Source organism: Mastigoproctus giganteus, chromosome 12 (genome assembly GCF_048544385.1).
Source record: "Mastigoproctus giganteus isolate SK-2022 chromosome 12, ASM4854438v1, whole genome shotgun sequence".
Classification (NCBI taxonomy): domain Eukaryota; kingdom Metazoa; phylum Arthropoda; class Arachnida; order Uropygi; family Thelyphonidae; genus Mastigoproctus; species Mastigoproctus giganteus.
The window spans coordinates 19,250,942-19,827,657 of record NC_143586.1 but is presented as its reverse complement, the minus strand read 5'-3'; the positions used below and the strand labels follow the sequence as shown (position 1 = coordinate 19,827,657).

Sequence of the window (576,716 nt, the reverse complement as noted above, 5' to 3'; positions counted from 1 at the left end):
GTATATTTCTTACCCCAAGTTTTTTTAATAATTGTTTTTTATTTCATCATTTATAATATGATCTTGTCATTGCTTCCATTTGTTTTTCTTAAAAACTCATTTCTAATTAATTCTTTTATTTCTTACCCAGCTCCATAGGTTAAAAAAAGGTTAAACTGTCATAAAAGCTAATTTTGTTTAGCTAATATCCCTTTGTCTTCAACTGAATTAATTTAATGTCTTGATTAACATTCCACCACTTCAATTTAACAAAGTTGCTTGCATGGTATCTGTGAGATACTCCCTTATGTTTTAATTATAAAAAATTATTTTTTTTTTAGTTTTTTACTGAATTGAAAATAATCTATTAAACTCAAAAAATACTGAACAAAAATAAATGAGAAACTGATGATGATGATGATGATAATAATAAAGATTTTATCATATTTTTATAGTCACTCAACATCCAGATTGAAAATACAAACATTCATGTGGTGTTTGCCAGATGAATTTGGCACGTGACCATCTATTTTTGTCAGCTGTTCACATTTCATCAGTGAAACCAAAGCTCCCCCATCTCCACATGGCATCTGTAAGCCAAATTGTCTCACAGATGCTATGTGAAGATGGGAGTTTCCTAAAAGCAAGATAGATACCGTTTGCTCACCTGGAAAACAAAAATTTAATGTCTTGTAATTCATGGTATATTGAAATGCAAGCAGAAAATACCGTATAACCATTTAATGAATGTTGGTTGGTGGGCAAAGGTACACAGGAGGATTTGATTTCATTTACAAATTTAAAAAAACAACAATGACCTTTTTAGTTATTTTTCCACCGTCTGCTGCCAGTATAGCATCTATCAGAGGAAGGCTAAATGCTATTCCTAGATTCTCAAAATTAGTAACTTTTCAAGTTTTGGCTATTTAGTGTACACACACATTTTCCTAATTTCTTCCAACTTGTTAACGTCCTATATCTAATTTATTCAGATTTTTGAAGATTTTGCAAACTACTACTTATCAGCACAAATATATTATGCAAGTATGTAATAATAATAATCCAATTTGTACATCTCCCCTACTAAAATTTGCTGTTTTTATACGTTTTAAACATTTTTTTAAACAAAGATTTCTAAACATTTTGTATGCTTTCTCAAGATCAAGAAATCTTTACACATTCTGGTTATATTCCAATGAGTTTTCTGTAATTTCACATTATTGCAAATATTTAATAGTGATATTTCCTGTTTGGCCTGAAACCTGATAATTTTTTTCCCAGTGTTACATTTAGCAACACTTCTATGCTCTTCTCTAAGATACTCACACAGATTTCATCTGGTACAATAAGTGAAATTCTGTGTAATTTCCAAATTGTATTTTTTACCATTTAATATATTGGTACAATTAATGCCTTATACTAGCATTTTCCAAACTTTTATATCTTGGCTCCCTTAAAATTTTTCATAAATTTCATGCACCCCCCCCCCCCCCTAAGTCTCAGAACAAGTGCAAATAAAGAGAATATGGAGAATAGTCTTACCAATTTTTTTTCATTTTTAATCTACAGTCATCTTCAGGAATGGCATTTAATTTTTGAGCAAGGCTTCCATATTTAATAGTTATTGACAAATCTGAGTGCTTTTCTTTTCAATTTTTGTTCATTTTTAATAATTTTTTTATACTTCTTATTTTTGGCACTAATTATCATTTTTAATTTGTTCAATATAAGAAAATGAACACCTCCAGTCCCAGATACTCATATTTTCAACTAGTTGACATAAAATTTAGCTATGAATATATACACTTTTATAAATTAATACATACTTGAATACATTTCATCTCCAAGAAATAAAATATGAATAATACAAAAAAAAAAAAAAAAAACCACTTTGTACTTGGATTAGTGGGATGGTTTGCTCATATTTCATTAAAACAATCCATATTGTTTTTGCCCATATTTCTTCATTAAAAAAAAAAAAAAAAAACAAGGCCCTCCCACCAAAAAAACCAAATGTGCCCACCAGGGGCAACCCCCACACTAAATTTAGGAACCTCTGGTTTATTAAAATAATGTTCATGAATTTGTTCCTTGGAAAATGAAGTGTTTAGCACTTCACATTCAATTTCATCTGTGTATGCTGCCTTTCGACACTTGATATTAGCATTAGTAGAGGTATGTGCAAGAAAGCAAGCTTATACAGCATCAGCCAAAAAAAAAACTCTTCCCATTTCACTCATCCATTCGCTCCAAATTTTTGTCTAGTTCTGCCTTGAATTTATTTAAGCTGTCAACTTCTACAACAACAGATGCAAGTCTGTTCCAGCAATCAACCACCCGCTGGCTAAAGGCAAATTTCCACACATCTATTCTATAACTGTCTTTCCTCAATTTGAATTTATGTCCCCTCAAGCGATTAATCTGGGCAAGAGGAAGAATCCTATCAGCATTGAGCATGCTCAAACCATTCAAGGCCTTATACACTTCAATCAGATCACCTCACAGGTGCCTAGTCTCCAGACACTAATTTGTGAAACTTAAGCCTTTCTTCATAACAGCAACCTTGTTCCATACACTAACCTTGTTGCCCTTCTCTGTACTTGTTTCAGCAGCTCTACATCCTTCTTAAAATGAGGCCTCCAGACCTGTATACAGTACTCAAGGTGTGGCCTGACCATTGCCTTATACAAGGGGATAATCACCTCCTTATCCCTGCTAGAAAAATTCCTGTATATCATTGATAAGACACCATGAGCTACTCTTGTAGACCATCTGTACTGCTCAGAAAACTTCATATCTGCCTGCACAATTACCTCCAGGTCCTTTTCACTTTCTGCCACTGTCAGTGTAGTACCACAGAATTGATACGTTACTCTGGGGTTACTGCTTCCCATATGCAGTAGTGTACTGTTATTAGTGTCATTAACAACCCTACCAACCTTTGTGTCGTCTGCAAACTTAGACATTAAGCCTGATATTTCAGAAAACAACAATGGACCCAACACTGAACTGGAGGACTCCACTAATAACAGTGGAGTTCCCCAGGGTTCAGTGCTGGTCCATATTTTCCATCTCGAGAAATGGAAGAATACAAGAGTATTCAAAATTTTTCCCATTTCAGTTTTTTTCTCTTGTTTTCAGTAGTCTTCAACTTCTTTATTCAGCAAATCACCCACCCAAATATTTATTTCATACTTCTAAAACATCCATGTCTTCTTTAACTTTACCCTTATCATTTTTGACTACCTTATTTATGATTTTTCTTCCTGTTCTGATTTTAACTAAATGGCAAAATACTGTTCACTATTCTGATACTTGTTTTCTTTAGCCTTTTTCACAAGTAATAATTTCGCACTAGGGGCCATAAATTCAAATTATATGGGAACAGGTTTGAACTAGATTGTAAGTTTTCTTTTAGCCAGTTGTTAATTACTAGAACACGTCTGCTCAGGTAGCTGAAGCTGACAACGTGAAGAAATTCAAGTCAGCTGGAGAGTTATGTGAGGAGGGAAGTGCATAATTTGTATTTTCTTATCTACTTTTTACTCTTACTTTTTTTTTTTTTTTTTTTGGCATGTGCCATAAAAGCCTGTGGCTTCTTTGCACTATATGACTAATACTAATATCAAGACTTTTTTTTATCATTTATTATGACTGAAGAGGAAATTATTCTTAAAAAAGTATTAAAAGCAAAATCCATTTGCTGAATTTTTTTCTTAGCATAGTGGTTAAAATGGAATATTTAATTATTATTATTATTATTTTTTTGAAAATCTAGTTAGAGTATTTAATATTAGCAATAAAAATTTTAATGAAGTTTGTAGAAAAAACTATATATATTTTATTTGCCTAATATAATATATAATTTACATAATAAATTTACTTTGTAATCAGTTTTAACAAAAAAAAAGTCTGACAACAATCATTCTTCTGTCAGCCAATCTCCATTCTCTCTCCATGTAAGCACCCAGTAATTTCTAAAAAGAGAAAAACATATAATAATTTTGATGTCTAACATAGCATTAATAATTAATAATAATTTCTACACAAAATTGAGAAATATTTTAAGAAAAGTATGGCTTCTGCAGTTTGAGTCACTATATTACTGTTCTGAATTTTTCTTATTGAATCTTCAGCTGAATTTAGCAATAGTATTCTGAATTTATAAACAGTTACATAACAGTTTTTGAATGTTAGCAAGTAATTTAAGACAATGGACCTAGCAAACTGCACTTAACAAAAGTCAAATAATCACAGCTGCCAACTCTTTAGATTTATGACAGAGAATCTGTCTTTTTGATTCCTCTATTTGACCCTTCTCACTGTTGCAATAAAGTTGATACACCAATCCTCCATCAGTTTTGCAAAAAAATAATTTGTTCAGCAGGCTTATATTTTTCAATGCAATGTATACATTATGGCCCAGGGGTGATACCCTCTATGTTTAAAAAGCAGTAAAGAATTTTCATTATTATTATAGCAAAAACCTGTGACTTCATTTGCACTGTATGGCCGATACCAATACTAATTTCAATGTGAGAACCTACAGATGCTATTTTTGAAAGAACTAATGTAGAGTGATTCTTGGTCAATTTATTGATAAGTGTACAAGGAATCAAGAAATATCCCAAGTCATTCTTGACATTTTAATAATCACAGAATGTTGAGTGTTCAGAAATTCAACTGGATGAAGGGAAAAAAAAAATTATACCTCTTTTTGGTGAAGCTTGGAAATGCTCTTGATAGTCAAATCTGCAGCGTAGTGCCATTGTTATAAACAAAACATTGACTCAACATTTCCAGAAATACAAAGTCTATTACAGTATCATTCTTGAAGCAGCCATAACAAGTTAATATCTAAAAGACAATCCAAACTAAAATCCACAGACACAAATATTAGGTAAGCTAATGTTTAAAACCATACTGTATGGGTAGGCAAACATATGGCTGTATTTTAATATAAAATGTATATTTTGTTAGCGAATTTTAGTTTCTAGAGTAGGGTGGTCATGGAAAAAAAAAAAAAAAAAGAAAAAAAAAGCCACCTACTTTTTTCAGAAAGTCAGAAATTCAACTCGGTGATAAAAACAACAACATACCTCTTTTTGGTAAAGCTTGGAAATGCTCTTGACAGTCAAGTCTGCAGAGTAGTGCCATTGGCACTACTCTATAATGCAAGTTGGTAGCTATCATCTAATCATTCAAACTGCAGGCATCACAAATAACATGAACTCTATTGTTGCCTAATGATTCATCATATTAAACACGGTCATTTTTTTAAGTATAAAATAAATGACTAATTATAAATATTGATTTTCTAGAACAGAAATTCCCAGCCAAGTTCCTACTGTGGGACGATGAACTGGTCTCACAGTGGGATATGGGAAAAATTATAATAATAATAGTGTATACCTAACAATTATATAAAACAAAATTATAAAGAAACTTAACCAATGACATTTGTAATATAAATGTCATTCATACATTATATATATAAAAGTAAATTTCCATATGTGCTAAAGTAGCTGCTATATCCAAGGAACTATGTGAAAGGGATACATGTCACATACTGAGACGAGGTATGTTAACCAAAAAAGGTTGGGAAATTTTGCTGTAGAACAACTCAAAATCTCTCACCAAGTATAGATGTTATTCGATAGTCACAACTTAATAAAACAAGTTAGTTAATGTACATAGTGCATATCATTTTGGGCATATTTAATTTTTTTTTCTGCAATTAATATAAGTGAAAAGTAAATATAGTGTGCTCTTACTGTGTTTGTTAAGCAGTGCCAGTAGTTCCCACAAAACTGCACTAAGTGGCACCATGAACACAAGACTGCAAAGCCAAATGAGTGCAAGCTGTGATGGGTATTGCAAGTTGTGTTGTTGTGTGTGGTTGATTCTTGCCATTTAGTTACTGGGAGGTGCAATCACCAAGGAAGGCACTTCCCAGCATCCATCTACAGCACAAAGAGCTGGGCCAGAACAGTAGAGTAACATTTATCAGGCTGCCTCTGCTCTAGTCAGGACAAGCACAGAGTCAGCCTAAGGAGAGGAATAAAACATAGGACAGAAAAGAACAGGTAAGGTGGGGGATGATGATAGAAAAGGCATCCTCCTCAGTGAGAGTGCACAGACTAAACCTAAAGTAGATGGGAGTCCTGAAGAAGGGTGGGATAGGGTGCCAAAAAAAGTAAAAGGATGATAGACAGAGAAAGCCATAATGGTTGTAGGGTGATCACTGAACAGCCACACAGGAAGGGCTCCAGGAACACAAATGGGCATGAAATAGCCAAAGTAATTGCATTCACAGTGGATGTAGTTTTTGCTCTTGAGAGGTGTGATGTTTGAAAATATCTTTAGTGTAGAAAGTCAAGGCTTGGAAGGCCTCTTCGGATGCAATTAGCTGATGTTCAGATTGAAATGTTGTGATGCTCAGTACTTGCAGGAGGTTCAGTCTAAGGTCAAGTACACTAAACAAATATTCATGGTATTGCCAAGTTTTCTCATCCCCACAAGAACAGAGTGCATCTTCCTGGCTTCCCAGATCCCACAATTTACTGTTAAAGGTTTCTTGTTCTGTGAGGAGAAAAGTTGTCTGAAGGTTAGCATTCAGCCATGAAGTGGTTGTCTTATTCATAAAAACTACTTATTCATTCATAAAATTTTCTGCCAATTTCACCTTTTTGGCTAGCTATCCACCAGTCCTACCACCAAGCAATGAGCCTCTCAGATAAGTTTGTTCTTGTGTTGGATATTGGTGCCTGTCTTGGTTCTGATATTGAAGATTTCTGCAGTTTGAGTGTGTTTAACTGAATGAGAGAGCTTGCAGTAGGCAACATTGAGGTCGGGGGAGGATTTCTCCGACGAAGCGCATGGTGGAAAATGTCCACCATGCCATGGAGAGTCGAAGAAGGGTGGTTCTCTGTATCTAAAGAAGTTGATTAGCTATAGGGGTTTATCTGTGTGGTGGAACCAAAGCACAGCTCTGTAAATGACAACAAGTATGAAAACAGCACGTCATGCATCAAGTGAAGCCTTTCAAGTTCTGCCCTTAAGGCCCCAGTCTCATCTTGTAATTCTCGCGAGAAGGATGGTGTACTTCACATTTTCTCTGAGATGCTGGATAAGCTTGGATGAGCTTGTTATCCAAGATATTGCCACAATGTTTGACAGAGCAGCAGTTTTGGAGAAACTTGTTCTGGAAGTGAATTGTGAGAGGTCTGAGCACACATGATGGTTACCTTTCAGCAAGAATGTGCTGAAAGGTAACCATCATGGCATTTGTTTGGAGAAACTAAGCTTGTGAGTGGAGGCCCAAGTCAGAAGCTCCTGTTGTTGGTAGTGGTTTCCACTCTCCTAGGCACAACAACAACTAGATCATCGGCATAAGAGGACATGACAACATTAGGGAACAAACAAGCCAGCCACTCACTAAGGACCATATTCCATGCCGATGGGCCCACAATCAAACTTGGGAGTGGGAATGCTGTGAAACCAAGTCAAGATGGTCATTTTCCTGGTGGAGAAATAGCTCTGGAGACAGATACATCTTTCTCTAGAACAGCCAGCTTAGAACACTGGGCAAGCAAACAGAGTCAAAAGTGCATTGGAAATTGCACACATGTACTTGGAAGTAGAAGTGGTGGTACTCTGAAAGATGTTATTTAAGGCCTGAATGGTGGAACAACCTTTCTTAAAGGCATACTGATGGATACTAGTCAGTAACATAACTAGAAAAAGTGGGCCCCAATGCAAAGTTTAGTGTGATCCTGCCGAAAAATAAGTGCAATAGTAATACTATACTCAATAATAATGACCCCCCAATAAATGGGCCCCCTATTTGACTTTGGCCCCTGCAGTCACAAATCCTTAAAAATTGTCCTAGAAGCAGCAGCTATGCTATTACCATTTCACATCTATTCACTACAGTTTCACTTGTGCTATGCAGCTAGCTAACAATAAACATGCTTTGTGTGAAAAAAATTATTGTTCGTAGACATAGTAAATTATATCATAAACATAACTAAAAAACTTACATGTATACTCCAGTAAATTTTTTTCCTGTTTTGGGCAGGAGGGCCCCAATGCACTGCATTGGCATAGTGTTACACCACTGATACTGGTCAACTTAATAGAATACTGAAGACGCAGTCTGGTAATCAACAGCTGCTCCAGCAAAGAATCTGTATGGTGTGTGTGTGTATGAGTTAGTTGGAAGCAAAGGAGTAACCTACAGACCAGAGGATTATGAGAATCTCTATATGCAGATGGAAAGGGCAAGTAAGTGTGAATGTGTTGTTATGGGTGACTTCAATCTACCCTAATTGATTGTAATAAGTGGAGGGAAGTGCACCATGGGAACAAAATTTTTAAATGCACTGATGTTTATTATTTTTAGAGGTAAGAATATTCTAGACCTCATCATTGCTCACAAATCAGATAGCATCATAGGGCTTACAGTACAGCAACAATTAGCAGGGAGTGATCATGCAGTCATCAGTTCAAAAATGAAGAGAGATGTTGGCACTGTTAAAAATAAGGTTTGAGTTTTAATTTCACAAAATGGGAAAGTTTAAGGCACTACATGGCATTTATTAATTGGCCAGATTGCAAAGGGAGGGTTAATACAATAGAATTATGGAATACCTTTAAAGCAATCATTACAGAAGCCATGAACACATATATACCATTAAGAAAATATAGCATGAAGAGGATACAGAGATGGATGAATAAGATTGTCTGTTTGTTTGAGAATTTTTTAGGCGCATGGGCATCTATGGCCAGAGTGCACCAGGATGAATAAGAAAACTGGCTTCTGTTACAACAGAGAATCAGATAAGGTTAGACAGGCCAAGGCTGAGCATGACAAAGCACTGACTAAGAGAGCAAAGAATAGGGGTGGGTTTTTCATGTATGTGAATATAAAGAAGGAAGAAAATGAATCAGATAAGACTCATATATACTGGATCTGGGAAAGTGTTAAATAATCCAGCTGATGAATTGAATAGGTACTTTGCATTAGTGTTTGCTGATGAAAGGTCCTTTGTGCTGAGACGTGAAATTAGGGATTTCGAAATTACAGATGATTGTTTATTAGAAAAACTTTTCAGCCTAAAGGCAAGTAAGGTTCTTGAGTTGATGGCATATAAAAGAATTTTGACGGTTACAGTTTATTGAACCCTCAGGTTAATTATGAGGGCATTATTGGAATTGGGAGAGATTCCTTTGGATTGGAGAAGTGACAACATATCACCAATACAAAAAAAGGCAGTTCTAAGAGTGAAGTCTGTAACTACAGACTGATTAGTCTGATTTCAGTGGTGGGGAGAACCTTGGCGGCAATGATTAAGAGTTGCAATTCAGGGACATTTAGATAGAAATGGCATTCTGAAGGACATATTCAACACAATGTTTTTGTAATGAGAAAATCATGTTTAACTAACTGGTAAGCTATTTTGACACAGTTATTCATAAGCTGGATGTAGGGAACAATTTTGACACAGTTTATTTGTATTTTAGCAAGGCATCTCAGTCTCTCATGAGAAGTTACTGTATAAGCTGGAACACGTTGGGATTACTGGAAAGATTCTCAGATGGATTTCAGGATGGCTGCAGGGCAGAATGTGATCGATAGATATTCTTCAGATAGGTGTAATGTCAGAAGCTGGGTATCCCAAGGATTGGGTCTTCGACCACTGTTGTTTCTGATTTCATAAACATCAACAAAGAGATAAGTGTGTGATGTAAAAATCTGCAGACAGTATAAAGATTGGAAAAGTTGTTAATGATCAGAGCTAAGCTGCGTTCCATCAGGATAACTTGAACAGGCACCAAGAATGATCAGAAAAGTGGTAGCTGTGTTTTAATGGAGCAAAATGCTAGATCTTACACTTGGAAATAGCAAACCCAAACTAACATATACAGTCATACCTCTCCTTAACGAACTTCCATAGCGAATTTTTTTGATTTCCCCCCGGTCATTACATTGAAAATTTCCATATAAAACAAATTGATTTCAAGAAACCTGGGTATGCATTGTTTGCACCTCTGGCCTTTAGGCAATAGAGCTGATGCTGTAGAAAGCATGAATTAATAGCTAAAAGAATGAGATTTAATCCCTTTAGCTTTTAAGAGCTAAAGGGATTAATTCTTAAGAGCACCACATTTAAGAGCTAAATATTCCACAAACATTACAATGTTACCTGTAAAACCTATACAACCGAGAAGTTGAGTTTTTACAAGTTGCCCGCAAAACCCATACAACCAAAACCTCTACTGTACTGAGAAGTCATGCTGGTCAACTGCTATCTATCTATGTATCCACAGCCACTGGCAAAGATTAAGGCATATTTGTGTAAATCGGGGGGTTAAAAAAAAAAGCCGCTTTAAAATTTGGTATCCCTGCTAGTAGTATGTCAACCATTCTGAAAAAGTGTTTCGATTCTCAAACTGTTTGAGGAAACAGGACCCAGTCAGAAGCATGCAAAATTATGCCTGTACAAAGATGTAGACGAAGCAGTTTTTAAGTGGGTGAAGTTGATTCGAGACCAAAACATGCTGATATCAGGGCCATTAATAAAAGAAAAGGCTATGGAGTATGCATCTTTTCAGGGGTGGGCTTAAAACATTCTAGGCCAGTTCTGGTTGGTTGGACAAATTTAAAAAGTGCCATGGCTTACTCGAAAAAGTTATTTCTAGTGAAAGTGGAGTTGTAATCGAAAAAGACTGAACCCATTAGAAAGAAACAATTTGAAAAAAATTATGGAAGACTACAAGCCCAAAGACATACTCAACGCTGATGAAACAGGTCTATTTCTCAAATGTTTGCCGAACAAGACACTGACTTTTAAAGGTGATAAATGTTTAGGTGACAAAATAGTAAGGAGAGAATTACAGTCTTGGTTGGTGCAAATATGGCTGGTAATGAAAAACCGAAGCTTTTGGTAATAGGCAAAAGTAAACAATCCTGATGTTTCAAAGGAGTAAAGTCGTTAGAGCTGGACTACAACTACAACAAAAAAGTTTAGATTACAAGTGAAATTTTTGAACAGTGGATTTTAAATTTCGATAGAAAGATGATGAAAGAAAACAGAAAAATTGTATTGACTGTCATCAACTGCCCTATCCACATTCACTCAGTAATTTCGAAACTTACAGGTGGGAAGTTTGTTTTCTTCCCTCCGAATACCTCGTCTAAACTGCAAACAATGTGATGGAAACAACGATTAAGAATTTTTTCGCAAAAGCGAAACAATTCTTAATCATTGTTTCCATCACATCTTGACTCTACTTTTGCAAGTTTTGCTAAAACGTCAATTAACAGCGATGAGAGGGATGAACTACTAGACGATATTGCGCAATCTAGGAAATAATTCCAAGTGAGAGGTTTGATTAGTGGAGAAACTGTTCTTGATAAATTTTTAGGAGATGATAATGATGTCATAGTTGCTGAATATCTGAATGACTCCAACATTTTGGAGAATATTCAAACTAGTGACAATAACAGCAATGAGTTGGATGAAAATGAGGGCAATATTAGACCTACCAAACGTCAAATGTTGGTAGCATTTGAAACTTTGCATCGAGGCCTTCAATGTGAAGAAAATGTGCCAGAAAATATATTTGAGTTCTTAAACAAATGTGAACATTTTCATGAACAATGTACAGTAAAATCCAGTATACAACAAAAAATAAGCAAATATTTTATGAAATAATTTTAATATGAATTTATTAAAAGTGCACATCATGTACACAGCCATTTCTTAATAACTATGTATTAATAAATTAATTGTTTTAAAAGGTTATAAAACTTATTCATTCCCACATATTTCTGATTTATTTCTCATCTTTGACTATATTTCTGAATGTTGAATTATAGTATTTTTCAGTTTTGAAAAGGTCATATATCTTTATAACGAAATTTATTTAACGAATTTTTTCAAGCGAATGATTGATTTCATTATATAGAAATCCGACTATTTGGTGTAATTAAATTAAAAACAGTAGAGTAGGAAGGGGATCTGGGAATTATGACATAGGCAGATATGAAGTTCTCTAGGCAGTAGAAGCATGTGGCCAGGAAATCACTGATAGGTGTCATATTGAAGGTGATAATCTCTCGGTATAGGGCAATTGTAAGACGGCTTTTAGAGTACTCTGTCCAACTATAGAAACATCATTTGAAAAGGACATTGGGCTTCTTGAAATGGTCCAATGACAGGCAACTAGCATGTCATGAGATCAGAAAAGGTGACTGTATGAGGAAAGGCTTTGGATTATGTGAGCTACAGAGCTTGGCAATCAGGCACCTGAGAGGAGACCCAACTGAGGTTTATAAGTCTATGAGAGAGGTTAATAAAATGAATGAAGGCAGAATTTTTAGTTATACAGAATTTCAGAACTAAGGACCATAAATTCAAGCTACACGGGAAAAGGTTTAGACTATATTGTAGGAAGTACTTTTTTAGTCAGCAATTTGTTGATTACTGGAACGAGTTGCCTCTGCAGGTAGTTGAGGCCGATGGTTTGAAGAAATCCAAAGGTCTGCTGGGCAGTTACCTATGTGAGGAGAAAAAGTGAATAATTTGTGTTTTCTTATACTTTTTTTTTTTTTTTTTTGGGCCAGTGTAGCAAAAGCCTGAACTTCCTTGCACTATACAGGGTGTCTCAAAAATATTGGTACAAACGTTTAGGGGAGGTAGGTAACGTCTAAAGGAATGCATAGGAACCCGTAACCAGAAACGTCACCGTAAGTCGGTACACGGTGCTGTTCATCAGTTCACGAGAGGGAAAATTTCTAGTTTACTCATTCAAGCAGTAGTCGCCGTACGAAGAGCATGCATCGATATACGAACTGTGAGCTGGCAGACATGCACCTAGCATATGGATTAGCAGAGGGCAATGGACGAGCCGCTCAACGAATTTATGGAGAGCGCTTCCCAGACAGACATGTACCGGACCACTGTTTGTTTGCACGTGTGCATAAAAATTTGTGCGATAATGGGTCATTTAGAGGTAACAGGGGTAGTGCAGGCAGACCACATTCGACGCGAACTCCAGCCATGGAAGAAAGTGTGTTGATTGCTGTCCAGAATAATCCTACTACCAGCACACGTGTCATTACCTCTGCCTTAGGAGTGTCTCGTTGCAGTGTACAGCGTGTCTGGCGTGACGATTCCTTACACCCCTTTCATAACCAAAGGGTTCAGTTACTGCTCCCTAAGATCATCCTGCAAGTGTGGCTTTTGCTCAGTAGTTTCTCCAATAAAGTGTTCAAGACTTGAATTTTCCAGCCTGTTTTGGTCACGGATGAGGCTTATTTCACTCGGGAAGTCTTATTCAATCAGCACAATGCTCATGTGTGGGCTCAAGACAACCCACACAGTGTGCGCTCCCATGCGGCACAACATCGCTTCACGATAAATGTGTGGGCAGGTATGGTCGGTGACTAAATATCGGATCTTTCTTGAACAAGTTCTACCAGGGTTACTTGACGATGTTCCAGCAAATGTGAGATGCAACATTTGGTTTCAACATGACGGGGTGCCTGCCCATTATGGAAGGTGTGTTCATGACCATTTGAACAGGCGTTTTGGGCGCCGATGGATTGGCCGTGGTGGACCCGTTGCCTGGCCCCGCGCTCACCTGATTTATCGAGCTTTGATTTCTTTCTGTGGGGCCCTCAAATCTATCGTGTAGGAATCACCTGTGGAGATGGAAATGGATCTCGTGCGAGACTCGTCTGCGCTGCTGCTACTGTCAAAGAAACTCCAGGTGTGTTCGACTGTGTCCGCCAATCCATGCTGCATCGGTGTCACACATGCATCGTGTCTCATGGTGGAATCTTCAAGCATCTGTTGTAACATCATGAAATGCATCCATCTCATACTCCATTGTTAATATTATGTCAAATAAATGTTTGCCACTAATTACTGTCTTGTGTCATTTCTGCTTCTTGTGCCTCTGCTACTACTTTCCCGTGACGTTTCCAGTTATGGGTTCCTATGCGATTCACATTCCTTTAGATGTTACCTACCTCCTCTAAACGTTTGTACCAATATTTTTGAGACACCCTGTATGTGCAATACTAATAGTAAGAATGCAAAGAAGTCTTTGCTTATATTAACAATAGAAGGAAAGGGATAAACCATTGGAGCACTAGATTTGAATGGTATGACTACTGATAATCCTGTTCAGGTTTCTGATGAGTTAAATATACGCCTGTGAAAAAGTTTTTAGGGATGGGAATATCAGAAGTATACTAAGTGAGAGCATTTATGAAAACTAAGAAGAAAGTCTAAGAAAAATTGTTGAAGCTATGAGTGAATAAGGTACTGGGACTAATTGGAACTATCTAATTATATAAAAACTCAGGAAAATAGGTTAGCAAATGTTTAGCCATCATCATGGGGAAATTCTTGGATTCAGAGAAGATTCATATCAATTGGAGATACACAAATGTCTCCCCAAAGAGAGCAAAGTGACTAATTACAGATCTGTAATCTTGAATTCTGTAATCCAATTGTGCCTTACTTGAATTCTGTTCCAGAGAAAATAAGGTGTTAAGGATGTAATGTAAGGCTGTGTTAAGGATGTAATGTAAGGCTGTGTTAAGGAAGTAATGTAGGGCTATCCAGACAGGAATATAGTTATACAGCAATCACAGCATGGATTTGTTAAAGGGAATCTTGTCTGACCAATCTGAATGATACTATAACATAGTAAAAAAAGGAATTGGATACAAATAATTTTGATATTATACATTTAGATTTAAGCAGTTTTTGATATTTGAGACTGAAATACAAATTGGAGAAGTGTGGCATTAGAGATAAGTTACTCCTATGGATAAAGGGAGGCAGAAGGCAGAGTGGTTATCAATGGGCTCTGCTCTTGGACTAATGTTATTAGTGGAGTCCCTCAGGGTTCAGGACTAAGCCCTTTATTATTCACAATATTCATGAAGGCATATCAAGCTTATCATCTAAGTCTGCAGATGGTACGGAGGTTGGCTGGGTAGTTAATAACTACCCAGCCAATCAGGGTATGCTATTGAAACAAAATCTATAAAAATTATGCAGAGCTGAGAAGTGGCAATTGAAGTTTAACATTGACAAATGCAAGGCACATGTGGGCAGCAGTAATTCCAGAATAACATACCAACTGTGGGGTATCACACACAAGGTAGCAGTAAAGAATGAAAGGGTTGTGGGCTAATTGCGTAATCAGACAGAAGTTCTCTGAACAGTGCAGATGAACTTCTAGTACAACCCATGGGATTTTCTCAATGATATACAGGAATATTGCCAGCAGGGATAAAATAATTGTTCCACTGTATAAGGCAATGGTAAAGTCACATCTTGAGTACTGTATACAGAGTCTGGAAGTTTCATTTTAGGAAGGAAGTGGATCTGTTGGAATGAATGCAGAGAACAGCAAAGAATTTAGCGAGGGGAACAAAAGGGCATTCTTCCTTACCCTTACTAGATAACTCACATAAGATGGCATAAATTCAAATTGCGAAAGGATGGTTGCAAGACAGATGCGTAAAAATTTGCTTTCAGGCAGAGGATAGTTGATTGTTGGAACAAATTTCCCTCATGTTGGGGACATGGGTAGTTTGAATAAATTTAAGGAGAAATTAGATAAACTCTTGATTTTTTAAGGAGTCTTTAAAGATATTAGATATTAGAAATTAGATAAATTATTAAAAAGGTTGTGGGCAGATGACGTGGGAAGTGTTTTATTTATTTTTTTTTTTTTTGTCTGTATAAGCTTGCTTCCTTGCATCATTTGCCAATACTAATAGCTATTTTTACAAGTCACACTAATCCAATTGTGCCTTACTTGAAGTAAAACATTAGAATTAGAAAAAAAAAAAATTATTTTCATAACATTCTGTGTAGTACACTGCAGTCACTCTCATGAGAGATATTGGTAGTTTGCAGAAAGATAGAAATAACTGCTGTGTACTTGCATCCCATTAGGCTTTCAAGTTTATTTTTTAGGTGTTTTTTTTTTTTTTTTTACATTTAATATAAACATAACACTGCTGACATAACACTCCCTATGGTCTAACTTCAGATAAGAAGGAATGTGTGAAAACCTGTGGATGAGTGTTTGCATGACCAGCCCTCTATACAGCAAAATTATAACTTTTGATTCCAATGTCTGCATCATTAACAAGCAAAATTATGTTATTACAAAGTAAATGTCATTTCATAACTTGATGGTATCATTGGGGACTAAAGTATTAGTTTTTATATGCCAAATAAAGAAAAAACCTTACTAAACAAACTATGAAATAAATAATACTTACTATTAACAATTTCTCTTGCACTGATTGCTGCAGGTGAATCTGGAACTTCTTTTAAAAAAGACTTGCCTTCATCACAGCTTTTTCCTAAAATATTCAAAAAGTAACACTAATGATAGTTTGTAGAATATTGTAGTTTCTATATTGTCTGTTTGTAGAACAGGCAATATAGAAATAATGTTAATGCTAACTGGTTGATTTATTTTTATTTATTAAAATAAAGGATACTTTATTTTAATAAAAGGAAAGCCAAAAAGGATACTTTTAATTTTTATGAAAAATATTACTTAAATTGAAATCAAAAATATTCATATAAATATTTTTATTTTACACAGCAGAGTACAATTTTTTTTTCTAAGTTGACCTGCATATTTCTCTAGCTTTTAAGACATCAGTATAATAATTTAAGTAAATATTTTCCTTACTAACCTATCCTAGGATCTAATGGAATTTTTCCAAGAAACCTAAGTTCCATCTTTTTTGCCATTCCTTCTGCACCTCCTGTAGTTGGTGGAAATATTTTTGACTCTATCTACAAGGATAAAATAATGGCCATGACTGTTAGGTGTACTCACAATTTAGAATTCTTTTGATATATATATATATATATATATATATATATAATTTAATAATAAAAGTAATGGGGAGAAAGGGAAATAGAAGACTGAAGAGAAATAAAAACAGAAATATGGTCATTTGGCTAGTTTACTTTTTTTTTTTTATCTACTAAAATAAATATTTAACCACTCATCCAATTTTCATTGTGCAGCTTCTTTCGATGTCCAGATTAATGCTGGAAACCATTTTTGCCAAAACTTAAAAAAAAAAAAAAACATTTTTTTTGAAACATTATCATTTTTCCTTGCACTTACTGTTTACAGTACTAGTAGTAAGAATAATTATATATGGAAAATGCATATAAATGTTTACAAGCAAAATATATCATTATCATCATCATGAACTTGGTCTGGCTTAGGTCTTTTAAGACCTGTTCCATTGTAGCTCTTGGAGGTGGTCTTGATCTCGTCATCGTTGTCTTGGTCGACCCACATCTCTCTCTCTCTTGCCTGTACGTTTGTAGTTAAAAGCTAATTTGTCGTAAAAATCTCATTTGTGCTACTTCTAGTTTTTGTGCATCTTTCTTATTTATGACCCAAGTCTCACAGCTGTAGAAGAGGGCTGATTCTGAAGTGATGTTGTGCAGTCATAATTTTGTTTCAGTTGTCATTTGTTTTCCAAAGTGGCGTTTAATTGTTCCATTCATTTTATTATATTATTATATTTTTGTAGTTTAGTCTGGATGTCTTCTCCTTCATTTGATATTAAATTTCCCAAATAGATATTTGTTCTATTATTTTGTCATCAATAACAATTTTGACTCTTTGTATGTTTTTTCCACATAATCCCATTGATTTTGTTTTTGAGGTGGAGATTTTCATCTCATACTTTTTGCCTGTTTTTGTTCAGTTCATTCTGCAGTTCACCTTCTGATTTTGCAATTATAACTTGATCATCAGCATATAATATAGTTTGGATTTTATTCTTGTTGTTCAACTATATTCTGTTGTTAATTGTTTGTTTCCATTCTTTAATAATTTTATTGATGTAGATATTAAATAAATTTGGTGATAATCCACATCCTTGTTTGACTCCTTTATTGGTGTTAATTGGGTCTGATAGTTGGCCATTAGAATATTTCATACAACTTTTGAGTTTTTATATAGGCTTTGTTTCACTTTCCAGAGTTGGGTTGGGATATTTTCTTCACGTAGAATCTGCCAAAGTTTTTCCCAGTTTACACTGTCATATGCTTTTTCATCATCAATAAACAGCAGAAACGTTGGTAGGTTGAATTCTCTTCTTTTCTCCAAAATTTGTTGTAATGAGAAAATGGCATCTATTGTGCTTCTCCCTTTTCTGAACCCACATTGTTCTTCTTCTAAGGATTGTTCACTGTATTTATTAAGTTTATTCTTTAGTATATTAGAGTATAGCTTTGAAGCAGATTCATCTTCCAATTCCCTAGTGCTAGGATTATACCATAGTTTGGAATAGTGTTGCTTCCATTCTGCTTGAGAGATGGAGTTGGTTTTTATTTGGTCATTTGTGTCTAGTTGTAATTTCTTGAAAATTTTAAAACCACTCCTCTGTGGGCCCGTGATATCACATTCTAAGGATTTAACAAATTTATCCCAGTCATCTCGGTGGATTCTTCTAGTTAGTTTTCTGACTTCTGCTCTAAGCCTTTTATATTTTATGTGTAGATGTAGGTCTTTAGTTTGTAGGAACAGTTTATAGGTCTTTTTTTTATCATTGATTGTTTGTTTCAATTCTTCATTCCAAGTTCTTAGCCAGTTTTTATTTTTTATAGGTTTATATCCAAAACTTTCTTCAGCAAATATATAATATATATGACTAATTTTACAGGTGAAAGCCTGAAGTACTGTTGATTATCTATTAAGATTCTTAGCAAAGCTTATTATCTTAGTACTCACCTCTAGATCCATATTGGTTAGGGTTAAATTTACATAAAGGAAAGTAAAGAGAACTTTTACTTTATACTTTTACTCTCCTTACTTTCGTTTATGTAAATTTAACCCTAACCAATACGGATCTAGAGGTGAGTACTAAAATAATAAGCTTTGCTAAGAATCTTAATATATAATATAACAAATTAAAACAAACAAATAAACAAAATATATAACAAATTAAAATGTGCCACATAATCTCATGGATAACCATAAACTGAAATGATGATAGTGGGAAAACCCACAACATATGCAGCACATGAGTTTCAAGCAAGTAAATTCAAATTTTCATGTACATAATGACAGAAAAGGTGTCAAATAACTAAGTGTGTAACTTGAAAAGTTATAGCAGAATGAGCTGTATATAAAAATTCTACTTAATCATCATCTCGTCAATTAGTATAAGCGTACTCATTTAATTTTAATATAAGTAAGTTAATTTTAACATAAGTTACAAGGCATATTATATAATACAGAAATAAGTAAATATATGACTTACCTTACATTTAGGACAAATAAAGCCACTCATATTTTCTATAACTCCTAATATTGGTAGGCCCACCTTCCTACAAAAGTTGATTTCTTTTCTCACATCTATAAGTGAAACTGCCTTCAAAAAAAATAAATAAATTGACACTGTCATTTTATGGTGCAAAGGACTTTTCATTCATATCTGAAGGTGCCATGAATGAGAAGAATGTCTACTAGTACACATTTAATCTTATATACATTGTAAATGTTTAAAAATGAATTAATTGAAATAACAATAAATTTGATGTCAACCAGAACCAGACAATAAATAATAAATAATGTTAAACAATAAATAAAGACAGTAAATAATGTCAACCAGAACCAGACAATAACAATAAATTTGATGTCAACCAGAATTCTAGGTTTATGTATCAGTTTAAAATTGATGTTTAAGTTTGTTATTGTTATTTGGTTTTTTTAGGAGCATTAGCAACTAAGGCCATATTGCTCCGGGATATGCAGTGGTCATTCCCTGACCTTTCCGCATCCTCCGTATTTGGTGATGACGGGCTCGAACCCCAGTCTAGTTTAAGTTTGCTGATGATAAAGGTAGGTACAGTGGTTAATGACAGTAATCAGAGTATGCTGCTCTAAGATAAACTATGCAGACAGGTTGAAGTTTCCATGTGCTGGTTGGAGGAATGAATGGGAAAATGGTTTCTTAAATTTGAAAGTAATGAATGCAAGATTTTTTTTTCACACTCTACATCAAGGTATTATTATTATTTATTTTTTTTTTCTGTTTATACTCCGGGATGACCAAATGGTCAGAGGAGTTCACAAGATAGACAGAATACAAGAAACAGTACCATATTCAGCAGTCACGGGCTTGAACCCCGGTCACTCAAGGCACGTGTACTTATGCACCCGTGCATCTGACCACTAGGCTACGGCGGCCTTGCGTAGACATGTATAGGTAGTAGCAGACATGTATAGTACCTTATGTAAGGAGGCTCCCGAAGATTTGTAGAATCGTTCTTTGTCTGTCCACAAGCAATAACTGGACCCCCAGTGGATGGATTTTCATGAAATTTTATATTTCGCTGTTTGAATGATTTAGCAAAATTTCATTAACATCAGAATAATAGAAATCCAGGAATTATTTTTTTTTTTATACATATCACGCAGCTATCCATATACTACATTGTAGCCAAAGCACTGGATATTATCTTTGTTTCCAAGTGTTGGTTGGAGGAATGAATGGGTAATGTGGTGGATGTGCAGAAACTAAATTTTCTCAGTCTGCACATAAAAATCATTGCTTTTTATTATTATTATTTTTTTTGGTTTTATATCATGAATTATTGCTATTTCTTAATGCATCTGAAATGTAACACACTGTGTATGTTAGCTAACTTGTTTATGTATGTACTGTATTATTTTAAATAGGAGTATAAAGAGTATTGGATTTAAACAGTAAAAGTGATCAAGATTAATTGTAACCAGTCAGATAGATTTTGTATTGAAATTTTAATTAACTTCCACTGATATTATCAGCAGTCATATTACAAAAATTACATGTGCTAGAGAAAAACCAAGAACACATTTGAACATGCAAAATTAGTTTACAAAAGGGTGTTTACATCTTACATCTTTCATGGAGTTGGAGGGGAGAGTTTAATTTTGTTGATCAGTGAATTAGTGGAAGGAATGGGCAAAATAATTTTTTTTTTTAATAGTGCTGTAATAAGCTTTGCTTCCTTGCATCATATCGACAATATTAATAATAATGAAACTATATAAATCATTTAGTGTGTGTGTGTGTGTGTGTGTGATCTTTCTTTCAATTTTTACACATTTTCTTCTTTAGTTCAAGTACATATACGAGGTGTAAGCCAAAAGTTTTTGGATGGGACAATAATAGTAATTTATTAAACTTACATTAATTACATGCTGACATTGTCCCCTTCAAAGTAAAACCCCCTCCACAAAACTGTCCCCCCACAAATCAACAACAGTAAGGCAGAACAGAAAGTAATGGCACAAAAAAAAAAAAAAAAAAAAACGTGCAGTGCATTAAAATGCACAAGAAGAAAATCACTGTCGTATTCAGCTGGTTCACAACAGCTGTGTTCCTACTTGGCTTATTACCATTCCACAATTTTCAGCACTTAATTTCTCATTCAAATCGTCTATAGAGATTTTTATTATACTCCTCAGAGTTGTTGGCCTGTAATTGTACCCCACTATCATCTTTCCTTTACCACTGGTAATCTCACACCACAGAGCCTTAAATTTAAACTGGGCTTGATCAGATTTCAGAAACGATCTGATTACCTTCAGACAAATTTTTATAAAAACATACATCCCCACTCTTTTTTTTTTTTTTTTTTTTGATTTGGTAGTTGTTGGCGCATCGGCTTCTGTGGCCATATTGCACCTCCCAAGGTTTTTGCAGTACTTTGATCCAAGCTCGAGGCGGGAATCAAACCCGCGACCTTTGGGTTGCCGGGCAGGTACTTTACCCACTCAGCTAGCCCGGTCGGCCATCCCCACTCTCTTGTTCCTTTATCTCTGGATGGCACTAAGCCTCAGTCAGACCCACAAACTGTCAGCATTACCTCACCAGAAGCTTAAATTCATTCATTCTGTTCATGACACTCCTGTTATTAATACAGATAAGTTAAATTTTCTATTCAGTTAGCATATAATTCAAGTAGTTAACCATTTCATTACTGTTTTTAACATGTAAAAACTATTGAATATAACTTAAAATTTAATATGACAAAAATCAAAAGGGAAAGCGATTATCATAAGCTTTGTGAAATCCCGTGATCAATATGAACAATTTCAAGATTACAGTAAACCTTCGATTTTGCAGATTTAATAGACAAAAAATTTGGCACCAGCATACCACTATATGATCACTATAAATTATGTTCTGCTATGTATCAACCAGTAGTCAAAATAAATAAAAACTTGTTTTTTATTGTTTAACTTTAGTTCAGGGTTTCTAATACATACATACACAGAGTAACTGTTTAAATTTTCAATTTTCAATACCCAGGGTATGAATGGCATAGGAAAAAACTTAAATTTAAGACATTTGGCAATAATGGACAACCCATTCCTCTTATTAGTCCATAAAATTGAGGGCTTAGTGTATTTCCAAGTAAAACTGCAGCTTTTTACAATGGGACATTGCTAGCAGAAACAGTCATGCTGATGCTAAATGGATCCAGCAGACATGCGACACTAGAAGTAAGAGAAGTAAACACTTAAGGAAGTAACAGTTAATTTTCTATTCACTCTACAGGGCATCAACAAGTAACCCTCTATTTTTGCTTTAGCTACAAAAGTATTACATATATGGTAACAGTTTATACATTAGTTTGTATAAACTGTTATACCATATTTTCTCACACCATATTAAATATATGATAATAGATATCATTAACATCCATGAGAGCTCAGATTTCAACATTACTCCTGAAATGCCAAGGCACAACCAGAGTGGTACACAATCTACGGATTTCCACATAAAGTTGGCTGAAACACTGCTCTAAACAGTTTGAAATTTTTATTTTAACCCAAAAATTCATTGGGTTGGTTTTGTGACAAACTCCTTCTGGCCCAGTTCCAAAGAAGTCACAGAGAGTTATGGATTAGTCTGGACTCCTAGCAGGCCATTCAACCAGTCCATGCCGTTCTAGTCATCTTCGAGAAGTGACTTTCAAATCATCCTTTGACAGTCAGTGTGAAGAGGCACTATCTTGCAACAATATGCTTACAAGGGAGTGTAATTTACAGAGCAACTGTTTGCAGTTTCCTCTGTACTCATCATTATTAATGGAAATTAGAAACATGAGTGCTTCTAGCTCTGATTTCTGAGGGACTTGGCTTACCATGCTCTAATCCCTGAGGGAATCCATTTCTGACATGCAAACCCTTAGATTTTTACTGATAATCATTTTTTACCCAAAAAAAATGACAAAATAGCGTTTAGTAAGCTTTGTATCAGTGATAGTACTCTTACAACTTTTTTGATATGTGAGTTATATAAAAATGGGACACTGCTACAGTATAATATTTACTATTAACTCACCTGAGGAGTTGTAACAATTATGGCACCAGCTAGATTACAATCTTTCAGATATTGGACAACAGAAAGATGCTCATCTGAAGTACCAGGAGGGGTATCTATCACCAAATAATCCAAGTCTCCCCAGTCCACATCTCTTAAAAATTGTTTGATAAGACCTGTTTGGAAAGCTGCATTTTACTAATGAAATATTACTAAAACAAAAGTCAATTAATAAACCAAAATGAAATGAAACATTCTTTACTAAAGATACCTAAATCATAAAACTCTGTAATGTTAATACTCTGAAGCTCTAAAAGCTAGCTTTTAGTGGGGGAGAGGGAGCTAGAGGGACAGTTGATTCAATGACACCAGATTCAATCCACAGTCTAAAACTAGTTATTGAAAAGTCGAGTAGCAAATGTGTTCCCTTTCAGTTAAAACTAAACTAAAATCCTGAGCAAAACAAAATTATTATCAAGGTTTTCTCAACTTTCAATGGCACAGGTAAGAATTAGCCATCACACTCAAAATTACTGACAGAACAGAACAAGAATAATAAACTATTCTGGCATTTGGCAGTGTCTTTGGCTTCAAAGGACACAAGACACATCTTAGCAACATAAAATCACCAAGTATATTCTTGACACTTTTGAATTATGTACATTCAGCTTCTAAACTTTTCATCAAAGAGAAGCCTTTACTATTGGCTCTTGAAAAGCTCATTTCTCACCAAACCAGGAATGTAACCAAATCACTTTTTCAACAGTTTTACATTATATTTCTATGCAAAGACAAATTTGTCAGTGGAAAATAAGATTGTAATTACAATCTTATTTTCCACTGACAAATATAATTAAGCTGTAACAAATACCATGAAGAATCACTCTACTTCTCTTCTTCTTTAATTACAAAAAAAAAAAAAAAGTAATTTTTTTTTTTTTTTGGTTTTAAAGAAGTTCAAGCAACTCCTGTTTCTGCCCTTGCAATAAGGAAATCATTTCACTTGTAACGTACAAATTCAGATTAAACAACTATCATAACTTAAATTTAAATAGTTCATTTATAATATTAAAAACTGCAACTAATTTAATTTTCATCTTAATTTCCAAGTTAGTCCTCTCTGTCTGAGATCTGTCTCTCAAATTAGTATTGTCTGAGATCTGTCTCTCAAATCCTCAAACAGGCCTGTGGGGCTGGGAAATTCCATATTCAAGAAAATTAATACTTAAACACCAGCCAAATGTTTAATAAAATAGAATAAAATAAAATAAGATGATACAGTAAACTGGACTATTACAATAAGTACTAAAAGAAATAAAATCGGTATGATAAAACAATTAAAACAATACTAAAATTGTTAAAATAAGTTAAAATACCGGAAATCCGAAGACAAGGCGACGTCTAAAAGACCGTCTGGGGGAACATTTGACCGCCATCAAGACTGCGAACTATGCTAGGTCTGCTGTGGTGGAACATTTTTGGGAAAAGCAGCATCGGATCTCTCCTGAGGATGCGATCATTACTGACCGTGCGCATGGGTTCTGGGAACGCAAGTGGCTCAAGAGCTTGCGAATCGGTTCATCCTGTCATACTATTAATAGGGACAGGGGTGTGCGATTACACCCCCTTTCTGAGGCGATTGTCCTCAGACGCGATGATCGGTTCCACATGGCATGCTCCTGGGTCACTTCCGTCTCCGGTGCGCAAATAGAGATTACTGACGATGTTCCTGGTAAGTCACATGAGTGCCGTGGGCCTGTTACTTAAGGATGTGTCATTGTAGCAACAGTACACTGTTGAGAAAGGAGACAGCTGTCTCCAAAAGCTTCGGATTTCCGGTATTTTAACTTATTTTAACGATTTTAGTATTGTTGTTTTAATTGGTTTATCATACCGATTTTATTTCTTTTAGTACTTATTGTAATAGTCCAGTTTACTGTATCATCTTATTTTATTCTATTTATTAAATTTTATTAAATACTTGGCTGGTGTTTGAGTATTAATTTTCTTGAATATCTCTCAAATGATAAGGGCCATAACTGCGATCAGAAGTAATAGTTCCAAATTTTCTTTCACCTCTGTTGTGATCAAACAATACTACTAGAGCATGGATTAATGACTGATCAAATAAGAAGAGGTTCTTCATACATCTGAGAATTGTCAGAGGTATGACAGGAACCAACTGGAACTGATGAATCATGATCTTCTATGGGAGAGGTATAATTCAAATTAGCAGTGTTAGGAAAACTAAAATAGATACTTTTCTCAGACACAGCTGAATCACAAGAAGTCAGGACATTGGGATTTCTGTTTTCGAGTTGATTTGTGATCCGAGTTCTCTGTTGTAGTACTCTTCTTGAAGGATATAAATCATCTTTCTTCCTCAATTCATGAACTGAGGCTGCAGTTTTGTGAAGCCCAAGATGGATGACATTTTGAACATATGTATTAATGTGAGTTATACCTGTTTTAAGCCGATAGCCTTTTTTATGTATTTAGATTTATATTCTATATTTTATGTGGAAAGCTCAAATAAATGTTTCTTTAATTTTGATCCATTCTGTACATAGTGTAGATTAATAAAACTTTGACTTTTTTTTTTTTTTAAATTATATAAATTAAGAACATTTTCTTCTTACTGTGATGTGAAAAGCTTCATGTATTACACACCTCAAAATGTTTCTTATGTTCTCATACTTATCATACTTATTTGCACATGCATGAATTGCTATTCATGCATGTGCGTAAACAAAAGCATATAAAATGATAATACTTAGATACTTAGATACATGGATTTTGTTTCAATGACATTTAATACTATCATTCAAATTTTTCAGTATTACATATGTGTTAAAACACACACACACACACACACACATCTTAAATTATAGGTGAAAACCTCATACCTTTGAGTAGAACTGTGAATCTCTCAACACTCAATCGCGAATGATTATAATATGAATTTACCTCCCGTGTATTGTCATAAATGAATCAAGTTAAAATAACTATTAATTAAAATAAGCATGTATTCATATCATGTTAAGGGAATCAGAAAGAAGGGGCCACCAACCTCCAAAAACCACCAATACCACAAGCCATCATGAGAATTGAAAAACAACTGTCGTGAAATTCTAAAAACGAAGACACTAATAAATTAATTCACACATAAGTTAAACTTTAAAATCATTATTAACTTCTTTTAAGAGACCACCTTATTCGGTTTGTTACCGTGTTCACAAGAAATACAAAAGTGATTCGCGAATGCTATTCCCCCTGTTTTATATCAAATTAACGACACCTGACACAAGATTATTTATATAAACCAATGTATGAATTGCTATTCATGCATGTGCGTAAGAGTCCATGAGTCCGAAATATTATAAGGTCTGCGTACATTAATAGAATTAACATTTAATCTCATTTCTAATGTTTCGGCAATTAATAATTTAAAATATTCACGCTGTTTATTAAGAACCTTGGATTCATTAAAAAGAAACATGTCCATCAGTGATTGCATGAAACGCAAGCTCAGATGCACCCATCCTACCTGCTCTAACTGATGCCAAATGCTGCCGTATCCTTACCGAAAGTAAATTTTGGGTCGAGCCAATATAAGTAGAATTGCATCCACCACAAGAAATATTGTAAACAATATTGTGAGCTTCCATGGTAGGAACTACATATGCCCTATATTTCAAGATAGCATGGAGCTTACTCATGGGTTGTGGAACAATCTTAAATTCGGTGCTCTTAAATATGTTAATAAATTGTCTATACCAATGTTGTATATACGGAACTTAAATAAAATTTTTTTTTGGTAGTTGTTGGCGCATCGGCTTCTGTGGCCATAATGCCCCTCCTAAGGTTTTTGCAGTACTTTGATCCAAGCCGAGGGGGGATCCGAACCCATGACCTTTGGGTTGCCAGGCAGGCACTTTACCCACCCGGCTAGCCCGGTCGGCTTAAATAAAATGTTTGTGTCCGCCCTGTCAGGTGTCTTTAATTTGATATAAAACAGGGGGGAATAGCATTCGCGAATCACTTTTGTACTTCTTGTGAACACGGTAACAAACCGAATAAGGTGGTCTCTTAAAAGAAGTTAATAACGATTTTAAAGTTTAACTTATGTGTGAATTAATTTATTAGTGTCATCGTTTTTAGAATTTCGCGACAATTGTTTTTCAATTATTTTTCTCATGATGGCTTGTGGTGTTGGTTGGTTTTTGGAGGTTGGTGGCCGCCGTCTTTCCGTGTTTCTTTCCGATTCCCTTGACGTGATATGAGAGTTGAATACATGCTTATTTTAATTAATAGTTATTTTAACTTGATTCATTTATGACAATACACGGGGGGGGTAAATTCATATTACAATCATTCACGATTGGGTGTTGAGAGATTAACAGTCCTACTCAAAGGTATGAGGTTTTCACCTATAATTTAAGATTATTATAATAATAATAGGACTTATTGGGCTTCATAGTCCCTTTTGATTTGAATTAGTTAATTGGTGCAGCTGTTTATTTGGGTCAAAGCTTAAAGAACAGAACCTAATCGAGAAAATAGCCAGGGTTTTCTCCGCTTAATTGGGACAACATGCCGTTTAATCGGGGCAGGAGACTGCAGCACTTGAGATTACCCTATGATTGTCTCCCACCATACCACGTGATCCAGTCAGATTTCTGGAGGTCGCAACCATAAAACAATAAAAACAATTAGCAGATTCCGGTTTATTTGGCTTTTCTGTCAGTGCAATCTATTATAAACGGATAGTAAACTCGATCTTATTGAATTTGCGATAATACCGACAGCTGGAATTCTGTGGGTTTTTACATTATTATGGTGAAATGTGTTTCCCCTTCCATGAAATCTTCAATCATATAAAAAAACATAAATAAATAAATTTTCAGAATTTTCTCTTCATTCCTATTTTTTAAGCTTAATAACTTGTTACTCCATTCTCACTTGCATGTATCGTGTTAGCTGAAATTTATGTAGGCCGTGTTCTTTGTTATTGATTGCTTATCTTTTTTCCTGTTTTAAATTTTAACCAACCTCCCAAATGTCAGTGAACAGAAATATCAACTAGCTAGTATATACATATTACAGTACGTATTAATTAAGCTATGCACGTAAGCGTAAATTTACTTTTATTTTGCTAACCTGTGGAAAATATTAATAGTTAATATTTTCCACAGGTTAATTTTAATTGGTAAGGTAATAAAGTGTAAATTTGTGCTTAATATATCTTTACTTTTAATAATTTTCAAATAGATATTTACAGTATACCCAGTATAAAATAAAATATAAGTACAAATTCAGTAGCTCACTTTTATAGCCTGTGGATAATATTCCTCTTATTTTCGCTTATTAGAATCGCTGTTTAATAGAATTAAAATTCAATTCATGATAAGCGTTTTCTACATATCATATAGTGAACGGTACTTTACTATGGTGAGTCTATCATAACGTAATTTGATTGTACAGAGAATCAATCATAAAGCGAGGGTCCACTGTATTTTTAACTATTTATGTGAAACTTCACATAATTGGGGCAGCCGCTTATTCAGGCCAAAATGCACTAGTCCCAATATGTCCCAAATAACTGGAATCGACTGTACTTATATATACATTTTTTTTTTTTTTTTAACAATACCGTTCTTCTTTGGGCCTCTCCATATAACGGCAGCATCGGGACTGGACAGAAGAAAGCCAACTGACATTACTCCCACATTATCTTCCACAAACTAAAATAAGTAAAATGGAAACTTAATCCACATATGTAAAAATATGTATTTTCACAAATTTTAAATCATAGAGAGAGAGAGAGAGAGAGAGAGAGAGAGAGAGAGAGAGAGACATATTCTATACACAAGCAATTAATAATCCTCACTTTCCTCACTCATCAGGTTATAAGTGTATCAAACATTTTTGGTTATAATGTTTTCTATAGTAAAAGAATTTCTCTCCATTAAGCCACTTAAAATCTCAACAGTCATAATATATTATAAATATTACTTTGGTAACCAGCTACACAAATTACACTGTTATAAAATAATGAGATTATTTTTAAACAATAAACTTTTTCTTTTCTTTTTTAATGAAAACTTGCATCTTGTACAAAACAAGAAGCAAGTTTTATACTCTTAGCCGGTTGGACTGATTAATAACTACTTTTCAATTGTTGTGAGCTTTAATATGGGCAGTAAGATGAACCTGGGGATTTGTATGCGAGCCAATTGCAATACGCAGCATATTTTCTTGAACAGCCTCAGCTCATTTATTGGTAAACCAAGGTTTAGATAATGGATGAGATTTTAAGGTGAAGTGTGGAATAAAGGACATGATCTGAGCAATCATTGCCATTAGATGATTTCAAACAATAATCCAACCAAGAAAAGGAAGAATAGAAATCTAGCAGATCATCCCATTTCACATCTTGTAATGGCAAACATGAGGTTAGGAATGGCCATGAGAGAAAGGCTCCATTGGAAGAGTCCATCACCAGGTTGTGATCTGTGGTGTCTACAGGACTATTCACCTCAAACATGTACTTTGAAGGGTTGTTTGGAAAAAAAGGTATAGGGTGTGTGTGTGGTTGGGATTGTTTAGTATTATGATAGATAAATGAACAATATTAGGAAAATAATATAGTAAAATAATATTAGTAAAATATTACAGCTCTGATTCATACTATATAAATGAACAATGTGTGAGGTCATTAGTAATTGCAAAAGCCCCAGCCTCAGCCAGCTAAGTCCATGTGACTATAAAACTGAAGCCAGCTGGAGTTGTGAACATTAAAATCAGCAAAGAAAACTACCTCAATGTTAGGAAAGTTGAACTGGAAAAAATGAACTTCAAAGAAAGGAAGTCAAATAGTTCCATTAGAAGAGATGGGAAAATGATAGAAAGTTGACAATGGAATAGAGAGATTTTAAGCCAGAGAAGACCAAAAACAGGGGATTCCATATCAGTAAATCTTAGATAGGGAATGTCCACTGAAGTCCACACAAATAGTCTTCTCATAAAAACACAATCCTTCAGAACTAAATCTCACTCTTGGAGGAACTGGTATTCCAATCGTGCAAGCCTACTGGTATTCCAATTGTTCATGCCAAAATGACATTCAAAACAGTCACAATGACATGGCAACCACTACGTTCTCTTAGCTTAGGTGGGTTCTCAAGCAGAACTGCTCCACGTTCGGGGTACTGAACATGGAGCAATTCAGCAGAATAATAGAATGCTGTTTATTGTTATATATCATTAATCACATATTTTATAAATTTTACTTTAAATTTTCAGTACAGGAAGTCCTGCATAGTTACATTCTTGAACCACAACAAACAATGGGACCAATTAACCAATGTATGTAATGACAGGCATATGACATGTATTGCATGAAAGATATGTTTCAAATGGGAGAGGCAATTATTTATGTATGTAAAAAGTGTGCAGACATTCTTTAACTCACATTTATCACTTTTGTTTGTTTGTTATTTGGTTTTTAGGAGCATTAGCAACTAAGGCCATATTGCTTCGGGGATATGTGATGGTCATTCCCTGACCTTTCCGCATCCTCTGTATTTGGTGGTCACGGGCTTGAACCCCGATATAATCAAGAAGCGTGTGCTATGCACTGCTGCTCCTGCCCACCTGGCACCTTATCACTTTTAATAAAGTATAAAAATATTACTAACTAGAAAAACAATTGGCCACTCAACCTCCTCCTCACTCTCTGTATGTCTTGCCCTCCCTCCCCCCCACACAATTTGCATTCTTAAGTCACCAACTGTTTTTTGCCTTAACATAAACTTCATGTAATGTAAACTATAAATAAACAAAAAATCCCCAGTCTATTTTTGCAAAGACTCAGCTACTGTAGCCTCATTTTTCTTAAAGAATGAACTGATTTTCATTTGTCTGCTTTTCTTTTTCTTTGTAAAGCACTTTGTAACAGTAAACTGACTTTAAAGTGATCAAACCATCCATGACTAGCATTAAAAGCTTATTAATTTGCACTTTCCAAAATTCTTGCTTTACATGCTTATGTAACTTCATTAGAATATTTATATTAGTTTCATTACTAATAGTAAAAAGGGTGCTAAAACATCTGAAGATATTTTTAGAGCTTTTAAATTATTCTTGAAAATATTTTAATAAATTTGAATGTAGTTTTGTTGATACCCTTGTTGGAGATATTGCTAAGAAATCACCTGTGATTTATCTCAAGGTCTTCTTATAACTCAGAAGCTTTACAAAAACTGTTTTTCTATGATGATGAACTAGGTTTAAACATGAATATTCAAAGCCTTAATATTTATGCATAAGAGGTTTGCCAAAAGCAAACTCTGTATGAAAATATTTAAACAACTAAAATTAATATTGTGGTTGAAATTAAATTTATAAGAAAATTTGAGAAATTCTCAATAAATTCACAAAGAAAACTGATTTAACAGCAATATGACTCAACATGAGATATCATAAACTGTGGTGTGCATGTGATAAAAAAAATTGGTCATGAATTAATAAAATAACAAACAATGAGGACTTCCTGTATGAAAAATAATCCTAGCACTGAACACATACTGTATACTCTAAAACATTTTCTATAACTGCGATTAATTTTTCATGCATTACAGCAGTGATCTAAGCTTTTATGTTATTGTTGAGTTAATTAAGTGTTCAAATGGTGTTGAAAGGTATACTACCTATCCTTTAAATGTCTCCAAAAGAAAAAAGTCAAGCACTACCATATATATAAGAAATTAATCATGCCAATTAATGTCTCCATAGCATGAAATTAATCTGTTAGGGAACATTCCTTGCAACCTTTGGATGCTATACATTGTTGTGCACTAAAATAATATTCTCATAATTGCAGTTAATGTTTAAGGTGTTATGGTATTTATTTCACCCCTTATGTTATCTTTGAGTTCATTAAGCATTCATAGTTTAAAAAACAGACCTTCTCCTTGGTATCACCACAAGAAAAAGTCAAATGCTATCAAATATGGAGTTCAAGAAAGCCAGTTTATTAATGTTTCCATAGTGTGAAATTAACCTTGGGAATTGTTGCAACATGTTGATTGTAGCTCTTGCTGTCTGGCAGGTGGTTCTATTTCATTGAACCAAAATCCTGAACCAATGTGCTTAAATTGTAGCAGAAGAAAATTTTCAACCATGTGTCCATATCTTTCACTGTTCACTCTTACCATCACACCTTGATCACTTCAAAGGGGTACAGCCCAATTATGCTGCTCTGCATATTTCCAAGCCACACAATCACATATTGGGGTGCAGGTTTATTTGCTACACACTTTGTGGATTTTCAGTTATTCACAGTCAACAATTACATCTGTTCACAAAACCATTTAAATGAAAATGTGCTTCTTTGGACTTTATCATTTTTGAAATCTGACTATATGTGAAATGTTCCAACAGACTCCTTGCAAATAATAACTAATTAGCATTGTCAGTTGAAGAGATTTCTTGTACTAGCTGAACTTTGTAGGAAGGCACTATTGCCCTCCATTCTTGTAGACTTTTTCCTGTTTATTGCCCATTAATGACCATTTCACTTTTTCAAAATCTTGCCGCATATTCTTGGATCATTTTCTTTTTAGTATACTCTTCAAATAGTGACAATAAAGCAATTGTTTTTAAAACACAACTCTGAAATTTAAGAACACTGTGGAAATGTCCATATTCCCATGGTAAAATTTCCCTTTAATATAAATAAAAAAAATAAAAAATAAAAATAACAGAAATATAAAATTGCTACACTAATTTTGGTGGACTCTGTATAATAGACAAATAGAACAAGTGTGAAAATCAAGGCATACATATTAAACAAAATAAAATAAAGTAAAAATAAAATCAAACTGGATATGAAACTCATAATTAGTGAATGAACAGTCACTAATTATTAGTTTCATATAAACAAAGATATATTAAATTGTAACAATGGCAAGCAGTTTGACATTAACTGGATCAATATTTTGTGATAGAATCTAACATAATAATTAAGACGGCAAAAAAGGATTAAGAAAAAATACAAAACAGTCAGTTATCCAATTAAATTTATACTTAATAATATCAATAATAAAATATAATAAAATATAATAATACTTAATAATAAAATTTAGTTGAATATATAATAATCATACAATCTTTTTTTTTAATTATTGATTTTATTCAATACATATAGCCATGTATTCAACACATATAGTTATGATACCTATATGTAATATTTTATTACATTAGACTGCACTACTAATCATTTTAATTTAATAAATTAATCACAATTCATCAAATTTCATTTTACTCTCATTTACTTTACTTTATTCATTTCTAAATGTACAAAAATCATAAATAAACACCTAATATCATGTCCTGACACCAAGCAGAGCAATATGGAAACTGCCTATAAAAGATTAATAAACACTGACCATCTCATAAACAGATCTAAATATGCACACAGGAAGTGTAAGTTAGATTTCTTACAGTGATACTGCCCATATGAAGGTGACTTTTGAACTAACATGAGGTGTGATTCCTATAAGTGTATAACAATATTAAAGAGCATGATCAAGGAACAGGGAAAAATATTCAAAACTGAACTGGATTTGAAATTATAGCTATAACAAATAATAGCTGGTAGTTATTGGCGCATCGGCTTCTGTGGCCATAATGCACCTCCCAAGGTTTTTGCAGTACTTTGATCCAAGCCCGAGGCGGGATTTGAACCCGCGACCTTTGGGTTGCCAGGTAGGCACTTTGCCCACCCGGCTAGCCCGATCGGCAACAAATAATAGCCAAATTATTCCAATATGCACATGCTTAACTACAGTGTGTAATAAATATATTAATAAATTAACTATATCACTAGAAGTGTAACACTCACACCTATTAATTAATGACTGAATATGAGAATCTAGAAAAGAGTAAGAAAAATTACTAGTTTACAATGCAATAAATCAAGATAACTACAAACAAATAAATAAAAATAAGAGATCATTATGGGTCCAATATAATAACTTAACTTTAACTATAATAATTAGAACTTAATAACAATTAAGATTTTGTTTAATAACTTACCACTGGTGACCACCCAGAGCCACTCTGATGTACCTAAGAAATTAATACATAATAATTTAAGAATGATCTAAGATAGTTTAAACATTAAATATTATCAAAGACTAAATTTATTATACTTCACTTTAAAAATTTTACCTCTTTAAAAGAAAAGAAAAATTTTTTGAAATTTTACCTTTTTTAAAATCCTTCCAGTTTGTTTGATAAACCATATCTCATTAATCACATAAACATAACACACTGGATTTGAAATCAATATTTAACACCAGTGTGAATTCCTATCATATAATAACAGGTGCCTTTATGAGGGCATATCCAAAAGATCCCAGACTGGTGGCCTTCCTTAAACGCGAACTGCAAATAGTAAAGCATTCTAGCACTAGATGCTGCTATATTAGTATTTCCCAAATCAATCTTGTGAATTCTGCTGTTGTGGCCAGCTGTGTCACATAGCTACAGTTTTTTATTATAGTGCTTTTTAAGTATGATTGGTAGTTTCATTTATTCGTGAAATGGCTGATCTGAAGGAACAATGCATTTGTGTGAAATTTTGCTTCAAACTGGGGAAGAAAGCATCAGAAATGTATGAGATGCTCAAAACAGTTTTTGGTAACAATGCCATGGGGAGAACACAAACGTGAGTGGTTTTCATGATTCAAACATGGCAAAACTTCAGTTGAAGACTGTGCACATTCAGGTTGCCCACTGACAAGTCACACAAGTGAAAATGTGGAGAAAGTTCACCAAATCATCAGTGAATACCAACGAATGATCATTCTAATATTACTGACTGGTAAGGACTTCCTTACGAAACATACCAATGCATTTTAACACAAGAACTGAACATGCAGCAGAAACAAAGGCAGGCGTTTGTCTGTCAGGAACTTTTTTTTTTTTTGGTAGTTGTTGGCGCATAGGCTTCTGTGGCCATAATGCACTTCCCAAGGTTTTTGCAGTACTTTGATCCAAGCCCGAGGCGGGAATCGAACCCGCGACCTTTGGGTTGCCAGGCAGGCACTTTACCCATCCGGCTAGCCCGGTCGGCTGTCAGGAACTGCTGGATGAGGTCAGAAATAATCAAAACTTCCTCTCAAGGGCTATAACAGGAGACAAAATGTGGGTTTCTTGCTATGACCCTGAAATGAAATAGCACTTGACTCAGTGGAAATCCAAAACATCTTCATGTCCAAAAAAAGTGTCCACAGAGTTCTGTGTCACACGTACAGAGAATACAATGTGGAGATGGGGAAACCCCCTGGTGCCATCAGACAACTAACACACTTTACACTTTACTTGTTCAAAGAAAGTGAGGCAAGTCAGGTCCAACATAAAAAGTGGGTTGCTGGTCTTCTTCGCTGCAAAGGCTTGTCTCATCATGAATGCTGGTTTTGCCTCAAGGCCAAACAGTTAACCAGCATTATTACTGGATGTTTTGAAGCATCTTAGGGAAAAAAAATCCACTGAAAACATCATGAATGACGACAGAATAAGGACTACCTGCTTCACCATGACAATGCTCCTGCAACAGTGCTATCTATGTGCAGCAATTTTTAGCAAATAAAAACATGGTAGTTGTGTCCCCCACTCCCTATTCAACTAATTGCTCCCTCATGATTTATTCTTATTTCCAAAAACGAAAAAAATCATAGCTAAAAGCGCATCGTTTCCAGGACATCCCAGAAATTGAAGAATTGCAGAGGCCTGATGCAATCTCAAAAAAAAAAAAAAAAAAAAGAGAGAGAGAGAGAGAGAGAGTTCCAGCAATGTTTCCAGCAGTGGCAGAAACACTGGACCCAGTGCATAAACTCACAAGGGGATTACTTTGAAGGGGATAACTGTGATCAATAACAAAAACAAGCCTGCAACACCATGGTACCTGCCCACCCACCAAATAGAGGCCAAAAAGCCATGAAATGGTGCCATCTGGGTGGTGGTATCTGTCAAGAATAAGTAACAGTCTTCTCCATTAGTAAAGCATTATTTATTAAAGGTAGTGCAATACCATGACAACTCATTGTGAAGGTATTCACAATATGAGATATAATTAAAATGATGCCAATACGTCTGTCTACCTGGGTAGATGATCACTTTATACCTACACATATAAAAATGATGCAAATTGCACTAACCCATATGTCAGTAAACTCCATCACAATCTAGACAAAAATATCCATTAATCAGTGCACACCACCAGGCATCTCTCATATTGTGGAGTTATACTTCATAACAAATAACACTTTATATATATATATATATAATCAGTACTCAATCAGTTTTATATATATATATATAAATATATAAACTAAATTAAAATAGGATTTTTGCCAGTAGCATGGCAAACCAGTAGAGTGAAAATGAACTGAACCAAATAAAAAATAACAATAACAGAAAAATATAGGGAGCGGGGGTTAAAGAAGGGGAGGGTAGTGTTGAAGCAACGTTCCTAGAATAATTTAGAAAATTAAGCCAATTGAAAGAACTTTAGCAGCGCCCCACCGTAGGCACCTGTTTCCGAATTATGAAATCTCGCTAAGGTGGAAATGTAGACTAACAACATTACATGACCAAATAAATTAAAAATAATAATTAATAAAGTGAAATGAAATAAAACAGACTGACCATTATGCCCCATCTCGACAGAGGACCACGAGGCCAATAATAGTCAGGGAATCACTGCATTTCGAACACTAAACAAATCCATGGAACGACAGAATGATACTAAAATCAAACTGCCGATGCAATAGACTTGCATAGTGGTGGTCCTTATGCAGCAAAAAAATAATAAAATAGAAAGCCTAGTACTAGCATGGCCAAACCACACCACTGACAAAACAATAGTTGAACTGAAAATATATAGAAACAAATTAGGCTATAGATGCCAGTACGTACGCAGCGTTAGCACAATGCCACGCTACCCCCATGTAAATATAATCCAATTAATCCAAAAATTAAATAGAGATAAAAATTAATAAAAATATATATTAAAAATAAATAAGAAAAAATAGTAGAAAAGCTAACAGAAAGCCTAGTACTACTACTATTTTTTCTTATTTATTTTTAATATATATTTTTATTAATTTTTATCTCTATTTAATTTTTGGATTAATTGGATTTTATATATATAGCCGCCTCCATAGCCAGATGGGCAGGAGCAGCAGCACACGCTTCTTGATTAGACCGGGGTTTGAGCCCGTGACCACCAAATACGGAGGATGCGGAAAGATCAGGGAATGACCACTGCATGTCTCCGGAGCAATATGGCCTTAGTTGCTAATGCTCCTAAAAACCAAATAACAACAACAACAAAAAAAAAAAAAAAAAAAAAAAAATATATATATATATATAAAACTGAGAGCAGTTTTCAACTTGGGAAAGAGGAAGAAGTTCACTGGTAGATCAGGAGAGTAGGGTGGATGGTTGATCTGTACAATGCCATGTTTTGTCAGAAATGTCTGCACAAGTGCAGAATGGGGGCATTATCATGCAACAAGAACCAGCTGCCTTTCTCTCAAGATTGCAGCCCCACCCAGGAAATGCACTTCAAATAGTCTTTGAAGCACCTGTATGTAGAATGCAGTATCAACTCTCTCCCCTTCAGGTACAAATTCCTTTTGAATCAGACCATTTGGCAAAAAACATGATCAGCATTGTCTTGATCATGGACTTCTGTAAATGAATATTTTTGGGTCTTGGAAATAATTTTGAAGTCCACTGCATGCTTTGATGCTTTGTCTCTGAGCCATACAGAAACACCCAACACTCATCTCTAGTGGCAATACAGTTAAGGAAATTAGGATCGTCTTGACAAGTCTGGATGCAGTCTTCGTATGATGTTTCTCGTTGCCTTTGCTCATTCGTGAGGCTGTTCGGCACAAATTTTGCACAGCCTTTCCTTTTCTCTCAGCCTTTATGCAGAATTTTATGAATCATCTCCTTATTCATATCAAATTTACCACCAATCATTCTGAGGATCAAATGGTGATCTCTTGCCACAATTTCCTGAACTTTTGCAACTCTGTCCTCGTTTTCAGAGGTTGATAGATGCTCACTTCTTGGGTCATCAAAAACATCTTCATTTTTGAACTGCTTATACCATTCATATACACTGGTATGACATAACATTTCATCACCATAAACACTTTTTAACATTTCACATGTTTCTGTTGCAGATTTTCCCACTTTAAAGCAAAATTTTATATTCGTTCATTGCTCCACTGCAAAATAGTGACACAAAACATTAATGATACTAATGAAACTGGTTGCTATTTGCAAGAAAAAAAAAAAAAAAAAAAAAAAAAAAATCGTCAAAAATGCCTGCAATAGCACTAGTCCAAGAATTACATTGCCATGTCTCGTATGTATTTAGCATGTACAATGCATTAGTTCAACTCTCTCTGTAGAAGATCAATTGTTTGATAATCTTTTGCCATGTCATCATCAATTTATGATGTGCACATAACTGCCTATTCCACCTTCACATGCTTTAAAACTATCAGTTAATCTTAGTATAACATAAATTGCATGCTGACTGACAGCCTGGCCTCCAGAATATGATATTGAAATTATAAGAACAGAACAACATATAGTTGTACCTTCAATAAATCTGTAAGCAACTATATAATTGGAGCATTACACAGAATGAAAAATCTGAAAATTATATTTTATTTATCATAATCTGTTAAAGATTATCAAAACCATTCTTGAATATTCACTTATTCAATTGTTCATTTTCTTGCCCTCAAGTTTTGATTGTAAAAAATACATATATACCACAATGAATCAAACTTATGATTTAACTAGAATTAAATAAAGTAACTTTTTAAATTACAGAATTATCTAATTCAATAAGCTGATGGTTGTTTCTGGTAGAGTAGCAGATTTCATAAGTTGGCCACTTGAACATTAGAGAATGGCAATCAAGGGCATTTACAGACTGCTAACAAACAAGGGTGTTGTCATTAAAAGCAATCACCTATAAGTCTCGTCATAGGGAATGAAATTTTTATTATTCATCATTAAGGAAATACAATTTTTTTTTTCATAATAAATCAGCAAATGAAAGTGGTAGCCATTACCTTTCATTATAAACAGTCGACAGTGTGTGTGTGTGTGTGTGCATGTGCAGAGGTAGGTTATTGCTTCTACTGTTTTTTTTTAGGAGCATTAGCAACTAAGGCCATATTGCTCCGGGAATATGCGGTGGTCATTCCCTGCCTTTTCCACATCCTCCGTATTTGGTGGTGACAGGCTCAAACCCCAGTCTAATCAAGAAGCGTGTGCTATGCACTGCTGCTCCTTCCCACCTGGCTACAGAGGTGCCGCGTTGCCTCTACACAAAAGTTAATTTTATTAAAATATTCAGCACATCAACTGTGTTATGGATTTATCCTCTTCTTTTTCATCAGTGACTACAAAAAAAATGATTTCACCTCTACGATTTATCTAATACCAATTTAGAATTTCTGTTGTATCGCTAAGTCAGACACTTCTGCTGGCTGATGGAGAAACCAAAATGTGATGGTTTCCATCACTTCATCATCTGAATGAAAGCTGTAACTCTTGAGTGCCTTCTTCAAGGGGTTAAAGATGTCATAATCACAGGATGAGAGGTCAGGATTGTATGCAAGGCATTGCCGAAGGGCCACTGCTCTTACACCATTTGAACAATGGAAAGCATTTCAAATAGTATTTTCAGTATTTCAAATAGTATGTTCAGTATATACTGCTACTATACAGTGATAAATATTCAATGGTTACTCACCCTTGGCACTCAAAAAAGTGCATCACTGCATGCAAAGCAGCTGCCATTTCTGATTCACACCAGGTATTTTACACCTACACTGTCATAGACAGTTTTTATCTGTTCTGTGGATGCAGTCATTCTTTCTATACATGTGGCAACTATTTATTCCATTTGAATGACTGTTATAAGAAACTGTGGGATATTTTCTAAGTTAAAGATGTGTTAAAGTATTAAATCTTATTTTCTGTAACAAAATAACATGAACTATTTAGTTTGACAACAATTTTAGATGACAGAATAAGATAATTAATTATGTAAACTTATAATGAAAAACTACTGACACATTCTAGTATACATATAACATTAATAGCAATTAAGATATCAAATGCTTAAACAACTGCAAAAACTTATCAACTGGCTTACCTGTTCACTTTCAACTCCCATTACTCTAGGAATAGAAGGACCACAGATATCAACATCCAGTACTGCAACCTATTATAAAATAATGCTTACTAAGTATTTTTTACAGCAACTGCTTTTAGTTTTGTTGAATAAAAGTAATTAGGCATGTGTTTATAATGTTGCTGTGTCTTGAAGGTATTTTTTTTTTTTTTTTTTTAAATGTTAACTGGGAAATTTCATTTGTGTTTATTGGATTTAGGGAAATTTTCTGCAGATGCTGGGCACTTGGAAAGTTAACTAACTAGGTGAAGACAAAGAGAAGGTAAATTTTTTTTTTTTTTTTTTTCAGTATAACCCCCCTTGATGTTAATGCCCATCATTTCATTTCTAAAAAGCTATCCCCTCTCAAAATGATTCTTCTTTTGCCTTAATCCATTGAGCTTTAAGTTCACTATCATTGGAAAAATAACATTCATAAAATGCTTTCTTTTAAGCTTCTGAACAGATAACAGTAGCTGGGAGATCTGGGAGGATGGATTATATAGCATGCATGAGGTAGGCATTTGAGTCGTATACCTCCAAAGAAGAAACTACAACCCGATGATCTGCATGTGTTACAACTGCAACAAAATCATCACACTGTTGTGATGTAACAGAAAAACATTTTCAGAGTTGATTCTTCTTTATAGAAATATACAATTTGTGTAATGTGGAAGCATAACTTTCACCAGAGGCTGTGGTGTTGTTGGACATTTAATCAACAAGGAGAATATCCTTTGAATCCCAGAAAGATGTTGCTATGATCTTTCCAGCAGACTACTGTAAGCTGAATTTCTTCAGTGTGAGCAAGGCAGTTCAAGGTACCCCTCCCCTTGTGTTTCCAGTGTAAGAATTCTTGCTCAGTTTCTGGATCCCAATGTTGTGTGAATTTGTCCAATTTTCTTTTCCAACATCTTTTAAACCCAGTGAAAACAAACCACTCACTTGCCTATTACAGGTCAACATTAAGCATGCACAAAACACTTAGCTCTGATATACCAGTTTCACTGGCTAACTGGGAAATTTTTATAGTCATCTATATTTCATCACTCTCAATTCTAACTTCGCATACATTATTGGTGATGTTGTTGCCTGAATTGGGTGTCCCATCCTTGGATCATTTTCTAGTTTCTCTTCTCTTCTCTTCTCCATTTAAATTGTTTGCTTCAAAACTTTCTACATATGGTTACAAGAATTAGTGTTTAATAATTTGCTAAATACTATAGTTAAAAGGCATTTTAATGCAGAAACACAAAATGATATAACACATACTGCATTTTAAAATGCTTCATTATAAAAAAGAAATTTAAAGATCCCATTATAAAGGAAAGTTTCATACAGTGTGCTCATCATTACCATGTAATTTCCATATTGATCCTGAGTTATGTATTAAGCATGTTACTGAAAATCATTGTGAAAAGCAAAAAATACTTATGAAATATTTTTCTATAGAGAATAATTAACAAGACTGTGTTATGTTCTGAATCAGAATGTACTTTTAAAGGCAGCATTTTGTCTACATTAATATTAGTCATACAGTGAAAGAAAGCCACAGGCACTTTTGCTACACTAACAAAAAAAAAAAATTTATATATATACCGTATTTCCCCATGTATAAGACACACCTTTTTTTCGAAAAATTTGGGGTCTAAAAACTGGGTGCGTCTTATACAGTGGTTGTAGATTTTTTTTACTTGCATTTCCCGCTTTTTTGCGCTTGTTGTCTTTGCACTCATTGTTTCGCACTTGTTACCGGTATATTAGGTTAAGCGCAATATGGCCTAAGTAGCCCATGCGCCAGAAATATTTTTTTTTTTTTTTTTTTTTTTTTTTTTTTTTTAGGAGCATTAGCAACTAAGGCCATATTGCTCCGGGATATGCGGTGGTCATTCCTTGACCTTTCCGCATCCTCCGTATTTGGTGGTGACGGGCTCAAACCCCGGTCTAATCAAGAAGCGTGCGCTACGCACTGCTGCTCCTTCCCACCTGGCTACGGAGGCGCCTGCGCCAGAAATAACCATACCAATATATTAGGTTACGTTTTGCCACGTTCTGCCCAGAAATGGCTCAGAAAAGATTTTTGTACAGTGCTGAATTCAAGTTAAAAGTGATCCAGTTTGCAAAAGTGAATGGAAATCGTGCTGCTGAACGTAAGTTTGGTCCTCCTCCAACTGAGAAAACAATCCGAGACTGGCTACGGGAAGAAGAAACCCTACTGAAAACACCACGGCAGAAGAAGGCCATTAGAGGCAAGTCAGCAAAATGGCCTGATTTAGAGAGGGAATTGAAGATATGGATTGAGGAGCAAAGGGCAATTGGAATTTCTGTGTCCACGAAGATGATTCAGCATGAGGCAAGAAGAATTGCTGATGAAAAATAAGTTACTGATTTCAAAGGAGGACACAATTGGTGCTTCGGGTTCATGAAACGGAATGTATTAAGCATGCGTAAATGCACCAGACTTGCCCAAAAGATGCCTGAAAGCTATGAGCAGAAGGTCCTTGAATTTCACCGTTTTGTCATTCAATGTCGGAAGACACTTCAGTTTGAGTTGGGACAGACTGCAAATATGGACGAAGTCCCCCTTCAATTTCATGTCCCAAGTAACAGAATTGTTGATAAGAAGGGGGGTGAAAACTGTAACTGTGAAGACAAGTGGACATGAAAAGAGCCATTATACGGAATTAAGCTGCCTCCTATGCTGATTTTCAAACGCAAAACAATGCCAAAAGAAGACATTCCTCGAGGAGTGATTTTCCATGTTCATGACAAGGGTTGGATGGATCAGGATGGGATGAAGATCTGGTTTGAGAAAGTTTGGAGCAGGAGACCAGGTGGGCTCTTACGCAAACCTGCCCTATTGGTGCTTGATCAGTTCAGGGACACATAACAAAAAATACAAAGAAGATTGCTGCAGAGAAAAAAACAAAACTTGCCGTCATACCTGGAGGCTTGACATCCTAGCTCCAACCACTTGATGTCAGCATTAACAAACCCTTCAAAGCTGCCATGAGAGACAAATGGAACCAATGGATGAAGTCTTCTGGGGACAATCTGACACCAGCAGGAAGAGTGAAGAAACCAACTATAGGAGAAGTTTGTACCTAGGTGAAAAGATCCTGGGATAATATCAAGATTGAGATCTTTGTCAAGTCATTTAAGAAGTGTGGCATTTCAAATGCCATAGATGGAACTGAGGATGAGGCAATATATGAGGACAAGCTAATGGATGGGAGTTTTGACAGTGATGAGTTGTATGAATTTTATGATGAATAAAACTTGAGTTCAGTAACTTTATGTAATACATTTTTTTTCAAATTTCGGGCCCCAAAATTAAGGTGCGTCTTATACATGGGGAAATACGGTATATATATATAAATTGGGGGAAAAAAAATGAGGTGATAAAGTGATAGAAGGTAACAAATAAAATATGTATAATTAGAGATAAATAATTACAAAATTTACAAAATAAGGATGTTGCCACACAACTTACAAAACCGCCAAGTGTCAACGACCAGGATTACAAGAAAAATAGCAATGTGTGTCTTCATTTCTGATGTAAACCACAAGTCAAAGGGTAAAATGAATAAACATAAATAAAAATGAGAATAAAATATCGTTACTGAAATAAGTAAAAACCATAGTGAACTCATCAACTCCAAATTCTGTGTGGCACCACGTAAGTCAGCATATGTTGTCCTAAACATGAGTTTGAATTCACTCATTTTATTAATATAAATAATTATGGTTTTTCCAATGTATTTGGGAAGGATAGGGTAGGTAGAAGAGATGGTGTGCCATGCTTCTTATTAAAAGCAACCTGAGTGCAAAATGGGCTTTTGCAGATTCAAAAGTTACTCCTGCCAGGACAGAATGGTGGAGTTAGCTGGAAGCAAAGGTATAATGAGAGTGGGGTAATCTACAGGTGAGAGGATCCCAGAAGAGTGTGACAAGATTCTCTACATGCAAATGGATGGGCAAGCAAGTGTGAATGTCTTATTATGGGTAACTTCAACCTGCCCCTAACTAATTGGAATAAGTGGGAAGGAAATTCACCATGGGAATAAAATTTTTAAATAATGATATTAAGAGTAGGAGACCAGCAGAATTACTTAACAGGTACAGGTCACTGTTGAACAAAAGCCGAGAATTAGGGTTGAATTTGAAAGTGTCTGCAATTCTGCCCAGACACGATAGGAGGGAGTATATGATGAGAGCCTTGTCGATCAATTCGGCCCTGGAAAGATTGTGCAAGGCTCAAGGGGTAGAATTTTTTTCAGCCTGGACTGTACATGTTAACAGGAGAGATTGCTTCTACGGGGATGGGATACACTTAAATAGAAAGGGTGCAAGAATATTTGCTGATGCTATCGAGGCAGTGTTAGGTGGGTCGGAAAACTGCTAGCTTGGGGGGAGACAAAGACCAATAGATTGACAGTAGCCACTGGCAGAGGGGAAAGAGATTCTTGCACTGCTTCTATTAGAATGAGCAGCAGCCTGAAAAACAAGATGCATGGTATTTCAGAGACTGCTGGGAGCCATTGTGGTACAAGTAAACACATGGGTTGTGTTAGGGTAGCTAAGAATAGAAACAGGTGCAGGTATACTTGCGTGTACACCAATGCTAGGAGTTTAGTAAATAAATTTGATGAATTTGAGGTATTGCTCAAAACATCGAAGGCAGATATTGTTGGGATATCAGAGACGTGGTGTCACACAGATATAAGGGATGCAGAACTGCAATTTGGGGAGTACAACGTCTACAGAAAGGATAGGAAGGGAGGAGGGGTTATGTTATTAGTTAAGAAACACATAAAAACCAAGGAAGTGAAGCCAGTCGACATCGCTGGACAGTGCAGTGTGGAGTCAGTTTGGTGTGACATAAACATTGGGAGATCAAAATTGAGAGTAGGAGTGTGCTATAGGCCTAATGACTCTGATGAGTATAATAAGGAACTGTACAGGGAAATAGAGTGGGCCAGTAAATCAGAGAGTCTTATGATGGGAGATTTTAATTTCCCAGATATTGACTGGAATTTGGGGGCTGGTTACTCACACACTAGCAGGGCTTTTGCGGATTTATTGGATGATTGTTTTCTACATCAGCATGTTCGGGAGGCAACTAGATGGAGTAATACTCTTGATTTGATTATCAGCAGTGATTCTTCATGCATTAAGAATCTGCAGATAAATGAACCACTAGGTGGCAGTGATCACAGTGTGCTGAAGTGGGATTTACTCAAAGAGGTAACTACCATTAGGGGTAAAGGGAAGGGTTACTGCTTCCGTAAAGGCAACTACGATGGACTGAGACAGTATTTAGATTCTATACAGTGGGACCAACTGACGATGTTACCAACAGCAAATTCAAAATGGGAAGCATTCAAAGAACTTATCTTGGAAGCTACTAGGCTTTACATACCAACTAAGAAATACTGTTCAAGGTTTAGGCCAAAATGGATGTCAGATGAACTAATGAGGCATATGGCAGAAAAGAAAAATGCATGGGATACATACAAATTAACACGTGACACAGAAGCCTATGATAGATACAAGTTGATATGCAACCAAGTTACAAAGGAGGTTAGGCAGGCGAAGGCAGATTACGAGAAATCCTTGGCAAGGGATGCAAAGAAAAACAGCAAAGAGTTCTTTACTTATGTAAACTCTAGAAGGAAGGGGATGAATCAGATTGTTCCACTTGATATTGATGGGTCAACTGTTGATGATCCTGCTCAGGTAGCTAACATACTAAATGAATATTTTGCATCGACATTCACACATGAGGAGTTATTCAGCAGGGGAATGCCAGAGGTGTATTCAACTCTAGCAGTAAGCTACAGAATCTTGAAATAACTGGGAGTAAAGTGGAGGAGAAACTGTTGAAAATAAACACAAGAAAGGCACCTGGGGTGGATGGGATCTATCCAGTTATATTAAAGGAGGCAGCAAAGGAAGTAAGCAAACCCTTAGCCATAATTATGAGAGCTTCCTTGGACTCAGGGGAGGTACCCATAGACTGGAAATGTGCAAATGTGACCCCAATTCACAAAGGAGGATCAAAGGCTGACACAAGTAATTATAGACCTGTGAGCTTAACTTCTGTTCCAGGAAAATTAATGGAGGCACTGGTTAAAGAAGCACTGCAGGATCATTTAGACAAGACTTCAGTTATAGCTCAGACACAGCATGGTTTTGTTAAGGGGAAGTCTTGCCTGACCAACTTGATTGGATACTATGATGCAGTCACAAAAGAACTGGATGCAGGGAATAACTTTGATATTATATACTTGGATCTTAGAAAGGCTTTTGATACTGTTGCACATGGAAGACTGCTACACAAATTGGAGCAGTGTGACATTGGAGGGAAATTGCTGCTATGGATAAAGGGGTGGTTGAGGGGGAGAAGACAGAGAGTGGTAATCAATGGACACTGCTGATCGTGGACTAATGTTATTAGTGGAGTCCCTCAGGGCTCAGTGTTGGCTCCATTATTGTTTTCTGTATTTATAAATGATATTGATGATGGTATATCGGGCTTAATGTCCAAGTTTGCAGACGATACAAAGGTTGGCAGGGTTGTCAAGGACACTACTGACACTATGCTGCTGCAACAGGATCTAGAAAGGTTGAGCAGATGGGCTGAGAGGTGGCAAATGAAGTTTAACATTGACAAATGTAAAGTACTACACATGGGAAACAGCAACCCCAGAGCAACGTATCAACTCTGTGGTACTACACTGACAGTGGTAGAGAATGAAAGGGACTTGCGGGTGGTTGTGCAGGCAGATATGAAGTTCTCTGAGCAGTGCAGACAGGCTGCAAGAGTAGCTCATAGAGTATTGTCAATGATATACAGGAATTTTTCCAGCAGGGATAAGGAGGTGATTATTCCATTGTATAAGGCGATGGTCAGGCCACACCTAGAGTACTGTATACAGGTCTGGAGGCCTCATTTCAAGAAGGATGTAGAGCTGCTGGAACGAGTACAGAGAAGGGCAACAAGATTAGTGAATGGAACAAAGGGGTGCTCTTACAAAGAAAGGCTTAAGTTTTGCAAATTACAGTGTCTGGAGACTAGGTACCAGCGAAGTGATCTGATAGAGGTGTATAAAGCCTTGAATGGTTTAAGCATGCTCAATGCTGATGGGATTCTTCCTCTAGCTCAGAAAAATCACCTGAGAGGGCATAAATTCAAATTGAGGAAAGACAGATGTAGGATAGACGTGCGGAAATTTGCCTTTAGCCAGCGGGTGGTTGGTTGGTGGAACAGACTTCCATCCCTTGTGGTGGAGGTTGATAGCCTAAATAAGTTTAAGGCTCAGCTGGACAGGTATTTTGAACGAACAGAGGGGTGAAGTGGAAGTGGGGTTTTTTTTTTTTTTTTTTGGCTGATGCTGCATAAGCTTGCTTTCTTGCATCAAATGCCTCTACTAATGCTAATGCTAATAAACTAGATGATGCTAATTTGTGCCAGCATGTTAAAGAAAATACTAGGAGTAAGAATATTTTAGATCTGATTCTCTGACCTGAAATAGAAGATATCATAGGGCTCACAGTATGGGAACTATTAGCAGGTAGTGATTACACAGTCGTTAGTTGGACGGTAAAGAAAGATGTTGCAGTAGTTAAAGGTAAATGCAAGGGTTTTAATTTCAGAAAAGGAGACTGATAGTTAAAGGTGCTACATTGCATCTAATTGGGCAGATTGCAGAGGGAGAGCTAAAACATTAGAATTGTGGAATACTTTTATAACAATAAACACTCCTGACTTTACTGTAGACACAATTAAGACTAAGTATTTTCTACAGTTCACTGTTTCCCTAGCTTTAAGTTTTGCACTCATTTGAAACGTTGCTATCCTAAGAATGTCTTGCGAATACCAGCTCCTGTGGTAACAAACAAGTCTTTAGATATGTGCAAGCATTACTTTGACCCATATCATCAGATAGATGTGTATTTCTAACACTCTTTTCCCTGCAACCAGGAATTTCTCTGAACTCAAGATATCCTCAGTGATACCGGCAAAAATCCTTACACCACCTTTGTCAAATGGTTCCCATCTCTGCAAAACAGATTCTTCCTACCTACAAGTGCAGGCCACACCATTAAAAATTTCCCTCCAAAAGCTTTGCAGAATCCTTCAAGTCTTGAGTTAATCCACAATGCTTTCAGCATATAATCCACCTATCATGTCTGGGCAGAACTGCAGACACATACACATTCTGATCTAGCTCATGGCATTTTTTTTTTCCAGAATGGTCCTATATTTGTTTAACAAATCATCAGTTCATGTTTGTTTAATACCATTAGTCCCCACATGAATAATAATGTTTTTTTTACCTCCCCTCATAAAATCCAACAATCTGTTGGTAACATCATAAATTGTTGTCCTGACAAACACACCATAGTAATCATATAGTGTGTGTTATGTTAGATAATCAAAATCACTTAGTGTTTGTTATGTACTCTGATTGTGCAAAAGTAATAATAGTAATAGTAGAGGCATGTGATGCAAGGAAGCAAACTTATGTAGCATCAGCCAAAGGGGAAAAAAAAAAAAAAAAAAACCCATTTCACCATTCATTCATTCCCTCTAAACATTTGTCCAGTTCCTCCTTGAATTTATTTAAGATATCAACTTCCAACAACAGATGGAAGTTTGTTCCAGCAATCAACTACCCACTAGCTAAAGCCAAATTTCTGCACATCTATTCTATAACTGTCTTTCCTCAATTTGAATTTATTCTCCCTCAGGTTCATAATCAGAGCAAGAGAAAGAAATCCATCAGAATTGAGCCTGATCAACACATTCAAGCCTTATACACCTGAAGCAGATCATCTCACAGGTGCCTAGTCTCCAGATGCTGCAATTTGCAGAAATTAAGCCTTTCTTGGTAAGACCACCCTTTCATTCCCCTCACCAATCTTGTTGCCCTTCTCTGTACTTGACCAAGCAACTCTACATCCTTCCTAAAATGAGGCCTCCAGACCTGTATGCAGTATTCAAGGCATGGCCTGACCATTGCCTTACACAAAGGGATAATCACCTTTTCCCTATTAGCAAAATTCCTGTATATCATTGACAATACCCCATGACCTGCTCTGGCAGCCTGGCCTTGGTATGTTTCTCTGGGTTACTTCTACCAATATGCGGTACTTTTCATTTGTCAATGTTAAACTTCAGTTGCTACTTGTCAGTCCATCCCCCCAACTTTTCAGTTGCAGTTGCAAACTGCCATTAACAACCCTGCCAACCTTTGTATCATCTGCAAACTTCAACATTAAACCTGATATACCTTCATCAATATCATTGATAAATATACAAAACAACAGTGGGCCCAACACCAAACCCTGGGGGACTCCAGTAATAACATTAGTCCATGAAGAGCAGCATTTACTGATTACCACTGTCTGTCTTCTCCCACTCAACCACCCTTTCATCCATTGTAGAAACTTGTCCTTAATACCATTCTGCTCCAATTTGTACAGTAGTCTTCCATGTGCAACAGTGTCAAAAGGTTTCCTGAAATCCAAGTATATATCAAAATTATTTTTACATCCAGTTCCTTTGTAACCACATTGTAGTATCCAATCAAATTTGTCAGACAAGACTTTCCCTTAAGAAACCCATGCTGTCTGAATTATTACTGCAGTCTTGTCTAGATGATCCTTCAATGAATCTTTAACCAGTGACTCCATTATTTTCCCAGGAACAGAAATTAAACTAACTTCTGTTCCTGGTCTGTAATTACTCGTGTCACTCTTAGTTCCCCCTTTGTGAATTGGGGATACGTTTGCACATCACCTTCTCGTAATCTGTCTTTGCTTCCCTAACCTCCTTTGTGATTTGATTACAGGCTAGCTTATATCTACCATAGGATTCTGTGTCGCCTGATAATTTATATACATCCAATGCATTTTTTTTCTCTGCCACGAGTCTCATCAGTTCATTAGTTAATACTTGTATTTTCAACAAGAATGGTTAGAAGTGTTAGAAAGCTTAAAAGTTGACTAATATATATAATAAAATACAAATTAAGAATAAATAAAAAATATAAGATAAAATCATAGTATGTATCTAAATAAACTGTGATGGTGAAATTCTGCTGCCTGAGCATAAGATGTAGACTATTTTACTGGCATAGTAATCACATGATAGTCAATTAAGCTACTGTCAGGCAGGATTTTTTTAAATACAGTCCCACTGAAAATGTACAGTTTCAAACAATCTTATTTGTACATATATACAATATGTAGTTTGGCCATTTATACAATTTTTGAAAGTCAATTTTAGATCGTTATTTAAAAATGTACTACACATTTTTCAAAAAATGTTCCTAAAATATAATCTGTATAAGGGTAAAAATATGCATCTCAAGAAATACCTGTATTTAATGTTAATAAATTGGCAGTACATTAAAATTCTCATTAGACAATTCCCATTAAAGGTTGAATTTGATAATGGACTAACTGCATATTTCTTATAAATACTACTGCATGTTGAGCTGCAATAAGCTGAATTAAATGTGTTTACGTTCTGCTTACATTTTTTGTTTCATCTTCTGCTAAAGCATGCACTAGAACTGAAGTAACTGTACTTTTACCAACTCCTCCTTTCCCAGACAGTATCAAAATAACGTGCTTGACAGATGACAAATTTTCTTTTATATATCCAAGATCTATAAAAAAATTTTATAGAAAAACAAAATGAAAATGTATTATAATATTATACAGTAATTAATCAATTAACTAATTGTCATATGTGTACAGCAGTTCTTTAAATGATTACAAAAAAAAAACAATTATCATACTGCTTTTTCTGATACAGAATTACATTAAATTAAACACTGAACACATGTAAAATTTAGTACTGATTACAGAAAACAATTTTCATTCTTTGAAAGTTGTTTTCTGTTAATCAGTATGTTTTAGATATTAATTTTTTTGCCTTGTTTATATTTTCCATGTGCTATTATCTGTTTCTCATTTTTAAATGCATTACTGGAAAATGATGCAACAATCAGCAACAATAATACTTTCCTAAATATAATCATGAAGTCTAAGTAAAGTATAAAGAGAAGAGGCCATGTTAGGTTGATTTACTCCATTATGTTTATGATGTACTACATACAAATTCTCATTTTTATCATGGCCATATGGTTATTCTTTATCTGTTCTAATGTATTAATATTAATATTAGCTATATGGTGCAAGGAAGACATGAGCTTTTCCTGCACCAGCCAAAAAAAAAAATTAAGCTTGCTAAAACAAAGCTTCCTGCAATCCAATTTAAACTCTTCCCCTTCCACAATCTGAATTTATGGCCTCTGGCTGTGGAATCCCTTCCAACAGAAAATTTTCATTGTTCATTTTACTCTCAGCTTTCAAAACCTTATATACCTTAAAATTACTGGGTATATGCCATCAACTCCAGGAGCCTTACTCACCATTAGGCCCAAGTGTTTCTAATAAATAATCTTCTGAAAGTTCAATATTTCTAATTTCATGCTTTCCAGCTTCACTCACAAGTTTCTCCTCACCATGAAGGGTCTTTATTCTGTAAATATGAATGCAAAGTACCTGTTCAATTCATTTGCATCATCAGCAGGGTTATCTATAATTTTCTCACATCAATTATGCATGGATCCAATCTGATTCGCTCTTTTCTTTTTAGTATTCACATAAAAGAAAAACTCCTTGTCCCCATTCTTTGCTCTATTAGCTGATTTCTCATAAGCTGTCTTTGCCAACCTAACCTTAGCCTTAACCCTATTTATTAATATGGTCCACATCAGTAAATATATAATTCTTTTTCAGACTTCTTCAATTTTTTTTTCTCATAAGTTTGTTTGTTGTTTGTTATTTGGTTTTTAGGAGCATTAGCAACTAAGGCCATATTGCTCCAGGAATATGCGGTGGTCATTCCCTGACATTACCGCATCCTCCATATTTGGTGGTGACGGGCTCAAACCCTGGTCTAATCAAGAAGCGTGTGCTATGCACTGCTGCTCCTTCCCACCTGGCTACGGAGGCACCCTTTTCTCATAAGTAAAAATATGCATATTTAATTATGCACAAATATGCATAATTAAATTATGGATGCAAATATTTATGTTTATAAAAGAAATAAGTTATTGTTTTATGGCAATTCATTTAAGACATCTTAAAGCTGCACCAATCAGTAGAAGAGGAGGCAATCCATTATAAGTGAGTTTTAATTTCCTATGATAAGAATGTTTATTGCTTGGTTTTTAGTCCTTGCTTTGCTTACACCTTCTATATTACATATGGTGCTTGATTACTAGCAGTTTCACTCATTCAGCCACAAATCAAGGTATCCAGAAAAATATTTATTCAATAAAAGATACGAGTGACAAAATATTTAATGACTGGTCTCCACTTGATAACTGGAGTTAAAAGTTTTTTTTTTTTTTTTTATCCCTCCTTTTTGTATTTCATACAGGAAGAGGAGAAATTATTTACAAGATTCATATTTATTGTACATATATATATTTTTTTTTAAGGGAAGTTGTGGTCAATTTTCTAGCAAAAACTGGATTAGACCAGTTTCAAACCATTCTTGGTTTGAAATAAAAAAAAAAAAAACAAAGAATGGACTTATCTGAAAATCATTCAACAAATTAAATTTTTAGAGATCAACCCACACATCTATCATTTTTTTAAAAGTTCATATAAATAGACTTGATCCTTGAGATATTTTCAATACTTTTTTATTTAAATTACTGATATCACTTAAAAATGTATTTTAAAAAATTTAATCAAAATTATAATTATTCTCTGGAAAAGTTTCATCTTACATTCTTATAAAACAATAAAAAAAGGAAAAATTATATATATTACACTTTATTATATATTTTCTATTATTATAACGAAATAATCCTGTTTATTATGGATTGTTAGGAATGTGCTATTGATATGTGGCATTAATGCTATTATTAGAGTTAACAATTAGACATTATATGCACATTATTTGACTTCGTTTAATTTGACTAAGAGTGTTGACTAACAAATTTTAGAGCTATTAATGGCAATATATATGCCTGTACTCAAAAGACTTAATCTACAATTTTAAATATATACTAACCTAGACACTTAAATCTACCAAGAATTAATAAAAAAAAAGGAAAAATAAAAGAAAACTGAAAGGGGGGAGGAGAGAGAGAGAGAGAGAGAGAGAGAGAGAGAGAGAGAGAGAGAGAGAGAGAGAGAGAGAGAGGAAAAAAGGTAGAAAAATTAATTCATTCATTTACATGGCCATCTCTCTGCTACTCATCAGGAACTTTGAATGGATAACAAATGAATGACTCATGCATACCCATTTTTGTTGTCCCAATAAGTTTTACTAATTTTAATTAATCTCATATTTAGTATGATCAAATATAAATTTATATAATTGGAGACCAAATGTTAATTTTTGCTTTTAATATACAACTGGTATTTACAATAAACTGCAGGTATGCATCAGATAATACAAAAATACCTATATAGTTCAATTAAATACAGTATTTACCAGATACTTCTGGAAACCACATTGCATGTAACAACTGACAAGAAAAGGGACCAGCTTCATGTTTGCTGCTGATTATATTGCTTGCAAGGGTGCCACCTGGTAAACTGTTACCTTGCAATGATTTGGTCTATAATATTAATTTAATTTAAATATTTGCTACTTTAATTAATAAATGTTAAGTAAATATATATATTTACTTGAGTAAATATATATATTTACTCAAGCTAAGTAGCTTTTAATTTATAAATAAACAATTTTATGTACACTTTACCACAAACTGCAATTAAAAAATAGTCATATTGATAAAACAGTGTTATTAAAATCATCTTTCTAGTGTCTCATTTAGGAAATGAATTAGCCATCTTCAAATGACTTTTAATGATAAGAACATCTTGAAAAATGTCTTGATTAATGGATCACGACTGCCCATCCATAGTTGAGAATCCTGTCCTAAAGCCAGCTTGCTCTTTCGGTTGATTCTCATCAAGTATTCTTTCTAATCTGTTAGTAATGACCCTTGTGAACAACTTATAGATGTGGGATAATAAGCTAATTGGTCTATAATTTCCAATTTCTGATTTATCTCCTTTCTTATGCAGAAAAACTGATTGCATTATTCCACTCCTTAGGAACCACACCTTTTCTAATGCATTTTGTGAAGAGTCTTGCCAGTTTTTGTGTTCTGTCTCTTCCTCCCAATTTTAACAACTCTACAGTAACTTCATCTTCCCTGGAGCTTTCTGATTCTTCATTTTCTTCAACGCATTTTCTACCTCATCAGGAAGGATATCAGGTATGTTGCATGTGTTACTAATTTGCAATCCATCTTCCCCACTGCTGGCATCATTCCCTCGCTCCTTGTATTTTAAGAGAAGGCATAATTCAAATAGCAGAAGACTGCTATAACTCTTTATAGTAGTCTTCTGCTATTTGAATTATGCCTTCTCTGCTATTCATAAGTACACCATCGCTATTCTTCAATTTCAGTATCATTTGTCTTTCTGTATTACTGCTGATTTAAATCCTTTGTTTTCCCTTAATGCTTGTTCTACTTTTCTTGAGTTAAATTTTCTTATGTCCTCTCTGAGTCTCTTTCTAATGGCTTTGCATAACTCAGTATACTCAATTTTCTGCCTGTCAGTGTTTTTCTTGCTCTTCATTTGTCGTCTTCGGTTCATCATGACAAGTATTTTTTGACTGATTTTTTCTTCTTTGGATTTCTTTTTACCTATAGGTTTCTTGGGCTTTATCACTTTCAGAAAGTTGTAATATTCCTCGTCGATATCTTGGTCCTGAACAGTCTGCAGAAGCTCAAACTTGTTCTTAAGTTATCTCAAAGACCTTTGTATTATTTACTAGAGTCAGTTTTTTTTTTCCTTTCGTTTCTTACATCTATACAAAGAAGAAACGAAAGGAAAAAAAAAACTGACTCAATGAACCTTAGGTTCATAATCTGTATCAAGTGTGCATCTTACCATTCTGTGATCACTTCCAACATTTACCTTGTTCAGGACAGTAACATCATTCACGATATACCTTCTGTTAGTGAGGATGAAGTCGATTTCATTAGTTGTTAATCCATTTGGCCTCTTCCATGTCCACTTTCTGTTCACCCTTTTCTTGAAAAAAGTGTTCATTACTGCAAATTCCACAAGTCTTTCACCTCTTTCATTTCTTTCACCAATTCCAAAATTTCCTATAGTTCTCCTTTCTGCACTGTTTAGTCTCTTTCCAACCTTAGCATTGAAGTCCTCCATAATGATAGTGTAGTGAGTTTTCTGTTCATCTAGAAGACTATCAATTTCAGTGTACATTGCTGATGATATTTTAAGGAGTCCTCATGTGCTGTGATGTAATGACTAGATTCAAGCTTAAAAGAGAATTAACCCCCACGACTTGGTACAATTACGTACAACAGAACAACACACGAATTCAGGCAACTTTAAATCAGATTACACAAAAGCACACCAAGATGTGGGATACACACACCAGAAAACACAAAAAAATCCCCAACAACTCGGTTGTTAACATCTCTACACAAACATTTTCCCCCTAATGAACTTTCTAGTCTAGAATATGGATTCAATTTCACCATTAACCAGTTAAAGATGCCATGATTGAAATACAAACTAAACTTGATAACCACCCAGATAAATATCATATCATACATGAAACCAATGCTGTTTTTAACTCCCAATTAACTAGTAAACCTAATATTCACCAACAACAATTAACCCACATACGAGACTTCATTAAAATTCCGAACGTTGTAATACAAAAGACAGACAAAGGCGACACACCATCGCAATCATGGACAAAAATACATATATAAAGAAAATGTTACACATCCTGTCAGATTAAATGACATACAGAGTTTGCAACACATTTAACATTAAAAAACTTAAAAATAAACTTGATGGGATCCTAAGAAGACTCAGAGCCAACAAACAAATTAATTTACACACCCTCCAGCAAATAAGCATACGCAGTAATATTCTCCCAAACATTTTTGGAATAGTCAAACTCCATAAACAAGATTATCCTTTAAGACCCATTGTTTCCTATAAACAGTCCACCTATGCCAATCTATCCATATTCCTCAACTCCATAAACAAGATTATCCTTTAAGACCCATTGTTTCCTATAAACAGTCCACCTATGCCAATCTATCCATATTCCTCGTCAAAATTATTTCACCTTTAATGAAATTTTCTCGGTTCAGAGTCTACAATACTAAACAGGCACACGAACGTATAACTTCCATGACCATATCTGAAAATGATATTCTCGCGTCCTTCTACGTCGTCTCCCTATATACAAATTTACACATCGAAACCATGCTACTGGCTCTTAAAGAACTATTAATTAAAGACGACACTTTGACAAAACGTACTGACTTAAACATTAATGACATTTTAGAACTCATGTCCCTGTTACTTGACGCCAAACAATTTAAATTTCAAAATAACATCTACGAACAAATTTTCGGCCTCCCCATGGGCCTCGGTATCTCTGCCCCTTTATCCGAAATCTACCTCACTTCTATTGAAGAAAAAATACTCCAACCCTTTCCCCCCAGGGATTAAACTATATATGAGATACGCGGACGACATCCTCTTAATAGGCAACAAAACCACTATTGATACTTTACTGAACACGTTTAATACAACACACGAGAGACTCAAATTTACCCTCGAGGTAGAAACCGATAATAAAATTAATTTTCTAAACCTCACTATATACAAAATAGGTACATCTTTAGGCACTAAAATGTACAGAAAGAACACACATACAGATAAATTCTTACTTTACCACTCACACCATTCTCTATACATCAAAAAAGCAGTTCTATGCAATCAGATATACAACACAATCAAATATAGTCGCACACAGACCAATCCGTAGAATTGCAATACCTCACCAAAAAATTCATTGACAGGAAATACCCATTACAACTAATAAAAGAAACCATCACCAAAGTCCATAATAATACTAATAACCCAAGCAAAATGAATAACCACGTGAATAAGAATAAGATACACAAACCTGTTATCGCCCTCCCATTCCATCAACATATGCTAGACAACTTCAACAGATTTTTAAAAATACAGATATCAAATTAATATTTACATCTTATAACAAATTATAAGTTCTAAATTCAATTCATACAAGACAACATACAAGTATGGGACACAAGACCATAATAACATTATATATTTGATTAGATGCCAATCAGATTGTCAAGCACGTTACATAGGCAGTACAAAAGCAAAATTCGGGACATCAAAAATTTCTAACACGCGTGCATACTACCACTTTAATAGCTTCAAATTTAATTTAGCAAGTACAGAACTAACACAACATGTTCAATCTTATAATCATAACCCACTCATCGATTCAGCGATCACAATAGTTAAACTAAGTTTCAGTTATAAAATCCTTCAAAACGAAGCTCTCATCACTGAGTGGAAGTAGTAGTAGTAGTAGTAGTAGTAGTGGCGGCATGTGATGCAAGACAGCAAGTGTATGAGCTTATGCAGTAGCCAAAAAAAAAAAAAAAAAAATTCACACCATTCACTCCAGATGCCTGTCCAGTTCCTCCTTAAATTTATTCAACCTATCAACTTCCACAACGACAGATGGAAGTTTGTTCCAGCAATTAACCACCTGCTGGCTAAAGGCTAATTTCCGCACATCTATTCTACATCTGTCTTTTCTTAATTTGAATTTATGACCCCTTAGGTTCATAATCTGAACAAGTGGAAGGATCCCATCAGAATTCAGCGTGCTCAACCCATTCAAGGCCTTATACACCTCAATCAGATCACCGCACAGGTGCCTAGTCTGCAGCCACTGCAATTTGCAGAACTTAAGCCTCTCTTGGTAAGAGGATTCCTTCATTCCCCTCACCAATCTTGTTGCCCTTCTCTGTACACGCTCAAGCAAATCTATATCCTTCCTAAAATGACGCCTCCAGACCTGTATGCAGTACTCAAGGCTTGGCCTGACCATTGCCTTATACAGAGGGACAATCATCTCCTTTTCCCTGCTAGCAAAATTCCTATATATCATTGACAAAACCCCATGACCTGCCCTGGCACCTGTCTGCATTGCTCAGAAAACTTCATATCTGACTGCACAATTACTCCCAGGTCTTTTTCATTTTCTACCACCTTAAGTGTAGTACCACACAGTTGGTACATTTCTCTGGGGTTACTTCTACCCATATGCAGTACTTTGCATTTGTCAAGGTTAAACTTCAGTTGCCACTTCTTAGCCCATCTGCCCATATTATCTAGATCCTGTTGCGGTAGCACACTGCCATTACTATCATTAACAACCCTGCCAACCTTTGCATCATCTGCAAACTTTAACATTAAGCCTGATATACCTTCATCAATATCATTGATAAATATACAAAATAACAGTGGACCCAACACCGAACCCTGTGGGACTCCACTAATAACATTAGCCCATGAAGAGCAGCACCCATTGATTACCACCCTGTCTTCTCCCACTTAACCATCCTTTTATCCATTGTAGCAACTTACCCTTAATACCATTCTGCTCCAATTTGTACAATAGTCTTCCATGCGCAACAGTGTCAAAAGCTTTCCTGAAATCCAAATATATGATATCAAAATTATTTTTTGCATCCAGTTCCTTTGTAACCACATCATAAGATCCTATCAAATTTGTCAGACAAGAATTTACCTTAACAAACCCCTGCTGTGTGAATTATTGCTGCAGTCTTGTCTAGATGATCCTGCAATACATCTTTAACCAGTGACGCCATTATTTTACCCGGAACAGAAGTTAAACTAACTGGTCTGTAATTACTTGTGTCACCCTTTGATCCCCCTTTTGTGAATTGGAGATACATTTGCACATCTCCAGTCCGTGGGATCCTTCCCTGAGTCCAAGGATGCTCTCGTAATTATGGCTAAGGGTTTGCTTAGTTGCTTTGCTGCCTCCTTTAATATAACTGGATAGATCCCATCCACCCCAGAAATTTAAGAGCCACACATCACTTAACATATTAAACAAAAAGATTCCCGCCAACTTCTCCCCTATTTGGAATTTAGCACGTATTAAGTTTCCACGTGCATTGAAATGCATTTCGGGAACTCAACCTGTATATAACACACTCGCACACTCTCCCCTCTATAGCTAACTGAAGACGATTTTGAAAGTCGCTCGTGCGCGGCTATTAGCTTTTATCTCACTTCATTTAATTTATTTTAATTGGACAACCACAGAATGGAAGGTGCACTTTTCTTTCTTAGAAAAATTTTTAAAGCCCATACCTTAGTTTTTTAAATTTATAATCCCTGTAAGTTATTAGAATCTCTTAACCACTATGTACGTGGCAAAACTTTCAACCAACTAAGCGGATTACTATGAGGTGAGTGCTGAAAAATTAAGTTAAGCTATATCTACAATCTAGGTATACATTTCTTCAACCTCTTCATCATCATGGCTTGATGTTGGTGCATAAATCATTATACAGTCAGTCCTCATATAACACGTGTTTACACTACACGAATTCGATCATACACGATTTATAAATAGGGGAACGATATCTTATATAACACAAACAGAATTCGCTTAGGCACGATTCGCCCTTGTGTTTACAAGAAATGGCCGTCGAATGCGGAATCACCCCAACTGAACACCACACGATAGGAATGAAGAGGAGATTCTGAAAATGTATTTATGTGTTTTATATCAGTGAAGGGGAAACACATTTAACCATAATAACGTAAAAAACAACAAAATTTCAGCTATCGGTATAATCGCAAATGCAATTAGATCGAGTTTACTACCAGTTTATAACAGATGCCATTAGCAGAAAGGCAACTGGAAATTGTTTTTATTATTTTATGGTAGTAACCCCTAGAAATGTGCTTTAGTAAAATGTGAGGTGTTAATAGTGTATCTCTGCCTTTACGGTGTTGTTTATTCAGTTGCTACACGAGCACAGCTTTGTTTATGTGTATCAAGCATACCTCCTCGTTTTGTAATTGTGCTTTATTCCCTAAAAATTAGTAAAATACTTAAAAGGTGTGAAAAGGAAGCGTCCTGGTGAAGACATTGCAGATTCAGAGAGAAAAAGAAAAGCAATATCGATAAACAGAGGCGGACTGGGTCAAAAATTCTTACCCGGGAAAATTTATAATGGCCTCATACTATGGTTTATGGCCAAAATCACACCGGCCTCTGGCCAACCGGGGTTTCCCTGGTAAGGCTAATGGCCAGTCTGCCTCTGTCGATAGAGAAAAAATAGGAAATTGTGAAACGCTTTGAGCGAAATGAAAGACCATGTGATATTGCACGTGCTACAGACCTAAATGAGGCAACGCCGAGAATTACAAAGAATGCAGAGAAACTAAAAACAACTTTCATAGCAGGAGCAACTCAAAGCGTAATTAAAATCCATTAGATTAAGACACAAAGAATTGGAAGAGATGGAACGGCTGTCATCTGTTTGGATAGAAAATCAAACAAAAAACAAATTTGCTTACGATAGAAGCAACAGCATTAGCAATATTTTATTACGTAATAGTCGTAATAAAATATGTATTTTTTTGTATTACTTAAAATACTTAAGTAATTAAAATGCTTACGTATTACGTAGTTTATTACGTATAATAATAAATAATCGTAATAAAATACTTACATATTTTATTACGATTATTTATTGTGTTTGGTAATGGTTTGGTTACAAATGTGTGTTCAACCTTGTGTGGTCGGCACCTAACCCTATTTTTCCCATAGGGCCTGTTGTTTATATTACACGATTTTGCATTGCACGAGGGTTTCTAGGAACACAACTATCGTGCTATACGAGGACTGACTGTACCTCTTAGAAATTCTGAGTAGTAGTTTTGACATCCTTGGTGATGTACTTTTGAATTCCAAAATGTTGTTTTTTATATCTTTATGGACCAGAAAGCCAACTCCACCTTCACTCCTTTCACTGTTTCCATTGGTGTACAGCAAATTTCCACTTGATAAACTTATAAGTGATTCATTTCTTCTTCTTGTTTCAGCCAAACCAATGATATTCCAATTTACATTTTCTAATTCCTTTTCCAGCTCTAGTATCCTGTCTTCACCGATGAGCAATCTTACGTTGTAACAGGCCAAGTTCAGTTTCCGTGCATGGCAGCCTGATCGTACCCAGAGATTCTTAGCACCCTCTGCTTCCACTCTGATCCTCTCGCTGCCATAAGAGGGGCAGTGAAAGCCGCTGGGGACTGAGGGCCATTTGTTTCGTTGTGCTGTCATGTGCTGGAAGGTTTGGTCTTTTCCTCTTCATGCTGACCAGGCGTCTTGAAGAGAACCACTCTACATGTTCGTCGCCACCTAAGTGACGTAACAGGGCTTACCATCAAGAAGTTGTGCATGAATGGATTTTAGGGAGGCCAACCGGACTTCTCCTAAATCTTCTGAAATAGAAATATATTGGATCCATCAGTGTTTTAGACTGAGTGTCCGATAACACGCACAGAATGCCTGTTCCCCTCTAAGCCCCTAAGTTGAGGGTAGCCAGCTCTAATTCAAGAATGAGAATAGTGTAGAGGAACTTTATTTACTATTATGATACGCTTTTGTCCTGTGGAGCCATGCAGCAGTTTAGGAATGATATTTTTTAGCTTTGTCTCAGGTAGAAAAATTAATTGTAGTACTAATTTGCACACTTGAATGAAATCATAATTAAAGTATATTTTTAACTTAAATTCTAACTACAAACTAAGTACTATCAGATCCATCAGGTATGAGGGGGACACGAAATTTTCTCTGGTCTATGAATTCAGGTAACGAGCTAAACTAAGAAAAGTTACTGGCATACTCTACCAGTCTTCCTAAGCAGACCAAAATACATGAAGTGTATTTTGGCACTTGCAGAAATATCAAAATGAATGCATGCAGTTTTTTTCTGCTTTTGCCAACCTAAACTTAGCCTTAACTTTATTTACCAATATGCATCACATTGGTAAATATCATATAATTGCTTGGGAGACTCCTTCAATGTCACTTCGGCTCATCAGTAAAAATATGCATTTAATTAATGTCATTACTCAAATTCTCCTCCCAACAGAATAGGAGAGAATACTTGGATAAAGGCCTTTATACTTTGAGTACATATTCAACAGAATGTGGATTACCTAATGGCTAGACACCTATATGATTGTCCTGGTTATGACAGTTAAGGCATCTTCAGACCAATTTAGCTTTAGCCAAATTAGTCTAAATTTTTCTGAAAATAAGAGAATCAGATAATGGTAATTACACAATCAAATTCATTAATTTATAATATATAAATTTATAATTTATTATTATAAATTATTTAAGTTGTATATTTAAGTTGTACATTTAAATTACTGTAATAAAATAAATTATTTAAATTATTTATTATAATTTACATAGTATTTATAAGTAATTATTGTGTAAGTTTAAAATTTACACAGCTATATACAAATATCCGTTGTTTCACCTGGATCTGGTGCTTGGGGTTTGGAAGAAGAACAGATTTTCTGGTTTGGACATCCTTGACATGCTACTGCTTTCCCAGCATCTGTACTATTTGTTCCTGGACAACCTAATAAACAAATGAATAAAGAACCAAATTATCAAAAAGCCATAATATTTGATTTAAGTAACTCCAAAGTATTATTATTAGTAATGGCAAATTTATACAGCATCAACCAAAAAAAAAAAAAAAAAAATCCACTTCCTATTTCACCTGTCCCCTCTAAATTTATTCAAACTACTCACTTCTGCAACACCAGATAGAAACACTTGAACAGAAGTCTGCCTAAAAGCAAATTTCTGCACATCTATCTTGCAACCATCCATACTCAATTTAAATTTATGTTCTCTTGTGTGTGTCTGAGCAAAAGGAATGATACAATCAACATTTAGCTTACTTAATCCATTCAATACCTCAATAAAATCACCTTATAGGTGCCTAGTTTCCAGATGCTGCAATTTGCACAACTGAAGCCTATCTTGGTAACAGTACTATTTTATTCTCACTAATCTTGTTGTTCTTCTCTGCACCCTCTCCAATAGGTTCATATCCTTCCTAAAATGAGACTTCCAGATCTGAATGCAGTATTCAAGATGTGGCCTAACCATTACCTTACACAACAAGATAATCACTTCCTTATCCCTGCTGACAAAATCCCTGTATATCACTGACAAACCTCATGAGCTGTCCTAGCAAACTGTGCAGTATTCGGAGAACTTCACACCTGACTGCACAATTACCCCAGGTCTTTGTTCTCCACTACCCTTAGTGTGTATCACACAGTTGGTATGTTATTCTAGAATTACTCATTATTGTTATTATTATTATTAATAGCCATATGGTACAACAAGGAAGCCTGAGGTTTAGGCTGCACAAGGAAAAAAAAAATTCCCAAGTTACCCTGAGAGAGAGAGAGAGAGAGAGAGAGAGAGAGAGTCAAAAGTAGAAGGGAATCACCAAGAAAGAGAAGAATGATGATATCCAGCTAAGGACCCTGGGTGTGCCAAGCCCATATTCACCAAACATGAGCCCCCAGGGTTATATCTATACGCATTAAGCCTACCTAATATGCCTTCATCAATATCATTAACAAATATAGAAAACAACAAGCCTAGAACTGAACCCTAGGGAACTTCTCTCAACTGTCCCTTTATCCATTGTCCATAATGCCAAACTGCTCCAATTTCTACAAGTCTTTTATGCAGAACAGTATCAAAAGCTTTTCTGAAATCTAAGTATGTGATGTCAAAATAATTTTTTGCATCTTGTTACGGCATCATAGTATCCAATCAGATTGGTCAGACAATATCACTCCTTAACAAATTCACACTGGAACTGCTGTATAACTGCATTCCTATACAGATGGTCCTACAGCACTTTAACCACTGAATCCATTATTTTCGTTAGAACAGAAGTCAAGCTTGTAAGTTTATAATTATTCACTTCACCCTTCAATCTCCTCCACCTTGAAATGGGAGAGACATTCACTGCAGACATTCAAAATGTCTGCAGAATTGCAGGCAATTTCAATTCAATCCTAAATCACAACTTTTTCTCAATGTTAGTACTGTTAAGAAAAACATACTTTTTAAGCAAGTCTTCAGATCTCCTACTCTTAATATCATTAGTACTGACATACACAACAATATCACCTTTTTGCCAATGACAGGCACTTGACCCCATTGCACCTATCCTTTTTACAAAATATATTTCCTTGACAATAGCAATATCCTGTGGATCAGTGTATTCTGACATGTAGGATATCTTGTTATCTAATGCACAAGTGTAGTGTCCAAAATTGTGCTCAGTGGCTGAGTACTTCATGGGATATCTCTTTTTATTCCTTCAGGGTATCAATCCTGTTCTTCAAGTCCTCATACAAGCCCATAAGAATGCTGAATTGGCACTTAATTTCCCTCACTCCCTGCACAAAGACATCTTTGGCTGTATTATGTCCCACTAGATATAACTTTACAAAAAACTCTGTACGTTGCTTAGAATCTCAAGAGAACCGCCATTGGCAGTCCTCTCCTGAGCCAAAGCATTTCTGCTACTTTGGACTTTTTGCTTTCTGCTCTTGTTTGAGGCATAATATTAGTCGAATTTTAATTTAAAAATATCAAATGCATTAAGAAAACATGGCAGAATTTAAAAAAAAAAAGTGAAATAAGTCAGGATTTTTTTTTTATTCTGTTTGCTGAAAAAAAGTTTAACACATATTTTCAAGGACATGATGTTGAAGAAAAACAAACATTTCAAATTAAATTCTTAATAATTAAGAATACAATAATCTCAATTATTACCATACTCACCTTTAATGCCATACTGATAAAATCATTTATAAATAAATTCCATTCGTAATTAATTGTTAGGGCACTGCCATAACCCCCCTCCCAAATCCACACCTATTGCCTCCCAACTATCATGGTAATTTGGTAACCTAAAGACTAGCAATAAGGGACAAGCTACACAAGCGAATAACTGTTCCCTCCTGGCTCATGGATGAACCCCAAACAGTCTCTCCCTACATCACTCATCAGAATACAAACTTCATCCAATCAGATGACATTAGCATTAGCAGGGGCATATGATGCAAGAAAGCAAGCTTCTGCAGCATCAGCCAAAAAAAAAACCTCCCATTTCACCCCTCCATTCGTTCCAAATACCTGTTCAGCTCAGCTTTAAATTTATTTAGGCTATCAAATTCCACAACAAAGATGGAAGTCTGTTCCACCAACCAACTACCCGCTGGCTAAAGGGAAACTTCCGCACATCTATCCTACATCTGTCTATCCTCAATTTGAATTTATGCCCTCTCAGGTGATTATTCTGAGCAAGAGAAAGAATCCCATTAGCATTGGGCATGCTCAAACCATTCAAAGCTTTATACACCTCAATCAGATCACCTCACAGGTGCCTAGTCTCTAGACACTAATTTGCAAGACTTAAGCCTTTCTTTGTAAGAGCAACCCTTTGTTCCATTCACTAATCTTGTTGCCCTTCTCTGTACTCGTTCCAACAGCTCTACATCCTTCTTAAAATGAGGCCTCCAGACCTCTATACAGTACTCAAGGTGTGGCCTGACCACTGCCTTATATAAGTGGATAATCACCTCCTTATCCCTGCTAGAAAAATTCCTGTATATCATTGACAAGACACCATGAGCTACTTTTGCAGGCCATCTGCACTGATCAGAAAACTTCATATCTGCCTTCACAATTACCCCCAGGTCCTTTTCATTCTCTACCACTGTCACTGTAGTAGCACAGAGTTGATACTTTACTCTGGGGTTACTACTTCCCATATGTGTACTTCACATTTGTCAATGTTAAACTTCATTTGCCACCTCTCAGCCCATCTGCTCAACTTTTATAGATCCTGTGCAGCAGCGTACTGTCATTAGTGTCCTTAACAACCCTCCCAACCTTAGTATCGTCTGCAAACTTGGACATTAAGCTTGATACACCATCATTAATATCATTTATAAATACAGAAATCAACAATGGACCCAACATTGAACAATGAGGGATTCCACTAATAACATTAGTCCACGATGAGCAGTGTCCACTGATTAGTACTCTCTGTCTTGTCCCACTCAACCATCCCTTTAGCCATAGCAGCAATTTGCCTCCAATGCCACACTGCTCCAATTTTTTCAGAAGTCTTCCATGTGCAACAGTATCAAAAGCCTTTCTAAGATCCAAATATATGATATCAAAGTTATTCCCTGCATCCAGTTCCTTTGTGACCACATCATAGTATCCAATCAAATTGGTCAGGCAAGACTTTCCTTTAACAAAACCATGCTGTGTCCAAGCTATACCTGAAGTCTTGTCTAGATGATCCTGCAGTGCTTCTTTAACCAGCGCCTCCATTAATTTTCCTGGAAAAGAAGTTAAACTAACAGGTACTATAATTACTTATGTTGCCCTTTGATCCTCCTTTGTGAATTGGGGTCACATTTGCACATCTCCAGTCCATGGGTCCAAAGAAGCTCTCATAATTATGGCTAAGGGTTTGCTTACTTCCTTTGCTGCCTCCTTTAATATAACTGGATAGATCCCATCCATCCCGGGTGCCTTTTTTATGTTTATCTTCAACAATTTCTCCTCCACTTTCCTCTCAGTTATTACAAAATCATCTACCTCACTGCCAGAGTTTAATTCACCTCTGGCATTCCCCTCCCTGAATAACTCCTCATGTGTGAATGTAGATGCAAAATAGTACTCATTTGGTTTGTTAGCCAAATGAGCAGTCCACTGGATATTCAACCATCAATATCCAGTAGACCAATCTGATTCATCCCTTTCCTTCTAGAGTTTACATAGGTAAAGAACTCTTTGCTGTTTTTCTTTGCCTCCTTTGCCAAAGATTTCTCATAATCTGCCTTTGCTGCCTAATCTCCTTTGTGACTTGGTTACAGACCAGCTTATATCTATCATAGGCTTCCATGTCACCCATTAATTTATATGTATTCCATGCATTTTTCTTCTCTGCCATATGTCTCATTAGTTCATCTGACATCCATTTAGACCTAAACCTTGAACAATATTTCTTAGTTGGTATATAAAGCCTAGTAGCTTTTAAGATAAATTCTTTGAATGCTTCCCATTTTGAATTTGCTGTTGGTAACATTACCAGTTGGTCCCACTGTATAGAATTTAAATACTGTCGCAGACCACCGTAGTCGCCTTTACGAAAGCAAAAACCCTTCCCTTTACCTCTGATGGCAGTTACCCCTTTGAGTAAATCCCATTTCAGCACACTGCGATCACTGCCACCTAGTGGTTCCTTTATCTGCAGATTCTTAATGCATGAAGAATCACTACAGATAATCAAATCAAGATTATTACTCCCTCTAGTTCCTCCTGAACATGCTGAGGTAGAAAACAATCACCAATAAATCCACAAAAGCCTTGCTAGTGTGTGAGTGACCAACCCACAAATTTCAGTCAATATCTGGGAAATTAAAATCCCCCATTATAAGACTCTCTGATTTACTGGCCCACTCTATTTCCCTGTACAGTTTCTTATTATACTCATCAGAGTCATTATAACACACTCCTACACTCAATTTTGATCTTCCAATGTTTATGTCACACCAAACTGACTCGACACAGCAATGTCGACTGGCTTCACTTCCTTGGATTTTATGTGTTTCTTAACTAATAGCACAACCCCTCCTCCCTTCCTATCCTGTCTATCCTTTCTGTACACATTGTACTCGCCAAATTGCAGTTCTGCATTCCTTATGTCTGTGTGACACCACGTCTCTGTTATCCCAACAATATCTGCCGTTGATGTTTTGAGCAATACCTCAAATTCATCAAATTTATTTACCAAACTCCTAGTGTTGGTGTATACGCAAGTATACATGCACCTATTCCTATTCTTAGCTACCCTAACACAACCCATATGTTTACTTGTACCACAATGACGCCCAGCAGTCTCTGAAATACCCTGCATTTTGTTTTCCAGGCTGCGGTTGATTCCAATAGAAGCAGGGCAAGAATCAGTTTCACCTCTGCCAGTGGCTACTGTTAATCTATTAGTCCTTGTATCCCCCCAAGCTAGCAGTTTTCGACCCATCTAACACTGCCTCAATAGCATCAGCAAATATTCTTGCACCCTTTCTATTTAAGTGTATCCCATCCCTGTAGAAGCAGTCTTTCCTGTTAACATCCTTCAGAAAGGGAGAGTTGAAACTTTGAAACTGATTTTTGCACTACTCGGATATACAGTAGCCAGGAAAACGTGATATGAGAGATTACAAGGTTTGCTGGTAGCTCACATGGTGCAAGTAATTGCATAACATGTGTTAGAGTGGTTACTAGGAGCAAAAACATGTACATACATTAATGATAGGAGAATAGTAAATAAATTTGAGGAATTTTAAGTATTGGTTATGTCATCAAATGTGAATGTTATATAGATATCAAAAACTTGGTGCTGCTCAGATACAGGAGATGCAGAATTTGAATATAGAGAGTACAATGTTTACACTTTGCAGTTACTATATGTTTCTGCTTACAGACATATACAGTAAGTACAAATTAGTCTGCAATAAAGTCACAAAGGAGGGGTTAGACAGACAAAGCAGATTACAACAAGTCTTTGGCTAGGAATGTAAAGAAAAGTAGCAAAGAATTCTTTATTCATGGTTCTGGTTGCTTAAAAATTAAATATTTTTCATCTAACTGAAGATGCATTTTGGGGATGAGCATAGCAGAAGTATAACAATTTATAACTGGAAGGAAGTAGAAGATAAATTGTTGAGGCAAAAAGTAAATAATTTTGTATTTACCAGTTTTCAAAAAGTTGCTTTTCTTTTCTTATAAGTTGCATTTGGTCCATTTATATATAAATAGCTAACACATATGAATGATGCCTTCATACCTGTATCATGGTTCTGCCACTACCTATCTACCTTAAGTAGTGACAAATGGCATATCTCAAGGACCACTTTGAACCACAAAACTCTGTATATTTTTCGATACACACCAGATTACATTAAATAAAAGTCAGCCTGATATATGACGCTCTTTAATCATAACATAAAGGTTATCAACCTTTTTTGTTAATAAAAAAAAATTGGAGTTACTGTATAGTACAGTAAAAAATCATATATTATATTACTGCTTTTATGCATTTTTAATTAATTTTCAATATTTTTGTTATGGGTTCATGTATCATCTGACACAATTAGTTCTTAGGTTCCAAACCTATTCTTTGTAGGTTGAGAATCTATGACTTAAGAGTACTGTAATTTTGAGATATTTTCCATTACAAAATATTTTATTTAAAAAAGAGAACCAATATCAGCCATACAGAAGTATTCTAAGTAACATATGAGGATTCCAAAAAAAAAAAAAATTGTGGTTCATCTCCCTTCCACGGGGTGTCTCACAAGTCTCAAGACATCACATATAATACAATTTGTGTGTATTATTATTCCATTCTTTTTTTTCCGTTTTTTTTTTTTTTTTTTTTCAGGTGAAGTGCTCACATGGCAGATACCAGCCCATTTTCAATTTAAGAAAAATTTGAATTGAAAATAGTGCAATAAGGTTTTGTGAAAGAGATCACAGAGCAAGTCACATCCTATGAATCTCCTTTAAACAAAAAGGAGACTCAAATGATTTTAAAAAGCAGTTCAGTAAATCAGCACTACATGGCTGCAATAATGAGATTGAGATGTGCATTTAGGAAGTCTTTGACACCCATGTCATATTACACAACGCTGCATATGGAGAAGAATCATCTCATGCAACAAAAATCTTGGCCTGCACACAGGTACTTTGAATTAGTAATGCTCCACAATAAATAATAATAATAAATACAATAATAATAAAACGTATATTGGAAATGCATTAGTATGTCCTTGGACTTATAGCACAAAGGATCCAAACTACAATTTGCTATGGCCAGCAAGTATTTGGCTGTAGGAACAAACTTCCAACCCTTCTAGCAATTTGTTTACACAAATTATATCACATCACCTGCCCAACCCTTCTAATAATTTGTTTACACAAATTATTATAAGGGTTGGGCAGGTGATGTGAGAAGAAATTAAGTTTTTTTTTTTTTTTTTGCTTGATGTTGAAGCTTGCTTTCTTGCATCATTTGCCACTACTAATACATGTCAAAATTAGTGTTGATGACTTTTAAGTTTGATCCTATGCAGCTCAAACAGTTTTTACGTAAAGTGGCCAGTTTATGTTTCTGTACTATGATATGTCAGCCTATTAATGCTTCCTAAATTCTTTTATTTCAATAGCATTTATTATTATTATTATTATTATTATTAGCCATATGGTGCAAGGAAGCTTGAGGCTTATGCTGCACCAGCCAAAAAAAAATTTCCCTATTACCCTGAGAGAGAGAGAGAGAGAGAGAGAGAGAGAGAGAGAGAGAGAGAGAGAGAATAGAAAGGAATCACCAAGATAGAGAAGAATGATGATATCCAGCTCAGGACCCTGGGTGTGTGCCAAGCCCATACTCACCAGATGTGAACCCCTGGGGGTTACAGAACTAAAGTTGTGTTAATTAACAGAACCCCTTATATTTGTTAATTAAAATGGGCTTGATAAACTCTATTTCAGAAGGGTTCAAAAGTACAACTCGGTTGTACTTTTTGAGGCTAATTTATGTTATGCTATGTCATAGGGAGCATGCAGTTGCAGTGGCAAAACTGAGGATCAGGCGGGACGTATTTACAACCCCATATAAATTCTGTATGAAAAATAGCATCTCCTTTTTTATACGTAACACCTGAAAAAAAAACTCGAAAAAAACTTGTGCTGATGTGTGTGATATGAACTTTAATTAAAAAAAAAAAAGGAGTAGATTTACATAAACTAAAAACTAACTTTATATGGCGCAATAACAAATTTTAAGTCTTGGCTATATTTAAAAGCGTTTGTTTAAAGAAACAACTGTATCATATTCAGTATAAATGTAATTGGCTGAATATAATTAAAATAGAGAATCTTGAAAAAAAAAATAATAGAATTAAATATATAAACTGTTGCTAAGCGGTGTCTTACTTTCTGGAGCATTATCAGGAACATCCGCCATGATAAAAACATCTAACACGTGGTCATGGATACGAAACAGGAAGAGTACGCTCCCTAGCTAGAGTTACTTTAGCGTCGCGCCGGCACAGCGTGACACGTTCAGAGCATTCAGCTCCAAGGTGTGACTGAACCGAGATTCAAACCTGTTATTGTGACAGAGTTGTATGCTTCAGTCTACAGAAATGCTTATGGTTTTGCACATTGCGTGACCCAAGTGGGAGTTTTCCAGCAACGCTTAAAGCCATCACTGTCTATTGAATAGATTGTTTGCGATTATCACCAAATGATCCTCCATGACAAATCCATGCTATGAAGTCCGTATAATTTCACTCCCGCTAATATGGGCCTGCAAAACTTCTTTAACTACAGACACCATTATTTTTCCTGAAGTCAAGCTTAGAGGCCAATGTTGCTCTAATCGCTCTTTGATCCCCCCTCCTTTGTGAATAAGAAAGACAGTTGCACACCTCCAGTATACATGACTCCCCCCACATCCGAATCCAAGGATGATTATGCTCTCATAATTATTACATCTTTTGCTTATATCTTTTCTTCTTTTAATGTAATTGGATAGATCCTACCAGTCCCCAGGTGCTGTGTTTAGTTTTAGCTTCAGATGAGATGTAATGTATTAAGCGCCAAATTAATTAAGGTTAAAAAAAAAAAAAAAAGCTTTTAACCCCGGGGGCTCACATTTGGTGAGTATGGGCTTGGTAAACCCAGGGTCCTGAGCTGGATATCATCATTCTTCTCTTTCTTGGTTATTCCTCTCTCTGTGTCAGGGTAACTCGGGAATTTTTTTTTTTTTTTTTTTGTTTGGCTGGTGCAGCATAAGCCTCAGGCTTCCTTGTACTATATGGCTAATAACAATAATAATAAAAACTTCTCGTGCTATTGACAGGATTATAACCGAGGCCTTTCCCACCAAGAATAGAAGGTAATCATTTATAACTACATGCTGCTCTTGAGAACCTGTTTCACATTGAGGGTAACTTGAGCAGACCAGATGGAATATTAACTGACAATGGGTTTTAGACCTCAATCGAATCCTGCATCAAGTATATTGTTTATATTAATAGTATTGGCAAAATGAAGCAAGAAATAAAAAAAATATTCTGTATGCAAACACCTCTTTACCCACTTCATTTGCTCATTTCTTCTGATAATTTGTCCAATCCAGCTTTAAATTTAACTAAACTTTCTATTTCAAAAACACTTAGTGGAAGTAATTGAAACAACCACTGTTTTGTTTTGTTGATGGTAATTATTCCAATAAGTCAAATTGTTAATCAGAATTTATACTTAGAAAATTTTTCATCAAGTGGCCAATGCATTATGATACAATCTTTGTTTAAGGGAAATAAAAACCATTCTGTTTACCAGATGGCAATAGTCGTGGGTTTAATGCTTATGCAGAAAGCGCGATTTTTGTAAAATATAGCGAACGAAAAACCTCAGTTTCTAGGGAGAAAAACCTTGCTATCTACGCCTGAGACCGACTAACTCAGCCACGGAATGAAAAAGCCCATTAAAGTTCCTCGGGTTATCGACGGGATTCAAACCCGGGCCTTTTCCACCCAGTGTGGGGAGGACGGTGACGATACCACTGTGCTACACAAGCAGACGGACAAAGAACAGAGACACTATGCAATATATGTATACATTACCACACCAGTATTCATAAGATTTTATTGGATTAAATTTTAAGAATTTTATAACTCTGCAAAAGCTGGTCCCAAGCCCAGTTGAGAAATTAGGAGGGAACCAAGTCAAGACGGTATAACTATTCCAACAGTAGCGGAGGACATGTCTGGGTGATTGGTGCAAGTTCTGTACTTTGTCTTCTCCATTTTAACAATACATTAACCTAAAAACAGTAAAAGCAATTGGTAAATTTGAACAGAAGGTGAATTCTTGTAGCGTACTTTATCATACACTATATATTGAGCAGTTGAATGGTGTAATAAAATTAATAAAAATACTAACTTGTCTGGAAAAGTTTATCAAAATCAAAATATACTATATTACAAGAACAGTAATGATGTGCTTGCTTAACTTTTAGCCCAATAAACAAAACCAACCAAAAGTTGTCTTACATAATGTCTGACTGGAGACTTGGGTAGCAATCCTACCACCAGATTAGCTATAGATGAGCTGGTAACCCATTATAGTGAATCTTTCATTACTCGAAAAACTCTCAAGAATAATCGGACTGTCTTAAATGGAAACGACCTGGATAATGGAAAAGGACTAATGAGATTGAATATCGCAACAAAGAATATAAAAGGGATGACAAAAAAACTAGAAGATGACTGAAAAGTTGATATCACTATAATATCAGAAACAAAAAGGTAAAATAAGGTGTCTATAGATTTAAGTTTATACGCTTTGATTTATTCGGGAGAACTAAGCAATAACTGGGCGTCATCAGGAGCGATAATTTTAACCAGGAAACAATGGAAGAAAAAAATCATAGACTAAACGTGGATTTGACCAAGGATCATACAAATTAAACATAAAATTCTTAGATATAATTTTAATATAATTGGAACTTATGCACCAATAGAAGGAAAACAGGAATAAACTTTTGCATATTCAGGTGAATATACTTTTGAATATTCAGTAAAGTTAAGGTTATTAATACATTCTTCTGGCATATAAATATTCACAAATACACAAGGAAGGCAAGAGGAAGCAAATCGATAACCCTACTTAACATGATTTTTACCTCCAGCTGTCAATGGTTGTTTCTGGTCAACTTTTATGTATTAAAATTTAAAATCAGTCATAAAAATTTCCTATCATGTCTCAGTTTTAAGATATAGATAAATAACTGGATTCTGTACAAAGATATTACTGTTTGAAATACAATTTTTAAACTTATTAACTTTTGGTTGATTTTGTTTATTGGGCTAAAAGTTAAGCAAGTACATCATTACTGTTCTTGTAATATAGTATATTTTGATAAACTTTTCCAGACAAGTTAGTATTTTTATTAATTTTATTACACCATTCAACTGCTCAATATATAGTGTATGATAAAGTACGCTACAAGAATTCACCTTCTGTTCAAATTTACCAATTGCTTTTACTGTTTTTAGGCTAATGTATTGTTAAAATGGAGAAGACAAAGTACAGAACTTGCATCAATCACCCAGACAACTTCTGCTATGTCTGTGAACACTTAACCCCAAAAACTGAGAGGAAGAAAATATACAATGTCACAAAAGTTGCATATTCATTGTACTACGGCTGCAAGATCGGTGACCAAAAAAACATTGGGCTATCTATCGTATTACTTATACAACGAACTGAAGGCTGTGGTTATAAGGCAAGCTGAGAGCATTATCTTTTGCCGTTCCTTCACAATATTTGGTGTGGCGCGAACCCAGGAATCATTTCGACGACTGCTATTTCTGCATGACAAAAATAAAAGGTATTTCCAAAAAGAGCAAGCACTGCATCAAATATCCAAATATCCCATCGGCAATTAGCCCAGTGACACATGGTAAAAAACTACCAGTACCTGTGCAACCATAATCTTGGGGGATTGGAAGTGGTGATGAAGGTATAGAAGAAATTGTTTTACCAGATGTCGCGGAACTAGGCACTTCACAATATTTGGATTACGAGCCAGAAACAGAAAAGGTCCCACACTACATTGAACAAGAAGAATTAAGTGACTTGATCAGAGACTTGGGCTTACCCAAAGAGAAGGTTAAATTACTCGGATCCAGACTACAACAATGGAACTTACTCGCTAAAGGTAGAAACATTACAACGTACAGTAAGCGAAATGAAGAGTTTTCAAGATATTTTTCAATGGAACACAACGTGTGTCTACAAAGACATAGTTGGTCTTATACACAAATTGAATATTGATCAATATTCGAATTGAATATTGATCTGAATATTGTTTGCCTTTTTATTTACTTAATTGTTATTTTATATTGAACTTTATAAGTAGCCATATAGTTCTAGATACGCTGGTTGTTTTTATTTTTAATTTAGATAAGAGTTTTTGTAGATTACTACTTAATATACGTAAACCCGTTGTTTCATTCGCATCTTGCAGCCATTGTTTTTGTATAGAGTAATAGGGAATTCAAATTTTTAATTGTGGAAATTAGGTAGCTCTAACGTAACGTTATATGGCCTAATTCGCATCCCTGTATTTAGAATTCTATTAGATTGTGTAGTATTGACAATTAATTAATTAAATTTATTGATCTTATTAATTTAAAATGTCATGACCCAGATTAGAGCAGAAAAGCAACGGGCACAAAGTGGCAGGAGTGCTGTGACAGGGGGAGAACTGAGGGAGGTGATTCTCAAACGCGTCACACCCTAAAAAAAATGTGCAACTCGTGAAATGTTTGCCGAACTTCTGGAACGGAACATGATCTAGCCAAGGAGGATGTCTTTGTGTGTGCCAGGTGCAGAGAGTGTAGAAAACAGGCGTCACCTCAACATTCTGATGGGCGTCTATGAGAGCTTGAGGTGTAGGGTAGCTGCCCTCGAAGAAATTAATATGAGGGGCCCGTCAAGCTCTCAGCTGCCCAACTCAACGCCAGAGCTCACTCCTGGGCATCAGGCAACACAGCGGCAACCTCTAAGACAGAATGCGCTGGTCCCACAGGAGTTAGTTATCGTCGGTGACTATATTGTCAGGAAGACGGGGATTATTGTAAAAATGCTTTAATTTTTACCTCATGGCTTGCCATTAAGAAGCAGTCACCGCTCCAAATCACCCTATACTTTTGCCACTGCTATACTTGTAGAACAACATTCACTTCCTGCAAGAGACTGCTTTCTTTTCGTTCTAGCACGTGCTCGTTCACGCCGCGCTAGGGAAAGCAGCGGTTGAAACATTATTCCACCGTAATATGTCCGGCTGGGTCACAGAGAGAGAGAGAGAGAAAAGTCCTTATTTTATCGGATCGGACGAACGTTGTGGATGTAATATTTACAAAAAACGATGAGAAAGTATGCGACTTTTGTCGGGAAAGAAGAGTACCTAGAAAGAAATACCCTTTTAGTGTAATCTGAACCAGGTAACAACGGGATGTTTGTTTGGAGATGCCTTGTATAGAAGTGGGCGAGCTTTATGTCTGGTAATCTCTGCCAGGCAGTCTGGAGAAACAACCCTATAAAAATATGAGGTTCCCCTTCTACTCCTCATAAATTCCATCTTTGGCTAGACAAGTCCCCTAGATGACAGTCCCTATGTTTTACTTCTCTCCTTAAAATTGGCCTGTAAATCAATACAAGTCTGGGGGAACTCAAAGAGGGGAGACATATATATATGAAGGGGGAAGAAGAAGGTAAAAAAGGAGTTGTTGTTGCTGGAGTTGTGATTGTTGGTTGCAAGGAGGGTCGCGGTGGTTGAGAGAGAAGCGGGAGTTAAGGTATTGAAGAAGTCGTGTCGCCGTAACAAGACAAGTGAAGACCAAGACAAGATCGTGTTAAAAAAGAGTATCAGATGGGTTCGTCTGTTGACTTTTCAAACCCCGAAGTTAACCAGGAATTTTCTGGTAGGTCCAGCCTTGTTTTAGATTACACTCCGAATGAAATTGTCCCACAATAAAACCCTTCCCCTTCGTATTATCTACACCCTCATACATCCCTCCTCCTTGATATACACTTTGTTAAATGTTTATCTATTGAACTTAGATCCTAAGATATATTACCTACATCATTACTTTACACAAGACAGTGAGACATTGTCAAACTCACCTGTTGGTTTAACAGTGGTAACTGAATGAACGGACAGCAAGATGTCTGTCGGTTCACACAAGTACGAGAAATAGCTGTCCTCCCAGGCCACATGAAGAGCACAGACAAGTTTATAAATATGTAACATTGTCACATCAATCCATTGTTTAGCCAGAAGTAAAGGTATATAATTTGATGTTAACATATTAATGATGTAATTATTAGCATCTTTTAACCATTTGTGTAATTTGTGTATGTTTAATAAATCATGTTTTGTTTACTCATCCTTGCCTCTTAGCCATTCTCTTGCCATACACTATCCACAGCACGTTAGAATAAAAGCACCATCATCTGAGGCGCTCTGGAGTCTAACCATCTGGAACGAGACCAAAGCGAAAATCACAATGCGATCGTGTTGTTGCGAGTCTATTCTCTACATCCCGGAATATGTCTTGAGAACACGCTTAATATTAACCAATAGTCGATCATGAGAAACTCAGGAGCCTTCTGGACACCTATATTAGTGAACCAGCTTGCCTGGAAGCCGTAGGGTTTACACTGAATGTTGTTTGGCAAGCGCACTATAACAGAAGGCCTGTGGAACAATATATTGTGGAAAAAGGATAGATAGATGGAATAGGACCAGGGTATGTTTGCCAGGGGCAAAAGTTGATGACGTTGTAAAGCATATATCATCTTTTAAGGGCACAAAGGGTGATATTGTTGTACTCGTTGGCACCAATGACATTAACAGTAGGAGATCTGCAGATTTACTTAACAAGTACAGGTCAATATTGCATAAAAGACATGAATTAGGGTTAAATTTGAAAGTGATTGCAATTCTGCCCAGACACCATAGGAGAGAATACATGATGAGAGAGAGCCTTGTCAATCAATTCGACCCTGGAGGAAATGTGCAAGGCTCAAGGGGTAAAATTTTTTTCAGCCTGGTCTGTTCTTGTTAACAGGAAAGACTGCTTCTACACGGATGGGATACACTTAAATAGAAAGGGTGCAAGAATATTTGCTGATGCTATCGAGGCAGTGTTAGGTGGGTGGGAAAATTGTCAGCTTGGGGGGAATTCAGACTGAAAGGTTAAAACTAGCTGCACGCAGAGGTGAAGGTGATTCTTGCACTACTTCTATTAGAATAAGCAGCGACGTGGAGCGAAGAACGTTGGGAGCTTCAGGGACTAGTGGGTGTCACCGTGAAAAAGGTGGGTATATGGGATGTGTTAACTAATAATAAGAAAAGGTACATGTATACTTGCATGCATACCAATGCCAGAAGTATAGTAAATAAATTTGATGAATTTGAAGTGTTGTTCAAGACATCAACAGTGGATATTGTTGGGATATCAGAGATCTGGTGTAACACTGACATTAGGAATGCGGAACTGGAATTTGGGGAGTACAATTTGTACAGAAAGGATAGCCAGGATTGGAAGGGAGGAGGTGTTATGCTGTTAATTAAGAAAAACATAAAATCAAAAGATGTGCATCCAGTTGATACAGATGGACAGTGCACTGTTGGTCAGTTTGGTGTGACATAAGCACTGGAAAGAAAAAATAAGAGTAGGAGTGTTTAAAAGGCAATGACTCTAATGAGTACAATAAACAATTCGACAGAGAAATAGAGTGGGCTTGTAAATCAGAATGTCTTATAATGAGGGACTTTAACTTCCCAGATATGGACTGGAACTTATGGATTTGGCACTCGCACGCTAGTATGACTTTTGTGAATTTATTGGATGATCGTTTTCTGCAGCAACATATTCGAGAGGCAACCAGAGAGGTTAATACCCTTGATCTGGTTATCAGCAGTGATCATTCTTGTATTAAGAATTTCCACATAAAGGAACCATTAGGTGGCAGTGATCACAGTCTACTGATGTGGGATTTACTTAAAGATATAATTACCATCAGGGGTTAAGGAAGGGATTTTTGCTTCCGTAAAGGTGACTATAGTGGTCTTAGACAGTTTTTAAAATCTGTACAGTGGGACAAACTGATGATTTTACCAACAGCAAATTCTAAGTGGGAAGCATTCAAAGAATTAATAGTGGAAGCTAATGAACGTTTCATACCTATTAAAAAATATTGTTCAAGAATTAGGCCTAAATGGTTGTCAAATGAACTATTGAGACTCGTGGCAGAGAAGAAAAATGCATGGGATGTATATAAATTATCAGGCGACACAGAAGCCTATGTTATATATCAGCTAGACTGTAATCAAGTCACAAAGGAGGTTAGGCAGGCGAAGGCAGATTACGAGAAATCTTTGGCAAAGGATGCTAAGAAAAACAGCAACGATTTCTTTACTTATATAAACTCAAAAAGGAAGGGGAAGAATCTGATTGGTCCATTTGAAATCAATGGGTCGACTGTTGATGATCCTGCTCAGATAGCAAAGAAGTTGAATGAGTATTTTGCATCTACATTCACACACGAGGAATTATACGGTTTGAAGATGCCACAAGGTTATCAAATTTTAATAGGGTGCTTGTTGATTTTGCAATAATTGGGAAGAAAGTGGGGGAGAAATTGTTGAAGTTAAACATAAGAAAGGCACCTGGGGTGGATTGAACCTATCCAGTTATATTGAAGGAGGCAGCAAAGAAAGTAAGCAAACCCTTAGCCATAATTATGAGAGCATCTTTGGACTCAGGGGAAGTCCCCCACAGACAGCAGATGGGCAAATGTGGCCCCAATTCACAGAGGCGGATCGAAGGGTGACACGACTAATTACAGACCAGTTAGTTTAACTTCTGTTCCATGTAAAATAATGGAGTCACTGGTTAAAGTTGCATTGCAGGATCATCTAAACAAGACTGCAGCAATAATTCAGACACAGCATGGGTTTCTTAAGGGAAATCTTGTCTGACAAATCTGAACTGGATGCAAAAAATGATTTTGATATCATATACTTGGATTTCAGGAAAGCTTTTGACACTGTTGCGCATGGAAGACTATTGTACAAATTGGAGCAGAATGGTATTAAGGGTAAGTTGCTACAATGGATAAAATGATGGTTGAGTGGGAGAAGACAAAGGGTAGTAATCAATGGGTGCTGCTCTTCGTGGACTAATGTTATTAATGGAGTACCAGAGGGTTCGGTGTTGGGTCCATTGTTGTTTTGTCTATTTATCAATGATATTGGTCAAGGTATATCAGGCCTGGCATCGAAGTTTGCTGATGATACAAAGGTTGGCAGGATTGTTAGTGACAGTAATTGGCTGTATGTTACTGGAACCGGATCTAGAAAATTTGGGCAGATATGTTGAGAAGTGCAACTGAAGTTTAACCTTGATAAATGCAAAGTACTGCATATGGGTAGAAGTAACCCCAGAGAAACGTAGCAACTGTGTGGTACTATACTTAAGGAGGTAGAAAATGAAAAAGATCTGGTAGTAATTGTGCAGTCAAATATGAACTTTCTGAGCAATGCAGACAGGCTGCCAGGGCAGATCGTGGGGTGTTGACAATGATATATAGGAATTTTGTTAGCAGGGAAAAGATGATTGTACCTCTGTATAAAGCAATGATCAGGCCACGCTTTGAATATTGCGTGCAGGTCTGGAAGCCTCATTTTAGGAAGGATGTAGATTTGCTTGAGAGTGTACCGAGAAGGGCAACAAGATTGGTGAGGGCAATGAATGGATCCTCTTACAATGAGAGGCTAAAATTCTGCAAATTGCAGCAGCTGGAGACTAAGCACCTGCGAGGTGATCTGATTACGGTGTATAAGGCCTTGAATGGGTTGAGCACGTTGAATTCTGATGGGATTCTTCCATTTGTTTAGAATACGAACCTTAGGGGGGTATAAATTGAAATTGAGGAAGGACAGATGTGGAATAGATGTGCGGAAATTTGCCTTTAACCAGCGGGTGGTTAGTCGCTGGAAAAAAAACTTCAATCTGTTGTTGTGGAAGTGGACAGGTTAAATGAATTTAAGGAGGAACTCGACAAATATTTAGAGGGGATTGTTTTGTATTTTTTTTTTTTTTTTTTTTTGCTGATGCTGCATAAGCTCATACACTTTCTTTCTTGCATCCCATGCTACTACTACTACTACTACTACTACTACTACAATACCTCTGAAGGGTGTTTGTTTGTTGATGCTTCAAAGCTAAGTTTAAAAGCAGTTTTACTTCATAATGGAAATACTTTACCGTCAATTCTTTTTTCATGCTGTTGGCCTGTAAGAAACTTAAGTTAGTATGTCCCAGTTTCTTGCTGCTATACGTTAGAATGATTATGGTTGGAATATTTGAGGTGATTGGACTGCTTGTTGGGTTGCAAGGTGGTTTCACTAAATACTGTAGTTTCCTGAGTTTGTGGGATAGTCGTGAAACAGCCAAAAACTACGTCATACAACACTAGGACGAGAGATATGAATATATTCTCGGCAAAGACAATATAAAGTATATTCCATCGGTTGATCGACAAAAGGTGTTTCTTCCCACTTTACACATCAAGCTTGGATTGATTAAGAATTTCACTGAGGCACTGGATAAAGAAAGCAGAGGATTCGCATATTTACTGAAAATGTTTCCAAAAATTTCTCATGGAAAGCTGAAGGAAGGGATTTTCATAGGTAGTAGTAGTAGTAGTAGTAGTAGTAATAGTAGTAGTAGTAGTGGCATGTGATGCAAGAAAGCAAGTGTATGAGCTTATGCACCATCAGCCAAAAAAAAAAAAAAAAAATCACACCATTCCCTCCAAATGCCTGTCCAGTTCCTCCTTAAATTTATTCAACCTATCAACTTCCACAACGACAGATGGAAGTTTGTTCCAGTAATTAACCACCCGCTGGCTAAAGGCAAATTTCCGCACATCTATTCTACATCTGTCTTTTCTTAATTTGAATTTATGCCCACTTAGGTTCGTAATATGAACAAGTGGAAGGATCCCATCAGAATTCAGCGTACTCAACCCATTCAAGGCCTTATATACCTCAATCAGATCACAGTGTTGGTGCCTAGTCTCCAGCCACTGCAATTTGCAGAATTTAAGCCTCTCTTGGTAAGCGGATCCCTTCATTCCCCTCACCAATCTTGTTGCTCTTCTCTGTACACGCTCAAGCAAATCTACATCTTTCCTAAAATGAGACCTCCAGACCTGTACGCAGTGTTCAAGGCGTTGCCTGACCATTGCCTTATACAGAGACTCAATCACCTCCTTTTCCCTGCTAGCAAAATTCGTGTATATCATTGACAAAATCCAATGACCTGCCCTGGCAGCCTGTCTGCTTTGCTCAGAAAACTTCGTATTTGACTGCAAAATTACACCCAGGTCTTTTTCATTTTATACCACATCAAGTGTAGTACACAGTTCATACAAATTTTGTACATTTCTCTGGGGTAATTCTACCCACATGCAGTACTTTGCATTTTTCAATGTTAAACATCAGTTGCCACTTCTCAACCTATCTGCCCAAATTTTCTAGATCCTATTCCCGTAACATACAGCCAATTACTCTCACTAACAATCCTGATAACCTTTGTATCATCTGCAAACTTCGATAGTTTTTTTAGAAACTACGTTCACCAATATCATTGATAAATATACAAAACAACAGTGGACCCAACACCCTCTGGGACTCCATTAATAACATTAATCCATGAAGAGCAGCACCCATTGATTACTATCCTCTGTCTTCTCCCACTCAATCATCCTTTTATCCATTGTAGCAACTTATCCTTAATACCATTCTGCTCCAATTTGTTCAATAGTCTTCCATGCGCAACAGTGCCAAAAGCTTTCCTGAAATCCAAGTATATGATATCAAAATTATTTTTTTGCATCCAGTTCATTTGTAACCACATCATAATAACCAATCATATTTTTCAATCAAGACTTCCCTTAACAAACCCATGCTGTGCCTGAATTATTGCTGCAGCCTTGTCTAGGTGATCCTGGAATGCATCATTAACAAGTGACTCCATTATTTTAACCGGAACGGTGCAACTAACTGGATTAACAAGTTAAACTAACTGGTCTGTAATTACTGGTGTCACCATTCGATCCCCCTTTGTGAATTGGGGATTTGCACTTCTCCCGTCCGTGGGGACCTCCCCTGAGTCCAAGGAAGCTCTCATAATTAGGGCTTGGGTGTGCTTACTTCCTTTGCTGCCTCCTTTAATATAACTGGATAGATTCCATCCAGGCATTAAGGTGGTAGGAAATGAAAAAGACCTGGGAGGAATTGTGCAGTCAGACATGAAGTTTTCTGAGCAATGCAGACAGGCTGACAGGGCAGGTCATGGGGTTTTGTCAATGATATAGGAATTTTGCTAGCAGGGAAAAGGAGGTGATTGTCCCTCTGTATAAGGCAATGACCAGGCCACGCCTTGAGTACTGCGTACAGGTCTGGAGGCCTCATTTTAGGAAGGATGTAGATTTACTTGAGCGTGTACAGAGTAGGGCAACAAGATTGGTGAGGGGAAATGAAGGGATCCGCTTACCAAGAGAGGCTTAAATTCTGCAAATTGCAGTGGCTGGAGACACCTGCACGGTGATCTGATTGAGGTATATAAGGCCTTGAATGGGTTGAGCACGCTGAATTCTGATGGGATCCTTCCACTTCTTCATATTACGAACCTAAGTGGGCATAAATTCAAATTAAGAAAAGACAGATGTAGAATAGATGTGCGGAAATTTGCCTTTAGCCAGCGGGTGGTTAATTACTGGAACAAACTTCCATCTGTCATTGTGGAAGTTGATAGGTTAAATAAATTTAAGGAGGAACTGGATAGGCATTTGGAGGGAATGGTGTGATTTTTTTTTTTTTTTTGGCTGATGCTGCATAAGCTCATATACTTGCTTTCTTGCATCCCATGCCATTGCTATTACGCCTACTGTCCCAGGTCCTTTCTTATGTGTAACTTGAACGATTTCTCCTGCACTTTGTCCTCAAGTAAGATAGCTCCTAAAAGATTAGAATTTCAAAGAAACCTGAGTGACGTTGAACTGGCTGCATGGAGATCTTTCAAGGCTGTTGTACACGAATTCCCCGGAAAGTTAAAAGAAGAGAACTATGACCAACTGTTCACAAACTTGCTGAAATGTTACAAGAACAAAAGGGGCCGAATGTCAATGAAAATGCATTTCTTTCATTCCCATCATGATTTCTTCCTGAAAACTTAGTAGATGTCAGTGATGAACAAGGAGCGCGCTTCCATCAGGACGTACCTGCAATCGAAAAACGAGACGAGGTCACTGGGACTGTTGCATGATGGGAGATTACTGTTGGTTCCTTTAACGGGAGAGCAATCTGAAGTGTAAAATGAAATCATTGAGTGGGAAACATGTCTAAGTAACATATATTGGGTTTAGTAATTACAACCATGTATGCTGATATTGTATAAAAACAAGGAATGTTAAAAAATGCGTATATCCTTTGATGCAGATGTGACAGAAGTAAAAGATTGATAATTTCATAATCAGGACATTAATTTTGTTCAGAATAACCAACTTTCGTTGCAGAGGTATGAAGAAAAGTAAAACTTTGTCGGGTAGTGTAATTGATTATATTCAATGGTAAGCTGTGAATATTTTAACAATGGGATCGCAGTTTTGCCGACTTTTTTATGTGAATCATCGTTTGGAGTACCTAACGAGTAAATCTGATTGGTCACGGAAGTAAAATCATCCGCGGCGTCCGCCAAAGCCGCTTCCTACGCAACCACCACTCTGTGCAGAGCATTCACTAGTAGTGTGATTAGAGCCCGTGACGCCTTTTTCGTGACCGGCACGGTATCTCGAATTCTAACTTTTTAGAATTTTTGAATCGTATGACGTCATGATCATACTTCCTGCAGTTACTGTTGCAGTATGATTGCGACAATACAAGTATTTGTCTTATGCCTGCAACAATACAAATAATTGTCGATTAATTAATCAAAAATATACTACTTCCGTGTGCTCAGAATAAGAACCTGAGGGGGCACAGATTCAAATTCAGGAAAGACAGTTATAGAATAGATGTGTGGAAGTTTGCCTTTAGCCAGCGGGTAGTTGTTTGCTGAAACAGACTTAAATCTCTTGTTTTGGACGATGATAGCTTAATAAATTTAAGGCTGAACTAGACAAACATTTGAAATTACCAGACAGGTGAAATGGGAAGGGTTGTTCTTTTTTTTTTTTTTTTTTGTCGACTGATGCTGTATAAGATTCCTATCTTGCATCATTTGCCTCAACTAATGCTAATGTTGCATTTTTTCACACCCAAACGGGATTTTTTAAATCCAATAATGCGCCTTGTAATCGGACACGCATAATACATCAGTGGTTCGAATGACCAAGTGAATATATCACACTGCTTCTATTGGAATGAGCAGCAGCCTGGAAAACAAGAGGCAGGGGATTTCAGAGACTGCTCATTCCGGTACAAGTAAACATATGGGCTGTGTTAGGGTAGCTAAGAACAGGAACAGGTGCATGTATACTTGTTTGTACACCAATGTACAGAGTTTGGTAAAAAATTTGATGAATTTGAGGTGTTGGTCAAAACATCAAAGTCAGATATTGTGGGAATATCAGAGACGTGGTGTCACACAGATATAAGGAATGTAGAAATGGAATTTGGGGTGTACGGAAAAAATAGACAGGAAAAGAAGGGAGGGGGTTATGCTATTGGTTAAGACATTCATAAAATCCAAGGAAGTACAGCGAATCGACATGGCAATTGAGCAGTGCCGAGTCAGGTTTCGTGTGACATAAGCACTGGGAAATCAAAATTGAGAGTAGGTGTGTGTTCTAGGCCTAATGACTCTGATGAGTACAATGAAGAACTGTACAAGGAAATAGAGTGGGCCAGGAAATCAGATTGTCTTATAATGGGGGATTTTAACTTCACAGACTTTGACTGGAATTTGTGGGTTGGTCACTCACACTAGCAAGGCTTTTGTGGATTTATTGGATGGTTGTTTTCTACAGCAACATGTTCGGGAGGCAACTAGAGGGAGTAGAACTCTCTATCTGATTATCAGGAGTTATTTTTCATGCATTAAGAATCTGCAGATAAAGGAACCACTAGGTGGCAGTGATCATAGTTTGCTCAGGTGGGATTTACTCAAAGAGGTAACTACCATCAGGGGTAAAAGGAAGGGTTTTTACTTTCGTAAACGTGTCTCAGACTAAGGTCTGAGACAGTTTTTAAATTGTATACAGTGGGACGAACTGATGATGTTACCAACAGTAAATTGAAAATGGGAACCATTCAAAGAATTTATCTTGGAAACTACTAGGCCTTACATACCGACTTAGAAATATTGTTCAAGGTTTAGGCCTAAATGTATGTCAGATGAACGAAGAGACATATTATTATTATTACTATAATTGCTCTTATATTATTTCTCCCTGATTGGGGTTCCACCTCGTGACAGGAATTGCTACCAGGTACACAGGGTGGTTGTTGTTATATCTGGTGTTACTGTTGTTCGAGGAACTCTCTGACTATCCTACAGATGTTAAGGATTGCGACTTTCTGGAGTTCCTTGTAGGTATTCGCTGGGAGGCCTATTGCTACTAGGCTGTTAGTTAGGGTCTTTCGCACCATAACTGTGGTTGACACGATGATCGGGATAGTCGTTATTTGTTGCATATGCCACATGTCTTTAATCTCGTGTCTTAGGTTCGTGTACTTCCTGATTTTCTTTCCCATGGGTTTTCTGCAGGTTGCCAGTGTTGGCTACCGCTAAGTCAATCAGATAGGTAGCTTTTCCCTTCTTGGCCACAACGGTTATGTCCGGTCAGTTGTGCGGGATTATCCTATCCGTTATTATGGTGCAGTCCCAGCACAGCTTTTGGGTTGGGGTTTCTAGTACTGACTGGGATTCGTACTTTTAGTACGGTGCACTTTCTTCGATCAACTGGTATTTTCTTGCTAGCTTCTTATGTATTATTCTGGCTATCTGGTTTTGTCTATGAGTGTACTCAGTCTGGGTTATCATCTTGCATCCCGCTGTGATGTGTTGGATCGTTTCTGAGGCCAGGTGGCATCATCGACATATATCATCTAACATTCCGTGTTCCTTGGCGATGCATTTTCTATAGTTTCTGGTGTTGATTACCTGGTCTTGGATGTCGAGCATGAATCCTTCAGTCTCAAGGAAGAGCGCCTCGCTCGTGAGCCATGCATTGGAAGCGATTTTTATCTATGTGACCTTGATGGACTTCATTGTAGTGTCCGTCCTGGAGTGTCTTCTGTGCCCATCTTTCTAGCTTCGTTTGTACCTTCTGTTTGGGGGGGGGCAACTCCTCGCTTAGGTTGAGCGAGGTATGCTGCTTGTCTATCTTCCTTACGGCGTGGTGGAGTGCTGCTGTGTGTTTCTTGAAGTAATCCTTCAGGTTAACTATCGCTGTCTTCTGTTGCTTAATGAGGTCTATCAGGCCCCTTCCTCCTCCTTCTTCCCGGGCAATTTTCAGTCCCTCCCCGGCAAACTTCTGGTGGTGTTGGCGGCTCTTGGTCATCATTGTCCTTGTCTTTCTCATGATATCCTTCAACTCGGTTTTAGTTCAATCTATGACACAGAAGGTGTATGTTAGTACTGGAGCTGCATAGGTGTTTATGGCTCTAACTGTGTTCCCTCCGTTCAATTTTGCTTTCAGCAGGCTTGTGAGTCTATGATGATATTTTTCAGACAGGCACTTCTTGATTTCCTTGTGCTCTAACTGCTGAACCTGCATCATCCCTAGGTATTTGTAGGTCTCTCCTTCTGTCAAAGCGTCGATCTCTTTAGCAGTCGGCAGCTGATAGTTTCGGCCAACTAATTTTCCCTGGTGCAGTGTGTGGGTCTTGCATTTGTCGAGTCCAAATTCTATCCTGATGTCCTTGCTGGATTCTTCCGTGATCCAGAGTAGTTGCTCCTTCAGTTGCCGCATAGAGCTTGATGTTATTCATGTACATCAGGTTGGTGAGGGTGTTCAGGTTCTTTCTTCCCTCTTTGAGGTTATATCCATACTTGCTGCCGTTAAGCATGGTGGTTAGCGGGTTTAGTGCTAGACAGAACCCAGTGGGCTCAGAGCACCTCCCCGAAAGATTAGTCTTCTAATGGGGATTGGCCTGGTTGTTATGTTCTCGACCTTAATGGTGGTACTCCATTTCGCCATTGTTGCTCCTACGAAGTTTGTCACTATCGGATTGACCTTGTAGATCTTCAGGGTCTCTATTAGCCAGCTATGAGGTACGGAGTCGAAGTCCTTGCGGTAATCGATGTAGGCCGTGTATAGATTGCGGTGCTTCTGCTAGGCTTGCTCCATAACAGCGGCATCTATGCGGCAATAATAATAACAATAATAATAATAATAATAATAATGATAATAATAATAATACAATACAATTTTATTTTGCAACATATAGCTAATAATAATAATAATAATAATAATAATAATAATAATAATAATAATAATAATAATACAATACAATTTTATTTTGCAACATATAGCTAATAATAATAATAATGATAATAATAATAATATTAATATTATTATTATCAGCTGTATGTTGCAAGGAAACCTGAGGTTTATGCTGCACCAGCCAAAAAAAAATCCCGCGTTACCATGAGAGAGAGAGAGAGAGAGAGAGAGAGAGAGAGAGAGAGAGAGAGAGAGAGAGAGAGAGAGAGAGAGAGAGAAGAAGAAGAAGAATGGTGATATCTTGGTCTGTAACCAAGTCAGAAAGGAGGATAGGCAGTCAAAGGCAGATTACGAGAAATCTTTGGGAAACGATGCAAAGAAAAACAGCAAAGAGTTCTTTATTTATGTAAACTCTAGAAGGAAGGGGAAGAATCGGATTGATCCACTGGATATCGATGGTTCAACTGCTCAGTGAACTAACAAACTAAATGAGTATTTTGCATCTACATTCACACATGAGGAATTATTCATGGAGGGGACTGCCAGAGGTGAATTAAACTCTGGCAGTGAGCTAGATGATGTTGTAATAACTGAGAGCAAAAGGAGGAGAAATTGTTGAAGATAAACATAAGAAAGGCACCTGGGGTGAATCGGATCTACTGAGTTATATGAAAGAAGGCAGCAAAGGAAGTAAGCAAACCCTTAGCCATAATTATGAGAGCTTCCTTGGACTCAGGGGAGGTACCCGTGGACTGGAGATGTGCAAATTTTACTCCAATTCATAAAGGAAGATAAAAGTGCAACGCAATTAATTACAGATCCTAGTTTAACTTCTGTTCCTGGGAAATTAAGGGAGGCACAGGTTAAACAAGTACTGCAGAATCATCTAAACAAGAGTTCAGTTCTAGCTTGGACACAACATGGTTTTGTTACGGAGAAGTCTTGTTTCACCAATTTGATTGGGTACTATAATGTGGTCATAAAGGAACTGGGTGCAGCGTATATCTTTCGTATCATTTATTTGCATCTTTGAAAGGCTTTTGATACTGTTGCACATGCAAGACTGCTGCACAAATTGGAGCAATATGGCATTGGAGGAAAATTGCTGCTATGAATAGTTGAATGGGAGAAGGCAGAGAGTGGTAATCAATGGACACTGCTCTTCGTGAACTAATGGAGTCCTTCCTGAACTAATGGAAAACTAATGGAACTATTATTGGAGTTCTTCAGGGTTCAGTGTTGGGTCCATTTTTGTTTTCTCTATTTATTAATGATATTGATGATGGTACCTCAGACTTAATGTCCAAGTTTGCAGACAATACGAAGGTTGGCAGGGTTGTTAAACACACTAATGACAGTACGCTGCTGCAACAGGTTGTAGAAAAGTTGAGCAAACGGGCTGAGAGGTGGCAAAGGAAATTCAACATTGACAAATGTAAAGTACACATATGGGAAACAGTAACCCGATAGTAACATATCAACTCTGTGGTACTGCATTGACAGTGGTAGAGAACGAACAGGACCTGAGAATAATTGTGCAGGCAGATATGAAATTTTCTGAGCAGTGCAGACCGTCTGAAGAGTAGCTCATGGTGTCTTGTCAATGATATACAGGAATTTTTCTAGCAGGGATAAGAAGGTGATTATCCCCTTTTATAAGGCAATGTTCAGGCCACACCTTGAATACTGTATGTAGGTCTGGTGGCCTCATTTTAGGTCGCTGCTGGAGCGACCGCAATGATGGTCAACAGGATCAATGAATGGAACAAAGGGTGGCTCTTGCGAAGGAAGGCATAAGTTTTGGAAATTGCAGTGTCTGTAGACTAGGCTTTTGCATGGTGATATTATTGAGGTGTTGAAACCTTGCTTGGTTTGAGCATTCTCAATAGTGATGGGATTTTTTTCTGTTGCTCAGCATAATCGCCTGTGAGGACATAAATGCAAATTGAGGAAAGTCAGTTGTAGGATAGATGTGCGGAAGTTTGCGTTTAGCCCGCGTGTCGTTGATTGCTGGAACCAACTTCCATCTGTCGTTGTAGAAGTTGATAGCTTAAATAGATTCAATGCAGAACTAAACAATAATTTGGAGTGAGTGGATGGGTGCAATTAGAAGATTTTTTTCCCCTGATTCTATATATGCTTACTTTCTTTCATCATGTGCCTTTCCTAATGCTAATGCTAATCTCGATTGGCTTCCTAATTTGCCTGACCAGAATCCAATTGAATATCTGTGGGATGTTTTTGAATGAGAAGTGAGGCGTATGTTCACTAAATCGTCATCTACTCTGACACTGTGGAAAGACTTGAACATGGCTGCCGATCCCTTCTGACATCTCCAGGCATCTGGTTGAATTACTGTCTAGGCGGATAGCGTGTGTAATTCATGTTACCGGTGGCTCAACACTGTATTAAAAGGTTGTGTTAATTCTGTGATCACTGTGTAAATTTTAGTATCTGCAAATACAGTAGAAATCTTAACTGACTGTCGCGTAGAAATTTGGGGTTATGAGGCTAATTTACGTTTAGAAGAATCTTCAAGTATAGTTCACAACACAAATAATTATAATTATGCCTTTAAATAGCATTCAACGGCAGTCATAATATTCATGTTGTAAAAGATGTTTTGTAAAGTTGGGCTATATTAGGCTTATTTTACAAACGTGTTTTCTGCGAAAGAGCTTGCCCTGGCGTCAATTTTCCCCTAGTAGTTATTGCCGAGTTTCCAAATTCACAAGTTGATTGATGTATCGTTGTTTGTCGTTTACTATAGTTATTGTGCTTTTCTGTTTGTGTTGAGATTTTCTAGCTGTGTGTATTTTGACCTCTTTTGTAACGAAAAATGAAATCTTAGGTGAGTAATGCCCATTAGTTATCTAGTATATTAGATATACTTTTATAACACCTTGCTTTTTTGTCTTGTTATGGTCTTTAGGAGAGGCGATTTAAATTAATAAATATTGAGATACTTTTATTAATTGTCGTACGTAGGAATTCAGGTTTAGGCTTTACAAACTGTTACCACTTCCGATTGATCGTTGCGACTAGCAGTGACTGATATGTCTGGGTTGTTTATGCCCTCTTGCCGCTGTTTTAATTAAAATCGGAAACTCGTTTTCCGATTTTAAAACATCGGCACGGGGGTGTGGATAAACACCCTAACTAAGACTAACCATAGCGGGCTAGGCTTGTCAATCACTGCTACTCGTAATGATCAATCGGAATGTGTACTGTAAAGGCTAAACCCCCTCCCAACGGACGCGATCAGAACGAAGAAACAAATCTGTAATTTCCCCTTGGACAGATAGTTCTGATTCGTATCCCCCTCTTCTTCCCTATTTCTACACTACTAAACAATTGCAATGATATCATATCCATGGAATAAGCAGTTGGGCCCACGTAGCATACCCAGTCATGTTACAAACTCTGTATTAATTATCACCAAACCATATTCGTTTTTAGACGATTAACAGTAGTGCTATTTATTTATTGTTTTAGAATAATGCATACATTACAGTGGTCTACACCAGTTTGCTTGTATGTTATTAGTAGTGACAATGCAGGAAAACAAATTATTATTAGTAGTAGTGACAAATCATGCAGGATCAGTCCAAAAAAAAAAAAAAAACAACCTCATCTGTGCATCCTCACTGATAATGGTATGTTCTAATTCTTCTTTAAATTTATTCAGACTATACCCTTTCACAATACCAGATGGTAGTTTGTTCCAGCAATCAGTTACACTCTGGCGGAAAGCAAATTCTCATGCAGCAGTCCTGCAGACATATGTTTTTAAATTTAAGTTTGCCCTCGTGTGTGTCTGTTTGTGTGTTGTACATGGTAGAATACCATCATCATTTACTTAACTCACTTTGTTTAACGTTTGCTGCCACCTATATTTGAAAGAGCCTATTCAATATGCTGTAATTTTCAAAATGTTGAGAAATAACAACATTCCAAAAATTTGTAATGGTTGAAAAGTAAAAGTCTGGAATTCGTTACTAAAAGAGTGAACACGGCCTATTCAATTTGAAAGAGCCTATTCAATATGAAATTTGAAAGAGCCTATTCAATATGCTGTAATTTTCAAAATGTTGAGAAATAACAGCATTCCAAAAATTTGTAATAGTTGAAAAGTAAAAGTCTGGAATTCGTTACTAAAAGTGAACACTTTTGGACTGAGCTGTCAATCAGAATTGGTCGACAAAAAAAAAATTTTTTTCTGCTCCTTATAAAATTCAGGGTGATTCTTGCAGATTTGACATTGCTGAATTCAATTATGGCAACCATATTGTTGTAACATCCACCAATTTTAAGGGAGAAGGGATTAATGTCAAAAATTAAGTTTCTAGAAAAAACATTACCCATTTTTTAAGAAAATGTTAATACAGTACTAAATATTGAATAATGGGTCTGCTAACCTTATTCTATTTACAGAAATGTTTATCTAATGAAACATTTACTTTATCCTTTTTTGTTTTTTATAATTGTCCATTGGTGTCTCTCATACGAGATTCCAAAAGTAGTCTGCCAACATATTTGCACTCCATTTTCCCTGCTATCTTTTTTTTTATCATTTGAGAAATATCTTGGTGAAACCTTTCTCCTTGTTTATCGGAGACTACTTTCAAGTTCAGAAAAAAGTCTAAATGGGAATATAGGAAATGAAGCTTTAACAACAGGTTTTGGTTTTTGGTCATTAACCTACGATATTTGAAAACTGAGGGTGATGAGAAATTTTTTTTGAACATGCAGCAACCCTGACTTACGTAAAGGTTGCGTTCCGCAGAACTTTACGCAAGTCAAATTTTAAAGTCAGAATTTTCTTAAATGCTTATGCAGCATTTGCAGCTGTGCATGTTGAATTTGATTTAAGCAAAAAAGAAATGTTCAATGAACATGTAAATAGAATTATTTATTCAATTCTTTTATGTCACATGCAGGAAAAATCACAAAAATGTGCTTTGAAATGCACAATAAAAAGATTAAGACAAGTGCCAGTACAAACACATTGTAATCAAAAATAATATGAGAAGCACAAGATAGATGGCATTGGCAGAGCGTTGATCAAGGCCTGGGAGCAGAAGGGGTTGGTTGCTCAACCTTACGAATTAATATATTAATGCATGACTGGATGGTGGTTTTTTTCTTTTCTTTGTAGCAAGCATATCATTCACCCCTCTTTTAACTTTTAAGAATTGTTTGCTGCTAGAATCTATCTTCTCAAGACTTGCCAGTGCTGATGCAATTTCACGAAATGCCATTGCCATCTCTTTTGTGATGAAGTGTCACAGCTCCTCTTTTGGTTCATCTTGAGTCTCGTCAGCATTTTCTTCTCTCACTATCGATGCTTGCAAGTCAATAAGTTCTTCGTTAGATAATTCCTTCTCTTCTTCCTCTAATATCTCCTCCATGTCATTGACATCAGCCTCCAACTGAAGTAGCTCTGTAAGCTTTACAATATCTGTAACCTCTTCATATGATTTGTCTTTTTCAAATTATTCAGAACCTTTTATGTGCCATGGGCATATTTTCTTCTATATGCTATTAAAACAACTTTTAGTAATTTCTGCTTGGGCCTTATTAATGTTTAAGATGGGGTGATAAATATTGTAATATTTCCAAAAGTCTTAACGTCAAATTTTTCTTACCGTCTACTGCAGACAGTGCCTGAGCAAATGTTGTGCGTAAATAGTATGCTTTGAAATTCAAAATAGCACCCTGATCCATAGGTTTGATGAGTGAAGTCATGTTTGGCAGTAGAAATATAACTCTCATGTTGAATTGAAATCAGCTAAAATCTATTATTTAGGTACCACCTTATCTCTGTGCAGTGAGCGTGGTAGTAAAACAGAGTGATTGTACGGTTGAGTTCTGTGATTGGGTGATTATTATGAATGCATTTTGTTTCTGATTGATTTGTGTCATTGAGGAGGGGGTGCTTAGCTTAGGTAGGTTGTTTTTAACCCCCCTCCAACTTTTAAAATCGGAAAACGAGTTCCTGATTTTAAAACAGGATGGGGGGATAAACACCTTAGGCATGTCAACCTAGGAGGACGGGGGCAAGGGAAAACAGTGATTGGCACCTGCCAATCACTGCCTTCTTCCTGACTTTTAGTTGAAGAATGGAGTGGTACCCAAGATCTGAATTTTTAACCTTGAAATCATCTAGTTTTATTACATCTATGTACGTAGAATGTCCAGAAGCAAAATCTTGAAAGGAATGCTGTTGTCTTTGCAATATTTTCAACCTCGGGAATGAAGCAGCACTTAAACCAATCCTCGAAGAGAGATATGATGTGGAGGGACAGGAGCATTGCATTCAGCATTTCATTTAAAACAGATGAATTACAATATACAGTATACACAATGAATGTTGTATGTACGTTTTTTTAAGGCACTTAGCTTATGGAGTTACACAGCCTATGTATTTTTGCCATCCTAGTCGAGTCCTCTATTTCTTTTGGGATGCAAAATACATTTCCACGACGTTTTTTTTTTCTTTTTTTTTTTTTCCTTTTTTAAAGTTTGCACCGGTTGGCAAAAATTTGTGTAAGTCGGGGAGTGCCTGCATTTCGTACAAAAATTTCAGGGAGGAAATTGATGCCAACCAGTTAATTTATAAAATAATACATAATAAGTATTATTTATTACTTTATTTGTTACTCGACAGATATTAATATGTAAATTTTTGTTTTTAACATTTAAGGTTTTCCCTTTATTAATACAAAAATTCATCTTTCGTGCATTATTTGGGTAGAACCTTATTTCATTATGTGAATTTGATTACTAATTCTGACACTTTTCACTGCTAATTGAGTGAATGCTTTATGAGAATTTTTCTGGAGTAAAAAAACCAAAAGAGGCCCCTAGTTCTTGAAATCAAGAACTAGGGGCCTCTTTTGTTTTTTGTCCCATTTCTTCTTTTTAGTTGCATTGGCATATATGCATAATGCACCTATTGTCTTCATTGTATCCATCTGCATGTAGAAACTTGATTCCCAGCAGATGGACCTTCATGAAATTTTTATATGGGCCTTTTAAAAAGATCTGTTGAGCCATTCCAAACTTCATTAAAATCAGGCAATTATTTATTTTTTCCTCCTCATGTAATATCTTGATTCTCACTGGATGGGATTTTGTGAAATTTTATATTTAGATCTTTAGAAAAATGAATTGTAGAGCCATCCTAAATTTTATTAAAATCGAATCAATAGAAATCCAACAGTTATTTCTTTGTCTGACCCCTGTAATAACTTGAGTCTTACTGGATGGATTTTCTTGAAATTAGATCAGTAGAAATTTGAAAATCATTTCTTTGTCTGTCTGTTTGCATGTAATAACACTCCCAGTTTTATTACATGCAAATGCTCTCAACTCCCCGTGGATGGATGTTCATGAAATTTTATATTTAGATCTTTTAGAAAGATTTGCTGAGCATTCCAAATTTTATTAAAATGAGACCAATAGAAGCCCTGTAATTATTTATTTTTTTACATACATATCACATAGGCTTTCCAGATATCATATTGTAACTGAAGCATTGGATGTTGTTTTTGCCATGCACTGGTTGAAGGAATGAATGGACAATGTGCAGAAACAAAATTTTCTTGCTTTGCCCATAAAAGTTGTTACCTTTTAGTTATTAATTAATTTATTTTTTGTTATAAATCATTAATTATTGTTATAATCTAATGTGCCTGAAATGTACTACATACATTAACCAATTTATTGTATATTCTTTCTAAAGTCTGAATATTTATTTCTTTTAAGAAAAATTAGAAAAAGCAATTACCTGTACTGATATTCATCATCACACATTGTCCTCTATTTTATTTTATTTTTTTGCATAACAGTGTTAATTTACCATACCCATTGCAAAGTGAAAATGCAGTAGAGGGTCTGATACTGAATTCTTTTTCTGTCTTAAAACTTCCATTTTTGTTCTTCAAGTTTATGCTGTCATAGCAGTGTGGCACTATGTAGTGCCACACCGCTATGGGAGCATTCCATATACGTATATAAATCATATGCTTAATTTAGCATCGTTATTCAGAAATAATAATAATAATCATATCAGGAAGAGTATCAGGAACTAAGCAAAGTCATCAAGCACCATTTAAGCCAGGACAAACAGGATTATATCAATCGAAAGTTAAAGAAATTCCCTTACCAAAAAAGGGAGATTGAAAATTTGCTCAAATTGCAGGACTATTAGCCTAATTTCTCACTCTAGCAAGATTCTTCTTAAAATCATATTAAACAGAATCTCAAGAAAACTTGATGAAGAATTGCCAGAAGAGCAAGCAGATTTCAGAAGGGGTAGAGGAACCAGAGATTAGATTAGATTTGATAATGAGTCTATGACTCATTATCAAAAGATGCAAAGAATTCAATGTTCCAGACGTTTTGTGTTTTATAGATTATGCAAAAGCATTTGATTGTGTTCAATATGAGAAACTATGGGAAACGATGACTAATATGGGTTTCCTAATCCACATAATTAAGCTATTATACCAGGAATAGGAAGGAACTGTGAGAACCAACATGGGAAACATGGACTTTTTCACAATAGGTAATGGTGTCAGGCAGGACTGTATTTTGTCACCTCACTTTTTTAATCTTTATGCTGAAGATATCATGCTTAAAGCTTGGGAAGGTTTAGAGACTGGCATCAAAATTGGAGGACTGAAGATAAGCAACCTTCAATATGCAGATGATACTGTGCTAATTTGCAATTCTAAGGATCATCTTAAAGAAACTCTGAGGAGAGTATGTGAATCAAGTAAGAAAAAAAAGGATTGTTTCTGAATGTGTGTAAAACTAAAATTATGGTGATTGGTGATAATCTCGGTTCCAGTGAAGTGAAGGTTAATGGGCAAGATATCGAAGAAGCTGATGAGAATTTGATTACTTAGGGTCAAGAATAAATAAAAATAGTGACTGCTCAAATGATGTAAAGAGACGACAGGAAATTGCTAAAATGTTGGTCGCTGATCTGATAAAATTATGGAGAGATCATGATCCTCCCCTGAAGATAACTGAGTATCATTGATTTATTAATTTTTCCAGTTGCTACTTATGGATGTGAAGGATGTAATCTGAAAAGAGTTGATAGGAAGAAAATTGAGGCATTTGAAATGTGGTATTACAGGAGAATACTGTGTATTTCTTACTTGGATCGAAGAACAAATGAATGTATATTGAATAAAATTGGCAGGCCTAAAATTCTTCTTCATAGCATCAACAAAAGAAAACTGAAGTTTTTTGGTCATATGGTAAGAAGGGAAAACTTTCTGTTGAAAAATATAATGGAAGGAAAAATCGAGGGGTAGAAGAGGTGCAGTGGAAGATCTGCAACTAGTTGGAAGGATGGGATCAGTGAACTTCTGGGTATGACACTTTGCGATGCCACTCATAGAGCATATGATCAATGCAGTTGGAGGAATTTGTTGGTGGCCGCAATAGCTCCTCAGGGAGCTATGTGACTGAAAGAGAGAGAGTGTGGATCTGAAGCATTGCATACTAATTGGCGCCTCCATAGCCAGTTGGGCAGGAGCAGTAGTGCATAGCACACGCTTCTTGATTAGACCGGGGTTCGAGCCCGTGATCACCAAATATGGAGGATGCGGAAAGGTCAGGGAATGACTACTGCATATCCCCGGAGCAATATGGCTTTAGTTGCTAATGCTCCTAAAAACCAAATAAACAAACAAACAAGCATACTAATTTTGAAATAATGCTTTATTTGGCTTTTAATGCTTTATTCAATTCCTACTATTAGTTCACACTCTCCCTATATACAGGGTGTTTCAGTTAAACGTTTCAGAACTTCTAAGAGGGGTAGGGTACATCCTGACAACTCGAAATCATATAGCAATGTGGGGTCGGAAATGCTTTCCTGAAGCGGTGTTGTACACAGAAGCACCATAAAAAGAAAAGAGACCGTAAGTCAGAAATCGTTTCAAAAGGTACATGGATTAAAGTAAGTGTTCGAAGTTTCTTCCACGGGCTACAATGCACGCCTCACATCTCCGATGCATGGACATCCGAACATTCTGGAATGCTCCAGGCGAATTTCGAATTTCTTCGGCAGCTACTGCGATTCTTGCAACCAGCTCCTCAGCATTGTCAACAGGGGTGTCATAAACTAGCGATTTCATATGACCCCAGAAATAAAAATCAAGACATGATAGGTCGGGTGACCGAGCAGGCCAACGCACGGGACCACCACGTCCGATCCACTGTTTACCAAATGTGACATCCAGGTAGTTACGAACATCTCCGCTATAATGGACAGGGGCTCCATCGTGTTGGAACCACATTGTCTGTTGCGTCGATGCAGAAATCTGTTCATCTCTCAAAAGTTGTGGCAATACTTGCTGCAGAAAGATCAAGTAGATAGGTCCGGTTAGACCTATCTACTTGATAATCCATGTACCTACGGTAATCCATGTACCTTTTGCTTCTTTTCATGTATTATTAAAACGATTTCTCACTTACAGTCTCTTTTCTTTATGGTGCTTCTGTGTACAACACTGCTTCAGGAAAGCATTTCCGACCCCACATTGCTATATGATTTCGAGTTGTCAGGATGTACCCTACCCCTCTTAGAAGTTCTGAAACGTTTAACTGAAACACCCTGTATATTTATATATCTTGTTCAAATTTTCAATCGTTAATAAAATACTTTTTATTCATCCACTCAAGTTCAAATAATTTTTTTTAAACTTGTAGTGGATGACACTTGATGTTAATACAGTTTTTTCAAATATTAATTCATTAATTAAATTTAATTAATTAATTTTAGTTTTATATGGGAGAAAAAAAATTTCTCTTATATAAGATATTTAGCAGGATATAAATTTAGGAATAAAATTGAAATCAACAGGCAGTAGCTCAATCGGTAAAATGCAAGGATTTCAGTATTTTTCACGTGAAGGTGAAGAATGCGAGTTCAATTCTTGCGAAAATCAATAATTTTTTGATAAATTTTTGTTATTCATCCACTCAAGTTCAAATACATTTTTTTAAACTTGTAGTGGATGACACTTGATGTTAATACAGTTTTTTCAAATATTATTTAATTAATTAATTTTAGTTTTATATGGGAGAAAAAAATTTCTCTTATATTAGATATTTAGCAGGATATAAATTTAGGAATAAATACCGTCAGTGGCGAAGCGTGTAGATCGCTGGAAAAAAATTTCTTTTTCAGATTCTTTTTTCATTCTGGGTTCTAGTCTGAGTCAAGGAGGGAACAAAATGGAAAATGAAACATGTGAATAAAAATAATAGTCCAACACCATATATAGAAAGGAAAATGGAAAATTGCAAGGAAATTCGCTTTCTATTTTGCCACTTAATATTGTGATTCTTTCATATGTATATACATATTTATATTAATTGTAATTATTTAATAAAAAGTAATAAAATAAAATTTTTCTTTGTTGACCTAAGTAGGAATTGACTTTAAAAATTTTTTTTTATATTACTTGTTTTTAATTTGGCTTAAAGAAGCTACGGTGGATATCAAAGTTTTTTTTTTTTTTGTTTTTGAGAGTTTTTGAAATCCATCTGACTTATAACATAAGTTTCTATAGCTATTGTAACTAAAATATGTAATTAATCCTTACTAATTAAAATAATAAAGATGTAGCTGATTTGTAGTAATGCTTAAAGCCTATTTAATTGTAATATGTGTGACTACCTTACACATATGTAATACTTTGGAGAGATTTTTGACATTTTTATAATTATGCATAAAGTGAACTATGAACATAAAATATACTTTTTCTTTTTTTTCCCCCTGTAGTGGGATTTATACAGAAAATAAGTCAAAAATGGCCTTACCACCCTTCATGCTTGGCCAGCCCTACATGATGGGCATGTTAGCTCAGCAGCAGGCTGTTGCTGCTGCACAGTTAGCTGCTCAGGCTCAGGCTCATGCGCAAGTTCAAGCTCAGGTTCAAGCCCAGCTTCAACAGCAACAACTCCAACAACAACATCAGCATCAACAACAGCAACAGCAGCAGCAGCAGCAGCAACAACAGCAGCCAAAGCCACCCGAGTATTTAAGTGTAGAAAAGCTTCAGGAAAAAGGTAAGATTGTATAGAAGTTTATATTGTATATAAGATTGTATGGATAGTTATTGTTGAACAGTTTTAGAGTTCAGTGAAATTGTTATAACTGGTTAAAAAGTATAGCACTGTTGCCACTTTTGTTACTTTTACAGAATCTTATATATAATTCTTCAATGGACACGTTAGCATTGAAATCAAACCTGTGAGCCTTAAAACAGCCCACATTCAAAATCTATATCATTTGTGCTAAGGTTTCACTAACATTATCAGAGCTTGAATTTCTTAAAGAAAACATGAAACATCTTGAAAAATATTACAAAAATTCTTTTATTTTTACTGTGATTATTTTCTTTTTTCTCCTTATTGGTTCTCCCATTCCTGCAGTGTGGATTCTGGTACAAGGTGTATGGGGCAGTTGTTATGTACGGCTATTGTTATTATTGTTGGTTGAACTCTCTGACTATCCTACAGGTGTTCAGGATTGTGGCTTTCTGGAGTACCTTATAGTTGTTCTCTGGGAGGCCTATTGCTGCACTATGTTGGTGGGTGAAACACTGATCGGGTTGGTCATTACTTGTTTCATGTGTTATATCTCCTTGACTCTCTGTCTAAGGTGTGTGTGTGTGTGTACTTCCTGATAATTTCCATGTAGGTTTTCTGGAGGTTGTTGGTGTTGGGCATGCTATGTCAATCATGGAGGTAATCTTTTCCTTCTCATCAGTGAGGATTGCCTGTTGTGTGGGATCACCTTGTACATTCTTATTGCATGGCTTCAGTGCAGCTTGTGGGTAGGGGTCTCTAGTACTGCCTAAGGTTCATTCTTGTAAATACCAGTTGATTAAAAATACCAATTGATTAAAGAAAATATAATCAGCTGGTATTTTTTCACTTGCTTCTGATGTATTTTTCTGGAAACCTGGTCATGTCTGTGAGTGTACTCCATCTGAGTGATCACCTCTGCATCTTGTGATGTTGTGCTTGATTGTTTCTGGGCAAGGTGGCATCATCAACATATGTCACTACGGGGTTCTTGATGTGTTTTCTGTGTTGATTACCTGGTCTTGGATGGCAAGCATGAATGCTTCAGTCTTAAAAGAGCATCCTGCTGGTGAGCCATGTGTTGGGAGCCTTCTTACCTGTGTAATCTTGATGGAGGTCATTGTAGTGCCTGCCATGGAATGCCTTCTTTACCTGTCTTTCTGTCTTAGTTTCTTCCATCTGGGTGGGTGGAATCTCTTTATTGAGGTTGAGTGGAATGTGCTACTTCTTTATATTCCTTATGACCTGGTGGATTGGCCCCCCCCCCTTTTTTTTCTGGTGTTTGATGAGCTCTGTCAAACTTCTTTCCGGATTATGGACAGTCTCTTCACAGCTGCCCATTGAATGATGTTGACAGCTCTATGTCATCATTTGTCCTGGCCCTTCTCATGATCTCCCCCAGCTCGGTGTTGGTTCACTCAATGATCCCTGAAAGAGTATGGACTGCATAGGTGTTTGTGACTTTAACTGTGTTCCTTTGGTTTACCTTTGCTTTTGGCTGGCTTTTGGGTGTCTGATGGTATTTCTCAGTCAGATGGACCTTGATCTCCATGTGTTCTAGCTGTTCAGCTTGCATCATCTCCAGGGATTTGTATGTCTCTCCTGCTGTCATGACTTTAATCTCTTTACTGGTCTTCAGGTGGTAGTTTTTGGCCAACTGGTTTCCCCAATGCAGTTAATGGGTCATGCATTTGTCTAGTCTGAATTCCATCCTGATGTCAGTGCTGAACTCTTTGGTGATTCAGAGTAGCTGTTGGGTGTTGCTTCTTGGTTGCTGCATAAAGCTAAATGCATCAGGTAGCAGATTCCTTCTCCCTTCTTTAAGGATATATCCATACTTGCTGATATTGTTGGTCGAGTCTTAGACAACCACAGTGAGCTCAGGGCATTTCCCTGGAAGATTCCTGTTCTGATGGGGATACGTTTGGTTGTGATGTTCCCAATATTGACGGTGGTCCTCCATTTTGCTATGGTTGCTTCTAGGAAGTTTGTCACTGTCTGGTTAACTTTATAGATCTTCAGTGTTTCTGTCAACCAGCTGTGTGGCCTGAAGTCAAAGGCCTTGTAGTAGTTGTCAGACTGTGTACAGATTATGGTGCTACTTCTAGGCTTGCTCCATGACTGCAGCATTGATAGTCAAATGATTTTTACATCCTTTGCTTATCTGATCGCATCCCTTCTGCTATTTAGCCATGTTGTTATGGCTCTCTGAGTGATCTGATATCTTCTTGGCTATGTATGTGATTAGGATCTAGTACATTGTTGGGGATCAGGTGATTAGGCTTTGCTTTGCCCTGTTTCTGTTATCTTTTTCTTTAGTCTTCAGGTAGGTAATTCCTAAAGTAAGAGCCTTGGGGATTGTCTTTGGGTGACTTATAATCTGGGTGAATTGCTCTGCTAGGTGCATGTGTGCATGCAGTTGATTTCTTTTACCAGTAGTTGTGGATGTTATCTATTCCTGGAGTTTGCCAGTTGTGGGATTTCTTGATCACCTGTTGTACTTATTCTTTGTGAATCTTCCATTCTGTCATCTCGCATATGTTATTGGTTTTTTTTTTTCTGTTCTAGTTCTATCCAGGGGGCTTGATTGTTGTATCTTCACTGCACAGAACTCTTCAATTGTCTTCTGGTTAATGGTCTGTTACCTTCTCCCCCCCTCCCCCTCCATCCAATACTTCTGTAGAAAGCTTTTCATTGAAGATTAGTTTGTTTATCTTCCTCTGGGCTCTTTTCCCTCCTCTTTTAGAAGGCGCTTTAGTTTTTCTTCGAAGATCCTTTGATTTGTTTTTATCTGGGTGAGTATCTTGCTGAGTGCAAAAGGGCTTTGCTTCAGGTTGTCTAATATTCTTCTATCCTCTGATTCTTAGTCTTGGGTGTGTTGTTGTCCTTCTTGAGGATACTCTTCACTTTTCTGACCAGCTTCTTCTGTTCTCCCCATTGGTATTGGGTTTGTTGGCCATGCTTAGCTTTTCTATCTTCTGCTGAATCCTTTGTTTCCATGCAGGTGGTTCCTTGTTTTTGCATTTCTTCTTCTTCTGCTGGTGTTCAGTTTCTGTTCTGTTGATCCTGGTGTCTGCTACAGTGTCACAGTACACAGCTGTTTAGATGGAATCCATTGTTACTTTGTTGCTGTTAATTTGCAGAACTGAAGCATTTCTTGGTAAGAGCACCCCTTTGTTTCCCTCACCAATTTCATTGTCATTCTCTGTACTCGTTCCAGTAGCTCAACATACTTTCTAAAATGAGGCCTCCAGACCTGCATGCAGTACTCAAGATTCAAATTCTGCATTTCTTATATCTGTCTGATATCCCAACAATATCTGCCTTTGATCCTTCACCTGCACTTCAGATTCGTTGAATTTATTTACCATGCTCCTAGCATTGGTGTACATATGAGTATACATGCACCTGTTCTTACTGTTAGTTACCCTAACACGACTCGTGTATTTATTTGTTTCATGATTGGCTCCCAGCAGTCCTTTAAATCCCCAGCACCTTGCTTTCAAGGCTGCTGCTTGTTCTCCAATGGAAGCAATGCAAGAATCACTTTCACCTCTGTCTGTGGATATTGTTAATCTGTTAGGCTGTGTCTTCCCTCCCCCAAGCTATCACTTTTCTAACTCATCTAATCAGCAAATATTCATTTCAAAATTCATTTAAAATCATTCCAGCTACTTGGTGTTTAGTTTGGTCCTGTACATTGTCATCATCATTATTATTATTGTTTTTTTTTTATTTTGTCAAAGTTTAATATTTATGATTGAAATCAATTCAATAAATTCATTGACAGCATGATTCCATTAATTATAACAGGAAAAAAAAAATGTTAGTTTATTGGTATGAAGGACAGTTATACTTCCTCTTTGTACATTCCTTATAATTATATTTTGTTTTCCTAAAAACCTTTGATTTCTCTTTAGACCCTGCACAAGAGTCACCCCAGGATTATATAAAGATCTTGAATTATTGAACACCTCCAAAATGGTTACTTGTCTGAAGAAGTACAAAGAAGAGCAGCAAGATTAGCTATGGGTACAAAGGAATATTCTTGCAAAAGGATACAGAGGGGCATCTGCAATGAAGTATTTAAGGCCCTAATTTAAAGTATTAAAATATTTGTATACCTGTAATACTTCAAAGTACTACTTTCAAGTGATACTTTAATACTTTACTGTAATACACTGCTACAGTGTCACAGTACATTCTTAATACTTTCTAGATGTACATGTATAGAAGAATATTACATATTCCATGGACAGGCAGAATACATAATATTCTTACGTATTCCATCAAATGTGGAGGTGTTGAGATCAGTCAGCAGAGAAGGGAAATTGCTATCTCTAATCAAGAAACGAAAACAAACTTTTTTTTTTTTTTTTTTTTGGTCACATTATGAGGCATTAAGAAGAATATGCAGTGCCATAAATCATTCTGACTGGAATAATTAATGGTAAGAGAAGAAGAAGAATATCATGGTTGGATAATTTGAAGGAATGGAAAGACAAAACTGTGGAACAATTATTTCATGATGTTTACAATAAATGCTGATTGCCAACCCCAGATGGGACAGCAACCTATGATATGATGAATACTTTAGATATATAGTAGTAGTAGTAATGGCAAATTCTGCAAGAAAACAAGCTTATACAGCATCAGCAAAAAAACCAATGCAATTCGCCCACTGTACCTTCCAAGAATTTGTCTAGTTCTCCCTTGAATTTATTTGACCCATCCACAACAACAGATGGAAGCCTGTCCCAACAATCAACCACCTGCTGGCTGAAGGTAAACTTCTGCTTATCTGTCCTGCATCTATTCTCAAATTCAAGTTGAGGAAGGGTGGTTGTATAAAGTACAGGTAGGCTCTGATTTATGGCGGGTTTACTACGTTCCACCTCCTCAGGGTCATTAGCTGAAGTGGCATAATTCAAGGAAGAATTATGTATTTAAACAAGATTCCTTCACTACGAAAATAGAACCATAAGAGTTAATATAAGCATTTTTTATATTAAATATTTGTGGTTATTTTATAATTATGAGATATAAATAATATTTATAGATAAAATATAAGTAATAAAATAAAAATTTAACTTAGTACTTCATTCCTTTAGAGCCATCTTTGGAGTGTGTAGTAATGCCACTGTCTGCCCCCCCCCCCCCCAAATTGATGTTCTTTGACAGTGGTTGGGCTGCATTAATGGGATGGGCCTGATGGATGGTTGACTGGTTCTGCAGGTTCTTTGGCCTTAGAAAAGAACTGCAGCAATGACGTCTGTTGAGTCTTTCTCTCTTCTAACATATTGTAGTAGGGCTTCAATATGTTAGCAGCAGCTCTTTGGATGGAAGAGCTGCTTTCACAGCCTGTTTGTATTTGTGCCAAAGCTGATTGAAGCGTCTTTGTGGTGAGGATTCTAATTGTCAAAATCTCTTGTTCTTCCTCCTCAGAATCCTGTTTAGCCAGTTGTGTAGCCAGCTCCTCTAAGTCCTCCATTGAAAGAGGCTCACCATGGCTTTGCAGCAACTCACTGACATCATCAATGTCAAACCTTGTCAATGTCAACTTCCTCAGCCATCCAAGTGATATCTTCAGCCACTGCTGAAACTGGCTCAAACTCAAGAAAGTAAGACACTGCATCAGGCCACAATTTCCTCCAGACGGCATTCATGCATGATTGCAACACTTCTTTCCAGATTGCAGCAATGTTACTTATCGCCTTAAGTTGTTATTTGGTTTTTAGGAGCATTAGCAACAGGCCATATTGCTCCGATTGCCTTAAGGATGTTATAGGATCTCCAGTAGACCCTCACAGTCACTGAGTTAAATGCACTGCACCGTCTCGACAAGCCCTTTGAAGGTTGTACATAAATTGTATGTACAATCATAAATTGTATGTACAGCCTTGAAGGTTGCAATAAGGCACCGATCCATTGGTTGCAACAGTGAGGTGCAATAAGGTGTTGGGTGGCAAATAAATGGCCTTCATATTCAGAACGTCGTTAGGGTTATCTTCAAGGTTGGTTGGATGTCCTGGAGCCTTGTCGAGGACTAAAACAATGTTTTTGGACAAGTTGTTTGCTGCACAAAATTGGGCCACCTCTGGACAAAAGTATGAAGTGTAACATTCATTAAAAAGGATCTAGGTCACCCACACCTTCTTATTAGAGTGCCAGAAAACAGGAAGTAGTCTTTGCAATGCCCTCTGATTCTCCGAATGGTACACCAACATTGGCTTTAACTTAAAAGTGCCTGATGCATACCCAGAAGTAATGTAAGCCAATCTTTTCCAACCTTATAGCCAGGAGCAGACCTCTCTTCACAAGCTGTGTACGTCCTGCCAGGCATCTTCTTCCAGTACAGACCTGTTTCATCAACGTTAAAGACCAAGTCTGGGGTGTAGCAGCCTTCATTCATTAACTTTTGGAATATCGGAGAATATTCCCCTGCACCTGAATAATGTTGTTGCTAGCTGCCTGACCAGTAATTTTTACATTGTGAATTCTGGTCTGGTTTTTTAACCGGGGGAAAACCAGCCCCTGCTAACAAAAAATGATTCAGTCTCTCCCAATTCCTCGTCAATTTCATTGAACAAGCTCCTAGCTTTGTCCATAACTGCTGCCTGCATTACAGGAAATGTTATTTTGTTTCATATCATCTATCCACAGCACTAATAACTTCTCCATTGTCTCATTCCTTGAATAAGTTGTTCTAGAAACACTTACATTAACAATTCCTGTATGTGACTGCTTGATCTCAGCATTATTCATAATGGTCATAACAATAGAAGGTGCTAAATTTAAGGTCTTGCACACCTCTAAATGCTGCTCACTAAATTCCATATGATAAATAATGTCCATTTTCACTTCAGTTGTTAGAGATTTGTGGCTTTTTTAACATGTGCAGGCACAGATTCACCACTACATTTAGAAGACATGGTTGCACAATTTATTTAAAATAATAAGGCACTAATGAATACAAGAAATTATTAAAATTTAAGGCACACCTCACAACACATGCACACTGGTGGATGAGGAGGAAGCAACTGACGTCAACACTAGCACCATCTAGGTACCCACTTCCTCTGCTGTGTTTTCAAATTTTCTTTTTATATATATATATTTTTTCCATTATTATTTTAAAAGGGTGTTAATGTGAAATGGTGTAAATTGAAGTGCCGTAAAGTGGGACCTACCTGTAATTAAATTTTTTATATGGCATGCTTACAACTAGAATGTATACCCAGCTTCTTGACATAATGTGGTCTCACTAGTGCCCATACACATTACTTTGACTCACTTCACTCATTGTCTGGCAGAGTAGAGGCACTGAGATCATATTCTAGGTGATCTGGATGCCTCCTAGAGAGTTGCCAGTAGGTTCAGTCTGGTGGACTATTTAGTGGCCAGCCTGTGAACATTTTTTGAATACTTCCCACGGTGAATTTGTATCCAATTGATAGCACACACACTCTCTCTCTCAGAAATATCTCAGTTCACTATAATTTGTAATCTCACCTTTTTCTTTTGATGATAGAAACTTCTTTTGGATATGACTCAATTTATGATATTGGTCATTACTTCTGGTTCTGGAAATGAAGTTTTCAATGTAGTTTGGGTCTTGATAAGAACCAGGTCAATGGTATTAGAACATCCTTTGTACTTTTTCTTATATGTTGGAATAAATAACAGTTATTGAGATGGTTGGTTCAAAATACTGTTTCCTTGTGGAGTATTGCTCATACATAATTTCCAATCTATAATAGGTAGATTGAAGTGTCCATAACAAGGAAATTACACCTACTTGCCTAGTGAAGTTGCCCAAGGAGATTTTTGTCACGTTCCTGAGAACAGTTTGGCCTGTACCTTAACTGCACTATCTTCCCTTTACCACAAGTCACATCTCATACACTGAACAAAACAACAACTCATAACCAAACATAAGCTCAGAGTCCATTTGAACTTGATCTAACTGTGTGAACAGTCTAATTGCTTTCAGGAAACTTTTGCTAAGAGCATGACTCCCCTCTTCCCCAATTTTGAGTCTTCCCAACTCTTGAACATACTGAATTCATCATAATGATATTCTTCATCTCCAATGTCCTGTAGCACCATATCTGTGTTAGTGTTACTTGACCTGATCAGAAGTTCAAACTAACTTGAGCTTCTAGTCAGGTCAGAAACCCAAGTTAAATTTATTTATAGTAATTTTACTATGTAGACAAATAAAATTTTGTATTTTATTGCTTTTTACTACCCTAATGCATCCCTTATAGCTGCTTAAAAATATTTTTCCCTGTGGTATGTGTCTTTTGGTTGTCTTTTACACTTGTTTTTAGAAGTTGCACATCAGTGCTCTCAAGGCAGGTGCAAGTGTAACTCTGACCTGTGCCACTAACAAAAAAATGACATTAGCAGAAACCCTTATGCTTCCTTTGCTCAAATGAATTCTATCATTCTCCCACCACCACAGAGGCCCCGATGTCTAGAGTTAATTCACAAGGTTTTCATCATATAATCGTTCTTACATCTTATTGTGTCTGGGAAGAATTGCAGACAGACGTTTTGTTCCTTCTTTCAATATCTTTACAGTGTGTGACCTTATTAAATTTCATGACCAGGTTGTCAGCTTGTTTATTCTTTATTCATTAGACCACACATACATAACCATACACCACACACACACTTTAGTACCCTTAGGAATTCATAGCTGGTTTGTTAAATCAGCAGTTTTTGAACCTGGTAGACATATTCTGGTCCTGTTTCTTCTATCCTTATTACAGAATATAGTCCTTTTCCCTTATGGGTGAACTGTTTACTAAGGCTATTTCCTGTAGAACCAGAATCCTCACATTAAGATCCATTCTGGAGTTAAGACTTAGATCAGCATCTCCTGGAATAGCATTACCTACTTGTCTCTGACATGTAGGTTAGTGTAAAAGCATCATTTTAACGTAACCATCTACCAAAGTAGTTAAATTAATTAATTAAATTGGCATAGTTTTGGTTATATCTCATATTGTGAATGCCTTCTCAACGAGTTGCCATGGTAGTAGTAGTAGTGGTGGTGGCATGTGATGCAAGAAAGCAAATGTATGAGCTTATGCAGCATCAGCCAAAAAAAAAAAAAAAAAATCACACCATTCCCTCCAAATGCCTGTCCAGTTCCTCCTTAAATTTATTCAACCTATCAACTTCCACAACGACAGATGGAAGTTTGTTCCAGCAATTAACCACCGCTGGCTAAAGGCAAATTTCCGCACATCTATTCTACATCTGTCCTTTCTTAATTTGAATTTATGCCCCCTTAGGTTCGTAATCTGAACAAGTGGAAGGATCCCATCAGAATTCAGCATGCTCAACCCATTCAAGGCCTTATACACCTCAATCAGATCATCGCGCAGGTGCCTAGTCTCCAGCCACTGCAATTTGCAGAACTTAAGCCTCTCTTGGTAAGAGGATCCCTTCATTCCCCTCACCAATCTTGTTGCCCTTCTCTGTACACGCTCAAGTAAATCTACATCCTTCCTAAAATGAGGCCTCCAGACCTGTACGCAGTACTCAAGGCGTGGCCTGACCATTGCCTTATACAGAGGGATAATCACCTCCTTTTCCCTGCTAGCAAAATTCCTATATATCATTGACAAAACCCCATGACCTGCCCTGGCAGCCTGTCTTCATTGCTCAGAAAACTTCATATCTGACTGCACAATTACTCCCAGGTCTTTTTCATTTTCTACCACACAGTTGGTACGTTTCTCTGGGGATACTTCTACCCATATGCAGTACTTCGCATTTGTCAAGGTTAAACTTCAGTTGCCACTTCTTAGCCCATCTGCCCAAATTATCTAGATCCTGTTGCAGTAGCACACTGCCATTACTGTCATTAACAACCCTGCCAACCTTTGTATCATCTGCAAACTTCGACACTAAGCCTGATATACCTTCATCAATATCATTGATAAATATACAAAACAACAGTGGACCCAACACCGAACCCTGTGGGACTCCACTAATAACATTAGTCCAAGAAGAGCAGCACCCATTGATTACCACCCTCTGTCTTCTCGCACTTAACCATCCTTTTATCCATTGTAGCAACTTACCCTTAATACCATTCTGCTCCAATTTGTACAATAGTCTTCCATGCGCAACAGTGTCAAAAGCTTTCCTGAAATCCAAATATATGATATCAAAATTATTTTTTGCATCCAGTTCCTTTGTAACCACATCATAATATCCTATCAAATTTGTCAGACAAGACTTTCCCTTAACAAACCCATGCTGTGTCTGAATTATTGCTGCAGTCTTGTCTAGATGATTCTGCAATGCATCTTTAACCAGCGACTCCATTATTTTACCCGGAACAGAAGTTAAACTAACTGGTCTGTATTGTACTACCTCAAATAAATAACACTTCACCAGTGGAGAAGATACTGTTATTTATTCTCAGTGGATACCACCACCCAGACAGCACCATTTGAAAGCTTGTTGGCTCCTCTTCAGTGGGTGGGCAGGTACCCTGGTGTTGCAATAGTGACAACCAGTTATGAAGTATAACTTCACAATATGAGAGAAGCCTGATGGTGTGCAGCGATATAGACTATAAAATATTTAAGGTCAAAGGCCTCATTCTACGAGGTAGAATGGCTAACATGTAGATTAGTGCAAAAGCATCATTTTAATTTAGCCATCTACCAAGGTAGTTAAATTAATTAATTAAATTGGCATCATTTTGGTTATATCTCATTGTGAGATATAACCAACAAGCTTTGAAACGGTGCCGTCTGGGTGGTGGTATCTGCTGAGAATAAATAACAGTAGTCTTCTCCACTGGTGAAGTGTTATTTATTCGAGGTAGTACAATACTATGGCAACTCATTGTGAAGGCATTCACAATATGAGATAGCATTAGCATCAGTAGAGGCATTTGATGCAAGAAAGCAAACTTATGCAGCATCAGCCAAAAAAAAAAAAAAAACAAATAAATAAATAAAAAAAAAATAACACACTTCCACTTCATCCCTCTGTTCGTTTGAAATACCTGTCCAGCTGAGCCTTAAACTTATTTAGGCTATCAACTTCCACGACAAGGGATGGAAGTCTATTCAACCAACCAACCACCCGCTGGCTAAAGGCAAATTTCCGCACGTCTATCCTACATCTGTCTTTCCTCAGTTTGAATTTATGCCCTCTCAGGTGATTATTCTGAGCGAGAGGAAGAATCCCATCAGCATTGAGCATGCTCAAACCATTCAAGGCTTTATACACCTCTATCAGATCACCTCGCCAGTGCCTAGTCTCCAGACACTGTAATTTGCAAAACTTAAGCCTTTCTTCGTAAGAGCACCCCTTTGTTCCATTCACTAATCTTGTTGCCCTTCTCTGTACTCGTTCCAACAGCTCTACATCCTTCTTGAAATGAGGTTTCCAGACCTGTATACAGTACTTTAGGTGCGGTCTGACCATTGCCTTATACAAGGGAATAAACACCTCCTTATCCCTGCTAGAAAAATTCCTATATATCATCGACAATACACCATGAGCTACTCTTGCAGCCCATCTGCACTGCTCAGAGAACTACATATCTGCCTGCACAACCACCCCCAGATCCCTTTCATTCTCTACCACTGTCAGTGTAGTACCACAGAGTTGATATGTTGCTCTATGGTTGCTGTTTCCCATATGTAATACTTTACATTTGTCAATGTTAAACTTCATTTGCCACCTCTCAGCCCATCTGCTCAACCTTTCCAGATCCTGTTGCAGTAGCATAGTGTCAGTAGTGTCTTTGACAACCCTGCCAACCGTTGTATCGTCTGCAAACTTGGACATTAAGCTTGATATACCATTATCAATATCATTTATCAATACAGAAATCAATAATGGACCCAATACTGAACCCTGAGGGACTCCACTAATAACATTAGCCCACGATGAGCAGTGTCCATTGATTACCACTCTCTGTCTTCTCCCCTTCAACCACCCCTTTATCCATAGCAGCAATTTGCCTCCAATGCCACACTGCTCCAATTTGTGCAGTAGTCTTCCATGTGCAACAGTATCAAAAGCCTTTCTAAGATCCACGTATATAATATCAGAGTTATTCCCTGCATCCAGTTCTTTTGTGACTGCATCATAGTATCCAATCAAATTGGTCAGGCAAGACTTCCCCCTTAACAAAACCATGCTGTGCCTGAGCTATAACTGAAGTCTTGTCTAGATGATCCTGTAGTGCTTCTTTAACTAGTGCCTCCATTAATTTTCCAGGAACAGAAGTTAAACTAACAGGTCTATAATTACTTGTGTCGCCCTTTGATCCTCCTTTGTGAATTGGGGTCACATTTGCACATCTCCAGTCCATGGGTACCTCCCCCGAGTCCAAAGAATCTCTCATAATTATGGCTAGGGGTTTGCTTACTTCCTTTGCTGCCTCCTTTAATATAACTGGATAGATCCCATCCACCCCAGGTGCCTTTTTTATGTTTATCCTCAACGATCTCTCCTCCACTTTACTCTCAGTTATTACAAGATTCTCTAGCTTACTGCTAGAGTTGAATACACCTCTGGCTTTCCCCTCGCTAAATAACTCCTCATGTGTGAATGTCGATGCAAAATATTCATTTAGTTTGTCAGCTACCTGAGCAGGTTCATCAACAGTTGACCCATCAATATCAAGTGGACCAATCTGATTCATCTCCTTCCTTCTAGAGTTTACATAAGTAAAGAACTCTTTGCTGTTTTTCTTTGCATCCCTTGCCAAAGATTTCTCGTAATCTGCCTTCGCCTGCCTAACCTCCTTTATAACTTGGTTACAGATCAACTTGTATCTATCATAGGCTTCTGTGTCACGTGTTAATTTGTATTTATCCCATGCATTTTTCTTTTCTGCCATATGCCTCATTAGTTCATCTGACATCCATTTTGGCCTAAACCTTGAACAATATTTCTTAGTTGGTATGTAAAGCCTATTAGCTTCCAAGATAAGTTCTTTGAATGCTTCCCATTTTGAATTTGCTGTTGGTAACATCATCAGTTGGTCCCACTGTATAGAATTTAAATACTGTCTCAGTCCATCGTAGTCGCCTTTACGAAAGCAATAACCCTTCCTTTTACCCCAATGGTAGTTACCTCTTTGAGTAAATTCCACTTCAGCACACTGTGATCACTGCCACCTAGTGGTTCATTTACCTGCAGATTCTTAATGCATGAAGAATCACTACTGATAATCAAATCAAGAGTATTACTTCCTCTAATTGCCTCCCAAACATGCTGATGTAGAAAACAATCATCCAATAAATCCACAAAAGCCTTGCTAGTGTGAGTGACCAGCCCCCAAATTCCAGTCAATATCTGGGAAATTAAAATCCCCGATTATAAGACTCTCTGATTTACTGGCCCACTCTATTTCCCTGTACAGTTTCTTATTATACTCATCAGAGTCATTAAGCCTATAGCACACTCTCAATTTTGATCTCCCAATGTTTATGTCACACCAAACTGACTCGACAATGCACTGTCCAGCAATGTCGACTGGCTTCACTTCCTTGGATTTTATGTATTTCTTAACTAATAGCATAACCCCTCCTCCCTTCCTATCCTGTCTATCCTTTCTGTAGACGTTGTACTCCCCAAATTCCAGTTCTGCATTACTTATATCTGTGTGACACCACGTCTCTGATATCCCAACAATGTCCCCCTTTGATGCTTTGAGCAATACCTCAAATTCATCAAATTTATTTACCAAACTCCTAGCATTGGTGTACATGCAAGTATACATGCACCTGTTCTTTTTCTTAGCTACCCTAACACAACCTATGTGTTTATTTGTACCCCCAATGATTCCCAGCAGTCTCTGAAATATCCTGCATCTTATTTTCCAGGCTGCGGCTCATTCCAATAGAAGCAGTGCAAGAATCACTTTCACCTCTGCCAGTGGCTACTGTTAATCTATTAGTCCTTGTATCCCCCCCATTCTAGCAGTTTTCCGACCCACCTAACACTGCCTCGATAGCATCAGCAAATATTCTTGCAGATATAACCAAAACGATGCCAATTTATTATTAATTTAACTACTTTGGTAGATGGCTACGTTAAAATGATGCCTTTGCACTAACCTACATGTTAGTCATTCTACCTCGTAGCATGAGGCCTTTGCCCTTAAATATTTTATACTTGTCTCTGTTGAGTTTCCAGTTTTATTTTACTCTAAGCAGAGGCACTCACACCAGGCTTTGTGACAAGATTTTATGCAGCTTACAAAAGAATTTTAAAAATTACTACTAGAAAGTATGGAACTATAGGTCTACATAACATCAGTCAGCTTCATGGCTGTTTAGATATAAGCATGCATCCCTATTGTTTTGATACAGTGATACAGCTGCAATGCTTTAAGATAATTTCTAGAAATTTAAATAGTAAAAGTTCTTTCTTCAACTATTGATATTCATAATTAAACCCAAATTTAATAAATATTTTCTTAGTTTAAATGCTACAGTTTGGTTTTTTTTTTTTTTTTCCACTTTTCTTTTTTGTGTGTATATATTTAATTTATTTAATGAATAGTGATAGAGTAAATACACATACTGGCCAAATAAATGTGAATAAATGCAAATAGATGCAAAGAAAACTGTGACATGGGGTGATGGCATGTTACCTCGTTGAATATAAAGACTGCACAGGCCGTTTGACTGCAGTAATCTGAAGTCAGAATGGGGGAAATGCATGATCTGTCAGACTTTGAAAAAGGTCTTACCATGGGTGTATGTTTAGCAGGCGCCATGATTCAAGAAACAAAAGGCATAATTGGTTTCTCAGAAAGCATCAATCTCAAAGGTTTTTAATGACTGGAAAGCAAGCAGTTCTTCCACATCTCAAAGATGTAAATGTGGCAGAAAGACAGTACTTAAGAGCAAAGCTATCATACTCTAAGGAAAAATAGGACATCCAGTGTGCAGCAAATATCTGAATTCAATCAAGCTCCAGAACTGCCCTGTTTAAACCCATACTGCACAGGGAATTGAAGAAATTGTGTATTGCAGTCGCCTGTCTGTTCAGAAGCCACTTGTTTCAGAGTAAAACAGAAAAATAAATCCACTTTCAAGTGCTGAGAACATTGTGATTGGACATTGCAACGATGAAAGAGAGTCAAGTGGTCAGACAAATCACAATACACTTTGTTTTACACTGATGGTAGGTAGAGAGTGTGTGGTGAGAACCTCAAGAAGTGATGGACCCTGCTTGCCTTGTTAAGACAACCCAACCATCTGGAAATGGTATCATGGTATGGGGAATGTTTGGCAAGGACTAAGTCCATCCATACCAGTGGAAGATCAAATGTCATCCAGGGAGTACCCAAATTTTGTATCATATCTACTGCACCCCACAATATTACACTTTCATCCCAATGGTGATGGCCACACTATGGATGACAGTGCATCATGCAGCAATTGTGCAAAGATGGTTCGGAGAACATGAGATGAATTTCCACCATCTTCCCTGCCCCCCACATTCACCTGTTCTCAGTCTTACTGTGAGAATGTGACAGATTATGTTGGGGAGAGCTATTTAGCAAAGATGTTCTCTTCCTTTAGCTAAGCAATATTTCGCTGGAAGAATGGTTACAATTAGACCAAAATGCAATAAAACACCTTATAGAATCCATGCCACTTACTGTTATTCAAAGCAAATATGGCCAATTTTTTTGGCCAATGTGTGTGTATGTATGTATTTCTTTATAGATTAGCAAGGAAAAAGCTGACCTTTGATTTGCAAAGAAACATTAGCTGTTCATATAAATACATTGTCTATGGAGCTAAACAGTACATACTGAACCAACTCTTTATGTGGCTCATGGAGTTTCACAAAATCCCTAGTATACCCTCTTCAACATAAAAGATTGAATACCACTGCTCCAGGGAGTTAATTAGTTCTCTTAGAGGCAAGTCTTGTCTAACAATTCAGTTTCATTTCACTATCACACTCCTTACAATGAAATGCTCTCCACCAGTATTGAGATATGTTATACTTATCTTTTAAATTTGAAACTATATTTATGTTAAAATAAAATTAAATCACAAAAATATCAAAGGATATTCAGTAGAGCACCAAGGAGTTAAGTTACCTTTAAAAATGTTCTATTTAAAAATTAAACTGAAAGTACAAAACATGTGGAATATTCAGTAAAACTGAAACTTTTATTAATTTCTTTCAAGATAAAGTACATCTAATATAAGGATAAATTTCTCTCCTGGTATGGGAAATTAAGCATGATATTTAACCTTTGAGTTGGTAAAGAAAGATTTATATGAAATACAGACATCCCATGCTTACCATTCTCAACTGGGGATATAAATGCTAAGTGAATTCATATTAATTGGGGCAGAAATGAATAAAACTGTTTTAAGGCAGCATTTCTCAATGTAGCAATATTAAATATAGCAGAAATGTTTATATCTTTAAAACATAATTATAATATCAAAAAAATGTAAGAAACTCTCCTTAAAATTATGGAACTTTATATGTTTACAGTAAAAATTTGACACTGTTAATTTTCAGATTGCTCAAAACCATTTTATTTGTATGAATTAATATAAATAAATATATGAATTATATAAATAATATAAACCATTTAAAAATTAACTTTAGCAAACATTAATATTTTATATGTAATATTTATAGTAATATACTACATATAAAATATTAATGTTTACTAAAGTTAATTTTTTTCTCTTGAAAATGTTGATGAAGAAACCTCCACTAAGTTTAATCATATTTTTCATTTTTTTAAAAATAGCACGCAAATGGCAACAGCTCCAGTCAAAACGTTATGCGGAGAAAAGAAAGTATGGATTTGTTGATGCACAAAAAGAGGAAATGCCACCGGAACATATACGAAAGATAATTAGGGATCACGGAGATATGAGCAGTAGGAAATACCGACATGATAAGAGAGTTTATTTAGGGTATGAAGTGCTTAGATGCATTTTAATATTTCATAACAAATATACAGTAGAGAGTCAAAAATCCGAGCATCAATAATTTGAATGAGCTAGCATTTATTATTATTATTTTTTTATGCTGGTGCCATAAAATAATTACAGTAAGCACTGGTTATTGTGATCATGTTTGCAAATTAAATTTTGATTCTATTAAACGGCAATTCTAATAAGGGAAAATCTGAGGAATATTATCACAGGCTATAAAAATGAAGATATAAAGCACAAACTTACACTTTTATTACTTTACCAATTAACAAAATTAAATGATACCTGAAAATCGGAAGAATATTATTCACAGGTTAGCAAAATGAAAATAATTTTATGCTAACATACATGCATAATTAATATACATACAATACTAAATGTAACTTTGTAATCTGATATTTCACACACTTTGTAATCTCATATGGTTTGCGAACAATTTTATTTTGAATGTCAAGAAGTATCATAAATGAGAAGGCAAAATGGGCAAGGTCTTTCTTCCTAGACAACGTGCTACTGCATCCCTCAGTGGAAACATTAAACAAAATAGATGATGGATTTGAGTCATGTTTCTTCCATCAAACATTACTGTACTCCTCCAACCACTGGACTAGGGAGTCATTGAAAAGTTGAAGAGAATCTACAAAAAACAAGCCTTGCATCATTTACTTTTAGCAGAAAGCATCATAGCTTTTTCGAAAAAGCCCAGTCTCATGGACAGTTGCTACATGTTAGCTGACTCGTGGGAATCACTCACTGTGCAGAATTTAAAAAATTCTTGGAAAAATATAGTTCAAAAATTGAATATTATTAAAAATGGATATTTGCAAAAGTATTTTTGATATTGCAGAAGAAACTGTAGGAGATGTGCAGAATGAAACTGAATGAGATGATCAACTTGTTGCAGTCAATCCCTGGGTTTGAAGATTGTGATGAGGGGATGCAATGATATTGATGCTACACAGTTTTCTGTTTTAAATGAAAACAAAATTGTGAATGTAAGAGAAACTGCAGCTCCTGAAAACAATACGGACGAAGAAAATGACATCAACACTGTGCCTATGCATGCTGAGGCATTCACGTCACTAGAGACTGCAGTGACTTGGTATGAGCAACAAACTGAATACTGTCCAACTCAACTACTCTTGCTGAAAAGGGAGAGAAAGAGCAAAGAAATGAAGTTCCAAAATGGTGCAGCAAAAAATAAGTAATTATTTTCATAAAAGTCTATAATGTGTTATTGTGGCTGAAAGTTCCATTTGTTTTGTTACCTAAAAATACGTAAGTTCAACTTAGTGATTTTATTTCTAAACTTATTAAACCTTTTTTTTTTTTTAGTCTCCAGAATAGTATTTTTGGTAAGTTTGAAAATCCGAATTATCGATGCTCTACTGTACTTGTATATCTGATAAGTATATAAATACAGCAATTATTAATGTGGCTCCATTACTATTTTATTTAGCAAGGAGCACTCTGAAAGTATAAATTGGAATGAAATGTAATGAAGACATTTTGTTGCTAATTATAATTTGGTTAAGAGTTCACTTCTGATTTGTAGAACAAAAAAAAAATATATATATATATATATTTATATATATATTTATATATATATATACATATGAGTAATATGGAAAGAAAGTTAATAAATTGTAACAAGCTGTAACTAATACTTATGGGCCAATGCAGTTGCCAGAGCAATTATGCATTGCAACCATAATGTGTATAAAATATTTTGTATAATATTGAAGATAATAATATAGAAGGTAATTTAAGCAGACAGTACCAAGCTGGATTTAAAGAAACGCAAGGGATATAAATATATAAAAAACACGCACACACACACACACACACACACAAAAAACTTATCATTGTCTACCCACAATCTATAAGACTTCAACTGGGGCCAACCACCCAGTTGAAGGCAAAAAACGATATCCGTTGCGTTTCTTTAAATCCAGCTTGGTATTGTCTGCTTGAATTACCTTCTATATTATTATCTTCAATATTATACAAAATATTTTATATATATATATATATATATATTTGAATAATGTTTAAAATAGTTGGAAACTGAATCTTTCATGATAAAAATAAAATAAAAAAGGTACAGCAAACATCAGAGGCAGCAAAAAGCTACATATTCCTCTACATGATGCTTGAAATATAACCATACAAGTAAATTAGAATGAGAGTTAAAACTAAAAAAAAAAATAATAATAAAAATAAAATAAAATAATGCCAGCAGTATGGCAAGACAAGAGTGAAAATAGTCGAAATCAAACTTAAGAATCAAGCCAAACAGGGAGGGAAGAGAGGGGTAACAAGAGTAAAAATATTGCAGCAGAAAATCTCTAAGATAATTTAGAACTTCTAATATAAGAATAATAAATATAATAATTCATTAAATTTTAAAAGCCAATTAAAATAGAAATTTAACTGTGCCCCCTCTGACGGGCACCAGGTCCAAATTTATGTGAAATATCACCAACAGAGATCTAGACCACTACAGTAAAATAAGACAAAAATAGACTGACCATTATGCCCCATCTCAACAGAGAACCACAAGGCCAAGGATGGTCAGGGAATCGCTGCATTTCGATCGCTAGACAAATCGCCGCAAAGGCGAGTCGATCGAAAGATGTCTGTCACCCGATCTCCAGATCGAACCGCCAATGCAAAGGACTTGAACAGCGGTGGTCCTGATGCAGCGAAAATTAAAAATAGAACAGATACGAGCACTCCAGTGCAAAGCCACACTACTGACAAAATTAATCTTAACCAGTTTATATAGATGAAAATGGTGGTCTAGATCTCTGTTGGTGATATTTCACATAAATTTGGACCTGGTGTCCGTCAGAGGGGGCACCATTTAACGGTGCCTCCTCTGATGGCAATTAAAATTTCTATTTTAATTGCCTTTCAAAATTTAATGAATTATATTTATTATTCTTATAATTAGAAGTTCTAAATTATCTTAGAGATTTTCTGCTGCAATATTTTTACTCTTGTTGCCCCTCTCTTCCCTCCCTGTTTGGTTTGATTTCGACTATTTTCACTCTTGTCTTGCCATACTGTTGGCACTATTTTATTTTATTTATTATTATTATTTTTTTTTTTTTTTAGTTTTAACTCTCATTCTAATTTATTTGTATGGTTTTATATATATATATATATATATATGTGTGTGTGTGTGTTAAAAATGGCCAAAAATGTTATTATCAGTGTATTAGGTAGGGGAGCTGAACTGTCAGGTGTAATTACCATGGAAGAATTGAGAGCACCTGTATGCCAAAAAATAAATTACCTGAAATAAAATTCAATTAACATAAGCATAATTAATGTAAGTACCTAAAGCTGTGGGTCCTAGGACTATAACTACTTCTTCAAAGGGTCGGCAGCGAAAATCGTAGGAGCCACTGGAATAAACCAGGTCTCTGTTTCTGTTATGATGTACACATTAAAGTATACGTATACACCATAGCCGACCCAACAGAGACCAAAAGGAAGAATAAAAAAGTAAATAAAATTTAAAGAATATAAAATAAAAATAATAAATAAATAACGTTAAGCCAAAAAGCTAAGATCATACCTATAGAATCCTGTGAAAAATGAAAGAAATCTAGAATATGAAAGAAATCTAAGAAAGCAATACAAGAACTGTGAGTGGACTGGAAGATGTTGAATATCATCAGAGACCAAACGAGAAAGCTGAAAGCTCACGTATTGTGTATATATAAACAGATGAGGCAAAAGGCCAGCAGAGGGAGAAACAAAAACTTACAAAGTAGTGTGGAAAAGACACCAAAATTTGTTATAAAAGAAACAAGTAGTGATAGCAGAGAAATAGCATCTTGATATTGCTTTTGTCCAGCTAAATTGTCTACTTATGGGGTATTATGTTTTTGTTATGCCCTGTTTTATCCTCGTTATTATTTTTATTTTTTAAATAATCATTATTTTTATTTTGATTTCATTAACAATGCCATGACTGACTTAAACACATGAGGCAATTGTCCAGTCTTCCGTCCAGGGACCGACTGTGGTATGGGTTTGCAACTGCAGACAGCCAGAGTGCTACTGTATTCACCTCCCTTCCAAAACTTTCTGCTGTCCTTATTTACTACATTTTATTTCTGGTGTGCGATTATGGCTGGCAAAAAGCAATATCAAGACACTATTTCTCTACCATCGCTACTTGTTTCTTCTATAACAAAGTTTAGTGTCTTTTCCACACTACTTTGTTATTTTTTCTTTCTCCCTCTGCTGGTCTTTTGCCTCATCTGTTTAATCACTTACTCGCTAGTCACACAGATATAGCTCACGTTGACGATTTCACACCTTCCCCCCCACCCAGAACTACTTCAGTTCACATATATACACCACACGTGAGCTTTCGGCTTTCTCCTTTGGTCTCTGGTGACATTCAACATCTTCCTGTCCACACACAGTAGGTTTCCTTGTATTGCTCTCTAAGATTTCTTTCATATTCTAGAATTCTTTCATTTTTCACAGGATTCTATCAGCATGATCTTGGCTTTTTGGCTTAACGTTATTTATTTATTATTTTTATTTTATATTTTTTAACACGTTGACTGCCAAGGCTTATTTAGGTAAACTGGTCTCCGATGCCAATTTGAGTTAGGCATGTTAAATTATTCAAAACCCAAATTATAATATATATTCATCGCCAAAACTCATAAAAAAGCTTATTGTTGTAAAAAAAAAAGCCTGTAAATTACTCATAGTTGACGTATGTAATAGAAAATTCTTCGCGGCAGCCAACTACGAGTTAACTCGATTAAATCAGACGTGTTGTAACTTCAGCAGAATTCTCTGTATATGAATCTGTGCTGTGCATAAATCCGCTGCAGTGACACAGTGGCTTTGCCATGTACGTTGTATTTAGTACTTTGTTATGTACTAAAAAGAACCTAAAACATGGATAAGAATAGACCACTGACCAAAGAACAGCTTGAGCTCTATGCTAATATAAGAATTAGCATAGAGCTCAAGGAATTTGAAGAGCTTTTTGATGACTCGTATGGTCCTGGTTCATAGAGAAAAACCATCAGATATCTGAAAAAAAAACTGCATTACATATTATAGAAATATATATGCATAACGCATACACCCTTTTCTGTCAAGTTACGGGTTTCTCTGAATTTCGGACATTTTATGGTGGAACCCGTAACTTGATGGAAAAGTTACAATGAATCTTTGATTGGAGAAAAAATTCTATTCTTTCCAAAGAAGATTAGGTCTGAATGTAAAATTCATTATTTAGAATTTCAATTGGCTATACCACCAACTGAAAAAAAAACCACACCCGACTAAGTCATGTTGAGTATGTACGAGAAATAAAAAACGCCATGGAACACGCTTTATTGTCCAGTGCGCTAAGAGAAGCTAGTTCTTTGTGTGAAGAAAACATTTCTTTTTATGAATAAATTCTGATTTCTGATGCCGTGGTTGATTTTTCATTCTTATCCCAGAAGCCAACTATCCATCAGTTGCACATATTTACTACGAATATATTCGTATCTGCTCCTGAAAGGCAAGTCATACCAGTCTGAGTTAACTCGCAGTCAGCGTCCTGGGCCAGATCGCCAAGTACGAATTAGCTCATAGTCGGCATTCAACGTGTTTTTTTTTTAATTTTTTATTCTTTAATTCTTCCTTTTGGTCTCTGTTGGGTCGGCTATGATGTATATACTTTAATGTGTACATCATAACAGAAACAGAGACCTGGCTCATTGCAGTGGCTCCTACGATTTTCACTGTTGACCCTTTGAAGAAGTAGTTAAAGTCCTAGGACCCCTTGGCTTTAGCTACTTACATTAATTATGCTTATGTTAATTGCATTTTATTTCAGGTAATTTATTTTTGGCATACAGGTGCTCTCAATTCTTCCATGGTAATTACACCTGACAGTTCAGCTCACCTACATAATACACTGATAATAATATTTTTGTCTATATTTCATTATGGTTGCCGGTTTTTTCTACGATTTCTGTAGTATCCCAGATCCGTAATCCAGTTTAATATTTTTAGTTTTCAATTTTAATACCTTTCTTGTTTGCTAAGACTTTCAGTAATTTCATTACATCTCATCTTTATCATTATTATATACAGTCTGTCCTCGTATAGCACGATAGTTGCGTTCCTAGAAACCCTCGTGCAATGCAAAATCGTGCAATATAAACAACAGGCCCTATGGGAAAAGTAGGGTTAGGTGCCGACCACCCAAGATTGAACACACATTTGGAACCAAAACATTACCAAACACAATAAATAATCGGGTAATTTTAATCGTTATAAAATACTTACGTATTTTATAACAATTAAAATACGTAATAAAAATAATATTATATTATAATAAAGTATTTTTAGTATTTTTTAATACAAAAAAAAATATTTTTTACGGATAAAATACGTATTTTATTCGTAAAAAATTTATTATATTAAATAAAATAGTCGTAATAAAATTCCTACGTATTTTATAATACGTAAGTATAAATTATAATACGTAAGTCGTAATAAAATATTGCTAATGCTTTTGCTTCTATCGTAAGCAAACTTGCTTTTTGTTTGATTTTCTATCCAAAGAGATGACAGCCGTTCCATCTCTTCCAATCCTTGTGTCTTAATCTAATGGATTTTAATTACACTTTGAGTTGTTCCCGCTATGAAAGTTGTTTTTATTTTCTCTGCATTTCTTTGTAATTCTCCGCGTTGCCTCATTTAGGTCTGTAGCACGTGCAATATCACATGGTCTTTCATTTCGCTCAAAGCGTTTCACAATTTCATATTTTTTCTCTATCGACAGAAGCGGACTGGCCATAAACCCTAGTATGGCCTTACGGGGGAAACCACGGTGGGCCGGAGGCCGGTGTGATTTTGGCCATAAACCCTAGTATGAGGCCACTATAAATTTTCAAGGGTAAGAATTTTTGACCCAGTCCGCCTCTGTTTATCGATATTGCTTCTTTTTTTTTCTCTCTGAATCTGCAGTGTCTTCACCAGGACGCTTCCTTTTCACACGTTTTAAGTATTTTACTTATTTTTAGGGAATAAAGCACAATTACAAACGAGGTGGCACGCTTGATACACAGAAACAAAGCTGCGCGCGTGTAGCAACTGAATAAACAACACCGTAAAGGCCGAGATACACTATTAACGCCTCACATTTTACTAAAGCACATTTCTGGGGGTTACTACCATAAAATAATAAAAACAATTTCCAGTTTCGTTTCTGCTAGTGGAATCTGTTATAAACTGGTAGTAAACTCCATCTAATTGCATTTGCGATTATATCGATAGCTGGAATTGTGTTGGTTTTTACGTTATTATGGTGAAATGTGTTTCCCCCTCACTGATATAAAACACATAAATACATTTTTAGAATCTTCTTCGTTCCTATCGTGTTGCGTTCAGTTGGGGTGATTCCGCATTCGACTGCCATTTCTTGTAAACACAAAGGCGAATCGTGTATAAGCGAATTCGGTTCGTGTTATATAAGATAACGTTCCCCTATTTATAAATCGTGTATGATCGAATTCGTGTAATGCAAACACGATTGGATATAGGTATATCCAATATTTTAAATTAAATAAAACATAAGCCAGTAGTATGGCAAAAACTGTAGAGCGAAAATTAACATAAAAATAACCCAAGTAAACAAACGAACGAAAAGAAAGAATAGACATAAATAGTAGCCCAGCAACCCTTGTATAATTTCGAACTTTAAATACAATTAACAAAAACTATACAAAATTTAGGATAATGCCAATTACATATTAATTTAGCGGTACCCCCCCGAGAGGTACCAGTTCCGAAAGACGTGAAATATCACCAAAAGAGGGTTAAAGGAACTACCAAACGATAACAAAATCAAAATAAATAAAAATAAAATAGACTGACCATCATGCCCCATATCGACAGAGGACCACGAGGCCAATAATGGTTATGGAATCACTGCATTTCAATCGCTATACAATTGTATACAATTGCTGCATTTCAATCGCTATACAATTGTATAGCGATTGAAATGCAGCGATTCCATGACCATTATTGGTCTCGTGGTCCTCTGTCGATATGGGGCATGATGGTCAGTCTATTTTATTTTTATTTATTTTGATTTTGTTATCGTTTGGTAGTTCCTTTAACTCTCTTTTGGTGATATTTCACGTCTTTCAGAACTGATACCTCTCGGGAGGGTACCGCTAAATTAATATGTAATTGGCATTATCCTAAATTTTGTATAGTTTTTGTTAATTGGATTTAAAGTTCGAAATTATACAAGGGTTGCTGGGCTACTATTTATGTCTATTCTTTCTTTTCGTTCGTTTGTTTATTTGGGTTATTTTTATGTTAATTTTCGCTCAACAGTTTTTGCCATACTACTGGCTTATGTTTTATTTAATTTAAAATATTGGATGTATTTCAGCTTCATATGGAGGAATTGCATGTCGCTGTCTCTAATGAATGCTTAATTATTTATTTATTTATTCATTTTATTATAATTTAATTTATGTTAATATTTAATATAATTCAATGATAGTATATATATATATATATATATATATATATATATATATGTATATAGAATTTGGTTAGTTGTCTGAACTAAATAGTTTGTATATTTTTATAGATCCTTGAAATATATGCCTCATGCTGTCCTAAAACTTATGGAAAATATGCCTATGCCATGGGAACAGATTAGAGATGTAAAAGTTCTTTATCACATTACTGGTGCCATAACCTTTGTTAATGAAATTCCTTGGGTAATTGAACCAGTTTATATTGCACAGTGGGGGTAAGTATATGTGGAAAAGTTGTCCACATTGATAAAAGTTTCCTTTAAGCTGTGGTATTCATGGATGATCATACAACATGCAAAATCTTATTGTAAGAATTTTGTTGCAAAAATTAAAAAAATTCTCTGATAATGAGGAGTCTATTATGATAAATTGATTAATTTTCCATGTTGTAAAAGCTATGAACTTACCTTGTTGCTATTAAAAGCTTGAAACCTTGATATAATTCATATTTGTTTGCTCATAGCAAATTTAATGCCATTTTTGTGAGTAGACTTAACTTATGTGATGTTTCATAGAACCTGTAAACTTAAAACTTCAAGTGGTTGTTAAAAGTTATAATATTCATACTGGTCAGTTTGTTTTGTTGTTCTCCTTGCATTATTATGAAAGATATAATCTATTTATATACTTTTACAAAAAAAAATCACACACTTGAAACCCTTTTGATTTCAATTATCACAACTTTGAAAGTTGTTATAATTGAAATCAAACATGGTATAGATAGGGTTTTGTGTATGTGCAACAGTAAAGATTACTTGGAAAGCATTGTGCACTTGGCAATATGCTGCCAGCATTTGAGGGAAGAGCATCAAGTTAGAATGAACAAAGATTGTAATTGTTGAAGGATTATATTTTTATATGGTAAATAGCACTGTTTATATTTTCTTTTGTTAGTAGTGGAAGATTTTTGGATATAAGTGCAATTAAGGCAGTTTTGATAAATTTCTATTGGAAATGCATTGTAAGAGGTCTAGTATTTAAGTGTCATGCATAGCAGTATACTGTAAATCTGTTATCACTGTGTTATTATCATTAATTTATCTCACACAATGTGCTTGAATCTGTCATGTTCATCTCCTGTTAAGAGGGCCATTAATATTCTGAAGGTAGGTTTTTAATTATATAGATATAATTATTTGATTTGCTGAAATTAATGGAATATTTCATAATATAGTTTTATTTCAGTATCTTCATATACCTCAGTATATGAATATATACTGAAGTATATGAAGTATACCTCACCACTGAAATAAATGAAATACCCTTGTACTTCATTTATTCCAGTGGTCAAATGCCCATTGACCAAAGGCACATTTCTGGGATTCATCCTATTGGTAATCTACTTTCAAGTTTATATAGTAGTAGTAGTGGCATGTGATGCAAGAAAGCAAGTGTATGAGCTTATGCAGCATCAGCCAAAAAAAAAAAAAAAAATCGCACCATTCCCTCCAAATGCCTATCCAGTTCCTCCTTAAATTTATTTAACCTATCAACTTCCACAATGACAGATGGAAATTTGTTCCACCAATTAACCACCCGCTGGCTAAAGGCAAATTTCTGCACATCTATTCTACATCTGTCTTTTCTTAATTTGAATTTATGCCCCCTTAGGTTCGTAATCTGAACAAGTGGAAGGATTCCATCAGAATTCAGCATGCTCAACCCATTCAAGGCTTTATACAAACCTCAGTCAGATCACCGCACAGGTGCCTAGTCTCCAGCCACTGCAATTTGTGCCCCCTTAGGTTCGTAATCTGAACAAGTGGAAGGATTCCATCAGAATTCAGCATGCTCAACCCATTCAAGGCTTTATACAAACCTCAGTCAGATCACCGCACAGGTGCCTAGTCTCCAGCCACTGCAATTTGCAGAACTTAAGCCTCTCTTGGTAAGAGGACCCCTTCATTCCCCTCACCAATCTTGTTGCCCTTCTCTGTACACGCTCAAGCAAATCTACATCTTTCCTAAAATGAAACCTTCAGACCTGTATGCAGTACTCAAGTCGTAGCCTGATCATTGCTTTATACAGAGGGACAATCACCTCCTTTTCCCTGCTAGCAAAATTCCTATATATCACTGACAAAATCGCATGACCCTCCCTGGCAGCCTGTCTTCATTGCTCAGAAAACTTCATATCTGACTGCACAATTACTCCCAGGTCTTTTTCATTTTCTACCACACAGTTGGTACGTTTCTCTGGGGATACTTCTACCCATATGCAGTACTTCGCATTTGTCAAGGTTAAACTTCAGTTGCCACTTCTTAGCCCATCTGCCCAAATTTTCTTGATCCTGTTGCAAGCACACTGCCATTACTGTCATTAACAACCCTGCCAACCTTTGTATCATCTGCAAACTTCTACACTAAGCCTGATATACCGATATCAGTATATTTATCAATATCATTGATAAATATACAAAACGACAGTGGACCCAACACCGAACCCTATGGGACTCCACTAATATCATTAGTCCACGAAGAGCAGCACCCATTGATTACCACTTCATATGTATTCCTCCTGGACCTTGTTTGTTCTACCATGCTCATTCATTTTACTCAACCCATCTTAGTCAGATTTCCCAACCTTCCTCCTTCTAGATGCCTAGTTTCTAGGTTTACTGATCATATCTTCATTGTTTTCTTGTAATGACATCCTTCCCATGTGCTTTTTACCAGTCTGGTTGTTTTTTTTTTTTTTGTCCCTTTCAAGAAGTGTGATGTTTTTATTTTAGATGAAGTCTCCAGATTATAACACATTACTCTAAGTATGATCTTGCCATTGGCTTATATAATAGAAATATAACCTTATCCATACGTGCAAATTATTCACACCTTCCTTCCTAGCTACTTGTCTACATTGCATAGAGAACTCAGTGCATGCAGTACTCCTAGTTCTTTCTTGTTAATTCTCTCTAACCTATAGGTTACCGTTGTGTTATTATTTCCATGTCCCGGACTTTACATTTAGTAGTATTAAACCATAAAGGCCAATTATTTTATGATTTCTCGTTATTAAAAAAAAAAAAAAAAAAAAAATGCCAAACAGAATTTCAAAATAATCACTGTATTGTTATTACATTGATCTAACACCAGATAAATTGTTTCCATAAAAAGAGGAATAAGATCCCCCCCCCCCTTTTTTTTAAATGAATATACATTGTAAAGAGACAAATAAGTTTCATTTATCTATTTTATTTATATATATATATATATATATATATATAGTGAGGTAAAATAATAAATTAAATATTCAGGTTTAATATTAAAATGTTCAAATGAAGAAAGTATTAACTCTTTTAATTCTTAGTAATAGTATATTGCTGTTTTAATTAAAAACATCAATCTACTTAGTTAAAAAGTTAGATTTTAGCTTCTCTAAGATGAGAATAAGATGATAATAAGAAAAGGGAGTGTATAAGATCTGCAGTTAATTGGTTTAAAAACTCTTAAGTCCAAAATGTTTTCTTGATCTAAAATTAGATCAAGATCTGAAGCACATGAGGGGTATTTGAAAAGTTTCTGGCCTACCATACATTCCATTATTTGAAAATTAAATAAACATAATAATAAATTACAAGCATTTAACTCATTTTTAGAGTAGTATCTTACATATTAGGTATTTATTTTTTTAGATTTAAAAAACTTGTATCCACTGAAACAACAAATTTCACAAAAGAAGAGTGTCATGTGGTAATGAAATACTTTTTTCTTTTGAAAGGAATGTTGGGAAGCAAATTCACGAAGATATGGAGATATTACATTTTGAGAGAGAAGAGCCTGTTGAAGCAATAATTGCTAATGGCAGATGTTTTAAGTGCCCACAGTTTAATTTGTCTTCATTTAGTACTAATCTCTGTTTATGTTTCAGTGAATCTGTAAAGATTTGTCTATACCAAAAAAAAAAAATTGGTGTAAATTCCTCTTTATGTGTGAAGTGCACGAGATGTGGTGTTAAAGCACATCCAGCAAATTAAAAGATATGCAACATTGCACACATTTGTCAGTGCCACATATTGTAAGTTATGTTCAAGATGTCATTGGGTTCACTTGTTTGTGAGAGTCTTTGCCGTATATTTATTTATTAAACAAAGACAGAAAGATAAGAAGCATAATTGATTATGGATGAAGCAAATATAATATTGCTTGAATTAGATGATGATGGTGATTCATTAATTAGGAATTTCACTAAAATGTCATCAGAAAGGCTTGCTATAACACCTCGTTATCTATCAACAGGAGACTCCTACATGAATCTATACAGGTGACTCATACACAATATAAAAGTAACTCTGATAACTGTTTTTAGATGTAATGCTACATGTTATTTTTTCATTATATTTGGCAATAATAAAATGACAAAAGCAATCATCTGAGCATTAGTCAAAGAAATCTTCACTTATGTATTCACACTAAAAGTAAAGTGTCTGTGTTGATATTATTGAATTTATGGAATTGATGAAAGTAGAACCATCTGTGTACAATAGCCAAATTATATTTATTGAAAAAAATAGAAAAATAAAAAGTTTTATGGGCTTATGAGTTATCCAATAAATTAATAATTGGCAATTACTGTGTGATTAAATTTGTTATGTATGTACTACATATAGACAAATCAATTTTTGTTTATTTCATCTTCCTATACCATGAGTATATAGGGGCAAGTCAGGCAAGTGGTTAATCCTTTTGAAGTATTCTTTTGGTCAGACTACATGATTTACTTATGAGTTAAATGTGCAAGGAAACTACTTGTTAATGTAGCTATACTAAGTGCCGCTATACAAATGATGCACAAGACTCACTCCACCAGCAGATGTGTGTCTGCTGTATGTGCTGCTGTTTTCAACAAAGTAAGATGTGCATTTAATGCATAAGAAGATATATGCATTTTTGTATATGCTTGCTGCATGCACAAAAATGTTTGAAAAGAGGCTTTGTGTAGAATGCACCTTAATGGTAAGAGTCAGGTTCTTAGTATCTTCGAAGAGTACTCTCTTAAGTTGTGTTCATGGAAAATTTTGAAACATCTAACCTTTCTAACTGTGTAGTGATGCTTGATATGATAGGCTGTATAGGCTTGACACAATATCTTTTTTACATATTCAAATAACTAAAGATTCTGGAAGCCCAGCAGCAGAAGAAAATCGAACAGAAAGAGCTTGAGCTAAAGTTTTCTCCTGAACTGGCACAGAGATCAGCTCCTAACAATTCAGATGTGGGTAGAGAGGCATTTTCATTTGATAGCCTAAGAATGTCATTCTGAATTAATTTCTGCAAGCCAAACTACTCAATACTTAATGTTATTCTTCTGATTATGCATGGTCATCTGTGTGTAATCAGTCACATCGCTTCTGGGACTATAAATTACCCATAAAAATATCAGGAATGTCAGAAACTTGAATGACTATATCAAATGTTTAGGCTCTTTTTGATTTATCATCTTAATTGAAACCCAATTAATGATCACAACACACAAGTTCTTATGGTAATTAGTAATCAGCTTTGGCTGTGATGAAAGATTGCCCAGTCAAACAAGAGCTTCTTTGTCCAACATGAGCTTCATGTTTCTTATCAAAAGTAGCCTGAGCACGACGAAAGCTTTCCCAGATTCAGACGTTTCTCGTGCTAGTATAGAATCTGTGTGGTGCGAAATAGTTGGAAGCAAAGGTTATAAGGAGAGTGGGAGTAATCTACAGGTCAGGTGATTGTGATGATTATGATGAGCGCCTCTACATGCAAATGGAATGGTCAAGTAAGTGTGAATGTCTTATTATGGGTGATTTAAATTTGCCTCTAATTGATTGGAGCAAATGGGAAGGAAACTCTGCATGGGGGACAAAATTTTTAAATCAACTAGGTGATTGCTAGTTGTATCAACATGTCAGAAAGTACTAGAGAAAAGAATACTCTAGACCTCATCATCACCCATGAACCAGATGACATAATTGGGCTGACAGTACAGGAACCAGTAGCAGGAAGTGATCACAGAGTTCTGTGGTGGACGATGAAGAGAGAGAGGTAGCAGTAGTTAAAGGCAAAGGAATGGGTTATAATTTCAGGAAAGGAAATTACAATGCCTTAAGGTGCTACATGGCCTCTATTAACTGGGTAGATATCTAACAGAGAACGAATACAATTGAATTATGGTATACCTTTAAAACATTAATCACAGAAGCCTTAAATGCTTATATGCCATTAAAAAAATACTCCACGAGGAAGATTCCAAGTTGGATGAATAATGAAGTTGCCAAATTACTTTAGCAGAAAAAGATGGCATGGAAAAGTTACAGAACAATAAAAGGTACTGAAGCCTGTAACAGCTACAAATTGATCTGTAATAATGCACTGAAAAGGTTAGGCTGGCAAATGCAGATAATGGGGAATTGCTGGCAAAGAGGGGAATAAGGAATTCTTCACTTATATAAATTCAAAGAGAAGTACAAACCAGATCGGACCCTTATGTAATTGATGTGGGATAGTATCAGATACCTCAGCTGAAGTTGCAGATGAAATCAACAGTTACTTTGCATCGATATTTACAGAAGAAAAACCCTTCATGTCAATGAGAAATTCTGGGTGAGGTTGAAAAAAATGTAGTTAATGATGTTGAAATTTGACACGTTTATTTAATGAAAAAAACTTTCAAGCCAGAGGCCAGTAAGGCCCCTGGGGTTGATAGCATTTACCGTATGATCTTTTTTTTTTTTTTTTTTTGATTTGGTAGTTGTTGGCGCATCGGCTTCTGTGGCTATATTGCACCTCCCAAGGTTTTTGCAGTACTTTGATCCAAGCCCGAGGTGGGAATCGAACCCGCGACCTTTGGGTTGCCGGTTAGGTGCTTTACCCACTCGGCTAGCCCGGTCGGCCGTATGATCTTAAGGGAGGTGGCAAGTGAGTGCATTGAACCATTGAGGCTAATTATGAGAGCATCACTGGACTCAGGAGTGATTCCGTTGGATTGGAAAAGTGCCAATGTATCTCCAGTACATAAGGGTGGTTCTTCTAAGAGTGAAGCAGGAAATTACCGGCTGGTTAGTCTAACTTCACTAGTAGTGAAAATCATGGAGACTATGATCAAGGGTGGAATTCAGGATCAGTTAGATAGAAATGGAATTCTGAAGGATATACAGCATGGTTTTGTAAAGGGAAACTCATGTTTAACTAATTTGGTTAGCTATTTTGACAGGGTCACTCAAGAGCTGGACTTAGGGAATAATTTTGACATTGTTTATTTGGATTTCAGCAAAGCATTTGACTGAGTCCCACATGAGCGGTTACTTTATAAGCTTGAACAGGTTGGAATCACTGGGAAAATCCTTTTTAACTACCTTTGAAAAGTGCTCTTCCACATTCCAGAATAATCAAGTTTAAAAATTAAATTAAAAAAAAAATCTATCTAATTGTAACTGCTCAATACATAGTCACTTATTTTGGCGTCCAGAACAACTCAGAAATGCTACAGAAGTTTGTATGAACACAGACTTTTTCTGAAAAAATTTCTACAAATTACTAACAAATGTACCTTTCAGAATTAGCTTTTTTTTTTTATATAAATTTTGTAAATACCCCAGACCTTTAATGCCCAGTGACATCGTCTAGAAGAATAATCTGTAACATAGCTGACAAGAACTCTTTCTTAAATAGTAGCACCTATTGCAAGAGCCTCATTATAATTGTCTTACTGGGAACTTTATTGGGAAAGGTATGCTTGTATCTTTTTTGCTGTGTAGCTCTTTGTGGCATATATAATGAGCAGAGTGTCCACCTTTTAGTGGACTCCTTCACACAGAGATTTGTCTGTGAACTTCTTTGGGGGTTTTACAGACAACAGTTTGCATACCACTAGCCCAGACTATCAAAGAGAGAGAGCAGTCAGGTTAATTAGTATTCCATCTCTTACAAACTCCCTCCACTTATCACATAGATGTTGAGTTTCTGCTGCATGCCTTTTCTGTAGATATTTCCACAGGCATACTTGCAAATTGATTCCACCTCTGTTCCAAACGAGTCTGAATGTATACCTCAACTAATCATCTGTCTGCTTTCAATTCCTTCACAGAAGTGACTTTTTCTTCCTCATTTATCCCTTCTGCTTCTATCCTTTGGAAGAATGTTCCTTCATATGTGCTTCCCGATATCTACAGAAATTCAAGTTCAGTATCAACAAGTATCATATGTCTTCATGACCTTCAGTCCATACATGCTCTTAATATTTTTTGTGTTTAGGTTATCATTCAACAAAAAAAAAAAAAAAAAAAAAAAAAAACTTACCCAGTACATCTTTTATTACATTGCTGAAAATGTGTTATTGCATTTAAGTGTGTTTAACACACTCAAATCCAATAACATTTTCAGCAATGTAATGCACCAACTAACATCCCTTATAATGCATTGTGACCCTATACAATAGGTCTATACAGCAACAAATTTTTTGTTGTCCTCTAAGAGTAACTAGAAATGCAATTGTTATGGATTTGGCAACTTTAAAATATCCCATATTAATTTCAGTCTATCAAAATAACATTACAAAAGATTTTGCTTTGCGATTAGTTCATCGTAACATTGCCAGATGAAAACTATTTGTAATTGCCTATAAATAGGGAGTATATGGGGAGTTGTGTCATAATTGAAAGCAAAGCAAGGTTTCGGTTAATTTAAGTCTGCTCTTGAGTATGAATAATCCTAGAAGTTTATATTCTGGAGTATTAATAATCTTATTGTTATATAATTTTATTCATTTTGATTAACTGAATTTGTTGTAGAACTATGTGGATTATGATGAGAAGAGAAAAGAGAGACAGACGACATTTCAAGAGAATGAGATTTCCTCCATTTGATGATGAAGAACCACCATTAGATTATGCTGATAATGTATTAGATGTAGAACCTTTAGAAGCTATTCAGATGGACTTAGATAAAGATGAAGATGCACAGGTCATTAAGTGGTTTTATGATCACAAACCTCTTACGGATACTAAGTAAGTTCTATTAATTGGGGGTGCATTTGTAGTCAGTTATTTTAATAGCAGATGTATTTTTTGAGGTCTCCCTCTTTGTTCTATTTTCTAAATTTCTCTTGTTTTTTAGATGTAATTAAATTCATAGGAGGCTGGATACTCACACAATTATTTTTATTTGTTATTACTGTATATATAATATATATTTTTGCTGTATAAACATAGTCAGACCTCTCTTTGATGAACTTCCATATAGTGAATTGTAGCGAACTTTTTTGATTTTCTTTTGGTCATTATATTGAAAATAGTTTCCGTATAAGAAAGAAAATTTCCATATAACAAACTGATTTCGAGAGTCCTGGGTATGCATTGTTCGCACCTCTGACTTTTAGGCAATAGAGCTGATGCTGTAGAAAGCACAAATTAAGAGCTAAAGGGATTAATGAAGAGCTAAAACATTTTGCAGTTTAGTGGTGCTCTGCAGGAGGAGACTGGTCAACCATGGTTGTGGGATAGAAGAGGATGGAAGGTTTTGGGAGAGGCCTTTACCCAGCAGTGGCTAAAAAGAAGACGTAAAACTTATACACTACTGTACCGAGAAGTCGCACTGTTCAACTGCTATCTATGTGTCCACAGCCATTGGCATATTAAGGCATATTCCCGATGCGGACATTGGTCGATCAACCTGTTTTCTACTGTAAGCACCCTATTAGAGAATTAGGAGAGAGTGATTTTTCTTTATCCCGCAAATTCATCTATTGTTTCGAAGAAATGAATCATCTGCACCTTTTATTAATTTCACCTGTCTCTGTTTACATGGTAGGTACAAGTGGTCCCTAAATCAATTTTGTTTTAGCTGCTGTGCAAGTAACCTCACAGTGTCTAAGAGGAAATCCTTGAGTGTAGTTTGCAAAAGTGGAAGTGCTTAATAGTGTAGATCAGAGCGTTAAAAAAAAGAGAAAGAAATCGCTTTAAAATTTGGTATTCATGCCAGTAGTGTGTTAACCATTCTGAAAAACTGTTTGAGGAAATGGGACCCAGTTGAAAGCTTGCAAAATTATGCCTGTATAAAGATGTAGATGAAGCAGTGCTTAAATGGATAAAGTTGATTCAAAACCAAAACGTGCTGATATCAGGGCCATTAATTAATAAAAGAAAGGGCTATGGTGTATGAATCTTTTCTAGGGCATAAAATTCCAAGCCAGTTGTGGTTGGCTGGACAAATTTAAAGAGCACCATGGCTTACTCAGAAAAAGTTATTTCTGACGAATGTGAAGTTGCAATTGAAGAAGACTATACCTATTGGAAAGAAACAGTTTTGAAAACAATTTTTGAACAGTGGATTTAAATTTCAATAGAAAGATGACGAAAGAAAAATTGTGCTGATTGTTACAACTGCCCTGCCTACCTTCACTCAGTATCAAAACTTACAAGTGTGAAGCTTGTTTTCTTCCCTCCGAATACCTTATCTAAACTGCAGCCAGTAGACCAAGGATTTGAAAATCCACTACCGAAGGTTCATACTGAAAAAAATTATACTGAGAATAGAAACCAACCAACCTATAGATTCTGTTATGGAATTGCAGATTTCAGAGGTGGAGTCAAGATGTGATGGAAACAACGATTAAGAAATGTTTTGCAAAAGCAGGTTTTGTTAAAATGCCAATTAACAGCGATGAGAGGGATGACCTACTACATGACATTTGGCAATCTCGGGAATATCCGAGTGACTCCAACATTTTGGAGTGTATTTAAAGAACTAGTGACAATATCGATGATGAGTTGGATGAAAATGAGTGCAATAGCAATATTAAACCTGCCAAACAAAAAATATTGGCAGCATTTGAAACTTTTTTGTCAAGGCCTTCAGTGGGAAGAAAATGTAACAGATAATATATTTTAGTGTTTAAACAAATGCAAACATTTTTATGAACGGTGTACAGTAGAATCCAGTGTACAACAAAAAATAACCAAATAGTGAGAGTGAGATCAATATCTAGAGTATCTTTTAGTAATGTAAGGGGTGGTCAACTGTCCATAGTCTTGGCCTGAGTTTATAGGATTTCCTAGGGATCCACAAACCAGTGATGGCCCACAAATTAGGATGGGCTAATACAGAGTTAAAAAGTTTTCAGAATCAGACTAGATTATTTTTAATTATGCATTGATGGAACACTGTATGTTTAAGGAATTTGGCCATGGAAGTTCTGGATTTCACAGATGCTAAGCTATGTTTATAAAATGTTCAGTGCGGGAACCAACATTCAAGCAGCCACACACTTTAAATTGGAGTTAAGAGTCTCGATACCGAATTAGGAAAGTATATAGTATATTATTTATAAATCTATTAATGCGTCTACCAATATGGTAGAACCATTAAGGGTAGAATACTTTGGCTGTCTTGTATGCATTGGCATTGATGCACACCAGACAGTAAGAAGTTCATAGCAATGGGAGCATCTGCTATAAGAAATAAGATATTGCTTTATTATAGTTTTATAGAAATATTATTCCTTATAATATAAGAAAACAAATAACACTGCAGTGGTTAGTCAGATGACTGTCTTTCCAGCAGAAATTCACTGATATGTCAACAACTAAATCATTACCGTGAGGGAAGAAAATGACTTGAGGATGAGCCTCACTGAGAACAGATTCACAAAGTTGTCACAGAAGATAATGTTAGGCAAATTGACCACCTACACCACCCTTTGTTTGGGAAAATGAGCTATGGTGACTCCACGTGAACAATGAAGTGAGAAAAGCTGTCAAACATTGGAATCAGCAAGCAAAAGATGCTTATGAGCAAATGTAAAAAAATCTGGTGTAGAGATGGGATATGTGCCTAAAGTGTGGTGGAGATTTTTTGAAAAGTCAAGCATCATTTATTGGTAAAAAAAATAATTCTCATTTTCTTTTGACTCTCCCTTGTATAATAATACTGAAATTTCTTACAAGCAAAAAATTCTGGATGTGTTGACTTCTTTCATATTATTGCTAGTTATGCATGCTTTTACAGCAACGCATAATGTACTTTGAGTTTAACAAACTAACTTACATGAATTTTTCTCTTTCGTTCTTTGTTTTAATGACATTTCTTTTAAAGATTAATTTAAAGTTTTCAGTTTTCTAAACTATTAAAAAAAAAGTATTCTACTTCATTAAAAAGGCTTGTTAGTTTTACTAATTTTATAAATTACAGCTGTTAAAAGCAGTCAACTTTGAACACAATAAATAAAATTTCTCTTTATTTTGACTGAATTTTTTATTTTATTTTTTTTTTTCCCCCACAGACATGTTAATGGCCCAACTTATCGAAGGTGGAATCTAACATTACCACAGATGGCTACTTTGTATCGCTTAGCCAATCAACTTCTAACTGATTTGGTTGATACCAATTATTTTTATTTGTTTGATCTAAAATCATTCTTCACAGCAAAGGCACTCAACATGTCTATTCCTGGAGGACCAAAGTTTGAGCCCCTGATTAAAGATGCAAATCCAGCGTATGTATATTACTGATTATGGATGCATAATTTTAAAATCGTTCTCAGTTATTTGATTATAAGTTTCAACAATTTAAATTTATTAGAATTTATTGGAAACATGTACATTAAAATCCTTTATTATGCATATAATGACATGTTGTGACATGGGTATGTATGATTTAAGCTGCTGATATTTTAAAGAAATGTTAATATTAGTAGTAGAGATACCACATTTTAAATCCAAAAAGGAAGACACCAACTTTTCAGAATTAAATTTCAATTTTGGGTATACACTAGACTCGCGCTAGTCCGAACTAATTGGGACCGAGCCCTGTTCGGATTAGCAGAATTTCTGATTAGCCGAATAACTGCAATAATGCAGAAGCAAGCAGTAAAACAGGTCTGGTTTATTAAGGAATGAATGTATATAGCGTTTGTACGCGAGCGTAACACACTGGAAGCAAACCCCCCCCTCCACGCTATGACTAATTGCACGCGACATTGTGCATTAAACGTGAATGTTTATATCTTCGCTCTACATTACATTTTATAGTTTAAACTAAACTATAAACTATAAACTATTACATTTTATAGTTTAGTTTAGTTCAGTCTGCTGCCACAATGGCCACGAAACGGAAACACACAACGTGTACGTTGAAAGATAAGCTGGAAGTTTTGAAAAGGCTGGACAAGGGCGAAAGTGCAACGAAATTAGCAATAGAGTTTGGAGTGGGCAAGGCCACAATAACTGACCGGAAAAAAAACCGCGCAAAGATCGAGCAGTTTTGTACCTCTATTTCAGAAAAATCAGTTGAAAATCGACAAACAGTAAGGCCCTCAACGTTTGAACGGGGAACACCCCTAAGTGAACCTCTTGTTAGAGAAAAGGCCATTCATCTCAACAAACTAATGAAAGGTGATGAATCATTTAGTGCGAGTACCGGTTGGTTTGATCGCTGGAAGAAGCGCCATGGGATTCGCCAGCTAATGATCACCGGGGAGCAATTATCAGCTGATCATGCTGCAGCAGAGAAATATTTGGGTGAGTTCGCTGATTTGGTATCACATTATTCACCTCAGCAGATATAAAACGCTGATGAGACAAGTTTAAATTTTAAGGCTTTACCCACAAAAAGGCTAGCATCTCAACAAGAAATGCGTCCCCCAGGTTTTAAAATGAATAAGGAATGAGTGACGTTAATAGCTTGTAGTAATGCTTCAGGAAATCACAAGCTACCTTTGATGATGATCGGTAAATCAGCGAAGCTGAGAGCTTTTAAAAATATGAACATTAACAATCTTCCAGTTCATTATAAAAGTCAAAAAAAAGCTTGGATGAACAGACAGCTTTTCATTGAGTGGTTTCATAATCAATTTGTCCCAGCAGTGAAACGTTTCAGCAATGAAAATGATTTGCCACCTCGTGCCATTCTCCTCATAGACAATGCGCTGTCCCACCCAGACGTTTCCGAGTTGACATCAGGGGATATAAAGGCAGCTTTTTTACCGCCTAATGTAACACCGTTATTACAGCACATGGACCAGGGGATGTTACAGTCTATCAGGCTTGCATACAGAAAGAAATATCTTAGGTCCTTGATAGAAGATAACACCAATTCACTTTCTTTACATGAGAAAATGAAACAAGTGAACTTAAAAGATGTTGTATATTGGGTTGCTGAGTCGTGGGAGGGTGCAACCGAGCAGTCCATACAAAGATCATGGAAGAAATTATGGCCCTCTCTCAGCTTTGTCAATAGCTCTGATGAAAACAATGACATAGAACAATTAATTCAGCTTGTACAGAAATTCCCGGGTGCTAGGAAGCAATAGAATCTGACATTAACGAGTGGATTGCAGCGGATGGAATAGGTCATGAAAACCTGTCGGATGAGGACATCGTGGCAGCTGTCACCCAAGAAGACTCCAAGCAGAATGATGACGGGAGTGATGATGAGCCCGGTGTTTCTGCGGAACAACTTGTGTCGCACACAGACACGACAGTGGCCCTTGACCTCGCTTTACGCTACTTAGAACAACATCCTAGCGCTACACCGGCAGACTACATGTTTATGAAGCAGTGGCGAAACATAGCATCATCTAGCCGATTTTCATTGTTACGTCAAAAGAAACTAACAGAGTTTGTTACTTTTGAAAAATGACTTTTGTTCCTGTTTTGGTGTGTAAGTATAGATCTGTAATTTTAATAGGCCATGTCAAACACTGATTTATTAATTTTGTATTAGTACAGTACTACAATAAAATACAATTGTTTTGTGGAATTCTAAATGTTTTTGTACCATTAATGCCATTTAGATTTAACTGGAAAATACAAAAAACGTATATTTTGCGAACTAAAAAATTTCCTCTCCGACAACCGAAACGTGTTCGGATTAGGCGGAAGTTCGGATTAGCGGGGTTCGGATTAGCGGGAGTCCACTGTATAACATTGTGTATAAAAAAACATTAAATATTTAAGAAATAAATTTATGTATATAAATAATATTTGAAAATCAGGTCAATCAGGAAAATCAATATTTGAAAATCAATTTGAAGAAATAGCAACATGATGTATTTCTTTGATTCATTTTTGTAATTTCAGTTGTAGTGTGTTTAATAAAGTCTCCTGTTCCTTTGTTCGATACTCATCTCACCTCAAACATTGCATGTACACGATACATGCAATGTTTATCTTTGTTGCTGTATTATACTCAAGGATATTTTTTTTTCCCACCATTCTAAGTATGATGCCGATCATTTTGGCAATTTTAATACTAGCACACAGTAAATAAAAAGCACTTTAAGCATAATATTTTTAACTGCCCAGTACCATAAAGCTTACCAATTGTCTATACATGTGGTAGAGTATGCATAAGCAGTATAGTTTTTTTTTTTTTCTGTAGTTCCCATATAAATAAGACTATACTTTGTATGTACAAGATTCTGTATGTACTCCAAAAGAAACTGTATGAAGATGAATTTAGAACAAACATACTCGGAATCAGACTGAAATTCGTCAAAGTTTACACCTAACTTTGAAGAATCTGGCAGTATTGCCACAAACTCTTATTTGCTTGCTTGAATTTATTTATTTTATATTAACTTAGAAAAGTGGAAGTTGACATCCAAAGGAGGATAACTATTCATGAAACCAGGCTATTGCCTGGTATATGGCATTCCTAATTACAAGAGTAAAGCTTCCAGGCTAATCATAGTTGATAATGTAGTGAAACCAGGCTATTCAACTTAAAGCCTAGTATGTGGCAACCCTAATTATAAGAGCAAAACTCCCAGGCTAATCATAGTTGATAACATAGTCAAGTTACAAATGTTACCGTGTTTGTGCTATAAATGAGATGTGCCGATTGTCATTATCACATCTCATTTGTAGCACAGTGCTTCACTGTTGTTACTAGGTGTGTTGTAGTATAAGCAAAGTCACTCCTCTTCCAGTCCAATTCCCAAGAAATACTGCAAAAATTTCTTTGTAATTCACGTCTTCTGTTCCTTTGTTTATGGTTTTGCAATTATGCTGCCAAGTTTTTATTCATCCACTGGAAAATGTGTAGGGCACACATTTTTTGGTTGGTGAATAAAAATATGAAGATATCCTCTATTGCCAGGAGGTGGTTTCAGGTTTGGTATCATGTATCCTATTCACACAGTAACATTTTAGTTATGTAAAGGAGACTTGCGGATACCCTGTATTTATTATTATTATTATTTTTTAATAATCTGTACCTTTTTATGAATGGGTGCAAGTTAAGAGTTTATAATTTGAGCCTAAACATAGAACAGTATTTCTTAGTTGGAACAAAACGCCTAATAGCTTCCAAGATTACTTCCTTGAATGCTTCTAAATGGGAAACATTCATGGAAGTTACTAGGCCTTTTGTTCCAACTAAGAAATACTGTTCTAGGTTTAGGCCCAAATGGATGTCAGATGAACTGAGACTTGTGGCAGAGAAGAAAAATGCATGGGATGTATATAAATTTCAGGTGACAATTATGCTGACAATTATCACAGAACCTATGATAGTTATAAGCTAGTCTGTAATCAAGTCACAAAGGAGGTTAGGCAAGTGAAGGCAGATTATCAGAAATCCTTGGCAAAAGATGCTAAGAAAAACAGCAAGGATTTCTTTACTTATATAAACTATAAAAGGTAGGGATGAATCAGATTGCTCTGCTTGGTATCAATGGTTTGACTGTAGATGATCATTCTCAGATAGCTGCCAAACTAAATGAGTATTTTGCATCTACATCACACATGAGGAGTTATTCAAGGCCAGATGTTTATGATTTTGTAATAACTGAGAGCAAAGTGAAGGAGAAGTTGTTGAAGTTAAACATAAGAAAGGCACCTGGGGAGGATGTGATCTATCCAGTTATGTTAAAGGAGGTAGCTAAGGAAGTAAGCAAACCCTTAGCCATAATTATGAGAGCATTCTCTGACTCAAGGGAAGACCCCACCGACTGAAAATGTGCAAATGTATCTCCAATTCACAAAGGGTGAGCAAGTAATTATAGACCTGTTAGTTTCGCCTTTGATCCAGGAAAAATAATGGAGTCACTGGTTAAAGAAGCATTGCAGGATCATCTAGACAAGACTGCAGTAATAATTCGGACATAGCATGGATTTATTAAGGGAAAGTCTTGTCTGACCAATTTGATTGGATACTATGACATGGTCACAAAGGAGCTGGATGCAAAAAATAATTTTGATATCATATACTTGGATTTCAGGAAAGCTTATGATACTGTTACACATGGAAGACTACTGTACAAATTGGAGCAATATGGCATTAAGGGCAAGTTGCTACAATGGATAAAAGGATGGTTGAGTGGGAGTGGGCAGAGAGTTGTAATCAATGGACACAGTGCTTCGTGGACTAATGTTATTAGTTGTATCCTCCCAGGGTTCAGTGTTGGGCCCATTGCTGTTTTGTATATTTATAAATGATTTTGATGAAGGTATATCAAGCTTAATGTCAAAGGTTGGCAGGGTTGTTAATAACAGTAATGACAGTATGCTGCTGCAACAGGATCTGGAAAAGTTGGACTGAGAAGTGGCAACTGAAGGTTAACATTGACAAATGCAGCAAAGTACTGCATATGGGAAGGAGTAACCCCAGGGTAACATATCAGCTGGGTGGTGTTACACTCAGGGTATTGGAGAACGAATGAGACCTGGGGATAATTGTATGTCAGATATGAAGTTTTCTGAGCAGTACAGACAGGGTGCCAGAGTAAGTCATGGGGTTTTTTTCGGTGATATACCCAAATTTTGCAAGCAGGGATAAGGAGGTGATTATTCCTTTGTATAAGGCAATGGTCAGACCACACCTTGAGTACTGAATACAGTTCTGGAAGTCTCATTTTAAGAAGGTTGTAGGGTTGCTGGAACGAGTACAGAGAAGGGCAAAAAGACTGGTGAGAAGAACAAAGGGGTGCTCTTATGAAGAGGCTTATGTTCTGCAAATTGCAGAATCTGGAGATTAGGCAACTGCGAGGCAATCTGATTGAGGTGTATAAGGTCTTGAATGGATTGAGCAGGCTCAATGCTAGGATTCTTCCTCTTGCTCAGATTACAAACCTGAGGGGGCATAAACTGAAATCGAGGAAAGACAGTTGTCGAATAGATGTGCAGAAATTTGCCTTTATCCAGCGGGTAGTTGATTGCCGGAACATACACTTCCATCTGTCATTGTGGAAGGTGATAGTTCAAATGAATTCAAGGCAGAATTAGAGAAGCATTTGAAACAAATGGGTGGATGAAGTGGGATGGTTTTTTTTTTTTTTTTTAATTTTTGGCTGATGCTGTATAACTTGTATTGTATGCCTCTACTAATGCTAATAACTTGCAACTTTTTTTTTTTAGGTCATTGAAGGCCTAGCCTTCATAAATGGTGGGGGGGGGGACTTCAAGCTGTAATAAAATATCTTTACAAAAAGGGGGTTACCGAGCAAGGTTTCTCACCAAGACAGGGTTAATACATTGGGAGAATCCCCATCACATGTAACTGTAAAAGGTGTGTGAATTTAAAGAATTAGCATTGGAGCAGACATCCAGCAATCGATAACAGCCATTCCAGAAAACATCAGTAACTATTAAAAAAATAGAGGCTGTCATCTCAGTTGAATTGGCACAAAACATTCTGTCAAATGAATTGGGTATGGAAGGTTTTTGCATGAATGGTCTCCTTTTTGACACCTGATCAGAAATATTTTTAATTCAAAACTTCAGTTGCTCTGAAGTTTTGAATTAAAAAAAGTTATCAAGCAAATCCTGAAAACTTTCTGCTTAATATGTAGCTATGAATGAATGAAGCATGGCTTCTTCGCAACCAACCAGAGTTAAAAGTGCAATCAAAACAATGGAAAGCATGATGATTTGTCACCTCAAAAGAAGGCCAAGTTCCTTCAGCAGGCAAGGTCATGGCATCTGTCTTCTGAAATTAAAAAAGGATAATAAAGGCAGATTATCTTCCAAAGGGACAAACAGTAAAGTGGCAGTAGCCAAGTCAGAGATGTGAAGAAAACTGATCAAAGAATCTTTCACCAGAACAGTGTATCTGTTCACACATGGCTGTTACTATGGCTGCAGTTCATCAGGTTGGCTATGATATATCAGGCAATTATGACCTATCATTAGTGAAACATGGGTGCTTAACCAAGAGCTGAAGGAACTGTATTGAGAAGTGGATATAGTAGGAGTGATAAAGAGCTGAAGAGTTAGATGGGCAGGCCATGTGATATGAATGGAAGAAAACAGATAGTCAAGGAAAGCAATGGAAGGACAACTGGGTGGAAGAAGAAGAATAATAGGAAGACCAAGAAGGAGGTGGATGGATGACACAGAGAATGACCTACAGCAGCTCAGGGTGAGATGATGGAGAACAATGGCCAAGGAAAGAGACAGCTGAAGAAAAATCATTGAGGAGGCCAAGTTTCTACATGGACCCTAGTGCTGTGGAGTAAGTAAATGGCTTACCATACTTTCCAGATCTAGCCCCATCTGATTTCCACCACTTGTCTGCAATGAAATTAGGGTCCTAACGATGAAGGTCCTGAAAAAAAGTGACTACAAAACTTGGATCATGAATGGAGCATTGCTGGAAATGTGAATTGGGGAATTAGATTGAAAATATAGTGTCAAGTCAACACCAGATAACATCCTATGCTTAGGCTAGAAACTTATCAAACAACCCTTATAGATTTGCTCTATTCAATATTAAACTTATTTTTTTTTTTATCTGTGTTGAAGGCTATACCCTATTTATGTATCTCAATCTATCTTTAGAATTATAGAAGTCCATTATAATAAATCTAGCTTATTTATGTAGACAATTATTCCTATATATATTTTTCTAATATTTGTATTTTTGTTCCATGTAGTGATGAAGACTGGAATGAATTTAATGATATTAACAAAATTATCATTCGTCAGCCTATTAGAACTGAGTACAGGATAGCATTTCCTTATCTGTATAATAACATACCACAGTATGTGCATCTGTCATGGTATGTAAGAACTTTCTTCCTAGTTTATAATTTTATTTTAAAAAAGCTAGTATTCTGTGAGTGTTGTTTAAAAAGTTTATTTTATGACATTTGTCAAATATAGGATCTACTCAAAAGTACTGTACTTCAAAGTATAGGATCATTACAAAAAGTATTTTTTTTTTTATTGAGATTGACAAATTATGGAACTAATTTCAGTGTAATTTACAGAAATGTTTAGAGTTTTTACCTGTAACAGAAATCTTTAATTTAAAACATTTTTGGTATGCTCTGAGAACTTTAATAACCTTGTGCAAACTCACAAGGAAATGTACTTTCCTCAGAGTGTCTGCAGCAACACTATGGATATTTAAATTTTCAGTTCTTCACTTGGTTCTTGAATGATTTCTAGACATCTATAACATCTTTCTTATAGATAAAGTTATAAAAAATAATCTAAGGAATTGAGTTCAGGAGAATATGGTAGATCTGTATCCAGACCAAGGCCAAAACAGCTGGATGTGGTTGGAAATTATTTATTCATGGAAAGAGTGTTTAAAATGTTAAAAACAGAAAAAGTGCGTGGCTGTGCATCACCAGCTGTGCAAAATGTTTATTTAAAGGCATATATAATCTGTTATACATATATTCTATTATGTGTGCATTATTGTCTTTGACTGGCAACAGTAATTCAAGAAAAAAAATTTTGTGTGCAATTTACTAGGCATGACTTCAGCAAAGAATTTGATCAGCATAGTCACTTATTTTTATTATAACTCTGATTATTCTTTGATAAGTAATTTTTTTACTTATCAGAGGAGGAAAACAATGTGTGACAGTCTTTCAGAATTAAACATTTGCGGATTTAGACGTATTTACACAGTAGTATTATGTCCAGAAGCAAATTACTCTAGAGAGAAAACTTGTATTTTATAATACAAGTTTACTGAAAAGCATTTCAGTAAACTAGGATGGGGAGGGAGGGAGGGAGGGAGGGGGAGAGAGAGAGAGAGAGAGAGAGAGAGAGAGAGAGAGAGAGAGAGAGAGAGAGAGAGAGAGAAACTTTACTGCATTCTACTTTTTAATTTGGTATTGGAATAGAATTTATATGAACCTTAGAACAATGTCTCCGACTGTTCTTCTAGTTCCTCTTTAATGGCTTACATTGTAACTAAAATTTTTATGCTATAATACAATAGATAGAAACTTAAATGCAGAGGTGATAATCTTTTTGTGACTATATTAAATAAAATGATTTTCACATTGGACCATTGGCTAAAGAATCATTTCTAGCATGCATTAGGCACAAAGGAAACCATTTCTTGATTTTGAAACATGTGAACATCTTCCCCTCTTGAAAATTGAAATTTACCAAGAGAGTCCCACTATGAAAAAGTGTCTTTTTTTGAATAAAGGTTGTAACTTGCTATTTTGTTTTTCATTAAAAGATTCACTTCAAGAACACAATACATACACACCAAATAATTTCACAATAGCTATAGATTAGAAGAACAACCTAATTTAAGAAATGGTATCTGTTACTTCACTAGTATATTTAGAATGCAAACTCAGTTACATTTTCCATTCCAATTTAAAGCACATCTGTTTTGAACTAACATAATCAACAAACTATGTAGGCTTTATGAATCTTGCTTGCATTGTTTTACAAGCAGGATTCATGAGGTCACATTAGTTTTTCTTTCAACCAGTGAAATGACTTAAACAAGATATTAAACCCATAGTTACAAAATTAATTGTAACTGTAATCACAAGATAAGTACATTTTTGAACATACTGAGACCATTTAAAATTATTATCAGGCCAAATGTACATTAATCACTACAGTTACAACAAACTGGTGTGAAATTGGTGGCTGTTCTGAATAAGCTTGCTTATCATTAGCATTAACATTGAATTTGCTATGAAAAATGCAACTTATTTTAATTGTAAGTGATTAATATATCTGATCAAGAAATAAAATAAATTTTAAAAAGTTGATTCACCAGAATTCCAGAGAGGACATCAATCTTGTCAGTTGATGTCTTTATGATTACAACTATAATAGTTGGAGATAATAACACTGTGCTGCATTATGTTTTTTGCTGTGACTGTTTCGGGGACACTTTTGTCCCTCAGTTACAGCTTGGGCTCTTTAGAAAAAATTACATTTATCCATCAGTTGACTTAAAGTAACTGATATTGTTTTTAATTGAATAACATCACCCAAGTTGGTGACTCTGTTATTTATTGAATACTGTGCCATTAACTGGTCATGTCAAAACACTGCCCTTTGAGTTTTTAATAAATATTGGATTCATCTATTGGTGATGTTATTTGATATGATATTAGTTACTTTAAGTTGATTCATAGATAATGTAATTGCTTTTAAAGAGCCTAAGCCCAAACTCACTGGAGGGATAGAAGTGTTCCCTAGAAAAACATAATGCAGTGTAGTATTTTCTCAAACTGTTTCAATATCTACTTTGAAATATTGAATAGTTTCAATGCAGATATTGAAACAATTTGAGACAGTTTGCAGGTATTTCCTGCTTCTCTACTAAATTGAAGACTGATATGTTCCGTTTTTGGGCATGCCTGTGAGATATTTTGAGTTCTTGTGGGTGAGGGCAATTTAATTTTTGACATGAAATTTTCCAGTCATTTTGCTATAACCTTTCCCCCAGATGGTGCATTCCACTTACTATAGGATGGGTTGGAAGGCTGTCTTTGTAGGCATTGATGCCTCTCAAAAAAAAGGGCATAATTTCATCTCTTCAGACAAGCCACAAAACTGTGGAATCACAGTTTGCAGAAATTCCACAGTTTTAGAGGTTCAGGCTGTGGGACAATAATAATTTTAATTGGCAGATCTCAGGGAACCAATGCTTCATAGCAACCTTCGTAACAGATAACAAAGGGGATCCAGTCCAATACAGCGGCAGCTTCCATACATTCTTTAATGAAGTCTGCATATTTTCATTCTGATTACAGCAGATGACCAATGAAAGTTTGAAAATTATTTCTTCCCCCCCCCCCAACATACTCATTATCTTGCTCAATCAGAAGCTGACCACATAACCAAAACTGTTTCTGAATCATTTCTTTGTTAAGTTATGCAAGGTGTAACATACCTTGCACATAAGCTTTTTAGGCACATCATTTGCATATCTGTAAACTGCCTGTTGTCTTCTCCATGTTCATCTATACAGGATGTCTCAAAAATATTGGTACAAACGTTTAGGGGAGGTAGGTAACATCTAAAGGAATGTGAATTGCATAGGAACCCATAACCGGAAACGTCATGGGAAAGTAGTAGCAGAGACACAAGAAGCAGAAATGACACGACAGCAATTAGTGGCAAACATTTATTTGACATAATATTAACAATGGAGTAAGAGATGGATGCATTTCATGATGTTACAACAGATGCCCGTAGGTTCCACCATGAGACGCGTTGCATGCGTGACACTGACACAGCATGGATTGGCAGACATGGTCCGACACACCTGGAGTTTCTTTGACAGTAGCAGCAGCGCAGACAAGTCTCGCCATGAGATCCATTTCCGTCTCCACAGGCGATTCATACACGATAGATTTGAGGGTCCCCCACAGAAAGAAATCAAGGCTTGATAAATCAGGTGAGTGTGGGGGCCAGGCAACGGGTCCACCACGGCCAATCCATCGACGCCCAAAACGCCTGTTCAAATGGTCACAAACACGCCTTCCATAATGGGTAGGCGTCCCGTCATGTTGAAACCAAATGTTGCGTCTTACATTTTCTGGAACACCGTCAAGTAAACCTGGTAGAACTTGTTCAAGAAAGATCCAATATTTAGCGGAGTTCATGCGGGATGGTAACAGGTATGGGCCGACTAAGCAGTCACTGACCATACCTGCCCACACATTTATTGCGAAGCGATGTTGTGCCGCATGGGGGCACACGCTGTGTGGGTTGTCGTGAGCCCACACGTGAGCATTGTGCTGATTGAATAAGCCTTCCCGGGTGAAATAAGCCTCATCCATGAACAAAACATAGGCTGGAAAATTCAAGTCTTGAACACTTTCTTGGAGAAACCACTGAACAAAAGCCACACGTGCAGGATGATCTTGGGGGAGCAGTAACTGAACCCTTTGGAGATGAAAGGGGTGTAAGGAATCGTCATGCCAGACACGCTGTAAGCTGTAATGAGACACTCCTAAGGCAGAGGCAACAGCACATGTGCTGGTGGTAGGATTGTTCTGGACGGCATTCAACACACTTTTTTCCATGGTGGGAGTTCGCGTTGAATGTGGTCTGCCCGCACTACTCCTGTTACCTCTAAATGTCCCATAATCGCACAAATTTTGATGCACACGTGCAAACAAACGGTGGTCCAGTACATATGTCTGGGAAGTGTTCTCCATAAATTCGTTGAACGGCTCGTCCATTGCCCTCTGCTAATCCATACACTAGGTGCATGTCTGCCAGCTCACAGTTCGTATATCGATGCATGCTCTTCGTGCGGCGAAGAGCATGCATCAATATACGAAGAGCATGCTCTTCGTGTGGAGACTACTGCTTGAATGAGTAAACCAAAAATTTTCCCTCTCGTGAACTGATGAACAGTGCTGTCTACCGACTTACGGTGACTTTTCCTGTTATGGGTTCCTATGCAATTCACATTCCTTTAGATGTTACCTACCTCCCCTAAACATTTGTACCAATATTTTTGAGACACCCTGTATATATAACAACCATTAGTTGATGGATTTTTGTGAAATTTTATATATAGCTCTTTTAGAAAAATTTGTCAAATTAATTAAAATAAGATAAAAATAATTCTTACAATTATTATTTCATTTTTTTTTTCTCATACTTATCACTTAGCTTGCTTATTGCTTATCATATACTGTATATTGTAGCTGAACCACTGGGTATTTTGTTTGTTGCCATGTGCTGATTGGAGGAATGAATGGGCAATATGTTGGATGTGGCAAAAATGGAAAATTCTCAATTTAAACACTGCACACATGAAAGTCATTGCTTTTTCCAATGTTTTTTTTTTGTTGACAGTTTACCAACAGAATTTTCCAATATTTTGTTTGCCAACAAAATATTGGAAAACTTTCCATATTTTTATATTTTCCAATTTTTCCTATAAGAAAACTTCCTTTGTAAAATACATTATATTTCAAATTGTTATTAAAATAAGTAAAGTGTATTACAAACACATTGCCTACTACTATGATAATCATAAATTGAAACCACTTCTTTTGAAAGTTGACCCCTTCTTTCTGCCCTGTCTGCTGTTCAGCACTTAGTAGCAAAGAAGTTGCACAATCTTTCATGTTTAAAATATCAGATATGATAGCTTGGTAACTACCATGTGATATTTAGTCTTTAGAGAGACTGTGTCTTCAATTCTTATTGATGATTGGCCTGAATAATGTTTCTATCACAAGTGACAAGTAAATTTTACAAATAAATCTATGCACATGTGCAGCCAAAGTACCACCTACTGTAAAAATTTCTGGACCTTATGTATTACAAAAAATTAAATTCTTTGATATTCAGGTATTTTTAACAGATTCAATCCTGGAACTTTTTGATCCTTCCTATAAGGACAAGATGTCTTAATTTACTAAAGAACAAACATTTATATACAGCAATACCTTGCTTAGCAAGGTATTGCTCTTCAAACAGCACGGTTTCACTATAACACGGTTTTCAATTCAGTTTGTCAAATATTTACTGTGCATATTAAAACTCATTCAATAGTCTACACATACTCTGTAGGTTTGTGTAAGCTACATATATAGCCTACATATATGCTGCATTGTTGTAGTCTAGGTATGCGTACATACAAAGGATACTAGGAAAGTTTTGCAATATGACGCAACAATGAATCACAGGAAGCTGCTTGTTGCTGCATGTTGAGACATGTTCATACGTGCATAGTAGCCGCCGCGCCAAGTTGATGGGCTCAGTTATTCATTAGTAGTGAGAGTGTAAAGTGCTTGCGATGGCATCGTGGTCACGAAATGAGATAAGGACAGTTTTGCGGTATAATTTCGTGCGTGGTTTAACCATAGACCAGTGCTTAGAAGAAATGACTCTTGCACTAGATGATGATTGTCCACATTGTGCAACGATATTCAAGTGGTATAGAGAATTCCAAAGGGGAAATTTCACTCTGGAGGATTCTGAGAGGCCGGGAAGGCCACGAACGTCAGTTACGGAGGAAAACGTTACTGCTGTGAGGAAAATGCTTGACGAAAACAGGCGAGTGACCTACCAACAGATAGAGGATACTTTGGGCCTAAATGCACCAGTAATTCGTTCGATTCTGCAAGATCATTTGCACGTGAAGAAACTTTGTTCTCTCTGGGTGCCGCATCAACTGACTGAAGAGCAGATGACACGACGTGTGACTTGGTGCCGGGAGATGTTAAAAAAGTTTGATAAGGGACAATCTCGGTATGTGAACAACATCGTGACAGGTGACGAGACTTGGCTGTACTATTACGATCTGCCGACCAAGGCTCAAAACAAAGTTTGGGTCTTTGATGATGACGACACACCCGTAATTGTCAGAAAATCCCGATCTGTAAAGAAGAAAATGATAGCTGTATTTTTCAAATCGAGTGGAAGTGTGGAACGTGTCGTTTTGGACACGCAGAAGACAGTCACAGCTAAGTGGTATACTGAACAATGCCTGCCTAAAGTCATTGGATCTATGAAGAACCTGCGGCCAAAGTGAAGAATGGACACCTGGTACCTCCATCACGATAATGCTGCAGCTCACCGCGCCAAAGCCTGCACCGAATATTTGACCACGACAGGACTGAAACTTCTCGAGCACCCTCCCTACAGTCCAGACCTTGCTCCCTGCGACTTTGCACTGTTCCCGCATGTTAAAATGAAGCTAAAAGGGAGGCGGTTTTCCAGTGATGAGGACCTTCTACGGGCTTGGGACAACGAGTGTGCTTTACTCCCTAGTGAAACTTGGCAGAACTGGTTTAAAGATTGGTTTCGGAGGATGGAGAGGTGTATTGAATGTAGAGGAAATTACTTTGAAAAAATTAAATAAACAAAGCTGTATTGCAAAACTTTCCTAGTACCCTTTGTATATGCTGCGGTGCCAACTATTGTCTCACATGCACATGTGCCAATGCTCCCCTTGGGCAGTCAGCAGCAATGTGCAACAGCGTTCGGTATTCTTAATTCACTTCCAAATTCATTTCACAAATATACGTGGTCTCAATTGTAATCTCAACGATGTCCATTTCCACTTGCAGTCTGCCAAACCCCATGTACTTTTTCTGACAAAATCTCAGTTATCGGTTGATTCAACTGTTGCTCATCTCAGATGCCCAAATTATTTGCTGTATGATTCTTTTCGCCTCAAAGGTGGTATATTGTGCATATGTCCGTTCTGATATTCCCTGTCAGAGACTTGGCAATTTGGAATCTCCTCTCTTTGATCTTCTCTGGCTTAAAATCTCTCTACCTCATTGTGTCAAATTCATCTGTTGTCTCTACCGTTTTCCCAACTCCACTAATCACTTGGAGCTCTTTGACTTCCTCTCTTTGCAACTTGACTTTCTCCAGTCCAACTTTCCTAACAGTGAGGTAATTTTCCTTGGTGATTTTATGTTCACAACTCCAGCTGGCTTCTGTTTACTAGTCACATCGACCCAGCTAGTCGAGATGCTGAGGCTTTTGTAATTACTAATGATCTTGCACAGATTGTTCATTTACTACAAGAATACCGGACAATCCTAATCATACAGCCAATACGCTTGATCTTTTTCTCACAAACAACCCTTCTAAGTACACGGTCGAAGTGAGAGGTCCTTTAGCCACTTCAGATCACAACTTGGTGATTGTCTCTTCTCCAATGGAACCTTTATTTCATGGCTATTCCCAACATAGTGTTGTTTGGCATTACAAAAATGCAAAATGGGATGACCTGCGAGACTTCTTTTCTTCTTTTCCTTGGCCCGATTACTGTTTCAAAAAGTTCTGATGTCAACGTTTGCTCAGATCATGTCAGTGAAATTATTCTTGTAGGAATGGAATCCTTTTCCACAGGTGGAATAAAGGATTTTAAAATCCTTTATTTCCACTTTAAAATCTCGTCCTTTATCTAAACCTTGGTTTTCCAAAAAATGTGCTAAGGCTGTTCAAGAGAAGAATGTTACATATCGTAATTGGCTTCTTTCTAATTCTTCAGTTTTATTTTCTGCCTACACCAAAGCTCGCAAAAATTGTAAAGCAGTTATTAATCAGTCCAAACTTGAGTTTGAACAGGCTAAGAGTAGAAAACTTGCTTCTTGCCCTAATGGTAGCCAAGCATTCTGGTCTCTTGCCAAAGCTATTGGCCGCAACTTTTGCCCATCTTTGCTCCCACCTCTGTCCAAACCAGATGGTTCTGTTGTCACTTCAGCCAAGGATAAAGCTGGCCTGCTAGCATCCCATTTTTCTTTCAACTCATGCATTAACGATCTTGGTAAAACACCTCCCACTATTCCCAACACGCTCCATTCAATGCCTCCTGTGGTCTTCCGTCAAAAGGATGTCAGAAGGATTTTGACGAATCTTGATGCTAAGAAAGCTCCAGGTCCTGATGATATTTCTCCACTTGTTCTCAAAACCTGTGCTCCTGAACTTACTCCTATTCTTTGCCGCCTTTTGTCACTTTCTTATTCCAAAGGTGTTTTTCCTTCTGCTTGGAAATTTGCTCATATCCAGCCAGTTCCTAAAAAGGGTGACAAACCCCTCCCATCCAATTATTGTCTCGTTGCAATTACTTCTACTCTTTCTAAAGTAATGGAAAAATCAATTAAACGCCAAATTTTAAACTACTTAGAAACCTTCTGTCTGATCAACGATCGCCAGTATGGATTCCATCATTGTCGATCCACTGGTGAAATTCTGGCTTATGTTACCCATTTATAGACTAATTCAATGGAAAGGTTTGGTGAAACACAAGTAGTTGCTCTTGACATCTCAAAGGCTTTCGATCGTGTTTGGCATAAAGGTCTTCTAAAGAAGCTTCCATCTTATGGTTTGCCAACTGTTTTTAGTAATTGGTTATCCAGTTTTCTCTCTGATCGCTCACTGAGGGTGATGGTAGATGGCTCTCTGTCTTCTAACTTCTCCAGTAATGCCGGTGTCCCCCAAGGTTCAGTTCTTTCCCCCACTCTTTTCCTCTTATATATTAATGGCCTTCTTCCATTGACTGGAAATCCTATCCATAGTTTTGCCGATGATAGCACATTGCATTCCACTTTCCATTTTGAAAAACCTTGTCCTCCTCAATCAGCTTCAACTTCTCGAAACTCCGCTACCAATTCCTTAAATGCCGATCTTCAGGTAATTCTCCAGTAGGGCAAAGACAACTTAGTTGATTTCAACCCTTCTAAAATTCAGTCGTGTCTTATATCTCGTAAAAAAAGATTCTTCTGCTCCTATGCTTATCTTTGGGGATTACTCTGACTTCTAATCTCTCTTGGCACAAGCACATTACAAATATTGCTTCTTCTGCATCTAAAAAAACTTGGTTTTCTCTTTTGCTCTCGGCGTTACTTTTCTTCGAAACAGCTGCTCACTCTATAAATCATAAATCCGCCCTGCCATGGAATATTGTTCCCACATCTTTGGTGGTGCCCCCAAAACCTCTCTCAAGCTTCTTGATTCCATTCAGAAGATGGCAGTTAGGTTAATTAATGACTCATCTCTAACAGAGTCTCTGCACTCGCTGTCTCATAGACGTACTGTTTCTGCTGCATGCCTCTTCTACAGATACTTCCATGGGCACTGTTCTTCTGAATTAGCTTCTATAATTCCTGCTCTCTCTTTCAAAACAGTCCGAACACGTGCCGCCACCAGCCAACATCCATTTACTGTCCAACTTCAAACTCAGAACCAACTTTTCATCTTCCTCGTTTATTCATTCAACTGCCGTTTTGTGGAACAACCTTCCTTCATACGTATTTCCTGAAAATTACAGTCTACAGAAGTTTAAGTCCAGTGTCAACAAATATTTTCTTTCGTCTTCTCAACCTCCAACCCAAGCACGGCACTAAGTACTATTGGTTCTAACACCTCTCGTGTTTGGGGTTTACATAAAAAAAAAAAAAAATTCCATCCTGACGAGATGACATGATAGCTTTTCAAACTTTTAATTTCACAATTTATTTTTTACAGGGATAAAGGGTTAAATACAATTTCGATTGTATTTAACCCTTTAAATACAATAGAAAATATATTTGCATGTTAGAAATCACTGCCAACAACATGTGTTCTGTTTTGCAGCATGTTTTACCCCATTTGGCAAATGATTTCACTGGTTTTGAATTGCGAATTCACACAATTGCTGAAGACATTGTGAAGATCGGAAAAGACTTGGGATTCGAAACTGGACACTGCCAATGTTGTTGTTGTTATTTGGTTTTTAGGAGCATTAGCAACTAAGGCCATATTGCTCTGGGGATATGCGTTGGTCATTCCTTGACCTTTCCACATCCTCCATATTTGGTGGCTCACAGGCTTTAACCCCGGTCTAATCAAGAAGCGTGTGCTATGCACTGCTTCTCCTGCCCACCTGGCTATGGAGGCGCCACTGCCACTGTACATGACTGCATTGACTTGCATACAAATGACTTAGATGATGCAACTCTCCTTGAACTTGATGAGAAAACTGCATATGAAGAAGAGAGAAAACATTCTGAACTAGATAACACTGAAAGCACCAAAAGAATTTTCAGCAGAAGAATTGGAGAAAGTTTTTGGTGGGGGGTGACTTGGCCTGCGAGGTGATTATGAATGGAGATCTGGATGTTGAACATAGCATCAAGATACGGAAAATTTTACAAGATGGTATTCAATGCCACAAAATCTTGTATGCCGTGAAAAAGAAGAGACGACTTCACCAGACTTTATTATTGAAATACCTAAATAAACAATAAAGCTTTTTTCTTATCTCATCATATTACCTTTTCATTAATAAAATTTTTGCAGTATTTTTTATTTCAAATCTTTTTAATTGACTATCAAGCACAAATTGTTTATAGATTTATTATAATTTGTTTATAGACTTTCTCTGGTACACATTCAATTAAAACCCATTATAATTATACCTCGATTTCACCTTACACGGAACAGTTTTGGTACCAATTATCAATGCCACACGGGGTATTGCTGTACTAGATAGTCACAATTGTTTATTAATCATGTGACCTTTTGGGTATTGGACATGCTAATGTAGAGATGCATTAACGTGTAAAGTGTCATGTGAAAGACTGATGGTAAGAGCATTATTAGCTTGTGGCATGAGCTGGCACAGGATGCTAACCTTACCAACATATTTACGCTTTTTTGTTTCTGATTTTATGTTCTGTATAACCTTGTGCATAGTGATTTAAAATTTTTTTTCAGTTGAATAGTATCTCATTATTTCTGATTTTTTTTTTTTTTTTTTTGTTAGTTACTATTAGAATTTAAAAATGAGCTATTTTGATTGCATGTTGGTAGATGTGATTTGGTTATTGGATGTGCCAGTGAGGCATTGGATTATCTGATGTTGTATTACTGACTTGAAATTAATATTGCCTGCATTTATATTATTATTTTAAATTATTTTAATTGCTACTGTTTCACATTCCCAGTGCAAACATGTATTGGAGTACTTCTTAGCAGGCATTGTGTATATAAACATCTCCTGTTTGGGTTGTCTGTAAAATACAAAACAGTTGCTACTAAGCACTGTCAGAGAGACAGCTTGAGCACTTGTATAATTTCTGATAAGTGCAGGGCTGCATTTGCATTGGTGGATATGTCACATCATGGCCTACATTGCCAATGTGCCATAAAACACAAATCATCATCATTTTCATTTGGACTGTACTATGTTAAAAAAAAAATTACAGTTAAAATGATTTATATATTTGTGTGATGAGAAAGATAAACTTTTTTGTATTAAAGCTTGTTTTGTAAAGCACTTCCAGATATTTTTGCTTTAAAATGTTACAAGGAATTATTTCTTATGTTTTGTGTGAAAGTCATAGTAAATAAGACATACCTATAGATAGCAATGAATGACACACACCAAATATGGAGGATGCGGAAAGATCAGGGAATGACCACCGCACATCCCGGAGCAATATGGCCTTAGTTGCTAATGCTCCTATAAACCAAATAACAAACAACAAACAAACAAACGAATGACACACTCTACATTTAAATTAAATTCAAATTAGATCAGCAGTGGTACATACCAAATATGCATACACAGCATTAACTGTTCACTGTTCTGTTCTCTTCTCTTTAAATTGTTCTTATGATAATATACTCTGTGGCATTTTAAGACAATTTATGTTCAAAGTAATCAATGGGGGGGGAGCCTTTAAGTTATATCTGAAAGAATTTACAACTGTTCCAAGGCTAATTATTATGTAAAATTTTTTTTTATCATATTCTGATGATTTGCTAAGCATTCTTGGAATAAATACTAAAGAAGATATGCTTCTCAGTGGCATTCTTTATTTCAGCTTTCCATGTATAAATAACTTATGCTAGTCAAAATAATTCTGTTTCCTCTTAATTAAGGTCATGTTCATTTTCTATGCAGTGTTATATTTCAGGAACTTTCAATTTTTTTTTCTTAAATTAATTGAGTTCTTGTATTTTCTGTGATTTAATTGATTAATTTTCTGTGATTATGTGAAAAGTAAATTACATTCTCAACAATGAAATTAGTTAGCTAATTAGTGTATTTTTAATCAATGATTGATTTATCCAGAAGAAATGAAAACATAGCCTCTAAAATCAAGCGAATTATAATAATAAAAAAAATTATTTATGACTTACAAATGTTAAAGAGTTTTTATTCTTCATCATCATTGACTAAATGCATACTCATTGATCACTTACTGTTGGCTCGGCACTTGTTGTTGGTTTGTTGCCCAAGGAGTCGTCTTCTTCAGAAATGCTTCAAGAGGCATTTGTTTCCAAGATAATCTTCTCTTTTCTTTATAAATTTCATGATAACATGCATAAGCATTTTTTAAAGGCATGCACACATTGCAATTAACACGATACATACAAGTGAGATTGCAACTAACACAATTCGCATGGAGTAACAAGTTTACAAAGCTTTAATAAAAAAGGAATGAAGAAAAGATTCTGAAAATGTATTTATGTTTTTTATATGATTGACGATTTCAGTGAAGGGAAACACAGTTCGCCATAATAATGTAAAAGCCCACAAAATTCCAGCTATCAGTATTTTTGCAAATGCAATAACATCGAGTTTACTACCCATTTATAATTGCTTGCACTAACAGATAAGCCCAATAAACCGGAAAGTGCAAATTGTTTTTATGTTTTATGGTCGTGACCTCCAGAAATGTTCTTTAGAAAAATATCACAAAGGCATTCAAAATTGATTCTTATAACAGAACATATGATAATGATGAAAGTGTAGTGAATTTTAATGATTTGAATTGGTAACTAATACAATTTACCCTTGTAAAAATTACCTTTTAGAGAGATAAATAGCTTAGTTATAAAGCAAAAATTTCAACTTCCAAGGTCGTGGAACGAATTACCAAAAAACAATGTGATATTGGGTTCACATTATGATATTTTCACGACACGATGGTGTCTCTGGAATGGATTAATATCGTAAAGTGGGATACACGGGATACGGTATTTATGAATGTTTAACATTCATTTTTTGCAATTAATGTTCATATTTTCAATTATGTTGATAACTGATACTTGAAAAAAAAGAACTCGTAAAGCGAGAACTGTATATGTTAATTGCTATACTGAAGCACAGAATAAATATTCTGCTTGTGGCAGTGCATTAACTGAAAGAATGAATGAGCAATATAGGATGGATGCATAGAAAGAAAAATTCTCAGTTTAAGCTCTGAGCACATTAATCCTTTCATTCATGAGGTTGCCAAATGTGCATGAGTTACACTATGGCAGCTCTGTGGAGAGAATTTTTTCATAGAATTCTTAGAAAATTGTAAAAATTAAAACTCTAACTGTAAACATTAATTTGGTTCTTATTCTGAACTGATTGCTCAACATTAGAAAATGAAGTCATTACAAATCTTATTGCCCTTCTCTGTAGTCACTTAAGCAAATCAAGTATTTTTTATAAATCTGTAAAAAACATTTTTTTTTAAAATCATAAAATTGCTAAAAAATTTATTAAAAAACTTGTGTGTAGACAATGGTCAACAACTGTAATCTGTTTTCAAAGCAATTTTTGTGCTGCCATTTAATAAAACTCTGCCTACTATTTAGTTGAAAACGGAAATAAGAGATGGCAGCATATACTGAAAGATTTCAAAACAATTTATAAGTTAATACATGCATTATTTAAATGACACATGGAACAACCTTGGAGAACATATTTCATACTCCATAAAGTGATTACTATTTGAACAGCTGTCATTTTGTTATTAATTTACTAAAATATAAATAATCAATTATTATTATTTGTTTATTCTAATGATCACCAAAGATCTGTGAAATAAACATGTATTTTCTGCTTTCAATTTTTATGAAAACCCATGAAAAAAAAAAGTACACTACGTGTTTACTACACATTACATTGTGAGGTATACCTTGCTATTTGTTTATTTTATTACACTACAGAAGGTTCATGAAATGTATCATATTTTCGATGTTTATTAAAAAATCCAAGAGAAAATAAGTGAAATACATTACAAAAGCTGTGTGAATACTGCACTGTTAGAAATACAGTAAAATCACTGGACAACAGTGAAACAAAAAAAAATTACTTTTATTTATTATATAAAATGCGTAAGCAAAGGACAAAAATTAGTAACCCCTGTTTTTAATGCCTATGGAAAATAAATTCCTGCTTTATGAGTTTTTGCTTTACGAGCGCATACTAGGAACAGATTAGCTTGTGAAGTTGGGAACTACCTGTATATGATATATGTGTAATTGCTAGATTTCTGTTTGTCTGAATTTAATGAAATATGGGATGGCTTGACAAATCTTTCTGAAAGCACTAAATACAAAAACTTTCATGAAAATCCATCCCCTGGGATCATTTATGGAATATGTGGTTTCCTTTCCTTTCATTTCATGTCATTGGAACAGTTAAACATTTCACATTACTTTTAATTAATTTGTATGTATACACAGAGTTTTTAACTATGAAATATGCTGGCAAACAGTAGTTATCAGAATTTATTGCTTTTTTATAGGTATCATACACCTAATGTTGTATTTATCAAAACTGAAGATCCCGATTTGCCTGCTTTTTACTTTGACCCATTGATTAATCCTATATCCCATAGGCATGCGGTGAAGGTAAGTTCTTATGAAGTTTCATCTTTTTATTATTATTTTTTTCCCCCCATTGTATAATGAGAACAGTTAGGGAATGAATATCACCTGGTGATTTCTGTTTGTACCACAGTTTCTTTCTGAAGAATTATCCGCAAGCATTTTCCAATTTTCTTTATTGTGTAAAATCTGTAATGGTTAGCATGCATATGATAATATCAAGTATCTTTTTAAGGAATATTAAAGAGATAGAATGGTATTTACTTTATAATTGTAAACTTATATGATTTGCTTCATTTTCTATTTTATCTTTACATACAAAAAAAAAAAAAAATTAAAGTGTAATTAAATTCAAATGTCAGATTCTCTTTCTGCTAGAATGAACAGTGACACAAATAAAAAAAAAAAAAAGGCGAATTTCTCTTTCTCTCTCTGTCTGTGTCATTAGTGTTGCAATTCTTCAGAAATGTTTGAACTTGCAAACTATTACAAGATATCATTAATAATTTCAGTAATTAATGGCAAGATAAAGGCAAGACAAAAATTATGTCAATATATTTTTTAGAAAAATCTTTTTTATTATATATTATATTATGTTATAGTAAAAGGTTTAGGACTTGAATGCAGGAACTTTACTAGACGAACAGGTTAATGCAAAGCATCATTTTAGTTTGTAGTAAATAGTAATAGTAGAGGCATGTGAGGCAAGAAAGCAAGCTTATGTAGCATCAGCCAAAAAAAAAAAAAAAATTTGCACATCCATTCCCTCTAAACGTTTGTTCGGTTCCTCCTTGAATTTATTTAAGCTATCAATTTCCACAACAACAGATGAAAGTTTGTTCCGGCAATCAACTACCCTCTGGCTAAAGGCAAATTACCGCACCTGTATTCTATAACTGTCTTTCCTCAATTTGAATTTATGCCCCCTCAGGTTCATAATCAGAGCAAGAGGAAGAATCCCATCAGAATTGAGCCTGCCCAACCCATTCAAGGCCTTATACACCCCAGTCAGATCACCTCGCAGGTGCCTAGTCTCCAGATGCTGCAATTTGCAGAACTTTAGCCTTTCTTGGTAAGACCACGCCTTCTTTCCCCCTCACCAATCTTGCTGCCCTTCTCTGTACATGCTCAAGCAAATCTACATCCTTCATAAAATTAGGCCTCCAGACCTGTATACAGTACTCAAGGCATGGCCTGACCATTGAATTTCAATGGTCAGGAAAAATCACCTCCTTTTCCCTGTTAGCAAAATTCCTTTTCCCCATGACCTGCCCTGGCAGCCTGTCTGCATTGCTCAGAAAACTTCATATCTGACTGCACAATTACTCCCAGGTCTTTTTCATTTTCTACCACCTTAAGTGTAGTACCACACAGTTTGTACGTTTCTCTGGGGTTACTTCGACCCATATGCAGTACTTTGCATTTGTCAAAGTTAAACTTCAGTTGCCACTTCTTAGCCCATCTGCCCAAATTTTCTAGGTATGTGATAATTACTCGTGTCACGCTTAGATCCCATTTTGTGATATGCACTGATCGATATCTAATCAGGAAAAGACCTATATAATTATTTACCTGTGCATTCTCAAGGTTGAATAAATATCCCTATGTAATTATTTACCTTCTTTTACATAAGTCACTTAGGAAAAGGCCTTTTGCTTTGGGTTCCATAATGCACGAGGAATATTGTTGCATCTGAAAGAGCAGGACTAAAATATTTAACTGAAATATTTACAAACTATACGAATATTTAAAAAATACTAAACTATTTACAAATACTGTATACAATATTCATTAATATACAAAAAATGTTACATTGGAACAACAAATGTTAGACAGGGAAGCACGTGCACGAGGTTGCTGAATGTTATGGAGGCAGTTGTCAATAATTAATTGCCTTGCCCTCTTCTCCCATTGGCTCAAATAAATATCACTAGGAGGAAAACGTTTTTAATGTATAGAGAGATTTAATATGTATTTTTGATGGCTGTAATGCATTACATTGGCTAATTGTTGCTAGGCATGTATACAGTATGTTAATATTTTGGAATACATTACAAATTCATTTTCAAATCTAAATTTGTTTTGGATTTTATGGTGAACCACAACAGAATTATCAAATCACCATTTAACTTAGTTATTAAAGGTTTCATTCTGTATTATAATTTTTGAAATATCTCTTCATGTATATACTGCATGGCAACTTAAATTAAAACAACTTAGTTTTGTATTAGTATTATCACATGGTGCAAGGAAGACACAGGCTTTTGCTCCACCAGCCAAAAAAAATAATATAAATAAAAAATAAGTAAAAAATAAACAATAATAAATACTTAAAAAAAAGTGAAATATATAAAAAATAGAAGATACCAGTTTTGCCTCCTTACATTGGCAAATAACCTGCCGAACCTTGAATTTCTCCAGGCTATCGTCCTTAACTACCCATGGAGGTACATAATTTTCTTTTTGGCTGAACGAAAATTTCCTGTAATTCTAAATTTCTTTACCTGTAATTCACTTTATGGTCCCTAGTTCTGGAATCATTTATGACAGTGAAAATTGTTTTGCCTTCATTCATTTTACTATCCCCTCTCAGAGTCTGAGGCACTTGGTTGAAAGCTTGGTAGCTCACATATTCAAAGTCTTTCTCATCTATAGTTTTTTTTTTTTTTTTTTTTTTTGGACACAGTATTCCAAGTACTGTTTACAGTTGCCCTATATACCTAGAATTATGACTTCATCATCAATCTGTTGCTTATCTCTCTAAGCAAATGTTTGATAAGTTATTGATACAATGCCATGTTCCTTTCTTCCTTTGTTGCTATCTAAACTGCTTAGAGAACTTTCCCATTGTCTACCCATATCATAATTCCCAAATACCTTTCTTCCTGTATTGTTTTTAATTTAGCTCCACCAAGTGTCTGAATTATTTTGGGGTTGCCATTCCCTAAGTATAAGACCTTATATTTTGCTCCACTAAAACATAGCTGCCTTGCCTGTCCTTTTTAAAACTTTACTCATACCATGGTGAAAATCATCATTCGCTATTTCTGGGTGGCACCACATTTCCTTTAGCTCTGTATTATTATGTGAGGATTAGTTGTCATAATTAGTTATTCAGATTTGTTATTTAATTGAAAACACTCCTGACATTTAAGTTTGTTTTCCATAGCATTAAATCTCCCATTCATTTGAAACCTCACTATTCTCAGCACATGTTGCCAATATTGGCTTTTGTAGCCACAGACAAGAGCAGACTCATATTATAAGATAAGTGTGTCTGTATTGCCATCCCCCAACTGTCAGCTTCCCCCCAAATCCTTTGCCAATATAATTGAAGAGACTTCAATTATATTGGCAGAGACCCTCATACCATCTTTGTTCAAATGATTCTGTATCTATAAAATAGTTTCCTTCCACCTACAAGTGCAGGACAGCCACTGATAAAATTCAAAGGCCTCACTGATTCTGTCAAGCTTTGAGTTAATCCACAAGGCTTCCAGCTGCCAATAGGCATATAGTTCCTCCTATCATGCCTGGGCTGAATTTCAGACACACACATATTCTGACCTAACTCATGATATTTATTCAGTAGATCATCAGTTCATGTGCATTTAATATTATTGGCTTGCTTCTAATTCTTCAGTTTCATTTTCTGCCTACACCAAAGCTCACAACATTTGTAAAGCAGTTATTAATCAGTCCAAACTAGAGTTTGAACAGGCTAAGACTAGAAAACTTGCTTCTTGCCCTAATGGTAGCCGAGCATTCTGGTCTCTTGCCAAAGCTATTGGCCGCAACTTTTGCCCATCTCTACTCCCACCTCTGTTCAAACCTTTTGTCACTTCAGCCAAGGATAAAGCTGACCTGCTAGCATCCCATTTTTCTTCCAACTCATGCATTAATGATCTTTATAATATTATTATAAAATTTATAATATTACAGAAAGAAAAGAAAATTAAAAGATATTTAAACAAATGAAGGAAGAATAAAAATTTGTCTACTAAACTCTTTAACCTAATATTCCTTTACTCCTCTTGAATATAACCTGACATAGCTAACGGGCATACATCTTCTCTTTGTGCCAACTGCCAGCTTCCAATCAGTAATTGGCAGTTTGGCGCCTCCGTAGCCAGGTGGGAAGGAGCAGCAGTGCGTAGCACACGCTTCTTGATTAGACCAGGGTTTGAGCCCGTCACCACCAAATACGGAGGATTCAGGAAGGTCAGGGAATGACCACCACATATCCCCGGAGCAATATGGCCTTAGTTGCTAATGCTCCTAAAAACCAAATAACAAATAACACAACAACAATTGGCAGTTTGTAGTTACAATCAATAATTTCCACTGCATTGGCAGGGAATTACTGTTAGAGACAAAGTTTTTAAACAGGATGTCATTAGCATTGTTTTCATATCTTAAATAAATAGCAGATTACCATATTGGGTCTGCTGTATATTTTAAAGTTGTACAAACTCAAACACAAAATTTGTTATATTGTGAGTACTAAGACTTTTCCATTTTAAATAGTTAAAAGTCTGCCAATCTATAAACATGAGACTGGGCAGTATATTTCTTGTGCTGTACACATTCTCATGAATTTTATGTTCAACAGTTTTACTTTGAGTGAATTATGGAGGTGGGTTAACAATAATGGTTGTATTCCATGTGCTGTTCAGTACAAGTTGCTTATTGCATCTTAGTTTTGACTGGCAACTCTATTCATCCAGATTTTCATAGGGATTTTGCTGCTCTTTTTTACACCATCCCAGTAGGGTAAAATTATCACCAGGTTAATTGTCATAAGGATTTTTGCCCTATTATGATGTTTTTAAACTATCTGACAAACCGCAAGTCATTCCAGTAACCTATTACACCTTCACAGGTTATGCATACAAATCCCTTAATTTGTATGTTTATGCATTGCTTATCCTTTGGTCATTTTATAGGGAACAGAGCCACTTCCTGATGACGATGAAGATTTTGAATTGCCTGAACATGTCCAACCTTTCCTTCAAGACTGTCCACTATACACAGATAATACTGCAAATGGAATTGCATTGTTATGGGCACCAAGGCCATTTAACCTTCGTTCAGGACGAACACGAAGAAGTATAGACATACCATTAGTTAAATTATGGTAAGTATTTTAAATGACAGCCAATATTTTTTACATTTAGTATCTCCCCTCCCCCATAACATTTCACTTATAATCACTAAATATTTTAGTCAGCCTTTAGATATTCATTAGTTTTACTTTTGGATTTTCAGTTAAGCTCAGAGGATATAGCTATTTTTATATATATTTAATACTGTTATACTGCATTACCAAAAGATATTGGGAGATTATGGGGTGGAAAAAAGTAAAGATAAATATTACAACTCATAACCCAGCAGTAGGTACATTAGGCAATGTGGTGGAATTATACACACACTGGACAAAAAAAAAAAAAAAAAAAAAAAAAAATTCAATATCAAATTGGGCTGCATTTGTTTCTTATAACAGCAAGTGTGTGGCATGGCATGGATTCTATAAGATCTTTTATTGTAACCCATTCTTATAGCAAAACATCACATAACTGTCACAAGTTGAATAAAGATTACTTTTTTGCTGAATAGCTCTCTTCAGCATATCCCACGTTCTCAGTAGGATGGAGATGAAGTGAATGTGAAGACCAGGGGGAATGGTGAAAATCCGTGTCATGTTCCCCAAACCATTCTTGCACAATTGTGGAATGATGCGCTGTTGCATTGTCATCCAAAAACTAGCCACTGCCTTCAGGATAAAATGTAGCATTGAGGGGTGCAGTAGATCTGATACAAAATTCAGGTACTGCCAGGATGACCTTTCAATGGACCCATTCCATTCCAAGGAAATCAGGCGACAACTCAGCGTTGTTATGGGCCTATATGAGAGTTTGAAGGACAGGGTGGATGCCCTCGAAAGATCTAAATTGAGGGGCCCATCAGGCTTTCAGCTGCCCACATCAACGCCAGATGTGGTATATAAGGCCTTGCACTTGGTCATCATGCAACACAGTGGCAACCCCCAAGGCAGAATGCGCTGGTCCTTCAGGAACTACTAGTAGTTGTTGGAGACTCTATTGTCAGGGAAACGGGAAACATGCTTTGTAAAAAGGATAGGTGGAACAGGACCAGGGTATGTCTGCCGGGGGCAAAGGTTGATGACGTTGTAGAGCAGATATCATCTTTTAAGGGCACAAAAGGTGATATAGTTGTACACGTTGGCACTAATGATATTAGGAGTAGGAGACCGGCAGAATTACTTAACAAGTACAGGTCACTGTTGAACAAAAGCCGAGAATTAGGGTTGAATTTGAAAGTGTCTGCAATTCTGCCCAGACACGATAGAAGGGAGTATATGATGAGAGCCTTGTCGATCAATTTGGCCCTGGAAAAAATGTGCAAGGCTCAAGGGGTAGAATTTTTTTCAGCCTGGACTGTACTTGTTAACAGGAGAGACTGCTTCTATAGGGATGGGATACACTTAAATAGAAAGGGTGCAAGAATATTTCCTGATGCTATCGAGGCAGTGTTAGGTGGGCGGAAAACTGCTAGCTTGGGGGGATACAAGGACTAATAGTTTAACAGTAGCCGTAGGCAGAAATGAAGGTGATTCTTGCACAACTTCTATTAGAATAAGTAGCGGCCTGGAGCATGGGGTGTTGGGGGTTTCGGGGACGGATGGCAGTCACTGACGGATGGTAACTAAGAATAGGAGTAGGAGCATGTATGCTTGCATGTATACCAATGCTAGAAGTATAGTAAATAAATTTGATGAATTTGAAGTGTTGGTCAAGATATCAAAGGCGGATAGTGTTGGGACAGCAGAGACGTGGTGTCATACATATATAAGGAATGCTGAACTGGAATTTGGGGAGTACAATGTGTACAGAAAGGATAGACAGGATAGAAAGGGAGGAGGTGTCTGTTAATTAAGAAAAACATAAAATCAAAAGAAGTGCATCCAGTTGATATAGATGAACAGTGCACTGTTGAGTCAGTTTGGTGTGACATAAGCACTGCGAAAGCAAAAATAAAAGTAGGAGTGTGTTATAGGCCTAATGACTCGAATGAGTACAATGAACAATTGTACAGAGAAATAGAGTGGGCTAGTAAAATCGGAATGTCTTATAATGGGGGATTTTAACTTCCCACATATTGACTGGAACTTGTGGGTTGGTCACTCACACGCTAGTCAGACTTGTAGATTTATTGGATGATTGTTTTCTGCAGCAGCATGTTCGAGTGGCAACCAGAGAAAGTAATACTCTTGATCTGGTTATCAGCAGTGATCATTCGTGTATTAAGAATTTGCAGAGGCGCCTCCGTAGCCAGGTGGGAAGGAGCAGCAGTGCGTAGCATACGCTTCTTGATTAGACCGGGGTTCGAGCCCGTCACCACCAAATACGGAGGATGAAAAGGTCAGGGAATGACCACCGCATATTCCCGGAGCAATATGGCCTTAGTTGCTAATGCTCCTAAAAACAAAAAAAAAAAAATAATAACAAATAAGAATTTGCAGATAAAGGAACCACTAGGTGGCAGTGATCACAGTGTACTGATGTGGGATTTACTTAAAGATTTAATTACCATCAGGGGTAAAGGAAAGGGTTTTTGCTTCCGTAAAGGTGAGTACAGTGGTCTCCGACAGTTTTTAAATTCTGTACAGTGGGATAAACTGACGATGTTACCAACAGTAAATTCTAAGTGGGAAGCATTCAAGGAATTAATCGTGGAAGCTACTAAAAGTTTCATACCTATTAAGAAATATTGTTCAAGGTTTAGGCCTAAATGGTTATCTAATAAACTAATGAGACTCGTAATAGAGAAGAAAAATGCATGGGATGCATATAAATTATCAAGTGACTCAGAAGCCTATGGCAGATATAAGCTAGTCTGTAATCAGGTGACAAAGGAGGTTAGGCAGACGAAGGCAGATTACGAGAAATCCTTGGCAAAAGTTGCTAAGAAAAACAGCAAGGATTTCTTTACTTATATAAACTCTAAAAGGAAGGGGATTAATCTGATTGGTCCACTTGACATTGATGGTTGGACTGTTGATGATCCTGCTCAGATAGCAAACAAACTGAATGAGTATTTTTGCATCTACATTCACACATGAGGAATTATTAAGGTTTGAAAATGGCAGAAGGTTTTCAAATTGTAGCAGGATACTTAATGATTTTGTAATAACTGAAGCCAAAGTGGAGGAGAAATTGTTGAAGTTAAACTTAAGAAACGCACCTGGGGTGGATGGGATCTATCCAGTTATATTAAAGGAGGCGGCAAAGCAACTAAGCAAACCCTTAGTCATAATTATGAGAGCGTTTGACTCAGGGGAGGTTCCTACGGACTGGAGATGTGCAAATGTATCCCCAATTCACAAAAGGGGACGAAGGGTGACACGAGTAATTACAGACCAGTTAGTTTAACTTCTATTCCGGGTAAAATAATGGAGTCACTGGTTAAAGATGCATGGGTTTGTTAAGGGAAAGTCTTGTCTGACAAATTTGATAGGAAATTATGATGTGGTTACAAAGGAACTGGATGCAAAAAATAATTTTGATAACATATATTTGGATTTCAATAAAGCTTTTGACACTGTTGCGCATGGAAGACTATTGTACAAATTGGAGCAGAATGGTATTAAGGGTAAGTTGCTACAATGGATAAAAGGATGGTTAAGTGGGAGAAGACAGAGGGTGGTAATCAATGGGTGCTGCTCTTCTTGGACTAATGTTATTAGTGGAGTCCCACAGGGTTTTGGTGTTAGGTCCACTGTTGTTTTGTATATTTATCAATGATATTGATGAAGGTATATCAGGCTTAATGTTGAAGTTTGCAGATGATACAAAGGTTGACAGAGTTGTTAATGACAGTAATGGCAGTGTGCTACTGCATCAGGATTTAGATAATTTGGGCAGATGGGTTAAGAAGTGGCAACTGAAGTTTAACCTTGACAAATGCAAAGTACTGCATATGGGTAGAAGTAACCCCAGAGAAACGTACCAACTGTGTGGTACTACACTTAAGGTGGTAGAAAATGAAAAAGACCTGGGAGTAATTGTGCAGTCAGATATGAAGTTTTCTGAGCAATGCAGACAGGCTGCCAGGGCAGGTCATGGGGTTTTGTCAATGATATATAGGAATTTTGCTAGCAGGGAAAAGGAGGTGATTATCCCTCTGTATAAGGAAATGGTCAGGCCACGCCTTGAGTACTGCGTACAGGTCTGGAGGCCTCATTTTAGGAAGGATGTAGATCTACTTGAGCGTGTACAGAGAAGGGCTACAAGATTGGTGAGGGGAATGAAGGGATCCTCTTACCAAGAGAGGCTTAAGTTCTGCAAATTGCAGTGGCTGGAGACTAGGCACCTGCACGGTGATCTGATTGAGGTATATAAGGCCTTGAATGGATTGAGCACGCTGAATTCTGATGGGATTCTTCCACTTGTTCAGATTACGAACCTAAGGGGGCATAAATTCAAATTAAGAAAAGACAAATGTAGAATAGATGTGCGGAAATTTGCCTTTAGCCATCAGGTGGTTAATTGCTGGAACAAACTTCCATCTGTCGTTGTGGAAGTTGATAGGTTGAATAAATTTAAGGAGGAACTGGACAGGCATTTGGAAGGAATGGTGTGGTTTTTTTTTGTTTTTTTTTTTTTTTGGCTGATGCTGCATAAGCTCATACACTTGCTTTCTTGCATCACATGCCACTGCTACTACTACTTCTACTATTCCGTGCCAACAGAACATTCCCCATACTATGATACTATCTTTAGATGTTTGGGTTGTCTTAACAAAGGAAGCAGGGTTCATTGCTTCTTGAGGTTCTTGCTACACTCGCATCCTACCATCAGTGAAAAAAAAAAAAGTGTTGTGATTCGTCTGACAGCATGACTGTTTTTCTTTGTTCAGTTGTTCAATCACAATGTTCTTGGCACCACTGCAAATGGATTTTTCTGCTTTTCTTTGAAACAAGTGGCTTCCAAATAGGCAGGCGACTGCCAATACCCAATTTCTTCAATTCCTTGTCCATTTTACAAGTTTAAATAAGCAGTTCTGGGCTTGTTTGAATTCAGATATTATTTGCTGCACACTGGATATCCGGCGCCTCCGTAGCCAGGTGGGAAGGAGCAGCAGTGCGTAGCACACGCTTCTTGATTAGACCGGGGTTCGAGCCCGTCACCACCAAATACGGAGGATGCGGAAAGGTCAGGGAATGACCACCGCATATCCCGGAGCAATATGGCCTTAGTTGCTAATGCTCCTAAAAAGCAAATAACAAACACTGGATATCCTATTTTGCTGTACAGTCCTCCTTAGAGTACAATGGCTTTGCTGTTGAAATGTTGTTTTTCTCCCACATTTACAGTTTTGAAATGTGGAAGAACTACTTGCTTTCCAGTAATTAAAAACCTTTGAGACGGATGCTTTTGAGAAATCAGTTTTTTTTTTTTGTTGAATCTGGCTCCTACTAAATGTGCACACACAATAAGACTTTTTTTCAAAGTCTGATAGATCACAAGTTTTCCCCATTCAGATTACTGCAGTTGAACAGCCTGTGCAGTCTTTGTATTCAACAAGGCAATATGTCATCGCCCCACTTCACAATTTTCTTTGCATCTATTTGAATTTCTTCCATCTCTGTGACTGACTGCCTTAATACAAAGGTTTGTATTTTTTTTGGCCAGTGTGAGTAATAGCATACAAATATTGTATAATAGTGAAACTGTATGCACATCAAACATTCAATTTGAAGAATAGTGATAATTGGTTGGTTATTAAAAGAGCTAGCCTGTTAATAGACACCATTCAGGGACAGAATGTCCCTGAACAATTTCTTGAGAATAACAGAATTGAGCAAATGGATTGTTCTCTACGGGCTTAGGACTTTGAACCCTCTTGGAGAATGGGGGGTTTAAACTTTGATGTGCTTATCCTTAGTAGTAAGTAAAGTCATTGTGAGACCTGCATATATGTGGTATTCCTGAGTAAATTGCATTGTGTCAGGCATGTTGTCAAGTTGTGGTTTAACTGTTATCACCCACAGTCTTCCATCTTTTCACAACATTCTCTACTACGTTTCCTTACTTTGCAAGGTTCAAGTAGTCTTCTGTTGTGCTATAGCAACCAACAGTTGGTCTTCTTTTTAAGTCTGCAAGCTTCTTTTCATGACTGATTACGTTTCATGGCTGGTCTAGCTGGCACAGTGTACTATTTTCCATTCGTATGGAGAGGTCTGGGTTAAATTCTCAGCCTGTACAAGCATATTTGCCGATGAACAAACAGGTGTATAGACATAATACATTATGGTTATTTGAATAGGCTTGGAAGCCATTAATACAAATATTTTTTAATATTTCTTTCCTTAATGGCTCATACTGGTTTCTACCAGTATCTGATTTTGTCTATACCTTCATACCTGATCCTTAACTGTAATATACACCTTTTTTTTTTCACATTATTTATTGCCTTCAGAAGTGTTGCTAATGTGCCAGAAAAATCTTATACCATACCTCCAGAAGGGTGCTCTTTATTTTAAGTTATTTTTGCTTTTAAAGTATTAGGTACAAGGTATTCTTTCCTGTTAGATACAGTTTATTAATTACATGTTGGCATATTTTGGACAATAAAACATTTTTAGAGTCACTTTTATTGAACTTTTAATGCCAATTTTATGTATTGGTTAGTGTAAATGCACTTTTTGCAAGCTTCTTTTTAATAATTTCTTAATATTGGTTTTTTAAATAAAAATCAACATTAAACAAATTTTCATTGGTTGTGTACCAGTAGTATTGTTATTACATTTTCATATTCTGAATTGTGATAAAAGTATCCTTTTAGCTTTATCCAGTATAATATTTTTCAGGTATCGAGAACATTGTCCACCAGGCATGCCTGTAAAAGTCAGAGTTTCATACCAGAAACTTTTAAAATATCATGTATTAAATGCATTGAAACACCGGCCGCCTAAGCCTCAAAAGAAAAGGTAAATTCCTTGAATGTTATAAGTGTAACCTTTGAAAAAGTATTTCAAGTGTGAAAAATTGCTAAAAACTAAGATTCTGACATTTCCTAGAACAATGATGGCAAACTTTTTGTAACCTGCATACAAAATATAAGCTGCGGGAAACTTTAAATGTGCGGAAATTTGCCTTTAGCCAGCGTGTGGTTGATTGCTGGAACAAACTTCCATCTGTCGTAGAAGTTGATGGCTCTCTGTGTGTGCATGCGCCCCCCAATCCTATCAAACACCTGTGGAATAATTGAAGCACCAGATTAATTTGTAGCAGCAGGTTGCTGCCAAAAACCAGCTCTGTAAGCTGTTTTGTATGAGGAATAGAGGTAACTTCCTATCAACACCTATTAGAATTTGGCAGAACAGTTATGTCCTTGAATTTCAGCAAAGCTTTTGGTGCTGTTCTATATGAAGAACTGCTGTGCAGGGTTGTAGCATTTTAGTATTAGAGCAAGTCGCTGCTATTAATTAGAAGATAGTTGAGTGGTGGAGGGCAGAGATGGTTATTGATTGATTGCCAAGGAGAGTTGAGGCTGTCATACAGGTAAGTGGTAACCATGTAAGTTAGGTTTTGAATTAGGTGCCCTGTTTTGCAACTGTAAACGTGTCTGAATACCTTTGGTCATGTAGCATAGTCTTTATTGATATTATAAAAAAGTAACACTAATTGAAAGTGTTCAATCAGAGCTTTGTTGCTGCATAATTGTTTGCACAATTACACTTAGATTTTGTGACAAAACAAATATGTCTTTGAATAAGAAAAATGCTTTTTATTTGAGGATAAATTTATTTATCAGTGGCCACATGCCAATGTGTTTTCCTTTGGGTTTTGTTTATGGTATGTGCTATTGGTTTGCCATTGCTGTCTTAGGATATATGTTATAATTATAAATGAGGTTTAGTGGAAGGACTGATTGGAAATAATTGTGTGTTATTTATTTTCTTTCAGTGTTAATATGATAAATTTAAGTATTTATTATGCTACTAAAGTATTATGCTGTAAAAAATTATGCTGTAAAAAGCTATACCAGCATAATTAATCAGCAGACCATTAATAAGGAATTTATTTTATGAGGTAGCACCTAGTTTGTTTACATTTCCAAATAATTTATAATAGTATTGATATGTGTTGAACTTCTAACAAGTTCTGGGTGGATATACCACAGAAACTGTTACAAGATTTGTTATTATTATAGTGGGTTTTTCATGGCACAAGGACTACTTTAACCAAAATGCAACTATCGTTATTTTATTCAGTGAATGATGCACAGTATATAATAGACAGATAACATTTGTTAAAAAAAGATTAAAAAGTTGTTTTTCTTCCACTTTCTTATGTAACTGTAGTTATATAAGAAAGAGGAAGGGAAATTTTTAGCTAAATGTACTTGTAACTAAGGTACCCCAGACTGGAATGATGGAATCTATTTAATTATATTAAAAGCAGCAGTAAAAGAAGTAAACAAACTTTTGGCCATAATTATGAGGGTATCCCTGGATTCAGGAAAGGTACCTGTGGATTGGAGACATGCAAATGTCTCTCCTGTCCACATAGAGGAATCAAAAGGTGAAATGTGTAATTACAGACGTATCAAATTGACTGACTTTGTTTGCAGAGAAAATGGTGGAGTCAGTGGTTGAAGGACTATTGCAGAATCACGTTAATAGGAATGCAGTTTATGGAGATTGCAGCATGGATTTCTTAAGGGGGTTCCTTTGTATCTAATTTTTCATTATTGGGATATCTATTTAATTTATAGTAGGTTGAGTTTGTTCCTGCTGTAACATTGTCTGTCTATTGGTTTTGGAAACTTGTTTTATGATATGCTTGCAATCCCCGTAATTTTCAGCTAAATTTCAGTTTGACAGATTTTTTTTTCAACAGTCAGTGCATTTTATTTTGGAAGCCAGTATAGTCTGGAATTCAACAAAAATGAATGTGTCTAGGACTGAAATTGTCTGGCATCTGATTTGGTGGAGATCCTGACAGTCATAGTTGTGTGTGCATGCATGAATGTGCAAAAATAACATTTCAGTTAAAAGACAAGGTCTATTTTTCTGGTTTTTAGGGTTTAAGCTATGTGTTGCCTGGATTTTTTGTGTTGTTGTTTTTGGGCTGAAATTTTCGAGTTTGTTGTTAAAATTGGACTAAGTATTTACCATTTAGATTTTATAGTTTGTAAATTTAAAGTTTTGTCTAATATTTTTTCTGCTTTTTTCTTTGTGTTCAAGTTAGTATAGAAACATTATCACAGTACTTCTGAAATAAATATAAACCAATCATTTTTGAGGAAAAAACAAAATAGACAGAAGGTTATATATGATGTTTGTACTTTGTTACATGCATGTTTGGAGGTTTGAGTAGTATCTTCACATGCTAAGACTGTTATGTTGTTATATTTTTTGTATTCTTCAGTTGAAATGGTTTTTGCTCTTTTCAGAAGTTCATGATGTTTTTAGACCAAACTGAGGACGGAGAATAGCTTTCCCTTTGAGAAAGAAGCAGTTGATTAGGCAAAATTTAAGTGGTTATACTTAGTCCAATTTTAACTTCAAATTCAATAATTTCTATATCAGTCCAAATATGACAAAAAAGGTCAAAAAATTTCCTAAACCTAAAAATAAGCAATGTAGGTCCTGGTACATTTTAATTGAAACAACCACAAAAGATGTCTTCTAAAGGGAAAAAAACAAAAAAAAATAAAAAAAAAAATATATATATATATATATATATTTGTGCATAAAAAAGCACGTGCTTTTTTAAGATCACATTTATCACTTTTAAAAAATATTACTAAATTGAAAATTAATTAGTGGATCAACCCCCTCCTCACTCCACATATGTCATGCCCTCTCTCCCACATTCGTGAATCAGTTGTTTTTCTCCTTATATGAACTTCATGTAACATAAGTTATAAATGAACAAAAAAAAATCACAAATTTATTTCTGCAAGTCCTCATTTCTTATTCTACCTTGTATAAGCTGTACGCAAAGTAAAATAAGAAAGTTCCAGTACTGAATTTACTAAAAATAGCTGAATAATAATAACCCCAACCCACAAGCTGTACCAGGACCGGATAGGGCAATCCCGCCCTATCCGGTCCTGGTAACGGATAGGGCAATCCCGCACAACAGACCGGCCGGACATAACCTTTGTAGACAAGAAAGAAAGAAATGCTAATTTGTGCCCCAACCAGGAGGCATAAATGAAGCTAGAAAGATGGGCAGAGAAGACACTCCATGGCAGACACTACAATGATCTCCTTCAAGATCACATAGATAAAATTGCTTCCAACTACACATAGATAAAATTGCTTCCAATCACGAGTGGGACGCTCTTCTCCGAGACTGAAGGAATCATGCTCGCCATCCAAGACCAGGTAATCAACACCAGAAACTATAGAAAATACATCGCCAAGGAGCCCGGAGTGTTTGATGACACGTCGATGATGCCACCTGGCCTCAGAAATGATTCAACACATCACCGTGGGATGTAAGGTGATCACCGACTGAGTACACTCATAGACATAACCAGGTAGCCAGGATAATACATCAGAAGCTAGCGAGGAAATACCAGTTGATCGAAGAAAGTGTACTGTACTACAAGTACATGTACAAACCCAAGGCAGTACTAGAGACCCCAACCCACAAGCTGTACTGGGACTGCGCCATAATAACGGATAGAACAGTCCCGCACAACAGACCGAACATAACCGTTGTGGACAAGAAGGAAAAGGCTACCTATCTGATTGACATAGCTTTACCCAACACTGGCAACCTGCAGAAAACCCATGGGGGAAAAAATCAGGAAGTACATCAACCTAAGACAGGAGATCAAAGAGATGTTGCATATGCAACAAGTAACGACCATCTAGATCATTGTGTCAACCATCCAGGTATTGTGCCAAAGACCCTACATAACAGCCTAGCAGCAATAGGTCTCCTAGCAAACACCTACAAGGAACTCAAGAAAGTCACAATCCTGAACACCTGTAGGATAGTCAGAGAGTTCCTAGACCATCAGTAACACAATACATAACAACAACCACCCTGTGTACTTGGTAGCAATACCCGTCACGAGGTGGAACCCCCAGTCAGGGAGAAATAATATAAGAGCAATAATAATAATAAAAGAAGAAACTTTTAAATTGAATAAAAAAAAAAAAAGTGGTTGCGAAGTGGTTCCATAATATGTGAGGTGCCAAATGGTGAACAAATGATAATGTATTTTAAAGAAGAAATGTACAGGGCATAATAGAATGTGAGTTTAAATAACTATATAATATCGGTGTAGATACACCATAGTTTACCCATAAATTAAACTACATACATAGTGTAAAGGTATCGTTTTTAAATGTATCTCATATTGTGGCTACCTTCACAATGAAATACCAGGTATTGCACGAATAAGTAACACTTCTCTATTAGAGAAGACTACTGTTATTTATTCTCATTGGATGCTACTACCCAGACGGCACCGTTTCAAAGCTGTTCCCCTATCATCAGTGGGTGATAGGCCAACAGCATTTATGTGTAAACTATGGTGTATCTACATCGATATTATACAGGGTGTTTCAGTTAAATGTTTCAGAACTTCTAAGAGGGGTAGGGTACATCCTGACAACTCGAAATCATATAGCAATGTGGGGTCGGAAATGCTTTCCTGAAGCGGTGTTGTACACAGAAGCACCATAAAGAAAAGAGACCGTAAGTGAGAAATCGTTTTAATAATACATGAAAAGAAGCAAAAGGTACATGGATTAAAGTAAGTGTTCGAAGTTTCTTCCACGGGCTACAATGCACGCCTCACATCTCCGACGCATGGACATCCGAACATTCTGGAATACTCCAGGCGAATTTCGAATTTCTTCGGCAGCTACTGCGATTCTTGCAACCAGCTCCTCAGCATTGTCAACAGGGGTGTCATAAACTAGCGATTTCATATGATCCCAGAAATAAAAAATCAAGACATGATAGGTCGGGTGACCGAGCAGGCCAACGCACGGGACCACCACGTCCGATCCACTGTTGACCAAATGTGACATCCAGGTAGTTACGAACATCTCCGCTATAATGGGCAGGGGCTCCATCGTGTTGGAACCACATTGTCTGTTGTGTCGATGCAGAAATCTGTTCATCTCTCAAAAGTTGTGGCAATACTTGCTGCAGAAAGATCAAGTAGATAGGTCCGGTTAGACGACACGGTAACAGGTAAGGTCCGATGAGGTGTCTCGCAGGCCGACGCACGGGACGTGGTGGTCCCGTGCGTTGGCCTGCTCGGTCACCCGACCTATCATGTCTTGATTTTTATTTCTGGGGTCATATGAAATCGCTAGTTTATGACACCCCTGTTGACAATGCTGAGGAGCTGGTTGCAAGAATCGCAGTAGCTGCCGAAGAAATTCGCCTGGAGTATTCCAGAATGTTCGGATGTCCATGCGTCGGAGATGTGAGGCGTGCATTGTAGCCCGTGGAAGAAACTTCGAACACTTACTTTAATCCATGTACCTTTTGCTTCTTTTCATGTATTATTAAAACGATTTCTCACTTACGGTCTCTTTTCTTTATGGTGCTTCTGTGTACAACACCGCTTCAGGAAAGCATTTTCGACCCCACATTGCTATATGATTTCGAGTTGCCAGGATGTACCCTACCCCTCTTAGAAGTTCTGAAACGTTTAACTGAAACACCCTGTATAGTTATTTAAACCCATATGCTATTATGCCCTGTGCATTTCGTATTTAAAATACATTATCATTTGTTCACCATTTGGCATCTCTCATATTGTGGAACCACTTCACAACTGTGATGGCATGTTTGCATTATCAGGGTACCTGCCCACCCACCCACCGATGATAGGCCAACAGCTTTGAAATAGTACCGTCTGGGTGGTGGTATCCACTGAGAATAAATAACAGTAGTCTTCTCTACTAGAGAAGCATTATTTATTTGAAGTAGTGCAATATCTGGTATCTCGTTGTGAAGGTAACCACAATATGAGATACAATTAAAAACGATGCCTTTACACTACGTATGTAGTTTAATTTTTGGGCGAATTATGGTGTATCTACACTGATATTGTTGTTGTTGTTGTTGTTATTTGGTTTTTAGGAGCATTAGCAACTAAGGCCATATTGCTCCGGGGATATGCAGTGGTCACTCCCTGACCTTTCCACATCCTCTGTATTTGGTGGTCATGGACTCGAACCCCGGTCTAATTAAGAAGCGCGTGCTATGCACTGCTTCTCCTGTCCACCTGACTATGGAGGTGCCACACTGATATTATATAGTTATTTAAGCCCATATAGAAGACTAGGCACCTGCGCGGTGATCTGATTGAGGTGTATAAGGCCTTGAATGGGTTGAGCACGCTGAATTCTGATGGGATCCTTCCACTTGTTCAGATTACGAACCTAAGGGGGCATAAATTCAAATTAAGATAGGACAGATGTAGAATAGATGTGCAGAAATTTGCCTTTAGCCAGCGGGTGGTTAATTGCTGGAACAAACTTCCATCTGTCATTGTGGAAGTTGATAGGTTGAATAAATTTAAGGAGGAACTGGACAGGCATTTGGAGGGAATGGTGTGATTTTTTTTTTTTTTTTTTGGCTGATTCTGCATAAGCTCATACACTTGCTTTCTTGCATCACATGCCACTACTACTATACTATTATGCCCTGTGCATTTCGTCTTTAACTTACACTATAGGACTTATATATAGATCCCAATACATGAGTCAGAGAACATAATTAGTTAGTATCATTTGATATTAAGTTATGTCTAAACCAATTAATGGTATGGAGGGTAAGTATCACTGGTTATTTGTCACCTATCTGACTTAGTCTTTGTCAAATGGAAGCAATTGTGGAAAGTATCCAAAATCACTGAAGCAACTTGCTATTAATGAAAGTTGATTTTCTGTATATTTGAATAAATGTTTGGCAGATTTTACATCGTGCTTAGTGTAATCTAACTTAATATCATTTAAAAATATGATTTATTATTTTAAACAGTAAATTTTCAAAGAGAACATTTCTTTATTTGAGAAGAGAGCAGAACAATATCTTGTTGGAACCACTGTGTATGGAAAGGCAGGGAAATACTAGAATTTTCTGATATTTCTTTGCCATGTCTAGAATTTTCTATGAAAATCTGTATGGTTCTTGAATAAAGGAAAAGACAATCAGTTTGTGGCATCTTCCTTGTTTCACAGTAAGATGCTTTCCCTGTTTATCTACCAGAATAAGATCCAGTGAGACCATGGCCTGAAATGGCACACCAAACAGTTTTTTTGTTGCTGTGCAGTGAATGCATGACACAGTCAACTGGTCTTTCAAATCTAAGGAACCATGTATTCTGTTCATGTCACTGTTCAGTATAATGTGGTACCCATCAGAAAACCAAACATGGAGAAAATGTTCATTTTTGTACACATATAATAAGAGTGTCTTTGTTCCAAATTCTCTACTTGTCACTGGTGACTTGCCTACATAAGGTATTGAAAAGCTACTAATCAGATGAAGCATTCTTTTCATGCCAAGTTCTTTTGATGTATGCCACTGGCTTTTCCTGGATCCCATTTGTGTTGTCTGTGGAGGTCCATTTTCTTCCACTTCTGTTTTACATTGGCTTAACATTGAACCTGTTTGTCTAAACTTATTTACCAAAAGCAATGTTCTTGTTTGGTGGATCTTTATTGAGCTGAGCTTGGAAACATTTGCATACTATTTTCACATTGGGTTCATCTGCTCAATCTGCTATATATAAATGGAAATAATGCTCTACAATAAAAGCCTTTTCTTGATCAGTAAAAGCCATCACCAGTAAACAAACTTCAGATTTGTAGAGTTTATAACATAATAGGCATTTCTTTCTTAATTTTTGCAGACATCTTTTCCGGTCTTTTTTAAAAATTCTTTCAAATTACTACTTTGGACTTGGTAGAAGCTGGATTTCAAGTCTGTAGACAAGGCTATAATTGAGCAGTCAGATATGAAGTTTTTTTCTGAGCAGTGCAGACAGGCTGCCAGAGCAGGTCATGGGGTATTTTCAATGATATACCAGAATTTTCTAGTAGGAAAAACGAGGAGGTGATTATTCCTTTGTATAAGGCAGTGGTCAGGCCATGCCTTGAGGCTTCATTTTAAGAAGGATGTAGAGTTGCTTGAGTGAGTACAGAGAAGGGCAACAAGATTGGTGAGGGGGGATGAAGGGATCCTTCGTGTCCCCCCCTCACTAAGAAAGGCTTAAGTTCTGCAAATTGCAACATCTGGAGACTAGGCACCTACAGGGTGATCTGATTAAGGCATATAAGGCCTTGAATGTGTTGAGCACACGCTCAATTCTGATGATTCTTCCTCTTGCTCAGATTACGAACCTGAGGGGACATAAATTCAAATTGAGGATAGGCAGTTGTAGAATGGATGTGCGGAAATTTGCTTTTAGCCAGGGGTTGCTGGAATTGCTGGAACAAACTTCCATCTTTTGTTGTAGAAGTTGATAGCTTAGCTTAAATAAATTCAAGGAGGAACTGGACAAATGTTTAGAGGGAATGGATGTGTGAAATGTGTTTTTTTTTTTTTTTTTTTGGCTGATGCTACATAAGCTTGCTTTCCTGCCTCACATGCCTCTATTACCTACATGCTTAATTTACTTATTCACCATAAAAATCTCAATTATTTGGATTACAATTTCAATTTGAAACCAGTGAAAATACAACCAATGTTTGTATAACAATGTTTACTTTTCTGTTACTTCAAAGTATGTAATTTTGTACTAGCAGTTGCAGTTTCTCAGCTATATCAAAGGTCAGACTGACACAGCATATGAGGTGTCTTGGTGTCAGCAACAGCTGACACAGCATTGCTAAAGTTTGGTATATATTTTATTCTGTGCCAGGACTCTTATTATTCACTTCATGACTTTATTTTGATGTTGAAGTATAGAATTGTAATCCTTAATAGCTTAAAGTACCCTCCTTTCCTGCCATCAGTAGAGCTGAACAGATGGTGTATTTATATATTCTGTCATATGTCTTTTCAAGTTAACCAAAATTATTCATTCTTCTTCTTCTTCCTGTTCTTGCATCTATTTTTAATTAATATTAGTGCTGTTATTCCCTTTGATCACACAAAACCACACTGAACGTTGTTAGCACTCATATTTGTAGAATTTAATGTAATAGGCATTTTTTTTTTTAATTTTTACAGGCATCTTTTCCGGTCTTTTAAGGCTACTAAATTCTTTCAGACCACTACTCTGGACTGGGTAGAAGCTGGACTTCAAGTCTGTAGACAAGGCTACAACATGCTTAATTTACTTATTCACCGTAAAAATCTCAATTATTTGCATTTGGATTACAATTTCAATTTGAAACCAGTGAAAACACTAACAACCAAGGTTTGTATAACAATGTTTACTCTTCTGTTACTTCAAAGTATGTAATTTTGTACTAGCAGTTTCTGTTTTCTCTTCTACTAGGAATTACTAAATTACTAAATGGGAGGATGTTATGTTAAATCTTATGTTAAATTTATTTGGTAGCTTTAATTTTACTTAAGTAATACTGTTGCAACATGTAACTAGTGTTATAGTGTGCCATCTTAAGAGAGAGAAGTGAGAAGGACCAGTCAATTCAAGGTCACTAATTCATATTTCATATTCAGGCCAAAACCAATCTCTCAGTACAGTGCACTCAGTTGAGTATATAAAAATAAATCAAGTAATGTTTAATGTTTTCTATAACAAGACACATTCTAACATTTGAAATATTAGAATGTGTCTTGTTATAGAAAACATTAATACAATAAAAATTAATACAATTAAAACAATAAAGAATATTTTCTAGGCATGTCAGATGGAAATTCATTCCAAGTCAAATTTATACTTTGTAGGCTGCCTGTTGCCAATTAATAGTGTATGACCTGTTTTATGAGTAAAATAGGTATATGCTCTCAATCAGCAGCACGCAGCCACAGATCAAAGTGTTTACTGGTCAGCCAAGTACAAATCATAATTCTAATGTAGTTATACTATCAAACCAAAGTGCAAACTTTGGTTTGATAGTATAGCTATCAAACATAATTTCACAGTGTGGAGAAAATCATGACAAATTTTCTCACTCTTAATCTTAAATTAAACAGCACTATAAACTTCAGTTTTATTAAAGTTTATATTGGGGTATTGCTTTGTTATAGATAAAACAGAATTTTGTACTCTGTCATTCTGTTACCCAAAAAACAAGTGAATTAGGAATGTAGTATGGAAAACTCTTTCCAGTCATTTTGAATGTAATCAGTAGGGTTGAATTTTTATGTATTATCATATTCATTTTTCATTTACATAAAGGCACGAAATTTAGTGTGTCCATGTTACATGGTCTGAGGATCATAAAGAAGCGTGTTTATAATTTCATATTTCATCATATTTTACACATTAGGTCATAATTTCAAAAAATATATGAAATATCATATTTAATAGCATATTTTATACTAGTTGACATAAAACTTTCATATTTCGTCTTATTATAATCGACAAATTATTTATCAAATAATTTAAATGATTTAAATATTAAAATTTAGATATTTAAATTTAAATAATTTAAATATCAAATGATTTAAAATATATTTCTAAAAAACTGTGGGAATTTACGTTTAATCATTTCACATTCCAGCGTGGGAGGGCACGAGCGGCTAAATCCCAAAGTTATTTTGATTGACTGGTTAGTCACTCACAACCACACCATAGTGGCATTTTAGCTATAATTTAAAACTTTACAGTAGTTTCGCCTTATACTGAGTTCAATGAATTATTCATTCAACTTATTTTATACAGCAGAAACTTCAGCTGTTGGGAAATGAAGTTGAAATCGAGCAAAATTGAACTTTTTAGAAAATGGATTCCTTTTGTAGAAGAGTCTAAAGACACATACCAAACGGATGAGAAAATAATATATTGCAATGCGTCCAATAAAGAGGTACAGAAATTAATTAATAAATATAATATTGGTGTAGATACACCAATAGATAACTCTTAAAGAACAACTATGATATTAGTGTGAAAGGCATCATTTCGTCTGTATCTCATATTGTGCTCTTCCTTCACAACGAGTTTCCCATGTATTGCACTACCCTGAATAAGTAATGCTTCACTAATAGGGTGGCCGACCGGGCTAGCCGAGTGGGTAAAGTACCTTCCCGGCAACCCAAAGGTCGCGGGTTCGATTCCCGCCTCGGGCTTGGATCAAAGTACTGCAAAAACCTTGGGAGGTGCAATATGGCCACAGAAGCCGATGCGCCAACAACTACCAAATCAATCAATCAAAACTAATAGAGAAGACTATTGTTACCTATTCTCAGTGAGTACCATCACCCAGATGGCACCGTTTGAAAGCTAGTTGGTTTTTCATCAGTGGGTGGCAGTAAGACAAGTAACAACAGTTTTCTCTATTAGTGAAGTGATACTTATTCAAGGTAGTGCAATACATTGGCAACTTGTTGTGAAGGATGAGCACAATATGAGATACAGACTAAATGATGCCTTTCACACTACTATCATAGTTGTTCTTTAAGAGTTGATTATGGTGTATTTACACTGATATTATATAGAATCTTAAATATTATGCCTTGTTGCATTTAATTTATTTAAGTAAATTAATTAATTACCTGGTAATAGATCTATCATTTTTATTTTTGGATGTTTCGATATATGGACATTCCAAATTTAATGCTCATGTATATTTAGTTTTTTCATATAAATCGAAAAATAATAATAATTTTTATAAATAATCTTAAATAAATATATAAATACATTTTTAAGGTTCCGTGCACGAAAGTATCCCAATTACAACAGCATAACATTATTACTTTGCATGAAGAAAACATAAGGAGAAGGAGAATTTCAGGGTGCGTACTATGCAGCAGCTGTTACTGCAGAAAACCAAAAAACACTAGATCCATTCTTTGCTGATTTATGCCAAGCAGTGGTTGCCGCAAACATTACTTGGAACAAAGTGAACAATCCGGTCTTCAAAAGCTTCTTGGACAAATACTGCTCCCGAAAAATTCCTGACAAATCAACGTTATGGAAAAATTACCTTGAGGACTGCTATAAATCGGTATGCTCTCATTGATTTTATTAAATAATTTATTATTTAATAAAATCCAAAAGACTGAATGTGTAGGCTATATTTTAATTAATTTATTTATTTATTTATTTACTTATTACTTGCAGTGTCTAAACAATATTCGAGAAGATATTGGAAGCAGCTGTGTGTGTGGGGCTCAGTTGATGAAACCACGGATTGTAAAGGATATAGCTAATTTTATTATTGGAAAGCTTGATTCAGATAAACCATATAAATCGTATCTCCTTGCATCAAAGATTCTGGATAAAACTAATCATGCAACTGTTGCTAGATTCACTTTTTGCAGTGATGCATCTGTATCATGGAAGCCAGTGCTATGTTGCAATTTTTGAATAAAGTCCCTCTGTACCGTTTTGTTTCCTTCAACATTTCTGTACCTCACGAGGTTCCTTTGGTATGCTTTTCCCATATGCAAATATGCAAAATTTCCCAAGTTTTAAAGGATACGGCTGTTGAAGGGCTTCCTCTAGCTCCTGATGTAATTAAGGCATTTAATTTTGCCCCGATCACATCTTGTGATGTTGAGAGGCCCTTCTCCGCTTACAAGCGAATATTAGTAGATGATAGAAGGAGATTAACTCGAAAGCATTTGGAGTGGATACAGGTATTGCAATGCAATGGAAAGTACTTAGCAACTTAAGTGTTAGTAGCCTAGTACCTTAGCCTATACATTTTGGTTTTTGTATGTTTAAAAAAAATATTTTAATGTTTATATTTCAAAAAAAAAAACTTTTGCAAATTGTGGTATTTTTATTATATTACTTGTTAGAAATTTGTATAACAAGTCGTACAACTTTAAAAGAATAAAAAAAAGTAAATATTATCATTTATACGGTCGGTAAAGGTAAATTATTTAGTCATATTTAAGGTCATATTCTCATCATATTTGATTAAATTTAATGACATATTTTCATCATGTTTTGGCATTTTTAAGGTCATAAAAATCCGAACCCTAGTCATCAGACATTTAACCAAGTATATTACCCATTTGGACCATTTCAGGGATTATTATCCATTTATTGATGGGTAACTAGATGCTCCCCCCCATTCGGCGCCTCCATAGCCAGGTGGGAAGGAGCAGTAGTGCGTAGCACACACATCTTGATTAGACCGGGGTTCGAGCCCGTCACCACCAAATACGGAGGATGTGGAAAGGTCAGGGAATGACCACCGCATATCCCGGAGCATTATGGCCCTAGTTGCTAATGCTCCTAAAAACCAAATAACAAACAAACAACTGCCCCCCCCCCATTGTAAGAGCAATGGGAGGTATCTAGACAACACAGTTATTTTATGCTGTTTCATCATTATGAGGAAAGCCAAAGGGTTGGGCAATCTAATACCTTTTTACACTGGGAGTGCCTAGTTTACCACCAGTTGGTGATTTAAGTTGTATTTCAAAATTAATAGGGCTACATATATTTATAGCAGACAACTAATATCAAGTAGCAACTGATATTATAGGACAAAAAATTAAGCTAAAACCAGATTACCATACAACATATGGAATAGCATATTTTATGCTAAACACATATTTAAAATAAATAAATGCACAAGGCATAATACTTTAAGAGTTTGGTATCTATATAATATTGGTGTTTAAATACACCATAGATAACTCTTAATAAACTACAACGTAGTTGTTGTAGGCATCATTTGCTCTTTCTCATATTGTGCTCTGCCTTCACGACGAGTTGCCATGATATTGCACTACTTCGAATAAGTAACTCTTCACTAATAGAGAAGGCTATTGTTACTTATTCTCAGTTGAGTACCACCACCCAGACAGCACTGTTTCACGGCTATTGGCCGATCATCAGTGGGTGGGCAGGTACCCTGGTAATGCAGACATGACGACCCATTGTGAAGTTAATCACACAATATGAGAGATGCCAAGAGGTGTAGATGTCAATATTTAAAATAAATAAATGCACAAGGCATAATACTTTAAGAGTTTGGTATCTATATAATATCGGTGTTTAAATACACCATAGATAACTCTTAATAAACTACAACGTAGTTGTTGTAGGCATCATTTGCTCTTTCTCATATTGTGCTCTGCCTTCACGACGAGTTGCCATGATATTGCACTACTTTGAATAAGTAACTCTTCACTAATAGAGAAGGCTATTGTTACTTATTCTCAGTTGAGTACCACCACCCAGACAGCACTGTTTCACGGCTATTGGCCGATCATCAGTGGGTGGGCAGGTACCCTGGTAATGCAGACATGACGACCCAGTTGTGAAGTTAATCACACAATATGAGAGATGCCAAGAGGTGTAGATGTCAATATTTAAAATAAATAAATGCACAAGGCATAATACTTTAAGAGTTTGGTATCTATATAATATCGGTGTTTAAATACACCATAGATAACTCTTAATAAACTACAACGTAGTTGTTGTAGGCATCATTTGCTGTTTCTCATATTGTGCTCTGCCTTCACGACGAGTTGCCATGATATTGCACTACTTCGAATAAGTAACTCTTCACTAATAGAGAAGGCTATTGTTACTTATTCTCAGTTGAGTACCACCACCCATGTCTGCATTACCAGGGTACCTGCCCACCCACTGATGATCGGCCAATAGCCGTGAAACAGTGCTGTCTGGGTGGTGGTACTCAACTGAGAATAAGTAACAATAGCCTTCTCTATTAGTGAAGAGTTACTTATTCGAAGTAGTGCAATATCATGGCAACTCGTCGTGAAGGCAGAGCACAATATGAGAAAGAGCAAATGATGCCTACAACAACTACGTTGTAGTTTATTAAGAGTTATCTATGGTGTATTTAAACACCGATATTATATAGATACCAAACTCTTAAAGTATTATGCCTTGTGCATTTATTTATTTTAAATATTGACATCTACACCTCTTGGCATCTCTCATATTGTGTGATTAACTTCACAACTGGGTCGCCATGTCTGCATTACCAGGGTACCTGCCCACCCACTGATGATCGGCCAATAGCCGTGAAACAGTGCTGTCTGGGTGGTGGTACTCAACTGAGAATAAGTAACAATAGCCTTCTCTATTAGTGAAGAGTTACTTATTCGAAGTAGTGCAATATCATGGCAACTCGTCGTGAAGGCAGAGCACAATATGAGAAAGAGCAAATGATGCCTACAACAACTACGTTGTAGTTTATTAAGAGTTATCTATGGTGTATTTAAACACCGATATTATATAGATACCAAACTCTTAAAGTATTATGCCTTGTGCATTTATTTATTTTAAATATTGACATCTACACCTCTTGGCATCTCTCATATTGTGTGATTAACTTCACAACTGGGTCGTCATGTCTGCATTACCAGGGTACCTGCCCACCCACTGATGATCGGCCAATAGCCGTGAAACAGTGCTGTCTGGGTGGTGGTACTCAACTGAGAATAAGTAACAATAGCCTTCTCTATTAGTGAAGAGTTACTTATTCGAAGTAGTGCAATATCATGGCAACTCGTCGTGAAGGCAGAGCACAATATGAGAAAGAGCAAATGATGCCTACAACAACTACGTTGTAGTTTATTAAGAGTTATCTATGGTGTATTTAAACACCGATATTATATAGATACCAAACTCTTAAAGTATTATGCCTTGTGCATTTATTTATTTTAAATATTGACATCTACACCTCTTGGCATCTCTCATATTGTGTGATTAACTTCACAACTGGGTCGTCATGTCTGCATTACCAGGGTACCTGCCCACCCACTGATGATCGGCCAATAGCCGTGAAACAGTGCTGTCTGGGTGGTGGTACTCAACTGAGAATAAGTAACAATAGCCTTCTCTATTAGTGAAGAGTTACTTATTCGAAGTAGTGCAATATCATGGCAACTCGTCGTGAAGGCAGAGCACAATATGAGAAAGAGCAAATGATGCCTACAACAACTACGTTGTAGTTTATTAAGAGTTATCTATGGTGTATTTAAACACCGATATTATATAGCTAAACACATAAGAAACAAAGTCAGAGATGACTAAAAATTTAACAATAATTACAGAATATAATATAATCTTCAATAACTTATCTTTTTTGCTATCAAGTCAATGTATTAATTAAAAAAAATTGTTCAACTTCAGATGATTTCTTAAATTTCAAGCAGTTTATAAAATATTTCTTTTTGCATATTGTATTTTTAAACACAGGTTTAATTCTTTTCTGCTATTTTTCAACATACTTTTCCTGTTTGGTTGGCAAAATAAATAATATTTTGTTACATCGCTTGCCTTAAATTGATGGTTGTACTTAAAATGACAGTGATATTCAAGGTATGTCTAGATAATGACCAGAAAAATAGCCTTGTATACCGCATGTTTCATAATTCACTTGTTTTTTATTAATAGAATAAAAGTACAAAATTCTGTTGTATTTATAATAGATAATATTTTGTTTTGAAAATATTTTATACAACTATTTCTTTGTTTTTCAGCTTGTAAGTACTGTGAGTTTACAGTTGTAAACTCACAGTACTTACCAGTACTGTGAGTACTGGTAAGTACTGTGATTTATAAAATATACTGTGTAATGAAAGCAAATAAAAAAAAAAAAAAGTAAAGTGCAGCCATTATCAATCCACTGCAGGATGGAAGCCTCCTCAACAATTCATGCTGAGGGAAATGGACCATAATCTGCCACGCTGGTCCAGTGCGGGTTGGCAGATCGACCGTATTCAGCAGTCAGGGGCTTGAACCCCGGTCTACTCAAAGAGCGTGTGCTACTGCACTCGCGCTCCTGCCCACTCGGCTACGGAGGCCAAATACTGCTGGTTAACTACTAAATATTTTGATTCTATTATTTTGCCAGAATATACTTAACTGAAGATAGAAGTTAAGATAGAATTTAGATAGTTAAATAGTTAACAGATTTTTGGTGCTGTTATGTATAATATTGCATTATTGCATAATTCATTTTTGTGGTATTGTAATGGAAGCTGAATATCATTGAACAATTTTTCTTTATCATTCAGAGCACCTGAATGACGAAGAAAGTCTTCGCGATGAAAGCTTTCCTGGATTCAGCCATTTGGCATGCTAGTATAGAATCTGTATGGTGTGAGATAGTTGGAACAAAGGTATAATTGAGAGTGGGAGTAATCTACAAGCCAGGTGATTGTGAAGATTATGATGAGAGCCTCTGCATGCAAATGGAATGGGAAAGTAAGCATGAATGTCTTATGGGTGATTTTAATTTGCCTCTAATTGATTGGAGCAAATGGTAAGGAAACTCCACATGGGAGACAAAATTTTTAAATCAACTAGACGATCGTTATCTGTATCAATATGTCAGGGAAAGTACTAAGAAAAAGAATATTTTAGACCCCATCATTACCCATGAACCAGATGACATAACAGGGCCGACAGTGCAGGAACCAGTAACAGGAAGTGATCATGGAGTTCTATGGCAGACAATGAAGAGAGAGGGGTAGCAGTAGTTAAAGACAAAGGAATGGGTTATAATTTCAGGAAAGGAAATTACGACATCTTAAGGTGCTACATGGTTTCTATTAACTGGTTAGATATCTCACAGAGAGCAGATAGAATTGAATTAAGGTATACCTTTAAAACATTAATCACAGAAGTCTTGAATGCATATATACCATTAAAAAAAAATACTCCATGAGGAAGATTCGAAGTTGGATGAATAAGGAAGTTGCCAGATTACTTGAGCAAAAAAAGATGGCATAGAAAAGTTACAGAGCAATAAAAAGTACTGAAGCCTATAACAGCTACAAATTGATCTGTAATAGTGCCACAGAAAAGATTAGGCTGGCAAAGGCAGATTATGAGAAATCGCTGGCAAAGAGTGTGGGATAAGGAATTCTTCACATATATAAATGCAAAGAAAAGAAGGACAAACCAGATCAGACCCTTATGTAATGGACATGGGATAGTATTAGATAATCTAATACTAGCTGAAGTTGCAGATGAACTCAACAGTTACTTTGCATCGATATTTACAGAATTAAAACCCTTTGTGTCAATGATAAATTATGGGAGTGAAGTTGAAAAAAATGTAATTGATGATGTTGAAATTTCACACATTTATTTAATGAAAAAACTTTTGTGCCTACAGGCCAGTAAGGCTCCAGGGATTGATGGCATATACTCTATAATCTTAAGAGAGGTGGTAAGTGAGTGCATTGAACCATTGAGGCTAATTATGAGAGCATCACTGGACTCAGGAATGATTCCATTGGATTGGAAAAGTGCCAATGTATCCCCAATACATAAGGGCGGTTCTAAGAGTGAAGTGAGACATTACTGGCTAGTCAGTCTAACTTTAGTAGTAGAGAAAATCATAGAGGCAATGATGAAGGGTGGAATTCAGGATCATTTAGATAGAAATAGAATTCTGAAGTATACTTGGCATGTTTTTGTAAAGGGAAAATCATGTTTAACTAATCTGGTTAGCTATTTTGACAGGGTCACTCAAGAGCTGGATTTAGGAAAAAATTTTGACATTGTTTATTTGGATTTCAGCAAAGCATTTGACTCAGTTTTATGTAAGTGGTTACTTTATAAGCTGGAACACGTTGGAATCACAGGAAAAATCCTTAGATGGATGGCAGAGGGTTGTGATAAATGGTTATTCCTTGGATTGTGTCAGTGTAAGAAGTGGGGTTCCCCAAGGATCAGTATTAGGACCACTGTTGTTTTAGATTTTCATGAATGACATTGATGAAGGGATAGAGGGCATGATGTCTAAATTTGCAGATGATGTAAAGATTGGTAGAGTAGTTAATGATCGCTGCCAAGCAGAGCTTCTTCAGAGTGACCTAGATAAACTTCAGGGATGGCCAGAAAAATGGCAGCTATGCTTTAATCCAGCAAAGTGTAAGGTATTACACCTGGAGAACAGTAACCCCAAAATAACTTATACGCTTGGTGGAGTTGAACTAAAGCCGGTAGTGGAGGAAAGGGACTTGGGTGTTATGATTCAGTCAGACATGAAGTTCTCCGAGCATTATAGGCAGGTTGCAAGGAAGGCCCATGGTGTCCAATCGATGATTTATCAAACAATTGCTAGTAGAGATAAGGACATCGCTATTGTTAGACCACACTTGGAATACCGTGTTCAAGTATGGAGACTGCACCTAAAGAAAGACATTGTGCTTCTTGAAAGGGTCCAAAGATAGGCAACTGGTGAGATCGGCAAAAGGGCATATGAGGAAAGACTTCGAATATGTGGGTTGCAGAGCTTGGAAACTAGGCACCTTAGAGAAGACTTGATTGAGGTGTTGAAGGCTCTGGGAGGCATAAGTAAAATGAATGAGGATGAAATTTTCACTGTTTTAAATGATTCTAGAACTAGGCACCATAATTGCAAATTACGGGGGGGGGGAGATGTTTAGACTGAATTGCAGGAAGTTTTATTTTAGCCAGCGAGTTATAAATTACTGGAATAAGTTACCTACATGGGTAGTAGAGGCTGACTATCTGAGGAAATTCAAAGGTCAGCTGGATAATTACCTATGGTTAGAGGGAAATGCATAGGTCATCTATTTCCTTTTCTTTTATTAATTATTTATTTTTTAAAATTTTCTTCTTTATTATTATTATTTATTTTTTTATTTTATTTATTTATTTAATTTTTTTTTTTTGGCTGGTGCAGCATAAGCCATAGACTTTCTTGCACCATGTGGCCCTTGCTAATACTAATACCTCTTTTGCTAAATATGATTTGTTGGCAGTTTAGCATCCATAATGAGTTATTGTTATCAAAGAGGCTTTGAAGGTTAGAAACAAGTTCCATGTGGATAAAATTAGTGACATGCAACCTATCCACATGCAGACATGTACATATGTGTATATAGGTTATGTATTATTAATTTTATCCATTATGGAAGAATAATTTTATGGTACACTAGTCCTCTGGTAGGGATTATTGTAATATGATCTGTGATCATAGACAAAGCATTCTGCATCAGCTGTATTGCTACCACAAGTTTGGGTTCTATTTGGAAACGTGTGGTTTAATTGGCTGCTTTTTGATACAGTAAGTAAAATATTAATATTTAGCTAAGCAGTTGCTTATGATATATATAATGAAATGTTATAGAAATGGCACATACTTGCTATACCTTCACTGCAAAAAGTAAAGCGTTTCTTCTTATTTCCTTGTTTTGGGACTAAAGGCTGATTTATTAGGTTTCCTCAAAATATGAAGCATAGTATGAAATGCATATTGTGCTTTGTGATTATGCAAGTCTAGTATATTAGGTGTACATTCCAATTAATCTTACTCTTATATGACGACTAACTGAAAGTATTGATTGCAAGTACTCAAAAACTACAGATTGTCTTCTACAAATTATGCGTAGTGGTTAACACTGGAAATAATCATTGGCATGCTATTTTGGAGAACCAAAATTCACTGTTGTACCATTGTGTTTAAATTTGATTTCAGAACAGAAGGGAAAATTGATTTCTGATATGCCGAATGAAAGACATTTGAATACAAATGATAAAATATGCCTTTTTCCATAGAATTAATGAATGTAGAATAAATAAAACCTTATCTCTCTCTCTCTACACACGCACATGCAAGTATATTTTATTCAGAAAATATTTTGATTTTGTTATCCAATTAATCAAATAGACTAAGTTTTTCTTAGTCATGTTATGATATGCCTTATTAGTAGTGATTTAACTGATATTTTAAATCCAACAGTTAACTGTTTCTAATAAAAGAAACTATATTGCATAAAAAGATGTCTGGGGAACATAACTGTAACTCTCATATGAAAATTGATATTGACAACTCAAATATGACACCTTATTTATCAGCAGCTTTTATAATTTTTGTTGTACAATTAATGTAGTTTTAATTATTTGAAGGCTTATGGCTATATTTAAATTTATTTATTTTCATGCTTCATTGTTGCTCATTTAAAAATTCACATCTAACAATGTCTATAATGAATAATTTTAACATTTAATGTTTGTTTTTAGTGGCTTGTATTGAGTTCATTATTATTGTAATATTTATATAAATTTAAAACACTTAAATGAAGTTTCAATTATTGTTCAATATTTACCTGCAGAAATTTTAAAATCATTGTGTTATCCATTATATATATAACAGGAAAGGAAGAAATCTCGTTTTGGGAATGCTTTCCACTTGTGTAGAGAAATTTTGCGTCTGGCAAAACTAGTAGTGGATAGTCATGTACAATATCGTTTAAATAATGTGGATGCCTTTCAGTTGTCTGATGGACTTCAGTACATTTTTGCTCATGTTGGACAGCTTACTGGCATGTATCGTTACAAGTACAAACTGATGAGACAGATTCGTATGTGTAAAGATTTGAAACATCTTATCTACTATCGCTTCAACACTGTAAGTACTATTTAACGTTTTCAATAAAAAGCATGATTTGTGAATTAAAATTAACATGTCTCCTAAATCCAGATATTGTCTGTACTTTTTGGAAAACAAATCTAATTTTGTTTTAATTTTTTTTTATTATTTTTTTATACTGTATAGTGCCAACTATGCACACCATTGTTTTACTCAGTAATACTGTTAACAAAAGGAATTATAGGACTAATTATAGGTCAAGGTTAAACTAATATAAACCCTTCAGGAAAATTAAACTTCCGAATGCTTATGCATTAATTAAATTCAGTAACTAAAGTAGTGTGTGACTTGTAAGTCATCACAGGTAATAACAATGATAAATGAGAAAACAATGCTTGCCTAATGAAACTATGTTAGCACTTACACCTTACCATTTAAAACCTCAGAATTTGGACTAGTTGTGGGGGGAAGGGCAGTAAAACTTAATGAAAAGTTTGAATTCATCATCAGCCATTTTCAATCCACTGCAGGATGAAGGCCTCTCCAGCAACTTTCCAGTTTCTTCTGTTTTGAGCACTGGCCATCCATTTACTACCCAAAAACTCATCTATCCATCTCCATCTTTGTCTTCCAGGTTTTCTTCTAGCTCCTCTTGGGTACCATTCTGTTATTTTCTTAGTCCATCTGTCATCATGTCTTCAAGCTATGTGCCCTGCCCAAGACCATTTTAGTTTTGATAAGAATGTCCTTTACTTGAGTTTGCTGCCTAATCCACTAATCCTATTTCTCTTCTTATCTAACAGTCTGATTCCCAATATAATTCGTTCCATTCTTCGCTGTGTAGTTCTCAGCTTCTCTTCCATTCTTTTGGTGAGTGCCCAAGTTTCACTTCCATAAGTCATGGTGGGGAGTATACATTGGTTCATTATTTTACGTTTCAGACAAACTGGGATATTTTTCTTCAGAATGTGACTATATTTCGTGATTGCTATCCATCCAAAATTTATTCTTCTCTTGACTTCCAGCCATTTATCATTATTACAGCTAATAACTTGTCCCAGATAAGTATATGACTCCACCTTTTCAATTACTGCTCTTTCAATCATTATTTCCCTTTCTGTGGCATACTTGTTTATCATTACTTTTGTTTTAGCCATATTCATCTTTAGTCCAAAATCCTTACCAACTGTGCATAACTGATTAAGATTTTCCTCTTAATTCTTTGGGATCGTGGCTTATGACCACAATGTCATCTTCAAATCGTAAATGGTTTAGGTACTCTCCGTTCACATTGACTCCTTTCTGCGACCAGTCTAATCTTCTGAAATCTTCCTCAAGGGCAGCAGTAAACAGCTTCAGAGATATTGTGTCTCCTTGTTGAACTCCTTTCTCGATTTTAAATTTCCTACTTTCTTTGTCTAGTCTAATAAAGGAGGTAGCACTCTCATATATATTCTTCAAAATCATAATATATGGGGTATCTATTCCTTGTCTTTCCAGTGCCCGAAACATTGCCTTATGCTGTATGGAGTCAAATGCCTTTTCATAATCCACAAATGCCAGGCATAATGGTGTTTTATATTCATTTGCTTTCTCCATTAGCTGTGATATTATGTGAAGGTGATCCATAGTTGAGAATCCTGTCCTAAAGCCAGCTTGCTCTTTCGGTTGATTCTCATCAAGTATTCTTTCTAATCTGTTAGTAATGCCCCTTGTGAACAACTTGTAGATGTAGGATAACAAGCTAATTGGTCTACAATTTTTGGTCTATTTTTGGTCTATTGGTCTATTTTAACACTGTTGCGCATGGAAGACTATTGTACAAATTGGAGCAGAATGGTATTAAGGGTAAGTTGCTACAATGGATAAAAGGATGGTTAAGTGCGAGAAGACAGAGGGTGGTGATCAATGGGTGCTGCTCTTCTTGGACTAGTGTTATTAGTGAAGTCCCACAGGGTTCGATGTTGGGTCCACTGTTGTTTTGTATATTTATCAATGATATTGATGAAGGTATATCAGGCTTAATGTCGAAGTTTGCAGATGATACAAAGGTTGGCAGGGTTGTTAATGACAGTAATGGCAGTCTGCTACTGCAACAGGATCTAGATAATTTGGGCAGATGGGCTAAGAAGTGGCAACTGAAGTTTAACCTTAACAAATGCAAAGTACTGCATATGGGTAGAAATAACCCCAGAGAAACGTACCAACTGTGTGGTACTACACTTAAGGTGGTAGAAAATGAAAAAGACCTGGGAGTAATTGTGCAGTCAGATATGAAGTTCTCTGAGCAATGCAGACAGGCTGCCAGGGCAGGTCATGGGGTTTTGTCAATGATATATAGGAATTTTGCTAGCAGGGAAAAGGAGGTGATTATCCCTCTGTATAAGGCAATGGTCAGGCCACGCCTTGAGTACTGCATACAGGCCTGGAGACCTCATTTTAGGAAGGATGTAGATTTACTTGAGCGGGTACAGAGAAGGGCAACAAGATTGGTGAGGGAAATGAAGGGATCCTCTTACCAAGAGAGGCTTAAGTTCTGCAAATTGCAGTGGCTGGAGACTAGGCACCTGCGCGGTGATCTGATTGAGGTATATAAGGCCTTGAATGGATTGAGCACGCTGAATTCTGATGGGATCCTTCCACTTGTTCAGATTACGAACCTAAGGGGGCATAAATTCAAATTAAGAAAAGGCAGATGTAGAATAGATGTGCGGAAATTTGCCTTTAGCCAGCGGGTGGTTAATTGCTGGAACAAACTTCCATCTGTCATTGTGGAAGTTGATAGGTTGAATAAATTTAAGGAGGAACTGGACAGGCATTTGGAGGGAATGGTGTGATTTTTTTTTTTTTTGGCTGATGCTGCATAAGCTCATACATACATTTGCTTTCTTGCATCACATGCCACTACTACTAGTAGTGTCATGTGAACAACTTATAGATGTAGTTGTGAACAACTTATAGATGTAGGATAACAAGCTAATTGGTCTATAATTTCCAATTTCTGATTTATCTCCTTTCTTATGCAGCAAAACTATGATTGCATTATTCCACTGCTTAGGTGTCACACTTCATCTTCCCCCGGGGCTTTCTGATTCTTCATTTTCTTCAATGCATGTTCTACCTCATCAGGAAGAATATTGGGTATGTCGTATGTGTTGCTACTTTGCAATTCATCTTCCCCACTTCTGGCATCATTCCCTCGCTCCTTGTATAATTGTCTATAGTAGTCTTCTGCTATTTGAATTATGCCTTCTCTGCTTTATAAGTACACCATCGCTATTCTTCAATTTCAGTATCATTTGTCTTTTTGTATTACTGCTCATGGCTGCTGATTTAAATCCTTTGTTTTCCCTTAATGCTTGTTCTACTTTTCTTGTGTTAAATCTTATGTCCTCTCTGAGTCTCTTTCTAATGGCTTTGCATAACTCAGTATACTCAATTTTCTCCCTGTCAGTGTTTTTCTTGCTCTTCATTTGTCGTCTTTCATCATGACAAGTGTTTCTTGACTAATTTTTTCTTCTTTGGATTTCTTTTTCCCTATAGGTTTCTTGGGCTTTATCACTTTCAGAAAGTTGTAATATTCCTCGTCGATATCTTGGTCCTGTGCAGTCTGCAGAAGCTCAGACTTGTTCTTAAGTTCCAGTACATACTGCTTTTTCTCCTCCTCTGTTATCTCAATGACCTTTGTATTATTTACTCGAGTCAGTTTTTTCCTTTCCTTTCTGTGATCACTTCCAACATTTACCTTATTCAGGACAGTGACACCATTCACAATATATCTTCTGTTAGTGAGGATGAAGTCGATTTCATTTGTTGTTAATCCATTTGGACTCTTCCCTGTCCACTTTCTGTTCACCCTTTTCTTGAAAAAAGTGTTCATTACTGACAGTCCTTGAGATTCTGCAAATTCCACAAGTCTTTCACCTCTTTTATTTCTTTCACCAATTCCAAAATTTCCTATAGTTCCTTTTTCTGTGCTGTTTTGCCTTTTTCCAACCTTAGCATTGAAGTCCCCCATAATAATAGTGTAGTGGGTTTTCTGCTCATCTAGAAGACTCAATTTCGGTGTACATTTCTTCAACCTCTTCATCATCATGGCTCGATGTTGGTGTATAAATTATTATAATCTTTAGCTTGTACCTCTTAGAAATCTTGAGTATTAGTCTTGACACCCTTGGTGATGTTCTTTTGAATTCCAAAATGTTGTTTTTAAAATCTTTATGGACCAGAAAGCCAACTCCACTTTCACTGTTTCCATTGGTGTACAGCAGATTTCCACTTGATAAACTTATAAGTGATTCATTTCTTCTTGTTTCAGCCAAACTGATGATATTCCAATTCACAATTTCTAATTCCTTTTCCAGCTCTAGTATCCTGTCTTCACCGATGAGTGTTCTTACGTTATGACAGGCCAAGTTCAGTTTCCGTGCATGGCAGTCTGGTTGTACCCAGAGATTCTTAGCACCCTCTGCTTCCACTCTGATCCTCTCGCTGCCGTAAGAGGGAGACTGAAAGCTGCTGGGGACTGAGGGCCATTTGCTTTGTCGTTCTGTCATATGCTGGAGGGTTTGGTCTTTTCCTCTTCACGCTGACCAGGCGTCTTGAAGAGAACCACTCTACACGTTCGTTGTCACCTAAGTGACGTAACAGGGCTACATTGAGGTGTGCATGAGTGGATTTTAGGGAAGCAGGCCAACCGGACTTCTCCTAAATCTTCTGTAATAGAGAGATTGGATCCATCAGTGTTTTAGGCTGTGTCTGATAGCACACAGGATACCTGTGTGTTATCCTTCCACTGATGGGATCCTTCCACTTGTTCAGATTACGAACCTAAGGGGGCATAAATTCAAATTAAGAAAAGACAGATGTAGAATAGATGCGCGAAAATTTGCCTTTAGCCAGCGGGTGGTTAATTGCTGGAACAAACTTCCATCTGTCGTTGTGGAAGTTGATAGGTTGAATAAATTTAAGGAGGAACTGGACAGGCATTTGGAGGGAATGGTGTTATTTTATTTATTTTTTTTTTTTGGCTGATGCTGCATAAGCTCATACATTTGCTTTCTTGCATCACATGCCACTACTACTACTACTACTATATCAAAGTTATTTTTTACATCCAGCTCCTTTGTAACTGCATCATAGTATCCAATCAAATTATCAGTTTATAAAATAACTGTGAAAAGATGCCTCTTTAAACTTTTATTTCATGGAGATGGATGGAAAGTATGCTGCTTCAGTATAATATAGGTTTTGGGGAACAATTTGAATACTTGTGTTATAAGAAAAATAAAATTTCCCTGATATTTTATTTGAATATCCTACTAAAATATAATGGACTATTAAACAAGCATGTTTTTATTGTAAGCAAATTTCATTCTGTATGTTTTTTTAAATTTTATTGTTTGATCCTATGGGTCTAAATAGTTTTAGCATTTTAAATTAAAGAAAAAATATTGTGCTTTAACATAAAATTTAAAAAATAAAATTTGAAATTGTCAGTTTCTTATAGCAATCCTGTGCTTTCACATGAGACATTGTTTACAGGGAAACCAATTTACAGTACGAAACTGTAAAGTGGCAACAGGGAACAGCTACCTAATTAGAGCCTCACATGTATATACTGCATATAAAATAAATGCCTCCATCAACATTGTAAAATAAGAACAACGTTGGTGGAGAGAGAGAGAGAGAGACAGACAGACAGACAGACAGACAGAAGGGAAGGGAAGGGAAGGGAAGGGAAGGGAAGGAGTAAAATCCTTCTCTTCTCCACACAATAATGGAGTGTTGAGGAGGCAAGATGAGTGGAATGGATCAAATCTGCTGAGCGAAATAGCCATTTTAAAGCATTAGTAAAAGCTGTAAAATTCTTATAAGGCTATTCAGTGCTGTTCTTGCTTTGTGAGAAGGTGCCAAATATCATTGGATGATCCAGTGTTTAGTCTTAGCCAGGAGTTTGGGGTTTTATTTCATGGAAATTTGAAGTTTTGGCAAACATAGCAATAGTGTTGTGACCAAAAAAGTATCCTTTGAGGATTTACTCACAATATGCTTCTTGGCCGATTTTTACCCCTGCATTGACAAAAAGACAGGTTTGCTGTTTCAGGACTTACTGAAAGCAGCAACCCTGAAAACATGAAATGAGCTGATTTCTGTAATCTTGTAACTTTGTGACAGAGAACTCCAGTCATGATGTGGCTATTTTCTGTCACTTTGGAGGTGGAAAAACTATTCAACCATGAAGATCATTTCTTCAGAAAAAATATTTTTATTTTATATGCTTGATTTGTGGAGAGTGAAGAAACAATTTTTTTTTTTTTTGAATCAGGCAGCTTTCATTGCATCTCTGAGCAAGTGTTCTTTCTGGAGCTTATGAAGCTTGAACCGAAGATGCATTGTGTTTATTATGTCGGGTATGTTGATTTTCGTACTTAATATGTCAAGGGGTAAAAAGCATAAATTTTTGAGTGAAAATGGTTTCTCGATTACTATAATTTTCTCTGCATAACCTTAGACATTCCTGAAAAAATTACTTATTAGATATAGTCTTTATATATTAGATGATATACATACTAAGAGGGGGTAGTCAAAACGTTCTGAGAATGGAGTATAAAAGACAGGTACAAAATTCTGATTTTTAAAAAAAAATTTTTTTTATTATTTTTCTGTTTTTTAAGTGAACAAATAATAGTCACTTGGGGTCAGATCTGGCTTTATGTGGGAAGGGGGGTTAATTGTTCCAATCTAGTTTTATGAATTTTAGCCTGTGCAGCTTGGGCTTTGTACACTGGTGTATTGTTGTGGAAAAGCAAAACCTGATGACTCAATTTTCTTCATATTTTTCCCCAAATTGCAACTTTTAACTTTGGCATAAGACTGGCATAATAACCCCCTTTTATTGTGGTTTTAGGTGAAAGGTAATCAATTAACAACAATTCTTTTGGGTCCTAGAAAATTGCAACCCACCTTTTCCAGGTAAACGTTGGATTTGAAACTTTTTTTTTTTTTTTTTTTTTGTGGTTTAGATCCCTTGTGCTTCCACTGCATACTTTCTAATTTGGATCTAGTATCGCAAAAATGTAGCCAAACTTCACCAATCACCAAATAGGATAAAAATCTATCTGGATTAGCAAGAATTAATTTTAAATTCTCTTTTGGTGACTCTACTTTATGATGTTGGCTGTGAAACCATTTGATGACTTTACCCTATGGTGTTGTAGCCATTTTGTGCCAGTGGGTTCTAGGAACCCATTTTCACAAAAATTGGACATTCTCAAAATGGTCAGGTATTATTGTTAAAATACTTCCATGGGAACTATTAAGTACTTTTTCAATTAGGCACTTTAATTCTGTTATATAATTCCCCAAAAACAATGGAAGTTGTTTTTACAATTGATTGCTTCAGATAGCCCAGACCTTGGATCATCATCACTGACTGCCGTCCTCTGAAATCTGCCAACCATCTTGCAACAGTAGCATAACTGGGTGATGCTTCTCCAAAAGAATGACTGTGGTCATTCTTTTTGTGGATTTCTTTAGCATTTCTGCCCTCTGTGGTAAACAATTTGATTACTGAATGATGCTCAGTTTGCTGGATATTCAGTCTCCTTCCACCTTCCAACATAAAAAATAAAATTTTAGAGACTGCATGAGACATTGATATACAACTTTTTCCTGCTATTTTATAAGACCTTAAGCTACCAAAATCTCTTCTATAATTTATGAATACATATTATACTTTGTTTTCAGAATTTTTTGACCACACTTCATGGTGTGTGTGTTTGTGTACGTATTTATAAAATATATATATATATATATATTTTTTTTTATTATATAAATATTTATTTATATATATATATAGGGCCCAGTAGGAAAAGGACCAGGATGTGGTTTCTGGGCACCAAGCTGGAGAGTATGGCTTTTCTTCATGCGTGGGGTAACACCACTTCTAGAACGTTGGCTGGGGAACTTGTTGTCTCGCCAGTTTGAAGGAAGACATTCAAAAGGAGTTGCTAAAACTGTCACTAAACAGAGAGTCGAAAGCCATTTTGATCTTGAATTGAGAGCTTCAGTAAGTAACATAAAAAAATTTTAGAAATTCAATGGAGCAGTTTATATATAAAGTATGCACATTACATCCTTGATTTTCTTTATAATTGAATAATATTAAATGTGTTTATCTGTAAACAAAGTTTAAAGAGACTAAAAAGTGAAGTGTGTGCACAATAAGTACAAATTGACTCAAGGACCTTAAAAAAAATAAGATTAGAAGATGGAATCCTACTGTGGATAAAATCCTAGATACTCAAATAATCATTCTTTCTAGCTAAGGAAGATATGAGACACTGAGTAACCTTGTGCTTCCATTGGAAATGAATGTAATTTTTAATTGCTAATAGAATTAGTGTCTGATGTGCACTGTAGATAGGCTCATCGTATCATTTAGTGAGCTTAGTAGAAAGTACTTGACAGACATCACACAGGTTGTAGAGGACTTTTTAATGAAAGACCAAATGAGGACAATCAAAACAGAGGCAGAATGTAGATAGCAGACTATTTCACAGGTGGTAGATGACTTTCATCAACCGGTGAAATACCACCACTTGCTTATTTTGGAGGCTTGAAGTGGTTAAACCCATGTTTAGTCTCTAGAGCAAAGTTTCCGGCATCCCCTCCCCCCCATACTTCTCCTTCAACCCATGCATGGTACTAAGTACTATAGGTTTTGATACCTTTTGTGTTTGGGGTTTTCATAAAAAAAAAAAAAAAAATTCTGAAAGAGAGCTAGATTACCAAAGGTGTGCAAAACAGAGATATCATAGTTCAGAGCATTGGACAGAAAACAGTAGTTCAGGATCTGGGAATACTCTCAGAAACTTGACTTGGCTCACTAGAAGAATGAGTGAATCCTGACATTGAGATGAATAGGAGATGCCAACTGGATAAAGGATAGACATTTAATTTTGAAGGAGGCTTACTTGAAGCTTAATATAAGCTATTGGAACATAGTCTTGTATAAGGTCCTGTGTCATGGACAAGTGGGTACTAAGATTAACCATAACACTGTAAGGTGTAGTGCCTGTAAGACATCCAGATCTCTTATACCCAATGTGCGTGTATGCATGTAGGTTGCTACAATAATACAGATCAATCCTTCTGTATGTCATCCTTCCATTCATTATTTTCTTCCATATTAGACTTTATCTTGATATATTTTTAGCTCCAGCTGGAGGAAGCCCTCTTCTAATTTTTGTGTTGCCATTGACCACCTTTCTATTGATATTATTATTATGCATCTATTACTCTTCATTTCAGCTCCAAATATATTATTTCCTTATTTGTAATAGGTTCATGCCATTACTCCCATTTATTTTTCTTGGAATTAATTTCTGAAAATAGTGTTTTTTGATCAATATGTTTATTTTTACCTAGCTCTCAACTACATGGGTTAAATAGGCTTAAAAACTATGCTGTAAACAGCCAGTTTTGTCTTTTGGCTAATTTCTCTTTTGTTCTAATTGACTTTGTAAACTGGCTTCTCACACTTCCTGCATTACTTATTCTGTTGTCCATCTTCATTAAAAATCATTCCTAGATAGCAAAATTACTGACTTTTCCAATTTTTGGTTATTTAGTATACATGCTCTATTTTGTCCTTATTTTCCCCCAACTTCCATACCTTTTGTGTTCATGTAAATAATATTGTATTGTGTGATATATTATGTTGTTAAGTACTATTTAATCACTGGTATATACAGTACCTTGTATACACCAGTGATTCTGTTTTTGCATCATCTCCCTCACTAAACCTTGTGAGTACCTTATGTTCTGTTATGAAAATTGTAAAAAGAAGTGGTGGCATGGTGCAGCTGTGCCTCACTCCTGATTTAAACTAAAACAATTTTCCAATGCTTCTCTCAATCCTCACCATGTATTTGCTGTTTTTATACAAAACTTTTTATTTCCCTTAAAAGATTATCTTTGAGATATTTTTGTAAAATTTGAAAGAGCAAATTTATAGGAACTTTGTATTCTTTTCAAGTAGATCTTGAAAAAACATTACAACCTATATTTTGGATGGAAACATATTCTAAATATAAGTTATATTCCACAAAGTCCCATGACTATAAATGTAGTCATGGAAAATCATGACAGTAGCTGTAATCATGGAAAATCTAAAATTTCTGTAACTTGTGTCTTAGTGTGAATATTTGATTCTAATGCCATTCTGCTACCTTGGCCTAAACTAGACTGTTCTTCTCCAAGGTTATATTAAATCCCTCTTCCAGCCGCTTCTGTAAGACAAAGTAGATCCTCATAAATCAAAATTTTTTGAAAATTTTGATACATTTAGGGACTGGAATGACTCCAGTCAGAAGACTGGATTAGTATTTAGGAAAAGTTAAAATAAGTAAACTAAGATGTATGATAAAAAAGAAGCTTTCAGTTTTAAGACAACAGTTTAAGCTGCCATTGGGTCCTATTGGCAGAAGAGTTAGAAAGGGTTTTTTTTTTTTTTGTTTTCCCACGGTTGAGAGATTTGCACATTTTTTATACCATTTATTTTTGGCACTAATTTTTAATTTGCCCAGTACAAGATGATGGCCACTTCCAATCTCACATTTCCTCTCACTCCCTCTTCACTCTTCAGGGAGTTGCTTAAGATTCTTTTCTGTAATGATCTCACCTCTATTCATTATCTTAGTTTATATACAGATCTGGAAGCAATAAAGAACAACAAGAGGATCCAGGACCTGAGGCTACCTAAAAAACTAAATCCAACTACTATCATTTATGACACAAATAAAGATCTGACAGAGGAAGAATTCAAAGAAGATATGGTGTTCAAAAACCTTTGGGAAACAAGCATTACAGAAGAAGACCTTAAAAGACAACTAAGGATAAGACTCAAGATAAGATCAAAGGCTATGAATTCCCAGCACTAGGTGGTAGAAGTCCTCCCCCCCTCCGGAAATAAGGAAAGCTATATTCAACTCTGGTAAAAAGTGTTTGTGGGATGGTCCATTCACTCATTGTAAGATTTCACAACAGCACAGCAATGCTGTGTCTCAACTATGGCCTTTAAAACCTGCCACCAAGAAGACTCAACGTGTGGCCACAGTGGGCCATCAGTACAAAGAGTGCCCAAATAAAGACTCCCCTGAGACCTGTTCCAACAGTAAATTAAAGAAGAAAAAGGATACCACTCATTCATACAGAGACCCCAGATGCTCAGAATACCTAAAGTCTCAAGAAAACATTAAATTAAGAACAGATTATGGATAGGAATCTTAACAAGAATAATAACAGATGTAGCAAGATACTTCAGCTTAACTGTGAAGATCTATATCCGTTACGAATGATCTTTCAAAAATCATAACAGAACACAATATCTACATTCTGGGCATCCAAGAGCCATACTCCTACAAAGGGTCAATAAAGGGTCTACCATTCTGAAGTAAAATAGTTCAGTCCAAAACTGATGTGACAAGCTCAGATGGAAATGCTGTCGTCAGTCTGGGCAGCCATTGTCATCATTGATCCTGACATAACTGTCACTGTGATAATGAGTCTCTGCACCAAACATGTTGCTTGCTTTGCTTAGAAGGCCCATTTGGCTAAATATACATAATATCCTTATATATGCAGTGCAGCCAGCAAATAGAACCTTTCCTTAATTACCTGAAGGAGGCACTTTACAGGCTGGCAGGGAGGAAAATAATTATACTAACAGATGCCAATGCATCTTCCTCCTGCTGGAATAGCCCACAGACTGATCCCAAGGGGGAACTACTTGAATAATTCTTGGATTCAAACAACCTCATGCTCTGGAACCCAGCAGGGCACCTGCCGACCCATGTTATGCCCACTGGACAGTCATACAGTGACCTGACCATCTCGAACAGGACCCTTGGCCATTGCATCGCAGACTGGCAGATCCATACTTCTTGGACAGTTAGCGACCACAGTGCTATCACATTCAATCTTTACTGTTCCAAATTGTAGAGAACAGAATTGCACAGCCAAGACTTCGCTGAACAACTAAAAACAACAGCTACAGAAAAAATCCTCCAAAGAAACTCTGCCTTACCAGCTAATGTCCAGGCCCTCGAAGTCCGGAAGTTGATCACGTCGGTAATGGCACATTCAAGAGGAGACTAAGGCACAAAAACCATGTGCCCTGGTGAATGGCACAGCTGACCCAACTGAGAAACGACATGACATCTGCCTGCAGGACTACCAACAAGCAAAACGAAACAATAGAAGCCCGGAAGAAATCAGCAGGCTTCAGGAAAGATACAAGGATGCCAGAAGAATATATCACAGTGCAATATATAAAGAAAATGACTCCTGGGAAAAACTGGTCCAGAACACCCTGAACTCAGACCCATAGGGCATTGCATATAAAATGGTGACCGAAAATACTCACCTAAGTGAAAAATATTCCTTGATATTAGAACACCAAAACCAGGAAACGTTCTTATGGGAGGAATCGATAAATGCCATCCTGGACCAGATAATCCACCAGGATGCCTTGTACTCAGAGAGTATGCTACAAACGAACATGAGATTCCATCTCACCTACTCTGGCACTCTGGAAGAGGAACTGTTCTCCCAGGAAGAGATAGTGGCAACAATCCAGTCTATGAAAAATGGAAAGTGCCCTGGGCACAATCTTGTCAAAGTGGAGGTATTGAAGAAGATCTGGGCCCACACTCCATCACTCCATCCATGATCCAAAACTTAATGAATGCCTGCCTTAAAGATGGAATCGTCCTGGCCCCTGGAAGAAAGCAAATTGAAAAATACTGCTAAAAAACCTGGATAAATCAACCAACGGACCCATCTTCTTATAGGCCAATTGTCCTGCACCCAATCATGGGAAAGATCCTGGAGAAATTAATTGTCCACTGATTTCTAACAGCATATAATAGTAGAGGTTTGCGCTATTCAAGACAATTTGGATTGACTAAGGGACACTGCACTGCACTGTAGATGTCATGAAAGAAGTAATGGACATAGTCACCTCTAGTGACTCTGAGTACTTCCTTGGCCTCTTTGTGGACTTCAAAGGTGCCTTTGACAGTGTTTGGTAGCAGATCATCCTGGAGCGGTTCAGGGAAGCTGGGGGCTCAGCTCCAGTATATCGACTTGTTGCAAATTACTTTGAGGAAAGATGCCTGGTCGTCACGGCAGGCACATGCAAAGTAATCAGAGAAGTGAGAGGCTGTCCGCAAGGATCAGTTTTAGACCCCTATTGCTGGAATGCTGCAGTCTTTGACAAGTGGCTAACACTACAACACAACACAACATTGCCATCAAGTTAGCCTATGTGGATGATCTGGCCATGCTCATATTTGGAAATTCTAGGCATGATCTGGAGGCCCAAGCCAACACAATCCTAGCTGATCTGTCTGAATGGTGCAACATGCACAAACTCCAAATTTCAATGGAAGAAACCAAACAGTTGTTGCTGAAAGGAATATTAAATAGACCACCTAACATCAGGTTAAGTAACATATCAATTAAACTAGTCAGGAAGTACAAATACCTGGGAGTAATCCTAGATAACTGACTAAAATTCATAGTCTATGCCAAATACGTTGTCCAGAAAATAAAGAAGATAACAGGCTAACTGATCAAAATCACTAAAACAGCCTAGGAAATCAAACCATCTACTATGAGAGTATTTTCATCCCGATAATTTGCTACACAGCCAGTGCCTGGGTCTGAAAGATTAATCACAGCCTGGTAAAGAGATATCTGCTCCAGGCCCAATGCTTTTTCCTCTTTGTTATTTCAAGGGACCGTAGGACTGTCTCTACGGTCACCCTCCAAGTCCACAATGGCACAACTACTGATGCAGTATGAAGTGGTCTATCATTACAATATCACAGAAGACAAATACCAGCTAGGATATAGCACACGCTTCTTGATTAGACCGGGGTTTGAGCCCGTCACCACCAAATACAGAGGACGCGGAAAGGTCAGGAAATGACCACCGCATATTCCCGGAGCAATATGGCCTTAGTTGCTAATGCTCCTAAAAAACCAAATAACAACAACTAGGATATAGAACCTCAGCATAAATCTAGAAATATCACGATAACGCCAGCATTATAAAAGCCATGACCGAGGCATGGCAGGAGGAATGGACCAAATCAGACTTGGGAAGAACTACGTTTCAGTTCCTTCCAGCGGTTAGGATCTTTACAAAACAGGAAATTCAATGGTTTTGCACAGGTCTAAATCTTACTTTCCTGCTGACAGGGCACGGGAGCATCAACTCCATGCTGTTCGCTTTCGGGCTCTGTGACACTCAAAATTGCTCCTGCAGCCTCCCAGAAACAGTATCTCACTTAATCTGTGACTGTCATATCTACCTGGACATCAGAACAGAAATACATCTGGAAACAAATATTTACAGCTTGGAAGCACCATCACAGCTGGTCTCCAGTAAAGAGACCTTCATGGCATTTGCCAATTTTTTGGACAATGTTTTCAAGAGAAGATGCAGGATACTGCACTCAACATCCAACTGAAGAAACCTACTACTACCTTCTACTTCTCAGATTCTTTGCGGGGATGCCTCGACTGTGTCTTCCCACTCTAATATGGAACTGGAATATTTATATTCCAGTTCCATATTACTGGTATAACAAATTTACACATTTGGGAGTAATAACCTCAGTAAATGAATATGAAGTATGTTGAATCCAAGAGCTATGTTTGGATTTTCAAATGTTGGCACAACATTCAATCCTCTAATGGGTTCTTTAAAATCTTCTGCATTAGAAGTTTTTAATTCCATTCACCGATCAGGTTTTGGGAATATAATGGGAAACTTTAAAATTTTATTCCCAAAGATGACACTATTGTATAATAAGATCAAAAAACATTATTGGTAAGAACAGTGTGAAAGCATTAGCATAAGGAAATATATCCATTTCGTCCATTTAAAGATTTTTTTTGTGGGGGGTTCCTCTCTGGGGGAACCTCTTCCTGGGCGTACTGTCAGTGCACTGTGTACACCCTGTGCACCTCCTCGTGGCTAGGGACAGGAGGCACAGAACAAACTTGTTCTGCGCCCCATGCCTACGAAGATGCCAGGAGCTAGCAAACAACACTCAATGGAACAAACAGACCACTTCACATCCACACCAACCATACTGCTGGCATTGGCACATGCCACATACAAATGCTGCAGCGGCTAATGGGGGAATCCTGGAGACCACTGTGAAACATAAATACATTTTGTTTTAGTTTTTGTGATACCTGCTATTCTGTTATCATATCAACCTGTTTCTAATATAAGAGGTATTTATTATAATTGTTGAGTATATAGATTTGTGTTTGCATAATTTGAGAGGCCTAAATATTAATAATAGCATATAATTATTGTAGGTTATGCATGATATCTTGGATATGATGCCAGAAGGAATAAAACAGAATAAAGCTCGAACAATTCTTCAGCACCTTAGTGAAGCCTGGCGGTGTTGGAAGGCAAACATTCCTTGGAAGGCAAGTTATAGATTTTTTTATCTCTATATATAATTTTTGAAACTTTATTTTAGGCATTGCAGTATTTATTCTTTGTTCCCATTCTTCTCCTCTCCCAGTCATCACTTAACTGATGGTTATAAAAGTTACGAGCTCTCCAGCTGATATTTAGCTTTTAAAATTATCCCTTTTGCTAATTTAGATTTGTTTGAAAAGCTCATATGCCAATAAAAAAAATTAAAAAAAAAAAAGAAAGAGAGGGGATAGAAAAAAGATAGACCATAATGTGTTCACTTTTCTTTCTAGGTTCCTGGTTTACCGACTCCTATTGAAAGTATGATTTTGAGATATGTAAAAATGAAAGCAGATTGGTGGACTAACACTGCACATTACAATCGTGAACGTATCAGACGAGGAGCTACAGTCGATAAAACAGTCTGTAAGAAAAATTTGGGTCGTTTGACTAGATTATACCTGAAAGCTGAACAAGAAAGGCAGCATAACTATCTGAAGGTAAAACATATATTGCCTTTTAACAGTTTTTTCTAAGTAATTATGTAATGTCTCGTTTTTTTCTTAAAGCCATAAAAAATGTGTCATCATGATTTCTCATGATCAGGAAGCAATAACCATTTCTGATACAAATGTAACTTAAATTCCTGAAAAGTTTAAATATCACAAAATATTTCTCTAAAAGCAAGAGTGAAATAAAACTGAAAAATGTCTTAACTCTATTGCAAGTTTCCCATGGCCCATTTATAAATAGATTCCGTGTATTTTACTCATTAAACTGCTGCTCTAGAAAATTGATTGTAGCATCATTGCATTGTACCACAATGTTGTGTATATATGAAAGCGAATTAAATGAAAATGAGATTTTGATTGTCTAAATTTAAATTACACTTTGCCATGAGTGTAAATTTTGAGATTGGTACAATGAATCTACCCAAACAACAAGCACATCGGTTGTCCCATATAAAGGTGTGGCTAGAAAGTTGCATGAATGCCATAGCACAGCTGCCAACTCTCTGGATTTACACAGAGATGCAGTCATTTTTTACTCTACTTGACCCCTTCAATGTCTCACTTCATAATTTCTGAAAAAGATAGAATTTCTCTGTCTTTTCTTTTCACACCCACACACAAAAAAAAAAGACTGAATTAATAACATTGAAATTGATTTTTTTTTTTTTTTTTTCAGTTCAAATTTCTGCTTAATTTTATTAACAAATTGAAAATAATAGAAATGTGGGATAATAGCATTGTTCTCTGTTATGTGCAATTATTCTATGGTGTAGTGTGAAACCAATTAGCAATGTCTTTCAGAAATATGCCAAAGAAATATCGTAAAACTTTAAAAGACACAAGATTTTCCATGTATTGTAAAATATGAAAAAGATGATGTGTTTGACTTGTGTACTGTTTATAGATGTAATTTTTTTCAATTTCAAGCAGTGGGAAACGTGATGTAATCAGACATTTGCAAACAAATAATCATAAGGACAGTGTGCAATACATAGAAAGAAATTTAAAAATAGAAGTAGCATTTCATAGTGACAAGGGTGTTGTATGTACTGAATATTTATTTGCATCTTTTGTTATAGAACATAATCTTCCTCTGAGATGTGATGATCATACAGGCATGTTGTTCAGAAATACAAGAACTCCCCGTCCTATGTAAGGGTTGCGTTCCGTGGAACGCTACATAAGTTGCAATTTTCCCATGCTTGTGCAGCACTCACAACTGTGCTTGCTAAATTCATTGAATCAAAAAAGAAATGTTCGACGAACATGTAAATAGAATTATTTATTGTATTTATTCAATTTTTATCTCATGCGCAGGAAGAATTACAAAAGCATGCAATTTAAAAAAATTTCAAAATTATAAAATTACAAAAAAAGAGAGGAGACAGGCATAACATCAGTAAGTTTTACCTCTCGAGCATCGTTGCCAGAATCGTTGTCTTCAGCTGATAGGTACACCGCTGCGGAGGTTGAGGGCTGTGGAGATTTAGAAGGGATCGGCCACTCAACCTTATGAAAGAACATATTAATGGATGACTGGATAGTGGCTTTTTTCTTTTCATCGTAGATTTCTTTGTAGTAAGCAAGCATATCACTCATCCCTCTGTTAACTTTTAAGAACTGTTTGCTGTCAGGCAAACTCAAACGTCTTCTCAAATGTCGCCATTGCCATCTCTCTGGTGATGAAGCATCTCAGATCTTCATTTGGTTTATCTTGAGCTTTGTTGGCATTTTGTTCTTTCACTATCGCTGCCTGCTGCAAGTCAATAAGTTCTTCATTAGATAATTCCTTCTCTTCCTTTATTAACTCCTCCACGTCTTTGGCATCAACCTCCAACTGAAGTAGCTCTGCAACCTTTACAGTCTTATCTGTAACCTCTTCTTATATGATCTGTCTTTTTCAAATCCTTCAAAGCCTTTTACGTGCCATGAGCATATTTTCTTCCATGCATCATTTAAACAACTTTTAGTAATTTCCACCCAGGCCTTATTAATGTTTAAGATATCATAGTAAATATTGTAAGATTTCCAAATGTCTCTTAATGTAAAATTTTTTTTCATCTACTGCAAACAATGCCTGGGCAAATGTTGTGCGTAAATAGTATTCTTTTAAATTTGAAATAACACCCTAATCCATAGGTTGAATGAGGGAAGTCGTGTTTTGCGGTAGAAATATGACTCTCGAATTGAAATCATCTAGATGCGTAGGATGTCCAGGAGCATTATCGAATAGAAGCAAAATCTTGAAAGGAACGTCGTTGTCTTTTCAATATTTTTCGATCTCGGAAATGAAACAGCATTTAAACCGATCCTCAAAGAGAGATATTGTTATTCATGCTCTCTGGTTCGATCAGAAATGCACGGGTAGGGTGGCTTTATTGATGCCCTTAAATGCACAAGGATTTCCAGAATGGTACACAAGCAGTGGTTTTAATTTGTAATCTCCCGCTGCATTAGCCCCAAGCAAGAGCGTGGCCCTATCTTTTGATGCCTTGAAACTTGGCATTGTATTTTTCTTTTTGGAAGTGTATGTTCGATCCGTCATTGTTTTTACAATACAGAGTAGTCTCGTCAACGTTAAAAATTTGTTGCGTTGAATAGCTGCAGTCATCAATAATTTTTTCCAACACATCACAAAATTTCTCTGCAGCTGCAGAATTGGCACTGGCGACTTCACCACATACTTTAACGTTTTGGAAACCAGCGCGATGCTTGACCCTATTAAACCACCCATTGCTTGCCACGAACTTCAGTTGGGGTTCGCCTTACTTATCCTTAATATCTTTATAAATACTTGTTGCTTTTGCTTGAATGGTCATTAGACTCAGGGGCACTCACTTCTGAATCTGATTTTCCATCCATATTAATAACAGCTGTTCCATCTTCGATATAGCACCTGAATGCTGTTTTGTGATCACTGTTGACCTTAAGTGCATTGATCCTTTGACATGTTCTTTTTATATGTGCACCGTCCTTTAAAATAGTATTCACTGTTGAAGTAGCGAGACCTAATTCCCTTGCAATAGATGATAAACTTTGTCCTGCTTTGTACTTTTAATCAATTTCACCTTCATTTCTAAATGAATTTTGTTTCGTTTCCTGGCACTACCACCACTTGCACTTTTTGTTGATCGCTTTACCTTCATCATTGTAATAGGTAAATAGGAATGACAAGAAGGTTCTGGAAATTTGTTTTTTATATGATTGAAGATTTTAGCGAAGGGAAACACATTTCACCATAATAGCATAAAAACCCACACAATTGCAGTTATTGGTATTATCGCAAATGCAATAAGATCAGTACCTGTTTATAATTAGATGCACTAACAGAAAAGTCCAATAAAGCAGAAACATGCTTTACAAAAATATCACAAAGACATTCAAAATTGATTCTTATAACAGGAACATATGATAATGATGAAAAGGTACTGCAATTTCCATTATAAATATGACCTTTTAGAGAGAGATAAATAGCTTAGTAATATAACAAAATTTTAAACTTCCGAGGACTTGGAATGAATTACAAAAAAAAAAACACCAATGTGTTATTGGGTGCACATTATATTTTCATGATACCTCCATTTATTCCTACAGGATGCAAAATACATTTCCATGATTTTTTAAAGTTTGCACTGGCTGGCAAAAACTTATGTAAAGTCGAATTTCCGTAAGTCAGGGAGTTCCTGTATATATTTCCTGGTAGTGAAATAGCAAAAAAAAAAAAAAAAAAGTATGTGGGAATAAAACAACGGGCATTATTAGTGAAATTGCATGGATTGGGAAAGTAGTAATGGCTCTGAAATTGGGTCATTTTCAATGTGTATAGATGGCAGCAATCAAAGTGATTCCAAGCTATGAATATATCCTATGTTCCTAATTAAAAAAAAATAATAATCATCAAATCAAAATGGCTTTCTCTCAGTGGAAGTCATTGTTAGGTGACTACAGAGTACAACAGTGGGCATATTTTTCTTCTGAACAACTTGAAAGCATATGGATTCCTTCAAAGAAAAACTGTCTGGCACTTAATGTTGATAATGTGCCTTCGTATGTTATGGTAGGCCTGAAAACTGGAATAGCAAGGATATTAAAAAAGGTGATTGAGCACTCATTGGTAATAAACTGTTCATGTCATCTTATTAATTTTTGTGCTAAAAAGTCAGCTCCATGCCTTCCTGTGAAAGTGGATGAATACTTGGCAGATATTCTACTATCTGAGAAGAAGTGCTAAAAGGAAAGATAGGTTTAAGCAGTTTCAAGTGATGCATCCTACTGAAGTTAAAAAGATTGAGGCATGTGTGTGTACATGTTGGCTGTCTTTGATTAAATGTGTAACTAGGTGAGTAGAATGGTGGCAATCTTTGGCTGACATATCTGTTTAAAGAAGGGGTTGGAAATTGTCAGAAGAGCTATATGAGCACTTTTCAGAGTTACCGAATTGAAAAGTACAGTAGAGTAGCACTGATTCATATCCAGTTTTGAAAAAAGACAAATTAATGAGAATGCTATCCCCCCAGCCATGTAAAAGTGGCTGGGGATAACCATTTTTGTTATAGACGTGCACAATGTTATGTGCTGCAAGTGTATGTAACATTGTGTTTCTTCATATGTCATTACAACAGTTTTAAGTTGTACTTTATTGTGCATCTCACAATAAAAAAGTGTTTTTTTTTTATTTACCCAAAAGAAAAAGTTTGAAAAATTTATGGAACATCAAGTGAATCTGAAATTTTTGATTAAAATATTTCTCTCTCATGCAGCAGCAAATTGAAGTCTTCTCTGTGTATCGTTTTTGGAAAGTTTATGCAGCATTATAATCTTGCATGGGAATATTTTCAAATCCAACTGAAGCATTTACTGAACAGAATACCAGTATATTCCGACTGCAAGAGGTTTACATTGGCAGTGCAACTCTGATGGCTTCAACATTTTCTGGAGAACAAACACCTGCCACACAGGGTTTTTTTTTTTTTTTTTGTTTTTCTTTACAGAGCTTTCCTTTTCAAACTACTGAGATAAGTGAAGCATCATGTTTCTTGCAAGAGTGCGATGAGTTTCAAAAAAAAACAGCGAGAAATTTTCTATTCACAGCAGTTACACTGTGCTTTAGAGCATGTTGGATTTATGAGCATGTAGAGTGCTGTGGCTTCTGTATGGATGAAGTCCAACTGTCTTCCAGTTGTAAATTTTAAAAATTCACACTCACTAGCTTATCACTTTTCACTTCACCTTTAATGGCTTTACTTCTGTTCCAGGAGAAAATAATGGAGTCACTGGTTAAAGAAGCAATGCAGGATCTTCTAGTCAGAAATGCAGTTATACCGCAGTCAAAACGTGGATTTGTTAAGGAATGATCTTGTCTGACAAATTTGATTGGATACTATAATGCAGTAACAAAGGAACTAAATGCAGAAAATAATTTTAATATCATGTACTTGGATTCAGGAAAGCATTGATACTGTTGCACATAAAAACTGCTGCACAAATTGGCATTAAGGGCACGTTACTACTATGGATAAAGGAATGGTTGAGTGGCAGAAGACAGAGTGTGGTTATCCATGGCCACTGCTCTTTGTGGACTAATGTTATTGATAAATATCATTATTAATAAAAGATTATTATCATTGTTTATAATGAAGGTATATCAGACTAAATGTCTAAGGTTGCAGATGACACAAAGATTGAAAAGGTGGTTAATGACAATAATCAAGGTGTGCTACTGAAACATAATCTAGAAAAATTAGGCAGATGGGCTGAGAAATGGTAATTAAAGTTTAACATTGAAAAATGCAAAGTGGTACTACATATGGGCAGCAATAATCCCAGGTTAATGTACCAACTACACTAAGGGTGGTGGAAAATATAAAAGACCTGGGGATAATTGTGAGGTCAGCTATGAAGTTCTCTGAGCAGTGCAGATAGGCTGCCAGGACAGCTCATTGGGTTTTGTCAATGATATTAGTATTAGTAACGGCCGCATGGTGCAAGAAAGCCTATGGCTTATGCTGCACCAGCCAAAAAAAAAATCCGAACAAAACAATGATAAAAATAAATAAATAAATAAAATAAATAACTAAATAATAATAATTAATAAATAAAAATATATATATATATAAATAAAATAAAAAATATAAATAAAAAGGAAATTAAACCTATCATCCTATGCGCTTCCCTTACCCGAAAGTACTATCCAGATGACCTTTGAATTTCCCCAAACTGTCGGCCTCTACCACCCATGAAGGCAACTTATTCCAGTAATTTATAACTCGCTGGCTAAAATAAAACTTCTTGCAGTCCAATCTAAACATTTCCCCCTGTAACTTGAATTTATGTCCCCTAGTTCTAGCATCATTTATAATCTTGAAAATTTTGTCCTCATTCATTTTACTGATGCCTCTCAGAGCCTTAAACACCTCAATCAAATCTCCTCTAAGGTGTCTAGTTTCCAAACTCTGCAACCCACATATTCGAAGTCTTTCTTCATAAGGACGCCCTTTTGCCGAACTCACCAAGCGAGTTACCCTTCTTTGCACCCTTTCAAGAAGCTCGATGTCTTTCTTTAGGTGGGATCTCCATACTTGAACACAGTATTCCAAGTGTGGTCTAACATAAGCCTTATATAATGGGATTATCATGTCCCTATCTCTACTTGCAAAAGTTCGATAGATCATCGATAGGACACCATGGGCCTTCCTTGCAACCTGTTTACAATGCTCAGAGAATTTCATGTCTGACCGTATCGTAACACCCAAGTCCCTTTCCTCCAGTACTGGGTTTAGTTGAACTCCACCAAGTGAATAAGTTTTTTTGGGATTACTGTTTCCCAGGTGTAATACCTTACACTTTGTTGGATTAAAGCACAGCTGCCATTTTTCTGACCATTCCTGAAGTCTATCTAGGTCTCTCTGAAGAAGCTCAGCTTGACAGTGATCATTAACTACTCTACCAATTTTAACATCATCTGCAAATTTAGACATCACGCCCTCTATCCCTTCATCAATGTCGTTTATGAAAATTAAAAACAACAGTGGTCCTAATACTGATCCTTGGGGAACCCCACTTCTTACATCAACCCAATCTGAAGAATAGCCATTTATCACAACCCTCTGCCTCCTGCCCTGAAGCCATCCTTCTATCCATCTAAGGATTTTCCCAGTGATTCCAACCTGTTCCAGCTTATAAAGCAACTGCTCATGTGGGACTGAGTCAAAAGCTTTGCTGAAATCTAAATAAACAATGTCGAAATTATTCCCTAAATCCAGCTCGTGAGTGACCCTTTCGAAATAGCGAACCAGATTTGTTAAACATGATTTTCCCTTTACAAAACCATGCTGAGTATCCTTTAGAATTTCAATTCGATCCAAATGATCCTGAATTCCACCCTTGATCATTGCCTCCATGATTTTCCCTACTACTGAAGTCAGACTGCCAGGTCGATAATTTCCAACTTCACTTTTAGAGCCACCCTTATGTATGGGAGATACATTTGCACTTTTCCAATCCAAGGGAATCTCCCCAGAGTCTAGTGATGCTCGCATAATTAGCCTCAATGGTTCAATGCACTCGCTTGCCGCCTCTCTTAAGATTATAGGGTATATTCCATCAACTCCAGGAGCCTTACTGGTCTGTAGGCTCGAAAGTTTTTTCATTAAGTAATCTTGTGAAATTTCAATATCATTAATTACATATTTTTTAACTTCGCTCCCACAATTTCCCATTGCCACAAAACGTTTTTCATTTGTAAATATCGATGCAAAATAACTGTTGAGTTCATCTGCAACGGCAGCTGGTGTATTTATTACTATTCCCTTTCCCTTACGTAAAGGTCCGATCTGGTTTGTCCTGCTCTTCTTGGCATTTATATATGTGAAGAATTCTTTATCCCCCCTCTAATTATACAGGAATATACAGGAATTTTGGTATCAGGAATAGAGGTAATTATCCCATTGTATAAGGCAATGGTTAAGCTGCATCAAGGTGGAAGAGATGGACAGGTGATGTGGGAAGTTGTGGTTTTTTTTTTTTTTTGGCTACATGACTGATGATGTATAAGCTTGCTTTCTTGCATCATTTGCCACTACTAATACTAATACTAAATTCTGAAAATCAATCTTTAGGGTGGATCACCCTCCCTTTCCTCTGATTTTGCTCCAACTTTTTCCGGTATCAAAACTTTGTTCACTGAGGTATATTTTGGTTTTTTGGAAGAAGTTTAGCAGCATATGTCAAGAGTAACCAAATCAGTATTAATCAATGGGTTCCAGGCATCCTTTATTCTGTGGCATTAGTGAATGACTTCGTATAGTTGTCAGACCTAATTTGAGGAGGACAAAGGCTGATAATTAGTGAGTTCAGTTTCAATTCATAAATCATTCCTTGAACTTTCCATATCCACCTCATATGTGTGACAGCAGTGCTAATATGACATTCACAGTTCTGGTTGCATCCAAGCTGGTGCAGTGCAGTGTCATTCAGCTTCTTATAATGGACGACAGCTTTCTACCATCACCGTAAAAGGTGTGCCCTGACAACTGTATATCACACTCATGAGTGTATGAAGTAAAACTGAAGGATGATGCTTTTCCTTCACAAGCTCACACAATTGTCACTAAAGAAAATCGCTTAGGAGAAGAATCTCAAAATAAATTAGATACAGGTTGTAGACAATTCTGCATGAATATCAGTTATACAAAAAAAATTATAAAAGTTGGGGGAAGAGAGAGAAAGAGAGAGAAATGTATTTGTGATTTTGTGGAATGGTAATGAAGATAGAAATAGACACTAGAATATTCAAAACAGGATGTGTAGGAAGCCAGTTAAACAAATTTATTTGGACCAAAAATTAAATTAGCCAAAAGACACAATTTGCAATTTATAGTATAATTTTTAACGCTATTTTAAGCTGTGTAGCTGAGAGCTTGTTAAGAAATAAAAGAATTGGTTAAAAATTTTAATCTACAGAAATGAGTTTAAGAAAAATAACTGGAACTAGCAGACAGAAGTAATGGCAAGACCATGTTACAAATGTGGAAATATTAAAAAATCTTTCGGGTAATAAATACCAGATGAAGTAAACTAAACATGGTCCAGAAGGATTATTTATACCACTCTAGTGACCTGTACACTTCCACCTGATTGGATACAAGAGATGATGTTTGACACCCTGATTTGACATCTGCTGTTTGTTGTGTTTGTGTTTGGTCTTAATGGCGCAAGGGTACCAAGGCTGTAATGTGCCCTGACATCGGATGTATAATGAATTATAGCTGTTTTTATGATTATAAAAGTAAAATTAAATTAAAAAAAAACAAAAAGTAAAATCAAAAAACAAATCTTGTGTGTATATTTATATTTTTGAGTGTTAAATTTAAGCTGCTAAATAATATTTATAAAAGAAAAATATAAAGATTTGTAACATTATTCAGTGTAGTAATTACCATCCTGTGTACAACATAGAATTCACTTGTTCTCTAAATGTTTTATTTTGCTTACACTTTCACATACAGTTTTTTCACTATTTATTAGACAATAATATATAATCATTCACTTATATATCATAGTGCTTATAAATGTTTTTTTTTTTTTTTTTTTGTTTTTTTTTTTCTGTCATCAAAAAATGGAACAGTTCTTTATGAAGGATTCATTCTTGAATATATGCTGTATTCCTCTTTTCTAGGATGGACCATACATCAGTGCAGAAGAAGCTGTAGCCATATATACTACAACTGTGCACTGGTTAGAAAGCAGAAGGTTTTCTCCAATACCATTTCCACCACTCTCATACAAACATGACACAAAATTGCTGATCCTTGCACTGGAAAGACTTAAAGAAGCATACAGGTAAATAATTGATTGTTTTTATAAATGCTACAGGGACTTAGTAGACCAAATTTGTTAGTGTGCTTGATAGAAACTACTTTATAGGCCTGTAGACAGAAAGTGGTTAATTGCAGTGGAGCTAAAATAGTCGATGTGGAAAGGAATGTACAAAAAATTATATATACATATACACTGAGTGATCACTGAATTATGACCACCTACCTAATACTTCGTCCTCAGTACAGCAGCTATCCGACGTGGCATTGATTCAACAAGATATTGGAAGCGTTCGGGAGGTATGGCCAACCAAGCTGTGTGTAATGCAGTCAGCAATGCAGGTATGGAGGTGGTGATTGGTGTTTCCAGATGCCTGATATGCCTTTCCATAGTGTCCCACAAGTACTCTATGGGATTGATATTGGAAGAGTTCAGAGGCCAATCGATATGCTGGAAGTCAGAACTGTATTCTTCAAACCATTCCTGCACAAGTGCCCGATAGCTCAGTGCATTGTCATCTTGGAAGACACCATCGCCATTCGGGGAAAAGTGTAACATAGCAGGGTGTACACATAGTCAGTAAGCAGTTGACGGAGACCATTCCACATGCACCAGGGGTCCAAGTTCCTGCCAGTGAAACATGCCCTACACCATACAACCGCCTCCACTAGCACTTTTGATACCATGCATGGTAGATGAAGAACTGCATGTTGTTGACCCCAAATCCGTACACAACCATCCACGGTGTGGAGTAAATAATGTGACTCATCCGATCAGCACACCTTCTTCCAGCCTTCTAACATCCAACTTACATGCTCTTTGCACCAGGCAAGTCTTTTATGCCGATGAACCTTGGTTAGGAGAGGATGCCATAGGGGTCGTCTGCTGGTATAGCCTATGCGTGCAATGCATGCTCATGCCATATATTGTTCCGGGTTGGCCCATGTTGTATTGGGTAGTCAACTCTTCAATAATGCTGCACCTGTTCACCTGTATGAGTCATCGGACCCAGTGCTCACCTTTCGCTGACCTTTGCAGTTTTCTGTTGTGTCGTTGTTTGACCATTTTGACACGAGTCCTGGTACACTTTAACTGCGGCTGCTCTCAAGCACCCCATCAGTTCAGCCATTTGGGAAATCGAGGCACGAGCTCATGGAGCACCCATAATCTGCCCTTTATCAAAGTGCAATAAATACTTCCTTTTACCCATCATGCTTGGAATTTTACTACCTACTGAACCACTGACACCTTATCTATGCTATGTAGGTCGACTAACTTCGCACTCTCATATGGTCATCGGGTTGCATTCAGTTTTCATAAGAGTGGTCATAATTCAGTGATCACTCAGTGTATATAAAATATAAATTTCGTAAAGAGAGCATGGCTTATGTTATGAGCTCTCTCTCTCTCTCAGGATACCTCTACGGTATTCTTACAGTTGGTACCTGTAACTAATTTTGTTTTAAAGGGTAGAGGAAAGGACAATAAAATTCATAAGATCACTGCATACTACCTAAATTGGGATTGCATAAACCTATATGCATTAATTAAAATGTGGCCTAACTATTATTTTATACTTGGAATAAGTGTTACTACAGTAAAATCGTGTTAAAACAAACTTTGCAGGTGCATAGGTCATTTCATTATAATGAATATTGCTGAAAATTTATAATCTTTTATAATATATAGAAATGGTAATTTCTGCATTATTTTACTTAAATATCAACTTTAAAAATCTTAATAAAGCTGTTGGTGATGATAGCTTTATTAGTTAAAGTGTATCAGTTTGAAGGATATAAAGTGCATTGAGCTATACCAATAAAATTAGTCTCTACTTTGGGTAACACCTTGTATGCTCAGTTATGTGAGCTAAATGGCATATGGATACCACAATAATTCAGTTTAAAGTGATGATGTGTCACTGCCAGTGCAATCTGCAAAGGTCATTAGTGTAAAAAAAGGACTTAATCATTTAGCTGCAAATATTTCCTTGGTAAAATCTGACATTTTGTTGATGCCACTGCAGCACCTCTGGTGGAGGTAGACTCAACTACTGAATTGTACTACATGTGAACAAAATGTCTAAATTAGCTCAAAATTTCAATTAGATTAAAAAAAAAAAAAATCCTAAAAGTGGGAGTCAGTTCATGTTACATAATATCACATTAGTAATTTGTATAATTTGTAAACTTAAAATGTTTGTTGAATAAAAATTACTACCTTATCTCCTAAATCTTACAATTCTGACTGACTTTTTAATCCTTTCTTCAACCCTCCTACAAAAAAAGTGCCTTTGTTTTTCTTATAAAAGGGAGTTTCAGCACTTCTTTTACTTGAGTCTGCACTAATCATTACTGGTTTTTCAAAATACAGGAATCCCCTTCCCCTCCACTGAATGTATAAAATCACTCAGGAAATTGAAGCAGCAGTAGCATGAAGAATAGGTTTAACTCAGATGGCAGCATTAGAAAGTCAGTTTGAAGATATATGACAAGGTTTTTTTAATTCAGATTTCATTACATTTGCTAACTATGTATATCTATATCTAATTACATTTTTTATTATTTTGATAAGTTAAAAGAATTTAGATAAAACCTTTGTTAATGACTTTTTTTTTTATTTATTAAACACTTAGTGTGAAAAGTAGATTAAATCAAAGCCAGAGAGAAGAGTTGGGCTTAATTGAACAAGCATATGACAATCCTCATGAAGCTTTGTCACGTATTAAGCGTCATCTCTTAACCCAGAGAGCTTTCAAAGAGGTAAATATAATTACAGTAAAATCTCTTTCATTTGATTTGCTAATTTAGTTCCTGTGAGTAGTGTAAAGTTTGGTTTATTCAAAATTACATCCCTTGCAATTTAACCTAGCAGTGGCTTCCCCCAGTTGTAACAAACACTGTGTCAGGTCATCTGACAGCTGACCAACTTTCTTTTAAATTTCTGCAAAAAAAGTTTGGGTTTTTTTAACAAGTTCTTCTTCAGCAGTATTTGATCTTTTCTTAATGTATTTGAACACTTATTGTATATAACTTTATTTTTTAATCAAAGATTAAATACAGGGTGTCCCAAAAGTCACTATCTTTTTGGCTAAATAAAATGAATTTCATAAAAATGTCCAAATGACATGATTATATGCATTTTTCTACAAAATATAGGTATTTACATTGTTCTACAACTTTTCATAATTTATTAATTATTATTTTTTCTTTTCAGACACAAATATATGTATAATATTGACATTAAAATTTTTTTTTGAAATTCACCTTATGAATTTCAAATAAAAATTAAAATTTTTATTTGAAATTCACCTTTAGCCTAATAGATAGTGAATTTTGGGACACCCTGTATTTAAAGTTGATAATATTTTCTACACCTTTTATTTTCTAGAAAATGAAAAATTATTAATTCTGATGATTAAAAAAAAAACAGTATTTTAGACATAAAATATAAACTGGAGTCTATTAAACTTTTCTATTTTTTAGTTTAAAAGACCATTAAACTTTAAATTTTAATCAGTTTTTAAGACTTAAAAATTTCACTGCTTGTTTATTTCTTTTTATTAGTACATTCAGATACTTTTAAAAATTAAATTTATATCCCTAGCCGAGTGGTCAGGAGCGAGAGTGCAGTAGCACACGCTCTTTGAGTAGACCGGGGTTCAAGCCCCTGACTGCTGAATACGGTCGATCTGCCAACCCGCACTGAACCAGCGTGGCAAATTATGGTCCATTTCCCTCAGCATGAATTGTTGAGGAGGCTTCCATCCTGCAATGGGTTGATAATGGCTGCACTTTTATGTATATATACAAGAAAACATTCAGAAGAGGTACGCTTCATAAATGAAATAGGGCGGTTTTTTTTACCATATTTAATAGTATTGAATTTAAACGAAGACAACTTTTGCCAAACAAAAAAAAAAAAAAAATTGTATTAAAAAATTTTTAAAAATGGTACTGTTGGTACAAGTCCACAGGTGAGATGCAGACATGTGTGCGCGTGCGCGTGCACACACACACACACTACTGTCTATTGTATTACCCACATAAGTGGTAGCTTACCTCTTTTGAATGCTCAATTTAATGGGAACACATTACTGAAAAGACTTTTTTTATAAATATAAAGAAAAGCACTAGAAACTACACTGGTTTCTTAGCTGTTCATTCTCGGCTAGTGCAAACAACTAAGCGAAGTGTAAACATGGTGATCTGTACTTTTTGTATCAAATAGATAACAAGCAAGTCAAGGCAATTGTAAGACCACACTTGGAATACTGTGTTCAGGTATGGAGACAGTACCTAAAAAAAAAGACATTGAGCTTCTTGAAACTGGTTCAAAGAAAGGCAATATGCTTGCTAAGTTTTTCATGAAAGTTATGAAAAATGTGTCTTGCAGTTTTATGGGATGCTTTCTTTTTTAATAGATTTAACTCAAGCTTGTAATGTCTTTTTAAAATGTGATATTTAACTTTGACTGCAAGATAATATTTTTTTATATATATATATATATATATATATATATATAAAGCATCCATAAAATTACTGAGTTTAGGTTGTAAAGATGTAAAATTATAGTTAAAGTGTAATATATAGAACACCCAATTAATGCCATCAAACGATCGAACATTACATCGGACGTTATGTATATACTAAATAGATACGTTATAGTGTAAAGTTAATATCTTTAAAGTTTGAAAATCCATATAGCCATAGTCCTGCCATATCTCCAGTATACATGAAAACCAAAATATAAATCATATTAAGTAAATTAATAAAATAATAAAATAATAAGCCCAACACAGGAAAATTATTTTGCAAGGAACTTTGTCGAGGGCTAAACCCTTACAAAATAACCAACCCATGCTAGACTGAGCCATCGGTTTCTGTTATCATCTGCCTGTATACTAACGCCAAAATAATATAATAGTGGAAATGTGGAATAATTTAGTATAACATTAACGTAAGATTTGAGACAAATGTAAGTCTAGAATGCCAAAACAACAAGTGTCGTACCGTAATACATAACAACAATTTATAAATGATACAGGCTGGATGATATTTAGCCCGACCGATCGCTACCACATTATAAGCACAACTGAGTAATTATTAAAATTTTTGCTGAACACAATTTAGCATAAAATTTTGCAGAAAATAGCTAATAAAGCTAACCGAAGGAGAACGGAAAAATGTATAGTAGAGCAATAGTACCTCACTCCCCCTCGAATTACTCTAATAGTTCGCGAGGTATGAAAAATAAGGCAAGAGGAAAGCTAAAAGCAAAAAGAAAGAAAAGGTCAATTTATCGATGGTACATCGGATATTAACCGGGAGCGTAACTTCCCGACCCTAAAAGTAGGGATCCTGGTTAGGTAGTAAAGGCCTGTAAAAATATATCAATCGAATAAAAAGAAAAAGAAGAAAAAGAAAAAGGAAAAAACGGAATGGCTAATTCCTAATAAAGTTTACTTTAAGTAGGACATAAATAATGTCAGATAAAGTCAAATTGTCAGTAATGCTAAGAGAACGAAAGACGGAACCTGTCAGATAAGGTCGGATTGTCAGTAATGCTTAGAGAACAAAAGAGGGGACATGGTAAAAACCCGGTAAGGAATCTACCAAGCATACTTTACCGTAGCCCAAGGCGGGAAAAACAAAACGCCTGCAGCAACCTCACTAGACTTATATAACTACAAAGCGTCATGCGCCACCTAAGATTTGTCAAGAATTAGCCGGTGTTTTTTGGATGAACAAAAGCATAATAGCGCCCTCTATAATAGAGAAAACAAAACCAATAATACTCAGATGTAGAAGAGAAATCCTAGTATAATATAGAATTCATTCCTACTGTAAAGAACCCATATAGGTACCACTTTTCTAAGGCGTAAGCTATATATAGCGAGTTCAAAACAGCAGTCCCTAGTATGTACATGTATATACAAAGGCTAATTAGTACACCACTCGCTATATCTATACCCTATATTAAAAAACAATAATGATTACATTAAGACCACGGCAATATCCAAAATGTATATAACAGTTTAATAAACTGCCTGCCTAATATTTTCGATAATTTCAAACTGGTTTAAATTATCGTGGTACTTTTTTAGTGCTATGGATAAAGCAGTACTCATATGTTTCAAAATGAAATTATATGGGAAACCGTTATCCAATAATTTATGCTTAAGATCGATAAGCGCATATATAACATCACTTTTATTATTACAAATATATACTCTTCTGATAGTTTGTGTCACTATAATGTTTTTAAGTATACGTACAGAGATATTAGTACCCAAACGGGTTAAGTCTATAGTTTTGAAATTGAATTCTTTGCGTTTGTCAAATAGCTTGGTAGATAGTGTATTATTATTAATCTGAATATCTATGTCCAGATATGCTACTTTAAAAGGGTCACCGTTGTTAGTGACTTCTAGAACCAACTCCTGCGGGTAGTGTTTAACCGCTTCTGTAAGAAAGCTAGTATTGTTGAACACAATTAGGTCATCAATATATCTGAACATATGGATATCTTTAACAAAGTTGTTTTCAAAATGATGCAGATATAAGTTGGCGATGAGACACGAGCTACTCGCCCCCATGGCAATGCCAGCATGCTGTATGAAAATATTACTACCATTATAAATATAGCTGTTGGAAATACAAAGATTAATCAAGTTATCCCAATAATTACGTTGGCAGGGTAAAATTTGGCTATATTCTGTAAAATAATTATTTAACACCAATTTTAGACTATCATGTGGGATGCTAGTAAATAAATTTTTGAAATCATATGTATTTATATGTTTGATGCTATTCATATTGTTCTTTATAAAGGTTAAAATAGGTCTATTGTTATTAATAATTCTGGAGGAATCTATAGCCTTGAAAATCATGCTGAGCAATTCAACTAGCTTACTATGTGGGACTTTTGAGTAGCTATTTCTACAAGATGTAATAAATCTGAAACTAATAGGCGATTTGTGAAACTTGGGAATACCATACAAATACGGAAAATTAGTATTATAGTTACTAATTTTTAACCTTTTTTGTATAGCCAGTAGCTTTTTGGTAATAGTACCAAGGTTACAGTTAGATTTAGTATATGTAGCACTGCTATGTAGTTCATTGTATAATAGTGTGGCATAGAATTTTTTGCAGATGAAACTGTAATTATTAGCGGCCTTATCTATAGTTGTTATGATAAATATATCCTGTAACTCCTTTAAATGTCGTTTGATTAACTGCATATTATATCTTTTGCTATCTCTAATGGTATGATGCTTCCTATGTAAAAGCATACTAAATATATGTTGTTTAAAATCGCTATTAGTAAGAACTAGCCAATTATAGAAGGCCTCTAGTGGTAAATTAAACTTATAGGCCAATTTAAGGCAAAAATGCATAAGGTCAGAATGTATTAGTTTGGTTATAAGATTAGCATTAAGGCTAGTGTTAGGTCTGTATTTAAAACCGTAGGAAAGAACAGATCTCAATTCCTGGTGAGGAACCAGGTTAAGATTACCAGTAATTACATGCCCATGATGTAAGTCAACGAAATCATGGTATTGTGGTAAGTGGCAGTAGCAAATAGCATCCTGGTAGACATTATCTAAGTTGCAGGCTAGCTGCTTATAATTACAAGCAGTAAGCCCAAAAGGTTTATTGTAACTAAACCTAGTTACTATATTCCTATTACTGAGTGGAAAACTGCTAACATGTTTATTTAATATCTCCTTAAACGGTAAGTAGTCAAATATAATGTTACTGAATTTAATATTGATATAGATGTTATGGATAACAGGTTTATTACATAGACGATATTTAAAAATATCCCTAAGTAAGTGGTCAAGATGCTGGTTACGATGTGAATATGTCTGGTTAATTTTTTCTAAGGCTTTTAACTTGCTATGCTTGAGGCCGAATAAGATATCATGTATGAGTTTAATATTTATAACATTTTTATCCCAAGTATCCAGCATGTCGGTAAATTTTCCTAAAGTATGCTTAGTGCGCATTTGAATGCCAGTACCAGTATTGTTAAAAACTTTGTTTCTCATCTTACTACGTGGCAATTTAGGCTGGGATCTATTAGCCATATGAAAAAGTTTATAAACACAAGTATCTAAACTACCAATATTATAATTACGTCCATTAAACAAACTATTGAGACCATAAGGGTACAGGGTTTTATATTTAAGAATATTGCAGTTTTCACGTTGTAATCTAATGCTGTGTCTATGTTCAATATCTAATATAGTAGTAGAAATATTATCGAAACTATGTGTTTGGAAGTGCTGCAGTTCAATGTCATTTTTATTAACAAAATTATTAATATGGGATCTGTGCCCATTAATTCTAATATGTAATTCACCTCCTGTTTGTCCAATATACTTAGCCATACACGTATTACATGTAATTAGGTAAATAGCTCCCCTAGAATGGCAGAAAACCGGATCATAGGTATTATGGGAGACATGTTTAATGTTCATGGCCGGGCAAGTTTGACATCTCATATTGTTGCATTTGTTGAATTTTAAGTATAGCTCCGATGCAAAAGTCCTCGTGTCCAAATGTAAGTTATTGTCTATAGTATCATTAACCGGGCGGTTACTTGGTAAGCCTAATACATTAGATGCAACATGGCTATTTTGGTTACTTATCGGATCACTCATAGCCATAGTAGAATCCGCGGTACAGTTTAGCCTACGCGACCGACGTAGTATCTTATGATTATTCAAAGTGTAGTAACTCATGATAGTATTATAAGGTAAAAATAACTAAAAAATGGGGGAAATACAGTTAACCATCGACTATATATCTTACCAAACTCACAGAGTATGATAACTAGCATAATAGTATCCTTATACTTTAATATAGCGAAAACAAAAATATTGATATAAAAAGATGTAGAAATTTAATGTAATTAGATAACGATAACGATATATTCAGCAAAAATTTTAATAATTACTCAGTTGTGCTTATAATGTGGTAGCGATCGGTCGGGCTAAATATCATCCAGCCTGTATCATTTATAAATTGTTGTTATGTATTACGGTACGACACTTGTTGTTTTGGCATTCTAGACTTACATTTGTCTCAAATCTTACGTTAATGTTATACTAAATTATTCCACATTTCCACTATTATATTATTTTGGCGTTAGTATACAGGCAGATGATAACAGAAACCGATGGCTCAGTCTAGCATGGGTTGGTTATTTTGTAAGGGTTTAGCCCTCGACAAAGTTCCTTGCAAAATAATTTTCCTGTGTTGGGCTTATTATTTTATTATTTTATTAATTTACTTAATATGATTTATATTTTGGTTTTCATGTATACTGGAGATATGGCAGGACTATGGCTATATGGATTTTCAAACTTTAAAGATATTAACTTTACACTATAACGTATCTATTTAGTATATATATATATATATATATATATATAAATAATAACAGATTTTAATTAAGGGAATGTAAAATGTCACAAAAGCCATTGCTTTGTGATGGCTTTTGTGCAAGGATTATTATTATTTTTTTCTTTTACGGCTAATATGGTTTCTTGAATTAGCTGGGGTATTTTCTAGCCATAAAGGTTTTCGTCAGGTATAGTAGATTTGGTTATATAATACTGATTTTTTTGTACTATAGGGGTGGTGGGAGTGAAAATGTAGAAATTTTCCTGTATGTCTTTTTCCTGTATATTTGCATTTTGAGTTTGTTTTCAGATTTATATATGGTCAGATTTAAAAAAAAATTAATGCTATTGTCTTCTAGTTCTAAAGTATATTTCAATCTGTTATGGATGGAATTGAATTTTTGTAGGAGTTCATCAATGGTGGTGGTCTTATTGCCAATGATTAATACATCATCTGCATATCGCATAAATAATTTAATTACTTGGGGTGGGGGGGGAGAAGTTTTAGTACAGTCCATTCCGGTTATTTGGGACACATCGGGACTAGTGCATTTTGGTCCGATTAAGCAGCTGCCCCAATTATCCGAAGTTTCACGTAAATTGTTAAAAATACAGTGTACCCCCACCCCCTTTACAATTAGTTCACTGTACAATCAAATCACATTACGACGAACTCGCCATAGTAAAGTACCTTTCACTATACGATGTCTAGTAAGCGCCGGTCATTGTGATCACGTTTGTGAATTGAATTTTAATTCTATTAAACAGCGATTCTAATTAGAGAAAATAGGAGGAATATTATCCTCAGGCTATAAAAGTAAAGATATATTAAGCACAAATTTACCCTTTATTACCTTACCAATTAAAAAATTAAATGATACCTGAAAATCAGAAGAATATACGTGATATTTGGAATAATTAATACGTACTGTAATATGTACATACGAACTAGTTGATATTTCTGTTCACTGACATTTGTGGGTGGGGGTTAAAATTTAAAACAGTAAAAAGATAAGCAATCAATAACAAAGAACATGGCACACACAAATTGCAAGTAACATGATACGTGCAAGGGAGAACGGAGTAATGAGTTACAAAGCTTTAAAAATAGGAATGAAGAGAAGTTCTGAAAATTAATTTTTTTATATGATTGTAGATTTCATGGAAGTGTAAACACATTTCACCATAATAATCCACAGAATTCCAGCTGTCGGTATTATCGCAAATTCAGTAAGATCGAGTTTACTGTCCGTTTATGATAGATTTCACTAACAGAAAAGCCCAATAAACAGGTGACTGCTAATTGTTTTTATTGTTTTATGGCTGTGACCTCCAGAATTTCGACTGAACCACGTGGTACCGTCGGAGACAATCGTAAGGTAATCTCCAGTGCTGCGGTCTCCTGCCCTGATTAAATGGCATGCTGTCCCAATTAAGCAAAGTAAACCTTGGCTATTTTCTCTATTGGGTTCTGTTCTTTAAGATTTGTCCCTAATAAATGGCTGCCCCGATTAACCGGTGGCCCAAATAACCGGAATCCACTGTATTTGGTTTTCAATGGTAACAAGATAAATTTCAGAAAGTGGGGCAGAAATGCCTAAACCTATTGGGAGGCCGCATACCTGTTCCTATATTTCATTCCTAAAACGAAAATATTTTGCCCTAACTAAAAGGCTGGTTAATTCTAAAATACTATTAATGTTAATAATCCTCGCATTGATAACATTAGTACTAATCACACACAAAATACCATAGTTACACTACCATAGTTACCATAGTTAAAAATACCATAGTTACTCGCACCTCAGCTCCATAATACCTTCAGATGCACAAACATCACATTAATTTTTTCATCATATGATAAACTAAGTACTTTTTTTTGGCAAATACAAAGAAACGTATAAATACAACATCCATGATATAAACAATATAATATACCTTATAAAATGCCAAACAGGATGTAATGCGTGCTACATAGGTAGGAACATCCAAAACAGCCAACACAAGAGCATACTATCATTACAATAGTTTCAAATCAGACCAACCGAACCCAGTCAACATGTACACTCCTTTAATCATGATCCATTAATAGATAATGCAATTACACTAATTAAACTTAAATCAAATTATAAAATATTCCAGTATGAGGCCCTTGCTATAGAATGGTTTTGCCAAAATAGATCATGCGAAATTTTAAACACCAGATTACCTACAAATCAAATTTCTACATGTTTAATGCGATGCATCCTGGGTACTGCGATACTATAAATTATCACTCACAACTTATGTGATTCACCAACTGAAAGCTTCACATTCAGCTTTTGGCTTTTCAACATGCAAATTTCTTTTATACAATTTTTATAAATGACGACCAGGAAAAGGTGGTGCACTCCTTTTCCCTAGGAATATGTTTTTAAATTTTAAATTTAATCAATGTAATGTAATGGAACTTTCACCTTTATTCCCTTTTTACCTTCATTTCATGTAATTTTTAATTTTAACCAATATGGATCTCAGAGGTGAGTACTAAGATAATAAGCTTTGCTAAAATTTCATAAGCAGTAATTATTTTTTTTACCATGAATATGTTTGTGAGGCTTTTGCCTTCTTTTACAATGAAAGTCTTAGATTTCCTAAATATAGCATTTTCTTTTATTGTGCATTTCTTTATATTATTTATTGCTTAAGAATTTATGTACAAAAATATACCATTTATCATGCAATTTAAAATTTAGGCTCTTCTACCTTTGTTCTTTGTACACTCTTCTCAGTATGTACCACCGATGAATGTTTACTTACCTTGCAGGTTGGGATTGAATTCATGGACTTATATAGTCATTTAATTCCTGTGTATGATGTGGAACCATTGGAAAAAATCACTGATGCTTATTTAGATCAGTATCTATGGTATGAAGCTGATAAAAGAAGGCTCTTTCCTCCATGGATAAAGCCTGCGGATTCAGAACCTCCACCTCTGTTAGTATATAAATGGTGTCAAGGTATGATTTACTTGTCCTTTTAAAATAATACTGTTAGCAAGCACTAATGATTATTGCTGTGAATTATTAATCAGTTATAGCTGTATTAATTTAATTTCATTACTGAGTTAGAAGTTTGTGTAAGGACATTATTACAGAATGCAGGCTAGAACATGAAGAACTATAGCACAATGGATAAAGGAAGCATTCAGATAGTACTGCATCCAGGGAACTTACTAGGAGTCCCTAGTGCTGCAGGGTTTGGTCAGATTAGCTCAAGTCTTTTGGTGAGGTTGGCAGGGGGGGAAAGTAACACGAACTCTTGTATCAGTTGTGTGCTGTTGATTCATTGGTGCATATTTTAGGGCTGTTCTGCTGCCAAAATAAGCATAGTCATGTGGGTTAGTATAATATAAGTTAATTAGGTTTTAAATTAAACTTTTCTTTCTAGTAGTTGTAAATAATAAAAAAAAAAAATAAGTAGAGTAAAATAGAAGGAATTCTCTTATACAACTGTTGTTTAAAGAAATCAGCAAGAAGCTAAAGAAATCAGTTTCACTGCTGATATTTATTATTTTACTACTTAGGCTATTTGTGTTACAAAAAATTTCACATTGGAGTCCCATTTGTTATATTAATTTTAAGGGTTAATTAAACTTCATTTAATTATTTGTTTCAGTTAATAATAAATAACTTCAATTAACTTCACCACTCCCTGTTAATGTTTTCCATAGAAAGCTCTTTACACACACACACACACACACACACACACACACACACACACACACACACACACACACACACACACACACACACACACACAGAATGATCACTGAATTATGATCACCTACCTAATACCATATTGGACCACCATTCTCACAGATAACAGCTGCTGTATTACTAGGCATTGACTTGACTCCACTAGATGTGTGAAGATGTCTGTAGGGATCTTCAGATGCAGTGTCAGAATAGATGACCGTTGTGTGTCCATACACTTCACTTCCCTTCCCTTTCCGAAACATCCCCACAGGTCTTCAATTGGATTGAGGTTAGAGGAATTTGGAGGCTAATCAAAATGGGTGATATGCTTCCCCCCCCCCCCCGATCAGTATGACTTCCGTTATGAATGATATAATGTATTAATTTACTATTAATTATACTGGAAAGCATTTCCTAAGCTGTTATTTAGTGTTTTTATAATAAATATTTCACAAAGCATTTTCAATAAATATTTTCTCTAATATTTTTAAAAATAAATTTTTTATTTTATTTTAATGTGTATGCTCTAATTTCTTTTCTCACAGCTGAGGCTAGTGGTTGTTTACCACAGTGCTTCAGAGATAAGAGGATAATTCCCTCTACCCCTTCCCAGCCACTCAATCTGGAAATGCAAGATATTGCATTAATATATACTTAGATGATCTTATAGTCTGATTTACTGATTTCTTGAATTTATGTATATAACTGAATAGAAGAATAAGAAATAGTGCTATTATCCTCTACCTTCTTGTTTGAGGCTTTAATCTATAATCTTCCAACAATTAAGTGTATATATTCTATTATTGATTATTTTTCTATATGCACATTTGCACTCATAAGCCAAAACATTATGGCCACCCATCTCCCATGATGTCTACGAGTAACATCATTGACCAGCACAGCATATATATAGTGATGGTACAGATAGCATGTGTCAGTATTAAGTCCATGCAATGGGAAAATTGAAGGACTAGAGTGTTTGAATAGGGAATGAATTGCAGAGCTAGGAAGACAGGGGACAGCATTTCAGTAATATAGGCATTATTAGTTGTTTGAGATGCTGCTCTATAGCGAAGGTGTTTGTATAAGGAATGGTCTAAGGAAGGATATGCAACAGCTCAATATGCCAGGATGGTACCATCACTGGTTGATAGTCAAGGTGAACAGTGGTTGGCATGTGCCATCTGGAACGACAGATGTCTCACGATCCCTCAATTAACGGCAGATTATCGCTGGTTGACAGTTGAGGTGAATTGCAGTTGGCATATTCTGTGTGGGATAACAGATGGCTCATGATCCCTCAATTAATGGCAGGCTACAACCAGATTGACATTTCATGACAACCCACATTTAACAATAAGTTAAAGATCTTATTTTGTAAGTACAAAATAAGTTATAATAAACACAGTGAACACAAATGAGAAAACTTTAACATCTGAGAAACTCAACGAGCGATTTATAACAATTTTTTTATATTTTTATCAATGTTATTAACAAAGAAATAACAATTATCTTTGAATGTCATTAATAACATAATTTAATATAATCAAAATTAAATTTTTAGACCACAAAAAAGGTCAATCATTTTATGCAGAAATTTTGAATTTATACAAAATGTTATTTATGGATAATTCTGCTTATACGAACATAGTATTATGATTTTAACAATAATTCATTATTCCTCCACCTATTTACCTTAACAATCAAGTTATAAATATATAATGAAAAAGGTGCCTCCGTAGCCAGGTGGGCAGGAGCAGCAGTGTGTAGCACACGCTTCTTGATTAGACCAGGGTTCGAGCCTGTGACCACCAAATACGGAGGATGCAGAAAGGTCAGGGAATGACCACCGCATATCCTCGCAGCAATATGGCCTTAGTTGCTAATGCTCCTAAAAACCAAATAACAACAAATATAATGAAAAACATTCTGAAAAAAAATAAACTAAATATGTTTTTTCTGATAAATTCAATAATCATTTCCAAGTAATTTTTCTGTGTGGGTGAGATATATATGTCTCAGCTATAAAGAAATAATCCAAGACTGTTTCTCAAAATATCATAATATGGATGAGAAATATGTTTGATTGCTAAATAGGGGAAATAAAAATTTTATATAAGAGAAGTTCTGATATTAACACTGTTAAATGATCTTGGCTAGCAAGTAGTTTTTAACACACACACAGGGGGGGGGGGAAAGACCACCACTGGTTGATGTCGAGGTGAATGGTGGTTGGCATGTACTGTCCGAGACAACAGACAGCTCACAATCCCTCAGTTAATGGCAGACTACAACCAGGGCTCACAGAGAAACGTTTTTGAGCACACTACCCAGTGGATAGACTTATGGAGTAGGCAACTATTCATGTGTCCATGTTGACCAACCTTATTGGCACTTTCTCCTGCAGTGGGTGTGGGAGCACTTTTGCTGGGTATTGGACAACTGGAAAAGAGTTTTCTGGTTTGATGAATCAAGGTTTCAGCTCCATCATGCTGATGGACAGGTGCATATTTGATGGCAAGCGGGTGAACAGCTGCAATCAGATTGCACATTGGATGGAAACACCTAGGCGGCAGTGGTGGTATCAAGTTGATGCAGTGATGTCTGTGAAAACAGACATCATTGCATCAACTCATCTCCATTGAACATGCCCTCACCACTAGATCCTATGCTCAGCATTGTTTCTGACCACTTTTGCCCTACTTGGTGACCTTATATCCAGATGCATTTGACTCTTTCAACAGGATAGTGTCCTAATTCACATGGCCCATATTGTGCAGGAATGGTTCAGAATCATATCCAAGCATTTTGGGTGCTCCTCCAGCTGTCAACCCCCCCCCCCCCCCCCCCAATCAATCCATTGAGCTTTTGTGGTATGTGGTGCAATGCAGCATTTTCCGGTTGATGCCAGTGCATTCTGTCCAACTGATCCAGGATACTGGGGACACTTTCAGTCTTGTGGAGTCGATGCCAGTCTGGGTGCAAGCAGTTATCCCAGCAAAAGGCAGTCCTTCACACTATTAGTGGTCATAATGTTTTGGTTCATAAGTGCATGCACACGCACGCACGCACACCAGTTTTAAATCTTGAATTTTTAACATGAAGAATTGCCAGAATAAATTATGTACCATGTTTCTTGTTTGAATCATATTAACTAGTTTTTCAGTTAATGATTATCTAATAATAATGTCCACATATAAATTTCCAATGTCAATTAACAGGAATAAATAATCTCCAAGATGTATGGGATACTACTGAAGGGGAATGCAGTGTCATGTTAGAATCACGTTTTGAGAAGATGTATGAGAAGATTGATTTAACGCTTCTGAATAGGCTTCTTCGTTTGATTGTAGATCATAACATTGCTGATTATATGACAGCAAAGAATAATGTTGTCATTAATTACAAGGTAAGCAAAATTAATATATATTTTTATGCTTAATCACTCTACCGTTTTTTAAAATCAAAGACAGCAGTATAAGTGATAAAATTAAAATATTAATAAGACGGTTGTGTTGTTCATATTGATTGTTTCCTTTTAAAAATAGAATTTAAAAGAAAAGATTTTTTTTTTTTATAATAATAATACAACCACACTGATATTTTAATAAACCCTTATATTCTTATTAGGGAATTATTTATTAATATTTATTAGGGAATGGAGTAGAAGACATCTCAGAAAACTTTTTAACCCAAGATTATTTGCTACAGACTACAAGCCATAGCTCATTGCTCCTTATCTGATGGCAAAATATTTATATTCAGTGGTGAGATCATTAGGTAGCTTAGACCAGTGGTTCTCAATAGGGGCCATGCCGTATTTCTGAGGGGCCACAGGTAAAAGTCATAAAATTGAGGACCATGGAAACTGTTAAATGGGCCACGAAAAGTTCGCTTTTAAAATAAAATTATCACTAATATAAAAAAGAAATTAGTGCGATCCATAAGGATCTCACTAAACTAAGGGACAATAATATTATTGTAATGAATTTTGTTAGGAGCAAAATTGTATATTGTGAATAAACAAAATATTATATGAGTAAAAATTCTATTATAAATAAAGATTGTAGTTAATAAACTCCCTTTTTATTATTAATATTCCTTATATTATAAACAAATAATACGTGTTATAAATAAAAGGTGTAGCAGTTCATAAAGTACATATTTGTTATAAATATTACATTTATTATAATTAAACAATATGAGGAAGGCACAGAGGTGAACAAAACTCAGAAATGGGCCACGAACAAAAAAAGGTTGAGAACCACTGGCCTAGACCATTAGTGGCAAATTAAGCCGGTCACTTTTATACCCTTTGTTTGAAATAGCTTCAAATGTGATTTTTGTAAATTTCTGCAGTGCTTTCATAGCATCAATTTTGAAAGTATTATAAATGGAGGAAGACAAAGGATCAGAATAGACAATTCAACAAAACAGAACAATAATATATTTCAAAAAATATATATATATATATGGAAAAAAAAACCAAACTTAATTTTGTTAGAAAATATGTTTGGCTTTGCAACCATCTGTCATTAATGATGGCTTATGTTTCACTGCATGCCACCTGAAATGATATCAGTATGATGGATGTTAATGGCTTGTTGCTACTGGCCTAGACAACATTGATGGTATATTAAATGCGATCCACAGGTTTTTTGCTTGTGTTTTGTTATTGTTAACTCTCTTCCTCCTTTATTGTTTATAATCCCCTCCTCAGAACACTGATTCCAAATCTCACATTGTCATCCTTACATAGCAGGATCCAATTCTTCTACAGCCAGAATTGTGAAGAGTAATGGCATCCATACCTTTTCACTGGTACTGTAAAGCTAAAACAATTGATGGAAGATCCTCTGTCAACAAGATAACAGAGGAAATCAGTTAACAGAAGAAAGAAGATAAGCCCATGATGTTTATGACTTGTTCATGTTTATTAATGTCAAATGTTTTATGTAGGTCAGGGCTATAGAAGGCTGTACTGTTGTCAAAAAGACCTAAAATATGGTAAAGTTAATTCGATTGGAGCTTGCCAGGCATGTGTGAAAAATAATTATTTCTTTCAACTGGATCACAGTAGACTTTTCTCTTAGCATGCAAATTAGCCTGTGAATGTGCATGCTTTTAGAGAGATCTCAGTTGAGTTTTCACTGCCATCTTGAAAAAAAAAATGGTTGTTGATCAAGGTTTTATATTTTATAATTAATGAAAATGTACATAAATGGAATTAGTCTAAAATTTTTAACATAAAGTGTACCTTATCAAGTTTTGTAGGGTGGACAGTTTAGAAATAAATCCTTGATGCACTCATATGAAGTTGGAATCTAATCTATGGTATAGTTTCTTTCTGTTGCCTCAGCATAATTATGTCCTGTTTATATGCTATGTTTTTCAGTTAATCTCTTTTTTTTTTTTTGCAAATAAAGAATGTTGCCTAAAGTTTAAAGACGCTTACTGACATTGTTTATTTATTTTATAGGACATGAACCACACTAATTCTTATGGAATCATCCGTGGTTTACAGTTCGCTTCATTCATAGTGCAGTATTATGGACTTGTACTTGATTTGCTTGTTTTAGGTTTACAGCGTGCAAGCGAAATGGCAGGACCTCCTCAAATGCCAAATGAATTCCTTACTTATCAAGATGTCAGTACAGAAACTGCTCATCCTATTCGGCTGTATTCACGTTATATTGACCGTGTTCACATTTTCTTCAGGTAATTTAATGAATCAGAGGTGGGGTTATTGATTCATATTATCATTTTAGTATTGTATTGCTAATTATGTAGTTAAATGATTGTTGAATCATTGGAAACTCATTCCCATAAAACTGGGAATAATAATAATTAGAATAAAATTGTTAGCTGTGTTCGGAAAAAAATTGAATTGGTAAGGAAAATAGCTGAGATATAACTTATACTATAAATAAAATCAGTATGTTATATGTTATGCCATGGTCTTCACATTTTACTTTAAACTCTTTTAATGATATATTAATAGTGTCCAAAGAATAAATATCATAATAAATGATCTTTATCCTTTAGAATAGTAACACTAAAAGGTTAGTTTACCATTTGTGTATTTGTTATGAATGTACTTTTATTTGCAAAGATTAACTACACTCTTTTTGACTAAGTTAACTGACTGCCAGATTAGTTAATTTTGAATAAAATTAAGAAATCAAAACATGAATTTAAGAAAACATTAATGTACTTGATAAATTGGGTAATATCATGTTGAGCATTCAGCAGACTTTCGACTACCATACATAAATATGGTTTACACCACTCGAGGTACAACTATTTATTATCTGTGACAGTCTGTTTTTGAGACTAATTGGTCCTGCATTGATAGTGGGTTTTCTTGATTAGCAGATCTTTGGTGACTTGTGAATAATGAAGCAGTTTAATGTTAGTAGTAATGCTGTATGAGGTTAAAAATTCACAGGTATCTAATAAAGTAGAAACTATATAACAAATTCACTAACTTTACAAATTGGAAATTTGATAATTTTGGCCATTTGCTTTCTGATAAAAGACCAATAATTTCAAAACAGCTGTTACAGCAGTTTCTCATATTTTAAATAAATAGTACACTAACACTTTTAGTTGCTATTCATTTAAAAGTAGTGCATCTTAGGAAGATTCATGGATACCAAAGTTAATTTTATCAAAGTATTATATGACTATAGCATTTGCTTTGCCAGTCAAAATGCTGGCCCCAAACATATGAAAGGACAGGTAGTTCTTAATTTACTGAATCTATTCTGAAGGGGATACAGGCTCTCAGTATTGATACTTCAAGTTTTAACCTGCAGGATAGTCTTTTAATGAACCTGGAAATAGGTGGAATAGTAACTATCTGATATTTTTTTAAAATCTTTTCCATGAAGACTAATAGTCCACAACTAAAATTTTCAGTATTCTTAATTTATAAAATGACTGAAGATTTCAGTTTTTTTGTACTTGTATGCTAGCAAGAATCATTCCTGAACAGTTGCAAAAAAAAAAAAAAAAAAAAAAAAAAAGTGCCTAGGAACTTATGTGATTGCACTCCTTTCCAGTGGCAGCCACATGTCATACTTTAATTAAGTAACACGCCATTCATCAAAAGTGGCAATTGCTTATCATTCTTTGGGGTTTAATTTCATTATTTAGGTGTCTTGTTTGTTGGGTGCAAACAAGGCACTCACTGTTTCTGCCCTGGCTTCTGTTGGGAGTAGCAGTGAAGGAAGGGGGGGGGGGGAGTTAATTTGTTCACTTTTTATAAGTATATATTTTTCTCTTTTATATTAATTGAAAATTAGAGTGATTTACAAAAACAAACACCATTGTACCATTTAAGTGTAATTTTGTGATCACACCACTTACAATTTACATTTTAGAAGCTGAATAAAATTATCAAATAATATATAAATAAAATAAATTTCTCTTTATTCTCTGCACAGCCAGTGCAATTTGTTCACTTTTTATAAGTGTATATTTTTCTCTTTTATATTAATTGAAAATTAAGAGTGATTTACAAAAACAAACACCATTGTACCATTTAAGTGTAATTTTGTGATCACACCACTTACAATTTACATTTTAGAAGTTGAATAAAATTATCAAATAATATATAAATAAAATAAATTTCTCTTTATTCTCTGCACAGCCAGTGCAAAAGGAGTTTGCAGCAGTTTAACTGTTTTATTACACCTGCTATACACGCACGACAGTTAACTGTGGATGGTAAATTTTTTGTGGTGTGACATATGGATATATCCACATTATGTGGATATATGTGTCGATATACCTATTTCCTCCAGCACACAATCATCCTTTTTAATATTCAGTTTTCTATTATTCAAAATCCTTTTTATTAATAAAAAAGTTACTTTTTTTTTTTTTTAGATTTTCAGCAGAAGAGGCAAGAGACTTGATTCAGCGGTATTTGACAGAGCATCCAGATCCTAATAATGAGAATATTGTTGGTTACAATAATAAGAAATGTTGGCCTAGGGATGCTCGAATGCGGCTTATGAAGCATGATGTCAACCTGTAAGTATTTTTTAAACAAAAATTAAAGTTTAAATGAAAATCAGCTTTTGAATTTTTCAGTTTTAATAAGATAGTTTTTGGTTTAGGAGAACTCAGTTAAATTTTTATCCCTTTTAGTGGTCGTGCTGTTTTCTGGGATATTAAGAATCGTTTGCCAAGATCAGTGACTACAGTGCAATGGGAAAGTAGTTTTGTGTCCGTATACAGTAAAGACAATCCAAACCTACTGTTTAATATGTCTGGATTTGAATGCCGTATTTTGCCAAAGTGCCGTATGACACATGAAGAATTCACTCATAAGGATGGAGTTTGGAATTTACAGAATGAGGTAATAGAGAAACCATAATTATAATTTTAATTTTTTTTAATTAAAATTTTCATGATTTGATCTGTATACTGCTGGAATTGTCTTTGAAAAGTATTATAATGACTGAAGTAATTTTTAGTTAAGTTTCTGCCCAAATTGAAAGTATATGACATATTATTTATATATATATAGCTGAGGTAAACAACAGTTTAAATTTGAAAGAGAAAGCCTTGATGTATATGGTCTCTCTCTCTCTCTCTCTCTCTCTCTCTCTCTCTCTCTCTCTCTCTCTCTCTCTCTCTCTCTGTGCCTCCGTAGCTAGGTGGGAAGGAGCAGCAGTGCGTAGCACACGCTTCTTGATTAGACCGGGGTTCGAGCCCATCACCACCAAATACGGAGCATGCGGAAAGGTCAGGGGAATGACCACTGCACCGGAGCAATATGGCCTTAGTTGCTAATGCTCCTAAAAACCAAATAACAACATCTCTCTCTCTCTCTCTCTCTCTCTCTCTCTCTCTCTCTCTCTCTCTCTCTCTCTCTCTCATATGCAGGGTATTGCTAATAATTTTCTCAGTACTACACTACAAATAAACAATACTTTTTCAGAAGTACCTTGCTATTTATATAATTCATGTTACTGTCTATATGTCCATTTTGGGTATTATTATCCCCCTCATCTGTGAGTAGCTAGACACTAGCAACTCTTGATCACCTGGTGACAGTTAAATTTGCATTACAAATAATGTCAAAAGACATAAAGTACAACTAATTTATTTAGTTATAACCTACTTACTTTATGCAAATAAGTTATTAACTAACTACTGATCTGTGTTTTACAGGTATTGCAGCACTTTTCAACATCTGGCAACTTTATTCATAATGTGAATTTATTCTTGACAATTCATGAAATAAACTCACAAAATTAATTGAGTGGGCTGTCAGCTGTTGCAAAATGCCTAGCCGTCCACTGTGGGGGAATGATCTGTGAAATGGCAACATGGGCAAGGCATGCATTATAAACAAAAAACAGTATACGAAGGGCATTTGAAAAGTTCATGGCCTGAGAACTTTTCAAATGGTTTATTTGAGGAGTCTTGCAACATGTTACTTTTTCAACATAATCCCTTTGAAGTCGATACACTTTTTGCCACTGATGCTCCAGCTGTGAAAAAAGTTTTCTCTTGGGCCTCCAAGAATGCATCCACTGCAACAATGATGTGTTGTTGAGAAAATGGTTGTCAGCCAGGTATATTTTTAAAATTAGGAAATAAGTGATAGTATGATGGTTCAAAGTTACAAAGCTACACTCATTCAGTGCAACTATGGCAATAGCAGACTTGTGAGTAGGCATGTTGCCCTGGTAGAACAAGACTTCTTTGCCGAGTTTTGCTCAGCATTTGTTTTAGATGTTTTCATGCAAACACCTTGTGAGTTGTTTGCATGAAAACATCAAAAGAAGGTAATCCACTAGTAACATTCAGTCAACATCCCAAAAAACTGATGTCATCAACTTGCCAGCAGAAGGAATCGAGAACTGCGGTTTTACTGTTTGGAATGCCTCTTTGTCTCTGGTGCCGAAAGTGATAGATTCACAGCCACAAACCTTGCAAGTAAATTTGCTAGATCTGTTTTAAAATGATGCAAACATCATTCAAATGTTCACCTGACCTGACAACTCTTGTGCGTTTTCGATCTGCTGTCAACAATTTTGGAATCCATTGCGCTGACGCCTTTTTTCTTAGCGAGAACCTTTATGTGGTACACACATTCAGATGGGATGCCCAAGACGTTGGTAATGTACCGAACTGTCACTCGTCGATCACTCATCGCCAGATCATGTGCACTGTTACAACCTCTGGAGTGATAGATGTTGCCATGGCATATGTCACTTAGGCTTTCCCCTCCCTCATTTAAATTCTGCTGTCCACTTCTTAACCATGCAGTAGGAAGGGGCATCCTTCCCCATTGTTGTAACTATATTCTCATGAATGGCCTTTGGCATTAGTCCCTTTTTTTCCAAATATTGGATGACTGCACAGTGACTGAATTTATCCATCTTTCCTCATAGGATTTATTATTATTTGTTTTTATTTATTAAAATTTATTATCCTATAAATTAGGGATGGAGTTAGTGGCTATCACTAATGAGAACTTAGGAATGTTAATACAAACAGACATGAAGATTGCCATGCACTGTAAATATTCAGCCAGATATTATTTTATTGGATCTTTGCATGTAGAAACGAGGTTATAATTCCATTATAACCTCGGGTTCAGGTATTATAATTCCATTATAATACTTGAACATTATTATAAATGTGGACTCACACTGGTCAAACCACACACAATGGCAAAAACCTCCTTGAAAGGGCATAAAGAAGAGTAACCAAGGGTCCAAGGAAATGCCTATGTGAGGAAAGATTCTCATGATATGGTCTGCAATCACTGGAATCTAGCCATCTGGGTGAGAGCTCAGAATAAAATTGAGGCATGTTATGAAAATTATCTGGATTGCTTTGATAGTAAGCTTTTGTAAAATAATAAGAGAAGTTTACCTCAATATGAGCATTACAGCTCTGATTCATACTATTGATAGTAAGCATATGTACAGGGTGAGAAACTTAATCCTCTTCAAATTTGTGTTCTTTTAGTCCAGCAATTTTCCTATTCTTGGAAACAAAAGCTGAGCCATCGTATTACTCTTTATTGTTTATACATCATCAAATTGATCTGCTTTCAGGGTTTCGCGGAGTCATATCTGGTGAATACTAGAGTTCCTTATAGCGAGAGTGCTGTTTTAAGATCAAATATTTCACTTTACTGTTTTAGCTTTAGCATTAACATAGGCATATGATGCAAGAAAGCACACTAATACAGCGTCAGCCAAAAAAAAAAAAAAAAAAGGTCTTTCCATTTCACCCATCCATTCACTCCAAAAATTTGTCTAGTACTTCCATGAATTTATTTAAGCTATCAACTTCTACAATAACAGATAGAAGTTTGTTCCAACAATCAGCCACCTGCTGGTAAAGGAAAATTTCCACACATCTAGTCTGCAACTGTCTTTCCTCAGTTTGAATCTATGCCCCTGCAGGTGTGTAATCTGAGCAGACGGAAGAATCCCATTAACATTTGAGCTTGCTCAAACCATTCAAGACTTTATATACCTCAATCAGATCACCTCACAGGACCTAATCTCCAGACACTGCAATTTGCAGAACTTAAGCCTTTCTTGGTAAGAGCAACCATCTGTTCCTCTCGCCAAAATGAGGTCTCCATACCTATATGCAGTACTCAAGGTGTGGCCTGACCATCACCTTATACAAAGGGATAATTACCTCCTTATCCTTGATAGCAAAATTCCTGTATATCATTGACAAGACCCCATGGGCTGCTCTGGCAGCCTGCCTGCACTCCACTACCTTGACCTTGCTTTATACAAAGGAATAATTACTTCCTTATCCTTGCTAGCAAATTTCTTGTATATCCTTGACAAGACAGGCGCCTCCATAGCCAGGTGGGCAGGGGCAACAGTGTGTAGCACACGCTTCTTGATTAGACTGGGATTCGAGCCCGTGACCACCAAATACAGAGGATGCGGAAAGGTCAGGGAATGACCACCGCATATCCCTGGAGCAATATGGCCTCAGTTGCTAATGCTCCTAAAAACCAAATAACAATAACTAACAATTGACAAGACCCCATGGGCTGTTCTGGCAGCCCAGAAAAAAACTTCACATTTGGCTGCACAATAATAATCCCTCCCAGATATTTTTCGTTCTCCACTATCCTGAGTGTAGTATCACACAGTTGGTACATTACTCTGGGGTACGTTGGTATGTTACTGCTACCCATATGCAATACTTTGCAGTTGTCAATGTTAAACTTCATTTCCCACCTCTCAGCCCATCTGCCCAACTTTTCCAAATCCTGTTGCAGTAGCATACTGTCATTAACAACCTTGCCAACCTTTGTATTGTCTGCAAACTTAGACATTAGGACTGATACACCTTCATCAGTATCAATGATAAATACAGAAAATAACAATTTGCCAGCACTAAACCCTGGGGGACTCCACTAATAACATTAGTCCATGAAGAGCCGTGTCCATTTATTACCACTCTCTGCCATCTCCCACTCAACCATCCCTTTATCCATTGTAACAACTTGCCCTTAATGCCATACCACTCCAATTTGTACTACAGTCTTCCATATTCAACAGTATCAAAAGCTTTCCTGAAATCCAAGTATATATGACATCAAAATTATTTTTTGCCTCTAGTTCATTTGTGACCACATTGTAGTATCCAATCAAATTGGTCAGACAAGTCTTCCCCTTAACAAACCCATGCTGTGACTGAGATATAACTGCAGTCTTGTCTGGGTGATCCTGCAGTGCTTCTTTAACCAGTGACTCCATTATTTTATCCAGAACAGAAGTTAAACTAAGAGGTCTGTAATTACCCATGTCACCCTTTGTGGATTGGGGATGCATTTGCACATGATTCATGAGCACCACTTGATTCATGGTAGTTCCCCTGAATCAAGTGGTGCTCTCATAATAATGGACTTCTTTACTTATGTAAACTCATCTTTGCTGTTCCTCTTTGCATCATTTGCCAGAGATTTCTCATAATCTGCCTTCACTTGCCTAACCTCCTTTGTGACTTTAGTAGTTTATCTACCATAGTCTTCTGTATCACCTGATAATTTATATGCCTCATGCATTTTTCTTCTCTGCCACGACTCTCATTAGTTCATCTGACATCCATTTGACATCTGACACCTTGAGCAGTATTCATGTAGTCAGCTGGTTTTTCTGATCTTAAAGCAAAATTTAACACACAAATGTTGTTCATTGCACTTTGGCATTTTGAAATATGATGAGATGTAAAAACACATCTTTATTATCAGCTGATGGTAGCAAACTGCTGTAGGTGAGTGAATAGCTTTCTGCGTGGAAGCACATGCTTCTTGATTAGACCGGGGTTCGAGCCTGTCACCACCAAATATGGAGGATGCGGAAAGGTCACGAAATGACCACCGCATATCCCGGAGCAATATGGCCTTAGTTGCTAATGCTCCTAAAAACCAAATAACAACATAACAACAAATATAAACTGAAGGGTAGTACCATAGATTTGAACTTGGAAAGTATGCATTTCATCAGTGAATGATTGGCCACTCTAATAAACTACCATCCATGGCTGATGAACATGAGAATTTAGAAACATTTATGGAAGAATTGAGCATGTTGTCAGCTGGTAAGTCAAAGTCTCTACTGGCATTCCTTGATATCCTTGCATAATTTAGCCATTCTAATATAATACTAAATTTGAGCCGACCGGGCTAGCCAGGTGGGTAAAGTACCTGCCTGGCAACCCAAAGGTCGCGGGTTCGAATCCTGCCTCGGGCTTGGATCACAGTAAAATTCAAAAACCTTGGGAGGTGCATTATGGCCACAGAAGCTGATGTGCCAACAACTAACAAAAAAAAAAAAAAAAAAAAACTAAATTTGAGCATAGTAAAGATTTGTTTTTAATTAGGATAATGATCACTCTGTTTTTATATATATATATATTTCTTTAGGTTACCAAGGAAAGGACTGCACAATGTTTCTTGAGAGTTGATGATGAATCTATGCAGAGATTTCATAATCGGGTTAGGCAAATCCTGATGGCATCTGGATCAACAACTTTTACAAAGGTAATTTATATTTTTTACTACAAATATCATTTATGGATATATTTAACAGGTTAACTGCATCTGGCGCCTCTGTAGCCAGGTGGGCAGGAGCATCAGTGCGTAGCACACGCTTCTTGATTAGACTGGGGTTCGAGCCCACGACAACCAAATGAGGAGGATGTGGAAAGGTCAGGGAATGAGCACTGCATATCTCCGGAGCAATATGGCCTTAGTTGCTAATGCTCCTAAAAAAAAAAACAACCAAAATAACAGTTAACTGCATCATGGCACACATGTGTAATGGGGATTTTAATCACCTTAGAGAGAAAAAACCTCGTGACTCAAGAACCATATTCTTCCGATTTGATGGGAAAAAAATGGATATTTTTGTCAAGCAACCTTTGTCAACAGCTGACTAATTCATCCTTAGTGAGAAGAAAGCCCAAAAATGTCTCTGACCTCCCCAATCCTGATTGACTCAGTTCTGTAATTTTCAGTTACAGGTCATAAAAGCTGTCAGTGTAGCCAGCAATGAAAGTGCTAAATATACTTTTGTTTTTAAAATATTTTCTTCCAAAAAATTTTTATTCATTATGAAAACTGCAGGTTATAAAAGTTTATTTTACACTATATCACTGAATAGAATATAACTATTTACATGGTGTGATGTGAGTGAATTCGGCTGTTCTCATATTTGTTAGACACTATTTTTATTAATTAGAATTTCAACTGATTATACAGAATATAGATGGCATTGCTTATGTGGTGTGTCTGTTAGACATTAACTAAACTTTTAATCTTTCTATTTAATCTAACTAAACATTAAATGTAAAATAATGCATAATCGTTTAGAGAAATTTGGTTACAAAAAGTGTGTGGGAGAATGTGAACTTATGTTGGATTCGGAGGGAGAAAATGGCTGTTGGGTTGCAGTCAGATGCAAGATGACTGATAAAGATTAATGTGATGTATTTCAGAATCCAACTGTCACATCAAAATAAAGGACTAAAATAAAATAAAATGCATACAGAATAATATAAACACTGAGGATAACAGTGATGAAATAAAATAAAGTAACATATGAAATGTGGCTAGATAGTTCCATAAATGACTTCAGAGTAGTTTCTTTGTGTAGCTTTATATGAAACCATTCTCTTCTGCCATGATTGGAAGTATTTCTGTAGCTCATTTACAAATATCAGTTTTAGTGCCCTCACTGGATACCTCAGAAACCGAAAATGTGGTCCTTTCAGCAAAGTTTTGAAAGTTGATAAATAGAAAGAAATCAGAACTATTATAAGTATCTGGATTTCTTTCAGTAATTGTCTCATCAGTAATGTGTTAATTCACACTATTTTATCAGTAATGCAATTTATAATGAGAAAATGTATACTTCAGAAGGTACCTTCCTGTCTGACTTCTTATTCTCAAGTATAAAACTTCACTGAAAGGGACACATTTTGTGTCCCTTTCAGTGAAGTTTTGTGTGTTGGGAAGTCCAACAGTGTTAAGGTATTAAATTGATATCAGTAAATGAGTTCCAAAAATGCTTCCATTCATGAGTGAAGAAGATAGTGTCATGTATAGCTGAACAAGGACAGCTTTTATAATTGATAAGTTCATTTTTTAACTTACTTATAAAGTCAACCCCTGGAATTCTTAAAATTGCTTTTTAATACTTTTATTCTATTTTATTTTATTCAAAATGTATAGTGTTTTTAACTCAATTTATAAAAATAAAATGGGTTAAAAAGATTTCGTGGATTTCAAAAGCATTCATCTAAGAATTGTGGGCAGCATTAAAATGTGCATTAACAAAACTTATTTCTGCATTTTATTATCAATCCTGCTGACCCCCCCAGAAGCCTTTTATGGGGAGAGAGAGAGATTGTATAACTGTACGTATATTCTCTGTTTACTCCCGTTATATTCTGTGCATATAACTAAAATAGAATAAATAAATAACAGGGATGATTAAATTTTTATGCTGGGATGATATTTTTTTTTAAAATAGAAACAGTGTTTAGTCTTTATTCACTCTCATCAGTAGACTCATGAGAATGAATAAGTGCTAGGTGTGAATTGTATATTTTAGAAAAAAATTATAAGAATAGATGCTTTTTTTTTTTTTTTTTCTAATATCACAGTTTAAACCTGATTTGTATATATTGTAACAGTTCAATTGTATATTTAAATGTGTGTTAATGATATGGTTATAAATGTTTACATAAAATATGTACTAAATATTATCTTTCTTTTTTTAGATTGTGAACAAGTGGAACACAGCCCTTATTGGCTTGATGACCTATTTCCGTGAAGCTGTAGTGAATACTCAGGAACTTTTAGACTTATTAGTGAAGTGTGAAAATAAAATTCAAACCCGTATAAAAATTGGACTCAACTCAAAAATGCCTAGCCGTTTCCCACCAGTTGTGTTTTATACTCCTAAAGAACTGGGTGGTCTTGGAATGCTTTCTATGGGGCATGTTCTGATTCCACAGTCAGATTTAAGGTAAGACATAACTGATATGTTTAATGCAGTGAATATAGGATATAGTGACACAGTATAATAGCGTAGCTTAATTTAATTTATTATGGTACTCATCTTTTTATAATCTGCATTGATGTTGGAATAAAATGGATGATAATTTTAAATTTAAGTTATCGTGAATAAGTTAGGATTTAAAAACAGAATTAAAATGTGCACAAAGAAGTAGGAGTGCACATCTTCATCCTTGGTTGTCAATGTTGAAATTTAAAACAATTGAAGTTATATGGTTGGAAACAGAAGGCCAATAGCCATAACAAGTGGCTTTCATTTTACACATCTTCAGTTGGCAATGGTAGAATGAGAGTAAACGCGTGAATTTAGAGGAGAGAACAAAGAACTTTAAAATACAGTTATTTTATTTTGTGGTGACACATGCAGTTTAGCCACTACACTGTATAAGATGCAATAAGGAGTCATCAGTCTAGAAGCAAAGTCTGAGAAAATCATTCAGACAGTGATGGAACCATTCCGAAGTGTTCTAGCTAAAGATAGATCTCTTAATTAAGTCTTCCAATTTTTGGTATCTGAACGGTGAGAGGTATGTGTGTATAATTGGTAAAAATTTTGTCATAAATTGATAACTAATTTTGTCACAAAAGAGAATAATATATTTCATATTGTAAAGCAAATCACAATGAACTTTATATTGTTTGAATGGCATGGTGCATATGTAAGGGATATATTAAAAGAAGGAATAAAGCACTTTTGACCTGCACAAGATTAAAATTATATAAAGGTGGAAATTTGACAGTTTGTGGTATGTTCATTACAAAGACAAGAATAGCAAGAGGTTGACGTGCATGATCTGTATTTAGGAGGTTACATATGTCAAACTCTTTGTAATGCTTTTCTATGTAATGGTGAAGTAGCAATAATAACAATCATTGATGAGGTAGTAGGAACATACCACAAACTGATTTCCATTTGTCTATAATTTCTTATTGGAAATAAACAGGTATTTAGATTTCATACAATGAGTTGCCTCATGTTTGTACTTCAAATAATGATTTTCTGTTTACTTTTCTTTATAGAGATATATATATATATTTTTTTTTTTTTTTTTTTTTTTTGCTGTAGTGGGACAACATGATTTGATTTTACTAGAACTTTGTGATGCTTTTTTATGACAAAATTAGTTCATATTAGGTCACATACATAAATGATGCTTTTGCATTTTTTACTTTTTAACTATTTAAAAGAAAAAAAGCTCAATGAGAATCATATTTATAAAACTTATTTTTCCTCCCTCTGCTGCTTCTAGGTGGTCTAAGCAGACAGATGTAGGCATTACCCATTTTCGTTCTGGTATGAGTCATGATGAAGATCAGGTGATCCCTAACTTGTATCGATACATTCAACCTTGGGAAAGTGAATTTATTGATTCCCAAAGGGTATGGGCTGAATATGCTTTGAAAAGACAAGAGGCTCTAGCACAAAACAGGTATTATATCATAAGTAGTATTCTTGAACTTTATTGTACTATGATAGTTCTTGCATTTCAGAGAAACGCCACCTTTGCTACAACTTCACATTGACAACATAAAGATTTATTTCAAGGTCCACATCAGATCTTCTTAGTTACCAGTCCTTTATCTATTCTCACCCCCCCCCCCCAACACACACTACACTAAACGTAGGATAAATTATAATTAAATTGGCTTCATGGTGCTCTCAAATATGAAGGATCATTGAACCCTATATGGATGGTATTTTATTATTTGACACTTTGACAGTGAATTAGTTCTGTTTGAACACGAAATGATGCAGTTGGTAGAGGTCCTTGTTTGTGTGTTATCATAATTGATTGCTTTTTAACTCTTGACATTCATTTTGTTTATGTATTTTTTAGCATTACAAGTATTATTGGTCTTATATTGTGTTATCAAAATAACCCCTTATGTGTGGGTTCCAGTTTCCAAATTTTTTTCCTTCAGATGTTTTAGTAAATTGTCAGATTTAGTTATTTTGTGTAATAAAAAGCAAGGACATAGTTTGTCCAATTTTACTCATCATGGACTTGTTATTTATCATCTGTTCCTCAGTTGAGGTCATCCTATTTTTTTCAAAGCAGTGGAAACATAAATTGCCAACACTTATAGGTATTGTGAGAAACGGAATGATTTTATTGCCATTGTTGAAACTTGGCTCACTCCTTTTAATAGTTTACAAGCCTTTTCAGTGAACTCTGGTTGTAATGTTTTCTCTGTGTAGTTGTTATTTGGGTTTTAGGAGCATTAGCAATTAAGGCCATATTGCTCTGGGGATATGCGGTGGTCATTCCCTGAGTTTTCCGCATCCTCCGTATTTCGAGGTCATGGGCTCGAACCCCGGTCTAATCAAGAAGGGTGTGCTACGCACTGCTGCTCCTGCCCACCTGGCTATGGAGGTGCCCTTTCCTCTGTGACTTTTGATAATAGTAAAGGTGTGTGTATGTGCCCGCCCACCCATTAGTGTTAACCAAATGATTCAAGGAAGCAAACTTATTGTGCGCAGGGAAAAAAAATAATAATTCAGTCACAATTTACCCATTTCTAAAAACTAACAATCTAATCCTCCTTGAACCTTATCACTCTGAACTTCGGCTGTCTTGGGAGGACATAGTTTGTCCAATTTTACTCATCGTGGACTTGTTACTTTATCCAGTGATCAAGAACTTGCTGATCCGAAGATGAACTTTGTAGGATCTCCCGATGATTCACAAAATTTTATATTTGTTTCCCTTGTTATTGTTTCATCTATCAATGTCAAATCCTTCCATTCATTCATTTTACTTGATAGAGGTTTTTAAGAGCCTTAAACATTTTTTTTTTTTTTTTTTTTTTTTTTTTGAGGTGAGACCTGCAGACCTGAATATAATATTTCAAATGAGGTCTTGCTGTTGTTATAAAGAGGAATAAGAACATCCTTCCTGCTGGCAGAGGTCTTTCTGGCCCTCTGTTACACTTCCATGGAAACTTCTAATGTGCTTGTATCATAATCCCTAAATATTTCTCATATAGAAAACTTTAATTTTGTGTTCCATAGTTTGCAGTTTGAAATGTGCAAAACTATTTAATCCAAAACCTCTTTTGATAGTAAATGAATGGAATATTTATATTAATGTATTTTATAATCAAAGATAATGCTTATCACTTACATTAATATTAAGTAATTAAGCAACTATTTGAAAATGATTAACCAACTGTGGCCAGCTGAAAGAGAACTACTGAAAATAACACTCATTGTCGATTTATTTCAGCCATATCTTCTTAGTTGCTAGTCCTTTATCCATTCCCACCCCCCAACACATGCACACACACTACACTAAAAGTAGGATAAATTATAATTAAATTGGCTTCATGGTGCTCTCAGAAGTTGATAGCTTAAATAAATTCAAGGAGGAACTGGACAAATGTTTAGAGGGAATGGTTGTGTGAAATTTTTTTTTTTTGCTGAGGTTACATAACTTGCTTTCTTGCATCACATGTCTCTACTATTACTATACCTTCACTTACTGGCTTACGTTACTCATCTTTGGACAAATTCAATGGAAAAGTTTGGTGAAACTCAAGCAATTGCCCTTGACATTTCAAAGGCTTTTGATCACGTTTGGCATAGAGGTCTTCTAAATAAGCTTCCATCTTATGATTTGCAAACTGTTGTTTGTAATTGGGTATCCAGTTTTCTCTCTGACCACTTACGGTGAGTGATTGTAAATGGGTCTCCGTCTTCTTTGCTTCTCCACTAATGCTGATATTCCCCAAGTTTCAGTTCTTTCGCCCACTCTTTTCTTCTTGTTTATTAATGACCTTCTTCCGTTGACCGAAAATCCTTTCCATAGTTTTGCTGATAATAGCACACTGCATTCCTCCTTCCAGTTTGAGAAACTTTGCCACGTTCAAACAGCTTCAACTTCCCGAATATCCGCCCACAGACGAAGATATGGATGTTTATTATGAAAATCTCCAGTCAGCTCTTGATCTTATCCCAAAAAAGGATGTTTTGATACTCATGGGTAATTTTAATGCAAAAATAGGCATGACAGTTTCTTCCAGTCCGGAATGTGGTAGGTTTGGTTGTGGCACTAGAAATGAGCGGGGTGAAAGTTTAATTGAATTTTGTCATCTGAACAGTCTTGTCATATGTTACACCCGCTTTCAGTAGCGCCCGAGAAGGCTCTACACATGGAAATCTCCTGATCATAAAACAAGGAATCAGATTGATTATATCCTCATGCAGCAAAGGTGGTGTTCCAGTGTAATCACAGCAAAAACACTTCCTGGAGCAGATTGTGACAGTAATCATCAGCTACTTCACTTCATTCTCAAGCTGAAGCTGAAAAAGATCATGAATAAGGTTTTCCCTAGACGATTGGATGTAGAAAATATTCCAAACGATTATATGCTTGAAACAGGGAATCGTTTTCAAGCTCTATTAGAACTAGATGATGATGATATGCTGCCTGAGGAAATGTGAGAAAATACAAAAAGCATTATTAAGGATTCAGCAAATAGACACATTAGAGAAAAGCCAAAGATCAGGAAGCCTTGGATTACAGAAGCCACTTTTAAACTTATTGAACAGAGAAGAACTGCAAAAGCCCATGGTGTACAAGGAAACAAAGAGTATCAGGAACTAAGCAAGCCAGGACAAACAGGATTATATCAATCGAAAGTGTAAAGAAATTGAACACCACAACAAATGAAACAACACTAAGAAGATGTAATTAAGTCCTTAAGACAAAAGTTCTGACCAAAACTTAATGTAATTAAGGACTGCAAAGGGGAAATTTTAACAGAGGAGAACACAATCAAAGGAAGGTAGAAAGAATACTGTGAGCAGCTCTTCCGAGCACCTGCTGGCACTAATGATCTGCCACCCCCCTTTTCAAGAGTGTAATCACGAACCAATACCACTGAAGGAAGAAGGCGAAAAAACCACCAGAGGACTAACGCGTGTGGCAAGTCACCTGGAATTGATGAATTCCCAGCAGAATTGATTAAAGCTACAGGTGTGAAGCAACTGTGAGAACGAACATGGGAAACAGACTTTTTCACAGTAGGTGAAAAAGCAGAGCTGTATTTTGTCAGGCAGAGCTGTATTTTGTCATCTCACCCTTCACGTGTGAAGCTTTGGAAGATTTAGAGACTGGCATCAAAATTGGAGGACTGAAGATAAACAACCTCCGTTATGCAGATGATACTGTGCTAATTTGTAATTCTAAGGATCATCTTAAAGAAACTCTGAGGAGAGTATGTGAAGCCGGGAAGGCGCCTCCGTAGCCAGGTGGGAAGGAGCAGCAGTGCGTAGCACATGCTTCTTGATTAAACCGGGGTTCGAGCCCGTCACCACCAAATACGGAGGATGCGGAAAAGGTCTGTGAATGACCCCCGCATATCCCGGAGCAATATGGCCTTAGTTGCTAATGCTCCTAAAAAAAAACCAAATCACAATCACATGTGAAGCCGGTAAGAAAAAAGGATTGTTTCTGAATGTGTGTAAAACTAAAATTATGCTGATTGGCGATAATCTCGGTTCCAGTAAAGTGAAGGTTAATGGGCAAGATATCAAAGAAGTTGATGAATTTGATTACTTAGGGTCAAGAATAAATAAAAATAGTGACTGCTCAAATGATGTAAAGAGACGACAGGCAATTGCTAAAACATTGGTCGCTGATCTTATAAAATTATGGAGAGATCATGATCTGCTCCTAAAGACAAAATGAGAATCATTGATTCATTAATTTTTCCATTTGCCACTTATGGATGTGAGGGATGGAATCTGTAAAGAGCTGACAGGAAGAAAATTGAGGCGTTTGACATGTGGTGTTACAGGAGGATACTGTGTATTTCTTACTTGGATCGAAGAACAAATGAGTGGATATTGAATAAAATTGGCAGGTCTACAAATTCTTCTTCATGGCATCAACAAAAGAAAACTCGAGTTTTTTGGTCATATAGTAAGAAGGGAAAACTTTCTGTTGAAGAATATAATCAAAGGAAAAATCGAGGGGAAGTGGTGCAGAGGAAGACCTGCAACTAGTACAACAGCTTCTCAGAGAACTATGTGACCGGAAGAAGAAGAAAATCCAGTTTTCTCTCTGACCACTTACTGTGAGTGATGGTAAATGGCTCTCTGTCTTCTGACTTCTCCACTAATGCTGATATTCCCCAAGTTTCAGTTCTTTCTCCCACTCTTTTCTTCTTTTATATTAATGGCCTGATAATAGCACACTGCATTCCACCTTTCAGTTTGAGAAACTTTGCCCTGCTCAAACAGCTTCAACTTCCGAAATATCCCTACCCAGTGGAGAATTACCCAGAGATCAGAATTCTTTAAATTCTGATCTCTGGGTAATTCTCCACTGAGGCAAACATAACTTACTTGATTTCAATCCTTCTAAAACTCATTCCTGTCTTATACCTTGCAAAAAGGATTCTTCTGCTCCTGTGCTTATCTTTGGTGACACTCTGATTTCTAGGCAAGATCCTATATCTCTATTGGGATTACCCTGACTTCAAATCTCTCTTGGCATAAGTACATTACAAATATTACTTCCTCTGCATCTAAAAAACTGGGTTTTCTTTTTTGATTTCAGCATTAATTTTCTTCCAAAGATCTGTTCACTCTATACAAATCGGATATCTGCCCTACCATGGTATATTGTTCTCACATCTGGAGTGGTGCCCATAAAACATAGATTCCATTCAGAACTCATCTCTAACAGCGTCACTCCACTCTGTCTCATAGACGTTCTTTTTCTGCTGCATACCTTTTCTATAGATACTTCCATGAGCACTGTTCTGAATTGGCTTCTGTAAATTCCTGCTCTCTCTTCCAAACCAGTGTGAACACATGCCACAACCAGTCGACATCCTTTTACTGTCCAACTTGAAACTCACAGAACCAACTTTTCTTCTTCCTCATTTATTCATTCAACTTGTTTTCTGGAACAGCCTTCCTTCATATACATAATTCCTGAAAATTATAATCTACAGAAGTTCAAGTCTAATGTCAACAAATATTCTTTCATCTTCTCACCTTCCAACCCACACACAGTGCTAAGTACTATAGGTTCTAATACCTCTGTTGTGTTTGGAGTTTTTATTTAAAAAAAAAAAAAAAACTTTTTATGAAAGAATTAATTAAACTGTTTTTACATGATTACCATTACTATCAACTGCACTATTAATCAAAACAGGCACTTTAATGTGAACTTCCAATTACAGCACAGCAACAAGTGCAGGTGTTGTAAAAGTTGATATATGCATGACTCGCTTGGATTTGTCGCAAAATTGCACGACAAAAATTAGCCACAACTAGATATGTGATAATTTATTTATTACGCTCGCTCAGTAAGGAACTGAGAACAAAATGGATTCTTGCAGTAACATTAAAAAATTGTTTTAAATTATTAACATAAATTTTTCTCCATGGGAAGAAACCTTACATGACCTTTTGTGCATTTCTAAAACCATATGTTTGGTTTTAGAAATGCACAAAATTTCTTGACTGACACTTGAGTATTTATAGTAAGTCATTTAGAAAGACTAAATTGCTACAATGGATAAAAGGATGGTTAAGTGGGAGAAGACAGAGGGTGGTAATCAATGGGTGCTGCTCTTCTTGGACTAATGTTATTAGTGAGGTCCCACAGGGTTCGGTGTTAGGTCCACTGTTGTTTTGTATATTTATCAATGATATTGATGAAGGTATATCAGGCTCAATGTCGAAGTTTGCAGATGATACAAAGGTTGGCAGGGTTGTTAATGACAGTAATAGCAGTGTGCTACTGCAACAGGATCTGGATAATTTGGGCAGATGGGCTAAGAAGTGGCACCTGAAGTTTAACCTTGACAAATGCAAAGTACTGCATATGGGTAGAAGTACCCCAGAGAAACGTACCAACTGTGTGGTACTACACTTAAGGTGTAGAAAATGAAAAAGACCTGAGAGTAATTGTGCAGGCAGTTATGAAATTTTCTGAGCAATGCAGACAGGCTGCCAGGGCAGGTCATGGGGTTTTTGTCAATGATATATAGGAATTTTGCTAGCAGGGAAAAGGAGGTGATTATCCCTCTGTATAAGGCAATGGTCAGGCCACGCCTTGAGTACTGCGTACAGGTCTGGAGGCCTCATTTTAGGAAGGATGTAGATTTACTTGAGCGTGTACAGAGAAGGGCAACAAGATTGGTGAGGGGAATGAAGGGATCCTCTTATCAAGAGAGGCTTAAGTTCTGCAAATTGCAGTGGCTGGAGACTAGGCACCTGCGCGGTGATCTGATTGAGGTGTATAAGGCCTTGAATGGGTTCAGCACGCTGAATTCTGATGGGATCCTTCCACTTGTTCAGATTACGAACCTAAGGGGGCATAAATTCAAATTAAGAAAGGACAGATGTAGAATAGATGTGCGGAAATTTGCCTTTAGCCAGCGGGTGGTTAATTGCTGGAACAAACTTCCATCTGTCGTTGTGGAAGTTGATAGGTTGAATAAATTTAAGGAGGAACTGGACAGGCGTTTGGAGGGAATGGTGTGATTTTTTTTTTTGGCTGATGCTGCATAAGCTCATACACTTGCTTTCTTGCATCACATGCCACTACTACTACTACTACATTAGTCCTTTCTACATTAGTGCTACGTTAATCCGTCCGAAGAATGTCCATTAATTATCACCTGTCTCTTTATGTTTAGCCAGACCTGATCCACTTGTGGAATTTGAGCATTAGCATTAGTTGAGGCATATGATACAAGAAAGCAAGCTTATACAGCACCAGCCAAAAAGGAAAAAAAAAAAAAAAAAACTTTCCTATTTCACCCATCTGGTCACTCCAGACGTTTGTCTAGTTCAGCCTTAAATTTATTTAAGCTATCAACTTCTACAACAACAGATTGAAGTCTGTTCCAGCAATTAACTACCCACTGGCTAAAGGCAAACTTCTGCATATCTATTCTACCTGTCTTTCCTCAATTTGAATCTATGCCACCTCAGGTTCTTAATCTGAGCAAGCAGAAGTATCCCATCAGCATTTAGTCTGTTCAAACCATTCAAGACCTTATACACATCGATCAGATCACCTCACAGGTGACTATTCTCCAGCTGCTGCAGCTTCCAGAACTTAAGCCTTTCTTCATAAACACATCCCTTTGTTCCTCTCACAAATCTTGTTATCCTTCTCTGTACTCGTTCTAGCAACTCTACATCCTTCCTAAAATGAGACCTAAAGACTTGTATACAGTACTCAAAGTGTGGCCTGACCATTGCCTTATACAAAGGGATAATCATCTTGTCTCTGCTAGCAAAATTCCTATATATCATTGACAAAACTCAATGACCTGCTCTGGCAGCCTGTCTGCACTGTCAGAGAACTTCATATCTGACTGCACAATTACCTCAGGTCTTTTTCATTCTCCACCTCCCTGGGTGTAGTACCACACAGTTGATATGTTTCTCTTGGGTTACTGCTACCCATATGGAGTGTTTTGTATTTGTCAATGTTAAACTTCAGTTGCCACTTCTCAGCTCATCTGCCTAACTTTTCTAGATCCTGTTGCAGTAGCATGCTGTCTTTCCTGTCATTAACAACCTTGCCAACCTTTGTATTATCTGCAAACTTGGAAATTAGACCTGATATACCTTCATCAATATCATTGATAAATACACAAAACAACAATGGGCCCAGAATTGAACCCTGGAGGACTCCACTAATAACATTAGTCCAAGTAGAGCATTGTCCATTTATTACCACTCTTTGCTGTTTCCCACTCAACCATCCCTTTATCCATTGCACTAACTTTCCCTTAATGCCATGCTGCTCCAATTTGTGCAGCAGTCTTCCATGTGCAACAATATCAAAAGCTTTCCTGAAATCCAAGTATATGATATCAAAATTATTTTTTGCATCCAGTTCCTTTGTGACCACATTGTAGTATCCAATCAAATTGGTCAGACAAGACTTTCCCTTAAAAATCCATACTGTGTCTGAACTATTACTGCTTACTGCTGTCTTGTCTGAGTGATCCTGTATCACCTCTTTAACCAATGACTGCATTATTTTGCCCAGAACACAAGTTAAACTAACAGGTCTATAATTATATGTATCACCCTTTGTGAATTGGGGATACATTTGCACATCTCCAGGCTATGGTGATCTCCCCAACTCTAAGGATGCTCTCATACTTATGGCTAAGGGTTTGCTTACTTCCCTTGCTGCCTCCTTCATTATAACTGGATAGATTCCATCTTCCCCAGGTGCCTTTTTTATGTTTAACTTCAACAGTTTCTCCTCCACTTTGCTCTCAGTTATTACAAAATCACTTATCTCCCTGTTAGAGTTTGATAAACTTCTGACATTCCCCTCCTTGAATAACTCCTCATGTGTGAATGTAGATGCAAAATACTCATTCAGTTTATCAGCTATTTGAGCAGGATCATCAACAGTGGAACCATCAATATCAAGTGGACCAATCTGATTAATCCCCTTCCTTCTAGAGTTTACATAAGTAAAGAGCTCTTGGTGGTTTTTTTTTTTTTGCATCCTTTGCCAAAGATTTCTCATAATCTGCCTTTGCCTGCCTAACCTCCTTTGTTACTTGATTACAGACTAGCTTATATGTGCCATAGACTTCTGTGTCACCTGATAATTTATATCCATTTTTCTTTTCTGCCACGAGCCTCATTAATTCATTCGAATCCATTTAAGCTTGAACAGTATTTCTTAGTTGGAATGAAAAGCCTAGTAGCCTCCAAGATTAAGTCCCTGAAGGCTTCCCATTTAGAATTCACCGTTGGTAACATCATCAGTTGATCCCACTGTATAGGATTTAAAAACATCTGAGACCACTGTAGTCACCTTTACGAAAACAAAAACCCTTCCCTTTACTTTTGATAGTAGTTACATCTTTAAGTAAATCCCATAACAGTACACTGTGATCACTGTCAGCTAGTGGTTCCTTTATCTGCAAATTCTTAATGCATGAATAATCACTGCTGATAATCAGATCAAGGGTATTACTCCCTCTGGTTGCCCCTCGAACATGTTGCTGTAGAAAATAATCCTCCAATAAATCCACAAAAGCCTTGCTTGCATGCGAGTGACCAATCCACAAGTTCCAGTCGATATCTGGAAAGTTAAAATCCCGCATTACAAGACATTTTGATTTATTCATCAGAGTCATTAGGCCTATAACATACTCCTACTCTCATTTTCCCCTTCCCAGTGTTTATATCACACCAAACAGACTCAACATTGCACTGTCCACCTGTGTCAACTGGATGCACTTCCTTAGATTTTGTGTTTCTTAACTAACAGCATAACCCCTCCTCCATTCCTACCTTATCTGTCCTTCCTGTACACATTGTACTCCCCAAATTACAATTCTGCACTGCTTATATTTCTGTGACACCATGTCTGTGATATCCCAACAATATCTGCCTTTGATGTCTTGATCAGCAATTCAAATTCATCAATTTTATTTACTATACTTCCAACATTAGTGTACATGCAAGGGTATACATGCACTTATTCTTACTCTTACTCTAACACAGCCCAGCTTGCACCAATTTGTACAGTTGCCTGTTATGGGGGATTCAAAAAGCTTTACTAAAATCTTGATATGCAATATTGAAATTGTTTCCATCATCTGATTTTTTTATGATTTCATCACAGTAATTAACCAGATTTGTTGGGCAAGGTTTCCCTTTCAACATGCATGCTGTCTATCCCTTTGGGATTTCATTTTTATGAAAATGTTTTGGTGGTCTGTCCTTGATTAGTGATCTATTATCTTACCCAATACAGAAATCACACTCACTAGTCTCTAGTCACTAATTTGCAACTTTGTGTGTCTCTCTCTCTCTCTCTCTCTCTCTCTCTCTCTCTCTCTCTCTCTCTCATGAATGGCTGAGACTTTTTTTAAATATTTTGAATATCTTCTCTTTTACAGGAATTTTACTTTATTTCTGGTTCTCCTTAAACTTCAAAAAATTTTTCTTGGAAAGATATTTAAAGATTTGTTGTAGCAGTGGGTCTTGTTTTAGGAAGTTTGAGGTTGGGCTTTCCCAAGGTGTGGAGCATTGTTGTCTATTTATTTTTTCTTTTTTCAACTTTTTATTGTTATATTTTCACTCTCTTTTATTTCAGTTCTGAGCACATACTGATGGTGTTTATTTTATTTGTGTCCATTGAATTGAAATAAGAATTTGTATTCCTCCCTAGCTTAACTAGAGGTTAACTGGAATTGTCTGGTAAAAGAGTACCCCCCCCCAAGCCTTTAATGTTCTGTGTTCACTGAGGTCTAGAGTTTTGTTCTGGATGCTAAAGCTGTCAGTGGAAGAAAACCCTGTGATAGCAATTTGCATTGACTTGGTGATCAGTTGTAATGTCTTGTGGCTTGAGGCCAGGGTTGCAATGCTACACTGGCCAGTGCAGTATTGTCACATTTGCATTCAATCTGGTAGACTATTTTTGCTGTCTGGGTAGTGGAATTTTTAATAGTCTGATTTATTTTTGTTGTTCTGGTGGCAGGTTTGAACTTCATATCTGCCAGCAATCCTGACTCCAGGATGGTAAAGAAAGGTGATGGTTGAAATGTTGTTGATCTTCCCCCCCCAAGGTGTGGCGGGGACAGATTTCTGAATTCTTAATGACCTGGTTGATGAAGCCATCACGAGTATTAGTCATTGGGTACTATGAGCCTGATCTTCTGTGTGTAGCATGGGTGGCTTGCAGTTGTGGTGTGCCCTTGATGATACTAGTTTCACTTTGTTAAAATATTTGATGTATAATGGACAATGATATCTGGGTCAGTGGGCTTTCAGTAAACAGAGGTGGTAATGGAATTATCAGTGTATTGTGTAGACATCTGGAAAAGGGTAGAATTGGCCAAGGTGAAATAAATGTCATTGTTCAAGCTGTTCAGGAAAGAGTAAAGTCAGCACAGGAAATAACAGTCCCCCCCCCCACTCTTCTGAGGAGTTTTCCTGTGTTGAGCTCCTTCTGGAGGTAAAAGTTACCTTGGAAATGGAAATAGGCTTCTCCAGCCATGAGATCATTCATATCAAAAATATGTTTCACTGGAAGGTAGTTTGTGTGTGGGCATGTTTCTAGCCTGGGCTGGTTTGAAAACAAGGAGTACTGAAGTCTACAATAGTTGTAAGTTGTTAAACTGTTTCACTTAAAGTATAATCTGTTAAAGCATTATTTTGATGAAGAAACCAGTCATAGGGCAATTTCACTTCTTTTGTATCACACAGAATTTTTTCTTAATGAGCTCATTTGGCTGTTTCGTCATGTTACCTTAGAGGTTTATTACACTGATATGTAACTGATATAAATTGTGTAGTGAACTTTGTATTTTAACTAATCTTTAAAGAATTATACTTTTTTCGTGATAAATTTTCTATTTTTTAGGCGTTTGACCCTCGAAGACCTTGAAGACAGTTGGGATCGTGGAATTCCTCGTATCAACACATTGTTTCAAAAGGATAGGCACACTTTAGCTTATGATAAAGGATGGAGAGTGAGAACTGATTTTAAACAGTATCAGGTAACTGAAGAACATATATCTTGGTTGTTTGATTAGTTTTAACATCTGTGCATATTAAAAGTTCTATAACATCTCATATATTAGTTAATTTTTCATAAGCATTATATTGGATCCAAGAGGAATCATCACACTTTAAAAACTGTGTTAGAACTTCTTGTGCAATCAAATGGTAGTCATTGACCATGTATTTAATATTTTGTGTCTAAGTTATGTCCAGCTTTTCAACATCATTAATGAATATAATATTTCTTTTTATATTAGTTTACTTTATATTACAATTTATATTTTTTATATTACAAGAAACTCCTGTTTCTTGTATTCTGTCTATCTTGTGAACTCCTCTGACCATTTGGTCGTCCCAGAGTATAAACAGAAAATTTATTAACATTTATTTATTTATTTATTTATTAATATGATATCAAACTTTAATAATTGATTCAATAAGCTCAGCTCAGTTTTAGAATGTGGCTTACATTGTGATAACTCCTGACAATTTATTTTGCAGAATTTCAGTGGGAAAACAAGATAATGAACATGAACTGTATGAACTTATGAACATGAACTGTATGAACTTATGAACATGAACTGTATGAACTTATGAACATGAACTGTATGTATATTTAAATGAAATATGTTTCAGGAATTGTTTGAGAGGAAAAAGGATCATCATCAAATTTTCATTGCCATGTTTTTTTTTTTTTTTTACCCTTGGGGAAGTTTTATGACCAGTTTTGATTCTACGCCCTGTCCCTTTCTGAAACAACCCAAGAAGTTTGGAACAGCAGTTCCCAATCTTGTCAAAATTTCAGAACTTATTTGGAATATTCTTATTTCATAAAAGCCAAGGCTATGACATGACTAGGAAAACATTTTGTAGAAAAATTTGATTGCTTTTACTCTGATAAAAAGAATGATATCCTAGACAAGTATATTTCCCAGATATGGAAATAGCTATCAGTAAAAACAACCATTTAAACTTATTGTAATTTAGTATCCTAATACTGAATTACAGTAAGTTTAAATAATAATACTATAAGTTTAAATGCTATAGTTTAAAATGATACTGTAAGTTTGAATGATTCAGTATTAGGATACTGAATTACTTACTGTAATTCACTATCCTAGTACTGAATTATTGTTCCCTGAAAAATTCTTTTAGAAAATCTGTCTGGTAACAGTGAAAATGTGAAAGTACCTGCATACTTTCGTTGTTGAACATCTGGTATCCAGAAGTATCTTGTTAAATACATTGGCAACCTGGCAATACATTATGAATTATATATGCTGAGCAACCCAAGTCTGTAATTTTAATTACTTATACATTGTGCATTATGTTTATCCTTTTGCATTATGATATCCTTTTGCATTGCGCATTATGATTTCCTTTCTTACTAATGCCAAATATTTGCATTTTTGTTAGCAGCTTGTAATGCAATAATTTTTTGTTTATGGATATTTTTTTCCCAGTTACTTTTAATATATTTGATAAGAGTAATTTTTCAATTACACCACTGGTTTTAGAAAAATAAATGTCATTGGACATATCTTCAATATTCCATATGTAATCAGAACTAGAAACAGCTTTTAATCATCATAATTAGATGCTAGATACATAGACTGATTCATCTGATTGTGTGTGATCATATACATAACACACAGGCTCCTCCATAGCCAGGTGGGCAGGAGCAGCAGTGCGTAGCACACACACTCTTGATTAGACCACCAAATATGGCCGATGCGGAAAGGTCAGGGAATAACCATCGCATATCCTCGGAGCAATATGGTCTTAGTTGCTAATGCTCCTAAAAACCAAATAGCAAACAACAACAATAACAAACATAACACACAGTTCTGAATTGTAAGTTATAATTAGAAAAGTGATCTTTATTCATTTCATCAGAGACCACTTTAACAAAAACATTTGTGATAATTGCCTTACACTTGCACGACTGAATTTAGTCTTGCACAACTAAATTTTGATTTATAAACATTTTGATGAACTCCATTAATTTAAAGCTTTGGTGGTGTTTAATGGTTTGAAAAGAGAACACCCCCTTCCTTCAAGGCTACATACTGTCACTTGCTAATTGTCATGCATTTTTGAAAATGAATTTATTTTATAACTGAATTGGCAGACTTGATTTTTTCTGTTTCACATTTTTTTGTGAAACAGAAATGGATGGGTGATATTCTACTGCTAAAAATGATTAGGAACATAATGAACACAATACTGTAGTATTTTGTACCAAGTTGAAGAAAATTAAATTCTCATAAAAAAAAAAATTTAAAAAAATCTTTCTTTTTCTTTTCATTATTATTTCCAATCAATTATGAAAATAATAATTAAAAGAAAGTAAATACTGGCTTCCTCTCTCTAGAGGAAGCCTGTGTTATTGTTAAATTGCACTGAAGAAAAAAATAAAGAATAAATAAATACTCCCCTCCCCCCATCCTTGAAGCAAAATTTGCATATTCTAAATGAAATTGATTTGTTATGTCTCTGTCATATCTCCATTGAAAGTGATATTGGACGCATTCATTTTAAAATACAGTCGATTCCGGTTATTTGGGACACATCGGTACTAGTGCATTTTGGCCCGATTAAGCGGCTGCCCCAATTATGCGAAGTTTCACGCAAATAGTTAAAAATACAGCTTTATGATTGATTTTCTGTACGATCAAATCACTTTACGATGGACTCACGACTCATCATAGTAAGGGCATGTTTACTATACGATATGTAGTAAGCGCTGGTCATTGCGATCACGTTTGTGAATTAAAGTTTAATTCTATTAAACAGCAATTCTAATTAGTGAAAATAGGAGGAATATTATCCACAGGGTATAAAAGTAAAGATATACTGTATTAAGTACAAATTTACGCTTTATTACGTTACCAATTAAAAATTAAATGATACGTGAAAATCAGAAGAATATTTTCAGCAGGTTAGCAAAATAAAAATAAATTTACGCTTATGTGCATAGCTTAATTAATGCGTACTGTAATATGTACATACTAACTGATTGACATTTCTGTTCACTGACATTTGTGGGTGGGGGTTAAAATTTAAAACAGCAAAAAAGATAACAAAGAACATGGCACACACAAATTGCAAGTAACACGATATGCGCAAGTGAGAACAGAGTAACGAAGCTTAAAAAATCAGAATGAAGAGCAGATTCTGGAAATTAATTTTTTATATGAATGAAGCACTAACAGAAAGCCCAATAAACAGGGGACTGCTAATTGTTTTTATTGTTTTGTGGTTGTGACCTCCAGAAATCCGACTGAACCACGTGGTATGGGTGGAGACAATTGTAGGGTAATCTCGAGTGCTGCAGTCTCCTGCCCCGATTAAATGGCAGGTTGTCCCAGTTAAGCGAAGTAAACCCTAGCTATTTTCTCTATTGGGTTCTGTTCTTTAAGATATGTTTCATATAAACGGCGGCCCAAATAAGCGGAATCCATTGTACTTTAATCAACCAATAATGTACTACCCATGTTGTTCTGTTTCCTTAGAAATGTTTGCTAATGAGAGTTATTCCTAACAGTAATCTCCCATCTTGTCAGTATCCCAGCAACCTTGGTTCTACTTTTTAATCGTAGGTCATTCCCCTTGCTTATCACTTAAATCTCCCAGATTTTTAGGGGGGAAAACTAAGACAGGAATAATGAAAATTGCAATAAAATTGCCAACAAAGACTCATAATTATCTTCTTTCCGTCTTCCGAGAAATCTATGCACAAATGCTCTAAATAATTGCCAGGCTGCTAGTTCAGTATCCCATAGCCCTGTTTCAAATACATCATCAAGAAGTTTCTTCATTTGAGGTTTAGTGAAAATTGCTTCTTTCAGTTTTGCATCTGTTAAATTGGGAAACATTTCCCTCTTTATCCAGTGCATTGGTTCAACCATTGGAACATATTTTATATTACTTTACCCTGATAAAAATTCCTCCCTCTTTTTCCATTGCTGCATAATATGTTTTTCTGCTACATGACTGTACTGCAAACATAAAAGAAAACAGGATTTTGTGAAACCTCCCAGTAGACCATATTAATCTAGTTACCTTAAGATCATTCCAAGCAAAATCATGGTACTTTATTGTACTCAGGACCATGGACATACTTTCATGTTTCTTTCAAGTTAACAGCATGAAGTAGAGTAACTGATGGGAGTGCATTTACATTGTACAGGAAAACTGCTTTTAAACTTGTTATGCTGTTAATTAAGAAAAACATAAAATCAAAAGAAGTGCATCCAGTTGATATAGATGAACAGTGCATTGTTGAGTCAGTTTGGTGTGACATAAGCACTGCGAAAGCAAAAATAAGAGTAGGAGTGTGTTATAGGCCTAATGACTCGCAAGAGTACAATGAACGATTGTACAGAGAAATAGAGTGGGCTAGTAAAACAGAATGTCTTATAATGGGGGATTTTAACTTCCCAAATATTGACTGAAACTTGTGGGTTGGTCACTCACACACTAGTAAGACTTTTTTGGATTTATTGGATGATTGTTTTCTGCAGCAGCAGCATGTTCGAGAGGCAACCTGAGAGAGTAATACTCCTGATCTGGTTATCAGCTATCAGCAGTGATCATTCGTGTATTAAGAATTTGCAGATAAAGGAACCACTAGGTAGCAGTGATCACAGTGTACTGATGTGGGATTTACTTAAAGATATAATTACCATCGGGTAAAGGAAAGGGTTTTTGCTTCCATAAAGGCGAGTACAGTGGTCTCAGACAGTTTTTAAATTCTGTACGGTGCGATCAACTGACGATGTTACCAACAGTAAATTCTAAATGGGAAGCATTCAAGGAATTAATCGTGAATGCTACTAAAAGTTTCATACCTATTAAGAAATATTGTTCAAGGTTTAGGCCTAAATGGTTGTCAAATGAACTAATGAGACTCCTAACAGAGAAGAAAAATGCATGGGATGCATATAAATTATCAAGCGACTCAGAAGCCTATGGCAGATATAAGCTAGTCTGTAATCAGGTGACAAAGGAGGTTAGGCAGACGAAGGCAGATTACGAGAAATCCTTGGCAAAAGTTGCTAAGAAAAACGGTCCACTTGATATTGATGGTTCCACTGTTGATGATCCTGCACAGATAGCAAACAAACTGAATGAGTATTTTGCATCTACATTCACACATGAGGAGTTATTAAGGTTTGAAAATGGCAGAAGGTTATCAAATTCTAGCAGGGTGCTTAATGATTTGTAATAACTGAGAGCAAAGTGGAGGAGAAATTGTTGAAGTTAAACATAAGAAAGGCACCTGGGGTGGATGGGATCTATCCAGTTATATTAAAGGAGGCTGCAAAGCAACTAAGTAAACCCTTAGCCATAATTATGAGAGCATCCTTGGACTCAGGGGAAATCCTCACGGACTGGAGATATGCAAATGTATCCCCAATTCACAAAGGGGGATCGAAGGGTGACACAAGTAATTACAGACCAGTTAGTTTAACTTCTGTTCCGGGTAAAATAATGGAGTCGCTGGTTAAAGATGCATTGCAGGATCATCTAGACAAGACTGCAGCAATAATTCAGACACAGCATGGGTTTGTTAAGGGAAAGTCTTTTCTGTAAAATTTGATAGGATATTATGATGTTACAAAGGAACTGGATACAAAAAATAATTTTGATATCATATATTTGGATTTCAAGAAAGCTTTTGACACTGTTGCGCATGGAAGACTATTGTACAAATTGGAGCAGAATGGTATTAAGAGTAAGTTGCTACAATGGATAAAAGGATGGTTAAGTGGGAGAAGACAGAGGGTGGTAATCAATGGGTGCTGCTCTTCGTGGACTAATGTTATTAGTGGAGTCCCACAGGGTTCAGTGTTAGGTCCACTGCTGTTTTGTATATTTATCAATGATATTGATGAAGGTATATCAGGCTTAATGTCGAAGTTTGCAGATGATACAAAGGTTGACAGTAATGACAAAGGATGATACAAAGGTTGTTAATGACAGTAATGGCAGTGTGCTACTGCAACAGGATCTAGATAACTTGGGCAGATGGGCTAAGAAGTGGCAACTGAAGTTTAACCTTGACAAATGCAAAGTACTACATATGGGTAGAAGTAATCCCAGAGAAACGTACCAACTGTGTGGTACTACACTTAAGGTGGTAGAAAATGAAAAAGACCTGGGAGTAATTGTGCAGTCAGATATGAAGTTTTCTGAGCAATGCAGACAGGCTGCCAGGGCAGGTCATGGGGTTTTGTCAATGATATATAGGAATTTTGCTAGCAGGGAAAAGGAGGTGATTGTCCCTCTGTATAAGGCAATGGTCAGGCCACGCCTTGAGTACTGCATACAGGTCTGAAGGCCTCATTTTAGGAAGAATGTAGATTTACTTGAGCATGTACAGAGAAGGGCAACAAGATTGGTGAGGGGAATGAAGGGTCTCTTAAGCCTCTCTTACCAAGAGAGGCTTAAGAGACTTAAGGAGGCTTAAGTTCTGCAAATTGCACCAGCTGGAGACTAGGCACCTGCGAGGTGATCTGATTGAGGTGTATAAGGCCTTGAATGGGTTGAGCACGCTGAATTTTGATGGGATCCTTCCATTTGTTCAGATTACGAACCTAAGGGGGCATAAATTCAAATTAAGAAAAGACAGATGTAGAATAGATGTGCGGAAATTTGCCTTTAGCCAGCGGGTGGTTAATTGCTGGAACAGGCTTCCAGCTGTCATTGTGGAAATTGATAGGTTAAATAAATTTAAGGAGGAACTGGACAGGCATTTGAAGGGAATGGTGTTATTTTATTTATTTATTTATTTTTTGACTGATGCTGCATAAGCTCATACACTTGCTTTCTTGGATCACATGCCACTATTACTACACTATTCAACAGTCTACATCAGTGGTTTTCAACCGGAGTGCCGCAGCACCTTAGGGTGCCACATAATTTTGGTTTAAGTTACTTAAACTTATTATTTTTTTAATTTATATGTTTATTTCATTATAAAAAGGTGTACAGTATCTTTTTAATTTTGTGGTGATCTATAATTGATGTTTACTTAGTACCTTTTTATAAAGAATAAAATTATTATATACTATATATATATAATTTGTATGGTACTCTTTTATGTGATTACATTGTTCACAAGTACCTATAATTCTGATAGTCTCTATGGGTCTTAAATAAATAAATAATCTTTATTATAATATCCATCACAGCCAGAGAGTGGCGTTTAAAAAAAGACGGCCAATTATACACCCAGTATTCCCAAGTGGGTGATGGCTCAAGTACTAATCAAGACAAATGCTACTTGTTTTCAGTGCACTCAGCCTGTTATGATAGTTGGCCTTGTAGTGTTTTGCAGTCTTGTGTAGTGATATGTATTAAGTGATTTGTAGCCATAATACTAGCCTGAAAATAGTTATGTGCTTGATAACATAAACCTATATTAAAAGAAATATTCAGCAAAGCACCTATTCATTTTTACTTGTTTATTTCTTTGGTGAAAATATATTGCAGAATCAGGAGTTCCTTATTTTGATATAATTAATGTTTGCCCATTGTGCTATTTAAAGACATTATTATTATTGAGAGGTTAACAGCATAATTTCTTTTAATGTAGGTATTAAAACAAAATCCATTTTGGTGGACCCACCAACGTCATGATGGCAAATTGTGGAACCTGAATAACTACAGAACAGACATGATTCAAGCACTTGGTGGTGTAGAAGGAATCCTAGAACATACATTATTCAAAGGCACCTATTTCCCTACATGGGAAGGTCTATTTTGGTATGGTTGAGTAAAACTTTAAATTTATTCTTATTGTTATTTTTATATTTTTTATTTTATCTATATCTTTAGCAATTTTATTATTATCATTTTATCTCACAAAAGGAAACCACTCCGGATGGCATAGTGCCAAGATGGTGTACATTTGAATGTAGCTGACAGATCAGAACACTATAAGAGATATAAAGAGACTAACAGTTGAAATCTGTTTCTAAAACATTTTAAAACTGTTCAGTGTTTCTTTCATCTAGTGTGTGAGTAGTTTTTGTAAACTGCCTTTTTGGCCTAGCCAAAAACAAAAGTCATCAGTTGTTTATCAGACCATTCAATTGAACTGACCATCTGGGTCATCTCCCAGAAAAGTGACCATCCAACTACAGACTGCCAAGTAATTTTTCTAACATGCCTGAAATGTAACACATTAACCAACTTGTTTTACAAATAGATACAACAATATTCGTTCGTGCCACTCATGACAAAAAGAAAAATTGATAGCAAGTGTTAAAATTTTCATAATCACTGGCAGGATTCCTGCTTCACTGAAGACAGATATAGCAAGACTGCTTTTTCAGGAGACAGTTACTGTTCTCAAGGAATATAATCTCAGCAAAGCATGAGATGCAGCTGTGTTCATTACTCAATGATGCAACTTCTCAAGAAAAGGCCACTTATATTTGACATTCAATTGTTGGGATATCACAGACGTGGTGGTGTCACTCAGATATAAGGGATGCAGGAATTTGGGGAGTACAATGTGTACAGAAAGGATAGACAGGATAGGAAGGGAGGAGGGGTTATGCTGTTAGTTAAGAAACACATAAAATCTAAGGAAGTGCATCCAGTTGACACGGGTGGACAGGTTTTATTGGCGCATCAGCAACTTAGGCTATAATGCGCCAAAACTTTGTCAAAAAAATTAGTAAAACATTCAGTGACCTAATGAATTAGGTCACTAACAATGTTGAGTCTGTTTGGTGTGACATAAACACTGGGAAGGGGAAAATGACAGTAGGAGTATGTTATAGGCCTAATGACTCTGATGAGTACAATGAACAGTTGTACAGAGAAATTGAGTTGGCCAGTAAATCAGAGTGTCTTATAATGAGGGATTTTAACTTCCCAGATATACTGGAACTTGTGGGTTGGTCACTCTCACACTAGCAAGGCTTTAGCAAGACTCTTGATCTGATTATCAGCAGTGATTATTCATGCATTAAGAATTTGCAGATAAAGGAACCACTAGGAGGCAGTGATCATAGTGTACTGATGTGGGATTTACTTAAAGATGTAATTATCATCTGAGGTAAAGGGAAGAGTTTTTGCTTTCATAAAGGCGACTACAATGATCTCAGAGATTTTTTAGGTTCTATACAGTGGGACCAACTAATGATGTTACCAACAGCAAATTCTAAATGGGAAGCATTCAAGGAAGTAATTTTGGAAGCTACAAGGCTTTTTGTTCCAACTAAGAAATACTGCTCTAGGTTTAGGCCCAAATGGATGTCAGATGAACTAATGAGGCATATGGCAGAGAAGAAAAATGCATGGGATGCACATTAATTGTCAGGTGACACAGAAGCCTATGGTGGATACAAGGTAGTCTGTAATCAAGTCACAAGGGAGGTTAGACAAGCAAAGGCAGATTATGAAAAATCTTTGGCAATGGATTTTTCATAAAAGTTAACAGGACCCATGATGCTGCTCCAGCATTTCATGGCTGTTTGTGCTTTACACTGCTTCAATACAGTTGTCAAAGTGCCATTACTTTCCCACAGAAAGGGCAGAAATTTGGATTTTCATCACCATTATATCCATAGTTATTTTACATTTTTGTGACATGTTCTCAACAGTTAATGTTTATTTGTTGAATATTTAATATTTGCTAGATTTTTAGGTTGAATGTTTAAAATTTAATAAAAATTTAGGACTTTAAAGCCTTAAACTACGGAAAACTTAATAGACATACAAGTTACTGCATTGCTTCAAGTCTGTTCATAGTAAGTCAACTGAAGTTGATTACGTGGCATTGTATTATTTACATCTCATATTGTGAATGCCTTCACAATGAGTTGCCTGTTCATTATACTTCACTTCCCCAGTAGGAGAAGACTGTCGTTACTTATTTTCAGGTGGCATTTCAGGGCTATTTGACCCTTCATCAGTGGGTGGGTGGGTAGGTATCTGATGGTATAACAACTTACAGTGGCTAGTTATGAAATTAACTCCACAAAATGAGAGATGTCAAATAGTGTACAGCAGTTTAAAACTTAATAAAAATCAACTTTGGTTGACTTACTACACACAGACTTGATGTGGTGCATTAACTTGTATGTCTGTCGAATGTAATATTAATTTTCCTGATAGGCATTGTGATTAGAGCTGAGTGGGCAGTGTGGCTGGAGAGCAGAAAAGACTTTTTTTGTTTCTGTGGTCTCCCATCCCCCTCCAAACTTTTCAACAATGAAGTTGGAACTAGTGGAGCATGCTGGGGGGGGGGTTGAAGGATGAGAGGTAGTGAGGACACTAGACACTGGATTAGAGATGCCTCTTGAGACATGATGTTAGCAGTTGAAGAAAGGCTAATTTGTAGTCTTTGTTCTTACTTGTTAATGCATGTGAAACAACCCAGCAAAAAGTTTGTAATGTGATGCTTGTTCATTAAAATTATTTATTGTAGTGTTTGAATAGTTTATTTCTTGAAATCTTAAGTTGATTGTCTTAATCTAAGTACACTTACAGAGTGATGTAAAATATTTTCCATATAACGCTTTATAGACAATATCTTCTCTGTATTACAGGGAGAAAGCTAGTGGGTTTGAAGAATCTATGAAGTATAAAAAGCTGACAAATGCCCAAAGGTCTGGTCTGAATCAGATCCCCAATCGTCGATTCACATTATGGTGGTCACCTACTATTAATAGAGCAAATGTAAGTATTTTCAAATTACACATTTGTAAGTAATTACTATAAGTTTGTAAGTTTTACAGGGTTTATTGTATGACAGTAAAACCTGTAAAATCTGTACTTTAAATCCAAAAATATTAAGGTAGCAATGCATCCTAATATTCATTGTTTGCATTTATCTTTAAGAATTCGTGCAAAAAAAATTGCCATTTCTCTCCTTATGAAATACTTTCAGTAAACTGCATAGACAATTCAATGGTCTTAACTCTCACAATAGAACAAACTGCCAGGAGCAAACTTGACTTTGCAAGGATTGCAAAGTCAAGTTTGTTCCTGGCAATGTGCTACTTTCCCTAGTGTTGCCCTACTTTTAGAGGGAATGGTTGTGTGAATTTTTTTTTTTTTTTTTTTTTTTTTTGACTGAAAGCAAGTGTATGCTGCATAAGCTACATACACTTGCTTTCTTGCATCACATGCCACCACTACTACTACTACTACTTTCAAACAGATGGGCATCACCGAAATATTAATTGGCCATCTGTTTAAAAGGTGAGACTGCTCTGATACTGTTTCCTTGCCAACTGGTCCCACATCAGATAGTAGGTGGGCTGTAATGGCAATGCAGACAAAGCAATTGCAAAGAAAGTATTTGATGTGTTTTGCCATATGTCTATGAAATTGGAGTTTTCAAAGTTGTAATATAGCTAAAGTTATGTTGTTTGTGTTGCCACTAGAGATGACTACTATTTGATGAGGGACTGATTAGTCAAGTTCATAGCAGTCTGTCTATGTCCTCATCTTTAAACAGATAATCAGTTAAACTTTTGGCAAGTCATCTGTTTGAAAGTAGTTAAATGCCAGGGTAACTCGTTACAAAGGCAAATTTGTACTGCTATGAGAATTAAGACCATTGCATTATCTATTCAATTTGCTGACCGGGCTAGCCAGGTGGGTAAAGTGCCTGCCTGGCAACCCAAAGGTCGCGGGTTCGAATCCCGCCTCGGGCATGGATCAAAGTACTGCAAAAACCTTGGGAGGTGTATTATGCCCACAGAAGCCGATGCGCCAACAACTACCAAAAAAAAAAAAAAAAATCTATTCAATTTAAATCTGGCTGGCTGCAAAAGCAGATGGAAGGACAAAATAGTCCTTCAAGCATCTTATAATTTCTCATTTAGTGCTATCTCTTATTCAGTAAACTCATAACAGCATGAACTGCTCTTGTAAATTACAGCTATATTGCTAGGTATACAGTGCTTACATCAGCTGGAGACTTTGATGTCACTTTAGGACAGTTGAGAGCAAAGAGATAATAAAAATGCCCAGTATTAAATAAGCTGGAAAAATATGTTTCATTAAATCTATGTTTAAATTCCACACAACCAAAGGTTTTTTTTTTTTTTTTTTTTTTTTTTTTTGCCATTAGCACTAGTCATATAGCTCGTCAGGGGCATGACTAAAGTAGGAAGGAAAACAGGCAGGCAGCTTAAGGTCATTCATTTGGTTTCCCACTTTGTATTAATGCTTTGGAAGCCTAGTAAGTGACGTTAACTACTTGTTGTTTTTATCCCTGTTATAGTTATGATGGCAGTAAAAAGAAAACAGACCTTTGTTATTATGGATGAGAAATTTATGGAATTTCTCCAGCATTATTAAAGTTTTCAGTTCATTATTAAAAGCAGAATGTCTTGCAGATTGATAAAGATCACCTTGTTGCAATAATTATTCCTCAAGAAAAATAATCAATGTTTTTTCTTATTCTCCCTTTCAAAAGCTTTATTTCTTTGAAACACATTCATTGATATTGTGACAACATTTGCTTTGACTGTTTTTGTCATTTGTTTATAAAAAAATTGAACAGTTATTTACATTTTAACTACCAGTATTATCATTTAGTCAATGTGGACATTCATAGATATAAATGAATTCAGCTGTTAGTGCTTAGTATTCATTGAAATGTACTCCATCAGTAGGCTTACTTCTCTAAAATCCAGAAAATTTTAAAATCTGGCACTTCTCAATCCCTGGGGTTTCCAGATTTTAGAGAGTTTACTACTTTATTCTGTTTTCTTTATGTTAGACATGTCTGAAACAAATATGTAACACTTCTTCTGAACAGTGTTGGAAGCATAGCTGAAAGGTTTGTTCTGTAAGCTTGTTGAATTTTGGATGGTCATCACATCTTTGTCCTTTTGCTTCATTTTGAGTTTGAACAAGAGAAAAAATACAGAGAGCTTGGTCCAGTGAATATGGAGGTTAGAATACTGCAGGAATGTTTTCTTGAGCCAAAAATTACAGAATGAAGAATGTGGTGTGCAGGGATGTTGTTGTGATAGAGAAACCATCCACTATTTTCAAACAGCTAGTGTTATTTCCCTAACTTTTTCACTCATTTGAATCAGAACGTCAATATAGGCCTAGTTTACTGCTGGCCATTCATGAACAGATTCATGATGAATGCTACCCTGAATGTTAAAAATATGAGCAATGTTGTTTTCACATTTGACTGAGCCTATCATGGTCTGTTTTTGAACCAGGTGAGTTTACTGACTTCTACTTGACAACTGGAATTTTGCTTTGGGGGTCAATAGCTATATACAGTAAGTCCCTGACATATGAAAGCGATACGATCCGGAACTTCTTACATAAGTTGAGTTTTACATAACTCGAGAATGACTAATAAAATATTGTTACTATATCCTTGATATGCCAATATTACAAAAACCACATAATATCCTCATTAGAATGAAGTAAAATAGTTATATATTTTTAATTAGTTCAATTAAAAGCTTTATCTGGGGACAGTGGTGAAGTAGTCAGAGTGGCACATAAGAAAAAGAAAACATAAAAGGAAGAAAAAACACCTTATTGTACTGTAAAAACTGATATGTATAGGTTATTATAGTTGACTTCATTGGTGCCTATCCCTTCACCACTTCTAATAGTCTGTCTTTGTCCTTTATTATTGTGTTCACTGTTGACATTGATAAATCTGAATTACAGATAATACTTGTTAATGTTTGACCATTTTCCTACATCCTTATTATTTTAATTTTCTGATACAAATCGATCGCTTTCCTGTACTTTGTAGATTTGCTAGTACTGCTGTCACTTATTCTCTTAGTCGGCAATGTGATAATGGTCGAAATGAAATTTTCCGTAAAGAACCAGGATTAAGGCAGAAACACACTGTTATCACCTCATGCGAGCTCTCGTGCTCACATTTTACTAAAGCACGTTTCTGGAGGTCACTACCATAAAACAGCAAAAACAATTTGCAGTTTCCAGTTTATTTGGCTTTTCTGTTAGTGCAATCTGTAGCAAACTCGATCTTATTGCATTTGCGATAATATTTATAGCTGGAATTCTGTGAGTTTTTATGTTATTATGGTGAAATGTGTCCCCTTCACTGAAATCTTCAGTGATATAAAAAAAATGTAAATAAATTTTCATAATATTCTCTTCATCCCTATTTTTTAAGCTTGTTACTCCGTATCTCACTTGTGCAATTTGTGTGTGCTGTATTCATCATTATTGATTGCTTTTTTTTTTTTTTTTTTTTTTTTACTGTTTTAAATTTTATAATCCTTAAAAAAAAATTGAGTGAAAAAGAATTTACATAAGCACAAGTTATATAACTTGTGCTTATGTAAATTGAAATATAAATACTTACTGTATCATCTAAATACTTACTGTATCATATTTCATCCCAAGTAACATTGCAGTTGATATTAGAGAAAAGGCCTTAGGCATCAGGATTAAACATGTTAATAATATACTGCTTCCACTGACTTGACAGTTTATTACAACAACAGACTAATTACGTGGATGGTAAAATGATAAAATATCTATAATTAAAACTAAAAATATGTACAATTAAAAACATAAAATAGTAGACTTCAATTAAAGTATGCCATAAACTATACCTTAAAAACTGAAAATATGTACAATTAAAAGCGATAAATGTAAGATAATATAAAATAAATTACGTGACAAGAAGCTTTCAAGGTGACAAGCCTCTTTCTCAACTTAGGCAAGATCAACAACAGTGGACATAATATACTACAGAGGGGGGACCACACATATCGGTCACAGCGAATAAGGGGGAGGAAATGATACATGGGACATTCATTTATCAGATCCTGGGAGTATATGTAGTTTATGAAATGAGGGTTCATTTCCTCTTCTCAGTTCATCAGTTTTTCATATTGGGATTGTTAATCACCAGTCAGAATGAATTTCTTCACACACTTCAGAAATCATTTCATCACCACTTGAAGTTCAGGGTGTCAACTTGAATGTTAGACATTTTTGACATTCTAGTTGTTGGCCATATTTGAAATGTTTTACTTAAAATGCTTTAAATGCTTTATTAAGGGCTACATCATTTCCAGATATTAAGAACTACATCAAATGTAGTTCTTAATATCTGGAGGAATTCTCTCCATTGTCCTCTTTATGCACATTCTCCACTTTCATATCTGTTATAATTGCAGCAGAGGCCTAAGATGTGAAATTCAACACATGCTGCTCATTATTGGTTTAGTGGAGTGGGAAGCGACTTGAGGCAATCATGTGATGACCCCACTCCATCTCACCTATGTTTACTGACCTTGGCCCTCTACCTATGAGGTGTGGTCAAGTTATAAGGTTTCTGAATTTTTCTCATAACATACATAAGATACAGAAATGAAACACAAATCATTTTTCAGCATAATCTTTTAGAAGGAACATGCATCACATGTTTTTCACACTTCTTTTTTCCAAAGTCTGAAGGCCACTGTGAAGGTTTGTTTGGAGGTGATCCACGCGGATGTTTCTTTTATTCAGAATTTCTTTGCATGAGTTTCTGTCACTGTGTCCTTGGAAACCAATGTGTAAGGATTATTCCATCAATACTCCAAAAAAAAACAGCAATCATCACTTTCTCTGCACTTTGCAGCAACATAGAAGTTTTTGGGAAGTGGTGACTTAGCATGCTTCTGTTGGGCAGACCAGCGCTTGGTTTCAAGGTTGAATGGTGGAATCCATGATTTATCAATTATTACACATTACTCTTTGTGGCAGAGCTTTCCTTAGCCAACATGTAGTTGCTTCAGCCATTCACCAATATGCTAAACACACCCCCAAACAATCCTTCACAGCATGGAAGAAAAGGTGTGAAAAATGTGTGTTCCTTCTAGGAGATTATGTTGAAAACTGACAAGTTTCATTTCTTTATCTTGTGTATTTTATGAGAAATAAATTTGCAGACCTTATAACTCGAACACACTTGATGTTTTTGTGATAAATGAACTCTTAGAACTTTTTGACCAGATCTCATATCAGTCATAATAAAATTTTTATTTCATAACCCAAATTACCCATCATATTAAAATTACCTGAACTCGAAAAAGTTACCTTTTTCGAGTTCAGGGTTATGTTTGTGCATGAGAGAGTGAAACTGTTTATTTAGCTTAAACACTGAAATCAGTTTGTTAACAAAAATTTGGAAACCAGAATTTAAATATTATTAATGAGATTCTTTTCCTTTTTTTATTTTTATTTTTATGAATGAATTTTCAGGCAATTTTTGGAGCACACTTTTCTCCTTGCATTGAAATTTCATTTACAAGTCTTGAAAAGTGGACCTCTGAAATATCATGAAACAAAATTTACCCTCTGAAACAAAAAGGTTATGACCTACAGTTTGTCTTGCTCTTCTATACTATAAAAATTCATCTGGATTGTTGGCTGACTGATAACAAACAGTGTAACAGTGTACTGGTAATAAACAGTGTAACAAGAAAAGTAATCTACAGTAATGTATGTGAACAATAATGCTTATCTTTTATGATTTCCCTTAAATCTTATCGTGAGTTATTTTTGAGCATTTGTATGTAGTTGTTCTCTTAGTGGCATGGTGTACAGGTAAATTGAAATGGAAAATAGTGAAAATCAAAGCATGTAATCTGAGACAGCAATTCAGCCATTGAGGAAGTGATAGCAAGTACCATGAAACATCTGGGAATTATCTGTATTCCTTTAGGGAATTAAAGACAGATTTCACCATATGTTGGTTGGATTCTGCATGTAGTTTCCCAGATATTAGCACTGCAGGAAGATAGCAAAAATTGTTGCTGGAAAGTTTTTTTCATTAAGTATAAAATGTGTTGTATGGCAGCAACACCTTTTATACCTGTACATCATTTCATTTCATTTGTAGTTCATATGAAATAGCCTTCTGCCATTAGATTTCTCGTGAGTAATTCTAAATGGAATAAAGAAAAACAACTTATGTGGATAAAAGGTTTCTCCCAATAAAGTTTTTAGATAAAAACGAAATGAAACAGTCTTGTGGAACACCAATTAAAGTGCTAAATAAATTTTATTACAGAAAAATAGATCTGCAGGACATTTTAAAAATATTTCTACCTTGAAGACTACAAATTCAAGTTAAGAAACACTTTCAAAGTTTGCTTCCCTAGTGCTCATCAAATTTGGCTTTATACATTCATTGCCACTTAGTGCATATGCACACTGAGTGTTTTTTCATCCATTTGAAAAACTATAATCCAGTAACTCTCATCCAAGACCAATAACTAGGTCACGATATGTGTGGGAGAAAGTCCACAAAAGTTTTCTATTCTGGCTAGACAAGACTCAGCATCTTCCCCCTCTTTTTTTTCCCTCCCATACTGTGTAAAGACAGTGATCATTAAAAGTGAAAAAGGCTTCAAATTATATGCTGAAAAGTGTACAGCAAAAGCCTGTAGCATCCATGCATTATATGGTGAATACGATTACTGTAAATTAGGCCAATTGGATGTTCAAAAACATATTTTATTGTATGTCAGAAGAAAAGCATTTGTGATATGTATATTTAAAATTATTTTTCTTTTATGTTTTTTCAAAAGGAAAAGAGATGAAATATTTCTTTCAAATAATTTCTGATGACCACTTATGGTTAAACTTTCCATTGTAAATAAGTTTTGTTTTAAAAAATAAATAAAATTGTATAAACAAAATAAATAAACTTGTATAAACTTGCTTGTTGAAATTAAAGTAATATATATTCATTTAACAGCTTTTTTTTTTTTTTTTGTCATTGCATTAGGCATTGTCAGTGTTGATTGCTTTTTTAAGAGACTAAGCATTTCTTAAACATTTGTTATGATTGGGCCAAACAAAATTGTTGGTAGAAAAGCTGAATTTGCTATAATAATTTTTCCTTATTTATAAATTATTTTTTTTGCTTTTGTCTTTGATGTTATGATCATTAAGGTTGCTTATCATTTATGCAGGTGTATGTTGGTTTTCAAGTCCAGCTTGATTTAACTGGCATTTTTATGCACGGAAAGATTCCTACCCTGAAGATTTCCCTCATCCAGATTTTCAGAGCTCACTTATGGCAGAAGATTCACGAGAGTATTGTAATGGACCTTTGTCAGGTAAACTGTTATTTCCTTAATTATTTTTAATTAAACTTAAATTATTTTTGTTAGCTTTCAGTGTTTTGCTACAGATGTAAATTGTTGTCAGCAGAGTTGATAAACTTATAAAAATAATTAATTTCCTTTCAGTTGAAAGAAACAGTGTTTTTTGCCCACTCCCTAATCATGGACACTTTATTGTGAATGTCTCATATAACATTTCAGGTCTAATGTACTGTTAATTGTTAGTAACAAAATATAGTTGCACAGTTTAAATCTTATTACTTAATACTTTTTTTTCGCCTTATTTTACACCTTATTACTTTTAATAATTAAAGGTATTTGATCAAGAATTGGATGCATTAGAAATTGAGACAGTACAGAAGGAAACTATCCACCCTCGAAAGTCTTACAAGATGAATAGTTCTTGTGCTGATATCTTACTTTTTGCAGCATATAAATGGAATGTTTCCAGGCCATCACTTTTAGCAGATTCAAAGTGAGTTTATTTTAAAATATAAGTATTACCTTAAGGTAAAACAAGATAAAATAAGATAAAATCATTGTTATTGGCTTTTTTATTTTTATGATTTCCTAGTGCTCTTTAACAGCAATGCCATTTATCCTTTGTTTATCATTTTATCATTATAATAATCTTTATGATAAGTGAACATTACAGGAGTGATGTATGACAATGCATTACAGGATAATCTAGACAAGACTGCAGTAATAATTCAGACACAGGGAAAGTCTTGTCTGACAAATTTGATTGGATACTATGATGTGGTTACAAAGGAACTGGATGCAAAAAATAATTTTGATATCATATACTTGGATTTCAGGAAAGCTTTTGACACTGTTGCGCATGGAAGACTACTGCACAAATTGGAGCAGAATGGTATTAAGGACAAGTTGCTACAATGGATAAAACGGTGGTTGTGTGGGAGAAGACAGTGAATGGTAATCAATAGTTGCTGCTCTTCGTGGACTAATGTTATTAGTGGAGTCCCCCAGGGTTCAGTTTTGGGCCCACTGTTATTTTGTATATTTATCAATGATATTGATGAAGGTATATCAGGCTTAATGTCCAATATTGCAGATGATACAAAGGTTGGCATGGTTGTTAATGACAGTTTGCTACTGCAACAGGATCTAGAAAATTTGGGCAGGTGTGCTGAGAAGTGGCAACTGAAGTTTAACATTGACAAATGCAAAGTACTGCATACGGGTAGAAGTAACCACAGAGAAACATACCAACTGTGTGGTACTACGCTTAGGGTGGAAGAAAGTGAAAAAGACCTGGGAGTAATTGTGCAGTCAGATATGAAATTTTCTGAGCAGTGCAGACAGTCTGCCAGAGGTCATTGGGTATTGTCAATGATATACAGGAATTTTGTTAGTACAGAAAAGGAGGTGATTATGCCTTTGTATAAGGCAATGGGGTCAGGTCAGGCCATGCCTTAAGTACTGTGTATAGATCTGGAGGCCTCATTTTAGGAAGGATATAGAGTTGCTTGAGCCAGTACAGAGAAGGGCAACAAGATTGGTAAGGGGAATCAAGGGGGTGGTCTTACCAAGAAAGGCTTAAATTCTGCAAATGCAGCATCTGGAGACTAGGCACCTGCGAGGTGATCTGATTGAGGTGTATAAGGCCATGAATGGGTTGAGCAAGCTCAATTCTAAAGGGATTCTTCCTCATGCTCAGATTATGAACCTGAGGTGGGGGGGGGGCATAAATTCAAATTGAGGAAAGACAGTTATAGAATAGATGTGCAGAAATTTGCCTTTAGCCAGCGTGTAGTTGATTGCTAGAACTAACTTCCACCTGTTGTTGTGGAAGTTGATAGCTTAAATAAATTTAAGGAGGAACTTAACAAATGTTTAGGGAAACTGCAAAAATCTTTAAAAAGTTATTTAAAAAATAAACATGGAGTTGCACACATCTAAAGGAGAATCAGTGAAGGGTTAAAATACTTACAGGGGTTCAACACTCCTGCAGGCACCTCCGTAGCCAGGTGGGAAGGAGCAGCAGTGTGTAGCACACGCTTCTTGATTAGACCAGGGTTCGAGCACGTCACCACCAAATATGGAGGATGTGGAAAGATCAGGGAATGACCACCGCATATCCCAGAGCAATATGGCCTTAGTTGCTAATGCTCCAAAAAAAAACCAAAAACAACAACAACATCAGCACTCCTGCACAATGAGCCTGGCTGCAATAAAATTTCTTTCACTGCTTGATCTGCTGGCACGTATACAGTGTATATGTTTGGCAGAATAGAAACTTGAATTCTTGTCCATGGTTTCCTCTGCCAATTAAGTAAGTCATCATGTTCAACACGATCGATATCAATATGCATATGTTTCTTGATTTCTTCAGTTGCATCTTCAAACATGCTGAAATCCAATTCATCAGCTTGTTTCTTGTGTCAGTCACTGTTACTTACACTTTCCTCACAAAGATTTCTAGATGTAACCACAGTGGTTTGGAATTCTTCATTACATTTAAACTTTTCTATTAAATTTTGCGCATCTTTGTTTCTTCTTATTCTTCTCTTGAAAGCATTCTTAACTAATGGAAACTTGGCCACAAGAATGAAGTGACTCTGTGCAATTTATGTGCTTTGAATTTTTAATTCAGAATCACATGAGTGCAAATTTTTAATTCAACCAGTTTGTGAGTGTCCAAAACTAATACATTCAAGTGATTTAATAAATTAAATCTTATTGGCAAAACAAGTGAAGTATTGCATACAAAACTATTTCAAGTTGTAGTGAAATTTCTTTGAATGGTGTAAAGAAATCCACTAGCATCTGTAGGGTCTCGTGTTGAACATGAGACATTCTATCTTCTCAGTGTCCTCTTAGAATATTTTCAGTATCTTCATAATTAGCATCAAATGATTAGTACATGTTTATTCTGCTGTGCTAATGTGACTTGCACCCTTGATGAATGGTGGTGTACAAGACAAGACTGTTTGAGATACATCACATCATCTTTGCCTGAGGGTTAATAAGTTAACATGAGGTAAGTTTGTTTCCAGGAATTTCTTTTTTGAAGGTGTTTTCTAGAACGGTATTGATCATATGCAAACTACAGTTTAGCCTGAATGCAACCGAAGGGTGCATTGTATGCACCCTTCAGTTGTGCATACAATGTTAGTTCCTTTATCTTTTACAAAAATTAACTTGGAGAGAATGTCTGACTGAAGACCTAATTTCACAAGCCTGCGATTCAACCCTTTTCTGATATAGTGGCAGTTTTGCAATCATCGGGAAATTCACAAGTGAACAGTATTTTATTCCACAGCTTCCAATTATCATGAATATGATGCAACATTAGCATTATGTAGGATATGTGCTATATTGACAGATCAATTAATGACTTAATTTGGATGAGGTTTTGCATAACTTTTCAGCTTCCTTTGTGAATTGTAGGATGTGGATGTGGTAACAAATCTCTAACATTGAGATTTCTGTGCAGTGACCATACCTTTTATTAAAAACTGGGAGTACTCTATAAAGCCAGAACCAGTGATAATGTCAAAGGGTCTAATGTCTTTGCATACTGAGAGAAGTTTCAGTCACTTTGTGCTTTACTTTCTTTGGTATATGTAAAGAAGGTGGATGTAAGTGCTACTTTTCTCAGCACTGATTTTACAAGAATGATATTTTAAATTGAAGTTCAGTTTTTTTTGTTACCAGAATAACTTAAAAAGACTCATTTTATGCACTGAACAGCACCAACTTTCTTTTCAATAGCTGCATCTTGTATTTCATGAAATGATTTCCATACCTCAGTTTTTTAACTTTTTTTTTTTTTTTTTTTTCGTCAAAATATATTCACCACTCTTTAATTACCTTTTGATTTTATCAAAATTCATTTTGAGCAGTGTGCATTCACTTTTGCATATTTGAAAAAAATACTAAAAACTCAAAACCTATTCTTAAATATTGTTGATGTGCTCATGTAATTGGGTATCCAGTTTTCTTTCTGACAGTTCACTGTGGGTGATGGCACTCTGTCTTTTGACTTCTCCACTAATGCTGGTGTTCCCCAAGGTTCTTTCTCCTACTCTTTTCCTCTTGTATATTAATGGTATTCTTCCATTGACCAGAAGTCCTATCCATAGCTAATGATATAGCACATTGCATTCCACCTTCCAGTTTGAGAAACCTTGCCCTACAAAAACAGCTTTGACTTCTCAAATATCCAGTACCAATTCATTAAATCTGCTATTGTTCTCACATCTGCAGTGGTGCCCCAAATTCTCCAGTGGGACAATATCAGATAACTTAGTTGATTTCAATTGGTCTAAAACTCAGTCTTGTCTTGTATTTCACAAAAAAAGGATTTCTATGCTTATCTTCGATGACACTCTCATTTCTAAGCAAGATCATATATCTCAGATGGAGATTACCCTGATTTCTAATCTCTCTTGGCATAAGCAAATTACAAACATTGCTTCCTCTATATCTAAAAAATTGAGTTTTTTTTTTTTCTTTCTCCCTTGGTGTTACTTTTCTTCCAAACAGCTGCTCACTCTGTACAAATCGCAAATCAGCCGTGCTATGGAATATTGTTCCAGCATCTGCAGTGGTGCCCCAAAACTTCTTCAGGCTTCTAGATTCCAATGGAAAGAGGGCAGTTAGGCTAATTAATGACTCATCTCTAACAGAGGCTTTCCTCTCTCTCTCTCTCTCTCTCTCTCTCTCTCTCTCTCTCTCTCTCTCTCTCTCTCTCTCTCTCTCTCTCTCTCTCTCTCTCTCTCTCTCTCACTCATAAACATTGTTTCTGCTGCATGCCTTTTTTATAGATACTTCCATGGGCACTGTTCTTCTGATGGATTTTATAATTTCCCCCCTCTCTCTTCCAAAGAAGTCCAAACATGTGCCACAACCAGTCAACGTCCTTTTACTGTTCAACTTCAAACTCACAGGAACAGCTTTTCATCTTCCTGATTTATTTATTTAAATTCCATTTTGTGGAACAACCATATTTCCTGATAATTGCATTCTACAGAAGTTCAAGTCTTATATTAACAAGTATCTTCTTTCATTGTCTCAACCTTCAGCCCATGCACAGTACTAAGTTCTATAGGTTCTAATACCTCTCATGTTTGGGGTTTTCATATTAAAAAAAAAAAAAAAAAAAGCGCATCATTCCCGAATGCAAGATCAGACACAATAAGTGAAGTGATACAGAAATCAGCATTGCCAACCCTCACTATGAATAAGCTGCCACATGCAGTTAAGTTCAAAAACTCAGTCTTGTCTTTTGTTTTGTATATTTATGTTTTCTCATAAAAAGCTACCAAATTTTGACACTAAAAATATACAAAAAGAAACATTTCCATGTTTCATTCTTATTCAATGTGAATTAGAGAACAATTGGAATGAACTTTTGACACTGTTGCGCATGGAAAACTACTGTACAAATTGGAGCAGAATGGTATTAAGGGTAAGTTGCTACAATGGATAAAAGGATGGTTGAGTGGGAGAAGACAGAGGGTGGTAATCAATGGATGCTGCTGTTCGTGGACTAATGTTATTAGAGGAGTTCCATAGGGTTCGGTGTTGGGTCCACTGTTGTTTTCTATATTTATCAGTGATATTAATGAAGAAGGTATATTAGGCTTAGTGTCGAAGTTTGCAGATGATACAAAGGTTGGCAGGGTTGTTAATGACAGTAATGGCAGTGTGCTACTGCAACAGGATCTAGAAATTTTGGGCAGATGGGCTGAGAAGTGGCAACTGAAGTATAACCTTGACAAATGCAAAGTACTGCATATGGGCAGAAGTAACCTCAGAGAAACGTACCAACTGTGTGGTACTACACTTAAGGTGGTAGAAAATGAAAAAGACCTGGGAGTAATTGGGCAGTCAGATATGAAGTTTTCTGAACAATGCAGACAGGCTGCCAGGGCAGGTCATGAGGTTTTGTCAATGATATATAGGAATTTCGCTATCAGGGAAAAGGAAGTGATTGTGCCTCTGTAAAGGGAATGGTCAGGCCACGCCTTGCGTACTGCGTACAGGTCTGGAGGCTTCAGTTTAGGAAGGATATAGATTTGCTTGAGCATGTACAGAGAAGGGCAACAAGATTGGTGAGGGGAATGAAGGGATCCTCTTACCAAGAGAGGCTTAAGTTCTGCAAATTGCAGTGGCTGGAGACTAGGCACCTGTGAGGTGATCTGATTGAGGTGTATAAGGCCTTGAATGGGTTGAGCATTCTGAATTCTGATGGGATTCTTCCACTTGTTCGATTACGAACCTAAGGGGGCACAAATGCGAATCGAGGAAAGACAGATGTAGAATAGATGTGCGGAAATTTGCCTTTAACCAGCGGGTGGTTAATTGCTGGAACAAACTTCTATCTGTCGTGGAAGTTGATAGTTTAAATAAATTTAAGGAGGAACTGGACAAACATTTAGTGGGATTTGTTTTGTAAATTATTATTATTATTATTTTTTTTTTTTTGGCTGATGCTGCATAAGCTCATACACTTGCTTTCTTGCATCACATGCCACTATTACTACTAACTGTTACTGGTGTAATAGTAGCAGGTTGTGAACATTTGTTAACTCAGTTTACAAATCTCCTACAATTAGTGACGTTGTCATAGTTTGAAATACTTCCAACTATAGTAGTTCATCCCTGCCTGCCTGTATGAATCAGAGCTACTTCTTCAATGAAACTAAGTCAAAAGGAAAACTTTATTACCATGCTAATTTGGTTCTGTTATGACACTCTCATTTCATCACTAAGGCAGTTCAACATGATTGTGTTTCATTGCAAAAACAATTCCCCATTTTTGCCACATTTAAGCATGTTTCATTTAGCTTTATTGAATAAAAATCAGTAAAATCAGTTGCCTTTCATAATCCAATATTCAAAAAGTTATTTGCACCTGCTTATACAAATGGCTGTGAAAGCATGAAACACTTTTTAAAACGTTTCATAAATTTTGAACACAAATATTACCTGATTGTATCCCAACCCGAGGGTAATCTGTGTTACTCGATTCAACCTGAGCCCTTTTTTCACAGATTAGAAGTATTATGCAGTAAATAATATTCCAAGATAAAGATATGATTAAAGAGGCCTGTGTGCTCTGGATTCATTATTAATATCAAATTACTGTTGCTCAGAGCGAAACGGATACAAAAATAGATTGGGACAAGTTTAATAATAGGAAAATATACATATATTAAATTAGATACATACAAATAGAAGCTTTCAATTGTTTTGACAAAACAACTTGTCACAATCTATTTTTGTATCCGTTTCGCTCTGAGCAACAGTAATTTGATATTAATAAGATAAAGATATTATTCATATAGTAGATATGTACATTTGTGCTCCGTAAACAACACACAATTTATTTTATCGAGTAGAGTGTATATGTTGAGCTGTGAGGCTAACAGAGAAAGAAATGAAACAGTATCCTTTTATTGCATGCAGGAAATTGATTGAATTTCTTCATGCTACATTTGTGTTTCTTATACTGGCTAAATTTAATGTGCTAATCATACATTTTAAGTCAAAATTTCAAAAATTCTGTAATAAGTATCTGATTTTTGAAAAATTTCTCTTATCAACAGATTTCTTACCTTGTATGGATACTTTGAATTAATAAGTTTTACTGTATTATACAAAGAGGGTAAAAAGGTTCCAGAACTGAATTTTTATCAAACAATTTTCCAGATGATAAGATGCACCAGAGTTTAAGGTACACCCATGTTTTAGAAGGACAGTTTTTGGAAAAATATTTTGAAGTATATGTTTGAAACACATTCAGAAGTGCTTATTAAATGAAACATCGATGTAAAATGAAACTTTTACTCATCATATTTTTACTCGCCAATAATGCATTGTTGCATGCCACTTGTCATTAGACTTTCATCCTTTTCAAAGTGTACTATCTTTGGGATATAAAGTATATAGCCAAATCTACATATCTTGAAAGACTTGGTAATTGTCTTGTTTCTCTAATTCCCATTAATTTTTTTGCCATTCGCACATCCCAGAAAATGTTGGTCATTTTATTTGTCATGTTGGTGTCAAATCATGATTTTGTGCCCCCATCCATTCAGGCCATTTCTTGCCCATTAATACTTCAAAGGGCTTTGTTAATTGAAATGTCCAATGGCTACAGCTAAAGATAATTACCATATCTATGACAATGGCCATAGCTAAAGATAAAAAGCATCACTGCATGTACCTGTCACATCTTTGGACTATAAGATGCAGAAGAATTTTAGACAAAATTTTCACAAAAAAAAAGGGTGCCTTATGGTCCTGAAAATACATGTTTACAGATAATTTAGCAACAAATTTTTCAAAATAATGACATTGGCTACTGGCACATTTTTTTATATTTAGTTATATAATTGCAAAAAAAAAAAAAAAAAAAAAAATTTTTTTTGAACCCCTTTTGAAAGTACGTTGATTGCATTTGTGATATCTTCCATAACTTCTGCTTTGCTAGAAAATTGCCCTCTCTTTAATGAGTGTTTTAGTTAGGGAAAAATAAGAAATAATGTGACATAAGGTCAGATGAATAAGGACACTGGAAGATAGTTACAGTAGGTATTTGGAAAGTTATTTATTTATATATTCATTCAGAAGTTATTGTTGCATGGTGACCTGAAGAATTGTCAGTAGTGGGCAGTGAAACTGAATTTCACTGCCCATACTTTATTTGTATGTGATTTTTGCTTTTATTTTAAACCTTGTCCTAATTTTAAAGTTAAAATCAGAAATTAAGGATATTTTGTAATTCACTCTATTTTATCCAGAGATACAATGGATGGAACCACAACACAAAAGTTCTGGATTGATGTGCAACTCCGCTGGGGAGATTATGATTCTCATGATATTGAGAGATATGCCCGTGCAAAATTTCTTGATTACACTACAGACAACATGAGTATTTACCCGTCACCAACTGGTGTGCTGATTGCTATTGATCTTGCCTATAATCTTCACAGGTAATTATAATTATCTCCCCTTATATTTTTGTTACTGTTTCTTCAGACATATACAAATATAGTTTGATGTTATTCATTTGTATTAATGCAAAGTGATTACATAATTATATGATATTTTTGTTACACACTTAATATACCACCATGGCTATTTCTGTTATCTTAGATTAGGATAGCATAGTGTTATTAATTCTTGAAAGAAAATTTTGTTATATGATTATTTGACTTAACTAAGGACTTAAGGATTAATGTGTTCATTGTAGAAATTAATTATATTGAAGTCATGAAATCTGTAGGTTAGAAATTGAGATCAACACTTATATTAAATTCTATGGAAACTAACTTATGCTGAAGGAAACAATATTAAATATGTTGGTTGTGTTCTGTTAACATTGAGGCACATCTTTTAAAGATATCTCCATTTTAAAAGATGTTTAAATTAACAGCTTACTCTTTCTTTCAGTGCATATGGTAACTGGTTTCCAGGATGCAAACCTCTCATTCAGCAAGCCATGGCAAAAATCATGAAGGCTAATCCTGCACTCTATGTATTAAGAGAACGAATACGTAAAGGCCTCCAGCTGTACTCTTCTGAACCAACAGAACCTTATCTTTCCTCCCAAAACTATGGTGAACTGTTTTCAAATCAGATTATTTGGTTTGTTGATGATACAAATGTATATCGTGTTACTATACATAAGGTAAGAGTAAATTTGTGTGGGGACATGTGATTATTGGTTTCTGGTTTAACTGTACATTTACACTTTATCTTGTAAATATGATGTTATTAAGTTTTAAATTTCAAATTTTTTCATAATAAAAGATTCAACATTTATTGTCAAAAATATTAATATACAGGGTGCCCACAAACATTTACAAAATTAAAACATTATTGGCATACATAATACAAACTTGAAACCACTTCCAGGTGATAAAAGATATCTTCAAGTTTTGTTCACCAGACAAAAATGTGTGCACTGCAGTAGATGTTAGCATAATCACAGAACTAATCATGGCAGAATTTGCCAACAAAGTTCTGTCCTCTTGGTTTGGTCATCAGTTGACAGCTTCTGTATGAGTTATAAATTTTATGGTTTTATCTCCACATAGTGGCAAAACATTCTACAAACTGCTGATCTTTACATGTTGAGCTCATGACTGGCATGTCATATGTGTACTAACTGAATTTCTTGTAGAACTTCCTTGAACCAGCTCCACTATGCCCTCACCAACTTTTGTTCAGCTACCACCTCAACCAGAATGATGGCATAAATAGACATCCTTTATGAATTTTCCATACCATTGCAGAATAAGGTTTTCTCAGTGGCATCTCTTTAAACCGTGTTTGAAATTTACACATAACAGTGGTGGCAAACTGCAGCTTTTTGAATGAAAATAGCACTGTACATTTTTGGGATTGGTGAATGATTACAGTTTTGTGAGATTGCTGCCATCTGTTGCAACACATATTTTCCATTTGGCAAATGAAACTTAGTATATCACCTGGAAATATTATATTCCCTATCCATGCAATAATGTTTTGTAAGTGTGTGTGTGTGTGTGTGTGTGTGTGTGTGTGTGTGTGTGTGTGTGTGTGTGTGTGTGTGTGTGTCAATCTTACTATAATGCATGGTATATGTTTAAAAAACACCATAGTTAAAATGCATGCTATACTTACATTTTCGTATAACAGGGATAGGTTCCATACAAGATGTAAATTGTCAACACATACTCAATTTTCAAACTTATTTTTATTAATACATATACTTGTAAATAACACATTAAAACTTCAGTGTACAAGAACAATATCATTTCATTTTTGTTAACTAATTTTTTGATTGGAGGAAGGGAGAGGGAATCTACTTGTATTGGTGGTTTTTTTTTTTTTTTTTTTTAAGAATAAATGTATGTATGTAGCTTGCTTTTTTCTCTTCTAAAATAAATCTGTGGATCGCCTCACCAGACCATTCAATTTTCTTTTGATTGTGCATCTTCTTTCAATGTCCGGATCCATGTAAAAAGACATTTTTTCGAAAACGGTTTTTTTTTTTTTTCGCTTTGTTCCTCTGCATTCCTCTTATTTTATTTAGTGAAACTTCAGTTATACGTTCAACTCTCATACCAGATGGTATCTATATATATATATAAAACGCTTAGGTATGCTGCCCAAATTTTCAGCTGCTAATTGTTGCCATCACCTGTTCACATTCACCTTGCATGACCACCATACCAGGCATTCTTTATTGATTTTTGTACTAACGTTTTTTGAACTGCTAATTGTTGCCAGCACCTGGTCACATGGTTCACCTCGCATGACCACCGTGCCGGATATTCTTTATTAATTTTTGTACTAACATTTTTTGACTGAAGAACAGCAACCTATGCCCAAAAGCTATTGATGTATGTTTATTTTATCTGCCTTCAATTTTAATAAACCGTTCCAAGTTTTAAGAAGTGTAAAAATGGCTGAACAGGGTGTAAGAACTTTGAGAAAATGTAGAAGAAATGCTAATGAAACATTAGAGTAGAGCTCTAAGAGACTGAAGCGAGACTACAATTATGAAGATGGACAAAAAACATTGAAGAAAGAGAAGCAAGATTGGAAATGAGAAGATGCCGTGGGACTAATAAAATAGAATACCAGATGCGAATAATCAACAAACTGTAATTAATGTGGAAGAGCATGACATAGGAAATATGTGTTACAACTGAGTATTACAATGCAAGGTATTGGGGGGGGGGACGCCTCCGTAGCCAGGTGGGTGCCTCCATAGCCAGGTGGGCAGGAGCAGCAGTGCATAACACACGCTTCTTGATTAGACCGGGGTTCGAGCCCGTGACCACCAAACACGGAGGATGCGGAAAGGTCAGGGAATCACCACTGCATATCCCCGGAGCAATATGGCCTTAGTTTTAGTTGCTAATGCTCCTAAAAAACCAAATAATAACAACAACAAGATATTGGGGACACGGGTTAAACACATTGAATATAGGCACCCCCCCGGCTTACGTAATACTTAATGGAAATTCGACTTTACGTAAGTTTTTGCCTGCTGGTGCAAACTTAAAAAAATCATGGAAACGTATTCTGCATCCCGTAGGAATAAATGGAGGTATCGTGAAAATATCATAATGTGACCCAATAACATATTGTTATTTTTAAAAAAAATAATAAATGTATGGTTAGTTGCCTAGCTTGCTAGCTAGGTAATTCATTCCAAGACCTTGGAAGTTGAAATTTTCACTTTATAACTAAACTATTTATCTCTCTAAAAGGTCATTTTTTATAATGGAAATTGCAATACACTTTCATCATTATCATGTGTACTGTTATAAGAATCAATTTTGAATGCCTTTGTGATATTTTTCTAAAGCACATTTCTGGAAGTCATGAGCATAAAACAATAAAAACAATGTGCACTTTCTGATTTATTTGGCTTTTCTGTTAGTGCAATCTATTATAAACGGGTAGTAAACTCGATCTTATTGCATTTGTGATGATGCCAATAACTGTTGAAGAGTGAGACCTGATTCCATGCAATAGATGACAAACTTTGTCCTGCTTCGTACTTCTTAATTAATTCATTTCCTAGCACTGCCACCACTTGCACTTTCCATTGGTCCCTTTCCCTTCATCATTGTAATAAGTAAATAGGAATGAAGAGAAGATTTTGAAATTTGTTTTTTATGTGATTGAAGATTTCAATGAAGGGGAACACATTTCACCTTAATAACGTAAAAACCCACAGAATTCCAGTTATCAGTATTATTGCAAATGCAATAAGATTGAGTTTACTACCTGTTTATAAGAGATTGCACTAACAGGAAAGTGCAAATTGTTTTTTAGTAGTGACCTCCAGAAATGTGTTTTAGAAAAATATCACAAAGGCGTTCAAAATTGAATCTTATAATGGATCATATGATAACGATGAGAGTGTAGTGCAATTTCCATTATAAAAATGACATGTTTTTTTAGAGAGAGAAATAACTTAGTTATAGCAAATTTCAACTTCCGAGGTCTTGGAACAAATTACCAAAAAAACCCAATGTGTTATTGGGTTCACATTACGATATTTTCACAATACCTCAATGTATTCCTATGGGATGCAAAATACGTTTCCACGATTTTTTTAAGTTTACACTGGCCAGCAAAAACTTATGTAAAGTCAAATTTCTGCAAGTCAAGTATTACTATATAATATCGGTGTTTAGATACACCATAGACAACTCTTAAAAAGCTACAAAGTATTTGTTGTGGGCATCATTTGCTCTTTCTCATATTGTCTCTGCCTTCACGACGAGTTGCCATGATATTGCACTACCTCAAATAAGTAACGCTTCACTAATAGAGAAGACTATTGTTACTTATTCTCGCTTCACTAATAGAGAAGACTATTGTTACTTATTCTCGGTGAGTACCACCACCCAGACATGTTTCAAGGCTATTGGCCTATCATCAGTGGGTGGGCAGGCACCCTGGTATTGCAGACATGACGACCCAGTTGTGAAGATAATCACACAATATGAGAGATGCCAAAAGGTGTATATGACAATATTTAAAATAACTAAATGCACAAGGCATAATACATTAAGAGTTTAATATCTATATATCGGTGTTTAGATACACCATAGTGTATCTAAACACCGATGTGGTGGTACTCAATAGTCAATTGAGTACCACCACATCTGTGTTTAATGTAACAATAAGTAACAGAGAATAAGTAACAATAGTCTTCTCTATTAGTGAAGCATTACTTATTCGAGGTAGTGCAATATCATGGCAACTCATCGTGTAGGCAGAGCACAATATGAGAAAGAGCAAATGATGCCCACAACAACTACTTTGTAGTTTTTTAAGAGTTGTCTATGGTGTATCTAAACATCAATATTATATAGATATTAAACTCTTAATGTATTATGCTTTGTGCATTTAGTTATTTTAAATATTGTCAAGTATTACGTAAGAGGGGAGTGTGTATTTATTGGAGAAGATGGGAAACCACCTGAAAATAGAGACATATGCATATATCCCACAGGTGACTGCTGTAGAATTATATCACCACTAAACAAGAATGGTGATGACTGAAGGATTTAGATTAAACTATTTACGCCATAATCAGAAAAATGGCGTATGTTATGCCTAGTACGACTAGTTTACTGTATATTATGTTATAGGAGTTGACCTTCGAAGCACTAAAAAATTGTTTGAAATTTTAAGGTCAAGTATGAAATCTTAATCATGAATTAAAAGCAGGGATGAAAAACTTGAATTTTTGCCTACAGGTAGAAAGACATGAATTGGCATCAGAATATTTACAATTTATTAAATATATATATATTTTATAGAAATATACATTGTTGCTCAACTTTTAAAACCCAAGGATTTGTTGGCAGTTAAGTTTTAGGGTTACTTTTGTTAGTTAGTGATAATGATAACTTGCAGGATCTTCAAGCTGTGAATAAATTATGTGAAGATCATAGAGAATTTGGCATGGAATTATAGTTATGCTAAAACAAAAGCTATGAAATAATATGAAATATAAATAGCACTAATTAAATATGAATTTATCATTTTATTGTATACAAAATTGTTTATTGTATACAATAAGTATGTTAAATTTCCACACATTAGGAATGTCGTCATCAGCGTTACCATAGCAAGGAAATTTTATAAACTTTTGAGTGTCTGTCGCTTTGTTGTTATTGTCTTTATGGAGCATTAGCATCTTAATCCGTATTGTGCCCACTTGCCATGTCTGTAGAAGTATGTATCCACAGGCAAATTTCTATGTTGTACAAGCAGAGGGGCAGGTGCCTACTCCCTTTGCTTGATCTCTGGCAGAGGGAGTAGGGCCTTTATATCCTGTCAGATGAGTTATTTATATTCTGGTAAGGATTTTATTAATTTTATTTTTTATTTCAGAATTTTGAAGGTAATCTGACTACTGAATCTATGAATGGTGTCATCTTCATTTCTCTTCCAAAACTGGTCTTAACTTATTCTTAAAAATTATTCATCGACCTGTAAGAATCCCTCCAGTCTCTGATAAGATCTAAACATAGACTGTTCCAAATAAGTGATAAGTGATGAAACCACTACTTGTCATGGAAGGCTATAAAGTAATAATTGATTGTGCAACAAGGGCACTTTTAATAAGAATGATTAAAATACTTAGCTGTTAAGGGTGTTTAAAACTTTGTGATTAATATGGAGGAATATAATTATGAATCAACAGGGCTTACCTTTATTTTTGGTATAGGAAGGAATATAATAAAAATATTCCAAGAATATACCTCGTGTATATGCAAATCCACATGTCAAATGCATGTAAAACTCTAGGGATATAAAGATATCAGCATACATACATATATGCATTTATACTTTATATACACATCTTCTAATAGTTTGTATTTTATTATTTCAGACTTTTGAAGGTAACCTCACCACTAAACCTATAAATGGTGCCATCTTCATTTTCAATCCTAGAACTGGTCAGTTATTCTTAAAAATTATTCATACATCTGTATGGGCTGGTCAGAAACGTCTTGGGCAGGTAAGTAATTTTAATTAGAATGAGACCTTAAAATGAGAATATGCATATGATGTGAATAGAATTGATTGCTGAAAATTGAAGGTTGTTCTAACAGCCAGTATTTTTAACACCTGAAGTTTAAAGATTTCTAAATACTGTCTTGTGCACTTCAGATTTCATTTTTCTGTCATCTCCTGCTGCTTCTTCCCCTACTTATGCATTTACGCATCTGTTAACTAGTTTTTCCATAAAAGATACAATTTCTGGAAATTATGATCTTTTATGGTTTTATGAGAAGTGTGCATTTCTTTTGAATTTCAGTCAAGTTCTTGTTATTTTTTTGAAAAAAAACTTACTAAATTTATCAACATGGGCTTTAGAGCCATTGTTAGGCAGCTTTTCTTATCTTTAGCACAGGGTATAGCACATACTATGATTTTTTAGTGTTTTTCACCAACCATTGAAGTAAAAACGAAAGACGAAAAACCAAATTCTTAAAATTTTAATATTTACAATAAATTTATTTACAGACAAAACAAAATACCATATTACTGATGATAGCAATTTTAAAATAAGACAACTGTGATATACAAGGTGATAATAGAAATACCGAATTTAAAATCCAATAAACTATACTAGGTTAAAAGCGCTAAAATACTAACTGAAGCTTTTAAAGGCTTCTGCCTTCTTTCTCAACAGTGTCACACTGTTGAGAAAGGATGGCTGCAGGATAGATGAAATTTGCTTTCAGCCAGAGAGTAATTGATTGTTGAAACAAACTACCATCTGATTTCATGGAATTGGATAATAAGGAAGAATTACACATATTAGAGGGGATGGACAGATGAGATGGGTAATAGGGTTTTTTTTTTTGGCTGATGCTGTATAAGTTTCTTTTCTTGCCACTACTACTACCACTAATAATAATAATAATAATAATAATTTAACACCTTCACTTTTGAAGCCAGCAGTGTACAAAAATCTTTACTGCCTTGTACTCATTTTGTCAGGATTACAAATTTATAAAGAATTAAAACTACCATATTACATGAAACACAGTAACATAAGCTAATAAAGGGATGGTTTTCCCTCTTTCATCAGTGGAGGGGGAAAGAGAGATCCCTTTAGTATGATAATCAGTAATCTCCCTTTATAAATCAGCGACTTATTGATTTATAAAAGGGATTACTGTTTCTTGACGATTACGATAAGATCAGTCAGACAATTATACCACTAATGTGAACTGAATCAGGGGGGTAACAAGTGTCTCATATATATTTAAGGTAAGGCAGAGATAATGGTAATTCCCAGTAATCCTTTCTATAAAAAGTCTTCTAGAATGAAGAGTTTTTTTTAATAGATATATATCCCCCCCCCCCACAAAAATAAAGGATGACTCCAGGTGAGACATTTAAACCTTACTCGAATATGCTAAACAGGTAACCAGAAAGTGGCCTGCCTTTTCTGCAGCATTCCACATATGCTAAGTGCATGTAATAAAAAAAAAATTGAAATCATTTTACATTTAAATTTAATATAGGTTAATGAATAAATGTTTTTCCTTAAAGAATCGATACCATAAGGAGCTCACTAATGCCCAGCTTGCATTAATTTAATGAATCTTGGGTCTCTGTTATGCTGAAATCCAAGTTATTATTTTTAGTAATGAAAGTAGAATTTAAACTATATATTCATTTCTGTTTTTTTACATTTATTCTAGCGAGTTTATTGCTTTTACTTACCATCACATTTTATTAGAAGTATAAGTTACATTTGTTTAGCAGAAGATAACTGAAGTATAATTTAAGTTATGCCTGTGTTGATTTACTTATTTTAAAATATAAAATGTTCATTATTAAAATGGATTTAAGTACTGAAATATCAGTGATAAAACTGAATGTTTTTCATTGACATTTTGATTAAAAAAAATTTAAAAAAAAAGCCATTTATAAACTGCAAGCTTTTACTAATCTGAAATTTAATTTAGTTTTTTTTTTTTTTATGCCTTTGTTTATTTTTTGTGTATTTTTATGCCTTTGATATTCTGTATATTATATATATAGAATTAAAATTAAATCTATTTTCTCTCTGCAGCTGGCAAAGTGGAAAACTGCAGAAGAAGTTGCTGCCTTAATTCGTTCCCTTCCTGTGGAGGAACAGCCAAAGCAAATTATTGTTACTAGAAAAGGAATGCTTGATCCTTTGGAGGTAATAAGATTATAAGATATTATTTCCATTGTGAGCATAATGCAGTGCCATATTGAATAAACTTGCTGTTTACTAAAATAGGTTAATATTAGTAAAATAATAAGAGGAGTTTCCCTCAATATAGTACGTAGAACACTTCCGTATGATACCCTCCAGAAATTAAAATGGAAAAAACAAAACTTACCGGTACATTAGAGTAAAATATAAATAATTAAATAATCAATTTAACACAATTCAAATCAATTTAAAACAATTAAAAATCAAATTAAAGCAATTAAAAGAATCTAACGAAAATATTCAAAACGATTTTCCTTCCTCATGATTTATATTAATAAGTTAAGATTGTGTCAGATACCTCCACTTATCATGAAGTAGACCCAGCACTGTTTACCAAGCAGGAAGGAAAATCGTTTTGAATATTTTTGTTAGATTCTTTTAATTGCGTTAATTTGATTTTTAATTGTTTTAAATTGATTTGAATTGCGTTAAATTGATTATTTAATTATTTATATTTTACTCTAATGTACCGGTAAGTTTTCGGTTTTTCCGTTTTAATTTCTGGAGGGTATCATACGGAAGTGTTCTACGTAATATATTGAGTAGTACAGCTCTGATTCATACTATATAAAATAGGTTAATTGCACTAGCCAACATGATTTTTACCTCCAAGAACTTAAATGCTGTTTTTAACCAATTTTTATTTGCAGATTTCGAAAATCACCATGATAGTTTCACATCACATCACATCACATCATAGTTATTAAATATAGAGGGAGTTATGTTTTACCAAAATATGCCAATTTCGCATAATCTAGCCAATAATGTATCGATTCCGGCCTCGGTTTTCTTATGGTAAACATAATCAGACTTTTAGGTTCAGATTCCGATGCAACAATTTACAATTTGAAGAGAATGCACTTAGTGTTTTTGGTGAGGATTTTTGTAGGCTGTGTCAAGGTTTTCCAAATATTAACTTATCGTGACATGTTCTCGGGTTGTAAATCTATCCTCCAAACATAAACACCCCTCGAGAGGGGTTACCAGATATATTTGTGATACTTCTACTATGGCAAATCATGTATATCATATATATGGTATGTCTAAAAAAAAAAAAAAAAAAAAAAAAAAATGCTATAATATATCCAAATGTACCTTCTGCAATTTGGCCTGTTCCACACAGTGATGATTTGCCAGTACCAGTGCCCACCCAAAATTTTGGATAACAGTAGTGGGGAAGATAATAGTGATCAGGTTCAAGTTGAGGATTCCCCGGAATCCTTCACTTCACAAGATGCCAACTATTAGCCAGTAATTTCAGGTAGTGAGGTACATTTAATCAAACAAGATGAGTTGAATGATTTGGTTCAAGACTTAAATTTGCTGAAAGAACAAGCTGAACTGTAATATACTTGCAGCAGGAACAAATATTTGTGTTTAAAAAACGACATAAAAAGTTTGTGAAATATTTTTCTGCAGAGGACAGTGTGTTTTTGCAAAGACATTATTGGATTTCTGGAAGAACTAGGTGTCATGCCTAAGTCATATGAGTGGCATTTATTCATAGATGTCTCAAAATTAAGTTTTAAAAAAGCAGTTTTGCTTCATAATGCAACTAATTTCCATCAGCTCCTGTGTTTCATTCAGTTGGCCTTAAAGAAAGTCATGAAAGGATGTCCAAAGTTCTACATGCTATAAAATACCAGAATTATGGTTGGAATATATGTAATGATCTTTAGGTTATTGGTTTGCGGGGGGTTTCACAAAATGTTGTTTTTTTTGTGTAACATTGGGACAAGCGGGACGAGTTCACACCAGGATAATGTAAAATAAAATTTATTCCTTTAGTGCAGTCAAACAAAGTTTTTCTTCTTCCACCCAAACAAACTTGGATTGATGAAACTTGAAAATCAATCAAAACATCAATCCACATCAAACTTGGATTGATGAAAAATTTTGTAAAGGGACTAAATAAAGAAGGGAACGGATTTGCGTACTTGAGAAGTGTGTTTCCTAATTTGACCCATGCCAAACTTAAGGAAGGAATTTTTGTAAATTAGGAAACTCCTGAAAGATGATATGTTTGAAACCAAGTTAAAGGAGGTTGAATTGGCAGCTTAGCAATCATTTAAGGCGGTAATACTTGGTTTTTTGGGTAATAGGAAAGGAGAAAACTAAACTATGAAACGTTGGTGTCTCGTTTACTTGAGTGCTACACAAACATAGCCTGTTGAATGTCATTGAAAATTCATTTTCTTCATTCCCATTTTGAATTTTCCCCCAAAAATCTGGGAGATGTGAGTGATGAAAAGGGGGACTTGTTTCATCAAGATATTTCCACAATGGAAAAGCAGTACCAAGGTCGTTGGGATCCCATAATGATGGGGGGGGGGGTACAAGTAAGCAGGAATACAAGATAAAATCCTGTAGTAACAAACATTTTAAGGACAATTACAGGTATGCTGATTATATATTATTGAAATACAGGTATTTTGTTATGATTTATGATATTTTTTCCGAAGTTAAATGAGTTATAAAGAACATATTTTTTTACACTTGTATTACAAACTTGAAGTATACAGATCCCTTGAAGTATATCCCTTTATTTTTAAAGGGGTATACTTCAAGGGATCCATATAGAAAATTTATTTAAACATTGGTATGTCTTTTGATGTAGATGTGATAGAAACTTTTTATGGTGGTTTTTGGAATCAGTGCATTTATTTCCTCCAGAATCACATAATTTCATTGCAATGGTATGACAAAATATTTTTTGTTGGACAGTGTTATTATATTGCACCAAAAATAAATTTATTCTTATATAAGTTCATCTCCAGATTTTAGGATTAATATTGGGATTTCATAGTAAAAAATTAATATGAGTAAGCAGATATGTATCTAGTAAAATTTTATTTGTATAGGTGTGTGTGTCTGCTTATTCTCAGTTTATTATATTATTTCTTACCATTCATGGCGCGCACACACACACACACACACACACACACACACACACACACACACACACACACACACACACACACACACACACACACACACACACAGGGAGGGAGGGGGGGGAGAGAGAGAGAGAGAGAGAGAGAGAGAGAGAGAGAGAGAGATTGTGCTATAGCTTTTAACTGGTTCAGAATTGGATACATTTATGTAATTTTTTTTTTTTTCTTGATTCGGCATGTAGAAAGTCCCCTCTAATTTTGTTAGTGTAATTTAGAAGCACCTTGAATATATAGAGCATAGCCTTTTGTTAGTAAAAATAAACTGAAACTTGGTATGGTATGCAGGCTGGCTGGCTTGTGCATGAAAAAATCCAAAACTTCTCAGACTCAGAATTGGACTTTAGAGCTTAAATTATATTGATTTTGCATTGAATTCATAACATTTGATTTTTTTTTACATTGAATTTGAAGAAAGGAATTAAATTTATTTAAATTACTAAAAAAAATTATTTATTATTATTCGTTTTTTTTAAATATTAAACACATTACTTACTCCAAGATTGCAACTTATATGCATTGGATTCTGGAATGCTGCCTTTAACCACCTTATACTCCTTCCATTGACTTCAGCTGAATCGTAAATCTTGTCAAGCCTGAGTGTTGAGTTTTATCTTTATCTTTCTAATTATACTAATCACATTCATTTCCCTTTAGCATTTCTATACTCTTTACCAGCCTGATGGTTATTCCCTTTCCAGCACACATTAATAAGATGATGGATGCAGCCTATTAAACAAGTTACTTCTTAGATTGAAATTTATATCCTTTGGATTGTAAAGTGCTGCTTTACAACTAAGAGATATAGTTCAAGGTGAAAGTGGCAGAGAAGAAAAATGCATGGAATGATAAATTAGGAGGGGACATAAAATCCTACAAGTACAAACTAGTTGTAGGATTCTGTGTTAACAGTAGAAGGAAAGTGATGAATAACCTTTGCCTGCCAGATATGAGTGCATAACTGTTGATCCTGTTCAGATTGCTGACATTAAATAAATATTTGGCATCTACATTCAGGTGAAGAAATTTTTAGGGATGGGATCAGCAGAAGTACACCAGGTTATAACTGGGAGCTAAATGATTTTGTTATAACTGAAAAGAAAGTGGAAGAAAAATTGCTGAAGCTAAAAGTAAATAAAGCATTTGGGGCTGATGATCTATCCAATTATATTAAAAGGAGGCTAAAGCAGTAAGGAGACCCATAGCCATAATTATGGGAGCACCCTTGGATTCAGGATTCATAGTTTGGAGGTGTGCAAATGTGTCTCCTATTCAGTATGCAACATGAGTACTTATAGACCTGTAAGCTTGACTTCTGTTCCAGAGAAAATAATGGAGTCATGATTAAAAGAGTATTACAGGATCACAAGAAGGGAATTATATAGAAATCATAGCATGGATTTTATTTAAAAATGGATCTGTCCAATCTGATTAGCTAATGTAACACATAAACAAAGGAACTTTATGCAAATAATAATTTTTACATCATATATTTAGATTTCAGTAAAACTCTGGGAGCAGTGTGGCATTAGAGACTAGAAGCTACTCCTGTGGATAAAGGAATGATTAAGTGGCAGAAGACAGAGGGTGATTATAAATGAGCAATGCTCTTCTTGAATTAATATTATTAGGAGAGTTCCTCGTGGTTTGGTGGCAGGCCCTTACTGTTTATAGTATTTATTAATGATATTGAAGGCATATCAGGGTTATTGTCTAAATTTGCAGATGATACAAATGTTGGCAGGGTGATTAATGACAGTAATCAAAGTATACTACTGCAGAAATATCTAGATAAATTAGGAAAGTGGACTGAGAAATGAGAATTGAGGTTTAGCTTGACAGCAGTAATCTCAGAATAATAAAATTATTTTATTTTAAAATTTTACCATTTTCCACCACATAAAGTGGTGGAAAATTTTAAAAGAGCCCTACTTGTACAGTCTGACATGAAGTTCTCTGAGCCACATAGACAGGCCATAGTGATATACAAAAACTTTGCTAGTAGGGCAAAAAGGTGATTATTCCATTGTGTAAGGCAATGGTTAGGCCACATCTTGAGTACAATCTGGAATCCTCATTTTAAGAAAGACGGATTGGGTGCATTGAAGAGAAACTGTTTGTACTCTATCCTGAAAAGATTTTGGTTCTGCAAATTGCAGCACTTAAACTAGGCACTTGTGAGGAGATCTGATTGAAATCTTTAAATGGATTGAGTAAATTTAATGAAGATCGTATTCTAACTCTTTCTCAGGCAATGCACACATCTAGGCATGTGTAGTATCTTATGTAGGATGGTGCCTGAATGTCAGTTCATCTCTGACATTTGTAAGGTAAAGTTTAGTTGTAGAACCTTTAGTGGCAGGGGTGGAGAGAGAGAGAGAGAGAGAGAGAGAGAGACAGACAGACAGACCACCTAGATTGCTGTCTGTGAAGAGTGAGTGATGGGGGTTTAATGGTGCACGAGCTGCTGGGGCTATAGTGCACCTCCTGTCTGTGAAGAAGAAACCGGCAGCAACAATGTATCTCAGATTTTGGGGAAGAAAAAATATTAATTCAAAACCCGACAGTGCAGACAAAGGGAACTTTGTGTGCATAAACTCAAATTGAAAAAGGATAGCTGCAGGATAGATGTATAGAAATTTGCTTTCAGCCAGTGAATAATTGATTGAAACTACTAACAGTCTTGCTGTGCACCTGTTTTTTATTGTCTTTTCAATATATGCAAATTTTTAAATATGTTATGATTGTATTTTTTAATTTCAAATATTTTAGGATGTGATATATCATTATTTATTTATTCTATATTTGTATAGATTAGTGTATGATCATAATTAATAATTGTTTCAGGTACATTTGCTGGACTTCCCAAACATTGTCATAAAAGGTAGTGAGTTACAACTGCCCTTCCAGGCATGTCTGAAAGTTGAAAAATTTGGAGATCTTATACTGAAGGCTACAGAACCTCAAATGGTTCTTTTCAACCTTTATGATGATTGGCTGAAAACTATATCATCCTATACAGTAGGTGTTTTTTTCCACTTTTCACTAAACTTTTTAAATTTAGTTATAGGTGTAAAAACACCTGTAACTAATTTAAGTGATATTTTTGTGAGAGGCAATCAAGGCATTAACTTTGTAATGGCTGTCATATTAAATTTTTAATGTTTAATTCATGTTCACTTTGTCCTATGTATGTGAATTTTTCTGTGAATCTGTAAAAGTAAGAGCCAAGATCAGTATCTACCCGAAGTATAAAACTTCTTTTATTGCCAATTTTAAGAACACAAAGCTACAGTTCATTGTAACTAGGATTTACATAAATTGATTTATCTTGTAATTAATATCAGTATCACAGTGGTTGTGGGGGGAGTCAAACCAGATGTCAGTATACACTGTGGCATTTAAAATTTTGACATGAATCCATACCTACCAATAATCCAGATTTTAGATGTTTTGTTTGGTTCCATTTCCCATTGAATATGTTTAAGAATAATTTTTATATTTGATCTTAAGTTTTGGGAGATTGACTTGCTTCCTAGGTTATAGGCATGAGTAGATCTAGATTTGATAAAGGAGGGGGGAGGAACCTGTGTACATCATCCCTACCACTACTGTCTAACCACAGATGTAGAATATGGTAGGTTTCAAAGCAAGTTGTCCAGAGTGGAGAACAGTAAGAATTGAGATGATACCAAGATTATAGTACTTTAAAATGATACATTTATCTTTGAAAAAGATTCAGTCATCTAATTTCGTGAGCCACTGTTCTTGTAGACCTTATGAATCTTGTTTTATCAAGATGATCAGTAAAGGATATTAAAATAGCTCTGTATTTTATGTTGTCAGTACAATTCGTAAAGCAAAACATTTTATGTAAAACATTTTCTAGTAATTTAACTTATTTTGCTCGAATTCAAATTCTGGTTTCCTGTGATTGGTTTTAAGAATTCTGGATTTTGGGCTAAAGAGAAAATAATGTACTTTTGGCTTTGCTAGCATTTAGCTGCAGGCCAAAGAAGGACAAATAAATATTGTAAGTTTAGTTAACAAGGATTTTGCTGAACTGGCTTTTTAGGGAGTGTAGACGTGAAATTTTTAGGCACTAAGGTGATGAAAATCAGTTAGTTGGAATCAAAGGTATAATAAGAATGGGATAATCTACAGATCAGAATTATTATGGGTGATTTCATTTTGTCCCTAATAAATTGGAGCAAGTTGGAGGGGAAACTTGCAATGGTGAATAACATTTTTAAATCATCTAGATGATTGTTATTTGTGCCAGCATGTTTAGGAAAAATACTAGGGGCAAGAATATTCTAGGCCTGATCATCAACCACAAACCAGATGGCAGCACAGCAATGATTAGCAGGGAGTAATTACAGAGTTCTAAGTTGAATGATGAAGAGAGGAGTAGCAGTTGTTGAAGGCAAAGGAATGCTTTTTATGGTCATAGAATAAGAGTGCATATGGAATGGGTTTTTAGGGTCACAGAATATGAATGCATATATATATATCATTGAGAAAATATAGCACACAGAAGGTGCTGATATGGATGAATAATGAGCTATCCATTTTAATAGAACAGAAAAAGAAAATTACATGGCAATAAAAAGTACTGAGGCCTATAACAGCAGACAAGTTGATCTGTAATAGTACCACAGAAAATATTAGGCTGGTAAAGGCAGATTGCAAGAAATTTCTGGCTAAGAGAGCAAGAACTCCTTGCGAGGACAAGGAGCTTCTTGTTTTTCACATTTATGGATATAAAGAAGAGAAGAATGAATCGAATCAGATCCTTGTCTTAATGGGTGCAGGAAAGTCTTAGATAATCCAGCTGACATTGCAGATCATTTGAATAAATTTTCATTGATATTTACAGACAAAAAGCCCTTCATAGTGAAGATAAACTGTGTAAATGAATTGGGAAGCATAAAATTAGCAATATTGAAATTTCAGAAGTTTATTTATTAGAAAACTTTCAAGCCTAAGGGAGATGACAAGTGAGTGCATTGAACCATTAAGGTTAATTATAATGGCATCATAACTAACCTTAATGGTTCAGAAGTGATTCCCTTGGTTTGGACAAGTGTCTGTATTGCCTGTAGTACATAAATGGACAAGTGCTGGTATTGCCTGTAGTACATAAATGCAGTTCTAAAACAGATGATAACTACCAATTGTTTTGCCTGATTTCTGTAGTAGGGAAGATTGTGGGAGTGATGGACAAGACTGTGGTGCAGGATCATTTGGAGAGAAATGGAATTCTGAAAGAAACACAGCATGGTTTGTAAAGGAAAATCATGTTTAACCAACATCCTTAGCTATTTTACAAGTCACTTATGAGTTGAACGTTGGAAATAATTTTGACATTGTTTTCTTGGATTTCAGAAAAGCATTTGACTTAGTCCTGCATAAGAGGTTACTGTATAAGGTGAAATATGTTGATTAATTATGAGAGTAGGTATTTGGCTAATATAATAAATGGGATTCCCCAAGAAACAGGGAGATTCCCCACTGGTTTTAAGCCTAATATAATGTTTAAAAGTCTTGTAATTCTCTTAGGAATTACCCAAGAATGTTGTTGACGAAGGGATACAAGGCGTAATGTCAAAATTTGCAGATGATGTAAAGATTGGTGGAGTAGTTGATGATCAGTATCAAGCAGTGATTCTTTAGGCTGACTTAGCTAGACTTGAGGGATGGTCAGAAAAGTGACAGCTATGTTTTAATATAGTAAAATATATGATATGGTCTTATGCTTGGTGTGAATGAATTAAAAACAGTATAAGAAGAAAAAAGGGATTTGGGAGGGAGTTGGGATATAGTGAAGTTAGCAGCATAGACAAGCAATACAGAAGGTCCATGGTGTCCTATTGATGTTCTTGTAGGCATGAACATGATGGTCATTATCCCACTGCATAAGGCAATTGTAAGACTGCACTTGGAATACTGCATTTAAGTATGGAGACTGCACCCAAAACAAGACATTGAGCTTCTTGGAAGGGGGGGCGCCTCCGTAGCCAGGTGGGAAGGAGCAGCAGTGCGTAGCACACGCTTCTTGATTAGACCGGGCTTCGAGCCCGTCACCATCAAATAGAGAGGATGCGGAAAGGTCAGCGAATGACCACCGCATATCCCGGAGCAATATGGCCTTAGTTGCTAATGCTCCTAAAAACCAAATAACAACAACAACGAGCTTCTTTGAAGGGTTCAAATTTGGGCAACTTGCCTGCTGAGATTAGCAAAAGCCCACAATATTTGGGCTACAGAGCTTGGAAACTAGGCACATGAGAGGAGACCTGGTTGAGGTGTATAGAGCTCTGAGAGGAGAAAGTAAGATGAGTGAGGGCAAAATTTTCACTGTTATAAATGATTCCAGAAGTGGGCACCTCCGTAGCCAGGTGGGCAGGAGCAGCAGTGCGTAGCACACGCTTCTTGATTAGATCGGGGCTCGAGCCCGTGACCACCAAATACGGAGGATGTGGAAAGGTCAGGGAATGACCACCGCATATCCCCGGAGCAATATGGCCTTAGTTGCTAATGCTCCTAAAAATCAAATAACAAAGAAACAAACAACAAACGATTCTAGAAGTAGTGGCCACAAATTAAAATTGCAATTGCAGGAAATTGTTTCTTTTTTTTTTTTTTTTAGCAAGTAAGTTATTACTGTAATAAATTGCCTCGATGGGGGATTGAGGTTGACAGCTTGGGGTGATTCACATGTCAGGTACCATGGCTGGATAACATGGCTTTCACCTACATGGGGAGAGAGTTAAATAAGAAGTTTATTTATTTATTTAATATTATATTTTACGAATTATTTTTTTGGCTGACATCAAAAGTCTCAGACTTCTTGCACCATATGGCTAATACTGTATATAAGATGTGTATATAATATGCTGTTTAGCTTTCACTGAAAACTAATAAATTAATATTTTCTTTCCCAAAGGCATTTTCTCGATTGATCCTTATTCTCAGGGCACTTCATGTAAATAATGAGCGCACAAAAGTAGTTTTGAAGCCTGACAAGACAACGGTCACTGAGCCACATCACATCTGGCCTACTTTGACTGATGAAGAGTGGATTAAAGTAGAAGTTCAACTCAAAGATTTGATTTTAGCTGATTATGGCAAAAAGAACAAGTAAGTACAAATATTTAGCTGAGTAATTTATCAGTTATTTTAAAATAAAGGTTATCACAGTAATATGGGAGATAAATAAAATATGTTATATACAAAGGGTACTAGGAAAGTTTTGCAATATGACGCAATGAATCACAGGAAGCTGCTTGTTGCTGCATGTTGAGACATGTTCATATGTGCATAGTAGCCGCCGCGTCAAGTCGATGGGCTCAGTTATTCATTAGTAGTGAGAGTGTAAAGTGCTTGCGATGGCATCGTGGTCATGAAATGAGATAAGGACAGTTTTGCGGTATAATTTCGTGTGTGGTTTAACCATAGACCAGTGCTTAGAAGAAATGATTCTTGCACTAGATGATGATTGTCCACATCGTACAATGATATTCAGGTGGTATAGAGAATTCCAAAGGGGAAATTTCGCTCTGGAGGAGTCTGAGAGGCCGGGAAGGCCACGAACGTCAGTTACTGAGGAAAACGTTACTGCTGTGAGGAAAATGCTTGACGAAAACAGGCGAGAGACCTACCAACAGATAAAGGATACTTTGGGCCTAAATGCACCAGCAATTCGTTCGATTCTGCAAGATCATTTGCACGTGAAGAAACTTTGTTCTCTCTGGGTGCCGCATCAACTGACTGAAGAGCAGATGACACGACGTGTGACTTGGTGCCGGGAGATGTTAAAAAAGTTTGATAAGGGACAATCTCGCTATGTGAACAACATTGTGACAGGTGACGAGACTTGGCTGTACTATTACGATCTGCCAACCAAGGCTCAAAACAAAGTTTGGGTCTTTGATGATGACGACACACCCGTAATTGTCAGAAAATCCCGATCTGTAAAGAAGAAAATGATAGCTGTATTTTTCAAATCGAGTGGAATTGTGGAACGTGTCATTTTGGACACACAGAAGACAGTCACAGCTAAGTGGTATACTGAACAATGCCTGCCTAAAGTCATTGGATCTATGAAGAACCTGCGGCCAAAGTCAAGAATGGACACCTGGTACCTCCATCACGAAAATGCTCCAGCTCACCGCGCCAAAGCCTGCACCGAATATTTGACCACGACAGGACTGAAACTTCTCGAGCACCCTCCCTACAGTCCAGACCTTGCTCCCTGCGACTTTGCACTGTTCCCGCATGTGAAAATGAAGCTAAAAGGGAGGCGGTTTTCCAGTGATGAGGACCTTCTACGGGCTTGGGACGAGTGTGCTTTACTCCCTAGTGAAACTTGGCAGAACTGGTTTAAAGATTGGTTTCGGAGGATGGAGAGGGGTATTGAATGTAGAGGAAATTACTTTGAAAAAATTAAATAAACAAAGCTGTATTGCAAAACTTTCCTAGTACCCTTTGTATAAGGTGGGGGGGGGGTCTTCATATTCCAAAATATTATGGAAATCTGGGAATCTTATTTAGGAAAATGAAGGATTTTGTATTTTTGATCTAAAATCAAGGAAATTGGTGTTTGGTGCAGTGTTAGGAAAATGTATGAAACTTAAATTTTAGGTTACAGAAAAATCACTGAAAAAATGCCCCCACCTTGCTGGGACTGTTTCTTTCGAAAATCAATTTTTTATGAGTAATTATAATAGGAATACAATAAGTACAGTCAGTCCTCATATAACACGTGTTTACAGTACACAAATTCGATCATACACGATTTATAAATAGGGGAACGATATCTTATATAACACGAACCGAATTCGCTTATGCATGATTCACCTTTGTGTTTACAAGAAATGGCAGTAGAACGCAGAATCACCCCAACCGAACGCAACACGATAGGAATGAAGGGAAGATTCTGAAAATGTTTTTGTTTTTTATATCAGTGAAGGGGAAACACATTTCACCATAATAACGTAAAAACCAACACAATTCCAGCTATCGGTATAATCGCAAATGCAATTAGATCGAGTTTACTACCAGTTTATAACAGATTCCACTAGCAGAAAAGCAACTGAAATTGTCTTTATTGTTTTATGGTAGTAACCCCTAGAAATGTGAGGTGTTAATAGTGTATCTCTGCCTTTACGGTGTTGTTTATTCAGTTGCTACACGCGAGCAGCTTTGTTTATGTGTATCAAGCGTGCTTCCGTTTTGTAATTGTGCTTTATTCCCTAAAAATGAGAAAAATACTTAAAAGGTGTGAAAAGGAAGCGTCCTGGTGAAGACACTGCAGATTCAGAGAGAAAAAGAAAAGCAATATCTATAAACAGAGGCGGACTGGATCAAAAATTCTTACCCGGAAAAATTTATAGTGGCCTCATACTATGGTTTATGGCCAAAATCGCACCGGCTTCTGGCCCACCAGGGTTTCCCCAGTAAGGCTTATGTCCAGTCCGCCTCTGTCGATAGAGAAAAAATATGAAATTGTGAAATGCTTTGAGTGAAATGAAAGACTATGTGATATTTCATGTGCTATAGGCCTAAATGAGGCAATGCCGAGAATTAGAAAGAATGCACAGAAATTAAAAACAACTTTCATAGCAGGAACAACTCAAAGTGTAATTAAAATCCATTAGATCAAGACACAAAGAATTGGAAGAGATGGAACGGCTGTCGTCTGTTTGGATAGAAAACCAAACAAAAAACAAGTTTGCTTACGATATAAACAAAAGCAATATTTTATTACGTAATAGTCGTAATAAAATACAAAAGTATTACTTAAAATACTTACGTATTACGTATTTTATTATGTATAATCATAAATAATCGTAATAAAATACTTACGTATTTTATTACGATTATTTATTGTGTTTGGTAATGTTTTGGTTACAAATGTGTGTTCAATCTTGGGTGGTCAGCACCTAACCCTATTTTTCCCATAGGCCACTATAAATTTTTGTATTGCACGATTTTGCATTGCACGAGGATTTTCTGTCCTCATATAGCACAACTATCGTGCTATATGAGGACTAACTGTATCACAATAATATAATGTGGTTAATATTTTGTAGTGGGAGAAAATAAATGTAGCATTTTTCATTTTTGGAAGTAGCCATCAGATTAAAACTGTTTTGTACTGCATGTATAATAATTACATTAAATGGAATATCAAATGAGGCACTGTATTTACAGCTTTGCTACTGGTTTTATGCATTGATATCTGTCAGATCAGTAACATTGTTTGTTTAAAAAAAATAGGAATAACATGGCTTTCAAAAGAATTTTAGCAGATTATTATTCTGTTAGTGGAATTGCTTGCAACTTATTAAAAAAAAAAGTTATTGATTTATTTATGTATTAGACAAACCATCAAAAAAAAAAAAGAAGAAAAAAAAGCACCTGTGTACGCATGGAAGATGTTTTATGTGAAAAATCTTTGACAAAAATCAGAACCATTTTAAAATTGAACAGCTAGAACTGAAGTTATGAACAATGTAACATTTTGTTCTCACCCCTACTACTTACTCTACTGAATCAACGGTTCATTTACCAAGTCATTTAGAAAGTAGTGGGCTTGAGCTTATGCTCACGCCCACTACTTCCTAAATGACTGATTTAATGACTGACAGTAAAACTGATTGGTAACTTTTTGTTACCAATCAGTTTTACTTCAGTCTGAAATATTTCATATGAACAATGTAGCATTTTATGCTCATTCCCACTACTTACTCTACCAATCAATGTTAGTGACTGAGTTTGCATCATTTCCATCTTGCATTTTTGTTGCCAGTTGGTTTTATTTCACTCTGAAATAATGATGTAATGTGTTATGCTCATGCCAGCTATTTATTCTGCCAAATCAACATTAGTGACTGCATTCACATCATTTAAGAAGTGATATAATTTGTAACTAGAACATAACATGTTAAGATCAAGAACAATTTGGGATGCTATGTAATCCCAAATTGTTCTTGATCCATTCCATTGCACATGCATAAACCATGCCAAATACGGAGGATGTGGAAAGGTCAGGGAATAACCACTGCATATCCCCGCAGCAATATGGCCTTAGTTGCTAATGCTCCTAAAAACCAAATAACAGCTTAAACCATGATAAGGCAAAAAAGTGATGATTACAGTAAATGTTATTTTTTCTTTCTATTAGTATATGTCTGATTAGAAATTCTTAAAAAATTGATGACATTATGTATATGACAGGGGTGGCCAACTTAATTTGTGATGCGATCTACTTTTTTTCTTCAAAATGTGCCGCGATCTACCATTTAAAGAATTTCATTGCACATGGTTAAGAGGGTTAATCAACACACATTGAAAAATGTTTATAAATTTTAAAATTCAATACAATTCAAAATTCTTATTTTAAATTGATACGTATTTAAATTTTTAATTTATGCGAAGTTTGTGTCTTCATGTTATCTACCAAGCTTTCAAAATCGGGGATATACTGTGATAAGGCCAACCATAAAGAATCTTCTGTATGCAAGTCCGTAAGAGTAGAGCGATTCTTCGTCTTTGTTTGTTTCAAATAGAAAAGGCCAATTCACATAGATGTGTGGAACAAAAACAGCAATTTAAAAGTTCACTGCATTTTTTTACATTTGAGTACTTTTCTTGGGAAACATATTTCCAAAAGGCTTTTTATGATGATCTGGCTTTTAGGAAGATATCGTTTCGCAATGTAATAATTTCATTTTCAAGTAATATTTTCTCCATGTAAAAAATCAGTGATTTTTTCTGCAATTTGTTTTGTATCTAAGTCGATATTAAATGGATAAGAAATATATTGAAAACAATGTCTTCAATTGTTTTAAAATCACTGAATCTGGTTTCAAAATTGTCTACAACTTTCTCAATTTCAGAAACATATTTCTCACTATTTAATTCAAAAATAGGATATTTTTGCGAAATGATCGAATTTTTTTTTTTTTTGAAATCCTTAGCCATTTGCCAAAAATTGATATTTATATGTAGCAATACTACTAATTATGTCACCCACATTTTTATTTTTTCCTTGTAATTCCAAATTCAGATCACTTAATTTACTAGTAAAATCTGCCATAAAAGCCAGATCACACAACCACTCTGTATCTTGTAGCTGCTGATAATCATCTCCCCTTTGATCAACAATTTTTTTAAAATTTCATTCAACAAATTTTGAAATCTCTGTAGAAACTTACTCCGACTCAGCCATCTCCTCACATCTGTGTGTAATATCAAATCTGGTTCATTTTCATCGAGTTGCATTTTGAAAAGTCTCCTTTGAAGAGATTGCCCTCTGATGGAATTCATGATTTTGAAAGCTATGTCCATAACACTTTTAGTATTTAATATTTTGCTGGCTAACACATGTTGGTGGATGATACAGTGGTAACTCAAAAAATCTGGGAATTCATCATCCTTTTAGCACAATGTGATGAATCCATTAAGATGCCCCGTCATTACATTAGCTCCATCTGTTGTTATTGAGACAAGCTTAAATAGTGGTAATTTAATTTTTTTCAATAAAATTTTTGAATGCATTAAGTATATCAAGACCTCTAGTTCTTTCTTTTAACGAAACCATACCTAGCAGTTCTTCTCTAGTGGCAGAATTATCAAAAACCATACAAATAAAAATGAGCAATTGAGCTCTATGTCCATAACACTTTTAGTATTTAAAGAGAATATCTTTCTAAAAATGCGTCTTTGATCAATTGACCATCAGAAAATAGTTTGCATTTTTTGCAAGACAACCACTTCAAATGATGCTACAGTTACTGATTTAGCTTGTAAATTGGGTGTCATGAAGAAATTTTGTTGTGGGAATAATCTTCACTGGATTTAAGTTCTTTTAATTTATTTTTTCTAAGGTCACTATTAGGCGGAAAATTCGAACTCTAGAAAGTGCATTGAAGTGCCTTTCTAGAGTTCGTTTTTTGGGTATAGCCGCGGAAGCATTGCAAATCAAACAAAAACATTTTTCTTTCATCATTACAAAAAAGGATTCTCATTATTCTCAGTATAAAAAGTAGTTCTCACTCTTGATGAAAATTATGCATTTTACTCTTTTTCGTAGTATTCATTTTAAATCAAAGGGTATTAAATTAACAGTATAAGTACTGTTCAGTTATTAATATTAAGTAATCTAAATAAGAATTCGACACACACTATGCTCTCCACAACATAACTGCGTGAATTTTCACTAGACAAGCCTAGCGGTTGCGTGGCGACATGAGACGTCATGTGGTTCAACGGATTTGTAATAAGATTATGCAATGGGGTGCATAACGATAATAACATTTAAATTTTGACTAATCTATTTTTTATATATATTTAAAATTTGTCATGATCGAACGAAATTAAAGCCATGATTGACTGGTTGTTTTGGGTTTTTTTTAGGAGCATTAGCAACTAAGGCCATATTGCTCCGGAATATGCGGTGGTCATTCCCTGACCTTTCCGCATCCTCCATATTTGGTGGTGATGGGCTCGAACCCCGGTCTAATCAAGAAGCGTGTGGTATGCACTGCTGCTCCTTCCCACCTGGCTACGGAGATGCCGATTGACTGGTAGATCGCGATCAACTTGTTGGCCACTCCTGGTATATGATAACATTATCTGTGATCACAGTGAGCTCTGTACACTGCATCAATTATTTTGTCAAAATTAGAGAACTTTGCCTGAAATAATAGACAGGAAATAGAATATAAAATCCTTTGCCAATAATAATATTACAAGAGCTGCAATTATATGGGATATGCAGTTGATATCTGAAAATGTCACTTAATTCATGCATTGACTTAAAACAAGATTTCTAATTTGACGTTTCCAGACAGGTCTTCATTCAGGTTTGTGTTAGGAAAAACAAACGCTTCACATGTGCTTCTACAGGGATGGGATACACTTAAATAGAAAGGGTGCAAGAATATTTGCTGATGCTATCGAGGCAGTGTTAGGTGGGTCAGAAAACTGCTAGCTTGGGGGGGATACAAGAACTAATAGATTAACAGTAGCCACTGGCAGAGGTGAAAGTTATTCTTGCACTGCTTCTATTGGAATGAGCAGAAGCCTGGAAAACAAGATGCAGGATATCTCAGAGACTTCTGGGAGTCATTGCGGTACAAGTAAACACATGGATTGTGTTAGGGAAGCTAAGAAAAAGAACAGGTGCATGTATACTTGCGTGTACACCAATGCTAGGAGTTTGGTAAATAAATTTGATGAATTTGAGGTATTGCTCAAAGCATCAAAGGTGGATATTGTTGGGATATCAGAGACATGGTGTCACACAGATATAAGGAATGCAGAACTGGAATTTGGGGGTACAATGTGTACAGAAAGGGAGGAGGGGTTATGCTATTAGTTAAGAAACACATAAAATCCAAGGAAGTGAAGCCAGTCGACATCGCTGGACAGTGCAGTGTCGAGGTAGTTTGGTGTGACATAAGTATTGGGAGATCAAAATTGAGAATAGGAGTGTGCTATAGGCCTAATGACTCTGATGAGTATAATTAGAAACTGTACAGGGAAATAGAGTGGGCCAGTAAATCAGAGTCTTATAATGGGGGATTTTAATTTCCCAGATATTGACTGGAATTTGTGGGTTGGTCACTCACACACTAGCAAGGCTTTTGTGGATTTATTGGATGATTGTTTTCTACATCAGCATGTTCGGGAGGCAACTAGAGGGAGTAATACTCTTGATCTGATTATCAGTAGTGATTCTTCTTGCATTAAGAATCTGCAGATAGAGGAACCACTAGGTGGCAGCGATCACAGTGTGCTGAAGTGGGATTTACTCAAAGAGGTAACTACCATCAGGGGTAAAGGGAAGGGTTATTGCTTTCGTAAAGGCGACTACGATGGTCTGAGACAGTCTTTAAATTCTATACAGTGGGACCAATTGATGATGTTACCAACAGCAAATTCAAAATGGGAAGCATTCAAAGAACTTATCTTGGAAGCTACTAGGCTTTACATACCAACTAAGAAATATTGTTCAAGGTTTAGGCCTAATTGGATGTCAGATGAACTAATGAGACATATGGCAGAGAAGAAAAATGCTTGGAATACATATAGATTAACACGTGACACAGAAGCCTATGATAGATATAAGTTGATCTGTAACCAAGTTACAAAAGAGGTAGTAGTAGTAGTAGTAGTGGCATGTGATGCAAGAAAGCATGTGTATGAGCTTATGCAGCATCAGCCAAAAAAAAAAAAAAAAATCACACCATTCCCTGCAAATACCTGTCCAGTTCCTCCTTAAATTTATTCAACCTATCAACTTCCACAACGACAGATGGAAGTTTGTTCCAGCAATTAACCACCCGCTGGCTAAAGGCAAATTTCCGCACATCCAATCTACATCTGTCTTTTCTTAATTTGAATTTATGCCCCCTTAGGTTCGTAATCTGAACAAGTGGAAGGATCCCATCAGGATTCAAGGCCTTATACACCTCAATCAGATCACCGCGCAGGTGCCTAGTCTCCAGCCACTGCAATTTGCAGAACTTAAGTCTCTCATGATAAGAGGATCCCTTCATTCCCCTCACCAATCTTGTTGCCCTTCTCTGTACACGCTCAAGTAAATCTACATCCTTCCTAAAATGAGGCCTCCAGACCTGTACGCAGTACTCAAGGCGTGGCCTGACCATTGCCTTATACAGAGGGATAATCATCTCCTTTTCCCTGCTTGCCCTGACTTGCCCTGGCAGCCTGTCTGCATTGCTCAGAAAACTTCATTAAGCTTCATTAGGCAGGCGAAGGCAGATTACGCAAAATCTTTGGCAAGGGATGCAAAGAAAAACAGCAAAGAGTTCTTTACTTATGTAAACTCTAGAAGGAAGGGGATGAATCAGATTGGTCCACTTGATATCGATGGGTCAACTGTTGATGATCCTGCTCAGGTAGCTAACAAACTAAATGAATATTTTGCATCGACATTCACACACGAGGAGTTATTCAGCGAGGGGAATGCCAGAGATGTATTCAACTCTGGCAGTAAGCTAGATAATCTTGTAATAACTGAAAGTAAAGTGGAGGAGAAATAGTAGTAGTAGTAGTAGTAGTAGTAGTGGCACTTGATGCAAGAAAGCAAGAAATTGTCGAAGATAAACACAAGAAAGGCACCTGGGGTGGATGGGATCTATCCAGTTATATTAAAGGAGGCAGCAAACCCTTAGCCATAATTATGAGAGCTTCCTTGGACTCAGGGGAGGTACCCATAGACTGGAGATGTGCAAATGTGACCCCAATTCACAAAGGAGGATCAAAGGCTGACACAAGTAATTATAGACCTGTTAGTTTAACTTCTGTTCCAGGTAAATTAATGGAGGCACTGGTTAAAGAAGCACTGCAGGATCATCTAGACAAGACTTCAGTTATAGCTCGGACACAGCATGGTTTTGTTAAGGGAAAGTCTTGCCTGACCAATTTGATGGATACTATGATGCAGTCACAAAAGAACTGGATGCAGGGAATAACTTTAATATTATATACTTGGATCTTAGAAAGGCTTTTGATACTGTTGCACATGGAAGACTGCTGCACAAATTGGAGCTGTGTGGCATTGGAGGCATATTGCTGCTATAGGTGAAGGGTTGGTTGAGGGGGAGAAGACAGAGTGGTAATCAATGGACACTGCTCATCGTGGACTAATTTTATTAGTGGAGTTCCTCAGGGTTCAGTGTTGGGTCCATTATTGTTTTCTGTATTTATAAATAATATTGATGATGGTATATCAAGCTTAATATTCACGTTTGCAGACGATACAAAAGTTGGCAGGGTAGTAATAGGAGTAGTAGTAGTGGTAGTAGTAGTAGTGGCATGTGATGCAAGAAAGCATGTGTATGAGCTTATGCAGCATCAGCCAAAAAAAAAAAAAAAAAATCACACCATTTCCTCCAAATGCCTGTCCAGTTCCTCCTTAAATTTATTCAACCTATCAACTTCCACAACAACAGATGGAAGTTTGTTCCAGCAATTAACCACCCGCTGGCTAAAGGCAAATTTCCGCACATCTATTCTACATCTGTCTTTTCTTAATTTGAATTTATGCCCCATTAGGTTTGTAATCTGAACAAGTGGAAGGATCCCATTAGAATTCAGCATGCTCAACCCATTCAAGGCCTTATACACCTCAATCAGATCACCATGCAGGTGCCTAGTCTTCAGCCACTGCAATTTGCTGAACTTAAGCCTCTCTTGGTAAGAGGATCCCTTCATTCCCCTCACCATTCTTGTTGCCCTTCTCTGTACACGCTCAAGTAAATCTACATCCTTCCTAAAATGAGGCCTTCAGACCTGTACGCAATACTCAAGGCGTGGGCTGACCATTGCCTTATACAGAGGGATATTCACCTCCTTTTCCCTGCTAGCAAAATTCCTATATATCATCAACAAAATCCCATGACCCTGCCCTGGCAGCCTGTCTGCATTACTCAGAAAACTTCATATCTGCCTGCACAATTACTCCCAGGTCTTTTTCATTTTCTACCACCTTAAGTGTAGTACCACACAGTTGGTACGTTTCTCTGGGGTTAGTTCTACCCATATGCAGTACTTTGCATTTGTCAAGGTTAAACTTCAGTTGCCAATTCTTAGCCCATCTGCCCAAATAATTTGATCCTGTTGCAGTAGCATACTGCCATTACTGTCATTAATAACCTTAACAAAGCGTCTTTAACAAAGGGTTGTTAAGGATACTACTGACTATGTGCTGCAACAGGATCTGGAAAGGTTGAGCAGATGGGCTGAGAGGTGGCCCATCTGAAATGAAGTTTAACATTGACAAATATAAAGCACTACATATGGGAAACAGCAACCCCAGAGCAACGTATCAACTCTGTGGTACTACACTAATAGTGGTAGAGAATGAAAAGGACCTGGGGATAGTTGTGCAGGCAGATATGAAGTTCTCTGAGCACTGCAGACGGGCTGCAAGAGTAGCTCATGGTGTCTTATCAATGATATACAGGAATTTTTCTAGCAGGGATAAGGAGGTGATTATTCCCTTGTATAAGGCAATGGTCAGGCCACACCTTGAGTACTGTATACAGGTCTCGAGGCCTCATTTTAAGAAGGATGTAGAGCTGCTGGAACGAGTACAGAGAAGGGCAACAAGGTTAGTGAATGGAACAAAGGGTTGCTCTTACGAAGAAAGGCTTAAGTTTTGCTAATTACAGTGTCTGGAGACTAGACACCGGCGAGGTGATCTGATAGAGGTGTATAAAGCCTTGAATGGTTTGAGCATGCTCAATGCCGATGGAATTCTTCCTCTTGCTCAGAATAATCATCTGAGAGGGCAAAAATTCAGATTGATTAAAGACAGATATAGGATAGATGTGCAGAATTTTGACTTTAGCCAGCAGGTTTTTGGTTGGTGGAACAGACTTCCATCCTTTGTGGTGGAAGTTGATAGCCTAAATAAATTTAAGGCTCAGCTGGACAGGTATTTCGAACGAACGGAGGGGTGAAGTGGAAGTTTTTTTTGTTTTTTTTTTCTTTTTTCTGGCTGATGCTGCATAAGCTTACTTTCTTGCATCATATGCCTCGACTGATGCTAATGCTAATGTTACAGACCGTGGACTAGTGGCATGCTTGCAACTGCTAATAGGCAGTTTATTTATAGAAATGTAAAGACTGTGTCTATGCTCTGAATGATTAGCATAGAATGATTAATTCTCTCTCTCCAAAAACAATGGATAGAATTAATCATTCACTACTGGGATATAAGTAAATAACACACAGTTACATTATTTAATAAATGGCATGCTTTTTGGGTCATATCAGCAGAAGATATAGTACAAAAATTTACTAATAGCATTCAGTTTGGGAAATCTGTTTCTCCATGAATAGGCCAAATATTAAGCCAAGGTTTCTTCAGCTAAAAGGCAAAGTCTGCTGAAAGAAAACTAATATATGTAGTCTAATTCATATACACTGGTGTTCAAAGAAAGTGCATCACTCCTTAAAATTGTAATTGTCGTCCGAATAATGTAAGTATATGGCAGTATTTCTTACAGATTGCATCAGTTGTTACTTTCAGCTGTATAATCACGCTCTGCAAGGCCGACTGGGCTAGCTGGGTGGGTAAAGTGCCTGCCTGACAACCCAAAGGTCGCGGGTTCGAATCCCGCCTCGGGCTTGGATCAAAGTACTGCAAAAACCTTGGGAGGTGCATTATGGCCACAGAAGCTGATGCGCCAACAACCAAAAAAAAAAAAAAAAAAAAACGCTCTGCAAGAGTTGCAGTCATTTTATCAGGTATTTCATTAGGGTTAAATACCTGATCATGTATCAATATTTATTTATTTCAGCTGATATTAGATCAAGCATATTTGCCTTACCTATATTCAACCATTTTCTAAATATGTTCCCCCCACCCCATATCTGATGATGGCTATAACACTTATCATTTTATTTTCATTTTAATTGCATTTTATTTTATTAGTATTTTGATGTACTAATTTTACTTTACAGCTCTCACACTTTCTATTGGCTTGGTAATTGAGCCCATAATTTTCTTAATTCATCGTGACCTTTAAGATATTAACATTCTTTCACCTTTCACAAATCTACTACACTTCTTTTTCTACTTTCCTCACCCTTCTAGTTACTGGCACTTTGTGTAACTTTCACATCCATTTATGCATACTTTATTCAATATATTTATACAAACTTATATATATATATATCTTTGTATTATAAATGTAGAATCGGATGGTAAACTAATTTAAGTAAATTACTAATAGGTTTGGCGAAGGCATGGGGATTTTAAAAGCTTGATATGAAGGGTACAAGGTGAAAATGGTTAAGAGCTGCTGTAAACAAATTCATGTAAGTGTAAATGCTGACTGAAAATCAGAATGGCTCATGGAATTCATGATTTAATGAATGTTAAAAGTTTTATTACAGAACAAGTAATTTTGCTCCCTTGGAAATGGCTTATAGTGATACACTTGAAACAAAAGTAGCTACATTTAATTCCTTTTTGGGTCTTTTATAAATGTATTTTACAGTAAAGTAATATTGATTAAAATAAATTTACTACACCTCATACCTCATTTAGCATTTACACTGTAAATGCTAAATGAAGTATGAGTATAATGCATATTTAAGGTGTAAAAAATCTTTTCCCAGAAAAAAATTTATGCACTCTACCACTGGATCAGCTATAACTACAAATATAACAAACGAATTAAGCAGTAAAACAACTAATTCAGCACTAACAAATAATTTGCAATGCTAACCATAAGGCTACAGAAATAGGCTGCTGCTTCTGTGTATTAATGTTCTTTTGTAAGCTGCACAAAACAGAACATTAATATACTGTGAATGTACAGCTTAAAATAGCGACATTAGTTACATAACATGATCTTAAGCACATGTTACAATAACAAGGTAACAAATAGGTGTAAGGAATATAAATATTAAGGCAGAATTCATTTCCAGATTATTCCTTGTCCAGCAATCTTTCAATGTTAGAAACAACGATATTTTTGGGATTTTTTTCCTATAAGAAAAATATTTTAATTTACTATCTTATGAGGTGACTCCGTAGCCAGGTGGGCAGGAGCAGCAGTGCGTAGCACACGCTTCTTGATTAGACTAGGGTTCGAGCCTGTGACCACCAAAAACGGAGGATGCGGAAAGGTCAGGGAGTGACCACTGCATATCTCTGGAGCAATATGGCCTTAGTTGCTAATGCTCCTAAAAAAAAAAAAACAACAACAACCACCATCTTATGAAATATGAAATGGTAGCAGTATTATTTCTTTAATGAGATTTTATGCACCATTTATAGCTATTAATTATTTACTGATGATATGCACCATTTATAGCTATTAATTATTTACTGATGATATGCACAGTTTTCAATAGTGTTGTTTTATTTCAGTGTAAATGTGGCTTCCCTTACACAGTCAGAGATCAGAGACATTATTTTGGGAATGGAAATCTCGGCACCCTCAGCCCAAAGACAACAAATAGCAGAAATCGAGAAACAGACGAAGGAACAGTCTCAGCTGACAGCTACAACTACTCGAACTGTTAATAAGCATGGAGATGAAATAATAACATCTACTACAAGGTAAGATTACAACATGACTTGTTTTTCAAAACTGTAATTTGTAAATAGCTATCCTAATGAACTAGTATTCTCACTATATTTATTCTATTGAACAGCATGGGATTCTAGAAATAACTGTTAACTATATAAATAAAATTTTATATTGGTGTAAAAGGAACTGTAATGATGTTGTTTTGTAATCAAATGCCAGTGTTCTCCCCAAAAATTTTGGCAGCCGAGTGGCATTATGAAGTAACCAGGTGGGGAAGTGTAATACTTCACAATATTATAAAATTTTCTGTTATTTATAAATGTGACTTAAGCAATCCAGAGCAAAAAAATAATTGCAATTTAACACTATATGCTCCTGTATTGATCTTAATCGCATAGTATGTTCGAATTAAAATTGATCGGGATCAGTGAGCAGTACCATACATTACTGCTCACTGATCGGTACCATACGTGAGAATCGCTTAAATTTTAGCTGGGCGGTGTGCCCATTCAATAGGTCCTGGGGAGATCACTGAACACTTAGAATGTACAAATGCTTTTCAAGCATAAACATAATAGAATTGGTATTTATAGATTTGAAGATGTTAGTATCTGATTGTTAGATCTGTTTCTTCACTTCTGCCATTTTATAGATTGAGAATGTGTATTTAATGTGGGTATAAGGTGTGTATTTAAACGCTGTGCCATCATGATACTATATATTTTTATTATAGAGGAATTAATTGCAACTTTATGTTTTCAGCAACTATGAGACACAGACCTTTTCATCAAGAACAGAATGGAGAGTTAGAGCTATTTCTGCAACAAATCTTCATTTGCGGACCAATCACATATATGTGTCTTCTGATGACATTAAAGAAACTGGATATACTTACATTCTACCCAAAAATATCCTCAAAAAGTTTATTATTATTTCGGATCTTCGAACACAGGTAAGTTAACAGTAAATTTAAAATCTATAGTGATCTGTTTACAAGTTTCAAGAAAAGTATGGTATTGGGTATAAAAAAAAAAAAAATAGTAGAGTAGAGTAGTACTCTTAATTGTGACTTACAAAAAGAGTTGCTTACTTTATGAGTTATTTCCATTGAGTTAATTGTAAATTATTAATTGCAGTTGTCATCTTTGCTAACTGCACATGATCAAGAACCTCTGCTAGTTCCTTGGTCATATACATCCTATTCTCAGTGAATAGTCCAGGAAGATAGGAGAAAGGAGATGAAATTCTCTCTTATGGACCCATTTCCTCTATTATTGTAATGGATGACCTCAAGTTTCAAGATTGGAATGACTTAAAATTTGGGAAACCTAAAATTCCGGAATGTACTTCCAACTGCTCATGTAAATGAGTGATTAGTTTAAAAAGAGATGTGGGAATTAAAAACTGGTTAAAATTAAATTGTATAGAGGAAACTTAGTACAGTCTGTCCTCGTATAGCACGATAGTTGTGTTCCTAGAAACCCTCGTGCAATGCAAAATCTTGCAATATAAACAACAGGCCCTATGGGAAAAGTGGGGTTAGGTGCCGACCACCCAAGATTGAACACACATTTGGAACCAAAACATTACCAAACACAATAAATAATCGGGTAATTTTAATCGTTATAAAATACTTACGTATTTTATAACGATTAAAATACGTAAAAAAAATAATATTTTTTTATTTTTATTATAATATAATAAATAATAAAAAATATTTATTTAAATAATAAAAATTTATTAATAAAATAGTAAAAAATTATATTAAATAAAAATAGTCGTAATAAAATACGTAAGTATTTTATTACGACTATTACATAATAAAATATTGCTAATGCTTTTGTTTCTATCGTAAGCAAACTTGTTTTTTGCTTGATTTTCTATCCAAACAGATGACAGCCATTCCATCTCTTCCAATTCTTTGTGTCTTAATCTAATGGATTTTAATTACACTTTGTGTTGTTCCTGCTATGAAAGTTGTTTTTATTTTTTCTGCATGCTTTCTAATTCTCGGCATTGCCTCATTTCGGTCTGTAGCACGTGCAATATCACATGGTCTTTCATTTTGCTCAAAGCGTTTCACAATTTCATATTTTTTCTCTATCGAAAGAGGTGGACTGGCCATAAGCCTTACCGGGGAAATCCCGGTGGGCCGGAGGCCGGTGTGATTTTGGCTATAAACCGTAGTATGAGGCCACTATAAATTTTCCCGGGTAAGTATTTTTGACCCAGTCCGCCTCTGTTTATCGATATTGCTTTTTTTTTTTTTTTTCTCTCTGAATCTGCAGTGTCTTCGCCAGGACGCTTCCTTTTCACACCTTTTAAGTATTTTACTAATTTTTAGGGAATAAAGCACACTTACAAAACGAGGAGGCACGCTTGATACACATAAACAAAGCTGCGCCCGTGTAGCAACTGAATAAACAACATCGTAAAGGCCGAGATACACTATTAACACCTCACATTTTACTAAAGCACATTTCTGGGGGTTACTACCATAAAACAATTTCCAGTTGCATTTCTGCTAGTGGAATCTGTTATAAACTGGTAGTAAACTCCATCTAATTGCATTTGCGATTATATCGATAGCTGGAATTGTGTTGGTTTTTACGTTATTATGGTGAAATGTGTTTCCCCTTCACTGATATAAAAAACATAAATACATTTTCAGAATCTTCTCTTCATTCCTATCGTGTTGCGTTCGGTTGGGGTGATTCTGCGTTCAACTGCCATTTCTTGTAAACACAAAGGCGAATCGTGCATAAGTGAATTCGATCGTGTTATATAAGATATCGTTCCCCTGTTTATAAATCGTGTATGATCGAATTCATGTAATGTAAACACGTGTTATACGAGGACCGACTGTACACCTTACTCAATGCTCGTAATGGAAGGTTATCACTAAATAAAATCAGTGGTTTTATTTAATGATAACTTTTAAAATTTTCAAATATGTGAGAGGTATACGCTATTCACCTAAAAAAAAAAAATCCAAGGGTTATACGATGTATACCTGTGTATACCCTCCATTACAGCCCTGCTTCCATGGGCACTATTCTTCTGAATTGGCTTCTACAATTCCCCCCCCCCCCCCTCTTCCAAACTAGTCTGAATATGTGCTTGCTTTTCTTCTTCCTCATTTATCTCTTCAGCTTCCATTTTCTGGAACAACTTCTATTCACATATTTTCTGAAAATTACTACAATTATACAGAAATTCAAGTCTAATGTCAACAAGTATCTTCTTTCATCTTTTCAGCCTCCAACCCATGCATAGTACATAGTAAAAAAAAATAATAAGGGGGGGGGGAAATTAATCCTGCTAGCTACAAAACCACTTTAAAAGGACAGGAGAATTCTGCAATATTCCTACAAACAAAGATGTCACTTTTTTTTTTTTTTGCATGGATTCTTAAAGACAAATCTGTTCATACAATGTGCCAGATTGCTTTCTTAATATTTCTGAATTATAAAATGTTTGTTTTTCTCCCTAATAAAATATGCTAGATTTTGCAGTGTTTATTTTGTACATTGTTCACATGTTCACAGCAGAAGAAACGTTGCCTTTTCAATGAGTTTCCCTGTTATTGCACTACTTTGAAACAAATGACATTGTGCCTTTGTTTTAAAATAGTCTGTTTTTTTTTTTAATAGTTATTTACAAGAAACCACCTGCTCTCTGACAAGAGATTAGCAAGTCCTGAAAGAAGATATTGTGTCATTTAACTAAATGGCAGATTAGCTATTTTTTGAAAGTAGTGCAATATCAGGGCAACTCACTGAAAAGTTGTTGGGTTTTTAGGAGCATTAGCAACTTAGGCACAAATTGTGCCATTGTGTACTAAATGTACAAGTGGTTTTTTTTTTTTTTTTTTTTTTTTTGTTAACACACACACAAAGGAACATAACAGTCCTCCCAACTTTGTATATTTAATTTAAAATATAATGAGTCTAAACTTTGCAGTTTTATATATTTTTATTTTTGCATACAGAAAAATTGGCGCCTCCGTATCCAGGTGGGAAGGAGCAGCAGTGCGTAGCACACGCTTCTTGATTAGACCGGGGTTCGAGCCCGTCACCACCAAATACCGAGGATACGGAAAGATCAGGGAATGACCACCGCATATCCCGGAGCAATATGGCCTTAGTTGCTAATGCTCCTAAAAACCAAATAACCAAATAGCATACAGAAAAGCAAATACCAAAAATTTCAGGTTAATAATAAATTTTTCAGTATCAAACATTGTAACTAGTGATACAGTTATTGAATAGCACTCTGCTACTCAACTGACAATGTGCACTGGCAGAATGTTATGTGCAGTATTCTGCCTGTGTAAGCTGAAATGAATACCATCCAATGTAATGTTTTCAACACTCATTTACACTCTTCCATAGAAATACAATGATTACATTCCAACATGTTCTTGCGAGGCATGGCCCCCTATGGACTTGATTTGTGTCAACATTTGTAGTTTGCAATTAAGTTTATTTATTTACTGCACTGTTCTCACGGTAGTTATTTCATAAGCTTTCACTGTTCCATTAATTTGTTAAATAGTAGGTGTTCAGTTTGTTTTTGTTAATATTTCACTAATGAAGCAAGAGATAAATATCTTGAAATGTTTGATAATTGTTAATGCTTTTATTCATAAACTTAGTGCATTCAGAAAAATTCTCTGGATGTGTGTGCTGAATGGAATAAATCCATTTGTAATGTGTAGTTGAGAGTGCCATTACTTCTTAAGTTAACTATACTGAAACAAACAAGCTTTTACCACTCAAAACTAATGCTGTTACAACCTCGATGGAGATGTCGCTCTTTGCAGGCAACTGCAGAATGGGCTGGAGCTATAATTTCAGTTTACCACTCATCATCTAAGCCATGTCTAATAGATCATGCTATTAACACCTCAATTGCTCTTTTACCTAAAATTGCACAAAGTGATCAAGTGCCAAAATACCCAAATGATGTGTTCAACCAAGGTGAACTTCCATCTGTTGTTGTGGAAGTTGATAGCTTAAATAAATTCAAGGAGGAACTGGACAAACTTTTAGAGGGAGTGGATGTATGAATTTGTTTTTTTGGCTGATGCTGCATAAGCTCATATGCTTGCTTTCTTGAATCACATGCCTCCTACTACTACTACATGGAGAAGAAAACAAGGTTTATGAACACATCATTCAAGGTTTACATCATTATTCCCCTAGGGAAGAAGGAAAGTGATGCAAACCTTGAATGATCACTCACATTCACATTATCTGACGGTATTGTCCATTCCTTCAACTCCCAGGTACTAAATATATATCAATAGACAAAATCAGATATTCCTGTGGAAATAGAAGCAGTATCTTGTACATCATGTGTTACTATTTTCTTGTAGAATACAATGTATTATGCAGTGAAGCTGGCATTGGAAAATATTAATAAGTATCCATCCCATAGACCTTATTATATTCAGACTATCTGATTGCAGGTCTCCCTTGTAAAACAACTCCACATCCTGTTATGAAATAAATGATTCCAGTTACTGCAGTTTAGAATAACAAACCAACCTTCAGGTTCTTTTGGATCCCAGGTCATACTGCCATTCTGGGGAATGAGCTTGCAGATCAAACTGCTAAACGCCCAGCTGCCTTGACTATGTAAAATTTTTATATTCTAATTCAAATTCACATTAGACTGACAAATCGATAGCAAACTTTCAGCTTAACACTTTGTTGCTTCCTTGTGCAAATATGCAACTTCAGATTTTTAATCCACTTGGAGGAGAATCACTCTGCTTTTAGAACTTCTTCCTGTTTGACAGAAGAAAAACCAGATATTTTTGTAAAACAACCTTCACCGGAGTCTGATTAATTCAGTTATAAGTGAGAAGAAAGCCCAAAAACGCCCCTGCCCTTTTCAGTCCAGATTGACTAAATACTGGGTTAGAAAAGGTCATCATAAAAGCCTGCAGCAAAAGTGTTAAGCAGAATACAAGAAGAATGTTTATCCTGGGCATGTTTTGGCCATACATATTTGACCTATCTTTATCTGCTGCTGGAAACAATTCCCCTCCCCATACTGATTTGCTGTTAACAGTCAGCATATACTTGTTGATTGTGGTCACACTCTCTACAATATCTTGTCCAGTAGTCATCAAGGTTTGCAGCACCCTATTATGTGTATTAATTGACATTAACACACACACAATAGGGAATGATGCAAACCTTGATGACTGACTTCTTCAGCTATCTAAAATGAATCTAGTTATATAATCATTTCTGATAAGATGTCTTTCAAAGTAAACCATTCTGTTTCATAAGTAACTTTAAGATAAGCACAAACTTCTTTATCTACAGGTTGCAAAGACCACATCTTAGTCTTTACAACCTTTATGCTAGGAAATTCTCATATCACCCACCCAACTATACTCATTGTTTATAAAAATCTAAAATTAACCTATTCTGTAATTTAAATTTTAAAAATTCTTAATATTTAAAAAAAAAAAAGTTAGTTAATTGAGTGAGGACCATTTAATCCTGTGTATTCTTCTGTGCCACAGACATAGAATTCTTCTGTGTCTGGGATTTCAACTGCTAGGAGTGACACTTGGGCTTAATGCTCAGGATAGAACAAACTTCCTTATCCACACATTCCCTAAAGATTCACTACTTCTAAACAAATGAAAGTAGTGAATCTTGAGACAAATGTTATGGATAAAGAAGTTATCTTTACTTGTTTAACATATGAGACATGACTATAATATCCTGTTTCGAGATTGACTTACTAGCCTCACATTAAATAGTGGGTTATCTCTCCTGACACCTTGTGAATAATGAAACACTTCTTATGTGAATTGCTATGTGGTATAAAGAAATTAAAACTTCGATTATTTGAATTTTAAATTTTTCTATCTGATGAGAGACCAATAAATCTTGAAAAAGTCCATCATAGTTTAAACAAATCAGAATGATCAAATGGTTTTCTGTGATTTGTTTAAAATATGAGAATATAGTAAATACTGCTGATATCAAAGTTTCAGGTGTTTTTCAGTTTTTAGTTTTCCATTTTTCTTAGAGCTTTCCATTAGAAGCTTCAGTAACTAGGCATGGTCTCTCAGTTTTTGAACTGCTGTTCTGTAAGAGAGCATATTACTTTTGCTATACATAAAATGTATTAACATTGATATTCTTTCGATATTTCTGTCTGTCACTTTAATGTTAGTTATAATGGAGGAAGTAACTTTTGATTAATTAACTTTTAACTGAAAGGTGTCAGTCCTTCAAAATATGTACTTGTGTATTTTTAGAAGAACATACTTTGAAAGAATGTGTATTTCTTTGCGTATAATTTTTGTTGTATATCAAGTTTTTAAACAATAGTAACATGATCTGTTCTGCTTAGATTGCAGGATATTTGTATGGTGTCAGCCCTTCAGATAACCCTCAAGTGAAGGAAATACGTTGCATAGTTATGCCACCTCAATGGGGTACTCATCAGACAGTTCATCTGCCTAACATTTTACCACAACATGACTATCTTTTGGAAATGGAACCTCTTGGTTGGGTCCATACTCAACCCAATGAACTGCCACAGTTATCACCTCAAGATGTCACAACTCACGCCAAAGTAATGGTTGAGAATTCTAGTTGGGATGGAGAAAAAACAATTGTAATCACATGCAGGTAAGTAAGAAATGTGTTAAATTTTTATTTTGTCACTTTGAATACATATATTCATCAGTAGTTCAGTTTAATAATAATTTTAAAAAAATTATGTATTTTGACTGTCATCACAAACATTTGGCATTCTGCATCCTTTGGGGATATAAAAATTCATTAAGTAATGTCTTTATTCTTTCTTTTATATATATATATATATATATATATATATATATATATATTTTTTTTTTTTTTTTTTTTTAAGTGAATGTATGTCTTTCACAAGGATTGAGTTTGCATAGTTATTAAAATTTTTTTTTTAAACAGTAATCTCAGTATCTAGATATTTAAAATTCATCCTTTTTAGTTACCATTTTTTGATTTCCCAGATACTCATCTTAAACGTTTATTATATTTGGTACATATGCTCATAAAATATAAAAATGCTTCTTGAAAAATCCTTGTCGTGATGCACTGCTTCTGCATGCAAGTTTGGAAATTTTGCAGTCATCACATGACAGGCATCAATCATATAGTTGATTCAGTCACATAAGCTTATGTATGTAATTCCTGCCTCTATTGTAACCTTTCTTTCAGCATTCTAAAATTATCTGGGCAGATATTATTAAAATTTTAAAAAATTCTTAATTCAAATTAATTTTTGTCATTATTAAACTTTTTTTTTTTTTTTTTTTTCATGACAGCATTTTACCTGTTACCTGATTTGTCTAATTACTGTTTGTGAAAGAATTCTATTAATCAATAATTGAAATAACTTCAATAAAATATTTGTTTCAGTTTTACACCAGGATCATGTTCGCTGACAGCATACAAACTAACTCCTAGTGGTTATGATTGGGGTAGACAGAACACTGACAGAGGCAATAATCCCAAGGGCTACCTACCTTCACATTATGAAAGGGTACAGATGCTACTGTCAGATCGTTTTCTAGGATTTTTCATGGTACCTGCCCAAGGATCGTGGAATTATAATTTTATGGGTATGTACCTATTAATGAATTAATGGTAGGGATCATTTTATTTCCACTTGTAGCTGTTTAACTTTTCATTTATCCCAAATTGCCACAATGGAACATAAATTTGTAAATGTTCAAATAGTAGAACAGGTGGTTTAAATATTTTTGAATGTTTACAATTTTTTATATGTAGTTATAATTGCTTACTAATGCTAGGATTGGTTCTACTCTTTTAAGCAATCATAAATATTGATCATCTATATATTTCTGCATTTTCTTATATACTTCTGTCAAATATCATATTTACCTAAAATATTATTAGTATTTAAAATACTAATAAAATTAGATGTTATGTGAAATAAAATACAAAAGTAAATTGATATATTAAGAAAGTTGATTATTATTTTGCTGCTTTATCTATTAGAAAGAGATTCTTCATTATTAAAGGTTTAAGAAATGAAAAAAAAAAAAAAAAGCATTATTTTTGATTTGATTTGCTAGAGAAGCAGTAAAGATAAGGATCAAGTTTTTCATCCGGCCAAATTATTAAAGTGTGTGTTAATTGGTTAATGGAAGTTTTGTTGTTGACTATTTAATCTTTGGGGGAGGGAGGGAATCCTTGTATTTTTGAAACTTCTGGGAGGAAAATTATCAAAGAACTCTACATTTATATGGTGTATGTTCTTTAAAATTTCCTTTAAAAGTTCTTCACATAAAAAAGCAGTCTTCAGTTTAAAATCTTAGTTTCAGTAATGATTCATAATCAAGAATATTCAAATAGATAAAATCAAACGATGCCATTACACTACTTATGTAGTTAAATTTATGGGTAAACTATGGTGTATTTACACCGATATTATATAGCTAATTTCACCCATAACTTACTATGCCTTTTGCCTTCAAATATGTTATGAACCAATAGCTATATTGGTTGCTGTCGTTATGCAAATGAACATCACAGGCATGTCGGTCTCTATTCAGTATTTTCTTCCATACTGTCCTATTTCCTGTTTGATTTTCAGCCTTGAATTAGAAGTAAGTCCTCTTCTAATTTTTGTAGGACATCATCCCTTCTGCCTTTTGGTCTATTAGTATTCATTTTTCTTTAATTTTTCTTTCGCTTATCTGTTTAGCTAATCTCCTTTCTCACATTTTTTTCTACATGATTATACTATTTTAAGTTTATGTCGCTTACTTTTGATTTGCTGTTTTTTGCTCCAGCATTTTTTCTTAATTCCTTGTTTGTAATGTGGGCTTGCTGTTACTTCCTTCTCTTAGTTCCAATTATTTTTCTTAAAACTCTCTGAAGATTCATATCTAAGTTCAAATTCATGTTGTTTGCAAGTAGAAAGGTCATTTTCGCTCTCTATAAGGTGATGGTGAAATTACACTGGAAATCTAGTTCTGGAGGCCACATCTAAAGAAATATTTAGAGTTTAGAGGGTGCAAATAAGGGTGACCGGGTTGGTGAAGAGCACTAAGCATTATCCCTGTGCAGAATGGCTTAGAAGATGTGAATGCAGAACTTAGGACTCTTTTCAATCTAAATTAACACCACTGAGAAAAGTTCAAGGTCTTCTCATACAATAAATGGCATGATGTACTAATATGCCCTCCTCCCATCTGTAGCATGTCCCCCCCCCCCCAATATATTCAAAAAATATAAATATAAAAATATGTATATAAATATTTTTAAAAATAGATATTAATGTTATCATGTTAATTTTTGATCCTTAATGGGATGGGGGATTGGACATACTGCCCAGCCGATCTAATTGTATCAATACAATAACATTTAAACTTCGATTTTATTTGCTTTATCTTTAATTGCAATTCTGCCCTTGGCATATCAGGATTAAAAGCGTCTCCTTCTATTTGACCATTCTTGACCTTTTTTGGTCCAGGATTGTATAGGAAGCTTTTTCAGTTTGTCAGAATTAAGGGAGCAATGCCCACCAGTAGGTTTAATATTTGTAGTAGGCAGTTCTTAAACCATTTTTCAGGACAGTCACAATCCATTTCCTGGTGGAAATTGGCTACAAATTATTTTGGCTTGAAACATTTCAAAAATTCTCACAAAACCATCCCAGCTACCTGAATGTTATTATCAGTATGCTCCCTTTAACACTCAGCCATTTTAATCCTACTTACACTGCCAAGAGAAATGCTTTCTTACTTGAAATGAAGGATTCTTCTGTTTTTTATGCTGGTATCATGCCAAATTATACTTTCAGTGCTGGTTGCACTGAAAGTAGAATTTGGCATGATAGTCAAAACCATGTCTAGTTGAGGTAATAAATGCTTCTTCCTTTTTGTCCATATTGCTTGACCACTCATAATTATTTCATTTGCCACACAATAATAACATTTTTCTTATCACTGCTGTCTCTATGTTCCTACTCTCAAAAACGAAGCTCGTATGCCCATATAAATAAATAAATACATTTTCTGTTTATACTCCAGAATGACCACATGGTCCAAGGAGTTCACAAGATCAAAAGAATACAAAAAACAGCACTGTATTTAGCAGTCACAGCTTGAAACTCGGTTACTCAAAGCATGTGAACTTATGTACCCTCGCACATGACCACTTGGCTATGGCAGCCATTAAATCACTGTGAGATGCTGTAAAGTGACCTTACCAAATTTTTTCAAAACAAAATTCTGCATTTCCATGAAACATTTGCTTAGAGTGGATATTTCATTATACCTGAAAAAGTTGTGAACTTTTCTGCAATCAGTTGACAAAGTGGAGTCATACCTCGATAATCTCTGCTTATAGATGGTGTGTATTTGTTCTTTTCTCAGTTAGCCTGAGTAGCTAATGCGCCAATAAAATCAAAACCAAACCAAACCAATCTTTTCTCAGTACAGTAAACCCCCGCTATTCGCGGGGGTTAGGTTCCTGAGAAATGCTGCGAATACCGAAAACGCGAATACTGAGTTATGGCTCCCATAGTAATAAAGGGGTTCCGTTCCAAAGTATGAAATATATAAGAAAAACTAGTCTAAAATTTTGTCTATGTATGTATTATATGTGCCTTCATAATATGACTATGTACATAGACAGTACATAGTGAAATGCAAGCATATGGCACCGAAATGAAAATAAGAAACAATTTAATATTAAATGTAATATTTATAGAAATTTCAAACAAATCTTTCAAACCAGCGCCTTTGCTAGCTAAAAAACTTATCCCGCCAGTGTTATCACCAGTTTCGCTAAAGTGTTGATAAAGGAGTTTTGCCTTTTCACGAATGTTGAGTGAATTTAACGGAATTTTATTTTGAGTTCGGTCTTCTATTCACAGATTTAAAGCTTTTTCCATTTTTTCTAATTTAACATCACGAGTTACAGAGCAAATTTTTGAAGCAATTAGTGCGTTTTCACTGACACTACGGCAGATTTTTTCCTTCCGATTTCTTGATTGATCGTACCGTTGACTCATTGATTTTATAATGTTTTGCCACTGAGGAGACACTTTCATCATTAAAAATTTTGTCTAATAACTCAATTTTATTCGCTAATGTCATCACCTTTGATCTTTTCACATTTCCCTTGTTATTCGTAGCCATATTTTTGTACCGGTTAGAAAGAACTTGTCCACAATAAAGTCACTTTCTTCCGTTAACACGCTCGAAAGTCTGTTTTACACTGCTAAACTGTAGATTTATCACTTTTGTAAGCATATCAATTTATAAATTTATTCAATTTATGAGCATATAAATTAAAAGCAAACGACGAAACCTTCCATGACAAGTGCATAACACATACTGAACAAGGATTAGCGAGAAACATCCACGCTCGCGATTTTGTCAACCCTCTCCCCCCACCCGCTGAGCACTGTTTTGACCGGGAAAGATAATTTTAGCCACGCCCATGTTTTTTTTTTTTTTTTTTATGGCAGAAAATGTTCACGGCACTTTAAAATTCACATTTTTTCAGGTTTCATTTTATATTAAATCAGTGACCGCGAATACGTGAAACCGCGAATACGTGAAACCGCGAATAGCGGGGGTTTACTGTATATAAAGGACATTGCCAGTATTTATTTTGGTTTTATTTCAAAAACAGTTTTCTTGGAAATTCCAGTTAATGTATTAGTTTTATAAGCAATAGAATGGTGCTCTCCTTGGTCACATCTAATCAAAGTTTTGAATATGTATTGATAATATTTTCCCTCTTTGTTTTTTTTTTTTTTATGGGTATGAGATAAAATTAATAATTAAAAAAATGTCTAGTGTTTATTGTGCCAATTTCATAAAAATATTTAGATCCAAATTTATATAAAATTACATTTGATTAATACTGTTGAACCATTTTTTGCATGTTGGAGTATTATTACATGAACAAGTGTAAACTAGTTAGCATTAGCATTAGTAGAGGCATACAATGCAAGAAAGCAAGCTTATGCAGCATCAGCCAAAAAAAAAGAACTGCACCCATTTTACCCCTTTATTCGTTCAGATGGGATATGGGTTTTTTTTTAGCTGCAGAATAAGCAACTCCCCCATACATCATCATGCCATTCGAATACTGTTTTTTGTTAAATTCCTGTATTTCATATTTGGATCTCAGATCTGTTTGTTAAAATAGGTTTGAAAACTATTATAAAAACAAGTTTCTCTCTTTGTTTTAAAGAACTTGTTGAACTGGAATCCTAAATTTCCTGTTGTACTTATTCTGTTTTTTATCTTCATGTCTGATTTTCCAACTTCATTAAAACTTGTTCCTGGATAAACAAAATTACAACAAAATTTACTGTTCCAGTTTTTGATTACTTAGTCTACAATCTAAATTTTTCTTGTTTCTCCCAACTTTAATATTTTTTGTTTTTGTGCAACTAATTTTCATGCCAAATTCTTGTAGAACCTTTATCTGTTTTCTTTAAAGGGATACCTGAAGATTTTGCAGGCTGCTATTTAACAACATAATATCATCTGTTAATAATGATCCAATTTCACACTTAACTTTGTTAGTAACTTACATTGTTTTATTCCCTGAAAATTATAAAAAGTGGTGATAAAGTAGAACTTTGACTCAACTAATTTAACCTTAAACCATTTTCCAGTGTTCCCTTCTTTAAATCTCTCTTTTCATTCTTGAATCCTGAATACAGGTTCTTGTTGTGTTCCCATGACTTTTCTATAATTTGCCCTTGTGTGTGATCCCGGCATTCCCTAAATGCTGACCATTTATTCTTCAAGATTACATTCAATAATAACTCTAACTTAGTTCTTTAAAATAATTGTATAGATTTTACCTTGTACACTAAGGAATGAAATTTTTCTTTATTTCCACATATAGCTTTATTTTCCTTTTTTTATATATTGGTACAGTTATGCCCTATTTCAATTTTATTGAACTTGTCCTGTAGAAAATGATCTGTGGTTAATGTGATGTAGCCATCAAAGATACCTTTTTTAGTGCCAGCTTTCAATATGCAAGGTCTAGTTTACAATCCTTAATATTTTCCTGGAACTTTCCTCTTGAGCTTCAGCTTCATCTCTTAGAAAATCATGAAAGCTATTGAATAACAAATAGTAATTATGAAGAAATAGTAAAATTAATTATTGTTTTTAAATTTTTTCAGGTGTTCGTCATGAACCAGGAATGAAATATGATCTTCATTTAGCCAATCCAAAAGAATTTTACCATGAAGTTCATCGGCCTTCTCATTTTCTTAATTTTAGCAACCTTGAAGATAGTGAAGGAGTAGGTGCTGATAGAGAAGATCATTATCAGTGAAAAGCATAAAGGCAAAATTCCATGTAATGAATGTACTGACTTTTTTACATTTGTTTGCCCCTGGCAGGTTTGTGAATACTATAGTAGATGTTTATACCTCATTCCTAAGGGGCATATTTTCTGCACTTTATTATTAAAGTGTTTTTGTACAGCGTGAATACTTTTTTTGTGTTTTCCATCTAATATATCTGTGCACAGGTATTTTCATTCAGTTTTAAGACAGAGTAATTATCTGTTAGTTAATTCATCATCATCACTGTGTAGTTTTATCATTTTCTATTACCCATATCCCTCTTTTATGATTTTATTACGTTCTATATTTAAATTAGAAATATTTAAATGTGGCTCTGTATATTCAGTGATATATACATCATGTAAACTTTGTAATATATACAGTGTGTTGTCAGGGTCTGTAAGAAATTAATAAATTTATTATTAAAGGGGAAAATTTTTGTTTGACTCAGTCTTTTAGAATTTCCACCTTTTATGTTTATTTTATTTTTTTCAAAACAATTAAAAATGAGTTCCATCACAACATGATGAGGACAAACACTCTACTTGAGGTTGAAACTGAAAATTGAATTGATATTTTATGCATCTTCAGCTGTTATGAGTTTCCATAATATTAATATTTGGACTTGATGATTAACTTTGTCTTCCACTTATTGAAGCTGACAAAAACTATTATAATTAGACCCTCCATGTCCCTAAAGGAAACAAATTACTCTGGTGATGTGTCTGTTAGATGCCATTTTTGTTTTGAAATTTAATCTCTATCTTCTCTGTTGATTAGACTACTTTGTGCTTTAGGATTTACATAATTTATTCCTTTCCTCATTGCCTGATATTTTTTCTGCTAAATTTGTTTCCTACCCTCCACATCCCCACTCATTCTTCTAATGTCCCTCTCTGCTATCATTTATCTGGTTTTCATTCTGCATATATGTTTGCCAAAATACAATTTTCAGAAAATTACATGGAGTTACAATGAACCAAACTACAGAGTGCTGAAGGTGCAGGGATTCCTTCCCATTCGTTCATACACCCTTTTGTGGTGTATGAATGAATGAAAATAATAATACCCCAACTAATTAAAAAATATATAGATGCCATCACTCATATGACACGCATTAGTCATTAGTTATCAACTAAACAGTTAACCTCTTGTAATCTATAGAAAATTGAAACAAAAAAAATAATTCATCATTAGGAAAGTTGATGAAGAAAGGTACATAGAAGGATATGATTCCACTCACAAATTTTGAAAATTTAAAGCGTGGCGGCTGTCAGATGCCACTATCAGGCAAATCAATTCATTGCATTCTGTGATATTTGATTGTGTGTGTGTGTGTGTGTGTGTGTGTGTGTGTGTGTGTGTGTGTGTGTGTGTGTGTGTGTGTGTGTGTGTGTGTGTGTGTGTGTGTGTGTGTGTGTGTGTGTGTGTGTGCGCGCGCGCGTGTGCACGCGCTGCAGCTCTGCTGTAAAATCTGATATCAGTGCAGCTCCCTATGTGTTGTTCTTGTACTAATATCATCCTTGTGACCTCCTGAAAACTCCAAGCTGCTAGTACAGCACATCCTGCTGAATGTGTGACATAACCTTCCAAAACAACAGCACACAATAGAAATGTGTACTATTGCATGCATATTTTAATAGAACAGTCAAGGAAGTTCCTTAAAGGCTATAAGTTCTCATTACTTGCTTCATTTCCAGACTTATTTTTATGAGCACATATTATAACACTAGGATTGGTAAATAACATTAAACCTCAAATGTTATTAAATGAAAATTTCTAGAAATTAAACATACATCAGCAATATTTTTTTGTTTTTGATGGCTAATTTTTCAATCGGAGGAGGCAGCTTCTTATATTGAGTCTTTTTTCTTTAAAGAATAAATATAAAGTGAGTTGTCTGGCTTGCCTTCCCCTTTAAAATAAAACTGACCATTCATCAGATCAACCAATTTTATTTTGAATGTGCAACTTCTTTCAGCGTCTGTGTCCATGTCGGAAACCATTTTCACAAAAACTTTAAAACTTACATTTTTATTTCAATTCAATGCTTTTTGTTTTCTTGAACCACTTGTCTTTTTTTGCACTCATTTTTTATAGTACAGGCAGTAAGAATATGTGTGTGTATATATATAGGAACTTATAATATCGGTGTAAACCCACCATAGTTTACCCATAAATTTAATTACATAAGTAGTGTGATGGCATAGTTTGATTTTATCTCATATTATGGCTACCTTCACAATGAGATACCAGGTATTGCACTGCTTCAAATAAATAATGCTTCACTTTGCAACCATGATGGCATGCCTTCATTGCCGGTTACCTGCCTGCCCACCAATGAGTGAGCCAACAAGCTCCAAAACGTGTCTGGGTGGTGGTGCCCACTGAGAATAAATAACAATAGTCTCCTCTACTAGAGAAGCGTTATTTATTCGAAGTAGTGCAATATCTGGTATCTCGTGAAAGTAGCCACAATATGAGATAAAATCAAACGATGCCGTTACACTACTTTTAAATTTATGGGTAAACTATGATATTATATAGTTAATTTCACCCATAACATATTATGACTTGTGCATTTAGTCTTCAAAATATTCAACAAGCACTCATGGAAAACCATAAACTGAAATAGTGAGAATGAGCGTAATATGGCGGCACATGGGTTTTGAGGCATAGCTTTGAATTTTCACATGCATAATGGTGGATATCAGATAAATATGCAAGTAACTTGAAACATCCATTGTAAGAATGATGTTATATCAGAACGAGCTGTATTTTGTACTGATGGATCTACATACCACTCCTGAGTGCTCTGCAGTTTCAGCAATGTCTACCCAAGCTTTACCTAGCTGTAGTTATACCATAATTTTTCCATTTGATGATTACATTAGCTGTTGTCAATTTTATAATGGTGCAGTTTTGCTGCAATGGCATTCTATGGTCACCCCCCCACCCCACCCTGGGAAAGTTGCTAAGCTTGTTGCCTCAGCTGTCTATTGTATTTCGTTGATTTGCTCACTTCTAGAGTTTGTAAAATTTGTAAATTTGTTTTTAAAATTTGTAAATCTAAATCTGTTTATAAATTTGTTTGCAAATTAAACAAGACACATATTCATGCATTGACTGAAACTGACTATGCTTTTAATGCCAACCAGATGTATTGAAAGACTGATTTAATAGGAAAATCTGATTTCATTGAACATAACGATTATATCAAATGGCAGGCACAAATGAGTGGTTTTCTCTTATGGATGAACTGAATATTAGTGCACAACAGGCTCAAGCATACCAAAAAAATTGTGGCTAATTGTTAAATACTTTGTTTTTATCAATTAGCCACAGAATAAGATTAATAAGGATCTGATAAATTGGAATTCATATGCAGATGCAATTGCAACTGGCACACTTCCTCTAAAGCATGGGTTTTTCTTCCTATAATCTTTCAGCTCTGGAATTCTTTAATAATGGTTTAAACTCAACTTTCCTATTACATCTATATCTACAAGACAGTGAATTGTTGAGACAGCATAAATCTTGTGCACACACATCCTGGTCCAAAAAATTTTAATCATATGAACTTCCCACCCCATCCCACATGTTCTATAAAAGCAGACCATTGAATCCAAAGTTAGGATAAAAGTATAATGCAAAGTTCTGATAAAGGAGACCATGGTAATAATGAACAAGACATTATTACAAGAAGTTGGAAGGTATTGTCAGAAAGATAGCTTTGTCTAAAAATAAGAATTTACCAAAGATTTAATGCTCTTTATGACTGCAAAATTATGTCATTAAAGGCATTGCTAAAAGATATGAAACTGTGAACCTCAAACCTTTCACTAGGGAGCTTGCTGAACAGCATGGTTTAAGAGCAGTGAGTTTTATATTAATTATGAGCACCAAAGTGATTAATTTTTTTAGAAAGGGGAGTGAATCTTGGGTAATAGCTTCATGTTATTGTTATTTGTTTTTTTTTTAGGAGCATTAGCAACTAAGGCCATATTGCTCCGGGGATATGCGGTGGTCATTCCCTGACCTTTCCGCATCCTCCATATTTGGTGGGCACGGGCTCGAACCTCGATCTAATCAAGAAGCATGTGTTACGCACTGCTGCTCCTGCCCACCTGGCTACGGAGGTGCCTGCTTCATGTTATGTAAGCTATAAACCAATATTGTACAGGTTGAGCATAACTTCAGTTTGTACACAACATTCAAGACTAAGGTTTGCTGTCATGTATATCAATCTAATATTATTGAGGAACTTCATAAGTTCGCTCAGTATTGCACTTCACACTTTAAGTCAAAAGCATTGCTTCAATAAAGAATTTATATTGCTATTTAAAATGTATGCTGTTCATACTGCAGTTTCAGCCAACTTGTGAAGTGCTTTCACTATATGAGATTAATGCACTTGGTACCAAACAGTATGTTCACTGCTACGTACAAACTGAGGTATGTAGCAAAATGATGTTCCCTACTTGTACAATGTTTTGTAGCATGAAGCCATTGCTCAAATTTCATGAAACATTTATTAAAGCTGTTGCACTGTCATGCATCTGATCAGTGTGCTGTCAGGTTGCTCACTTAAGTAATGCCTCTTTCAAAGGTGCCCAATCTTTTTTGGCTAGTGGCCAAAACAGATAATGCTGAAGGTCACTGGGTTCTCATAGAGAGTAGGTTGTGAGTTACAAGAACAGTTCCTTACCATTGTTCATTTTTCAAAATATAATTTTTCTTATCAAATTTTATTTATTTATAGTTATTTGCAATTTCATTTTTTTACATTTAATAATTAAAAATACTGAGGAAAATATATAAAAAATGAATATTACTAAAAACCTGATATTTTTCAAAAATCAACAAAACTAAATTTTACAATGTGGTAATTTTAAACTGGGAGACCATTTCGTAGAACATTTGGGCCACGCAATGTGAAGGAATTGGGTGGCACGTTGGACTTCGATGGTATATGTTCCCACTAGTGAAATCCACAGGAATGGCCTATCCTAGCAAACCAGTGCAATGCACAGGTTCCCCCCCCCCCAGGCCAAAGGGATTATGAAATGTGTGCAGAATGCACTACTTAAAATTTACCTTAAATCAGACTAGATTTGCTGAAAATGGTTTCCCCTGATAATAAATTGCCATTCATTTCCCTATAATCACCTCTCAAAAATTGTAATCTTTTCTTGTATTTCAGAGTTGAAATATTTCTTGAAAACTAACACTACAACAACTTTTCCTTTGGTGGTCTAACAAAGGGTTTTTGAATTCTGCAGTATTAATGTTTCATCTTTTCTTATGGATTGCAATATGCTTATAATGTAACCTTATTTTTCATAAATTAAATTTTTTAAAAAATGCTGTGATTTTTGTACCTCTCATTTTCAAAAAAAAAAAATATATATATATATATATATTAATTTAAAAATAACAAAAATTAAAAATTTCAGAGATAAAATATAAACATGAATCTGTCAGACTGATGTTACAATTTACAAACAGTGTTAAGTGCCTATTTGTTTTAATTTCAAATTGGCTAAAGATAAGTAAAATCTGATATTCATACACCTACACCTTTGTTGTTGATAATTTTGGCAAAAACATCTCATAACAGCCAGTTGCAGCCTGGTACATTGTATTTAATAGCATTGTTTTAAATTGTAAATAAAAAGTCAATTTTCTTAATCATGTAGGTTAGCTTATTTTATTTTATTATTTTTTTTTTTTGTTTAATCATTTAGAAAGTCTAGTGATATTTAGGAACATTGTGTTATTATATGCTTATCTATTAGTTTGTGCAGTGTTTTTGAATTAAATTTATATGGAAATTTTACTCAAAAGCAGAAAAACAAAAACTCAGTAGCGGGAATGCCTTGGCTCAAGAGAGAGCCATTAACGGCAGTTCTCTTGTGAAACAGTGACATTTAGTGTGCTACTTGTTGGCTTTTCAAGAGTTATCTGTAAAGGGGCATCTTTATTTGCCTTAAATGCAGAGATTAAGATTAAGCCATGAAAGTGTGTGAGGAGATTAAGCTCCAATTGAGCATTTTGATTGGCTCATATGCAGCAACAGGAATAAGATTGATGCCCTTGGAATTAAAAAGGAGGAACTATCAAGCACCCAGCACAATGCCAGTGACTACATTCGGGCATCACATGACAATGAAATCATCTCTTGCAGAAAGTGCTGGTATACAGGCACTAGCTGTTGTCAACTCTATTGTCAGGGAAGTGTGAAATATGTTTTGTAAAAAAAAAGATAGCTGGAACTGGGTGTGTCCCCCAGGGACAGACTATATAATAAAGAGCAGCATTTTTTAAGGACAAAAGGTGATATTGTATATGTTGGTGCTAATGATATGCGTACATTTGATTATTTACTTTTAGAAGTACCAGAAAATATTAAGAAGTTGCAAGTTAGGATTAAATTTGAAGGGGGGTCTTCAATTCTGCCCACTCAATAGGAGAGAATATATGAGGAAAGCCCTATCAATCAGCTCACCCCCTGGAGAGACTGCCATGCTCACGGGATAGCATTTTTCTCAGCATCATTTATACTTGTTAGCAGGAGAGACTTAACAAAGATGGGATAAACTTAAATAGAAAGGTGTAGGATTATTTGGTGATCTATTGATATGTTAGGTTGTAAAACTGATAGTTTAGGGGAACACATTCATCAGCAGCAGCAGGCAAAGACAAAAGTGATACTTGCACTGCTATGCATCAGCCTGCAAAAGCAAGCCAGATGGCTATTGGGACAAGCAAATACATGGGCTATGTTAGGGTTATTAAGAGCAGAAACAGGTGCATGTATACTTATGTGTACGTTAATGTCAAGAGTGATAAATTTGAGATGGGTTTTAGAAGCATCAGTGACTAAGGCCATATTGCTCCAGGTATACTATCTGTAAATTGTGCATGTTATTGTGATTGATTTTCTATTTGCAAGACTAAAAACCCGATTTTCTGGGAGAAAAATTCATACTACCCTTGCTTCAGACCAACTAAATCAGTCACAATATGAAAAAGTCCCATAATCGCACTTGGGCCTTGAAAAAGGGCCATAATCACCATAAAGGCCCACATTCCCCACGTCATCGATGGGACTCAAACTCTTTGAGTTTGAGTCCCATCTCAAACCCGTTGTGCGGAGGATGGCAATTCTACCAAGTGTGCTTACACGAGGGCATGAATTTCAGGTACTGGTAAGATGACTAAACAGATATAGGATTATCAGAAACGGTAACGCTCAGTCACTCTGCCTGGTAGCACAGTGATGTTACCGGGTTCCCCCCACACTGGGTGAAAAGGGTCGGGATTCAAATCCCATTGACGATGCGAGGAGCTTTTATGGGCTTTTTTCACTATAGCTGAGTTATTCGGTCTCAGGCATAGATGGCAAGGTTCCCCCCTCCCCCGGAAATGGTTTTTTATCCAGGAAAGCAGGCAAATTGACAAGAGAACACACAATACACACGGATAGTTGAAGTGACTTTCTAGGTGACTATTTTATGTTTAGTACCACTCAGTCATAAATAATGAGAATTTGAACATGGTGAGTACAATGTGTACAGAAAGGACAAACTAGATTGTCATATTAGAGTTACTAAGAACAACCTTATCCACACATGTCTATTATATCCATAAACAGCGTAAGTTTCTGATAAGTTTTGCTGAACAAAACCCAAGTTTCCAGGAAGAAACACCTAGCTGTCATCTCCTGAGCCGAACTAACAGCGATAGAGTGAACAGCCATGAGTCCTAACACCAATGAAAGTGGTTATAACTCCCCAAGGCGCCTCCGTAGCCAGGTGGGATGGAGCAGCAGTGCATAGCACATGCTTCTTGATTAGACCGGGGTTCGAGCCCGTCACCACCAAATACGGAGGATGCGGAAAGGTCAGGGAATGACCACCGCATATCCTGCAGCAATATGGCCTTAGTTGCTAATGCTCCAAATAACTAACTAACATAACTCCCCACTGGTATGGTAAGTTATAATGTATGTAAAGATAAAATCCACAAAGCATAATTTCATATCGGTTTAGGTTTACTGTATATAATATTGGTGTATATATACCATACTTACACCATAAAATTAAACTACATACATAGTGTAAAGGCATAGTTTTAATTTTATCTGATATTTTGGCTACCTTCACAACGAGATACCAGGTGTTGCACTACTTCGAATAAGTAATGCTTCTCTAGTAAAGAAGACTACTGTTACTTATCTCAAATGGGCACCATCACCCAGGTGGCACCATTTTTACTCATCGGTAGGTGGGTCTGGTAATGCAAACATGCCATCAAGTTGTGAAGTTAATTCCACAATATGAGAGATGCCAAATGGTTAACAAGTGATAATGCATGTCAAAAGAGTTCCCTACTAGAGAAGCGTTACTTATTCTAAGTAGTGCAATACCTAGTATCTCGTGAAGGTAACTACAATATGAGATAAAATTAAAACGATGCCTTTACACTACGTACATAGTTTAATTTTATGGATTAAATATGGTGTAGCTACACCGATATTATATATAGAGGAGTTATAATGCATTTTGTGATAGCCATGTGAAAAGGTGATATGTGCAGTACCTTGACTCCTTAACTACATCTTCAAGACAAACAGAATCTCTGATGGTTTACAGAAAAGATCTATATTATTAGGTTAATGGCTGTCACGTGTAATTTATATCTATTTGTATTATGTTGAGAGCACAGTGGTACGTGCATATAGTAATTTATATCCATACCTGTATTATGTCAACAGCACAGGTATGTACTTATGGGTCAATTTATAGATTTTTGTAGGATGAAAAACCAGATTAACTCAACTTTTATACAATGTGCAATTAATAATCTAGTTTATTAAGTTTATAGCACAAACTAATATACATTTAAGGTGATGTTTCAGACATCTTACCGATACCTTAGACATGGACAGCCAAATTTCTTCCCCCCTGAAACTCGATTTTTTTTTTTTTTTGTTTTCTTTCAGGGGAATAGGCAGATCGATAATGGAATACTCGCTTTATGAACATAATACAAATAGGCTTATAAGTTTTCTTATAAGCCTATAATAAGATAGCCCTAATAAGACAGTTTATCCTCTGTATATTCTGCGTGGTAGTATGGTGGTTATAGTCATCGTCCTCCCCACACCGAATGGAAATCCCGTCGATGACACGAGGAAAATTCATGGCCTTTTTTCACTCCATGTCCCAGTTAGGTCAATTTCAGGCGTGGCAAGGTTTTTTGCCCTCTCCATCAAAAGTTGGGTTTTTCATCCAGAAAAGCAGGCAGACTGATCAGAGAACACTCGGTTTACAAACATAATATATGGGTAGATGAAGTAAGTTTTGAGTGGCCCTAATATGGCAGTTTATACACTACACTACTATTTATATATCGGGCCGGATACCTGCCTTTAGACAAAAAAAGTTTTTATTGTGTTAATATTTTGTGCTGAAAACTTGCTTTTATGATGGCCTTCAATCTTTGCAGCATACTCTCAACCAGCTTTAATGCAGGCACCAGTTCGGTCATGTTCTTTGGTCATCCCAAAGTAAGAAGATCTTTAGAGGTAGTGGACCATCTGTCTTACCAACTCTGCATCAAAATATTTTAACAGCATATTTTCTCTGCCTTGGGATCCACAGTGACATCGATAGTAATACCAAGGCAGGTAACAGGGACAGCGTGCCTAATGTAGAAGCACAGGTCTCAGTACAAAAGAAAAAGATCGAGGAGCAGACAGCCATTGAGGACCTACAAAGCAGGAGTAGACACAGTCCTACAGGCCCTGCACATTGCTAAAAGCATTTTACGTTGAATGCTATGAAGTTTAGTCTGGACTAAAACCTTCTTAACATGCCAGAACCAGGCTGCCACGCCATAGGAACAAATTGGTAGAAACACAGCTTTGTAATTTAACCGCAGAGAGTGAGAATTAAGAACCCACGATTGTTTAGAGAGACGCAGACGTGAGAAGGTAAGTTTTTGACTTTCTCTGAGAGATCTTCCAAGTGTTTAGTAAACGTAAGTTTACTATCAATGATCAGGCCAAGAAATTTTAGGGAAGAAATCATGGAAAGTGATTTGTTTTGAAGTTTTACAACAGGTGGCCATGAAATATCAAGGGAACTCTTAACCAGCATCGTTTTAGTTTTCGTGGAGGATATGGATAATTTATTTATGGTGGACCATTGAGAGAGATCTGACATGATTAAATTGGCAGTACTTTCAATAGAGGCACGGGAATTGCCCTGGATCAGCTGGGTGAGATCGTCTGCATAAGCCAATTTGGAAGTATAAGGAACAGTTTTAAGGAGCCATTCGTCAAGAACGATGTTCCAGACGAGTGGTCCAAGAACAGAGCCCTAGGGGCAGTGCCTAGTGACAGAGTGGGAGACGGAGTTAGATCCAGAAATAACAGAAACTGTACGATTTTCAAAATAACTTCTTAGAATGTTATAAAGAAGAACAAGACAATCGGCAGCACGTAATCGAGCAAACAAACTAGACTACCATAACAGATCAAACGCCGCAGAGAAATCAACAAAAATAGCAAGAAGGTATTTAGAGCTTGCAGAGTTAACTCGAGAAAGGAATTCAACGACTGCTTCTTCAGTTCCTCGTCTAGTTCGGAAACCATATTGATCATCTGATACAAGACAGGTGTTAGCGAAAAGAGAAGTGAGTCTTATAGCAATCAATCTTTCAAGTGTTTTAGCCAAATGCGATAACAGAGCAATAGGATGGAAGGACTTGCCACTCGGGGCGTTTGAAGGTTTAGGAATTAGTTTAAGAAGAGCTGTCTTCCAGATAACAGGGAAAGTGCTTTCATTCAGACATTTGTTAAATAGAGTCGGAAAAACCGTTGGACGTAGCTTGTGGAATTGTTTGATAAGGATGCCCTCATGAAGTTCGAGGCCTGGACAACCAGAGTTGTTAATTTTTAGGACAGCTGTGTCCACCTCCAGCTGCGTAAATGGCTGAGATTCAGAAGTAGTAGTATAGGAGTTATTGAGCTGTCTTGTTTGTTGATGAGTAGTCAAGTCATCCTCTGGGCAATCAGAAAGAAGCAGATTGTCCAAGATAGTGTTGATGGTGTCCTTCCAGGTGAGAGTTTCGATGCCGTTTGCGGGTACCGACCAATAAACAGCAGGAGGATAGGATTCATGTTGAGAGAATGGACACATTGGTCCAGTGCGGGTTGGCTGATCAACCATCTTTAGCAGTCAGAGGATTGAACCCCGGTCTACTCAAAGAGCGTGTGCAACTGCACTCTTTCTCTTGACTACTCGGCTACTTATTGTTATCTAATACACACCGCAACTGGTCTTGGATCCATATAATTTTAACGTTATTGTTTTTGCGCCAACACAAGTAAGTCTATGAGGCGTTAGTACAGTGTAAATATGAATTGAATGTATTAATATTAGTAACAGCAAATGATACAAGGAGCAAGCTTATACAAATTTGACCCCAGGGGCTCACATCTGGTGAGTATGGGCTTGGCACACCCAGGGTCCTGAGCTGGATATCATCATTCTTCTCTTTCTTGGTGATTCCTTTCTACTCTCTCTCTCTCTCTCTCTCTCTCTCTCTCTCTCTCTCTCTCTCTCTCTCTCTCTCTCTCTCTCTCTCAGGGTAACTCGGGAATTTTTTTTTTTTTTTTTTGGCTGGTGCAGCATAAGCCTCAGGCTTCCTTGCACCATATGGCTAATAATAATAATAATAATAATAATAATAACATCACTCAAAAAATAAAAAATAAAATAAATTAATAATAATAATAATAATAAGAAATAATAAATAAAACCACTTTCCACATTACCTGTCCAAACCCCCCCCCCTAATAAGTGTCTTGTGATTTTTTTAACGTAATATTTTTAAAATCTTCATATAGATATATTTACCAAATCTTATCTTCCAAAGAAAACGAAACAAAACAAAACAAAAAATAATAATTATTATTTTCCGGAATTGCGCTTTTCCGGAAATCATTTTAGTGAATTTACACAATATTCAAATTAAAAGCTTCATATATCAGCCCTTCTGAACAAAACTAATGATGTATTTGAAAATGGATAATACTGGATAATAATACAGTATTTTGATAAATTTTTCTTGTGTTGCTTTTGTGAAAGCTGAAAAATCTGTATTGATCTTACGAGTCGGGGCGGAAGGAAAATAAGGGTTAGCTCTTTAAAATGCTACACACCATTCTGATTAATTCAGAAGTTATAAAAAAAAGTTACCGGAAGTTTTTAAATCAATAATTAAATAAAATATTTTGACAGCTTCAGTTTTGTAAATATCTGATACCGTTGTGCCACGCCCTCTTTTTCTAGTATAATAAACTTGGTGTTGCTAGGTTACGTGAATGCTGGTAAAATGCTAGTGATTAACTGTCATTCAAGTTCGTATAGCTTTCTTGTGATTTCGTTTCAGAGAAGCCACGAAAGCAACGTTTTTACACTTATTGCTATGAAATAAAAAGCAAGGTGAGAGCCTTAAAATAAACGAATTAATTATATTAAAATAAAATATCCTTGCTATATGTATGCAGGTATTTTTAGACGTTATTATATATGTTTATAGGAGATTAATATTTATATCAGTGTTTTACCAAATCAAATAATCGAAGGTGTGTACTTAAAATGTGTTCTGAACTAAAAAGGAACTGTAAAAGATTTCTTTGGGGAAGTTTAAAGATTTGGGGAAATAAGAAATGTTTGGGAATTTACTGAATAAACACTAAATTTCCAAGCAGTTCAGTGTACTTTTTCTGTGTGCCTATATCTCACACAAATTACCTAACTCAAGAAAAGGTGAGGTGTATGTAAAATGTTACGATGCATTGTGGGAAGAGGAATGTTATGTAACAGGTTTTTCATTGAAATGTTACGTTACGTAATAAGAGGGAATGGATCAAATATGTTGTTATGAAGTGTTACGTATTAGCATTATCATTAGTAGAGACATATGATGCAAGAAAATAAGCTTATACATCACCAGCCAAAAAAAAAAAAAAAAAAAAACCTTCCCATTTTATCCATCCATTCGCTCCAAAACTGAGTCTAGTTCTTCCTTGAATTTATTTAAGCTGTTAACTTCCACAACAACAGATGGAAGTTTGTTCCAGCAACCAACCACTCGCTGGCCAAAGGCTAATTTCCGCACATCTATAACTGTCTTTCCTTATTTTGAATCTATGCCCCCTCAAGTTCATAATCTCAGCAAGAGGAAGAACTTGGTAAGAGGACCCCTTCATTTCCCCTCACCAGTCTTGTTGCCCTTCTCTGTACTCGTTCTAGCAACTCTACATCCTTCCTAAAATGAAGCCTCCAGACCTGTGCACAGTATTCAAGGCGGTGGCCTGACCATTGCCTTACAGAAAAGTATAATCACCTCCTTTTCCCTACTAGCAACATTCCTGTATAGGAATAAAATCTATTGTTACTGATTAGGATAGGAGGAAAATATATTCAAAAAGTTAAACACTCAATGGCCCACAAGAGGTTGTTCTTGATATTTGTCTTAAATATTAACTTACGCAATAATGGGAGCCTTAGAAAAATTGCAACTTTTTCACCAATTTTTTTATAAACCCTATCTGACACAATAACGAATCACATATTGCTGTTCAATCTGTATGTCCGACATGATACTTGCTTCAAAACGATCGTCCGTGACACGCCTAGGGCTAAAGGCGTGTCACTAAGGGATAGGCCTAAATGGTTATCAAATGAACTAATGAGACTCGTAGCAGAAAAGAAAAATGCATGGGATGCATATAAATTATCAGGCGACGCAGAAGCCTATGGCAGATATAAGCTAGTCTGTAATCAAGTCACAAAGGAGGTTAGGCAAGCGAAGGCAGATTACGAGAAATCTTTGGCAAAGGATGCTAAGAAAAACAGCAAGGATATTTTTAATTATATAAACTCTAAAAGGAAGGGGATGAATCTGATCAGTCCACTTGATAACGATGGTTCGACTGTTGATGATCCTGCTCGGAAAGCAAACAAACTGAATGAATATTTTGCATCTACATTCACACATGAGGAGTTATTAAGGATTGAAAATGGCAGAAGGTTATCAAATTGTAGCAGGGTGCTTAATGATTTTGTAATAACTGAGAGGAAAGTGGAGGAGAAATTGTTGAAGTTAAACATAAGAAAGGCACCTGGGGTGGATGGGATCTATCCAGTTATATTAAAGGAGGCGGCAAAGCAACTAAGCAAACCCTTAGCCATAATTATGAGAGCATCCTTGGACTAAGGGGCCATAAATTCAAATTTAAAAAAAGACGTGGGGAGGTCCCCACAGACTGGAGATGTGCAATATCCCCAATTCACAAAGGGGGATCGAAGGGTGACACGGGTAATTACAGACCAGTTAGTTTAACTTCTGTTCCAGGTAAAATAATGGAGTCACTGGTTAAAGATGCATTGCAGGATCATCTAGACAAGACTGCAGCAATAATTCAGACACAGCATGGGTTTGTTAAGGGAAAGTCGTGTGTGTGTGTGTGTGTGTGTGTGTGTGTGTGTGTGTGTGTGTGTGTGTGTGTGTGTGTGTGTGTGTGTGTGTGTGTGTGTGTGTGTGTGTGTGTGTGTGTGGTATGGTTGTCTATTGGCGCATTAGCTGCTATGGCTATAGTGAAAAGTCTTGTCTGACAAATTTGATAGGATATTATGATGTGGTTACAAAGGAACTGGATGCAAAAAATAATTTTGATATAATATATTTGGATTTCAGGAAAGCTTTTGACACCGTTGCACATGGAAGAGTACTGTACAAATTGGAGCAGAATGGTATTAAGGGTAAGTTGCTACAATGGATAAAAGGATGATTGAGTGGGAGAAGACAGAGGGTGGTAATCAATGGGCGATACTCTTCATGGACTAATGTTATTAGTGGAGTCCCACACGGTTCGGTGTTGGGTCCTCTGTTGTTTTGTATATTTATCAATGATATTGATGAAGGTATATCAGGCTTAGTGTCGAAGTTTGCAGATGATACAAAAGTTGGCAGGGTTGTTAATGACAGTAATGGCAGTGTGCTACTGCAACAGGATCTAGATAATTTGGGCAGATGGGCTAAGAAGTGGCAACTGAAGTTCAACCTTGACAAATGCAAAGTACTGCATATGGGTAGAAGTAACCCCAGAGAAACGTACCAACTGTGTGGTACTACACTTAAGGTGGTAGAAAATGACAAAGACCTGGGAGTAATTGTGCAGTCAGAGATGAAGTTTTCTGAGCAATGCAGACAGGCTGCCAGGGCAGGTCATGGGGTTTTGTCAATGATACATAGGAATTTTGCTAGCAGGGAAAAGGAGGTGATTGTCCGTCGGTAATGGTCAGGCCACGCCTTGCGTACTGCGTACAGGTCTGGAGGCCTCATTTTAGGAAGGATGTAGATTTGCTTGAGCGTGTACAGAGAAGGGCAACAAGATTGGTGAGGGGAACGAAGGGATCCTCTTACCAAGAGAGGCTTAAGTTCTGCAAATTGCAGCGGCTGCAGACTAGGCACCTGCGAGGTGATCTGATTGAGGTGTATAAGGCCATGAATGGGTTGAGCATGCTGAATTCTGATGGGATCCTTCCACTTGTTCTCAGATTACAAACCTAAGGGGGCATAAATTCAAATTAAGAAAAGACAGATGTAGAATAGATGTGCGGAAATTTGCCTTTAGCCAGCGGGTGGTTAATTGCTGGAACAAACTTCCACCTGTCGTTGTGGAAGTTGATAGGTTAAATAAATTTAAGGAGGAACTGGACAGGCATTTGGAGGGAATGGTGTGATTTTTTTTTTTTTTTTTTTTTGGCTGATGCTGCATATGCTCATACACTTGCTTTCTTGCATCACATGCACTACTACTACTACTACGCGGTTAAAAAAGCTCTCTTCACGCAACGCTATCTCGATAAGTGCAGTACTGGCATGTGCACAACAGAGTCTGCTCAGTAGCGATCAGAGAAAGCACCCCCCCCTAGCGCTTTATGGGCGCGGTAAACATAAAATCTTGCTCCAGTCCACGAATTAAATGATCAACCCTCGTATATAATAAAAATGTTTTGAAGCTATGTTTCCAGGCTATTTCAGATAATTTTATTTTGTGAAAAGTTGCTTCCTAGTATCAAGCAGAAAAGTTTTCCCTTTCCCAACGTTTATTTATATTGCATCAGTAGCTACAAGGTTATGGAAGACTTAGAAGCAGGTATAGGCTGTAATTACTGTAATTTACTGTAATTACTGGAATTCTCTATTCGATGTTGCAACTTTGGAAACGAAATCTTCCACGTTGCAACAACATTTCGTAAACAGAATTTCTTCAACCGGTACTGGTCCAACAATGCTGTATTAATTTTAATGTAAGTTGTATTATAAATGAACTAAATTTGTATTACGTGTACAATACAATCGCTGCAATAAAGCATTAGTGAAAAATTACATTTGTATAACTTAGGCCATATTGGTCACTGTATTATATCTGTACAAGGTGTTCAAGGTGCTCGCATAGCATGTAAATGCTATGCGAGCTGAAAAAAACAGCAATAACTCTACGACCTTTGCCTAACTACAGCCTCGATTGAAGAGTCCTTTAAAACTTCTACCAGTACCAAAGTTTCTGCACATTTAGGATAGTGCTCTTGTTGAGATTGTCCTGTATTGCTTCTTTAACCATAATTTCCATCAGCAGAAGTGAAATCCAGAACATTCTCTCTCTAAAGAAGCGACAAGTGGCGGAACCACTATACCGTCAAGTAGGAAGTCTAGAACTGTGTTTTTAAACTTAGGTGTTTTAAAGAGCAACAGGACCAAGTGAAAAGGGCTTATGATCCCTGAAAACTCTTATTTTACTTCATCTATCTATCTTAATCAGTTTATTTTTGTGGATGTTATCACGTTGTATTTAATTCTGATATCTAATTTAATTCTGTTTTTTTTTTTTTTACAGTGCAATATAATGATTTTTATTTTAAGTTATCAAAATATTAATTTTTATTATTTTCATTTGCGTTCTTCCGATTGGTGAATAAATGTTTATCATGAGATTACGTTATAGCATTTTCCCTTAGCATTTACGTTATAGCATTTTCCCCATTTTCCCTTCTGTTAGATAAGAAGAGAAACACGTGGATTAGGCAACAAACTCAAGTAAAGGACATTCTTATCAAAACTAAAGAGCTAAAATGGTCTTGGGCAGGACACATAGCTCGAAGACATGATGATGACAGATGGACTATGAAAATAACAGAATGGTACCCATGAGCAGCTAGAAGAAAACCTGGAAGACAAAGGCGGAGATGGATAGATGAAATTCATGAGTTTGTGGGTAGTAAATGGATGGCCATTGCTCAAAACAGAAGGAACTGGAAAGTTGCTGAAGAGGCCTTCATCCTGCAGTGGATTGAAAATGGTTGATGATGATGATGATTTTCCCTTAGTATTTTCTCCTTCATAATGTTCATAAAGTAGTTGTTCAACAGCTGAAGAATTGCTATCATTTGCAAATTCATTATCAGACCCCTCCAAATTGGACGCTTTTTGACTCCTCTTAAGATTCGTTTAGTTATATGTTTAGTTTAGTTTAGTATTAGTATCGTCAAAAACCGTCTATCCAGTTCTTCCTTGAATTTTGCCGAACTCCCCATAGGTCACACTTGGAAATTGATGAAATAATGAGCACTTCAACTTGCCTGGAGTGTTCTTGCTGAAAATCTGCCTTTAATTTTTTTTCTTTCCTTTTTTTTTTTTTTATTTTTTTTTTTTTTTGGCTGATGAAAGAAAGCAAGCTTATAAAGCATCAGCCAAAAAAAAAAAAAAAAAATCCCACACACTTCACCCATCCATACCGTTCAAGAATTTGTCTTGTTCTTCCTTGAATTCATTAAAACCATCCACTTCTACAACAACAGGTGAAAGTTTGTTCCAACAATCAAACACCCGCTGTCTATGCCCCCTCATGTAAGTAGTCTCAGCAAGAGGAAGGATGCCATTAACGTTTAGCTTACTCAACCCATTCAGATCTCCCCGCAGGTGCTGAGTCTCCAGAAGCTGCAATTTGCAGAACTGAAGCCTTTCTTAGTGAGAGTACCCTTTAGTTCCCTTACCCAGTCTGGTTGCCCTTTTCTGCGCCTGTTCCAACAGATCTACATCCTTCTTAAAGTGAGACCTCCAGACCTGTATACAGCAGTCAAGAGCAGCCTAACCATGGCCTTGTCCAAGGGGACAGTCACTTCCTTATTCCTGCTAGCAAAGTTTCTGTATATCATTGACAAAACCCCATGAACTGTCCTAGCAGTCTGTCTACACTACTCAAGGAACTTCATATCTGAATGCATAATTACCCCCAGGTCTTTTTTCATTTTCCACTACCCTCGGTGTAGCACAACACAGTTGATACGTTAATCTGGGATTACTGCTGACCATATGCAGCACCTCACATTTGTCAATGTTAAACTTCAACTGCCATTTTGCAGCCCATCGGCTAATCTTTCTAGATCCTGTTGCAGTAGCATACCTTCATTACTGCCGTTAACCGCCCTGCTGATCTTTGTGTAATCTGCAAACTTAGACATTAAGCCTGATATACCTTCATCAATATCATTAATAAATATTTAAAACAAGAATGGGCCCCGCACTGAACCCTGGGGACTGCACTAATAACCTTTGTTCATTCAGCCATCCCATTATCCATAGCAGTAACTTGCCCTTAATGCCGCATTGCTCCAATTTGTGCAACAGTATTAAAAGCCTTCCTAAAATCCAAGGATATAATATCAAAATTATTCTTTGTATCCAGTTCCCTTTGTGGCTGCATCATAGTATCCAATCAGATTGGGGAGGAGACAAGATTGCCCCTTAAGAAATCTATTATCTGACTGCAGTATAGTTGCATTTCTGTTCAGATGGTCCGGCGTCACTTCTTTAACCAGCAACTTCATTATTTTCTTGGGAACAGACGGTAAAGTAACAGGTCTGTAATTACCTTTTGATTCCCCTTGTGAATTGGGAATACATTCACACATCTCCAGTCCTCCCCTGAATGCATTTGTAGTGCAATCTCTAAGCTTTTCTCATTCATTACCTCCTTTAATTCCTCTCTCCCTGATCTATAAACTGCTCCTGAGTTTGCGTTTCCCACTTGCTATGCTTTGATTTTGTAGCTTTCAACTTTTGCGCCATATTTCAGACCATGCTTGCAATCGGATGAAATCCTGTTGAAGCAGCAAGGCCTCATTCTGATCGCTAACCACTCTCCCGAACTTTATGTTGTCATCAAAAACTTTGATAACTTTCCCTGTTGTCTGTCATCATTTAGGAAGATAGGAAACAATAGAAGTCCTAGCACTGATCCCTGAGGAACTCCACTTGCTACTCCAGTCCATTCTGAAGAGTAGCTGTCTATGACCATCGTCTGTCTCCTGTCCTTCAGCCAACTTCTAATCCATTAATGGGTTTCTGTTATCTCATCGCCCAACTTGCCCTAATAACCTCTCATGAGGGACTGTATCGGCTTACTAAAATCCTTACTAATGTTGAAGTTGTGTCTCGCATCCAGCTACTTTTTAAACTCATCAGAACAATTTACCAGATTTGTCAGGCAATATCTTTCCTTCGCGGATCCATGCTAAAGCACATTTAGGATACTGTTCTTGTTGAAATTGTCCTGTATTGCTTCTTTAACCATAATTACCATCAGCAGAAGTGAAAGAGGTAACTGCCCGTTACCTATTTGGCTCCTTCCTTATCGATTGGGGAGACTTTGGCACTTTTCCAGTCCAGGGGAATAACCCTCGAATCTAATGATAATCTCATTCATATTACTAATTGTTGGATGCTCGCACCTGAAGCCGTTTTCAATATAATTGCATGTACACATTTGCTCTTGGTGGTTTATATTTTCACTCTCTTCTTGAGTTTATATACCCTCTTCTTGATTGATTAATCCTTTTTTTTTGTGAAGTTACGATTTCAGCTCCGAAGGAAACCCATTTTATTTTCTTTCTTTCCCTCCGGCCATTGTCCCTTACTTTCAGTGAAAAGTGTGAATTGAGAAAAAGTAATATTTACTGAATCATTCAGAGCAGTTATTAAGATTAAATTAATGTATTGAAATGATTCTTCCCTTTAATAATAAAAATGCTTCAAAAATAGCGCATTTTCTTAGCTACTTTACTTTCAGAAAATATTTTCCTATGGTGTGCGTATTAATAAATGTGGATAAGTTTGTGGCAGTTTTTTATACTAAACTGGACCCAAACTCAAAGAGAACAAACAAGTTTGGGTGATATCTTTAGTAGAACACCGATATACTCCTGGTAATATCTGATTTTATCTCTCTTGCTGCGCTGCAGAGATGAATTTTTTATAAAGGTTATAAAACGCGAGATTGTGAGACAAAGATTATCGTCAATATTTGATCATTTATGGATTAAATTGTAGAATAGTTGATAATGTGGTAATTTTAGGAGGAATACTACGCTTTAAGTGAAAAATTAATAAAAAAAATATTATTTTTGAGATTCATGACACTGTATTTAAAAAAAAACATATGAAACTTTTTATTGAAAATATGAATGGTTTAAGACGTTACATTATCCTATCAAGAGTCATGGGGTACTTCTCCAATGATTTTGGTAGGACAGCCATGGTACCAGGGGCTGAAAATATGGGAAACACCGTTCCCTTCCCCCTCTTTCTAGATGTTGGGGGCAGGGAACGGCGTTTCCCTTCCGTCCCAGTTCTGGAAAATCTTTTCCACCCCTGCATGAAGATGCTTGTCTAAAATAGCCTATGAATTTTGCTAAGATAGTGTGCATTGGCCAACTCTTTTCTCAACACAGTTTTATGTTTAGAGGAATGGTAACCTACTCACATATGGCCTTGCTTTACATATCACCATACATGTCATTCATTTATCTTTTGTTAACCTTACATATATAAAAATTGCATTTAATATCGTATATTGTACAATTTTCAAGCTTTTCAGACATTGAATCCAATCAGCATTTGTCAAGGGAGATTAAAAGCCAGGATAATCTCTAACAGACATATGTGATCTTGAAGATAACCAAATTTTCTTTTCTTCTCTGGAGAATTACGTGGATATTGACAATTGAGAAATGATAGTGGATATTTAAGACGTTGAAGCTGAGTGTAAAACTTGCTTTGTGCAGAGCATGTTTCTGAAAGTAGAAGGTGGAATTTAGTATGCTACCATCAGCAAAGCTATGGATAAGATTTATAATCAGTGGAAGACCATTGATATACTAGAGGAAAAGTGTGTGAGAAAAAAAAAAAAAAAAAAAAAAACTCTTTATTAGGGTCACCCAGAAAGTTACTTCAACTACCCATGTGTATTATCTGTAAATTGCGTGTGTTCTCTGGTCGATTTTCCTGTGTGCTGGAAGAAAAAAAAACGACAATTTCTGGGGGGGGGGAACCTTGCTATCTACGCCTGAGACCGACTAACTCAGCCACAGAGTGAAGTTCCTTGCGTCATGGACGGGATTCGAACCCCGGCCTTTTCCACGTGGTGTGGGGAGGACGGTGACGATACCACTGTGCTTACCGCGCAGACTAGGGTGTTCTTTTCAACTAATACACCAGTATTAGTTGAAAAGTTAGAGGAAAAAACATATCTTCGCCCGCAGTGTGCATTCAGAAAGAAAACTGGCCAATGAATTGCAAAAAGGAAACGCGCCTTAAAATATAACTTCATTTAGAACACCTTTTATGCCAAATACGATCAAAAGTCATGAGCAACTGCTTTGAGTTTCACTGAACTTTTCCATCAGCTTTGTCTAAAGATGGGTAACACTGTATCGACACTGATGGAATCCTTATTGGTCATTCTTGTTCAGATGGAAGATTTTAAGATAGTTTGAGTTGGCAGTTGATGGATTTCTCCATTAATTTGGAAACAGAAGCGGTAAGTGCAATGAGGAAGTAACTGGAAGGGAGAGATTACTCGTCCTTTTATTAGGAATTGGTTGTATGTAGACAAAATTCCATGCAGAAGGAAAAACACCAGTAGAATAAGAAAGTGTAAAAATACAACACAAAACAGGAGTAAGCTGAGGAGCACAGGCTTTGATATTGTAAGACACAAAGTCTTACAAGTTAAATTTAAATATAATTTAAGAAAGAACGCTAGATAGTGATATTGTAAACCACAAAAGAAAACACTTAAAGTCACTAATATTGTTTAAGATAATGGGTCTCGCGCTAATGGAATTAATTTAAGAGAAGGTTAAATTTAATGTACAAGCAAATATACCTTGAAGAAAAACATTAGAAACAGATATACGATCAGTGCCCACACCGGAAATAGCAAGCGAAGATAGCAAGACGGAACAGTGGGGGGTCAACTGATAGTATGACAAGGGACGGTTTGGTCCAGCGATGACAATAGGGGTACCAGCGGGGGCGCTCTTGTTTACTGCAAACAGAGCAGGTGTGGTCATTTTATAATAAGGCGAGACGAATCAAGAAAATGGACGCAGATGATTTCCGGATGGGTACCGAGCTCCAGAAAATTCTGGTCATTTCCAGAATATTCGAGAATTCTCTAGAAACGGAAGTTATCTCTACACCGGAAGGGGACGATGATGGTCAGATAGAAATGATTGGTCGAGGAAAGGAGGGGCGTTACTAGGTTTTGGGAAATAAAAGGGGAAGAGCGCGTGCAAAAGGGTGTGAAAATGTGTGATAAGATGTTTTAGATATGTGATGAAGTTTTTCGGAGATGATTTTTCGAGATGTGATAAAGTTTTTTTGGAGATAATAAAGTTTTTCGGAAGATGATAAAGTTTTCTTCGAGAGTGATTTTTTGGAAAGATAGGCCCAGGAAACAGTCCCCGGAAGCGATCCACCAGTAGAACCAGTTATGGTGAGTTCACTAAATTCTGATAGTTTTAATGAAGTATAGATGAGTTACAGAAAGGGGAACTTTCTCGAGACGAATCACAGAAGTCCGAAAGCGTCCACCGAGAGATATATTTGAAAGGAGGACAGCGAGAAGAACACCGTACCGTCCTGTGGAAATAAAGCGATGGGAAGCGGCCCCTACTGAATGATCCGGCACAGCAAAGAAGGATACGAGACCAGTATGATCGGCAAAGAGAAAAGTATCCCTTGCAGAGTTTAGCATTCCAGATGAACGTTCCCAAACCAATGGAGGACCCGATGCAGAGTAGAAAGTCACTGGCCACACGTTGTATTAGCGGTAAGATCCAAATCCCCAGAAGTAAGTGGTTAAACAACGAAGTTACCTCTATGTAATTGCAAAGGACTGCAGGGAAGATAGATAAATATTAAGGGAGATTTAGGGAAGCATACAGTTAAGAGTTAAGTTAAGGTATAGATAAGTAAGGAAATATCATAGAAATAGTTAATGAAGGATGGTTTACAGTTATGATTTATTTACTGATTAATCAATGGAGTAAAAGTAATAATTTTGGACGGGTTAGCCTATAGAGCAGGTACAGATGTATGTTACTTACATAATGTCACTGATGTAGAGAAATTAGTCGCTAAATGCTGGAGTTTACTTGAGGGAATGAAGAAATAAATAATCCCATGTATATTTCATTTACATGTAACTTTAAAGTGCTGGGGAGAGAATAGAATAGAATAGTTTGTAAAGTGGACATAATTCCAGAAGAAGAATTGTATCAACCATGAAGAAGAATGTAGGATTGTGCTAGATAGGTATGAAAAAGAAAGATATAAATATATAAATAATAAATGTCAATTGTAATTAAGAAAGAGTTAAATTAAACTGATTGTACGAGATGTTAGTGGGCCTATAGTAAGAAGAAGATGATGGATGGGAGAGCCTAATGACCAGGAACGTGATCCATGCCTTGTACCTATATATGAAGTGAATAATGTGTAATGATTTGTCTTATCTTTTATTTGTAAGTATGTATAATAAACTGATTGTATTTTACTTAATGCAAATAGTGTTTGGTCATTTCTGAACACACAGCAAAACCCAAAGGAGGAGTGCACTAATATAGGAACTCCCACAGAACCGGAATTCTTCTGTGAGATAACCAGTCAGATGCAAAGTGGGGAATATAAATAACAAATAATAACAAAATAAAAGGTAATATAAATATATATAAGAAGAAACGCCACCCCCACAATTGGCGACCCAGCCAGGGATAAATAGAGATAGATTTTTTCAATCAGTCAACCCCCCCCCCCCACAATATCAAGTAGAGAATTGCTATCAAGATTGTTCAGAATTTTTCTAACATCCTTCTGTTGTAAAACCATAAAGGCATTCAGTGGAATGTACTGGGAATTTCAGGAGATGATTTATCAAGATCGTCGTTACAAGAGTTAGAAGAAAAGTAGAATGCTATGGTTGAGGAGGCAACAGTTGTAGAGGAGGCAGAAGTATAGATGAACAGAAGTCCCAGGCAAGTTTGGTAAGTTTGGTAAGAGACCTATTTGTCGACTATTTGTATAAGAAACAAGTTTTCTACCCTTAGCCTATTCAAATTATAGTTGAGATTGATCGATAACTTTTTAAATTATTGTTGGCTTTAGTATTAGGCAGAAAATGAAGCTGGAGAATTGGACACAAGCCAAGACAAGAATTAAGTTTTCGTACTACTGTGACTACCTCTGTGTCAACCTGTACATATGGTGCCTTGTTCAATGTCTTATTAATAGAACTTCCTGAAATGTAGTGATTTTTCTTTTGGTTTCAGCAGCAGCATCTGTGGATGAGTTTTTTCTTCAAAAATTAACCTATTGAGAGGATCAAGTACCTGAGTGCATCCCTTGGTAAACTAAAATTGTCATTCTTAGCTTCAGTTGATGCATGATCATCGAGAATCAAAGGAGTCTTCTCTGAATCTTTACAGAACAAAGCATCATGAATATGCTATGTTGCTAAAAGTATCCGTACATCGCCCTATGATTTGTAAAAAATGAACTCTATCCGCCAACGACGTATTAGGAATAGGTATCAACATAACTTAGAAGAAAAGTGGATGAGCGAAATGCAGTAGATGGAGAAGTTGCACTTCCAACTGGGAGTCATCGTAGGATGCCATTTTAGAAATTGTAGCGAAACTGTAATATCCTAGCTCAACTGGCTAGGATATTGCAGGCCCATCACCACTGGCTAACGTATTCGTCAAATGGAAATCGTTGTGCTACTACAGCCGGAAAACGTTCGGACAAACCCCTGAAGTTGATGGAAAGAGACTGGAGGGACCAGAAGAGTGGTATGTAGATTCCTTCAGTCCTTAAAGAATGTTGTCGACTTGTGTAGCGCTCAATTTAGCCTGGACTATCGATCGTCGTTCTTCTTGCAAAGGCGCCTCCGTAGCCAGGTGGGAAGGAGCAGCAGTGCATAGCACACGCTTCTTGATTAGACCGGGGTTCGAGCCCATCACCACCAAATACGGAGGATGCGGAAAGGTCAGGGAATGACCACCGCATATCCCGGAGCAATATGGCCTTAGTTGCTAATGCTCCTAAAAACCAAATAACAAACAAACAAACATCTTTTTGCAATAATGAATACCATCTGGTGCAGTGACAATCTGGACGACTCCGCTGTTGCTCGACCGTGGCAGTAGTATGTGGAAGGTCCTTTTCGCTTCACCATGGTGATCTTTAGTTTTCAGAAACCAGCCTGTATTGACTTGAGTTGACGAAATAGGCTTGCAGAAACTTCATTTTCCTGCCCAAAACTCCAAGCTAACTTCATTGAACACCCCTTCCTTAGGAATCAACTGGGATTCTGCTTCGGGCAAGGCCAAAATGTTCATAGTCAATAATTGAATTTACTACTTTGTGAGTTGAGCAAATTACCGATTTCCTGTTATCAAAAATATGTTTGGAGTCTTCCGACGAGGATACAATGTGTAAGACCAAGGATGGACCTACACCTTGTTAAATATTGTGTGAATAAGAATCTCTTTGAAACATGCTGGTGTCCGGTTACTTTTGGTGATATACTGAAGTTCTGAACTGATGAATGATGACATTTATGTAAATACCTAATCCTAAAAGCTAGCTCTCCCAAATTTATTTTTAATTCTTAGAAAAATTTCTGCTTCCAGTAATGATTATTAAAAGTTCGTTCGTTGTATATGCTTTCCATAAAGATTTTCAATTATTTTCTTCTCCAACTTTTTGACTTTTATTCTTTCATAAATCGGCAGAACTAATGGCGATGATCCAAACGAGGGATTTTTCTGAACCTGCATTTGTCCAACAGATTCCTGGTATAAACCGACATGATAAAGCAGTGCCCTACACCCATGAAACAAAATTGGTCCATCAGTTTGGAGATGGTAAGTATAATCACATGTGCTATTCTTGTAATTTTCATATGATTTCCCTCATTGATAAATAATTCTGCAGTTAATGTTGTTTTGTATCACTCTCTCTCTCTCTCTCTCTCTCTCTCTCTCTCTCTCTCTCTCTCTCTCTCTCTCTCTCTATTTATTTATTTCTGTTTCTTTTTCTGTTTTTTTCTCTTGCTCTTTCTCTCTCTCACTTTCTCTGTTCTTTTTTTTTTGTATTTATTTTTCTCTCTTGCTCTGTCTTTCTTTCAGACCTCTCTTGTTCTGTCTTTCTTTTTCTTTAATTCTCTCTACCTCTTTGTCTGTATTTTTCTCTTACCCTTTCTTTCTTTCTTTCTTTCTTCCAGGCCCTTCTCTGTTTCTTTCTCTCGCTCTCTCTCTCTCTATCTCCTACCTCTTATTCTTTCGTCTTTCTTTCTTCTAGACCTCTCTTTGTTTCTATGTCTCACTCTCTCGACCTCCTATCTATCTCTTATTCTGTTTGTCCTTTTCTTATTCTTTTTGTCTTTCTTTCTTCCAGGCCCCTCTCTGTTTCTTTCTCTCGCTCTCTCTCTATCTCCTACCTCGTATTCTTTCGTCTTGCTTTCTTCCAGACCCCTCTTTGTTTCTATCTTTCACTCTCTTGACCTCCTATCTGTCTCTTATTCTTTTTATCCTTTTCTTATTCTTGTCTGATTCTTTTTGTCTTTCTTTCTTTCTTAGCTTCTCCCTCATCTCTCTCTCTCTCTCTCTCTCTCTCTCTCTCTCTCTCTCTCTCTCTCTCTCTCTCTCTCAGGGTAACTCAGAAATTTTTTTTGGCTGGCACAGCATAAGCCTCAGGCTTCTTTGCACCGTATGGCTAATAATAATAATAATAACTCTCTCTCATACTCTGTTTCTATCCTCCTTTTTCTCTATCTCTCTCTAACTCCTACCTCTTTTTCTTTCTCTCTTTTTTCCTGTCTCTTGCTCTGTCCATCTTTCTTTTTGATATCTCTCTTTCTCATTATCTCTGTTTCTACCTTTCTTTTTCTCTGTCCCTGTCCCTCTCGCTCACTCTCTCTCTCTACCTCCTATTTCTTTTCCTTTCTATTTTTCTTTCTCCACTTCTCATCTGTTTCTCTTTCTCTCTCTCTCTCTCTCTCTCTCTCTCTCTCTCTCTCTCTCTCTCTCTCTCTCTCTCTTGCTCTGTCTTTTTCTCTTTCACTTTCCTTGTTTCAGTCTTTCTTTTTCTCTGTCTGTCAGACTCTGTGTCTCTGTCCTTCACCTCCTCTTTTTCCTTCAAGTTTTTTCTCTTCCCTTTACTGTCTTGTCTCTTTCTTTTTTTCTATCCTTTTGTCAAACCCTCTGTAGTTTAAGCTCTCAACTATTCGTTGATTCTGTTTTTTTTTTCAATGGATTAACTCTTATTACGTTATAGGTAACAATAATCAAGCTTGTTGTGAATTATTTGTTTTCACTGTCGTTTATTTTTAATCCCAGATCTAGGAGCAAGAAATGAAGTATATTTGGAGGCGGCCGTGGCGAAAGACGATGCCATCAACGCCAGGGTGTGGTGTGATCATGGAAACAAGCGAGGGGAGAATTTCATTCGTACAGCTCACACTGATCGAGATCAGAAAGTTAGTTTTTGGCAGATGAACTTAAAGGACGAGATACAAAGGTCAGAACTCGCATATTTTAAATCGAGCTTATTGTCGGTATTATTTATTTATTTACATACTTCTCACCCACACGGCATCCCCCCCTTAATTTTGGTAAGAAAGCTGAGCATTTACAGAGCGCATTAAAATTTAGACACAATTAGGTTTAACGAAACAAAGTAAAAACTAATTTCTTATACATACAATCGATGGATTAGTCGTATAATCAGTTTGGTGATTATTTAATGGGTACGAGGGACAGACAGTGAGGTTTTTTGACGAGAATTCACGATTGTTATACACTGCTCTACAAAATTAACAGAACAAAATGTTTTTCATGAATATCGTATTATGAATATTGTCAAAGATGGCAAATATTTCATGTAATAGCCATCCTGGCATGCAAATTCCGAGTATCCAATAGAAATTGATCTACCACCTTACAGAGCACACGTTATGTAAATTATTCATACCTATAAAAACACGGATTGCGACCACATCACTTCATATCCGTTTCTTGGCTTGCGCAGTGGGATAGCCACATCTCAGAATGGCAAGTCATTGTCGTTTAGATGCTTCTTTGAGTTGGCGGGCCGTTGGACGACTTGAAGTCTCGCAGGCGGAGGTGGCACGTTGGCTTCATGTGTCACGCATTGTCGTCTCGGTACCATGGAAGCAGTTTCAGGAGACAGGAACCATTACAAAAAGAGCTGGCCAAGGTCGCCCGAGGGCCAGGTCAACCAGAACAGACTGCTATCTGGCTCTAACAGCAAGACGAAACCCTACAATGTCTTGCCATCAACTGTCTCTTGAGGTTGCTGCTCCCACAGGAGAAAACATTTTCAACCGGACTGTGTTAAGAAGGCTAAATTCAAGTGGACTGTACCAAAGGAGCTAGTGACTTCGAGCCCTGACAAATGGGGTACTGTTCTGTCCTCTGATGAATCCTCTTTTAGTCTCCAAACAGATTCTATACATTATTTCATCTGGAGACAACGTCGAATGCGGTACCGTCCCTCCAACATCAGAGAAAAGTACACATGATGGAGGCAATTTTCTCGTGTGGGGCGGAATAATGGTTAACGGCCGCACCCCTTTTCATGTTTTAACTGCGTGGAGTACGTGTTTTAACTACATATCCGTGGTCCTCGGATATGGTTTTACCGAGACCATATCCGAGGACCCTATGTGCGACTTTTTAGGGGTGCGATTGGCCTATATTACCTTTTTATGCACGACACCGCCACTGCACCTAAAGCTCAAGTGGTGAAGGAATATTTTGAAACTGTAGATATCCGACTGCCGTGGCCAGCACGATCCACAGATTTAAATCCGATCGAATATATGTGGAACGCCCTTGGGTGTCGCAGTGCACAGTGAAAAGCAAGACGAGTTAGAATGAAATACACTCGTATTATGTTTTTTTTTTAATTATTATCAAAAACTGTGTCTAATGGCGTATCACCTTATGGTGCAGCTGCACGTGGGTACGCTGAGCTCGGATGGGCCCTGGTGTAAAGGGAAAGACGAACAGACATTAAACCTGGCCCGAAGTCCTGATGATACGCCGTTGTACTTTTCCAATAACTTTCTATGAGGAGGAGGAGGGAGTATAAATACCTGATCATATTCTACGTGTGCCAAGAGATTGAGATTTGGAACATATATTACTTCTGTATGTAGTCACCCCCAAAGCGACACATTTCTCTTATCTCATGAAACCATGCTTCTGTTGCAGAAATTACCTCTGAATTACCAAAAAAAAAAAAAAAAAATCTTCCACGCAAAACTGATTTCAACTGCGGCAAGAGGAAGGTGCCAAGTCAGAAGTATAAGGCAAGACATGAAGTTCTAACTTCCGGGCAAGATTAGTGGTTGCAACAGCAGTGTGGGTTAGTGTATTGTCATGAAGCAACAGTACACCTTTGCTGTGAATTCGGGCTCGGTTTTCTCTAATTTCCGCATGTAATTGCTTCAGTAAGTTGTAGTAATGTGCATTGTTGGTGGTACCCTTTTGCAGGAATCTGTGAGAATGATACCCATCTCATCCCAGAAAACTGAAGCAACACCTTCCGTACAGATGGTTGTACTCTGGCCTTTTCGGGAGTTGGTGATGATGGATGTTTCCATTGATTTGAAACCTCTTTTATTTCTGGGTCCATAGTTATGGTCACCAATCGAGAAAAAAACAGCTATCCTGACACAGAGCCATGTGTGTCAAGATCGCTGTAACACACTAGCGATCGATTCATCAGGCAGGCCTGCCTTTTTTCTTTCTGAAGACGTGAGAAAGCGCGGAATACATTGTGCTGAGGCCTTATTCAAATCAATAGGAATGGTGCTCTCTGCTGACGAATAGTTTATCCCAGTTTCAGAAACGATAATTGAGGATCAGCTGCTCAATTTTTTTCACGAATTCAGCAATGTGAGATGTGGGTGGCCGCTAACTTCATTCCATACTTAAACTATCTTCACCAATGTTTTAAACCGTCATACGATGGACAGATATCTCCATACACCATAAACATCTCTTCATGGACAACCTTTGGTTGTTTGCTTTAAAAAACAGGAATTTGATAATGGATTGATATTTAAGTTTATCCATGATGACATTATGTCGCACATTCAGCTCTGTAACAAAAGAAACAATATATTTATGTATAGAGATTATCCCTTTGGTGAATGTGGTTTAAAATATTTTTTCCGTTCTCTCTTTCTTTTAATTCCCCTTCCCACTGTAGGCTCTACGATGAATTTCAGCTTGTTACTAGCTGTCTAAGATACGTTCTGAAAGTAACTCAATACTTAGACCGTCCACTTTCGATATCCAAGGAGTGCTTGTCGCTTAGGGGTCAAATAGGAGGAAATGATGGTCCCTCGGATAAAGTAAACAAATTAATGGAAGAGGTAAAGTATTCAATTAATAAAGCAATGACTAATTTTCATTGTTAGATAAATAAATAAAGAGATTTCGTTGTCAGATAAATAAAGACAAAATTTAATTAAAACTGCTACAAAGTGTCGTGGAAGAGTACAAACAGGATACATATCACTAGATGTCTTTTTTGGCATTGCAGAAATCACTTAGTCTAGTTCCCTGGATCCGTGGCCGGATTTAGAGGAGTTTAGGCCCTAAGACCACTGTAGATGCCCCGAAATATGTAATTATACATTTTTATCTTCATAAAAAGAAACAGAGAGGGGGTGTCGTTCAAATAGTCATATGTCCTCGTAACCTTGTTACCTCGGACCAACTAGACCACTGCATCACTAGTAAAAGGTGGACCCACGAGGTATTAGTCAGGTGTTGCTAATGCAAAGGCAACTCAGTGTATTTCCTGGTTGTAAAAGGAACAATCAAACGGCGATCGAGGGTCCCATCTAAATATCTTCTTTTACTGATATATCCTTTATGATGTACAAATTGGTATACGTTTGTTGAGCGTTGATGTCTGTCTGTCTGCACCATAGATTTGCAATCTCTAAACTGATTCCTTTGGACAATGCTATCAAGATAGCGTCGTGTTCAAATTACTTTTAACATCAATGGGTGCCGATTATGGTCTGAAAATAGAATCTAGATTTATCTGAGAAGAGTACCGTGCTGTTAGGTCCAAAGTTCAGTTCAAAGGCCATTCGTATGATAAAATTCGCACTGAGTCATCCCCTGGATTTCCTTGCATACAGTGCTGGTCATTCACCTATAAACGTAAAAACGCTTGGAATCGTCCATAATTATCTTTGAGGAAGAGGGGGTTCATGAGAGAATGATAAATTGCTCCCCGAAATAATGTTTCTTAGTCATTCATGTTAGTAGATGTTCTCTACTAGAAATACATAAAAAACATGCATGCTTTTTTGGCTCTTTTATATCTGATTTTCACCTATTTAACCTAATAACATTTTCACCTATTTATAAAGTGGTAAGTTTACTAAAACTTGCCAGAAATCACGTATAGTAATGTATATAACCACTCACCTGACTAACTCTCATTAGGGATTAATTTTAATTAGGTAAAATGTTTATTGACAGGAGATGTCTATCATCACGACTAGCAGCGATGATATGAAAGCATTTACTGAGCAACTTCGGGAATATCAGAGGTATTTATTTTTGTTCATTTATTTGAATCTAGTTTATTTCAGTTACAATTCAAATACACTGAATGATCACTGAATTATCACCACCTACCTAATACTTCGTAGGTCCTCCTTTTGCCAGCAGTACAGCAGCTATCCGACGTGGCATCGGTTGAACATGATGTTTGAAGCGTTCAGGAGGTATGGCCAACCAAGCTGTGTGTAATGCGGTCAGCAATGCAGGTACGGAGATGATTGGTGTATCCAGACGGGCCAATCGATATGCTGGAAGTGAGAACTGTGTTCCTCAATCCATTCCTGCACAACAAGTGCCCGATGGCTCGGCGCATTGTCATCTTGGAAGACACCATCGCCATTCTGGAACAAGTGTAACATACCGGGGTGTATTCAGTCAGCAAGCAGTTGACGATAGCAGAGACCACTGATACATTGTTCCACATGCACCAGGGTCCAAGTTCCTGCCAGTGAAACATGCCCCACACCATACAACCGCCTCCACCAGCCTGCACTTTTGATACCATGCATGCTGGATAAAGAGCCTCATGTTGTTGACGCCAAATTCTACACGACCATCCACGGTGTGGAGTAAATAACGTGATTCATCCGACCAGCACATCTTCTTCCAGTCTTCTAACATCCAACTTGCATGCTCTTTGCACCAGGCGAGTCTTTTACGCCGATGAACCTTCGTTAGGAGAGGATGCCGTAGGGGTCGTCTGCTGGTATAGCCCGTATGTGCAAGCGTGCGACGCATGGTCATGCCAGATATTTTTCCGGGTTGGCCAGTGTTGTATTGGGTAGTCAACTCTTCAACAGTGCTGTCCCTATTCGCCTGTACGAGTCGTCGGACCCGGCGCTCACCCCTAACATCAACCTTTCACTGACCTTTGCAGATTTGCCGTCGGGTTGTTGTTTGACCATTTTGACGCCAGTCCTGGTGCACTTTAACTGCGGCGGCTTTCGAACACCCGACCAGTTCAGCCGTTTGGGAAGTCGAGCACCCACAATCTGTCCTTTATCAAAGTCCGATAAATCCTTCCTTTTACCCATCACGCACGGAATTTTACTACCTACTGAACCACTGACACCTTATCTATGCTACGCATGTCGACTAACTCCGCACTCTCGTACCTCACGTGGTCAACGGGTCGCAATCAGTTTTCATAGAGGTGATCATAATTCAATGATTACTCAGTGTGTAAGATAAGTATGTATCTTAAATATTTGTTAATGTAAATTTATTAGTATAAAACCACATTTATCTTCATTCATTTAAAATAAATCATGCGTATACTTACTAAAAGACTGTGCAAGGCTCATGGGGCGGAATTTTTCTCAGCATGGTCTCTGCTTACGAAATATACTTAAATACACTGCTCGACCAAATTAACAGCACAAAATATATTTCATTAATACTTTATTGTGCACAGTGTCGCCGAAGGCGAATATTTGATATAATAGGCATCACGGGCATTAAAATTCTGAGTATCCAATAGAAATTGATCTACCACCTTACAGAGCCGCATATTATGCAAATTATTCAGGCGTACAAAAAAACACGGGTTGCGACCGCATCACTTCATTCCCGTTTTATGACATGCCCAGTGGAATAGCCGCATCTCCAGTATTCAAGGTGGCAAGTCATCGTCATTTAGATGATTCTTTGAGATGGTGGGCCATTGGAGGACTTGAAGCCGAGGAGTCGCAGGCAGAGGTGGCACCTTGGCTTAATGTATCATGCAGTATCGTCTCGACACTGTGTGTGGACATGTGGACATGTGTTTTTGTAAAGGGCGGCACCTAGAACATCTGTTCAACTCCGCCTCGTATCTCTGTGAAGAACAGTATCACTACAATTGGGCCAGATGTGTGTGACGTAGGTTTGTGTGTATTATGTGTGTGTTCTGTTGTTGTGTCTGGCCACTTGGCTACCCAGAAGCATCAATCACCTGGACAGATGATTCTGGGTACTCGTCCACACCACGGGAAGGTGGGCCAGTCCCAGTAATGCACGTACTGTCTCAAAAGAGACACTGACCCACATGATGTTGCCAGCAGGTAGGTCAGGATCCTCTGGGGGCCCATTCCAGAGGGGCAGACAAAAAGAAAGGGAAAAAAAAATAATAAATAAATAAAAATAAATAAAATAAAGAAAAATAATAATTAAAAAAAAAAAAAAATATATATATATATAATAAAAGTAATGTGGAGTGGCTGACTCCAAACAGAATGCAAGGAGGAGCAGGAGAGGGAAAAAAAAAAAAAAAAAAACACCATTGTCTAATCCACTTCAGACCCAATGCCAGGGGTGTTGACCACTCTATATGATCTCCTCCTCCGAGAAAAGACTTCCATAGCAAAGTTGTGAAGAGCAAATAAACGTTCAGGGGTTTGGAGTAACTGGTCTAATTGGTTTTCCGATATTGGGATGGTGGTCACTAAATCTTGTCTCAAGTCTTCGTACAGAATACAGTCAAAAAGGAGGTGCCTCCAGTTTTCCTTGGCTCCACGGTAGCACAGGTCAGTCGTGCAGAGGCCTAGTTGGTGCAGTTTTTCATTAAGAGAGCCATGTCCAGTAACTAGGAAGGAAGTCTCCATGGTGAGGGAAAGCCAGGATTGAACCAAATTAGAGGATGTAAAGGTTACATCACGACACTATGGATGCAGTTTTTCGCTTCGATTCGAACTCAGGTCATTTCCATCCGGTGTGGGGAGGACGGGAATTTTACCAACTGTGCTACCCACGCGGGCTAAAATGAGAGATCTTATCTGACAAATCTGATTAGCTGCCATGGCACAGTAACCAACTAGATGTAAAAATTATTTTGACATATACTTAGATTTCAGCAAGCTTTTGACACTGTTTCACAGCTACGGATAAAGGGATAATTGAGTAGCAGAAGATAAAAAAATTTGTAGAGTGTGATTATAAAATGGGCACTCTCCTCCTTAGAAGAAGATTTGAGAGCTAGTTTTGTTCAATGTCCTTTCCATGGCCGTGGAAAATCCATCCAAAAGAAGACCATGCCCCATAAGTGTCCTCTGTTGGACACACACAGTTCTTCTTCTTCTTCGGAAGACAGAGGGTGATTATAAAATGGGCACTCTCCTCCTTCTTGGACTAGTGTTATCAGTAGAACAGTGGCCATAAAGTGACCCCCTACTGTTTTCAGTATTTATTAACAATAACGATGAAGCTTATTGTTTAAGTTCGCAGATGATACATAAGTCGGCAGGATGGTGAATGACAGAAAGCAAGAAGAAACAACAAAACAAGGATTGCTACTGCAACTGCAAAGTTTTTGATAACTGTAAAGTTATCAAAAAGTCGGTTTCTCTCCTACGTTGGCTTAAGCTAGCGATATGTGTATATTGCGGTGAGGGTGTGTTCAAGCCCTGCGTTCTGCCACTTTTTGGTATTTTTGTAATTCACTTGCGCGTTAAAATGTTTTCTAACTGACGTCTTTATTTTACCTTTTTTTGTTTAGAAATCTTCAAGATACTCGTAACTCGTTATTGACTGATGCGGAAGGAAAAACCCTCAATTTAACCGTACAAAAGAGCTGCCAACATAATGAGATTCTTTTGTCCTATCCCTACTTTCCAGAAGATAAGCATGCTGACAAGCCTCTTAGCCCAGAGTAAGATAAAACATTATTGGAATGTCAAAAAAATATACTTCTTTTCAATTTTTTGCTTCGATGAAGAATGTAATGCGATAAACAACTTTTATTGTATTACAGGACACAAGAACAGTGGGAACATGGTGTTAGCCACAGAGTGGACAATTCAAGAGAACTGCGAAGGAATTGTAAAGACTGTTGTCGTAAAGCTGAGAATACAATGGCGGCAAACGCTACTAGTTTAGCAGCGGCTTGGTGTCGGACGAACAATGCATTAGCTGAGGAAGTTCAAAGGGATGAATTTTACCAAGAGAAGATTCGAAAGGAATTGAAAATTGTAAGTATGACTTTTACTCATATTCAGTAATTAACTGTTACTGTACAGGCTTCTTTAAATAAATGTTACCACTAGTATTTTGTATTTATATTGTGTCTTAGTCCAAGCAGCTCCGGAGGTTCCCCATATATCGACTTTGGAGTCCCAGTGACTCCAAAGTCGATATATGGGGAACCAGGAAATGAGCGATGACATGAAAGGTTACTCCCTGGTTAACATCACTAGCTACGTAGAGGTGGGTCAGGTCTGTCATCCCCAATGGGGATCCCACTACCAGGTATACGCCGAACGGTGAGCTAGCCGTTGAAAGGGTCGGGATGGAGAGGGGGGAAGGTATAGAGGGGAGTTTAGCAGAGATATTCTCAGGAAAAAAGAGGCAAAAGTTTAAAGTAGTGTGGGAGTTAGGTGGATGTAAAAGTGATAGAACGGCAGGGAGGAAATGTGATTAAAGGATGGGAGAGGTGTCCACTTATGAACAGGGATACTTATATAAAGTGAAAATGCATGGAAAAGAAGGTTGGGCAGATTGAAATATTGATTCCACAATAAGGTGGGAATCTTTGGTTCCAGTGGTCATCCCACTCCTGGGCAGTCCCAGGAGTTAGCGGGCAGTTCCTTCACTGAAGACGAGCTCCATATATGAAGAAGTTGACAATGATTCTAGATGAAGGACCACCCCAAAAGGGGGGGGGGTACGTAATCCCATGTTGGGGGAGTCAGGGCACCCAAGAGTCAGCAATGAAACATTCACTGAAGGGAGTGAAAATTGCACGATGGAAATAATCGCTTCCTCCGATCGGGTTAGCAGATCCTACCGGGAAAAGTGATTATTTCCAACGTCAGCAAAGAGAAGCCTGAAATTAGAAGCCTGATCTTCTGAGATATCACAACCCGAAAGGGAGACACCGTTCGCAGAGATTCCCACCTGGCGAAGGAAAATATCCCACTAGATCACTAACAAGGATGATGAGAAGATTCTGCTCCAGAGTTTCGGATTCCACGTGAGGCCACCTGAAATCAGTACACACAAACCTACACTACTCACATATCTGGCCCTTTTAAATTGGTATTGTTCTTCACAGAGATACGAGGCGGAGTTGAACTGACGTTGTAGGAGCCGCCCCTTACAAAAACACATGTCCACCTGAAGTCGCAAGAGTAGGTCATAAGAATAGAATCATACACCCCGGTTGTCGTGTTATATCCCATGGTGAAGTGGGGGCATCATCAGCCGAGATTCCGCTTGCGGATAGAACCCCAGATCAGCAGGGAAAGAATGAACACATACCTCTAAAGGGGTGCAGAAATCACAAGCTAGGCTGGGGGGGGAGTAGACATCCAGAATCAGCAGAAGAACAAGGGACTTCTATCCAGGACAGCAAAGGACAAAATTCCCAAGACCTGGTGAGAAACTGTAGTCAGCATGAGATCCTACATGAATGAATGCAACTTAATCCTTAACCCAACAAGGAGTGGGGGAACGGATATATCAAGCACATGGCCTGAGAGCCACGCAGATAATGTCTGCAGTGAGAATGAAGAAGCACTAGTGATGGACAACTGAGCCACAAAAGTAGTCGTGCAGTATTTAATAAAGATTTCACAAAAAGAAATTGGAGATTGTTGCAGCATATAGGAGCTGGGAACCTCCTCTTTTTAAAATAGCATTGGCAAAGTTCATGAAGGCTTGAAACGCCTCCGGAGATTGGATGAAGTTCTACTCTAGCTGCAAGGTCAAGAAGCTGAAAGCATGTAAGGAACTGTGTCCTAATATCTTGGTGACTGTTACAAGAATGCAAAAGTGAGCCCAGTTCTTTTCTTCTCCGCAAATACAGCGTTCAATCCACGATTCCCCTAGCCCTATAGCTTCTTTAAAATTGATCCCTGGCCAGTCAAGAGAAAGGTGGTCTAGAGATTCGTTTTGTGTGTGTTTATATTTAATGCTATACCATGTACAAGCAGAAGCATTGAAATCGGTATTTCAGGAAATTCTTCGAAGGAGGTGCATCCGAATAGCGGTGAAGTTTCATCATTTCCCAAATATAACGGATATTGTGAATGATCAAGTGGTCAGAAAATCTTGTAAATATTTGTATATTGGGTTCATTTATTCCCTAAATCGTATTTTCCAGTAATCCTTTCAAAAATCAAAAGGCGTATATTTTTAGAATAAAAACGTTAGGCCAACAAAGAAGTAGCAAAAGTCCTAACGAAAACAGGTTAGATGAATCATAAATTATTTTATTTCTCAAAATAGCAATGATTTATTATTCCAGTTATCACTCGAACAAACAGTGATAGTGTTTTCTGTATTACAACAGACTATTAATAATAGAACTGCAACGAAAGACAGGCTTATGTCATTAGAAAGAGATCTTGGCATCCAGGAACATCGCCTGCAACTGATTCTGTGGAGACTACAGCGAATGACATATAGACCCAGTCAAGAACACATTAAGGACGATCCTTACGCAAAGTAAGTAGAAATTCCATAAGAGAATACAGTAGAACATCAAAATGGCATCTTCGTGGCATAGCAAAGAACCTGTAACGAACTTTGATATGTCCAGAAGATGCCGGATTTTGTAAATTCCACAAGCTCAGGTGAGGCGTAGCATGATGCAGTCACGTGATCATGAGAAAATTTTAATTTCGGGAGAGCTTTCGATTGTATAATAAAATGTTTCTTGTTAATTAACACTCTAAAAGCACTTTGCCCTCGTGGGTACCAAAATTGATCGGATCGCTGTCCTCCCCACACCGGGTGGAAAAGACCAGAGTTCGAGTCCCATCGTTGACGTGAGGAATTTTTATGTGCCCTTTTCACAACATGGCTGCGTTAGTCGGTGTCAGGCGAGGGTAGCATGGTCTTTATCTCTCGGAAACTAGGATTCGTTCGGCAAACAGCAAATCCATCACAGAACTCACGTAATTTACAGATATAACACATACTGCCTAAGTCGTTGATGTGCCTAAAACCCTGCAATAATAACAAAAATAACCTTTCTATTCTCCGATCAGGTCCCTCCGTAGTTGTAAAGTTTTACAACCGCACCTAAGCCGTCCTTCTTATGGACATCGATTATTGCTCCTCCTCCTCGCCAATCTGCTCGGCCTTCTTTGAATCCTCCCTGTCTCTTTTTTCTGCTGTGCCGCCCAATACACTATTTCAAATGCACTTTTACCATCATCTTATATGGAGAACATCTATATAAAATGATGAATCCTCTCTACATATGAGTTTCTTCTCTCTGCTTGCAAAGGTTTTATAAATCATAAATAGGGCATCAACTACCTTTCTCGACTTTTACACTGCATGGTAAATTTCATATCTGATTGTGCCATAAAGCCTTTAAATAGGTAATTATAATAACAACCCTTATTAAGGCCACCCCAGAACGAACTCATGTGTAAAATGCTCTTAAATTGCGTGCTCGCTGGTCTATTTGCCTTTTTTTTTTCTTTTTTTTTTTTCGTACCGACAGCTGGATTTTCAGGGTTACCATCCACGCCTGAGACAGATTAACTCAGCCATGGAGTGATAATAGTCCATAAATGTTTATTCTATCAATGACGTGAGAAACATTTGTGGAGTGATAATAGTCCATAAATGCTTCTCACGTCATTGATGGGATTCGAACTCCGGCCTTTCTCACCCGGTGGTGGTGGAGCAGCGATTATAATCACTGTATTATCCATGTGGACATGGGAACTATGTAGAAAAGTAACAAAAATTTTTTGACCTATTGTAGTTAATCATTTCTCTGTTTTTGCTTTCAAATACCAAAAAGATTTCCCAGAAGGGCATTCAAATCATTACCATTTTGATGGTCCCAGTAAAATTTTCTATGTAAAAGTAACAGATATTTTTATGTAATCATTATCGTGTTTTTTGCATTCAAATATTCATTAATACTTCATTATATTACTAATTTCTGTTTTTATTTTTTATTTAGCCTCCTTGATGAAGAAAGTCAAGTTAGGGACAGAATTCAGTTGTTAAAGGATGATCTGGAAAAGAACACAAAGATTTTCAATGACTTGGGTGATGTAAAAACTTATTTGGACTTAGAAATGGGTAAAGTTTGCAAGAAACTGTTTATTGATAAAGACAGTTGTCTAGGACTCCGAAATTGCGTTGTAGTTAATGGCAACGATGGAATGTTTGTAAAAGAGCTATGTTCAGCTGATCGGAAATTTTATAATTGAATCTTTGTAGTATATCAGAGAAACGGAGATCCATTTTTGTTTTTCCTTTGGAGAGCCAAAAAAAAAAAAAGGATTCTGAAATTTAGATCATGAGTACTCTCGTAGATTTTTTAATTAATATTGCTTTCCTTACTGCACAATGATTTTTGCTTCGAATACCTGAAAAATAAAGAACTCCAAGATTACCAGCATCTTTATATGCGCTCAGAAGTGCTTGCATTACACTTTTATAAAATAAGCACATTATTCATATTTGAAATAAATCATAAATTACAAATCAATAAATCACCTTAAAGGGGAAGTTTCCCTCGTGGGTCATTGGTATCGCTGTCCTTCCCACACCGAGTCCAGTCGATGACGTGAGGAATTTTTATGGCCTTTTTCATAACGTGGTTGAGTTAGTCTATCTCAGATGAGGGTAGCATGGTTTTTTCCTCCCAGAAACTCCTGTTTTTTTCGTCCAGCAAACAGAAAATCGACCATAGAACATACTCACTTTACAGACAGTACACACAGGGCAATATGGCCCTAGCGCTGATGCTCCTAAAACCGTATAACAAGAAAGGAAAAGTTGAATTTTTTTTCAAGCAATTCAAGTCCAGTTCACTTTATGTAAACAGCTGTGGTCCAGAATTGTGAATTTGTTTGTCATAATATATCAAGATCACAAATGTATTCAAGATCTGATGACGTATGTTAAAGAATAATTGATCTAGGTGGACCTCCGTGGACCAGACGTTATAACCTGCTAAATTTACGAAAACAAAAGTGGCAGTCATTAATATGAGCTCGAGGTTTCCTCCATACTATGGGAATGGCAAATGTCATGGCTTTCTTTTTACCACATTTTCACAATCGCGAACCCTCTGCTTATGTATGGCACACTTTATGGGATCCCAGCCAACTTTAATCTGGTCACCTAATTTAATTCCAAAATATTCGCGTGTATATTCACAATTTCTTCATCGTGTCCTTCTGTCAGTTTGACTGTCCGGGAACATGTAACACCTAGACTCCATCAGTCATGCATCATCGGGATAATGCGATTATTATAAAGAGAATATAAACACGAATTAATGTTGAAGAAGTGTCTCAAGATAAGCAAAATATTCTTGTATCTGCAATTCTGCCCAGATATGACGAGGAATTCACGATGAAAGCCTTATGGATTAGATTGTGAGGCACTCTGGGTTTATGAGGAACATTTCTCAGTATGATTGGCCTTATCTGGTAGGGGAATTTGTAAAGATGTTATTCATAGGTAAAGGTAAAGGCAAGAGCTTCGGTTAAAGAGAGATGACTATAAGTGGAATCCGATATTTCCTGGGTTTGACTAACTAGAAACTGCTGTATGGTGTTGGATGCGAAGTGAACTCATTCTATAATAAAAATAAGAGTCAATCATAATTTGTCCGTTACAGTTCCACATTAAACCTTGTCAGACTACCTGTACCCCTCATGAGGCAGTTTACTCAAATAATCAACAGCACGCTGCACAAGTACTGCACTAGTCCAATTTTATGAACTTTTATGTGCAACCGTATATGATGGAATTATTTTCTGCATCCAGTTTCTTTGTCGCTGCATCATAGTATCCAGTCGGGTTAGTCAGACAAGATATCTTCTCTTGGCAGACCCGTACTGTGACTGAAGTATGGCTGCCCTCTTGTCTGGATGGTCCTACATTGCTTCTTCGACCAGTGACTCCGATGCTTTCCTCTGGAACAGAAGCCCCTTTGTGGGTTAGGGTGCATTCTAAGGATATTTTCATAATTATGGCTAAGGGTTTGCTTACCTCTTTTTCTTCCCCCCTTAATATAATTGGGTTGATTGTATTGAACAAACTCTCCCAACAGTTAACCATCCACCATTAGAAGTAAGGCTAATGGTGGATGGTTAAATAAACAAAGGCACACGAGATGCTACTACCTTAGTAGCTACTACCTTAGTAGCATCTTGTGTGTCTAAAGCCACAAGTTGGAGCATTCACTGCTACAGGCAGCAAGTACTAGAGCATAAAATACTAGATTCAGTCATCCTTTATTTTGACTAAAAAAAAAGTTTTTGAATGCAGTATTTGAACCAAGAACAATTACTTCGAGTATCTGTTGACAGCTGTGCTATAAGATTCTGAGTTTAGGAGACTACTAAATACCTGTGTATACAATGACTTTGCAGTCTCACTAACAGATATCATAAGAGTGTTTTTCACAGCGTACTTCTGTGTGCATGTGACTAGATAAAACAATTTCAGGCAAAAATCTGTATTAGTACATGTGATTCACTATAAATCCTTCCATCATCGACGGGATTCGAACGCAGGTCTTTTCCACCCAGTGTGGGAAGGATGGCGATCCTACCAACTGTGCTACCACGAGGGTACACAAGCCGGACAAAGTTTCTTTTTTGTGGAAAGTTAACACAAAACTACTTTGAAAGTAATGGTGTGTACCACTCATTTTTGAATTCTGGTTCTTTACGTTCTTTACCAGTTCGCATAACGTTTAATTATTCATCTCCTGAAGAACCAAGCCATGGCCGACAGTTTTTTTTTCCTGTGGAATTTTAAAAATCAAACTTCAGCCAGATTTAAACTTGTTCGTTTAACAAGTCTTGCAGCTCTGCCGATGATCTCGTAAGTACATCGATATTTTTGATTCCATCACATGATCTCAGGAACTTTTCCAGAAGAACCTGAAGTATAAGATACCTTTAACTAGGAATTAGTAGTTCATTGTACATTTAAAAATATATATATGTTCGATATATTGATACCTCAAACGAAATATTTTAACCTTGGGTAATATGTAGATGACTGTCATCAACTGGTGCAATACCACCACTTTGCTTATTGGTGGCTTGAAGTGGTGAAACCCATGTTTAGTACCAGAGCAAAATTTCCGGCATTCCTTCTCTCCCCATCTCCTTCAACCCATGCACGGTACTAAGTACTATAGATTTTGATACCTTTAAAAATCTATAGTACTTAGGCAACAGATGGAAGGCACATGGTATGGTGTGGTGTATGGGGTGTTTCATCGTTGGTATGATGCAATCTGGGTTTCACCCAGATTGCATCATACCAGCAATGAAGTGTGATGAAACCATGAATGCAGCTGTCCATTGTGACATTCTGAACAACAAATATTTATTGTACTGCTGCATATAGTGCACAACATACCGCAGAATTTCTCAATCACGGAGACAAGCGCCAGAGTACACGTACAAGCATAATTTGTTTACAGAATAAAGTGAAAAATGGCATACAATAATAACAACAATGCCATATCGCCACGTGAGGTCTACTCCCGTGGTGAGCGTCGTGTGTCTCGTCTCGTCTCAGCAGCGACGTAGTATAGTGGCCCGGACGCAGGCCACAAAAGGTTTCCTGTCGATGCCCCAGTCGGCTGATGTAATCACCAAATTGAAACGTGATGCTTCTGCAGCCGGAAAGGCACAGGCAGACTGCAGAAATTGATAAAGAAACCAGCGGAAGCTCAGAAGATTATTACGTAGATCCGTCGGTTCTCATCAAATACTGTCAGTGACAAGGAGGCCACAGGCACTGTATGCAGGGAGCTGGTTTTGGATTTTACGAAAAAGCTGCAGCGCACAAACCAAACATCACAGCACGCAATGGACAGCATCGACTTTCCTGGTGCACAACTGAAAGTAATTGGACCCCTAACAAGCTGGAAACCGTATTATAATAGACCATCAGGTCATGTGGTTTTTTGATCTGATGTCCGTGTTTGTGTTTGGCGGATTCCTGGAGAACATTATTTAGCAAAGTGTGTCGTCCAAACTGTGAAGTCTGGACGTGGTACTATTACCGCCTGGAATTGTTTCTCGTAATTTGTATCCATTGATTGTCGTTCCTGGAACAACGAATGCCATGTGGTACATCGACATTCTGGACGATGGTGCGTTTCCTACATTGCGGCAGAAGTATTGGAAGCCGCATTACGATGCACCATGTCATACTGCACAGCCTGTACTGCCTTTATTTAAATACTTGATCACGAAATACTATCCCCAATTGCTGTGCTGCCACACAATGAAGACCTGCCAATTTCCAATACCATTTAAAGAAGTGTCTTCAGAGATTTGATAATGAATCGGGTGAAGAAGATAATTGGGATTACACTTCAGAAGCCTGTTCAAGTAAAGCGCAACATTTCCTAACCAGCAAGAATTGAATGACTGAAGGATTTATGTCTAATCAAGTCCAGTGCAAGGGTACTGACATCACGTTTAAAAAACTGGACTCTACTGGAATCCCAGCTGCAAGACTTCGTTACATTATATGTTAGGAAGAAAAAGAAATTGGTCTGAAGAAATGGTATTGTACACAATTCTCAGGAGTGGCATCTTTTCATAAACAGTTCAAATAAATGTTTTAAACCTGTGTTCATAATGAAAAAATACACCAATCAATCCGTGTTGTGCACTCTGTTCATATTAAAGAAGATTATTGAAATGTGAAGCATGTTAGAGAATCAGGTTAGATATTGGAGTGATAAATTATTTTGGCGCATTTTTTAAACCTTCCTTTTTCTATTCAGGTAAATTCTTACATTGTATTAGATCTGTGTATATACTCATGTGCCAAAATATGATGAACACATCCCAAATAGCTTGTTGGGTTTCCTTTCGCCAGGATAACCGCAAAAGGCGACCTAATTTCGCCAGGTATATCCAGCGTGGCATTGACTCCACGACACCGCAGAAGAAGATGTCTTCGGGTATCCTGGACCAACTGGACAAGAGGAAGTTCGGCAACGGGGCGAGGCATTGGCCTGGACTGATGAATGTTGCGTTCTATCGCATCCCGCAAATGTTTTATGGGATTGTGTCAAGTGAATTTGACAGCAGGTGGGAGCACACGAAATGTTTGAACATGACCCTCGAACCATTCCTGTACAGTGTGGGCCGCTACCACGTTGAAAGAATAACAATCCAGAGTCATCTGGATACACGCTTACCATGTATGGCAAACCTCGGTCTGAAACAATGCCGCGGTAAGATGCGGCAGCGAGGGCGTGCTCAATGGGGAATGAGGGAGGAACCAGTAACATCCAGGAAACATTCCTCAGAACAAGATATCGCCACCACCAGCCTCTTTTCGTACAACCGTGCAATCTGGTTGCAGCTGTTCACCTGGCCAGTGAATACGCAACCGTCCATCAACATGAGGGAGCTGGAACCATGATTCATCAGAGCAGGAAACTCTTTTCCAGTTGTCCAATGTCCAGGAATAGTGCTCCCGTGCCCACTGCTGGCGGAGATGTTAATGATGGTCGGTCAACTTAGGTACATGAACAGGTCGCCTACTCAGTAGGCCTATCAGCAAGAGTGTCCGCTGGTTAGTGTGCTTGGAAACATTTCTTTGAGCACCCTGGTTGTAGTCTGCTGTTAATTGAGGGATCGTGAGCCATCTGTGGTCGCGGACATCACGTGCCAGCCGCCACCTTTCACCTCAGCTGTCAACCGGTGGTGGTCTCCCATTCTCGCTTCTGCGCTACGACGGCCTCGAACAGCCAACAATGCCTGCGGTTGCTGAGATGTTGGTCCCCGCCTTGCTAGCGCCACAAATAATCATTTCCCGTTAAAACTCCACGAGATCCTCTCCTTTTCCATTGCACGGTCTTCTTACTGACGAAAGGAGGGATACTACCCGTTCCTTTACTATATGTGCTACGCATCGGTGACGTCCTTCTAAGTTGCTGTCGCATGCGTCCAATCGTGAAGACAATGTTTTGACTCGTGAGTGCTTTTGTATTAGAATATGGACGACAGCTGTACGATGGACGATGTTAATTTGTTCGACAATTGAACAATGGTAGTTTGCTCCAGCAATCTGTTTATTCAAACAAAAACATTTCGCTTGTCATTTTTACCAGGATTATTTTTTTTCCGGGTACCTAATACCCACAAGTATGATACCAATTAATTTCGGAAATGGAATGAGCTTCAGAGCATTCAGTTTCGTTAACATTTGTAAAGAATCTTTGAGGGCCCCCACCCACCTAACTAACCGCAACTCTTCTGATACATTACAATGCTTTGTCTCATCACATACAATATTTCCAAGGCCTAAATTAAGCGAAAGGATATCTTTCATGAATTGCAACTTGTTGAAAATAACGTATTCCCTAATAATATTTATGAAGTCAAACCGAATTGTGTAAACAGAGGGATATTTTTAGTCAACTTTCCAAAAATGGAAAACAGACAAGATACATATAGGTCTCTGTGGTTATAATGAGATGCAAAAACACGTCAGGATTTCTTTCTGCATCCATTACACACTTGTATACGCAAAGAAAGAAATAGCGAGACAAAGAGAAACAATTTCCAGCTGGTTTTGCCATACTGATGTCATTACTCGACGAACCAACCATAACAACCATCGCACGAGCTTGGTGATTCCAGGTGGAAAAGATCTGAGTTCGAACCCCATCAATGACACTAGGAATTCTTATGGGCCTTTTTCACAACATGGTTGAATTATGTTTAAAGGGTAGCATGGTTTTCTCCTGGGAACTCGGGTTTTTCATCCAGTAAACAGCAAATCGACCACAAAACACACGCAATTTATAGACATTTTATACGTCACAATATGTCCTAAGTTGTTGATGCGACTAAAACCACACAGAAACCACACAACCAACTTTGTGTTCCAGTTGGATAGCTCGAAGGAATAAAAATAATACAACAAAATAAGGAAACATGTATCTATTATGAATAAACATTTTATTAAGCATGTGTCTGGTTATTCTAAAAATAATATTTATTCTTAAAATAATAAATATTATTTTATGTATTTTTTTACCACTGAAAACTCCAGTCATTTTTTAAATTTAAAACGCCATAGCACCTTTACCATTCAGAATCACACCTATGTTTGTATGAACTCTTTTTTTTTTCATTGTTTTCAGATCCTGAATCGATCCTGGAAGTAGATCGAATCTTGTGAAACATCCTGTGAATTTATGGCTGTTTAATAGTTTTTTTTTTAAATAATGATTCAGCAAAATGTTTGATTGAAGTATATAATGACATTCAAAAATATATAGACAAAAATAAAATATCATTCATTTATGGGGATGTTGTATTCATTTAAGTGACAGAAAGTAAATGATGGACTCTTCTATAACTCACTTTCGTCCTTGAATAAATACTCCATGAGTATTCCTGTTAAATACGAGTTATACGAATTTTATTAAATGTAATTCCTATTAAATCTGAATAATTTAATTCTTATTAAATCAGCATTCCATTTATTAACTCGTATGACGCAAGTAGTAGGGGCCAGTTAAAACGAAGTTATGCTAAACTATTGGACTTATTTAAACAATACTCAATATTACATTTACTGTTTAGTATTTGAGCACAGGCATTATGATCATGAGGTATCATTCTATTTTCTGTAAAATTCGATATATGCTAGGTTTGTTGATGAAAAACCTGAGTTTTTGTCATCATAAAAAAGTGCAATTTTGGTTCGTCTAATTCGTTTCCAAAGTGAAATTTCTTTAGCACACACACACACACACACACACACACACACACACACACACACACACACACACACACACACACACTCTTCATTTCACCTTTCCAATACCTCCAATAGTTTTTCTAGTTCTTTGAATTTATTTAAAACTATCCATCTCCAAAACAAAAGATGGAAGTTTGTTCCAGCAGCAACCAACCTTTGTCTAAAGATAAACTTCCTCACATATATATCCTAAAACTATCCTTCCCTAATTTGAATTTATTCCCCTCATGTGCGCAGTCCGAGAAAGTGGAAGAATCTCATGAGCATTGAGCTTACTCAATCCATTCAAACCTTTAAACACCTCAATAAGATCACCTCGCAGGTGCGTGGTCTCTAGACACTGCAATATGCAGAACTGTAGTCTTTCTTAATAAGAGCACCCCCTTTGTTCCCCTCACCAATCTCGTTGCACTTATCTGTATTTATTCCAGCAGCTCTACATTCTTCCTAAACAGAGGCCTCCACACCTCAATGCAGTACTCAAATGTGCCCTGACCATTGCCAATACAATGAAATAATCACCTTCTTATCCCTGATAGAAAAATTCCTGTATATCATTGACAAAACCCCATGAGCTGTCCTTGAAAGCCTGTCTGCACTGTCAGAGAACAGTATATATGACTGCGCATTTACCTAGTTCTTTTCATTTTCCACTACCCTTAGTGTAGTAACACAGTTGGTACGTTACTCTGGGGTTACTGGTTGCCATATGCAGTACTTGCATTTGTCAATGTTAAATTTCAATTGCCATTTCTCAGCACATCAGCCTAATATTTCCAGATTCTATTGCAGTAGCTTACCCTGAATATTGTCATTAGCCATCCTACCAAACTTTGTTTAATGCAAACTTAGACATTAAGCCTGATTTACCTTCCGCAATATCATTAAAAATATAAAAAACGAACTCTGGGGGAATGTCACTAATAACATTAGTTCATGAAGAGCAGTGTCCATTGATTACCACTCTTTGTCTTCTCCCGTTGCAGCAGCATGCTGCAATGTTCCAATTTGTACGGCAGTCTTTTATGTGCAACAGTTTCAAAACTTTTCCTGAAATCCACGTAGATGATATCAAAATTATTTTTTGCATCCAGTTCATTTCTGACCACATCCTAATATCCAATCATGATCAAACAAGATTTATCCTTAACAAACCTATGGTGTGTCTAATGTATAACTGGAACCTTGTCTGTATCGTCCTGCATTACTTCTTTAACCAGCTACTCCATTATTTTCCCTGGTATAGAAGTTAAACTAACTGGTCTCTAATTACTCATGTCACCCTTTGTGAACTGGGGATAGATTCACACATTTCCAGTCTGCAGGGACTTTCCCCGAATCCAAGGATGCTCTCATAATTATGGCTAAGGGGTTTGCTTACCTCATTTGCTGCATCTCTTATTTATAATTGGATAGATCCCATCCACACAAGGTGCCTTTCTTATGTTTAACTTCAACAATTTCTCTTTCACTTTCCTCTCAGTTATTACGAAATCATTTAGCTCTCTGTTAGAGTTTGATAAACGTCTGGCCTCCCCTTCCAAAAAGAAATCCTCATGTGTGAATGTAGATGCAAAATACTTATTCAGTTTTTCAGCAACCTTGAGCAGGATCATCAACAGTTGAATCATCGATATCAAGTAAACCGATATGATTCTTCCCCTTCCTTCTAGGGTTTACATAATTAAAGAAGTCTCAGCTGGTTTCTTTGCATTCTTTGCAAAAGATTTCTCATAATCTGGCTTGGTTTGCCTAACCTCATTTGTGATGACTTGACTGCAGACTAGTTTATATCAACCATAGGCTTCTGTATCACCTGATAATTTACATGCATCCTAAGCATTTTTCTCTGCCACGTGTCTCATTAGTTGATCTGAAATCCCTTTAAGTCTAAGCCTTGAACAGTATTTCTTGATTTGTATGAAAAGCTTAGTAGCCTCTATAATTATTTCCCTGATACAATGGAGAAAATGATAGAAGAAGTCTCCACACCTGAGACTGATTAACTCAGTCGCGGAGTGAAAAAAATCCACAAAAGTTCCTCCCGTCATTGACGGGATTTAAGCCCTTGCCTTTTCCACCAGGTGCAGGAAGGATGGTGATTATATAACCACTGTGCTACTGCACAGTCTTAAGAACGGATATGAATAATACATTTAAGAAATAACGATGTTTTCTTTTCCCAACGTTATTCAATATATATATATATATATATATATATATATATAAGTAAGAGAGGTGACGGGAATGCAAAGAGAGAAAGAAAGGAGAATGTAAAGATAAGAGTAAAATTGAACAGACAGTGAGAGTTGCAGATGACATAGCACTAATATCTGATACAAAGGAGTTACAAGTTTTACTGGGAAGACTGTGAAGAATATGGAATGGGAATAGATTTTCCTAAGATTTAAGTTATGGTGATAGGAAGTAGTGGAAAGGAAATAATTATTAAAATGGATGATAAGAAGATATTACAAGATGATAAATACATATATCTTGGCAGGCTGCTGACAAGTCATGGGAGATGTCAGAAAATTGATAGAACTAGAATTGCTTTGAGTCGACAGCATTTAATGGAGCAAGAAGAAATTTATAGGGAGAATATGATGATAGAATATGAATTTCTGGAGAGTATCATACGGAAGTATTCTACGTACTATATTGAGGTAAACGTCTCATATTTTATAAATGGTGTATAAAGTTAAGGGTACAATGATTATTTAAACTGTTGTTTTTGAAGAGCGTCATGCTTCATGGGGCTAAGATGTGAACAGTAAAGAAAGAGAATATTACAATTGAAGCATTTGAGATGTGCGTGTGGAGGAGTTTGAAAGAGTGAAAAAGGACAGATCGAATTAGAAATGAAGTATCGAGGAGAGTAGGAGAAAATAGAAGTATGATAAGGGCCATAAAGGAAAAGTGGAGTAGACATGTACTGAGAAGAAAGAAAGAATTTGTTAAGAATGTGTGTAATTGAAAGAAAAGTGATGGGTAAGAGTGAGAGGGAGAAAAAAGCTGATTGGCATTATACGCTGAAGGAGAGAGGCTAGAGACACGAAGGGGCAGAGTTGCGATTGAGTGGTCTTGAAAACTTATGGTGACATGATATTTAAAGACATTTTATTTTCTGTAATACCACAAGCTAAGCATATGTTGAATTCACACTGAAAGATAAAATAATTGATGTTAAGCGAAATGCTGATGTTGTTGGGTTTAGTCGCATTAGCGACTTAGACCGTATTGTATATTATGTCTGTAAAACCAAATGCGTTTTGTGGTACATTTGCCTGTTTGATGGATGAAAAATACCACTCGCGATAGAAAAACCATGCTACCCTCGTCTGAGATCGGCTAACTCAGCCACCTTGTGAAAAATGCCCATACAAATTCCTCGCTTTATTGACAGGGTTCGAACTTAGATCTTTTCCACCCGATGTGGAAAGACGGTGATTATATCAACTGCTACCCTTGAGGGTTTAAGCGAAATGCGTAGTAGGCTTTTTGCGTTTTGGTGATTGACTTTCTTGGTATTAGAGAGAACTAATTGACAAGTTTATTGAAAATTTCAGGAAAATGGGATGCAGACGATCAAGTTCCATTATTTGTATTCACTTGGATTTTTTCAGACCAAATCGGGACGCTCTTAGTGAACAGCATGGGGAAAGATTCTACAATGACGTATAATCAATGGAGAAAGGATACCAAGGAAAGTGGGATGAAGCTATGATGGGCATCTATATCTGGTTCTTGATTTGATCACACAGTTTAAAAAAGACAATATGTTCAAATGCATGTTTTAAGGAAATGTTTTTCTGATTAACCCGAGGATGATTTCTAGGTTTTAATTTCTGTTTTTTTTTTTTTTTTTTTTTTTTGCTTGTTGTTTACTGGTAGCAGAGATTAATACTCTCTGTTCTGTAGAGAAGTAGAGATAACTGAGTTTAGGGCAAAAACTTCAAGCCATGAAAGCTATAAAAATTCATTATACATGTTGGGCATCTTTCTGTACATAGGTTTCAGCAAACTCTATTCTAAACAGAAGTTAAACATTTTTAGGAAATCTGATATAATATTATTATATATTTACTTTTTTTTTCATTTATGGCCAATCACTGAGGTTTCGCAAAAACTATGGTCATACTCGGAATAAGCATACACAAATTCATAAAGAATCGCTGAGAAATGCAAATAAACAAAATACCTTCGAAAATTTGTATCGTGCAAGATAGCAAGGGGCAGATTACAGGGCACAAACTTTCCCCCAACTCCAAAAATTCGTTTGTTCCGTTTAAGTTGGATAATCTCGAAAAGTTGGTAAGTAGGGTACACCTTTCGAACACTTTTAGGGCAGGCGATGAAATGGAGATGGACTAATATCCTTCATGACTTTAGGTGTCTTGCATTTTGGCAAGGGGAAGAGTTTATAACAAGATCATTCAATAGGAAAGAAATTTGAATTAAAACAGACGTTAAAGAAAGGAAGACAATCAATAATACAAATGTTAGCAATTTATGTATGATGTAGGGTACAAATTTAAATTGTTATAGAATCATTGGGGGTCACTCGTAAATTATATAAGAAGGGAGGGAAGGTTCGGTAAATGTTAGGCTGCGTTAAGGTCGCAACAGAGATCAGAGGAATGTTATTTAGCTGGTTATGATTTGAATTGGTGTATTTCTTAAGTAATAAAAGGGAAGTATTTTTAGTCGAAAGATGTTGAAACATTTTTAAAAACTCGCGTTTCGAAATTTTTAAATGGCTTCTTAAAAGCTTTCGCGTGTGAATTAATTTTTTTCAAATATTTATTAAATAAAATCATATATCGATTGAATTTTATCTTTTTTATGACTACTAATTTTGATGAACGATTTCGATTACTGATTTACCAAATAATTTCGGTATTATCGCTAACTCTGAAATTATTTTCTACTAAATTAAGATATTGGGGAGGTTTTTAATTGCATTCTGTTACTCCATTCCTATTTTTGCACGCTCATAAATTTATTTACTTTAGTTTTTATTTTCATAATTTTAGTTTTATTTGTATTTTCATAATTTTTAGTTTCTCGTTGAGCTTTTATTTCAGAGAAAGCAGGAAGCTGCAGAAAATTATCGCTAGAGGGCAGCAATTATAGTTATGGCTGCTAAAATGGAATGGAGCTTTTAAAGACAGCGTGCACAACATCATGTGTTTACAGTTGCTTCGTGGTGCTCTGCGGTGAACTAAAACAACCTACCGTTCGGCAGAGAGATTGAACTTCAGAAGGGCTGTCTACTTGACACGAGTTGACTTAGTACAATGGCTATAAAAGGTAAACAGTTAATTTAGGATATTTAAGAGAGAATGCTGCCATACGTGTAAGTACAGTATTTGAAAGAGGAGTATAAAATTTCATTGTATGAGTCTGTATTTAATTTAATGAAAGATTGCATGTGATGGGTCTTTTATTTTTATGTTAATTTTTTTTAGTTATATTTACTTATACGTTGATTGTCCTATATGAAGTTACTCTGATAGCAACTCGTAGTCAACCTTATTTGAGGTACATACACTTCTCGACAAAATTATAGGAACAAAATGTTTTTCATGAATATCGTACAGTAGGCTTTCAGAATAACGATACCTTTGAAGATTCAACGTGCCGTTATTTCGAGTTTTCCGTTATCTAGAAAGTTTTATTTTTAATATATTTAATGCAGAAATAATGAGGCTAAATAAGAAATAGAAAGATTAAGAATGCAATTTTATTAACTGCACATAAAAAAACAAACATGTTGATGATCCAATGTTATATTCTGCCATTTTTTTTTTTTTTTTTTTTTTATGAAAACCCCAAACACGAAAGGTATCAAAACCTATAGTACTTAGTACCATGCATGGGTTGAAGACGTATGGGGGGGGAGGGGGATGCCGGAAACTTTGCTCTAGAGACTAAACATGGGTTTCACCACTTCAAGCCTCCAATAAGCAAAGTGGTGGTATTTCACCGGTTGATGAAAGTCATCTACCACTCCTACCCCCCCCCCCCTCAATGTTCTGTTTTCTTTAGTCTGCTAGCCGTCTTCACCGTCTTCCCCACACCGGGTTGAAAAGGCCCGGGTTTGAATTCCGTCGATGACGCGAGGAACTTTAGTGGGCTTTTTTTCACTCCGTGGCTGAGTTAGTTGGTCTCAGGAGTAGATAGCAATTTTTTGTTCCCAGAAACTAGGGTTTTTCGTTCAGCAAAACAGGCAAATCGACCAGAGAACACACGCAATTTACAGACACAATACACATGGATATATGAATTAACTTTCCAGGTGACCCTAATGTAATAGTTTGGATTATATCAAGTTTGTCACTAAGATTTAATGCTGTTCTTCTTTTCTTCTCTGTATGAGGTTTTTAACTTTAGGGAGTCCATAGTGAGGGTTTTATAATTTAAAATAAATGTAAAGCAGTGGTATAATCCGTGATATCAGTACAGAATTCACTTTAAAAATGGCGAACTTAAAAATACAGTAATCACCTGACTTGCAGTTTTCTTTTTTCGGCACTGCAAGACATCTGATGTATGTAAACATCCAATCTCAACGTGCCGTTAGCCCAATTGTTCTGTTATTTTGGGTGCCGTTGTTTCGACAGTAATGTATTTTGAATATTGTCTGTTCGATTTGCTTGTTTTGCTGGACGAAAAACCCAAGTTTCTGGGGGGAAAAACCTTGCTATCTACGCCTCAGACCGACTAACTCACCCACGGAGTGAAAAAAAAAGCCCATTAAAGCTCCTCGCGTCATCGACGGGATTCGAACCCGGGCCTTTTCCATCTTGTATGGGGAGGACGGTGACGATTCCACTGTACTACTCGTGCAGACTTGAATATTGTCAAAGGCGAATATTTGATAAACTAGGCATTCAAATTCCGAGTATCCAGTAGAAATTGATCTACCACTACAGAGCCGCACATTATGCAAATTATTCATGCCTACGAAAACAGATTGCGACCACTTCATTTCCGTTTTTTGTCTTGCTCAGTGGGATAACCACATCACCAGTACCCAGGATGGCAAGTCGTCGTCGTTTTTAAATGATTCTTTGAGATGGCGGGCCGTTATACGACTTGAAGCCTGACAGTCGCAGGCGGAGGGACACGGCTTAATGTCGTCTCGGCACTATGGAAGCGGTTTCACGAGATAGGAAAGGAACACCTACCTCCATCATGGATATAGACCTATCACTGAATGATGACAATAAAAAGGAAAAAGCTAGATGCTTTAACGAGCTGATAAATGTATGGCAAACAAGGTGGGACTATTCAACTGTTGGCACTGTAACCAGAAATTTCCTACCGGATGTCTCCTTTGTGATGTCGAAGAAAGTTAGCTCATTTACGATTAGTCTGGAAACATATCTTATTACTGGGCATGGGTCCCTTAACGAAAAACTCCACCAGCTAGGCCTGTTAAATACTGACCTCTGTTTCTGTGGAGCAAAAGAAAATTGGCAACATATTCTCCACGAATATGCCAGCTATGAAGACATTAGGAATGAACAGCGAAATGAAGTTCCATCCTTCAGCATGAATCAACGTTGACCAACTTGTTCTAACTCCACATCACCTGTCTGCACTCCAGCCTTTTGCAGCTGCTGTCTTTGCCAGAAGGCGAGATATGCTTACAACTAATGCAGTAGCCCCATAACCTCAAAGCACCATTCAAATATCAATATCTTGACCTTTTCAGGTATATTATTGTTTTTTTTTTTTTTCCCCTTTCCTTGTCTCTCTTTTGAGAGAGGTACGTGCTGTACGGGACTGGCCCACATTCCCGTGGTGTGGACAAGTACCCAGAATCATCTGTCCAGATGCTGATGCTTCTGGGTAACCAAGAGGTCAGAACAGAACGCACATACAAACCTACACCAACACATTTCTGGCCCTTTACAGTTGATTCACAGGAACGATTACAAGAACATCTAGCCATACGTCGCCCAAGGTCAACCAGAGCAGAGCATTATCTGGCTCTAACAGCAAGACGGAACACTACTATGCCCTATCATGAACTGTCTCTTGAGGTTGCTATGGCCACAGGTGAAACATTTCCAACCGGGCTGTGTTAAGAAGGCTCGATTGAAGTGGACTCCGCACAAGAAAGCCAGTGGTTTTTATCCAGTTAACCCCAATCCTCAGCAGAGCTTGTCGAAACTGGTGCGATGAACATGTGACGTGGAGCACTGATAAATAGGGTTACAGTTCTGTTCTCTGATGTGCTGTTTTAGCCTACAAACAAATTCTAGACGTTATTTCATCTGGAGACAACGAGGAACGCGGCGCCAACCCTCCAACATCAGAGAACGGGACACTTAAGGTGGAGGCGGTGTTCTCGTGTGGGGCGGAATAATGATCAACGGCTGCAGTCCCCTTCGCGTTTTTGATAGGGGTGCTATAACTGCGCAGAGGTACCGAGAATAGATCCTCGAACTCTATGTGCGACTTTTTTTAGGGGTGCAGTTGGCCCAGATGTTCTTTTCGTGCACAACAACGCCACTACCCATAGAGCTCAGTGGTGGAGGAATATCTTGAAACTGAAATCCAACGACTGCCGCGGCCAGCACGATCAACAGACTTAAAACCCGATGGAACATGTGTGGGCGTCACATTTCACGCCGACAGCCAACTCCTTGGTGAGCTTGGTCTCCACTGGTGGAAGAATGGAATTTGTTGCTATTCTCATTTCATATTCAGATTTATCATCTTGATGTAATAAATTTCATCAGGATGCCAAATTTTATTGGCAATATTGATATGTATTTAGATTACAAAAAAATGGTTGTAACTACTTTTGAAAACCGTTAAGGAGCGGAAATTTTCTTTTTGTCTTTAGAAAATATGTTCATTTTGATGCTGATTTTGGTGTTTTTGTTATAATAGTTTTAAAGCGGTTTATATACATCCTATCGAATATATAAACATGTTTTCAGACTCAGACATTACCGGATTCGTCGACTGATTTTGGAGAATCTTTTTACTTCTATTGTTTATGTAAATATTCTGAATGTTGTGTCTTGTCTGTAAACCTTATCAAAGCAAAGTAAATTGAGTATTGAAAAGAGGTTATAAAGTCAGTGGAACTCCACTGTCCTATATATCAATATTTATATTGAAAAAATATACAGGGGGTTGGACAAAATAATGGAAATACCTGTATGAAAGTAGTATGTTTTGTAAGGGCTGTATGACGTATTTATGAACTTGCAGTGATGATTCTTTGTGTTTCTTGTGAGTAGTACTGTGAAGGAAAGACGATAAAAGCTGCTTATTTAGAGGTGATAAAACAAAACTACTGCCCTCAAAAAATAACTGCAGAACTTAATGTGAATCTCGGCAATCCATGTTGTTAGAAAAAGAGTTCGACGAGAACTTCATAAAGGTGATATTTATGGTAGAGCCGATATTGCCAAGCCACTTGTTATTGATGGTAATACTAGAAAGAGGATGCGGTGGTTAAGGAGCACAAAAACTGGACACATGGAGGAGGATCAACAATAGTTTTTGCAGCAATATCTTGGTATTCTTTAGGTCCAATATCACCGTACGGGTGAAGTAAAGTACTATCACTGATTACGTTGATATTGTGAGTGACCAAGTTCATCCCATGGTACGGACATTGTTTTCCACAAGCGATCCATGTTTCAAGATGATAATTATGCTCAAATACACACAGTGATGTGTCCAGTTTGGTTTGAGGAGAATAAGACTGAGGTTAACCATTTCTCGTGGCCTGCACAATCACCAGACTTAAACTTTATTGAGCCACTTCGGGCATATTTATGAGGATGATCAACAGATTTTTTCCACTTTCATCAGTTAAGAAGCTTGAAACATTCCTCCATGAGAAGTGGCCCAATATTCCTCTTAAGACAAGTCAAGATTTATTTAAATCTATGCAACGTAGATTACAGGCTGCTTTTAAAAGCAAAGGTTGAGTCAACACCATATTAGGGCATACTTGTAACGCTTATCACGGGTGTTTCCATTATTTTGTTCACCCCATGTATATATACAGATTTGTGAATTAATAAAACTGTATTTAAGTAAGCATTGTAGAATCTTCATTGTAGAGCTGGTTTGATTAATCAAAATGGTTAATAAAATAGATTTAATAATAGTAATCTTTTTACAATGCTTTCTAAAAATCATCTAATATAATACAATAATCTAGTATCAGATACTGTATATAGAAATTATCACATATATAGATATTGATTGTTTTCTTTTTGTATTAATTTTACGATATATTGATACATGTTTAGTGTATGGCTTCCAGTCGATACGTTGGTAGATATCCAATCCATACCTATTGGCGTATGGATTGGAATTACTACGTACATGAATCACCGTCCAAGAATTATTAATAGCCATGTGGTGCAAGGAAGCCTGAGGCTTATACTGCACTCCTTCTCTGCTAGAGGACACTGCCTTGACAACTTACAAATCCTTTAAGGGTAGGAACACTGCTGGTACCATTCTGGTGCGGGACTGCTGGCACTCATCGAGTGCGGGATACTGCTGCAAACCCCTTATAGGGTAGGATCAGCCGGCACCGTTCTGGTGCGGGATTGGTGGCACTCTGGAGAACTTCTGAGTGCGGGATACAGAGTCCATTGGCCTCTGGTGATCATGCAGGGGCACCTGTCCCCTGCTACTTTAACTCCCACCCCCAGATCCCTATTTTCACCTCACAAAGAGCGGACTGCTCCTTAACTTCAGTCCGTCCTCCTTTCCCTCTTTCTGTTCCTTCTAACTCGTACTCCTGCTCTGTTTTCTCCCCCCCCCACTTTTTTATTTTTTATTATTATTTTTTATTTTTTTATTATTTTTTTTATTATTTTTTTTTGTATTATTATTTTTTATTTTTTTATTATTTTTTTTATTATTATTTTTTTTGTATTATTTTTTTTTATTTTATTTATTTATTTATTTTTATTTATTTATTTTTTTTTTTCACTTGACCTTTGTCAGGAAGCTTAGGCAATCCTGGCAAAGGCCAGCCAGAGTATAATGGGCAGCCTGGCTCACCTCCCAGTGGTGGTGGCGGGCAACGTGGGGTCCCACTAGGGGCTCGGCGGCCAAGCAGCCAGAGACACAACAACAAAACATAACACTACTCTGACAGAAACCAGACATTACACTTTTTCTGGCTTTTACAGAGATTCTGTACTTCTTCACAAAGTACCATGGTGCAGATGTGGGAAACCACAGGTGGCGCCTTTCACAAAACACTATGCCACTATGCACCAGGAAAAAAAAAATTGAGAGAGAGAGAGAGAGAGAGTCAAAAGTAGAAGGGAATCACCAAGAAAGAGAAGAATGATGATATCCAGCTCAGGACCCTGGGTGTGCCAAGCCCATACTCACCAGATGTGAACCCCCGGGGTTGCATGACCCATGATTAGAAGAGCGCTGTTGTATTGGCTGCCGTGATAACCAAACTCCACTTGTTATTGGGTGGTTGGCGTGGTGTGTGTAAGACAGATATTTTACTTGTTTTTAAAACAATTTTCGTAATTTAAATAAACAACTACATAGCCAGGCGTGGATGAGTAGAAAACTCGTCTCGACCACCTATGGAAACTATACCCCCAAAGCATAGCAGAGACATCTTGTTTGCTAATGTGACATACTGTAGGATTAGTATCTATCATACTTTTTGGAAGAGATATGTATTGGATTTTCAAATTGGGCAAGGTGTGGTAAACAAAACCAAGCAATATGCATGGTCAATCAGTGTCCTAACATTTTAATTTCTCCCATCATGTACGTACATCTGTATTCTATTGCTTTTGTGCAATACCAGTAAACATGTATAGGAGTATACTGCTACTGTGTATATTGCAATATACACACATACAAGTGTATATTACTCGTTTCCGGCTTTTCTTGCTTAATCTTTCACAATCACTTAAATGACAATTTTGTATTTCGTTCATAAATTCGAAAATGAAATCAGTAGTTCAAAATTGTTCTTGATTTAATTTAGAGTTAAGCTAACCTTTTTTAATAAAGTTAAAACGTTAAAAACGATACACTTAAACCTCTTCCAAAGCAGCATGTTCAAGAGGCAACCAGAATGGTGTAATACACGATCAGCAGTGAATATTCATGCATTAAGAACCTGCAGATAAAAGTACAAACCACTAGATGGCAGTGATCACAATGTACTGACGTGGGTGTTATTTCAAGGTATAACTACCATCAGGAGTAAGGGAAAGGTTTTTGCTTTCGTAAAGGTGACTATAGTGGTCTCGGGCAGTTTTTAAATTCTATAAAGTGGGACCAACTGAAAATTCTAAATGGGAAGCATTCAAGGAATTAATCTTGGAAGCTACTAGGCTTTTCATACCAACTAAAAAATATTGTTCAAGGGTTGGGCTTAAATGAACTATTGAGATTCGTGGCAGAGGAGAAGAAGAATGCATATAAATCATATCAGGCGATACAGAAACCTATGGTAGATATAACCTAGTCTGTAATCGAGTCACAGAGGAGGTTAGGCAAGCGAAGGCAGATTAGGAGAAATCTTTGGCAAAGGATGCAAAGAAAAACAGCAAAGACTTTACTTATGATTTAAATTCTAGAAGGAAGGGGATGAATCAGATTGATCCAGATGACATCGATGGTTCGACTGTTAATGAGTCTGCTCAAGTAGCTTACAAACTCAATAAGTATTTTGCATCTACATTCACACAACAGGAGTTCTCTAGAAAAGTGGAGGCCAGAACTTTGTCCAAATCTGACAGGGAGCTAAAAGATTTTGTAATAACTGAGAGGAAAGTGGAAGAGAAATTGTTAAAGTTAAACATAAGAAAGGCACATATGGTGGGGAGGATCTATCCAGTTATATTAAGGGAGGCAGCAAAGGAAATAAGCAAATCCTTAGCCATAATTATGAGAGCATCCTTGGATTCAGGAGAGGGCCTCGCTGATTGGAAATGTGCGAATGTATCCCTAATTCTAACTTCTGTTCCTGAGGAAAATAATGGAATCGCTGGTTAAAGAAGTAATGCAGGATCATCTAGGAAAAACTGCAGTTATAGTTCAGACACAGCATGGATTTATTAAGGGAAAATCTTGTCAGACCAATTTGATAGGATAATACTATGTGGTCAAAAAGGAACTGGATGCAAAAAATAATTTTGATTTCATATACTTGGATTTCAGGAAAGCTTTTGATACTGTTGCATGTAAAAGACTGCTGTACAAATTGGAGCAGTGTGGCATTAAGGGCAAGTTGCTGTTTTGGATAAAGGGATGGTTGAGTGGGAGAAGACAGATTCTCTGTCTTCTCCCAATGGTAATCAATGAATACAGCTCTAAGTGGACTAATGTCATTAGTGGAGTCCCCCAGGGTTCGGTGTTGGGTCCATTGTTGTTTTGTGTATTTATCAATGATATCGATGAAAGTATATCAGGCTTAATGTTCAAGTTTACAGATGATACAAAAGTTGGCTTGGCAGGATTGTTAATGATAGTAATCATAGTATGCTACTATAATAGGATCCAGAATAGTTAGTCAGATGGGCTGACAAGTGGCAACTGAAGTTTAACATTGATAAATGCAAAGTAATGCATATGGGTTCAGTAATCCCAGAGTAACGTTTATTATTATATGTAAACCCCAAACACGAGAGGTATTAGAACCTATAGTACATAGTACCGTGCTTGGATTGGAGGTTGAAAAAAATATTTGTTGACGTTGGACTTGAACTTCTGCAGACTGTAATTTTCAGGAAATACGTATGAAGAAGGTTGTTCCAGAAAACGGCAGTAGAATGAATAAACGAGGAAGATGAAAAGTTGGTTCTGTGAGTTTGAAGTTGGACAGTTAATGGATGTTGGCTGGTGGCAGCACGTGTTCGGACTGTTTTGAAAGAGGGCGGGAATTATAGAAGCCAATTCAAGAAATATCTGTAGAAGAGGCATGCAGCAGAAACAGTACGTCTATGAGACAGCGAGTGGTGAGACTCTGTTAGAGATTAATCATTAATTAACCTAACTGCCCTCTTCTGAATGGAATCTAGAAGCCTGAGAGAGGTTTTGGGGGCACTACCCCAGATGTGGGAACAATATTCCATGGCAGGGCGGATTTGCGATTTATACAGAGTGAGAAGCTGTTTGGAAGAAAAGTAACGCCGAGAGCGAAAGAGAAAACCAAGTTTTTTAGATGCAATATTTGTAATGTGCTTGTGCCAAGAGAGATTAGAAGTCAGGGTAATCCCCAAAAGAGATATATATCATTTTGCCTAGAAATCGGAGTGTCACCAAAGATAAGCATAGGAGCAGAAGAATCCTTTTTGCGAGATATAAGACAAGACTGAGTTTTAGAAGGATTGAAATCAACTAAGTTGTCTTTGCTCCACTGGAGAATTACTTGGAGATCGGCATTTAAGGAATTGGTAGCAGATTTTCGAGAAGTTGAAGCTGATTGAGCAGGGCAAGGCTTCTCAAAATGGAAAGTGGAATGCAATGTGCTAATATCGGCAAAACTATGGATAGGATTTCCAGTCAATGGAAGAAGGTCATTAATATATAAGAGGAAAAGAGTGGGGGAGAGAACTAAACCTTGGGGGACACTGGCATTAGTGGAGAAGTTAGAAGACCGAGAGCCATCTACCATCGCCCTCAGTGAGCGATCAGAGAGAAAACTAGATAACCAATTACAAAAAAACGGTTGGCAAAGCATAAGATGGAAGCTTGTTTAGAAGACCTTTATGCCAAACACGATCGAAAGCCTTTGAGACAGCAAGAGTAACTGCTTGTGCTTCACTGAACTTTTCCATTGAATTAGTTCATAAATGAGTAATATAAGCCTGAATATCACCAGTGGATCGACATTGACGGAATCCATACTGCCGATCGTTGATCAGATGGAAGGTTTCTAGGTAGTTTAAGAGTTGGCGGTTAATTGATTTCTCCATTACTTTAGAAAGAGTAGAAATAATTGCAATGGGACGATAATTGGATGGGAGGGATTTGTCACCCTTTTTAGGAACTGGCTGGATATGAGCAAATTTCCAAGCAGAAGGAAAAACACCTTTGGAATAAGAAAGTGAAAAAAGGCGGCAAAGAACAGGAGTAAGTTCAGGAGCACAGGTTTTGAGAACAAGTGGAGAAATACCATCGGGACCTTGAGCTTTTTTAGCATCAAGATTCGTCAAAATCCTTCTGACATTCCTTTGACGGAAGACCACAGGAGGCATTGAATGGAGCGTGTTGGGAATGGTGGGAGGTGTTTTACCAAGATCATTAATATATGAGTTGGAAGAAAAATGGGATGCTAGCAGGTCAGCTTTATCCTTCGCTGAAGTGACAACAGAACCATCTGGTTTGGACAGAGGTGGGAGCAGAGATGGGCAAAAGTTGCGGCCAATGGCTTTGGCAAGAGACCAGAATGCTCGGCTACCATTAGGGAAAGAAGCAAGTTTTCTACTATGAGCCTGTTCAAACTCTAGTTGGGACTGATTAATAATTGCTTTACAATTGTTACGAGCTTTGGTGTAGGCAGAAAATGAAACTCAAGAATTAGAAACAAACCAATTACGATATGCAACGTTCTTCTCTTGAACAGCCTTAGCACATTTATTGGAAAACCAAGGTTTAGATAAAGGACGAGATTTTAAAGTGGAGTGTAGGACAAAGGATTCAATTCCTGCAAGAATAATTTCACTGACACGATCTGAGCAAACGTTGACATCAGAAGTTTTGAAACAGTAGTCCGACCAAGCAAAAGAAGAAAAGAAATCTCACAGGTCATCCCATTTTGCATTCTTGTAATGGCAAACAATACTAAGTTGGGAATAGCCATGAGATAATGGCTCCATTGGAGAAGAGACAATCACCAAGTTGTGATCTGAGTTGCCTAAAAGGATCTCTCATTTCGACCGTGTACTTAATATGTTCCACGTTGATAATAATATTAGTAAATTAATAAGAGGAGTTTACCTCAATATAGTACGTAGAACACTTCCGTATGATACCCTCCAGAAATTAAAACGGAAAAATCGACAACTTACCGGTACATTAAAGTAAAATTTAAATAATCAATTTAACACAAATTCAAAATCAATTTAAAACAATTAAAATTCAAATTAACGCAATTAAAAGAATCTAACGAAAATATTCAAAACGATTTTCCTTCCTGAAGCTGACGATGCTTTTCGACCGTATGTCGTGATCACAGGAATGAAAATTACCTAATCGGGGTTAAACCTGCAACTTAAATAGTGATTGTGTCTTCGCGCATGCGCGTAAAGGTCCACGGATATGAGATCAAATATGGCCGCCGAACATTAACAGAATTCTCGTGTAATTTAATTTCAACGGTTTCTGCAATTAATAGTCGCGTATAATTACGTTGAACGTTAAGTATTTTGGCCTCGTTAAATAACGAAGTATGTTTTTCGTTAATGGCATGAAAGGCTAATTCTGACGCTGCTGAACGAGAAGCACGAACTGAGGCTTCGTGTTGATTTACACGAATATTAAGAGAAAACCGCGTCGAACCTTGGTAAGACGAGTCGCAATCACCGCAAGAAATGTTGTATACCAGATCATTAATTTGTGTTGGGAACGCGGAAAGAACCGAGCGATTGTTCAGTATAGTGTGTAACTTCCGTATAGGCCTAGCTATAATTTTAAATTCGGTATCTTTAAAGAATCTGTTAAGTGCCACTGTTTAACATATGGGACAGAAATAAAGTATTTTTTGATATTACTGTTGTTGATTGGTGTAGTATTTTGTATCCTATCCTTAGCTTGTACCCTAATTCGATTTATTGTGGTAATGGGATAACCCCTGTTTAAGAATCTGCTAGTTAATATTTGTATTTCTGAATCCAAAGCAGAATCCGTCGTTGAATATTTATAGGCATTTAGAAATTGATTAAAGATAATCGATCTTTTATAGGTGAACGGGTGATAGTTATTATAATGTAGAAGCTTACCGGTGTTTGTGGGTTTTCGATAGATGCTAAATTGTATTTTATTCGAGTCCTGGGTAAGCGTGAAATTTAGAAAGTTTAATGACTTTGTATCCGTATCTTCCCTTTCCAATGTAAATTTGAGTCTAGAATGAATATTATTAAACGAATGTAAAATGTCTTGGATAGTACTACTATCGGTAATAACTAGAACATCGTCTAAATACCTCCCATAGTATGTGATACGGGGACGAAAAGGTGTCAAATGTATCTGCTCAATCGTTGAGAGATGGATCTCTGACATTAAGCCACTCAGGCTGAAACCCATTGGTAATCCAAAAATTTGTTTGTACACCTTGTCTCGAAAGGTGATGTAGTTAGCCTCAACTAACAGTTTAATTAAGTGAAAAATCTCCTTTATAGGCAGCTTCGTATAATTAATCGGTGTCGAGTTTTTATTTAACATATCCCAAATAATATCTAATGTGTATTCAACGTTTGCATTCGTATATAATGAGGTAACATCTAATGAGAATAAATTGTCATTGTCGCCGAGTCTACAGTCTTTAAGATTATTAAATAATGTATCGTAGTTCTTAATCCCAAATTGTATAACCTGTCTAAAAGGTTTTATAATGTTATATACATGTGTGGCTAAGGCTGAAAATGCCGAGTTCCTGTAGGAAACAATAGGTCGAATAGGAAATCCAGTCTTGTGTAATTTTACCTGACCGAAAAGTGCAGGAATATTGTATGTTCTGGACTTCAATTCCTTCAACTGAACCATAGTAATGTAGTCGTTTTTACGATATGTGGTTAACGTTTTATTGTATTGATTTACCAAATTGGTAAACAGTGCCGGGTCTACTTCACGATAAGTGGAGGTATCAGACACAACTGAATCTAACTTATTAATATAATCATGTTTATCTAGTATTACCACTGTATCTCCTTTATCTGCCCTCTGTATAATAATGTCCATATTTTCTCGAAGTTCTCGTAAAGCTGAACTGTCATGTGTATTCAATTTAGGAAGTCGCGTTTCTTTTATGTTATTCACTACTTGGTTAACTTGTTGAATAAATACATCTTTTTGTGGAACATTACGAAGTCCAAATTCAATATCAATTACGCATTGTTTTTTAGGCAGTTTTCGAGGTGGTAAATTATAATTTAATCCTTTGGATAAAAGTGAAATCTGGTCCTGCGATAGTGTACACGAGGAAAGATTTGTAACCTGTTGATATGTCGGTTCGTTGGATACTGGGTGAGGGGGTGTTCGTGAACTAGCCGACATATTCTGTGGTAGTACGTTATGTGTGTGTGGGGGGGGGGGATGTCACCCAACTCGTGAACTTGGTCGCAAGCCCGCGACAATGTGTTAGAATTCGCATGAACGTGTCTTGAACTATTCGATAATGTTTGCAACTTATTAACGTGTCTGTTTTTTATTTCTGAGGCCTGTGCTTCCCGTCGCAAATCTATGGAAGTCTTCAATACAGACCAATCGTTCGGATGTAGATAATTTTTTAATTTATCGCGAAGCTTCCTAACCTGGGAAAGGTATTTTTGTTTATTCGAATATCGAAATTTTAAGGCAAGCTTAACAATATTACGCGATGTCGCCAGTGTTAGTTGTTTTATGAAATTTTTTGATTTAAATTCACCCTGGCAAACGATGTTGTTTTGAAGGCAATATTTTAGGAAAGAAATATGGTAACTTTGGGCGGAGTACCTTAGTGTAGATTTAATGTAATTTTGTACCAAGCCATTTAAAAAATCTCCCATAATTGTGTGTATCGATTGTATACTACTGGAGAGACAGGAAGTGAATGAAATAGTCAATAAGAGTTTAAAAATTAATTAGATAGTATGAATCAGAGCTGTAATACTCAATATGTTCCACGTTGATAATAATATTAGTAAATTAATAAGAGGAGTTTACCTCAATATTAATGATCTGGTATACAATATTTTTTGCGATGATTGCGACTCGTCTTACCAAGGTTCGACGCGGTTTTCTCTTAATATTCGTGTAAATCAACACGAAGCCTCAGTTCGTGCTTCTCGTTCAGCAGCGTCAGAATTAGCCTTTCATGCCATTAACGAAAAACAAACTTTTTTATTTAACGAGGCCAAAATACTTAACGTTCAACGTAATTATACACGACTATTAATTGCAGAAACCGTTGAAATTAAATTACACGAGAATTCTGTTAATGTTGGGCGGCCATATTTGATCTCCGATGCGTGGACCTTTACGCGCATGCGCGAAGACATATAATCACTATTTAAGTTGCAGGTTTAATCCCGATTCGGTAATTTCCATTCCTGTGATCACGACATACGGTCGAAAAGCATTGTCAGCTTCAGGAAGGAAAATCGTTTTGAATATTTTCGTTAGATTCTTTTAATTGCGTTAATTTGAATTTTAATTGTGTTAAATTGATTATTTATATTTTACTTTAATGTACCGGTAAGTTGTCGATTTTTCCGTTTTAATTTCTGGAGGGTATCATACGGAAGTGTTCTACGTACTATATTGAGGTAAACTCCTCTTATTAATTTACTAGTATTCTTGTAGGTAAAAGAACAACCTGTGCAAGGTCATTAGTAATTGCAAAAGCCTCAGCATCTTGACCAGCTGGGTCGGTGTGACTAGAAGACGGAAGCCAGCTGGAGTTGTGAACATTAAAATCACCAAGGAAAATTACCTCACTGTTAGGAAAGTTGGACTGGAGAAAGTCAAGTTGCAAAGAGAGGAATTCAAAGAGCTCCAAGTAATTAGTGGAGTTGGGAGAACGGTAGAGACAAGAGATGAATTTGACACAATGAGGTAGAGAGATTTTAAGCCAGAGGAGATTCCAAATTACCAAGTCTCTGACAGGAAATATCGGAACAGACTTATGCAGAAGTACCACCTTTGAGGCGAAATGAATCATACAACGAATAATTTGGGCAACTGAGATGAGCAGTAGTTGAACCAACCGATAACTGAAATTCTGTCAGAAAAAGTACATGGGGTTTGGCAGACTGGAAATGGACATCGTTGAGAATAGAATTCAGACCACGCATATTTGTGAAATGAATTAGGAACCGGCTGTATGGTACTACACTCAAGCTAGTGGAGAATGAAAAATACCTTAATTGCAGTCAGGTACGAGGGCTGCATTCTTCATACGAGGGCTCATATGAAGTTCTCTGGGTAGTGCAGACGGGCTGCCAGGACAGCTTATGGGATTTTTTCAGTGATATACAGGAATTTTGCTAACAGAGATAAGGAGGTGATTATCATCCCTTTGTATAAGACAATGGTCAACCATACCTTTAGTACTGCATTCAGGTCTGGAGGCTTCATTTTAGGATGACTGTACAGAGAAGGGCAATGACAATGGTGAGGGATACAAAGGGGTGTTCTTACCAAAAAAAAAGGGGGTGTTCTGCAAATTGCAGCGACTAGGAATTAGGCACCTGCGAGGTGATCTGATTGAGATGTTTAAGACTTTGAATGGTTTGAGCAAGCTCAGTGCTGATGGGATTCTTTCTCTTGCTCAGATCACTTGGAGGGGCTTAAATTCAAATTGAGGAAAGGCTCGTATAACAGGTGTGTGGAAATTTGTCTTTAGCCAGCGAGTGGTTGATTGCTGGAATAAACTACCATCTGTCTTTGTGGAAGTTAGTAGCTTTAATAAATTCAAGGAAGAACTAGGCAAACTATTGGAGGGAACGAATAAGTGAAATGGGAGGTGTCGTGTTTTTTTGTTTTTTGGCTGAAGCTGTATAGGGTATTAAAACTGCGTATTTCAATCATTCTTGAATAGTTAATGTCAAACAGTAATAAATAAATCAATCTTTGTTGTGATATAAAGTTACAGCACAATATCCCACCACGGCGACGAGCGCCAGGGGTTCACCATGGTGGTTGTGGTAGCGGGAGGTAGACGAAGCTTGTTATTGGCCCGTTTCAGTAATCAGTGTTCAGCGGTGTACACCCGCTTGAGGTTTGTAGGTGTGCAGCAGAGACCCATATTTCTGCACCATAGAGAATGGCGGGGTAGATCGTGGAGGCGATGAACTTTTTAACAGTGAGAGGATGTCGGATGTGTAGCAGCTGCTGCTTTGAGATCCACCTTACACGAGAAAATTTGGTGCTATTTTGGCGATCTTTTTGACAAAGAACATCTTTTGATCAAACAGAACGCCAAGGTCTGTGTGCAAGGGTACTCTTGGTATTCGTACCCCTGCGAGTGACACGTTGAGTAGTGTTGGCATGGATTTAAGGGAAAATATAACCTGAGAAGACTTTAGTGGGTTGATTTTTAGATTGAAGTTTGCCAGGTATAATTCAAGATCCTTAAGTTGGGAATTGATCCTGTTGCCGAGCTGAGCAGGGTTGTCGCCAGGGTTAATTTGAGTCAGCAGTTTGAGGTCATCGGCATAGCATAAGAAACCATTCATGTAGGCAATAATGGGCACGATGATAGCCGTGAACAGGACACCAGATAGGACACCTTCCCTGCGGTACTCCAGCAGTAATGTTGCAGGATAGGGTGTGTTGTTGTTGCCGATGGAGAATAAGTATTCTGTGATAGAGAACAGATTCCAAAAAGCACAGCATATCACCTCGAATGTGAAATTTCTCCTTAAGTAGAAGGAGCAAGGCCAGGATCGACACAGCATCAAAGGCTGCGCTTATGTCGAGATATGTGGTTGCCAGCTCAGCTCTTTGTTCGAATGCTGAGAGGATGCGTTCTGTGGTGGCTGCCAAGTTGGTGATTGATGATTTTCCTGCGATGGCATAGTGGATTTCAGGTGGTTTCGTCTGGAGGATTTGGTGAGTAATTGTGGGTAGCAAAGCCTTTTCGAGAGTTTTTAACAGACAAGAGACAACTGATATGAGTCTGAACTGGCTGATGTTTGTGGCAAATTGGTTTTAGGGATGGGGTACACCCTCTACTTATTCCAATTGGTGTGGGAAATAATGCTCAGTGACGCATCTGTTGTTGATCGCGAGAAGAGGGTCTATGATGAATGTGCTCAAGCATTTGATCATAAATTGCGGAATTCCATCCTCCCCAACAGTGGTTGTTGTGGGAAGGGAATTGATGGAACGTATGAGCTCCTGTTTCGTGATCTGGATGTCCCTAAGACATCTGAAAGCTGTAGATGAGATTGTGATTGTATTTGAAAACCTGGCGATGTATTTGAGCCATTTTTGAGGATCAAGCATTTAGCATTAGCATTAGCATTAGTAGAGGCATTTGATGCAAGAAAGCAAGCTTATGCAGCATCAGCCAAAAAAAAAAAAAAAGTAACATAAATAAATAAAAATAACCACTTCCGCTTCACCCCTCTGTTCGTTCGAAATACCTGTCCAGCTGAGCCTTAAACTTATTTAGGCTATCAACTTCCACGACAAGGGATGGAAGTCTGTTCCACCCACCAACCACCCGCTGGCTAAAGGCAAATTTCCGCACATCTATCCTACATCTGTCTTTCCTCAATTTGAATTTATGCCCTCTCAGGTGATTTTTCTGAGCTAGAGGAAGAATCCCATCAGCATTGAGCATGCTCAAACCATTCAAGGCTTTGTACACCTCTATCAGATCACCCCGCTGGTGCCTAGTTTCCAGACACTGTAATTTGCAAAACTTAAGCCTTTCTTCGTAAGAGAACCCCTTTGTCCCATTCACCAATCTAGTTGCCCTTCTCTGTACTCGTTCCAGCAGCTCTACATCCTTCCTGAAATGAGGCCTCCAGGCCTGTATACAGTACTCTAGGTGTGGCCTGACCATTGCCTTATACAAGGGAATAATCACCTCCTTATCCCTGCTAGAAAAATTCCTATATATCATTGACAATACACCATGAGCAGCTCGTCTGCACTGCTCAGAGAACTTCATATCTGCCTGCACCACCACCCCCAAGTCCCTTTCATTCTCTACCACTGTCAGTGTAGTACCACAGAGTTGATACGTTGCTCTGGGGTTGCTGTTTCCCCTATGTAGTACTTTACATTTGTCAATGTTAAACTTCATTTGCCACCTCGAAGCCCATCTGCTCAACCTTTCCAAATCCTGTTGCAGCAGCATAGTGTCAGTAGTGTCCTTGACAACCCTGCCAACCTTCGTATCGTCTGCAAACTTGGACATTAAGCCTGATATACCATCATCAATATCATTTATAAATACAGAAAACAATAAAGGCCCCAATACTGAACCCTGAGGGACTCCACTAATAACATTAGTCCACGATGAGCAGTGTCCATTGATTACCACTCTCTGTCTTCTCCCCCTCAACCACCCCTTTATCCATAGCAGCAACTTGCCTCCAATGCCACACTGCTCCAATTTGTGCAGCAGTCTTCCATGTGCAACAGTATCAAAAGCCTTTCTAAGATCCAAGTATATAATATCAAAGTTATTCCCTGCATCCAGTTCTTTTGTGACTGCATCATAGTATCCAATCAAATTGGTCAGGCAAGACTTCCCCTTAACAAAACCATGCTGTGTCCTAGCTATAACTGAAGTCTTGTCTAGATGATCCTGCAGTGCTTCTTTCACCAGTGCCTCCATTAATTTTCCGGGAACAGAAGTTAAACTCACAGGTCTATAATTACTTGTGTCAGCCTTTGATCCCCCTTTGTGAATTGGGGTCACATTTGCACATCTCCAGTCAATGGGTACCTCCCCTGAGTCCAAGGAAGCTCTCATAATTATGGCATTTGATTGAATCCACCATGTGGGGCAGCATAGAATGGCTTTCCTTTCCTCAGAGTGCGGTCAAGATTTACTTGGATTGCAGCAGCTTTCTTCCGATTAAAGTGAGCCCTGGCGCGGGAAAAGGCGATTCTGTCTTGACTGCCATTCGTAAGCTTCAATTTCTTATGCAGGACTTGTTTCTTTTTGAAGCTGTTGTTGAGGTCAGCCGTCCACCACGATCTGGAACGGGGAGTCACTGTTACTCGTTTGGTGGCAGCATAGTCGGTGCTGCGAGTCTGGAGTCACAGTCATTGAGGACATCCCAAGGAATGCAGGATGCTGCTTCTACACGAGAGAGAGAGAGAGAGAGAGAGAGAGAGACTACTGGTCATTTCGTTGTCTGTAGCACTGCATGAAACTAATGGAACGTCTGTAACAATCGTGCTCACCATTCGGTAATTTGCACATAACTGCTGCTTTTATGTTTATGTGAGCCCTCTCACGATTCAAATTTTTGCAATGTGCACCAATTTTCTCCTGAACGGCCACTTTTATGCAAATCGCTACAGGCTGTTTCGTTTGATTTTGTAGTTGTAACCTTTAGAAATAGCGTTGGTCCTTAAATTTTGCACACCAGTATATTTGTGCCATTGCTCTTGAGAAACTGACAACTCACATATAATATATATACGCGTGTGTTGGGGGGGAGGGGAGATATCCCTCAGCTCCTGGAAATTCTCATTTTTTTTAACGCAGTCAGGTAGCTTGTGGGGCTCAGTGCTTGAGGGGAGCTGCTGTACGAATATCATAACAATGGCCACTGATGGCGATACTAAGGTACAGGGAAATAAAAATAAATACCCCCCCCCCAACAACTTAGATTTGGTTTCCTCACCAAGTTTAACTGTCAGTCCCTTTCTTTCTTTAATACGGATATAGTGCCATAAAAAGTCAAAAAGGAAATGCTTTTTATTTTTGATAAAAAGGAAATAAGAGTTTTTGAAGATGAGGGAATAAGGGTGGGGGAGGGGGTTAAACTGCAACTCGTCTACAACTATCTCAGTACAAAGCACCAACCAGCACAGAATCCAAAAGGACGTTTCCTGCCTCTAATTAAATATGTGCCAAAATTAGATCCAATTTAAACGATAACACCATTGAGTTTCTTAAGTTAGTTTTTGTTTACATCTGTTTTTTCCTTACTTTCCCTCAGAGTTAGAACTTGAATGAGAGAATGTTTACGAAAATATTTGGTTTCTGTACGCCTTGTTAAGCACTGTGAGCTTCAAGGCTGACTACGCAGTGGAACGAAATTTGAAGCTTCGAAAGAAATGCTAAGGCAGCCAAGGTTGTCGAATTAAGTGAGCCATTGACCATTGCAAGAATGAACAAGCCAGAGAATAATGGGCAGACTGGCTACCTCCTAGTGGTGTGTGCGGGCAACGTGGAGTCCCACTAGGGGCCCTGCGGCCAAATGCCAGGACACACAACAGAACCTAACGCAATATGTCATATACAACACACAACACTTTTCTGGCATTTACAGTAGTACTGTATTCCTTCACAGCGAACATATGGCGCAGATGTGGGAAACCACAGGTGGCGCCTGACCCTAATACTATGCACACTATATGCAAGAATAGTGTGCTTCTTTCTGGAGGGTCTGCCAGGAGCTTCTAGATATCGAGGATCAATTTCACGAATCGCTACATGAGAAGAGTAATGAGATGATTAGCAGCAAGTTGTTTACAAGGAGTGACTTGTAAAAGGGGGTTGTTTCAAAAGTAGTGGCACACCATTAGGTACACGTGCACATCAATAGGAATTGGGTTGCGTGTGCTAGATATAAAAAGAGACAGAATGGTCATATAGTAGCAGCATAAACAACTTTCCCTATTCGAATAGGGAAAGTTGTTTCGCCGAACAGAGAAGTATACGTGCTGAGCTACCGTTTATTCTTGCATATAAGTCGACCTCTATTTTTATACTAAAAGTTCGTGCTTAATCATACATTCGCCTTATCCCCTCTTTACAGTTATCTATCGAATCTCGCTGAGTTCGCATATTACAGTAAACCTTACATTAGGTACTGCTATGCTTTTTAATTTAATTATTTCTTCTCTTTTAAAAGTAACATTTTTTTTTGTAATGCACTATCAGCTGTAAAGAAAGCGGTAAGCTATTACCATACTCTCTTATGTAGACTTTTACCAAACCAAAACCTATAAACATAGGTGATGACGTACATGGCTCTTATTGGTGCTATATGTGTACATTGGGAGGCTTTGATTAAGTAGTTGAATCATTCCATGCTGCCTCTTTGGTACTCTACTGAAGTTGGTTTCGTCATAAACAAACCCTCTATGCTCGAAATTAAATCTGTAACGTTTACTTTTCAATAATGATAGATATTTTTCAATAATGATAGATATAAGCTGGTCTGTAACCAAGTTACAAAGGAGGTTAGGCAGGCGAAGGCAGATTACGAGAAATCTTTGGCAAAGGATGCAAAGAAAAACAGCAAAGAGTTCTTTACTGATGTAAACTCTAGAAGGAAGAGGATGAATCAGATTGGTCCACTTGATATTGATGGTTCAACTGTTCATGATCCTGCTCAGGTAGCTAACAAACTAAATGAATATTTTGCATCGACATCCATACATGAGGAGTTATTTAGGGAGGGGAATGCCAGAGGTGTATTCAACTCTGGCAGTAAGCTAGATAATCTTGTAATAACTGAGACTAAAGTGGAGGAGAAATTTTTGAAGATAAACACAAGAAAGGCACCTGGGATGGATGGAACCTATCCAGTTATATTAAAGGAGGGGAAAAGGAAGTAAGCAAACGGTTAGCCATAATTATGAGAGCTTCCCTGGACTCAGGGGAGGTACCCATGGACTGGAGATGTGCAAATGTGATCCCAATCCACAAAAGAGGATCAAAGGGAGACACAGGTAATTACAGACCTGTTAGTTTAACCTTTGTTCCATGGAAATTAATGGAGGCACTGGTTAAAGAAGTACGGCAGGATCATCTAGACAAGACTTCAGTTATAGCTCAGACACAGCATGGGTTTGTTAAAGGGAAGTCTTGTCTGACTAATTTGATTGGATACTATGATGTAGTCACAAAGGAACTGGATGCAAAGAATAACTTTGATATCATATGTTTGGATCTTAGAAAAGCCTTTGATACTGTTGCACATGGAAGACTGCTGCACAAATTGGGGCAGTGTGGCATTGGAGGCAAATTGCTGCTATGGATAAAGGGACAGTTGAGTGGGAGAAGACAGAGTAGTAATCAGTGGACACTGCTCTTCGTGGACTAATGTTATTAGTGGAGTCCTTCAGGGTTCAGTGTTGGGTCCATTGTTTTCTGTATTTATAAATGATATTGATGATGGTATATCAGGCTTAATGTTCAAGTTTGCAGACGATACGAAGGTTGGCAGGGTTGTTAATGACACTGACAGTACACTGCTGCAACAGGATCTAGAAAAGTTGAGCAGATGGGCTGAGAGGTGGCAAATGAAGTTTAACATTGACAAATGAAAAGTAATACATACGGGAAGCAGTAATCCCGGAGTAACGTATCAACTCTGTGGTACCACACTGACAGTGGTAGAGAATGAAAAGGACCTGGGGGTAATTGTGCATGTAGATATGAAGTTTTCTGAGCAGTGCAGACGGTCTGCAAGAGTAGCTCATGGTATCTTCTCAATGATATACAGGAATTTTTCTAGCAGGGATAAGGAGGCGATTATCCCCTTGTATAAAGCAATGGTCAGGCCACACCTTGAGTACTGTATACAGGTCTGGGGGCCTCATTTTAAGAAGGATATAGAGCTGTTAAAAGAGTAGAGTGCAACAAGATTAGTGAATACAAAGTGGTACAAAGATTAGTGGTACAAAGGGTTGCTCTTACGAAGAAAGGTTTAAGTTTTGCAAATTACGGTGTCTGGAGACTAGGCACCTGCGAGGTGATCTGATTGAGGTGTATAAAGCCTTGAATGGTTTGAGCATGCTCAATGCGGATGGGATTCTTCCTCTTGCTCAGAATAATCGCTTGAGAGGGCATAAATTCAAATTGAGGAAAGACGGTTGTTTGCCTTTAGCCAGCGGGTGGTTGATTGGGGGAACAAACTTCCACCTGTCGTTGTAGAAGTTGATAGCTTAAATAGATTCATGGCAGAACTTGACAAACATTTTGGGCAAGTGGATGGATGAAATTAGGTTTTTTTTTTTTTTGGTGATGATGCTGTATAAGGTTGCTTTCTTGCATCCTGTGCCTATGCTAATAACTCGAAAAGTAAACCTGGAATGTGTCTGCCACACTGCAATGATGGTGAACACACGGCACAAACAAAGAACTTTGTTTGTGCCGTGTCCTGAAAGACTTTAGTGATTTTTGAGATCATCGATGGTAGGGGGCTTCCGGCCGTACACTTTCCCCTTAATGACTCTCCAAAAGAAAGTGTGTGGTGTATTTTATGTGATGGCTATCGATTTTTTTTCTCGCCCACCTACCCACCTTTGAGGAAATTCTTATTAGTAAGGCACGCACCTTTCGAACGTAATTAAGCGGAGCACCGTTCTACTGGAAGAACAATCCTGCATTTTATGGTTGCTAGTGCAGCTGTGATATAATGATATCCCCGAAGATGCTTTTAACATTGAAGTGGTAACAGTTAATTGACCGACCAAATTTTTGTCGGCCAATTAACTGTTACCACTTCAATGTCAAAAGTTGAATGGACCCTTTCGGGTCGAATTTGTCATGAAATCTTAGATAGCTTGCTTGGAGGAGTGCTTTTAAAGGCTTCACGTGCCTCTAATTCAAGTTTAGGATTTTATATCCGCCATATAATTTTAACTTAAAATTTTAGATAATTTTTAATTGCTCCAAAGATCGGCCTACACACCAAAATATGTATATAAATCAACAGTATTTTTACAAAGCAAGGTCAGAGCTCTTGGGCAAATATTGAATTCACATAAAAGGCGAAATGCAAAGGAATATTTTCGTGGCTGTAGGACATGCAGGCACGGTGTATTTCCCTATTGTATTTACCTATACAAAAACATTCAGGTAAGAACCCAGTGAATGTGATGCTATTTATCGCGTATGATTGGTAGATGGCATCATTCTGCGTTATGCTTCCTGAAGCAAACACCGTAAATGGCTTGTTTACATGGCATGTAGTACCACTCGTTTCTGTAAAAGCATTTGCGCCCCAGCATTGTGGCAAAAGTTCTGGAGATAGCATTAATCATTTTGTATGAGAAAGCAAAGTCAAGGTCACCTGCCTGGTGCCGTGAGGGAATGGCAGTTGAATAGCCTTGAGCTCTCATTAAAAGGAAGTGCTCCAGGATTTCTGCCTTGCCTATCATTGGAATAATTCATTCGATTATCGACAATTGTTCGATTATGAAATCCCAAGTTGGATCACCAATTAATTCAACACCTCCAAAGTCGGCCATCTTGTTATTTAAATGAAAAGTTAAGGAACAGTGCTAACCTGATTTGGCACGAGAATCATTGCATTAAAAAAAAAAAAAAAAAAAAAAAGTATTTGTCTAGATTATTACTAACAGTACTCCAATTACGCACAAGTTTCTGATGAAGGAATAGCCAAATTTTCAGTACAGTGATGTAGTTGCCCATGGTCTGAGGGGGCTCCTGGACGAACGCTAATCATATTGCTCCAGGAACTTTCTTGATCTTATTTTAGGACCTCTAAAATATGCTCGTGAATACGGTATTATTTCCGAGAAAGACTATTCTGTAGAATTATACGATTTATAGGAATTATAGGCATTAAAGGATAGGTGGAACAGGACCAGGGTATGTCTGCCAGGGGCAAAGGTTGATGACGTTGTAGAGCGAATATCATCTTTTAAGGGCACAAAAGGTGATATAGTTGTACACGTTGGCACTAATGATCTTAAGAGTAGGAGACCGGCCGAATTACTTAACAAGTACAGGTCACTGTTGAAAAAAAGCCGTGAAATAGGTTTGAATTTGAAAGTGTCTGCAATTCTGCCCAGACACGATAGGAGGGAGTATATGATGAGAGCCTTGTCGATCAATTCGGCCCTGGAAAGATTGTGCAAGGCTGAAGGGGTAGAATTTTTTTCAGCCTGGACTGTACTTGTTAACAGGAGAGATTGCTTCTACAGGGATGGGATACACTTAAATAGAAAGGGTGCAAGAATATTTGCTGATGCTATCGAGGCAGTGTTAGGTGGGTCGGAAAACTGCTAGCTTGGGGGGGGGAGACAAAGACCAATAGATTGACAGTAGCCACTGGCAGAAGTGAAAGAGATTCTTGCACTGCTTCTATTACAATGAGCAGAAGCCTGAAAAACAAGATGCATGATAATTCAGAGACTGCTGGGAGCCATTGCGGTACAAGTAAACACAGGGGTTGTGTTAGGGTAGCTAAGAATAGAAACAGGTGCAGGTATACTTGCGTGTACACCAATGCTAGGAGTTTAGTAAATAAATTTGATGAATTTGAGGTATTGCTCAAAACATCAAAGGCAGATATTGTTGGGATATCAGAGACGTGGTGTCACACAGATATAAGCGATGCAGAACTGGAATTTGGGGAGTACAACGTCTACAGAAAGGATAGACAGGAAAGGAAGGGGGGAGGGGTTATGCTATTAGTTAAGAAACACATAAAAACCAAGGAAGTGAAGCCAGTCGACATCGCTGGACAGTGCAGTGTTGAGTCAGTTTGGTGTGACATAAGCATTGGGAGATCAAAATTGAGAGTAGGAGTGTGCTATAGGCCTAATGACTCTAATGAGTATAATAAGACACTGTACAGGGAAATAGAGTGGGCCAGTAAATCAGAGAGTCTTATAATGGGAGATTTTAATTTCCCAGATATTGACTGGAATTTGGGGGCTGGTCACTCACACACTAGCAGGGCTTTTGTGGATTTATTGGATGGTTGTTTTCTACATCAGCATGTTCGGGAGGCAACTAGAGGGAGTAATACTCTTGATTTGATTATCAGCAGTGATTCTTCATGCATTAAGAATCTGCAGATAAATGAACCACTAGGTGGCAGTGATCACAGTGTGCTGAAGTGGGATTTACTCAAAGAGGTAACTACCATTAGGGGTAAAGGGAAGGGTTATTGCTTCCGTAAAGGCGACTACGATGGACTGAGACAGTATGTAAATTCTATACAGTGGGACCAACTGATGATGTTACCAACAGCAAATTCAAAATGGGAAGCATTCAAAGAACTTATCTTGGAAGCTACTAGGCTTTACATACCAACTAAGAAATATTGTTCAAGGTTTAGGCCAAAATCGATGTCAGATGAACTAATGAGGCGTATGGCAGAAAAGAAAAATTCATGGGATACTTACAAATTAACACATGACACAGAAGCCTATGATAGATACAAGTTGATCTGCAACCAAGCTACAAAGGAGGTTAGGCAGGTGAAGGCAGATTACGAGAAATCCTTAGCAAGGGATGCAAAAAAAAATAGCAAAGAGTTCTTTACTTATGTAAACTCTAGAAGGAAGGGGATGGATCAGATTGGTCCACTTGATATTGATGGGTCAACTGTTGATGATCCTGCTCAGGTAGCTAACAAACTAAATGAATAATTTGCATCGACATTCACACATGAGGAGTTATTCAGCGAGGGGAATTCCAGAGGTGTATTCAACTCTAGCAGTAAGCTACAGAATCTTGAAATAACTGGGAGTAAAGTGGAGGAGAAATTGTTGAAGATAAACACAAGAAAGGCACCCGGGGTGGATGGGATCTATCCAGTTATATTAAAGGAGGCAGCAAAGGAAGTAAGCAAACCCTTAGCCATAATTATGAGAGCTTCCTTGGACTCAGGGGAGGTACCTGTAGACTGGAAATGTGCAAATGTGACCCCAATTCACAAAGGAGGATCAAAGGCTGACACAAGTAATAATAGACCTGTGAGCTTAACTTCTGTTCCAGGAAAATTAATGGAGGCACTGGTTAAAGAAGCACTGCAGGATCATTTAGACAAGACTTCAGTTATAGCTCGGACACAGCATGGTTTTGTTAAGGGGAAGTCTTGCCTGACCAATTTGATTGGATACTATGATGCAGTCACAAAAGAACTGGATGCAGGGAATAACTTCGATATTATATACTTGGATCTTAGAAGGGCTTTTGATACTGTTGCACATGGAAGACTGCTGCACAAATTGGAGCAGTGTGACATTGGAGGCAAATTGCTGCTATGGATAAAGGGGTGGTTGAGGGGGAGAAGACAGAGAGTGGTAATCAATGGGCACTGCTCATCGTGGACCAATGTTATTAGTGGAGTCCCTCAGGGCTCAGTGTTGGGTCCATTATTATTTTCTGTATTTATAAATGATATTGATGATGGTATATCAAGCTTAATGTCCAAGTTTGCAGACGATACAAAGGTAGGCCGGGTTGTCAAGGACATTACTGACACTATGCTGCTGCAACAGGATCTGGAAAGGTTGAGCAGATGGGCTGAGAGGTGGCAAATGAAGTTTAACACTGACAAATGTAAAGTACTACACATGGGAAACAGCAACCCCAGAGCAACGTATCAACTCTGTGGTACTAAACTGACAGTGATAGAGAATGAAAGGGACTTGGGGGATGGTTGTGCAGGCAGATATGAAGTTCTCTGAGCAGTGCAGACGGGCTGCAAGAGTAGCTCATGGAGTATTGTCAATGATATACAGGAATTTTTCCAGCAGGGATAAGGAGGTGATTATTCCCTTGTATAAGGCAATGGTCGGGCCACACCTAGAGTACTGTATACAGGTCTGGAGGCCTCATTTCAAGAAGGATGTAGAGCTGCTGGAACGAGTACAGAGAAGGGCAACAAGATTAGTGAATGGAACAAAGGGGTGCTCTTACGAAGAAAGGCTTAAGTTTTGCAAATTAGTGTCTGGAGACTAGGCACCAGCGAGGTGATCTGATAGAGGTGTATAAAGCCTTGAATGGTTTGAGCATGCTCAATGCTGATGGGATTCTTCCTCTAGTTCAGAATAATCACCTGAGAGGGCATAAATTCAAATTGAGGAAAGACAGATGTAGGATAGACGTGCGGAAATTTGCCTTTAGCGAGCGGGTGGTTGGTTGGTGGAACAGACTTCCATCCCTTGTCGTGGAGGTTGATAGCCTAAATAAGTTTAAGGCTCAGCTGGACAGGTATTTTGAACGAACGGAGGGGTGAAGTAGAAGTGGGTTTTTTTTTTTTTTTTTTTTTTTGTTGGCTGATGCTGCATAAGCTTGCTTTCTTGCATAAAATGCCTCTACTAATGCTAATGCTAATTATAATCTACTACTTTTTACATTAGTGCGCCCTGAATTCACAATTAGGGTTATGGTCATGTCAATGCATGAGCAAATGAGGCTCTTACGCTGTGCTCATTTCTGCTGGTGGGTAGGATCAAAATAAATCACAATGACTTCAGAGAGTATAGTATGGTCTGTTTTCCCCGTGTGCTAATTTAGCTAGGGAAGGCCCTAATCAGCTACACCAAATAATCGATGATTTTTCTATTTTTATTTTTCTTCTTTTTTTTTTTCCAGTCTTGTTTCCAATTCCACGATAAGCACATGCCTGAATAATGCTTATTAACTGATTATTTTAACGAATCACCATCGTGAAGCAGTCACGTGATTTTTTGTTTCTTAGTGGCTGCACGCGGTTTCTGATTTCTAGCCTTACAGCTTTCGAAGAATCTAGGTTCTGACCTCCAACAGTTAAATCTGGAACGCACACTGCTGGCGTCATAGTTTGTTTTGTATTGCCTTTCATAATTTTTTCACCGCGGGTCCCTCTGTTTGTACCATTACATGTCATATAATGGATTGCTATTGGCCTAAAAATTCTGGATTGGTGTTTCTAGTTTGGAAAAACATCTTTCGGAGTTTTATATACAGGGTGGGCCAAAAGTAGGTATACACTACTGATCGAGTCATTATTATTATTAGCCATGTGGTGCAAGGAAGCCTGAGGCTTATGCTGCACCAGCCAAAAAAAAAAAAAAAAAAATCCGCATTACCCTGAGAGAGAGAGGGAGAGAGAAAAGTAGAAGGGAATCACCAAGAAAGCGAAGAATGATGATATCCAGCTCAGGACCCTGGGTTTGCCAAGTCCATACTCACCAGATGTGAGCCCCTGGGGTTAAAGTCATGGTATTTTTATTTTTCATTATTATTTCTGTAGTTTACAGGTAATAAGAGGGATATTACCTGTAAGCCTACTTTTTGCCTACCCTGTATAATCTTCGTTTATTTCTGTGGACAGCGATTAAAAATGTATAAAGGAAACCAAATTGTCAAATTATACAAGTTAACAATTTTTTTTTCTTTTTTTGGTAACGTATAATAATTTATCTCTTGACTGAAACATCTAAGCTGATCATAACATTCAAAAGAAAAAAGAAAAAAAGCTTGTTACGATTTTTTCTGTCTTATTTTTATGCAAAACGCATGAGCGTACATGCATTTATCACATAATTTGAAATGTTATTTAAAAGAGAATAACCTTTTTTGTATGTAGAAATATTTTTTAAAAAATTGCTAAAAGTTCAATAGATAAAGTTGAGTCGGAATTACAGGGGGGGGTGACAAAATAATTGAAACACCTGTGAAAAGAATTATAGGTATGCTAATATGGTGTTGGGCCACTCTGCTTTTAAAACAGGTTGTATTCTGCATGGAATAGATTCAAATAAATCTTGCCATGGAATATAAATTTATTTTATTTATTGTTCCTCCATCTGGAGTGGTATCCCCAAAACGTCTCTCAAGCTTCTCGATTCCATTCAAAAGAGATCGTTAGATTAATTAATGACTTATCTCCAACAGAGTCTGTTCATTCTCTGTTTCATAGACGTTCTGTTTCTGCTGTATGCCTTTTCTATAGATACTTCCATGGGCGTTGTTCTTCTGAATTGGCCTCTTATAATTCCCCATCCCCTCCAGCAATGAGAGCACAACAATACAAATGGCCCTCAGTCCCCAGCAGCTTTCACTCTCCCTCTTACGGCAGCGAGAGGATCAGAGTGGAAGCAGAGGGTGCTAAGAATCTCTGGGTACGACCAGGCTGCCATGCACGGAAATTGAACTTTTCCTGTTATAACGTACGATCACTCATCGGTGAAGACAGGATATTAGAGCTGGAAAAGGAATTAGAAAATGTGAATTGGAATATCATCGGTTTGGCTGAAACAAGAAGAAGAAATGAATCACTTATAAGTTTATCAAGTGGAAATCTGCTGTACACCAATGGAAACAGTGAAAGGAGTGAAGGTGGAGTTGGGTTTCTGGTCCATAAAGATTTTAAAAACAACATTTTGGAATTCAAAAGTACATCACTAAGGGTGTCAAGACTAATACTCAAGATTTCTAAGAGGTACAAGCTAAAGATTATAATGATTTATGCACCAACATCGAGCCATGATGATGAAGAGGTTGAAGAAATGTACACTGAAATTGAGAGTCTTCTAGATGAGCAGAAAACCCACTACACTATTATTATGGGGGACTTCAATGCTAAGGTTGGAAAAAGGCAAAACAGCGCAGAAAGAGGAATTATAGGAAATTTTGGAATTGGTGAAAGAAATAAAAGAGGTGAAAGACTTGTGGAATTTGCAGAATCTCAAGGAATGTCAGTAATGAACACTTTTTTCAAGAAAAGGGTGAACAGAAAGTGGACATGGAAGAGTCCAAATGGATTAACAACTAATGAAATCGACTTCATCCTCACTAACAGAAGATATATTGTGAATGATGTTACCATCCTGAATAAGGTAAATGTTGGAAGTGATCACAGAATGGTAAGATGTACACTTGATATAGATGTAGGAAAGGAAAGGAAAAAACTGACTCGAGTAAATAATACAAAGGTATTTGAGATAACAGAGGAGGAGAAAAAGCAGTATGTACTGGAACTTAAGAACAAGTTTGAGCTTCTGCAGACTGCTCAGGACCAAGATATCGACGAGGAATATTACAACTTTCTGAAAGTGATAAAGCCCAAGAAACCTATAGGGAAACAGAAATCCAAAGAAGAAAAAATTAGTCAAGAAACACTTGTTATGATGAACCAAAGACGACAAATGAAGAGAAACACTGACAGTGAGAAAATTGAGTATACTGAGTTATGCAAAGCCATTAGAAAGAGACTCAGAGAGGACGTAAGAAGAGTTAACACAAGAAAAGTAGAACAAGCATTAAGGGAAAACAAAGGATTTAAATCAGCAGCCATGAGCAGTAATACAGAAAGACAAATGATACTGAAACTGAAGAATAGCGATGGTGTACTTATAAACAGCAGAGAAGGCATAATTCAAATAGCAGAAGACTACTATAGAGAATTATACAAGGAGCGAGGGAATGATACCAGCAGTGGGGAAGATGGATTGCAAAGTAGCAACACATACGACATACCCGATATTCTTCCTGATGAGGTAGAACATGCATTGAAGAAAATGAAGAATCGGAAAGCCCCGGGGGAAGATGAAGTTACTGTAGAGTTGTTAAAATTGGGAGGAAGAGACATAACACAAAAACTGGCAAGGCTCTTCACAAAGTGCATTAGAAAAGGTGTGATGCCTAAGCAGTGGAATAATGCAATCATAGTTTTGCTGCATAAGAAAGGAGATAAATCAGAAATTGGAAATTATAGACCAATTAGCTTGTTATCCCATATCTACAAGTTGTTCACAAGGGTCATTACTAACAGATTAGAAAGAATACTTGATGAGAATCAACCGAAAGAGCAAGCTGGCTTTAGGACAGGATTCTCAACTATGGATCACCTTCACGTAATATCACAGCTAATGGAGAAAGCAAATGAATATAAAACACCATTATGCCTGGCATTTGTGGATTATGAAAAGGCATTTGACTCCATACAGCATAAGGCAATGTTTGGGGCACTGAAAAGACAATAATGCATAGATACTCCATATATTATGATTTTGAAGAAAATATATGAGAGTGCTACATCCTTTATTAGACTAGACAAAGACAGTAGGAAATTTAAAATCGAGAAAGGAGTTCGACAAGGAGACACAATATCTCCGAAGCTGTTTACTGCTGCCCTTGAGGAAGCTTTCAGAAGATTAGACTGGTCGCAGAAAGGAGTCAATGTGAACGGAGAGTACCTAAACCATTTACGATTTGCAGTGGACATTGTGGTCATAAACCACGATCCCAAAGAATTAGAGGAAAATCTTAATCAGTTATGCACAGTTAGTAAGGATTTTGGACTAAAGATGAATGAATATGGCTAAAACAAAAGTAATGATGAACAAGTATGCCACGGAAAGGGAAATAATGATTAAAGGGGCAGTAATTGAAAAGGTGGAGTCATATACTTATCTGGGACAAGTTATTAGCTGTAATAATGATAAATGGCTGGAAGTCAAGAGAAGAATAAATTTTGGATGGATAGCATTCAGGAAATATAGTCACATACTGAAGAGCAATATCCCAGTTTGTCTGAAACGTAAAATAATGAATCAATGTATACTCCCCACCATGACTTATGGAAGTGAAATTTGGGCACTCACCAAAAGAATGGAAGAGAAGCTAAGAACTACACAGCGAAGAATGGAACGAATTATATTGGGAATCAGACTGTTAGATAAGAAGAGAAACACGTGGATTAGGCAGCAAACTCAAGTAAAGGACATTCTTATCAAAACTAAAGAACTAAAATGGTCTTGGGCAGGACACATAGCTAGAAGACAGGATGACAGATGGACTAAGAAAATAACAGAATGGTACCCAAGAGGAGCTAGAAGAAAACCTGGAAGACAAAGGCGGAGATGGATAGATGAAATTCATGAGTTTTTGAGTAGTAAATGGATGGCCAGTGCTCAAAACAGAAGGAACTGGAAAGTTGCTGGAGAGGCCTTCATCCTGCAGTGGATTGAAAATGGCTGATGATGATGATGACGAATTCCCCATCTCTCTTCCCAAGCAGTCCGAAAACGTGTTGCAACCAGTCAACATCCTTTTACTGTCCAACTTCAAATTCACAGAACCAACTTTTCTTCTTTCTCATTTATTCATTCAACTTACGTTTTCTGGACCAACAATCTACATAAATTCAAGTCTAATTTCAATAAGTATCTTTCATGTTCTCAAATCTTCAGCGCATGCACTGTACTAAGTATTATAGATTCTAATTCCTCTCGTGTTTGGAGTTTTCATTTTAAAAAAGAAAAAATAAATAGAATATTGGACCATTCTTCATGGAGGACTGTTATAAACTCTTTGTGCTGAACCTCTACGACATTTTACAATTTCAAATTCCCAATTTCTACTACCATTTAAGAATCATCTTTCTTTTATCAAAATTTAATTTCTTGTTTTCCTTCATTTTTATGGGTTTTAATAATACATATTGGTTATTTAATTGACGAACTATGGATTACTAAAGTGTGTATGCATAATTTCGACTCGCCCTGTGTGTGTGTGTGTGTATGTATGTATATATATATATATATATATATATATATATATATATATATATATACTACTACCTTCATTTTTATGGGTTAATACATTTTAATGCGCCTTCTGCGAAAACTAACAATAGTCAGCCATTATTGCTGAATCCGACTTTGCTTGATAGCGTTATTTTATTCCGTAATGCTTACAACCTGGTGAAACCTTTCACTTTGTTCACCACTAACAACAGCCAAAATTTGAAGACGCAATGTTAATTGTCTTGTGGCACCGGGGGGTCTCCCCCAACTCCGCGTAGTTTCTCTGTAATGTATACAGTTCACTGTAAAAGCCAGATTGTGTAAGTGTTGGGGTGTGCTGTTATGTTCATATGGCCTCTTAGCCGCGGGGCTCTTGGAAATCAAGGCACCCCCGTTGCCCTTCACTACCTCTGGGAGGTGGACCATAGCAGTAGGTAAGTAGAAGTATGAGTACTCTGGCGGGGACAAACCTTGGACGTCGCCTGAGCTTGCCAGGGAGAATCCCGATAGAGAGAGAAAAGGATAGACGAAACAGGAGGAAATGAAAGGGGTAAAAGCGGGAAAAAATTCTGAAAGGGAGCATGGGATGACAGTTTGAGTTTGGAACAAAAGGGAAAAGCACAGGAGGTGGATGATAGGAAGAATGCCCCTGCAGAAACAACCAACATTCTGTTTGGGGGGACTGTTAAGAGGCAGATATACGGTGGTAGGTCCCACCAGACGAAAAGCATGGGGTGGAGAGGAAATGAGTGGGCCATTGGGAAGTGGAGGGATGAATGTTATAGGGCTAGAGTGCTCTATGTGGGAGGATTTGCCGTGTTCGTCGTGGCGAGCGACATTCCCACGCTGGCCAGATCAGCTGGAACCGACGCCACGCTGCCTAAGAAAAGGAATCAACATTGCGTCAGCAGAGGCACGAGGGCGCTTCTAAAAGGTGGTTCCCCCCCTGCAGTCATCGTCAAGGGGGACTACATCTTTACACGAGTACACAGCCTACTTTCAACTTCACTTATTTACACACCTGCCTGTCATACACACAATCAGGGTTTTTTTTTTTTTTTTTTGTGTTTATTCAGGGCACATACAGAACACTAACTTTACCTAGCATTTACACATCTTCCTCTCCCATTCGCTCCTTCTTTCATATTACAGACAGCACCCTGAATATGGACAGCGCACATAAGTTTATTATTATTTTTTTTAATTTACAGATCACGAGTCATTCATTTAGCCACAGCACAGCTACCAGATATGACAGACCCATCCATACTGCACTTACACGGCTTGGCTTGCAATGTACTTTTTTTTTTTTGCGTATATTTGTGAGCGCCCGGGTCACACTTATTTGACACTCACACTTGTTCGACACTTTTTTTGCAGGCCAAATTAACACTCCATATTCATTCAGGGGTTCACCTGAGCAGCACAGGCGCCCCATACGCCCAGTAGCTAGCGCTAATCATCCCCGTACCCAAACACTCGATTTTACCTGCATGCCCCGCACAGTCCCTGGGACCAGAGCGAAGGTGGCAGCGGAGGGCAAAAATTTATACACCCCTGACCCACGGCGACCAGCCAGAATCTCCAGTGAAAGGCACCCACTTAGTGTACAACCAAGGACATAATACATGACCTGACAAGCACATCAAATACAGTCATTCGCTTCTCACGTACTCATGTAACAAACTTTTCATTTCACCCATTCACACACACACTCCATTCGCACTTGCAAGGCAAGCACCACCCGGACAAACATAAGACAGACTCCAGAAGTCAAGTTCGGTAGGTCAAGTCCAGAAAATAAACTAGCTTTCTCCAGGAACAACCAGGGGCACTCAGCTTGTCAAATCCGGAGAATGAAGAATCACTGTTAGGATTACTCTAGTTTTGTCACGTGACTATTGGTTTGCTGCTTTGGAGGTGGATTTGGTAGTAATGTGATCCCCTGGAAGCGGTTCCTAAGATTATTTCATCTAGTTTAAAATATGATTTTTGTGTATTCTGTAAATTACTGTATTTATAATAATCTTCCTCAATGATGAGTAGGTATTCCTGATTACGTGGAAGTGAGCCTATCCGAGAAATCACTAGACTTCTCCGGTTGGCTCCAATTTTCTGGGCACTGCAGGTGAATTTAGGACCTTGTTCTATCCCCAGTTCTTGTAATTTAGCTCTAAATGGGCCATGTCCCCAAAATTTGAAGATTAAGCCCAACTTTATATGCAGCCAACGATCCACCAATGGATCCCTCTTTGACATTAATTTTCCCAGGAAAGAATTCTTCTCGCGCTGGCTCATCTTTGACAGCATAATGATATTTTGTCGCTGGACTATTCACAGTAACGGGGTTGTGTATTATGTGTTCGCGGGCCAATTTGCATTTGTGCAGAATGAAACACCGAGAACAATTCACAGGAAAAACCCCTTCTTTCTCTTGAGACATGCTAACTACAGTCTACAGCGTAGATTGCAGAGGCCTTTAGAAATTTTTCCAGTCATCGACGGGACGCGAACCTAAACCTGTTGTGCTGGCCTTCGTGGGTAGTACAGTTGATATAATCGCTATTTCCCTCACCGGATGGAAAAGACCTGAATTCGAATTCCGTCAATGACGCCAGAAATTTTTATGGGTCTTTTTGACAACGTGGCTTGGATTAGTCGGTCTTAGGTTGCATGGTTTTCTTCTGGAAATTCCCGGTTTTCGTCTAGCAAATAGGCAACTCGACCACAGAACGTGCTCAATTTATTTACAGACATATTATAAATGGCGCAATATGGCCTAAGTTGCTGATGCTCCTAGAAACCCAACTCTTGGCCCTCTTGGGTAGCACAGTTGGTAGAATTGCCGTTCCCCCCATACCAGATGGAAAAGACTTGTATTCGAGTCAGTGAGGAATTTTTATGGGCCTTTTTCACAACGTGGCTGAGTTAGCCGGTCTCAGGCGCGGGTAGCATGGCTTTTCTCACGGAAACTCTGATTTTTCGTCCAGCAAACACAAAATCGACCTCTGGACACGCAATTTACAGACAATATTAGCATTAGCATTAGTAGAGGCATATGATGCAAGAAAGCAAGCTTATGCAGCATCAGCCAAAAAAAAAAAAAAAAAAACACTTCACCCCTCCGTTCGTTCGAAATACCTGTCCAGCTTAGCCTTAAATTTATTTATGCTATCAACTTCCACGACAAGGGATGGATGTCTGTTCCACCAACCAACTACCCGCTGGCTAAAGGCAAATTTCCGCACGTCTATCCTACATGTCTTTCCTCAATTTGAATTTATGCCCTCTCAGGTGATTATTCTGAGCAAGAGGAAGAATCCCATCAGCATTGAGCATGCTCAAACCATTCAAGGCTTTATACACCTCTATCAGATCACCTCGCTGGTGCCTAGTCTTCAGCTACTGTAATTTGCAAAACTTAAGCCTTTCTTCGTAAGAGTACCCCTTTGTTCCGTTCACTAATCTTTTTGCCCTTCTCTGTACTCGTTCCAGCGGGTCTACATCCTTCTTGAAATGAGGCCTCCAGACCTGTATACAGTACTCAAGGTGTGGCCTGACCATTGCCTTATACAAGGGAATAATCACCTCCTTATCCCTGCTAGGAAAAGCAGGGATAAGGTGGGATGCTAGAAATATACACCGAGCAATATGGCCTTGGTCGCTGATGCGCCTAAAATCCTGCTTAACAACTCTTGTGCTGTCTCGAAATTTTATATGTATAGTTTCATTATTAAAGTGTTAACCGATGGCTAAGATAGACAAAGCCTATGGGGCTGACAGAAAAATTTTCACATAAAGCAATCTGTAACCTCTTGGGGAAATCACCCCGTCTTGTGTAGGGTGTCTTGGCACTATATCCAGAAATTCTAGAGGATTTCTCTGGTTTTTTAATGTCCAAGCCACTTGAAGACAACCACGTGACAATCGTAGCAGGGATCTTAGGAGTCGTATGATGATGTAGAGGAGTTGCAAACCTCCTGTCAAAACAATTAAATGTAAACTCTTTCGACCAGGTGTTCAGAGGTGTTTACATTAATTATTTTGACAATGAATACATTCGCTAACCGTAATTAGCAGTCAAGCGAGTTTAGACCCTAGTCCACTCAGTTAGACCAATCGGCTGCAACGGGCTCAAATTTCTAGAGAAAATACAAGTGTGAGCCTGCTCCCTAAGATTTTCGTCTATCATAGTCATTGGAGAGACGTAGCCATGCGCTTATTGTGTAGTACTGGGGGAGCATGACAGTGACTTTTCACCAGGAATAGTAAAGAAACTTTGCCATCAGTTATTTGAGTATTGTGGAGACAAATTTTGACTCTGTAGTACTCAAACATAATGACAAATATGCAGAAAAATAACCAAGCAGGTCATTCTGGATTCACTTTTTCATCTAGGGTCCCATGGAGCAAACGTGTACCAAGTATAAATAAGCGTTTTATTAGGCATGTGTCTTCGTATTCTTATTTGTTTTCTTCATTTTCATATACTGTAGTTGTACTATTGAAAACTCCATTATTATTATATATATTTTTTTGTTTAATTCTAAATTCGAACAGCCATAGTAAGCTTTCAGAATCGAACACATGTTTATATGTATAGTTTTCAGATTCTGAATCAAAGCTGGAAGTACTGCCCATGTGTTTATATCGTTATACTGTTTCTCTAATAGTAAATAAAAGTATTAGTATTAGTAATGGCCATATGGTGCAAGAAGCCTAGGGCTTAGGCTGCACCAGCCAAAAAAGAGTAAAATAATAAAGTAAATAAATAATAAAAGAAAAGGAAATATACAACCTATGCATTTCCCTCCTCCCGTATGTACCTATCCAGCTGACCTTGAATTTCCCCAAACTGTCCACCACCCATGTAGGTAACTTATTCCAGTAATTTATAACTCGCTGGCTAAAATAAAACTTCCTGCAATCCTGTCTAAACATCTTCCCCCTCGTAATTTGAATTTATGGCCCATAGTTCTAGAATCATTTATAACCGTGAAATTTTCGTCCTCATTCATTTTACTTCTGCCTCTTAGGACCTTCGAAGTCTTTCCTCATATGGACACCCTTTTGCCGATCTCATCATGCAAGTTATCCGTCTTTGGACCCTTTTAAGGAGCTCGATGTCTCTTTTTAGGTGTGGTCTCCATACTTGAACACAATATTGCAAGTGTGGTCTAACAATAGCCTTACATAATAGGATTATGACGTCCTCTACTAGCAAATGTTCGATAAATCATCGATAGGACACCATGGGCTTTCCTTGCAACATGTCTACAATGTTCGGAGAACTTCACGTCTGACGGTATCGTATCTCCCAAGTCCCTCTCTTCCACATCTTACTTTAGTTCAACTCCACGTAGTGTATAAGTTATTTTTGGGTTACTGTTTCCCAGGTGTAAGACCTTGTACTTTGCTGGAGTAAAGCATAGCTGCCACTTTTCTGACCATCCCTGAAGTCGGTCTAGGTCAATCTGAAGAAGCTTGGCAGTGATCATTAACTACTCTACCGATCTTTACATCATCTGCAAATTTAGACATCACGCTCTCTATTCTTCATCGATGTCATTTAAGAAAATCAAATATAAGAGTGGTCCCAATACTGATCCTTGGGGAATCCTACTTCTTTACATTAACCCAGAATAACTTGAAGAATAACCATTTATCATAACCCTCTACCACCTGTCCTGAAGCCATCCTGCTTCCATCTAATGGTTTTCCCTGTGATTCCAACCTGTTCCAGCTTATAAATTAACTGCTCCTGTGGACTCAGTCAAAAGCATTTAATTCAGTCCCACATGAGCAAATTTTGAGAAATGCTTGTACCACAGCTAACAAATTCCATTCTTGAAGTCTGTAACCCCCAAATCTGCCTTTTGCTTTGGCAGTGTTAAAACAATATGTCAGGCGTACTTTAAGCTAGTGTGGTAATTTGTTACTCCATGAAGTCTATCTCGAAATCCCATTGAGCCGACCGGGCTAGCCAGGTGGGTAAAGTGCCTGCCTGGCAACCCAAAGGTCGCGGGTTCGAATCTCGCCTCGGGCTTGGATCAGAGTAAAATGCAAAAACTCTGGAGATGTATTATGGCCACAGAAGCCGATGCATCAGTTTTGCTGGCTGGTTGACACCATACCATTGGAACAGCAAAAGGCATGCTCTTTTCCTTTCTAGTCAATGAGGGTTACATAGCACGATATGCTACACTATTGACCGGTTTTATAAAGCACAAGCTGATAAAAAGATCCTAATGGTTTTTAGCATTGGACGTATACCATGTAGTTTTGAAGGAGAGCGCGAGGGAGTGTATTGAACCATTGAAAAAAAAAAAAAACTTATTTTTAGGCCACACAAAAAAAAAAAATTCATCTGCCGTGCTGTGTGTCTTATGTCTGTTAATTGCGTGCGTTCTATGGTCGATTTGTCTGTTTTGCTGGACGAAAAATCAAGTTTCTGGGGAAAAAAAACTTTCTATCTATGCCTGAGACCGACTAACTCAGCCACAGAGTGAAAAAAAAAGCCCATCAAAGTTCCTCGCGTCATTGACGGGATTCGAACCCGGGCCTTTTCCACCTGGTGTGGGGAGGACGGTGACGATACCACTGTGCGACCCGTGCAGACTATTGAACAGTTGAGGTGTATTGAGCCATTGAGGTTAATTATGAGGGCATCTTTGGACTCAGGGAGAGATTGCTTTGGATTGGAGAAGTGCCAATGTATTGCCAATACATAAAAGCGGTTCTAGGAGTGAAGTTGGTAACTACAGACCGGTTAGTCTGACTTCAATGGTAGGAAAAATCTTAAAGGCAATGATTAAGAGTGCAGTCCAGGTATATTTAGATATATATATGGCATTCTGAAGGACACACAACATGGCTTTGTTAAGGGTCAATCGTGCTTAACTAACTTAGTAGGCTATTTTGACACAGTTATTCACGAGCTGGATATAGAGAACAATTTCGGCATAGTTTATTTGTATTTTAGCAAAGCATTTGACTCAGTTCCTCATGAGAGGCTATTGTATAAGCTTGAACAGGTTGGAATTTTTGGTAATATTCTAAGATGGGTTTCTAGGTGGCTGCAGGGCAGAAGGTAGAGGGTTGTGATTAATGGAGTTTCTTCACACTGGTGTAATGTCAGGAGTGGGTCTCTCAAGAATCGGTCCTTGGACCACTGTTGTTTCTCATTTTCATAAGTGACATTGACGAAGGGATAGAAGGCGTGATGCCAAAATTTGCAGATGACTCAAAGATTGGCAGAGTCGTTAATAATCAGTGCCATGTAGCGCTCCTTCAGGATGACTCGAACAGACTTCAGAGATGGTCTGAGAAGTGGCAGCTACACACTTGGGAACAGCAAAACACAAATAATTTATACACTTGGCGAGGTTGAATTAAAAATAGTGGAGGAGAGATCTGGGAGTTACAACATGGGCATATATGAAGTTTTCTGAACAGCCAGCAAAGCCCCATGATATCATATCGATGATTTATCGAACGTTATCCTGTAGAGATAAGAAGTCATAATCCCACCGTGTAAGACCACATTTAGAATACTGTGTTCATGTATGGAGACCTAAAAAAAAAAAAAGACATCGAGCTTCTTGAAATGGTCCAAAGACGGGTAAGTCGAATGGCGAGATCTGTAGAGGGACGACCGTATGAGGAAAGACTTCGATTTTGTGAGCTTGGCAACCAGGCACCTCAGAGGTGACCTGATTGAGGTTTACAAGGCTCTGAGAGGGGTTAGTAAAATGAATAAAGATGGAATTCTCACTGCTATAAAGAATTCTAGAACTAGGGATCATAAATTCCAATTACAGGGGTTAAGGTTTAGATTAGATTGTAGGAACTTTTCTTTTAGCCAGCGAGTTGTTGATTGCCGGAACAAGTTGCCCTCGCAAGTAGTTGAGGTTGACAGTTTGAATAAATTCAAAATAGTTACCTGTGGGAAGAGGGAAGCATATAATTTGTCTTCTTATCTACTTGTTTTTTGTAGTGCTGCAAAAGATTGTGGCTTCTTTGCACTACATAGCGATTACTATTACATACAAACCCTAAATATAGCAATGCAAATCGCATAAAACCAGAGACCCTTTTTGCTTAAAACAAGGGTTTTAGGCTGAAATAATTCATTATTCAAATGTGCTATTTTCCAGCAGCTGGTAAGTGAAAGTGAGTCTAATTCGTGCAATAGAACTGATAGAAGAGCTTCTGGGCAGCTTAGAAGTGGCAGAGGCGAAAGCACTTTGGTCTTTTGTCGACGTCTAATTGTGAGTAATCCGATATTTTCTACAAATGATAATGGAAACAGATCGGATTAAAATAGTAAGTAGGGTCAGATTTCGTGATTATGCCTGCGACTTATCGTATTTTTTCCAGTAACAACCAGTCTTGTTTGTTTGTATACTTCTCGTAGTCGTTCCGAATGCTACAGGGTGATTCAAAATTAGAGCAACCCAAATAGCAGTAACTAAAATTCATATCATCTTTATGGTAATAACGATAAGAAGTAATTATAAAAAAAATTATAAGAAATGTTGAATATGTTCACTAGTAGCTTTTTTCAGGCGTATGGACACGACAGTTATACAGTTTATTTGTTATGAACTTTTACGTGATCGATAAGATGAACAAAGTTTTCTTTCGATGGAACGAAAATACTTGCTTAGACTACAGGGAATGTTTATGGTAAAGAAAATGACCAATTTATGAAACATAACTCCACTTAAAAAAAAAAAAAAAATGTTTGCGAAGGATGAATGAGACTTAAGCAGAGGTTTTTTTGGAACAGGTTCGCGATGTCTTTAAAAATCTTGCGGATTTTAACCTTATTTAAACTTGTATTAGATAAAATAATTGATTGCCTATTCAGTGATGGGTGGAAGATGGTTTTTTTTTTGGGGGGGCGAGTTTTTTTCCGGTATTCATAACCACATCATCACGGTAGCGCGGTGGTTACTAACGTTGTCCACCCCATTTTGGGGGGGGGGGAGCTTTGGGTTGGAGTTCCGTAAAGGCAGGAAGAGCTTTTATGGGCATTTTTCGCACTGTTGCCCAGTTATTCTCTCTGGACGAGAGTTACACAGAAACTGTAATCTTTGCCAGAGTTTCTGAAACGAAGCTCCAGAAACTCTTTGTTTCGAGCTTGAGCTTTTCATCACAAACAAATTTATCCCCAGGGGCTCACATCTGGTGAGTATGGGCTTGGCACACCCACACCCACACCCAGGGTCCTGAGCTGGATATCATCATTCTTCTCTTTCTTGGCGATTCCCTTCTACTCTCTCTCTCTCTCTCTCTCTCTCTCTCTCTCTCTCTCTCAGGGTAACTCAGAAGTTTTTTTTTTTTTTTTTTGGCTTGTGCAGCAAAAGCCTCGGGTTTCCTTGCACCATATGGCTAATTGTAATAATAATATAATAATAATGAGGTTGGCATTGAGATATTAAGTATGGCAAAACATGGTTGGAGAGGTTGATGATTTTCTCTGTTCTTTTTTTTTTATTTTGTAACAAAACAAAGATCATTGTTTAGCTTCGTATCCAAGCCTTTCAGGGGTTATTGCCGCATTTCTATACTCTTCCGCTTGCAGCAGCTCTGCAGCAAAGTCATTATTTGCAGCTTTTATTACAGGATCACCTGAATATTAAGTGGAATGTGTATAAAGCAAGGCGAAAAGCCGAATGTTTCGAAGTAATAATATATTTATTTTTAAGCAAAATTAGTTTATTATTAATGATCTATTGTGTAAACAAAAATAAACATCTTTCCAGGAAATAGATGTCAGAAGAACTTCCAGGAATTTTTTCTTTTTTATCCACGCTATTTACTGACACTTGCGATCCAGAATGAAAATTTCAACATGTTTGTCCTTGTGCAGCATTTCCCCATTTGTTTCATGAAGATAACAGCCCGCTAAGCTTGGGAAAAAACTTGAATAGGAAATGCCTACTCAAGTTTTTCCTCCCTCCGGCTAACTACGCATGAGTTATGCCAAACGACACTCTGTGTCGTTTGGTGTAACTGACCAATGATATCCACCCACACTTATTTCTTAGTAAACAGGAATTATACTATAGGATGAGAATAACCGATGAAGTTGCTTTTCTACCTAGATATGGTTTTTAGTCTGGTTTTTCACTGCAAAGTCTTTTTAGTCTGGCTTTTCACTGCAAAGCGGTTTCAGTTTTGGTATTTCATTAATTACTGAATCTTCAAACTTTTAACGATTCAATTTTTCCCTCTAATAAGAAGGGAAAAAATCTTCATAAAAAATATGTATTTACGGCAGTGATTCTTACCATCCTTACCCCGGGTGAGCTTCATTACCCTATTTATTGGCAGAATTTTCTCCGCATAATTTACATGCTGAGGGAAAATGCTTAATCCTCCATTCAAGAATGAAAGATCAAAAGAGGCAATGGCCTGGAGCATGAATTTGGGGAAATTATTCGCAATCCTTCAGTAAAAGTGACACACTCCGTAAAAAAAAAGAATCTAATGCAATAAGATTAGAACATGCTACGGAGCCACCCTTTTCTATCCATCTCCAACTCGGCCATTTCAAGAAATGCTCCTCTTGTTGGTAGGGTGAATGGGATCTGTCTAGCTAAGGGTCTCGCTGAAATCCTGTTCAGTTTATGGACGAGCTATTGCGCTAATGTATTGTAATACTCTAACTGTCACAGTTTGTTCTGTATTAGAGCAAGTATCGCATAATACAGCAAAACAGAACAATAATCTGAAACTGTTCTTGTTTATAGAAATAAATAAATTACATTTTGTGTATACTTTGGGAAAACTATAGTGAGTTGGAGGAGCTTCACAAGATGGACTATAAGTACCGTGTTTCGTAATAATATTTTAATGCATTTCTAATATTTTGGCTAGCTTTATGTTCAGTAATGACGCAAACAATTTTCTGAGGTTAATATTTTGAGGGTCTTGTCTTCTTGGGAAAACTTTTCTCTTTTAAGCCACTCCTGAAGTATATATAATACGTACAAAGTGTACTGGAAAAACGCTTGAGGATGAGCAAGATTTTCCATTCTGCCTGTTGACCCTTTTACCTTAGTTCTGGACGTCAAGTTACGTGCTCTTATCCCAGTATGTAGATTTTTAACCTTTCCTTCTTTCTCGGAAGGAAACGTCGCCCAATTTTACTGATGTCAGACATCAGATTTAGGTAGCGGATTTTGTTTCATGAAATGAGAGCCACAACAATGACTCATCAATGTTTTATGCTTGCTGCCATTTATGTCAGTGTTTCTCAACCTGTGGGCCGCGGATCATATAAGATCCGCATAACTTATGAAAGTAGTCTGAGGAAAACAACAGTTTTTTTTTTTTTTTTGACGCAAGCAATAATCCCATTAACAGTAATGGGAGATGCAGGTGTGTCTATAATAACACAAGTTAACTATATGTGTTAAGTATGAGTACATATCATTGTATTTAAAAAATAGTTACAGTATGTTAGAAAAATGGGGCATTGTTTTAACTCAGGTTAATGCCAAAATTGATATAGTTTCCTAAAACCAACTCCGTTCTGCATTAGCCTAGAATACTAGTAGGCTATAGAATAAGTTAGAATGCTGTCACCATCAGTGGAGAGACGAAAAAAAAAAAAGATGCTTATTAATCCTTTTTTTTTGCTGTATCGATATTAACGAAATTATTCTATGTTCGTCACACTACATCCTACAATGATTATAAGTATTAGTAAGCCATAAAACAAATAGATTTATAAATTTTAATTTTCAGCAGAAATTGCTGTCAATGAACTCCAGACTAAATTCAGTAAAAAGTTGCAGGAAAATTGCCATACTGTTTTAAAGATTCAGGTTGCACAATATTGCATCATAAAGGAAAACCAACTTTGCGGCTTACTCTTTCTCGAATCATGTTTTGAAAAGGTAGAAGGGGAAACACCTTGACCTTGAACGTGGTATCTAGGAAAGAGGTGATCTAGAAGGAGATGCATTACATTAATTATTACACAAGCTCTGTGATTACACAGAGCTTGTGTAATAATTATAGGTTGGCCAAACATTCTTAGAAGTTCAGAGGCCTGGCCGCTTCTCAACTTTTGAAGCAGCAATTATAATAATAAAACAGTAGGTCATAACAACCACCCGCCCTGTGCAGTTGGTATAGTACCCGTCACGAGGTGGATCTCTTCCCTTAGGGAGAAACAATAGACATGTATATTATGTAGGACGGCACCTGGACGTCAGTTCGACTCCTCCTTGGTACCCTGTGATGAATACAGAACTTTGTAAAAGGCCAGAAATGTGTTTGTTCAGTGTGTGTTTGTTTATTGTTTTTGACCATTTTGTCACCTGGAAAGCCTGCCCAGCGTCCGTCTGCACCACGGGGAGGTAGGCCACAACTACGCATGTAGCGCGGCCGCCCTCGAAAACCTGTTTTACAGCTCTTACTGCCCTAACGTCAGAGCAAATAGAGAGGAAAAAAAAAATTAAAAAAAAACAATTAAATAAATAATAAAAAATATATAAAAATAGGAAAAAAATAAATAAAATCTCGTACCCACGTTGCAGGAAGTGCTAGACCAATGGGTACAAGCAAAAAAAAAAAAACCAAAAAAACTTTGGGTACCCAAATCCAAGGAGTAAAAAATATATAAATAAATAAAAATAAACAACTAAAATAAATAAAATAATGAATGCAAAAAACAGTTGAATAAAATAAATTTCGGCACCCAGGAGTGAAAGGAAAAAATGATGAGTGCCAACAAAAAAAGTTAAAATAATAAAAATAAATAGATAAATAAAAAAGTGAAAATAAAATAAATAAAAATTAGATAAATAAAAAAAAAAGAATACACTAGGAAAAAAAAAAAGTGTATCTATATAAAAATAAAATAAATAATTTTTCTGTTTATACTCCAGGGATGACCAAACAGTCAGAGAAGTTCACAAGATAGACAGAATACAAGAAACAGCACCGTATTCAGCAGTCACAGGCTTGAACCCCGGTCACTCAAGGCATGTGTACTTATGCACCTACGCGCCTGACCACTAGGCTACAGCGATACACACTTACTAACTATAAACATTAAAGGGAACGAGTATGAAAAAAGGAAAATATTAAAGGCCACTGATAGACAAAGTACCCAATGACCATAACAGTATAATATGTAAATAAGTAAAAGCTGCAGAGAAAAGAGAAGAAAGTTAGAAAAAAAAAAAATTACACACCATATAGAAATAAATATATAAAAAATTACATTGTCATATATCGAACAATCCTGGTGTTTCTTCAAGTGTCAACCACCAGAATTTCATGACTAGATGACAGTATAGTGTCCTCTGTTTCTAACATAAAGTACATGCCATGACAAAATAAAAATTAAAAAATAGCATAAGGGAAAAAAATATAAATTTGAGAAAACTTAAGTATTACTTTTTTTCTTAATAAAAATAAAATAAAAACAATAATAATAAATGAATAAAATAAATAATAATAATCAATAAACAAAATTAATAATAAAAAATAAATAATAAGAAGAAAATTAAAAAGAAAATAGACAACCTAAGCGGCGTCTCCGTAGCCAGGTGGGAAGGAGCAGCAGTGCGTAGCACACGCTTCTTGATTAGACCGGGGTTCGAGCCCGTCACCACCAAATACGGAGGATGCGGAAAGGTCAAGGGAATGACCACCGCATATTCCCGGAGCAATATGGCCTTAGTTGCTAATGCTCCTAAAAACCAAAACAAAAAAAAAAAAAAAAAACAACCTAAGCATTTCCCTCCCTCCTGTAGGTAATTATCCCACTGACCTTTGAATTTCCCCAAACTGTCAGCCTCTACCACCAATGTAGGTAACTTATTCCAGTAATTTATAACTTGCTGGCTAAAATAAAGCTTCCTGCAATCCAGTCTAAACCTCCCCCCCCCCCCCCCGTAATTTGAAATTATGGCCCCTAGTTCTAGAATCATTTATAACTGTTAAAATTTTGCCCTCATTCATTTTATTTATGCCTCTCAGAGTATGGACTAATACATTATATAGCATAAGCAACAACAACAACAAAAAAAAAACTTCTCACATCACCTCTCCAATAGTTTGTGCAGTTCTTAGTTCTTTCTTGAATTTGTTCAAACTATCCACTTCCACAACAACAGATGGAAGTTTGTGCCAACAATCAACCAATTGATGGCTGAAGGCAAACTTCTGAACATCTTTTCTACAATGCATCCATCATTCCTCAATTTGAATTTGTTCCCTCATGTGCATAGTCCAAGCAAGAAGGTTGCCATCAGCATCGAGCATTAAACACCTCAATCAGATCACCTTGCAACCGATTTTCCAGTGAAGCAGAATATCTGGCAACTGTAACAATTCTAAATGCAATCAAGGAACTTTCAAAAAAAAAAAAAAAACTATCTAGAAACGTTTTTTTGCAATTATATAACTGATGGGAAAAAATATGTAAATAGTCAAGTCATTAATTTGATAATGACACATCAAAAAAATTTGTGTTGTTATCTAAATATTCTATTTGTTTAAATAAATATTGAGTCCTAGAAATTTTTCTCCTACCTTCTATAAAATATCAGTGCCGAACTTAATAAAAGATGAATAAAAACACCACTGTTCTTTGTTTTCTGTAGAATTATGTTTAATATGGTTTGTTTTATTTTGTTTTAAATAGACAGAATGAGAAGATCCAATATTGGCAGCTTGGTATCCAAGTGTTGCTGCAACTGTTATTTGCGATGCTGTAATAAACGAACTTTAAAGAGGCATCTTCCAATATTATCATGGCTTCCAGAATATAATGCTTCCCACTTGAAAGGTGATATGGTAGCAGGCCTTACAGTTGGACTAACAGTTATTCCTCAAGGTTTAGCACTTGCACAGCTTGCATCTTTACCTCCACAGGTAAGACATTTTTTTTTTTAAAACATTAAGGTTTTGTAAACGTTTTAAATATGTATAATGCTGAAATGATAATACTGGTCAGTAACATCAGCACATAGATATTTCATAAAATGTTGGTTATAATGTATCACATATTGTAGTTTATTTTATAATTAATCCTGCAATATGCCTTTTACGAAGTATGTCAGGTATGTCATTAACATTCTAGAAAACAATAGGCATGGTTTTTCCAGTAGACACAAATTTCTTTTTTTTTTTTTTTTTGATATTTTTAACCTTTGTGTTAGTATTCCATTGACGTTGACTATTCTGAATAATAATGGTGCATCATGTCCCAGGGGCTCACATCTGGTGAGTATGGGCTTGGCACACCCAGGGTTCTGAGCTGGATATCATCATTCTTCTCTTTCTTGGTGTCCCTTCTCTCTCTCTCTCTGGTGCCTCTGTAGCTAGGTGGGCAGGAGCAGCAGTGTGTAGCACACGCTTCTTGATTAGACTGGGGTTAGAGCCCGTGACCACCAAATACGGAGGATGCAGAAAGATCAGGGAATAACCACCACATATCCCTGGAGCAATATGGCCTTAGTTGCTAATGCTCGTAAAAAAAAAAAAAATAAATAAATAACAACCCCTCTCTCTCTCTCTCTCTCTCTCTCTTAGGGTAACTTGGGAATTTTTTTTTGGCTGGTGAAGCATAAGCCTCAGGCTTCCTTGCACCATATAGCTAATAATAATAATAATAATAATAATAATAATGTCCTGGCAATAAATTTACCAGATCTTTGCATGTAGGAGGAGATTACAGTGGGGCCTTGACTTATGATGACATTGACATCCGATATTCTCATGAACCAATATACCTTTCATACGATCTTTTATTTTAAGGACAGATGATATATGCAGGTACTGATGGCTTTCCGTTATAGCTGGAAAGATACATGGGTTGAAATTTTCAGATGTGTGGCACATGTAACATCACTCGTATGATTGTTCTCAACCAATTAGCGTCTTTGTTATTGTTCAACGACATTATTGTTCATATGATCATACGATCTTTTATTTTAAGGACAGATGATATTTGCAGGTACCGATGGCTTCCGTTATAGCTGGAAAGATACATGGGTTGAAATTTTCAGATGTGTGGCACGTGTAACATCACTTGTATGATTGTTCTCAACCAATTAGCATCTTTGTTATTGTTAAATGCGTGACGTGTGGAACATCATTTGTATGATTGTTTCAGATCTATGAAAATCTGGAACTTAAAGCTCCATCAACCAATGGCAGTGCTGTGCGCTTTAAAGATTTTAAAGATAGCAGAGGCTGGTTCAAGTGCTTCAAAAAAAATGTGAATATCAAAAGTGTTGAAAGGCATGGGAAGGCATCCATTGCTGATTTAAAAAAAAAAAAAAAAAAAAAAAAAAGCAGCTGTGACCTTTAAAATTGATGACGAAACCAGCCTCTTCTGGAAGCGAATGCCCAGAATGCACACATCACTAAGGGTGAGGCTAATTTACCTGGGCATAAGCCTATGTAAGATAGGCTCACTCTCCTCCTGGGTGCCAATACCTCTTCAGATTTTAAGCTGAAGCCTTTGCTTGTGCATCATTTTAACATCCCCCCCCCCAGAGTATTTAAACAACAAAATGTTGACAAAGGCATGCTGGAAGTGTTTTGGCATAGTAACAAGAAGGCCTGAGTTACAGAATATGTCTTCAATGAATAGGAGCTTGAATTTTTTTGTCCTTCAATGAAGAGTTATCTTGATAAAAATAAGCTTCCTGTGAAGGCACTGCTCCTGCTGGATAATGCGCCAGACAACAATCCCAATCTTGTTCAATCTCTTGAAGCACAATTTGACTTTGTTCAAGTCAAATTTTTGCCACCTAACACCTCTTCTTCAACCAATGGACCAACAAGTGATTGCAAACTTCAAGAAAATCTACTCCACTAAATGTTCACAGGTTGCTTTGCAGTGACCTCTGGTGAAAATGCTCTCATGCTCAAAGATTTTTGGAGGTCGAAGTTCAACATGCTGGACTGTGTGAGGCTGATTGTAAGTTCTTGGAATGATGTTCCACCAGGTGCTTAAATTCAGTCTGGAAAAACACCTGGCCTTTAATTATCCATTCGTTGACAGATTTGAATATGATGGTGCTTTGACAAATGATATTGTCAGTCTTGGTAAATCAATGGGTCTAGAGGTTGGCAAAGAGGATGTGGAGGACCTTATTGACGTCATGGGCATGAGCTAACAATAGAGGAGCTACAAGGGTTAGAGAAAATTATGGAGAGTGACACTGAAGAGGAAGAAAAAATCACACAAAAAGTGTCACCTGAAGACTGTCATTTCTTGTTGGGAGTGTTTAAGAGAAGTGGTAAAAAAACACACTGACATTGAAAATACTGAACTCATGATGGGCAAAATGGAAGATGCAGTAATTTCTTACTTCAGGAAGCTAAAAGTCGTCAAAAACTGCCCATTTTGGACAGTTTCTTTGTTGGTAGCAGTAAAAGACACCTGCGCTTGATTTAGTCCCACCACCACTATGCCACCATTGATTTCATCAGCTCTGCACTTCAAGTCTAAGGTAAATGCTAATTTATTGTTTTTTATTTTAAGATGTTTTATGACTATTTATTAAATAACCTTTATAAAACATTTCCTTTTTAATATAAAAATGAAGTATATCATGTAAAAAATACCTAATTTATGTATTGTTGGGAATGAATTACAGGAAATCAATGTATTATTGGTTTCAACTTACGATAGGTTTTGTGGAACGAATTACCATTGGATGTTGGGCCCACTGTATAATTCCATTGTGTCACTATGGAGTCCACATTTAGCATATTTTGTTCAAGTCTGGGCCCACATCTGAAAAAATGACATCCTGCTTCTTGAAAGGGTTCAAAGAAGGATGAGAAGGCTGGTAAGGAGCAAGATGGAATTTCTTTTATTCCTGGCAAGACTCCAAAAAAATAATCTGCAAAGAAAAACTGGACATCCAAAGTTGGGGAGGTGGTCTGATTGAGGTATCTAAGGTCATAATGGGCAAATAAATGTCAGCGAAATTGGTATTCTTGTTGGTATGAAAGAATAGGACCAGGGGACATAAATTAAAGGGAAAATCAATAAACTGGTGGAAATTTAAGGAGCAGTTGGATAAGTATTATAGTCAGTCAAGTGTGATAACAATGAGAAGTTTTTTTCGAAGATGTAGAAAAAGTCTGGCCATCATTTGACCATTTTAATACAGACCCCAAATCCACCCCATTACCCCCAGGATACTGTTATTGGATTAGGGGGCAATATCTGAGGTCGAGGGTTTCCTGTGCGGACGTGCCTTTCTGCCGCTCTTGGAATAGAGAAGTTTTTTCTGATTTATTTTCTGCTTTATTAGTTTAAATTGACATATTAACTTATTTCTAGAGTAGCTTTATATTCCTATTTACGGTACTTAAAGTTAAAATAACTTAGATAGAGATTTTGTAGGTATTACTTAGTATCGGAAAGGGTATCAAATCCACGTGTTTACCGTTCATAAACGGCCGCCATTGCTACGTGAAAATTAATCAGTAAAATCTATTAATCTTGTCGAACTTCATTGGCAATTAAATTGTAATTTTAACTATACATATAACCACTTAGGTTACGGAACATAAATAATTAGTAAAAATAAATAATTAATACATAACTTGATACAGAAGTTATATAAAGGGATTTCGTAGATAACACTCGTTACTGAAGCGCGATACAGCATATCCGGAATTCGATAGCATTAGCTTTGTATAGTATAGTGCATAATATAATATTGTCAATTAATCAGTACATCTATTAATCTTGTTAAACTTCATTGTCAATTAAATTATACTTTTAACTATATATATATAATGACTTAGGGTACAAACGTAACAAATAATTAATACATACTTGATACGGAAGTTATATAAAGGGAACTCGTAGATAACACTCGATACCGAAAAATAAATATAGCGTTATAACTGTGTTAAGATACAAGTTTAAGGTTTTAATTTTGTTCTGAAATTGTAATTTTATTGACATTTAAATCGAAATCATGACTCTGACCAGAGCAGCAAAGCAAAAGGCTCAAGTTAATGGGAGTGCTGTGACTCAGGGGAGAACTGAGGGGGGCGGTTGCCCCCTGAATCACGGCCTTTTAAGATGCACTGTTTGCTTGATGTTTGCGGAGCAATCGGGTACGGGACATGATACTGCCATGGGGGATGTCTTTGTGTGTGCACGATGCAAGGAGTGCAAGGAAATTAGGCGACAACTCGGCGTTGTTATGGGCCTATATGAGACCTTGAAGGACAGGGTGGATGCCCTCGAAGGAAATAAATTGAGGGGCCCATCAAGCTCTCAGCTGCCCACATCAACACCAGAGCTTGGACTTGGTCATCTTGCAACACAGAGGCAGCCCCCAAGGCAGAATGCGCTGGTCCAACAGGAACTAGTAGTTGTTGGTGACTCAATTGTCAGGGAAACGGGGAACATGCTTTGTAAAAAGGATAGGTGGAACAGGACCAGGGTATGTCTGCCAGGGGCAAAGGTTGATGACGTTGTAGAGCAGATATCATCTTTTAAGGGCACAAAAGGTGATATAGTTGTACACGTTGGCACTAATGATATTAAGAGTAGGAGACCAGCGGAATTACTTAACAAGTACAGGTCACTGTTGAAAAAAAGCCGTGGAGTAGGGTTGAATTTGAAAGTGTCTGCAATTCTGCCCAGACACGATAGGAGGGAGTATATGATGAGAGCCTTGTCGATCAATTCGGCCCTGGAAAGATTGTGCAAGGCTGAAGGGGTAGAATTTTTTTCAGCCTGGACTGTACTTGTTAACAGGAGAGATTGCTTCTACAGGGATGGGATACACTTAAATAGAAAGGGTGCAAGAATATTTGCTGATGCTATCGAGGCAGTGTTAGGTGGGTCGGAAAACTGCTAGCTTGGGGGGGGGGAGACAAAGACTAATGGATTAACAGTAGCCACGGGCAGAGGTGAAAGAGATTCTTGCACTGCTTCTATTGGAATGAGCAGAAGCCTGAAAAACAAGATGCAGGATATTTCAGAGACTGCTGGAAGTCATTGCGGTACAAGTAAACACATGGGTTGTGTTAGGGTAGCTAAGAATAGAAACAGGTGCATGTATACTTGCGTGTACACTAATGCTAGGAGTTTAGTAAATAAATTTGATGAATTTGAGGTATTACTCAAAACATCAAAGGCAGATATTGTTGGGATATCAGAGACGTGGTGTCACACAGATATAAGGAATGCAGAACTGGAATTTGGGGAGTACAACGTCTACAGAAAGGATAGACAGGATAGGAAGGGAGGAGGGGTTATGCTATTAGTTAAAAAACACATAAAATCCAAGGAAGCGAAGCCAGTCGACATCGCTGGACAGTGCAGTGTTGAGTCAGTTTGGTGTGACATGAGCATAGGTAAATCAAAATTGAGAGTAGGAGTGTGCTATAGGCCTAATGACTCTGATGAGTATAATAAGATACTGTACAGGGAAATAGAATGGGCCAGTAAATCAGAGAGTCTTATAATGGGGGATTTTAATTTCCCAGATATTGACTGGAATTTGTGGGTTGGTCACTCACACACTAGCAAGGCTTTTGTGGATTTATTGGATGATTGTTTTCTATACCAGCATGTTCGGGAGGCAACTAGAGGGAGTAATACTCTTGATCTGATTATCAGTAGTGATTCTTCATGCATTAGGAATCTGCAGATAAATGAACCACTGGGTGGCAGTGATCACAGTGTGCTGAAGTGGGATTTACTCAAGGAGGTAACTACCATCAGAGGTAAAGGGAAGGGTTTTTGCTTTCGTAAAGGCGACTATGCTGGTCTGAGACAGTATTTAAATTCTATACAGTGGGACCAACTGATGATGTTACCAACAGCAAATTCAAAATGGGAAGCATTCAAGGAACTAATCTTGGAAGCTACCAGGCTTTACATACCAACCAAGAAATATTGTTCAAGGTTCAGGCCTAAATGGTTGTCAGATGAACTAATGAGACATATGGCAGAGAAGAAAAATGCATGGGATACATACAAATTAATGGGTGACGTGGAAGCTTATGATAGATATAAGTTGGTCTGTAACCAAGTCACAAAGGAGATTAGGCAGGCAAAGGCAGATTATGAGAAATCCTTGGCAAAGGATGCAAAGAAAAACAGAAAAGAGTTCTTTACCTATTTAAACTCAAGAAGGAAAGGGATGAATCAGATTGGTCCACTGGATGTTGATGGTTCAACAGTTGAGGATCCAGCTCAGGTGGCTAACAATCTAAATGAGTATTTTGCATCTACATTCACACATGAGGAGTTATTCAGGAAGGGGAATGTCGTAGGTGAAGTAAACATTGGCAGTGAGCTAGATGATTTTCTAATAACTGAGAGGAAAGTGGAGGAGAAATTGTTGAGGATAAACATAAAAAAGGCACCCGGGGTGGATGGGATCTATCCAGTTATATTAAAGGAGGCAGCAAAGGAAGTAAGCAAACCCCTAGCCATAATTATGAGAGCTTCTTTGGACTCAGGGGAGGTACCCATGGACTGGAGATGTGCAAATGTAACCCCAATTCACAAAGGAGGATCAAAGGCTAACACAAGTAATTATAGACCTGTTAGTTTAACTTCGGTTCCAGGAAAATTAATGGAGGCACTGGTTAAAGAAGCACTGCAGGATCATCTGGACAAGAATTCAGTTATAGCTCAGACACAGCATGGGTTTGTTAAGGGCAGGTCTTGTCTGACCAATTTGATTGGATACTATGATGTAGTCACAAAAGAACTGGATGCAGGGAATAACTTTGATATTATATATTTGGATCTTAGAAAGGCTTTTGATACTGTTGCGCATGGAAGACTGCTGCACAAATTGGAGAAGTGTGGCATTCGAGGCAAATTGCTGCTATGGATAAAGGGATGGTTGAGTGGCAGAAGACAGAGAATGGTAATCAATGGACACTGCTCAACGTGGACTAATGTTATTAGTGGAGTTCCTCAGGGTTCAGTGTTGGGTCCATTGTTGTTTTCTGTATTTATAAATGATATTGATGATGGTGTATCAGGCTTAATGTCCAAGTTTGCAGACGATACAAAGGTTGGCAGGGTTGTTAAGGACACTACTGATACTATGCTGCTGCAACAGGATCTGGAAAGGTTGAGCAGATGGGCTGAGAGGTGGCAAATGAAGTTTAACATTGACAAATGTAAAGTACTACATATGGGAAACAGTAACCCCAGATCAACGTATCAACTCTGTGGTACTACGCTGACAGTGGTAGAGAATGAAAAGGACCTGGGGGTAATTGTGCAGGCAGATATGAAGTTCTCTGAGCAGTGCAGACGAGCTGCAAGAGTAGCTCATGGTGTCTTGTCAATGATATAGAGCAATTTTTCTATCAGGGACAGGGATGTGATTATTCCCTTGTATAAGGCATTGGTCAGGCCACACCTTGAGTACTGTATACAGGTCTGGAGGCCTCATTTCAAGAAGGATGTAGAGCTGCTGGAACGAGTACAGAGAAGGGCAACAAGATTAGTGAATGGAACAAAGGGTTGCTCTTACGAAGAAAGGCTTAAGTTTTGCAAATTACAGAGCCTGGAGACTAGGCATCGCCGAGGTGATCTGATAGAGGTGTACAAGGCTTTGAATGGCTTGAGCATGCTCAATGCCGATGGAATTCTTCCTCTTGCTCAGAATAATCACCTGAGAGGGCATAAATTCAAATTGAGGAAGGACGGATGTCGGATAGATGTGCGGAAATTCGCCTTTAGCCAGCGGGCAGTTGGTTTGTGGAATAGACTTCCATCGCTTGTTGTTGAAGTTGATAGCCTAAACAAATTTAAGGCTCAGCTGGACAGGTATTTCGAACGAATTGAGGGGTGAAATGGGAGTAGTGGTTGTTTTTTTTTTTTTTTGGCTGATGCTGAATAAGCTTGCTTTCTTGCATCATATCCCTCTACTAATGCTAATGCTAATCTCTAAAACCACTTGGAAGAGAGGGGGAAAAACTCTAGAGGGTGTTCAAACTGACATTCTGATTCTTATTAAATTTCTCCATTCACCTAATGTGCAGTTTAGCCTGTCTGCTTTATAAGCAAAACAGGTAGTATAGCATATAATACAGGAATCAGTCACAATCTGGTAATATATTGTTCTTTAGATTTACCAATATAACTTTTGACAAGGTATTTCTATCTTTTGATGAGATCAGATTTCTTTATTCATTCCCACTATTTCCATTTTTAAGAAAAACATTCAATTATTTTTCGAAAATCGCCTAATGTGCCCACAATTTAGTGGGTAATATAGATTTTTGTTGTTGTTGTTTATATAATCGTGTATAATGCTGTAAAATGTTCAATTGATATTGAAATTATTTGTATTCAAATTGTATTCAAATTTTATTTCATAAAATTTGGTGGCCAGTTTTTAATCATTGACATTCTTTATTTGTTTATTATAATAATTTTACCTTTTTCTTTTTTTAGTATGGTCTGTATACAGCATTCATGGGTTGTTTTGTATATACTGTGTTTGGAAGCTGTAAGGATCTCAGTATTGGACCAACTGCTGTGATGTCTCTTATAACAGCTGAACATGTGCATGTTGGTGGTATTCCGTATGCCATAATATTGACATTTCTGTGTGGTTGCATGCAATTTTTAATGGGGATACTGAATTTAGGTAAGGAATTTTTGTTTTAGGTTAAAAAGAACATTTTTCTACGAATTTCACATGAAAACTGGAAAAGACAACACTCTTGACCAAGTTTTTTTTTATTTTGGTGATATTAAATAAAAATTATATAAATACAGTAAGGGTTATGATATTTAAGCAAAGACATAACAAGAATTGTCAGGGCATGATACTTAACACAGTAAAATATGCATGGACATTATTCTCTACTTAATGTAATTTTTTTGCATAAATTTTATGCAGATGTGGGCTTTTTTTTTTTTTTTTTTTTTTTTTTAATGGAAGAAGGATTCAAACACATGATTCAGAAATATATAGATGAGCAATTTTTGTTCTTTTAAGTTTCTAATTATTGTTTATTAACTGGTTCCATTCATTCTACACTTCTTAAATTCCAAACTATTTACATAAGTCAAATGTTGCCAATTTCAATTATTATATCTATGTTCTTCAAAACTCATATATTATGTTTTTATGCAGAAGAACATCTGAACAAAAAGTAATTATTTTGCAAGGAGAAAGGAGGGAGAAATCTTAGCAAAGATTTCTCCTCATCTGGATGTGAAGAAAAGAAATCCTATTTATGCAATAGACAGTGACCAGAGATGGGGAAGTTTGTGGATAACAAGGAATAACCTGAAGAAATATGTGTATTTCTTGAAGGATTAGCAAAAATAGGGACATAAAATACCAGCCAGATATTAATGCCATGGTACAACCAGAGGTGGACTGGGTCAAAAATTCCTACTGGGGAAAACAAATAGAATGTATCTGAGCTTAGAGCGTAATATTGAAAATCACACTGGCTAGCCTCCAGCCCACCAGGTTTTCCCTGGTAAGTCTTATGGCCAGTCTGACTCTGAGTACAACAAAGGGATTCTTTATTGTACTATAGGACCACGAACTGTATATAGTGATCCATATTTCAATTTTAATTTGTTAATCTTTCTGAAATATAAGTGAAAATTTTTCTTCTGTTTAATATGTAATTCATTTGAAGAATATATTGTATGCTTAAAATTTTTTTAACTTCAATTTTAGTTATCCATAAACACATCTTAATTAAGTGAAGTGTTGCTTTCAGTTATCTTCCATTCAGGTATTTTGGTTTTAGAATTATTAGTGGCAAAATGACATAAGAAAAAAGATTATATAGCATTAGCCATTACAAAAAAAATGAGTACATAAAATGTTTTACCCATTTCATTTGTCCATCTCTTCTAATAATTTGATCTAATAATCCTTTAAATTAATTACTACTTACTAGTCAAATTTACTTCCACAACATTAGTTAGAAGTTTATACCAACAATCAGTTACTCTTTGGCTGAAGAAATTGCTGGACTTGTTGCAGAATTATTGTTATTTGCAGGAAGGGATAAATGTCTGCAACTATTCTTTTGCAAATTAAATTTATGTCCTCTTGTTTGTGTTATCTAAGAAAGAGTAAGGATGCCATCAGCATTTGTTTACTCAACTTACTTAAGCTTTAAATATTTCAAATGGGTGGAATAAACTAAAGACGTAGCCAAGTGATCAGGAGCGAGAGGGCAGTAGCACATGCTCTTTCAGTGGACCATGGTTCAAGCCCATGACTACTAAATATAATTAACGATTGTATTTGTGATTTATTGTAAACTCCTTTAACCTGGTGGTCATGCTGCAGTATTTTTTTAATGGTGATGATTGCATACTTACTCTTTCTTGAATGACACATGCTAGGAAACTCTCAGTCTAGGGTTTTGTTCTAGATGTTTGGTAAAAAAAAAAACATCTAGAACAGCCAGTAAAGTGTTTTTTTTTGGTTCATAAATCAGTTATTCAAAACTTGGGACACATTTTCCCATTGAAATAATGTGAACATCATTGTTATTTGCAGGAAGCAGGGACAACAGTGGTAAACTTTATTCTAAAACTTTTTTAAATTAATAAAAAATATTCTAACTTACTGTGATTTGTACCATATCCTCCCAATGGGTGAATTTTCATCTGTTTTTTGAAACTGTATGGATCACGGAAGTGATCAAACAAAACTCAGTAAATAGCAACCTTCTTTTATCCATTTCCTGTTTTGAATATCGCTTTAATTTTTTTTCATCTCTTAAAACTCTGCTTTCAGCTCACTCACTATATCAGTAGTTCCCAAACTACTGAAATCTATGGACCCCTTCAATAATCAAAAAAAGTATGCAGACTCCTGACCTGTATATGTATAAGCATATATTTCTGTGCATGTGTGTGTATATATATGTGTATATATATGTATATATATGTATGTGTGTGTGTATGAATGAATGAATACTGGGTTTTCTGAATAGAAAATTCAAAGAAAACTCAACTTTATTCTTATTATATTTACAAATCAGCAAGTCACATCTATTATTATAGATTGCAATCACTAATACCATTGCCTTAATAATGATAAGTTTTTTTTTCTTCTATTGATTCTTAAAAAACCTGTAGGATTTTTCATCAGTTTTATTTCTGCACCAGTTCTCAGTGGTTTCACCTCTGCTGCTGCCATCATTATTGCTACCAGTCAGTTGAAGGTAGTGTGTTGCATATTTTTCTCTTTATTATGCATAGTTAATTGAACTTGAATATCTTTTAAGTTGCATATCCCTCTGCTAACAATGTAAAATGATTTATTCTGTTTCACATATGATAAAAAGGCAAATGATGAAGAGATTCATAACTATATCAGATTTGGAAGGAAATCTGCAATCAGTATAATGCCAGGAAAGTCCATCCATCCATCCAAGTTATAGTTATTAATTTAAAATATTTTTTATTTTTATAATTTTTAGAAATATAAAGTGGTAATTAATAAAAGGAAAAGACATTGAAATATGTGTATTTTAATAATTTTAGTTTTGTTCTGTATTCTGAAGAAGTATATATCTCTGATCCACCAAAATAACATTGTAATTTAATATTTAGTTATGTTTCTGGAATATATCAACACCTATCTTCAGACTGAGATACAGAATACATTCTAATAAGGGAATTAAAAGAAATATCTCCACATATCAGTCTGTAGATAAGGTTTGGTAACTGGAGATGCAGGCAATTTAGTTATGAGATGGAGGTTTGTATTTCTTAGTGAAAACAATTAAACCAAAATTTTTAAACACATTGTCTTCCTCTTCTTCAATTAACAGAGTAATATATACAACAAAAGCCTTTACAAAAGCATAATTTTTTGTTTGCAGCAAACAGCAGGATGTCGTTTGCATTAGAATTAATTTTTTTTTTTGTTTTGTTTTTGTGTTTTTTTAAAGTTAATAAAAAATACAAATGAATAGTAAAAGAAGGACAAGTTTTTTCTTTTATCCCTTTGTTGCTATCCTAAGGAAAGCATACCCTACACTTTTAAAAATGGTGATGTATGTAACCTGTATACATATACTGACAATGCCACTTTAAAATAAGTAGTATTCATATGTATAAATGGTCTTACAATTGCCTGATGTGATGGGATTATGCTTTACGTATCTCAATAAGAAAATATTTTATAAATCATTGATAGTATACCATAGTCCTTTCTTATTGCCTATCTCTACTGCTTGGAGAACTTCATGTTCAATCATATTGTAACCCCCAAATTGCTTTCTTCATTTACTGTTTTTAATTCAACCCCACCAACTATATAAGTTAGTTTGGAGTTGCAGTTCCTTAAATGTAAGACCTTACATTTTTCTGTGTTAAAACATAGTTGCCACTTTTCTGACCATCCTTGAAGTCTATCAGATCATCTTGAAGAAGTGCTGCTTGGTGCTATTCATTAACCATTCACTTGATGTTTACGTTGTCTGCAAATTTTTACATCACACCTACATCCCTTTATCAATGTTATTTAAGAGAATCAGAAATAACAGTAGTCCCAGAACCAGTCCTTGGGAGACTCCATTTCTAACATTAGCCCAATCTGAAAAGTAACTATTAATTACACCCTCTGCTTCCTGCCTTACAGCCACTCTCAATCCATTTTAGAATCTTAGAATCCCAACATGTTCCAGATTAAATAGTCTCATGAGGGACTGATTGAATGCTTAGCTAAAATCTGGATAAACTATGTGAAAATTATTTCCTACATCCATGAGTAACTGTGTAAAAAAAAAATAGCTACCACCAAGGTTAGTTAAACATGATTTTTTCTCACAAAAGTGCATTACATATCTGACAGAGTGGTAATCAATGGATGCTGTTCTGTGGACTCTTGTTATTATTGGAGTCCTCTAGGGTTTGGTGTTGGGCTCCTTGTTGTTTAGTATATTTATCAATGAAGGTATATCAGATTTAATGTCCAAGTTTGCAGATGATATAAAGGTTGACAGGGTTGTTAATGATGGTAATGACTGTATGCTACTGCAATAGAATCTAGAAAAGTTAGGCAGATAGGCTGAGAAGTGGCAACTGAACATTGACAAATGCAAAGTACTGCATATGGGTAGCAGTAGCTCCCAGAGTAATGTACCAACTATGTGGTACTACATTTGGGATAGTGGAAAATGAAAAAACCTGGGGGTAATTGTGCAGTCAGATATGAAGTTCTTTGGGCTGGGCAGACAGGCTGCTAGGAGAGCATATGGAGTCTTGTCAATGATATACAGGAGTTTTTCTGGCAGGGATAGGGAGGAGGTTATTCCATTGTATAAGGTAATGGTCAGGCCACATCTTGAGTACTGCATACAGGTCTGAAGACTTCATTTTAGGAAGGATGTAGAGTTGCTAGAGTGGGTACAGAGAAGGGCAATGAGATTGGTGAAGGGAACAAAGGGTGCTCTTACCAAGAAAGGCTTCAGCATGCAAATTGCAACATCTGGCAATTTGGCACCTGTGTAGTGATCTGATCGAGGTGTTTTAAGACTTTGAATGGATTGAGCAAGCTCAATGCTGATGAGATTTTTCCTCTTGCTCAAACTAAGCACATGAGGGTGCATAAATTCAAGCTGGGGAAGAATGATTGTAGAATAGACTTGCAGAAGTTTGCCTTTAGTCAATGGGTTGTTGATTACTGGAACAAACTTCCATCTGATGTTGTGAGCTTAAATAAATTTAAGGAATAACTAGACTATCTCCAAAAAAAAAAAAAAAAAAAAAAAAAAACTCTTTTACAAATTTTCTCAAACATTTTTGACCAAACAGTTCCAGGTCCCTGTGCATAAAGATTTCAGAATCTACTTTGATGAGAATTTTTTTTTTATTCTCATGTTTAAAAACTCAATACTTTCTTTCTAAAAAGAACATTGCATTAAGGCAAAATTCAGTACATTTTAACAATTCAGCTGTTATCCAAAAATGTATCAAGGTGTTTGTTTAGTCATTCAATCTGTATAGGTCTAGTGTCACCCATTCTAATCTGAAGAGCCTGCTGGCAGTTGAGTATCAGCTCCTGAAATGGGCTGATCTTAAATAAAGTTTTCTTTATACTATTTCCAGACCTCAATTGACCCTAAACTAGGTTTCCTGATGTTAAGCAGCTTTTCAGCCTAGGAGTTTTATCTTCCTTTACCAAACTCTCTATAACCAGCATGGGTTCTCACCTTCTATATAAGACAGAATTGGCTGGTATATTCCCCTCTGAAATAACTAGTCCAAATCCTCTCTCTGGTATTACTGGACATTAGGATTAAATTCTTGATAGGTTTTTTCCCAGGGCCATCATTAGACCCTATCACTGCACTTAATATTGATTCTGCACTATTTATAAATGATAAAAAGTACAAAGCAGAAATCCTTCACAGAATTCTTACATATTATATAATAATATTATTTTTATTAATGCCAAATGATGTCTGATCATGGTTGTTTAATGATTGTGTATATCTTCCCCTTAGCTGTAATATTTATCTTTCTCTGATTTTGTCAATTTGATATGTTTGTATTTTAGCATGTTTATATGATATCTTGATGTACACTGTAATGTACTGTTATTATGTTATGGTAATATAAGCTCTGTATATATCAATATTATGTTAAAGTGCATATAAACCCTTCTAGCCTTTGCCACCAAGAATATGTATGCATGAATATATTTTAAAATTATTCATGTACAAATAAATAGATATTGAGATATTTATTATTTATTACAATCCTTGAAATATCAGTGCATTAAAATTTTATGTGTGTTTTGTGTTTGAAGTCTTAATTTAGCCCTATACGATTGTTTTCCCTGCAGTTAATTCTAATCAAAGCTTGAATTTTATATTTTAACTCAGACATAAAAATTTGTATTCTTTTCAGGGATTATTTGGGTTGAATTTCAAGTCTCAAGGATTTTTGGATACAGTATACCAGTTTTTTTATAACCTTCCAAGTACAAAGTAAGATCCTTGTAATCGTTATGTGTATTGATATTTATCTCGGTATTTACAGGTCTGGATTTAAAAGTCCATGACTAAAAGCAGCATCTTTTATCTTAAATTAAATTAAATTTAATTTAAATTTAATTTAAATTAAATTTGGTCTTAATTTCTCTTAAATTGATAGGATTCCTTTATTTTACATAAGCAATAATTATTTAGTACATAATTTCTAACTAAGAGGTTAGGTTAGTTGAGACCGTAAATCCTCAGTTAAAGAAAATGCAGAATTATCTACATTTAGCAATTGTACAAATATATACTGCATGATAATTAACTTTAGTTTGATTTTGATCACAGATTTAGATCTTGAAAAAAAAACTTGATTTGTAAATTTAGTATTAATATTGGTATTGGCAACATGATGCAAAGAAGCAGAGCTTATATAGCACCAGCCAAAAAAAAAACATTTTTCTTTACTCTTCCAATAATTTTTCCAAACCTTTAAATTTATTCAAATTACTCACTTTCACAACACATCCATCTAGTGTTGATTATCTGTCAGCAGCCTGGAAAGCAAGGTGTTGGGGATTTCAGGCCCTGCTGTGGGTCATCATGGAAAAAGTGAATGTATGGGCTGTGTAAGGGTAACTAAGAGTAAGAACATGTGCATATATACTTGATTGTATGCTAATACCATGAGCATTGTAAATAAACATGATGAATTTGAAGTACTGACTAAATCTTCAAATGTAGACATTGTGGAATAGCAGAAACACTCAGACATAAGTGATGCTTTTGAATTTGAATATAGCGAGTACAATGTATACAGGACAGGAAGGGGGTGGAGGGTTATGCTTTTAATGAAGAAGCATATTCAGTGCATTCAGTCAACGTGTGTGACCAGTACAATGTTAAGTTAGTTTGGTGTGATATAATTACTGGGAAAGCAAAAATGAGAGTAGGAGTGTGTTATAAGCTTAATGAGTATACCAAAAAGCTATACAGAGAAATAGAGTGGGTCAGTAAATCAGAATATCTTATGTGGGATTTTACTTTCCAGATATTGACAGAAAGGCTGGTCATTCACACACTGGCAAGACCCTTGTAGATTTCTTGAATTTTTTTTTTTTTTCTAACATGTTAGAGAGGCAATGAGAGGAAAAAATACTCTTGATCTGGTTATCAGCAGTGGTTCTACATGCATTAAGAATCTGTAGGTAAAAGACCAACTGGATGGCAGCAATTACAGTATACTAATGCCTAATTTAATTAAAGACATAACTCTATAAAGGGTAAAGAGAAAGGCTTTTGCTTTTGTAAGGGTGAATACGGTGGTCTCAGATAGTTTTTACATTCTCTGTAGTGGGACCAAGATGATGTTACCAACAGCAAATTCTGTGTCAAGTGATACAAAGCCTATGGTACATATAAATTAGTCTGTAATCAGGTCACAGAGGAAGTTAGACAAGCTGAGGAAGATTATGAGAAGTCTCTGACAAAGAATGCAAACAAAGAGACTTCTATGTTTATATTAACAGTAGAAGGAAGGGGGATGAATCGCATTGGGCCACTTGATTGATATCAGTGGGTTAATAATTGATGCCTTTGCTCTGGTTGGTGAGAAATTGAATAGGTATTTTGCATTGACATTCACGCATGAGGAATTCTTTAGGGGAGGGGATATCAGAGGTTTATCCAATTCTAAGGAAGAGCTAAATAATTTTGTGATAACTGAAAAGAAAGTGGAGGAGAAATTGTTGAAACTAAAGATAATAGAGACACCTGGGTTGGATGAAATTTGTCCAATTATATTAAGGGAAAAAGCAAAGGAGGTAGGCAAACTTAGCCATAATTATGAGAGCATCCTTGGATTCAGATCCCTATGGACTGGAAATGTGCAAATTTATCTCCAATTCATAAAGGAGAATCAAAAGATAACATGAATAATTACAGACCTCTTAGCTTAACATCTGTTCCAAAGGAAAATAATGGAGTCACTGGTTAAAGAAGTAATGCAGAACCATCTAGACAGGAATGCAATTATACTGCAATCACAGCATGGATTTGTTAAAGGGTGGTTTTGTCTAACCAATCCGATTGGATACTCTGATGTAGTGGACAAGGAACTGGATGCAAAATGGAGCAATTTGGCATTAAGTGCAAGTTACTGCTATGGATAATGGGATGGTTGAGTGGAAGAAGACAGAATGCTTATCAATGGGCACTGCTTTTCTGGACTATTGTTATTAGTGGAGTTCTCCAGAATTTATTGCTGGGCCCATTGATGTTTTCAATATTTATCAATGATACTGATGAAGTATATCGCACTTAATGTCAAAGTTTGCAGATGATACAAAGGTTGGCAGGGCAGTTAATGACAGTAATCAGGATGAGCTACTGCAACAAGATCTAGGAAAATTTAGTTAATGGGCTGAAAAATGGCAGTTGAAGTTTAACATTGACAAATACAAGGTAATGCACATGGTAGCATTTATCCCAGATTAACTTATAAACTGTTTGATACTACACACAGGATAGTGGAAAATAAAAGAGACTGGGTTAATTGTGCAGTCAAGTTAAATTCTATGCAGTGGGATCAAGTGATGATGTTACCAACAGCAAATTCTAAATGGAAAGAATTCAGAGAGTTAATCATAGAAGCTGCTAGCCTTTAAATACCAGCAAAGAAATACTTTTCAAGGCTTAGACCTAAATGGATGTCAGATGAACTATGAGATAAGTGGTAGAGCAGAAATTGCATGGGATGCATATAAATAGGCTTCTCTATCAGGTGATACTGAAGCCCATGGTACATATAAATTAGTCTGTAATCAAGTCACAAATGAAGTTAGGCAAGCTGAGGTAGATTATGAGAAGTCTCTAGCAAAGAATGCAAAGAACAGCAGCAAAGACTTCTATGTTTATATTAACAGTAGAAGGAAGAGGGATGAATCACATTAGGTTTTGTCCATGATATTCAGAAATTTTGCTAGCAGGGATAAGGATGCGATTATCCATTTGTACAAGGCCATGATTAGACCACATCATGAGTACTGTATACAGGTCTGGATGCCTCACTTTAGGAAGGATGTAGATCTTCTGGAATAGGTGTAGAGAAGGGCAACCAGATTGTTGAAGGGAACAAAAGGGTGCCCTTACCAAGAAAGGTTTCAGTACTGCAAATTGTAGCATCTGAAGTTTAGGTACCTACAGGGAGATTTGATTGAGGTATTTAAGGCCTTGAATGGATATGAATTGAGTAAGCTAAATGTTGATGGCAGTCTTTCTCTTGCTGAGAACACACACTTGAGAGGACATAAATTCGAGTTAAGGAAGGATGGTGGAGGATAGATGTGTGGAAGTTTGCCTTCAGCTAGCAGGTAGTTGATTGTTGGAAGAGGTTTCCATCTGTTGTCACGGAAGTGGGTGGTTTGAATAAATTCAAAGAAGAACTAGGCAATTGTCAATCTCCTGGGCTGTAGCATATGCCCATTCTCATTGCACTTTTGCATTCAAGTATTAGTACTGGCAAATGAAGCAAGAAAGCAAGCTTATACAGCATCAGACAAAAAAACTTTCCCATTTCACCTATCTATGACCTCCAATAGTTTGTTTAGTTCTTCCTTGAATTTAAGCTATCAACTTTTCATTTAGAATTTGCTGATGATGCTTCTCATCACACAGGTTCTATGCTGCTAAGCATAAGTTTTGAATCTGGAAAATTTTTTGTCACACTTAAGCTGTTTTTGATTAGCATGATCCTCCCACCCCTTCTCTCTTGTCTCTCCTTCCTAAGTATATTATAGATACTATAGTGAAACTCATCATCCCATATTTCTGTGTGACACCAAATTCCAGTTAGCCCTATTATGTCAACATTAGTTGTCCTAACCAGCAGTTCAATTGTCCTAAGTAGGGCTTTTGCTCATATTATTGATGACACTTCTGATATTATTGTAGACACAGTTAAGACTATGTCTTCTTGTATAGTTTTTTACTATACAAAAAGATGTTTCCCTAGTATTAGCTTTGTGCTAATTTGAAACATTGCTGCCCTCAGCCTACCTTGCCAATAACAGCTTTTGTGTTAAAGAACCTTGAGATGTGTTTAACCCATATCAGATAAATGCATAATTGTATTCCTTTCCCACAACTAGCAATTTACCTGAACTTTTTGTTCTGTTTTAATGGTGTTTTTTTTTAATTTGTTCATCAACAGTTATTATTATTTTTTACAGTTATTGGGATATGACTTTAGGTTTGGTATGTGTTGCTGCTCTTCTACTTCTTAGAGTAAGTTATTGCTTTTTTTAATATATGAAATTCAAGTGATTCTATTTTAGGATTGCATGTTCATATTTAATTTATGTTGCCAGTTTCATTTCCCTTGCCAAGGGCAGTTGGTAGAATCCTTAACAAAGCTTCCTGTAGTTCAATTTTACAGTGAATGATTTCTTCTAATTATAGTTTGTCATTCAGTTTTTATTTTTCAGTCATTCACTTTTTTTTTTTTTTCCAATATAACAGGTATATTGACAAAAGGGGTATTAACTTTTTTATCTTCCGAGGATTACATTGCTATTTTTAGCAAAATATAATTTTTTTTGAGGTGATTAAGAACAAGAAAACTTTGTACATGTCTGTGCTTGTTTTTAAATATTTTTATTAATTTTGTATGATTATTTTAAGGGAATGTTTGTAAGATGCTGTCCAACCAGAAAGTTTAAATTTTATGCTTCAAAGAAATTGTTCATAAGGTTAATATATTTTTTTTTTATTTAAAATTATTTCCCACCTCAGAAGATTTTTTCATTCATTGCATAACCTGGATAAGGAGGTGATTATCCCATTGTATAAGGCAATGGTCAGGCCACATCTTGATTACTCCATACAGGTTTGGAGGCCTCATTTTAGGAAGAATGTAGAGCTGCTGGGATGGGTGTAGAGAAGGGTATAGTGTTAATTGTAATGTGGCCCTGGGGGTTTCCCCCAACTCCACGTCAAGCAATGTGATGAATACAAAACTCTGTAAAGGTCAGATTTATGTAGTTTAGTGAGTGTTACTGTAAGTTACATTGAATGTATTGTTCATCTGGCCTCTTAGCCTGGGGGCTTGTGTTTTCACACACAAACTTCTAGTTTGCCATGAGGAGGCAGGCTGGGCAGTAGGGAGCATGAAGCACTGGTGGGGTAAACTCAAAGATAGGGAAAGCCCATTAAAAAAAAAGTGAAAATTAGGAAGGAATAGTGAGGAAATAGGAAGTGGAGGGTTAAAGTGGTAGAAGGATAGAGGGGAACAGTAGTGGAGGCACCTACCTGGTTGAAAGGGGCGACAGAAAGTGGTCCCCCTGATCAGGATGCCCATCCTAGTTTGGAGGTGGGAGTTGAAAGTTAATAGTGGGGTGACCCACCATGCAAAGAGGGAGGAAGTCACCCAGAATTGGGGGGGAGTGAGAGAACAACCACCCTAGGTGGTAGGAGTGAAAGATCACAGGGAAAGAGTTACCTACGTTGGAGTGCCTGTAGGTGCTCTGTCTCACACTAGCCAGGGGGGGTCAACCCTGCTGACCAGTATTAGCATCCCACACCATGCCAGCTGAGTAGCCATGGCATGGTGTCTGCTGGGATGAGCATGGGATCATAATGGTCCACATGTCTAATTGGGGTAGGGTGTTAGGAGAGATATGCGATTTGTTGCACTCATGCCACTTATTCACTCTTCTTTCATTCTAATTTTATGATTTTTTTCTTACATTTTGTTTGAATATATATACAAATTTTTGTATATATATATATATTTTTCGAATTAATGATTTTTTTTTTTTCATGCATCCATCTCCTTTCACACACACACACACCAGGGGGAAATGCATTGGTGTATAGTGTAATTTAATGTAATAAAATAATATGCATAAAATGGATTAAGATTAATAATCTTAATTAGTTAAAGATTAGACATGTAAATTTTACTATCATAGGATATGTTTTCTTTTGCACTTTTACCCATATCTCCACTCATTCATTCAGGCATTCATTTCACTTATTCCATTCCTTTCTCTATGCACCACATTCCCCCAAGGCCCCTCAACTTACTATTAATTTTCATTTGTGGTGCAGTCCTACAGTCCCCGGCTGCATGCCAGGGAGGTTGGTTGGGTTTTATTGGCACATTAGCAACTAAGGCTATAATGTGCCAAAACCTGGTCATAGCCAGGGAGGTATGCAGTGGGTGTGTTAGTGTTGTTAGTAGCTAAGTTCAATTAGGATTAGTACTTATTACTAGAGTATGTGTGCATATATGTGTGTGTATACAACACACACACACACACACACACACACACACACACACACACACACACACACACACACACACACACACACACACACACTAAAATAAGTGTATAATAACTGTTTTCATTCACTAATTTTTATTCCCTCACTCACTCCCATTTACTATAACACTGTCACTCTCTTTTGCTTCAATACTGGGTCACATCCATTCTCTTTTACCACAATTACTATTGCACCCTGTTACATTCATGCAGCACCCAGCTCATTCAGAAATTGGCCCAATTTCTGCTATTAGCTGTGTTCTTTGTATATCATATATTGTACATTCATATAGAATGTGTGCCCAGTCATCACTCTCGCCACAGGTACAGTATGGGTTATCAGTCTGCCCTAAGGAAGTAAGTTTTGCCTTTAGGGAGCCGTGACCTGTCAGGATATATGAAGTCCTGGGACGAACCACTTTGGTGGCTTTGGGCTGACTATTGCCACCAGTGGCAGAAGCCTTTTGGTGGCAGCACCTCTGGTTTCCTTTTCCCAATTGTTTTGCATAACTCGCGGAGTTGTGTGGCAACTTTTTTTTCCTCTCAGCCTTGATGTTATTGGCTGTGTTTAGGGTTGTCCCTAGAAATTCTGTGGATATGCTTTTCCTGAGTCTATAATATAAGCCTCTTTTAGCAGTTTCCAAGTAGAGTGGGAGGGCACCACCCAGCACCTGCAGTGCCGGTGTGATCACAGTGCAGCATGCCCTGGTTATAGTGAGAAGTATTGTTCATTGTATTGTTTTTAATTTGTTCCTGTTTCTGACTATGGTTGTGTGGGTACACAATGCACCGGTTCCATAGGTGATTACAGGCAAGAACACTGCTCGGTATATGATTGCCAGGGTCCTGCTTTTGAGTTCCCTATCAGCCCAACTGATCCTGGCAATCATGCCTGCATAGTTTCTTACTTTCTTTTTGCCAAGTATGCCAAATGGGGATAAAAAGTTAATTTTGAGTCAAAAACAACCCCTAGGTGATGAGATTGGTGAGGAGAACAAAGAGGTGCCCTTACAAGAAAGGCTACAGTTCTGCAAATTGCAGTGTCTGGAGAATAGGCACCTGCAAGATAATCTGATTGAGGTGTTTAAGGCTTAGAATGGATTGAACAAGCTCAATGCTGATGGGATTCTTCCTCTTGCTCAGACTACACACATGGGGGGGAACATAAATTCAAATTGAGGAAGGATGATTGCAGACTATATGTGTGGAAGTTTGCCTTCAGCTAGCATGTGGTTGATTATTGGGACAAACTTCAATTTCTTGATGCGCAAGTGGGTAATTTGAATAAATTCAAGGAAGAACTAGACAAACTATTGGAGGGGATGTGGGAAGAATTTTTTTTTTCCCCCCTTTGGCTGATTCCATATAAGCTTCTGAAATTGCATCATTTGCCACTACTAATACTAACCATTGTTTTATATGTTAATGGTTTCATTAGACCACATGCTGATTCTTAGGAGCGAGTTGCTATTGGATAAAGGAGTTGTCAAGTGGGAAAAGATAGTGGTTATCAATGGGCACTGCTCTTCTTAGACTAATGTTATTAGTGAAATAGTTATTAATGATATTGATGAAAGCATGTCAGGCTTAATGTCTAAGTTTGCAGATGATACAAGGGTTGGCAGGATGGTTAATGACAATAATCAGGATATGCTACTGCAACAACATCTGAAAAATTAGACAGGCAGGCTGAAAAGTGGCAGTTGAAGTTTAACATTGACAAATGCAAAGTACTGCATATGGATAGTAGTAAGCTCAGAATATCATACAACTGTGTGGTATCATACTAAGGGTAGTGGGGAATGAAAAAGACTTGTTGGGGGGGAATAATTGTGCAGCTATATAAGTTCTCTCTGAGTGGTGCAGACAGGCTGCTAAGATGGCTTAGGGGTTTTGTCAATGATATACAGTATTTTTTTTCAGCAGGAGCAGGGAAATAGTTATTCTGCTGGAGAGGGAATGGTAATGCTACATATTGAGTACTGCATACAGGTCTGGAACCTCAGTTTAGGAAGGATGTAGATATGTTGGAATGGCTGTAGAGAAGAGTAATGAGATTAGTGAGGTAGAAAAATGGGTACTTTTACCAACAAAGACTAGTTTTGCAAATTGTAGTGTCTCTAGAATAGGCACCTGTGAGGAAATCTGATTGAGGTGTTTAAGGCTGTGAATGGATTGTGTAAGCTAATTGCTGATGACATTCTTACTGTTGCTCAGCAACACATGAGGGGACATAAATTTAAATTGCGGGAAGATGGTTACAGGACAGATGTGTGGAAATTTTCTGAAAATTCTACAATTCACTGAGAAAAGCCTAGCATGTTATGTATAGAAAGTACAGGTTATTCAATAAACTTTCCAACTAACTGTGAATATTTTCTCAAAATGTCAGAAGGTTTTTGTTGAATCTCTCTTGTGATCAATATTTTTGGGCTTCTCAGAACACCTACAGCATGCATGCACTTGGTTTTTCTTGTGTTCTTATAGACTGTAGACTGCCTGATCATAGTCCGAAATCTTAAAACACACCTGCAGATGTATTTTCAGATGGAATAGCATTAATACTTAAAGCATTAACAATTAAGTCTTGAAGATATGCTATACAAGCTTCAGTAATGGCACATTTGTCTGTGAAGTAAAGCCTGATGCCATAGAATCACTCATGAAATAGACTTTATGAAAATTCTATTCCATTAATCTCCATTCTAAGAAAAAAGCAAATTCTTTACACTAATACATTGGAAAGATATACAGTAAACCCCCGCTATTCGTGGTATCTGTATTCGCGGTTTCGCTTATTCACAGTCGCTGATTTAATATAAAATGAAACCTAAAAAAAAATGTGAATTTTAATGCGCCGTGAATATTTTTCGCCATAAAAAAACATGGGCATGGCTAAAATTATCTTTCCTGGTAAAAAAGCGCTCAGTAGGTGGGGGAGAGGGGTGGCAAAATCGCAAGCGTGGATGTTTCTCGCTAATCCTTCTTCAGTATGTGTTATGCGCTTGTCATGGAAGGTTTCATCGTTTGCTTTTAATTTATATGCTTATAAATTGAATAAACTTATCAATTTATAAATTGATATGCTTAAAAGTGATAAATCTACCATTTTGCAATGTAAAACAGACTTTTTCTAGTGTTAATAGAAGAAAGTGACTTTATTGTGGACAAATTCTTTCTAACCAGTACAAAAATATGGCTACGAATAACAAGGGAAATGTGAAAAGATCAAAGAAGGTGATGAATTAATGGAGGCACTGGTTAAAGAAGCACTGCAGGATCATTTAGACAAGACTTCAGTTATAGCTCAGACACAGCATGGTTTTGTTAAGGGGAAGTCTTGCCTGACCAACTTGATTGGATACTATGATGCAGTCACAAAAGAACTGGATGCAGGGAATAACTTTGATATTATATACTTGGATCTTAGAAAGGCTTTTGATACTGTTGCACATGGAAGACTGCTACACAAATTGGAGCAGTGTGACATTGGAGGCAAATTGCTGCTATGGATAAAGGGGTGGTTTGTTTGTTTGTTTGTTATTTGGAGCATTAGCAACTAAGGCCATATTGCTCGGGGATATGCGGTGGTCATTCCCTGACCTCTCCGCATCTTCCGTATTTGGTGGTGACGGGCTCGAACCCCGGTCTAATCAAGAAGCGTGTGCTACGCACTGCTGCTCCTTCCCACCTGGCTACGGAGGCGCGGATAAAGGGGTGGTTGAGGGGGAGAAGACAGAATGGTAATCAATGGACACTGCTCATTGTGGACTGATGTTATTAGTGGAGTTCCTCAGGGCTCAGTGTTGGGTCCATTATTGTTTTCTGTATTTATAAATGATATTGATGATGGTATATCGGGCTTAATGTCCAAGTTTGCAGACGATACAAAGGTTGGCAGGGTTGTCAAGGACACTACTGACACTATGCTGCTGCAGCAGGATCTGGATAGGTTGAGCAGATGGGCTGAGAGGTGGCAAATGAAGTTTAACATTGACAAATGTAAAGTACTACACATGGGAAACAGCAACCCCAGAGCAATGTATCAACTCTGTGCTACTACACTGACAGTGGTAGAGAATGAAAGGGACTTGGGGGTGGTTGTGCAGGCAGATATGAAGTTCTCTGAGCAGTGCAGACGGGCTGCAAGAGTAGCTCATGGAGTATTGTCAATGATATACAGGAATTTTTCCAGCAGGGATAAGGAGGTGATTATTCCATTGTATAAGGCGATGGTCAGGCCACACCTAGAGTACTGTATACAGGTCTGGAGGCCTCATTTGAAGAAGGATGTAGAGCTGCTGGAACGAGTACAGAGAAGGGCAACAAGATTAGTGAATGGAACAAAGGGTTGCTCTTACGAAGAAAGGCTTAAGTTTTGCAAATTACAGTGTTTGGAGACTAGGCACCAGCGAGGTGATCTGATAGAGGTGTATAAAGCCTTGAATGGTTTAAGCATGCTCAATGCTGATGGGATTCTTCCTCTAGCTCAGAAAAATCACCCGAGAGGGCATAAATTCAAATTGAGGAAAGACAGATGTAGAATAGATGTGCGGAAATTTGCCTTTAGCCAGCGGGTGGTTGGTTGGTGGAACAGACTTCCATCCCTTGTGGTGGAGGTTGATAGCCTAAATAAGTTTAAGGCTCAGCTGGACAGGTATTTTGAACGAACAGAGGGGTGAAGTGGAAGTGGGTTTTTTTTTTTTTTTTTTTTTTTTGGCTGATGCATAAGCTTGCTTTCTTGCATCAAATGCCTCTACTAATGCTAATGACATTAGCGAATAAAATTGAGTTATTAGATAAAATCCGCCGCAGTGTCCGTGAAAATGCGCTAATTGCTTCAAAAATTTGCTCTGTAACTCGTGCTGTTAAATTAGAAAAAAATGGAAAAAGCTTTAAATCTGTGGATAGAAGACGGAACTCATAATAAAATTCCGTTAAGTTCACTCATCATTCATGAAAAGGCAAAACTCCTTTATCAACACTTTAGCGAAACTGGTGATAACACTGGCGGGATAAGTTTTTTAGCTAGCAAAGGCGCTGGTTTGAAAGATTTGTTTGAAATTTCTATAAATATTACATTTAATATTAAATTGTTTCTTATTTTCATTTCGGTGCCATATGCTTGCATTTCACTATGTACTGTCTATGTACATAGTCATATTATGAAGGCACATATAATACATACATAGACAAAATTTTAGACTAGTTTTTCTTATATATTTCATACTTTGGAACGGAACCCCTTTATTACTACGGGAGCCATAACTCAGTATTCGTGTTTTTGGTATTTGTGGCATTTCTCAGGAACGTAACCCCTGCGAATAGCGGGGGTTTACTGTACCTATAATATCTGTAAATTTTTATTTATTTATTTTTTTGCTGATCCCTCTATATAAATTAGATTAATTAAATATGCACTAATTACTGTATGAAGAAATAATATTTATTAAATAAATGCAATATATTTATATTAAAATAAACATAAGCAATATATTTCTAAATTAGCTGGAATTTATTTTAATTTTAGCACTTCAAAGACAAGAAATTTTCCACAAATAGCAAACTGTCACCAGTGCTTCGTAAGATTTTAGAAGCCTCGTGGTGGTCTGTTGCCACAGGTATGGATGAAATCTTTATTCTAGATATTGAAACTTTTAGCTTTTTTAGGTTTTTCATTTTTAAAGAAATTGTTGACTGTGATTAGATTGAAGGCTCTTAGATTTAAGAAGACAATTTTAACAATTTTTATGACATTAGTGGTCACAGCATATATTATGCATTATAATTTGTTTTTCACATCCATTTTTAATTATAATGCAGATTGCAAAACCACTAACCAAGTTCATTAAAGTCATTCATCACAAGTGGATAGCTGAGGTGGAAATGTTGGCAATCTGGTCTGTGTATTGAATTGGTATATATTACAGCAAACTGCATACATCTGAAAATGGGAGGCTTTTTACTGTAATGCACGAATCAGTTGCAATAACAATATATGGAGAATCTTCACTTTCACAACTGATTCTGAACTGAATTTCAGAACTGATTCTGTCTTTTTTATCAGAAATAAATAGGGTAAAAATATTTTCCCTATTTATCTCTGATGAAGCAAAATAGAAACAGTTTTATGTAGACATTAAAGGGGCATAATTTTAATGCAGGAAAAATGCTATGCAAGAGTTGACCATCTCTGTGCCATGCAAGTTCAATATATATTTTTCCACAGTAGATGGGCTTGAGGTAGAATCTTTTTCATGGTTTTAAATTAATTCCTAAATTTAAAAATTATTATTAGTAGTAGTACTGGAAAATGGTGCAAGGAAGCAGGCTTATATACAGCATCAGCTGGGGAAGAAAAAAAACAAAAATAATGAAAAAACCTACCTCATCTGTCCACCTCATCTAATAATATGTCTAATTCTTCTTAAATTAATTCAAGCTACCTATATCCACAAAACCAGATGGCAGTTTGTTTCAACAATTGATTACTGTCTATCTGAAAGCAAATTTTGCACATCTATTCTGCAGCCATCCCTTTTCAATTTAAGTTTATATCCCTTTGTATGCATTGTCTGAGAAAGAGTTAGAATACCATTATTAAGTTTACTCAATCTGTTTAAGGCTTAAACACTTCAGTAGGACTCCTTGTAAGTGCCTACTTTCCAAGTGCTACAATTTACAGAACTGAAATCTTTTGTGGTAAGAGTACCCTTTGTGTTTTTGACTAATGTGGTTGTTCTACTACACCCATTCCAATGGATCCACATCTTTCTTGAAATGAGGCTTCCAGACCTCTATGTAGTACTCAAGATGTAGCCTAGCTATTGCATGTGTAATGTAATAAGCACCTCCTTTTACCAGCTGGCTAAGTTCCTGTGTATCACAAACCCCCATTCTAGCAGCCTCTCTGCACTGCTCAGAGAACTTCACACATAGGTCTCTTTCATTCTCCACAACCTTTTATGTGGTACCATTAATAACCTCAGTATTCTGGAATTACTCTGCCTTTATGTCATACTTTGCACTTACAAATGTTAAATTTCCATTGCTACTTCTCAGCCTACCTGCTTAATGTTTCTAGGTCTTACTGCAGTAGTATGTCTTGATTTCTGTATGAGAAAGTTTGCAGATGAGCAGTGCCCATCTGCGAACTTTCATCAGTATCATTAATAAATATTGTAAGCAGCAAGGGACCCAGCACTGGATCCTGAGGTACTCTAGTAATAACATTAATCCAAGAAGAACATGCCCATTTATAACCAACCTTTGTCTTCTTCCATTGCTCCAATTTGTACAGTAGCCTTTCGTGAGGAATAGTGTAAAGTCAAAATATAACATCAAAAGCTTTATTGAAAAATATTTGATATATAAATTATCATTTGCATCCAGTTCCTTTGTTATTGCATCATAGTAGCTAATCAGATAGGCCAGGGATTCTCCCTCACCAAACTCATGATCCTGTAGTATTACAACTGATATTCCACTGATTCTGTTATTTTCCTGAACAGAAGTCAAGTTTACGGGTCTATAATTCTCTATTGCCCTTTCATCTTCCCCCTTTGTGATAACCATGAGAGTATCCCCAAGGATGCTCTCATAGTTATGACCAAGGGTTTGCTTACCACTTTTGTCGCTTCTTTTAATATAACTTTATAAATCCCATCAGAACCAGTTGCCTTATTTACCTTTAGCTTCAACAATTTCTCTTCCACTTTGTTTTCAAAATCATTTAGCTCTCAGTTATAACTTGATGTACTTATAGTATTCCCATCCCTAAACACTTTTTCATGCATGAATTTAGATGCAAAATATTTATTTAGTTTGTCAGCAACCTGAACAGGATCATCAATAGTTATGCCATTCATATCTAGTGGGCCAATGTTTTTCATCTCTTTCCTTCTAGTGTTAACATAAGCAGAGAATTCTTCGTTACTTTATAGACTTATCATAATCTGCTTAGCTAGACTAACCACACTATTAACTCGATTGCAGACTAGTTTGTACTTACTGTAGCTATCTGTGTCCCATGATAATTTATAATCATTCCATGCATTTTTTTTCTCTGTCATTAGTTTCATCAGTTCATTTGACATCAATTTAGTTCTAAACCTTGAACTATAGCTTGTGCTTGCTATAAAAAGCTTAATAGCATCTATGATTACTTCCTTGAATGTCCCAAATTTAGAATTTGCAATTGGTAATATCATCAGATGATCCCACTGAAAATTATAAATTACCAACTTTCTAAGATCACTGTAGCCATCTTTACAAAAGAAAAATCCATTTCTCTTACCCTTGATAGTAGTTATATTTTTAATTCTATCTCATATCAATATTTTATGATCAATGTCATCTAGTGAATTCTTTGACCAGATATTTTTAATACATAATCATACAATTGTAATTTTATTATTATTATTACTTTTTAATTGATTTTGAAGTAAACTTGAAGCTTATAGCATAAAAGCATCAAGATAAATGAAAATATGATTAATATTTATGTAGGGTGGATAAAAATCTTATCCTTTTTACAACCTAGAAAGTAAAACAAATTCCTAGAAAAAATTAATTTTTGTTGGAGGTAGGAAAGGGGAATTGTCATTTGATACTCTAAAATCAATTGTGACAGTATCATATCTCTCAGTTGGTTTACTATAAAATGATTTTGTTCTCAAAGATAACTGTTTTAGAAAATATCAAGAATTTTTATATGGCTGTATTGAAAATGATGTGATTTTAACCACCTTGAATCTGGTAAGCTTTAAACTCTTATAAAGACATCTTCATTAATGGACATGTGTATATTGAAGTTATTGGCATATCACAGATTGTTAATATATTTATATATTTCAAGGTAGGAATGCACTACTAGTGGTCATCTGTTGTGCCTTAACAGCTATACTTCTTTCATTCGATATCAATGTTCTAACATTAACCCAAGCAGTTGATGCTGGCTTACCTCCATTTGCAGTTCCTCCTTTCTCATATCAGAAATTTGATAATGTGACAAATGCTACAATACACAAGGATTTCTACCAAATTATAAATGTAAGAGTTATTTGTTTAATGAAATATTAACATAAAGAAAATTTATACATATAAATTGTCTTCTTGTAATATTATTTGATAGAATTTATCCAAGAAAACATTCTTATAATGATTTTCTTCATATGATTTCTGTTTGGTACTTAAATTTGAAGATGTCTCAATATATATGTAACTATTTATAAAGAAAATTTTGCAATGTTCATCTTATAAATAGTTATCTTTATGTAGAGAACTTCAAATTTAAGTGCTAAACAGAAATCACTCTGGTTTCTCATTTAAATTGTTTTTTTCTGGATAAAAATTTTCTGTGGTGAAATCTGGCTACCAAATTTGAGGTAAGAATTTTGAGATGGTTTACTCTCCCTTCTTCACATAATATAGATTGATCATTTAATTTGTGAAATTGCAAGTTCCACTTTAAAACTTTACAACCACTCAAGTTTTGGCAAACTGCTGGCAAGTAGAAGTGTGTGTTTAAGAATATACTGACATAATTTAAAGTTTTGACATGTTTGGTAGTTTTTCTGTGTTCAAAATATTTTGTGAACTGCATAATGGAAGGTTTGAAGACATCAATATTTTGTTATAAGTTATTGTGTTCAGTGTGGTATGAGGCTACAGAGAATGCAAGAGAAATGTAAAAGTTTTACAGAGACAAGTGTTTGAATAACACTGCACAGGAGCATTAAAAATGGTCAAGAATCTGTGGCTCACAGATTCTTTAGCTTTGACTTGGCCTTTGCAGCCTTCTTTAGCTTTGACTCGGCCTTTGCAGCCTTCTTTAGCTTTGACTCGGCCTTTGCAGCCTTCTTGACCTAATGACTCACAGCCAGTACAGCCAACTTCACCACTCCAGAGCAAATTGCAAAGGCCCAGAAAATTCTGGACGAAGACAGGAGAATCACACTCCATCAGCTAAGCAGCAGAATGTCAAACATGTGAAGAGCTTATTCAAGCTGTTGTTGATAATCCCACCTTGCTTGATTCGATTGTAACAGGTGACAAGTCATGGTGCTTCAAATACAATCCACAAACAAAGTGACAAAGCATGGAATGGCAGTCAGCATGCTCTCTGAGACAGTTTCATTTTCAAAAATCAAAAACAAATGTGATATTGATTACTTTATTCAATTACATGAAAAAATCATTCACATTGAATTTTTTCCACAAGGTATGACATTGAATAAAGAGTACTGTGCACAATTTTGAATCTGGTTAAAAGAATTCAGAGCAGTGGCGTAGCTATCATGTAGGCAGGCAAGGCAATTGCCTCCGGGCCCGGGTCCTTTAGGGGCCCGTCGTCTTTGGCTGTCTCCTGTTTTTGCAATTTTCATTAATTAAGTAGGGGCCCGAACATGTTCTTTGTCTCCGGGCCTGAAAAGGGTAGCTGCACTACTGATTCAAAGTAAGGATTTAGTTTCAAGAAAAAGGAAGCTGATTCCCAAGCTGAATGACAACTTTAGATCTCATTTTATGCTGATTATATAAGAAGTTTTTGGAAAAGCATGGGATTTCAGAGCTAACCCCCCTCTCATTTTCCTGATTTATCTCTCCCAGACTATTTCTTGTTCATTAAAATCAAATCCATACTAAAAGGATGATAATTTGACAGTATGGTAGACATTAACTGAAATGTGAAAAGGAATTGGTGGTAGTCAGTTCAAATGCATCTAAAAATGTTTTAAACACCCATATGAGCAATATGCACGTGTGTAGCTGTGCAAAGCAATTACTTTAAAAAATATTAAAAGCCTTTTCATTCTAATATCTGGTTTTCTTGAAATTGACTGTCCTGAAACTTCATTGTCAAACGTTGTACAAAATTTAAGGAAACAATATTTAAAAAAAGAAGAAAGTCTTTTTTCTAGTTTTAACTAATTTAATAAACTTTCATGTTGGTTACTTTTCCCAAGATAAAATATTCTTTCTTATAAAAACACCTTATAAGATGCCCCCCTCCCATTCACCACAGTTAGTCTCTCTGAATGAACCAAATGTGAGACCTCAGTATTTTGCCAATCCATGTGTTTGATTGGACAATCACTTCATGTATCATCATGGATGCCCTTCATACTTTCTTTAAACTTTTTTGTTCCAATAAAAAAATCTTGTTCTTAACAGTATTTCATCCTCACAAACTTCTTTTGATGTATCACTTGCCTCATTTGCAGATTTATTTAAATTCATGCAAAATTTCATTTTGATTCTTTGCTTTAACTAACTGTCAGTCATTTTTAAACTGACATGTATTTCTGTTTATATCTGCTAGACAAGACTGACTGGCCATCCTTGAGGGTCCTCTTTCTGTAAGTGGAAATGCATTTCAGCATATCTTTACTATGATTGTTCTTCCACTGCTTCCATGACTGACACACACACACACACACACACACACACACACACACACACACACACACACACACACACACACACACACACACACACACACACACACACACACACACACACACACACAATTCAGTTAGTTATTTGGTTTTTAAGAGCATTAGCAACTAAGGCCATATTGCTCCGGGATATGCGGTAGTCATTCCCTGAACTTTCCGTATTTGGTGGCGACGGGCTCGAACCCCGGTCTAATCAAGAAGCGTGTGCTACGCACTGCTGCTCCTTCCCACCTGGCTATGGAGGCGCCACACACAGTTCAGTCTGATTATTTTATAATCACACTTTGTATGATGATTTGCTTCACTGCATGTAATATATAGATTTTACCATGCATATATATAATATAGATATTATATATTGCATTTTAAATTTCATAGGATCTTGGTTCTGCCATCATTGTAGTTCCCTTCCTTTCAACTTTAGAAGCTATAGCTATAGCAAAGATTTTTGGTAAGTAATACATTTCATGTTTTTTACATTTTTTTTTTTTTTTTTTTTTTTGTGTGGTATGTAAAAGATCTTTGACTCTTAATCTTAATCTTTTGTTGACTTAATGTGAAAATAAACTTTCCTTTACTGCTTAAAAATCTGAAACCTTCAATAATTTCAGCAACATTTCAATGAGAAACAGACATAAACATTGACAAAACTATAAGGAAAGTTAGTGCTGATATGTCATGCATTTGAGATATCTTCAGATGCTTCCTCCTAAGATCATAGTTTTTATCTCAGTGTTCTGCATGAAAATGTAAGGAAATGCTGTGAGTTAAACTGTTAGTTAATAAGTAATTCTGTGTACCTCAATGTATGTTTTTTTTTTTTTTTTTTTTTTTATGAGAACCCCAAACACGAGAGGTATTATAACCCATAGTACTTAGTACCGTGCTTGGGTTGGAGGTTGAGAAGACGAAAGAAGATATTTGTTGATATTGGACTTGAACTTCTGCAGATTGTAATTTTCAGGAAATACGTATGAAGGAAGGTTGTTCCAGAAAACGGCAGTTGAATGAATAAATGAGGAAGATGAAAAGTTGGTTCTGTGGGTTTGTAGTTGGACAGTAAATGGATGTTGGCTGGTGGCGGCACGTGTTCGGACTGTTTTGAAAGAGAGAGCGGGAATTATAGAAGCCAATTCAGAAGAACAGTGCCCATGGAAGTATCTGTAGAAGAGGCATGCAGCAGAAACAGTGCGTCTATGAGAAAGCGAGTGGAGAGACTCTGTTAGAGATGAATCATTAATTAACCTAACTGCCCTCTTCTGAATGGAATCAAGAAGCCTGAGAGAGGTTCTGGGGGCACCACCCCAGATGTGGGAACAATATTCCATGGCAGGGCGGATTTGCGATTTATACAGAGTGAGCAGCTGTATGGGAGAAAAGTAACGCTGAGAGCAAAAGAGAAAACCAAGTTTTTTTAGATGCAGAGGAAGCAATATTTTTAATGTGCTTGTGCCAAGAGAGATTAGAAGTCAGGGTAATCCCCAAAAGAGATAAATCATTTTGCCTAGAAATCGGAGTGTCACTAAAGATAAGCATAGGAGCAGAAGAATCCTTTTTGCGAGATATAAGACAAGATTGAGTTTTAGAAGGGTTGAAATCAACTAAGTTATCTTTGCCCCACTGGAGAATTACCTGAAGATCGGCATTTAAGGAATTGGCAGCAGATTTTCGAGAACTTGAAGCTGATTGAGCTGGACAAGGTTTCTCAAAATGGAAAGTTGAATGCAATGTGCTATCATCAGCATAACTATGGATAGGATTTCCAGTCAATGGAAGAAGGTCATTGATATACAAGAGGAAAAGAGTGGGGGAAAGAACTGAACCTTGGGGGACACCGGCATTAGTGGAGAAGTTAGAAGACAGAGAGCCTTCTACCATCACCCTCAGTGAGCGATCAGAGAGAAAACTGGATAACCAATTACTAAAAACAGTTGGCAAACCATAAGATGGAAGCTTGTTTAGAAGACCTTTATGCCAAACACGATCAAAAGCCTTTGAGATGTCAAGAGCAACTACTTGAGTTTCACCGAACCTTTCCATTGAATTAGTCCATAAATGGGTAACATAAGCCAGAATATCACCAGTGGATCGACACTGGCGGAATCCATACTGGCGATCGTTGATCAGACGGAAGGTTTCTAGGTAGTTTAAGAGTTGGCGGTTAATTGATTTCTCCATTACTTTAGAAAGAGTAGAAGTAATTGCAATGGGACGATAATTGGATGGGAGGGATTTGTCACCCTTTTTAGGAACTGGCTGGATATGAGCAAATTTCCAAGCAGAAGGAAAAACACCTTTGGAATAAGAAAGTGAAAAAAGGCGGCAAAGAATAGGAGTAAGTTCAGGAGCACAGGTTTTGAGAACAAGTGGAGAAATACCATCAGGACCTGGAGCTTTCTTAGCATCAAGATTCATCAAAATCCTTCTGATATCCTTTTGACGGAAGACCACAGGAGGCATTGAATGGAGCGTGTTAGGAATGGTGGGAGGTGTTTTACCAAGATCATTAATACATGAGCTCGAAGAAAAATGGGATGCTAGCAGGTCAGCTTTATCCTTGGCTGAAGTGACAACAGAACCATCTGGTTTGGACAGAGGTGGGAGCAGAGATGGGCAAAAGTTGCGGCCAATAGCTTTGGCAAGAGACCAGAATTCTCGGCTACCATTAGGGCAAGAAGCAAGTTTTCTACTCTTAGCCTGTTCAAACTCTAGTTTGGACTGATTAATAACTGCTTTACAATTGTTGCGAGCTTTGGTGTAGGCAGAAAATGAAACTGAAGAATTAGAAACAAGCCAATTACGATATGCAACGTTCTTCTCTTGGACAGCCTTAGCACATTTATTGGAAAACCAAGGTTTAGATAAAGGACGAGATTTTAAAGTGGAGTGTGGGATAAAGGATTCCATTCCTGCAAGAATAATTTCACTGACACGATCTGAGCAAACGTTGACATCAGAAGTTTTGAAACAGTAATCAGACCAAGGAAAGGAAGAAAAGAAGTCTCGCAGGTCATCCCATTTTGCATTCTTGTAATGCCAAACAATACGAGGTTGGGAATAGCCATGAGATAAAGGTTCCATTGGAGAAGCGACAATCACCAAGTTGTGATCTGAAGTGCCTAAAGGACCTCTCACTTCAACCTTGTACTTAGAAGGGTTGTTTGTGAGAAAAAGATCAAGCGTATTGGCTGTATGATTAGGATTGTCTGGTATTCTTGTAGGTAAGTGAACAATCTGTGCTAGGTCATTAGTAATTGCAAAAGCCTCAGCATCTCGACCTGCTGGGTCGGTGTGACTAGAAAACGGAAGCCAGCTGGAGTTGTGAACGTTAAAATCACCAAGGAAAATTACCTCATTGTTAGGAAAGTTGGACTGGAGAAAGTCAAGTTGCAAAGAGAGGAAGTCAAAGAGCTCCAAGTGATTTGTCGAGTTGGGAGAACGGTAGAGACAACAGATGAATTTTACACAATGAGGTAGAGAGATTTTAAGCCAGAGAAGATCAAAGAGAGGAGATTCCAAATTGCCAAGTCTCTGACAGGGAATATCAGAATGGACATATGCACAAGTACCACCTTTGAGGCGAAAGGAATCATACAGCAAATAATTTAGACATCTGAGATGAGCAGTAGTTGAATCAACTGATAACTGAGATTCAGTCAGAAAAAGTACATGGGGTTTGGAAGACTGCAAGTGGAAATGGACATCGTTGAGATTAGAATTGAGACCACGTATATTTGTGAAATGAATTAGGAAGTCCTTGGGAGGTTTAGATCTTTTCGCAGATAAGCTTGCTCTATTATTTTGACAATTCATGGTGTATTCAATAGTAAGAAAAAGTGGGTGGGACATGCTGTATGAAGTAATGAAATTTTTGGATATGTCGTACACGTGGTAAGAATATACCCAGATCCTTGACATAACGTGGCCTCGACAATGCTCCCCGCATACACACTACTTGGACTCCCTCCAGTCACTATCTGGCAGAGTAGAGGTAGCAAGATTATACACTAGCTGATCCGGAAGCTTCCTAAAGAGTTACCAATAGGTTCAGTCCGGTGTACTAACTAGCGGCCGGCCTGCGAACACCGTTTTAGAGCTGTACCCTCGAAATGTAAGGAATATTGGATCTCGCCACGACATTCATCATAACCTCAAAAATCATCAATCATACTGCATGATGGAAGAGATAGGGAAGGGTTGGCCGGAACTTAGCTCTAGAGACTAAACATGGGTTCCACCACTTCAAGCCTCCAATAAGCAAAGTGGTGGTATTTCACCGGTTGATGAGAGTCATCTACCACCTAGTACTGCCTGGTAACATAGAGGGGCGGCGTTCCTCCATGTGGTGTGGGCGCCACACCTCGACCCCTGCTTACGTTGGTTCACACCTGGGTGGTCACCCACCATGTACTTGTGCATGAAGGTTATACCCAGGATTACTAACAGTCCCACCATCGTGAAGGTGCAAGCAGAGGATTTGGCTGTCATAGACCGTCCGGACTTCGCCGAAATTGGGTCCACTTTGATTTGAGTGTCACCCGAATATCAGTTCCATCAGCGTTTTAGACTCCCAGGTAGCAAGAACAGCTTGTCTGGCATATCTGAGAGAATGTCTGTGACAAAGTTAGTGCTGATATGTCATGCATTTGAGATATCTTCAGATGCTTCCTCCTAAGATCATAGTTTTTATCTCAGTGTTCTGCATGAAAATGTAAGGAAATGCTGTGAGTTAAACTGTTAGTTAATAAGTAATTCTGTGTACCTCAATGTATGTTTTATGGTTATGTGTGTGTATAATGTTATAAAGTAGTTAAGGCTATGAGGAATCAATTTATTGTGTTGTGGTGAAAAACCAGAGATTAGAGGAGGAAAAAAACCATGCAACCCCCACTTGAGATTGAAAAACTTGGCCACATTGTGAAAAAAAAAAGCCCTTAGAAATTCCTGAGTTTGAATCCCATTGCCAATGGGATTCAAACTCTTGCTCTTTTCCCCAGATGCAAGAGGATAGCAATTATAACTACTGTGCAATCTATGAAGTCCCCCAATGTTTATGATCTTTATATCATTATTAATGAATCAGAAGGCTGATACTATGTTACCTTGCTTCCTAGCAACGTTTTGTTATTGCTTACACTAAAACTATAGAGTATTTTTAAAAAATGTGCTTAAAATCTTAGAAATTTCCATTAAAACTGAATATAAAAAATAATTGTTTAATTCTTGATAAAATTAGAGAATTGATAAAAAATAAAAAAAAAAACTTAAAATTTTTCTTCTTTTTTAATATAATATAATGTATATTAGAAGGCAAATGATACTACACAGTATTTCAAAATACAGTTAAATATTGCATAACATTAGCTTCAATATCATGTTTATTTGTTTCCATACATTTTTAAAAATCTATAAATCATGTTCTATAATTCTATAATTTTTCTATAATCTATAAAAATCTATAAAAATCTATAATTTATCTTGCGGAGTTTATTTATATAATTGCTTTAATGAAATATAGTGAAAATTAATACATACAACACTCAGTGATATTTGATTATATAAGTGTTTTTGTGGGAATGCCCTTGGAGGACAGATCGAAGTTAAAAAAAAAAAAAAAAAAAAACATACAGTTGACCCCTGCTTAATGCTGATATCCGAAAAAACAGAGCGCTAAGTGAATCTGCACTAAGCAAGCACTGCATTCCCATAAGGTAACATATGTATTTGTGAGTTGCAGTCGGTGCCATAGAATGGTTTCCTAATCAATAATAAATGGTAGTGAAAAGATGCCCAAATGTCTGTCAAAATATTTAATATTCAAATATTTGTACATATAAAATATTCTGCATTACATACGTATATAATTATGTGATAACTACTTATGTATCAAAATTAAACTTAAAATTCCAATTAAAATCATGAATTTAATTGATTTAAATCGATTTAATTGATGAATTTAATCATGAAAAATGTGTCGATTTTGGGTTGTACTTTGGCCCTCTTCCTGGTAAACTAAAAGGGGGGTTTTAATTTTAAATCCCCTACAGCGTTACCACCAATTAAGTTAACCGATCCTTCACCGCTTTGAAACCTGGCATGTTTTTTCTTATTTCAATATGAAACTTCTTTTAGGCATTCATTTCCAAAAAGTCCTACTTCATCTATGTTAAAAACTTGTTGAGAAGTATAACACATAATACTCCTCTTCAATAATTTTAACAAGTTCTTTTTTGAAAGTTACATCTCCTTGATCTGCACTTGTGGTTTCTCCCTGGATTTTAAATCTATTCAAACCCTTACTAGTTTTAAATGGTTCCACATTTTTTTTTTTTTTTTTTTTTTTTTTTTTTTATATAATATTTAACTTAACTGAATTCTGCATTGGATATTATATTCAATAAAATTAGGTAGTCTCTCCATTTCAATCCTAATAATTAATTCTTTATTTTTTATAATTGTTCTTACAGTTAAATTTGCCAGTCCTAAATTATGGCACACATTGCTTGTCGTTGACCGGAATCGATTCTCTTCAAAACATCTAATTTAATTTTCAAATTCAGTCTTTTTCTTACATTTATAGTCTTCGTACTGCGTCCAGACGTTGTTGCTTTTTCATTCTTATCTGCCATTATTAACTCTTTGAAAATGTAACTGCATTGGTTGGATTAATTATGATACAATGTTCGAGTAAACTGTCCATTACTCACAATGTCTAATACTGTACTGAGTGATGACTAGACTCCGGATAAATGCATATAACACAAATATTAAGAGCAATATACTTGATAATTTTTTAAAATGTTGATCTCAGAACTACATAACAAGTCACTGTACTGTAATTAAGCACAGTACTAAGTACTATAGGTTCTAATATCTCTGGTGTTTGGGGTTTACATAAAAAAAAAAATAAATAATGAAATTAGCGTGTGAGAAAATTTCACTGAGCGTGGGAAAAATTGTCAAGTCGGCGAGGGAAATGTTTTAATGCTGTTTTGCTATTCATTTCATTTGCTATTCAAGATATAGACTCCATTAAATGAAAGAATCAGCATAAAGCGAACTGCATTATAACGAGGGCCTGCTGTATATTCAAAATGAATTCTCATGTGTATATTTTCATCTGATAGAGGTACAAATTTGAGACTTGCATCATTTAAATATACACAGTGGATAGTTGAAAAAACTGTGAATAGAACAAACTGAAATGTACATTTCAGTTTGTTCTATTCACAGTTTTGATTTTAACACAAGCATTATTAAGAAATTGGCATGTACTTAATTTTTCCAGATGTCTGGCAAAGCTCTGTTACAGTATTCTACATTCACTGCTGCAGATAAAACTCGATATACATGTATTGGTATATGTGGTGTGTGTATTTTATATATGTACGTATGCTTGTGGACATGTATGGACAGTGAGATATCTTCTGAGTCCAAGTAACATTGTTTAAAAGAAGTGGGTTAGCATCACCCACAAAGACAAGCAGCACATAAACTAATCAGATGATTGCTCAGAAAAAAGCATACTTTGCTCACAAATTGGAGTCACAGAGAGCAGATGTGGGGCAGTTGGCTCTATAGGATTATGTTCAAGGGATTGAAGGAAGTTTGAATTAAGAGATTAGTAGACAAATTTGTATTTTTCTTTAATTTCTTTAAATATCTTGTAAATTTAATTTCTATAATTTTATAAATTTAATTTTGATACTTTGTGAAGGAATTTTCTTTTGCTTTCTTGCATCAAATTTTATCATCTTGCATACGATAAAAAAAAAACATTTCATTCAAGGATGCTGTGAGGTGTGGTGCCCACATCACATGAAGGAATGCCACCCCGTGTTACCAGGCAATACTAGGTGGTAGATGACTCTCATCAACCTGTGCAATACCACCACCTTGCTTATTGGAGGCTTGAAGTGGTGTAACCCATGTTTAGTCTCCTGAGCTAGGTTCTGGTCAGCCCTTCCCCATCTCTTCCATCATGCAGTATGACTGATGACTTTTTGAGGTTATGATAAACATCATGGTGAGATCCAATCTTCCTTACATTTCGAGGGTACAGCTCTAAAATGGTATTTGCAGGCCGGCCGCTAGTTAGTACACTGGACTGTCTTGGATGCAAAAAGGTCATAGGCAGTTCCCATATGAGTCATGAGTTACTCACTTGTATGCATCATATGCCTCTACTAATGCTAATAACTGTAGCATGTATTTAAAAGTCAATCTCGTTGATAATCTTAGCTAAACTGAAAATTCTTTTCTTTGTTTGCAATGTAAGGAGTGTACTCATCTCAAATTAAAACTTATATTACTAAAAGAATTTGAGTCGCTGAAGAAATGGATGCTTGCACTCAAGACAAAACTGGGAACTCATCAGGGACTCAAATATGTATTGATCTGCCAGGTAATGCATCCCCAATTCTGAGCTTGGGAACAGAATAGTCAAGTAAACATTGCTATGATTCAAGAGGATTTAGTTTTATTTGGAGATTCCATAGCTATGGAAGCAGGTAATGGAGAATGATGAGTTTCACTAATAAGGATAGGCTAACTAGAACTAGGGTATGTCTGCTGGGAGCAACAGTTAATAATGTCACCACAACAGATTGTCAGATTTTAAGGAAGGTAAAGAGAGCATTATTACTCATGTAGGGACTAATACTGTTAAACACATACAAACTGGTGAATTCTGATATCATCAGACGTTTGCTCCTAAGAAGAAAGTCGGAATAAACTGGCTAGTCTGATTCCTCAGCAGGTTGAATGGACTGAAAACCATTTTTTCTGAATTGGCCTATGAGTTATTAATAGTTTTTATCTCAGTGTTCTGCATGAAGGTGGAAGGCAAATGTTAAGGGTGAAACTGTTTGTTCATTATTAATTCTACATCCCTTGGTGTGTGTTACAGTTATGTATGTGTAAAGCATCAAAGCAACTAAGACTATGAGGCATCTGTAATTGTATGTAAAGCTATGAGACCTCAATATATTGTATCTGTAATTGCATGTACTTTTCAGTCAGTTTGCTGGAATAAAATCAGAGTTTCTGGTCAAGAAAAAAAAAGCCCTTGCTTCAGACTGGCAAACTCAGCCACATTGTGAAAAAACCCCCCATAGAAATTCCTAATGTCACTGACAGGATTTGAACTCGAGCTCTTTCCACTAGGTGTGGCAGGATGGTGATTATAACTACTGTGATATCTGGAAGGGCACCCAATGCACTTGATTTGTATGCTGTGCACTTTTCAGCATGAATGTATATTTAACTCAGATGTAGGTCTATGCTGAAAAAATGCTGCAGGTTAGGTCAGAATGATGTTTGTCTGTAATTCTGCCCAAGCATGATAGAAGGGACTATATGCTGAAAGCTCAAAGGATTTGAGAGGGGAATTTTTAACAGTGCGCCTGCACTTGTAGATTGAATAAATTTATTTTGTAGAGATGGAATACATATAAACAAAGGTGTGCAAGGGTTTTTTCCAGTATCATTGAGGATACCTTAAGGGTTCAGGGAAACTGCTAGTTAAGGGTAGGGAACAGGGGTAATACATCTATATTTTTAGCAGATGATAGAGTCAAAGTAATGCTTGCACAAATTTCAGTAGTTATTTTTTTATTGTCACAACAACCAATATTGGCAAGGTGTGCTGAGGTAGTACGAGAGTACAGTAGTACACACTCTTTGAGTGGACTATAGTTCAAGCCAGAGACTACTAAATATGATTAATGATTGTATTCATGATTTATTGTAAACTCCTTTGACCTTGTGGGCATGCTGGAATTTTTTGGAAAACAAGAATATTTTTTGGCCTGATCTAGCCACATGGTCAGGAGCGAGAGTGTAGTAGCACTTGTTCTTTGAGTGGACTGTGGTTTCCATGATTGCTAAATAAGATTAACGATTGTATTCATGATTTATTGCAATGAGAAGGCTTTACTCTTGTTCAAGGTCTTTTTTGAAAGTTTAAGCCGATATTTTTAATATGTAATGATGTGGAGGTAATTCTTGCGGAAAGTCACAAGAATGTGGCATCTATATTGAGTGCTGCTACTCCCTTGGATTTTTGTATGTGTTTCAAGATCCTTTCTATTGCTTGTTATTTCACAGTACATGTATAGTGCTATGATTGATAGGACTGGAATGGTATTTAATGATCTGAATTAAGAAATGTTTCTTGGTTTAGTGTATTTTGATTTGGATACAGTTATGCATGCTGCCATATTGTTTCCACTGCATTATCATGATATGATCCAAGTACAAATAGAACATCAGTATACATGCCTGTTCTATGAAATTTGTTATGCACTGCTTCAAACTAGTCATTATGATGAGGCAAGAAGAAAAGACCACAAGTTGATTAGGTATTTCGTACTGAGATTTGTCTTTCAAGGTTATCTTGCAAAAGGAATGTGTTTAATTAAGTATCACTATGTAAAGTTTTTTATTTTATTGTTTTATTTCATTTTATCTCTTGTAATATTTTATAGCAAAAGGAAAAAGACTGGATGCAACACAGGAAATGCTTGCCCTAGGTCAGAATATGTCATTACATACATCTGTGAAAATCATTTGAATCATGTTAGTAATATTATTTTAAGAGAAGATTTTTAGATAGAATGATTTTATTTTGAAGTTTGATTATAATATTAGATTCATAGAATGATATTTTCTCAAATTTATTATTCACTTTATTCTTTGTTTCCATAATATGATTACAAAGAAATGCACTTAAAAAAGTGTAGCTTTGTTAAAGAAAGAGAATAACAATATGTGTGAACTGAGACATTTTGTAATATTTTGGGTCACATCTGAAAGTTCAGTATCATTCCAGCTACATATTCATAGTCACCAAGGATACATATAAATACACATCAGATAATATAAATAAGCAAAAGATTCAGGGTAACTACTTTACTTCTGACTCTTGTCCTTTCTCTCTCTCTCTCTCTCTCTCTCTCTCTCTCTCTCTCTCTTTCACAGGATAACTCATTTTTTTTTTTTTTTTTTTTGGCTGGTGCAGCAAAAGTCTCAGGCTTCCTTTTCACCATATGGCTAAATATAATAATGATGATGATGGCCACAAGCATCAATCATTTCATTGGAAGGAATCCAGATGCAATATTCTCCGATATTTTGGTGAATATCACAAATAATATCATCATAAATATCATTAAAGCTTATTCTAGGCAACTTAGGGTGCCTCTGTAGCCAGGCGGGAAGGAGCAGCAGTGAATAGCACACGCTTCTTGATTAGACCAGGGTTCGAGCCTGTCACCACCAAATACGGAGGATGCGGAAAGGTCAGGGAATGACCACCGCATATTCCCGGAGCAATATGGCCTTAGTTGCTAATGCTCCTAAAAAAAATAACAATAACAACTAGGCAACTTAAGGTAGAGTTTCCTGGAATGTTTTGTATACAATATATATATTTTTTTTTTTCAAAAATTGTTTGAAAACTGGACTGGTTAATTTTTAAATGGATATTGGTGAGAAAGAGATCATTTGAAAAGTCATTTTTCTCTTGTTTTGAGGTACATAACTTTGTTAAAAAATGGCAAAAATTTTTCATGCTATTCATTTTTTTTTATCCCATATACTGTATTGTTTTCACATGTTAATCACTTTGGAATTTTTTTCTATGTGGAAAATTCTTTTCACAACACAAAAGACAATACTGCTAACCACTATGAATGCTTTGTGATTGGTGATTCATGATCCCATAAGTTTAGCAACAAATTTGATATTTACATTTCGAGCTTGCCCTCAAAATGTATTCCATAAACTTTTTATAGCAAAGCTGAAATATTATGTTACATGTTCAAAGAATATGGTTTCACTTAATATTATGGTATGAAAATTAAAGTAAAATGCTGTTAATATGCTTTCCACATTAATGTTATGTAATATTGTGATTTTCAATGACTGAAATCACATTTCTCAGTTTGATTCCTGAAGTTTGCAATGTCTTGAAAACTGATCAAATTAATAAAATATGCAGTGTTGCTAATATGTTAATGCATTTATATGCACTAATGATTAAAACATCCACAGTATGAAAATTAATGGTATAATTCAATATCTACTTATAAGTTTCTAGGTTTTATGCGATATCATTTCTAGATGTTATATCCCAATTAAGTTGATATCTTCAAAATTGTAAAGTCAATTGGAATACACCTTTAAGATTAAGCCACAGTACCTAGAGAACCTTTTAGTAATAAAATTTAGAAAGTTCAGTTCACTCAATAAGTTTCAGTAAATTTATATAAATAGATTATTCATATATTTATTTATACATATACAAATATTCTTAGATTAAAGATATCAAAACCAATGTGTACAAAAGAATCTGTTTATCAGAAATCTAAATGTCCTGGTTTTCCTTGATTTTAAAATGGTAATCTTGGCTTTAAGGATAGGAAGGCGCCTCCGTAGCCAGGTGGGAAGGAGCAGCAGTGCATAGCACACGCTTCTTGATTAGACCGGGGTTCGAGCTCGTCACCACCAAATACAGAGGATGCAGAAAGGTCAGGGAATGACCACCGCATATCCCGGAGCAATATGGCCTTAGTTGCTAATGCTCCTAAAAAAAAAAAAAAAAAAAAAGTAGAAAAATATCTGTTTTTAAACAGGAATTTCACAATATTGGTAGCATACATCAGAATGTTATGAATATTTTGAATATCAATAATTTAAAGGTTATATAGCATGCCACAAGGTATTTCACTACTCAACCTAAATAAAATTTATATGTATTTAATGGGATGAGAGAGAGAGAGAGAGAGAGAGAGAGAGAGAGAGAGAGAGAGAGAATTGAAAATAACCCAGATTTTTATATATTTATTTATAATACAACTATTGTTATTCATTACAACATACTTGACCAACATTCAGAAACACAACATTTCAAGGAACTTTAGAAACATCTGAAATTGTGACAAGAGATGTAGAATGAAGAGAAGAGAAGAGTGCAGGAAGCATGTAATTAATTTACATGCTTCCTGCTTCCTGTAATTAACAACAGAAAGGCAGTACAAATTATGTCGTCAAGATTTAATATTTTTAAATAATATTTCTTCTCTGGTCAGCTGACTGATTTATCCCTTACTACCCATTTGGAAGGTTTTGCTCCTGTCAGTGAAAAATACATTTTTCACTGACAGGAGCAAAATAAGATTTGGATTCTTAAAAATTAATTTCAAGATTAGAAATCTTATGAAATTAATATGTTTAATCTTTCAAATGGAGTTGAGTTACACAACCTGAGAAGGAGATGTAGAGCTTCTCCAGAATTTTTCACTGCACTTTCAGTCTACAGGCAAACCAGCCATAGACACTATACACTAATGCCTCACTCTGCTAATAAATTGCAGATTTTATTCTCTATGTAGTGATACAAACTTTCCAAGTTTTTCTTGGAGTTTTGAAATTTTATAAAAAAAATTGTAATAAATGCTTTTAAATATTAATTTGCTCTTATTGACTTGGTTGTTAAAAAATCAAATCAGTATTTAACAAAAAATTCAAAAAAAATTGTAAAAAAAAATATATTAAAAACAAAAACTTGTCATTACTTTTTTTTTTCGTGAAATATCTTGCACATATATCACTTTATTTAGTTTCATCAACTTCTAGATCTGAATTCCAGAGAGCTTTGTTTTTATAAACCCAAGTCAAGTAATAACTGGGTGACAGACATTGATCTCTTAATCTGATTTTAAAAACTATTTGTTTGCCATCTATTACTTCCAATAATTGTAGAAACATAAAATTTTATGTGGCTATAATTATTATAAACACAGAGAAGAGATAGCATCACTTACTGAGAAATTGGCAGTTCATACACAAACAGACATTTTATATGAAACATAATTGAAATGATAAACGTACATATGTACATACTCTGGAAAAGATTACTTTACTTTACCATAATAAAACCATTAGTTTTGTTGTATGAATGTGCCTAATGTATAGTCTTGTGTAAAGGAATGTTATCTTCTGAAGTTCAGTTTCAGTATTTGTAGGCTTACTTTGGATAATTGATGTTTGCAGTCTTCCATTCTTTCATAAGTTTTTTCCTAAAGTAACTTGTGAGTTATATGTATTTTTGTTATTTTTTAATGAATTTCAATAATGTTGGTTTTGGTGATACTGATGAAAGAGATAGGAAATTAAACATTTCTTCACATTTTCCAAGAAAATGAATTTATTTTCTTTTCATAATTGGGTTCTCCTTTTCATTTTTTAAGTTGGAAGGTAAATATAGTAAGAATGTAATACGTAATTTTAGGTGCTTTACTTCACCTGATGGTGTTAAGAAGGTGTAGGCTTTATTAATTCCTATTATGTTTGTAATTTTAATGTTTTTTTATTTATAAATTTCTTCCATTTTATGATAAGGTATAATTTATGCCTAAATTTATTTATAGGACATTAACTAACTTGTCTCAAAAATGAGAATGGGCCTATGACACTGGATTCCATAACTTGTCTCAAAAAACTAATAAGCTCTCCACTCTAAATTTAGAAGTGGGTTAATTTGGCTGCTATCACTTAAGATTTTCTGGTCTCATAAAAATTATATCACATATTTATAAAAATCACATATGGCAAAAGGAAAGATCTTGTATTTTAGGCCATGAACTTTTGTTTTGATTTGAATGTTAGAAATTATTTTTTGTTGTGTACTTATTTCCATATTTTTCTTCTTTCTTTCAAAATTATAGGTCTTTGCAATTTGGCAGGCTCATTTGTGTCAGCTTATCCAACAACAGGTAGCTTTTCTAGGTAAATTAAAATTTTAACTTTTTTTTTTTAGCTATAATTATATGTCTGATTTTTTATTTTGTATAAATTTGTTTTCCATTTTTTTATTTTTATTATTTTTTTTATAGCTATTACTTGATTCAGAGATGGATCAGTCAACAATAATTCAAATTGTATTTTTCAACTTTTCTTCATAATGATTCCATTTAGGCCTAAACCTTTCAAGGTTTAAGCATAAATGGATGTTAGATGAACTAATGAGACTTATGGCAGAGAAGAAAAATGCATGGGATGCATATAAATACTCAGGAGACGGAGATGCCTCTGGTAGATATAAGATAATCTGTAATAAAGTCACAAAGGAGGTTAGCCAAGCACAGGCAGCTTACAAGAAATCTTTGGCAAAGGATGCAAAGAACAGTAAAGACTTCTTTACTTATGTAAACTATAGAAGGAAGGGGATGAATCAGATTGGTCCACTTGATATCAAACAGGGAACTAAAGGATTTTGAAATAAATGAGAACAAAGTTGAGGAGAAACTGTAGAGGTTAAACATAAGAAAGGCATCTGGGCTGCCTTTCTTACCTCCCCTGAGTCCAAGGATGCCCTCATAATTATGGCTAAAGGCTTGCTTACCTCCTTTGCTGCTTCCTTTAATATAACTGGATAGATCACATAAGAAGGCACCTCAGGTGCCTTTCTAATGTATAACCTCTCTGATCTATCCAAGTATATTAAAGGAGGCAGCAAAGGAAGTAAGCAGGCCCTTAGCCATGATTATGAAGGCATCCTTGTACTTGGGGGAGTTCCCCATGGACTGGAGATGTGCAAATATATCTCCAATTCACAAAGGGGAGATCAAAAGGTGACACAAGTAATTACAGACCTCTTAGTTTAACTTCTGTTCTGGGGAAAATAATGGTGTCGCTGGTTAAAGAAGCACTGCAGGATTATCTAGACAAGACTGCAGTTATAGTTTAGACACAGCATGGGTTTGTTAAGGGGAAGTCTTGTCTGACAAATTTTATTGGATACTACGATGTGGTCACAAAGGAACTGGATGCCAAAAATAATTTTGATATCATATACTTGGATTTTACGAAAGCTTTTGATAGTGTTGCACGTGGAAGGCTACTGTACAAATTGGAGCAGTATGGCATTAAGGGCAAGTTGATGCTTTGGAAAAAGGGATGGTTGAGTGAGAGAAGGCAGAGAGTGGTAATCAATGAACACAGCTCTTGGTGGACTAATGTTATTAGTGGTGGCCCCTAGGGGACCATGTTGGGCCCATTGTTATTTTCTATATTTATCAATGATATTGATGAAGGTATATCAGGCTTAATGTCCAAGTTTGCACATGGTACAAAGATTAGTAGGGTTGTTAATGACAGTAAGGACAGTACCTACTGCAGCAAGAACTGGAAAAGTTGAGCAGATGGGCTGAGAGGTGGCAAATGAAGTTTAACATTGAAAATTGCAAAGTGCTACATATGGGTAGCAGTAACCCCAGAGTAACATACCAACTGTGCGGTACTACTCAGGGTAGTGGAGAATGAAAAAGACCTGGGGATAATTGTGCAGTCAGATATGAAGTTTTCTGAGCAGTGCACATAGGCTGCAAGAGTAGCTCATGGGGTCTTGTCAATGATATATAGGAATTTTGCTAGCAAGGATAAGCAGGTGATTATCCTCTTGTATAAGGCAATGGTTAGGCCATATCTTGAGTACTGCATACAGGTCTGAAGGCTTCATTTTAGAAAAGATGTAGAGCTGGTGGAATGAGTACAGAGAAGGGCAATGAGATTAGTGAATGGAACAAAGGGTTGCTGTTATCAAGAAAGGCTTAAGTTATGCAAATTGCAGTCTGGAGACTGGGCACTTGCAAGGTGATTGGTTTGAGGTGTATAAGGCCTTGAATAGTTTGAGCAAGCTCAATGCTGATGGGATTCTTCCTCTTGCTCAGATTCTGCACCTGAGGGGTCATAATTTAAATTGAGGAAAGACAGTTGTAAAATAGAAAAAAATATACAAGTTTGCTTTCTTGCATCATATGCCTCTTCTAATGCTAATGTGCTAGATTAAAAATTAGACCTCTCTGGTGATGAGTTAAATAGTGGATGATTTTTTATGCAAATTCCTGGTTAGAGGACAATATAAGGGATGACAAAGTTTTAAATTACCCATTCAAATGAGATACTATTTATATTTTAATCATAATTTATGTTTTTTTATATTTTTAGTATAAAAATTTTTAAAAGAAGTTTATTATATTATTTTTTTCAGAACAGTGATAAATAATAACAGTGGAGTGAGAACCCCTCTGGGAGGTATATTTACAGGTAAGAAGCTTTTAAATGTTAGAAATAAATGTGCACTTCCCCTCTGAATTAAATATTTTGACTGTTAAAAAGCATTTACCTTAGAGTAGCATTGTATGACTTCAGTTCAGTAATCACATTGCAGCATATAAATGTCATTCAGTAATGTGCATTTAATACAGTCATGTGAAATTCTGAAAACAACTAATAGTTAAGTCTTTTCTGTTTCATTTTCTGAAACTATAAAAACACTTAGCATTAGCATTAGTAGAGGCATTTGATGCAAGAAAGCAAGCTTATGCAGCATCAGCCAAAAAAAAAAAAAAAAAAAAAAAAAAGTAACATAAATAAATAAAAATAACCACTTCCACTTCACCCCTCTGTTCGTTCGAAATACCTGTCCAGCTGAGCCTTAAACTTATTTAGGCTATCAACTTCCACGACAAGGGATGGAAGTCTGTTCCACCCACCAACCACCCGCTGGCTAAAGGCAAATTTCCGCACATCTATCCTACATCTGTCTTTCCTCAATTTGAATTTATGCCCTCTCAGGTGATTTTTCTGAGCTAGAGGAAGAATCCCATCAGCATTGAGCATGCTCAAACCATTCAAGGCTTTGTACACCTCTATCAGATCACCCCGCTGGTGCCTAGTTTCCAGACACTGTAATTTGCAAAACTTAAGCCTTTCTTCGTAAGAGAACCCCTTTGTCCCATTCACCAATCTAGTTGCCCTTCTCTGTACTCGTTCCAGCAGCTCTACATCCTTCCTGAAATGAGGCCTCCAGGCCTGTATACAGTACTCTAGGTGTGGCCTGACCATTGCCTTATACAAGGGAATAATCACCTCCTTATCCCTGCTAGAAAAATTTCTATATATCATTGACAATACACCATGAGCTACTCTTGCAGCTCGTCTGCACTGCTCAGAGAACTTCATATCTGCCTGCACCACCACCCCCAGGTCCCTTTCATTCTCTACCACTGTCAGTGTAGTACCACAGAGTTGATACGTTGCTCTGGGGTTGCTGTTTCCCATATGTAGTACTTTACATTTGTCAATGTTAAACTTCATTTGCCACCTCGAAGCCCATCTGCTCAACCTTTCCAAATCCTGTTGCAGCAGCATAGTGTCAGTAGTGTCCTTGACAACCCTGCCAACCTTTGTATCGTCTGCAAACTTGGACATTAAGCCTGATATACCATCATCAATATCATTTATAAATACAGAAAACAATAAAGGCCCCAATACTGAACCCTGAGGGACTCCACTAATAACATTAGTCCACGATGAGCAGTGTCCATTGATTACCACTCTCTGTCTTCTCCCCCTCAACCACCCCTTTATCCATAGCAGCAACTTGCCTCCAATGCCACACTGCTCCAATTTGTGCAGCAGTCTTCCATGTGCAACAGTATCAAAAGCCTTTCTAAGATCCAAGTATATAATATCAAAGTTATTCCCTGCATCCAGTTCTTTTGTGACTGCATCATAGTATCCAATCAAATTGGTCAGGCAAGACTTCCCCTTAACAAAACCATGCTGTGTCCTAGCTGTAACTGAAGTCTTGTCTAGATGATCCTGCAGTGCTTCTTTCACCAGTGCCTCCATTAATTTTCCGGGAACAGAAGTTAAACTCACAGGTCTATAATTACTTGTGTCAGCCTTTGATCCCCCTTTGTGAATTGGGGTCACATTTGCACATCTCCAGTCAATGGGTACCTCCCCTGAGTCCAAGGAAGCTCTCATAATTATGGCTAAGGGTTTGCTTACCTCCTTTGCTGCCTCCTTTAATATAACTGGATAGATCCCATCCACCCCAGGTGCCTTTCTTGTGTTTATCTTCAACAATTTCTCCTCCACTTTGCTCTCAGTTATTACAAGATTCTCTAGCTTACTGCTAGAGTTGAATACACCTCTGGCATTCCCCTCGCTGAATAACTCCTCATGTGTGAATGTCGATGCAAAATATTCATTTAGTTTGTTAGCTACCCGAGCAGGGTCATCAACAGTTGACCCATCGATCTCAAGTGGACCAATCTGATTCATCCCCTTCCTTCTAGAGTTTACATAAGTAAAGAACTCTTTGCTGTTTTTCTTCGCATCCCTTGCCAAGGATCTCTCGTAATCTGCCTTCGCCTGCCTAACCTCCTTTGTAACTTGGTTACAGATCAACTTGTATCTATCATAGGCATCCGTGTCACGTGTTAATTTGTATGTATCCCATGCATTTTTCTTCTCTGCCATATGCCTCATTAGTTCATCTGACAACCATTTAGGCCTAAACCTTGAACAATATTTCTTAGTTGGTATGTAAAGCCTAGTAGCTTCCACGATAAGTTCTTTGAATGCTTCCCATTTTGAATTTGCTGTTGGCAATATCATCAGTTGATCCCACTGTATAGAATTTAAATACTGTCTCGGTCCATTGTAGTCGCCTTTACGAAAGCAATACCCCTTCCCTTTACCCCTAATGGTAGTTACCTCTTTGAGTAACTCCCACTTCAGCACACTGTGATCACTGCCACCAAGTGGTTCATTTATCTGCAGATTCTGAATGCATGAAGAATCACTACTGATAATCAAATCAAGAGTATTACTCCCTCTAGTTGCCTCCCGAACATGCTGATGTAGAAAACAATCATCCAATAAATCCACAAAAGCCTTGCTACTGTGTGAGTGACCAGCCCCCAAATTCCAGTCAATATCTGGGAAATTAAAATCCCCCATTATAAGACTCTCTGATTTACTGGCCCACTCTATTTCTCCGAACAGTTTCTTATTATACTCATCAGAGTCATTAGGCCTATAGCACACTCCTACTCTCAATTTTGATCTCCCAATGCTTATGTCACACCAAACTGACTCGACACTGCACTGTCCAGCGATGTCGACTGGCTTCACTTCCTTGGATTTTATGTGTTTCTTAATTAATAGCATAACCCCTCCTCCCTTCCTATCCTGTCTATCCTTTCTGTACACATTGTACTCCCCAAATTCCAGTTCTGCATTTCTTATATCTGTGTGACACCACGTCTCTGAAATCCCCACAATATCTGCCTTTGATGTTTTGAGCAATACCTCAAATTCATCAAATTTATTTACTAAACTCCTAGCATTGGTGTACACACAAGTATACATGCACCTGTTCTTTTTCTTAGCTACCCTAACACAACCCATGTGTTTACTTGTACCCCAATGATTCCCAGCAGTCTCTGAAATATCCTGCATCTTATTTTCCAGGCTGCGGCTCATTCCAATAGAAGCAGTGCAAGAATCACTTTCACCTCTGCCAGTGGCTACTGTTAATCTATTAGTCCTTGTATCCCCCCAATCTAGCAGTTTTCCGACCCACCTAACATTGCCTCGATAGCATCAGCAAACATTCTTGCACCCTTTCTATTTAAGTGTATCCCATCCCTGTAGAAGCAGTCTCTCCTGTTAACAAGTACAGACCAGGCTGAAAAAAATTCTACCCCTTGAGCCCTGCACAATCTTTCCAGGGCCGAATTGATTGACAGGGCTCTCATCATATACTCCCTCCTATCGTGTCTGGGCAGAATTGCAGACACTTTCAATTTCAACCCTAATTCACGGCTTTTTTTCATCAGTGACCTGTACTTGTCAAGTAATTCCGCCGGTCTCCTACTCTTAATGTCATTAGTGCCAACGTGTACAACTATATCACCTTTTGTGCCCTTAAAAGATGATATCCGCTCTACAACGTCATCAACTTTTGCCCCTGGCAGACATACCCTGGTCCTATTCCACCTATCCTTTTTACAAAGCATGTTTCCCGTTTCCCTGACAATAGAGTCACCAACAACTACTAGTTCCTTTGGGACCAGCGCATTCTGCCTTGGGGGTTGCCGCTGTGTTCCGCGATGACCAAGTGCAAGCTCTGGCATTGGTGTGGGCAGCTGAGAGCTTGATGGGCCCCTCACTTGTAATCCTTCGAGGGCATCCACCCTATCCTTCAAGCTCTCATATAGGCCCATAACAACGCTGAGTTGTCGCCTTATCTCCTTACACTCCTTGCATCGCACACACACAAAGACATCCCCCATGGCAGTATCATGTCCCATACTTGACTGCTCCGCAAACATCAAGCAAATAGTGCATCTTACAAGGCTGTGATTCAGAGGACAACTGCCCCCCTCAGTTCTCCCCTGGGCCACAGCATTCCCATTAGCTTGAGCCCTTTGCTTTGCTGCTCTGGTTTGAGTCATGATTTAGATTTACTTTCAATAAAATTTCAATTTCTGTACAAAATTAAATCCTAAACTTGTATCCAAACACAGTTATAACGCTATATTTATGTTTCAGTAACGAGTGTTATCTACGGAATATTTACGTTTCAGTAACGAGTGTTATCTACGAAATATTTACGTTTCAGTAACGAGTGTTATCTGCGAAATCCCTTTATATAACTTTCGTATCAAGTTATGTATTAATTATTTGTTTTTACTAATTATTTATGTTACGTAACCTAAGTGGTTATATGTATAATTAATTATGTTAAATAAAATTAATTATATTACGTTTGTAATCTAAGTCGTTATATGTATTTATTTAAACGTACAATTTAACTGCTAACGAAGTTCAACTAACGCTATCTAGTACGGTATATCGTATCACAAAGGCGGGAAAATTACGAACGGTTAGCGGAGTTGAAACAGGTGGAAACCTTTACCGATACTTTTATGCAATTACAAGGCCGAGTAAAGAATAAATACACCAAATTAATCAGAAAATCACAAAATAATGTTATACTACTAAATTTAAATCAAAAGTTTTAGAAAAACAATAATTTCAAATCAATAATTAACAAAAATCCACTTAGCGGCTTTGAAAACGACCGTCTCTAGTAGCCTCGTCAGCAACCACTCTAGTAGCCTCGTCTCTAGTAGACCGTCTCCACTTTTTATGGGTTATAGCAATGTACAAGATATATGAATATTGTAATCATGAATGTATTTTTTTTTTTTACTTTTTTGATTAATTTAAATATTATTAACACTTATTGAATTTAATAAACATTTTATATATATATATATATATATATATATATATATATATATATTCTTTTTCTTTCTTTCATCATTCCTAGGCTCTTTAGTTCTTTTAGCACTTGGAATCATTGCTCCTTATTTTCACTACATTCCTAAAGCATGTTTATGTGCCATTGTGCTTTGTGCAGTTATATTCATGGTTCACTATAAAGACATACCTGCCATGTGGAAGTCAAATAGTATGTATTTATTTATACTTTTTCCGTTAAAATATAGTTTTTTCAGTGAAGGCATTTAATAAAGACATTTAACCTTTGAGCTTTAGGTGGTGCAGTAAATTCCCATTATAATGCTTTCTAGGAGATGAGCTCTAAAGAGCAGTCAGTAGGAATGTGTGATATAAGTGAGAGCCCAGTTTTGGGGGGCTATTTTTCATATTTCATCAATATTCTATTAGTTGTTTTTTTTTTTTTTTTTTTTTTTTTTTTGTAAATTTGAGAATCAATACTTTGTTTACTTGAAAACCTGTACATGTAATGTACTTAACTTTTTTTTTTTTTTTTTTGGCACATAATGATGTTGTCATTAATGAAATTTGTTAAACACTCTCTCTCTCTCATTAATTGCTGTAAGGGAATCAGATGAACAGTGTTGAATTTTGAAAAAAAGCCAAGAAGGGCATGCATCGATAATCACAGATCACCAAATATTTTTTATGAGAAAAAAACATATACATATCTGTTTGTGTAGGCTAGATAGATCTTTGTCTGTTGATTCCAAATCTGTTTTCAATTTTCCTATAGCATGTCTAATTTTTGAGATGAGACCAATTACATGAATGTGATGAGACTGCATATACCATTCGCATACCTATTCATCCAACCTATGTGAATATAATTATTATTTGTACATTTATTTTTATTTAATTGTTTGAATATATCTATATCCTTGTTATTTCATAATTTAATTATTTGATTATAGATTGTTTCAAAGTAAGACACAGTCAGTATGTAATTGTTTTTTAATATTTTTATTTTATCTGTTTATGTCATGTAAAAGTGTACATTTCTCTCTAAGATGGCAGGATGTGCTGGGAGAGGGGGTTAGACACAAGTATTTGAGAGGGCAAGCCCTATATAACAGTAAGAGATATAGGTTATCTATTTCCTTTTCTCTTATTATTATTTATTAATTTTTATTTTATTTTATTATTATTATTTTTAAATTTTTATTTATTTTTTTTGTTGGCTGGTGCAGCATAAGTCTTAGGCTTCCTTGCACCATATGACCATTAATACTAATGCTATCATGATATCATTGGAGTTTTTAGGGATTTGTCACAAGCATGCATTACATCTGAATGCTTCTTCCTTGATTTCTCTCAACAAAGTTTGAGGCGCCTCCGTAGCCGGGTGGGAAGGAGCAGCAGTGCGTAGCACACGCTTATTGATTAGACCGGGGTTCGAGCCCATCACCACCAAATACGGAAGATGCGGAAAGGTTAAGGAATGACCACCGCATATCCTGGAGCAATATGGCCTTAGTTGTTAATGCTCCTAAAAACCAAACAACAACAACAACAAAGTTTGAAATCTATTCTCTTGGGAGAACAGTTTTCAAACTTTCAGAAGTAAAAGCCATTCACTTGGTCTAATAGGAACTTAGTCATTGACCTCCATTGCCCACTCTATTCATCTAAAGGAGGCATAGCATAACTACTTGAAGCAATTGAATACATCACTCATCAATGGAATATCAACAGTGAACTCAAAGTCACTAGTATGTTAATTATCATGTAAGAGAGCTCACAAAATATTGTTGTTTTCTGTATCTATGTGACAGCTCTTCTGTTGTAGACTGTTACATCAGATGTGACTGGCCTCAAAGATGCTCATATGAGCCAGGAATGAGTATTGTGCAATATGAGATTCACTAATACACTTCGTCAGATTCACTGTTCCTTTAGTGAATCTGAATGTATTGTAATCATGAATGTATTTTTTTTTTTATTTTTTTGATTAATTTAAATATTATTAACACTTATTGAATTTAATAAACATTTTTTTCTTCCACCTCATCACGTAAAACTTGGCTTAATCAAGAGCTTTGTGAAAGTGATGGCTAAGATGAATTCAAGAGGATTTTATTAATTAATTGAGAAATTTCCAAATATCAGTTCTGCAAAAGTGAAAGAGGCTATCTCTGTGGGGATAGCCTCTTCAACTCAGTGCTTCTGAAAGATGAAAGCTTTGAAAAATGCTCACTGTTTTAGAACTCAAAGCATGGCAGGCTTTGAAATGGCTTTATGGAAACTTTTTGGCTATTAACAGGTCTCCTGCACACAAAGATGGAGTTCAGAAGCTGCTCGGTGCATATAAAGAAATGTGATGTTGTATGTCATCATAGAAACTTCATTTCTGGCATTTGCATTAGACTTCTTTTCAAAAAACCTTGGCATGGTGAGTAGGAGGAATGAGTTCATAAAGAAAGTTAAATCAATGAAAAATTGCTATCAAGGTTTCTGGACAAATCATATTGTGACATTCCAGACAAAGGAAATCATCAAAAGTGTACAAAAGAAAATCATTCCACAACAGTTTTTAAATTGTACATATCTTTTTTTTTTTAATAATGTACTATATTATTTTAACTATGTGATGTGTTTAAAATATGTAATTTAATCTGTAATAAAATTGGTAAAACTCTAACTGAATCAGTTTTATGTGTTTTGTAATGAAATAATCTTAACTAACTTGTGCTGATATTATCAGCAGTCATATTACAAAGAGTACATGCAGCAAAAAAAAAAAAACCAAGGCCATATTTTAAATCAGTATGGAAAAAAAAGTTTCCTTTTGTTGACCAGTGTAAATGAGAAGACATTGTTCAACAAATATCACCTGTAAACAAATGTCACCTGCACCAGAAGCAATTTTATGAAGTAAACAAAATGCACCATAAATGATTCATAGAATTAAGTCTCTGTCATGCCTTTTCCAAAACTCAAGAGGAAGGAGATTTTATCCAAATTTATTCCTTCTTGCAACCTTAAAAATAAAAGTGATATAAGCCAGAAAATGTTTTGATGGGAGTGCTATAGATGTTAAAAAAATGCACGGCACATCATAGGATTGACTATGAGGACAGAAGCAGAGAGCATTAAAAGTGGGTTAACACTAAGAGATGTGGCAATAAAGTGCCCAGATTGGTGCAAGAAAAAGAACACAAAGGAAAGGAGCTCAAAAATGTTTTATTTTTATTGAAAGTAATCACCATCTGACTGAATTCATTTATTACACCTATCTAAAAGTTTCTGAAAAGAGTCAGCAAAGGCCTCCAAAGAGATGATGTTCAGTTTGGTTATTGTTTTTCTTTATGTTCTCAACATCCTGAAATCTCTTTCCTTTGTGGGCAGTTTTCACCTTGGGAAAGAGGAAAAAGTTCACTGATGCTAGATTGAGAGAGTAGACTGAATGGTTTATCTGTATTATGTCATGTTTCATCAAAAAAGTGTGGCACCTCTGTGGGCAGGAGCAGCAGGGCATAGCACATGCTTCTTGATTAGACCGGTGTTCAAGCCTGTGCCCACCAAATACGGAGGATGCGGAAAGGTCAGGGAACAATATGGCCTGAACAATATGGCCTTAGGTGCTAATGCTCCTAAAAACCAAATAACAACAACATCAAAAATGTTTTCATAACAAGTGTGGAATGAGTGGGGGCATTTTCATGCAACAAGAACCAGCTGCCTTTCTCTCTCAAAACTGTGGTCTCACCTGGGAAATGTGCTTCAATAGTCTTTGAAGCACCTGTACACAGAAAGCAACATTGACTCTCTCCCCTTCAAGTACAGATTTCTTATGAATCACACTCTCTGCTTGTTGAAAAACAAGCAGAGAGTGTGTACACGTTGGCACTAATGATATTAAGAGTAGGAGACCGGCGGAATTACTTAGCAAGTACAGGTCACTGTTGAAAAAAAGCCGTGAATTAGGGTTGAAATTGAAAGTGTCTGCAATTCTGCCCAGACACGATAGGAGGGAGTATATGATGAGAGCCTTGTCGATCAATTCGGCCCTGGAGGGATTGTGCAAGGCTCAAGGGGTAGAATTTTTTTCAGCCTGGACTGTACTTGTTAACAGGAGAGATTGCTTCTACAAGGATGGGATACACTTAAATAGAAAGGGTGCAAGAATTTTTGATGCTGTCGAGGCAGTGTTAGGTGGGGCGGAAAACTGCTAGTTGGGGGGGGGATACAAGGACTAATAGATTAACAGTAGCCACTGGCAGAGGTGGAAGTGATTCTTGCACTGCTTCTATTGAAATGAGCAGAAGCCTGAAAAACAAGATGCAGGATATTTCAGAGACTGCTGGGAGTCATTGCGGTACAAGTAAACACACGGGTTGTGTTAGGGTAGCTAAGAATAGAAACAGGTGCATGTATACCTGCGTGTACACCAATGCTAGGAGTTTGGTAAATAAATTTGATGAATTTGAGGTATTACTCAAAACATCAAAGGCAGATATTGTTGGGATATCAGAGACGTGGTGTCACACAGATATAAGTAATGCGGAACTGGAATTTGGGGAATACAATGTGTATAGAAAGGATAGACAGGACAGGAGGGGAGGAGGGGTTATGCTATTAATAAAGAAACACAAAGTCCAAGGAAGTGAAGCTAGTCGACATCGATGGACAGGGAAGTGTCAAGTCAGTTTGGTGTGACATAAGCATAGGGAAATCAAAATTGAGAGTAGGAGTGTGCTATAGGCGTAATGACTCTGATGAGTATAATAAGATATTGTACAGGGAAATAGAGTGGACCAGTAAATCAGAGAGTCTTATAATGGGGGATTTTAATTTCCCAGATATTGACTGAAATTTGTGGGTTGGTCACTCGCACACTAGCAAGACTTTTGTGGATTTATTGGATGATTGTTTTCTACATCAGCATGTTTGTGAGGCAACAAGAGGGAGCAATACTCTTGATCTGATTATCAGTAGTGATTCTTCATGCATTAAGAATCTGCAGATAAAGGAACCACTAGGTGGCAGTGATCACATTGTGTTGAAGTGGGATTTACTCAAGGAGGTAACTACCATCAGAGGTAAAGGGAAGGGTTTTTGTTTTCGTAAAGGCGACTATGATGGTCTGAAACAGTATTTAAATTCTATACAGTGGGACCAACTGATGATGTTACCAACAGCAAACTCAAAATGGGAAGCATTCAAGGAACTAATCTTGGAGGCTACCAGGCTTTACATACCAACTAAGAAATATTGTTCAAGGTTTAGGCCTAAATGGTTGTCAGATGAACTAATGAGACATGTGGCAGAGAAGAAAAATGCATGGGATACATACAAATTAATGGGTGACATGGAAGCCTATGATAGATAAAAGTTGGTCTGTAACCAAGTCACAAAGGAGATTAGGCAGGCAAAGGCAGACTATGAAAAATCCTTGGCAAAGGATGCAAAGAAAAACAGAAAAGAGTTCTTTACATATTTAAACTCAAGAAGGAAAGGGATGAATCAGATTGGTCCACTGGATATTGATGGTTCAACAGTTGAGGATCCAGCTCAGGTGGCTAACAATCTAAACGAGTATTTTGCATCTACATTCACGCATGAGGAGTTATTCAGGAAGGAGAATGCTGTAGGTAAAGTAAACATTGGCAGTGAGCTGGATGATTCTGTAATAACTGAGAGGAAAGCGGAGGAGAGACTGTGAGGATAAACATAAAAAAGGCACCTGTGGTGGATGGGATCTATCCAGTTATATTAAAGGAGGCAGCAAAGGAAGTAAGCAAACCCCTAGCCATAATTATGAGAGCTTCTTTGGACTCAGGGGAGGTACCCATAGACTGGAGGTGTGCAAATGTAACCCAAATTCGCAAAGGAGGATCAAAGGCTGACACAAGTAATTATAGACCTGTAGTTTAACTTCTGTCCCAGGTAAATTAATGGAGGCACTGGTTAAAGCAGCACTGCAGGATCATCTAGACAAGAATTCAGTTATAGCTCAGACGCAGCATGGTTTTGTTAAGGGCAGGCCTTGCCTGACCAATTTGATTGGATACTATGATGTAGTCACAAAAGAACTGGATGCAGGGAATAACTTTGATATTATATATTTGGATCTTAGAAAGGCTTTTGATACTGTTGCACATGGAAGACTGCTGCACAAATTGGAGCAGTGTGACATTGGAGGCAAATTGCTGCTATGGATAAGGGGATGGTTGAGTAGCAGAAGACAGAGTGGTAATCAATGGACACTGCTCAACGTGGACTAATGTTATTAGTGGATTTCCTCAGGGTTCAGTGTTAGGACCGTTGTTGTTTTCGGTGTTTATGAATGATATTGATGATGGGATATCAAGTTTAATGTCCAAGTTTGCAGATGACACAAAGGTTGGCAGGGTTGTTAAGGACACTACTGATGCTATGCTGCTGCAACAGGATCTGGAAAGGTTGAACAGATGGGCTGAGAGGTGGCAAATGAAGTTTAACATTGACAAATGTAAAGTACTATATATGGGAAACAGTAACCCCAGAGCAACGTATCAACTCTGCGTGGTACTACACTGACAGTGGTGGAGAATGAAAAGGACCTGGGGGTAATTGTGCAGGCAGATATGAAGTTCTCTGAGCAGTGCAGACGAGCTGCAAGAGTAGCTCATGGTGTCTTGTCAATGATATACAGGAATTTTTCTAGCAGGGATAAGGAGGTGATTATTCCCTTGTATAAGGCAATAGTAAGGCCCCATCTTGAGTACTGTATACAGGTCTGGAGGCCTCATTTCAAGAAGGATGTAGAGCTGCTGGAACGGGTACAGAGAAGGGCAACAAGATTAGTGAATGGAACAAAGGGTTGCTCTTACGAAGAAAGGCTTAAGTTTTGCAAATTAGAGTCTGGAGACTAGGCACCGGCGAGGTGATCTGATAGAGGTGTATAAGGCTTTGAATGGTTTGAGCATGCTCAATGCCAATGGGATTCTTCATCTTGCTCAGAATAATCACCTCAGAGGGCATAAATTCAAATTGAGGAAGGACGGATGTCGGATAGATGTGCAGAAATTTGCCTTTGGCCAGCGGGTGGTTGGTTGGTGGAACTGACTTCTATCACTTGTTGTTGAAGTTGATAGCCTAAACAAATTTAAAGCTCAACTGGACAGGTATTTTGAACGAACGGAGGGGTGAAATGGGAGTGGTGTGTGTGTGTTTTTTTTTTTGGCTGATGCTGAATAAGCTTGCTTTCTTGCATCATATGCCTCTACTAATGCTAATGCTAACATAGTCAGCATCATTTTGATCCTGGACTTGTATAAACAAAACGTTATGATTCTGAAATCCACTGTATGCTCTGATGCTTCATCTCTGTGTCATACTGAAACACCCAATGCTCATCTCCAGTGACAATACAGTTGAGGAAATTAAGATTATATTGGCAAGTTAGGATTAAGTCTCTCCATAATGACGCACATTGTTGCTTCTGCTCATTTGTGAGGCTGTGTAAACCCTCCCTTTACCCTAAATTGTCATGCAGAATTTGATGAATCATTCTCCTTACTAGATGTAGTCCCTGTGTTGACATATTTTATGTGTCATAGGCCTCTGAACCTTATATCGTCTTCATTACAAATAATGTTGGTTACTTAGGTAAAGAATTAGGGCACTGTTTTAATACAGGCTTTGAAATTGTAAGAAAATAACACTACTATGATACTGTTATTTATTTATTTTTTTTGTCATTACTGTCTGGTGATACTCTTGTCCCACAGTGACATAACATGCATTGGGCCAATTCAGCCCAGTAATAGAAATTATATTATATATATAAAAAAGAAAAAAAGTTTTCAATTGGAAGTTTTCTTCCACATACCTTTTTGACTGCTCATTTTAGATTTGATAAATTTCTTCCCTGTTGAACACAAGGTTGCTAATTGAGGCTACTTGTTGTCTGATTATGGAATCAAATAGCTCCAAAACCTCATAACCTTGCCCTCAAGTATTTAAATTGATCAAGTATTTAAATTCAAGCATGTTGTACCTAATAATCCCAAGTTTTTAATTAATAATGGATTCACCTTCTTGTTGATGTCAATTAAAATTCATATTAGTGACTTGAATTTGACTTGTAGATAAACAGTTTTTTCTAAAGAGTACAAGCCCAAGCTCTGTTATTGTCACAAGCAAAACAAGACAATTTTTTCTCTTTACTGTTCTGGGGACAGCAAAGACAGAAAAACATAACACAGAATAAATGTTATTTTCTTAAACAAAATTTTAGTTCTTTGAGTATTTCCTTCTTTAACTTTTTTTTTCAGTTGAGTTTTCATAACTTTTTTCCTTCATTGGTTCTAATTTTTTTAACCCATGTCAGCCCTTATGCTATTGTGTTATTGATGCTAACATACACAGTGGCCATTTTATTGGTATACCCTCATCATCCAAGGAATTGGGCACTTTGTCAGAAGCAGCGCCATGTATCCTTAAGAGGCAATAGAAAGAAGGTAGTCATATATTAAGGGATTATGTGTGTATTTTCTGAAAGAATGAACCAACAGTGCACCCTAAGTGATTGAGTGCAGTACAATAGTCATTATCAGATGGCAGTACAATTATCTTGGACAATGCCACTCTGTTGAGGGTTTCATATGCAATAGTGTCTAGAGCGTGCTAAGAATGTTTCAACAATCAGAAAATATCTGTCAACAGCAGGTGTGGCTGGTAACAGCTTGTTGATATGAGAGACTAGCAGGGTAAAAGGAATTGTGCAGTCTAATAAATGGACTGCAGTTGGTTAAATGACAGTGTGGTACAATGGTATGCAAAACAAGATATAAAATTGCATAGTGTATCGAACACTGTAACAGATGGGGTTTGACAGCAGATAACCTCATCAGGTCCTGCTCTTATCAGTTAAAAACATTATGGACACAGTACACTGACATTGGACATATGAAGAATGGAAGAAAGATTACCTAGTTCAGTGACTCTCCGCTTTCAGTTGTTCCCTGCTGTAAGTATGATTCAGCAGATCCATCATGCCAGGTGTCAACACCAACACTGCAGGTTGGTGTAAGTATGATGGTGTGGGGGAGCATTTTTGTGGCACGTATTTGGTCTCTTTTATACTAGTGAATGAATGCTACAGCTTACTTGAAGATAGTCACTGAATGAGTGCAATCCATGTTCACAGTCCATACAGTTACTTCTAGCAGGATAATGTGCTGTGCCATGCATGGATCATTTCAGAATGGTTTCAGAGGTATGAGGGTGACCTGCTTAGTCACCAGATCACCATCTGATTGCATATGTTTGAAATGAAGTGGAACAAGCTGTTAACAGCAGCAGTTTGTTACTATTCAAACTGAGACAACTTGCAGGACATAATTTACTTTGCTTAAACAGCATTGGCAGGAGTGTGCAAAGGCATTCCTAAGGGATGCCTTTGCACACCACAATAACTCTCATGGCACTGTTGGAACAATGCTAAAGGAAGTCATAATCACTATTAGGTTGATGTACCTAATAAACTGTCCACTCAGTGTGTATACTGGTCACCAGTATTAACATAATCTGTAATTCCTATTGACTATAGAACTTAGTGTTAGAACTTGGTGTGTTTTGATATAAGTTATTTTAACAATTTTTTTCAGAGTTGGACTTGCTGCCTTATACTGTAACATTTGTATGTTCATTTTGTTTGGGATTAGAGGTAGGTAAAGGCATAATGATTTTGAGAGAATTAAATGAAATGATATATATTATATATTCCTTTATGTGCATTCTTTAATTATTTTATAATAGTACTAGTTTTATGTTTTATAGCATTTTTATTTGATAGTATAAACCAGAACTATGGTGTTTTTATGTGAATCTTACCTAAACCATGATAGCCATGCTTAGGACTATATGTACAACAGACTATGGAATGATTGTTTTCCCCCACCTAGTGCCACTACATTTGGTAGAAGTAGTAGTAGGGGATATGAAAATCTTTAATACAAAAGAAAACAGGCTGTCTTTTGTTCCACAATTTAAAAAATCTGTTTATACTTTTCTTTATTGTTTTGTTGGTAAATGAAATATCTTTCATCAAAAAAAAAAAAAAAAAAGAGAGACATGTTGACATATTGCACCTTCTCAAGAAAAGTGACACGTCAAAAATGAGGTGTTACTCTATTTGAGTTCAGTCTGACCATTAATGCTTAGAAAAAAAAAGTGCCAGTGTAACAGCAGAGTAACAGCAGTGGCAAGCACTGCTGTTACTCTTGTGGCTATTTTTGCAATAAAAACTTTTCGATTTAGTACTGCAGTAATTTAAAAAAATGACATATTTGACTTTTCTTTAGAAGGTGCAAAAAAACATTACATCCATTTTTAAAGCATAAGATTTTCCCCTTCAAAAATTTCATAAGTTTTTTTTCATTAAAAAAAAAAATCAAAATGTAATATAAAATTTGCTTATATCTACATAAATTTATAGGCACTGTTTTGGAACTCTTCAGCAGTTAAACAGTGATTGAATTGGCTGAGTAATTAATTTATTCTCTGTTTTAGAAAGGATGCAAAATGAAGCAGCCGATAACAGTGTAACAAAATTAATGGTTTAAAGTCACTAGTTAATTCATGAGTCAATTTTTAATTCATTAATTTATTCACATATCAGCACATGAAAATAACCATTATGCCAAATGGAAATTTATGAAATATAAAAGAGATAGCAAAGCAGTGAAGGTTGGAGCTTGACCAAAATATCTCAAGACCAAAGCCCAAAGTGTACCAAGTGAAGGATGAAAGTCACTCTGTCACTGGAGGGACCAAGCTGTCCCCTCCAGTGACAAAGACCAATTTTCATTCTCCAAGGACCAAAATAATGTTCATAATAGAAGGAATACCATCATCCTTGAGTTGACTGAAATTACTAATGAGGTGCTTTATGTGCAATAATGGTGTTTCAATAGAAAGAACATCAGCAAAATTTAAAACTTTGTAAATAGTGATCACCCATTGTCTGATGAGTGACTAGCATGTCGTGAAACAGCAGTTGCAAATGGTGCCATAAGTAGCAAATCCACCATTGTGGCATTGTATTAAAATGATATTAGCAAGAACAAGTTGTGGATAATGTTGTCTCTAGTGTAATCATAAATCCAAGCCTTCATGATAAAGAGTCACTCTCCAGGTTGTATATTGCTTATGATTTATCTAATTTCTTAGGAAATGATGCTAATATAGAAGACCTTTTAATCTATTTAAAACATGTCGGTCTATACATAAGCATATAATTTAACATCTATAACAATATGCTGCTTGTGAATAAATGATTTGGTCATAGTAACCCTTGTGTCATTAAACCCAATACCAATGACATTGTGATAAAGAAAGTCAATCTCTGTCACCAGTGGGTTGTCCAAAGTGTCTCAAAGACAGAAATCAGATGTAGAAATGGGTACAGTTTTTAAATTAAGAGTATTTCAATGATGCCTTTGAAAATAACTCCACAATCTTCACCTTTGCTGTGTAAGGAAGAAATATGGCACAATGTTAGGGACTAAAGATATGCATAACTTTTGTTATGTGTTCAATTGGAAGTTTTTTCTTCCATACACCACTTGAACATAATATAAGAGTTGAAGCACAATCGTGATTATGCAGATAACATAATGCAGGAAATATGAAAGGTAGAGTACTAATGTAAAAATTTATCGAATAACAATGGCTGCTCTTGGAAGTATAGTCTGAGTAATAATACAAACTTCATATTCAACTGGTTTTTGGAAATTTTAGTCTTTGCAGTGGGAGGGCTTTTCTTAGAATGTCAGAAGTTCACATCTCAAAAAAAGTAAGTTAAACTTTGCTTCATATATTTTAATCATAATAAATTGCATTTAAAATAAAAGAAAAGAAAAAGTGTCTTATTTGAAATAATGTAAAGAAGGAGTAAGACATACATATCATATACTGTCTACAACTGATTTCATGTGACATGCAGGTTTTTCTAGACTAAATGACTGTAATGTATGGAAATCTTCCAATTTCTGCTTACTTGCCCTCTTTAACTTCATGCAATTTATTGCATGCTGGGTAGTGTTCTACCTTTCATATTTAGTGATACTTGGCTGCTCACTCAGACTTGATTCTTATTCACTAGCTGCAATATTTGCTAATGAGGCCATCTATCATCTAATGAGAGACCAGTGAGCCCCAAAACAGTTATTGCCATACTTTAACTTTAAATAAATGCTGGATTCACCTTTTTGTTGATACTGTTTATATCAAAATGATATGGTTAATAGTGTAATCTCTAACATGAGCATAAACCCATTTGAAGACCAAATGTTGGTTCTCTAATTCTGAGGGGCCAAAGTATTCTCAAGACAAAAACTGAATACAGTATGTACAACTTTAAAATTTCAAAAGAGATTAAAAAAAATAAACTTGTTCAGCTAGGCATGAGAATCATCATAAATTGCATATGAGAGTAATTTTCATGAATGTATTTACCATATTAATTCAGTGAAATTTATTTCTTGATAATACTAATTTTTGTATTGATTATAAAATGTTCACAAAGGTCATTTGCATTATCCTTTTCCAATATTTCATTGAAATACTTTTTATACACGATGTCATAAAAGAGATTGAGTAAGCTAAGAACTATATTGTTCTTTTAGCTTTTGCATTTTATTCTAATGTGTTTATTTATTTTTTTCAGTATGGAATTTTAATAGGAGTTGGCATTGCAGTTATCATTTTATTATATCAGCAGACTTGGCCAAAAGTTGATATTTCATTAAAAAAAGTAAGTTAAATTTTGAATAATTTATTTTAATCATAATAAATTGGATTTATAGCTAAACTGTATAACTGTAAAAAATATAGTATCTATAGCTGCCACCTGACCTGATTTATAATGGAAAATCCATCATATCATTTTTACTCAATTTGATCCATCTCCATCTCACCATTATAATATACAGGCACTCCCGACTTATGTAATACACTAGACTTCCATAAATTTGAATTTACATAAGTTTTTGCTAGCTGGTGTAAACTTAAAATTGTGGAAACGTATTTTGTATCCTCTAGGAATAAATGGAGGTATTGTGAAAACATTGCAATGTTAACCCAATAACACATTGTTTCTTTGGTAATTCATTCCAAGACCTTGGAAGTTAATTTTTGCTATATAACTAAGCTATTTATCTCTCTAAAAGGTCATTTTTATAATGGAGCACTACCTTTCATCGTTATCATATGTTCTGTTATAACAATCAATTTTGAACAGCTTTGTTGATATTTTTCTAAAGAATATTTCTGGAGGTCACAACCATAAAACAGAAACAATTTGCACTTTCTGGTTTATTGAGCTTTTCTGTTAGTGCATCTAATTATAAATGGGTAGTAAACTCTACCTTATTACATTTGTGATAATACCGATAACTGGAATTGCGTGGATTTTTACGTTGTTATGGTGAAATGCGTTTCCCTTCACTGAAATCTTCAGTCATATAAGAAACATAAATAAATTTTCAGAATCTTCTCTTCATTCCATTTACTTATTACAATGATGAAGGGGAAAGCGACCAACGGAAAGTGCAAGTGCCGTGACAGTGCTAGGAAACTAAACAAAATTGATTTGGAAATGAAAATGAAAATGATTAAGAAGTAAGAAGCAGGACAAAGTTTGTCATCTATTGCATGGAATTAAGTCTCGCTGGGTGCCTCCATAGCCAGGTGGGCAGGAGCAGCAGTGCATAGCACACACTTCTTGATTAGACCGGGGTTCGAGCCCGTGACCACCAAATACGGAGGATGCAGAAAGGTCAGGAAATGACCACCACATATTCCTGGAGCAATATGGCCTTAGTTGCTAATGCTCCTAAAAACCAAATAACAAACAAACAAGTGAAATAGCATTCACTGCTTCAACAGTGAATGCTGTTTCAAAGGACAGTGCACGTATAAAAGAACATGTTAAAGGATCAATGCATTTAAGATCGACAGTGTTCAGGTGCTATATAGAAGATGGAAAAGCTATTAATAATATGGATGGAAAATCAGATTCAGAAGCGAGTGCCCCTGAGTCTAATGGCCATTCCAGCAAAATCAAGAAGTATTTATGAAGATATAGATAAGTACAGTGAACCCCAAGTCAAGTTCTTGTCAAGCATCATGCTGGTTTCCACTTTAAAGTATGCAGTGAAGTTGCCAGTGCCAATTCTGCAGCAGCAGAGAAATTTTGTGATGTGTTCGAAAAAAAACCTTTCTAAATTTCCACAGCCCTCAACCTCTGCAGCGGCGTACTTATCAGCTGCAGATGTTGATTCTGGCAATGATGCTCGAAAGGTAAAACTTGCTGACATTATACCTGTCCCCTCCCTTTTTTTGTAATTTTATAATTTTGAAATTTTTGTAATTGCGCACTTTTGTAATTTTTCCTATGCATGAGATAAAAAAAATTGAATAAATAATTCTATTTACATGTTCGTTGAACATTTCTTTTTTGCTTCAATCAAATTCAGCGTGCATGGTTGCGAGTGCTGCATAAGCCTTTAGGGAAATTCCAACATGTAAAATTTAACTTGTGCAGAGTTCTGCGGAACGCAACCCTTATGTAAGTCAGGGAGTGCCTGTAGTTGGTAACAAGGAGTTTCTTCTTCTTTTGATAAAAATTCAAATTTTCTCTATCTTTTTCTTTTAAAAAAAATAATAAATAAATAAAACTACATTAAAATTTTGATTCTTTAAAAAATTTTGCAAGTTTTCTGCTTATTTTTGTTAATTAATTGGCCATCAAGTGTGCTGTGTTAGTCTATATTGCAAAATAGAAACACTCAGTAATAGTTTTTTGCTATTATGGGCAGTTCCTAGTACTTGTATACTGTGTGCAACTGTTCTGGCTAAGCCAAATTTTTTCCAAAGATAGGATCAGCCCATAAGCAGCCTGACTACATAATTAGATAGAAGTTTCCAGTTTCTGAGGTTTTACTTTCTTATTTTCCCAGCCAAGGTGGTATCAGTGTAGTATTTAGCATTAGCAACTCCCATTTCATCCCTCCGTTCATTCCAAATACCTGTCCAGCTGAGCCTTAAATTTATTTAGGCTATCAACTTCCACAACAAGGGATGGAAGTCTGTTCCACCAACCAACTACCTGCTGGCTAAAGGCAAATTTCCACACATCTGTCCTACATCTGTCTTTCCTGGCATAAAATTAAATTTGAATTTATGCCCTCTCAGGTGATTGTTCTGAACAAGAGGAAGAATCCCATCAGCATTGAGTATGCTCAAACCATTCAAGGCTTTATACACCTCTATCAGATCACCTCGCCGATGCCTAAGTCTCCAGACACTGTAATTTGCAAAACTTAAGCCTTTCTTTGTAAGAGCAACCCTTTGTTCCATTCACTAATCTTGTTGCCCTTCTCTGTACTCGTTCCAGCAGCTCTACATCCTTCTTGAAATGAGGCCTCCAGACCTGTATACAGTACTCAAGGTGTGGCCTGACCATTGCCTTATACAAGGGAATAATCACAATGAATTAATGGCACAAGTGATATTCAAATTAAGATCATCTGCTGACCCCAGATAACTTAATGCATTGAAACAGAGAAATGAAATAAAAATAAATAAATTTATTCTTGATACAGCTGAGCAGGGCCATGCAAATGGGGGGATGCATTGAATGTGCTACATTGGGTCCCCAATTGGGGGTGCCATCAAAGTCTTAACATAAATAAATGAGGCCCCCTTAACCCTTTTTTGCATCTGGGCCCCCAAGTAGCTTTGCATGGCCCTGCAACTGATGCCAGAAGAGTTTACACATTACAATGTCATTATGGTTGGTAAAGCCAAGGAATAACTGTAGCTGCAAAAAATATACAGTATATATAAAATGTGATATACACATGAATTAATTTTTTTTGTATTCTAAGGAATATAATCTCTCTCATGTCTGTCTCATCCTTTTGCAATGTGTAAAATTTTTAAAACAAAATCTTTTTTTAAGTAAGAATTAAATTCTGTTGTTTGATGGCCATTTTGTTTCAGTTATGCAATCTTAGAAGTGCATATTTTAATTTGTGTATGTAATAAAATGTATTTGCAGACTGCAAATGGTGATGTGTTTATCCATGTGAAACCAGACAGAAGCATCTTCTTTCCTACAGTGGAATATTTGACTGCAAGAATAATGAAAAATCTGCCTTGTATGTATAATTTTGAAATAACACTACAATAAAATCTTAAAATAGATATGTCTCTTGTCTAATACCTAATATTAACTTTGGAAACCCCTAGAATACTACTTTTTTTTTTCCTTTTCTTTAAAATATTATTTTTTCTTTTTTGCTGCTGCAGCAAAAGCCTCTGGCTTTCTTCTACCATATCACTAACATTAATACTAATAAGGATAGAAGTGAATGTTTAATTGGAGAAATTAAAAAACAAGATAACATAAGTATTTAAACTTCATTTTGTAGTCCAGAAGTGCTCGTTCAAATATATGAATAGGTTACTATAAAGTGAATTTTTTATCCAATAAACTCATCTAATTTACAAAAAAAAAAAAAAAACATTTAAAGCAGTTTCTTAACTTGTGTTTGTAGATTATTAGTAATCTCTAAGCACTCAACAGGGAGTCTGATCTGGAAGCCTCTGTTTATTGATCAGAGATCAGTAAACTGACTTTTGACTTTTAAAAAATAGAAAACTGGTTTTAATTTATTTGTTTGAATTCATACTAATAATACTTCCATAATAAAAAATAAGTTTGTTAATGTATGCAGTGCATTACATTTCAGGTATGTTAGCAAACAGTAATAATTCATGATTTATAAATCTTTATAACAAAAAAAAAAAAAAAAAAAAAAAAAAAAAAAGCAACTATCAATTGAGTTTTATGTGTGTATGAAAAATATGTCAATGATATTGACAGAACACTATGATCTCTGTCAGGAATTTTCCAGCAGACACAAGGAGGTCATTGTGTCCATAAGGCAGTGGTTAGGGCATTTCTTGAGTACCCCTTAAGGTCTGGAAGCCTCATTTTAGGAAAGATGTGGATGTGTTAGAACACCACAAAAAAGAGAAATAAGATGGGCCAGGAGCACAAATGGGTAGTTTCCCAAGAAAGACTTGTTCTGTAAATTGCAGAATTTGTAAACTAGGCACCTACATGGAGACAAATGCTGATGACATTTCTTTTTTTCAGCAATGCACACACACGCAAGAGGCCATAAATTAAATCGGAAAGGAATGGTTACAAGAGAGATGTGTGAAAATTTGACCTCAGCCAGAGTTTAATTACTTGTCCTTGCTTCTAATTGATTTGCTCTGTCTCCAAGCAAACTTCCATATGGTATTATGGAATAGGTCATTTTTATAAATTTAAAGAAGGATTAGAGAAATTATGAGAGAAGATAATTGATGCGGACAAGTGATGTGGGTTTTTTTTTTTTTTTTTGCTGATGCTGTATCAGCTTGCTTCTGTTTGCATAATTTGCCACTACTAATACTATTATAAATAAGTGCTTTCAGGCTGAAGATTCAAAAATTAATTCCCTTGAACGTGTTGGCATGGAATGACAATGTGCAGATGGAAATTTATTCTTTGGAAATAAATGTCTAGTACTTGAATTGGGCTTGAACACAATCAAGTGCTATTCAGGTTAATAGATTTATTTTATAAATTGAGAACAAAGTTTTCTAGTTATTTGGTTATAAACTTCCAGTAAAGGTTTTACGAAGTGTTACTGCTGATTTAGTCTAGTTAATTACACTTTCTGAATATCAGACACCATATTTTTGCTAAATATTATCATTCACTTTTTTATATTTTGTAATTCATTACTTGGAAATATCCATGAATAATATTTCAGTTTTATGAATAAATATCATAATAATAATTATCGTTGTTATTTGTTTATTAATCTATTAGGATTCATCCCCAGGGCAGCCATAGCCTAGAAGGGTATTGCCATAATCTATACAGTAAAATAACAATGTTTGCTATGGATTGAACTTCATTTAGAGTATGAGTTAAGGGATGTTCATGGTATTAACATTAACATCTGAAGTTTTCATAGAGCCAAATTTTAATTGACTTTTATTCCTTTAAAAAAAAAACTTGGACCACACTAGAAAGCATGTCTCAATAGTAGAAGACTGCTCTTGACATATAAACCTTCTCTTATGCCAACAATAATAGAAGGCTGGCTTAGTATTGGTTGTCAAATATTGTTTATCTGTGTATTGGTTTTCTATGTGTTGGTGAAAATCAGCCAAAAAAGTGTTAATACACGTTGGTTTGTTTGTTATTTGGTTTTTAGGAACATTAGGAACTAAGGCCATATTGCTCCGGGGATATGCAGTGGTCATTCCCTGACCTTTCCGCATCCTCTGTATTTGGTGGTCATGAGCTCAAACCCCGGTCTAATCAAGAAGCACGTGCTACGCACTGCTGCCGCTGTCCACCTGGCTATGGAGACGCCCTACACGTTGGTATATACAATATTTTGAAGGGAAATTTTTAGTCTCACACTATTGAGATACTACATTTAAAAGATTGCAAACAGTCCACTAATACTGGTGTTCAACAAGGATTCTGTCAACATTTATATATGATCTGCAATGTGCCACCTAACCTAACTAAATTACATGCAGGGATGCACACACACATGAAAATGTACAACACAAACCCCACAAAAACTACATATTTGCAGTTGTCATGGAGTTTGTGTTGCATATTTTATTGTCAGAACACCACTTCAGAAAAAATATGTGACATTAGATCTGGGGAATATAATGGTAATTCCACTAGTCTAGTTATTCATTCTACTGGTTACCAGGGACTCTGCAACCCTATGTGCCATGCCAGTAAGCAAAATCAAATTTGCCACCTAAAATATTTGGATTAAAAAAATAAAATAAGGTGTAAATAATTATTAATTTATTGAAAAAGAAAAGAATTATGACATACTTCACATATAATATAGTGAAACAACAAACAAAAATAACAAAATCATAATGAAATTCTGGATATGAACTTTAATTCTAAATCACAGTAAATCGTACCCGCAATAATAATATAAAAGGAAAATTATAATGTTAAAAAAAATTGTTTCCTTGCTTTAAAATGTGCAAATTTATTAATTATTTAATTTGTTTATTTTTTCCAAAAGATCATTTTCTATTGAAATTATTGCCAAATTAGAGATTGTCAATTGTCTCTAATTTGGCAATAATTGTTGAGACATTTTCAATTGTAAATAATTTGATTAATTTTAATTTTGAAAATCTCCATTCACCTGAGGCAATTGAAACTGGTAAAGTTAGAAAAATTTAGTGCAACAGCTACATTTGGAAAAGTATCTGTAAAATCGTTTTTAAAAATATATTGTAAAACTTCAAATGGATAATATTGTCTTCAATATAAATTTGAAGTATTCTAAGTTCTTCAGGTAATGTTAATCCATCAATATCGGACTCATTATGATCAAAATCACATATTTTAATATGTAAATCTTTGCAATGATTTAAAAAATCATCATCTGACTATTTTTTTTTTTAATTCAGAAATATTAAAAATGAGTATTTTGCATCAACACCACACATGAGGAGTTATTCAGGAAGGGGAATGCCAGAGGTGAATTAAACTCTGGCAGTGAGCTAGATGATTTTGTAATAACTGAGAGGAAAGTGGAGGAGAAATTGTTGAAGATAAACACAAAGGCACCTGGGGTGGATGGAATCTATCCAGTTATATTAAAGGAGGCGGCAAAGGAAGTAAGCAAACCCTTAGCCATAATTATGAGAGCTTCCCTGGACTCAGGGGAGGTACCCATGGACCGGAGATGTGCAAATGTGACCCCAATCCACAAAGAACGATCAAAGGGGGAGACAGGTAATTACAGACCTGTTAGTTTAACTTCTATTCCAGGGAAATTAATGGAGGCACTGGTTAAAGAAGCATTGCAGGATAATCTAGACAAGACTTCGGTTATAGCTTGACCACAGCATGGGTTTGTTAAGGGGAAGTCTTGTCTGATCAATTTGATTGGATGCTATGATGTAGTCACAAAGGAACTGGATGCAAAGAATAACTTTGATATCATATATTTGGATCCTAGAAAGGCCTTTGATACTGTTGCATATGGAAGACTTCAGAACAAATTGGAGCAGGGTGGCACTGGAGGCAAATTGCTGCTATGTATAAAGAGAGAAGTTGAGTGGGAGAAGACAGAGAGTGGTAATCAATGGACACTGCTCATCGTGGAATAATGTTATTAGTGTAGTCCCTCAGGGTTCAGTGTTGGGTCCCTTGTTGTTTTCTGTATTTATAAATGATACTGATGATGGTATATCAAGGCTTAATGTCCAAGTTTGCAGATGATACAAAGGTTGGCAGGGTTGTTAAAGACACTAATGACAGTACGCTGCTGCAACAGAATCTAGAAAAGTTGAGCAGATGGACTGAGAGGTGGCAAATGAAGTTTAACATTGACAAATGTAAAGTACTACATATGGGAAACAGTAACCCCAGAGTAATGTATCAACTCTGTGATACTACACTGACAGTGGTAGAGAACAAAAAGGACCTGGGGGTAATTGTGCAGGCAGATATGAAGTTTTCTGAGCAGGGCAGATGGTCTGCAAGAGTAGCTCATGGTGCCTTGTCAATGATATACATGAATTTTTCTAGCAGGGATAAGGAGGTGATTATCCCCTTGTATAAGGCAATGGTCAGGCCACACCTTGAGTACTATATACAGTCTGCAGGCCTCATTTTAAGAAGGATGTAGAGCTGTTGGAATGAGTACAGAGAAGGGCAACAAGATTAGTGAATGGAACAAAATTGCTCTTACAAAGAAAGGCTTAAGTTTTGCAAATTACGGTGTCTGGAGACTAGGCACCTGTGAGGTGATTGATTGAGGTGTATAAAGCCTTGAATGGTTTGAGCATGTGCTCAATGCTGATGGGATTTTACCTCTTGCTCAGACTAATCACCTGAGAGGGCTAATGCTAATGCTAAATTCAAATTGAGGAAAGACAGATGTAGGATAGATGTGCAGAAGTTTGCCTTTAGCCAGCGGGCAGTTGGTTGGTGGAACAGACTTCCATTCTTTTTTGTGGAAGTTGATAGCCTAAATAAATTTAAGGCTGAGCTGGACAGGTATTTGGAACGAACGGAGGGGGGAAAGGGGAGCGGTTTTTTTTTTTTTTTTTTTTTGGCTGATGCTGCAGAGGCTTGCTTTCTTGCATCATATGCCTCTACTAATGCTAAAAAGTTTTATGAGTACCCCTAAGTTGCAGACTAGTAATCCCTTTGTCTCTTAATTCATGCTTAGTAGCAGCACTAATTGCCTAAACGCCAGAGGTGCGAACAATGCATTCCCAGTTAAGTCTCTCGTAATCTGTTCATTATATGGGAATTTTCTTTGTTCTACAAAAACTATTTTAAATGTAATTACCAAGGGGAATTCAAAAAATATCGCTGAATAGAAAATTTCACTATAAAGAAGTTAGTTAAAAAGTGGTGAGACTTGTAGATGTCAAATTTTTTTGCCGCCCTCCTGAACTGCCACCTGTAAGCCATGCTTATCTTGCCTGCCCACTTGTGGCAGCCCTGCTGGTTACTGGCGGATTGGATGATGTCTCTGTTGAAGTATGGTAATATTTTTCTGTGACCATCCTGTATTTTTATAAAAGTGATTCTTATTAGCAGTTATACACATTTTTGTGTAATAAAAGATTGTTTACTTTTTAACTTAATCTGCATGTTGTTTTGATTGTTTTTACTTGTTTCAGTTTCTAACATTTTATTCATTTGTACAGGCAGTAGTGAAGAACTTTCCCATTATACTGTAGTATTGTATGGAGATAATCTCATGAATACTGATTATACTATGGCTGTGGTAAGTGTGTTAAAAGTTTTTTGCAATTTTTCTTTTATGCTAAAAGTTCCTGAAATGTGATAAAAAAAAAAAATTGCTTCCTTCTTGAACTTTTTTTTTTATATTGCTCCAACAATTGCATCATTAGGAAATTAAATAAAATTAAATAAATAAATTTGTAGGGGGGTGCATTAAATTAATGGTGATGAAATGTGATTTAAGATTGTTTTTGAACAATACATATAACATTGCCACATAATAGAGTAGTTTTAGTACTTCATTTAGGTATCTATTAGCTTAGTGTATTTTCAAATTAAATTGAACTTAAAATGAGATCAGCCTCAGACTAGAGCAGGAAAGAAATGGGCTCAAAGTAGTGAGAGTGCTGTGGCTTGGAGAGCAACTGAAAGGGATGGTTCTCCTACAAATCACAGCTTTACAAAATGTGTTACTTATGTGATAATTGTGGATCTATCTGGAATGGAACGTGTGTGTGTGTGTGTGTGTGTGTGTGTGTGTGTGTGTGTGTGTGTGTGTGTGTGTGTGTGTGTGTGTGTGTGTGTGTGTGTGTGTGTGTGTGTGTGTGTGTGTGTGTGTGTGTGTGTGTGGATTTGGTTGGTTGCCCTCAATGGAATTAAAATGTGGTCCCTATCAAGCTCTCAGCTGCCCAACTCAATGCCAGTGCTTACACTTGTGTATGCATCAGGACACAGCAGCATCCCTAAAGCAAAATGTGGTGGTCCCACAAGAGGTAGTTATTGTCAGTGTAGTGCAAAAAGGATAGGTAGAATAGTACCAGGGTATGTCTGCTGGGGGAAGTAGATGATGTAGAAGATAAATGTGTTTTCATTTATGTGTTTACATGCTGGCACTACTGATATTAAGAGTGGGAGATCTGAAGACTTACTTAACAAGTGCAGGAATGTTGGGAAAAAGTTGCAAGTTAGGATTAAATTGAAAGTGTTTGCAGTTCTGCCCAGATACAATAGAGGGAGTATATATTGAAAGCCTTGCCAATCGGTTTGGCTCTGGAGAGAAAATATGGTTGAACTTATTTGAAAAATATGTCTATCAGACATATTTTTTCAATCAAATGTGCTCTGGAAAACATATGTAAATGACAAAGACAATACAAAGCATTATACATATTCTATTATAAAAGTATCATAGCATTGAAGTACATATTTTAGACAGAATATCAGCCATAATGGGTGACATGGAAGCCTGTGATAGATATAAGTTGGTCTGTAACCAAGTCACAAAGATTAGGCAGGCAAAGGCAGACTATGAAAAATCCTTGGCAAAGGATGCAAAGAAAAACAGAAAAGAGTTCTTTACATACTTGAACTCGAAAAGGAAAGGGATGAATCAGATTGGTCCACTGGATATTGATGGTTCAACAGTTGAGGATCCTGCTCAGGTGGCTAACAATCTAAACGAGTATTTTGCATCTACATTCACGCATGAGGAGTTATTCAGGAAGGAGAATGATGTAGGTAAAGTAAACATTGGCAGTGAGCTGGATGATTTTGTAATAACTGAGAGGAAAGTGGAGGAGAGATTGTTGAGGATAAACATAAAAAAGGCACCTGGGGTGGATGGGATCTATCCAGTTATATTAAAGGAGGCAGCAAAGGAAGTATGCAAACCCCTAGCCATAATTATGAGAGCTTCTTTGGACTCAGGGGAGGTACCCATAGACTGGAGATGTGCAAATGTAACCCCAATTCACAAAGGAGGATCAAAGGCTGACACAAGTAATTATAGACCTGTTAGTTTAACTTCTGTTCCAGGTAAATTAATGGAGGTACTGGTTAAAGAAGCACTGCAGGATCATCTAGACAAGAATTCAGTTATAGCTCAGACGCAGCATGGTTTTGTTAAGGGCAGGTCTTGCCTGACCAATTTGATTGGATACTATGATGTAGTCACAAAAGAACTGGATGCAGGGTATAACTTTGATATTATATATTCGGATCTTAGAAAGGCTTTTGATACTGTTGCACATGGAAGACTGCTGCACAAATTGGAGCAGTGTGGCATTGGAGGCAAATTGCTGCTATGGATAAGGGGATGGTTGAGTGGCAGAAGACAGAGAGTGGTAATCAATGGACACTGCTCAACGTGGACTAATGTTATTAGTGGAGTTCCTCAAGGTTCAGTGTTGGGTCCGTTGTTGTTTTCGGTGTTTATGAATGATATTGATGATGGGATATCAAGTTTAATGTCCAAGTTTGCAGATGATACAAAGGTTGGCAGGGTCGTTAAGGACAATACTGACGCTATGCTGCTGCAACAGGATCTGGAAAGGTTGAACAGATGGGCTGAGAGGTGGCAAATGAGGTTTAACATCGACAAATGTAAAGTGCTGCATATGGGAAACAGTAACCCCAGAGCAACGTATCAACTCTGTGGTACTACACTGACAGTGGTGGAGAATGAAAAGGACCTGGGGGTAATTGTGCAGGCAGATATGAAGTTCTCTGAGCAGTGCAGACGAGCTGCAAGAGTAGCTCATGGTGTCTTGTTAATGATATACAGGAATTTTTCTAGCAGGGATAAGGAGGTGATTATTCCCTTGTATAAGGCAATGGTAAGGCCACATCTTGAGTATTGTATACAGGTCTGGAGGCCTCATTTCAAGAAGGATGTAGAGCTGCTGGAACGGGTACAGAGAAGGGCAACAAGATTAGTAAATGGAACAAAGGGTTGCTCTTACGAAGAAAGGCTTAAGTTTTGCAAATTACAGAGTCTGGAGACTAGGCACCGGCGAGGTGATCTGATAGAGGTGTATAAGGCTTTGAATGGTTTAAGCATGCTCAATGCCAATGGGATTCTTCATCTTGCTCAGAATAATCACCTCAGAGGGCATAAATTCAAATTGAGGAAGGACGGATGTCGGATAGATGTGCAGAAATTTGCCTTTGGCCAGCGGGTGGTTGGTTGGTGGAACTGACTTCTATCACTTGTTGTTGAAGTTGATAGCCTAAACAAATTTAAAGCTCAACTGGACAGGTATTTTGAACGAACGGAGGGGTGAAATGGGAGTGGTGTGTGTGTGTTTTTTTTTTTTTGGCTGATGCTGAATAAGCTTGCTTTCTTGCATCATATGCCTCTGCTAATGCTAATGCTAATAATATCATATTTGTAGATCTACCTTGTGGGTCTATAATTACAAGAGTTCACAAGGTCTACAATTAGTACCTTGGGGCTTAAAAACACTATAATCTGGCTCTGATATAATGTGCAGTAAAATTTACCTTCAGTGAAAACTGATTCAACACAAAATTTCGCTTTCTACACATTTGTTGCTGAGAAGTATATTCTTAGTCTGAATACATAAACTTTTACGTAAATACCACTGCATAAATTTTCAGCTTATAAATCTACTTTTTCTTCAATCAAAACTAACTGCTCTGACAAAATTCATACTTTTATCTTTAGAGGGTCATAATGCTTAGTCTTCCTGTTGCTATTATGAAAATGAAAAACAAGTTGTGTTTAGATATTTTTGTTTACATTTTTATGCTAAAAACTAATTTTATGTAAAATAATTGCAATATTGCGTTGCTTGTATAAACTTATATAATTGGCTTTATATAAATGTTTTTAAATTTTCTCTCACTTTTTGTTATTTCAGGCTATGAAGAATTTAGTAGAAACTTTAAGGAAACAAGATGTTACATTAGTTTTCACAAATATGAAGGTGATTTGTTTTCTACTTGATATATTTTAATGAATTAAATTCATAAATTGCTTATTCTCCACATAATGATTGCATCATTTAGACACATTTTTTTAGCTCTCCAATTTTGATAGTATTACAAAAAATAGTGGTATTACAAAAAAATATGTATAATATAATATATAATATGGTGGTCCCTCAGTTAATGATGTCTTTGATTAATGATATTTTGGTTTATGCACTATCATAAAGTCCCATGTGACTTTAAAGCCCCATTCACAATGAAAGTCTCAGTTAGCATTGTTGGTAAAATAACTTTTAGGTGCTAATTTTGGACATGGAAAGCACTTGTAATCATTTTTGAACAATCAGATTACTCTAGTCATACATTCATTTTTGGCCAATCAAAGCATTGTAAAGTCATGGGGTTACATTTTTCAGCACTGGGAGTCCATTTCTCTTTTTCTTTTTGTATTCTGCCTTTACAGTTTAAAAATCCCCATGTGATTTTTATAATTTTATTGTAATTTTAATAAATTAAATCAATAGTTGTGAAAGTGAAGGATGTTTCTACCAGTGTTCAAAGGAAAATTAACTCTAGGAGTTAAAAAAACTAAATATTTCTGCTAATAATAATAGTTTTTCCATTTAGTTACTTGATATGAAATGCTCATACAGTATGCCATATAACACTGTATTATAAAGCATCCTTTTTTTTTTTTTTTTTTTTTTTTGTGAAAATGTTCAATATCCAGTGGTCTTGGACTGGATTAAGTTTTTAATGATTGTTTTTTTGAACCAATTTTTATTATTAATTGAGGGACACATTGTTATGTGTTCGGATGCTTTTCATTCCCAACTATATGTATCTTAAAAGCAAAATATGTAGATATGTGCCTAACAATGTGCAAACAAAACTATAAAATGATTAGTATGTGTTGGTATTAGCTGTATAGTACAAAGAAAACCACAGACATTTGTGGTATCAGAAAAAAAAAACAGCATGTGTACCCTGTATGTGTGAAAGATGTTTAGTTTTATCTGAAAACATTCTTGACTTGGATGAGGCTAAAGGTTTTTAGGAATGAAAAGAATCCGAACACATAACATTTTAAAGTATTTTTTTTTTTTTTTTCATTCTCTGTTTTTGAACTCGTTCTTTTGTTGACATGGACGGCTTCTTCAGTGGCTTTTAAGCTTTTATTCTTGCATGATATGCTTGATTTCTCTCAATTGGAGTTTTAGCCATCTTCAAAATACTCTTGTAGGTTGGTAGGTTGTAAACTTTTTTTCAACACTTGAAATTAGATTTCGTATTTTTACAATTCGATAGTAGACAATGAAAGAAAATCAAAACCGCTTAAATTTTTAAAATAAAATTGCTAGAACTGAAGTTGTGAATGATGTAGCCTTTTATGGTCACACCTGCTACTTACTCTATTGAATCAACATTACTGACTGAGGTAGGAGAAGCAAGACAGAGCAGAAGCAGATTAGTAGTTCAAGGTTCAAGACTAGTTGGGAGTGATATAAGCATTTCTGTCTCGCATTTTCATTACCAATCGGTTTTACTTTGTCTGAAAAATTTAGTAGCTGCCGCCAAAGATGTTTTCACATAAAAAAAAAAAAAAAAAAAAAAAAAAAACTTAAAAGTGCAGCTGGATTCAGGCAATTATCAAAATTCATTTATCCTTGAGGGTTAGAAATTGAATTTAGGATAGAACTTGCACATGATCAAAACAAATCTTTCAGCTGCATATCTGGACTTGTACATGTATATTACTAATATACACCTCAATATACATGTATATTGAGGTGTATATTAGTTTGAACCAAGGTGACTTAAATTTAAGTTCATGATAAAAGGTATTACTTTTATTTTCAGACAGACTCATATTGGTATTCTAACATTTCTGAAAAGGTACATAGTATTTATTCTCAGTGCTTTAGAATGAATCACTTGCTGGCTTCATGATTTTAATTTAGAAAATAATTTCCTATTATTCTCAGTAGATTCCATATGAACAACAGTAGCAACCTGTATTGTTATCAGTTACTGGAATGATGATATCCAGCAATAGTTTAACTGAACAAAAATATGGCATGGTATTCCACACAGCAAAGCTGAAAACGTTTTTTGGCTTGCACCTCATATAGTATAAAATATAACCCTATAGTGTTTGCCGGCAGCTTTTTGTGGACACAGTACACCTGGCTAAGTTCACAAAAGGATGCATGCTAATTATATGTTGTTTAATACCAGTTTGATTGAATACTATGATGTGGTCACAAAGGAATTGGATGCAAAAAAATAATTTTGATATCATATACTTGGATTTTAGGAAAGCTTTTGATACTGTTGCACATGGAAGACTGCTGTACAAATTGGAGCAGTATTGCATTAAGGGCAAATTTCTGCTATGGATAAAGAGATAGTTGAGTGGGAGAAGATAGTGTAATCAATGGACACTGCTCTTCGTGGACTAATGTTATTAGTGGAGTCCTTCCCAGGTTCGGTGCTAGGTCCATTGTTGTTTTCTCCATTTATTAATGATATTGATGAAGGTGTGTCAGGCTTAATGTCTAAGTTTGCAGACAATACAAAGGTTGGCAGGGCTGTTAATGACAGTATGCTACTGCAACAGGATCTAGAAAAGTTGAGTGGATGGGCTTAGAGGTGGCAACTGAAGTTTAACATTGACAAATGCATATGGGTAGCAGTAACCCCAGCGTAACGTATCATCTGTGTGGTACTACACTCATGGTGGTAGAGAATGAAAAAGACCTGGGGTAATTGTACAGTTAGATATGAAGTTTTCTGAGCAGTGCAGACAGGCGGCAAGATATTTCTAAGTAGCTCATGATGTCCTGTCAATGATATACATGTCTGGAGGCTTCATTTTAGGAAGGATGTAGAGCTGCTGGAATGAGTACAGAGAAGGGCAATGAGATTGGTGAATGGAACAAAGAGTTGCTCTTATGAAGGAAGGCCTAAGTTCTGCAAATTGCAGTGTCTGGAAACTAGGCACCTGTGAGGTGATCTGATTGAGGTGTATAAGGCCTTGAATGGTTTGAGCAAGCTCAATGCTGATGGGATTCTTTCTCTTGCCCAGATTAATCGCCTGAGGGGACATAAATTTAAATTAAGGAAAGACAGTTTAGAATAGATGTGCGGAAATTTGCCTTTAGCCAGCGGGTGGTTGATTGCTGGAACAAACTTCCATCTGCCGTTGTAGAAGTCGACAGCTTAAATAAATTCAAGGCAGAACTAGACAAACATTTGGAGTGACTGGATGGGTGAAATGGGATTGGTTTTTTTTTTAATTTTTTTTATGATGCTGTTATAAGCTTGTTTTCTTGCATCATATGCCTCTACTAATGCTAATACTAGTCCTTTACAAAGTGTTGAACAATAGTAAATGGCATAAACGGCTGTATGAATTTATTGTTATTTATTATACATTTTATTGAGTTGTATAATATAATCATTCTTGTTTTGCACTTTTTTTTGTACATTTTGTTAGGCATATCTAGGTGTATCTCTTTGCTTGGATGTTAAACTTTTAATTGCACAGTCAGATGCATAAAAATTCTTATGTCGTATTATATTATTACCCTTTGTATTTATGATTTTTTATCTGAGTACATATTAATGCATGTGAGCTGTATGAAAATTGCATTTTTGTATTTGCTCCTAGGATAATGTGACAAGAGTGCTTAATGGAGTACAGTCAATAAATTTACAGAGCCAGACCAATCTACTGAGTGATGGTAATGTTCATTAGATTATTATTCTTATGTTTTGCCTTTCACTACTTTGATTTCTTCATATCTATTACAAATTATTTTTGGAATGATATTTCTAAGTTAAAAAAAATAATTTAAAAATTTTTTTTAGATACTGAGCTGAAGTCTGCTAACTGTGAGCAAGCAGTGGATACTGATGATAATTTTAGGAACAGAGAAACTGCAGTGCCATTGCTTCAGAATTCTGATAATCACATTGTGTCCATTAGTGAAGAACTTTTTCCCATTAGCAGTGAAGAAGCTATTGATGGTACTGTTAAGAGAGAATAGAATAATCCCAATAGACTACCACTTTGTTATCATCTGAATCTCGAGAGCAGCATGAACAGAAGGATTTTTAGGATATACTCTGATTTTTACGTGTAGATGTGTTAGTTTATTACTGATATCCTTTAACCTTTGAACTAAAAATAACAGTTTTATTTGCTTATGAATTGTTATAGAGGTATAAAAAGCTGTTATTTGCTTTTTATACCCCACTTACTTTGTTATCATCTGAATCTCAGGCAGTAACAGTGTGAACAGAAGGGTTTTTTGCCTGTAGATTTGTTGGTTTTTTACTGACATTCTTTAACCTTTTTTGAACTAAAAACAACAGAGTTATGTTAACTTATGAATTGTTATGGAGGTATAAAAAGCTGTTATTAACCATTCATATTAATTTTAAACAATGTCCATCGGTAAACATGGGAAAGGCTCGGGGGCTCAGTTGTTTTTCTTGGTGTGGTTGTTAAAGAGCATCGGGAGGCATTCATGAATCTTGTGAGGGAATCCAGAACTTGTAGTTTGGCCATTCTCATATGTACAAGCAAGTTTGTCTTTCAGATAAATCCAAAAGAAATATATAGGTGTTTATTAAGATTTTAAAAAAAATTGTGTTTCCTGTAGAAATGTTAAGTTTATTTTTTATGATACAGAAAAGCACAACACATGATATTTGGTTTGTAGCATAAATTAACTATATAGAAAAGCAGTTGTGTGAATGTTGTTTGTTTGTTTGTTTGTTGAGAGTGTTTAACAGGTAATGCATTATATGGTATGTGACAGTATTCTAAATTTTCAGTGCATGTCACATGCAGTTTAATATTTACTTATCTTTGTACACAATTAGTTCTTTTAGATTCTCACTAGTTTTACAACACTAAAACTGGGTAGCTATAAGTTTGACCTATAAACTAATTGTCATTGCACTTTGGAATTTAATTATTTTAACTTGCTCAATTTCTCTGTTAGAGATAAATGCTATGTCTAGAAAGTAATTTTTTTATGTATGGGGACAAACATGTGGATATGTTTAACTCCACTAGCTAGTGATTTTTTTTTTTTTTTAGTTGATATATTTGATTTGTGAGTTATGATTTTTACCCATTTATTTGTTATTATTTTTAAGATACAAGAATATGTATGTTACAAACACAAATCAGTCACTAATTATTCATAAACTGCAGTAGTACTAATGCTTCTCTATGGGGGAAACACTGAATGGAAAATTTTACTGGAACCTGGGAAAAGTTCACTTTTCCCAGGTTTCAGTGGTTTGTCATGTTATTCAAATGCTGATGGTTATATTGATGTTCAAAAACTGATGCCTCCTATCGTAGTTTTTTCTTAAGAGTTATCTATGGTGTATCCACACTGATATTATATAGATATAAAACTCTTGCTCTTAACATATTATACCTTGTTGCATTTAGTTATTTTAAATTGTTCAAAAACAGACCTACTGAATTTATTGAAGTGAGCTTTAGCAGCCATGCTTGCTCTGCTCATCTTTATCTCAGAGTGTGTGGTGAACATGTGATTAACTTTTTATATCAGTTTTCTTTCAGTATTGAACAGTAGCGGTGTAATTATTTATTGTGATTTTTGCTGTTTTTATACTTCTCTAGATTTTCCAGACTATTTTAGTTTAATTCTCTTAATAATTTACTGTTGAAATAAATATTAGATTGATTTGTTTTCTGTGAATATTATCTACTCCAAATATATTGAGAAAGCCTAGGAAAAAAAAAAAAAAATTCTTCCAATTCATGTACGAAGATTTTTATAAGTGTGATATTTCAGCCCGTAACGTAAGTGGAAAGGATACAACTTTGAATCATGATAGAATATCTGTGTGTCCTCATTTTTATTTGTCTATATTAAATGAAATGTTAATATTTTTTTTTTTTTTTTTTTTAATGAGTAAAATTGGCTCTTTTGTCCAAATTTCTTGAAAAATATGAAGGCTACTGCTTTAAAATTATTCCACATCTTAGCTGAAGAAACACATCTTGTGTTTTATGTTTTGGCAGGTACATTACATATTTATGTTGGTTTGCCTTTAATAAAGATATATCTTTTAATTTAACTTAATTTTTTAAATAGCATTAATTAATCATTTTGGCCATTTTATATGCTATATGGGCATTTAATTGGAGGTTTTTTTTTTTTTTTTTTTTAAACAAAATAAAACACCTGAACTCAAAATTTATAAATAGTCAATAATATGCAATAGAACAAAATGCAAAAATAAAGAACCAGTACCTTACATTTATCATATTTTATAGTGAGATTTATAATGTATGTGCAAAAAAAATTATAAACACTGTCTACTGAAACACTGCAAAATGGGTCAGCATTAATAGTTTTTACAATACAAATTTCAAAATGTGGGCAGCTCTGTTATTTTTTATTGTTTTTGAGAAGTCATTTATAGGAAATGTTATGAGTTTTTTCCCTGATATAAAAGAAATATTAGATTATACTTGTCTGGAAATTGAGTAGAGTGGTGTGCATCTTCACCTGCTATGAAAACTTCTACAAATTCATTAGAAAATTTCATCATTATTTACATTAACTGGCTTTAATTTTTATTATAGTTCTGACATTACTAAGGAAAGTTTTTTTTTTAATTTATATGGATGTTTGTCGGGTTTTATACTTGGGTAGTAAAATTTGTCATCTTGATAAACTTACTTTTGGTGAGGAATTGTAAATATGAAGACTGTTTTTCTTTCTTTCAATTTGATAGTTTTTCAGGCTTAGCTGTATTTTGTTTTTGATTATTGGTTAAAGGCTTTTGTGATATTTCTATTATCTTTGTTTATGAATATTCCCTGAGACCTCAAACACTGTTTTAAAATGGCCCGAGTCCATTTACTTGTGAGTAATATTCATTTTTGTTTGGGATCTTGGCATGCTATAAATGCTTTCTTTGAACTATTCCTGTTTAGTCTTGTGGGTACCTTTTTATTTCTACATTATTTGTAAATGGCAGCTCTCATAATATGTTGATCATTAGGATAACTGTTATTGATAATTATTATGTTTCTATATTCAGAATCTGTTTTTTAGTATTTTTTATTTTGTATGTAATGCTTGGCTTTTTTTGGCATTATTTTATTAGTTTTATTTTATATGATAACATTATTTAAACAAAAAATTTGCAATTTTTTTCTAGATTCATTAACATTATTTAGAGAGGAGTGTGTTTCCTTTTTTTTTTAACCACCCTCTTGAAATGCTGTCTATATGCATTTTGCCTTTCACACTTCATTTTAATTTTCAACCTACAAAAGCTCAAACCAACGTTATTCTCTTTGTGCAAATTAACCATTCACAATTATAATAATTATTTAATGCTATATTAAAAGATTTTACTAAGTTTCCAAATTAATTAATTAATCAAAATTAAATTAAAACTGCCTGCAGAGAACTGCAAATATTTTGAAAAGTTTGTTTTTCTCTTTACCAAGAATTTTAGGCATTGAACATTGGGAGTCTGATTTGATAATCCAGTTTTCTTGCATTGTAATAACCCTGATAAAAAAATAATAATAAATGATGATATTTTTATAGATCTATATCTTAACAACTTGGAAATCCCTGAAAATATCAAAATTCATATGTTGAACTTTGCTTTGTGACCCATTATCAGTGGCAGACCATTGAAGAGGAGGGAAGGGAAAAAAAAAAATTGAAAAATATCTTTTGAAAGCCAACAGTTAGAAGAATATCACAATACTGAAGAACGCAAATAACCTCCTAAGCAGAATCCATAATCCGAAGACTAACTGCTCCAACGTCTCAGCCTTGCATTAAATTTAAATATGTCAATATCCCAGCAAAAAGAAGCTATTAAAACTCTAGGAAAATGCATATCTTGCCCTGGGAAAAGATGTCCTTATGCAATAGACATTTAACAACAAACTCAAAAACTCCTGCCAAATTAGAGGATTAAGTATGGAAAATCATAACTGCCCACTCTTTCTAGCATGTAGCATTACATCTAGATTAGAGAAAAACTTCTGCAAATGTTTGTATCACCAGTGTGGAGTGGATGCAATAGCTGCAGACCGCACAAGCCTAATAATGGGGAAGATAACTTCACTTGTCCTTCAGTTCCATGAGAATGAAGAACATCAACACCTGCTTAAAGTTTTAAATGCATAACATCCTCATTTTCCCAGATTTTTACTGTTCCTTAAAGTAAAATTTGCCACAAGAGCCAGCACAAACCTAATAATGGGGAAGATAACTTCACTTGTGCTTCCCCATAATAGAAGATGAAAGTGAGAAATGAGGGAGGGGATAATTGTTTAGTATCGAAACACAAGGCTTGTACTTGACCCTAAATGCAATGGAAAATAAAACATTTTCCAAAACTAATAAAGAGCGAAATATTGAACTGAAGAGAATGCAAATAAGCAGACAAAATTTGCTGATGATACAAAAGTTGGTAGGGTGGTTAATAACAGTGATAAAGGTATGCTACTGCAACAAGATCTGGAAAAATTAGGCAGATGGGCTGAGAAATGGTATTTGAAGTTTAACAGTGATGAATACAAGGTGCTGCATATGGGTAGCAGTAATTCAGGATAACCAGGACAGCTCATGGGGTTTGTCAATGATATACAGGAATTTTGCTAGCAGGGATTAGGTCATTATCCCACTGTAAGGCAGTGGTTACGCTGCATCTTGAGTATTGCTTACAGGTCTGGAGGCCTAATTTTAGAAAAGATGTGGATCTGTTGGAATGTGTGCAGAGAAGGGCAACAAGATTAGCGAAGGGAACAAAAAGTGGTCTTACCAAGAAAAGCTTCAGTTCTGCAAATTGCAGCATGAGGAGACCAGGATACTTCAATCACATCCCCTGTAAGGTGATGTGATTGAACAGTTTAAGGCTTTGAATGGATTGAGCAAGCTCAGTGTTAATGGCATTCTTCCTCTTACTCAGACTACACACATGAAGGGGGGGGGCATAAATTCATATTGAAGGATGGTTGTAGGACAGCTGTGCAGGTGGTTGATTGTTGGAACAGACTTCCATTCATTGTTGTGGAAATGAAGTTTGGTTAAATTTAAGGAAGAACTAGACAAACTATGTGGAAAGTATTTTTCTTACCATATGTGGCCCATTTCTCTGGCATATAGAAACGATAGGAATGGGTAGTTGCGTGAAAGATGTTTTGAAAGATAATGCAAAAAAATCGGAATTGGCTGAACATGCAGTGAGGCATGTACAATGAATGTAACCTCAAGATTTGAGGGGGGGGGGAATTTTACTAAAAGGAATTTTTTTTTTTTTAACCTTTTAATTTTTAAAATTTTTAAGAAAATTTAACCAAAAAAAAACAACTTTCAGCAGAAACAATGGCAGAGGTATTTGACATATGGAATGGATTATTCAATAACACAGTTTCCTGACAAGCAGGTGGAAGTTTTGAGAGTAATTTTAACCACTTGAAATCTAGTTGAGAAATTGGTCGCCGAGTTCAAAGCTATTCTTATATATATATATATATATATATATATATATATATATATATATATATATATATATATATATAAAAAGATTGTATTAAAGAGTAAAAACAGAAAACATCAGAGAGTTAAATAAACTGGATATGGCAAATGCACCGAAGCGCGCAAAGCAGCAGCAACGGATGCAAATGTAAATATTATTTGACAAATTTTATTTGTCATATTAATTATAATATATATATATATATATATATATATCACGTTCTGTTGGAGAATTATATTTGATTTACTAGGTTCTACTCCAGTCTGCAATCAAGCAAGGCTCTGAGAAAGTTGCTATAGCATAATACTGAATAATAAATGAATTTTATCACAGTATAAAGAGTAAATAATTAGTATTAATATTTCTGGATACTATCCATGAAGAAACTAACTCATTAAATATCTTTATTAAACCTTCATATTAGTTTCTACTTTATTCCGTGCACAATAACATGCACTGATGAAAGTTAGAGGAAAAACCTCTGCAAGCATTTGTTTCACCAGCCCACAATTATTATGTGGGATTATTATTTTAGAGGAACCCCACGGGTCATCACTTCAGGAGTCAATAGTAGTGCTGAGCCTATCAGTTTGTTCACATTAAATTCATTTTTTTGTGGAGGAGTTCATTTGCTGTACTGTTTCTTGATCCCTTTCATGGAATCCTTTTTCAAATCCATAATGATTTAATCTCAGTTATTTCAGTGTTTATGTAATATACAACCATTGTTTATTATATTCCGTTTTAGTTATCTGAAAAAAAAAAAAAAAACTAAAATACAATGAAACCTCAATTATCCGTAAGGAACAGGATCAAGATTGCCTCGCCTCAGATGATGTAAATCTTGGATAACAGAAATTACTTTTTCAGCTTTGTATAGGGGCATTCATTCATTAATTTTTAAAATGTTTCTATTAAATAAATTATTAAATATGACTTCTGAATGTCCAAACCAGTGAGAAATTGTGTAAAATATATTTGCATGTGCTGGATAAATGTTTTACAAAAAATATATAATATTGCCAAATATTAATGTTCTAGTTGTTAATATATTTCAGTTTAAGAACTGGTTGAAAATGATTTGGCCATTGGCATACACATTATCATGCAAACCATTCCAAGATTGGTGCTATTGACTGGCACAAAATCTCTCTCGCCTTCAGCTTAGTTAGGCATTCTTTTTAACAGTTTGTTCTGTACTACTCAGGGCCATGCCAAGGTACTTGGGGGTCCAGATGCAAAAGGAGTTAAGGGGCTTGTTTATTTATGTTGAGACTTTGATGGCTCCCTAGATCAGGGGACCCTGGTGCAGCACAACCAATGCATCCCCCATTTGCATGGCCCTGGTAGTACCAATTCTTTTATTGGTTTTGGCTAGCCAACACTTAGGTAGAAGCTCAGATAATTGAGGTCCTATTGTATAAGAAATGTATATTGATGAGTGGGTGTAAAAAAACATTTTATTTAAATGTTATTTAAACGGTATTTAAATCCAAAAATGTAGATGAAAGTAAAAGTGGTATTTTAACCCTTTTAAATAATTTTGATAGCTATTGCCTAATATTTTTGTATATTTGAAACAAAAGAAATTATCTTTTTGTGAGAAAGTACTTTGTTATAAATTCTTTAATATATAAGATATTTATATATGTATATAAACCCAAGAAAAATGAATATATTCAATCAGAAAAAAGGAACTATTTAGTCACTTTATTTTGGAATAAAGAAGATTGTAATAAATTTTTGCTTTGTTGTGTGAATTCTTTATAAGTTTTAAGCTTTATGAAAGTATATTTTTGCATGTTTAATACAGTGTTCTCTCAATTATCCAGGCGTGCATTATGCAGTTTGTGGATTACCATGTATAATTTTTTTTTAATTCACCAAATATAGGATCATGAAATTATGCACATATAAATTACAGGCAGTCCTCAGACTTAATGATAGTATTAATATTAGCCATATATCAAGCTTTCTAGGAAGCCTGAGGCTCCTTCTGTACAAGCCAAACAATAAATAAATAAAAATAATAAAGAATAAAAACAAACACTTGCTGGCTAAAGGAAAACTTCTTGCAATCCTTCTTGCAATCTAAAAATCTTCCTTTTAAATTTGAAATCATGGTCCCAAGTTCTGGAATTGTTTATAATAGTGAGAATTTCACCTTCACTCTTTTTACTTTTTCCCCTCAGGGCTATACCTCCATCAGAGTACACCTCCATCGTCTTCTCTAAGGTGCCTAGATGCTACTCTCTGCAGCCAATGTATTATAAGTCTTTCCTCATATGAATGCCCCTTTACCAATAGAACTAAAGTGTTGCCTGTCTTTGGATCTTTTCAAAAGTGTGATGTCATTCTTTAGGTGCAGTCTCCATACTGGAACACAGCATTCTAAGTGCAGTCTTACAATTGCTTTATACAGTAGGATTATGACATCTCTATCTCTACAAGCCAATGTATGTTAAATCATCAGTAGGACACCATGGCCTTCTTTGCTGTCTGTCTACACTACTTGGAGAACTTCATGTCCAACCATACTGTAACTTCCAAATGTAAGATCTTGCATTTTGCTTCATTAAAGCTTAGGTGCTACTTTTTTGGCCATCCTCGAAGTCTAAGTTATCTTAGTTGTCTAAGTAGAGTAGAAGAGGTACTGCTTTGCAGTACCTCTTCTACTGTACTGAATCTTGACATAATCTGCAAATTTTCTTGAGAAACCCCACTTTGTATGTTGGCCCAATCTGAAGAGAACCATTAATCACAACTCTTTACCTCTTACCCTGCAGCCACCCTGTGGTCCATCTAAGAATTTTTCCTGTAATTCCAACACATAACAGCTTATAGAGTAAAACATCACTTGGGATAGAAGAAAATGCTTTGCTGAAATCCAAATAAACTGCCAAAATTATTTCATACATACAGCTCATGAGTGACTATCAAAACAGCTTACCAAGTTGCTTAAACATGATTTTCACTTTACAAAACCATTGCTGTTTACTTCAGAATTAATTCCATTTCAATCCAAATGGTGTGTGCTTCACACTTGATCATTGGTTCCATGATTTTCCCTACCACAGAAGTCAGAATGGCTGGTCGGTAGCTTAATTCACTCTTAGAACTGCTTTCTGTATTTGATGATACATTGGCACTTCTCCGATCTAAGGGAATTTCTCCCGATTCCAGAGATGCCTCAGAATTAACCTTAATATTCAGTGCACTCACTTGTTACCTTCCTCAAAATTACTGAGTACATCAACTCCAAGAGCCTTATTTGCCTTTCTGTTCGACTTATCTTTTTCAATTTGTTGACGGATTACATTCTGAGTGGTGCTGTAAGTCAAAGCAATGAGTTGGGGAAATGCGATTATATTAGGAGTGCCAGTATTTCAAAATGAAAAGGTATCAAAAAGTTCAGTGGTTTAACCAAAAATAAGTAGAAGGAATATCTGTCTCTGGTTCAACGTGCACTCATAAAGCCAGGTTATTCCTGAAAGTCAGTATAGTTTAAAATACTTTCTGATGTATGTAAGAATACAATAAAATCTAAATGTTGAATTATCCATGCATCCTCTCTCCTCAATTAGCCCAGATAAATAAGAATACACTGTATTAAAACCTAATTTTTCTAAAAGATATGCATCACAGGTATATACCATGTTTAATATATCACCTGTGTTATTTCGTGCATTTATCTTTTAAAAAATATTTTAATGGATACTCAAATAAATAATATTTTAATATTAGTAAAATAATAAGAGGAGTTTACCTCAATATAATACGTAGAACACTTCCATATGATTACCTCCAGAAATTAAAACGAAAAAATCGACAACTTACCTTACAAATTATTTATATTTTACATTAGAGTAAAATATAAATAATTAAAATAATCAATTTAACACAATTCAAATCAATTTAAAACAATTAAAAATAAAATTAATGGATGAATGAATGGGATGCATATGGGATGAAAATGAATGGGATGCATATAAAGAAGAGGCATTTTTTAAAGGCTTTCATGCTGCAAAAGCTCTGATTAGTGACTCCACAAAGAATTCCCTCTTTCACTTTTTCCACACTGATCTTCGGAAATTTTTTACCTAAATAATGAAATCCTGTCGCATTCACCTTACCCATCACTTTCAGAAAATCTTCATTAGACCAAGTTTAATGTGGAGAGGTAGAAGGAAGATCTTCAATGGATTGACTAATATAGTGTACTACACAGTACCCTTTCTTGGCTCATGTGAGATTCTTTGAGGCAAATCATGTCAGATGTAATGGCTGTCCCATTAACATAGGAAACTATAACTACACTGGCCTCAGAGATTTTTTTAATTCTATACAGTGGGACCAACTGTAGGTGTTACCAACAGCAAATTCTAAATGGGAAGCATTCAAGGAATTAATCTTGGAAACTACTGGGCTTTTCATACCAACTAAAAAATACTGTTCAAGTTTAGGCCCAAATGGATGCCAGATGAATTAACGAGACTTGTGGCGGAGAAGAAAAATGAATGGATGCATATAAATTATCTGGCGACACAGAAGCCTATGGTAGTTATTAGTATTAGCCATATGGTGCAAGGAAGCCTGAGGCTTATGCTGCACCAGCCAAAAAAATTTCTGAATTGTCCTGAGAGAGAGAGAGAGAGAGAGAGAGAGAGAGAGAGAGAAAACAAGAGTCAGAAGTAGAAAGGGATCACCAAGAAAGAGAAGAATGATGATATCCAGTTCAGGACCCTGGGTGTGCCAAGCCCATACAAGATATGAGCCCTCGGGGTTGTAAGACAGTCTGTAATCAAGTCACAAAGGAGGTTAGGCAAGCAAAGGCAGATTATGAGAAATCTTTGGCAAAGGATGCAAAGAAAAACAGCAAAGACTTCTTTACTTATATAAACTCTAGAAGGAAGGGATGAATCAGATTGGTCCACTTGATATTGATGGTTTGACTGTTAGCATTAGTAAAGGCACATGATGCAAGAAAGCAAGCTTTTATATAGCATCAGCCAAAAAAAAAAAAAAAACCTCATTTCATCCATCCACTCATTCCAGATGTTTGTCTAGTTCTGCCTTGAATCTATTTAAGCTATTGATGATACTGCTCAGATAGCTGACAAACTGAATGAGTATTTTGCATCTACATTCACACATGAGGAATTCTGTAGGGAAGTGGAGAACAGAAGCTTATTAAACACTAACAGGGAGCTAAATGATTTTGTAATAACTGAGAACAAAGGGGAGGAGAAATACCTGGTCTCAGAATCCTGAGACCCAGCAAGAATCAATGAAATGGAAGTACAAGGGTTCTCCCAGCCCAAAAAAATTTGTACAAAACCAGCTAGCAAAATTATGGCCACAATTTTTTGGGATGCTGAGGGAGTTTTTTACATTCACTACTTGGAACACAAGCAGACAGTCACTGGGGAGTCATATGCATCCTTACTACTAATTAGTCATAAAGTCATTGTCAAATTAATCATAATTGTAAAGGAAAAACGCTGTGGCAAACTTTCCAGAGTTGTGCTGCTTCTTCAGGACAACACACCAGTGCATAGGTCACATGCTGCTGCTTTGGGAGACTGACTTTACAGAACTTACCCATTCATCTTGTAGTCTGGATCTGACCCCACTGACTATTTACTGTTTTGACACCTCAAGAAAAACTTATGCGGACATCGCTTTGCTGATGATAATGAACTGAAGTCTGCTGTTTCTGCATTCTTTGATGGACAGCACAAAGAATTTTATTTATCTGCTATTTCCTCACTGCGAACAAAATGGAAAAAGTGTATTAAGTTCAGGGGAGTTACACTGAAAAATTAAAAAAAAAAAATTTTTTGTCTCTATATCATTTCCTTTATAGGTCGGAAAATAATTTATTGAATTCCCCTTGTATCTGTGAATTGCGTGTGTTCTGTGGTCTGTTTGCTGGATGAAAATATGGAGTTTCCAGGAGAAAACATGGTACCCTCGCCTGAGACCGACTAATTCAGTCATGTTGTGAAAAAGATCCTTAAAAATTTCTAGTGTCATTGATGGGATTCGAACTCAAATTTTTCCACCTGGTGTGGGGAGGACATAATTATACCCTATTCATAATTACCAAAACAGTGCCCTCGCAGCTAGTACAGGTTGGTAGAATCGCTGTCATTCCCACATCGAGTGGAAAAGACCCGAGTTCAAGTCCCATCAATGACGTGAGAAATTTTTATGGGTATTTTTTCACAATGTGGCTGAGTTAGTCAATTTTAGGCGAGGGACAGCATGGTTTTTTTTCATCCAGCAAACATAATTTGTCCTTGTGGGTGGTGCTGTGCTATCCACGAGGGCAAAGAGGCCTAGAGATTATTTTCGGTTTCTTCCCTGTCCAGTCCAATCCGACTGCAGCCTCTCATATTTTGCCATGACAATGTTGTTTGAGTATTGCAGCACTGATCAGAATTTGATAAAAAGAAATAAATCTACAAAAATATACTATAATAAATAAAAACTATAAACAATAATTAAATAAAAAAATAAATAAATATACACTTCCCTACCATTAATATCCAGGCACCTGCCTTTAGACAAAAAAAGAGCTTTTATTGTGTCATTTAATATTTTGTGCTGAAACCTTGTGCTTTTACGACGGCCTTCATTCTTCGCGGCATACTCTCAACCAGCTGTTTATACAGTAAATGTCAGGTGATATGTTCCTCCACTCGGCCTTTAACGCAGCCTCCAGTTCGGCCTTCTTCTTTGGGCGATCTCGACGTGCACCTACCCGACGATCCAATACATCCCAAAGATGCTCGGATCAGATCAGACTCTGGGCTGGCCAATCCAACTTTTCCACACCCATGTCCTCAAACCACTCTGTTATGACCTGATCAGTATGGCATAGCGCGTTGTCTTGCTGATACAGGTATGGGCCTTCCCCGAAGTATTGCCATAATGTTGGAAGTGCATAATTGTTCAAGCTGTCCTGGTATTGCACAGCATTCGTTGTTTTTATTATTATTATTATTATTATTATTAGCCATATGACGCAAGGAAGCCTGAGGCTTATGCTGCACCAGCCAAAAAAAAAAAAAAATCCCAAATTACCCTGAGAGAGAGAAAGGAAGGAATCACCAAGAAAGAGAAGAATGATGATATCCAGCTCAGGACCCTGGGTTTGCCAAGCCCATACTCACCAGATGTGAGCCCCTTTTGTCGATAACGACTAATGGGCTCAAGCCAAACCATGAAAGGAGCCCTATACCATGACACTGCCTCCACCAAACTTCATTGTTGGGAGGATACAATCAGGAATGAACTGTTCCCCATGGCATAGGACTGTTTTCCACTGCTCTACAGTCCAGGATTCGCGCTCCTTACACCATGTTAATCAGCGTCTAGCATTTCTTGAGGTAATTCTGTTGTACGTGTATATAAGCCTACGATTAGAGCTTCATTTTTTTGGCTTTTGTACGATAAAATCCTTAATGACATCACATATGCGGCCTTTCATTTAGCTACTTTGCTCAATTAATCGATAAATTAATCAAATCACTGTTATAATTAAAATTACCAATGAAGAGGTTGAAAGAAGTAACAGTTATAATATAAATTATATATCAGAATGTAATTTTCAGACTCATTTCCATTGCAAAGAGAAGTTAAATTGCATAGGAAAATTTAGAACAGAAACGATAAAATTATTGATCCATAATTTCGCAAAACTGTTAAGAGCTGAGAATCGTGTACAAACAAATGTTAATATATACTTAACATTTGCCGGTGTACATGCTATTGGCATAGATACAGTGAACTTACACTCTGCTCACGGTACCTGCTAAGCAAGGTGACGTTTCTGGCACAGGAAAGTCAGCGGATTGGAAAGCTGAGCAGCAAATCTCCCTCTTGGGTAACATTATCTAACTCTGAGGATATTTCCTTAACCCATTATGTATGCAGTATTTCTGGTTGCTCACTCTCTTTCTCCCTGGACTCTTCATCTATGGTGCAAGTTATCTGCGTTATCATTGATCTCACGATGTTTGTTGGGAGAAAATTTAAACTTTTTTTTTTTTTTTGCCTTTTTGTTGTACCAGAGTAGCACATAACTATTTCTCTATTGCTAACAAGTTTGCCATTTTGACTTTCGTTTCATCATATAAAACTATAAAACTTATTCAGAACATAAAAGTGATTATGGGGAGGAAGAGACCTGAGTTCGAATCCCGTCAATGACACGAGGACATTTTATGGGTCTTTTTCATAATGTCGCTGAGTTATTCTCAGACGAGGGTAGCATGGTTTTTTCTCCCAGAAAATTTGGTTTTTCATCCAGCAAACAGCAAAACGACCACCAAACACACAATTTACAGACGTTATATACGGCGCAATATGACGTAAGTTGTTGATGCGCCTAAACACCACAAAAACCAACCAACTAGACTCCCCATATCAAGTGGAAAAGATCTAAGATCGAATCCCATCAATGACGCTAGGAATTTTTATGGGTCTTTTAACAAAGTGGTCATTGGAAAGATCCATAAAAATACCCGTTCAGTTAGTCAGTCTCAGACATGGGTAGAGCGGTTTTTCTCACAGAAACTCAGGTATGTCGACCACCAAAAGACGAATCGACAACGGAACATACGCAACTTACAGACAATTCCAAAGAGAAAATTCTATTTTATAATTTAGAACTATTTCAATAATAGTGTACTGCATTTCGGTCCAAAATAACTATAAAAAGTGTTTAATTTAATTGTAATAAAATTTCAATTTTTTTAATCTCTGCATTAACTCATGCTTTTTTTAAGGGAATTCATCATTAATGTCTTCGCGGTAGTGCAGTTGGTAGAATCATCTTCTTCCCTCCAGCGGATAGAAAAGACCTGCGTTCGAATCTTGTTGATGATATGAGGAATTTTTATTTTTTATTGGTCTTTTTCACAACGTGGAAAAGGGTCAATAAACAACAGAAACAGAAAGTCGACCTCAGAACACAAGCAATTTCAGACAGTATCATGCAACAATATGGCCTTAATCGCTAAGGTTCCTACAACTACAACCATCATTAATTAGATCGAATTTTCAAATGTAGTTTATCACAGAGGAAAGTTTCCTTTGTGATAAACGAAATTTCGTGAAGAAAATTTTTTTATGGGTTTTATTCACACTCTGGCCAAGTTAGCCCGTCTCAGCCTAGGATTGGATGTTTTTTTGGTTTTTTTTTTTTTTTTTTTTTTTTGTTAAAATTGTTGTTTTTTTATTCCAAAACCCAGGAACCTGACCAGTTCATGGGCCTAATGTTCTGCGCATATATTATGAATGCTACATATAGGATTTTTCATAAAAAAAAAAATAATAAAAAATACTTGAATTGGAGTACTGTATTTTGTTATTTAATATCATAATTTTTAATAAATGTTATAATTTAATGAATGTTTTCCATGGAAAGATATATGATACATTTTAATTTTCGTGTTTTAGTACTAGTAGTAATTACTACTAGTAATTATTATTAGTACTAAAAGTTTATGGAAGTTTATGCCAACAGTCACCTACACGATGGCTGAAAGCAAACTTCCGTGCGTCCTGCAATCATCCTAACTCAATTTGAATTTATGCTCCCATCATCTGTGTATTCTGAGATTCCATCAACAGCTTACTCAATCCATCTGAAACATTAAACACTCCAATTATGTCTCCTCGTAGGTGCATAGTTTCCAAGCTAGAGTTTTTAGAACTCTGGTCTTTTGCAGCAAGAGAATCCATTTGTGTCATTGGCAAATCTGGCCTTTCTTCTGTGTACCAGTTTCAACAGATCCACATCCTTCTGAATTCTTAAAATGAAGCTTCCAGACTGTACCTCTAGATGCAATCTAGCCTAATGTCCTAGCTGCCTTCTGCACTGCTCAGAGAATTTCATATCATACTGTGTAATTACCTCTGGACTTTTTTTTGTTCTCTATCACCTTGAGTGTGGTGTCACCCACTGGTATATGGGCAGCAATAATCCCAGATTATTACTACCCATATATGCAATACTTTGCATTTACCAACGTTCAACCTCATTACTGCTACTTCTCAGACCATCTGCCTAATATTTCTAGATCTTGTTCCAATAGTATGCCTTGATTCCTATCAACCAGCCTGTAAACCTTTATATTACTCATTACTATACTCCTAGCTTTGATGTATAAGCTAGTATACTTGAACCTGTTTTTGCTTTTAGTAACCCAAACACAATCCACATATTTGCTTGTCCCACGAAAATCCCTCATTTGTAAGCAAGCCTTGTAGTTCCCAACATTTTCCTTTTTTAGGCTGTCACATATCCCAATAGAAGCAGCGCAAGGTTTATTTTCACCTTTGCCTAGGACTAGCAGTTTCTTGATCCATCTATTACTGTATCGATAGCATTAGTAAATATTCTTGCACCTCTTCTATTTAAGTGTGTTTCTATTCCTGTTAAAAAAAAAAAAAAAAAAAAGGCTCTCCTGTTAACAAGCAGGGATAATGCTGAGGAAAATTGTTTAAAAGTACAAGAGAGAGAGAGCGAGAGAGAGAGAGAGAGAGAGAGAGAGAGAGAGAGAGAGAGAGCGAAAATGCAAGATTATTTCATCGTAATGATTCTGTTATTCGACCAGAGTGAAATTCCAATAAGATTGCTGTTTGATAAATACCACCAGAAAGCATTCGAGTATAGTGAAGTTTGGGACATGCCATTAAAGACAGTGCTGAATCACAGTATTGTATAATCCGTTAAAGCAATTCGTTTTGAAGTCGACCGCATTCTTGTCATTCCAATAGAATGACAAGAATAAAACTTTTTTCTTAGAATAAAAAATGTTTCATGGTGCAGATGGAAATGGGAAAACGCACATTCGCCAGATGATCTTTAATGTGAAGAACAGGTACAAAAGTATGCGCACAATGTCACTGCTATTTTAATAGAAGAATTTAGGGCTCAAATAGTCCACTAGAAGATTGACTACCACCGAGACGACCCAGATTTAATCTTTATGTTTGAAGGGGAAATAAATATATAAAATATATCATTCCTAAGAAAATACTTCCAGGAAAAGCAATGACTAGATGTAGTATTTTTATGGTGAGTTACAGACTAAGAAATTGAGGATAATCTTTAATTTTTACCTCAAGTCTTGAAGGTATTTTTTTATACATTAATAAACAATATCTTAACTGCCATTTTTATATATTCAAATAACTATAACCGTTCGAATATTAAATATTGCAAGCGTAATAAATGATAACTATAAATCTAAGATATACTTATAAATTGATAAACGTTAGGTCTTATAAATTGATAAACGTATTTTATTTTTATATCTTGCTATTCCCATGGTTGTATTTTTACTTTCTTCTTATTTCCTATTATCGGTTATATTTTTATTTATTTCTCGGAAGGAGTAAGTGGGAAGTAAAGAGCCGCCAGGATATCAAAGTTGTGGATATTTCAGTCGTCTGCTATAGTAGCGAGTGCAAAGTCATGTTCACCTTCTCTTAGATGGCGTCATGCTGTAGTTGGAAAAAGAATTGAGTTTGAAGGGAAACAAGTTTGAAAATTCACGTAAATGAGTACGTTAAAAAACAGCATTATTTTCTAACATAAGTTATACTATATTACGTTGTTAATTTGTCTTCTAGAGATTTAATTTAATATAAAATATTAAATTACAATTCTTTCAAATGAAGTAATATTTTCTGATATTAGTATTTTTAATTTCAAGTATTATTTAAAATTAAGTTACGTAATTTTTTATTTCTGTATTTATTTTTATTTATTTAAATTGCGAAAAGCTGATAGTAGCTAATTAATACTGCCCAAAAATAGAATCGATATTGGATATTTTTCTATATTTGCATTTATTTCATTTCGTTTTGAGAGGAAAAGTGAAATTTATTTTTTAAAAAATCTTAAGAACTACTAATCGGAAATTGGTTTACATTTTATGTTTTGAGAACTCAGTTTCTTAGAATAATATTTTACAACTAAATCAACCTAAGGAATCTGGCACTGTGGTCTTCGATCTCAAGAATCTTATTGGAAGTAAAATTATTGGTCTCTGATAATGCCATAATAAAATTTAGTTTAGCGAATATTTTGTGCATTAGGCCTTAACGATTTTTTTTTTATTTTTCTGGCAGTGTAGCAATGTTTATTGCGTTCTGTCAAAAATATTAGTTACAGTTAAATATTACTGCGAATAGAGCACCTTATTAAAACTTCAAGTAGTTTGCGATAAGAGCAATGAGATTATTTTCAGGAAATATAAAACCTAGAATTCATAAGTGGTGCCCGTATCGAGACGTTAAAAGTTCGCCCCCCCCTCTTGGATTTTCCCAGCGTACTGCACAATAAAGAGGTTCACATTAGAAAGAAATTTCTACATTTAGATTGCCTAGCTCCGTTATTTAAATTCACGGTTCTCCCTGCAGCAGATGGTCGCTGTTGAAGAAAAATTCAATTTCAGAAACGGTATTAGATTTGTGGGTAAATATTTCCCTATCTCTACTGGCCAGATGAACATCTGCAGTTTATTGAATTCTTTGATACTGTGCATGACAGTTCTCTTCTTTGAGGCCAAGTGGAACGAGATGTTGTGTAACATTAGAGTAGGTTTCGATTTATTTTAGTGGAGACTAACCAGAATGGAAGGCCACTGGCTGAAAACGGGCATCGTCCAAAGTGACAGCAGCGTTAACAGATGACACTGTATCATTGAAATGGTTTTCCTCCCATCGGCAGAGCCTACTAACTCAATTTATGTTTTAATTATTTTTCGGGGAGTCATTAGTAGACGCATAACTTTTCGGAACGTTTAATATTATTAAAGATTAAAATCATCAAATATTATTTTATTTTTATAGCGGTGTGTATAAGATTAAAATATTCATTATTTCGACTTGTATTTTTTATTATTTTATTCAATAGACGCCAAAAGACTACTCATAAATGCCAAAAGACTTTTATCTGTTGTAACTTAGTGAGGTTTTTTTTATCGAATTCTGATTAATCTTCTGCGATAAACATTGCAAAAATCTTTTGGCTGTATTTACGTCATTACTGACGCTGTTCATGGCTCAGGAACATTTAATATTATTGAAGCTATAAAATCATAAAAAAATATTAATTTTATTTTAACACAGCTAGTGTGTGCATAAGATTAAAATATTCATAATTTCAACTTTTATTGAAATTTATTTCTTATTGTATTCTTTAGATGCCAAAAGACTACTCATAAAAGCCAAAAGACCACTCATAAATGCCAAAAGACTATTTTATCAGTTGCAACTTAGTGAGATTTCTTTATCGAATTCTAATTAATCTTCTACGATAAGCATTGCAAAAATCGTTTGGCTGTATTTACGTCATTACTGACACTGTTCGTTGCTCGGTTCTAGACAGACCAGAGCAAAGTTTGTTTCTCTGGAGTACGAATTGGCATGATTACTCTTGTGCAAGTCGCTTTAAAAGAGGACAAAGAAGGAAGACCCAAGCAGCTGTGTTTACATCCAGTCTCGCGCTTCCAACAATGAAGAAGCGCTCGGTCGCTGTGACATATCATTCAAGTCGTGACACGTGCAGAAGACTCCAGAGACAATGCAACCAAGTGGGATCAGCTGTGACAAGCAAGAAGTGATTCGATTGTTGTTCAAAGACTCTGTTGGTTTCGGTGAACAACAGAACAAAAACTAATCACGTCATAGTCAAACGTCATAGTCAACACGAGACCTTTCCCAACTAGATAAACAGCACTTGCCATCGAGCAGACGAAAGTAATTTTATTTCGCTCGATACAACTTTAACCTCTTCTGCTCAAACCAAGAGCCATGTTTACTCAGAATATTGAGCCCACAGAGACCATTAACTAAATTAAACATTTCCGGGTATTTTATAGAGAACACACAATTTAGTCTTCGGTTACTCTCTTTTCTTGTTGGTGTAAATTGACCAGTATCATTACAATCGGAGGAAGGGGGAAATCCCCACCTTTTCGAAATTTTTCCGAGCGTTTGCCTCCTAAAATGACTAGTTACTCTTAGAGCTAATTTCAGTGATTCCGCTGTCTGCGCGCGTGTGTGTGCACGTACGACACAATCTTTACAACTTCGTGATTTTTTTATTTTTTTTTTATAAAGATGTTTTTGGTTATTTTTTTATTTTATTTTATTTTTTTGTAGGGGGTGTTGTAGGAAATTTTCCGCGCATCGACTGCTGTGGTCAGGACTACGCCATTTTTCGGTATTATAGGTCCTGGTGATCTCGAGAGGTCCCAAATTGGGTATCCTGGACTAACGAGGATTACATTATTCCGAGCTCCCCACAGCCTTGGGCCCTGTCGCCACTACGCCTTGATAAATTTGGATTTTGTGCGCCAGTTCGCATTATGCTCTATTCCATATGAGTTGTCGTGTATTATGTCTGTATGATTAGGTTCTCACGGACCGATTTCCATGTTGTTCAGACCGGAAAGCGCAGAATAAATACTGGTGGGGTAAAATCTTGCTTCCTGTATGTTAAAAAGCTTTTGGTTGCTAAGAAACGTTCAATGTTTATCCAACAGATGGAGCCACTAGTCAGAGATTGTATTCATCTTTGCAGAGGTCAGTACTGTACTAGAGCGGTGGACGATGCAAAAATTAATTTTGCGCCTACGAGAAAGCCATTGTCGAGATTGAGGAGGGAGTCCCTTTGTTTGGATTTCTGGCTCTTTTAGATCCTGTCCTAGGGTACATTGCATCCATTTCACCTCCCCAAGGACTGATCCTGCATTCAGGACCAGTCTTTGGATTTTAACAATAAGTAGATCAGTTTTCATCGAAAAGGTATATTTGGTCAGAGTTTCATGGAACTCTCTTCTAAGATTATTATTATTAGCTGTATGGTGCAAGGAAGCCTGAAGCTTATGCTGCACCAGCCAAAAAAAAAAAAAAAAAAAAATTCGCGAGTTACTCTAAGAAGAGAGAGAGGAATCACCAAGAAATAGAAGAATGATGATATCCAGCTCAGGACCCTGGGTGTGCCAAGCCCATGCTCACCAGATGTGAGCCCCTGGGGTTAGATATGTCGACCGATTTTGACTCAACGGGAGAAATTTGTAGTGTTGTGCAAGCTCGAATACGTGGCTTGTTTTCCATTTGCTATCTAATCAAATTTTCTTTAATTACTAGATTGCCACCTGAACGTAGATAAATTCTTTAATACCCGGAAAATTTAATTCGGAGTTATTTTTTTTTAGCCCGAATTTTCTTGACTTGATTTTAGAAAGATTTCGTGTCTAATTGCAAGTCTAAATAAACAAAACAAAAAAAAAAAAAAAATAGGGCAAACATGGAGAAGAAAGACACAGGAACTCAAAAGAATGGTAATTAAAGCGGTCGGTTACTTAAGGTGAGCAACGAGAGACTTTTTTTTTTTTTTTTCATTAGTCAGTTGGGAAGTGATCCAAGTTTTACAACTTATCTTTCAGTCAGCTTTTTCAGAGAACATTCGTTACCTTTGATGTTTACACAGAGCATTACGGCAATGTCTAATTAACATTCTTTTATGTTGCCCACACGTCTTCATCTGATCTTCGTTAGCGACATCTGGTGGCGAGTTCGATTATGTCTTGGACATTTCATCTATTTTTAAAACAAACACGACGAATGCTGGATTGAATGATGATTTTTATGCCTACAAGATAATATTGTGCCTCAAGTAGATAACCAACACTCACTTGAATAGCTCCAGCCAGGAGGAAAATATCTATAGGAAAAAAAAAAAAAAAAAAGATTTACAGGAAACACTGCAATTCGTAAAGCTGAATCCAATAACCCTGTGAAATTCATGACGTTTTCGTGGGTAATATTTTAAAATTTCATGGAATAAATTTTAGCTCTTTTGGGTCTCAAATAAACATTTTATAGTCTTTCTTTAATGCATTATTCTCGACGTCTCCCTTTTTAAAAACCAGCAGTGATCTCACCAAGTTTACGCTCGCTCCACCTTCCGTGGTCTCTTCTTTCCGTCTTCACCGTAAGGCCTTTCCCTGCTGATGGAACAAAGATTTTTCAGCAAACAAGAGAAAAAAAAAAGTTAGAATATAAGAAAAAAACTTTCAAGATCATCTTAGGTCCTAATTTTGAAATTTATCGACCATATTTTCAACAACATTTCCCTAATTGGAACCTTCTTATTTCCGAAAAAGTGTAAAACATTTCTGAAGCCAATCTGTGTTTCTTTTTCAACTATGGTCTTCCTTTTCCTTCAAGTTGCCTTTTTAAAGTTGACTTTCTTAGGCAAGGCTGAAGATGTGCAAATATCTGTCCTATTCCAAAGCAGAATCAAAAGGCCCAAGTTGGTATTAAAGACTTGTAATTACTTTTCAAGGGACAATAGAGTAACTGGTTAAAGAAGTATTGCAGGACCATCTAGACACGAATTCAATTATACTGCAGTCACAGCATGGAATTGGTAAGGGGACGATCCTGTTTGACCAATCTAATTGGATACTGTGATGCAGTAATAAAAGGAACTGGATGCGGAAAAAAAAAATACTTCTGATGTCATATTCGTGAATTTCAGGAAACTTGTTACTGTCGCACATAGACTACTGTATAAATTTGAGCAGTGTGGCATTATGAGTAATTTGCTGCTATGGATAAAAGGGTGGTTGAGTGGGAGAAGACAGTCTGCTTTAAATATGTAATGCTCTTCTTGGACTTATTAATGGAGTACCTCAAGGTTCAGTGCTGGGCCCATCGTTGTTTTCAATGTTTGTTAACGATATTGATGAATATTATTACACAAACTCCTTCGTAAATATTGTTAATATTGATGAAGGCATTTGTGTACCTGCAAACTTACACAATATGCTATCAAGCTTATTGTGCTAGGATAGTTTGTGTGGTTCTGGCAATTATATATAAGACGTTTCCAGTATGGAACAAAGGTGTGATTACCTCGCTGTATAAAGCAATGGTCAGGCCACACCTTGAGTACAGCATGAAGACCTGGAAGCCTCATTTTAAGAAGGATGTGGATCTCCTGAAATGAGTGCAGAAAGAGCAACAGGATTTGTCAGGGATACCAAAAAGGTATTCTCATCAAGAAGGACTGCATTTCTAAAAATTGCAGTCTGTGAAAACTAGGAAACACAATCATAAATCTCTTGCCCATTTTAGCAGTGATTTGCACAGCATCCAAACGAATCTACCAACCTACCTTATATTGCACGGTACGAACAAACGTGCTGTCACAGACAAGGACAGTTTTTTTCCCGAAAGCGGGCTTTTAGCCCAACAAACAGACAAATCGGTCATAAAATACACGCAATTTACAGAATCAATATACTGACTCCAAATAGTATTAGTTTCTTTGGAGATTACACGCTTGACGAACACTTGAAGATGCTGTTACCGAAGGAGTGCTTCATTTCATAAAAAGTGTTGCTACATCTTATAAAGTGGCCATACAGTGTGCAATATATTGAGAATTTTTAGAGGAGAAAGTATAGACAGATCACATTCATGCGCAAAGAGTCTTATAGCACATGGTAGATCCGTATGTGAAATTTCCTTTTATATTTTTAGTATCAAAGCATATTTTAGATAAGCGAAAAGAGCAATAACCTTTGTGGCCTCTCGATCCATCGAAACAAATCGATTCATTCACTGAAAACCATGGCGATTGAAAAAGACAGACACTTTTGCTTACTTTGGCTTTTTTTTATAACAAAACTACCACACAGGTACTAAAATGAGCGCACTCATGGGTAGCACGGTATAATCGCCTTCCTCCCCACACCGGGTGGAAAAGACCAGAGTTCGAATTTTCTCAATAATGCGAGTAATTTTTGAGTCTTTTTCAAAACATGGCTGAGTTAATCGGTCTCAGGCGAGGAGAGCATGATTATTTTGTCCAGCCAGTTGGTCAGTAGTAGAGTTTTAGAGCATCAGCGACTAAGGCCATATTGCTCTGTATATACTGTCTGTAAATTGCGTGTGTTATGTGGTCGATTTTCTGTTTGCTGGACGAAAAACCCGAGTTTCTGGGAGAAAAGAAAAACATGCCACCCTCCTCTGAGACCAACTAACTCAGTCAAGTTGTGAAAAAGGCCCATAAAAATTCCTCACGTCATTGACAGCATTCGAACGCAGATCTTTTCCACCCAGTTTGGGGAGGACGGTGAGCCAGCAAACAGCAAATCGACAACAGAACACACGCAATTTACAGACATATATATGGAGCAATTTGTCTTAAGTTGCTGATGCGCCTAAACCCAACATTAACAAGAAAGAATATTACGCTCTGCGAAAGATTTGTGTGTTGGAGAAAAGTGGACTTCATTTTCAAACTAGGCGTAAAATGGATTACGACAGACAAAAGTAATTAGTTAGATCGGAAAACAATTTTAAGACAGAAGGATTTAATAGATTATTTAGAATTATATCCGGACAGAGGGATTATTTCCATCTGAGTGCTTAATCATTAGCATTGAGTAATTAAAAATTTATAAACAGAAAACTGAAATTACAATGTAGACCCAAATGGATGCCAGATGAACTGATGAGGCTTGTGGTATAGAAGTAAAATGCGTGGGATACATAAAAATTATCAGGTGATTTAGAAGCTTATGGCAGACAAACTAGTCTGCAATCACGTCACAAAGGAGGTTAGGCAAGCTAAGACAGATTACGGGATATCCCTAGCAAAGACTTCTTTGTTTATATTAGCAGTAGAAGGAAGGGGTTGAATCACATTGCGCCTCTCCATGTTAATTTAACTTGCGCCGATTTCTGACGAACTGAATAAGTATTTTGCTTCTACATTCACACATGAAGAATTCTTTAGGAACGGGGATGTCAGAAGTTTATCAAACTCTACCACGGAGCTAATTGATTTTGTGATAACTGAGTGGAAACTGGAAGAGAAATTGTTGAAGTTCCTTTGCTCAAGGGAGGCATCAAAGGAGGTAAACAAACTCTTAACCATAATTATGAGAGCATCTTCGGAAAAAAGCCCATAAAAGTTCCTGGTGTCGTGACTGTTTTGAACACATACCTTTTTCAAATGGGTGTGAGGAGGACGGCAACTCTAACTACAGTGCTACTAGCACAGTGATTAGTGGGACTGAACTGTTCTTGTAGCAGCGATCCGCTGCCTGATAGATTCCATGCAACGGGCAACTCCAGTATTTGACCTGTTTCGGCTCAGCCAATAAAGGTTGTATTCCCCATCTTAAATTTTTTCCTGAAACATGTCCGTGCAATAAACTTGAAAGACCAAAACCACGCACTGAAAGTATGCTATTTATACAGGATTAGGGGTGTACGACCAACATGGAATATATTCCTTGCACTGATGGGTTGTTATAGGGTTTTAGGAGCATCAGCAACTTAGGTCATTTTGTATCGTATATAATATGTCGTGAATGTTCTGTTGTTGATTTGCTGGAAGAAAAACCTGAGTTTCCCGGAGTAAAAATCATGCTACCCTCCTTTGAGACCGACTAACTCAGCTACGTTGTGAAAAAGGCCCTTAAAAATTCCTCGTGTCATTTGATAGGATTCGAACTCAGGTCTTGTCTACCTGGTGTGAGAAGGATGGCGATTCTACCAACTGTACAACTCATGAGGGCTATATACACTGTACTGTTTAGTTTAATTGGTGGGGAAGAATTTATAATTTGCCCCTACAAATTAAGCCAAAATTAATTTGCGGGTCTTTGACAAAAAAAGTTAGTACCCAGGAGCGAAGGTGGATTTTTCAAATTGTAATACTTAAAATACACTGGTGTGAAAAACTTCACCAAGGCCCAGCACTATTTCTAAAGGTTACAGCCACAAAATCTTTACTTAAGGTACTCTTTACTGATGAGAGTAGATTCAGTCTCAGCAGCGATTCTGGACGTCAGCTAATCTGGCGAGAGGTTGCCACACAGTATCACCCCGCAAACATCACTGAAAGGGATCGATATGGCGGTCGAGGTGTTCTCATCTGGGCAGGTTATCTTGGATGGGCGTACACAACTCCAGATACTGGAAGGCGGTACTGTACTGAGGTAATCCCCATGTGCGTCTGTTCCAAGATGCCATTGGCCCCGAGTTCGTGTTTATGGATGATAACCACACCACATCGCACTGTAGCTGTTGATATGCTTTTGGAAAGTGAGGACATTGTTCGTATGGATTGGCCTGCCCATTCTGCGATCTAAATCCCATGGAAAACATGGGGCGCTCTGAGGAGACGCCTAGCGGCACGTCCACACCCACCAGAAAATGTTCATCAGCTGAAGATGGTGCTGACAGAGGAATGGACGATGTTAACGCAATAACTTATCAAAACATTGTTCTAAGTATGGACAGGCGGTGCAAAGCCTGCATCGACATTAGGGGGGTGGCCATATCTCCGTTGGCGCACAATAGCCTTAGATGCTGATGCGCTATCAAACTCCCAATAACCAACCAACCAACCAACCAACCAACCAACCAACCATATCTCCCACTGAGGAACACCCCTTCCCTTTGTGCCATCTTTGGCAGTGATGCATCTGTATCATGGCAGCCAGTGCTATGTTGCCATTTTGGAATAGCATTAGCATTAGTAGAGGCATATGATGCAAGAAAGCAAGCTTCGCAGCATCAGCCGAAAAAAAAAAAAGAAAAAAAAAAAACCCTTCCACTTCAGCCCCCTGTTCGTTCGAAATACCTGTCCAGCTGAGCCTTAAATTTAAATTTATTTAGGCTATCAACTTCCACAACAAGGGATGGAAGTCTGTTCCAACAACCTGCTGGCTAAATTCTGCACATCTATCCTATATCTGTCTTTCCTCAATCTGAATTTATGTCCTCTCAGGTGATTATTCTGAGCAAGAGGAAGATTTCCATCGGCATTGAGCATGCTTAAACCATTCAAGGCTTTATACAACTCTATCAGATCACCTCGCCGCTGTCTAGTCTCCAGACACTGTAATTTGCAGAACTTGAGCCTTTCTTTGTAAGAAGAACAACCCTTTGTTCCATTCATTAATCTTGTTGTCCTTCTCTGTACTCGTTCCAGCAGCTCTACATCCTTCTTGAAATGAGGCCTCCAGACCTGTATACAGTACTCAAGGTGTGGCCTGACCATTGCCTTATACAAGGGAACAATCACCTCCTTATCCCTGCTAGAAAAATTCCTGTATATCATTGACAAGACATCATGAGCTACTCTTGCAGCTTGTCTGCACTGCACAGAGAACTTCATATCTGCCTGCACAATTACCCCCAGGTCCTTTTCATTCTCTACCACTTTCAGTGTAGTACCACAAAGTTGATACGTTTCCCTGGGGTTGCTGTTTCCCATATGTAGTACTTTTCATTTGTCAATGTTAAACTTCATTTGCCACCTCTCAGCCCATCTGCTCAACCTTACCAGATCCTGTTGCAGCAGCATAACGTCAGTAGTGTCCTTAACAACCCTGCCAACCTTTGTATCGTCTGCAAACTTGGACATTAAGCTTGATATACCATCATCAATATCATTTATAAATACAGAAAACAATAATGGACCCAACACTGAACCCTGAGGGACTCCACTAATAACATTAGTCCACGATGAGCAGTGTCCGTTGATTACCACTCTCTGTCTTCTCCCCCTCACCACCCCTTTATCCATAGCAGCAATTTGCCTCCAATGCCACACTGCTCCAATTTGTGCAGCAGTCTTCCGTGTGTGCAACAGTATCAAAAGCCTTTCTAAGATCCAAATATATAATATCAAAGTTATTCCCTGCATCCAGTTATTTTGTGAATGCATCATAGTATCCAATCAAATTGGTCAGGAAAGACTTCCCCTTAACAAAACCATGCTGTGTCCGAGCTATAACTGAAGTCTTGTCTAGATGATCCTGCAGTGCTTCTTTAACCAGTGCCTCCATTAATTTTCCGGGAACAGAAGTTCAACTCACAGGTCTATAATTACTTGTGTCAGCCTTTGATCCTCCTTTGTGAATTGGGGTAACATTTGGGTACCTTCCCTGAGTCCAAGGAAGCTCTCATCATTATGACTAAGGGTTTGCTTACTTCCTTTGCTGCCTCCTTTAATATAACTGAATAGACCCCATCCACCCCAGGTGCCTTTCTTGTGTTTATCTTCAACAATTTCTCCTCCACTTTACTCTCAGTTATTACAAGATTATCCAGTTTACTGCCAGAGTTGAATACATCTCTGGCATTCCCCTCGCTGAATAACTCCTCGTGTGAATGTCGATGCAAAATATTCATTTAGTTTGTTAGCTACCTGAGCAGGATCATCAAGTTGACCCATCGATATCAAGTGGACCAATCTGATTCATCCCTTTCCTTCCAGTTTACATAAGTAAAGAACTCCTTGCTGTTTTTCTTTGCCAAATATTTCTCGTAATCTGCCTTCGCCTGCCTAACCTCCTTTGTAACTTGGTTACAGATCAACTTATATCTGTCATAGGCTTCTGGGTCATACTTTAATTTATATGTATCCCATGTATTTTTCTTCTCTTCCATATGTCTCATTAGGTCATCTGACATCCATTTAGGCCTAAACCTTGAACAATATTTCTTAGTTGGTATGTAAAGCCTAGTAGTTTCCAAGATAAGTTCTTTGAATGCTTCCCATTTTGAGGAGTCTCCGTAGCCAGGTGGGAAGGAGCAGCACACACTTCTTGATTAGACCGGGGTTCGAGCCTGTCACCACAAATACGGAGGATGCGGAAAGGTCAAGGGAATGACCACCGCATATTCCCGGAGCAATATTGCCTTAGTTGCTAATGCTCCAAATAACAAAAAAAAAAAAAAAAAAAAAAAGCTTCCCATTTTGAATTTGCTGTTGGTAACATCATCAGTTAGTCCCGCTGCATAGAAGACATCAGATCACATTGTGCTGAAGTGGGATTTACTCTTTGAGTAAATCCCACTCTCTTTTACTCTTTGAGTAAATCCCACTTCAGCACACTGTGATCACTGCCACCTAGTGGTTCATTTATCTGCAGATTCTTAATGCATGAAGAATCACTACTGATAATCAAATCAAGAGTATTGCTCCCTCTTGTTGCCTCCCGAACATGCTGATGTAGAAATCAATCATCGAATAAATCCACAAAAGCCTTGTTAGTGTGTGAGTGACCAACCCCCAAATTCCAGTCAATATCTGGGAAATTAAAATCCCCCATTATAAGACTCTCTGATTTACTGGCCCACTCTATTTCCCCGTACAGTGTCTTATTATACTCACCAGAGTCATTAGGCCTATAGCAGACTCCTATTCTCAATTTTGATCTCCCATTGCTTATGTCACACCAAACTGACTCGACACTGCACTGTCCAGCGATGTCGACTGGCTTCACTTCCTTGGATTTTATGTGTTTCTTAACTAATAGCATAACCTCTCCTCCCTTCCTATCCTGTCTATTCTTTCTGTGCACATTGTACTCCCCAAATTCCAGTTCTGTATTCCTTATATCTGTGTGACACCACGTCTCTGATATCCCAACAATATCTGCCTTTGATGTTTTGAGCAATATCTCAAATTTATTTACCAAGCTCCTAGCATTGGTGTACATGCAAGTATACATGCACCTGTTCCTATTCTTAGCTACCCTAAGGTACCCTAATAAAGTCCCTCTGTACCATTTTGTTTCCTTTGTTGTGTCGGTGTTGTTTCCTTCATCATCTCTGTACCTCACGAGGTTCCTTTGGTATGCTTTTCCCATATCTAGGCCACTCCTATGGGAAACTACAGGTGAAAACCTGACTAGTCCTTAAATTTTGCACACCAGTGTACTAATTTTCAGTTTTTATTATTTTTTTTTATTACTATAATATATATTATGGTTAAAAGTAACAGCGTACACGCCCCTAATTGCAAAACATTTTAATTAATTTAACAGACATGAATCCTGCCAAATTATGGTCCCAGACATTTCGACCAAATTAATAGATCCTTAGAGTACAATGCAATTTCATGATTTGTACGAAACCACGCGATTGTTTTTATTTAAATAATTTTCTGTCTTTGGAAAGAAGAAACTCGATCAACGAATTAAAAATTTACAGAAACGATATATTGACACCTCATGATCTTAGCTGGCATAGTGCTCATTATAAACAACTACCTGGTCACAATGGGTTTAAAGTTCAGGTAAAAAGGTAAAGGGCAGCCATTATCAACCCACTGCAGGTTGGAAGCCTCCTCAACAATTCATGCTGAGGGAAATGGACCATAATCTGCCACGCTGGTCCAGTGCGGGTTGGCAGATCGACCGTATTCAGCAGTCAGGGGTTGAACCCCGGTCTACTCAAGGAGCTTGTGCTACTGCACTCCCGCTCCTGACCACTCGGCTACGGATGCCGAAAAGTTCAGGTATTGGCTCCCAACATATTATTTTTCAAGAGCAGGGAACTGAAATTATTTTTCAAGGAAAGCAGAGATCGCTTTCAATTTGCAACAGTTATTTTGTTTCGGCGATGTGATAGCAAATCAATAATTTCTTCTAATGAAATCACTTTTTTCTCCAACTCAAAAGTTGCTTTAATACTGTAAGCTCCTTCGATTTACAGCTACTTAGTTGTAAACATGCCAGTTCAACGTGTATTCTAACCGGGAGGCTTTCTGAAAGAGAGAGTTTTCATTGTATACAGAGGGGTGTGTTGAAATTACTTAGCACTAGTGCTAATTAATAATGTTGGATAACGTTTCCTTATGCCATCCAATACGACTGTTTCCTGATATACACGCCAAAGGTGACGTCTTCACTTCCTCTCTGATGGTTTTTAAATGTTTCAGTTTTTTTGCTTTCCATTCCTCCTCCTTGACTCCTGAAAACATAATTGGATTCCTTTTCATTTTTTCCCATTTAACAAGGAGGCAGAGACTTATAAGTGTAGCTGGAAATCCAGTTAAAGATATAATTAAGACGTTCTCTTACTTTTACTGCCGAGATAGGTTGAAGGGAATCCCTTGCAGACAAGTTATTGATCGCTTCGGAGCTAATCAAAGTTTCGATCTTCACTTAAGCATAGTTTCTACCCGCTTGTTTTCCCTCAGTTTTGTTTTTGTCCTCGTAGCTTCGCTGAAAGACTTCAGTCAATAGAAAAAAAATCTTTTTTTAAATTTCTTTCTATTTTTTATATGCTAACTGTTTTAAGATTTATTTACTTTTTGTCTGGATGAAAGTTCTCCCAGTTTTAAAGAACACTAAAAAATTGGGATACTCCCACCATCTAAAGATAAACAGAATTATCTAAGAAAATAACTCAGTGGGAACTGTCCAGACTCTCAACCCCTGAATACAATGTTCCAAAAGTGGTGAGTATTAAGTAATTTATTTGTATATCATACAAAAGTAAGAGAGAATAGATAACCACTGAAAACTTTCTCACTGCTTCAATCTAAGAATAACTGGAAATGGACACCAGCTTTCGTTTGCAAGTTGCTGAGTTAATAATTGAAATCCCATTTGCTAGTATCATCGAACAATTCCAGTACTGTACACTCTTGTGTCCACTTGCATACAGCGTTCTTGCTGAACACTGTATGCAAGTGGACAAGAGTAAACTGAGATTAGAAGAATTTTTATGAGCTCTTTTCACAGTATGGCTGAGTCATTCGGTCTGAGTAGGAGCATTAGCGACTAAAGCCATTTTTCCTCCCGTGTATATTGTCTGTAAATTGCGTGTGTTCTGTGGTCGATTTTCTGTTTGCACGAGTTTCTGAGAAAAAACCATGCTACTTGCTACCCTCTCCTGAGACTATGGAGAGGGTAGCAACCCTCTCCATAGAACTTTTATGGGCCCTTTTTCACGCTGTGAAAAAGGGCCCATAAAAGTTCTTCACGTCATCGACGGGACCCGAGTTTAGATATTTTCCACCCAATGTGGACTAATGTTATTAGTGGAGTCCCTCAGGGTTCAGTATTGGGTCCATTATTGTTTTCTGTATTTATAAATGATATTGATGATGGTATATCAAGCTTAATGTCCAAGTTTGCAGACGAAAGGAAGGTTGGCAGGATTGTCAAGGACACTACTGACACTATGCTACTGCAACATGATCTGGAAAGGTTGAGCAGATGGGCTAGGAGGTGGCAAATGAAGTTTAACATTGACAAATGTAAAGTACTACATATGGGAAACAGCAACCTCAGAGCAACGTATCAACTCTGTGGTACTACACTGACAGTGGTAGAGAATGAAAGGGACCTGGGGGTGGTTGTGCAGGCAGATATGAAGTTTTCTGAGCAGTGCAGACGGGCTGCAAGAATAGCTCATGGTGTATTGTCGATGATATATAGGAATTTTTCTAGCAGGGATAAGGAGGTGATTATTCCCTTGTATAAGGCAATGGTCAGGCCACACCTAGAGTACTGTATACAGGTCTGGAGGCCTCATTTCGAGAAGGATGTAGGGATGCTGGAACGAGTACAGAGAAGGGCAACAAGATTGGTGAATGGAACAAAGGGGTGCTCTTACGAAGAAAGGCTTAAGTTTTGCAAATTACAATGTCTGGAGACTAGGCACCAGCGAGGTGATCTGATAGAGGTGTATAAACCTTGAATGGTTTGAGTATGCTCAATGCTGATGGAATTCTTCCTCTTGCTCTGAAAAATCACCTGAGAGGGCATAAATTCAAATTGAGGAAAGACAGATGTAGGATAGACGTGAGGAAATTTGCCTTTAGCCAGCGGGTGGTTGGTTGGTTGGTTGGTGGAACAGACTTCCATCCCTTGTCGTGGAAGTTGATAGCCTAAATAAGTTTAAGGCTCAGCTGGACAGATATTTCGAACGAACAGACGGGTGAAGTGGAAGTGGTTATTTTTTATTTATTTTTATTTTATTTTATTTTATTATTATTTTTTTATTTTTTTATATTTTTTATATTTTTTTTTTTGGCTGATGCTGCATAAGCTTGCTTTCTTGCATCAAATACCTCTACTAATGGTAATGCTAATGCTGATGTGGGGAGGATGGCGATCCAACCAATTGTGCTACCCACGAGGGCAAGGTCTTAAGTGAGGATCGTTTGGTTTTAGGAGCATTGGCGATTAAGGTTACTTTGCACCGTGTATATTGTCTGTAAATTGCGTGTGCTCTGAATTTGATTTTCTGTTTGCTGGAGGAAAAACCATCTCCCCTCTCCTGACTAACTCAGCTGCGTTGTGAAAAGACCCATAAAAATTCCTCCAGCCATCGCAGGGAAGTCGTGAGTAGCACAGTTGGTAGGATCGCCGTCCTCCCCACTCGGATTTTTCGTTCAGTGAACAGGCAAATATTCCATAGAACACACGCAAATGACAGACAGTAATACAGCGTGACAACCTCCATAGCCGAGAGTTAGGAGCAGGAGGGTGAAATTTTATTTAAAAAAATTTTCAAGCCCCTGACTGCTAAATACAGTCGATATGCCAACCCGCACTTGACCAGCATGGCAGTCTGAGCGGGTAGCACAGTGATATCGTCACCGTACTCTCCACACCGGGTGGAAAATGCCCGGGTTCGAATTCCTTCGATTACGCGAGGAACTTTTAAGGATTTTTTCACTCTGTAGCTGAGTTAGTCGGTCTGGGGCGTAGATACAAGGTTTTCCCCCGGAAAAAAACTGGGGGTTTTCGTCCAGCAAAGCAGGCAAATCAACTAGAGGACGCACGCAATTTACAGACCCAATACATTTTGGGTAGATGAATTAGCATTCCAGGTGACCCTAATAAAGAGAGAGACCATGCAGATTGTGGTTCATTTCCCTAAACATGAACCGTTGAGGAGGCTTCCATCCTGCAGTGGATTGATAATGGCTGCAGTTTACCTTTCCTTTTACCTTTTATATAAGGCTCAATACGGTCTAAGTAGCTGATGCGTCTAAAACCCTATAACAACAAAAACTGGGAAGAAGTAAAAAAAAAAGAATTCATATTTTGCAGAGAAAGAGATGAAAATGTCATAATCGATTATGATTATTATTCAACACACACCTTCAGACCTATACTTTATAATGCTTTGTTTCGTAAGAGTAAATAAAAAACTTACGTTTAAATAAAAGTTTAAATGAATTTAATTCTGAAATTAATTTCTAAGTTTTTGCAAGTTTAATGAAACAACGTGTATTATTTTCTTTATAAAATATACGTGCTACGTTGTCATCAATTCTACGTAACAACAACAACAAAAAAAAATCTTTCTTTTATTACTGTAGTAAAATAAAATTTAGTTAAAAAGGGTAGGGAGCGCTGATGTTCTGCGTCACTGTTTAGAATTGACTGGCTGGTTGTAGTCTGCGTGATATCGCATGCTCATTACGTCACTGTAATGAACTCGTGCCCATCATATTATCTTGTCTCTGGCAGCTTAAAGAACTGAGCACTTAAAAACATCTGGAATATTAATTGAGTGTTAATGTGTGAGGCAAAAAAAAAAAGAAAAGAAAAAAATCCAGTTTGTTGGTGGGGATTGAGAAGAAATTAACGGTCTGAAAATTGGTGTTTTATAAGTTATAATGAGAAAGAATAACGAGAAAGCACTTATCTAAAATAAGTATGTCTCGTTATAATAAAGCCCCTACAGCTCATAAAAATGTAAAATTTAACGAAAAAAAAAAAAAAGAGTTTATTACTGAATGTTATTAACGAGCCTGTCACCAGCACCACCTGCTTTTTTTGGCTCGTTTGTCTTGCGAAACGATTTGAAAAAAGGAAAAGAAAGTCAGAAGAGTGAATATAGATATACAGTAGTTACTTCGTTAAAAATAAATAAATAAATAAGAAAATAAAATAAAAATGTAGTAAATTGCAGCTTTCTGGATTAAAAAAATACGTATTGCAATTTTGCTTCCGTCCCTTTCCCCCAACATGTTTGTTTTAGGCGCATAAGCGCCGGCCATATTGCGTATGTGCTGGATGAAAAACCCGAGTTTCCGGCAGATTTAAAAATTCCGCTGGCCATCGACGCGTCGATTCGAACTCAAATTTCTTCCACCCAGTGTTGGGAGGACAGCGATTCTACAGACCTATTATATTAGAGCTACCCGAAATTATTTCATCTACAAGTGTGTATTATTACTGTAAATTGCGTGTGTTTTCTAGTAGATTTACCTGTTTTGTCTGACGAAAATCCAGAGTTTCGGGAGAAAACATTTCTGTCCTCATGTGAGACTGACTAGTCAGAGCCTATAAAAGTTCCTCACAGCATTGAATAGATTCGAACCTAGCCGTTTTCCACCAAGTATGGAGAGGACAGTGATTAAGTCACTGTGCTACCGCGAAGACTTTAATGTAATATGGAGTTCGATACAATTCAAGTTTAATAATAATATCGGTGCAGACCGCAGCTGGCCAACGCATTTGCAATAGGCTTACAGTGGGGAACCTCTGTGCGCGGTTCACTGCATCTCCTGCAAGATAGGAGATACTTGTTGACTTAAATTTCTGTTGATAGTAATTTTCGAGAACTACATGTGAAGGAAGGTTGTTCCAGAAAATAGAAGTTTAAGGAATTAATGAGGAAGATATTCATGGTACATTCAGTAAATAAAGTAAAAGTAGACGTGGAGGATGTTGTATGAATTAATGAAATTTTTGGATGTGGTGTACACATACAGCAAGAATATACGCAACTGCTTGGCATAACCTAGCCTCGACAATTCCCCCCACATTTCTCGAATTCCTTCCAGTTACCACTACCTGCTGAGGATGCTTCTTAGAGAATTACGAATAGGTTCGGTCTGGTGAACAGCCATGTAGTGAACAAAAAAAAAAAAAAAAAAAGCCCATTTTATGGGCTTTTTTTCTGACTTCATTGATGGGATTCGGACTATAGGAAGACGGTGATTATAACCATTGTGCTACTGCAAGTGCTTGTTTATTATGCTTTTTAATAATTTCTCCTTGGCAATTTCTGTAGATCGTGTTTTTTTCGAAAGATGATTTTTTTTTGCAAAGGTTAGTTTTGTGTAATGGATCAGTTTTTCATGATAATCCAAAGTCTCTTAAATTGTCAGAAAGCTATTTCTTTTAGTTTACTGGCTGTTAAGATATTTTCTCTATCAGTTTGTAAAGTTTGAGATAAAAAAATAAATTTCCTGTAATATACCTACGATATTATCTAGCCCTTGTTGAAGAAACTCTTGGTTTTTTATCTGTTCCCATTCCAAAATTTTTATTTTTCGTAAAATGTTTTTAATGTGCTGGATACACTTGCCATACCGCTCTAGACAGGCTGAGGTCAGGTAAGATATGTGTGTTATATGCCAAAGAAACTGAAGCTAATTGTCTCTAACTCAGTGTATTTTTCGGTTGGTTTGCTGTTTACTGGATGAAAAACTATTAAACCGTCGCCTGAGACCAAGTACTGTAATGGACTAAAAAAAAAAAAAGTCGTACAAATTAATGGAATTGAACTGTGGGAGGATGGTAATCACCATCCTCCCATAGTTCAATTCCACTAACCACTCGGCTACCCGCGTGGACTTGCCGAACTTAACTGTACGCTGCTCATCTTGGTCTAAGAACTCGACCAATTTTAATTCTTTCTGGTTCTTTCGAAATTGCCTGTAATTCGTTTAGGTTCCCGTTTGATTTGTGATAAAAAGAATATATTTCATGACGAATATTTTAAAATGATTAATATAGTTTATGTGATGAATTGAACCGTCCAATGCTAGTTGAAAGTGATGTTTCTTCGTACGAGATGTTGGGAAAATTTTCTCTCTCAAGGCAACATCAGATTGTTTTTATTTAAATAATTCTTTTCAAAAGCCCAATTTGTTTGTTTAACAATAATATATGAAAAATATTTTTGGCTGTTTATGTCTGATTCTGGGGTTTTTCGTCCAGCAGGGGTGGTTATGATATTTTTAATGGACAGTGTATGTATGCGTGTTATATAATTACTGTATATTTAAAAGCCTTATATTAATAATTCTGAGGGTATTATTACTATTTTTTGCGTAATATGTCGTATAACCCCTGGCCTTTTGGCCGTGAAGGGACATTGGAACACTGTCCATCCATGTAACAGTTACAATTGAAGGAAGTGCAAAAAAAGATTCTCACTATATTCGCAAAGTCCTCCTAGCCAGATAGGGGTACACCTCACAGTTAATAAACAGATTTAAAGACACGTTATAGAGGTTTAGGCGAAATTTACTTCCTAAATTCTTAATTTTGTTCAACATAAGAGTATTATAAGTTTGCGGCGTCTTCATTAATTTCAGATTTGTTAAACCACGTTGCAGTATCAGGCTTTGTGGACACAGTGTGATACCCGCATCTATTATCTACTTTAACTACTGCCTAAGTCCATGAGCTCAGGTCCTGCCACGCAAACTTCGAATTATTTTTAATTACTCGCCTGTTTAAAAATCACATTATTAAAGGATATTAAACTGGTTTAACGGAATTTATTAATTTATGATTTTTACACCACGTGAGCAGGTCGTATGTTAACGTTGTTGCTGTGGGTTCTGATTGTACAGCCTCGGTAGAAAATGCTCGTAAAAATATCAAGATATTTTTCTTTTGTTTGGCGAGTAAACAATTTCAAAATGCTTTTTACTGAGTAGATTGGGTTTCGATTCATTTAGTCACCACGAAGCAGATTTTGGTTAATAGAATTGAGATTTTGTAGACTTAGTACTGATTTTTTTTTCAGACTATCGCGGGAGCTTACAAACTGCCAGCTTACATTCACCACGACCATCGAGGTGCGTGTTATTGGACGTTCAGCTTGACTTCAGATACGGTCTGTCTTGGTTTAGAGATGTGGTGATAGGCCACTTGCGTATTGTACTTCCTATATGTAGATACAGCTGCAAGTTATTGCATATTTATAGGGAGTTAGTGGGAAAAACTTCATTAGACCAGCCTTGTTATTTGTGTGGTCCAAAGAGGTATCCATCGATTAGCACTACAAGGTGGCGTGCTCTCAAATAGAGAAAACATTCAGCTTACCTAGTTGACATGGAACTGCCCATAGTGGTAACATCGGGTGCTAATCCGGACTCCACCGCCATCTTCATAAAACGGAAATTTACAGAACTAGGATATTACATAAGTTTAAACTGAATTATTTTTACAGTGCAAACCAAGCCTCGACATCATGATACACCTTAAGCTGTCCGTCAGCAAGTAGAGAATTTAAATACTAAATTTTGAAGATTGTCAGCAGCTCTGTGAACTCGAGGTATATCTTACAATACTCTGCGGGTCAGACATTTCGGGATTTGTCACCTCCACTAATGGTAAGCTGATTCCGGCGAGTAACGGCTCATGAAATAGGCTGCTTTCAACTTCCACCAAAATGTGTGAAGCTATAAATATCAGAAGACTTATTACAAAAGTAACGATACCTGTGCTTGGAGAGGCTCCCAGCCCTGACTTAGGTCAGTATCCTAACTGGAAGATGATGGACAAATCCTTCCATTACGACAATATGTTTATTAGCAATCGGGTGGCCCACTATGACACTTTTCTTTCATGTTATGAAAATTACAAACATGAATGGTATTAGAACCTACAGTACTTAGGATCGTGCATAGGTTGAAGACCGAGAAGAGGGTGCTTGTGTAATTTCTATAGATTGCAATTTTCAGGAAATATATGTGAATGGAGGTTGTTCCAGAAAAGAAGTTGAGGAAAGGAAGAAGAAAAGTTGGTTCTGTAAGTTTGAAGTTGGACAGTAAATCAATGTTCACTGGTTGTGGCACGTGCTCGGACTGGTTTGGAAGAGGAGGAGGAGAATTACAGAAGCCAATTCCGAAGAACAATGCCAATCGAAGTATCTATAGAAAAGGCATTCAGCAGAAACAGAAAGTCTACGAGACAGAGAATGGAGAGACTCGGTGAGAGATGAGTCATTAATTAACCTAACTGCCCTCTTTTGAATGGAATCTAGAAGCCTGATAAAGGTTTTGGGGGCACCGCCCCAGATGAGGGAACAATATTCCATTGTAGGGCGGATTTGTGATTTGTACAGAGTGAACAGCTGTTTGGAAGAAAAATAACGCCGAAAGCGAAAGATAAAACCCAGTTCTTTAGATGCAGAGGAAGCAATATTTGTAATGTGCTTATGCTAAGAGAGATTAGAAGTCAGGGTAATCCAAAATCATCGGCCCCGGCAGCATGGTGCAAGGTGGTGCAAGTACCACCTTTGGATTTCGAAGTAATACACATTTTTTAATATTTTGTTTAATTTATTGAAACATAAAATATTGCATGCATTCGAAAATTTGTTGAACAAAAAAATTATTCCTATATGCACCACCTTGCAAAATATCCTGCCAGCTCCCATGTCCCCAATAGAGATATATGATCTTGTCTAGAAATTAGTGTCATCGAAGATAAGAATAGGAGCAGAAGAATTCTTTTTGCGGATATAAGACTGGACTGGTTTTAGAAGGAATGAACTTCACCAAGTTTTCTTTACTTCACTGATTACATGGAGATCAGTATTTAAGGAATTGATAGTGGATATTCGAGAAATTGAAGCTGTTTGTGCAAGGCAAGGTTTCTCAAACTGGGAAGTGGAATGCAATGTGCTATCATTAGCTATGGAAGAAGTGAGTGGTCAGAGAGAAAACTGGATACCCAATCAAAAAAAAAAAAAAAAAACAGGTTGGCAAACCATAAGGTGGAAGCTTATGCCAAGGGAAATTATAAATCAGGGTATTCTCTAATAGATATGTGATCTTGTCCATAAATCTGAGTGTCATTGAAGACAAGCATAGGAACATTAGACTTCTTTTTGCGAGATATAAGACAAGACTGAGTTTTAGAAGGATTGAAATCAACTAATTTATCTTTACCTCAGTGAAGACCTGGAGATCAGGATTTAAGGAACTGATAGTGTATATTTGAGAAGTCGAAGCTGTCTGTGCAGGGAAAGGTTTCTCAAACTGGTAGGTGGAATGCAATGTGATGATATCACATTGCATTCCACCTATGGATAGGATTTCAGGTCAATGGAAGAAGGTCATTAATATACAAGAGGAAAATAGTAGGAAAAAGAACTGAACCTATGGAAATACCAACACAAGTGGAGAAGATAGAAGACAGAGTTATCTATCATCACCTGCAGGGCTTTCGGTGATGATAGATAACTCGTTCACGAGGAGATCTGATTGAAGTGTTTCAAGCCCTGAATGGATTGAGTTAGCTTAATGTTGATGAAAATCTTCCTCTTGCTGAGACTACACAATGAGGCAGCATAAAATGAACTTGAGGGCGATAGTTTCAGGATAGATGTGCGGAATTTTGAATGCCCTTCTGGTTTATTTTGTGTTTTAGCAGGTTTTATTAAATATGTTAGTTTTTATAGAAAAATACAGATAAAGTTAGGGCAGAACAGAAATATCAAACTGGATTTTTTATACTCTAGACCGGGTGAAACGTGCCCCTTTTTGACTTCCTTAGGCAATTTAGTTTCGGTGATTGTCCTTCTTTCCAATAGTAGTCAGCCATCACATCATATTGACATTCCATTCCCGTTGGTGCCTTTTTTTCCCACTTCTTTCATATCCCGATGGAATCATTCCCTGTTCTTCCCTTAAACTATCTAAATTTTCTGTGAAATAACCGAGATAAGAATGCAAGAAGTGTGTACCTTAACGCTTATGTCACTCACGATCGTCTCATAATCTGGATGTTTACTGTTTCTCAAAAAATTGCGAAACATTTTTCGTATGTAAGCGATGGGAATTTAGTGCAAACATACTCGAAACAATTTCCTTCTTTATTCAGGACTTGGATGAGCTATTTCAATAAATCTAGCTTTATATGCAGAGAAAGTAAAGTAAGTTGTTTCACGTTGCCTTTGTCAAAAACAGAATATAAAAATCATGTCAGAAGTGGATGTTAGCATGACTGTACCAGAAAGCACGTGCATATTGAAGAAACGCTTCACAGGTTTATACAGGTCTCGAAATGTCTAGACACGTCTTAAAACAGCTAGGCTTGACATAAATGAAGTAGTATTCATATCGCGTATACGTTGAATGTGTGTATCTAAGAAAAGCTGTGCGTGATAGATAAAAAAAAAAAAAGGTTTGATTTTTAGAATTAGTATTAAAAGTACACCAAGAGACACCGTGAATTTTGAAAAAAAAAAAATCGAAATCTATGCAGACCAGTGTAATTAATTTACATAATTCATCATTTGCCTGGTACTTCTATATTGCTGTGATACTGTATAGATTTTTAAAAGAGTCACTGCGCATGTCTTTAGCGTTAGTTTACCGTTTACTTTACCTTTACCCTCTGCATAATCACGTGAATTAGAAAACATTGCGCGATCTCTGAGGGATATAATAAAATACCAGAGTGTAACTGAATATCAAAACGGATATTCTAATAGCCAGTTCAAATGGCTTTATGGTGTTTGGGGAGTTGTTCAAAATGTAATGGTAACACTTCCGTGTACATATTTTCATTTCGTCATAAAAGGGAACAGGACAATTATACAGCAACAACTTCATGAGTGCACCCGGGGAAAGCCATTCTGCTGGATTGAAAAGTGCGAGTGCGTGCTGCAGGTGCTCTGCTCTGTGTTTGCAATCAAGATCGGTGCTCTAGAATAATTATTTGAATCGCAAGGGAGCGGGATGGAACGTAAACAAATATTTCAGTTGTCAGACAAGATTTCCCCTTAACAAATCCATGCTGTGACTGCATTATAACTGAATTCCTCTCTAGATGGTCCTGCATTACTTCTTTAACCTGAGACTCCTGAAACAGAAGTTAAGCTAAAGGGCCTGTAATTACTTATGTTACCTTTTGATCACCTTTTGTGAATTGGGGATACATTTGCACATCGTCAGACTTAGGGCCCTCGTCTGAATCCAAAGACTTTCATAAATATGGCCTAAAAGTTTGCATATTTCCTTTGCCGCCTCTCTTAATATAACTGGATAGATTCCATCCACCCCGGAGGCCTCTTTTATTTTGAGCTTCAGCAATTTCTCTTTCACTTTCCTCTCAGTTATCACAAAATCATTTAGCTCTCTGTTAGATTTTTATGAACTTCTGGAATTCCCCTCCCGAAAGAACTCCTCATGCATGAATGTAGATGCCAAGTAATCTAAGCAGGATCATCAACAGTTAAACCAACGATATCAAGCAGACCAAAATGATTCAACTGATAATATAAGTAAAGAAACCTTTGCTGCTTTTCTTGGCATTTTTTGCAGGTTTCACATAATCTGCCTTAGCTTGCCTACCCTACATGTTTCTTAACTAAGAGAATAACCCCCCCCCCCCGTCTGTCCTTTCTGTACACATTGTACGCCCTATATTCACATTCTGCATCCCTTATGTCTGAGTAACACTGTCTCTGGTATCACCCAATGTCTGCATTTGATGACTTGACCAGCACTTCAAATTCATCAAATTTATTTACTGCTTCTAGTATTAGTATACATGCAAGTATCCATGCCCTGTTGTTACTCTCCTAACACAATCCATGTACGTATATGCTTGTTTCATGATGACCCACAGCAGGACTTAAATCCTCGACACTTTGTTTTTCAGGTTGCTGCATATTTCAATAGAAGCTGTGCAAGAATCACTTGCACCTCTGCTTGCGGTTCTAGTTAATCTATTAGTCAGCGTACCTCCCAAAGCTATCAGTTTTCCGACACACCTAACACTGCCTCGATAGCATGAATGTATTTTCTTGAACATCGTCTATTTAAGTGTATCCCATCCCATCCCTGTAAAAACAGTCTCTCTTGTAAACACGCAGAGACCACGCTGTGAAAAATTCTACCCATGAGCCTTGTACAATCTCTCCTGGGCCGAATTGATTGACAAGGCCCTCAACATGTACTCCCTCTTATCATGTCTGAGCAAGATTGCAGACACATTCAAATTTACCGTAAATCGCGACTTTTTCCCAACATTGTCTTGTACTTTTTTTTATGAAAACCCCAAAACACGAGAGGTATTAGAACCTATAGTACTTAGTACCGTGCTTGGGTTGGAGGTTGAGAGGACGAAAGAAGATATTTGTTGACATTGGACTTGAACTTCTGTAGATTGTAATTTTCAGGAAATACGTACGAAGGAAGGTTGTTCCAGAAAACGGCAGTCGAATGAATAGATGAGGAAGATGAAAAGTTGGTTCTGTGGGTTTGAAGTTGGACAGTAAATGAATGTTGACTGGTGGCGGCACGTGTTCGGGCTGTTTTGAAAGAGAGAGCGGGAATTATAGAAGCCAATTCGGAAGAACATTGCCCATGGACGTATCTGTAGAAGAGGCATGCAGCAGAAACAGTACGTCTATGAGACAGCGAGTGAAGAGACTCTCGCTGTTAGAGATGAATCATTAATTAACCTAACTGCCCGCTTCTGAATGGAATCAAGAAGCCTGAGAGAGAGGTTTGGGGGATACCGCCCCAGATGTGGGAACAATATTCCATGGTAGGGCAGATTTGCGATTTGTAAAGAGTGAACAGCTGTTTGGAAGAAAAGTAACGTCGAGAGCGAAAGAGAAACCCATTTTTTTAGATGCAGAGGAGGCAATATTTGTAATGTGCTTGTGCCAAGAGAGAGATTAGAAGTCAGGGTAATTTACAATAGAGATATATGATCTTGTCTAGAAATCAGAGTGTCACCAAAGATAAGCATAGGAGCAGAAGAATTCTTTTTGTGAGATATAAGACATGACCGAGTTTTAGAAGGATTGAAATCAACTAGGTTATCATCGCTCCACTGGAGAATTATCTGGAGATCAGCATTTAAGGATTTGGTAGTGGGTATTCGAGAAGTTGAAGCTGATTGAGCAGGGCAAGATTTCTGAAAATGGAAAGTGGAATGCAATGTGCTATCATCGGCAAAACTATGGATAGGATTTCCGGTCAATGGAAGAAGGTCATTAATATACAAGAGGAAAAGAGTGGGGGAAAGAACTGAACACTAATGCTAGTGGAGAAGTTAAAAGACAGAGCCGTTTATACCATCATCCGTAGTGAGAGGTCAGAGAGAAAACTGGATAACCAATTACAAAAAAACATTTGGAAAACCATAAGAAGGAAGCTGATTTAGAAGATATTTATGCCAAAGATGATTAGAAGCTTTGAAATGTCAAGAGCAACCGCTTGAGTTTCACCAAACCTTTCTATTGAATTTGTCCACAGATGGGTAATATACCCATGTTACCAGTGGATCGAAAGTGATGGAATCCATACTGGCGATAGTTGATCAGATGGAATGTCTCTAGATAGTTTAAGAGTTCGCGGTTAATTGATTTCTCCATTAATTTAGAAAGAGTAGAAGTAAATGAAATGGGGCGGTAGTTAGATTGGAGGGAGTTGTAACCCTTTTTATGAACTAGCTGGATATGAGCAAATTTCCAAACAGAAGGGGAAAACTCCTTTGGAATAAGAAAGTAAGTGAAAAAAGGCAACACAGAAGAGGAGTTAGTTCAGGAACACAGGTTTTAAGAAAAAGTGGAGAAATACCATCAGAACCTGGATCTTTCTTAGCATCAAGATTGCTCAAAATCCTTCTAACATTCTTTTGGCGGAAAACCATGATGATCCACAGCAGGGCTTGAAAGAGGAATTGTTAAGTAAGGTCTCTGATCTCATACTCTTAATAAAATGTAGTTCAGATTTCTTAGCAGCAGTAAAACATCAAAGAACTTTTCCTAAAATACAGACAGGTGTTATCAGAATAACGCATATCAGAATCAGAATAATATCTTTCTTAGCATCAAGATTGAGCTGCCAAAAACACGATTGGAGCTACGGAAAGATATAGGAAAAATAAAAAGAAGTACTTAATGCTTAAAAACTTATGATTTCAACATCTTTGTCAAGAGTCAACCATCTAAATCACAGGAAAGACAGCAAAAAGTAGGGCCTCTGTTTCTAACAAACTATACGTAAGCACATGGTAGTATCAACAAAGCAAAATGAATTTAGCGGCAATGCAAATTTGAATTTAGCTGTAATAGAAATTAGGCCTAAAGGTAGAGATAAGAACTGATAAGACGTACTATATTTAATGGCTGACATGACCGAGGCGAAAAAGCAAAGAAAAAAGTTAAAATCAAAAGTGGAAATCAAGTATAACTTACTGAATCTGAGGTATGAGTCAAATAGGTGTTGAAATATGTTATTGTTGTTATTTTGGTTTTTAGGAGCATTAGCAACTAAGGCCATATTGCTCCGGGAATATGCGGTGGTCATTCCCTGACCTTTCCGCATCCTCCGTATTTGGTGGTGACGGGCTCGAACCCCGGTCTTATCAAGAAGCGTGTGCTACGCACTGCTGCTCCTTCCCACCTGGCTACGGAGGCGCCTGTTGAAATATGTTAAAGCAGGAAAACAGCATACTTATATTGCGTTCGGTAAAATAATGGCTCACGAGAAATAAAAATATGGTATTAGGAAAGTAAAAAAGAATACGGAATAAGAGGGAAATAGTTGGGCTATATAATCAATATCCAAATCAAAATAGTTAGCAGTATGGTTATTGCTGTTAGTTCTTTCCATGGTGAGTTTTGGAGAATATATATGTGCAAAATCTTGTAGGAAATTGGGACAATTTCCTTCAAATAAGTCATCTATTTATCTCAGCATACAGAGTTTTGGTGGTAGTGAAGTTTCAGACCAATATAGGTAGATATTGGCAATGACACAACTGGCAAGGCTGCCGATAGGAGTTCCCATGGTTTGTTGGTAGACAGTATTGCCATCAAAAATGAAGTTGTTGGAAATAAAAAAAGTCGATCAAATTATTCCAGTATCCTGGGCTGCAACTTATTATATGTTTATGTTTATTGTACACGTTTAAGATAGATTTCAAGTTAGTTTGATTCCTTCTAATTTCTTCTGATTGCACTATGAATGGACACTTTATGGTCATTTATTGGTAGTGAACGATACACCCTACGACGGTGTTGTGTCTCAAACTAGAGTACATTGGACGATTCCAGTAAGATCAAGCAGTTATCCTTGTACTGCGCGTGACTTGCATTACATCTTTTTGGAGGGTTCTTGGCGGATGGACTTTGGACAGTGTTACCTACTTTTGAATGGATGCATTGTATCTGTAATACTATATGATGGCATTGTAAATATACGTCCTGGTTGCTCGAATTTAGCAGGGACCATTGGTACAATAAATAAATAAACAATAATTTACGCTTCCAACAAGAATAGTGAACAGTCTCCCATTAAATAAAATTCAAACATTTACAACTTTATGGAGTGCGACTTTTGCTCCATCTAGTGTAGTTTGAAGTTTCTTGCAATGTGAAGTTCAAATTAGTTTCTAAGAATCATCGTATCAGTACCCTTCACATTATTAATACACACGAAATGCTAATTGTTATTTAATTAATAAATAACTATTAATTTGTAATTAGATCAAATTGCTTCATAGCGTCATCTGGAGAATGCAGAATCAAAATATTAAAAAAAAAACAAAACAAAAAAACAAATCGTATTTGTTTTAGGACGTAAACGAGATAAGATTATAACAAAACAAGATTTTAATGTTTACTTTTCTTTTATTTAATATTACTCATGCAAACTTGTGTGTTTGAAATGATTTTCAAAGATATGAATTTGAGTTTTTGCACATAACACGAATAGAAATTAAGCCTAAAGGTAGAGAAAAGCAAATAGTAAATTAAGGATTGGATTTAATTTATCTTTTCAGAATGATTTAGTTTCTGACTACATATACATAAATACCGTTTATGGGTACGTGGTTTCATAACCACTTCCCTTATGTTTGTTGGTTTTACACCTCCAAATATCTCATATGGATACGCGATGATGCATTGATAAAACCAGTAATTCACTTATTTTACCCAGAATAAAAAAAGATGTGCATACATTTTTCCTATTCGATGTTTTAGGATATAAGAACCTTTCCAAAAAAGGGGGGGGGGGGGGATATTTGTTGAATACGGTAATGGGCACTTTGAGTACCGATAGCTCAAAGAATATTTTGATAAGATTTTTATGTTTACTCCACCCACAAACACACAAAACTCTGTCGTGGTGGATTTTGGTAAAAGGTTTTCGCTTATCATTTATGTATTCCTAAAAGCCAGAAACGACTCTTAGGAAAATCGCGTCTCCCCTTTATTTCTAAACAAATAGATATCGATTGACGATGGCGTTTCTAAGATCGCGAGTAGAAAATAATCGCAAGGAAACTTCCTTGAGACATTCCAGGCTTTATATATGGGCCATTTGTTCTATCACTCTAATGGGAGAGAGATGAGAGACAACAGGAATAATAAATCCAGAACTTAGAAAGAAAAAATAAGCGGAAACAGCCCCGTGTGTTTTCGTAATAAAACTGCCCATTCCTACAACCATTGTGGTCTATTTTTCATTTGGTCTAATGTGTTTCCTTATTTGCCAGTATCCACCAATGTTCCAACTGCTGTACATTACCATCGAAGCCAGTCTCTCTAAAATTAGATTTCCTAGCTTTTCTTCTCCCATCCCTCCTTTCTTCCAGATGAATAAATGATTAACAGAGGACCGTTGGGTTCTCCATCATTGTCACAATATGTCTGTAACTCAATACATTTCACTTGCAGCCACGGTGCGAGCCAAAGATTCTTTAATAATGCCGGCAACGTTGATTACTGCTAGTGTATAAAACAGTTCAAACTGCACTCGCCAAGGGATTTTTTTTAAATATGACATAATGATATATTTAGTCTTTTTATCTGAGGAAAAACCTTAAGCTATTTTAAAAAGAGAACGGAAAATTGTGAACAGATGGTCGCTTTCTTCGGATGTTTATAATAAAAGTTGAAAATGAATTATTGCTTCGTCTTTGCCATTTGAAGTTTGAAGTAAGCATAGACCATTTTCATTTAATTTTATAAGTGCTGTGGATGCGCGGTTCTTGCAGTTTAGTTGCCCGCCATCTATCGGTTCGCTTTGTAAATATATTTTATTGGATTTTCTACATAAAATGGTAGTAGATGCATATGTGTGAGGTTAAGCTTGTAGATGGAAAGAAAAATGTACGTTTTCGAGGAGAATTATATGAGGAAATAGCTATATCGGAATAGTAAACGTCAGCGAATCCCCATTTTCAATCTATGAAGGTTGAATTCCAAGGCAGAATGCTTATGAATAATTAAAGATGCTTTGCTTTGAAAAAATAATAAACTTTATTTATTTTTTAAACGTATGGTTACTAATAAAATGACTTGTCCACTGCCTCTCCTATTGGGGATGAAAACACTAAAGCTCCCTCCCAGAAGCTCCCTAACTTTCTGAAAAAATCGACCAATATTCAAGAATATTCCAGAAAGGTACAGGTCCTGAATGTGGTAGGACATCGTAGAAGATTCTAGAAAGTGGGAGTATTGTTTTAATATTATAGAAGATTGGATGATTCTAGGGTGTTTTGCAATAATATAATTTGAGCAGTAAGAGCTGGAACTTATAAAATCGAATGCCCATCATTCAGAAAGGGTGTTTGATGTAAGTTTTGTGCGTTTCATGAAAAACATGCCAAAAAATAAGGAACTAAGTGTTGAAAAAAGAATTGCGACTATAACTCTGTATAAAGAAAGTTATTCCATGAGGAGTATTGGCAAAAAACTAGGTGTTTCGCTTAAACGAAAACAAACTACCATTCTGCGATTCAAGGAAACTGGTAGTTTAAAGGACAAACGACGATCAGGATGACCGAGTTGAATTCAATAGGAACAGAGAAAATCCTGTCTAAATCCTGTGAAAATCCTTCGCCTTACACAAGCAGGACTTCGTGGTCGTCTAGCGATCCGAAAACCTTTATTAAACCCGGACAATCGAAAGAAACGGTTGGCTTGGGCTAAGAGCCATCAACATTAGACAACTGAAGAGTGGAAAAACGTACTATGGAATCCGAATTTGAAATTTTTGTATCCAAGATAGAGTTTATGTGAGATTATCAACTGAAGAAAAAATGATACCAAATTGTTTAATGCTTACAGTAAAGCACACTGGTGGTTCCATCATGATCTAGAGTTGCTTCTGTTTTTCTGGAGTGGGTGACTTCGTCAGAATTGAAAGAATTTTAACAAAAGAAAGCTATAAAAACATTCTTGAATATAATGCAATATCATTCGGTTTTGTGGAAGAAATTTTATATTACAACAAGACAATGATACGAAGCACAGTTGTAAGCTGTGCAGGGACTTTCTAGAAACTAAACAGCAGGAGGGATATTGCAAATTATGCTGTGGCCACCTCAATCGCCTGACTTAAACCCATATAGAACTTTTATGAGATCATCTAGATCGTCAAGTCCGTGGAGTCTGTTCATCTTCACAAAATTTATTGGACACCTTTGCAGATCACTAGGAATAATGTTAGTCAAGCCACTATTATAAAATTAATCGCTACAAGGCCTTGCCTGTGTAAAGCAGTGATAAAATCTCGTGGAGGATATTTTGATGAAATATCAATATAGTTGTTAATATTAATCATTTAAATCTTTTTTGCTGTAAATTTTTCAATGCTTAATAAAAATCTTAAAACGCTTTGTAGCGTGTTTTTTTTTTAATATATTAAATCTTACATCGTCATAAATTTCTTGATCCGTCTTAAGATATCAAAGAATTTACATAATCGTCTTTCAGCATCTATATAGAAAAGATTCCGAAAGGATGTGGATATTAAATTTCCAAATCACAACAGTTACCTTGACTGTGGTAGATCAATACTGTCTTCTTGCCACTTTATACGAAACCCTCCATAGATATTCACGTCCATTCGAATGTCAGTACATCTTTGTTCACCGAACACATCGGGTTGACACCAACTGAATTTATTGTGGATATCACCTACGGTTGGTTCATGTTTCTTCATAAATGTATACACCGAGTATTTATACAAAAAGGTGTCACTATATTTATAGACAGCTTTCAACTTAGGTTGCTTTTAGAAAAATTCTTCTGGGTTGCCGTTTACAAAATAAAACTGGAGAAGAATAATTTTCTTATTTGGCATTTTGGTCTAAGAACAATAAAAAAAAATGTCCTGGAATAGAGCTAAAAATAAATATAATTCATAAAAAAAATACGATGGCAAGGCAATTTATTTTTGAAGTACTTTTTGGTGGTTTTTGAAAAGCGGAGGAAACTGTCGACACTCCACTGACAGTATTCAAGATTAATGCGTTTTGCTGGAATAAAAAAAAAAGAAAAGAAAAAGAAAAAATATCTATGCAACACCCAACTAGAAATACGCAGCCAGTAGCTGTTACCCTATACGTATTGATACATAGAGAGGGAGTCACGTCCTTCGTTGAATTCATTGACAAGAAATGCCACACAGGGCGTCAATCACCCCCCATCCCTTCAGAAAATGAAGGCAAAGGAAATTTACAACGCCATTTCCACACTTCGACCTCCGAGTGTGACGGTACTTCAAATGTCACAGGTTATCACTGCAATGTCTGAAGTTTTTATTTCGTATGTCGATTTATTTGCGATTCGTCCCTTACCCATGAGCATTCGAATAAGTGATGTGTTCCATTATGGGCACCTCATATGGACCAAAGTGCGAAAACAACATTTGGAAATTTTAAAGTACCAAAATATTACATTGGAAACGAAAAATATTAAAAAAAGATAGGGATGAAGCATTTACGAATCATACCATGGTCTTGGACTAAAGAAAAGATAGACATACATAATTTCACAACGAAAGGACTGTAAAATCTTATTTGAATACCTGTTACCAGGTGACATCGGGCGTATCAACAAACGCGATGAGCAAAATGAGTAAAAAAAAAAACAGAAAAAAAAGGAAAATGGCAGATGAATAATTAAATATACGTTTCTTTTCATTTTAAAATAATGTGCACATGTCAACCAGCCAACGCATTACCACAATTTTTATGGGTTTTAAACCTCTCTGTGTGTGTGATGTTTTTATTTTACGAGGTATAAAACGAAAAAGAAGCTAATGCATTTACTCTAAGACATTCAGACTGTCATGGAAGGCGTTTTTATTTTTTTTATATAGTGAAAGAGTCTGTATCACATTTTTTGGCAAAATACCTTCTCTGGAGTGAAGTAAGTTCAAAGAAAACGCTCGGTTTCCAAATGATAAAATTAATTCCCTTAAGTTACTTGGATGTGAACATCCTTCACCCTCTTCCTCCCCCCTACCTTTTCAGTTTTTATTTCTTAGCTAGGTTTGACGTCCCTTATTTCTGTTCAAGAATGATTGATCACGTCTAAAATAACCGCTTGGAGAATGACCGAATTTCGTGATAAAAGTCGCTTATTTTCTTAACAAACATTTTGCATTTATCCAAAACCCTTTTAAAACGTTTACAGTAAACTTAATGCACGTACTATGCTAATATTTAAAACTTATAATGGCTTCTACAGTTGTAAATTAATGGACGACGCAACGTTCCTGATAATATATGTTGGCAAATTCTTCACAATCTTCTGTTTACATAGGCAGATGACGTCATTCATAATAATGGCGTCTGGAAACTGTGGTTTCCTGCGTGAAATAGTTAATTTCCACCTCGTGCACACGCTATTTCAGACTGCGCAAGCGCGCACTAGACGATTAGAATAATGGAGAACATAATTTACATTAATTATTTTAAATGTTGTCAAAAATGACGTTTCTTTATTTTTTTGAAATACTGTAATGATTTAGATTAAAATTTAAATACTTCATTAATTTGGATTTTTTTAGAAAAGAATCCAAATTTGTACTGAGCGTGAAGCTAAGTCAATAACTTCTAGCTGTATGCTTAATCATAATGGCGAAAAAAAAAAAAGTGGTTGTGTAAAATTAAATCTGTTTATTTTTTTTTTCTTTTGCTCGTCTCTTAGTCCCTATTTATGGAAGAGATTAACCACTGATTTAATAATGCATACTGCATTCCATCTGCACTCACACTGGTATTTTCTCTGTCTCTCTTTGCTCTCAGTTGTCCTAAAGTGGCATAAAGCTGGTCACCAGCTCACGTAAGCGCTGTATGACCAGCCACATAGATGTAATTTTTAAGAGCACTTCGTGCTAAATTACAAAGTTTAGTGAATACCAGATAGCACTAAAGAGAGAAATTCAAAGTTATAATTTTCAGGGCCACTGTGTGGAGGTTGTGCACCGCACAAGGACGCCGAATCAAAGGATTGCCATCCGGAGTTTAATAGTTTACAAAATTTAAAAATTAAAATAAATTACAATTATTTTTTTTGGAGGGGGGGGGCTCTCAGAGAAATTATAAGATGTTTAAAAGACTGTCTTCTCTTTCATCAAAATTTCAACAAGATTTTACTTGCATTTATAACGCAATGGTCTTAATTCTAAGAGCAGAACGAGCTTGCCTTTGTAATGAGTTGCCCTGTCATTGCACTAGTTTCAAACAAAAGGTCAATTAGTCATTTGTTTAAAAATGGCCAATTATTTAAAAGATGAGACTACTATAACAGCCTGTTTTAGTACTACGTGATCCATTACCAGATAACAGGTGGTCTCTAATGACAACACAGACAGGTAGCGTTAGCTGTATCCTTAAAATTAGCTTTAAAGTTTTCTCAACTGTTTTATCTGCATAATCTCACTAGAGACTATTTGATGAGGGACCAGTTAGTCCCGAAACAAGCTACATTTTTAAATAAATGACTTAACCATTTGGCGAGGCCTTATGTCGAAAGTAGTGCAATACCAAGGCAACTCGTTGTAAAGGCAAGTTTGTTCTGTGTTTGGGATTTATACGTTGGAAAAGAAAACAGAGAGAAGAAGGAAATCGGATAGTAATCATGTGGAAATCAGTAGAAAGAAAGAGAAATGCGTTTTAGTTTCTTTACAACCCCTTTCTTCTCGCGTTATTTGAAGTAGAAGAACAAGGCGCACGGTCCATTTCCACCATTGCTTTTGAGCAGATACAGTAGGAGAAATGCGCCTTTCTCAGCTTTTCTAGCAATCTGAGCATCGCGTGT

General features: G+C 36.3%; 4 protein-coding genes across 4 annotated transcripts; 3 read left to right on the top strand and 1 right to left on the bottom strand.

The window, feature by feature from the left end:
• Window positions 1-3,880: 3,880 nt before the first annotated feature.
• Window positions 3,881-71,824, bottom strand: Nubp1 (NUBP iron-sulfur cluster assembly factor 1). Its single transcript, XM_090386946.1, has 11 exons — window positions 71,779-71,824; window positions 63,197-63,301; window positions 51,210-51,343; window positions 40,644-40,712; window positions 34,481-34,513; window positions 29,034-29,124; window positions 23,402-23,556; window positions 19,325-19,435; window positions 16,727-16,829; window positions 16,301-16,384; window positions 3,881-3,956 (listed from the first exon to the last, which is right to left on the bottom strand). Exons 1-11 carry the CDS (start codon window positions 71,807-71,809, stop codon window positions 3,913-3,915), a joined length of 960 nt encoding a protein of 319 aa, XP_090243072.1. The 5' UTR covers window positions 71,810-71,824; the 3' UTR covers window positions 3,881-3,912.
• Window positions 71,825-91,613: 19,789 nt separating this feature from the next.
• Prp8 (pre-mRNA processing factor 8) lies at window positions 91,614-339,012 on the top strand. Its single transcript, XM_090386973.1, has 41 exons — window positions 91,614-91,735; window positions 100,697-100,983; window positions 117,794-117,962; window positions 126,631-126,795; window positions 135,340-135,555; window positions 138,828-139,040; window positions 146,421-146,546; window positions 161,766-161,871; window positions 166,794-166,984; window positions 173,741-173,860; window positions 183,102-183,291; window positions 195,134-195,388; window positions 203,211-203,420; window positions 210,755-210,871; window positions 211,157-211,363; window positions 221,052-221,215; window positions 223,827-223,953; window positions 233,413-233,605; window positions 237,565-237,752; window positions 239,823-240,061; window positions 242,237-242,383; window positions 242,501-242,711; window positions 248,280-248,396; window positions 250,640-250,887; window positions 252,188-252,367; window positions 264,317-264,452; window positions 272,060-272,229; window positions 275,028-275,157; window positions 282,417-282,563; window positions 282,884-283,044; window positions 291,347-291,538; window positions 291,999-292,236; window positions 297,961-298,089; window positions 300,163-300,276; window positions 306,132-306,305; window positions 310,234-310,427; window positions 324,211-324,402; window positions 325,136-325,325; window positions 331,760-332,040; window positions 332,815-333,017; window positions 338,588-339,012. The coding sequence occupies exons 2-41, from the start codon at window positions 100,725-100,727 to the stop codon at window positions 338,740-338,742; spliced, it is 7,164 nt and encodes a 2,387-aa protein (XP_090243099.1). The 5' UTR covers window positions 91,614-91,735; window positions 100,697-100,724; the 3' UTR covers window positions 338,743-339,012.
• Window positions 339,013-364,985: 25,973 nt separating this feature from the next.
• LOC150076754 (tektin-5-like) lies at window positions 364,986-379,016 on the top strand. Its single transcript, XM_090386640.1, has 7 exons — window positions 364,986-365,112; window positions 366,586-366,725; window positions 370,780-370,850; window positions 374,336-374,488; window positions 374,591-374,807; window positions 377,084-377,283; window positions 378,764-379,016. The coding sequence occupies exons 1-7, from the start codon at window positions 364,986-364,988 to the stop codon at window positions 379,014-379,016; spliced, it is 1,161 nt and encodes a 386-aa protein (XP_090242766.1).
• Window positions 379,017-391,748: 12,732 nt separating this feature from the next.
• LOC150076753 (sodium-independent sulfate anion transporter-like) lies at window positions 391,749-524,310 on the top strand. Its single transcript, XM_090386190.1, has 20 exons — window positions 391,749-391,893; window positions 439,421-439,650; window positions 448,196-448,391; window positions 450,866-450,951; window positions 454,649-454,728; window positions 458,949-459,003; window positions 466,573-466,663; window positions 469,900-470,093; window positions 472,877-472,949; window positions 482,986-483,030; window positions 487,228-487,288; window positions 489,552-489,607; window positions 494,697-494,837; window positions 504,262-504,320; window positions 507,324-507,410; window positions 510,720-510,819; window positions 516,446-516,525; window positions 520,145-520,210; window positions 523,888-523,960; window positions 524,088-524,310. The coding sequence occupies exons 1-20, from the start codon at window positions 391,881-391,883 to the stop codon at window positions 524,264-524,266; spliced, it is 1,965 nt and encodes a 654-aa protein (XP_090242316.1). The 5' UTR covers window positions 391,749-391,880; the 3' UTR covers window positions 524,267-524,310.
• Window positions 524,311-576,716: the final 52,406 nt, after the last annotated feature.

Bases quoted from the DNA above. Each gene is read 5' to 3' on its own strand.
- LOC150076754 (XM_090386640.1), top strand. From the start codon at position 364,986: ATGGCGATGATCCAAACGAGGGATTTTTCTGAACCTGCATTTGTCCAA. The intron at 370,851-374,335 runs GTATTTATTTTT...TTTTTTGTTTAG, and splicing joins CAACTTCGGGAATATCAGAG to AAATCTTCAAGATACTCGTA. The intron at 374,489-374,590 runs GTAAGATAAAAC...ATTGTATTACAG, and splicing joins GACAAGCCTCTTAGCCCAGA to GACACAAGAACAGTGGGAAC.
- Prp8 (XM_090386973.1), top strand. From the start codon at position 100,725: ATGGCCTTACCACCCTTCATGCTTGGCCAGCCCTACATGATGGGCATG. The intron at 210,872-211,156 runs GCAAGTTATAGA...TTTTCTTTCTAG, and splicing joins AGGCAAACATTCCTTGGAAG to GTTCCTGGTTTACCGACTCC. The intron at 333,018-338,587 runs GTATGTACCTAT...AAATTTTTTCAG, and splicing joins GTGGAATTATAATTTTATGG to GTGTTCGTCATGAACCAGGA.
- LOC150076753 (XM_090386190.1), top strand. The intron at 510,820-516,445 runs GTATGTATAATT...TCATTTGTACAG, and splicing joins AATAATGAAAAATCTGCCTT to GCAGTAGTGAAGAACTTTCC. The intron at 516,526-520,144 runs GTAAGTGTGTTA...TTGTTATTTCAG, and splicing joins CTGATTATACTATGGCTGTG to GCTATGAAGAATTTAGTAGA.
- Nubp1 (XM_090386946.1), bottom strand. From the start codon at position 71,809: ATGGCGGATGTTCCTGATAATGCTCCAGAAA. The intron at 40,713-51,209 runs GTAAGCAGAACG...ATTTTATAATAG, and splicing joins CAGAAGATGAAACAAAAAAT to GTTGCAGTACTGGATGTTGA. The intron at 34,514-40,643 runs GTAAGCCAGTTG...TTAATTTCTTAG, and splicing joins TGGGAGTTGAAAGTGAACAG to GTACATCAGAGTGGCTCTGG.